This window comes from Cavia porcellus, unplaced genomic scaffold (genome assembly GCF_034190915.1).
Source record: "Cavia porcellus strain 051 isolate PalLab524CR breed Dunkin Hartley unplaced genomic scaffold, mCavPor4.1 scaffold_1, whole genome shotgun sequence".
Classification (NCBI taxonomy): domain Eukaryota; kingdom Metazoa; phylum Chordata; class Mammalia; order Rodentia; family Caviidae; genus Cavia; species Cavia porcellus.
The window spans coordinates 171,716,904-172,293,619 of NW_026947484.1; the positions used below are offsets into that span (position 1 = coordinate 171,716,904).

Consider the following 576,716-nt stretch of genomic DNA (forward strand, 5'->3'; position numbering starts at 1 on the left):
TGGATGAGAACAATATTTAATACTGGGAAAAGATTTCAATAAGGGATCTTGAAACTGACAGAATAATTGAAGTCTTAGACAAGAAGTTAGATGTTATCTTTAAGTAACCAGGAACTACTACACAAGTTTGATGAAGGAGTAAAATTATCAACTTGTTCACTAAGAAAAATCATTCCAATTGTAGAGTTAAAGATGGATCAAAGAAAGTCCTAAAGAGAAAATGGCCATTATCATTTTCTAGGCAAGAAGTATGGGTCTATGGCTGAGTGGAATCACTCCAACATTGGAATCTCCTTTTATTTATTTTTGGTCACATTATGGAAGCATGTTTGAAGTTTTCTTTTAAATGATAGTTGTACCATCCTCAAAGTGTTCCCTGGGAGGGTAAAGAATACCTGGAAGCATTACATAATTTCTAGGAGTAGCTCAGACAAGCTGTGTCATCAGAGGGAATGAGAAGTTGTTTTTAGTTATTTAGTTATTTAGTTTATATTTCTGTGAGTGTATAGATGGTGTTAGATGATAGGTTAGTTATATAAGGTTTAGTTATTTAGTTATTTAGTTTATATTTCTATGAGTGTATAGGTGGTTTTAGATGAACAAATAGCCTCCATAGTGTTAATCTGTCTTTTCCTACCAGGCATAAGTATGTGTATATATATATATATATATATATACACACACACACACACATACTGGGGATGGAACTCACAACTTCATGTTTGTAAGGCAGGTGCCTATGCTGCTAAGCTAAATACCCAGCAAAGACCATACAACTGATTTTTTTTTTTTTTTTTTTGGTATCAGGGATCGCACTTACAACTTCGTGCTTGCCAGGAAGGTGCTTGTGCCTCTGAGGTAAATCCCTGGCCCTTATTCTAAATAATTCTTATGAATACCTTTTCTTGAACCTTTAGTCCCAGGCTTTTTGTGAGAAACTCATTGCTATAGTTTTCCATTTTCTTGTTTAACATGAGGAAAAAATGTATCTCCATAGTTGAAGAACATTAGATGCCTGCTTTGGTGTGGCAGTAATCTGAGTCTGATAATTCTGAATTTGTTTCTACTACTATTGTTTTTAGGTGAGTGGTGTGACCTCCAGTTCCTCAACAAAATGGGGTCATTGATAGTGCCATCTTACTGAACTGTTACATAACTCAAGTGAAACAGCAGCTAGAACATATCATTTATAGCATGTATTTCCCCCTCTTCCTCCTTATAAATTCAACGTACATAACATTATGAATTGTAGGGTGATGACTATGAAAATTTGATTGGGAAAAATCTAGACAATTCTGATAAAAAGAAAGAAATAATGATTAATGCTCTGTGAGATATATCACATAGCAAAAATAGTATCAAAACTAACTCAAAGAAAAATGGTCATAATATTGAAACAATGTATTTGCAATATTCTCAAGAACTATGTGGTTTTCTCTGAGGTTCTCACAGACAGTGGCAATTCCTAAAAATATCTGCCATCAGCCTGTCCCTGAATCATTCTCCCATCCCCACCTTTCCCTCTCTGATTTCAGCTTCTTTTTTCTGGCACTGTGGAGTCTGTTGCCCTTCTCAGCAATCATAAGGCTTTCAAGAATAGGAAATCAGAAGCCTGATAAGGGAGGTGTGTGTGTGTGTGTGTGTGTGTGTGTGTGTGTGTGTGTGTGTGTCTTGCCATGGTAGAAAAGGAAGTTAGACCAATATTTGATAAGATGTTTCAATGGAAAAGAAAAAAGAAAATTCTTGAAGTGCAAATGAGGCTGGTAGGTCTAGTATCCTGGCCTCTACATGGCCAGACTGATTCATATGCTACCACAGAAGAAGCCAAGGGAGTTTTGTTCCAGTACTCTGGGAAGGGTGACACTTTTATGTGATCACCACTGAAAAACAAGTTTTGAACATGCAGAAGTGTTAGGCATGTATAGAAAATCACCCTTAAATGATCCCTTCTTTCTGTGTGGCGAAGAACTGACTTCCCTATGCTGACTGCATCATAGAGTGCTTTGCACAGACAAATACTAATAACAATGATACAACGAATCCCCATCATACAGTGACTTTCCATGTTTATCTCATTTGACCATGTGTAAAATGCCCATGTGTTATTCTGATTTAAATTTTTAACAAATGTTATTTAGGAAAACTAAATACCCTGTTCCAAATTCTATAGCATCTAAGTGATAATGCTGAGATGCTGAGATCTAAACTTGGTCAAAGCAATTCCAACTGGTGAGCACTGGTGCTTCCTACTTTATAGGGTGAATGAATGCAATGACTTCTTCCTTCTTCTTAAGTTAAAAGCAAATTCTAGCTTCCAATCAATGCCTGAGTACTGTACTGATTTTATGGTTTGGGTACTAAAATAAAGAGAACCCAATCCTTGTCCTTGAATTTAGGTAATGAAAGAAAATTTGACAAAATCAGACACTCTGCAGTCAAGCCAATCTGAATTTAAATATTGGTTGTGCAGTTTACAGTGGTAAGAGACTTGACTTGGAGAGAAATTTGAAAGGCAAATTCTATAAATCTTTCTAACTAAGAGGATCAAATTAGTAGACATCAACCTAATCATAAGCCTACTTTTCTCTTCTCTGGAACCATAAATACACTCCTTCCAAAGAATGCTGGGAAGACCGAACTGGATAATGTACAAGTATATAAAAACATTTGGTGCTTACCAACGAAAACTTTTCAGTAGATTTCAAATGAAGTTATGACAGTGAATTCTTTACTCAAGAAAAAGTAGATGGAATGCGTTCTACCACTGGAATAAAAGCTGTCATCAGAAAAACTTTGAGAGTAGAAGAGTGTATGAGAATTTAGTAAGTAGAGAAATAGAGAAAGGACTTCATTGTTAGAGGGACCAGCATATGACTGTGTGTACTGTGTTTGAGATGGGTAGCAAGATAGAGTTTGTGTTTAGAAAGGTTGTCAGAGCCAAACCACGTAGCCATTGGAATGTGCTGAATTGAAAATGGAGATGTCACATGGTGACAGGTGAGTATTTTTAAAATATCATTCTTAGCTGTATAGTAGAGAAACAGACAAGACAGAGCTTTGGCCATGGAAACTAGATAAGAGACTGTAGGTATGATTTAGAAGAGAGAATGGGAAAGACTGAGCTAAAGCTGTTGGAAAATGAAGCCAGACCTGAGAGATCTTAAGGAAGCTGAGTCAATAAGACTTGCTACCTAACAGGCCTGGTGACATAGGGCTTCTCTTTTTCATTGTTGTTTGAGTGTTAGACTAGGAAGTAACATGGGGGGCTTAAATTGGATGATGAGTCACCTAGGACCAATGACAATGTATGGATAAGGCTTAATTTTCAACACACAGGTATAGTAACTGGGGCATCAGAGCATCAAGAATATTGTTTAGCTTTGTGTAGAAGCCATGCATGCACATGTGTGTAACTATGCATAAATGTTTCATGGCTTTGTACATAGCATGTTTTGTTGAAAAGTGAGGCCCTGGACTTATTAAAAATCTCCCCCTGATTCTTTACTCTTGTCTTCCTTTTTATACCACCACCATTACCATCACCTATTTCATGTTCATCATCTTTATTCACTTTTGTCAATACACTTATTTGATTGGCTGTTTACCAGTTTTCAAAGTCTCTGCATATGCATGTATGGTATTTCATGTACTTCTCGAAACTCTTATATGTAAGTTACCATCTTCATCTTATACATGGAAGAAATGAACTTTAGAGAACTTAAGACATTTCTTAGTGTCAAGAAGCTAGTATATTATACGACAAAATTCCACTGTAGATCTCATCTGACCTTAGCAATTTTACTACCACACTCTGTATACTGTGCTCTGAAAACTCTGAGTTCTAATCTTGCCTCCATATTACAGTAGATGTAAGTTGGAGCAAACCACACAACCTCTATGGGCTTTGAGTTCTATATATTGTCCCACCACACTGAGGAAGATGTATGTGTCATGAATATGGAGAAATTACATTATATCTTGTGTACAAATTAGATTTTTAACTTCTTTTCCTCTTTTGTGTTCTCTAAATCCCTTTGAGATTGAAAACAGCAAAATCATTATCTCTGGCCAGTGTAGAGAAGATTAAGATCTCAGTGAGGGTGCAGAAAAACTGGGGTTCCGTGATTTAGCTTCTTCCATAATACTACATACACCACCAGCTCTGCTACCCTAGAGACAATCCCGGTTTTTGTGATGGTCATATGAACCACTGATTGCTCACTATCCAATAGCCTTGGGAAAAATGACAATTTCTCTCTGCCTCAGATTTCTCCTTTGCCAATTGGTAGAAATATTATGCTCATAAGTTTTGAGAGGATTAAGTGGATCAATGTGTTAGATATTCAGAAAAGTACAAAGTGTGTGACAAACAGTGAAGTGTTGAGAATCATGGTCACGAGTTTCAAAAAATGCCCCGTCACTCATCCCCTGTCAGCTTCTGCATATGCTGCACTTGTGCTGAGAACATTCCTCTCATGTGCTCAGATCTAGCTTGAATGAGATTCACTGGCACCCTAATACCTTTTGCCTTTTTCATGAGGAGTTGTTAAGTCTTTCCTCTAAATTCTCACAGTCATAACTCGCTCTCTTTGCTTTACTATATTTCTTACTCATTGTCATTTTCCCCTAGAAATGAGCACAAAGGCATGATCTGGATAGTGTTTTCTCTTCAACCTACAGTCTTTCACTGTATTTCTCTATAGCTAGATCTAGTAAAATTGAACTTGATGCCTAGAATGGGAGTCCCCTCTGGGAAGATTGGCTGGAAGCATCATGAATGCCCAGGATTCTTTGAGGATGGTGTGCCTTCCAATTTGCACTATCATTGCAGCCTACAAGGGACCTGGAGAGAAGGACACAGCCAAACAAAACCCACAGGCGTTGTGTGGGGTGTGCTTTTTAATTGGCCTCTGCCCATAAAACTGCCAGACCCTGAAAGGCATTCACTGTCTGTCTCCTTTTGGAAACTTTGCTCCATGTGTTTGTACATGTTATAGCTAAAGCCAAGCTGTTCTGTTTTCCTGTTTTATAAGAGTTGGCAGCGGGGGGATGTAAGGGGCCACAGGTGTGCCCTGCAGGACAAGCAGACATGTGTGCTTCAATGTGTGTGTGTGTGTGTGTGTGTGTGTGTGTGTGTGTGTGTTTAAGACTGACAAGGAGGCTGCAGAAGTTGTCAGCTCAGGTAACAATATGAGCAGTTAAAATTCAGATTATGACTGCAGCTCTGACACTAGCAGGCTAACTTCTCCCCAGAATCAATTTGTTCCTAGAAGTGACTGCCTCCAGTGTCTCTTCATAAACAGGTTTGTGGAATTCTTTGGGTAGTATTTCACACTTCCAGAATCTTCAAACTCACGTGGCTTGGAATCAGAAAAGGAGGGAATAAACAATCCTATATATTTGTACAGGACATTAATATTTACAAAGCAAATTCTTGTAGAAGAGTTACTTATTCCAGGAAAGCAGCTCTGAGCATTGGTTCTCCCAATCTCCCTATTTCTGTTATGTTTCTACTTAGCCCTTTGGTTCTAATGTTCCCCTAAGATATCCATTTTCCCCAATTATTTGAACTTCTGGGTAGGACTATGTTTTATATCACTGAGGCTTAATTAATCAGTACCACTCTCCTCAATACAACATACGTAACACAAAAGCATAGTGTGGTTATGATTATTTCTACCTAGAAGCCTGACATTTAACTTATAGCACTTGTATGGTAGGTGCTCAGAAAAATGTGTGCGGATACTGCAACGTGCAGTCTCTAACCCATTCTTATTTGCATCTAATAAGTCAAACCCAGAATCTGCATTTTGTAAGTGAGAATATGGAGCCTTAGATATGGATTTGTGTTCATACAATGTCTCTGATAAAGAACAGTCATGTGAGATTTTGCCTGAATCCCAGACTCTGAAGGGATTCAGAGTCTGCACATCTGTGAAGTTGCTCAGGGGCCACTTGAAGAACCAGGCAGTGTACAGGAACTGGGAAGTATATTCAACCATAAGGCCTGGCAGTCTCCTCTTCCGTCAGAGAAGCTGGCCTCCGATTCATATTAGAATATGAAACTTCAAGAGCAACGACTGCTACTTGTTGAGCACTTTCCATGACCAGAGTCTGTGCCAAGCATGTTAGCTGCAGCATATCATTTAGTTTTCATATACACTCCATATGGCAGCTGTCAACACCCCTTATTTTACAGAAACGGTTTTCAAGCTCATAGAAGTGATTTGTCTGGAGTCAGGCTGTTAATAAGGGGCCAGGATGCAGTTCTAACTTAAGACCTAGTAACTCTACAGGTCTAGTCCCGTAACCCTTTTAAAGGCCCGTGCTCCCATTCTATAAACGTGGGAACTGAGAGTCAGAAAGGAAAATGTCCCTAACCAAGGTCATGTAAGTGGTAGAACCAAGGGTGAGTGGACTATCCTCTGATTTTTATCTCCAGTGCATTCCTGACCCCACAGTAACCCTGGACCCGTCTTTGTTTTTAAACGCTGGGCAGGTAGGAAAGGGCAGAGAGAAAGCCTTACCTCTTCTTAGGAATCAAAGCAAGTGCCAAGTGTGGCCAGCCTCCCAGGTGGTTTTGTAACACAAATACCAGCTTGCTTGCGGTTCACTAGGTTTTACGATCTGAGATGACGTAGATTCTTCACTCACTTGCAAGCTATTCAACTCCACAGTCAACAAACAGTCTTCCTGGCATAGAACAAGAAGCTAATATTGAGAGGGGCTGTCTGCGGGGATCAACAGGACAAGCTTTGCTTTATCAGAAAAAATAAATAAAAATAGATAATTTGCTGTGTAACTTTGGGAAAATTTCATCACCTTATTGGATCTTCTGTGTAATGTATTCTAGAGAACTGGGTTGAAATGTTCAAGTGACCTGAGAGGTTTGGGGAAAACAAAAAAGATTCCTGGGCCCAAGTCACTGAGATTTCAGTTAGGTTACATCATGGGCATAGACCTGGGAATCTGTATTTTTACAGGTATCTCAGGGTTGTTTTGACACATTCTATGGTTGAGAACCACACATATAGATGTTTTCTGTGAGACTGATCAGAGCACACTACCTATCGGTTTACCTGGCAAGTACATGAAAGTTCAGTCCCATCAGGAGATATTGCTGTAGTAGGAATGCAGCTGGGGTTGAAGACAGTAGAGTTAGGATAAATAAGGTTTGCTTGTTGGAGTGGGAGGTAAAGAAGATTATGATGATTTTTCCATCACTAGAAAGGTAGAGGTAGAGATAAAGTACATATCACAATGAACAAAATACCTACATAAAGAAATGTTGAGAGATAGAGTAATACTGAGGGATCATTATTAATTAATCTTAGAGTTAGACAAACTTGGGCTCAAATCCCAGCTTTCTGAAACATGGGGAATTTAGAGCGCTAGCTCAATTTACTCCCTAGAAGTGTGAGAACCACCAGATTCATCTACTTTGCTGTGATACTAGGAAGACATTACAAATAAATAATAAAGACTATGACACATAACCTGGTACCCAGTAAATGTTCAGTCAATTCTCAAGGTTTGCCTTTTCTTTAGGATTCTCTTGTCTATTCCCTTGACATTAAAATTAATTCCCACAAAATTTAACTTCAGAGATAAAAAGCTTCTTGCCAAATCATGTTCTATTATGTAAGATACCAGAGCTTATACCAAAATAAAATCAACAAGCATAAACAGAATAAAAGATAATTTGGGATAGAAAGGGTTTACTTGGTTGGCTGAGGGTACGGAGCATGGGCAACATATTGGGTTTTGTGCCCTTGTTCTTTTTTAAAACTTCACATGAAACTTCCAGTTGGGCACAGACCAAGCACAAAACTCACTCAGCCCATTTGTAATTGGGTCAATGGTATTTAGACTTGTTTAATCTATTTATCCCAATGTTCGTGGAATGTAATAGTCACAGAATGCACTGCAGCCCTTTACGCTGAGCAAAAAGAGCCCAATATTCCTAGATGATGATGAGAATGCATTCCATCACCTTCATCATCACAATTACACCAGGGTGCAGAATCGTGTTCAGGCATTACAGTGCTCTCTCCCATCCATAATCTGTTTTTAAGATCTTTTGCCCAGATAATGCCAAAGCTGCTTAAAATTCTCTGCTTACTCTTTATTTTTTTCAGTCCTCTACACTATCACACATCCTGTTTCCACAAGGATGCATACTATGCTTCCTTTTTCCTTACCAGCTCTTTTCACAGTGGACAGTATAAATTTCTCATGTTGGCTATACAGCAATAACTACTCCCCCACAGCACTCTGATTTTTTGGAGGGTGAAAGTGGAGAGCCATTTTTGCCCCACTCTGAATATAGTCTTGGTGGAATGTAACATTTAATCTCCCACTCCAGATGAGTCTTCTTATTACCCAGCCAGCTGATTTGGATATGGCCCATTGAAATCTTACTCTCAATACTCTGAATTTTGAGCAGAGTGACACAGAAAAGAGACAAATAAGGGGCTATAGAATTTGAATGAGATTTTTACTCTTTAGACTATGGAGATCCTAGATGAGTCTGATTTTTTAATTCATTCAAGACTTATTCTTCAATTTCCTCCCTGCAGGTTGCACTCTGTGATCCCCATCCTCAAGTGCTTGCATTAAATTTCTGTTGGTGTCTCTTGTCATCTATAGACCCTGAAACGTAATATCAGGCATGATCCCGGGTTGATCTTGAAAAAGCTTTCAGTTGCTCCCAGAGATAGGGCTTACTACTCATTTATGATATTCATATGGAGACCTACTACGTGCCTGATTATTTTCTAGGGTCAGGCTACACGCTTCACCACTCACAATTCTCATTATCAGAAATCACTTCCATATAGATTCTACCACAGTATATTGGAAAGCTTTTTGTCCTTCAGAGTCTGTACAACCTCCAGTGACAGTGCAATGCTCCATTTACCCCCTCTAGTACCAACATGGCCATGACACAAATAGAATGCTAAATAAATCTGTGTTGAACTGAATTGACTTACTTCTGGGGACTCCCTACGATGCAGTATAAGCTTTAAATCCAAAACTGCTTTGAGAACTAACCCAGACACTGTTGATTTTGGGAAAGCAAATAGGATAAAATAGTCTGAAAAAAATTGCAATGGATGTGTACTTTGCTTCAATGAGGCATTCTTTCACTGTTGTTCTATTTTTAAAAAATCACTTTCCAGCAGTAGCCATGACCCAGTAAGCCCTTTGGTGACTGGGTGGAAAGATTTCATCTAAAAGTGCTAGTAAAAATCCCAGTAAAAGGGATTCCCATTTCTTCTCTCCTTCCACACCCTCCTTCCTTTCCATAAGAAACCTTAATGGACCCTCAGTACAACTCAGAGATGATGGAAACTGCCAAGAGATAGAATTTCCACACTGGACAGAAAACAGAAGAATGTTATTCTTCTCACTGCAAACTTAGAGCTGGCCAGCTGCCCCTGGGTGGGAAAAGGGGCTGTGAGGAAAAAGGGCAACAGAGGCTTAGATGATGGCATGCCAGGCTCCCAGATGTTTTCTCTTCACAGATGGTCAGGAGTGGTTTGCCCCATACATCTGGGAGATATCACTACCATGAGCCACATCTGGAGAACAGTGTACTGGTAGTGCAGTTGTCTCACTGACATTCCTAATCAGATTCCCAAACCACAACAGGTATAATTGTCAATGAGTTTCCTAGAATTGCTACAAGGTCTGGGTTAGTCACTGATAACAATATGAATGGAAATAAAAATACTGACAGCTAACACTGATACAGCCCTCACTGTAGGCCAGACACTGGTCTAAGAACTTTATAGAATAAGGTCATTTGACCTATATGACATTTCTTGAAAATGGAAATATTTGTGTTCACTTTACAAATGAACAGAATGTGTTTCACAAGGATATAGTAATTTGTTCACCATCACAGAGCTATTGGTAAATCTGGACTTTAAACTCAGAAAACTTGTTTCCAAAATCTGTATTTCGTTTGTTTGTGTTTTGTTTTGTTTTGATGTTGGAAATTGAATCAAGAGACTTTCACATACTAAGACCCCCAGAATACATGTCTTAACCTTTATTTCCTGCCTGTATTCTAGCCTGTTATAGATGGGAATAGAACCAAGGTGATTCATATGTTCACTTACTGTTTAGAATTATGCAAAGACCAAAGTGGCTCTGATAGAAGACATTTAGTAACTAATTCAAATGTGTACTGGGTACCTACAACATCCTGGGCACTGGATTGGTCAGCAGGACACAGAATTGTAGAATGGTCCTATGACTCTCCTTCACTTTGCAATTTGTACCATAAGCCTGGTGACCATTTTATCTTTAATTTCTGTAACTTCATTACATGTTTTGAACAATTAATAAATACCTATTGAATGCATGTGTTGTCCTTCCTCTTGCATAATTCATGGCATAGAAGATAAAGACTTATAAGTGGGTATACATGTATTTTGTTCTATTTTATATGTAATAACCATGAATGTATGACATGTTGAAAACTACAGTCTGGAGATTAGATGGATAAACACAAGAGTGCAGAAGATTTTCTGGCATTGGCAATGTCTCAGGACACCCATAATGGAGATGTGTCTTAGAAAGAGCACTACTCAGGTATTCTGGAAGGTAATCAGAGACATATCCTAAAAAGTTGTGCATTATTTTGTACTGCAAATGTTTAACAGGCTGTACAGTAAACCTTTGGGCTTCATGAGAGCATGGTTTCTTTCACAACTACTTTCTTCTGAATCACAAGAGCAACCAAAAGTAGTAGGTAAAAAATTATTTACAAAAATAAAAAAGAGCCAGATCTGACCTGCAGGCTACAGTTTCCCAATGACTGTTGTAGGGTTCCAGCTGCCACAGATGTACTATGATTAGATTATTTCCTTCCTTCATTCTTTAGGTATTTATTCAATACTTATTATGTACCATGTACAGTAGGAATAAGTTTATTTTTGTTTATTTTTTACGATCACCAAAACAAGTATAGCAGCCTGGCAAGTGCTGTGATGGATACAAATATCGGTAGTTGTGAGGTCACAGGAAGGGACTTGGAAGCCTAAATGCACACTCTGCTACTCTAAGCAAGTAACATCTAAGTTTTTCCCTGAAGGATGTGAAAGATAAGATTAAATGGAAAAACATCCAGATATATAAAAGCTGGATAGTGATAAAGGAATTTCAAGACTCGAGCTAAACTAACTTACTAAAATAAATGTAGTAAGATCACAGCTTAGATTTGAAACAAAGAGTGGCAGGAGTGGAAGACGAACATTAAATATCATTTAGATCATCGCTGCCCTCTAGAAATAAAATGTGTGCTACATGTGTAAGTTTAAATCAGCTAGAGGCTAAATTAAAAAGAAGCAGTTGAAAAAGTAATATATCTCCTTTAACTTATATTATCCAAAATACTCAATATATGAGAGATAGACACAATTTTAAGAAGATTATATGTGTTTGTATGAATTCCTCAAAATGCATTTTGCATTTGCCACTGGTAGCATAGGTAAATTTAGATTAACCACTTTTTAAGTGTTCACTAGTCACATGTGGTCAGTGATTATGGGCTGGACAGTGGCCAGTTGTATCATTCAGGGACACGTAGGCTGCTGCAGTCTGGGTTTTAGCAGTAGTTATGGGGATTTTACATATCAGTTTGTTAGCAGATTAATGTATTATCTTTAAGTTTATAGTTTTCCTTTGTGTAAGTGCATCAAGATAGGAAACTCAAGCAAAACAAAGAGCATAGAAACTAAAAGAGACAATGACCACTTTTGGATGGAAAAAGAGAAGGGAACCATGTTGTTTTGTCAAAAAATCTATAAAACTGAAAATAACAAAACCAAAATGCTCACTGATCTAGACAGGTGACATTCAAGAGGTCAGATAACTTGGTGACCTTGGCTACACAATGCAGTACAAGCAGAGAGCTGTACTAATCATCAGCTCTGTCAGCTGTGTGGAAACTAGCATCCATCCCATTCCAACCCTCAAGGTGTCAAACAATGCAAATCAGCACATGAAGCCATTTTATTTTCCCTGTTTCTAGGTACAAGTTCTGATCTACAAGATCAGTGTTAGGAGGTGTTAGGAGGTGGAGAATTGGTACCTTAGTTTTATAGATTTTTTTGACAAAACAACATGGTTCCCTTCTCAGTGTTAGGAGGTGGAGAATTGGTACCTTAGTCAGTGAGGATGGAAACCCTTTTCCTAAGCAAACACCAGACTTCCTGGTTGGGAGTGGTAGTCTTGCTTGTACCTACCCCTCCTCAAGTGTTGAAGTGTCCCTCTTTTGGTTATAATTCCCTACATGCCACTATATTTAAAGTAATTTAAATATATATTTAAAAGTAATTTAAATATTACCCTCTGATCCATCAACCAAACCTACTCCATACTGGACTCTTATCCAAACTCATCTCAGGAAGCCTTTACAATTATTAGTCTTCAGGGTACCACTTCTTAAATTAACAAGTGAGAAGAAATTGGTGGTTAGTATATAGATTTTGTGTTGACAGCGATTTCTAGAATGCTTAAACTTTTATTTTCTCCTAATGGTTTAGTTACAGCCTAGCATTAAGGTTTGTGTTTAGGCTCATAGATGGCATACTAAATGTCTGGAAGCTCAAATTCTGTCTTTGGCTTCTTGGAAAGAGGTTTCGAATTTGTCCCCAGCTCCCCCAGTTCTCAGTGTGATAACTGAGCTGTGTGTTCTGTACTGGCTTACATGGCTTACTAGGAGGATTAAAGTGCAGTGTTCACTGCAGAAAATATGGTCAATGAAGTACCATCCTCTTTGATTATGTTCAAGAACGTGTCCATCCCTGTTTCCTGTGACATCTCATTTACTGGCAGGTAGTGGGATCACATCCAGATAATCTAGTCCTTCTTGAACCATTGCCTCAGAAGATGCCCAAACTAAGATAGGCACTTGGTAATTTGGTCTCTGCACAACCATCTGATGTCACTTGGCACCTTTCTTCCCCAGTGTAGTTCTTCAGTTCCCTTTCTTCTGGATCCAGATCCCAGGGGGCAGAGCCCAGTGGCACATCCCTCAAGGCTAAGCCCTATTTCACTCTTTTAGGTTTAGCCATTGTTCTCACTGCCTACAGCATTTACTATTTGCCCTCTGCAATGGTTTCCCCCATTTACCACACTCACATACTCCGTGTCCATGTGCTACATGTGTTTCTCTAAATTTGGATGGTAAACTCTGTGAAAGCAGTGACTGTTTGTCTCATAGCCATCACTCTTACCATGTTATTCAACACACTACACAAGTAATTGGTGAGTAATGCTCAGCAAATAATCATTCAATATGTTGTTGAGTAGATGAGTACCTTTAGAAGTTAATATATGTATTTTGTTAAATACATAGCAGTATGTGTACAGAAGGAGCTGTTTTAGTAATATTTCAATAACTAGATACTCAGCTGTTGACCTAGGGACTTGGGCATCATATCAAAAGTCTCTGGAAAGAATTATGTTTCTAGTACCATGAATTAAAGAAGGAAATCAAACAATTCAGCTAAAAATGTGGCTATGCCTGTGAGCAGCATAGCCTCCAAGAAGGGTAACAAACTCCTCACCTTCAGGGATGGGCTATGGCTGGATTACTTTTCAAGGAGAAAGAAAATAAAGGGCCTCAAATAATGTGGTCTCTGGCTGCCTTCAACCCCAGGCATCTAAGACCTTATGATCTCTGCATCATATGAAGACCCACAATCTCTGCTTTCCATGGAGACCCAAGTGATAAAAACCCAGGGACAGATAGCCACAGGAAAGGTAAGTCAATGATGTCCTGTTCTCTATCCAGGAGCCATAAGAAAGTCACAAGTTCAATTTCTGAATAAATTTCTACCAATTTCCTTCTGACAATCTGTACGACATAGTAGATTAGATTTGTTGCTTTTCCATCATTTTACTTGGAATCCTGAAACTTTTGGAAGTCATTTCTGGGGAAGTCCTGGGCTAGTTAGATAAATTAAAAGTAGATTAAAACAGACTCTAACCCATGTTTGGTTAGAGGGTCTTTTTTTGTATCTGATCACATTTTATATAAAAATTATACTTGAAGAATGCATTACATAGCAAATAAGTCTAAGAATCTTACTAATTTGCTTGCTTCTGAGCCACTCTCTCAGAGGTAGGAAGCCCAGGAAAGAAAGGACAGAAATCCAATGGGAATAAAAGTATCATGGGTATTACAATCCCCTGTGGAATCCTTCAATAAACCAAGTCAAAATGATTCTATCTCAGTGTACGGTAGGGTGTGGCTCCCTGTGATAAGAGCCTCATGCTTTGAGGAGCTTGTTTACCTTATTGTCCATGGAAATTCTTAGGATACCATCCGAGTACCTAGTTTGATAGCAATAGATCAGTCCAGACCAGTCCATTCCATTTTCATCCTGGTAGTCATTTTAACTCCACTGCTCACTTGGGGACTCTTGAGGTTTAAAGATTATGTGATTTATCCATAATCATTCCAGTATAAAGCAGAACAGAACTGAAAACTAAGACCGCTAGCTGTTAGAATTTCTACAACACCAGCACACATTTCTTTCCCTCCTTATCCTTTGTATTGTCAGGCTTTGCCATATTTTAAACTACCATTGTGAACTTGGAAAATGGAAGGGAGTAATTTTTGTGACTAAACATAAATTTTGTCTTAGTCCTCTTGATTGAAAAAAAATCTTCCTATAGGGAATTTTTGCCAATTAACTTTCAGTAACCCTTCATGTTTACATGTCTACATATATAGAAACATATGTAAACTGACATGTGCTCCATGAATTTTCATTGGCTAAATGGACTTGTGTTAGTAGAACCTAAATAAGGAAACAGGATATTATCAGTCCTCCAGAAGTTTTCTTTCTCCTTATACTGGTTTCTCCTTATCAATCCTCTGAAGCATAACTTGTATACTGACTTCTGATGACATACAAGTTTTTCTTATTGTTATTATTAATTTTTCTTATGCTATATGATGTGGTTTGAATGGTTTGTCTTCTCCAAGATTTTTGTTGAAATTTGACTTCTATTGTGGCATTGTTGGGAAATAATCCTTTAAGTGGTGATCAGGTCATTAGGAGATATTAAGGGTCTGGATTCGCTTTTGTGAGACCAGGGCACTATAAAGTAAGGCTGCTTCTCATGTTTTGCCTCTTCCAAAGAGGCCCAGGAACCCTTGCCTTTTTCTGCTATGTTAATATGCAGCATCACCAGATGTACAATGTGGATGTACAATCTTAGACTTCTAGACTCCAGAACCATGAGCTAATTAAATTCTATTTCTTTATAAATCCCTAGTTTCAAGTATTCCATTGCAGAAGCAGAAAACAGAGTAAGATGACACCCATATTTGAGTTTTCCCAATTCTTTCAAAAATCAGCAAATTATTAAGATGAAATTCACATAATCTTTGAAGTGAACAATTCAATGACAATTAATATATTTTAATATATTAACAAGCTTGTCATTATCTAGTTGCAAAACATTTCTATTGCTCCAAAATAAAGACATTTCTATTGCTCCAAAATAAAGACTCGTTAAACAGGAATTCTTCTCATCGCCCCCAGTTAGCTCATGACAACAATCAATCTTTGTGCTGTTTCTATAATGTTCTGGAGATTCATCTACTTGTAGAACACAGGAATATGTCATATTTTATTGCTGAGTAGTGCAGGCACACTCGAGGTATGTTTCAAACATTACACAGTGATTATTTAAGCAAAATATTTCAATGAATGTTTTTAAATTTTTACACTGCCATTAGTCCAATGTCCTGATTTGATTCAGTGTTTACAGCAGTTTATGTCAAAAACATAGCAATGTGTCTTCAATCACCTTACCCACTGGATCAGGTACCATGTGACTTCTGGGTCTTCTTCAAAGGTCAAAATGCCAAAAGAAGTCAGGTGTTTTGAATTGAATCAGAATACCAAGGCAATCATGGCATGCAAATAAGGACACACGTGAAAATGGACTCCCAGAACTGCTTCAGAAAGTGGCAAGGATAATGGGATAAGTATTTTCAAATAGAAGGAAAGCATTTTGACAGGATCAGTTGCAATGTGTCTTTTACAGTAATAATTTTGTAAAAATTTAAACACTCACCATGTGTTTCTATCGCACTTCTCACATACCATAATTTGTTTATCCATCTTTCAGTTAATGGACATTCAGGCCATTTCAACTTTGAGCTATTATGAACAATGCTGCTATGAATTTATATATATGTATGTGTGTATTTTAATATCTTTTCTGGGTATATTTATTGCCGTGAAATTGTAACATATAGTAATTTTGTTTTGAAGTTTTTGAGGAATAACTGTTTCCTCCAGTAACTGAACCATTTTACATGGCCTCTAGCACTGTATGAAGGTTCTAATTTCTCCACTTTTTCACCAACACATGATACTTTCCATTTTTTATTTAGAGAAAGAAACAAAACAGATATATTATAGATATTGTAATAATGAAAGGGAAAGAAAATGCCCTAAAGGATACTTTCCATTTAAAAAAAAAATAATGAACATCCATCCCTTGACTTAAACTTTAGATAATGCCTAAATTCTTTGTCCATTTTTCAACTGTATTTTGTGTCTTTCTGTAATAGTTTTTAGTTATTTTGCATTCTAAAAACTTAGAAGATATATGACTTATAAATATTTCTCCATCTTTATAATGGTCTGTTAATTCAGATGAAGTCCAGGTTAATTTTTCTTTTCTGGCTCATTCTTTTCATGTCATGTCTAAGAATTCATTGACACCTCTGAATATGTTCTTCTCTTAGATCTTGGACAAGATCAGTGCCATTCCAAGAACCACGGTCCTGCTAGTCATGGAAGACAACTTAGGACAGTAATGCTTACTAAGGACCAGTGGTAATGTAAGTGAGTTATTTGATCAAAGGGAGCAGGACAGTGTTAACTAAGTAAAGACTGAGTCATTCTGGTCCATGAGAGTAAAGACTGGACAGGGAGGAAGAACCAAGGGTTTGTGGTTCATATAATATATCTCTGAGCACTCTCCTCCTAAACCAAACTTCAACTTCCCATTTAACAAATAAAGAAATGATAGTAAATACAGAAAACCAAACGTAACATTACAACAGTCTCCATTTTCAAAATATATGAAAAAATTTCTTTCAATTGCTGCACTCAACAAGTGTGTAACTCTCTGTATGGGAGTTCTCCCCCGACTGTCCAAAGCTCCATCACTAGCTGGATCACCCCCAATCAATTTAATTCTAACATTAACTGAAATTAACACAGACACCACAGATTTCAGGTCTAGTGCCACACCCTGTCCCCTACTTCAGGCCCCAGACTTACATACCATCCAATTTGTTTAAAAACTAGAGATTCTCATTATTGCCTCCTTGAGTTCCATAATTTTCTAGAGTGGTGAACAGAATCCAGAAAAACAACTTAAAACTATTTCCAGTTTAGGTGAAGACTGATTAATAGGACACAGTGATATAGTCAAATAAAGACATATAGAGACAATATCTGCAGGAGTAGCAAGTCCCGAAGTTCTCTCTCTGTAGAGTTGAAGCATACCACCCTCATGGCACACAGAAGTGTTTACTAAAACTGCCTTCAGGGGAATCTCATGGAGGCTTCATCTCAACCACTAAGTCAGTCTCATTTCTCTGTCTACCTCTGATGATGGAGTATGGAGGGTGAAATCTCCAAGCTCCAAGCTTCTAATCACAGCTTGGTCATTCAGAAGATCAGCCCTTTGCAGGAGACCAGCATGAAGAGCAGTATTAGAAAGAAAGATGCTCCAAGCCCCTAGACGTTTCTAAGGGATTTAGAAGCTCTGGGTCAGAAACTTGGGATAGAGACCAAATGCTTTTTTTAAAAATAGTTTGCAGAGGATTATGGCTGAGAACACTGAAATTTGGAGGTTACATTACTTTCTCCAAGGTCACATTACCTTTTCCTATGTATCCTGGATGCATCATAAAATTTCTTCTCAACCCAATACTACAATCACTGTCAGTCAATCTGTGCTGATATCAAGTTAAGCAGTTTTTATCCTTACAGTAATTAAATAATGGTGCTTTTGGCTTAAGCAGAGTCAAACCAGTCACAACAACAGAAAATCATTGTGATGTAGTATATAAATCACCAAGATACTGAGATTTGAGAGTGGGGCCATTCACTATGAAAAATGACAACTCTGAAACTTGGTTTCTCTCCTCTAATGATGGCACTCATGACCTCTGCACCAAGGTGTTTTGTGAAAGCTAAAACACACTCACGTCCATGTCTTAAATAAATGTATACTTCCTCCTGCCGGCTATAGATTTTACCTTCTTTGAAGCTCAAGTTTGAGATTAAAGTTGCAATCATTTTCATTCTTCTTAATTATTTTCACTCTGAATCCATTCAGTATATTGGGCATTTGACCAAGATTTATCCAGTTTTACAGAGACAGAAAGAACTTTAGTGGGCCGCAGAGCCCTTTTTTGGAGATATAAAACTGATGACATTATCTCCATGGGAATACAGGCAGCTGAGCTGGTGGGCTTTCCTCTCCCTACCACTTCATTCCTCCTGCCAATTCCAACCTCCTAGGAGAGTTAATGACCAGGGTGGAGAAGCAGGGAAGGGCAAAGATATAATGTATCTACGGGGTACCTACTATCCTGCAGCCTCCTGTTGGGTACCGTGTTTAAATTATGATATGCTTTCCCTAGAAAAGCCCCTTTCAGATTCAAATATTGAATCTTTTTCTGTAGACAAAACTATTGAAATTCAAAAGGGCCAAAAACTGATGCCCTGTGTAAATTACTGTGATCCCAGATCCCCCATGATATACTGACCTCTTCACCAAAGATTTCCTCCCACATCTAGACCTAAAGATTGCTTAATGATCATATTTTCATAGTGAATTTGTATCTACACATAACATACCTTAATTCTTCCTTTTTCCTCAATCACTTCCATCCCTTCTACCCTTGTTCCTCTCCCTGTTTACAAAAGTTTTGTTTCCATTTTCCCTTTGATTCTTTTTTAAAACTTCTTTTCCCCTTCCTTCCCTCCTCCCTCTGCTTTCCTTGTGCTCCTCCTATTTGAACATGTTCTTCCTTCTTGTCAATATCTAGTCTCCATTTTGCTCCTTATTTTTCCTTTGGGTTTCTCATACAAGACAAAAAATGTGCTATTTAAACTTGTGGGTCTGATTCAAGATCTTAATATTTTGAAACCACCAAGGATCGTCAAGATGATTTCTTATTTCCATATATATATATATGTCTGCTCTTACTGCCTCCCATATTCTCTTTTATAATGTGTCTGGAGGGGCGGGTCATGTAAATCTCTAAGCACCATTCTTTGGCTCTGCTTTGCTGTTAACATAAAACTCAAAATTCTTCTCAAGGTTTTGGTCAACCTTCCATCTTCTACTTTGACCATTGTTAACTTCTCGACTATCTAAGCCCGTTAGCCTTTTTTTCAGTTCTTTGAGAGTGCTGTTTTATTTTGTTATGTAGGATGATGCACCTTCTAATCCCATCACTTAAACGTATCACCTAGTTTTCCTCATTGTCCACTCTATCTTAACAAAAATAAGTGACCTGTTCAAGGTCACAGCGAAAATGATACTTGAACGTGTTTCCTTCCAAATGCTAATTTGTGCCTCTGAACAGCACTGTCATCTTTTCTTTCTTGTTTGTTCTTTTATAGTTTTAAACATTTACTCAAAAAAGCAAAACTCCATGGGTTGAAGGTTGAAGATGCTGTTCTTTTAGATTCGCCTTGTCGGCACTGGAAGCTAAGAACTGGAGAAACTCAGCAATGCTGGTATCCCATAATAGCGTGCTCCTCGCTCTAAGATCTTTAAGTTAATATGGTTTTCTTGGGTCAAAAAAACTCTAAGTCTTGGATGATAACTACAAATCTAAATGGCGATCATTTTTGCCTGCTTTGAAATGAGAAAGGAATCTTTTGATATCAGACAGACTAAGGATCTAAGCTTTGTTAACTGTCCATTAGTGTGTGTGTGTGTGTGTGTGTGTGTGTGTGTGTGTGTGTGTGTGTATTTTTGTAGCTTTTTCATCTTTTAATGGATCATAGTTTTGAAGATTGAAAAACTTGATGTGGAAAATTTTTTACTTCCCAAATCTTCCCTTTATAAATCACATTGATGCCCCTAAACTGCTGTTTTGCACAGAATTAAAAATTTCAAGCATCATCTCATAAAAACAAGATATTTTGGAATATTTTTAGGAGCAACTGTATGTCAGCAGCACTGTGCACAATGTCTGTAACTTACTGTATAAAAATGACTATGTAAGTACTTGAGCAATTTAGTGCCTCGTCATTCTATTCTATAAAAAATGTCCATAAAGTTAGTTTATTGTCAGTGACTACCTTAATCAGCTTTGGTCTCACAATATTCTCAATGAGAACTAGTTCAATCTGTGCCAAGCACTCTTCTTGTCACTCTGAGTGTGTATCTTTTTAATACTGGTAGAAGCCTTAAGAGGCAGATACAGTCATCTCCATTTCGCAGATAGTAAAACACAATATTAAAGTAATTTGGTAATTAACTTCCAAAGATCACAGAGCTACTAAGTGGTAATAATATAAGTTATGAGATACTAGACAGATAAATAGAGCAACGTTTCAATTTTAGACAGAAGCTGATTTGATGATAATAAATAAGTGAAAATAAACAATATTATGTACTGTTGAAGAAAGAGTACAAAGGTAAGACATAACTAGAAATAATATTCTTAGGACTCCAAAGCAGAATATTTTTTTCTTTTCTCTTTATTTCTTTCTACCCTCTTTCCTTCTATTTTTACACTTATTGCTAGTAGTTTATTGAGAACTTACTGTGCTAGGTAAGGCCGAATGATGGGAAACTGTCACTATACGTTGATAATATATTTTTTCACCTACAAACACAGCAGTTTCACATGGTTCAATCTAATAGTTTACGTAACTAACTTAAATCTCTCATGGATCAACAAAACCAGCTTGCTTAGACACATTGAAACAACCTTTTTCCTTTTCTTTTTAAATCTTGATTTAGATACACAATCATTATACACATTTGTAAGCTACAGTGTGCTGCTTCAGTACACGTGTACTTGTAAGAATGTTTATGTTTTTTCATATGCAAGATGTAGATAATTTTCATGAATCATGTGGAAGACTGAATACACATTGGATTTAATGTTGTACTACAACTGATTTTCCAATTTTAGACCCTGGGGTTTTCATCCATGTTTATAATCCCCCCAAAGACAAAAACCACACGACAACACATGGAAGCAGACAAGCTATTATATATTTTCATAATATAGAACTTTAAGGTATAGTAATCAACAGTGGCAAAATATTTCTGTCTTTGACATTATTTTTTTGTGTGAGATCCAACCTGTAATTGAGACCAGAGAAAACAGTATGGAAAAACAAATCTATAAGAACAGGATAAAAAATATCATGAACAGAAAAATATGTCTGAGTATTTAAAACCGTATAGAAAAAATAAATTAGATGAACAATTGTGTAAATATAAATTAAAAAAGATGACATTCTTAATAAATAAAGTTTACTATTTACATTTTATATATTGCTGAAAGATTTAACTTAGATCCATAAAAACACATAAACAGGAAAAATAAAACCCAAAATAGGAGCAGCAAATTTATGCGCGTGAGGTACAGAAAAAAGATTGGAATTGTGTTTAGTTTTTGGTGCTTAGATTGTTTTCTTTCTGTCTTTTATTTTCCTTTTTTTTTCTTTTTTTTTTTTTCTTTTTTACAGTAGGCCAGTAGAATTCTCATGAGAATAGATTTTAAGCACTTCAATAGAGAGGCTTTTTTTTTTTTTTTTTTGGTAAGTTCCAGAAGGTGCCAAACAGATTTCAATATCATAATAATTAGAAATACCCATAATAATTATAACAATAATAAAAAGGTATAATATGATACATAAATATGGAAGAGCAGTTTGTAATATGAATACATTTTCTCTAGATGAGATCACAGTTTTATTTTGTAAATATTACATTTAAGTATATATATACACACATATATGTACAACTATATATACATGTGCATATATATGTAAATTTATATTTATATATAATATCTTTATATAGATAGATATCTGCAGACAGGTTATTGATTATAGAGACCCAAGAAAGCAACTCAGTAATTGTTCAAAATTCTCCTCACTGACTGCTGGTGTGTAGTTTAAGAAGCCCCGAGATATTTCTATACAGAATGCCGTATCTTCCTTGAATGGAACACTCAGTGTGGATGCATGAGTCTGAAGAGGGAGGGGTCCAATGAAGAAGAGACATTAGAGATCCCTTCCCTCTGAAAATTGGAAATGGCCTGGAAGTCTTGAATAAACAACAGGAAACTGATTTTTATACTGTCGGAAGTAATTGGCTTTTAATCAAATCATTGAAATGGTAAAGGTCAGGATAAGAGAAGAAATTAAAATTTACCCAAAAAGTTCAGTATCACCCAACACACACTCTTAAGGTGGGCTGTGATCCAGGAGTTCCAGCTTGATGCCTTGGAACAGCAGACAGGCACTATGTTCCGCCCAAGGCCTGTGTGTCCCTGGAAAGCAGCCTGCGGGCTTCTGGTAAGCCTTGACTCTCACAGATTGCCATAGCCATTTAAATCCTCAGACCTCACAATCCTCTGCCCTCCCACTGTGAGGTAGGTAAGTAGTTGGATCCCCACTTTGCAACTAGAGAAACTGAGGCAAATGTAGAGGCAATTTGATGACCTGTTCAAAATCACTGACTAAACTGCAGCCCGGAGTCAAGAATTTCTAGGTTCTTTGTGCTAAGACTAATTCTTCTCTTATTGAGTATACATGTCTCTTAAAAAGGAAAAACATTGGGTATGAATTTGGCAAAACCTGAAAACAGGCATTTTACTCATTTGCTGTCTAGGTTTTATATATATATATATATATATATATATATATATATATATATATATAGTTGTTGATTAGCTTTGTTTCTCAGAACACACCGGAATTACCTGTCTGGTGATGTAGCAGCTTTTTAGGAAAATTGGACTGTGCAGTGTGGTCTGAGTGCATTCTTTATAAAGCCAAGTACTATACTGGCAAATATAAACATCTGGTAACTTAAAAAGCACAACGACACAATATGTCCCCTTAACACTTGGTAAAACCAATTATTGAGCCCTCCCTACTCCCTAATGCCACCAAACAAATAAACAAAATGCACTCCCTGCAGCAACAACATATGGGAAGAGGGGAGATGTCGTATTTCCTGGACCTACCACAATGTACAGAAAATAACAGACCGCATTATTATCCCACTCTATGTCTTCTAGGGAAATATTTATGCTGTATCTACCTACTCAGTCTGTGGAATAAACAATTTCCTTTAGGAAACATAAAAATGGGTTTATAGTCTTAGTTTTTGCCATGCATTTTAATTTCCTTTTATCTTATTGTCTCCTATTATTTTCTATCTGTACAGCGTTGTCACCATTAATGTCTTCTATTTATTTTCTCATTTGAAGTAGCTGCAGAAAAACAGAGGAAAAAAAAAAAGCCACACAAAACTTCTAAATGATTCACTTGATCTTATGATTTCCTTTTCTTTCCTTTCCTTTTCTTTTTTTCTCTTTCTTTCTTTCTTTCTTTCTTTCTTTCTTTCTTTCTTTCTTTCTTTCTTTTTCTTTTTCTTTTCTCTTTTATTTTTTTTTAAACACAGGTAAGACCTATAACAAATTGACAGTTACAACCAAGTTAAATCAAACCTGGAAGGGAGGTAGCTGAAAACTGTCTCAAATAATTATTTTCAACAAATAGCACTTAAGCATCAGCCAAGGTGGGAATAAGACCAAGAGAACTGTCTAGGCAATGACCCAATGTGCTGAAGCCAAGAGTAGCAGCTGATACCCTCTGTCTCCAAAGGCCTGCTGTTGATGACCATTACTCTCTCCCTTCCTTTACACCCCAATTCACCTACTCAAACTGATTTCTAAAGTACAGTATTCCCTTAAAAGTTTTTGGCACAGAATCTGGGTGCAATGCAAGTACTCTAAGCAGGCAGTAAAAGTCGAGCCTTGGAAAGGCTTCCTGGGATGGAGCTTAGAGATATGTCCATTTCATCTTTTCTTTCATGGAGCTGATGGGGTAGCGTTTCTTCTGACATAGAACTCCCGAATGTTTTAGGCCACCTGAGCTGCCATCACAGAGTACTTCACAGCCGCCTCCCTGTGAGTACTCCATTGTCCTAAACAGATGACTCAAGGGATATGAAACTGGGAATCAGTGCTTTGCATGAATAGAGCTGACCTTTTTCCATGAAGGCTGGCCCCCAATTAAGTGGCCTGTTTTACTTAAGTAATATTCTTGGCAAATATTAATTTGTCAGTGACAAGTTTGGATGATACAAAGGAGAAGACTGGAGGATCTTTACTTAGAAGGGCTCAATTCAAACTGGGCATATAAAAATGGAAGTCAGCCTCTGGGAATTTTTGTGCATCTGAAAAGCATAGGGATAGTTAACAGTGGTAGTGAGAGTAGAAACTAGCTAAAGATTGGTTTAAAGGGAGCTGGTGAGGGTATTCTGTGGTTTCTGCAATCCTGACATCAGTAATGTCATCTTTCCGCCTCCTGAGCTCTTTATATTTCATACGGATGTAACTGAGTCATTTGGAGGGCTGATCCTGTTTCCTTTCTCTGCTTGTTACCTTCTGAACTGACACTACAAGGCCAAAAGCTCTGCTATGGCAAGAGCTGGACCTTAAGAGTTGACAAGAGCTCTAAGACACTAGAGATGGGCACAAAATACGTTCAGTCCTTCTCATAATAGTCCTATTTTTTTTTTTTTTGGCTAAGGATTGACTCAGGTGATTACAGAAATAAATGCTCTGCATATAAATGTGATTTCATTTTATAAGAGGAATCATACAGGGTATGAACCTAGCCTTCACAATGGGCAGCCTCTCCATTCTGGAATCTCCATCTCCGTTCTCAGAGGCTGTGATGGGGAAAGCCATGTAAACTAAGCACTAAGCACTGTGTTCTTATAGGTGGGCACCTGTGCAAAAAGCACCTTGATGTATTTTTAATACAACAGACCACAAATGGCCAGTAGATGCCTTTTCAAATGCTCTTGATCAGCAGGTAATTACTGTTGGGAGTGATGAAATCAGAGAGCTTCTGAAGTTATTTTTGGTCCCAGTAGGAAAAAGCCATGATGGATTAACAATGCCTGCTTTAGATAAGGAATTAAGAGGAGCTACACACATGCCTGGCACTTTCCATTTCTATTCTAGACTTTGCTTTTGTTGGTTGTCTTCACTGGACTTGAGAACACTTGACTTACAGTAATCTTTAAATGACATAGTTTAGAGTCTCCCATGTCCTTAACTTCTAAATCTAGGTTTCAGAAACTATGTCAAATTTAACCACTGTCTCCACCACACCCTGCATTAATCTCTTTCCATATGAACCCAAAGGCAGTGGGGAGGTTTCTGACTGGAAATAGGCAAATGAGGCCCTAAAAGAGATGAGAGCTTCCATGGGCAATTGATTAAATTCCTCTTAACTGTTGAAAGCTCAACATGGCCAGTAGGGAGGAGCTGTCCGCCACAGGTGTACAAGGAGTACTTGTGGTAGAAAAATGATTTGGAAAATGTGATGCTCATGTTGGATACCAGGTCTGTGAAATCTTAGGCATCCCTCCAATGGCCCTTGAGAATGCAATCCACATTAATAACATTCAACATGATTCTCCAGATGACTCCAGAACTGTATCTATGCACAGCAACAGTGAGGTTCTTAGAACCAAAGCCTCCCCTGGCCTGGAGGACTAAGAAGACTAAAATAAGGATAATAACCCAAGAGTCCAGACAGTTCCAACAGTCTCTGGATGACTCCAACATCCCAGAAGTTTAACACTGTTCCACCTGATTATGAAATAACACTGGCTTAGACACTCTAGACTCTCAGAAAGGGTTCCAGCACTTGAGGTCCCTTCCTTCCCTTCCAGGATGAGAAGTCCACTCATGGGAGACTTTATTTCCCATCATGTGGGCTCATGAGGGTTTTTTTCTTGCAGAAGGTTTCAGAAGTGAGGAACTGTGGGAAAATGTGGGTCACTTTTAAGGCAGACTGTTTGGTTGTGTGGGGTTTCTCCTAACCTAGTTCTGACATCTTGTGGTACTTAATGTGTAAGACAGAGCAGCAGGAAAAGTAGCAGCAAATGTGGTCCCAAGGCAAGATCTGGGGAATGGGTGGGATCTAGAGGAATATTATGACCTCAGGCCTCAAGCAGGGGGCTGGTATAATACCTTAACTTTGCAGTCCTAAGTCATTTTCAGCTTGACCTCGAACCCTGGGGTTGGGGTAAATTCTCTGTGGCAGCAGAACTGGGAAACTTTGCATACCTTGGAATCTTTACCTCTTCCTGGGTCTTGGTCCCCTTAAAGGTTGGTGACCACAGACCATTTCACTTCCAGCTCCAAAGGACTACACAATTGTGCACGGTCTACATGTTCTGAGCCTCAGGGTATGAACAATCTTGGTATCTCAATATTTGGCGTTAGCAGTTTCTATAACTCTATTCCTCCCTAGAATAGTGTTAGCTATGTATGCACTTGGGAAAGGACTGAGTTTGTTCCAGTCGCTCTCTACTATTTCTCCAGAACTGCCCTCACACAGATGTTTCTGTATGGAAGTGTATGCATGCATGTGTACTAACGACAAATGTGCATACTCTGAAGAACATGTTTTTGCTGTGGTTGTGTAACAAATTTTAGAATTTTAGGAGGCTCCAGGACTACATGCTGTCTATGCAATCCATCTTAGACTTTGGGATGGGATTCCATTCCATCATCCAGCATGATGAGATTTGGTTCATTCTCCCTACGGTGAGTCCTTCCTGGGTGAAATTAAAGGCAGACCGGTTGGGTGCTAAGGATCCCTGGTGTGGAGAGGCCATTCCATTGAGCAGCAGACTGTGAAATCAATACCAAAGGGATGCAGGTCCTGGTGTTGGGAATTCTTTGACAACTCCTTGTCCTTCCTTATCCATGGCTGTATCCCCGGAGGTCTTTCTGGCTGTGTTCTTGGGCCTCAGGGTCCCGACAAGCACAGTCACCTTGTAGGTCACAAGACATAGGGAAAGGGGTGACCTGAAGAAGGAAAAATAAAAGGAGTGAACCTTTGTTTTAGTTGAAAGCAATGATTGTTAGAGAGGCAATGCAGGAACAATCACACAATTTTGAGGTGCAGAAGATCCAAGTTCAACTCATGGTTCTTTCTAGTACTGTGATAACTTTTGTCAATAGAACTGCAGTGCAATTGTGAAATTGCTATATGTCAGGCAGTATGCTGAACACTTTTAGGCAAGAAAAGTCTTTTTTTACAACTCAGTAAGAAGAGTTCTACAGGAATGTCTTTTGTTGATGGCTGAGAAAGGGACAGAGGGCATTTGTCCAAAGTAGTAAGTATCATATCTGATACTTAAAGTAAGACAAGCTACTTCTTCCTGAGCCTCAGGTTCCCATGTGTAGAACTAGTATAGTAAGGCCCACCTTACACTATAAACCATAAAGCCTATGTAGAGTCATAGTGAGTAATTATAACTTCAAAAATTATAAACTCAAACTGGCTAACTGTGCATGGAATATTTAACATTTAGGACTACTGTGATGATCAAGTAAAATAAAAGATGTGAAAGTGTATTTTAAGAAGTCATAACAGCATTTATTGGTGGCATGGGTTTGAGGAGGAAATGGTAAAAAAAAGTATGACTCAAGGAATCTTAGACCACCTTCTGTGAAATTAGAAATCCTGAGTAAAGACTATCTCACATGCAAGTTTTCAACCAAAATTTGTTTGAAGAACCTCAGAAGCAGACTAACATGAGAAAAAGTGAGAGATCTTATGTCTTGATACTGTTTTGAGTCCCCAGTGCATACCTTCCTGTGCTCTGTGACCTTGGGCTGGTCTACAAACTGATAGAAGAGCCCAGCAGAATGAGTGTCTTCCCTATTCAGCGCATGATCCATCTTTCCAAAGAGCGCAGAACAGTCCCTGCTGGAGTCCCAGCCTGAACCAACGCAAGTCGATTTCACCTCATTGCATCATGACATTTGCTTATAACTTTCCCCAGAGGGTCCCCATCTGCGCAGATGGATCTAATGACCTCATTTGCCTCCTGCCTGGGCAGGGTCTCCAAGTGCTCTCACAGCTCCAAGAGCATCTTGGTTCCCTTGCTCTCATGGACTTGCGGACTCCTTTGCTGTATCTAGTTATTTTTCCTCTATTTCTTTGTCCCTCTGCCTTTCTCCTCTGCTGCTTCTCTGCTACACTTTTCTGCAGTCCAGCTTCCAACCTCTTTCTCCACCCTAAAATTTTATAACATTTTAAAATGCGGGACCAAACATCAGGGAGATTTATGTATAAACCCTAATTCTCTCACCTCCTTGAGGTATAACTGGTGCCACGAGCCAATTCTCTGAGCTTCAGGGAACTCATTTATTAAACAGGAATAATGAAAGAATATCCCAGTACCCCCTAATGCCAAGATGAGGGCTGAGTAAAAACGCTCATGAAAAACACGTAGTGCTGTGCTTGACTTAAACTAAGTGCTATACACACAACCCTCTTCCCTCTCAATCTCATCTATCCTTCTACCAGTTCTGTGGCTAAGAGGACAGGGCTAGGTCAGTGTTATTCAGTCTTGTTTTTGAAAGCCTAAGCTATAGAATGAGTGTAAATTTGAAGCTCTCCCCCTCCCCATTTCTTGCTACTTAGCTAACAAAGACATCTTTTTGTTTCTTTTTGCAGTTTAAATTAAGAGGTGCTTGATACTGTGCTAATCCAATTCTGCATCTTTTTCCATGAAATACTCCTCTTTTTGCTTACAGGTCCTTGGCCTTTCTCTTTGTTTCCCACTCAGAACACTTACTTCCCATACTCTGCAGTTTTGTGAAATAAATCTAGACTATTTCATCTGGAATCTAAAGTGGTGATGGAAAACCTTTTAGAGCTTATGATGATAACAGCAAGCTGAGACAGATATGCCATTGATTCATCACTGATCTACAGTATTCATTTTACAACAGCTAGAAATACTTTTTCACAACCTTTTCATTTTCAAGAGAAGTAGAATATTAGAGTTGAAAAAGACAAACAGAGATAACCCTCTAGGTTCAAGTAAGGAAACTGAGGGCAGAGCCAAATTTAACAATGGTGCTAGCCTGTGCATAGTACCATCTTGGCAGCTGAAAAGCAACCACTGGGATTCACTTGAAAAATTTTGGAAAAATTCCTTCACTATGATGGCCCTTAGTTTTTTATACCCATAACAGGAAGATTTTTTAAAAAAATATCATGCTTCATGGTTGTGAAGATCTAACAAGAAGAAACTTGCCTACATATAGGAGATGCCCAATACTGAATATGTATGTGCTGAATCAAATTCCTTGCTGACTCACATTTCACCACCTTCCTTGCCTATTGTCCTCTCTCTCCTGCCTCCCACACATGGATCCCTCTTTACCCTCAAGCCACCCATTCCATTGTCCACATTCTTCTTCTGCCCTTGCTCACATTCTCTTATTAGAATGGTACAGTTACCTCTCAATGCTTTTTCTATAACTGTCTGATACTTTCCCATTGAGTCCAAGACTCATTAGGGACAATTTGACATTGGCATATCACACAGGTAGATACTGAATGAATTCTTTCACTTAGAAAAAGAGTCAAAGTCTCTACTACAGATTCAAGGCATTGCACCATCCTCAGACCTCACCTGTTTCTATTTTTCCTTCAGTGGCTTATTTATTTGTAGGTTTTGAAAGTACTCCAAATGTTTTCTTACCTTTAAATATTTAGCCATGCATGTTTCTTTGGCCTTGACTGCTCTCTCTCAATTCTTCAGATATCTCAAAAATCTCATTCCTCAGATCTTATCTCAAAAATCACCTCCTCCTTAATTGACCTGGCTAAAGATGGCACCATCAACTTCATGCTACATCACCACCTATTTTTATACTTCTTGTACTGTATTACTTCTTCACTTGTAGGCCAGCTCAGACTAGGCTGAGGCATTGAAGTCCTATATTTACTATGTAATAGCAGTCAGTGAATCCACCAATGGATGGACAAATCAATGCATAAACATGCAGAAAGAGTGCTGTCCAAGTCAGAGAGCCTCTGTTGCAATAACTTGCTGGGTACAAGCTATTTCCCTATCTAGGCTTCTATTCCCCTGTAAGTATAATAAGAATTCATCTTCATAGTTCCTAATTTTCTGTCTGGCTGAAAATCTTTTCTCACTCTGAGAAAGCAAAAGTCTGGCCAGGAAGCAACTAGAAATACAGTCATTCCCCCACAGCTCTGTTTTCTGTGTTTCTCTTTCTGTCCTCCTGGTTGTATTAGCCTCTCCCAAAATCACTGGCCAGCAGGATCTTAGACATTATTAGTTTGTCAGGCTCATTTGAGCATTCTATTGTAGCCATTCACATCCTTTTCAAAGTCAACTCAGGAAGTTTTAAAATTTAACAGAAAGACAGTATGGAAACTAAAAGAAGAAAACCAAAGTATACATGATGAAGTCTAGAAGGTTTGGTCTAAAGAGGTTTAGCCAGACTCTCCTTTTCTCTACTATAAACTTGTAAATGCAGCTTGCTATGAGTTTGGAATTCAGCTGTAGGCTTGGCTCAAGAACTATATGATCAGCAAGTTCCTGGCAACCTACAGACCTAAGTGTCTCTACCTACAAGTCAGAGGTCTCTCAAAGACCCTCACAGTCCTCTGGTGTGCAGTCAATGAAATTATCTAACCTCCAAACCAGTTCTCAGAGTATCCAATGTAAAGGAGATGCACAGGGCTTTGTTCCCTTCTCTGTTTATGACCTGGCTTTTGGAGCTTGCCTACTTGTGTCACAAGATTCCTTGTGGATCAAGTGTTTAAAGATAGGAGAAGCCAGTGGAGAGTCCCAGCCATCCTGAACTTTGACCTGGGAGAACCTGGGGGAAGCCTGTTTATGTAGCCTCAAGCAGTGAATCCTATCATATACACTAGCAATTCTCAAAGACCTGCCAGGTGCCCGATGATTTGCACATGCTAGCTCATTGAGTCTGTTCAACTCTGGGAAGCTATTATTAACTGCTACCCACCTTACAGATAAGAAAAATGAGGCTTCAGGAAGTTTAAAACAAAACTGATTTGCCACAAACATCAGTGCCAGTAGTAAGTTGATGGCACAGAATACTAAACTCCATTCCCAACACTGAGAACTTTCAGCAAGTAAGACAGCATAAAAAAGAAGGCATTTTCTTCAAATCTGGAAGGGCTGCCTGCTGTTTCTTTCTTCTTAATAGCCAGCAGTCTTATGAAGTGCCTGGCATTGAGGTAAACTCATTGATTTATCTCATTCAGTCTTCCACAGAAACCCTAGTAAGGCAGCTATTTTTATTATCCCTACTTACATCTTAGAGGAAACTAAGTTGCAAAGAGGTAAATCGCTGGCTGGCAGGTGGCCTGACATCTACATCCATGTTTGTGACTATGCCTTAGTACCCTTACCCAGCAATCAGGAAGAGCAACAGTCAGGGTCCTCTCTTCACAGAGGAAGAAACTGAAGTATAGGGAGAAGAATTATATGCTGATAAAATCAGAGCCCTGACACTATAAGCAGCTTCCCATTTTTCCTACAGGTGACTGCCCGTGAAAATCTGCCTCCCTCAGCTTGAACTTCTCAACTACCATGTTTTATTTGGAAATTTCCAGCACGAAGTGGCAGAGTTGTCACATAAATGGCTTGGACACCCAATGCATCCTTTATTAACCAGCCTAACTCAATGACTCAAGACCAGCATTCTGTCTTGCTTTGTTCTCTGGGCTAGAGATGGTCCTAAGGCACAGGGGTTTCTTCCTCTGCATGAATTTCCCAGGCCAACATCTGTATGTGAATGGCTCAGGAATGCAGCTTAGCCAAATGCAAAACAAGGCTCTGGCTGTAGGTCTCATACAGGGGTAGGAGACAGGCAGAGCCTGGATTCTGACTCAAACTCACCTGCAAGGTAACAGGCAGAGAACAGATTGTACATGGTGGAAAAATAGAGCATCCTATGCTGATAGTCAGAAAGCTTTGGTTCTGCCACCTTCTAGCTATGGTACCTTGGGTGAATTTCTTTATCTGCTTGAGTCTCAACAGTTCCATAGTGTACATGGAGAGGAGCAATGAGGTCAGGTAGATAAAGGCCTGGTGTGAAGTATTAAGAATCCTTTGTAAGCTTTATGGAGTTAGGAATATAGTGCCTCCATAGAACACAGCACAATTAATAAATACAGTGGCATGTTTAAAGGTGAGCAAAGTAATAGTGTGGATAAATGGAGGATACACATGGGAACACGTGGGAAAAGTGGAGAGAAGCTCTGTATTACATGAAGAGATTTGGGTTGGAGTTTCTTCCCTGTTGTTGACTTAGTATATATTCTCACACCAGTGTGCTTCAGTTTATCTGTAAAGCGGAGATAATAGCAATCCTGTCATGTAGAATTATTTTGATAAAGTATAGAATTTAAGAATAGCACTTATCACAATATGTGCTATAAAATAGCTGATCAGTAAGTGATGATGATGATGGTGGTGGTGGTTGCAGAGGCCCTGAAGTTATGGTGATGGAATTGTTGGTGATGAGCACTTAATGGAAATAATGATACTGACAATATGATGACAATGTGAAAACTTTGGGGGGCAGATGGGCTGAGTTCCTTCATATGACCAAGCTAAAAATTAATGTTACCTTTATTTAAATGAAAAATGCTACAGCAACACTCTAAATAGAAAAGAGTCATAACAATTCTGATGATAGTGGTCATGGAAGAGTTAGAGCAGTCTGCTTAGCCATCTGCCTGTTGTCTCTTACTAAATCTCCAAGTTAAACATATTTACTCCCTCTGCTGGGAAGACTTCAAGAATTCCCTACATTGGTCACTGCTGAGAAGCATATCTGAATATACACACTGACTTTCGGCAAAGGTTCAAACTGCCTGGCATAACCTATAATTGCTTTGCTTGCCCATCTTGGCTTGTCTCTTACTTATTTCTGTGTACTCTACTCTTGCCTTTCTCAGGAAATTATAATTTCCTTAATACTCTCCCGGATAGTTGGCCCCTGGCAGAAACAAACCTTTCTCCCAGAGATGCTCTTCTTCTCACGTCTTTCTTTACTCCTCCCCTGCTGTTAACCCAGGTTAAGACCTTAATAACATGTTGTATCTCTGCTGTGATGTAGCCCTCACTAGGAAGCTCATGTGCTGTATCTCCATTAATTCTGCACTCAACATGTCTAGCCACTCTTCCACAAGTCATGAATTCAGCATGGCTGGGGCCAGTCCACCTTGCTCACAGCCTTTCATAGGATGGATCATTTATCAGGAACTATCTTCACTTCTTATCAACAAAGATTTGAGTAGGTATTGAACACTGGCTATGGGAAGAGAAAATAGTGAAGTATATTGGAACTTGGAAGACATCAATGAACAAAGAGGTATATTTTCTTCCTTCATGAAATTTTCATCCTGACATAAAGAAAGGGTGGAAGTTGTCTAATAATAACAAGTAAATAGACTTTATGTCTGTCCTATGAAAGAAGCAAACTTTTCTATCTTAAAAGTTATGATCATCAACATTATCTCTAAATCAACACTATCACTATATCATTCACTGTGATATGTGTTATGGAAGGAAGACAAAAAGTGTAAGCCATGATGATTGAGTGTGAGTGAGCAGTGATATGACACACATGGACTGGGCTGTGCTCATCAAGAGCATGACCCTTGGGTGAATACTTGGAAGAGATGAGGGAGGAATCATGAAGATGAATGGGGAAGACTATTCTCAGCCCAAGGGTTAGCCAATGATGGTAACATGGAAGGATGCCTCCCAGATCAAATAGAAGAAGGAGTCCAGGGTTGGAGTTGGGCAAAGGATACCACAGGTGATGGGGATGAAGACAGAAAGGTCATGGGTAGTAGAGTAAGGAATGGCAGGCCATTGTTTTTTCTCTCTGGGTAGAGTGGAGAAACACTACGTGGTTCTGTACCTAACATGACCTCAGTTTAGAAGGATTTAGAAAAATTATTCTGGCTCCTAGTTCAACAATACTCAGCAATGTAGGGCTCCAACTCTAGTCCTTTATCAGTGTGACCTGTGTCCTACTTGGCTGTGAAAGCTTTTCTCCACCCAATGGTTTTGGTTATCTTTCCATATCTGATAGAATCACCAGTCTCCTTAGAACAATGAACTACATACTGGGTATGATACCCTCCTTCATAAGTTATGTTCTCATGTAGGAAACATTTCCAAGTAAATGTGACAGCTCTACACTTAGTGTCATGAACTGGATCAGCTATTCTGTTCTGGTCTTCTTTGTTGAATTATCTCCTGTCTCCAAAATTTCAGTCCTAATTGGCTTTCAAGTTCCTTCTCATTGACCACTTTACTCAAGAAGCCATGTCCTTAAAACATGAATTTAATCCATATGTCAAGAGATAGAAGTTTGGTCTGTCCACAGTCACAGACCCAGGACTATACCCCAACCCTTGGGCATCTTCTAGAATCAGTCTTACAGAAGCCACCTGAAATATGACCATAAACACTGTGCCAAATCACCACACCTTAGAAGCCTATGGTATGTTGAACATGGAGACATTTGCTCTTCCTCCCTCACAACTCTGACACATAATTACTTAGAATGAGTCCTATAACACATTGATTTTTTTTGTTGTTGTTGCTATGCAAAAAAATCACTGGAATAACCATCCTGTAAATCTGCTCTGAATTTGAGACTGCTTAAGGCTCCAACAAGGAAATAATAAATTGACATCCTACAAACCTTGAGTCGTGCCCCTTCCTGTCTGTTTCACGCTATAGGCAGGTGTCTGAGTAGAAAGTTAGACAACCTTGGCAGACAGAATTTCCTGACTGTCTTCCTCCTGTCTGCCAGCTAGGTCCAGGTCACTCTGCAAGTAGATGTGGGGAACAGCTGGTGTCTGTAAAGATGAACAGTGAAGGAAGAATAGAGGCAGCAGACAGACATTGTGCTGGGCCAAGGAACTGGGAGGTCCCCGCCCTGGGGACCAGGAATAGGCTTAGGCGGAGAGCTGGCAAGAAGCAAGTCTGGGAAAAGGTGCTGAGAGCTTAACCTTGGCCTGCAGTTCATACCAATAACTCAATTCCAGGAGGTCTACGAAGCAAGAAGCTCATCTCCTAGAAGGGCAAGATTTTTGGGCAAGACATAACCCTATTACAACAAGACTTTCAAAGAGGTTGGAGGCTAATGCTTTGTGGCTTAATTCTCTAGATTTGCATCTCAGCTCCACTGTGTACTAGCTGAGTGGACTTAACCCTTAGCGAGTTTTATCATCTGTAAAATACAGATAAAAAGCCATTCCCTACAACAGAGCTATTGTGCTGATGAGATAAAATGATATGTAAAAGCAGTTAACACTATGCTTGGCAAAGTGTAAGTTCTCAATAAACACAGCTATTATGATTGCTTGGTGTTAGGAAATCCTAACCCATACCCACAGCTATCACTTTATACAAATGATTTCACCTCTCTGAACCTCAATTTTCTAGCTCATTAGATTTTACTGAAGTCTAAATGAGACAGTACACACAGAGATTCCATAGCCTCATGGTAAGTAGTCAATTAATGGACTTCTTAGAGTGCAGTAGTGTGATTGAAGCTTATCTCCCTTTTGGATGTGTTTCTGAGTGCCAGGCTCAGAGGTAGAGAATTTCCAATGAGATGGAACTGAGGCAAAGGAAAAAATGGGAATTAATAGGTCCAACAGTTATGGTCAGGGGACTGAGAAAAAGAAAACTTCTCTCAGGGGAAAATTCTCCTAACAGGCTTCTTACTGTGGAAACTGGACACTGAAACTAGAACTTTCTTTTGTACTGTGACCAATGTGGGTATCTCTTGTGTGGGCTTCTTAGGAAATCAGGGGCGACTGGCAAGGTTGGAGTCTCCTTTATCATTACTAAATCTTTGCTACCCGAAAAGCTGGTCTTCTCTTTGCCATGAGAATCAAGAGGCAGAGAATTCCACATCCAACTTTCCAGGTTGGGCTCACAATGAAATTTCTCCAGGTAACTCTGGAGGGCTATACCAAGGACAAAGCCCTATTCATAGGTATTTTTCCTCTTCTGAGACTCAGCCCTGCATAGGGCAAGACTTAGCAGGACTTATAGGTCTGACATATCTAGATTCAAATTGGTTTTACTATTCAGTACCCACATGACCTTGAGCAAGTCTTGAAAGTGCTCTTAGCCCACAATCGTTCATTGGCAACATGAGAGAATATTAACCTGTCAGAGTTGACATGGGGATTCAAGGAGATAGAAGAGGCCTGGTGTCTGAAAGAGAGCCTGCACAGGTGTTAGTTCACTTTTCCCTGCCTGTCTTTTGCTATAAACCAGTCTGCTGCAATGAGTACCTAGAGCAAAGATTTTACGGTTTGCAGTTTACTTAGAAGTTGCGCTGGGAAATTTAAATTGTATGGAGTGTGGTTTTCATTTGAGACATCTCTTTTCTCCAACAGTTAGACTTCCAGGAATTCAAATTTGAAAATATACAAACACCTGTGGGTAACAGAAGCAACTATGCCAAAATCATCCCTGGCACGGAGAGTCTGTAAGTCTGTCCAATCCTGACTTCACATGCTGCCTACTTCTGCCCCAACCATGTGTATCTTTAACAGGGAATTGCCTGCTCCTTCAGGTCTCAGTGTTCATGTCACTCCCTCTGGATAGGGGCACTTCCTCTGATCAGTACACTGTTCCCCAAAGTCCTGGATCTCTTCACCACCTTTCCTGCAAAGGTGACTGAATGGATAGTTGCAAAGCTCACCACGAACATCAGGATCCCTAACAGATGACAAATCTCACACAGCAGGAGCTGTAGCTGTCTGAGCTCACCACACATGTACAGCTTGGCCCAGCACTGGGAAAACAGAGATGCCCAGGGGACATTCATCTCACCAAAGGAAGGACATCTAGTCATCTGCATTCTGGTACCATAGCTAACACGAAGAACAATGACAGGAAGTGGAAGATAATAACCTTCTATATAACAAACTCAAACTTCATTGATAATATGAGTGGACAAGAAAAAAAGAGAGAAAAGAAACACAATCAGAAAGCAAAGAAGCAGTCATGGGGGTCGGGTAGGACTTAACTCTGGCATTGGAGTCTGTAAGTAATACAACTGAGCCCCATTCAGGACCAGGGTCAAAATGATGATTGGTGTTCTATATGCAATGGAACCAGTTTCTATAATAATCTAAGATCTGCACCTGAGCCTTGGCCTTATGACTTCATTTCCCTGCCATGCACTCTGTAAAAAGAGTGACACATTTAAGGACAACACCGTCCTCCTCAAGTGCTTACAGCTTTTATTACATAAGTTACTGTAGGCAGGAAAATTATGTTAATCAGAGCTGTACTTTGTCCAACTGGTGGTATAAGACAAGCTCATAATTCTACAGAAACTTCTATTTAAAACACAAACTTTACTTTCCATTTATTTTCAAAACAGCCTACTCCAATGAAGTGAAATTGACATTATTATATGATATATTCATTGGAAACAGGCATTAAGAACCCTAAAATGTTTATGCCACTTAGGTCATTTCAGTTTTAAGAATCAATTATACAGGAATAATTATGGCTGTAAAAGATTTATGTGCCAAAATTTCATGAGCACCATTAGGTATAATTTAAGAAACTGAAATAACTCAAAAGTTAAAACAAAAAAGCAAATGGATACCAACATTATTACATATTGCAATCATTTAATAAATAGAAATACAGCAAAAATACAGCTGAGAATTTTGCCATAATATTATATAGTTCTTACATATAATATTTCTTGTGCTAAGTAAACAAAACCAAAGAGATAAAGATCCCAGACAAGATCTATGTCTTCACACTAAGCAAAATATGCAGAAAAAAATATCCCCCCCCCCCGCAAAAAAGCAGAATTTATCTTTGGACTCTAATAGAACAGTGAACTATTTTGGTCTCCTCTCTTTGGAATTTTCTAAGAATATAATATACGTTGTTTCATAATTAGAAAAAAAGAACAATTTATTAATACAATATGAATTTTATTATCTTATGCTTCAGCAGGAAAATGTATGCCTTAAACATTTTACAAAAAAATAATCCTTGAAAACCAAAACTGAAAAAGAGGAGGGGGTGCTTGAAAGTATCATCTACAGAGGACTGACTGACTGCAGAGAGCCTGGGCGTCTGCACTTGAGTGTGGACCAGTAACAGTTGTCCAGCTTGAGTGTGTCACTATTTGTCCCTGCACTCCAGGGGCAGAACATCTTTCTTGAACCAACTCTGTTTAGGCTATCCAAGATCAAGGGACTTGAACTAGACCAAAAACCATGCTCTGCATTCGCCACTGTGCCACTAGCACAAGTGACTCCCCGCTAGGAGATTCCACGTCCCATGAATAAAATGAGCAGAATGGTCAGATCATCACAGAGAGTTCCTTGGCCATGACTATGTCTTTTCTTTTCTTATCTCACAAATGCAGTTCCTCATTCTTGAATATGAGATATTAGAACAAATCATCTTAGTTATAGCAGGTAAATATAAACATAGAAAAAGCTTCTGATTAACTCTATCACAAAACTCTTCTCAACTTGGATTTTCCACCACTTTCTCAGCACTTGACGTGTGCCCCAGATTTAGTTCCTAGCCCCACTGAGGAGGAAAATGGAGGTGGCCTTTTTCCCCTATGAATGATTGACAAGCACCCCACTCCAGTGTTCTGGATTTACTACAAACAGCTAAGTCACTCTTTTGTGCATCCTAAGGCCAAAGCAAGAAAATCACAACTAACCCCTTCTCCCTGTGCTTCCAATCCTACAGATGGAAAAATAAAATAGAAGAAAAAATGCCCAAAGGCCATAGGTGGTGTTTTGGCTGGAAATGCCCTACTTTCTCTCTCCTCCTATACCTCAGCCATATTCCCTAAATGCATGTTCTATGACTTTACATGCTAGTATTCTGCCCCAAACACTTTTTTTCCTGGCTGCTTCATTGCCTCTTCCCCCAATCCCTTAATTTTTCATTGCCAGTGGCTCTTAAGTCCTTCTCTGATGCCTTACCCGGACCCTCACAGCACTAGGTTCTCCCTTTTAAAAGTGCTTTCTCCCCATGCACCTCTTTTTAATCTGCTTCCATATTTGGAAGCTTTAGTGACCACATCAACAAGGACATCCCAGGACCCAGCCCATGATATTAGCTCAACTAGCAAATAAAGGATTGAAACATAATACGAAACAAAGCTTGTAGGCAGCACTAACACAACCAGGACAATAGGTTGTCCAGCATGCGGGAGTGACCATGGCTCCAGCACACCTAAGAGGCGGGCAGAGGCACCTACAAGCGGCTCACACTGGCCTACCTTTTTGGTTTTCACCGTGGAAGTGCAGCAATCCCCACCATCATAGTTGCAGAAGGCTCGATTGTTGATGGCATCACAGTAATTGTCTCCCATAAAGGGCTGTAAAGGAGAAAGGAAATAAGATTGCATCACATTCTAGAGTGAATGGAACCTGTCCTCCATGCTTCATCAAGGCTTTCATGGTTCTGTAGCAGCCTCATCAGCTTCCAGACCTCTACAGTCAACCATCTGGCTTCAAATCCCAGACACTTTTGGGTCAGTTATGATTTTACTATTTTACTATTAAACACTTTTATCAGCCACATTGTTCCCAATTGGGGTATTGCTGTGCTCAGAAAAATACTCTTGGATGCTGAAGGGTGCAAAGCCGTAGGAGAGACCACTTGCATCTTCCTGAAATGGAAGGTTTGCTTTACTTGTAGAAATGATTAGGAAATTTGAGCCCACTTCCTTCACTTTGTCTGGCAATGAGTAATTAAAACACATAATTAATAACAAAATATAGACAAATAAATATGGAAGTGAAATGTAAACTGCCTAACATAAAATATGAGAATTTTTTTAGAATTAGGCTCAATAATCTGTGAATAATAACAGTGGCTTCTCTAACAGAAGAATGCAGATGGATTCATGGTCACATGAATTACATGTTTGTTTACTTTTTCTCCAAACAATACTGGAGATAGGCATTAATATTCTCACTTTACAGATGAAAACTCTGAGACTCAGAGTAAGAGGCAGGCTTGGTCAAAATCACATTGGCAAACAAAGAATACTGATGTAGAATAATTTGGGCTTATGGGATTTTTTTCCACTCGCACATCACTGTTGTAGGATATTCCAGTTTATAATGATTTTTTTCTTCTGTGTTCCTGCAACTTTGTAATGCTCAGAGATGAAGAAAAAATAATAGAGGGAATTATTACAGATCTGAGCAAAGACATGTCTCAGAGGAAATTTCAAGTTTCTTTGACTCCCCTACCACATATGTGTCTCATCCCAGCATTGGGCACAACATATTCTGTGATGTTTATGTCTTCAAAGCAGATGCAAGACTGGGGTCCTAAGAATATGAGCAGTACTGTGTTCACTCTTGTCTCCAAGTTACCTACTTTGTCTTCCAATCACCTATCAATGTTTCTGATTAGAGTGTAGTTGAGATTTCTAATGTCCTGGATGTAACTCTTGGGAAAGGAGATACCATCATTTGTCTGGGACTATTGCATCCCAGCAGATTCCCTGCGGTTCAATTACTTATCTTTCCCTGGCTCACAAGAAGTTCAGCTCCATGTAGCATCCCTGGCTATTGCATCTCTGCTCTAATTTCTCCTTCCTGGTCTTTGTGCCCCAACTCAACAAGCCAGGGTCCATTTTATCACTGTATTTTTAGCATCTAAAACTGATCTTTGCAGGATAGGTAAGTCCTGGGTTCAGCCGTGTGTGCGTGCATGCACAGGTCTGTGAGTTGATGAGTGACTCTTCCCTGTGACTACCACGATGAACATACTACTGTACTCAAACTGAAACAGTGGGCACAAGCCATACACAAAGGATAAGCCTGTCCCTTTACTCTTTTCCTGAGGAGGTTGACTGGGGGCTAACTTCTTTGTACTCTTCCTCATATGGTAGTATGTGAACAAACTGATGAAGTAGACCAATTGTCTCTTCCTTGGACCAAATGCAACTAGCATGGCAAAGGAGCAGCTGAAGAAGAAAGGGAAGAAGAGAAAAAATGAGTTCTTTTCATTTTCTTCTTTTTTTTTTTTTTTGTTTTTTGCTTGTGAAAAAAATCTCTAGTCTCACTTACTAGCCACTCTGACTAATGCCTTTTTCTGTAGCCATAATGGTCCATCCATCTACATATCCATCTCTATCCTATTCATTGATGGCCTACTATGTGTTTCACTATGTTAAGAAAATAAAAAGTCCTTAAGCAAACAGTCACACATCTAATTGGCCAGTTTCTGCTCTGATAAGAGCAAGGACAGAGAATACATGATGCTGTTAGAGGACAGCATTTGATCCAGTCAGGGAGCTCTGACGAAGGGTCCCTGAGGACATGACATTTCAGATGAGATCATAAAGATGAATAGCAGTTCATTAGTAGGGGGTACTTCCGGAGATGGGAAGCAGCACAAATACAGCTCTGCTGTTTAGAAATTTCTCTCCTGTCTGGTATTTCTCTGTTGCTAGTTATATTGAAAAGATGAGCAATTCACCCTTTGAGATTTAGCTCAAAGATTGCCTCTTTAAAATACCTTCTATAAGAGTCCAAAGATGCTCAGTGCTTCTACAGCTTTTTGTACAATGCTTTGGTTATAGTGCCGGTACACTAATTTATACTTCTTTTTTAAATTACTTCTTTATGATACTTTACATTTCTTAGACAGGGAACATGTGCCATCCATGTGCCAATCTATCCTAGATTTTCTAGGAAAACCTCTGGCAATTTGAGCAAAGCTTTACATATGCAGTCAATATTTACTCAGTGAAAAGATGGGCAGAAAAGAATGAATGGGTGAAGGAAGGACTGAAGAACAACAATAAAAAAAAATCACAGATGACTCAATGACTCCAAAAGAGCACAGTTATTATTTCACCTTAATAAAACAAATGAATTCTCAGAACTTAGAATAGTGACTGGCGTTTAATAGCAACTCAGTGAAGCTTTGATGAATAAGTTAGCAAACAGTCACTTTGGACAAAATTTATAACAGAGGGAGCTCCCCACACATCTAGGTTCTTGAGCAATGACTGGATCCTCTCTGGTCTTAGAATTTGTTCTTATTCTAAGCACACTTTCAGCTCTAAATAAGATGCAAACTTTCAGCTCTAAGCTAAAGGAGGAAGGAGAAGATGAGGGATCCCTCCAAGGGCAGAGATGATAAGTATCACTGTCAGGGCTTGCAGCATGACAGGTGAGGGTCTTTTGGCCTCACTGCTGAGTCAAAGGAAAGATCAAATTCTGCTGTCACCCAGGTTGCCCAGACTGCCAATTCAGCAGAATGAGGGCCCAGGTAACTCAAGCTGCCTTTCCCCAAAATGCTAGATTGATCAAAGGCAGTGGAAGAAAGCAACAACCACAAGGCCTTAGCCTTGTCACTATTGGTTGAAGCTTAGAAGAATGCAAGTTCCTAGACTGAAATATTCCCTGAGAAGATGCCACACGGGATCCCTAACCAATGCACATAAAAAAAAAAAAAAAAAAAATTGGCTCAGAGACTGTGTGGTACAAGTCAGGGGATAGCACCTAGGCAGGAGATAAACTAGCACAGGAGCAAAAAGCAGCAGACTAGAAGTCAGGAGACCTGGGCCTATGGTTCCATCCTGTAGGCATCCTGCTTCACAAATTTAGACCAGCTCTTCTCTGGCCCTCATTTTCCAATCTCCACAGCAATCAAATAGAACTACAGCATATTAAAATCTTTCCCAGCTTTGGCATTCTATCCAGTTCTAGAACTGGATTGTCTGGATGGCTGTCTCCCATCTTCAAAATAAAAGATTAGGCTTAGATGATCTAAAGGAGCCCTTGTGGCTCTAATATCCTAAAGTTTCATCCAGTATACATCATTTTTTAGGGTCTGATTTGGTCCCTTTTACCTTCATTTTCCTCAATAGGCTTTGTTGAGAGTGGGAGAGAAATTACAAAGAGTTGACATCCATCTGAAAAGAATTTTTGAGCTTCCTTTTCACTACCTAAAAGCCACTGAGCCATAGTGGTACACAGAAAGGCCTGAGTTCTAAGTAACAGCCTCCCCTGAGAACTCAGCTGTGTCTTGAGAACCTGCACCACCCTTAACACCTTATTAATGATACACAGAACCAGATCACCAGGATTCTGAGTCCAAAGAATGTCTCAACTGTAAAATTGGAGATCTGGGGCCAGAAAGGAGCTTCCCCTTTGGCTCAGTGGTTGAGTTTAAGACATCCATATTACTTCCAGGGTTGAAGAATAAATGAGTAACTTAGATATGGGTCAGAAAAAGCCGATGTGCAAACCACGATCATGGGTAAAATGGAAATTTTAAAAAAAGTCTCAGATGGCTCTGTTGTTTAAGATAATGATGGTTAAATTCTTGCCATATCATGCTTGCTAAATCAATGTGGCCTCTTTCTTTTCCTTTCTTACAGATCCAATATTATACAGGCCACCAGTTTTAGAGACAGGAAAGATTAGTTTGGAATCCCAATTCTGTTACCTAATGAGTACATTTAAAATTTTTTTCTTTTCTTCTTTGCTTCACTTCCATCACTGAAAAATAACAGCATTAGAATGACTTAAAGCTGAGGAGTGTTTCCTGTAACTCACCTCACAGCCTTTGACACAGTGAATCAGAGCAGGAAGAGGGTACCACTTGAGACCAGCAGTGCAGACAACTCTCTGCAAAGAGATGGAGAAAAGGTCAGATGGGTTCGCAGTAGGGAATGAGCCACTTCTTTGTTGGCACCACATCCAACTATCCCACCTCTTCTTAGAAATTTCAAGTACCAACTTCACCCTGGTATTTACATGGACAGCTTGCCCAAGTACTTGCACTAACAAGAACCATACAATCAAAATAATATTTGTATTCAAACTAGGTGTCATGATTCTATATTTCTCTGGCCGGATCAAGGGTTGAGGAGGAGCAGAATTGGGAGATGGAAACAGAATGAGAAAAAAATATCAGAAAATTCTTGGCTGGTCTTGGACCCATTGGTACTGGGGATAAGCTTGGGGGGAAGAAAGATTGTGTGTATGTGTGGCAGGGGGTACATCCATGAGCATACTTAATTGTATGGCTGCAGCTGGAACATGAGGGTGTGGTGTAGGATTTTTCCAAGCAGAAGCTAAAGCTTCATCAAAATTCCTGAACAAACATAAAGGAGCAGATTTTTCAGATGTAATGGATTTGACTCACTGAGGTCAGGGCCTAGCACTCTGTATTTTAAAAGCTAGACCAAGGGCAAGCGAGGAAATAGAGGGGAAGTGGAAATAAGGAGAAGAAGGATATACTATATAAAGGTACCTGATAATCTCATTGAATGTAAGATTAGTAATGTCAGTAAGAATGAAAATGGGGAAGAGCAATTAGAGAAAAAAAGGGAGGGAGAGGGAAGAGGAAGTGCTAAACAACAACTACAAAAAACCAAGATGTGTTGTGTACGTGTACCCTCTCACCAAGTATAAATTTCATGTACTGCAAATATACACCAATAAAAATTTTAAAATCAATGAAACAATAAATTAAAAGGAAGCTAGACTTTTAGTTGATTCTGATGCACACATAGCTTGAGAGCAGGTAGGCTGGAAGATGGATGGACTAACCTTTGGTTTGGAACACCAAAAAGGCAGGAAACCCTTCCTGCTATCACCTTCTGTCACTGCCACAGGGAGCTCCTGACAATTCCCTGAGGTGGCTTAGGGATCCGGGGCATTCTTGTGGAAATTACACAATTCCTTGAGGTTGCTCACATTTTCATAACAAATTTCAGAGAATTTGTTCTTACTCTTTCTTTTTACTGAAATACTTCTTATATCTTGAAGAATTCCTGTTTACCTCTTAAATTCTTGTTCAAGACTTATTTTTTCTGTGTTGTTGTTCTTAACTTGCTCAGACAGAGCTCACAAGTAATATATATATATATATATATATATATATATATACTTACATATATATACTCATTTATAGCTTTCTTAATAATAACTATTAATATGATGGTGAAGTAAAATATAGTGAATGTGTTCATGGTACTAATTACTTTATGCATTATCTTATTTATTTCTTGCCACATACTGTGAGGTGGACATTAATATTGTGTCAGAAAGGAATAGATTCCTCAAGCTCCATGGCCATTAAGTAGAGGAGCCAGGGTTTGAAACAAGTGATTGTTCTAGAAAAGATCTAAGATAGCTCATAATGTAAAATTCTACATGACAGCACATTTTTAAGTTGGAGAAAGAAGGAAGGTCAACAAAACTTGAAAGATAAACCATCAGGAATGAAGCTACCATAAAAATCATGGGAGTCCCCTTTCCTATTCACCATAGATGCCTTATCTTTCATAATGGACTGCAATTTTTTTCTTAGAAAGTGAAATAAAATATCACAAACTTGAATGTTCAGTGAAAGATAACAGTGTGGAGACAAGCCGTGGAAATCTATATGGTCAGGGACTGCTCTCCCGGATGAGTGCCTGCCAATTAATTTTAATTAAGAAATGAACTGTCATATGGGCAAGAATGTGGGAACTCTCTGACCAGCTCATTTTCTCCCTGAGGGCAGAGTTATAATGTGGAATTCAAAGTGTAATTAAGTTTCTTGGGAAGACTTGTCAAAGAAAATCACATGACACCAGGCCAGGATGGAGCTGGGTGCATTTCCTTCTGCTCCACATCAACTCTGCTTCATATGTTGGGTCTTCCATGCTGGAATGGTGCCTGATACACAGAGGGGCATAATACATATTGTTTTACAAAGGAATGGGCCCATATCAGCATAGAGATCATTCTACCAAAGTAGAGTGATTCTTACCAACAAGTAAAGATGTTTCTTTGCTTGTCTTCTCCCTAATAGAGTGGCAGAAGTGCTTACAATGCCAGGAATAGTGTCTAGTTTAGAGGGTCACCATGGTGCAGACTGAACTCAATTAAAGATCTTGGGCCAACAGCTTACCTTGCAGATCTATCAATCTACCTCACAATGTGACACTTACTGTCTAGTCCCCCACTGTCTATATTGAAACTGTCTACCCTCTCCCAATATACGCACAGGTGATCTATGTGAAAGGCCATAGGATTTGAGGCAGGACAGATGTGGTTACAATGCTAATTTGAAATTCCTTTCTAAATATCAACTATGATGCTTATGAAGTGGCACTGAAAATGTCACATCCTTATTAAGAGGATGCATTGAGATAAATGGATCTGGAAACATTTTTGGAGCTATTTCTTAAGTTTCTTGAGGATAGATACTGGGTTTAAGCCTTCTTTGTGTTTCTCCAGGGTTGCACATGAAACACAGTGAATAAATGCATAGGAAGGAAGGTGAGTTCCTCAATATTCCTGCTTTTCCACTGTCCAGCCATGGGGCCAGCAAGGACACGATCACCTGCTTTAATCCTCTGAAAAACTTAAACCAGATCTCTTTTCTGTCTGTTCTCAAACCACATTCAGAAATGTTGGAGAGCATTTGGTAAAGTTTCAAGAAGTAGAAACAGCAGGGGTAGGATTCACCAGAGACTCAATGCCCATCCCTCCCCATGTTTATTTGAGAGTTAATTTAATCCATCTGCTGGAGGGTCTTGGTGTAGTTGCATGAGTTTCTGTCAGTTGAGGTTTACCTGACGTGAATTCAGAAAAAGGACTTTTATACTATCTGCATAAGCCTATTTATCTTTCCAGGGCTTTTGGATTTTCCACTATTTCTCAGGTCTACATGCCCCACCTGTCTTACTACAGGGCCCCTCTGTGTGCTAGAGAAATTCAGAAAGGGGACAGGCTGTGGGAACTGAAGGAAAGGCTAGGCTGTTTGGACCACAAGTTGAGAGATCTCTGATGGGGCACCTCAAATGCCAGCCTTGTTCTTCCTAATGCCAGTGAGACCCATAGCTCAAGCAAAGCCCTCCAGAGTAGGTTTTGTAAGACTTTTTCATTTCCTGCCCCAGTCCTTATGAAGAATGAACTGTCTTTTCTTCCTGGCTGCAAATGCCATTTTTGCAACATCATCAGCACCACTATCGTTGGTACCACTTATATCGATACCGCCTATACCACCAGAGATACTAACATCACCACTACTACCTCTTCCTCCTGTATCTTCATCCTCATAATATCGTCACATCATCACCATCACCACCACCACCAGGATCATCACAATCATCGTCACCAAAGCATAAGACTGTCATTACTTCCATCAACACCAACACCAACACCGTCATCATGATCTTCAAAGTCACCACCAGGAATCCTGCACTAGATGACTATTATGCTCAGAAGTTTCCCCACATTAATGACTTACTGTAACTATAGGACAGATATTATTTTAGACTCCGGATTGCACGAGAGGAAACTGAGGACTGAGATGTTAACCTTCACACACAGGCCGTGAAGTTGGCAATTAATCCTATAGCTCTGTGGTTTCAAAGTCTATGCTTTGAACACCACATTCTCCTTCAAAGTCCCATAGCCTCTAAAGCTGTAATTACAAAGTAACTTCCTCTTCTGATCAGAGAGAAGGCCAAAGTTCAGAAAGACGCTGAGACAAATGTAGGAGAGGCAGAGTATCTAAAAGATGAGATCCAGAGAAAACATGCTTCTCTCAGTGCCAAGGATGTGTGGCAAGCCATCTTAAGATGACCTCCTCAACCTGAGGACTACATCTGACCTCCTCCTGAATATCTCCTCAGAGAAGCTCTACTTTTCCCCTGATTTATAGGACCCACCAGGAGTGAATTGTATTACTTAGTATCATTATTTATGCTTTTTGTTATCAGTTTCTAACTTTCTTTTGAATTTCTTAAAAGCCTCAACACTTTCGTCCTGTCTTTTTAGTGTTTAAAGAATGACTTCTATTTGGAAATCATAATCAATGTTTATTTAATGTATAAAAGAAAAGCCAAGCCTATGATCAGATGAGTGAATGAATGAGGGGATGAGAAATCAGTACACTGTGACCACCTCTCTTCTGTGGATATCCTCTGCAGGACACAAGGTATCTCCATTTACTATATCAGAGACACTGACTTATTAGTCACCAGAGTCACTAGAGCCATTCCACCTCTCTTCTCCAGTCTGTGAGCAGTTTCCTACTATGCTGCTTTCTATTCAATGCATAAAGTCTGGACCTTGTCTTCACATATTACATAGGTTTATTTCCCAAAGTGTGCAAGATATTTTCCTTACAGGATGGAGTTAGAGAATTAAAAAATTTAACCAAATTACTTGCGTTGGACAGTTACAATCTCGCTAAGCCTTAGTTCCATCTGTAAAAGGATGATAGTGCTCACTTCAGTGAGTGTGACAGAGGCAAAATGAGGTGACATATGTGGAAGTGGCCCAGCAAACATGGCCTTTATCTTAACAGTAAATAGAAATCTCTCTTTCCCTTCTTAACCTCGTCCTTCTCCTCTGTTTTGTTTCTCTCTCCGTCTCTTTGCTCCTCCCATTCTTTTTCCAGAGGCATTATAAAAGCTAAGGATTCAGCTACCTAAAGAAATCATATGCTTCTGAGCATGACACCTGTATCTTATCTTGTTAAACTCTCCTGACATCCCTGAATAAAGGGCCACGCAGGAATAGATTGGAATCACTCCCTAGGAGCTGATGAGGGAGGACTCCCTAACACCCCAGAAAATGCCAAACAGCCAAGCTGGTAGAGCCTATCTCATCCAAAGGTTGCAATCCAGGAGTTCTCAGATATACAATCCACAGAAGTATTTGCTTTGGCATATAAGTGCTTGAAAAGGTCAAAAATTGTTACCAAATTAAAAGAGAATCCAATTTTTAAAGCTCCAGATTTATTGTACTTAAGAAACAAATGGAAAACATGGTTATACTAGACCCACATTTTCACAGAGTTTCCCATGGCTGTATCTTCCCACTGTGGAAAAAGCCAGTAAAACAAAGATGTTTTCATGGTTCCCCAGTCTCCACTATTCCCTCTCGTCTCTCCAGCACTAAGGTAAAAAGGCATTTGTGTTTATCATGGAATACACAGCTTTTTGTTTATTCAGTTGGAGGAAGAGTTTTCTGTCTTTGCATCTCTTTCAAAGTACAAGGCTGGGGAGGAGGTTTAAGAAGGTGATGATTTTAGAAAAAGAACTAAGAGTTAATTTTTTTCTTTATAGAAGTTAAAAACATGCTTTTGAAACAGGTTCATGAAACATATACTTTGTGATTCTCATTTTATGAAGTTCAAAAGTAAACCAGACCTATTTATAGAGGTAGAGAGCAAAATCCCTGTTCCCTTGGTGGTGGAGGTATTGCTTGAGAGCAAAAGGGGACGATTCTATGGTCAGGTGGAAAGTGTCAAATCCTGACACAGGTAGTAGTTTCATGGATGTACCCAACCATAAGAATTCATCAAGTCTTATGCTTTACAGGGGCATGTGATTTGGATCTCAAGGAAAAGAGCAGAACTTCTATATCTACAAAGTTTTCGTTCTAAAACTAGGTAGTATGTATGTGAGTGTTCATTATATTTTTGACAGTTTTTTGTGACTTTCAGAAATGCTGATAGTGAACAACATGATTGTTAACATTAATAATATGCCTAAATATTCAGAAGTGTAGAGTACTATACTGGATGAGTTAACCTCAGCCAGCCCACCCTCCTGGTTCTGCAGGTGTCTCACACAGTGACCTCTGACCTAGATCCAGCTCTCATGGAAAAAATGGCCTAGAGAAGTGGTGGGAATTTGCTCCAGGACACCCAGCATGAAGGACCAAAACTTTAGTCTCCTGACCCAGCAGGTATAAATATTTATTCAGCAACTATTGTATACTGGGCACTGAGGGAGTCTCCTCAGGATATTAAATTATGACCACGGTCCTGCCCGCAAACCTTGCTGTCCTTGTACAATAATAAGGAGCGTCATTCATCTATGTATTGAGAGTTATTCATCTGTGTGACACTGTATATGGTAGTACATTCAAGGGCTCAAAAAAGTCTGCCACGTATAAATGGAAGTGATGATCTGCAGCCAGCTTCCACAGGCTCAAGATGCCATTAGAACCTGTATCTCCCCAACTTTCTGTTCAGCAATGGGCACTAGGCAGTGCCTTGACTTTTGATATGGTGGGAATATTTACACTGCAGCAATTGGCAAATGCTACAAATTAGAGAAGTGTGTGTGTGTGTGTGTGTGTGTGTGTGTGAAGAGATAATTTTAAAACACTTGCCAGTACAAAGTTGGTAAACAATCTGTAAATACCTTGCTGTTGTGATTATTATTCTAAACCCACAGGATTTGCAAGACTGAAGTAAATTGAGTCATTGGGCAGATCCAAGTCCTTCTTCAGCTCCTCTTCAGCCATGGGACTCCCATCTCTGAAAGTTTTATTTCCTCTACTAGAAACACAAGAAGCCTAATGCCCATCTAGTTCATAGCAGTGTGTGTGTGGGGGGGTGAATGTGCGATTATGTGTGCATGTGCAGGTGCCTTTGTGTGTGTGTGGTGGGGTGCATGGGGTAAATCTACTCCCTGGCCCTGGGGCTAATCCCAGCAGGTGTGTCCTTGGTCAGTTCTGGCCTGTCACTCTCTTACCCTGGGGCCAAGAGGTTGGGAGTTGGAGCAGAGCCTCTTGCATACCATCCCTCTCTCACTGTTGTGTGGGGCTGTCCCTCAAGAGGCCCAGCAGTTAGTCTTGGCCTCCCTGGGGCCGGAAATGCCAGTACTGCAGCTCTATTTGTGCAGCTCAGTGCCGAGGGCAAGGGTGCAGCCCGGACCAGTTTCTCTGCCTTCTTCCTGGAAATCATCAATCTATGCCCTTCGCCCTCCTCCCTTTTTCTACATTTTTTTCCTCCTGGATAATGAGGCCTCCAGAGACTGGTGGAGGTCTGAACCTCGTTATGGCTCTCTAGGTAGGCCGGCATCAATAAAGGCCGGCAGACCAGGGAGCTGGGTGGGGGCTGGGGTAGGCAGGCAGCGGGTAGGCGACTGTGGGGGGGAGGGCTTGCAGGCTTTCATATCCTTGGATTTACTTCACAGTGAATAACTGAATGCTTTAGTGCCAGGATTCACTGAGGGGAGGGCTGAAATTTACTCAGGAGGTAGGAAAGGCCTCAAATGGGAGCTCAGCCAGGCCAGGAAGACCTTGACTCTGAGGTGAAAGGAGGGTCTCATGCTTTGGGATAAAAGGAGGTAGAATGGATGCAGAGGGGTGGCCGGGGCCATTGATCCTGAGTCCTGGCTAGTAGGTGGTCAGCAGGTCTAGCTGTCCTTCCCCTGTGATTCTGTTTCTCAATCTGTGCAGCTAGGGGCCTGGACTTTGTGATCTCCAGGAGCCTTGTGAGTCTGACACACGTAATCTGGGCACGCTCCTGGGTGTTTAAGCACGCCTGTGCATATCAGGATGCTCTCGGGTATCCATGTGGGGATTCTGGCTTAGAAATGGGGAAAGACACTCTGAGGTGGAGGAAACAGATAAAAGGGCCTGAGGCTAAGGAAAAGGGCTGTCCTGTGTTTGTGCAGAGAGAGAAAGAGATGTCGACAGAGAGAAAAAGAGACACGGAATGGAGATGGAGGGAGAAGAGCTTGCAGGGGAAGAAGCAGAACCAGGTGAATAAGATACGATAGGCAAGAGAGAGAAACTGACAAAGTAGAGGCAAAATAAAAGTAAATGAGGCTGGAGAGACAAAGACAGAGACTGGAAGGAGAGAGCAGCAGAAGAAGAGGAAAAGGAGAAAGAATGGAGGGGACTCAAAAGCTGGGGTATGCTGGAAGGGGTGGGGTCTGGTCAGGTCCACATGCTAAGAATGCTGAGTAAGCCCTCAAACCCATGCCCTCAGCTCATCTGAGGAAACTGTATACCCCCTATCAGGTTCTGTCCAGCTATCCGGAACTCAATCTACAGCAGGCTGGCAGATAGCAGCTCCCAGCAGCCAGGCAGAAAGGTTGGTGGAGACCCAGCTGGACAGTGCCTGTCCCCTGTGCTGCCACCACCTTCCCTGCATCTCCAGAGTGAGGTGCCAATACCCAGCTCACTGGGAGACTTGAGAATGTGCTGCCCTGGAGGACAACTCAGGGAGCCATATCCAATCAGGGTTGTCCAGCTGATTAGGCCACACAAGGGTAAGTGGGAATGATCAACCTCAGAGTCAAACTGAATATGTGAAAAATTTGGTGGAAGGTCCATTGTCATGAGGCCACACCTCAGTGTAGCTCTGAGCCCTTTCTCTAGGCCCATCACACTTCTGCAAATGCAGGGTCTATGTGGGCCAACCATGACTCCTCTTTCCCACCCCTGCTTGAGTTTTAAATATCATTTGTATGCAAAGTGCCAGCCATATGAACACATGACGTACTCTGTAAACAACAGGTGTGATTGTGTCCTGAACATCACATCCTCATTGCTTTCCACCAAGACAGGTAAAGTACAAGAATGAAACCAGAGATGGAGATGACTGTAGTGTACATACACATCTAGACTGAAGCACCAGAGAAACTAAAGAGCACTGTCCTTATGACTATGGTTTTGACAGGCAGCTACTAGGATGCAATCTCATTCTTCGCTCTCTACCTAAGTGCTCTTGGTGCCTCATTTCCCTTCCTGTAAACCAAAGACCTGGGGACCCTTTTTACCAGGCCAACATCAGCACTCCAGAGTACAATAAATGGGATGCGCTTAGTGTGGGGCCTGAGGAGAAGCATTAAAGAAGGTATTCATCATATTCACTATGAAATGCAACAATGTGGGCACAGGGATGAACTCGGGCTCAGCAATGGCATTTCCCTCTCCCTAAGCCACAGGGCATAGCCCTGGCCACTCACCTGCACTCGTGTCGGGTTCAGCCAGTGAGGGATGTCACGCACGGTCATGTTTGTTGGCAGGATGATGGACTCACTGTTGTGGTCCAGGCACGAGGTGGCGCACTCTGCCCCTGAGGGAAGCAAAGAGCAAGTTGGTGGCTTGGGCCCTCTCTGATGCCCACAAGCTGATCTGCTGCTGTCCCCTGGTCCCCAGTGAACTTGTTTATCCTATCCTCAGGAAGTAGAAAAGGGTGAGCTCACTTGGAAAAGCCATCCCTGGTCTCCCTGACTCCACTCCCCTGTCTCCAGTAGAGCTGGCAGCTGCCACCACCATCACTGGCCCTGATTCTGGTTTGTTCATGTTTCTGTTCATTTAAAAATGTCCTCAACACTCCACATATCCATGATCAATCCACTTTCTTTGACTTTCCTTAGGTGGTCAACCTCCTCTCCACTCACCATCTCCACAGCCAAGGGTAAGATGTGGATAAACTCCACCTGGATGTCTATGAGTCCTACGCTCCCCCACCTCTGTGCTTCTGCATCTGTTCACTTGGTCTCTGGAAACATCCACCTGCCTTCCCAAGACTAAATCTGATCACTCCTTCAAGACCTGCTGCAACTGCGCAGAGACCTTGGCCCAGATGTCAGCATCTGGCTGGGAGCTCTCCCTCCCATGAAAGCCTGTTGCACTGGATGTGCCTCCCCTTATCTGCTGGGCACCGAGGAGTTTCAGTGGTGCCTTCCCACCTCCTGCCTCCTCTACACAGTTAGTGTTGTGCTAGAAGAGTGTGAATGTTCATAACCATGTGAGCCTAGCCCAGAGCCTGACGCCCAGGGAAAGCTCAGCCCAGTGATTGATGTCAGCATAAACATAACACCAGCTTCTTTCTTCTACATCTCCATGCTTCTCTTTCCTTTGAGCTTTTATCCCTGTCCTCTCCTGTGCCTTCCAGACCTTCCTTTAACTAGCATATTGCTAAGCACCCTCCATGCCTCAGTCCATCTGTCACTTGCTCAGAAAAGACCAGCCCCTCACAGGTACCCATCAAAGCCACCGTCACTTTGTCAATTCCCATTTGTTGAATGAGTACTAGACCCATGGAAGTCTTCCTTGCTGGACTGCAATGTGTGAGGTGAGCACTGTCTTGCTCCTCCTTCCAAGCCCTAATGCTCTGCACAGGAGGCATTCCAAAGGTGAAACTGGTGAAAAGAGACAATGCACAAATGAGTGCCTCAATGTCTGAGGAAGTGAGAGAATGAATGGATGGGTGGATGACAAACAGGCATTTAGACCTCTTATGAAGGAGTGAGTGTGCAAATGGCTGCTCAAATAAGCAGAGGAGGATGGATGCAATGGAGAAAGGAGTGAAAATGCATCAGGTGATGAGTGAAGGAAGGGTGGGTGATTAATAGGGGTGAGTTTGCACACTGAAGGCTCAGGAACCTGGGAGAAGGCAGCCGACTCTCAGGCTGTATGCTTTGGGGTTCAGCAACCTGGCTCATTCATTCTCCATCCTGACTCCACCCATTCTGGGCTGTCCTAGAAACAAAACCCATTCTATGGGATGTCCCCTCAACTCCAAAGAGGGACTCATTCATGTGGATAGGAAACCTCCCTGTGAGATTCTGGCTAGGCCCTGAGGAGGTCATTCCTCTGCACAGAGCAAACTACCTCTGAACAGTGCCTCCCCTTATCTGCTGGGCACCTCTTTTTAAAGCAATTCTTTTTAAAAATAGCTTATATCTTAGCCATTCTAAATACCCCCTCCAGATACATCTCTAACGTGTGAACATATGCACACACACACGTGTGCATCACATAGCATATGTAAGGAGGGATCTAAATAGTCACTTAATATTCAGATTTTCACAAGTTAAATACAGTAAAAAATGCATTGCCATTGATCCTCTACAACATGCTTCCTCACCCTTTGAACACATATCCCATTGTTCTTGCTACTCTTCTAGAAGTCTTTCTTCACACACAGGCATATGAGCCTACATGTGTGTGCAGTCTATTCAGACATTTTGGTTGTCATGCTGACCTCTTCCTCAGTCTAAGAGATGCATAAGTTCTAAGGCGGGGGGGGGGGGCACTGAAAGTGGGGTGACCAGTCCAGCACAATGTTTAGAACACCTGCACTTGACATCCAGGAACAGAGGGGCCAAAATAGAGACTACCTCTGGCCTTGCTGGGTGATTTCCCTAGGTCACTTCAGGTCCCTGCAAATCTAGCCCTGTGAGGCAGGTATCACTGCATCCATTTCACAGGCCATGCAGCCAAAGGACCCAGAGGTCAAGGTGATAAAAACAGGGAACAAAGAGGTATGACTTAACACCCACAGCTCATCTCCTGACATCAGGCCCAGCAAGGGACAAGGTTGGTCACACAGACAGAGGAGACAGGAGGCAGCAGTGAAAAAGAAATGGAGGGGCTGAGGATTTAGCTCAGCGGCATAAGTGCCTGCCTTGTAAGCAGGCAGTTGTGAGTTTGATCCCTGGTACCGATAAAAAGGAAAAAGACAAAAAAAAAAAAAAAAAAAAAAGGTAAAACATAGAAACAATGTTATCTCTGGTTTTGTCAACTGACAAGATCAGTTCTAAAGGAGATTTTAGGCTGCAAAGGTAAGACAAGTGAAGATAATTTTTTTTTTTTTTTGAAAATATATGATGTAGTTTCTGAGTAATAGACAAGGATTCTCTATGCTGAGTGCAAGGGTTAAAAAGGAAAACTGGTCCAGGCAGGAGGCACTGGCTGTCTGTCCTCTGCAGCAGTTGGTTCTCTCCCTCTCTCTCCCCTCTCTCTCTGGACTCCCCTCCCCCACACCTGAGCTCTTGGGCCTCAGGACTAGGCTGCTGTGTTGTGATATATGAGCCATAATTGGCATCATTACAGAGTGGTGATCTCACCAGGCCCCTGCCTCTCCTTCCCCAGAGGCACCGGGAGGGTGTCAGCCAGTGGCAACAACTGCGACCGACCTTTTGCGGGCTCACAACTGCCACACAAGCTTTCCCAGACTGCTTGTGGAGGCACCAGAGAGAGGAGCCCTCCAGCTTCCAGCCCCAGCATCCCCCTCCCCTGCACACACCTTCCCCAGTTACAAAGCCTCAGGTCACACACCTCTCCAAGGCGAAGCAGTCTCCGCAGGGAAAAGCTCAGCCTTGCAGCCCACCAGGGTCTTTGGAGTGAGCCAAAAAGTGTGTGTATATGTGTGCGTGCGTGCGTGCGTGCGTGCGTGTGTGTGTGTGTGTGTGTGTGTGAAATCTGCATTCCCTCTTTATTTCTCTATCACCCTCAGTCCCTCTGTGTTCCTTTTTTCTCACTCTGCTGTTCCCACATAAATCTCCATCACCCACCACGGATTACCACATGGGCTATCCAGGTTACCCTGGGAGCATGAGATTGTGGGGAACAGAGGGAGACTCAGATTCCAATATGATGCAGATTTCCTTACTTTTCTGCTTTGACCTTGGAAAAACTCAGCAAGTAAAGGAATTCGACCCTTATGCACACCCGTTCCACTATCTCTAGGCTATTCTGAAGTAAAGAGCTGGGCATTGGTGTTCCTGTGTATGTGCTGTGACAGGTGAATGCAACAGATGCAGGAAATGGCCATGAGATGCATCTGTAGAAATGTGTGCAGATGCTTGGTCTACCTCTGAGTATCCTCTGTGTGTCTGATGTATTTTGGGGCAGGTGTTTGTGTTCCTGAGCTATGTGTACTTATGGTGTGTGTATCCTTGTGTCACATGTAGGTTTCTATGCTACCTATGTGAGTATGTGTATGTAGGGGGTGATGCAGTTGTGTGGCAAGAATTTGACATGTAGGGTTTAAGCATAAGCTTACTGTGTGATATATGTGTTTGATGTTTTCTGGGATAATGAAGCATTTCTGCATGAGATATATATTTGCTTACACATATGTGAATGTATTTGTGTCAGTATGAACAGACAGTAAATTTGTTTCTATAGTGTGTGTGTGTATATATATATATATATATATATATATATATATATATATAACTTAATCAGAATTTTTCTCACAGGGCTGTTCAATGCCACTTGTAAGTGTGCCTGAATCTTGTGTCTTCTGATTGAGTTGGAAATAGGAACCCCATCACAGACATATGTGATCAGAGCCAGCCATGAATGATGTTGATAAGAAAATCGTGGCTTTGGGATGGAGCCACCATTGTTACCATGGCGATACCTGTTGCCCCAAACTTCTGGAATATCTCTATTCATTTCTCTTTTGCCTCTCTATAGCCCTCCTCATTGGGTTTACTTGAGTTGGTGGCTCTGTTAGATCTCAAAGCTCATTTTGATCACAAGAGAGACAACTTGTGTGCTTTGGTGTTCTCAGAATTTTGCAAGAGCACAAACCTCAGACTTAATGCAGGAGTCTTGATTTCTACTCCAAGTCTGGGTGAAGGTCTCATGCTACTAAAGTTTATATAGAGCTCCATCTTCCAACAGAGGTGGTCATTCCCCTCCACTCTCCCACCTCAGGCTTTTCTGCTGGACCTGTAGTGGCAGCACTTGGTATGTAAAGTAAGAACATGTTGGCCCTGTGTGCACACATAACCTGCACCAGACAGCCCTAGCAATTACCCATAAATCACACTGGGCATGAGAAAGGATGTTCGATTCCTTGGGCTTTTCATCATGGTCAATTAGAGAATCAGCTCAAGAGGTCAGCATCACTACCCTTAAATGAGGTCAGGCCCCATGCACTCCAAGTTCCCCAGAAAGCCGTGCAGCTGATGACTAATACATCCCTTTCCAGATGCCTCATTTAAACCAGACAAGTACCTGGCATCAGATCCCAGGTTGTCACTCCTCACTGTCTGCATTTCTTACACAGGCCTATCGCTGCACCAACAGGATTTGGAAAATGCAATTTGTTCTCCTCTGGAGGGAGCTGAGAGGTCATGAAGAGGAGTGGAATGGGACAGGTCTTATGATGGGGCTGCTGCATATTCCATGACTCCTTTGAGTTTGAACTGCCTCATGTGTTAAAGATTATTGAGAAGGGAGGAAGTAATATCCTTCAAGTGTTTGTTGCAGATCTGACTCATAGGAGGTCCTCATGAATGCTGAGTTTGATGCAAATTTTACAATTAATAATAAGACCAGCTAGACTGGATCTTTAGTTTCCCTAAACAGAAGGTTCCCTTTCACATCTCCTCTTCCTTAGCCACGTGGCTTCTTTTTCTGACATGGAATTTCTAGCTGACAAGCTTTTCAAAGTCACTGGGTAAATGTCCCTTCCTCTGAGAGCCCCCCATGTCCCCTCAGCCTCTGGCAGCTTTTCCTCACAGTTTTGCCAGTGCCTCACGTCCGACTCCCTCTCTGGGAAGACAGGATATAGCCTCCTTTCTCTGTTTCCCTCCTACCTATGCAGCACCTCACATGACAGGCACTCAATGCCCCCCTGAGCAGCAGCCTTGAATTCCAGGGATGACAAGAGCTTCCCATTGCTCCCCACAAGGCCCCTCCTACCTATGGCGTAGCCGTCTGGGCACTGTAGTTTAAGGTTGCTGTTGAGCTGGTTTGGGACTGAGCACTGGCCTTGCATCTCCTGGCAGACGTGGAAGGAGCCACTCCAGGTGCCATCTTTCCGGCAGAGGATAATGTTGCTTCCGTGACCCTGAACACCACAGAAACACAGTGAGGACCAAGGCTACCCACAGGACAAGCCTCTCAGAATGAAGAAGGATCAATTCTTCATGTCTCCACAGGTCAGAAAGGGGTTCCAAGATGATTTCTTACCAAAGGCTAACAGTCATCCTGAGACAGAGGTTGTTAGTATCTCCATTTTATAGATGGAAAAACTAAGGACTCAGAATAGGAAAAAAAAGTGTTACAGGCTTTTATACAGGCTATCTCTCAGGTTTCCTAAATCCTAGCTCAGTGATCTCTCAGAAAATGTGTTTATTATTGTTGTTACCCATCAGCAATACAGTTGACCACCTACACACCTAGTAAAACTGTGTGTCCTGGGGGCAATTAATAAAGACACAGGCATACACCATAGCTTGTCTCCTCTTAACTAATAAGAAAGCATCTTGTGTCAGGGCTGTGCCTTGCATTAACTAGGTAACCTGAGCTGAGCTGAGAAGCTTTCTCTTCCAAGGGCTTCCCTTCTTCCTCCCCTCCCCTCCGCTACCCTTCCCTTCCCTTCCTTTTTCTTCCTCCAGTAATTGCAACAAGAGGGTGGTATGGGGGTTTTCTTTCTGTGTGCCCCCAACTCTTTAACATACATTATGTATTATTTATCAGTCTTCTGCAAAGTATTACACAAATGCATCTTGAAGATCTATCCCTTTTACCAGGCCTTTCTAATCTCCAAGATCCCAAAGGGAGGTCTCCCTCTGTAACTGTTTGAAAAGTACCACTGAATTGAAGAACTCTTTCTTAGTGCCCCATCTGTGTCCAGCTCCATGGGGGCACAAGGAGCAAGTATTTGGCCCAGTCAGGTGGCAGGGCAGGCATGGCCCCAGCCACCCCCCACCATCACATGCCTGTGCTCAGTAACACCAGGCCAGTGCTGTGAGTCCTTGGGAAGGATTAATGGTTGTGAAGGTTCAAACTCGAAGGCCTCTTAGAGGAATTGATATTTGCAAAAATAGTTTTCAAGAGTTTGGAGACTCACAGGCATGAAAGGAATAGAAGAACATTCCTGGAAGATGGAAGGGTGTGTGCAAATAGAAGAGTGAGGAGCAGACAGTCTGAGGTGGTTCTGCTTCTAGAGCTTAAGGGAAAAAGGAAAGCAGATGACAAATCAGATGAGGTGTGGGGTCTTATGTGCCACGCTAAGGAGTCTAGAATGTACACCAAAGGAAGCTGAGAGCTTGGATGGTCTCTGAGCAGGGGTCCATCTTTAAAGCAAGTTGAACCTGCAATCCCTCTTTGAGGCTTAGAGTAAGGAAACTCAACATTCACCCAGAGGCGCTGACTGTGCTCCTACAGCAAGAAACTCTTTGTAGTGGCTCCCTCTGACTGTAGCCACCCCACCCCAGCTTTCCTCTGCCTTGCTTTTCTGCTCATTACTTTCCACAATGCCGCCAACCCTGAGCCTTGATTTCTACTACTTGTAGTTTTGAAAGCATGACCCTTCCTGTCCTGATTCTTCACATTGCAGCCATCTTTGGCACTGCGTCTTTTTTACCATCATTCCCTAGTAGTCATGAACTCTGCTGAGCCCACATCAGCCCTCTATTCACCTCTGGGTCCTCAGGACCTTCAATAATGCCAGCCAATTCACTCTGTTCAGTCATCATTCCAGTCTGTTCATTCAAGTACTAGTTGTTTAAGCAAAGGCAAGATGAGTAGGTGGAGAGTGATGGAATTAATTTTTAATGAATAAGAAAAACAATGAATGCATACTCAAGGAAGCCCATGCATAAGTAAATGAAGAAATGAACAAAAAAGAAATAAGTGATGAATGTGCTCATGAAGAAATGAATAAACTCTTTCAAAGGGCTGATGCAGGCTAGAGCTGCCCTGTCTGGGAAAACAGCTGCAAGAAGACAAGATTCAGAAGAAAAAGGGGCCCCTCTTGGGGTCTCTCCCAGGCCAGCGGCAGGAGGTGTGACTGCAAGGAGAAGCCTCCCTGGCCACAGGAGAAGGTGGCCCACACGGAGCATGCAGCTGTGGGTGACTTACAGAGTCACACTCAGCAGTTCTGTGTGGGCTTCTGGCAAATTTATGGAGCTTCATGTAGCTTTAGAGAACCCAGACTCTCCCTGTTGGAGCCCCAGGCTCTAGGCCCCATGATTCTGCTGGGCCCTCGGGGGAGTAGGAAATTGACCCCAATTTCCTGGAGCTTTGGCCTGGGCTGATGATGCATTTGGCCTCCAGCCCCTGAAGGGCTGCAGACCTCAGCACTACGTGGGCCAGAGCTGGCTGGAGAGCTGGGTTTGCAGCAGAGAATGTATTTGAGCTCACTGGAATCTGCTCAGGGAGTTTCAAATGGGGGAGGCCTCGTCACAGAAGGTGGGAGCATAAGGTACTGGTCTTGCTGCCTCCTTCTCTCCCACCCAGCTCATCTGGCCTTCTTCTGCTTCTAAACCTACCTTTACAAAAATAGGGTACCCACTGCCTAGAATCCTCAGCCTGCAGTGGGTCAGGACTTGTGGTTTCCCATGATGGAACCCAGAATTTCTAGCCCCAGCTCCGGATCTCATTGGCTCTTCCTCCAGGGGAACCACCTGTCGCCACAGCGTGCCTCTCTTTCTTGCACACTTTTTCACCTTTGTCTGTGGCGTGTGTTCCACACACCAGACTTTGGAGCCTCTAGAAGTTCAGAACCTCCTTCCGAGCTCTACCTTGCTGCTCTCAGCATTTGCTCCAATCTGGTGCAGAGGGCAATCAGCCTTGCTAACGGCAACTGAGTCTAGTTTGGCCACAGAAGATCCCATGGTTGTGAGGCTCTGATCTGGGAAGAATAGAGACCAGCTCTGTGGGTGTTCTTGGGAAACTGAAACAGGTTGCTGCATTTGGTTTGAAACACAATATTACAGGGTAAGGTAAAATTTCTCACAAAAAGGACTGAACATCCTTTGGCAAAAGTTTGCCTCTCTGTGCCCTTAAATCTGTCAAAAACCATGTACTCTCTAATTTCTCTACCTCTCTAGTCACAGAGATTCTTAGAGATCCACATTGTCAAATACTTATTAAATACTCAGTGTCCTGAAAATCATTTTAACAATCTGTCCTAACAGAAATAATGTTTGTTTTATGAATTTGAAAAATCTTCTGGGTTAGTGTCTTTATTTGCTTCCTTGAAACAATGTAGCCTCAGCACTAAGAATGGGCACAAATCGTGGCTTGTGCTGAGACTTGGTTTATGACCTGACTCTGCCCATATACAACTCATGGGACCCAGAGTAAGTTCCTGTCCTTTCGGAGCTTCAGCAGCCTTGACTGAATTGCAGCAGGGGTCTCTGAGGTCACTTGCTCTATGATTTTTCTGCCTTCTGCTAGGAAGTTCTAGGTGCACAGTACACATTTATTGAGCCTGAAATGAGGTGCTGTGCCTTCTTGTGCAGGCACCGTAGCCATGATAGCTATGCCACATCCACAGCAAAGGCCTTCCAGGCAGGGGCCAGCTCCACACCACTGGTGACAGGAAGGCTTTTCACAGCCACCCGCTATGACTCACACTGTGAGTCTTTGCTGCTTCTTCACCCACTCTCCCTTTCAGCCACTCTAAGTTGCTGAAGCCTAGTATTGGGTGCTCTTCTTGGCTCATGAAGCACGGGCAGCCTTGGTCCTTTCCTGCTGCAGACAGCTCTGCAGGCCCTGTCCCCACCCCTGAACTCTCTGCTCCCCTAATCATCTGCAAACCCCCCATGGTGCTTCTCACTGGGGGCTGGGCCTGAGTTATCACCTCAAATGGCTCAGGAGTGTCTGAGCTGGATTAAACCCTGAGACAATTAGCACCTCTGGGCTGCCTGCCCGTGGAGTCCCTGCCCTGAAAATGTTTAGAAGCAGTCGGAAAGGGAGCACTGTAAAGCCAGAGCACTGCCTACCAACTTGAAACCCACTTGTGGGCCAGTTCTTAGCCTTCTCTGGGCTCAGAGATATTGTTTCACTTTCAAACATTTATTATGAGTTGTGAAAATGAAAGAAAGTGAGCAATACCAGCTTGCTGCCCACAAAAGCACTCAAAAGGGGAGGAGGGGTGGTTATTACAAGTCTCCATCTTGATTTAAAAGGATAAGGACACTATAATGCTAGAATGAACTGCCAAGTATGCTAAGTATAAATTTGCTCTCTACACTGAAGTTGGAACTCAATGAATTACATACTATTTACTATTTAGTCACTGGGTCACCATAACCATGTTTCTAGTATTCACTGGCCACCTGCCGCAGTGGCATGAAATGCTTGCCGCAGAGCACTGGGCGCCAGGGAGTATTGGTCTAGAGAAACTAGAGAGAACAAGAGACCAGGTATCACCATTCACTGCCCTTGTGTCCGGCAAATGTGCCTTCTCTGACTTTTTGCAGCTTGCCAGCAGAGGGCTAGCTTTTACTTTGTGGCCTTTGTCTCTCTGCTCTTTGAGAGCCCACCGGGGGCATCAGGAACTCTGCACTGGAGTGGCTATAAAAGCAGTACCTCATTTATGATTTTCCCAGGCTGCCACATTTGGTGGCGTAGGTTGCATCTACCCAATCTCGGGAGTACCCTTGGCCATACCTTATTTTCATTGCCTCGTTTAAGGCTCACAAATAAACTAGGAGGAAAGTAGTATTACCCCCCTCCATTTTATACACAAGGAAACTAAAGCTTAGAGTGTTAAATAACTTGTCCTCCAGCTACTAAGTGGTGAAGCCAGAATTTGAATCCAGGCTCCAGATCTAACATTATACTGCCTCCCATGAAATGGGGGAAGTGCAGGTTTAATCTATTCATTAGCTTTTAGCGGCAGTCGAGGGAAATGTATGACACTTCCCGACTCTCTTTCCTGCCAGGATCTGAAACTTGTTTGGAAAACAAAGAATTCCTGCTCCTTACAAGCTGTTTGACTCTAGATGCTCTGGGCCCTACGGTTCTGCCGTGTTTACAGGCAGGAGAGGGGATCTGAGGTGAATACTAGCTTTGGCTCTCGGGCCCCTGGTCTGAGGGTAGAGGAAATTCATTTTTGGTACAAACTAGAAATGTCAATTGTGTTAGGAGCCTGCTTGGCACGCTCCCCCTCATTCTTTCAGTCGACAAGCTTCTTCGGGTCCAGCCTCGCCACCCCTTGCCAAACAGAGCTGCTTGAGTCGTCTGATAAATTTACATTTTCCTATCCTTTAAATACAAACTGGCCATGAAAGTTCCCTGGCAGGCCCCAGGCAGACTGGGTTTCAGTTTGATAGCACAGCCACAGCCAGAAGATTATTTGGCTCAGCAGTTTGTATAACTGTTAGCAACAGTTTTATGTAAGGGAGGGAGAGAGAAGCTGATCAACCTGGAAAAGATCATGGTCCTCTCTGGCCTATGATTGTTCCAACACAGGCTCCTGTACCCTGAAAGTTACCAGGAGTATGCACAAGCACCCATGGGTGTCCCCAGGAGCCTGGAGGTTCATGGCCAAGGATTTTCAGACCCAGCCTACTGGGTTCAGTCTGTGCTCTGTGGGGGCATCTGGGTGCTGACTGGGATGGAGAGACTTCTGTGAGTCTTGGTTTTCTTACCCAAGAAGTGAGAAAATTTGCTTTGATGTCCACTGAGGCCCTTCCTTTTGCCCTTAATCCAACTGCCACTTCCTGAAGACCTACTAAGTGCCAGGCACTGTCCTGAGTCCTGATAGCACCCAACTGATTAAAAGTTAAGTGAAGTGCTATGAGGCCACAAAACACTCAGACCATGGGCAGGTCATGTGGCCAATGCGAGAAGTGGGGATCCTGAGGAGGAGTGCAGAAGGAAGGCTGATAAAAGATCAGAGGAAGGGGACCCTGAGGGCTGAGGTGTGCAGCAGATGGAAAGCCAGGCAACTGCAAGAAGGGAGAGGACTAGGTAAGACAGAAGATGCAGAAGGGAGGGCTCAGCCTTCCTGGGGACGGCCAGGGGTCTGGAATGCTGCCCAAGGAGGAAGAGGGACTCTGCAGCCTAAAGGGCTAAGCAAGGACATTGTCACGATCAGAAGAGAAACAACCAGGAAGCTTTATGATCTCTCAGAAAAAAGATGATGGTGATCAGGGTTAGGGTAGTGGCACTGGGACAGAAAGGGAAAGCTTTAAATGTTTTGAAGGGAAAAAGGCTAAGAATTCCAAATGGCTTAGATGTGAGAAAAGGGAGAAGAACGAGTTGAAGATGGTGAGTTAAGGCACCTGGCTTTTGGAGGCACACACTAAATAATAAAGACAGTGCAGGTTGGAGGAAGACGGGATCTGTGGTGGAGCTTAGCCTCATCGAGATGATGATCTTTGCACATCTGTGAGTGTGGGGGTTGGGTTATGAACTTTAAATGATGGCTCCTCCTGTCTTTCATTTTCCTTTCCAATTCTTGATTCTTTAACCATCCTACTGGGTGGTGAATGCTAGATGTGGGGATTTAGAAAAATTCACTGACAGAACTCCTCAGTAGAAGCAGGCAGAGCTTTCTCTAAGTGACACATAGTTAGAGATAAAATTCAAACCCTCCAAGCACCTCCTGACCTCCCTTTCTTCCACTGTGTACCCAAAATTGTACTTCTCAGCTAAATTTGGGCCCTTTCTGTCAGGAGCCCACTGATGTCTAAAGATAGTGGTAGTTTTGTGACCTTAAATATTTCAAGGACCAATGTGGGTGGTGATAGTGATAGAAAACTGAGAAAGCTGGAAAATATTCCCTGATAAGAGTAACTTCAATGATTAATTTCACATACTGGGAATCCACGTATATTTCCTGTGTAAGGTTCCAACGCTAAAACATGCTCAAAGTCAAAGAGCTTTGAACGACTAAGGCATGATGTTGAAGGGAGAGAAATGAAGCTCAGAGACATTGCAAAGGAAGCTAATTAGTAATGTTGCCACTGTACAATCCAGGCCGAGGTAGACAACAGGCTGGAGAAAGTGGCTGTTGTGGTATAATCTGGTCTTTGGTGAGCAGAGAGAAAAGGCACCAGGATATGCATCTCAGGCTCGAGAAGGTTTACCTGGGAGGTGTCGCTGTCCTCACACTTGATCCTACACTCGCTGTTGAACTGGAAGCCATTAGTGCACTGATAAAGCCCATGGAATTTGGGTGGTGGTGGGTCACAGGTCACGGGAACACAAGCAACCTCCTGCCAGCTGCCATCCTGGGTGCACTGAGTCTTGAAGGCCCGTCTTCAAAAAAGATAGGAGAGAAGAGACAGCTCAGGACCAAAACGTCGGAGCCTCACCATCGCAACATACTATCGAGTGGCCTCACTGTTGTCTTCCTATTCTTGATTCCCTTTCCTGTCTCATCAGGTTGGGGAGGGATGTGTAGTGATTAAGGGAAAAGAATTCACAGATCTCTTTCTCCAGCAGCAGATAGGAAGTCTGACTCTCTCAGTTGTATGTGGGTTAGGATGAACCCACATATTAACCTACTAACTTTTCAACCTCCCCCTTCCATCTGGAGTGTTCTGAGGGGTGCTGGCACAATGATGCTATGAATACCCACAACTATGGGTATGAGTACTCCACAACTACTAAGCTCAAGGCTCTTTTTTTTTTTTTCCAGTGCTGGGGGTTGAACCCAGGGTCTTCACACTGAACACATTCACCATCCTCTTTAACTTTTACTTTGAGACAAGGCCTTGCCAAATTGCCCAGTTGCCCAAGCTAGGCTGGAATCTGTGGTCCTTCACAGATTCAGCCTCCCAGAATGTGCCAAAAGGCTGGCTTGTAAATGGCATGTTTATAACCACTTTGCACACATATCTTCATTGATTCTTCATAAAAACCTGATGGGTTCGTATCATCTTCATTTGGCTGCTGAGAAATGCCAGAGAACTGAAATCCCTTGCCTGAGATCACACAGCCAGTTTTCAGCCAAGATAGAACTTAAAAATGTTTTTTTTTTTTTTTTTTTTTTTGTATATATATATTTGAACTCACAACCTTGTACTTGCTAGGTAGGTGCTGTGCTGTTCAGCTATATCCCCAGCCCTTAAAGTTAGTTCTGTTGGCCCCAAATCTGGAGCTATGTGTGCTTCTACAAAACAGAATGGGATGGCTGAATGGTCATCAGAGCAATGTGTATTTCCTTCCAAAGGGGCAGTCAAATCTGACTCTGTTCCTTCCCATAGCTTGTGGACTTGTTTCAGGCCTCACTTACTTCTTTGACTTCCGAGAGGAGCCAGGCACGTGGTATCCAGGCTTGCACTTGTACTTGCAGAAGGATCCCACCTTGTGCTTATTCTCCCGGCACCGGGCTGTCTGGAGGTCAGCGTTTGGCACTGGGGCTGGGGCGAGACACATGAGCTCACACAGGGCCTCTGGGAAGGACCACAGCCCATCTTCCATACAAGTCAGGAAGCTGTTGTTGCCTGGGAGACACAAATGGCAGGGTTGTCAGACAAGGGAGCCCTGGATAACTGACCTAACACATAAGTTGTCCAGGTTTTAGCTGACTTGACCACAAAGAGAATCTCTCAGGTGGACCTCCAGTTTCTTCCACTTCTATACCTGAGGATCCTAAGGAGCTCCAGAAAGCTGCCACAAAGAAGAGGAGACACACAAAAAATGGAGTGAACTGTACCGATTCTTACAGTGATATAAAACCCAATGCTTATATAATGGTTAAAATCCAAAATGGCCAGTCTCCTCATTATGAAGATTCAGTGGCTGATGGGCTTGGGGTAAATGTTTGGATCATGAATGCTCTGGCTTCTCTGTGGATTACCTCTTGATAACATTACTCTTGAAGACATTATTTGAGAGTGATGGAGACAAGAGACAGGAGACAGGAGACAGGAGGTGGGGGCCTTCTTGAAGGGAGTGGGTCCCAGTCCCTTCCTTTCTGATTCTTTCCCTTTCTCTCTGCTTTCTGGCTGCCAGATGAGCAACTTTTCTCACTCTGACTCTCATCAGACACATTTCTGCTTTACTAAGGTACCAAAATCTATGGGGCCAGCCCACCAGAGACTTAAACCTCTGAAATTATGAACTCAAATAAGTCGTTCCTGCTTTAAATTGTTTATGTCAGGTATTTTGTTGCAAAAATAGGAATCTGCTTAACACAGCTTCTAAACTTCTCATGCTGCCAAGAAAAGAGACCTTTGCTACCCTTCCTTCCATCCTGTTTGCCCAGAGATGAAGGAACTTGCCTTCTGACAGCTAGCATAAGTCGCTCTTATCAGAAACCATTCCAATTCTGAAATCCATGTGCTCTGCGAGCTTAACCAACCTAACTGGATCCGTGCATCTATCCTGGTCCTACCCATACCTGGAAGTGACACATCATGTTATCAGGAGTTGAGGTTTTCTGCTGAGGTCCCAGTGCTCAGAAAAGCACTGCTAAATAAGCCAAGAGAGTGGCGCTACCTCGCAGCTCACGCCAGCTCGGACAGATCACTGATGGCTACCGGGGTACTGGCCTAATGGGGAATGTTGAAAATAAAAATAAAACACAGCAGTAAGGTTTTCCTCTGCCAGTTCATATATTATCAAGGCACAGCCTGCTCAAAGCTCCCCAAGACAGAGCAGGACCTACAATGAGTAAATACTGAAATAGTTTCTTCCCTGGTTAGAAGTGAGTGATGCTGACAGCCAGAGCTCTAGGACTTGAAACTTGGAGGAATGTGGGGTTAGGGAGGAAACCAACATTTACTGAGCAGGTACTATGCTCTGAGTGCCTCCTGTCTACAGTCTCATTTGTTCTACATTAAACAGTGTGATTCACATGACAATACTCATTTAGAAACAGGGACTTGGAATGAGAAGACTTTATCAAGCTCTTATAGCTTGTCTTATAGCAAGAAAAAAACCTCACTTTGAAACCAATTTTGTCTAACCACAGAGATGGTTGTTTTTAATGGAAAGTTGGCTATATATGCCCAGAAGATCTCTTATTTTCTGGAAGAGCCAACCTCAACTTTCCTATTCTCGGAAAGAAAACAATTGCTCTTGACTTTCATATGTTGAGAAGATTAAATGCAATAACATTTACACAAAGGGCCCATAAAAGGACTGTCAGTGTCATTGTTTGCTTAATTTGTTCCCTTATTCCCTCTCTCTTCTCCTATTAACATAGCTTTTATATGTTGGGGGAAAAGCATCAAACAAAACAAAATGAAACAAGAATAACCCTGCCCTCTTGATGCTTACAATCTATCTGTATAAATAAAAACACAATGAATTATCCTTAAAGTAAATTATTGTGTTTACCCTGCTAGTAGGTGGCAAGTATTATATGCAAAAATAAAGCAAGCCAAAAAGAAAAAAAAAAAAGAAGTGATTGCTTTGCAATTTCATATAGGCTGTGCTGCTTTTCTACCCCAGTCATTTTCTCTATTTCCTCCCCTGGCGGAGTGATTCATCTGGGTAGCACAAGGCATTTTAGTGTCTGTAAACCTCAAAGAAAATATTACATTGATAAAGTGTAATACTGCCAGCTACAGACATTTTAACATCATGTTAAACAAGTAAAGAGTGTGGAGCGACAACTCATTTGGCTCTCACAGAAGCAGAGAGGCATCCAGAACCCAGGGATTACAAACTTCTGGTCTAATTTGCTTTGGGAATTGGGATGGTCATTGTTTTGAGATCTCAATCACAATTTAAACTTAATAGGAAAGGCAGCTATAAAAGATACAGAGACTGAACCTTCTTTAAATTACTCATGATGGATAAAATGTAAACAAGTGTTGGGGATCATTAAAAGTACACTGTATCATTTATTAAAATTATGACTTGTGGAGTGCAAATGATAGTTCTCAAATGACAAGATAACATAAAAAATTGTCTAATGCTAATCAAGAGATGATGCAAACCACAAACATATTCTGGAGGAAACCACTATAATTAGGACTTGACAGTGTCAAAAGAAAAAGCATCTCTTGACAGTGTCAAGAAAAAGAGCAAAAGAAAAGGAGGAATTGGTGGTTCAGGACCATGGATATGTCCCCTACCTCCACAACAATTCAAAAAATGCAGACAATGAACTGTACAGAATCAAAATTTCCATACCCCAGCTATAGCTGCTACTTAAATTCACTAAAGGCTTTGAAGAAAGCAAGTATGGTAGACGCAGAACTGTGCCTTTTCCTCACGCCCTTGGCATTGACCTCAGTGTGTTGAAGAATGCTTACCACACACACTGAGACTTTTGGTTCTGGTCATGAACACACACTTGTCCATAAAACAGGCAAGCTCAAAGTACCAAGAAGTTGGTAAGCAGAACTAAACCAGCGATGAGCCAAGTAGGTTTACATGCCAGCTGTAGAGCATGCTTTACACTGTACCTCAGAGTCTCCAGAGGTCTGAGTTCTTGTAATGCACAATGGTAACTAATTTTAGAAGAGATCCTTGTCGATCTTTGTTAATTCTCATACCCTGTCCTCATCCCTTACTTGCATTTCCTGGAAAAGGTGACTCGGATAACAAAACAAAAGCATGTATAATCCTGGAGCTCCTAGCAGAAGCTAAGATTGGTGATAATGGAAATTAGGATCCTATGAGCTTTTGGGTCCCTGTCTCTTCACTTGCTCATCTTTTGAAGCTGGGATAATAAATCTTGCTCTGCCTGGTTTTATAAATGTGGCTGATTTGAGTTCTGAAAGCACATTTCTAGGGCCCAGGGATCACAAGGAGTTAAACCGCTCATATGAATTGTATTGACATCCTCAGAAAGTATATCGTTTGCTCCATAATCAATCCAATTGCACTTTGCTTAACTCCCACACCCTGGCACATGTCTGCACAGAATTCTATCAAGGTCTGCCTATAATTTGAGTCCCTGGAATTGACCAAGAGGAAGAATCACTTATATCATCTTCTTGATTCTTTTATTAAATTAACATAACTGCAATTTGTGATTAATCCCATTTTTTAAGATAGAAAACTAAGATTCTAGAGGGCTAAACTAATGGTTCATCAAACTAGAGTTGAAGTTCAGTTCAGGTCTATCTGATTCATTAATTGAGCTTTTCAGTCTGTTCTCTGGCTTCTAGCACTGAGGATGGTGAAGCCAGAACCATAATTTATAGAAAGTGTTATGGAACCAGGAATTTAGACCATCAGAGGATCATCAAATCAGGGGCTATGCACACAATAGTATTTCACCTTCCTCATCTTCTGCCCTCTGTCCAGAATGATGTCCCTCATTTCCAAATTTCTTTGCCAGGGGTCCCTCGTTTATTTTTCCAAAAGCCAGACACAAAGCAAAGAGAATGTTCTAAGAAGCAGTCATTTTTAGGGATCATGATGAGGAAACCTTCCTAAGAAAAGTGAAAAGAGTGTGGTACCTTGGAGACTTCTATGCAGGCAGGGATGGACAAATGCAAGTGTAAAACACAAGTTACACTATTTCAGCAGGGTTAAATACTAAGCACTTTAGAATGTGAACATTCTCCACATCCATCCAGCTCTCCACTCTTCTTCAATAAAATTTAGTAAAACAGAAAAGACTCAGGATTAAATGGATGTAGTATGAAAAGTCACAAACAGAAGAAGTTTTAAATCCAAGGACAAAGCTGAGGTAGCAACAGCAACAACCTCTTAGAAAGATCTCTGTAGAATCCAGGTGTGTTTACTTTAGAAGATGCACTCCCTGTAAATACTAAATGTACACAACATGGTTAAACTGAGTTGGGGTTAATTAGATGATGTAAGTAATGTTGTATTTTTAGACAGTTGATTAAACATTTATGATTCTGATTTTCAAGTTTTCTTTTTTGAGTTTGAGATGACTGTGCACCTCATGTAGTTTTGTCAGTTCTCTTTGTGTTCATTTGATAAGGAATCCTGGCAGAACTAACTTCAAAATGGTGAATTCTCAGGATACTTTGCCTAAATCTTGAACACAGGTTGGAATTAAAATTGTATTACAGTACAGTTGAAAAAAGTTTATCTGGAATGTAAGAGTGAGATTTTTTTTTGTTGCTTGTGTAAAACTATCTTCCTAGGGACTACACTCATTAGTTCATCCCGCATGGTAGTTGTTCTTTCGAACTCATCAACCTTGTATCCTGGGGAAAACATGGAAGATAGACCGTGTCTTCGTAATTTCAGAGTCAAGGACTCCTCAGGACAAACAGATCAGTGGCTGGGAGATCAGATACTGTCAGGTCTTTCAATGAGGTGCTTGTTGAAGAAATGAGTTTGTACTAAGCACTTTCTCTCACTTTCACTTAGATCCAACATATACCATCTTTTTAAAACCTCAACTGAACCTTCAGCATAAGCACCCATAATCACATTTTAAAAGTGAGGATATGAAGCCTCATAGGTCTCTGTAATTACTTATATAAATCTGAAACTCTGAAAAGGGATAGAGCCAAGATTAGAAACTTGGGCTAATTTGAAAGCTATTGCTCCCTCTGCTTAATTCATGCTGCAAAGACAGGAAGAAAAAAGAGGTGGGAGGAAGAAAAAGAAGCATCCCAAGTAATGGGAAAGAAGCTACTTTGATCACCTATATACTCCCAGCCTTGACAAAGGAGGCCAGTCAGGTGAAAGTAACAAGCTCAAGGTAGCAGTGGCAGGATCCATGCCTAGTCCATGCTGCACAAAAGACCCAGTCAAAAGCTTCAGAATAGGAGTTTGTATACTGAGAATGCAGATCAGCAAGCTTCATAAATGGTAGTTGGCCTAGAGGGTCAGTGTGTCAATGAAAGAAATGCTTCTCAGTATTCTCAATTCATGAAGAACTCTCAAAATGATGGTCCTCCTGAGGCTTCATTTCCAGAGTACAGTCCCCTTCCCCCCATCATAGTCAGCAAAGAAGCAATGGCAACAAGGTCCTGCATCGCTTTAGGAATTATTATGGGCCACAATAAAAGCTATAATAATCAATGCTAATTTACACACTTCTTTTCCCCACGGGCCCCTGATTGAGAGAAGTGTGATTGCCTAGTCTGAAGTTATTAATACATACTGTATCCTATTGGAAAACGGGGCCAAGCAGTTAGCTTGGATGGCTTGAAAGTTGGAGGTTTTCCAATTTTCATGGCTTTCCTCACCTCTCTCTGACCTAAATCTTCATAATAGCTCAAATGAAATATCTATATAACATTTTTATTCAAATCTTGTTGGGTTGAAAAGGAGAGGAGTTATGGAGTATGTCCCAGATGTACTTCCTTCCTTTCTTTTGGGGCAATTTAGTAAGACTGATGGGTCTTTGCTTAATTTCTTAACAGAAACATGCCTGTGGTATTTATTTCATCAATATATGCAGCCATCAGCCAATACATTTCATTGATCTTACAGTATGCCAGGTCCTGGGCTCATCCATAGCAATATAGAAAGTCATTAGAAGTGCCACTGTACTCAGGAGCCTCATATCGTTGGAGCTTCCTAATATTTTGGACTCAAATGTTTTCTTGAAAATATGATTAAACCATTAGTGCCCTCTAAGCATCACAATGCCTGAACATTCCACACACATAACAGTACATCTCAGTATAGACAAATTCATAGACTTTTCTTAATTCCCCACATCCCACTGTGCCCCACTCATGCACATTCCAAATCTTGATAGACCCAGAAGTATGACCCTATACTCTGATGAGTATCATCATAGGTGTCTGGTATGGAAGTGATGTTTCTTTTGGTGAATCACATGAAAGGGGGAGTTCTAATACCTCCAGAATCAGGTATAATGTGAAAATCCTTTATGAGGTCATGCCGTAGCCAAAAGTACTCATCCTGATAGTGCTCCTAACTTGTTGTGTGGTTTTTGTACAAGCTCCTTCCACTTCTCCAACTAGATTCTGGATTCTCAATATTTCCAGCATTCTTGATGAGCTCCAAGAGCTCTCCTAGTTCTGGCATTCTAGAACCTATAGGTCAGTCTCCCTGTAGTTTCCAAAATGTGGTCCTTTAGTCAGTACTGTCAAACTTTCTCACTCTCCTCTGCATCCTGAGTGCCCAATCCAAACAGGATGCCATTCAGCCCTTGTTCATACCTGTAACTCTTCCCCTTCTTTTAGAGTAACACTTGGCATTGTACATGATGACTCTGCTAAAACATGTCCTTCTCCCACAAATACAGCAACCTTGGGCAGATTCTTTAAGTTTTGAGGCTCAGTTTTCTCCTTTATTAAATGAAAGTATGAATGTTCCTTTACCTCCTATAGCATACTGGGCCTTAATGATGCAGACTGATCTTGTTGCATCCATATCAATTATAGGTTTCTCTATCCTCTTCATCCTCCGCATCACACACCCAACAAGATTTTCAGTCTGGAAATGTATTTCACTGACATTTTTATCCACATAGTTATCCCTAGCTGCACAATGGGGCAGTTTATCAAAATACAATAGGTAGAAAGAAATGAAGAACACAGATGTAACCTGGTCCAGCCCTCAGTGTTTGAGACCCAGAAGGAGGGCCTGGAAGTAGTCTCTAGGTTTCCCACAGACAAAGGAAGGCCGAGATGAAGCAAAGACTGATGATACCTTTCAACTGTGCAGGGTGACGGCACTGAAAGGAACACTTGCTGCCAAAGGTGGTGCCCTCCAGACAGGAGAAGGAGGCGGCATAGACGTGATGGTGGTCGGGGACACCGCAGTCCACTGGCTCACAAGCCACCTGCTTGTTCCACTTGCCCTCTGTGCAGGTCACTGTGACACTGGGTCCAGTCTAAAAAGCAGAGATAGGCACAGTAAGGGAGGGCAGACTAGGCCCAAGATGTGGAAAAATACACTTCTTCCACTTGTGACATCTCAGTCTTGCCTAGACACCAGGTAACCAATGCTTTGTGCTTGACATGAGCTCATCTTAAATAATTTCAACAGCTGTGTGAATCATAAATTTCAGTCCCCATTTAAAGGTGTGAAATCTGAAGCTTACGGAGATTGTACAATAAATGCCTGGTTAAGTGTATGTGGGACACAAACCCAAGATTAGCTCTTATTTATTCTTTATAGAGTCTCCAAGATCACTATTTCTACTTTTTGGACGAGAGTTTGAAAATCCAGGGACCTTCCTAAGTATGGCGACTTCTTTACCAAAAAACACATGAGGCCTGGTTAAAGGGGAGGAACCTTGGGGGTTGCTCTTGGCTACCTTTTATTGGAGCATAATGGAGTCACTGGTACACAGTAGGTACTGATGTGGGATACAGTAGACCAGAGTATTTGTCTTTTATGTTATCAAACCACATGCAAATCCATTTCTTGATTTCTCATATTGATAAAATGAACTGACTGAATGTGAGAATTGCTCTATCAACCATTCACTATTCTGAGCTTTGTGGCTCAATAGTCAAGACAAAAAGATATGAAGAAGAAACAAGTCTAGGGAAAATGAAAGCATTGGCAGAGACATGAACTAAACTAGAAGATGGTGGGGCTGTGTAGGTAGAAGGGTGAGGCCATGCTGCAGAGCCAAGGGAAAGACTTACTGGCAGCCCATAGGCTTCCATTCAAAGAGAAAGCTGCCAAATCCCAGAGTACTGAGGATGCCAAATGTTGATCTAGGATTTTAAAAGTAAAGGACATTTTCCTCTATTAAACACACATCAAAGGGAATAAAGGTCTTTCACTGCCAAAGCAGCTTAATTGTTTCCATAGGAGTTCAGACCTGCCATGTCTGACACACAGAAGGAAGTAAGTGTCTTAGACCAGCAAGCCCAGAAGCTCTGTACCAACAGGCAAAGCCAGTAATAAGGATGTGCCTGTGTACTTGGAGTGCAGAAGCAAAATCAACGGGCAGAGCCCTGGAAAAGCTGCTTCCAGCAATAGGGCTCTGAAATCCTCAAATCCCAGGGCGAGAAGGACCTTTTACTGCCAACTTGCCCATTCCCCCATTCCGCACTTGAGACACCAAAGCAGCATCTGGCTAAAGCAACATCCTGCTACATCACCCAAACCCATTTTTTAGTAGTCATTGCACACTAGACTCGTCCCATCTTCCACACACCCCTGTGATGATTTTCTGGAGGGTTTCTGCTGTCCCCCTTCCTGCTGGACCCCAAGCCACATGGGCAGCCAGAAGTATCTTTGTTGAAATGATCTGACTACAGTGTGCCCTTCAATAATTCCTTGTTGCCCTAAGGATGAGCCCCAAACTTTCTGACCAAGCTGGCAACCCCTGCATAGGTTGACCTGGTTTGAGGCTCTAGCCTCAGGACTTGGGTGACTTTACAGAACTTAAAACTTGCACCAGTGGCATGCTCCTTCTCGGCAAGGGAGTTCCATATACTTTCCCTGCCAATGCTAGAATATCATCCCTGCTTTCTACTCTTCGCCTGCCTATGTCCTTCTCAGCTTTCATGTTCCTTCTAGGACACTTCCCTTGAATCCCACTGTGCTTCCACAACACCCTATACTCCTCTATATATTATGTGTCACTCTGTAAGGTCACTGCTTATGAAGTGTCCATCTCTTCTCCCCACAAGAAACTAACACATTGGGGTTGGGGATTTAGCTCAGCAGCATAAGTGCCTGCCTTGCAAGTGCGTGGTCGTGAGTTCGATCCCTGGTACTGGTAAAAAAACAACAAACAAACAAAAAAACCTAACACATTGCGAACAGGGACTAGGACTACTTAATCATGTCTTTTGCTCTAGGACCTAATAGCATCTGATTGGTAATGAAAATGCTTTGCAATGAATGGTTACCTTATAGACAGAAGACTTACCTCAACCTAAAACACCCCATTCAATTATGGCAGAGGCCTAACTGTAAATGCTTTGTTTTACATGCTCAGCTCATCCTCTTGCAGATCTGCAACTTACACAAAAACACTGATGTGCACAGCATGTGGAATATGCTGCACAGGAATGCTTCTCTGAAGAGTCTAGACTGGTTTTTTGGTTACTTGATTCGTGTGTGTGTGTGTGTGTGTGTGTAGGTGAGTGAGGGGTTGGGAAATAGAGAGACAGAGACAGAGAAAGAGACAGAGACAGAGACAGAGAGAGTAAGAGGAATCTACTATGTGTGTTATGTGGCAGCACTATTTTCATAGCATTATTTTCAGTGCTGGAGGTTGTGCAGAGAACATGTTTTGCACCCACCATCCTTCCCCAAGGCTGGAAGAGGGCTCTGTGCTCAGCACCTGCACACACCTTGCTTTTGATCAGCTCATCATCCCGCTGTATCTGGAGCACGTAGCCTTTCTGGCAGCTGACTGTGCACTGGGCACCATGGTAGCTGTCGCTGCTGGAACAATTGAGAAATGCATTTTCCACGGCCAGCGCTGGGCAGTCGGAGGCCTCGCAGGCAAAGTGCACACAGCTGAGAAGGAAAAAAATGAGAGGTAAGGGGGTGTTTGCTCACAGGACAATTTCACTGCAAAGGTAGGACAAAGACTGAACTCTCCAAAATTTCAGAAAGCTAGGCCTGAGGAAAGGAAGGGATGTTGCTTAGGTTAAAGAAGACTGGAAGCCATAGTTAAGGTTTTACTGCTAAAAGTACAGATTACTAGGATAGATGATAAGGATTCATATCCTGCCACTTGAAAGGTTTTTATGTTACCCAGTTTTCAACCTGCTAGAACCTCAGTTTTCCAATTTATGAAATGAAAATCATTAGGATTACAGCAAATATGTAGTGCCAGGCACTGGGTTGAAACCTCTGTATATTTTATAAGAATATTCTGAGCCAATGATAGAGCTCAGTGGCACAGTTCCAGGTGCAAAGTCCCAAGTTCAATTCCTGGTACCAAAAAAAAAAATTCATTTCTAAGGGTCATGGCAGAATTAATTCAGTTAATTCAGGAAATACACGTGGATAATTCCTTGTGCTTACTAAACACTCAGGGATTGGTAACTAATGTTATATATATACATGTCCCCCGTCCCCCATTACCTAGAAGCTGTGTAACTTTGGGCCTTTCTGAGCTCAGCACACCCTTAAATGTAGCTAACTTCATAGAGCTATTAGACTCAGCTGAAGTGAGGGAGGTAGAAGTCTTACATAAACTACAAAAGTGACATTGCACAGAGATCAAGCCTTGTCTCTTGCAGCTGCCATTGTCTGCTTTTCTTTTAGGCTGAATTTTCCCCCTTCTTCACCCCTAAGCTCTATGTAAACGTCTATACAGTGTTTTCCCTTGTGTCCTCAGGTGAACGCCCTCACAAGCACTCTGACTTCCTCTCTCTCACACAGTTGCCTTATGCTGGTTGCAAAGAAAACACAGTTCCTAAGTGCCCACCAGGTTCTGGAATGGGTGCTAATCCTTAACAGTGCAAACAGAAACCATATGCATTTCCCTTGTCTGGTCCTTTCCTCTTGCATTGCAATTATACAGACATTCAATAATCTTAGTTACTACTCACTTATTGCTTATATACATGAGCTCACTCCAGCCTCACAATAACCCTCTGAGCTAAGTGTTAGTCATTTTACAGTTGGAAAAATGGAGGACCCAGTAAGATTAAGTTACTTGTATAATTTCTCACCCACATGTGTAACCTGAAAGTCCTTGCTGTTAACATTGACCCGCAGTCCCAGACAACGGCATTCTTCAGGGCAGAGATGTCTCTTTCACCTCATGAACATTACATTGTGAATAAAAAATGCCTTACATGACAGACATTGCCAAATGACAAGAAATAAATCAAGGCTCCTAAGTACTGCACTGAGGTTGAGGTGTTGATTTCTAAGACAGAAAGCTTCTCACAGATACGTTTCTCTGACTCTCGCCTCTCTGATGGTGTCTGTGTCCACACCTATACCTAGTGTGCATAGATGGCTACATTTGCATCCATCTATTATTTTTCTGTTTTAACCTAGGATAGATTAAATCCTTCTTTGGGAGAACTGTCTGATGTATTCTAGGCGCCTGTTTCACAATTTCACACTAAAGTCTTCCCTGGGACATGCTTGCTCACCCTGCACACTCTGCCTACTGCTCAAAGTACAGTGAGAAACAAAGTGGGACAGACAGAGGCTCTCAAAGCCTCCAAAGCATATCACAGGCAAATTCACTTTCTTAAGTACTCAAAGAAGCATGAGCATTTTATTTTGATTTCAGACTCTTACCAATGGGGCTTTGCAGCCTTCCCATACACCCTCCCCATACACAGGACGAATGGCATCAAGTGACACTCTTGGGCTCTTCTCATACTCCTCCTTCTCACCCTGCTCCCTGCTCCTAAGCCTTCAGTGCTGTGGCACATAGCTATCTTGAGGAGACTGTGACTGCGGTGTCCACACAAGGCCTTTGACACCAAACAATGCATTTTTATGAATGCTGGGGAAGAAGCCACATGGTTCCAATTTAAATGGACTTATACCATAAGCTACTACTAGCTCTCAGACTCTTTCTGATCTGACACTCCAGTTCAGACACTCTTTCTTGCTTCATATTGCCAGAAGGCTCCAGAGCTCCTGTCCTGTGACAGGAGGAAAGGGGACTTTCTTTTCTGGGCCCTGGAACCATTAAGGTGAAAATGGTACCTTTTCCCCTTGTTCCATGCATGTTAAAGTTCTACTTCATAGAAAAATGAACAGCTGCAACACGACATTTCCCTGAATGAAAAACATACAGTTCTCATTTAATCAAGGATATCTAAGTTCAGGTTCCAAGTCTGCCATTTATCAGTCATGCAAACTTTGAAATGAATATAATATGCTAAGGCTCAGTTTCCTCATCTGTGAAGTGGAAGAAGTGGAAGTAATAAAGTGATTTTTCTCTTGGAGCTGTCAGCAGGATGAGCTGCCACCCCCTTTTTCATTGAGAGGCTCTCACTAAATTCTGCTGGAAGATATGTGGCATCCTGGGTATCTAAGAAGGAAGGATGTGTGGCAAGGAAAAGTCAGCCATCTCAGACAGTGATGTATGCAGTAATGACATTACAATGAAGTAAAACTGTAGACAGTGATTGTTTTGAGGAGGGGGCAGGGCACGTTATATAGAAGGATCTGCAATCAGTGGACGATTAAGATCTGGATGAAATGCAGGAATCGGTTTTACAAAACTCGGAGGTGGAGACAGTTTCTGGTAGACTAAAGTGCAGGTAGAAAGATCCAGAACAGAATGGAGTGTGTGTGTGTTAATGGAATAGAAAGGGTAGTGTGGGACAAATGCTTTTGAAACTGTGAAGTCCCATGAAAAGTTTATCTCTCTAGTCTGACTCTTTTTGCAAGAGAAGGGAAAAACTACCCTGATCACATGAATTACCTGACCAAAAGGTCCCTCAGTTGGCTGAGCACAGGCAACACTGGATTAATGAGGCCAATCAACTTCTACACTGCAAGTCTTTCTGAAAGTTCAAAATGCTAACTCACATTAAGATGTCCAGAAGGAGCAAAGGTGAAATTTATTCCCCAAGTCCTTTTTCAAGGAGTATTTCTTAGAACTAGCATCTTCCAGAACATACTTTGCAGAATGAGGCATTACTGTTTTTTTAAGTATATCTGTCTGCACGTGGCTTGAAGGCTTGCAAACAGGAAGGAGGAAGGAGGTAATGTGCGTCACGCATTGGCCACTGCATTTTATCTCCATCACCTTGTTTGCAAACACACAGTAACTCCTTGAGGCAATGATATTATTCTCATTTGCACTATGAGTTTTAAATGGCTTGCCCAAGGGCACTCAGCCTGGACAGAATCTGGGTGGAGATCTGCCAGCGTATTCCCTAACTCCCTGCTCCTTCCCTTGCTATTCTGTTGGTTGACAAAGGTTGTGTGAACACAATGTCTAAAAATGATAAACATTACCCTGACTGGTCCTCCCACATAACTTCCTGCAACAACCCTGTCATTTCTGAAACACAAAAACAAAAACAAGAACAACAAGACGAAAGAAAAGGCTCTGACTTTTTTTTTTCTTAATCGGGGAAGGAATGATGAACATTTAATAAGAATAACAAGGAAAAATAAAATGCTCTAGAAGGAAAGTGGCTGATTGGATGCATAGTGGAAGAGATACAAATAACTGTATCCATCGAATTCCTACACCTGGGTCAGGGTGGAAACCCGATGCAGAGCTAGGAAAAAGACTTCAGTCATCTTCTTCCACATATTTCTTTACAGATGCAGGTTTCATAGAGAACTGTAAGCTGCCAACCAACCCCTCAAATGTTATCCCTGCTGTTAAATGAAATGGAAGCAGAAGACACGTTGTGCAGAACCAAGATAAAGTCACAGTTAAGGGGCTGATGAAGGCTCTTCTTCTAGTATTGTCCTTTGGCTCATGGTTTAACCTGCTGTGGCCTCCTGCAATTACACTATGGGGAAATGAAGCTAATGACAGGTGGGGGGTTTCTAAGTCATCCTGGGTTGCTCAGATGGAGGCAAAAAAAACCACAAGCATGTCCAACACTGGAAAATAAAAGGAACGCTGCTCTGAAGATCATGTTTGCAGTATCATTTGGGAAGTGAGACTGAGGAAGAGCTAGCATCATAGGACCTCATGTTTTCAGAAAAAAAAAAAAAAAAAAAAAAAAAAAGACGCTGCTGGAGCAGGTGACTGTAGCTGACACTTCCTCAGTGGATTTCTAAGAGCCAGTAACCTGCAGTGGTAGGTAGCCAAAGTTTTGAAGAGCAGGAGATGCAAACTCAGTGAGCTGGGGGGTTCAGACAGACAAGGTGGCCTGGAAAGCTTGAAAGGTAAGGGAAGCTGGGATGAGTGGGGTGTCCCTGGCAGCTGCAGTACTGCTCAGACCAACGAGGCCTAGTAGCTTCAAACCTTTCAAAGCTCTGATTTCTTTAAAGAATTCCCTGAAGAATTCTGGTTTTTAATACTAATTCCCTTAATAGGTAAATGTTAGCAATCAATTAGAGAACATAACTAGTGAGAAACAAACTAATATACATTTTTGTTTGTTTGTTTGTTTTTGGACTGCAGTCTTGAAACCCTTGGTGAAGAGAAAGGCTAAATGATTCCTAAGAACTGGATTCAGGGCTGGGGATTTAGTTCAATGGCACAAGCGCCTGCCTGGCAAGTGTGAGGTCGTGAGTTCAATCCCTAAAGACACACATGATCAGAGATAGCACTTTCTTTTGAAGAATATCCTGGGACAATGATTTTCAACCTAGGGTGTAAGAGACACTGATTCCTTTGTGAGTTGGGGAAGCTGGATGAGGTGGGCAGGATAGTGAAGTGTGTGGTCTTTGGCCATAATTGTCAATTATTCTGTGTTTGGAATTCCCTATGTGAATTCCTATATAGCCACCCAACAAAGTATTCCACACCTGGGTCCTAGCAGCAGTACACAGACTCAGGAAAACTTGGGTAATTTTGTGGGTCCCCCACAAACCACAGTCAATGCCATGCTGGTTTCCAAAGGTGACCTTCCCTTTTTTAAATTTTACTTAATTTTATTTGTTTTGTTTTGAGGTAAGGTCTCAGGCAGTTCAGGCTGGCCTTGAACTCACTCTCAGCCAGGCTGGATTCAAACTCTTCATGATCCTCTTCCCTCAGCCTCACAAATGCTGGGATTATAGGTGTGTACCACTACATTTAGCCAAAAGGTTCTTCCTAAAATTAGCTTTCTATTAGTCAGCATTCCTTCTGTCTGAAAGTGTTAGTATATAGAAAGGGTGAAAGAGTTTCAGGCAGAAGAAGAAAGAGAATGCAAAAAATAAAAAGAAATACAAGGAAAGAAAGAAACTAAGGATAGAAGGAGAATGGGAGAGAAGGAGTGAAAGAAGGAAGTTAATTATCTAAATATAGGGCCCACGGAATTTAACAATACACTTCAATTTATGTTTAGAATCTCAAGGTTGGATGCAAGGATGTGGGGTGTGTGTGTGTGTGTGTGTGTGTGTGTGTGTGTGTGTGTGTGTATGTGTGTGATAAATATACTGGCGGTGTGCTCACCATTATGACTAACATTTTTTTGATGGAAAAATCCTCTTACTTTTCTGACCTCCATCTCTCTGTTTCCCCCAATTCCTCCTTCCCCAGTAGGTGTGGAGTCGGATTTGACTAGAATTCCAGAACTGGCTCTCTCATTTGAAATCTGATCCTGCTTTTTTGGACCTCAAAATTTACACTAAGTACTGCACAGGGACTGGAGACCCTTGAATCTAGGTCAGAACGCACAGCCTGCATTGATTTTGCAATAGCAATGCTTCTCCCGTGGCAGCCCAGAGAATGCCACACTGCTCTCAGAAGAGAAGGAAAATGAGGAGAAGAGGGTGGGCAAGGAAGGGAAGGAGACAGAAGGAGACAGAACGGAGAGAGGAGAGGAAGGACAAGAGAAGGCAAGAAAGAGAATGGACAGAGTGAAGCAGGAGGGAAGAGGTGCAGGAGGGAGACAAGGAAAAGGTATAGGTGAGAGGTGGCAAGAGACAAGAGGACGCAGCGTCTTTCAGGACCCGGGCAATGGTGAAGAGACAGGCGAGACATTCTCACTGCAACCAGCTGAAAGCTGTGCTATCAAAGTGATGCTATTTCCTTTGGTGATTTTAACTATAAAGCAAAACATCCCAAAGCTTTGTGCCATGGCTGTTTACTTTCTTTCTTTCTTTCTTTCTTTCTTTCTTTCTTTCTTTCTTTCTTTCTTTCTTTCTTTCTTTCTTTCTTCTCTCTTTGTTTCTGTTAAAGCATATGCACATTTGCAGAGCCTTGCCTGTTTTGGTAAATGCCTCTGCAGCTTCCCATGAACAGCTACTGTCCCTTCCTTACTGGGACATTCAGGAAGAAGTGCCCCAGCCCTGCAGGCTCAGCTATCTCTCCCCAGCTCCCAGACAAACCAGTCAAGACTCTCAGGACGCATCCCCAACCCTTGACTCACGGTTGCACTGAGCACACGCTCACATGTGACCAGCCCTGTAAATTCCTCTTTCTCCCTCTGTATACCTGACGTAAAGGACAGGATATAACTCTAAGAGCAGGTAAAGAATGATTTTACATCTTCCTGTTTGGATGTCCCTCTCTCATGTTTCTCAGAGATATCCCAGAGGTGTGAAAATGAAATAAGATAATAATCTGATCAAGACTTGACAAATATTTGTTTCCTCTTTTCTTCTCTCACCCCTCCTTACTATTAAGAATCAAAGATAGTTACAACTGGAAAGAACCACAGAGAACATACAAAATATCACCATCCATTTATACACTCAGAAATGAGCCCCAGAGAGAGGAAACTTTGGCCACAGCCATCCAGATACAGGGCAACCCTTTGACCCAGTTCACTGTTCCCACTCCTACACCAAAGAACTCCACAAACATACTGATCAATTGGCTTCAGAGGTGAGATACTTCATAGTGCTAACTTAGGGCACAGTTGGCTAAGAATTCAAAGAACTTGATGCTGTCTTCAGTCAACTTGTGGATGACCTGGATGACCAGCTAAGAATGAGAACACACTGTAGAAAAAGTCTGATGGACTTGCATTTTCCATCAACATTGCTTCCCTGCATTCTGAGAATTAACTTATTTTTATAGAGTCTGGAGAACTGGGGAGAAAAAAAGCCCTCTTAGATTCAAATATGACAATGAGTGATATTTTAAGGAACTCTTGCCTTGGAATGATTGCGACAGACTTTGCACAACAGAACTGGGGACAGTGGATGCAAAACAATGTGGATTTTGCAACCACCTTTGATGTCCTCTGTGGGAGCAGGGGCATGGGAAAGGCTGGGGTTTCCCTTCCCTCTCCATTTTCTCCTCCATGGCCCCAGGTATGCAGGGAAGGACTAAATCACCTTGTGGAGGGTCTCACTCTGCAAATCCCACCCCCGCAACAACTTATTTTTTTCCCTTTTCTGGATACCATTAAGCAGACTTGAGAGATGCTGGAAAACTCTGGGCTCATTGTTCTCCTGACTGTATCTGGAGTCCTGGATGGCAATGCCAAGGTTTGGACACATTAGAGCTAGGACTAGCTCACCTCTTAGACTTCTTAGAGCTCTGATTTTAAGAGAAGCACTACCACCATCACTGCAAAGTAGCTGTAAATACTCTTTATTGATGTCATAGATGACAATGCTCTTGCAAACTGTTAGGCACTGTGCACTGTCATCTATGGTGAAGTAATTAATTCTCACAACTACCCTGTGAGAATTCCTCCAAAGCAGAAAATTAATGGTTTAAAATGAAAGTAAGATGATGTGTCCAAGGGCACACATGGGAGAAGTGATACTTTGGAAAGTTGAATACCAAATTTCATATTCTCTCCAGAAAGTATCATTTCCTACTTCAAAATGGGGTACATTCATAAATGCCAAGTGCTTTCTGGAGTGATGGTATGCAGTTAAAAGATAAGTTCCCCAGCCACAGGAGCCTTCTGGGGCTAGGTCTGTAGAAGCCAGGGAGCATCCATCTATCTCATAAATGCACGGTGAACTGTGATGAACCAAGTACCACTATCACCATCCTCCTCGATTTAAGAGAAGTATGCCTCCTGCATGTACCACCTATAAGGCTGAATATTCCAGCACTTCAGTGCTGAAAGAGCAAATCTTCCTGTCAACTTTTTGTTCAGATAGCAATCCTGAGCCCAGAAAAAAACACTGCCTTTTCCAGGTCATCCTGTATCCTATTACCAACTCTGTGGTGAGGCTAGGGAAAGAGGGTGTCTTTCCACCATGCATCCCTCACTCCCCCCAGGAATTCAGAGACTCATGGATTTCTGCAGCCCAAAGGCTGAGCTGGCCAAATGTCAGAAGATGGAGAAGAGAGAAATATGCAGACATTTTACAGCACACAAGTTGCTACTCAAACTCCGAACCTCAGTGTTTCCATGATTATAAATGGACCGGGTGAGCAAGCCTAGGATGCCTTACCTCTGTTCTGCAGGGCTGTAGGTCTCTCCTCTCTGGCAGCTGCTCAGGGTGACAGGGTCAAAGTTGTCGAAGGAGCGGAGGGCCACCCCCGAGATGGCAACCAGCGGCGAACTGAAGCTCACACGTACCGCCTGGCTGTGGTAGAAGGGCTGGCTGAGGTCATGGACCACAGGGATAATCAGGGGATTGTTCCTGCAGCTCAGGACATGGAGGCCTGTCAGGGGAGACAGAGGGCCGAGGGGCCAGGCTCATTACTCAAGGCCAGTCACGCCCTCCCCAATGGGCCCTTCCTGAAGCCCCCAGACCCTTTCATGTCACTGCACAAAAGCACCATTGGGCGACCAGTGGGGATTTTGAGTTTGATTGAAAGTTTCTTTGTCTCCTGTTTTTCCTTGGTTCCAAATCTTTGCAATCCTGCTGCCTCCCTGCCCCCTAAGATTTCCCCTCACCTAGTGCCCACAGCCCATTTCCCTCTCTCCAGGCCACCCCTCAGGCAAGCATCCTTAGCCCTTAGCTCCCTCCCACATCGCCAGAGGGCAAGATGGTCTGAGCTACTAGTTTTCAGGCTGCCTGCCTGGATGGTCACAAAGGTGATGGAATCAATTCAAAGCAACAGGCCCCATTCAGGGTATGAACAAAACAAAACAAAAAAAACCTTGCTATTGGTAATCTGAAAACTTGGAGCAGGACTGAGGGGTAAGAACCTGTACAACCCATACACAGAGCAGAGGACAGACACAGGAGCTCCAGAGGATCACAGCACAAAATAGGCACCCAGACCAAACCTGCCTCACTTAAGAGTCCACAAATCAGACTGGGGATATAGTTCAGCAGCAGCCCAGTGCCTGCATGGCAAGCACAAGGTCATGAGTTCAATCACCAGTACCAAAAAAAAAAAAAAAAAAAAAAAAAGAAGAAGAAGAAGAAGAAAGAAAGAGAGTTCTCAAGTCTTGCTTAGCAAGGAGAATGACAGCCGGTCAGGGAAAAAATAATACAGAAAGGGGAAGAGAAAAGGGAATGAGAAGATTGGATGGGGTTGGCCAAACAGAAGTTGCCTTTGGTGGATTTGGTGCAAATGCTGGGTTAGCATCTTCCTATTGACCAAAGCTCTAGAAAACTGGCTAAAATTCCAACTCCACATCTAAAAAATGGTATGATCTCAGTAAGAAGTCTGACAGCCTTGCTATGGTATGAGAATTCTCCTTTGTAGATGTGGGAAGCCACAGGCCCAGCACGGGCCTTTCTCTATTCCTGGGAATGCTGGGACGCTGAGGCAGGAAAGCGTGGTGGGGAGGAACAAGGAGGGGCAGAAGCCTCAGATGTTAGGAGTAGGATCCAGGGAGCTCCTGTGCACTTAGACTTCTCCTCATTCCTTGAGAAGCCTTTCCTCAGAGCCCTCTGCAATGCTGGGATAACTAAGAAAATATTTATTTCTCACTTAGGGAAATTTCCCAGGAATCCAGAAAACTCTAGAGAGGCTTTCTTTCGCTTCCTTATTAATATGTTCCCCCTTGCCTTTAAAACTGACTAAATAAATAAACATAAAGACAAAACAAAACAAAAATCCTTCTTGCTCCCCTGGCTTCAATCTGACCCCACCATGACCCCTCGTCTGCTTGCTTCTTACGGGTTTTTGAAATGAGCTCTCTGGGGAATGGTGTGGGCACAGCTTTGAAGTCCAGGCTCTAAGGCTGGCCCGGAATTCCAAGCACTCAGAAGGGCTACCCAGAGCTCTCCAGGGCAGACTGGAGAAGGAAGAGTGTAACAGGGATTTTGTAGTTCATGCCAGGACTCACACTGGATGTGGTCACAAGTGTGAGTCACAGTGTCAAGGGACCTCTAGCTCTGATGGTAAGTTGGGCATCACTGTTCTTGTTGTGCATAGGAAGACAGCAAGACACTGAGAAGTTGAGAAAACTCCTCAAAAGGTGGAGGAGTGATAGATATGAAATTCAAACTTTGGCAGTCAACTCTGGGGCTGGGTTATTCCTAATACCATGCCATAAGTGGGTATGCAAGGGGTGGTACCAGTGACAATTCTGTCCCTTGCTCTCTCATTCAGCTCTGTGATGAGGCTGTGTCTCAGCAGGGAGAACATGATTCTTCACCTGCTTCCCCACTCCTGAGCCCAGTACAAAACTTTCTTTTTCTTCTTCCACAAAGATTCTCTGGAAGCTGTGCTGGGTATACGGTCACCACACTGGCCAGACACCTCTGGCTAGAGGGTTATGATTCTGAAACCTGGCTACTCAGGTTCCGTCTGGATATATAACCATATGTTTAATGAGAAAAAACAGAATTTCAAAGGGTAAAGAAACAAGAGAGACAGAAGGGAAAGGAAGAAGACATTCTAAACTGATGCTCACAACCACCCACTGCAGAAGCGTGGAAGCAGGTACCACGAATAAGCCAAGACAAAAGAACATGCTTGCCTAGGTCGTGGCTCTGTTCTTTGGTGTCCAGCAGCTGCACACTGATAGTCTCTTGCTTTTGGTCCCCATAATACGTCCCATCAGTCACTAGGTGGACAATGACAGCTGTAGCAACCACTGGCTGAGAGAAAAATGCCTGAAATGGAGAAGACATGGAGAGTCATTCGGTTACTCAGTCATGTGACAGGGAAGCAGCTATGCTGTGGAAGATGTGAGGAGAATCTTCTCTATTTCTGAAACTTGGACAGAAAAGGGCTGAAATCTAACAGTGAGGGATGCAGCCCTAGAAGTTAAAAATGTTGCTCCAGGCTTAGCTGTGCTCCTACCTGACTGCATGACACTGGGAGCATGGCCAGGCTACTCTGGACCTAACTTTCCTCATTTCTAATATTGGATTAAAGGAAAAAAAAAATTTTTGGCAGGGTTATTATGAGGTTCCAGCAAGACAATGGGAATAAAATGTCAAGAAGAGGAACTGGTATACATTCAACCTGCATGGTATTTATTATAAATTACTTTTCCACACCAACATCTGCACTAGTAACTGAAAAGGTGAAGCTGAATAAGACATGGCCCTGTCACTTCCGTAAACTATGGGCTTCAAAGTAGGTCAGTGACATATAAATCAAAATCAATACAAGCTATGAAGATTTCACACCAGCTTTGGAATATCATGTGACAGGTGTCGTACAACAAGTGGCCCGACATGTATAGGGCTGGAAAGAAGTACACAGTCAATTTACTGATCTCATGGAGATCAGTGAAGACTTCATGGAGGAAAAGAATTTTTAAGGGACTAAATAACAATAAAAGCTTCAGGCAGAAAAAAGCTAGCCAAATTCTTTGCCAGTAAAAGTATTGAGCAGTTAAGGAATTCTATTTCAAGAAGCACTTCACATACTGTTTTGTTCCTTATCCTTACAGCTAACAGGCTTAGGACATGGACAAACCATCTTGAGATGAGATCATCATGGCAGTCAGTGATTCCTGGAGCCCAGTACTGAAGTCCCACTTGGGCTTACCTGGAGCCAGAAAGTGGTCTGAGCCAGCTGGGAGTATGGGTAGCTGATGGTGCAAGGGTACCAGGCATGCTGGGAAATGCCTTCACTGAGATCAATCACCTTGGTTCGACACACCTAGAAAAAGATACAGAAAAAATAGAATAATGTTATGAGGGTGTTGAAAACTCAATTCATTTTAGCAAACCTTTACTATCCATTTGCTTTGTTCTTCATACCACAAGAGAAAGCAAGGATAAGTAGACAAGACTCTGCTTTGGTAGCTCACATTCTAATGTGGAAGTGATACTCAATGCTGTTAAGGAAGGAATCGATCACATTCTGGCAGTAGACACGACAAAGACATGCCTAGAGCAACAAATCCTGGAGGGGATGGTTTTGAACTGGGCATTTAAGGCATTGTAGACTAACAAAGAGAAGCAAAGGCTGAGGGGAAGTCAAATCCCCAAAGCGTTTAGTTCTGATGAATTGTATGGTACTGATAGAGCTTAGATAATGTTGGGGGGTGGGAAAGTTGAGGGATTTGATCTCATGTCTTGAACACCAAGAAGACCATTTTGGAACAAATATTTAAATTCTACTCAGAGCTATACTAATGATGAGAACTGAAGAGTATGATCATTTGCCTCCCCATCACCAAAGAAAATTAATTCTTTTACTAAACACACACACACACACACACACACACACACACACACACACACACAGAGATTACTTCTGATATGTCTATCTATCTAGACACAGATGTAGACTTGAGAATGAACATTCTTGATCTTTAGAAATAAATTTTTTCTCTTTAACTTTCTTTTCTTGCTTTTGTTTGCTTTGGATATTTGAGTATTTGGTTAGTTTGTTTGGAAATAGATTGTCTCAGTGAGTTTTTCATAGATTATGAGATCCTAGGATTCTCTAGGTCCACTTGACCTTTTAGGCAAATAGATTGTGACCTAGAGAATTAAATAGGGCAAACCAATACTAGAGGACCTAAGTAGATTCACATACAGAAATGATACCAAAGTATTGGAGAAGCAATGTGTAAGTGAGATATTCAACTGATAGAATTACAAGGGCAATTATGGTTTGACTATTATCTTTTTTTGAAGTCCTGTAAGGTCTCCAGTGTAGGTTTTATTGGTCTTGTTCTGTACTGTTTTGATCAATTCTATTATACCTGATGATATAGGCAACTTTTAAAAAAAATAGCAAGAGGCACAATGGTAACCACTTTAGATCACCTGATATCCTATTTTTACATCATGTACTATGCCCATCCTTTTGTTCTAACCAACTCTGTTTTGTTTAGCCATGTTAGGTTTTATTCTCTCCAAAAAATAATAAGAATTGTGGGAGTAAAAAAACCCAATAAGTGTAATTGTTATTAAAAAGAGAGGAAAGGAAGATGGTCTAAGGGATATAACTGCATGTATGTTTGAATATGTAGGATGGAAATCCATATTACTGAACTTTTATTGGATCATTGATCAGCATTGTGTGCAATCTCATTGTATGAATGTTCACTTTACATGCTTTAATTTTATAATTTGAACAACTAACTCAAAGATGACAATATGTACCCTATTAACTAGTGATATCTTACTGTATTTTTTTTCTTGAAATTCTGTATTATTTGTACCCTTTTACTGCTTTGTTTTTTTAAATTTCTTTTCTTTTTTTTCTCTTTAAATAATAAAAAAATAAAAATAAAATAAAAAGAATTACAAGGACAAAAGAATGTTAAGATCACTTAACTGATTTATATATAAAAATGATACTACAGCATGGAACCCTGGGATAGCATGAGCTTCAGCTAGTCAAGTTGGGAGACCTACTGTTTATTCAAAGACATCAATGTAGAGATATGGCAAAGATTTGGAATTGAGTGAAAAAAGAAATAAAGAATAAGTGGAAAAGTTCATAGTAATGTAATTTGCAAAAACTGCACAAAGGAAAACTATATATTGCCCAGGGATTCATGTGGAATACCTTAGAAGGATGCATATCACATTCATGGTGGCAGTTGCCACTGCATATCAAGGAAGGGGAATGGTACTAGACACTGGGAACAATTGAGATTTCAGTTTATCTGCTGCATTTGTGTTTTACAAAAAAAGTCTAGATATAATTTAATAAAATTTGCCTTGTTTGCCAAGTGATGATAATGAGTGGATTTGTTATATAATACATATACTTTATAAACATATATGCTTTAGTTAACATTACTTTATGTAATTTTATGAATGTAAAAAATTTTTTTTCTCCAACTCAGGCCTGATGTTGCATATGTATTAGTCACAGGCACTGGAAGAATAAGGCAGGAGGACCACATGAACCTAAGTGTTTGAAGCCAACTTGGGTAATACAGTAAGACTAATCTCTTCAAAGAAACAAATCCCAAGTGTAAATTATTGGCTTATACATTCATTAAGTATATATGTAAAATCATCGGTTCCCCTAAAAATGCTTTTTCCTGTACAGTAGGCTGCAAGGAATTGGACTAGGTCTGAACCTTCTGTAACAGCCGTACGATTTTGCTTTTGGGATCACCAACATGCTGAGTATACATTCTTTACATTCACTCCTCTCTGTATCCCTTCCTGGCAGGATTCTGGCTCCTCAGTACTCTCAGATGACACCAAGTGACAATTTTCTTTACAACTGTGTGGTACTATTTAACGTCCATCTAAAACATTGCTTCCTCATGTACTACAATTGCAAGCACCAGTGCTTCCATTTTTCAATAAACTATTTTTGGAGTAATTTTATATTTATTGCAAAGCTGAGGGAAAATACAGAAAGCCCCATTTACCCTTCACCCAATTTCCCTTCATTTTAAACATGTTCATCAACTCATTTTTGATACCTCCAAGAGAGGAAGATAAACTGCTTAGCCAATTGTGGAACATGACCAAATGTTCCTAGAGAGAGTTCTGTAGTAGTGAGAAGCCTTGGATTAAGCAGAAATGGTTCTGGCTTCTGTGACTTTGAAGCGTAATTATGAATAAGTTGGATCTCAATTCATCATGCATGTTTGAATGTTCTATTTGTCGGAGATTGTCAAGGTATCTTCCACAGGTCATAGGGTCCATGGAGATGTTGGTTGAGGATGTGAAACAGTATCTGTAGTTTCCACTCCACTGTTTCAATCAGAACATCTCTACTCCTCCATTTATTTATTGAGCTTCCTTATAGTACTTCATTTTAGATTAGAGCTCCTTTGCTAAGTCAAAAGTAAAACTCATTAATTTCAAAGTTGTCCTCATGCTGATTGTGGGAAATGGTAGATCCTGGGGATGCAATATTATAGCAGAGGCTATTTATTAAAGAGCATTAAAGATGCCAAGAATCAGCTATCCCATTGTCCAGGAATTGGGCGCAGATTCAGTCGTTCAACTCACTAGAAGCCTAATACTGAGGAGGCTGAGGATAAAAACACAGCCGCTTTAATGGATTGGAAGACGTTTTCAAGTTTATTTATTTTTCTAAAAAACAACTGGGACTGGGCTTTGGCAGAGCTGCCAGTGGATTCTGTTACACTTTACAACAGTGCTAGACTTTGCATAAACTATCTATGGCATTTGAAATCCAGGCCAGCAATTCGACATGTATCATTTTGGAATGCTTTCCTCTTGTGTTCTTAGCTGCTGGTCTCCCAGCAGACCATGGCGGAGTACATCTCTGAGCGCAGGCTGGGGGTCTTATCTCTGCATCGAAAGCATTCATGGTCAGAGAATTCGCCAACATGAACAAAGCCTTCTTATTGCTTAAATACGATTGCCTCTTATCTAGTCGACTCTATCAGCACTAGACAGAGCTTTAAAGGAACATGCTGCTGTTGTTTTATTCTTCTGTTTTTCAATTTGGTTGTGTGTTTATTTCAGGCTGCCTGCAATTCTGACCCGGGACAGTCAAAGCAGATCAGAGAAGAATGAACAAATGCATCTGAACCTTTGCCCAAAGCCCTAGCAGATCTTAATGTCACCTGTGTTCCTGGGGAGGTGAAGGAAGACAGGGTGGTGGGGAGAAATGCTCACCAGCCTCCTGCTACTACAGGCAGTGCATAAATCTACTCATTCAAAAGCCATTTATTGTGGGGCTGTGACATGCCAGGCTCCAAAGTCCTGGGAAAACAAGAGCCTCTGAAGCCACAAGGTTGATTATTGAGGTACAGGTGTGACCCCATGGTGACTGATTCTATAGGGATGCTTTCTTTTTATATACTCACTTTTTTGTACCTTCCAAAAAAGGGAAAAATCCAACTCTGCAAAGCATTATTGAGCCATAAATACTGTACTATATATGTTGTGGGGAAGGGCACAGGAGAGTCACATGGCACCTTAATGTGCTCTCATGCTCTCCTTGCTATCACCCTGAACTCCTCTTTTTCTCCTTTTTTCCTCTCTACTCCTCTGATGTCTCTAATGTAACTCATTCCAGAGACTGCTGTCTCTCCCAACCTCCTTTCCGTCCTAATCTGCACATCTCTCAAATCTCCTTCCTCTTCTCACCCTTACCCCAGCATCTGTAAGAACTAAGGGACAAGTGAATGCCTTCCTCCTTGACTTTGAAGAATCCTTTTAGGCTTCCATCATTCTAAGTGACATTTGTACTTATTTCAAGTAAAACCATGGGAATTGAAGACCTGGATTAATTCTGCTTGTCTCACTTATTAAATAATTTCTCTGACCTCAGATTCCAACATGTGAAATGTGGTCCTTTACTGAATGATTACCAAGGACCTCAGGAGTTTAGACACACCCACAATAATAATGTCCGTCCCAGGGCTCACAGTCACAGGATCACCAAATCCTCACAATTACACTGTACGTTTTAAGTTCCCTATTTCTGCTGAGGAGATGAGGCACTTTCTTGGTCCCTTTCTCTGCTTCCACATGTGTCTCAATCACAAAGCATCACTATTGTGCCCCAGGTTTGGCTGAATCTGTGGCTTCCTTGGATCGAGAAGAGGGTATTGGTTCCCACCCTCTTTGCCTCCAATCTCTTCACATTTACTCCCATCTGCCAAGTGAAAAAGAATCATTTCATTGCCCTGTTACTCCTCACCCACAACTACCTGTGTCCACAGCAGAGCAAGTTTCCTAGACGTAACTCACAAAGACGTTTGAGAGCTCTCTTTCACCAGTTTCACCACGGCTGCTCGCCCTTCCCTTCTACCAGACAGGCTTTGCATGTCCTTCTCCCTGGACATCCATGATCCTGGGCCCAGAGACACACTGTCTTGTGCCTGCACTGTGAAATACTACACACACTTCAAAGCAAGGCTCAAATATCACCTCTTCTCTGAAAGCATTTACTCAACCCCAGCCACAATTAATTGTTCCTTCTTATGTGTCCATATAGCTCTGTGTATATACCATGGTTACGGCACTTGTCAAGTTAGGTTACACTTGTTTAGAGCCCACTCCTAACCCTCAAAATCTAAAGACTTCCCAGGTAAGTTTTATTATCCTCAAATAAATCTCAGCAAAATTCCCAGCACATAGGAAATAATAAGGTGCTCAGTGGAAAACTCAGCACCATCACATATTCAGTTGTTATTCTATGCTGAATACTATTTTGAAACAACCCTGTGAAGTAAGTACTGTTATGCCCATTTTATAGATAAGGAAGTTGAAGCCCAGCAACTTGCCTAAAATCATGTCCCTGGCTTGTGGTAGAATAGAGATTCAAGTCCAAGCACAAACTCACACTCTTAACTACCAGTGTGGAAGGAGCCTTCCTCACATCACTTTCAGGGAGGCTCCAATAAGACAATGCATGCATTGTGCTGGATGAGTGTTAAATGCTGCGCACACAGAAGAGGGACCCAGAATTTCTTTTTCTTTCTTTTTTTTTTTTTTTTTTTTTTTTTTTTTTTTTTTTTTGGTCTTTTTCGTTTTTATCGGTACCAGGGATTGAACTCATGACTGTCTGCTTCGCAAGACAGGCGCTTATGCCACTGAGCTAAATCCCCAGCCCCCAGAATTTCTTTTTGCTGGGCCTCCTGAAAACAGAAGCTGTTTCAGCAGAGCAGAGCAGGCCTTAATAAGTCTTCACAGGATTGTGGAAAGAGTTTTGGGCAGCCAGGTGAGCCTGATGTGACTGCTCATTTCTCTGACCCTTACCCTCCTCATTCGCAGAAAGAATGAACTGAGTTTATTTCCAGAGGGCTCCACATTTTTGACATTCTGCCAGGTTTTGATTTAGCAGCCTCTTTCAAGTGAATGCCACAGAAGAGGATGCTGACTATGAAATGAGGGTAGCACAGCAAGCAATAATAAATAAATAAATAAGCCACTTCTGTCTGGGAGGTGAATATCCTGTGGAACTCTGAGTCCCATGGGCCCCATGACTCTGATATTTGGAAACTGAAGGGCAATTTCTCAATTGTCTGGCAAAGACATCCAGAAAAGTTACATCAAATTTTATTATAGTCATTCCAGAAATGCATTTTTTTACTTTCTTTTTTATTTTGTATACCTGCAATTGTGTGTTACCAAAGAGGCAAGGAAGTTCCTCACCCATAGTTTTGAGATCATTGGTTGTTGAAGTTGGGAAGGTGCTTGGAAATCCTGATTCCAGCCTTCATGTTTGATGGGTAGGGAAATAGAGCTCACTGGAGAGGTGAGAGGCTGTCTGGAGATTCGGTCATCTACGGGGTTCCGCAATGGCCCCAAATGGCTGTGGGTGCCTGGGTGTCCAGTCTGTAGAAGCAGAGAGCTCTGCGGGGACTCCTGGCCACTCCATGCACTGCCACTCACTACATCTAGCACTGACTCAAAATCCCTCTCCTTTGCAGAAGACTGCTTTCAATTAGAGTAGTTAACAATGTCTTGCTTTCAAAGGGTTTTTAAAATCCAGTTTATCTTCCACCCACACACGATGTACACAAAAGGGGAAGATGGAGGGAGAGCAGGGGGTGTGGGGGTTCTGGTATTTTCCCACATACAGGCATGCCATGAGGTTTCTATTGAATTTCAGTTTTACAGATACATATGCTCTTTTGTCAATCAGGGAAGGGAAGAAGTGTTCCTCAAGCCTCTAACCCATCTGCTCCAATTTCCTCTTTCCTCACTGAGGGTCTTGCAGTGAGCCTCACAGAATAAGAGGAAATGTTACAGAGGCATGAGAGTAGGGTTGCACACCGACAATATCACCCATCTGAGCAGTGGGAACATACATGTACACAAGGCCAGGGAATGTTTCCCAATATTTCTCTTTTTGCCACATCTTAACCTCAGCCTTGCAGTTCAGGGCCAAAGTCCTTCCTTGAGTATTGCAAGACTGCCAGCTGAGCAGAAGAACTTGGTTACTTGGTATAAACCACCAAACTCTCAGAATACAAAAGACTGAAGGAGAAAAAGCTCAGAGGTGGGAGGAAAAGCTCGGAGGTGGTCGATCGAACTATTACTGTAAGGCACTGGGACATAGAGTTGCCTCTGTGAAATAAACCTAGCTTTGCTCCCTCCTCAGTGCGCTCCTGGAACAGGTGACAAGCATCCACATTGAAAGCCAGTCTCACAGTACCAGTGTTGCCTGCTTCAATTTCACTTCACCTACATGATAAATCTGATGAACAAGAAAACAAGGACTTTGAGTTTGGTGAGGCACTGGTCAGTCCACCAAGGCTTAGGAGTTAAATTTAAGCTGACCTGACTCAAAGCCTGCTGTCTTCTCACCCCATTGCTTGCCCTTTGAAACACGCTTGGTCCAACTCATTGCATAAGACATTCACATTGTGGTTTCAGGTCTGTCCCTGCAAGGGCAGTGGCTGTGGCTGATTTCTCTCTCTCTCTCTCTCTCTCTCTCTCTCTCTCTCTCTCTCTCTCTCTCTCAGTCTAATGCAATATGTAACTGATGTGGTTTTTCCAAGGCTGTATGTGCTAATGCAAGGAACCCTAGAAGCCCAGGTCTCCATGGTCCTACAACAATGTGCAGAGATGATGACAATAATCACATGGATCAGGAAAGGCCCAGTATTCATCCTTGGCCTCTGGAAAGCCCTGCCCCAGGACAGTCCACCATCTCAGGTGCACATGCCATTGGTGTGCAATAAATTTAACAATAAAAATTGGTATCCATAATGATTCTATAGTGAGTACAATGGGCCGCAGAGCCAGTTTTATTATATCCTTAAAACTAGCCTGTGAGAAAGATATTAGTATTATTCTTATTCCCAGTAAAACAAACAAACAAACAAACAAAAAACCCCAAAACAAAACACTAGCTGGCAGGAATTGCAATGGCCTGTGAAGCCCACTGGCTCAGGTGAGGCAAAGCTGGGGCACTAGCACTACCATGTCCCTTTGCCAGGACAGACATCAATAACTAAACACTACATGCTTCCCCACTTCACCTTAGACTCTGACTCCATCTTAGCAAAGCACTGCAGGAGCTGTGGTCCATGGACCAAACTGGCCTGGGAGATAAATGCTATTTGCAGTGCTTGAACTTGGCTGTTAGGGCACTGCAGCCCAGCCTCAGGTGTTTGCTGTTCCACCTTTAGTATCAACAGCAAGGAAGCACCGAACAAATACTAGTTGGATAAAACAACAATCTGGTAATAATACTTTACATACCTTATATCTTTGAATGCATATAATGACTCTCAGCTCCAGGCACTGGGCTTCTGTCCCTGTCTGCAGAGTACTCTAAACCTCTTTTACCTGGCTTTTTTGCTCATTGTTATGCCTCTTCCTGCTTATCTCTTCTACTTGTTACTCCAAACTGACCCACCAAACTTTAAAAGTAACCAAGGGTTAACAGAAACACAACACAGTCCTTGAGCATGCGTGTGCACACACACACACACACACACCTGCAATCCCCTCCTCCGATCTCCTTTTTACACACTTAATAACAATGGGGAAAAAGAGGAAGGAGGGGGAGCTAGGCTTTCTTTTACCAACCATTAGAAACAATTATCACTTTCCCCAGGCTTCCAGAGCAGCCTTCCCCTTTGATGCCTGCCTTAAAGAGATAGAGTGGAGGGGGAGGGAGGAATTGTCTTTCTTTCAATTTCAGGATTTATTATTTGGCATGAACAGACAATCAAGCAAGGAAGCATTTCCTGTGTGCCGGGTGGGTGTGAGGAACAGTGCGATGCCTCCTCCCTCCTTTCCTCCCTCCTGAGTTTTGGAAATAGCAGCAGATCTCAAGGCTTTCACCCAGGAGACATTTTCAGATAAGAGAACTTGGCATTGGATGCCCTCCAGCCTTGGAGCTGAGTTCTGAGCTGATTAGCACCTCACTTCCCCCCAGGACCTACCCCTAACACATTGCCCACTCCTTAGACATTGGATGTACTTCCCTGAAAATCTGAAATGCTGGAATTTGGGGTGTAAGCCCCATGTTGTGGCCTGGCTAAATGAACATAGAGGAAAAATTAGATTTCCAATGGGAAAGGAACACAGAAATCATGTAAGATATCACTGCTCTTTGAATACTATCATTTTTACAGGTTTATTGAATTTCCTATAGAAAAAACGGTTCTGAACTGATTCTTGGGCAGTATATTTGTTTAATTCTGCAGATAGAGGCTCAGGATATTTGATCTTGGGACAAGCTGGGAATCTCAACATCTGCTAAAGAAGCACTTCATAGTAGAAGCCACAAAAGTGGCAAAACCAAAGTGTTTTCTTTTGCCCTCATTTGTGGGTCAGCATCTGTGCTCCAAGTACAAAATCCTTATATCCCAGAAAATCTGCATTCCTCTCTTCCTCTTCACCTCCCTTGGGATGCAGAGCCAGGGGTCAGAAGAAGACACAGTGTGCCCAGCCACACTGTGTGTCACACCTGTCAGGAGAAGGTGTGTGGTGAAGTGGGCCTGTGTCCCATGTGTGGGACTCCAAAGCCACCTCCTATTCCCAGTTCTATCTACAGATGGGCACACTGAAGGCCACCCAGCCTAGATGATGAGCATAAAGACGAGGATGTTGGTAACGATAAACAACTAGATGCTTCCATCTCCATTAACTCCACTCTTCCATCCTGAAGGGAAGACGTGGTCCAGTTTCAGATGCAGAAAGCAAATAGTCACAAAAGCCGGGACAGTAATAATTAAAATGCTACTTGTCTTCAATTTATATTACAGGAAATGTTAGTCCTGGTATCTCCAGCCCCGGGGTTGGCACTATCTCCCCATTTTACAGACAGGACAGCTGGGCATAGCAGGGCATTGGTCTGAGCCCATCCCCAGACACTGGTTTTGGGAGGTGACGGGAGGGGCTCAGGCTCCTCCAGCTAGTAAATCCTCTAACAAGAGAGAGTGATTAGTGTCGGATGTGGCGGTGGGCTTTTGTGCTGCTGACAACTGCTGCCATGAAAGGCCTGTCCAGGCTCATTTCACAGGGCCCCCCCCCAGGCCTGCTCCCCAGTCCCCTAATTATGCCATTCACCAGTCACCCAGGCCCGCCTCTGAACTCCTGACCCAGCAGTGAAAGACTTGGGATCTCATTACTAATCTCTTAAGCCACCTAGTCCTCCAAAATACATCCATTTAAGGTGGAGGCCACAGCTTTGGGGGTGGGAGGTGAGGAGAGGGAAAGCCCAGCTCTGGGACTTCTTGTGGCATGACTGTCTCTCTCTGGAGCTCAGAGGCCAGGCCACAGGGCGGCTAGTGCTGTGGTATGGCTCAGCACAGGGCAGGCCTTGCAGAGGGCTGGTGGCTGGCCCAGGATGAGGCCCTCAGAGGGAAGGGCAAGGGCATCTGGGGCCACCTGTTTGCAATTTCAGGGGTGTGGGTGGAGGATGCGGCATGTGTTTGTTTTAATTATTATTATTGTTGTTGAAAAGGGAGGAAAAAATGAGCAGAAACTGCTAACATCTGGAGGCTGCTGTCCAGCTTACGTAATCTCCTGCAGCAGAGGAGGAACACGGGATCTCTGGCCAGATGGTCGGGCTGGTGACTTCACAGCACATGTGCCGCCTCCAAAGAGTAAGATGCTGACGGGGTTGCGCGAGTAGGATGTAGGGCCTTCCCTAGGGTCCCGGGCAGAGAGGCAAGGGGTGGGGGGCTTCCAGAGGGCCTATGTTTCTTTTGGAAGAATCCAGGTCTCATTTGTATTTCTCAGGTGAATCCCAAACCTTTTTCTTATACTCATCCCTCATCCATTTCCTCATTTGTTCAGTCAGCAAACATTTATTTAGCACTTTTTATGTGCTAGGTTCTCTGTGTATGTGTCTTTGTGTATAAGTGTGTATTTATTACTGAGGGTTGAACCCAGAGACTTTGAATGAGCTATATCCCCAGCAGCTCCTTTTTTGTTTTACTTTGTTTTGTTTTGGGAAATAAAGTCTTATTAAGTTACTAAACTGCCTAACTTAGGCTGCAACATGCATACTTCTGCCTCAGCCTCCCAGACTGCTGAGATTACAAGTGTGTAACACCACCCTCAATGATGTTGCAGGTTTTTTACTATAGCAAAAAGGTGAATCTCTTGAGGAAAAAAAGAAGTACGCTTTTCTTAAATAGCTCCAAGATCCACTGGGGCAGGAGGGCGGAGAAGTAAGCAAGCAAACACTCGTAGAAAAATGTAGGATCTATGTTTGAGGTTCCTGTAGAGAGCGGAGGGTGCTGGGCGAGCTAGTTGGTGAAGCAATCAATGCCTGAAGGCCAGGCCTAAAACTCACAATTTTCATGTCAAATGGGCTCTGGAGAGGAAAAAATGAAAATGAAGGCCAAAGAAGAAGAAAAACTGGGCCACAGCTGAACTCGGACAATTGATGTCCCTTTTAGAAAAGAAGAAGGTTGAGGTGCCAAATCCTTCTGTAAACACAGATCTTAGCACAGTAGTTAAAAAAAATATATTTGCTAACCTCCTATGTTTTCAGATCTCTCTTTCTATACTGAAAACAATTATTGAAGCCAGTAGTTCTAGATCAGGATACAGAAACACTGTAGGTAGGATCAGATCAGCAGTACACAATTAGCTTTACCCAGAATATACCTTCAACTCTCATTAGAAACACAGCACTCCTGTCTACAGTAGATGGAATTTCTGAGGCACTCCCAGCTCTAGATAAGAATCTGGAAATGCAGTAAATTGTATTTCACACCCTAGAGAAACTGCCCATTCTAGACCAGCATGTTGAAAACTGAAATGATTCCAGTTCTAGACCAGAATACCAAGACGCCATCATTGTACTACAGGATCAGGTTATGTTATCTCCTCTGTGTCTGCACTCACCAAAACTGCTGGTCTGAGATTTAGACACTGATAGCTGAGAAGAAAAACCAAGTTAGCTCTAATGTGGTTCTAGAATGGGGCTGGGGAAGCACAATCAACTCAAGAGGTAAGCCCTCAAACAGGACCTCTCCACTGCTCATCTCAAAGCCTTTCAGATTACAGGAGGTTCTTAGGAAGCCTTCTGCCTCTTCTTGGTCTTTTTCTGGGATTCCCTAAAAGTTCAGGGGTTAATCAGGAAAAACATAATCACATCCTGGTCATTAAATGAGCAGTGCTAATGGCAGTCTGGACCACACTGACGTATTCAAGAAAGGTCAGAGGGGTGATTCTTCACTTGAGAACATTTGTGTCATGAAAGAACACGGCTTTCTCAAGTTCATAAAAGAAGGAGTTTCCAGGTTATTTGTTTCTTCCCCACTCCCTGTTTCTCCACTTCTCCAGTTTTCCAAATTAAGATCTGTGTGTTGCAACCTGGGCTGAAGATGAAGTACAAGCCACATTACTTATGGGGAATCCCATTAGGTGCCAAGATGGTGACGCACAGTGCATTTGCTCCTGGGTCTTCCTCTTCACTGCAGACCTCAGGACTTTCTAATTCTCTGTATGCCTGGTAAGTAAGGCTGCAAGCACTGCAATACTGGTTCTCTTCTGTGAGAAGAAGGCTTTGCTGGGTTGTGCTAGCGTGGTTTCTCTTAAGCAAGAAACAAGAGGCAGAGTTGCTTATATGGTTCACAGACTCCTACAGTTCTTCTGGTTTGAACAAGGACTTTCATGCTTTAGGAAAAGTTGACATTTTTCTTTGGCCTGATGGTCCAAATTTCCGAGGTAGAGATGGTGACTGTAACACACAATTTGGAGGCTTGTGCATAACAAGTGTCCACCAAAGCAGCACAATCCTCAGAGAAGTAGGTCTCTTTCCAGTGGCAACTTCGGTCAGGGAGCACACAAATGTGCAAGGCAGGGGGTTCAAGCAGCTGTGTGAGGTCCCTGAGAACTACAACAGGATATTGTGGGACTCACGGTGTGACCTCCACAACCACCCCACACCCACCCATCACTTTCCGTACCCTTCCACTGAGCAGTGGAAATCACACACTTTTCCAGTTCAAAAAACATGAGTGGGGACCTCAGCTTATGGTGTCCACAGACTACATGACCTTGAACCTGTTGCCACATCTGTTTCTCCACTTCCTACTCTGGAAGGCTGAGTCAAGAGCTCCCAAGGTCCTTGCACACAGGAGCATGGAGATGCAGCTATCCACTAGAATCACAGCTTTCACAGCTGCTTCTTTCATTCTTCTGTCTTTCTTCTTTATAAGGTGACAGTCTAGAGTTCAAATTCAAAACTGCCCTGCCACATGCCTGGGTCAACTGTAGAATTAACCTTGTCGGTCTCAGCTTTTTCTTTTGAGAAGCAGTGAAAATTTCAGTAGCTACTTGTCCAGTGGTGGTCAGTTCTACATGTGTAAAAGCAATGTGGATCTTCACATAGATCCATCACCTGAAAGCCACTCACAGTGCTCCCATGGCCATCAATAGTTCTTATTACTACTGTTACTCTTGTTGTCAATTTTACCATTGTGTGGTTATGCTTCCCCCTTCCATTTTACATCTATATCTGTTCTTCCTTTTCTCCTCTACTTGTCCTTTCTCCTCTTTTCTCGTATCCCTTGTGCTCTGTTGTGCTAGGGTCCTAGCTGCCAGACTTTCTGAGGGCTAAAAAAGGCAGCTCAAATATTTCCATTCATTCCTGTAGGAAGTTAATTACAGGCACACTGTTTTTTTCCCACAATAATAAGTAGTAAAAGGGTCATTATTGGAGGACACAGCCTCCTAAAACCTAGTTCCTTCTTTCTTTGCAAAGGGAAGATTTATGTTTGTGTATTTATCACAGGCCTACTATGTACCCAATGTTGGAAGACACTGCAAGAAGGACATTACAATAGTGACAAAGGAAACCTGTAGCATGGGCAGTTAATATTCTGAAGGTGAAGGCAGAATCTCAAAGCCACGATAGCAGCAAAAAGAGCATGAAGCCATAATTCATGATGGCTTTTGAGGGTTTCTTCTTCTTCTGATTCAGGCAGGGTCAATTACCCCATTTTCATACAATGGATTAGTCCTGCAAATAAGAAAGACCCTACTACTCTGGTCACCCATGATATTAACAGGAAATTGTTATCAGAAAATATGACAACATTTATCAATATTATTTGTATATGTAATCTAATTATAAAGGAGATATCACTCAGCAGATATTATTCCTGAAAGCATCATTCAACAAATCAGAACTGAGTACTCTTCAGGTAATAAATCCTGTGCGAGGCACTGAAAATCCCTAAAGGTAGAATATGGAGTCCCAAAGTTCAGTTGTTCACTTTTCATTTTGCATAGAAATCTAAAGACAACAGGAATGCAAACTAGAGGGCTAGCCAGCAGCTTTTGCCCTGCATGGTCAGATAGCAGCAGAAATGTTAGGAGACATCTGAAGAGTGAAATCTGTGCAGGCTGGGAAGTATGGAAGAGAAGCCCTTTGATCTGGATCCTGGAGGCGGGAAAAGGATAAAAAGGTGGGAGAGTGATTACGCTGTTTCCAGGCGGGAGGTAGGAAAAACCTCAAGGCATGTATGGGGATCCCAAGTCAGCAATTTTGCCTGGAACCTACTCCCTAGGCAATGGGCTGCAAACAAAAGCTCCTCCTGGGCACTGATCTGCGCAGCTAAGGCTATGAGATTTTATAGGTAATGGAGCACTATACTTAAAGCTTCAGGGGTGAGCAAATAGCGAGACCATTATTTCTTGTGGATGACAGAGAATGTATTCCAAGGGCAAAAACCTTCCAATGAGCATTCATACAGATTTTAAAGATGTAAGACACTGCATCACAAAAAAATGAGTGTACCACACCTCATTCTTGGAAAGAGGAGTGCCATTTTGGGAAAGATGAGGCAGAATAGTAAAAAATAGGGACTGAGGATTTAGCTCAGTGGCATAAGCACCTGCCTTGTAAGTGCATGGTCGTGAGTTCAATCCCTGGTACTGACAAAAAAAAAAAAAAAAGAATAGTAAAAAATACATGAGTTTAGGTCCCAGAGGGAACTGGAGGTACTCCTACTCTACCACCTATCGTAGGATGCTTTGTGGTCTTTGCCTCCTTATCTATGATACAGGCACACAGTTGCCATAGGTTGCTAATAAACATTTAGTATTATACTGCCCAAGAAATTTCAACAGATAACGACAGATGGGTTCTAAAATACATGACATGAATATTATAAATGTGCAAATATATTGAGCATATTTTTGGAGGGGGACAGCAATAAGGAAGAACATGTCCTTTGATAGATCAAAAGTAATACAAAGCCATTATAATTAACAAAGTAAAATATTAGCAAACTATATTTCAAGAAATTAATAGGATTTATAAGGATTCAATTTGATGGGTTAATTCAAGGAGCATTCCCTTTGTGCTAGTAATGTCCTAAGTACTTTATATGGGTAATATTATGGGATCCTCCCAATCTCAGTTAATCATCTTTAGAACACAACCCCTGATCATAGCTCCCTGGCGCATGTCATTTTGCGGTGTCATTTTGTCACCTTGCACTGCTGTTTCCTTCCTGGACCTCATGCTGCCATATGGCTGTACTGCAGACATGGGCTTTACCCAGATGGTATCCATATTCCCAAAAGCAGTACTGGCTGGCAAATCAGATTTCTTCCAATTGTATACCTTTTCCAGAGGCCTCTTTCTCAGAAGAGAGGGAAGGGCAGACATCAGTCAAGTGTCTCCTTCCACCTACTGCATATCAAGGTCCAGTTTGGGGAAAGGTCCCAGGGCAAGCAGGAGGCCCAGTGAAGTCTTTATTGAATTGCTAAATGCAGATGTGTGCTGATGAGCAGAGGTACCTCTCATAGGCCTCTTTGAGTCCATTTTTTCTTGGAAAATGAGCGGGAACAAATGTATACAGGGTTTGTTGGTCCTTAGGCCCGACTGAAGAAGTAGACAATTTTAAGAAATTCATGCATGGGATGGAAGGAGAGGCAGAAGCCCCTGTATAATCTGGTTCTACATCCAGGCTAATTTTAAAAGACAGGGCAAGGATAGAAGGCAGGAAGTAGAAGGACTAAAAAAAACAAACACAAACAAGTGAACACAAACAAAAACAAAATCCTCTGTGTACAGCCAAACCCAAATTCTGCTCACCCCCCACCCTTTGGGCCTGGCTTGAGAAAGTTTACTTTCAGACTAGTGAAATGAACATGTGGCTTGGGGGACCAAATTCAATACAGTCAAAGCAGCGGGCTCAGCAAGCTTGACTGGCTCTTGCTTCCTAAGTGCATTACAACCCCAGAGAGTGATCACTGTTTACATTTTTTACATGTTTCTTGGGTACAGGACATGAAACTAAATTACACAGCAAAGGGTACACTGGCTACAAGCCGGTGACCCCACTTAAAACAATGCAATAGAGCGAACGTAGCCAGAGAGACGAGAGAGAGAGAGAGAGAGAGAGAGAGAGAGAGAGAGAGAGAGAGAGGGAAAGGAAGAAAGAGAGGGAGAATAAAAAGAAAGAAAAATGTGCAAAAGAGTCTTAAGGATGCATGAACCAATAACAGGGTGAAAGGAAATATCTGGTCCTGAAGCTAAGATTAAGAGAGGTGCACATAGAGAACAAAGCCACTGAGGTGGGCATAAGCCAGGCTCAAGAGAATAGGAAAACAAAGGCAGCTTCCAAGATGGTCCAGGAAATGTTTGGTAGGGCATGCCAGCTTTCTGCAGAGAACTAGTGGATGTGGCCAGTGGACATGGCCCCAAGCCACAAAATCCTGCTTATTCTTGGGCTTCAAGTCAAAAGTCCACTGGCAAGTGAGAAATGAGCTCATTCTCTAAGTCATGCCTTCCGTGCCCACATGGCACCTTCTCTGACCAATCAGTATGCATTTTAGCGAATGTATACAAAGGCAAGAACCACCTCTCCATTGCTGTCTTCTCTTACAAAGCCTTACTCTTCCTCCAGCTTCAGTGAATTCACAGATAACTTACTTCTGCTGGCATATGAACTGGCATGAATCAGCCCCCTTGTACTCTATACTTGACATATGTTAGGTCATGAGATTCTCATGACCATTCCACACAGTGATAGCAGACCTATTGCACTGATGCACAAAACTCAGTCATTTGCCAAGTGTCACACAGTTGGTTGATAAGGAATAGTACTCAAATCAGGTGGATAGTTTATGTTTCTTCTACACAACAGTATGGTCACACCACAGTTTTTTTTTTGTTTTCCCAAATATCCACTGAAAATCAAAGCAATTCCATAGATCACCTCCTTATCAGGCTCACCCTTTCTGTCAAAGTACATCCCTTTAAAGTTTTCTGCAGTTATCACAGGGCTTTGCCAATAGCCTTGCCAATATCAGTCGTGGCTTGTAAGAACTAGGTTCAGTGTCCCCTCGTTCCAAGAGTTAGTGCATTCTGCCTGAAGGACAGTAGTGATGTTGTTTACCCCAATGTCTAATGATGTTTTGGACAAAATGGTTTCACAATAAGACTTTACTGATTTTGGTCTCAATGTCAGAATCATTTTGTAACAGTTGGGGAACTGAGAGGTTCAGAGAATTTGTTTAATCAAAGTGAAATTTTAAGTAAAGTAAGATTAAGAAACTAACTTAAATCTCTCTGCCCACATCATTTTGTTTCTGTGTCCAAAAGACTACTCTTTAAAAAAAATCCACATGTCTCTAATTGGATTTGTTCCTCACTTGCCAAAACTCCACAGGGAGGTAGAATTATGTCTGTAAAACTATCTTTCAGTTTTAGCCAGAAGGAAAACCTCAAATCTGAATCAGCTATCTCATCCTTGACAAGTACCTGCCATGTAGATGTTACTACCTTTCCCTCTCAGGGCAGATCTTACCCACATCACACAGAAAGAAATGATGGGCCCTCCAGTTGAAAATCAAGCTGATCTGTTACCAAGTCATCATTATTTTTCTTAAAAACTCATTCTATTAAAAATTATTCAGCTAGAATTCCGGTGTCTAGATAGTTACAGACTTGTGTAGATGTTACAAGAAAAAATGAGTGAAACAATGAGAGAAGGATCAGGGCAGTCTGTTGGACCCTGTAAGGTTCAGTAGATGTAAATTCCTTCAAGGCTCAAAGTTTCCAAGACAAGCTTTAGGGGTATTTAAAGTGACCAGCTCAGTGGGCTCTGTTTTCAACTCTCCTGGAAGGATATTTTTCGGGGGGGGGGTATCCTGAACAAATGGGACAGGCTGTAACAGACCGTGGTACTTTCTGTTCTGTTTCCTTAGATGACTTGCACATGTGCTATTGAAAAATTATTCAGAAACCACCAGGAGAAAGCAGATCCCTTGAGTATTTGAGAAAACAACTTGGAATCTGCTCCTACATTTCAGTGTGTTCCTTTTGCCTCCCTTCTTTCCCTACCATTGGTGAGGTTGTCCCATTTTGCTAATCAGAAGAGTTAACTGCTTTAGTAAAGGCAAGACAGGCAGGTGGGAAGGAACAGATAGCCCTTAGGATAGTGACCTCAGTACTGGCTGTTGTGTCTAAGATTTTTCCCTGCACTTTGAAATTGATGGTTTTTTAATTAACATTGGGGAATTGTCTGTCAATGCAAAATTTTCAAGTTACATTATTTTAATGCAGTGCCAATAGGCAGGTACTGCATAAGAAAGGTAAGAGAAAGTGTCATAGGAAAGGCAATTCATATCTTTAAGTATTTCTTCAAGTTGAGAGAGAAGTAAGACTTTTCAGGTGTATTGTTGTGAAGTATATGGAAAATAATGTGCTTCAAATTCCTTATCACATGGTCTGGCATGTAAGTAGGTACTCAGCAGGTGTCACTTGTCTTTTTTTCCAAGAATATCTGACCACATTAACTCCTACTTAAAACCTCAGAAGACCTCCCACTGTCCCTCATAATAGTGTCTAAATTCCATAACTTGGCAGGGTGTCCCTGATCACCTTTTCTGGCTCATCTTTTTTGACTTTATTTCTTAGTAGATTCTCTCTCTCTCTCTCTCTCTCTCTCTCTCTCTCTCTCTCTCTCTCTTCTCTATCTCTAGTGTGTTCTTACTATCTATCCCATCCTATAGCTCATAATATCCTTCTATTCCCAGCTTAGCAGTCACTTCTGTAGGACATCTTCTCATGCCCTTTTCTGTGTTCCTCCACTAAGACACTTCTTACAATGTATAATAAGTACACACAGAAAAGCTTCCTAACCTCGTGTCCAGAAAGCATGGTGGTATCTAGCTCCTTGCTCTGGGGCAAGGGTTAAGGCGACACAGATGACCACAGCTCTTCTGGCTCAGACTCAGTGACCATCAAGGAATGCATACATCTTGTGATTCTCTCTAACTAGCACTTCAAGGTTTTCTGTGTATAGTTCATGGCTTGTGACAAAACCATAAATTGAACACAGTTTATTCTTCAATCTACAATTATCCTATTTGTGCTTTTCTTTTTTTTTTTCCTTTCATGTTTCTACAGTAATTAGGCATACATTCCAAAATCTAAGGAATCTGTTTTACATGTAGAGTTACAGCTTAAGATTGAAAGTACTTTTTGTGTTCCTTCTATATTTCCATATACTGTACTCATTTGAGAAGAGTGTCTGGAGGGAAATGCTCAGCCTGAAAAAATGAGGAAAAAAGGTCGGCTATCTCAGCAGCCAGGTGGAAACCATAGAATACTATCTGGATAATCAAGACAGGGAACTTCCACTTTCTCCATGGTATTCCTGCAATGTGTGCACCATACAAAATATCCCCACAAAAATCTCCAGCTCTTCGGCTGTCATCATGTGTCAGTTGCTGAAGCAGGTATGAGTTACCTAGTCCTCCTGTATGTACACTCCTATTAGAAACACAGTGGCCTGCATCTGCTTCTGCCCCTCCAGGGCTGAAACTCATAGTAAGTCCCTCCACTCTTTCTGAGTCCTAGTGGCCTAATCTGTAAAACGAGAACATTGGTTCCTATTTCTGTAGTAGCTTTAGTAAGATTCAAGGAATTTGGTGCATAGCCCAGAGGAACTTGGTAAATGTTATTTTTATAATTTGTCCGGGATCTTCTGAAAGTGGGCAAAATATTTTTTTTCCATCCAATACCCTGGCTCTCATCCCTGTTGGCTGAGTAAGCTGGGTTGATATCTGTGTGTTTTCTTCTTTAGGGAAACTCCCTCTGGATCTCACACTCCTAGGTCTTTGGCTACTGTTTTTAGTTGGATGCACCCTTCTAATGAAATAGAAAGCTATTTGACGGCAGCAAAAGGAAAATTCTGTTTTCCAAAGTACCAGTCTGAATACGTGGCAAATATTTGTTGATGCAACTATGTTTAACTCAATAGAATGTTGAGAGATTATTGTGTTGGTCACTGCGGTTACCCCTGGATCAAAGGTAACAAAGGAGGCTAAAATGAATGAGGCAGGGAAATGCTATTTATAACATCCAATAAATGCAAATACCCAGCATGAATTGTTTTCTCTACATCCTTAATCTCCACTGGGGAGATGTTATCATTCCCACTTTCCAAAGGTGGGTGTGAAGATCTCCAAAGGGATTAATAACTCAATGCTCCCCCCAAAAGAATAGGAATTAAGAAAGCAAGGCCAGGTCTTCCTGATGTAGCCCATGCTCTCTCACAAATATCCCTCAGTACACAACTGAAATATAATTACATTTAATCAAATGAGTGGATTAATTAATCCATAGACTATTGTAACAGAAGACAATTTATGGCATGTATTTTAATAGACACAAGGAATTATGGACACTTCAAGGAATAAATAATAGTGACTCAAAGAAGAGTGGCAAAGGACTGATAAACCCAACAGTGGGTTAAGAGAATATAAAGTCAGAGAATGAATTTCAAAGAGAGGCAGTTTCTGAATCTCACCTGCCTTCTAACATAGGAACCTTCCATAGGGTCAGCAGCACAGCCTGAATAGTGATGGGGAGCCCACTGCTCCATTCCATTCCGATATGTCATATCCTTAGAAAGGCTTTCTTTATTTTGACCTTCAAACGACTGCCCTGGAAATGGTTAGTCTAAATTTTACCTTCAAAAGATTAACTGAGTAAACTGGCTAGTTGACTGAAGGTCTGTAATCCCTAAAAGGGTACTGTAAATTTCAGATAGTTTTAGTATCTCTATCTCTTCTTCAGGTCATTGCATAAAAGGGAAGGTGCCAGTCTGAGAAGGAGAAAATGTGCTTTGTTGGAAATGTTAGTGGTGAGAGAAGGAGGAGAGATAGCTGCATCCCTCTTTGGCAGCCTTTGGTGTAAAGTATTAGAGAAATGCAAAATATGGAAACAAAATAAGAACAAGACAAGATCTTTGCAAGCCCTTAAACTATTTTTGAGGTTCCCAGAAGATAGATAACTTGATTGTTTCAATTTATTTCCATTTTTGTTCTATCTCAGGAACTCCTCATTCCAGCTGGACCAGGAAGGTAAATGGCCAAAATATCCAAAGAATGTCTCTTGTTATAGGATGTTCAGTCCAACTTACAAAACTAGAAAGTTTTGATATTCCTGATACTGTTTGCATATGAGACCCAATGTTTAGGATTAGCTTTACTCTAACCAATCTTGGGAATCCTGTTTGATAAGAATGGGTAAGAAGGACTGAAACCACAGGAGGTAGTAGACTTTCGCAAAATAAAAATAAATTTGAATCAGCATTCTGGGCTTCTATGGCACAAAGTGCTACCTGTTAGGCACTGAGGATGAAAATTTACTGTAAAAAGGCTGCACATCTAGATAGAATTGTCATGCCTCCATCTTGCATAGTGACTGAGGTAAGGTCTAGGTTTTATACTTCATTGGTTTATTTTCTAAGCTCTAGCACAAATTTAGCCACAAATCTGCAATAAATACTTGCATTTATCATTTTTCAAGTAAGAAAAATAGAGCGGGGTCAAATGGAAAACAGAAAAAATGGGAGCCACTGTTGTCACTTTACCATTCTGAAAATTAAAGAAGTGTCCCAGTTAAACAAAGGGACCATTGGGTAGAATCAGTGTGACAGGGCAGCCCAGAATGAAAAATGCCAGTAGTGATTATGAATCTTTTCCAGGAAGATGGCAGCACCTTAGGTTTGCCTCATCATGACCTCCAGAACTCTCTGTCCATGTGGGACTCTCATTTGCTTTGCATTTGAAAAGTAAAGTTTCAAGTAAAGTTTCAGACATGAAGCTACTTCCCGCTTTTTCATAACTCTTAGCCTAGGCCAGAAGCATGGTGGTCCTCATATTCTCCAAGGAAGATAACACCTTGGCTCTCACCTTGGCTGTAAGGTGTGTGAAAGTGGCTGGTGGGCTTTATCTGCTTCAGTCACTCTTTGGAATTGACATCCTCTGTGGCCCACTCATGTATGAATATGTGTGTGTGTGTGTGTGTGTGTGTGTGTGTGTGTGTGTGTGTTAGAAAGAGAGAGAAGAGATACAGAAGACACAGACAGACACAAAGAGATAGTAAGAAAGAGAATTTTACTGGAGAAAATCATGGGCACATTGTGTTCATTGTCATGTTACTCTTAAACCAGATTTCTGAGGACCTCCCAGTTCCTTCAGTTGCTTCTTTCATGCTGCTAACACTCTCACCCTGAAGGGTGAAAATTAACTACCAGTCTCTTCTAATCACTTTGCAGGCAATGATGGCCAGAATCATGCTTTATTCTTCCTCTCTGCTGTCAGAATGGAGCTAAATTTCTACTTCAGATATTGCCTTTACCTGGATCTGCACAGGCTGCACGACGTGTGTGTGTGTGTGTGTGTGTGTGTGTGTGTGTGTGTGTGTGAAAATGTCTGACAGCATCTGCATGCATGTGACTGTGTGTGTGAGAGTGTATGCATGTGAGTGGGTGTTTGTACATATGTATGAGTTAATGCACATGTGTGTGTTCATGCATGTGCATGATGGTAAGGAAATAAATTCAAGACATTTGCTTCCCTGCAAGGAATCCAGGAGACTTTGGTTGTGCCCTCCAGGCTGCCCTCTGTGGTCCCTCCCTTGCTCCCTGGACCTAGGCTCCGCACATATCCCACCCTTGACCCTGTATTCTCCAGTGAGCTGATCTCATTATGGTAAATTTAGTTACAGCTGAAGTCTCCTTGTAACAAAGATTATGTCCAAGCCCAGAGTAATGGAACCTAGTCGATTTCATTAAAATAAAATTGGTTACAATGAATAATTCAATAGGATGATTTTGTTTCCTCATCTCCTCTTTGTAGATTGAACAGCTAGTATTTATAATGATTTTTTAAAATTGGATTTTTGTTTAGGAAGAGATAATCACCCATAATTCCTGACAGCCCTCTCCTTACAGGATTGGAAAAACTGCTCTATGAAGCCTTTTTTCAAATGCAAAAACTAGAAAATTCTCCTTTTTATTCACAACAGTAGCAATAAACTTTGGATGATGTTTAAGCACAGTTACTCCCTTCACTTTCAGTCATGTGAGGTGCTGTGTATATTCTTAATACTCTAATTTGAGCAATGTTTTTTAAACATTACTGAATGTTGGTGTTGAATTTGAAACTGTTGTACATTCTGTGTAACAGAGAAGCCATGTCTGTGCATGTAGAAATATGTGTGTGTGTATGCACGCGTGTGTGTGCACGCTCATGTGTATCTTCAGTTCAGGATCCTGACATATCCTAAGTATCTGATCTTATTTAGATCCTGTCCTTAAAGATGAAGGGACAAAGAGGAATGAAACTTGAATATATTCTCAAAAAACTAATGGCCTAGTGGGGGAGCCAGGTGGACAAACAAATGTTTAGAGTTTAATGTGACAGGTAAGCATGAGGATGAGTTCACAAAGTCTGGAGATGGTAGGGGAAGAAGATGAATTCTGTTCTCTTATTCTTGCAAGTATCATTCATTCATTCATTCATTCATTCATTCAGGTGGTGGTAAACAAGAGAGGCACCAGGAAACATGATGTTTCCATTTCTTTACACATTCTGCAGGGAGTTCGGAAATGAAGCTCTGATGAAATTTATGAGCGTTCTAATAAATGAAGTCATCCTTCCCTATACTGTACCCAGTGATTATTCACTGAGTCCGAGCAGACAATTAGATTTTTCTTCATCTAGAAACCAGGCCTACTCTACTGCACCTGAATTGAGGGAGCAATATTAAGAGAGGACTGTCCAGCAAACACAGTTCCTCTGCAAGGCAAGAAGGCAGGTTGGCCTTAGAAATGACCACTAGGTTGGGCAGTCAGAAGCACTGAGTCACAACTCTGGGAAATAGAAGTCTCGGAAGAAGACAGGTGCTTACTCTGCAGGATAATTGGAACGGCGGCTCTGGGGACAGCAAAGCCATGCCTAGAATCATACAAGCTCTAGTGGCCCCGAAACTCTCACTGCCTCAACTAGGTTGTGAGTCTCCTGGGAGAGAAACATGGCACATAAATAGAGCATAAGGGGACTGAGGAATGACTCATAGCTTCTTAAAACTGAGAAAGTCCTTGGAGATCACCACCCTCAACTAGTTATTATTTTAAAGATGGGAAGATGGGGCCCAAATAGGTGGGAGGACTACTCCAAAACCATGCAGTGGATTCACAATAGAATTGTCATGAATGCATGAAGCATACAACTGGGCATCCTCAATATAAAAAAAAAAAAGGAAGACTTCCTAGATTAATTTGTTCTCACCTCTATTGAATTCTAGTGATACAGCCGAAATGGAATCCTTTCCTACATATGAATTACCAGGTAGGGAAATGGGAAGACAGATATCACCCCTGTGATGCTAATGGCTCCTCCACTAGGCCGTTGCCTGTGTAACCCTTTATAAACACTGACACTGCATTTGGTTAAAGATGTGTTCAAGTGGCCACATCCTATGGCATTGCAAGTGAACTGAGGAACTTAAGGGGCACAGCAAAGATCAGAACATCAGCAAGAAGTGTTGCACAAAGCCAGAACCTTACCTGGGATGCTGCCGGCTGCCCGATGATGACCCAGCCTGGGCATTGCTGGTCTTGATGGGACACTGAAGCATTGGATGCCCACTGATCCAGGAATCCTTGGGGTGTGTAGACACCACAGTCTTTAATACTAGTCTGTTGTTCAAATTCTTCGCATACTCCATCTCCATCATGAAAATAGCAACGGCTGGGTTCATCTACAAGAGAGGAACAGAGAAAGAGAGAGACAGAGAGAGACAGAGAGAGAGACAGAGAGTTGATGAATACTTGTTTCTTGGCCTTCAGCATCATTAGCAGCTATGAGATTTGATCACCAAATCCACCAGCCTTGTCAAACTCATCCTCATTAGTCACAACGGAATATTCATTAGCCTTTTTTTAAAAAAGGGAAACCATGTCATATGGAATGACATGGGTAGACATCATACAAATAAAAATAAGCCAGTTACAGAAGAACAAATCCTGCATGGTTCCACTTAGGCAATGTATCTAAAGTTATGAAACTCACAGATCATGAAAGTAAAGTGAAGTTTCCCAGACTCTGAAGGGAGGGAAAATGAGCATTAACTGTTCAATAGTTGTAATTATACACAAAGAAAAAGCTCTAAATAACTGCTATACAACATTATGCTTATAATTAACTACATTATACTATAAACTTAAAATATGTTAAGAATTTTTTTGCCACATACATACACAAAAGTTCACAAACATATCCATCTTCATTACCCCCAAGTGAGCCTCAAAACCTTCTCAAGAGGAAGGTATCATCATTACTTTAATTACTATTTTAATCTCCACTTGAGACGCCACACAGTTGTAATAACTTGAGAAGGTCGCACAGTATATTTATGTCAGACCTGGGATCAGAGTTCAGACCTTCACTTTCCAACAATGAGTACATTACGAACATCACAGAACTTTGTAGCTGTAAACCTGGGCTCATACAACTCCAAAGATAATGCCAGTTTTGCATAAAAAAAAAATGAACTGGATTCAGTACCAATTCTGAAATTCCCTTTTTTTAAAACCAGGAATTGAACTCATGACCTCATGTTTGCCAAGCAGGCCCTTACGCAACTGAGCTAAATCCTTGGCCCTAGTTCTGAAATTTCATTGATCATGGTAGACAAGTCTTTTTCTGTCTCTGGACCCAGTCTTCAGATCAGAGAAAGGGATTAGAATACTGACATAGAGCAACACATGCAGAAACCTACATATGGTCACCTGAAAAAGATTACTCTGTATTCTTTCTGTAACTTTAATAGCAGCTCTTCTAAACTATTTTATCAACTCTTCTATGCAAAGCTAACTACTCCCCACTGTATGTGAGTGCCTATTTCACTACGATCACCACCTTAACACTTACCATACGATACTGTTATTAGAGCTGCAGCTGTCTGGAAGGATTCAGGATTCCTTGAAAGGTAGTACCTATTCAAGGATTATCCTAGGATTATCATATAATTTGTCATCCAAATCGGAGAGTACTTTGAAAATGATGGCAGTGCTATAAAAATTATATCCAGGTAATAGTTGTATAACCGGGGAAAATCTCAGTGTCTCCGGTAAATCACTGCACAGATATCGCTTGATTTAGGTCACCCTTCTCAAACTTGCTATAGAATAGTAGAGTGGCACTCTGGAGAAGATATTGATTGTAAGACCAAAGACTTGGTTTGATTTCTGTTCTTTGTACTCTCTGTAACACTAAAAACTAACCTTGTTTCTCAGCCACTAGATCTTCACCTGTAACATGGACAAGACAGTTCCAGCCTGGACAGTTTCTCAGGGTAACCACAGAACTCTCATCGGAAATGAACATAAACATGCTTTGTACATTCTAAAATAATTGTCAATTTTTTAAAAAAAAAATATTCTTCTTCTAAGGAGTTGATTTATTCCCAAGTAATTGAGTTAAATCAAGTTGTGAAATCAGTACTCACTTGAAACACTATCAAGCAACATTTTCCCAACTAGAAATAGCCCAGGTCAAGGAGAAATAAGACTTGAATTTCTTTGATGCTGACTATTTGAAAAAGGAGTTATTGAATTCAGGGACAGCAAAATGTTGAGCCCCTTCCAAGCTCTAAAATCCCTTGTTTATTTCTGCAAACAGTTTACATAGTGAAATACTACCAAAAGAGCCAGAATAAATCAATCCATTATAATTCAATTATTTAAAGATGGGTTTGAGCCAGCTGAGGACTCCAGTGACCAGTAGCGTGCAGGGCAGTTCAGGCAGGGAAAAAAATACAGGTTCAGAGCTTCTCAGAAGCTCCCACCCCTCGATGATTGTGGCCAAACTAGATATAATAAAACACAATCCAATAGTGATCAGCTGTTAATCTAAACTTGCTCTCTAAAATTCAGTAAAGGGGACTGCAGAGTAAGGATTCTGACATATAGCAAAGGTAAGGCCAATCCCCATCTCTACCACACATAAACACTGTAGGGCTGAAATAAGCTAATCACTCTGAACTGCCCTAACCCACAAAAAATGGAAGCAGTCATATTTACTCAGTGTCGTCACGGTGATTTTGTGACATGCCCCGGACAATGCCAGCCCCTTCACTCATTCCATCTACTAGAAAACTGAGAGCTAGAGGAGGTAGAGTATCTGCCTCCAGGTCATACAGAGAAAGTTGGAACCAAAGCTAGAAGTCTGAGCCTGACTTTTCGCAACTAGCAGAACAGATCCTTTTTATACTTGTGTGAGTCCCTCCCTGCATTATCATTAAGGATAAGATAATCAAGTTGCCACATTTTCCTCCTCCAATACAAAGACAAATAGGGTGGGATTATAGTAAGATTATATAAAATCTATCCCCTATTCTCTAATGTGTCTTAATTAATTTCTTCAGCAAAGATACCTCCCACAGTAGGAAAAAAAAGAGAAGAAAGAAAAGAAAAGAAAAAACAGAACTAGAAATGAATTCTCAAGAAGGCTAATTTCCTCTTGATTGTGTTTAAGATTGCAACAAATCTAACTGCTTGGAATCAGCAGAACCTAAGAATGGAGAGAGTCAGACATAGGTAGAAAAACAGATGCATAAGTGACTACATAGATAGGAAAAGACAGTGAAGAGCAGAGCAGGGTGGGAACAGAAAGAGAGGGGGAGAGTGAGAGAGAGAAAGAGAGAGAGAGAGAGAGAGAGAGAGAGAGAGAGAGAGAGAGAGAGAGAGAGAATAACAATATGTATGTCTGGTTTTTTCTAGATTCTGCTGACAAAGCTATTGTGCATCTCTTTTAAAAATAACATCCTTCGACTCTGCTATTCAGCTTCTCTTGCTACTAGTGTCCCAGGAGCCCTTCGGCTCCATCTGCCAGTCTTTGTCTAGGGAATTCGCTATCCCTTCTCTACTCCCTCTGCCCCAAGCACTGAACAGAACAGAGTAAGGAATGGAATACAAATGTGCAGCCAGGAAAAACAAAGACAGCAACAATAAAACAAAACTGGCCTTGTTTCCATTACATTAATTTACTTGATGCTCCTTGAATGCTTTATGTCAGGTGCTGAGCAGGTTGTAATAAAGAATCTGAAGTCAACCCCAAGGTCAAATGATCAGCCTGGCACCCTGGCTTCCTTATAGTGTTAGTTGGCTTTGATGATAATATACACTGAGAGCAACATTGTGCAGACTATAGGCACACACACACACACACACACACACACACACACACACACACATCTGAAAATCCTAACAAAGTTTCAAAACCTAGCTGGTGAGTGAGGGATAAACTTCAGAATCCCTGGTTTACACACTTCTATACAAACATGGTTTCCATTCTGCATCCCTTGAAAACTTCCTTTAAATTATGGTTTGGTGGAATAAAAGGAGATGAGATACCAATAGGGACTGCCTCACAATGGACTTGCTCTGGGCACTCCAATCTCTAAATCTCACCTCATCTTCTCTTAGCAAAAGGCAATTCCACATTTAAGATTAACATTTTGCATGTGGCGACACATTCAGAAAGCTGTCCTATCCAGCTAGCACACTTGATGAAGGTAGACCAGGCATGACTAACAAAGTCCATCTCCATTTGTTGTGTTTTCTCATGTGAGAAAGTTTCTTTTCTTAAGGAAGAAAAGAGCTCATCCAAGGAGTCCAGAATAGAGAGGTTTGCTGTAAGTGGACAGACATAGCTAATGCAGCCCTCATTGACTTAATTTTCAATTTTTATCTGTCAGGAGCATGCATATGCAATGCCATGTCCCTGCACTTTAAAGGTACATAAAAAGGACACTATTTGTGGTAGTTAGACACAGTTGTCTACCTTAGAAAGCTTGGATGGCCAGATCCAAGGACATGGGGACAAGTTTCCTTAAAGAATAGCAAAGGTTGGAGTTTGCACTAAGGTTAAAAAGACTTCTTAACCTTAAACAAACAAACAGACAAATAATTCAAGCATTGATCTTGTTTTCCTCAATGGCTAATCTTAAATATCATAGTTTATCTTGCTGTACCTCAGTTTGACCATATATGAAATGTGAATAAAGTTATCTTTTAGACTTTCTCGGTGAAGTACTGGGTATCATCAAATAGTATAATAATCCAAGAGACACAAAAATAAAACTGGTCTGAAAGACACAAGATCTATCCTTAACAATGAGGAGGTTGAGATGAAACAGGGGCTGCAGGAGTCTTCTTACTCAGAGACTCAGAGGATACAAAAGATCAAAGAAGGTACATGGGCTATTTTCAATATAAATGGCAAGCAAATGAACAGAGAAGTGGAGGGAAAGCAATAACCAAAAAAGAAGATTATATTTATACTAAAACAATTCCATTGCAATATGCAGATACTAATTAACTTAGCTTGATGCAAAACTTTGGTAATTAAAAAAAAAAAAAAAAAACAAACTTTGGTAATTCTTGATGTCCCTAGGATACTTTAGATGGGAGAAACAGCTGAACAGTTCATAGCTAGAAAAGAGAGGTGGAACTTAAGTTAATTTTAAATTAAGCTCTTTTTATCTACTTATGGGTCAGTCTCACATAACAGATAAAAATTTTTGAGTCTTTCAAATCTGTACTTTTAACTAATAATATAGTGCCTAGAGTGAAGGTATCATTAAATAGCCAAGGAATACATGAATTGGTGAGTGACATAAAATATTAAAATATTTGCATTTATGGTTTACACAAATAAACTTGCCTTCATATTGACTCCTATCAATTTAAGGTCCCATCAGTTTAAAGGACCTGAACTATATAGTGACAAGTTATTGGTCACTGAAAAACTAACATAAGCCAATGCATTCTTCAAATGAGACCTGAGATAATGTGACTACTTCATGATAGTTGGCTAATTTAGGATATTTTGGCTGAAATTTTCTAACCCTAAAATATTATCATCCCCTTTCATTATATGTAACCTCTTGATAGATCCTGACCACTTAATTGGAAAAGATGATTTTTGTTAGTTTGACATACAAGGCTTTTCACAAATTTCCTTCTTCATTCGCTTTCCCAAAACACCCAGTTCCATTTTATTTATCTATACTGTCTCTCAAGCGTTGTCTCCCTCTGTTAGAAATGTATTTTCCATTTTTTCACTTTCCTAATTCCCATTAGTTCTTCAAGCTTCAGTTAGCATCTCCCTTGGCAAGTCTCTATTTAAACCCCTTTCCTGGATTCCCACCTTACTTGGGTTAAATGCATCTTCTCTGTATTCCAACACTCTCCATATTGCTTCCATCTACTTTATCCATCTTTCTATCTACTTACGGGTCAGTCTCACATAACAGATACAAAATTTTTGAGTCTTTCAATTCTGTACTTTCAACTAATAGTGTCTAGAATGAAGGGACCAATTAAATAGCCAAGGAATACATGAATTGGTGAGTGACATAAAAGATTAAAATATTTACATTTAATTTCACTTATCTGATTACACATGGTTTAAATAAACCAACTGCTCATACACCTTCTGGTAATGCAATTACTGGCCATACTTTAATAGTACTTCAAATTAGATTTTATCAAAAAGTAGACATTAAGCAGAGGAAATACTTTGCTTAAAGGAAACAAAATACTCTGCCTAAAGATAAACTACCTTCACTTTAGAATTTCTTTGAACATTAGGACTGCAGTTGTTCTAAAACAAGTCCCAGGAGATGGCCTCTTAAACATTTCCATGACGCTCAGCTGGGATTAAGAACCTAGTAATTTATTTGCAATCATCTCAGCAATGAATGAGAAACAGATAAGAGTTACCAAAGCATTCTGAAGATGTTAGGAGTGAGCACTGTTATTTTCCCCAGCTAAAATAGCTTCTACCCCTTAGAAAAGAACTGAAGAAGATGAGAAGTACATTTGAAGAATGTATATGAACACCTATGTGTTATCTGTAATACTGTTGGGAATGCATTCATGAAAGCACTTTTGGCCCCTTCCTCTACAGGGAGAATCAACACTGCTTGGTAAAACTGGGAACCGTTCAGTGAGAAATGCCTTAATTAAAACGTATTCAAGGACAACAATAATTATAACATGTTGAAGGAAGAGTCTGAATGAAAGATGAGCCTTTACCAATATTTGAGTGAGGGAGTATGAATCTTGGAACTGATAAATTGAAAAGCTGACTTGAAGCCAGATTAAAGAAGGATTTCAATATTATTTTTAAAAATTTGAATGCTATTCCTTAGAAGTGGCAAGATTTGAAGCATGAAAGCCAAGTTGTAACCATGATTTTTCTTACTTTCAGAGGCAGTAAGGTAAAATACTTGATATTCCTTTGCAGTTGCACCATTTCCTGTTTATTTGAGTTTGGGGAAATTCTGTAGAATTTCTAAGACTTGGCCTCCTCATCTCAATAATGTTGAAGAATATTTAATAATCCTGCAATTTCTGAATAATAGAAGCAATTATATAACAATCAAAAATATTTTCTTAGTTATTTTTGTTTGTCAGATACTGTGATAAATCATGGGCATCAAGTAGTAAATAAAACATGAATGATTTTTTTTCCCTCCATGGAGCTTACTGGTTGTAAATGAATGTAAATACTTGATATGTAATTGGTGGCCAATAAATGCTCTATGATGATGACCTTAGAACTGAAGTAATTATTTCATTTTACCTACAGGAAAGCTGATGATTATAATGTTGAAGTCATTTGCTGTAGTCTTTAGAAAAATGTTTGTATTACAATTAAGAGTAGAAAGTTGATTTTTGAATTTGAATACAATGCCTTTTTAATGATACCCTGCCCCTGTTTTAGCATTTATTTCTAGAAAAAAATAATTTATTACTTAATCAAGTCTCAATATTATATTTGGGATTTTCTGATTTCATTTTTCATACTGTCTATGGATATGAGCTAAAGAGTCGGAAAAGCTATTGGAGTTACCAAGCTTCGTGGTCATCAAGCAAAACAAACAAATAATCCACAGGGATGTGAGAACTTTCATTCATAGAAGATGAACTTGATTTAGGGCTCAAGGAAAAGACAAATGATTTCAATGTGAATTCTTGAAATGGGCTGTCTTCCAGTGGATAAAAGATTATTTGTGTTCCTAAACTTTTTGTTCATAAAGATGGGGTCAGCTTTTGAGAAATCTGTATCTATTTCTAACTGAGGACATTTTCTTTCAGTCCAATGAGTACTATTTTCTTTTTCCTTTTTTTTCTTTGTTAAAGGTCATAAAAAATTTAGTATTTTTGAGTTCAGCTGTTTGTTTAGGTATGGGTCCAACCACAACAAGCTTCGTGCCACATAATAAGTCATCCAAACAACAACAAAAAAGACCCAAAAATGCACAATCTTTGTATCCAAATAATAGTCTGTTGGAACAGAGGAATGGTAGTGCCTTAATCCAGGATGATTTACAAAAGGGAAGTTGAGTAGAAGCTATGCTGGCATCCATTTCCTCTGGAGCAGAAATATCTTGACTTCATATTGTCTTTCTTTCAAAGGCTTCATGTCAAACCCACATTGCTAACCTCATTTAATTCTATTCAAACCAGAGTTTGTTCTTTAAACTCTTCAATGAGATCAGCCTACCCAGAGTACCAAAGGCAGGGTGGTGCAGGGCTCCTGAAGAACCATGAATCTGCTAACAAGCTTCAGATGCCGATTAGGTCTGCTGAATCTGAGAAGCTTAAATTGATTTCTGGTTCCTTTAAGGTTTGGCCACATATCAACATGAACCAGAAATTCCTCCCTGTTTCACAGTGGTGACCTGGAAACAACTAACACACAAAAAGCAGTAGAAAAGAGGAGTTTCTAGATGGTGTCTGGCCTTACCAGTCTAACCCTCTTAGACCATAGCACAGATACATCCTCTCTCTACTGGGGCTTTATAACACTCTCACAGCTGGCCCTTGCTTCTTTTTTATTTCCGTCCTTTCTTCAACATCTGTCTACCCACGATTAAAATATAAATTTTATGCCTGAAATACTTGACTTCTACAGAATTGAGCATTATTGACTAGCTTTCATGTCTTTTCATATTTTTAGTTTTGTTGTTTCTGCTTATCCACAGTTCCAAGTGCATTTTAAACCTTAAATAAATGTACTTCTTTTCCAGAACTCGCACCTCAGAGCATCTGTCCTTACTTCTCTAGTCTAAAAGGCTGATCCCATTTGTGAGCCTGTCATCATCCAGCTATAATTCAGCATTATCTTCAGTTTGGTAGTACTGCTGTCTTGTATTCCTACATGTTCAGCAGAATCAAGTCTCTTCTATTCCCAGGATCATTATTTTCTCCTTCCAGGTCAGCGAAACACTTTAAAAACTAACGTTTTTAAAAATACAAATTTTAAATTTAAAAAGTAAAATGTCCTTTCATCTTCTGAATACTATTTCCTCTACTTTGTGTTTTCCTTTTTGAGGTACAATAAAATGTCTTGGGTTGTCCAGCTCAGACACTTACCACTCCACCAAAATCACCACAATGTCATGAAATTCTCTCTTTCTGTCTTTATCTCTCTTTCTTACATACAGCATACCTCCCTAGGCTATTTGGCATCTCAGGTCCTCTTTTTTTTTTTTTTTTCTCTGTATCTACTTACCTTCTCTCATCTATATCCATCTTTAAATAACCCTTTTAAACCCATCTGGGTGCCAACCAATATAAGTGACACACATGGTTTTATCGCAGATCTTTTTCCAGAGCACCAAATGCCTACAGAGATATCACTACTAAGCATCTGTTTAAAGAAATCTCATAGAATCAAGCAAAGTATCAATTACTTTCTACGATCACTGTTTTTCACCTTAGTGAATGACAACACCATCCATTAACAAATGCCAGACCAAAACCTTCCCAGTCACCTCTCCTATTTTTTTCCTCCCCATCCCTCAACACCAAATAAAGGCCATCAGCACATCCTACAGGATCTTTTGCCAAGATATTACAAAAAGACTTACTGGGTTCCATCACTGCTATATAAATCTAAGCCTTCATGTCTACTGCAACCTCATTTAACAAGTCTCTCTGCTTCTCCTGTGTCTGTTTCCCAACCATCCCTTCTCTGGAACACAGCTATACTATGTTTTTTGAAAGTTAAACTACACAATGCTTCCCATACCCCAGATTGGAAAATGGGTTCCCATTTCATGTGTAACAACATATTGAGTCTGTATAACGACCTACATGTCCCTGCTTCATCTGGTTATCTCATACTAACAACATTCCCCTTGCACACTATCTTCCATTCAGTTACCTGTCCATTCAACCAGGCTGATATCTATTCGGAATTATCTATCCCAAGTTGGTTTGCCCCAGGAATCTGAACTGGATGTTCAGGTTCCCTGTAATACTTCTTCAAAATTTAATTTTCTCATGACTTCCTCATATTCAGGGGTCAATTCAAACATTACTTCCTCAAATAACAATCCTGTCTACCCACAATAAGCTTACACTCTATTCATTCTCCCATGTTGTTTTATATTCATCATAGTTTTATTCACCCTAAAAAATAAACTTTTAGGGCTGGGGGTAGAGCTCTATGATAGATTACTAGATTGGATCCTAACCCTTGAAAAAAAACCACTAAACTAAACTAAAAATAAATTTTTAGGCCTTATTGTTTCCTGTTGCTATATGGTATAAATTTCCGAATATCATGTTTCAAAGTTCTTCTGCTCTGTTAGGACCAATAAAACTGCCTGGCCATATTATATGATTTATACTTTAAAATAAATGGAGAGCTAATTATCTACAGCTCTTGGATTCTAAGATATTTCTGGGCTGGATCCATGCTTACTTATATTTACACCCCTTACACTTAGGATAGTAGGAATTCAGGAAAAGACTAATAAAATTCTTTTGGAGATTTATGTATTTACCCAGGATCTTTGCACTGAGCTACATCCCAAGTTGATTTTAAATATTTTTTTGGAGACAGTGTCTTGCAAAGTTACCCACTGTGTGCTTGAACTTGCAGTCCTCTTGTCTCAAGCTCCCGGACTGCTCGCATTATAGGCATTTGCTACTACATCAGTTTTCCTTCAGTTGTTAAAATCTTTAATTGCATTAAAGATGTCTCAAAACTTATGTAAATGTGTTTTAGCAGATTATACTATCTAAAGGCTTGTATGAACATAATAATAAACATGAGGTTATAGGACAAATCCTAGAACACGTTAAGAAAAATTTAATTCTATATAAGCAACTTCATATTTTTGCCTGTGAGATATTGTGCCTCACCATCTGTCCTAAACATTGTTTCATTTTCTGTCTTAACTGAATTTGGAAAGAAGTGAAATATCTGCATAGAAAATGGGGTACACACTAGACTGAAATTTAATAAAGACTTTTGACAGTCATATATTAAAAGATGAAGATTCATTTATATCACCTTGAATTTTTGTTTAAGTATTTGAATGGCCAGAAAAGATTAAAAGCAAAGATAGCAACTTTAATAAATAATAGTACTTTAAATTGACCGGAATATTCAAAATCCGAAAGGATTTTCAGCTGGGTCTAAATGACATCTCATGATATGGAAAAGAAAGCTGTATTCACCATCAGTACATAGTGGCCTGGAACAGATGGAATTTCTAAGCACAAAGTGATATGAAGGACTCAAAGACATTTAAAACATTAAACAAGCTACAAGAAAATGAAATTTGGATGATATAAAGTCATAAGTGGGAAAAAATCCAAAATGTTGAGTGTGTACAAATGTAACAATGGCCAGAAAACAGGTAGTAAAAGATATCCCACTATAAATGTGTTATCAGTGTTTTTAGAAGTGATCTCATACATAGAAAAAAGGAAAAAAGAGAAAGTAGAAAGGAGAAGAGACAAAGAAAGAAACAAACATGAAAAGGAAAGATGGATCATTTTCTCAAAATTCATAACCAAGTACAGAACAAGGAGTGGAGGGCACTTGAGACAGACAGCTGCTCACTATTCTACCAAGCTCTTTGCACAATTCCCTTTCTCATATTGGAGAATAAAGGAAGTCTGTCAAGCAGCCTTATGGACCCCATCAATTTTGTCACTCTAAAATATATTTATTTAGCCCTTGATTTTCTTCCTTTTAACAGTTTATCCAGTTGATCAAAGGCTCCATCAACAGACTGGGGCCCAAGAAGGGTAAAGATATGGAGCCCCTTCTAAAAGACACATGAGATTACAATGACAAACTGATGGAATTGGAATCACTTTTTATGCCTTAAAAAAAGCAAAAATATTTTTAATCTCTTTTGGAAAAGTGGCCACAAGGATCTGGTATACACATCTCAGAATGATTTGATATGTTTGATTTGAGAATAAGCTCAAACATATAAAAAAAAACCCATAAGGAGTATTGTTTTCTCATTTTCTCACTGCAGATATAAACTAGAACTCATTTCCCAAGGCATCAAATATATTTTCCAATTCATTAGGTTGCAATTCAACCATTGCCTTCCCAAGGAGGACTTTTCTAACCATGCAATCAAAATATAGTTCCCACTTCCACTCATTTCACTGGATACCATTAATGTATTGTATTCCCTTCACAGCTTTATCTTGTTTTTTCAAATGTTTACTTGAATAGTAAATTTTCTCTAAAACAGAATGGCAGCTCCATGGCAGCAGAAATATAGACTGTTTTGTTCACTGATGCATTCAGACTCTAGTACACAAAAACAATATTGGCAAGTATTTGCTCCATGAATGAATGAAGGAATAGTGCCACAAAAGTCCTTAGAAATTATCTATCTTATCCACATGCCTTCTTTTGCAAATGTAGCAACTGAGCTTCAGAAAGGTTAATTAACTCACTTGGTACAACCAAATTAATTACGGGAGGCCAGTAAATCTAACTGGCTAATGAAAGTTCATTATACAAATATTGAAAGTATGCAATGTCGAGAGGAGAAGAAATAGGTCTATGAGAAATGCATTCTTGTAAGCATAAAGAAAATTAATAATGTGTGCAAATGTAACTAAGTGTAGATGCATATTTGCATTTATTTTCCAATCCAGTAAAACAAGTAGCCCATCATTCTGTTAAGGCATCCTGAAGATTCAGGCTAAGAAAGCTTAGACAAATGGATGCTATGCCTACCAGTGGCCCAAGAACTGAAGGATGAATCAGGGTAACAACACATGAAAACTGAACCAGTTACCCCAGTGTGGCAGTGCTGCTTGTGATTAAGGAGAGCACAGGGTTCTGGGTTCTTGGTGAGATGTTCATGTAGAAACAAGTGTCAAAATGGATCCCTTCCCCTGGGACCCTACCTGGAAGACCATCCTCCTGCTCTGTGGTCCAGATAAGTACAAAAAGACAAAGCACTGAGGTCACAGTGTGCTCTATCTCCAACTTGGTGAGATATATTACAGTTCTATGAAGACCAGGAGGCCGGTCGGGCAGCAGGACACTTGAGAAGGTAAGTTTCCTTTCTCTTATGCAATAGGGTACTGTTTAGCATTTGGAATCAGACTTTGTGTTAATTTGAATTTGATTTACATTACCAATGTTTCATTGTTGTAAGTGGATGTCTTTATGCCTTCCAATTAAAAAAAGTGGAAGAGAAAGGAGAAGGGAGGAGAATAATAAGTTTTAAATATTAAGAGTTAACCTGGAACATTTGGAAATACAAATCGAAAAGCATTATTCTATTTGAATAAGATCACAAGCATCATCATGACTCTTCATATTAAAAAGTGTCCCAGGGAGCCGTGAGTTCAGTTTCCACCATTTAAAAGAGGTGTTTGGCCTCCCAAAACCATAAGAGCACACAGATTGTATTACTGGCTGTTGATTCCAGAACAGAAACCAGAGAAGTCCTCTCTGGTCTTAGACAAACTATGGCTTGAACAGACCATTCTGGACCATTGAGAGAATATGTTCAGAGAATGGGACTCTGAGTAAGTATTCTCTCACTAAGCAGTGCTCCTACAGGTATAAAGATGCTTAACCCAAAATAGAGAAGGCTCCAAGGAGACACAATCCAAAGCTCTTCTAGTAAAAAGAGCTGGTCTAAAAATGCAATCAGCAACCTCAGCATATCCAGAATTATTCATTCAAGGTTTTGGACTGAAGCTTAATAACAAATCACAAGGAATGATCTCTTTTCCTCCTTCTATTGGCGTGTGTCTTCTCTAAAGCACCCCAGTCTAAGATCTAGGCAGACTGACACTGTGGCTGTCTTCTTAAAGTTTGGGGTTCTGCCTCATATCCACGTCTTTGCAGAGAGTTCTTCAAAATTTCCAGCTGCTTTTTTTCTAAAACTAGTCTCCATGTGTACTGTATTTTTAGTTTTTAACTAGTCCCTCTTGCACTTCAGCCTAAGAAAGGCTAGTTACCTCTCCACGTCTTCATATAGAGTCATCTACTTCTCAAATTACAAGTGTGTTTAGTATATTTATTTTGTAAATGAATAACTGAAAAGAAAAAGAATAAAAATGATGATATAGAATTTCAAAACAAAATAATAGGGGGGGATGACTTACTACAGGCTAAGCACCCCACTAAGTGTTTCAAATGCATTCTAGCATTTAATTGTATCTGGTGCTATCATTGTCTCCATTTTATAGAAAAAAGTTGAAATTTAAAAAGGTTGAATCATTGTTTAAATTGTAGAATTAAGAATGAAACCCATACTATTTGATTCCAAAAATCCACATTTGTCAGTTCACTCATTCTGCCCAATTTCTGTCTTCCGTGGATGCAGATATTGAGGCAGATGTCTCATAAGAAGAGCTGACCTATTGCTGTCTGAGATGCCCTGTGATTTTGCTCTACCTGTGGGCTCAGGGATTTTACCAAGCTAGGGTCACATCCCAACTCCCCATTGCTTAACTCAGGGACCAGTACACTTCAAGCCTAAGTCCCAGCCATCTTTTCAGGAAATTGGTGAAATAATGACTATCTACCCAGATATTAGGAAGATAAAATGAAAGGCTTTACAGAAAATACACAGCTTTCCATCTGGCATTAAAAGCAAAATAGTGTAAAAGATAAGAAATTGCTCCTTCTCTGAAGCAAATAATCTACCTGTTACCTTTGTGCCACCGTTACACTTGCGTGGGATCAATAACTTATGTTTCAGTTAAACATTTTTAATTTTTTTGAAGAGGGATCTGAGTTTTTGTTGGCAAGTGACTTAACATGCTGAGCCCAGCCTCCAGGCCTACAGTCCATTAGGGAATTTACGAGGCGAGATGGGGACCTTCAGCTCATGTACTCCCTTCAGAGGCCCTCCTTACAAAGCCATCAATTTCCTTAACAAAGAACATTGGCTTAAATGCCCCTTAAAGCAGTGTTATTTACACAGTTATCCACTTCCTTTTGAATTCTCTGCCTGGGGGGTGGCATGCCTGCAGTTCTTTCTAGCTACTAGTTAATTAGGCGTCCTCCCCAAAAGGAAGCTAGTCTCTGACTGTACATGGAATTCAAAAGCAGCCCGATTTGGGGTTATCAGAGAGTTCTACAAAGGGATCTAAATACTGTAGCAACCAAAATGCATGATTCTACCCAGTCCTTTTTCTAAAGCCCTAATATGTTTGGGCCTGCGTTAGGGCAGAGCCAGAGAAAAAGAAGTATCTTTTAAACTGATTTCTACTACACACAGAAGTCAAAAAAGAGTCAAACAATTGCAAACATTTCTATAATACTTCCTAGCTCAGTGATGTATCAAGATAGCAACACTGCTTTCACATAGATAAGGAAATTAAAAGCTCCCACCTTTTACTGGAAGCACTAGGAACTGAGCTCTAAGATCCCGAGCTGGTAGTCACACCATCCTAAATTATCTGAAACAGAGTACCCTGCGGAGATGACAGCCAGAAGGCTAAAGTCTCCATTTGAACAAAGGTTCATTTCACTTTAAAAAACAGTAAAAGTGTACTATACTTTTTACCTGAAAAATAAAACTGTCTTATGAGAAGTATGTTCTTCCTTCACTCGTTTGTTCTCTACTTACTGAGCCACAAATTATGTGTCAAGTCTTGGACTAAGTCTGAGAAATCAGATGATTATTGTGGGTCTCAGCATCCCAAGACTCAGATTCTAGTGAGAGGAAAATATGTAAAATATCACTGCACAGTATTTTGCTGAGGAGCCAGATAGTGTACTAATGCAGGAAAAGGATTCCTAGACCCAGTCTTAGCCCAGCTAGAGGTTTCCCTTTGGAAATTCTACTAGATTGTATCTGTTAGAGAAGCAATCATTGGTGAGGAACACACTCCAGGCAGGGAACCCTGTGAGCAAATAAAAAGACACTAGAAAACAAAGTATACAGACTTGAAGGCCAAGGAGAGAATTTAAATTATCTCAAATGCAAGAGGAAGCTACTTGACACTTTCTAATGGAGATTGACAAGTGGTGTTTGCATTTTAGGAAACTTACTTTAATTATACAATTAAAGATTAATAGAAGATTAGAGCAATGGAAGATGGAGAACCAGGTACCTGTTTGAACTCCCTTGCAATTGCCCAGGCAGGTGTTCAAAGGGGCCTTGGGGTAATGGCAGTGAAGATGGAACAGAGAGGTTGATTTGGGGAAAAAGTTAAGTTTTTTTAAAAAATTAGAAAAATTGTTTGGATGACAGAGAAGAAACCTTACAGATATTTCCTGTGCCTTCAATTCACATGCTGGTTGATTCATGACTCCACAAGAAGAGAATAAGACAAATAGTTACAGCAGATGTGGGTAGAAAGAGGGTTAGCAGCCAGGATGTCTGTGGGACATCCAGCTAGAAACACTAGACACACTGAAAGTTAAGAGAAAGGCCAGGTAGACAACAGAGATGTTGACTCTGGTATTGAGCGATGGGCTCTGGAGAATGCACAGGATGACGGGGCACTCATTGTGGAACTTTGATGCACACTGGCACAGGAAGTTTGGGCAGAAGAAGAGGTAGTATGCAGGAATGATCAAGAAGTTAGGAAAGCTGTAAGGAGGCTCATTTCAGAGGTACTGGGAGTTCCGAAAGAGCCAGAAAAATCCACGTAGAAAAATATGTTAGTATGTATATCATGCTATTTTAAAAAAATCTCCTTCAGTATCCTCTTGAATAGTGATTCTCATGCTTTGCTTGATCTGTTCCAGTGACAGGGTACTCCTTACTTGTAAATAAGAATTAGAGGTTTCATTTTAACAGCTCTGCTTACTATTGATTAATCAGTCTCTGAAGGACAGAGGCTGTCCTACACGCTGCACACATGGTATGCTCCAGTGATGAATAAACATACTGAATAAACTCAAAAGGAAAAGAATATATCACAGGAACCCTAAGAGATAAGAAATACTGCTGTCATTTCTCGGATGGAAGAAGCTATTTAGGGGCACAAGCTTGCAGCAAACAAAGGCCCCTGTGATTCAGGGTTAGAGCAGTTGGCTTTTCCTTCCACCTTGTTCAAGAGTTCTCTTGGCAAAAAGCACAAAAACAAATGGAAATGTGGAGAGATTTAAGACACTCGAGCAGCACTTTCCTTGGTAATGAGGCTGAACTCAAGTTATGCACGTGGTTTTGGACTGCTGAAACAGAGAAACAGGTTCCAGCCAGGACCTTCATAGCCCTGCCAATGGTGGTTGATAGTTTAATTTAAACTTATGGATAATTTGGGCCTAGTTTATGACTGGTGATGAAAGCTAAAATCACTCTGATTTCTCTTCAGGTCAGTTTGCCAAGAGTACTTTGCTGGCCCTTGAAGAGCATCCCACTCAGGGGAGGCTGATCTTCTTAAAATACTGCTTCCAGCATCTGAGGCTTCTTCCCAGAAACCAGGAGCCACTAGAAAATCAGACAACTCTCTCTGTAGGGCTAAGCTATACACTCCTGCAACAACACCCCATCTTCAGCAACCAATATCTTCTAAAAACCTCCAAGGAAGGTCCTTATTTGGTTCCTACAAAGGGCAGACCTTTGTATGCAGCAAGCACACAATACAGACAGATCCTTATGTCCTGTCTCCGCAAGAGGATCCCTGTGGCTGCTGCCTGGAAGATTGAGATGGCAGCCATGGGTGGAACATGAGTTCAGAGTTGCAGACCCTGGAGTAGGGTACTTTATCTTCTGTCTAGCAAATTAAAATGGAGAAGGCAGTCCCTCTGAATTATTATAATTTCAAATTTGCAATGTTAATTTTCTTTGGTCCTTAGTAGCAGATAAGAGAAAGCAGGCTTTCAGTTTCTCCCTCTGTTAAGTATTTAATGGTCTGTAAACAAACACTTCAGACAGTGTTTCTTAAAGAGACCCAGGGATTCTTTTGTTATGTGAAGATTCTCTTTGCTATGGGTATTGTTTCCCTTCTTATCCATTTGCAGCTAGGCTGTTTAGCTCTGGAGAGTACACATTTTATTAGATAACTCTAATCATGGAGACTAGCATAAATTAGTAGATAAGCCTGAGGGCTTTAGGAGCCAGACTCCTAGGGCTACAATTCCTAGAAAATAGGGACCTTGGGAAAATTACTTAACATCTTGGGTGCCTTCATTTTCTTATGTGAAAAGCCTGTATAATGTTAAAACTGCCCCCCTATGATAGATACATATGATTAATCAAATGCATTAATAAAGAAAAACCATTGAATTATTTCAAGCTAATTAATAATGAGTTATTTGCATTGTTATGACTGCTCTGGGATGATCTCAGAGAAGGCTGGCGATAAACATGCATGTCACAACTTCTACTTGCTGTGAAGATCTGGTGTTTTTGGAAAAGGATATCTGGTGACTCCCATTTTGGGGTGGGACAGATTTGGGTTCAGATATCAACCCCTTCACTTAATCCTTTCTTCAAACATGCCATTGCATCTCTTGAACCTGTGTTTCCCCTTGCATACAATGGGAAGAAGGCTTAGGTGGTAAGTGTGGCAGTTAGCCTAGCAGGTTGGGGCACCAGAGAAGGCTCTTCTCCTGTGGTGCTGGTCTCTTAGCTCAGTAAATACTTACTGAGTGTAGGCCATTTTTCCAAAAGTCTCTTACACATTTGGAGACTGGGCTGTGTCGTGTGGGAAGTGGTGGTAATAACGCCTGCTGCCAGGTGTGCTATGGGTCTGAAATGAGTCACCTTGTGCATTCTCATATACACAAATGCACACCCCTCTGGGGTCAAGGAAGGTTCCGGTTGCTGCTGAGCCCTTTGAAAGATAAGCTGTGTGGACACCTCTGGTCACTGTTTGTAGCCTCAAAATGTCATGTGCCTTGGTGCTCAGCCAATGAAAGGCTTGAGTGGAATTCTGGGGGCATAGCACAGGACAGAGTGACCTCTTCCCTAAAAATGAGAAAGACACAGATACACAAAGGAAAACCTGGGGAGTCAATAACACAGCCATGCTGGTGTCAGCCTCAGGATGAGGTGGTTATAGAGTGATATATCCTTCCCCCCACCCAGCACTCCTCTTTTATGTTTCCTCTCTTCATCTCAAATCTGCCTAAGCTTCTATGCTTTTACCCGCCTATACAGTTAGCTAACCTTCTATCTGCTACAGTGAGCCAAATAGTAACTATTTTGGCTCTGTCACTGCTACTCAGCCCCTCCTATATAGTGGCAAAATGCTAAAGAAAGAATACAGCTGCACTGCAGTAAAACTTGACCAGCCAAAATAGGCAGCAGGTTGGATTTGAAAAGAAGAGATAGATTGCTGATCCCTGGTCTATGCAAGAATGCATAAACCTACCATGTCCAGCGCAGGTTCAGAAACTAGAAGGCACATACACAAGTCACCTTCCTCTATCATGCCCTAAGTGACAGCCTCACCGTAAGTCTCGAACGCTAAAGGGTCAGTTTGTTAGTCTGCGTCTTCATCTCTCCCCATTCATCACAGTCCAGTGGTGCTGACTCTCTTTGTCCTGCCTGGAGGATTGAAAAGTCTGAGCTCCTTGTAATCCTCACCCTGTTGTGCTCCTACACATCTCTCACCTGTGCTCACGTCCTATCCAACCTCAAAGCCTCAGCTTCACTTTACATCTTCAAGAAAGTTTTGCTGTTCCTTAGTGCATAGAAGGCCCTTTATTTCTACACCTCTGAGAATTTCCACTGTTTGCCATTTTCAAGGAGGACAGTTAAGGAATGAATGATCAATGTCACTTTGCAGACCTCTCTGACCTTCCTTGCTCACTGCTACTTCCTTAACACTAGCATACAGCTTGGTACCCAGCAGGCACAATAAGTGTGCATCGATGGCACAAATGACAATCTTGCAGCCAGTTTGCCTCACCTCCAGCCTGAGTCTGACTGCACATGTTGGAGCGAGCAGTGAACTTTTTCTGCAGGCTCACACATTGAGGTTTTCTCACAAATCCTGACTGCCCATCCATCATTTTATTTAAGCACATTATTTCTCTGTCCAAAAAGAAAAGGAGGATACAATTAGGTCTATATCCCTCACTTGCTTAATATTTCAATTTCCCCCAGGGCACTCCCTTCAAGTGGAGATCACAGCTCATGAATATTCAATGTCTCTTCCAGCCCAACATGGACTCCAAGCAACAGCACAGAGCCAGGAGCTGGGAAAAGGCCTCTTCCCTCTCCCACCAGACCTCAGTTACAACTGCAATCAAGGCACATGTGTGTATGGATACATTTCTGGTCACTTTAGATGCCATAAAGAAGTTCTTGTTCTTGGGTACCCAGATTCACCTGCTTTGGCCCATGGCCAGCTTTCAAAGGCACACATCAAAGTTTGGTCTTGATTCCTTACATTCAAGCAAGCTCCAAGCAGGTTCCCTGAGCCTGACCCTTTCCTGAGCTTCAGGAAGCTGACCTGTGCTGAGGGCTAGAATTCCTCCCTGCTGGCGTCAGAGGCCTTCCAGTTTCTTTTCATTCCAGCCCTGCCTCTCTGTGGGATAGGCCTCCCGGGTTTGCAAAGGAGGTGGTAAGCCTTGGTCTGAGGCAGGATGGCAAGTTTGATCCTAAGCGGTGCTGACTCTGGGATGTTTGAATGCATCCCTCAGACCTCCTTGTCAAGGACTTCAGATCTTTGGTCCTGCCTGCACGTCAGCCTTCCGCCCCATCGCCTCCTTTTCCTGCTCTTTTGTCCTCTCAGTGACCCCCTTTGACCCTCTGGGTGAAAGGAATTCCTTTCTCCTTTCCAAGCCTTCATTTCTTTTAAAATGCACAGTTTTAAAACAATAACAATCTTGGATTTAAAATCTACCAGTTAGAGCCTCCCCCGACACACACACATTGGAACCCATGCTCATTGCTTTATACTGGGAAACCAAGAACAAGAAGGCTCTTCCACTTTGCATAAGGCACCACAGTAACTCAGTCATAGGGTCCGGTTCAGGACCACTTTTGCCACAGAGGGATCAGCTTCCTTTGCATCATCCACTACTGAGATGGAAAGTGCAGAAACAGAAGAAGAGCCCAAGTTAGCTCACATTCTGAACCATCCACTACCTGCTCCGCACTGTGCTGAATACGCCTGGGAAGAACAAGCAGAGCTGTAGGTGTCATAATTACATCTGTTTTCCCGAAAAGGAAAGTCAGACTCAGAGAGGAGATGGAAGACAGTGCCCAAGATGACCCAGGTAATAGCAACAAACCATAGGCTGTTGAACCCAGTCTCTTGCAACCAACACATTGCAGGAAATTGGGAACCAGCTGGGCATCCTATACTAAAAACAAGGTAGCCACTGCCAGTGAGGGCAATCAGCTCAAAATCAATAAACAGTCAAAACATGGAATGACCCTACACCAAGGGCATGAACTTTTTTGCAGTGGAATATTTATAGGGTGATAATAACTGAAAATTGTTGTTTTCATGACTCATGAAAAAGACACAAGAAGACATATGTGTTCATTTTGCTTCCTGCTGTGACTCAGTAGCACCAAACAGAAAGAGTGACAAAAATAAACCTTTTCTTATGTTTCTGAGTTTGTCTGGATCTTACACAAGGTATTTAGGCAAGGAAATAAAGTTTGAAGTCTTCTTTTCAGATGTACCTGGGGATAGGTGGCAATTCTTTTAAAGTCTTACTGCCTAATTTCCTGATCAGTAAAATGGGTTCACTTATTCTGGCCCTACAAAGTAGCTGGGAGGGTGGTATTTTTGAAAACACTGCTTAGCACAGAACCTGGAACAATTGATAAGTGGAATTGCTTTACAATGAAGTGGACACAGACTCTGCCCTGGTTTCACAAATGTCACCTCTATCTCAGTGGCCTCAGGTGGGTTATTTGATCTCTTTGAACCACTTGTACTAAATTGAGATGATGTCATCATTCTCAAAATGTTGCTGGGAAGAGTGACACAACTTCAGGGTGAATAATATCCATAATGACAATAATAGCAGCAGTAATTAACACAGGCATAATGTTCAGCACGTGTCACTGTCTTAATGCCAATATAAATAAGCTCTTTGTGTGTACATTCAGTGGCGTTTTTGTTTGTGGTGCTAGGATTACAACTTAGGGCCTTGTGTGTGCTAGACAAGTGCTCACTGAGCTACACTTCCAACCCAACAAGCTAATTGCTTCCTTAAAACTCTAATAATGAGCAAATATTACTAACCCATTTGATTGATCAGAAGACTGAGGTAAAGTTTAAAATGTGTTAACAAAGGTGTTAAACCAGAATGGACATTCTTAGGCAATATGGCCTATATCACTACAACACTATTGATAAGCATGCTCACTTACAGGCCTCCATCTAACCTTCTTTGTCTTTACCCCTAAGACTACCCCATGTGTTGCTCTCTGCCTTTTGAGGTCTCATTTTCAACTGAGGAAGCTTTATTTCAGAAAAGAGTTTCTTTGGGGCAAATCACTACACTTACTTCAAAGGGAGATCTGAATGAATGTATAGAGTTAGAAGTTCTATTTTATTTCTTTAAATTTTAATTTTTCATAAGGTGAGAGGTGGATTGTCTATTATGATTTGGCATTGTTAGAAAGAAAAATAACAATACATGCAGCTCCCAGCAGAGCCCCTTCTTCCCTCACCTTCCCCTCCAGCCCACGTTGTTTTCCTTTTCAGTCCTTGTTGTTCTAAAGTCTCATGGAACCTCCACTGAGAAGACACTGCGATTCATCTTCTTGTTTTCCTTTCTCGCCTTGGCTCAGCTCAGGCCAGGGCAGCCTGACAGAGGGGCCACAGGCTCAGTGACCCCCTACCCCTCCCAGCAACTGGTGGGGAGGCAGATTGATCCCTGCAGAGGGGACAGCGCTGGGCTGCAGGGAGTGCTAATTGAGTTACTGGCCCTGACTGTAAGACAGGGCTGGGGATGTAGTGTCAGGGATCAGAGACTAAGTGATGCTGAGCACAGCTGTGGGGAGAGGAGAGGAGCCAGGAGGGAGTGAGAAAAGGTTGGGCATGCCTTTGAGCCTGTGGCTGAGAGATGCAATGTGGGGGTTCCTCTGGCTCTGTTTTCATAACTATATATCAGCATCAACAGGATTTGAAACCCCCAAGCCTTTAAATAGCTGTTTGACCAACCTGGGATTCCTCAGCATCCCATGCAGAAAGAAGACTTGCAGCATTCAGTCTGACCATTTATTTTACAAAGATAGAAACTGAGGCCCCGAGAAGCTGTCCCGCACAGAAGGCTTCTGTGTCTAATTGAGACCTGGCCCCAACTACCCTGATGCATGCAGGGCGGTAAATCAGAACACTACAGGATTTTTCCAAAATTGCATCTCTCATAATGGCTTAAATGTCACCTTCAGAGATAGTGTGTTTTCAGTTCCAGCTCAAGATATATGACTAAATCCAACTCCTTTTGGGGATCCTTCACATTTTGTCTGACTAATTTGACCATTACCTTCCCTCCTTCAGCTTTTATCAGCAGCCTGTCTGTAGTTTATGACTCAATGCTTTAGAGCAGAATTCCCAGTGCTGCTGAACAATGCCTGTGGCCAGTGCCTGCAGGAGGGTGAGGGGGGAATTATCACTGCACTGATAGCACGTTTTAACTGAAACCCCAGGCCTGGTGTATGTTATGTTTTTAAAAGAGGGAAAAGGGACAAGATAATTTTCACAAGCCAGGGGATGTAGCCTGGATTGCCCAAGAGGTCTTGTGGGTGGTGTTTGTTTTAATAAGCAACTTATTATGTGCTGGGGAATGGGGGCGCTAGGTATGGGAAAGTGGGAAAGGGCATCCCCTGGGTGTTACATAACAACACACTGGCACCTTGGGAATACTTCCGGATGTGTGGGTTTCTGAAAAGTGAATGAGAATGTCCCCATAAATCTGTCACCCATCTGCACACTGGTGTTACTGACCCAGGGAAAACAGCTCTTCTAACTGGTCAGCGGTGAGAACACGGTCAGGGAAGAAGGAGAAAGAGTGAGACAGAGTAGGAGAAGAAGGAAGAGGAAGAGGAAGGGAAGGAAAAGGAGAAAAGAAACACAAGTAGAGGAAAGAGGAAGGAAAGGAGAAAAGGAAGGAAGAAAAAGGAGGAGGAAGAAGGTGAAAAAAGGAGGAAGAAAAGAAGGAAGGAATAAAGGAGCAAAGAAGGAAAGAAGGATAGACTTGGGGAGATGTTTGGATCATGAGGTCTCTAACCAAATCAATGGATTAATTCATTCTTAGAGTCACAATTTAATGAGATGTTTGGAAGGCAGTAAAATCTTAGGAAGAGGATCTGAAAAGAGGAAGTAGGCCTTGGAGGGTATGTCTTTAAATGCTATGTCATCACAGGTTCCCTGTCGTGATGTTCTGTCCTTCCACAATCCTAGAACAAATGGGGCCAAGAGCCCATGGACTGAGGTCTGTGAAACCATGAGCCAATGTAAGTCTTTCTTCCTTTTAAATTGTTTTTCTCAGGTATTTTGTCATAGCAATGGAAAGCTAACACATCATGTTATGAATCAATGCTACTCTCATCAAGCTTGTTGTTTTCCCCACTGTCTAGAGCAACTTCCTTAGCATATATAATGATAAAAGCAATGTCCTCTTGGCAAAGCCTCCCACACTCGATTCCCACTTCTCAGATTCATTAAAGCTAAGTCTTAGGTAGGAATGCTGTATGCATCTGCAATCCCAGTACTCTATAAGGTTGAGGTAGGAGGACCACAAGTTCAAGTCCTGGCTATGCAACTCAATAATTTAACGAGATCCTGTGTCAAAATTTTTTGAAAAAGGGCTAGAGCTGTAGCTGAGGATAAAGGTCCTGAGTTTGGTCCCCAATATTAAGAGAAAAACTAAGTCTTTCGAGAGCTAAATATTCATTATCTATTGTTCAACTGTTTGTTTCTGAAGGACAGAGATTTTTGAACTCACACAAGTTTATCTTGGGAATGGACCCTGGTTGTTTCATTCTGTCTGGAACGCCTGTGTCACTCTGAGGATCTACAATGGGACTCTAAATGGCCAGTGAAGGGCACATTTGAGGTCATCCCTCTAATAAAAATACTACTCAGTGCAGGAATAAGAAAGATCCTTCTTGGAAACAATCCATACATCTAATAGCTTTGTATTCTCTTTCGTTAAATTGCTATATAAATTACTTTGTAATGAGATGTTCCTCACACACTCTTAAAGCTCTGCAAGACCAGCGGCTTTTTTATAAGTAGCTTATCACAGCAAACTCTGGAGTCTGGGTTTCAATTGGCTCTACCACATAACTCTACATCTTTGGATCATCATGCCACTTCCTGTTTGATAAACACAGTGCATAAGAGAGCTGCCACGAGAACGTGGCGGATGTTCAGTGAATACTACCATCAGCAACAGAACACTTAGAGCCTTGTAGAGAAAAAGTCTGTAATATGGACAAATGGGTTCCAAGTCTCTTTATCTTGGTAACTCCCTGGTCTTCACCTTTTCCTTATAAACTTAACAGACTTTGAGAACTTTTAATCTCATCAAAACAATCATTTTAGCCAAACTGTGGAGAGGGAAGCATGTTTAGTGAGGCAATGTGGGACTAGGTCCATCGTCTGGTGTCATGTCCAGCAAATTCTCCTCCTGCCCACTACTGTACACTTCAAATTCAGGTGTACCTTATTTTTTTTTGTATCCGGGATTGAACTCATGACCTCACACTTACCACAAAGGAGCTTACACCATTGAGCTAAATCCCTGACCCTAGTTCTTTTTCTAAGAAATGGTGAACAATGTCATAGTTTTCCTATATTCTATACTCGACTCAAAACACCAAGAGCATCAAATGCACCAAATCCATAGACCAGAAGCTGACACAATTAGTAGATAAAAGACCAGAAATGGAGTATTTTAGGTTCTTTGGGCCATCAAGTCTCTACTGAAGCCATTTGACTGTGTTATAGCATGACAGCAGCTGTAGGCTGTTTATAATGAACAAGTATATCTGTGTTTCAATAAAACTTTAGTTATAAATATAGGCTGTAGATTAGTTCTGGTCTGTGGACCATGATATACAACTTCTTCCATGCACTATAAGCTTCTTCTTGTAACAACATTATTTCTGTGTGTTGTTGTGCAGTCCTAAAACAATAGTATGCAAATGTCAGGGCTCAAGTATCTCTTTTAAGATGCCATGTTCTAGCTTTAGCACATGCTACTTTCTTCCCGAAAATACTAGAGTTACAAGTAATGCTAGTGTAAGTGGAACAGACAGATATTTTTCAGTAGACTGTACTGTTAGTAGCAATGTTAGTTGCCATGAGGATATTGGTAAAATTTAGGGATTAAGTAGAGTTCACAATTATGATGAACTCTGTCACACACATTGGAAATCACACACAACAGAAGTATAAATAAGTAGAGACATCAGAACTCAATCATTGCCCTTTACAGCAGGTAAATTGAGGCCCAGACTAGCAGAATGATTTGGTTGGCTGTATCCAGGTTGTCAGCACAACTCTGGCCAGACCCAGATTGTCTGAAATTAACTCAAGGTTCTTTCTGCTGAACCACTATGCTAGCATCATTTTTTTTTTTTTTTTACTATGAGCCACATTCAAGTCAAGAGAGGACAGAAAAACAATTTTCTGCAGTTTAAAAATCCAAAGCCTTGCATAGAAACTTCTGGGCCCTTCCTCCTTTAACATCTTCCTTTTTTTGTTTGTTTTCTTTTTCCAACCACAAACATTTGTAGACTACCTCTAATGTGAGGCTCAGTGCCCACTTGATGTCACGAGATAGTAAGTGCTCAATAAATGAGTGTCAGGAGTGGAATATAAGGTAGGTGATGCTTAGGCTTTGCCCTCCTGGAGCCCAGCGTACTGGCAGAAAGAATATCTGTACACATCACCGTAATGCACTGCAGATGCAAGGATGCGTTGACATCTCCTCCCCCTTAGTCCTCCTAGAAAACTGCCTTTCAGTGAGAAATCTTCCCACCGAGGTTTTCATCCCCTCTGTAGCTGCCCCTTCCCTTTTCAGATAGAGCACCTCTGTCTTTTGTACTTGCAAATGAATTGTGATTAGTTTTCACCTCCAGCCCAGGGGATTAGCTGGGGGACCTTTGATCTTCAGGTATCGATTTGCATCTTAAAGGAAGTATGATCTCATCTGGGCCAGCTCAAAATTCCATCCCTGCCCCCAACCCCTGTCTGTTTACCAGCCCGGGGCTGGCCAAGGCCTCCCAAGTGGGACTGAAATAACAAGATCGGCCAGACTGTGCAGAGAAGGCAGAGGAAAACACATTTCCCATTTGACTCGGTAAAGGTGGGAAAAGGACGTTTGCTTTCTAAACACAGCCTGCTCTGTTATTTTTCTTTTCTCAGATCAGAGAGACTGCCTCTAGTTTTGAGTCTGCACAGAGGATCATGGCAGTCGCTGGATCCAGAGTAGAGATTGTGCAGCACAATGGACTGAGCACAAACTTGAGAACCAGACAAAACCAGGTTCAAGTCCCATTTCTGTCTTCAATCACTTCTGACCTGTAAGCTCTGGACAAGTCTCATGATCTTCCTGGCTTCTGATTTGTCTTATCTCTTAAGAATAAAAACCTTGTATAGTTAAAGCAACAGTCATTTTGAACAGTTAGTCTGGAGAAAAGCAAGGATATCTCTATGTACTACTCGATTTAAAGAAAAAAAAAAAAAAAAAAAAAAGCTCTCTGGGTTGGGAGTTTAGCTCAGTGCCACAAATGCCTGCCTACCTGGCAAGTACAAGGTTGTGAGTTTGATCCCCGGGACCTAGATGGGGAAAAAAAGAAAAAAGGAAAAAGGAAAAACAAAAAAAAAGCTTCCTGTCACTGTCATCATGTATGAGAATAACACTTTCCTTTTGCATTGTTTTTTAAACGGTGTATTTCTTGTTGACTATAACAGTGTCTTACAGGTAAAAAGCACTGGACATGAAATGGACAGGAATGAAGGCTCATTTATTCATAACCATCGTTGTTACCATCCATCAGTCAGCCGAGCCGCATGGCAGAGACTTACCAATGCAGTTGAAGGAAACTTCTTGTTGGCAGAAAAGGGAGCAGCCATCACCATTGATCTTATTCATGTCATCACATTCCTCCCCTTGGCCTCTGCACAGTGGATATGGAAGAGAAATTTTCCAGATCAGTTTCATGATTGAGGCTGGGCAGGCGAAAGTCTCATGGACCTTGCCTGAGACCTCACACAAATCCTTCCTCTTAAGCCGAGTCTGTTTCTTCATCTTCAAAATGAGATTCATAAATGCTATAGATTTATAAACTAACTATTGCAATTGCTTCATTTTGTGTTTCTGATGAAAAAGTAGAATCTGGTTTCAAAGTCATCCTTTGAAATCTCAAGTCAATCAAGTTAACAAGTCAGTTGGGAGTAAGGTATGGATGAATAAATGAAAAAAAAAAAATAAATGAACACATCTTGCTCCCACTGCTGGGTTTGTTTTTGATTCCAAAATAGTGGATGTGAAGAAAAATCTGAAGGTCCTACAACAAAATAGATTTCCTTCACTAACTGCCTTGACATCTTCCCTTCTCCCTCAGTACGCCTAAAGGTAAAGATTTTTTCATTCATACACTCAGAGTTAGTCATCCATTCATTGGAAAGCTTTACTTTCTCCTTGGGGTGTATTATTTCATGGTGTCAAGAACTGTTCAGCCTGTGGGGTTATGCCTTAAAAAAATGTTCTGCCTTATTTTTCTTGGAATTATTTCTATCACTTATGGGTAATTTTGTGGAGACTGAGCTGGATAGAGAATGAGCAATACTCATTTTCCCAACTGGGCTTGCATGAGCAAAAGAAGAAGCAAAGCCTGAAAGCATGAATGGACTGCTGCTTTCTGGAGCGCTCCTTTCAGAAACGCAAAACTTGCATTCAGAACCTCATGCTCCAAACTAACTGGTCAGTAATCTTGTGTAAGTCAGTTCGCCTGTGACATTTAAATTTAAATGAATCAAAAGTAAGGTACAAGTCCAGGGATTTAGCTCAGTGGCATAAACACTTGCCTAGGAAGTGAGAGGGTGTGAGTTCAATTCTCAGTTTAAAAAAATTTTTTTAAAAACTTAAAAAACATAGAAAAAAAGTAATGTACAGGAACCTAATAACCTAAATGAATGTAACCATTGTATGTCATAGATAGGAGATAAGATTAATAATATCAACAAAGATGAAAAGGGAAAAAGGGGTTTAGAGGAGTACTGAAGGAAAGGGAAGGAGATTTAAAAAAGAATCAAGCTATAATATGTAACAGTACCTATTCTTTAAGATAACTGCAAACTGGATGCACTGCAGATTTATACTAATAAGAATACTGCGAATACAGTTAAAATTCCACTTCTCAAACATGATAGCCATATATCAAGTACTCAGTAACGACCTGTCACTAGAGGCTACTTCATTGGTCAGCACAGACCACATTTCTATCATTACAGAAAAATCCACTGGACGACTGTAGAAGCTGAGTCTCAGTTTTCTCCTGTATTAAAATGCAGATAGTTAGGCCTAGCACTTAGAGTTAAATGCAAACTTGGAATATAGCTGAAAGTGACTGGCATAGTGTGTGGCACGTAGTAGGTACTTAGGGAATGCCAGTTCTCATTCCCACTTTGCCTTGGGAGGTCTCTGCAGAATGTGTGGCAACTGTGGCTCCCTCCCCAGAGACCAGCTGGGACCTGTCATAGCATGGAAGAGGTATCAGCCTTTTCTTTTTACCCAGGCGATTAACACCAGGCAATGTTTGTTGTTTTTAGGAGGTGTCAGAGTAGCAGGACAGTGCCCCGTGATCAATCCTTCAGATGGCCTAGGTTGCACTGATCTTCATGGAGCCACCCAAGCTCCTTCCTGTCTGTGAACCAAGAGCAAACACATTCATATCCCTGGACTGTTCCAGCACCTTCTGTCAGTGAATCTTGCAAGCTGGAAACTTTTGTTAATGTTCTGCTTCTTAGCTATTTTATGGGTTATCTGGGGAGATTTTTTTTTTAAACCTAGGGTAGTACTATACCTCAACCTGCTTTCTATCATTACCCAAACAGTATCCTCTATTAGTTTAAGCAAAACATTAAGAGATCACAAATATCCTCTAAGCATGACAGATTTATCATTAGATGGAGAGGTCAGGGGAAGTCTTCTATGATGGCTGGGGATTGGGTAAGTGACTGTCATTTTCTGTGCTCCCAGATATCTAGCTCCTTCTATCGCAGTGACTGCCAAACTCACCAACTTGAGTGTTACTGGGGGGACTCAAATACTATTTTGTGAGACATCAAAGGGAATGACAGGCTTCATACTCCTGGCATTCCAGTGGCTGACACAGTGGCTGGGATACAGCAGACTGCAGGCAGCCACTCCTTTACGTATTGACTCTGTGGGGTTGTCATGTTGCACAGCAATGCAATGATGAATCCAATGAAAACATGGAACGTCCCTTCATAGACTGGCATTTTTTTTTTTTTTAATCTTTTTCCTTTTTATCCGTACCGGGGATCGAACTCACGACTGCCTGCTTGCAAGGCAGGTGCTTATGCCGCTGAGCTAAATCCCCAGCCCTCAGAGACTGGCTTTACTGAGCATGTAAGTTTGAAAAAGCCTATGTAACTTCTTGTGTATTAGCTGTATTTTCTGTAAGATATGATAATGAATCCTACCTCATATGGCTAATAGAAGACTCAATGAGAAAATAATGTACCACAGTGGTTTGTGCCACAGTACAGGCTCAATAAATATTTGCAAATATTTTAGGCTGTGAAATTAGCTTAGCATGATAGTGCCTGCTTGGCAAGTGCAAGGTCATGAGTTTGATCCCGGTACAAAAAAATTATTATTGTCATGATATTCATTTAGTGTTTTTATCTTTACACTATGGTTTTTTTTTTTTTTTTTTTTTGGTCTTTTTCGTTTTTACCAGTACCAGGGATCGAACTCATGACCGCACACTTGCAAGGAAGGTGCTTATGCTGCTGAGCTAAATTTCCAGCCCTGTATCTTTACACTATGTATGAAATCAAGAGAATCAGCTGCTGTGAGTCACTTACAATAGAGCGCTTATCTATTAGGGGTCCATTGAGTGCTGAGTTTGTTCATTGTTTTTTGTAAATTACATTATCTATAGCTCAGATGATGTCCTTTTCCCCCAACACGCCATGTCCCCTCCCCCAACCTTCCCTTTCTCCCCCTCTCCCCCTAGGAAGCATCCCTTAGGGAACACCAATAAACTGCCTTCAGTTTTCTATGAAATATGTCAACAAATAAAAATATAGAACTCATTTAAAAATGAGAATTAGTACCTTTCTATTTATAGCTGACACACTTCTTGTACGCATTATTACCTCTCTGTACAGTGACTTGAAAAGGAGAAAATGTAGTGGTTCTCGTACGATCGTATATGGAACATCCACTATTTCTCTCAATGTCTAATTACATTCAGACACGTACTGATGACTACAACGATGTGGGCAGGCATTCATGTGTAAACCTTCTATGTGCAGAAATGGAACAATTTTCCTCTACTCCTACTTGTCACTTTCATCCAATAACAGAGGTTCCAAGTTAACATCATATACCACAAATCATCAGTAACAAATCGAATTGCTCTTTCTCTCCAGCATTAGTGCTAGAATAAACAGAATGAGCAGTTATCTTGTACTTCTCCTTCAGATATGGGCAACACCTATGAGCTGATTCACCCTCTGCAGATGAATGATTCCATCCAACTGTGAAGCAAATGCTCTTCACACTGCCCCTCCCCTCACTGAAACAGTAATTGCAATTCGATAGTGCACAGATATTATGTGACACCCAACAGTGCCATTTAATGAGGGAATTTTGCCAATAGCTTGTTTTGTCATCCCCACACATAATGTTTACCATTAAATCTGTCAATAGCTTTAAAAATCTCTTAGTGACAGTGTGACGTGCAAAAAATTACGCTAACAACAAGGAACATAATTTTAGCAATAAGAAAGTTAATTTTGAATGACTGTTGGTCTGCTCTCCACCTCTACGGACAAAACTCTTAATTTTGTGCCAGAAAAAAAATTTTGTGCTTATTCTGAAAGAACTCAAAGGTTTCTATGTTGACTTTTATAAACAATGCAAAGGGGTTGATGACTACTTGCATAATATTTTGCCCAAAAGAAGAACGAAAGAGATGAAAGGGCTAACAATCCTTAAAACGCGTTTCATAGGCAAGTACCTTTATATTTATATTTGCCAGTCAAAATAGAAGTTGGAAGCTTTACACTCACTGATTCATTTCCCTCAGTGTAAACATCCTCAGACTCAATAAGCGCTGCAGAGCACTGCTTACCAGTCACTTTTTCGACATTATTGTATTTTAGAATACTCTGTTACTGTCAGATGTGGGAATGCATTCCTGAAATGTCAGCCACTTGGGAGGCTGAGGTAATAGGGCCAGAGATTTGAGGTGAAACTCAGGTGGTAGAGAAATTGGTGAGACTCAGTCTCACAACAAACTTTGAAGCAAGTCTGGGGATGCAGCACAGTGGTGAAGCACTTGCTTAACATGAGGGGAGGCCCTGGCATTGGAATAAAACACTTTGCTATTTTCATGGGCCTTTAACCTATTTTTGAAATTGCAGTTTAACAAATGTAAATGGTGACCAGCTAAGTTACCCATTTCTCCAAGTGAATGAGGGCTATGTCAGAAACAAAACAAAATAAAGCAAAACAAAAACTATACACTATTTGTTGTGCATATAAAATAAATAAGAACAAGGGCAAATGATAAGTGTACAGTGGAAGTTCTGCCCACATTAATTACTACATGCCATACTGAAAAAATGTATGTGTTCAAAAGAAGGGCTATTTATTTTCTTCCAAGGCCAGCAAATTGTTTGAAGACCAATTGATAGGCTGTTGGGGATCACTGATACTTCAGATTTCACACCAAATACTTCATAAACTCTTCTATTTAAGCACCCTAACCATTTCTTGGCCCAATTAGCAATGTGTCTCCCTTCCCCTTAGTTTGTTCTACTTACCTCTGGATAATACCATCACCACAGTATCCACTGCCATGGATGTATATGGTAGCAGGTGATGGTTCACTTTCTTCAGTTCCCGAAATGGTAATAACCTGATACTGGTACACACTGCCAAGTTTTAGATCCCTGCAAAATGTGAAGAAAATTATTAGCCATAAAACACAATGCTGAGGGTAGACATGATAGAATGAGATCTTGATTCCTCTAAATACATTCTATCAGTCTTGCTTATTTTTTAAAATCAAAGGGAGAGTTATCCAGCAATTGTTATGGTCCACACAGTGGTTTATGTAATCTGCTAAGTATAATGGACTACACTAAGGTGTAAACCAATAACAACTAGCATCAACTGACTGACAACCATGTATAATACTAGATGCTTTTAATTTTTAACTTGGATCACTCTGGTGGGAAAGTATCAGACAGCATGAGATTCATAATGAAAGTAAGTATATGAGAGAAAGCCACTGAGGAACAACAAACAGAATAAGCATAAGCACAGAGGTGAGAAAATCCAAGTCAGATTTTCTAGGTGTTATTTATTTTTGCTAATTTTAAGACCTATGCAGAAAGCCCGAGATGTAAGAGCAAGATTGAATGATGTATGCACAGTACAGCAATTCACCTGTTCCCCTTATGTTTCTTATTCTTAATTGAAATAAAAATATCATCTTGTAATTGACTAATAGCCCTAGGCACAATACCGATTATACTTTTTCTCAATTAACAATCAAAAATCCATACATGAGTGCTAGTATTTTCATTTTTATTTTATAATTGATAAATCTGAGGCATACAGAGGTTTAGCAACTTGCTCAAAATCACATGCTATTGGGTAGCAATCTATATTCTACCATTTTAATAATTTTAACCCTTGTCAAAAAAGTCTTGACTTGTAATTGCAGTTCCATGGGTTGGTACCTGCCGAATTTACAGCATGCCTACACTACATCTCTCCTGATCTCAAGACTGCCTGGTACTTGTCTCTATTTCTAACTACAACCCTAACCTTAACCCTAACCCTAACCCTAGCCCTAACCCTAACCCTAACCCTAACCCTAACCCTAACCCTAACCCTAACCTTAACTTCTTTAAGAAAAAACTAAGTAAACGTGGACATTATCAATTATCATCTAAGGCAAATAATATATATTGATATCAATTTTAAATTACCAAATTCACATCCCTATTTCCCTTTGGATCATTTCAAGAGGACATATTCTTCAATTCCATCTCCTTTTCCAAGAATTATATACTTTTTAATAATAAAAAAGTTCCTTGAGAAAAGATACAAAATGATAATGAAAAAACTTCCTATCAGATTGCAGAGTTGAGGAAGTAGAGTTTATAAACAAGAGACCATGTCAGTGAAAGAATGTCAAGTGTTCCTGATCATTTCTTGTCTCAGCTGCCATTAGGGCTGAGGCTGTTTGGACATGGCAAGCAAGTTAAGAGGTGTAGGAGCAGTGAACAGAGATGCTCTCTCGTTTTCCAGTGCAACAAGGAGTTCGAGTTTATGAGTAATGAAGAATTCTAGTGAAGAACATACCCTTGCTGAGAATGTTAGACATATTACTCCCCCAAAGAAGTTGTTTTAGCAACATGGGAGCAGCTACTAATTGAGGGTAGACCAGAAGTCTCAGGTGGTTCTGTTTGTGTTCTTTTGACAAGACCAAGTAGGTGGATAATGAATAAATCTTCAGATACTATTTTTGTAAACTACAGTTGTGTTGTGAAACTCTGGAATGCCAATTTATTGATAAGATTACAGTTTTACATTTTTTGTTTATTTTATTCACCTTTAGAATAATTATATAATTTTGTTTATGATTCTTCTAAAACTAGAGCAGGATGGCACAAAAACTTATATCCCTAGGGGATATATGTAGATGCAAGATAAGTATGACATATATTGTATCATACATTCACTTTGTTTCAAAATTGGAGGCATGCTTTTTAATAAAAGAATATAGCCATGCTACAAAACAAAGTAAGAAATTTGCTCCAGGCTGCATCTCAGGCCACTCCTGGCTCGCAGTCCCTGTCTATGGGCACTTCTGTAGAAAAGCATGCCAGTGTGAAAATTATATCTCTACACTGTTTTACACTTATGGCATGTGTCACAAATGGTTTTTGGCTGAGCATATTTACAGCATTAGACTAATTTTTGTGAGTGTTTTGCTTCTCCTCCCTACATTTTCTTTCCCTCCCCACTCCTCTTTCTCCTCCTTTTCCTTCCCTTTTGCTCAATTTTGCCAAATTACATGTAAGCAGATGTGCTAGTGTACTGAGTACCTGACTTTTCAGCTAGATGACATCCTCTCATGCATATGGGGCTGCTATTGTCATGTGTCCATAGCTCGATGGAAAATCTTCTTCTATCACATACATTTGGCTGGAAATCCATCAGTGTCAGACAGTTTGTGCTTCTTCTACATGTCCCACCCTCAATTTCTAAAAATTCTCGATCTTAATTTTGTCTTCATTCCGGGGTACAGTATGTCTCTCAGTAATTTCCATCCACTGTGCTCCTTACTCTTTGCAGACAGAGAACATCACAATGATAGGGAAACCTTAGAGATCCTTCTTTCAACTGTGTGCATATAGCTCATGGCTCATGACCTCACTGAAGCCTGGCAGCAGCTATAAGAGGAAAGGGTTGTTGTTATCCTAACTTTTTAGATAGGAAAAAAAGGAGCCCATTTCACTCAGTAAAAATGTGAGAGAGAGGAACAGGTGCAACCATTACTAGAAAGATTATAGTTTTCCACTGAAAAAACACATCTTCTCGAAGGTAAAGCTAAGGTTAATGGCTACAAAGCATTTCATCAAGGATCTAGTTACAACAGAATTTTCTCAGAAGGACAACTGGTGGCCTTTGAAGACCTCACTGAAGGTTAGAGTCCATGTCATGGTTGATACAAAAGTAGGATGTTCGTGTCAATTTGTTTCTTCCAATTGTTTCTAAAAGCATCTGGAAAGTCCTACAGTGTTATCAAAGTCCTTCCCTTTCCACATCTTCCACATCTAAAATGACCTAAATTCTCCTCATCCAAAGTTTTCTGATCACAATCACTCCTTTGTTTCTGCTACCAGCAGCATCTCCAAGTTGATCACTAAAGTAGTCTATCATTACTTCCTGCCTGTAACACCTCCATCTCTCAGTCCTGCTTCTTCCATTCAAAGTTGATTTTAGCTCAGAATGTGTTCATCCTTCAGTGACTGGAGTGCACTTCTTCTCCTTCTGCCCCTGGAGCTCACTTCTAAGGAGAAATTTCCAATTCGTTCTGTGTGGAATTACAACTTTAGCACTTCTTCTAAGAGGTGATCATTTTGGTCACATATCTGTCTTAGGTTTGTATTTCTGAACCTGTCTGACCTTCCATCTCTTCGTTTACTGGAGTAAGAATTCCAGAAAGGTGTGCTCAGTTATGACACCATAGTCCTAATTCAGTGAGGAATGAGGTCTTGTATCTTTCTATTTTGGACTTATCTACAGGCTAGAAACTGCCAGAGTAGCGAAAATTCTGCACTCAGAATGAGGGTGAGTCAGAACTTACCACCCACATTGTCTAAGCTTGAAGACAAAATGGTGAGACCACCTAGGATGCCTTTGGCTCAGGAAGAGCCAAAGTGTTCCAGTCCACCCTTGGGCTAAGAATCGGAGGGTAATACCTGGGCACTCACTCTGTAGAGCAGCTGGCAGCCAGCAACAAAGAAGGAAGGAAACAATCACTTTCTGAGCCTGACGGTGTGCCAGCGACTCTATACAAACTAACATAACTGAATTAATTAGAGAACACTTCAATGATATAGAAAAGGACAGAGAAATTCATAACAAATATTCGTAGACTGACCCTTCAACTTTGTCAAATTAACATTAGGCCACATTTTCTTTGTACTCTTTTATTTTTGGTTAAATAGGAATTAAAAAATAAAACACTGATAGAGTCTGAAGCCACCTGTGTGTCCAGCCATGGCTCTATTTTCTTCATTTTTGTATATGTGTATATATGTTTTGCATGTTTTTAAATTTCCTAAGTCTTTTAACACCATGCTTATCATTATAAAGCTGGCTTATTTCCCTCAACATTGTTTTGAGATTACGCATATTGATACAAATGGATCCAGATTACTTACTGGCACTTACACAAGCATTTTACCATGTGAATGTGTTGCATTTTAGTTGGTCATTCTTTTTCTTTTTTTGACAACTACCTAGGTTGATTGTTTATTACCACTGCTAAACCTCATGTTTGCTTTTTTCACCAGTGTTTGTGCTTCATGGAAATAAACCAAGACTTTGGAAAGAAAGATAGCAAAGTGATACTGTCAGGTTGATAATAACTGCATCCTCAACTATAATACATATACCAAATTATTCTCCCAAGTGGCTGCAACAATTAACACACCTACCAACAGACAGCCCTTTGCCGCAGGTCCTTGCTAGTACTAGGCTTTGCCAAATGTTTACTTGTTTATTTATTTTGCTGATCTGAAAGTAATTCAGTTATATTTAATTATTGTATTACTTTGACCTTTCTTGATTACTAACAGTTCTGGATATCTTTACATATATTTGTTGACCCCATACTTTTCTAGCCATGTGGATTGCCAATTCATCATTTTATTTTAAATTGGGTTAGTTATGCTTTTCTATATCAATATGTAGTATGTTTACACATGCTGGATACTAATTGTCTATAACCAATGATGTTGCAAATACAATTTCCAAGACTGCTACTCCCATTATTCTGTTTATGCTGCTTTGTGGAAAAAAGATTTTTAATTGATTACTTCAAGACTTGGTTTTGATGTATTGTGGAATAAATGTTTCTTTAGTCCAAGGTTGTAGGTATTTTCTCATATTTTTAACAGGAAGCTTTAAGACTTAGGATTTTTTATGTAGTATTTCAATAATTTACAATATAGTTTTGGAATTCAAGCAAAGTTAGGATTGTTGCCTATGGCCAAAATAATGGATGAAGGATTATAACAGTTAATCTTTTATCTACTGAGTTGTGATATCATCTTTGCCATATACAGTTTCAGTACATGCATGGATTGGCTGCGGGTTACATTTTAATGGTCAACTTTTGGTCATCTTATCAGTAGATATCTGTATTATTTATCATATCTCTATGACAGTATTTTAAGTTAGTTAACCAAATTTTCACATATTGTTACTAAAATAAACCTGAAAGAAATGATTTCCACTTTCAGTTGAGTGTTGTCACTGGTGTGTCCAATGTCAGAGAGATTATAATTTTAGGGCAAGAATTAAACAGTACTGTTGGTTTCTAGAATTCTTGATTATCCAAGGACATGAATAAGCACTCATTTATGAGCCATGCATTAATATCCTATCAAATATGGAATGCTAAACTTATGTACAGCTAAATGAAGCTCTTCTACATAGTGCTAAAGTCTTTGAGAGCTGCAACTCAGACTAAAGTATACACACACACACACACACTTTTTTTTTTTAGTAGAAATGTAGAAGAAAAATAGGGGCAGCTCTAAGACATCTTTCTTGTTTTTGATGCTGGGATTGAACCAAAGGTTTCACATATGCGAAACACGTTCTCTCTCCTAAGCTTCAACTTTTGCCTTCAGACATATCTTTAGAGCAGAAACTAATATTTTCCTTATATTGGGAAGTGATAGTATATTATCACAATTGCTTTATTTTCCTAACCATAAAGATTAACATGTTTACCATAATAAATTAGTTTTATACTAAATAATTTACATTTCAAATATCGACACTCTAAGACACTGCCAGGAATACTCTGATCAGGACCATTTCATATATTTTTGTATATATAAAAACACACACTTCTTGTACATATATAAGATCATAAGTTTTTAATATCACTTCACCTTTAGTGTTTATGAAAAAAAGTACAGGAGAAGTCAATACAGCTAGCTTTATGCTAGCTGATCGTATTTATTATTTGAACATTTTTTTCAAATTCTAATAAATGTATTTTCAATCTTTGCATTTTTTTTTGTCTTCCTATCCATCCAAATACCATTGACTAAATTATTTAAGTTTATCCTAAGTTTCTGGGATGCAAAGTTGAAAAAAATATGATCTTGCCCGTATGATGCTCATAGGTTGCAACAGAAGATATTAAAATTACTGATTTTATTCAATATAAAAAGTGTAGAAGGCAATGGAATCACAGAAGATTGGTATAGTACCTTGGCTGATGAGAAAAGAATCTGAAAAAGTTTTCCAAAGAAGCAAATTGGCTTGACTGGAGAAAGGTAAATAGCAGTCAATAGAAGGACAGAATCATCTTTAGAGGTAAATGCTATAATGATACTTGATTTGGGGAAGCAATATAAATAACTGAATTGGGGAAAAATGTAGAAAGGCAGTACCTGATGGCAGAGAGGTCAAACATTTCCTATGGTATGGACGATCTAGGAATAAATCTACCCAGCTAGTTTTGCTACTGTACCAAATGGTTTTATATGCTATTTTGTCTAAAAAGAACTAGAACTTACAATATCATATACTTCTTTCTTGAATGATCTCAGATATTGTTATTAGTTTGCTTGAAAGAACATTCTTCTTAATATGCATACAGTAAAATTTCATACACTCAGGTTTCTCCTGTAGATTGTTACATGCTTTAATTTCAATGTCATATGAGCATTACTCAGGATTCTTTTGTTTACATCCTGTATCCTTTAAAAATTCTTTTTGCATCCTATATTCTTTTTTTTTAAGTTAGAGAAAAAAAGAAAAAAAGAAAAAAAAAAGGATAGAAATAATACAAACCTTCAAAAAAAGGTAAGAAATCACTACTTGATAAATTACATATTGTTATCTTAGAAGTAGTTGCTCAGGTCACAAAATGGAGGAAACTTGAGACGCAAAGTGAATCAGACTCACATCAGACTCATACTCATCAGACATCAGACTTATAAATATCACATCAGACATCAGACTCATAAATATCATATTGTCTCTCTAGTACATCCTATAGTCTTAAGGGAAGCCTTTACTTTTGTTTTGGGATGGGCAATATTTTAGCTGTACTTTTTATTATGATGGTAGCCAGTGATAGTGGTGATGTGTCGGATACTAAGGGTTTGGGTGAGAACACATTTCATGCCTTTGGAAAGGGATGTCTTGTAAGGCAATGTGATACACTAACCCTAGATCATGTGTCAAGAAAAATAGCTACGGTTCCTCAAATAATTTTGCTGAGATTTTAGAGAATCAATCCTTCTATCTCACCTTCCTCACTCAATGCAGCACAATATGAAGTTTCAGAAAAGTTAAGAACCCAAGCACAAAGATACTATCAGTAATCCCGGGTAGCCCAAAAGACGAAAAAGAGGATAAGCTGCCAAGTACAACATGATTGAAATACTAGGTAGAAACTGAAAATCACTAACACAAAGGTGTACCAAAAGTTTGGAAGGCTTAAAGGGATTTCTTTTGGTTCCTGAAGTAGACTTATTTCCTTTTACAAGTTTCTTCAGCATTCCACCCTTTATATTACAGCTATGTGGATTTTTCTGGCTATCTGACATATTGAATGACTGTCTACCCTAGCATAAATTAAAGCCACAGAACACGGCAATCTTTCATTACCATAACTGTGTTCCTAGCACAGTGCCTGGCACTTAATGGATTCCCAGCAGAATCTGTTTCAGGAATTAATATTTCGGAAGAGTACAGATGGGGAAAATGTCAAAAGACATTAGTGATGTATATGGCATTCTGAGCAGCATGACTTAGTGCATAGGTAAATCTTTATAGATAAAGATGGCTCATTTAGACTAAATTTTAGGGTAAACCACAGGAAGTAATAACGTTTTTACTACAATGATCAAGTAAGAGAGTAAAATAGATGGTAGAAGCTGAGACACTGAAGCATAAGTTACCAAGTGATGGGGGAACACTCAGAAAACCAGGGGCTTGATACTATGTCCTCCCAAACTGTAGCTATACAAGTCAGAATTTATGCAAACTAGCAATAGTTGAGATGCTGAAAAAATATCTGGTCTTTGTGCTGCCCAGGGCCCACCATTTCTCATTTTCTGTCTTTTTGGTCCAAGACCGCAGTTGACTGCAAGTCTTTCCACTGAAGGTGCCCCCTTCATAGAGCAAAACTGATGTTGAAGTACCAAGAAAGAACCGTTGGGAAAACAGCATTTTGTCTTGCAATATACACAACCTTCTTCTCCCTGGTGAGCAATCTGAGAATCCATTGGGCATTTTAATCTCTTTCCAGTGAACACTAGGATCTGCTGCTTTCACCCAGGTAATGCACAAAACCTATTCTTTCCATGTTGACAATGCTGCCTTCACTTATAAGGTTCAGAAAGGAACAAATGTATGCATGCCACTGATTAACTCCAGCAGCCTTTGATATAATTGTCCAAAGATTTACCCTGGTACCAATTTAAAACACAGTAGCAAATTCAATAAAACTAACAGTTTGCAGCCAAGCCCTTTGTTATTTTGTTTTAATCATCTTTTACCACCAATTGAAATGATTTTTCTACTTTCTTGGTGCAATGAAGCAAAATACAAGGGAAAAAATGAAAGGACAATGTGGAAATTATAAAAGATCCAGGGCTTCAAATCTCAGGATAAGGTAACAGCCGCCCTGAGATTTTACTGCTTATTTGTGTCAGGCTGAGATTTGAAGGGAAGACATATTTACCAGTTTGGGGGAAACTCCACACCTGGATAGCATTAAAGAAGGGGGAGAGGAAAACATCTACAAGGAACTCTTGTTTTCCCTGAATACAACCAAGGGAGATGTGTGACAGCTTCCCCAAACATTCTTCTGGTGATGGACAGGTCACTTGATTACAGAGCAGGGGCTTGTGACAAGCTGACCAGTTGCCAAGGTCTCTGGGAGCCAAAACACCAAATATGGCTGGAGGTAAACAAGACACGCTGCACAGTGTGAAAATCGAGGCCAAGTTGGGGCCAGTGAGTTGAATGCAGGGACCAGTGACAGCCTGTGATTGAGCAGCACTAACTGAACACAGTTGTTGAGGACCAGGGGCCAGTGGGGGAAAGCAATCTCCTTTCTCCTCCCTGTGGCCTCTCTGGGTGGCCAGCGATTTTATTACTGGCAAAGGGGGAGACCAACAGCATTTTCGGATTTGGCACCACATCTAAAACCCTTTGGGGCTGGGCTTCTCTTTCTTCTTTGCCCCCACACTCCCTACAAATTCTTTGGGTTTGGTGAAAGCCGGTGTGTAGTTAGCAGACTGCATTTCCTCTCAAGTTGGAAACCCATGTGCACCTGGGGGAAATGTAATCCTTATGTTTCTGATTCATTCACACTTAACTCATCAAAACACTGTTTTGTAAGAGCCATTTGATGTCCATGAAGTCTTCTGAGCCCTTTTGCAAGCCTTGCTTCTTAGAAGCAGGAAGTTACATTTCTGACGAGAGGGAGAACCTGTAAGGTTGAATTTGTTTTGGAATGAGTGCTCTGGATGGGTCACATGGACTCTGAGCTTGGCCAAATGTGTTTTCTCACCTCCTATACCACCGTCCTCACCCACTCCAGCTCTCATGATGTTACTATGTCAGCTCTCTGGGATTTTATTCCGAAAAATGGGGGGAACCTCCCCCGTTGAATTATCAGAGAGGGCCAACCTCCCAATTTGAGTCCCAAAGCCTAGTCAGATTCCAACACTCTGGTACATAGGGAAAGTCACACCTGAGTTGGTAATTAGGATCCCCATATTCCTTCTGTTATCTGTTATGCTATCAAATGGCTGTTGACACTGAAGAAATGACCTTCCCAAGTTGTGCTCAGTTCTTTCATGGATAAAGTGGCAGTGCTGACCAAAAGGTTTTCAAAGCTAATTCTAGGTCTGAGAGTTTTTTAGGCTAATTTATAGACAACAGGAGATCTGAGCATCTCAGAATTGCCTGTGCTTAGAGTCAGGAGACTGAGTTTGTGTGCGAGTAACTTAGCATGTAGCATGTAGAAATCAGAGTTAGATGCACTTGGGAATTACTTATTTCAAATTTTTCATTTGAAAAATTTGTGGGATAGATACTAGAGCTCAGAGAATATGAATAAGTTGCCTTAAGTCATACAGCAAGTTAATTGTACAGTCAGCCTTCCTGGCACTTCTGACTAGCAAGCTTGGATTTAATATACCAAACTTTTCATAGGGTATTGAAGCTTGGGGGGAAATCTACTTCCCACTCTGACAAGAATGTGAACACAGACATCAGAGTGGAAGGGAAGTTGGCATGGCCTTGCATGAGGCACAGTGAGGTGGTGTCTGGCTTGTATTAAAGCCCATGAGTGAATGATTAATCCAGGATGGAAAACAAAGCCTGTGCCTTGTAACATTATAGGTATTAGTGCCACGGAAGATTAACCCTGTGCCCCCATGGGACCCTTTTAGAGCATTGGACTGCACTTTGAGAATCAGTGAATGATGAAAACTGGTGGTCTCAAAGGTTCTGTATGCCCACTGTCAACACACACACATGCATGCACGCACACACACACATAATGTATACACACACATACATGTACAGAAAATGACCATGTGCAAATGCTTCTATATTTCTACAAAGGAAATAAATGTTCAAAGTGGACTGTAGCTGTTTACCTGCCTCCAATCCGTGGACTAGAAACTGAAAGCATGTTTGAACACCTTTTTATTTTTTTTTCTTATTCAACACTATTATATCTCTATTTCTGACTCTTTCTCTGTTTAAGCAATGCCAGTGACATGGACATCTTCTGTGACTCAGTCACTGCCTTGATTGGTCATCAAGGACTTTATCCGATTAAGAGTGCTCACACCAGTTCTTAATACTGCATCCTGACGCCGGGCTAGGGTCATCATCACCTACTTCAGTGTCGCTCCATTGTCTCACCTCCTTTACCATTCAGGCTCTATTCCTTCACCCTCGCCTCTATTTGGATAAATAGCCAAGGAGGTGTCCTAAAACCAGGCAGAATCAAGATTTTCTTTTACCTAAGGACGTTGAATGGCTCCTCTCAGGACACAGGTCAGGCAGGCTCTTTAAGGTGGCACTCTATGACCAGCATGTCTGCCTCCCTCTCAACTTTTCTGTTCTTTTCTTAAAACTCTCCCATCCAAATTTCACCACTATGAACCCTTGCCTCCCTTCTCTGGCTGAATTTACTCAGATACCACCTGCGCCAGAGGGTTCTCATTGACTTTTAAACCACCTGAAGAGTTCCTACTGGTGTTCTTCCCTTAAATAACACCTCTTGTTCTTTTATTGCCACGTGTTTATCTGTATAAGTTTCTCATTAACTAGACTAGCCTCCTAGAAGGCTGATGATTTCTTACCACTGCCGCAAACAGGGCCTGTTACAAAAGATCTTTAAATAAATGGTTGTTGAATGAATGAAATACTGAATTTCAATGACTAGTCCAACCCATTTAATTTAAGGATAAGAGGACTGAGGTTCTAAGGGAAGTAACCATGTTGTAAAATTTTCATTTGTCTTTTATCCTCTAGTAAGTAATTCATTAGAAGTTTAAAGAAAGGTCTCTAACATACCAGACAACACCTGCATTATTGATGTGTTTTTTCTCCCTCCCTCCCTTTTTTTCTTTTATTTGGTTCTAGAAATTGAACCCAGAGCTTCTGCACCGAGCTACAACTCCAGATCTTTTGATTTTTTTTTTTTTAATTTTCATTTGAGGTCTCAGGAATTCACTAAATTTCGCAGGTTAAACTTAAATTTGTGATCTTCCGACCTTAGCCTCCCAGAGCGTCAGGAACACAGGTGTGTGCCACCAGTACGAATTCTGATGACTTGTCCAAGTGCCACTTACTATAAGGTTTACTCATTTTTCCTGCCTGCATGTATTTATTTACCCATTTTTATTGACCATCTGCTGGATGGCTTTGTACATGAAGCTGAGGAGACGGACTAAAGGCAAATATCAGCTACCCTTGCCTGTAGTATCGCACTCTCAAAATGTCCCTTTAAAAAGTGCACTGAAATATTCTGAAAGTATCTCAAAGGGAGAACTCAAAGGGAGAAAGTATGTCAAAGGGAGACAGAAAGGTGATAGGCCTAGGTGGCACTTCCACTGCATCTGGAAGTCTTTCTTTAGACTTGGTCGTGTCCTAGTCAGAATCCAGACTTCCTGAAGAAATGACCTCTTGCTTTCATCCTTATCAAACTAACTGCACTCAGTGCAGGAGTAAGCTAAATGATGGTCTGAAGATGATGTCAGAGCTAGATACTCTGCTTAAGGGCCATCTACCTACTTCTCCATACATAGAGGGGGGACTTGGGCCCCAGATGGAGAATCAGTGCTCAAGGGACAAGTGGATATGGTGGTGCATGCCTGTAACCCTAGCACTAGGTGGGGATGAGGTAGAATGATCGCTGTGAGTTTAAGGCGAGTCTAGGCTACATAGCAAATTCTTGTCTCAAAATTAAAAAAAAAAATTAAAAATCATCAAAAAACAGCAAAGTTATAGGAAACTAGTCTTAGACTCCCAGCCACCTGACCCAAGGCTAGTACATGGTAGTGTCTCTCTGTCACTGGGTTACAGATATCAAAGGGCAACATAATTTATCATTCTTACCCAATCCTAAGCTAAGGATCCAATCCTGAGGTAAGTCTGGCTAGTGTATGGGAAATTGATTTGCATGTCTGTGCATGTTAGTCTGTGCCTCTCACATGCAATCTCCAAAACCAAACACTTACATCTAAATGATTCTTTATTTTGCATCATATTCCTACAAGTCTGTTATCTCATGAGTTCTCCTATGGATAGATATTATACCCACTCTGTCCAGGGAAGGATACTTAGAGTCAAACAGCAGAAGAGGACTAGATAGAGTCACACTGCCAGGCAGTCTCATTCTGATGTGTGAGTCTTGTCTCTTGATTACAAATGCAGCATCTTGAAAGTGATGTCTGAGTTCGTGTTTCAACAGACACAATACAAATCCACCAAGCCTCGCCCTGATGACCTTCAGTGTCCCCAAGCACAGACTGAAGAGCAAGCCTCCACTCCTGTACCAGTGCCCAGTGTGTGATAAATTCTTCCATTCTTTATACATCTGCAATTGCTCTAATGGCTGTTATTTTCCTTCTCTTTCCTCTTCATTTATTTGTTTTCTTAAAAAAAAATATCACGAAAGGAAGCAGCACAACCAAATCCAGTCTGTCCTGCCAACCTCCAGGGTAAACAGACACTAACAAAGGAGTATGCAATACCAAAATACTCTTTTACCACCTTATTTCTCTCAACTTCCAGAGCTTCCTCAGGAAAGCCAATCCTACGAAATGCTACAAGAAGAGAGGGTTCCACTTTCACGTTCATGACAGGAAAGACTGTGTAAAGTTTTTCATAACCTCTAGGAAACTTACAGCAAATGACTGCACGTTCTGTGACGTTTTACAGAAGAAGACCTAATAACAGCCTTAAAAATAGCATTCCACACAAAACCACAAACCTCTTTGTCCTTCTCAGAGCCACTAACAAAATGCCATGAAGCTGTTGACTCATGTAGAGATCCATAGAAATATTAGGACATGGCACAATTACTTTTATTTTTTTTTCCCTGCTAACAAGTATAGATACTTCTGCTCCAGCAACATGATTCAGCCGCTAGGTGAGACTCGTACTTTTTTTGTGAGACTCAGTACTTTTTTCCCCCAAGATTCATTATCTTTCCAATCTACAACTCACAGTTCTGAAAAACTAAAACCTTTGTGAGACTATATGGGCTATGTATCGTATGTGTACTACAGTATATAGTCTTTGTGAGTGTATGTACTACTGTATATAGTTTCCTCACCTTGTTATTATCTTTTTATGTGTGACATTATTCAGACTGGCTCTTTTACTAGATTATAAAATTTAGAATTACAATGCCATTTTAAAGACTGACATGCATTAATCACTCCTTATTACAGGAGCGAGTGGATAGATTAATGAATAAATAATGAACACATATACCAACATCACCTCACTTTTGTAGGCCTCTGTTTCCGTAGCTGTAAAAGAGAAGCTGTCCTGATGCAATCTCTTTAAAGTCTAGTTGTGCATCAACCTGATCCACAGAAATTGAATTAAATGATTTTGCTGTTAGCATCAAGCAAGGGCCCTTCACATTTTCCAAATCACGAAGGCACCTGGAGACAGTCAGCACTTTTATGGTTGCTGCTGATCCTGGAGATTTGTCTATTTTGTTAAACTCTTGCTTATCCTAATATTCCAGAACGCGTATTTCATTCTGAGAGATACTTGGCCTGAGGTTGATGTGAGGGAGTCAGAGGTGAATGATGCCCAGCTTCTAGAAATAGAGTGGGATCCTGCCTTCCCTGTGGCGCAGAGCTAAAAGCAGTGGTATTCATTCTGAGCTTGAAGAAGCAGCTCTCACCAAGGACACTGCTCTTTGCCTTGGTGGACAGGACCTCAGAACACAGACGAATAATTTAGGACAGGGGTGGAGAACGCTTTGCTCAGGAGGAGAATTCAGCCTGAATGCTGCATTTCTGCAACAGGTTATTGAAAACTATGCTGGTCTGACAATGTCCACACTTCCTGAAGTCTCCTCCTCCTCCTCCTTCTCCTTCTCTCCTCCTCCTCCTCCTCCTTCTCCTCCTCCTCCTTTTCTTCCTCTTCCTCTGCTTAAATGTACAAAACAACTGAAAAAATTTGCTCTCTCTTCTTTTGTGTGTGTGTTTATCTTGGTGCTTTGGACAACAAGAAGAACTAGTTTTAACATCCACTTTCTCCAGCCATCAAGATACCACCATGTGTCCTTTGCCACGCATCATAGCAACACCTATGCTCTGTAGTTTGCCGAGCAAACCTTTTGCTCTGAGATTAGTGGAGATGGAAGGTGGGGATAGCTTAGGGATTGGCAAACAGATGTAAAAATTTGGCTCGCATGTCTATTAAACTTTGCACCTGAATAATTTACTTGTTTGAGTCTCAGTTTCCATTTGAAACTTAGACATGTTGATACCTATGTTTCCTTGGTAGTCACATAAAAAATATTGGCCATATATAATGTGCCCACTACATGATAATTATTAGTTTCATTGATATTCACACCACAAATAGCATATCTATAGTGAATAATAATGTATGTGAGAGTGATAAACACAATGACTAAATTTAGGTTCTGTCTACAGGGGGCAGAAAGTATGTTGTATTTTATTACCTGTTTAATCTTCAAAACATGGCCTGGTTCCCAGGACAGGGAGTGCACTGGAGTAGTATGTGATAAATACATCAATACACAAATGCTGACTCAGAACAACTTTACACAAATATTCATTCTCTCTTGACTCCTTTCTCACCCTAAACCCCAATAACATTGCTGGGCATGTGGGGAAGGACAGACTGCCATTGAAATCTCAATTTACCAGATGAGAAAATTGAGGTGTGAAGAGATTAAAGACCAGAATGATGCCAAGGTTATGAAGAGATGAGTCACAAAACAAGAAATATAAATATTTAGAAAATATTTAAAAAGACGCTCACTCAAGGTCACATTACAAGAATGTCAATGAGAAATCATGCTTTCCCCACCTAATATGCAAAAACAAAGCACTCCCAATGTGTCAAATAGTAAGCTATGACAATGTGGGATGGTTGGTCTTGCTACAAACAGGTGGTGGGGTGGATGTAGTTTACTCTCTCAGAATGTTATAGTCTGTGCCCACTAAGCTACAAAAGGGTCACAGCTCCATTACCCAGGAATTTCATGTCTCCGGACTGTCCCTAAAGAGATGCATGCTTGGATAACCTCCTTTGGACATTTGTATAAGAATGTTCATTGTAGTGTGTCTGCTAGAAACAGAATAAAAACTAGAAACCTTATAGGAAATATTTATTCGTATTTATTGTAAAAATAAGTGAAATAAAGTAAATGTCCATCATTGGGGATATGATGAAATAACTTTAAACTTATTCAGCCTATGGAATAGTATGCAGTAATTAAGAAGTAGATGTAAGTCTGGAGGTACAGAGAGAACACAGATTCTTGCATTTCCATCTGTGATTGTGTGTGTCTGCCTGGATTAAAGTATCTTTGTTCACTCATTCATTTATTCATTTCTCAGTGTTTGCTGAACATCCACTTGATTTCAACCACTGACATTGCGACAAATTTCTTTAGTGATCAACTATTAACTGTGATTCATGTCTGTTGGGCATCACTTTCTCCAGGAAGGTTTCCTTACTCATCAAGTTGGATTAAACTCCTCTCCAATGCCACCTGTAGTTGGCCATTCATCTCAAACCACAGTATTTTTCATGTATCAGTATAATCATCTGATTCTTTATCTATTTCACCCATTTCAACCGTGCTCATAAAGCTAAAGAACATTTCTACCTTAATCAGAGGTCAATGCCTAGCATAGAAAAGATGCTTCATACAAAACAGTGTTTGTTAAATAAAACACTGTACTGAATACAATACATGAGAATTCCAAGACTAGGTTGATAGATGAATGAGTGAACAAACATTCAGGAACCTACAAGAACAATGAAGGAATGACTGCATGGTAAACAGAAAGCGCTATGAAAAGAAAAGGGGTTTAGAAAAAATGATGTTATGATTCAGTTTGAAAATCACAGAAACAGCAGATAGGAGCCAACTATGTCTCAGATGATCCTGACTTACACTAACAAATACTATAAGGCTTAGTATGGAGTTCACCGATCAATTCTGGGCAACCAGAATATTGAGCATTTGCATGTTTCTTTTTTTGTTTACCTTAACTGTACTATATGAATCAACTAAAGCTAGGACATTTTCCTATTCTATCATTATTGCTTCCCCTGTGGCTCTCAAGTAGTGGGGTTCAGTAGGAATCAACTAATGTTTTCTGAGCAAATAAACTAAAGTTTTTGATTGATGGGTGTTTGAACATTTGGAACCTGAAGAAGAGATACGGATCTGCTTTGTAAATTTGGCCTCAGTCAGAATACCCACTTAAATCACATGAATGGATCCTTTGCTTATACTTACTCATTTTCCCCCAAATTACATACAGAAAGCCAAGAAGATGAAGTAAACTAGAGATCTTACTTTGCATCTTCACAGGTCAGAATGTCAGACAACTAACAGACACACTAACTAACTAACACATTGGGACACACAAATTAGTTGAAGGGAATGACTTTTAATAATCTTTTAAGCTTTAAATAGAGGAGACCAAGAAGACGGCGACAGGAGCAAAGTATATAATTCAAGCAAATTTGTTTAACCACAGAATTCACAATTGAGAGCACTAGCTTTGGAGTGCATAGATGTATGCACAGACCCTTGCTTTGTTGCTTAATAGATGTATAAAGTTTGCCATCCACATTCCTTCTGAGTTCTAGGTCCCCTTCTATAATCTGGGGGAAAAAATCCACCTATCTTATAAGGTGTTACAATGATTAAATTAAATGAGATTATCTATGTAAAGTCCTAAATAAGCGCTTGACACTAGCTTGATGAATTTTAGTTTCTCTATTTCACTTCAAGGCGAAACTACTTCTCATCCTCTATTCCATTTCCACTAAAAATATTTGCTTAGTACCTATTATGTGTCTAAAATTGTTCCAGGGAGCTTGGAATGCATCAGCACACAGGCTGGAAATCTAGTCATCAAGGAGTTTATATGTAGTTGTAACCTTAGACTAGAATTCTCCCAAGTCTGAGTCAGAAGATATATTTTCCCTCAAAGCTTAAACTACCACAGTGACACTATTGGACTATCAATTTCTTCCTACAGACAGTGAGCAGCACAATATATTGGTACCACTGGATCACCATTTCTTCACACAGTGCATGATATCCAATAAATGGATTGCATGAACTGATACATGGATGAGAGAGACAAGAATAATGGGTGTAAGTTGCTGTTCACTGTCCCTGGTTTGATTAATACTTCATCTTCCTCTTGCTGCCTGTTTTTTCTATCTATACCTTAGTTTTGTCCAGCATCTTCAGTTGAAAAAATGAAAATTCCATGCAGGCCAAGGAACACTGTATTGAAAGCTCTTTGACAGCAAAGTTGGGAAACAGAAACTTCCCTGATTATTTTTCCCAGCCAGGGGCAAAAAAAGCTGGTATGTAACTTGTGTTACTGAAACCCAAGGGTGCTTCTCAGTTGCTGTCTTGGGGTTAGTGGTTTCTGACTTGACCTGTTTTCCACTTGCTTTATCTAGAACTTTGGTCAGATTGGGTGCATTTCTCAGCTCTAAAATTCTTCCTTCATGTTTTGGCAGTAGGGAGTAGTACTGTGTAGTGGTCAGGGAGGTGAAATGTGGAATTATAAATCTGGCTATGCAATTACTAGTTATGTGAGTTTACTGAATTAATCATTTTGAGCTTCAACTTTCTCATCTGCCACATAAGGCATTTACAGCAGTACAGGCACTCAGGAAATTGTTGTCATTTTTATTGCTATTGTCCAGTCAGTAGACCACATATTTCAGTAGGCTCCAAGAGCCTGTAAGAGTTTCCTGGGTACTAGATCTCTTAGAAAATTCCAGGTGGATCCTTTTTACTACAAAAAGTTGTACAATCACCTATCACAGAGGACATCACTTCTGTGTCTATCCACAGAGAAGAGCTTAATGTGTTGATCTCTCAATGTGTAGATATGGAGACAGAGACCCAAACAGGTTATATGGTAGATCCTGACATCACAGGGTGGGTTAACAGCAGAGCTGGCACTAGCCCACTTCTGTAGTGATAGCCTTAGTTCTGGTTCAGTGAAAGGATTTCGACTTAAGGGGGATGGAGAAATTCCACATTTCTTCCTTGTCTTAGACAAAAATAATCAGTTTACTAGAAGCTTCCATGGAGTAAGCACAGAAAGTTCTCCCTTCATCACTGTCATACCTTGGAAAACTATCTTTGGTGTAGATAACAGAAAGAATAAATATTTTTGTTGAGAGAAAAAAATGAAGGCAAAGGTCAAAGGGAATCGTGTAATGGGTTGAGTCAGAGAAGAAAAAGAAAGTTTCTCCAAAACAGTCTTTATATAGAACTTGTACAGAAGCCAATTTCTTTGATATGGAAAAAATGTGGAAGCAGCAAACACACACACACACACACACACACACACACACACACACACACGCAGGAGGTATTTGTGGTAGGATTCATAACTCAAATTACAATGAGATAAAGAAACTAAGATGATAGGTTGACTTGGAGTGATATGTTCTCCTTTTTTTTTTTTTAAGATGGTCAGAGGGAACATTCATATTAAGAAGCTTAGTCCTGCTTAGTTATGATCTCAAATAAAATTTTTGGGACTCAAGAAAGGGGAAGAAGGGCAAGCAATGCTTCAGTCGATCTCTTGGGACTGTCCCACTCTAGGGATTATATTTTAAAAAGTACTTGGTAAGTGAACAAAAGACCAAATGATGCACAGTAGTATGGACCTGAAAAGTGTGATTTTGTAAGCATATTGACTTAAGAATTAGTGTTTTTTTTTTTTTCAAGGAGACAATGTCCTCAGCATAACTATGCAATGCATTCAGGACAGGGGCCACGCTGAGGTACAATTTACCTTATAAATTCTGTTTCCCAGTATAGACTCCAGCATTTAAAATGTTCTCAATACATGCTTTTAAATTGAAGGCGTAGAGAAAGAGACCTTGGAGATTCTTGAGGCTTAGAGATCATGTAGAGCAGGAGTTATTAAACTTTAATGGGCATTGGGATTACCTGGAGAGGCCCTGCACATAGAATTTCTGATTCAGTAGGCTCATCTGGGTCCTGAGAACCTGACCTTTCTAAGTTCTCAAGTGATGCTCCCGGTCTGGAGCCACACTTCGAGAACTAAAAAAGCAGTGGCTCTGAAACTTGGTTGCACACTATAATCATCTTAGTGAGATTTCGTAAGGCCTGATGATCGGGCCTTATTCTTAATTAAATTAACACCTTCTAAGAGGAGGGCGGATGGGACAAAATGTGGAGATTGGGATGCAGGTGAAACTGAAGCAATTTTAAAATTGGAAACTAAATCTGAGAACCCTTACTCTAGTACAAACCTCCTTCTTGTCAAATTGAGTTATTTAAAGACCAGAAAGAGTAAGTGACTCACCTAAGATTGTACAGCAAGTTAATGACTTAGCTGAGACTAGGACTCTGGGTTCTTTTACATCTGTTTAATTTCTACCATTCCACACTTATCAACCCAGGTCAGCTCTCACTGGCTCATAAATCAAGGCAAAAAATGAAAGCCGGGTTTAAAGTGAGGTTTTAAGACATCTATTATTTTTTTCCTCCATTGTTTTACAAAGAAATTTTAAGTGGATGCATATTTATAGAACTTTACCAATCTGAACAAGTGAGGAGATGGAAGAGACAGGGTTATGGAATATTTTCAAGGCAAGAGGATCCTTTAAATTTTAAGTACATTCTCAAACACAAACCAAGTGCTCTTTCTGAGTTCTTAAACAGATGTTCTTCATCTCTGAGTCAAAGCATGGGCAAGGTTTGCTTGAGATGTGCACATTAATTTTTGGCATGTAAGAGGAAGTGATGGTAAAGTGTTTGAAAGTGGTTCTGTCTCTTCAAAAGATTAAAAGTTTCCTTCCAGAACTTGGTTTCCATTAATGATTGGCTTAATAAATATTTTCAAGTAGACAGAGCAGAGATTGTGTCTTATATCATCTTAGAACCAAATAAAGAGCTACAAAAGGCTCATAGAAACCCCAGACTTCACTATTATCATTATACAGAAGAAAAATTAAGACTCAGAGAAATTGATTTACCAAACATTAGTAAGTGGCCTGACTGACACTAGACATAAACCATCTGATTCCTAATCTATTATTATTCTTTCCAATACTCAACAAGTTCCCATCTATGCTCCTTGCATGCAATGGGCATTCACAAACGTTTAGTGATTGACTACTTAGACTTTTGGTACTCAAATTAGGCAACTAAGTCTTTATCACTATTCTTTTTAACTAAAGCAGAAACTGGAGTGACATCTTTGAACACAAGTTAAATTTTCTGGCTTATGAATTAAATTAAATTCTAATCTTAACCTCACCACTTCTTAACTATGTGACCTTAAACAAGTGACTTCACATCTCTAAGCAATAGCTTCCTTCTCTGTAAATGATAATAAAGTTTGGCTTCAAAGAGGATGAAATTAGTAAGAAACACAAAGATGGTAGCTTAGTGCATTATCTGGTAAGCAGAAAAATCACTAATGACTTTGTCATAAGGTGACCACCCTTATAAAATATAACCCCTGAACATGTGTTGGAAGAAGTGATGGAGAAACAGGCAAGTGACTATTCAAATCCAGCACTGCTTCACATAAAAGCAGTGAGCATTCCCCGCCCCCCCCCAAAAAAATCATGGAGCCCCGCAGTTGCAGAGTCTTAAGGACCCATAGAATTTGGACTTATTTTCCACCTGAATAAATGAGACAAAACAAAAACCATGCCTGGTGATGTTCAGCATCCAGGAAAATTTTCATGCGAATATCAAAGGATGTGCCCAATACCTAGCCAATCTGCTATCACTTCACCCCTTTCCAAACCATTAGAAAGGCAGTCAGAAAGCACAAATCTGCTTCAATTTAACATAAAACAGAAATCACTGGCAAACTTCAGTTCTTCCACTTTCATTAGTAATAAGTGACTTTCTCATTGTTATTCACATGCAATCTCTTTCATCTACTACTGGGAAGATTAAATTACAGAGGCTTAGGGTCACATATCAGAGACGTCACCAAGTCTAAGCCTGGCTTTTCCTGTTTCACCCTTCCTATTATATCAATTCTTCCTTATTATTACAGTTCTACACCAATACTGAGCCCAAGAAATGAGTCTGACTCTGATGAACCTTCTCCTTCCATCTACCTTTATGAATATCTACACATTTGTCCAGAGGTCATTCATTTGTCAGCTCCCAATCCAAAAAATGTACTCACTTGTCCATGAATCTTCTATTGCGGTGCAGGAGGGAAGCTACATCTTCTTGGAGAGGAGGGTCTCGGACCACTTTATACTTCAGAGGTTTACACTCTAGGCAAAGTGGGGTGTCTGCGAGGGAGGTCAACATGGCAGCATCAATTTCCAGGTGTTCGTCCAGGGTGTAGATCTGGATGCCGTAAACCTCCTCATTCACATCCCGAAGTCTGATGGTCAGTGGTATGTCGCAGAAGATATTTTGAGGTCCCAGTGAAATGTTCATTCCGCTGAGAGTCAAGAGTTTGATATCATTGACAGCTCCACTGGAGTCCCAGTCACTGGAGACAAAGGTCACCCAGATGGTCAGAGACTCAGGAACCAAAGGGTAGTGGAATTCCAGCTCAAGATAGCAGCCTTGTGGCTCAGGGCAGGCTGGGGGGACCGTGTGTGGATTGACTGCTGAATTCGGGCTCCAGGTGCGAACACTGGACTTACAGGGTTGTTCAACATCTGGGTGACCTATGGAGAAGAGACATGAATTTTTGAGGGAAAACATTCATTTTTGGTTCTCAGAGTATCCTAAAGACCCCAGAAGAGAATGATCTGATAAGCAGAGAGAAAGAGAGTCAGTATTTTAGTACACATAGCATTGCATACATAGCACCCAAACTATCCCCAAAACAGATCTCATATGATTCATGAGATACTTGTAGAAAACTACATTCATTCAAGTAAGCATCTTACTATCAACTGGCTGCCCAAATATGTCTTCCATTTGAAGGCCTTGCTGTCAAGGATAGAAAGGAAGAAGTTATAAATATTTTCCAAATACCCTTTAAGTCCTATGAACTTATTTTTCATAAGCATTAATTTTAGACAAGAGGAAAGTAAAGCTCAGAAACACAATGTGAATGGGTCCAGTCACATATCTTAAAGTGCAAAGGTCATAATGAGAACCCAGTTTTGTCTCATTCTGAAATCTCTGCTCTTTGTTCCTCTTTTATTGCAGGCAGGGGCCAGTACAATAAATTACAATTCTTTGGATACTATTCTTTTTGGTATAACCTGATTGGATTGACAGTCCACCAGAAAATAGCCAGCAAAGAGGAGGGAAACAAGGATAGCATTCATCCCTTGGATGGAGGAGCTGGCAGGAAACTGCCCTCTGAGTGACGGAGCTGGAAGGCAGCTCTGGAGCCATCTTATCTCTCCTCCTCCCTTTCTCTCCATGAGGTCATTCCATACCACCGAGCTTCTCTGAGCTATGTCCAGTCTGACTCAGGAAGGGGAGGACTGGCTAAGGAGGGGAGGAGGAGGAAGGAGAGATTCTTCTCCTCATTCCCTAGGGAGACCATGTCTCATCCCAACTGATCTCAGACTGCAGTGACTTCTGAATTTTTCTCTGCTGAAGTCACATCTAGACCCTCAGAGAGCCCTCCCTTGTGCTGCTGAGAAAAGCAATCATGACTCAATGTAGCAGTTGGCTCTAACATGTATTTGGGAATCTAGTGAAAGATACAGATCAGCTGGAGAGGCCAAGGTGTGGGGGGGATTGCAAGCTGTTCTGTTATCTCTGTTCTTCTACTCCTTCAGTATCAGTGGTTGGTCATGGACGTGGGTTAGGATGATGAACATTTCTAAAGGAAAAATAATTTTTGCTTGAAAACACTTTGTGGTAATGTGACAGAGTAGCAGGAATCACTATAATATGAATACTGCCATTTGGTGTGGAAAAGTTACTCCAATGAAGGTTGTACTACCTCCAACCTACTTGTCTCTGTCCAGAAGACAAGAGACAAAAGTTACTAAGTGGAGATAGAGAAGAGAAAAAAGAAGGAGAAGAAAAAGGGGCAAAGAAATGCCCGAAGTTCTTTTAGATATAGTGCATCAGAACGAGAAGCGATGGGCCTAGCAAGTTCCTCTATACCTCCTTGATTAGAGTCCATTAGCACTCATAGTAATGCTCGTTGAAGCAAACTCTGTTTGTGAAAAGTGTAAACAAGAATCTCCAACTACCTGAAGCCTTTCCCTGTCTAATTTCCAAGCCATGACATTTTTGATTTTCAACTTTGTGGTTGGTGAGTACAAGTTTCACTTATTCATTCAGTGCATACTATTGAGGGCAATATTTTACAGCATATACAGCATATTCTGTAGGCATTAGTTAAATCATGTTGCCCTTAAAGTCCTATGGACTGGGCAACATTTCCTTGTTTGATAGACCTATTTCACTAAAAGTCCCATAGCCTTTGTTTAATACAGAAATGTGGTCTACAGAGGCTGCTCTTGAATGCTCAATCGATATTTGTTCAAAGAACCTTTTTTCTTATTTACATAGAATTAGAGAAAAAGTTACCCCATGGGGTGTTAGAGTCTGCTACCTGATGGTGCTTGTCCCATGAACATATCACCTGACTCCATGGTCTTTCTCCTGGAATTGGAAGAAGATGAAAAGATTTTTCTCCCTTCCTTGAAGAAAATGACTGTCAACGGTAAGAAGTCACAGGAGAGCAAAGATGACAAATGTGCTTGGCTCATCTTTCCTCTCTGGGTTCTTGTTAATCAACAGAGGAGCCAAATGTTTTCAAAAGGACAGGAAGGTAAGTCTGCCCACTATGATCCAGTAGGTAAACAGGAGTAGAAACCTCAGCAAAGCTTGTGCTTGTTGAGGCATTAATAGACAGATTTAGATGTGAAAAGGAGCTGGATCGGTCATGAGATCCAAACCACTACCAAGGTGGCAATCGCTTCAATCATACCAGACTTGAACTGACCACCCTCTATGTGCAGGCCCTGTGCCAAGTACATTACATGCCTCAGCTCTTCTTATCCTGGCAGTAAGTGTATGACGCAGATCTTATGAAACTCTTTACAGAAGAGGAAACTGAGACTCAGATGGTTAAGCATTTCCCCAGTAGAAATGATTCTGTTGGTCCAGGTAATATGCCAGGCTTTGAAGCAATGAAAATTGGGTTAAAATGTTAAGTACAAAGCTTTTCATTGTGTTACCTACTGCAATGTTATCTACCCCACAAAGTTGCTATAAAAAAATTGAATGAGATCTTCACTAGATGCTTACAGATATATGATCAATTTCCTGAAAAGAAATAAGGGGTGAATAAAGAAAATATTGATTGGGTGAGCATTCCAAGCAAAGAGAACAGTTGAGAGATAGCTTGAGCTAAAATGACTATGGTTTTGAAAAAAACAGGAGAGTAGCAAGTCCAGAGGCTGACAATCCAAGTGGAACTCACAGTAACAAATGTTTGTATGTCATATTAAGGAAAGTAAACTTTATATCTAGGTAGAAGAAAAATTATTAAAAAATTTAAGCAGATGAATGACATATATTTATACTTTAGTAAAATGACTGCGTATTAATAAAGATATGATTCATATACCTATCCATCTGTCTGTCCATCCATCCATGGATACAAAGTGCAATTATTGAATGGCAAACCTGTGTCCTATGTTAGGTTTGTCCCTAGGGGAAAAAGGTTTCTACACCTGCTTTCTGCCCTCATGGACCTTCTAGTCTAGTGAGGACAGTTAAGGGACTACTGCACTAACAAAGATGGCATACAACTGCTAGCTGGGACCAGGAAAATTTCCTAAGAAAGAAAAATGAAGAAATTAAGAAATTGGCCTGATGTGTGGGTATGAAAAAAATAAGGCTTGAAAAAAAGAAACACAGTAGAAGGAAGGAGGAAGGGATCAAGGGATGGAGGGAAGCATGCAGGTATGGAAAGTAGAGAGGGGGAGAAAAGAAAATAAGACAAAGAAAGAAGTGTAAAGCTCCTATTATTTCATTATTAATACATCCTGTTGTATATATGGTGACTAAGTGGAAAAATTCTACATTTATATAAGCTGTCCACTAGAATTCAAGCTGTTGATGTGTGTGTATAGAGATATATTTGTACATTTGTGTGGATCTAAAATTACATCTATGAAGATCTACACAGAAGTCCATTATATGTCTATAAGTACATATACTGCAGTTGCTGCTTCTATATGGCAGTAAAAACCTGATGTCAAGCTTTTGTCCAGATGAATAGTGAGTGTGCCTGAAACTTTCTAGGAAGAACAATGAAGAAAACAGTTATACAAAAAAAGAAATAAATACACGTGCCCTATGTTAATCTCTCATGCAAATCTCATGGAAATCCAACATGCATAAGTGATCTTATAAGGGATTTATGTAGGTTTGATCAAGCTATCTAATTCTTGGGCTGCAAGTGTAATATGGTAGATGTATGAGGAAAAACTCATGTGTGAAATACAGCTTTTGCTCAGTACTTAGGATATATCCACTTTCTGTGAACCAAAGCAGGAAGGAAGACGGTCAGTGACTTATTTACCTTCTTTGAAATGAAGTTAGTGCACCAGAGGGCCAGTCCAATAAACACATGTTAAATTAAAAATATTCTAGCTTGTTAATCTAGAGTTTAAAAAAAGGCTATAACTCCATGGATTGTGATTTCCTGAACAGGGCACCAAAATTCAACTGTCCCTTTTGTGGGTAAGACATTGTATTCCAAGAAGCTCAGGGACTCTCTAGTGCATACAGCATGTTGATGACAGGACTGAGACTAATGTCCCACTCTCCCTACCCTACACTCCTCACCCTGTACTCTTTGCCTAAGCTTCATAGACATGTCTGGTACTGCTCATGAATTTGGGAGTTTTCTGTTAGTTTGGGAAGTCCACAAACTTAAACACACCAAGATAAATAGGATGAAAATGAGTTGAGAAATAAATTGCAGAGTTTGGCTCATGGAAAAGTTTATTTCTTCAAGGATATTAAAAGGGTCTGAGCCAAATGGATCACAAAGCCTGTAATAGGATGCTCTAAAAAAAGAACAGTCTTTTCCTGGCCTGTGTGTACTAAATTTACATAGGAGGAAAACCCAGGATGCTTGGGTTTCCTTGGAGGCCTGAGTCAGCTGAGGGAGCCAGGGGTCTCAGCACTTGCAGTTGAACTCTGTACTCCATGTCACACTTTAAAAGGTCCAGGACAAACCAGAAACAGACTTTACCAACTGCCAGCTGGTTTGGATGGAGGTGTGTGGAAATGTCTGGAAATTATGTCACTCCAACAAGTGGTAGAACAAACCACAATGATTATAGCCAGAAAAGTCTGAGGGAAGACCCTTGCTGATTCCATATCCCAAATATCTCTGCGCTCCATCAATATATCCCACGAACCTCAACTAGGTCAACACCACTCCTCAGCTGGATTCTGACCACAGCCACTATCTGCTTCCTTTCCTCCAGGATCTTTATTTTCCTTATCTCATCTACAGAGCAGCAGGGAAATCTTGGTATCTTCACACCTTGTCATGTATGCTACGCTAACCAAGGTACAAGGTGTCTCCCTGCTGCACGTGGTGTTAATCCAAAACTACCCTCACGTTCACTTTCTAACTCAGTTGCCTAATTTCTACCACCCCACCTTTTCCTTGATGCTATAAATCCATTTAAATGTAAGTTATATCTACTAGTAGTTACTAAGTTCTAGGTTACAATTAAGAAATTTTAAATCCTGAGAATACATAAGTGTGTGTTCTATTACCAGAGCACTAATGACATCATGTTATGTTGTCCCTTGGAAAACTGTACTCACAGAAAAGAAGGAAAAGAAGGAAAAGTGCAAAGGGCAAATACTAGGACCATAAACATACTTCTGACTTCGAAAACACCCTGAAAACCCTTGCGGTCATCCTGTAAGTCTCTTGACCACTCTTAAAAGCACTGCCACTCTAAATTCGCCAAATTTCTTCCACATTCTTGAAAGCACTTCTTGACATTTCATGGAAAATCTGAGTCTCCAGCTCTAAGTGAGTCTCAGCCATTACTTCCATTGGCACAGGCCTCTTCACACAGAATGGAAGTTACCCATGACAGATGGTCAGCTCAGGCCCAGGACACAGTCAAAGTGGTGTTCACAGGTAAGAAAAGATAAAGAGCGCTGTCAGGTGTCAGAGACACAGTTTCTTCTGTGAGGTCTCAAAGCATATTAATTTTTGGATGAAAAAATTATGGTTACAGATTTCAGAAAGTACTTTGTAAAGATGTAGAGCTAGAACACAGTGTGAGGCAGCCTCAGTGAGGAAGCGCAGAAAGGGGATTCCTGCTCTGGGTGGGGCCTGGAGCCGGATGACCCAGGGTCCTTTCCAAGTATGACAGCCTGTGATTTTCTGAGGCTGAGCTGAGGGTTTCTCCCAGACGTCCCTCTTGCTTTACATTCCAGATGGATTTGTTTAGAGTTCCCAAGTTCAACTCTCATTTTTATTTTGAGCTACTTTAGAAAATAAAGTACAGCCCCGTCATTTCTCAACTTCACTTTCCAATCTGGTCCCACTCCCTTGATTTAATCTATCTCTCGCTCTTTCCTTTCAACTTTCTTGCTACAACTACAGAGTTTATTGGAGGAGTTCTCCCTGACGCTCCATGAGGAGACAGGATCTGTTTCCTCAGATGAACTGGTATGACAGTGTTCCCACCCAGTTCTATTGGCATGCGCTGACCTGCATGAGAGCAGGAGGGACTGGGCAGGGCCAGGGTCTGGGTGTGAGTCTCTGAGCACCAGGAAGGAGAGATGGTGAGAAAGGCAGAAAGTCTCTGCCAGTCTGACTTCAGGGCCAAGTTACAGAGGACAACAACCAGCATTTGTGAGCTTCGTTTCTGTAGAACACAGGACAGCTGTTTTTTTTTTTTTTTTTTTTTTTTTTTTTTTTTAATAATAATGATGGTATAAGGAAGCAAAGTCACTGGCCTATTAGAAATCCAGAGAGATATTCCCTGAGCAAGGAAGGGCCTGATGAGTGACACGCAGAACAGAGACAATCAGGAATTTCTCCTCTTAAGTATCATGCAGGTAAATGGACCCCAAAAGGAAAGTACATGGAAGAAACTAAAAGGAACAGTAGAGACACATGTGAGAATGCCCTCTGCTGTCTCAGAAATCACTGAAAAATTGAAGATTATGGATGCACTGAAGCCCCCAAAGAGGTGTACTGACATAGTGTGATCTTTATTGCACCCACAGGTAGTCAGGGACTGGGGCACATATAAGCACCTTGCACACCAGGCATTTGTCAGATGTGTGGTTTGGGGCATTTATTTAATATCTTGGTGCCTTTCATTCTTCATATGTAACATGAGAATTCATACTTAAGACAGTTTAAAAATATTTTTTGAATCAATGATTGCATGAGTGCTAGCCTTGCAAACACGATCTAATGGTAAGATGAGATGGTGTACAGAAGAGAAAGACTATTAAAAGTGATAAAACTGCATGGGCATAGAATGCATTGCTTTATGCAAGGTGACTCTTTCAATTTTTATCCAGAAGGCTGCCTTACCTTCTGCTTCCCGAGGGCTCCAGTGTCCGGATGGGCCACAAGGCATTGGGGAGGAGGCTTTGAAAGCATACTGCACCAGGATTCTCCCTTCCAGACAAAGGTCACATGCTGATCCCAATTCTCTAGGAGGCCAAGGAAAGAGGGAAAATGCACCGACTTAGAAACATTTGAATGAACAACTAATGGGATGAGGTTAAAGACAACAGAGCAAAGGACACAAGTCTATCTACCCACTTTTTCCCTACACCTGTGAAGACTTTCAGAAAATATCTTTAAGAAACTTTTCTCATTGTCCAGGATCTCGTTTTGATCAAAGCACCGTCTGTTCTGATGACACACTACAGTGCTACTGATTCCAGGCAGCACTGAACCAGAGGAGATGCTTGCCTCCTTCAATCATTATGATTCATCTGCCATGAAGAGCTTCGGTGGAATTTGCCGTGGCATTGTGAGAAATACCTTTTATCTCACGTCTCATGTACTGTACCTACTATGTGCCAGATACCACTGTGTGTCACAGACTGGAATATGAAGAAAGCAGAATTCCCTTATTTGAAAATGAGTGGGCTGGATTTGATGATGCCTACAGAATCTTCCAGCCTTGATGTTCTGGGGATGGATGAATCACTCCTTAATTTAATAGGCTAAAGCAGTTTCTTTACTATGTCATCTAATTCATGTTAGCAGCTTTCCAGGGGGCTAGTCAATCCCTCAGTAGAACCAGCCCCAGAGGGGAATATGAAGGTGGCTTCCTCTTCTGTCTTATGTATCTGGATTCAATCTCCCTTTGGCCACAATAACCACTGGGATCCTACTTGTTCTCTAAATTTGTCATCTGTTTAAGAGGCAGACATGGGGAAGGCAGTAGGATAGGTTCATTCCTCCTGTATTATTATAGAGTCCAAGTTCTGCCAATCAGAGTGACCTTTTCAGAGAAACTGGAAACAATCTTGATTGTTAAGATGTCAAGAAGCATCCCAGCCCAATCCAGTTTTTCTCAAATCCAAGAACCCCTGCTGATTCTTCTTTCATCATTCCTAGAAAACTTCCACAGAAGGAGCCAAATTTCAAGTCTTTTAGCTTTCCTCTCACCTGAAAAAGGCTATGCCTCTGGGCTCACATGATAGGAAAGGACACATTTGTGGGCATCACAATCTTCTAGTGTTCCACACATTGCTGCTGGCAATCATCACCAAATCTCAGTTTGAAGATGCCAAGCCTCCACTTATCATCTTTGGTAACTCCAACCCCAGTCCCTCTGGGCCATCCACTTATCATCTTTGGTAACTCCAACCCCAGTCCCTCTGGGCTGTGGCAGCTTTCAATGCCCTAGTGATCCATTCTCATCTTTCCAGCGTTGTTTCTACCAATTAGCTCTGGTGAACTTCTGTGTGGTTCTATGTTATACCATACCTCCATCCTTGATTTTCAAACCTGGCTGATGTTTCTCATTTTCAAGCTTTACCTTGGATATTATTCTCTCTATGAAGAAGTTCTTTTTGTTTTTTTTTTTCCACATAAGTGAATTCTATTTCTCCACGAGGTCTTTAAGAATAAGGTCAACATTTTATGGTTCTCTTTTTCTCCCAGGGTATGTAATACATAGCTTATTTCTTAAGGATGGTTAGTATACATAGTTGAGTAGATGGATTGATCTTTGGGTAAATGGATGAATGAATGGATGAGTGAACATCAGTCACTCAGAAATATTATTAACACTCATGGCTAACCTAGTGCAGACTTTCAAATTACAAATATTTTGCATTCTTAGCTCTATCATTGTAAATATGAAACCCATACACAGGTTAAAATTTTGCAAGCATACAAATCCTCAGTAACAGAATAAATTAAAAATCCCAAGGGTAATATGGTTAGTGGAATAACAAGCAGTTATAAAATTATTTATAGATATTATTTCATGCAAAATGTGTAAGACATAATACTAAGTGAAAAATCATATTTAAGGTGGAATTTATAACACATTGCAATGCTATTAAAATACTGTTGACAGTGATTTCTGAATGGTGGATCATAGGTTGATTCCCTTACCACCAGTTTTACTCTTCTTGATTTTCTAAAATTTTTGTATGCTATAGGCACCTCTGAGTTATTCCTGAATGAGCAGCAACAATATTTGTACATATATATGAGTAATCAGGGACTTAACAGATAAAGAGATACTTCTTCAGCACTGCTAGTGAGGAAAGAGTTCTCTTACCATAAGCCCATACATAGCAGCCGAGTCACATGACTGGCTTTACGATGACAGTGACATTACAAATGTCCTGGGATGGATTAAGGAATCATAATGACCTTGATGGCAACTGAGTTTTTCATTTTTATTTATTTTAGGGATTTTGTTTTAGGTGACACACAAGTCACTTGAACTTCACTGAGCTCTTAACATATTTCAGTTTCTTAAAATATAATGTGTGGTTCTAGACATATCTAGGGAATATATGTACTCCCGAACTTTGGCATTTATTTTATTATAATGGATACCTGCATATAACCAGACACACACACACACACACACACACACACACACACACACTTTGAAATAATTTATCTATAGGATGTGACTGCTGAGAGAGGTCATTTTTCTTACCTGGTTTTGTAATAGTCAAAGCTTAAAACTCTAAAGCTGTGCTTACCAATTTTGTAGCTACCAGTCACATGAGGCTAGGCAAGTTTAAACTAATCATGACTAAAAATTCTCTTCCTCAGTCACACTAGTATTTTGAATGCTTTCTAGCCACAGCTGGATGGTGGGCACTAACTTAGCAAGGCAAATACTGAACATTACTGTATATAAAGTCGCACTGGACAGTGCTTCTCTAGGGGGCCTCACTATAAAATATATATACATAAATTCTGGCCTTCGAAAGTGGAATGATACTAGTTGTACAGCACCTTTGAGAACACTGAGAAAATAGTTATTTAAATTGTTTTTTAGAGCTAGGTTCCTTTGGTTTACAGATAAGAGATGGAAGATTGAAAAGACAGGGAAAATGGATGAATCAGCAAAGCTTTCAGACCCAGGTCTCTTGATTTGTAGCCCAGTGCTCTTTCCAATACAGCATGGCCAATTGTTCAGATAACTGAAACCATCCAGTCAACACATGTTTGCAAGACAGATAAAAATAAAAGAGAAAAACCAGGGGTGGCCTTGAATTATTTATTCAGTTGCCCATGTGTGGGGACACAGGCTGTGGGAGGATCTGAATATGTTTTTTTAAGGGAAACCCTTGTTTTCGTTTAGACCACAGATGTGAGAACAGCAGGAGGACATGAGCATGGCCGGGGGCAAGATGTTGGCATTGATGAATGACGTGGAAAACACCAGAGGTTTTGCAGGGAAAGGGAATTTTTCAAGTAGCTAAACAGCTCTGGAAAACATTGCATGAGATAGAAGCTAATATTTCCTGAGTGTAGAGCATGTGTGCTTGCCATGTCATAGAGATCACCTTGTTGAATTCTTCACAAAAGGCGGGTGATGGGGGCACCATTACCACCTTTTATGGATGAAGACTCAAAGATTCACAGGAGTGACATGGCTGGCTCAAGGTTCCATCGACTAGGACTAAGGAAGCTGTGAAGGGGAAACAAATGACTGGACATCAAAGCTTGTACACATTGTAAAAACTAAACCAAGTGTAAATCCCACGTGTAGGGGTGAGGGATACGCATAAAATGTCCTTCCAGTACTTTACAGAATTTATTGAACTTGTGGACCGACTTCCTTTCACTGTACTCAATGGCCTACATAGCTGTTAACTCTAATTAGACATGTTTCAAAAATGTCAGTTTTAATTTAACATATGATAACTGTGTTATGAAATTTTAGACAGAACAAAATAGCTATTGTATGGGCCTCAAGTACCCACTGACTATAGGTTATTAAAAACATATTGATTGAAACTGAGGGCACTATGTAATAGAGACATATCTCATTACTCAACAATTAACCTTCCAATAGGTTTCCAACAATCAGATGGTATTTATTTAATAGACAATAACTGCTTTATGAAATACAAATTGAATACATACACAGGAAGTTTCATTTACAAAACTTCCATTTTTAAGTGGAATGGAGGCCAAGGCTTGACCAAAAAGTCTGATACTTCTCATCGCCACAGAAAAAATAAATAAATCTACGGCTGCTGGAAAGCTTGCTCTGAAGTGTCACATGAGGCTTCCCAAACCCAGCTCTGAGCTCCCAGTGAGCTCAGAGGCTGGGGTAGGGGAAGGAGAGTTTCTACAGAAAGCCTAGGAATTACATTTCCTTCCCCACTCGTCCCGCTGCCACAGGAAGTCTCTAGATTTAGGGACTGATGGTGAGGTGGAAAATTAGAGTACATATTTCCTGTGGTGCTGTGATTGAGTAAGTTTTAATTAAACTTAAATTTAAAATTTAAAATTTAACTTAAATTTAAAATTAAACTTAAATTTAAAATTTAAAATATAAACTTATATGATAACTTTATATATTTGTGATATATAATGTGAATTTTTGCTATATGTTCACAATGTTGAATGATTGAATCAGGTAAATTAACAAATTTGTCACTCCTCATATTTATCATTTTTTTGGTGATAAAACCACTTGAAATTTCTCCTTTTAGCAATCCTGAAATAAACAATGCAGTAGTGCTGACCTGGATCACCATCTTGTGCATCACATTAACTTCTTTCTCTTGTCTACCTGAAAATTTGTATCCTTTGATCAACATCTTTCCTTTCACCATCCACCCTCCTCCTCAGCCTCTGGTAGCCATAATTCTTTTCCTTATTCATAGTTTGACTTTTAAAAATTCCACATATAAGTGAAATCAGGTGGGATTTGTCTTTCTGCAATTGCTTTATTTCAAATAACATAACATTCTCCAGATTCATCCATGTTTCTGTAATTGAAAGGATGTCCCCATTTTTAAGGCTGAATAATATTTCAACTATCTATCTATCTATCTATCTATCTATCTATCTATCTATCTATCTATCCATCACATTTTTCATGTGGTCATCTGATGAAAGACTCTTTGTTGCTCCCATAGTTCGGCTATTGTGAAAATCGTATGTGTTTGTGTATCTTCTACATAACAATTACAGGTCCTTTAGGGATATCTACACAAGTGAGAAAGCAGGATTTTAAGGTAGTTCTATAATTAATTTCTCCAGAAATCCACATGTTGTTTTCCATAAAAAGTGTTTTAAATTATGTTACCATCAACAGTGCACAAGGATTCTCTTTTCCCCACACCTTCCCAACAGTTGTCAATATTTTCTCCTTTTTATAATAGCCATTCTAACAGTGCAAGGTAAAATCTCATTGTAGTTTTGATTTGCACTTCCCTGATAATTAGTGGTATTAAGCTCTTTTCTTTCACATAACGGTTGGCTATTTGTGTGTCATTTTTTGAGAGGTGTCTATGGAGGTTTTTGCCTAACATATTTTTACCTACATACAAGCACATACATTTATAAATATGAGCTCTTTGACACCTTTTTTGCAGCTGTTTTGGAAGGTGGTGTAACACCTCCTGCATAACTTTAGTTTTGGAACAATTTAATAAAAACACATGGGAGTCATAGACAAGACATTGCAAAATGTGAGTTGGAACCCAGTCCCTACCATTTTCTATGGGATCTTGGTCAAATCTCTCAGCCTCACTCAGCAACAAATCTCTCCTTATCTGGTACAAAAGAAAGATAATTCCTTTTTTTTTTTCTTTATTGGATTACTGGGAATATTAAATGAGCCTCTGTATATAAAGCATTCAGTAAAAGCCCATCACAAAGAAAGTATTTAACATACCACAAAACCCCAATGGAGAAATACTAATTAATTATTATCATAGCTATTATTTTTATTATTATCAATTATATATATCCCAAGAAGAGTTGGGATCTGGTACTATACCTATTTTTTTTTTTTCTTGGTTAAAGCAAAGTTTTAAAATAGAAGTAAATACTGTGGTCCATTTCCATAAACTTTTTTTTTTTCCATTTCTAAGGATTGCACACAGGACTTCACAAGCCAGGCAAGTTCCCTACCACTGACCCAAGCCCATCAAACTTTTTAACTGGCTCACTCAAAGTTTGATTTTGCCATGGAGCTTCCATGCTGATAGGTGCTACAAGAAAATATTTATTCAGGTCTCTATCTTCTGGCAACTGTGGCATTTTCAGATTCATTTCTCAGGACAGAAATATAAGAGTCAGACAAGGAAAATGACATATCTGATGTCACACAGCTGACTTGTGATAGACAAGGGAACAGAATTGAAGTGTCATGAACTTCAATTTATTATTCTTTGATCCTCTAAAATAATCTCTCCACGTTCACACAAATAAACACTGAGTACAAAGATTATGATTATATCATATTCATGCATATTCACATATATGAATGAGCACATACATACATGTGGACACATATATACTTTCATTTGTTATGTAGCTTTCTAGAATATAATATGAAAGGTTTTACCCATTAAGCAGAGGAAATTTGGACCCCTGAGCTAAGAGACTAAAACAATGCCTCCATCCTAGAGACTTCTACTAAGAAAAGTTTCCAAGTTTCTAATAATAAAGCAAGTCTAAAGTAAATAAATATAAATAAAAAATAAAGCAAATCTCAACAATTAGTTGAGACTTAGAGTATGTATTACTGCTTATTCATTTCCAGTAGCAATCATTCTTTGATTTCCTGCCCCAAACTTACAACATGCCATAGATACAAGTCACTATACTGAGTGGTACGGCTCCTGTTTAGTGAGAGCAAGAAACACAAACTCCTCTCCAAGGCAGTATGCCTTTCAAATTTTCCTCTTTTTGGCAAGAGGGAGGGAGAAGAATTAGCACTCCACGGAACACACTCACCTTTCAAAGATGTGACCGTCGATGGGTGGGAACCACTCCAGCATCACAGAGTCCGTTGTGTGGCCCACAACCTGGGGGGCAAGTGCTACAGGCCCCGGCTTCCTGGAGGGCTGCCAGCTTTGGTACACCAGATCCAAGTAACAGTGCATTCTGGCGACTTGATTGGGCGTGAAGGAGTCCGTACAGTCGTCATCTGCAAGCAGGCAGAGGGAGAGATAAGCACTAAGCTGCACAAGCAGGCATGCGAGAGAAGGATGACGTCTCCTGGCGGCTAGAGAGCCAGCACCCCCATTTTCCCTTGCCAGCTCAGGGTGGCCTCCTCCAGTGCTCAAGAGTTAATGGTCTGTGAACAAATTAGTGCAGTCATCACTCCTGGAGACAGGTGAGAGGAAACAACAGGAAGGGGAGGGTGGACAGAACTGGAAAAGTATGCCTGGGACTGGGGAGAGAGCAGCCAAGAGGTCATGGTTAAGGACAAGGGCAAGACAAGCTACTTTCCAGGGGCTCCAAATCCAAGAATCCCTTCCTCCCTCTTTCACTATCATTCGTGCATTCATTCATTCACTTTTTATCTACTCACTCATTCATTCCTTTATGTCCTCACTAGTTCCCTGACTTCTTCCTTCCCCTTCATTTGCCTATGCATTCATTGATTGGCATTCATTCATTCTAATCTTTACTAACCCCATGATGTTGCCTTTCAAACAAGCTTTCTGAATGTCTAACACATATTCTCTACTCTATGCTATGGGTTGGGAAGAATGGAACTTAACAAGTTCCTGCTCTCGTATAGCAACCTGTCCAGTTATCGTATCAAAGCCAGGACAATGAATGCGTCAGAGTTGCTACAAGGCCACCAAAGCCTGTGATGTTGACCATCAGTGAATGAAGGGAGACAGCACTTGGGGGAAAGAAGGTGGTCCAGAAAGTCTTCTTAAGAAGGAGCTATTTGAGGTCAATCAGATTACATGGCTGTGAATGGAGAAGAAAGTTGTAGGACAGCAGAAGAGGGAGCTGTACACTCACATAGCCATAGCATCATAAATGAGAGCCCAAGACAGGACAGGGTCACACAGATTCAGGCACAGCTGCAATTCAATTCACAGGATGCAAAACAAGCAATACCTCTCACAGTACTGACACTAAGTATGCAGCAAGTATGGCATATATATCTAGGCCCGCCTCCCCAACACACATTATTTTGTTGTGCATATTATTATTTTCCCCAATGTGCACAAGATGATGTCACCCTCAGAGAGGCTAAGCAACTTTTCTAAGATCACAGAGCTAGGCGTAAATCTGGAATTTTAATATAGGCACCCCCAACTCAAACACTTTATCAAGTCAATGTAAGAACTTTCTGGGCATGAACAATACCTTGCATGGATAGTCTCCTGCAGGTGGCTGATAAGTGGGAACTGAGGCTGCTTCTGAGTCTGAGGGAGACTGAAATGCAATCTCTCAGGTGTCTTTAGATCTAATGACCTCAATTCTGCTCCTTCTTTCAGTATGAACTGAAAGCAGTGACTCAAGGCCTGGCCCCCAGTAAGAAGCTTGCCTCCCTTCTCTCCTTCCAACAGTGTTATTCAGCAGCCCTGGGAGCAGAGCAAGGCATTGTTTTGGCTTGATTTCCAAAAACACCACTCCCTAGAGGTGTCTGCCTGGTCAGGGTCTCCACAGCTGGGCTCCAGACAGAGGAGTTCACTGCTCACCACATTTTAAAATAAACCCACTATGGGGTACCCTACAGCATAAACTCAGCTTTTCTTATCAAACAAATGGAAAATAAGTCTGAGCAGGTGCTGGTCAGTTGGAAATGACCTTGGAGAGCAGGGCCAAGCATGTGAGGGAGTTTATACACAGAAGCTGCCTCAGATCCTCTTAGTAATTTTTGACAGTCTCCTTTCCAGTATCCTGGGGAGGGCGTCAACACATTTGGAAAAAGAAAAAGCGTCCAAAGTCCCTCAGTAAGCACTGTATGAATGTGACTAATTAGGTTGATCATCTCAAACCAAGGCGCACCAAGGAACTCGCTGAATACCACACAGTCTATGGTTCTCCGCTGCCTGAATTACAAATACTTCAGTCTGATAATAGCCAGATCATCAGATAGTTATTTCTCTGCTTCTACAGACTGTGCATTGCATCAGGAAAACCTTGGAAAAGTAGATGAATAGGTTCAAAGAAGGACAAGAGGCATGATGGCTAAAGAAAAAAGTGCACACAGGAGCTGATGTCAAATGGTCAAGTGATTTTATGTCAAAAGTGACTCAATTTGCTCACGTGCAGAAGGAGACAATGACAGTGGATAAAGTGCCGAGTGCAAAGACAATGTCTGTGGTACATGTTCAGCAAATACTTAATGTCTCAAGTTTGGTGTGTGTGTGTGTGTGTGTGTGTGTGTGTGTGTGTGTGTGTGTGATTTGTATGTTTATGTAGGTGAAAGTTAGAAAACTAGAAACAGAGAAACTCAGCGTGTAAAATATGCACATGTGCATTTCCTTTGAGCTAGCAGTACCACATTCACAAATTCAGTAGATAAATGCCCGTGGATAAACGCAGGGAAAAATGTGTGTATGTTGGGATGTTTCTTGAAGCATCAGTTATCATTACACTATCAGAGCTGATATAGCTGTCTAATAATAGGGATTAACTATGTAACTTAAGGCACAGTCATGGCTTAAAATACTAATCAGTACTACCGAAAAGTGAAGTAACTGCATGATTCAGTTTCCTCAAATCTGTATTGGGGACATTTAAATAAGAACTGTGAGAGTAATAAAACCCCAAAAATGTAACTGTTATTGTAAAAAAGAGAGGAAAATGAAGTGGCCCAAAGGATATAACTGCATGTATATTTAAGTGTGTAGGGCAGAAAACCATATTACTGAGTTTTTGTTGGATCATTGAACAGAACTGTCTGCAATCTCACTGTATGAATGTCCACTTTGTATACTTTAATTTTGTACTTTGGACAACTGTTTTTAAGATGACAATATGTAATCTATTAACTAGTGATTTCTTACTGTATATTTTTTTTCTTGAAATTCTGTATTACTTGTACCCTTTTACTGCATTTTTTTCTCTTTAAATAAAAAAAAAATCACCTGAGTGTTTGTGAGGGTTTGATGAGCTGGTGCAGGAAGACATTTATCATCTAAAATTTTTGCAGTTTGAAAATAGGTAATAGGATTTTGTAAGGGAGTAAGAACCTTAAAGCTTGGGTCAGAAGTTGTCTGTTTTTGGCCTGATGTGGTGGCATACATCTTTAATCCTAGCACTCAGAAGGCTGAGATAGGAGGATTGCTGTGAGTTTGAGGACAGCCTGGGCAACATAGCAAATTGAAGGCCAGCCTGTGCTACACGGTGAGACTTTCCTGCTATTTGAATCTTGGGTTAGGTCCCAAAGGGTTTCCATTTACTATAAATGCTTTGTCTCAATTAGATAATTTCTTGAATCAGCCCCCCCAAATTTCTCCCTTCTGGTATCTGTGGCCACTGCATACCAGCTTGTAGGGTTAGGGTTAGGTAGTTCACCTGACCCTTCTGTGCTTACCTTGTCCCTAGGCAGAAAGGACTCTGGAGACTTCAGCTCCAGGAACAAGGTAGGATGGTGCACAAGTTTCTATACTGTTGCTACAGCCTTGGGCTTGTCAACCGAGCCTTTCTCTTAAGAACAAATTCCTACCTGTAGCTAGAAAGATGCCTTATGTGGGAGGTTAGAGCACAGATTGGGGTCTCCATTCCCTCAGACAGAATGCTGCTATAGCTCCTTTTCACCCATTGAAAAGGAAGGATCAGCCGTGTCATCTGGCTCATAGTGCTGAAGAGGGCATCTAAAGCATATCTACCTCACGGATGACTGCATGCGTATTACAAAACTTACTTAAAAGCAGCGATAATATTAGCAGGCCTAATAGTAAATAAATGTTACTATATATATTTTATTGTAGAATATTTGGAGTATGTCAAAATGTTACCAAGAAATGAATATCACCCTAAATCCCTTACCTGGAAATAATATAGTTAATGTCATATATATATATATATATATATATATATATATATATATATATGTGTGTGTGTGTGTGTGTGTGTGTGTGTGTGTGTGTGTGTATACATAGGAATGTCTACAGTGATTCTTTATGATATATATATATATACACACATGTGTGTGTGTATCTTACATTATACATATGGCTATGACATTTTTCACATTTGATAGTCAAATAATCCTAATAGTTATCATTTATCAAGCACTAATTGATATCAAAGACAGCCCTAAATTTCTTATTTGCATGATTATAGCTCCTAATATACAAGGTAAATGTAATTATCCTTTATGATACTGAGGAAGTAATATAGACTAAAAAAAAGTGATTTGCCCAGTGTCAAATTCTGGAACATATAGGATTCAAGTTCTGTCTCTTCACTCCAACCATCACACTCTTAATTACTATGCTACTATACTTTTCTGTTCATCTCCCTCAACCATCTTTACTGGCTACATGATGTTCTAGCATATAGATATCTTCTGGTTTGTTTCAATAATCTATTATCTTTGGGCTTGTAAGATATTTCTAAAATCTTTTGCATATAAAACATTATTCTTCTTTGTCTGGCATGTAGTAAATGCCTAATAAATATTTGGGAAATGCACATTGCTAAGAGCATGCTTATAGCTAAATCTTTAAGCAATTAGTTGATTTATTTTTTTCGGATATATTCCTCAGAGATGGGATTCTGGTTTAAAGCACGTGTGCATGTTAAAAGGCTCTGGCACGTAGAAAAATAGCAACACAGCCTATAGGCTGGAGGAAACCTTATTGCTTTTGTTTTAGCCTTTGAGTTTGATTTTGCATTTTTGAGGAGGTCTTGACTTTGAGCACCATCTAAGTATGCCCTATTTTCTTCAGGAAGTGGAATCAGGATTGCGGACCATTTGTCTGCCAAGGTCTTATCTAACAACTCACCCTAAGCTCCCCTGGTGCTTTCTGCTGATCTGGGCTTGCCCTAATACCTGTTGTTGCTCACTTTATCTAAGCACAAAGACAGTGCAGTGACAAAGACTTGAAAAGTGAAGCTGAACTTTTGCTTTAGTTTTTAAGTGTGACTCTGGATAAGCTACCAAAGCTACTTAAACCATTTTTTTACATCTAGAAAATAGGCATGATAATAATAGCACGTAACAATCCTCTGTGGTTTATTCTGAGAATTTAACATGCAATGTCTAGTATATCATGGATTATCATAGGCTTACAAAACCAATATGGTAGACACCTGTTCTTGTGTTTTTTTTTTTTTTTCAGTTTAAATTAATTAAAATAACAGGTCTTCAGTAGCACTAGTTTTATTTCAAGTGCTCACTTGCAATATATGGTTAATGGCCACCATATTAGAAAGCCAGGCATATATTATGGTCACCTTTGTAGCAAGTTCTGTTGGACAGGGCTGCTAGTGACCAGGTATGAGGAAATAACACCCAGGAAGGAAAAGCAACTGGAAGAAGGAGACTCCACAATGTCTCTGTCCTTTCTTCTTGAAGGAGGGAGCCCTGTGCTTTCTTCAGCCCTGAGAAACCAATTCCATCCTGAATTTTGAATTTCCTCCAGCTGCTTTTGTCACCTCATCTATCAGAGATCCTAAGGAAAACAAACATTTCAAAGCTCGTAGTCGCCTCCAATATGCTTTTGCGGGTGTAAGTTTGTTATCGTAGTTCAGTGAATTAGTTCTGCTGGTAATGGGCCACTGAGCTGAGGGGTTCCTTTAGAAAAACATCAGTAAATCAATCACCGTTTGGATCTGTACAAAAGGGAGAACAACAACAACAACCAAGAAAGAGATTTAGTTTATGGGGGTCTGGTAGCAGGGGCAGCTCATAGGCCCCTAAGAGGTAGGCAAACTTCCAAACTCATGTTATTATTTACTTTTCATGTGTGTTGATCTGGCCAAGGAAAGGTGCTACAGAAATGGAACGTAAGCATTGCTGTGTGAGGGGACAGGGCACCGGATGTGAAGTGTCTGTGAGGTCGGGAAGGGAAGCCCAGTGGGAATTTGCTTTTGAGGAAATACTCAGAAACCTGGCCTTTTTAAGAGACTATGGTAGCAGGAGTGAGTTACTGACTTTTCAAGAGATGTTAGATTTAGACTGTATGACTCTTAGACTGGAGAGGTCCCCAGATGTCATCCGCTTAAATGGTAAAGCAGGATAAAACAGAGGAGCCATCATATCTTTTGGGGTTCAGCAGACAAATATCTTCAAATGCAATTAGTAAATTCCCACAAAAATGCAAAATGGTTCGAAGTTATCTCCAGGCCCACCATCTTCCCATGGGACCCCTGTCCTAGCTTTGTGGAAGACAATATGTGAAAACCATCCAGATTGCTTAATTTCCCCACTTGTGATCTGGGGGAATGACTCCTGTAATCGTCAATACTGTTGTCTATAAAATGAGGATGGTTCCTACCCTATAGATTTGTTGTAAGAATAAAATAATTTGGAGAATATGAAAATATTTCCTGGACAGTTAATTTTTATATGGTGGAAATATTATTATTGATAAGAATCAATTTATATATACCTATTATAAGAATTTTCATATTTTCCTCCTTCATTTCCTCCTTCCCTCTTTCATTCTTTCTCCTTTCTTCCTTACTATCTACCAAATATTTTCTAAGTACCAGACACTCCATTAGGTCTGAGAATACAGTTATTATACTAAATACAATCTCTCTTTTCACAGAATTTTCTTGTTCCAGTGGAGAAAGAGATGGGTTCAGTATTGGCCTCCACATTCACTGTGTGGTTTTTACAAGCACACTTGACTGAAGGAGCCAGTGGTGAAAGCTGGGACTGCCCTTAGAAAGGACTGTCTTGTTCTTACTTGCCAAAGGTACAAAGAGGGCTCAAAGTGGCCTTGATGCACCATGTGCTAAAAGGAGAACAAGGCATCCTAGAACTTAGAGGATGAGTCCTTAATACTGCCACTGATGGTCTATAAATGGGTTGTGATAAGATACAGTTGGAAAACAATTCTAATCTCATGTAATAATCTTGTATTTGTAAAACCAAAAGCTTTTTTTCTTTTTTCTTTGCAAAAATCAGTAAAAAAGGGTGTGAGCATTTTATGTTTATATAAGGGAAACCTGGATTAAATAGAAAAGGTTCAATAATCCAACAGTTGAGAAAAATACAGATGCAAAACTAGCAAGGACCTTGGAGATCAAATTCAAAGGTTTTCTTTTCTTGAGAAAAGTGAGGCCCAGAGAAAGGATGATCCACTGGTATTTGGTGTCACTAGCCTTTCTACCCCTGTTTCCAGGCTTTGGGTCTGGGAAGCTTTGAAATGCAACATCTACCTTGTCGCCCTCAGATGCTCTTGAAAGGAACCTTATGTTTCTTGAGGGTAAGAAATCTTTTAGTCTTAGTCAAGGTAAGCAGCTTGTTCAAGGTTACCCTGAGTAGGGGCTTAAGCCCTTATCTGACATCCTGTCCTATGCAGGACGGGACCATGCCACCCACCCATAGCGCAGGGCCCTACCTGCATAGCTCATGAAGTTGTTGTAAGGAGTGTCGAAGAAGCTATTAAAACCACAGGTGTCATTTCCTGGTTCTGGGTCGCTGCAAAACTTGTATTTAGGGGCTGGGTTGGTATCATTGCAGAGATCTCCAGTCTCAAAAGAAGGCTCTGTCTCCATGCAGGGGTCACTGCAGGACTGGATTTCTGAGATGCCTCGGAAGATGTGGTAGAGGCCCAGGCTGTGTCCAATCTCATGGATCATGGTGTGGGTGTGCCCAGGAATGCCATAGAAAGACGGGTTCAAGACAATGCCACCTGCAAAGGGAAAACCAGAGTGTTAGCCAAGGTGGGCACTCTGCTTCCTGGTGCAAGAATCAAGGATAAAGACATGAAGCCCAAAATAACAACAGGTTTCTCTACTGAGTATTGTTACCACCTGTGACATGAATCACTGGTTATCAGAGTAGGAAGACAGGAGTCTCAAAAGTCATTTTGTACAACCACTTTTTATTTTTCAAATGAAAACTTGAAGCAATTTACCTATGTAACTGCGAAGTATTTAAAAGGAGAGGCATGATTAGAATTCAAGGATTCTGATTTCCAGGTTGATAAATCTTTTGGCTGAAAATGTTTTCTTAGAATGCAAGGCATCTCTTGCATCATAAACATTCTACATGTGCTTTCCCTAATGAAACCCTCGCTGGGGCTCAGAAACTTTAGTTTCGTTGTTGTTTGGACTTCACTAACTCTGTGATATCCTGCAAGTTAATCAACACTTGAGAATCGCACCTCCCCATCTCTGAATTTTAAAGGTGAGAACACTCATGAAGGACAGCACAAGCTACACTCAGCATTCTAACAGTGCTCACCTAAGCCAATGCTCACGTGCTACACTGAACATTTCATGAATATAATCACATTTAGTCATCTCACAACTCAACAAAGGAAGTATGGGTTCACAGAGAGGTGAAGTAACTGACCCATAACCAAAAGTAAGAGTGGAACTGAAATCTGAACTCAGGATCCTTGAGTACCAAATCCAGAACTCTTAATCAGTGCTGTGCTACTAATGTCTATCACGGGGCCTGGAATATAGTATCTCATTAAATGTGTGTTGAATATTTGTTTTAAAGAGTGTTGGGAGGTATAACTAATCATTTGTTAGCAGCTAAAATAGCACCTGACCTACATCATGTGTGCAACTTCTCATCTACCCAATGTAAAAGCAAGCAGTATAAAGGTGACCTGGGGACTTGATAGAAATGCAGACTTCCAATTCCTGTTTCAGATCCACAGCATCACAATCTACACTTAATCAGTCATTTATGACTGGTCCATACACTCTACTTGAAAAGCAGTGCTTTACATAGAATATCCCAGAAGATACAACACTCCTTAAATCCAGAAGTAGGCAGAGCAGAACTCAGCAGAATCAATGAATAGTTTTGATCTTATATTTATTTTAGGCATGGGAAAAATGAATACAGGTATATAGGAAGATATTTAGACTCTAAAAACCAAACATGTTTCAGGATTAAAGGATTAAAATTCAGTCTTAGACTATCACAAGCGGGAACTTTAGCCACAGAGCAGCATTTTAAGAAAGAAGGGAAAGGAGGCAGGCCTTCTTGATTTGAACTGGAAAGCTCAGGATAAGCATGAAGGACTTTTGTCTTGGACTAAACTGCTGGGGTAGCAAGTTTGCTCAGGAATGGAGCTAATGGAGTCTATTAATTCCACACTGCTGGGAAACTTCTAACAGACAGAATTGTATGAAAGAGCATGTGGGTAAGTGTGCGCATGTGCTTGGGGGGTGTAAGGGGCAGGCAGAGTCAGGGAGGAAGAGAAATGGAGACAGGAAATCTGTCTCAATTATTTTCTGTCAATCACAATATGAAACATAATCCCCTTCCCACCCAAAACTTTTTCCAAGGATCATGGCATAACAGCAGGAAAAGGGTAAAAAAATATGGTTCTCATATATTGAGTTTGATTGGGGCTACTGCATAGCAACAGCTTATGATCAACATCTTTCAGGATGGGGAGGTGGCTGGAGCCAGCCTGACACATGCTGAATCCTTGTTCTGCTTCATAAAGTCCTTAAGATCTTGAGAAACTGACTTTGACTTTGCATCTTTAGTGAGTTCTAAACTACACATCCACAATAGTGTTAATGGTTCTCTGTCTCTTCATGAAACTTGTGAATTGAGGGAACAGTAGGACAGGACAGTCCTGGGAATGATGAAAAGACAGGAGACTTAATGTCTAGGCTGGCTCTGTTTGTTCTACCTCAACATCCTTTCCCACAGAGTGACAGCATTGCACCCAAGTCCTGTTTCACTGCTTCGCTTAAAAGGTGAAATAGCTTCAGCCTGACATCATCCTGAAATACTATAACATGCTATGGATTTATAGCCTCCCATATTCCTGGCTCTCAGCCAGTCTTCAACATTCATGGAATTATCAGGGCTATTTTTCTCTAACTTTAGAAGTCTGCTGTTCAATCTTTCTCAGACTGTGACCATAGACTTTCTGGTTTCTTTTCCAATAGCACAGAATTTCAGAGCTGAGAAGGGTCTTTAGATGCTATCTGTTTTAACCTCTCTATTTAAAATCTTAAGAAACTGTGACTGGAGGAAAGAAAGTGACTTAACAAAGCCCACACTGCTAAGTCGTAGCTAAGAATAATTGTATGTTTTTGCTTTGGTCTTGTATAATCCTTAAACATCATAGCAGGCATGTTGTATGAGGTGATCACTTTTAACTGCCTAAATTGCCCAGTCCCTCTCTGTCTGTGGATGTCAATATCCCACCTATCATCTATCTCAAGGCTTCTCGATCTTAGTATTATTGACATTTTTTAAATGTAATTTTCTTTGGACATTATAGGATATGTAGCACGATTTCCAGCTTCTACCTAGTGGCGTGACCTCATTTACAACTTCCAAAAATGCCACTAGACATTGCCAAATGTCTCGTAGGAGAAAAAAATCACTCCAGTTGGTATCAAATAGATATTTGCCTTTGCATTTTCCTGTATTTATAACACACACACACACACACACACACACGCACACACACACACAGACACACACACACACACACACATGAACAAGCACACAGGTGCGTGCACACACATACACGTTTCATTTCCTTACAAAGTTTGAGATATAAGAGCAGACTGGAAGGAGCTAAGTCTATGGTTTGAAACAGTACAACATTTTCATTTGAAGTTGCAGAATCTCTTGTCTCCAAGATAACAGATTTAGAACAGCTCCTGGACTATGGGTATGTGGCAGGAGGCATCAGAAGGGCCTGAGTATACATCATTACACTCCCTCTGCTGAGTCCTATCTTTCTCAGATAAAGATGTATGCAGAATTCATTGTTGTGAACATGAGTATTCTACCAAAGGGAAAGTGGTTAATTGACTCAATTATAGCGTCCTTCCTCTGTAGAATATTATGTGATTATTCATACCTTTAGTGAGGTGTAAATAACCTAAAGGATATTTTTCTTTTGTGACATTCAGGGGGGAAAAGTCAGGCAGGGAGTAGTTTTAAGAGATCTGCAACACAGAAAAGTGCAGATAGAAAAATAGCAAGAGAAAAGAACATACAATTGCATATATTCTATGTCTTCAAATATGCACAAGTAAAAAAGGCATCTATATATGAGAGCATATATATTCCAAGAGCATGGAAAACAAAATATTATAGAACTAGTGTGTTTACTTACAATTCCTGAATCAGAAACGATAGTCATTTTGGACTAGTGGTGACTGGCTTGCATAAGCGTATGTCTTATGTATAGGTATGCATAATTTAAATACAAGAAGAGCTCCCGGTGGTGTTGGTGGGCAAAGCATGGAGGAACAATGAGTTCTCACAGATTCCTTTCTCTTGCCTTTGTGGTGTCTTTCAAGCCAGCACAAGATTTCCTGTGCCAGTGGAATGTGGTCCCTGGGCTGAGATATTTGTGGAAACTAAGAAGCAGGAGGTATAAAGAGAAAGCAATCCATATTCAGAGTCAGGAACTTGCATTTTAGTTGTGGCTCTGTCCCTGTCGAGGGTATAATCATGGAAAACTCCATTACCTCTTTGGGTCTGAGTTTTCCTATTAGCAGAACATGAAGAATGGTGTTGTGCTATTTTGCTCACAGCATTTCTTGGTGTTTAAATGAGATAAGGAATGCTACTGAGTTTTGTAAATTAATAAATAAGTAGGTTTTTCATCATGACCATTACAATCTGCACCTCTGGGCCCTGGAGATTTTCATCCTCAGTATTAAATTGGTTACTGTCTTACTGGACATCCTGCCTGTGGAAGTTTCTAGGACTCACCTAAGTGCATCAGGGCTTCCTTGTCCCATGGCCAAGTTGCTACTCCTGCCAACTCTTCTTCTGAGGAGTTTGCAAAGAATATATTGAGGTGTGTCGATCCATCCAGTCTAAGAATGTTCTTCAGTTCATTAACATCCAAGTAGGCTCTGTAACAAAAAGAAAATAACCTTGGCTGCCATCACCTTTCATAAAAGGTACTCTTCAAATTACAGGTACTCCCAAATCATTAAGAGCTATTATATGCCAGACACTCCACTAAACTCTTTGTAAACAACAGTTCACTGAACATCTCCAATAACATTATAAGATGACCCTATTTTACAGTTAAGAAAAAGTAAATCCTTGATTCTAAGAGACTTGCCAATGTGGCTTAGTTTAAAAACAGCAGGATTTGTTTTTGAACCTAGACTTATCTATAGTTAACACTTCCATAGTTAAAGATTGCTATACTGACTGAAAACAGGGCCGCATAATAGTATTGCTTAAGATCACAGTTTATGGATGTGATATCATGTATTCTAATCATGGCATGGAGATGCACTGGGAGCTGTTTTGAAGATCTACATTCACCTTGAAGGTGGCAATAGTATTCTGTTTCCAAGATGAGTAACACTGACCCTAATGCTTTCAGTAGATTACCCAAAGGTGCAGAAATGGGGTTCAAGGTTAATACTGGCCTTAAAACCTCTTCTCTTTTCATGGAGGCATCACTCTACCACTCACAGACACTTTTGCATTCAGTAAAACTCTATTTCTTCATCTGTAAAATGGACTGGAGAGTGAGATTGCATTTGGGGGTTGTCATTATAGAGTGATATCTTACACATGAATTATCCCATGTGCCATAAATATGTTTGGAGAGGTACTTTGCAAAGCCATTGGCATATTTCAGGCGCCTAAAGTGGAAGGGAAATAGAGCCCTTTTGTCAGGATAGAAACGCTTTGCATGGGTGGTGCCTGATTCTCTGGCTCAGCCACAGTCATATTTCTCCATAGCTCATTTTCTAAATAGTGAGATGCTCCTAGCTCGCTCATGTTCCTCGCAGTTCCCATTTTGTCTGTTATCACACATCAGGGGTCATGCTAATGTCATACAATTATTTATGGGTAAAGTTGGAAACGGATCCATGAATTAAAGAATAAAATCATATATACATAAGAAAACAAGCAGCCTAAGGAATCGACCTATCAATGAATTATGATATCTCATGGATTCTTTGGGCCTTTCCATGTGTTCCAACTTTACATGGATTATTTGTTTTAGTCTTTTAAATAGCCAGGACATAAGTAGTGTTGCTCTTCATTTTTCAGAGGACATAGAGACTCAGAAGACCTTCATAATTTGCTAAGGAAATGCAGCCAGTTGCTGGCAATCTCCTTTTTCATAACTCCATATTTCCCTGGAGCTCTCATAGAGTTTGCCTAGTAGCATACATTAGTAATGGTTCTTTTCTCTTTCTTTCTTGGAGTAACAGAAAAGCCTATGGAAGAATAAAGTTCATGTTAACCAGCATGGCCTGCAAGACCCTGCTTCCTTAGCCTCAGATCTTTCTGTTACTTCTCCTGAACTGTCTCAGTCTCCCATAGTCCTGGGATTGCTTTCTTCTATGGATACCTGGAAGCAAGGAAGCCACTTTATTTCTCTCTGGATACTCACTTTTCTGTTTAGTGCTTGACACTTGGCAAGCATCCAGTAAACATTAATGAAATGAAATTTACACGAGGAAAAGAAAGCTAAAACGTTCCTGTCTTCTGCCATTTCTGATTGCAAGGTTTCTGGTTTTTGTTTTGTTTTTTATCAGCACATTAGGACTAGCAACTACTGTCTGAAGCTGTACACGGCATTTCTGTGGGTTTCAAACCTACACCTCTATGCTAATATAAACAGGGTATGTAGCCAGAAATAGTGGTGCATAACTGTAATTCCAGCACTCAGGATGCTGAGGCAGGGGAATTGTCATAATTGTGAGGCCAGCCTATGCTACATAAGTGAGTTCAAGACTAGCCTGCACTACACAGTCTCAAAAGAAGCAAAGAAACAACAAAACACGATCTGTATAGTACCTGGGGTATTTTTGTAGCTACTCATGTCATAGAGAGCCCCATGCTCACGAAACCAAACATCCATATGGCCACATTTTCTATGATTTATCAATAAAAAAGTTAATGTGGTTTGGAAATAAAGATGGGGCTTGAACTAGCTAACCCCAGTGACAACCACACAAGCTTAATATTGATCACAAGTCTTTCTGCTGAGTTCTCTTCACAAAGTACCCACGTTTAGCTACTTAGATTGGAGGCCTCAGGAGAGGTTCTAACCAGTGGGCTCTGTCTTCAGAGAAGGAAATGGTGCAGAATAACACCATTTGTGAAGCACTTGCTATATGCCAATCCCTGTAGTAGATACACCTGATCAAAAAATATAGTGTATGTTTACATTAAAGAAATTGTTGGTGAAAGACATATTGCCATTAATCCACTTTAAATACTCCCCCTTGCTTCAAACACACATCTCCTCCTTCTTGTCCCACTTTCTGAAGCAGATCTCAAAGTTCTCTCTCATAAGCATCTTTACAAAATATGATTAAAAACCAACCAACCAAACAAACAAACAAATGAACACTGTTGCGATGAACGCTGTTGTTGAGTGGCATCCAATGGAAAGACAGGCTTGTAGAAACATGACAATGTGTTCTCATCCGTCTTATTCATTGGATCTGGCACCGTGTAACTTCTGGCTCTTTCCCAAAATCAAAACGAATCAATTCAGTACACTGAGGGGGCTGGGATTTAGCCCAGCCATATAAGTGCCTGCCCAGCAAGTGTAAGGTTGTGAGTTTTATTCCCAGAAGACACTCCTGAAAGAGGACTTCCAGAACTGCTTCAGAAAATGGAAAGAATGATGAAATAGATAAGTTCAAAGTGAGGGGGAAGTATTATGAGGGGAATGAATGGCAATGTGTCTTTTACTGTAATAAATTAAAAGGAAAAAAAACCCACCCTTCACAACTGACCTTATTTTCTGATCACGCTGTGTACATGCATTATCTCATGTCTGCTATTTGTGATGCCTCATCTCTGGTGCAGAAGTGACTTGTTTTAAAGCCATAAGACTATGACTGACTCCAGTCTTTGCACTGGATGTGTGGGCCACCCTATGTAAATGACTTCAGCTCCTGTGTTCTAGTTTCTTTCTAGATATAAGAAGGGTGATAACAGTATTCAATCCAGAGTTGTTCAGTATATCAAGGAAGCTAATAAGTGAAATGTAAGGAGTGTAGAGTAAAGCCTGATATGCAAACCATCAGTATGCATTTAGCTATTCCTATCATCTACCCCCTCTTGAAGATTAAGAAACAGGGGTTCCGAGAACACAGAGTGTTAAGGTCAAGTGTCAACCTAGATGTCCTCGACTCTGGCCTCCACCTCACTTCAAGCTCACCCAGGCCCTTGGTGCAAAGGGAAACATGTGGGAGGAGAATGAAAACAAAAAGGAACCAAGATTTTCTTGGATCAGCCCTTCACACATTTTTCCCCCCTAATTGATTTGTCCACTTCCATCCAGTGTTCTCAGCAGAGAACACAAATGTTTTTAGAGAAAGCCACCTCTGCCCCATTGCTTTGTGATGTGTAGGCTTCATGAGTGCAGTGCACGGGGTGGGGCAGGGGCAGGGGAGACAGCTTAACTGGTTGTTTATTCAGTGATAATTGCAATGCCAATCTTTTCAAGGGATGATAATCATCCCAGCCCAAAGCAGAAAAGTGAGAGTTAGAGACTATTCCTGGCTTGTGTATGGGGTTTTCTCATTTCCCAAAGGGGAAAGAATCCATAGCAGCTAGCCAGGACCCTCGTCCCACTGGCCTTTCTCTCTCTTGGGAGCCCACTCAAAAGAAAAACACCTCTGTGGCTAAAAGTCTTCCTTCTGCCGATCAAGGGCTTCCTACTGATTTGAGTGTCTCTCAAATGCATTGGTAGCAGGAGAGACCAAGGGGCAGGAATTCAAATGAGTATTTATTTTTCTTTCTTTATACCTTGAAGATGGTTTTTCCCCTTTTGCCAACAGGAAGAGAAAGCACAAGATGTGAAATGTAGAAGAAACAATAGAATTAATAATATTGATAATGAGGAAAAGAAATGATTTGCACAGGGCTCCTTCATTTTCCATTCTGCAACTGTAGCAAGGCTGGTCCTGTGTACTTATTGAACATTGGTCACACTTATTGTAGAAAATTCTTACTCACACCCCATGAAAATCAACCTACATTCAAAATACTATTGAAAGTATTTCATGTTCCAGTACTAGTCAGCAATTGACAGATAGCCCCATAACCATAGGCAAGCTGTTTTCAGTCCCTGAGTCTGTTAGCTCACGGGGACATCAGCAGAATTAAATGAGACAGCCCAGCCCAGTGACGCACACATCCAGGAAATGTCAGGTCCTCTCTGTGTCCTAACTTCCTATTTCCTCTTCTTGGGATAGAACTGAGCTGGAAGGCCCCCACACATTGTTCTCCCAGTCTGTACTTTCAACGTTTCTTTCCCCTCTTCCCTAGTATCCAACCTTCTTCCTCTTCCCAAAACCTTAGTCACTCAGGTTTTCATTTTCCCGAGAACTTTTCTCTATTACCGTCATTCCATAACCATTAGTTTTCCTCTTTTCTTGAATTTTAACCACTTTAAATCTTTTCCACTTATGCCAAGAATACTGATGAGTGTCTCTAATCCCACCATTCAGGAGGCAGAGGTCAGAGGATAACAAGTTTGAGGTCAGCCTGGGCTCCATAATAAGATCCTGTCTCAAACAAATAAACAAAAAACAAACTAATAAACAACAACAACAACAAAAAATGAAACAGCCTCCCTGCTTACAAAGCCTAGCTTATAGATGAAGTAATCCATGTTTCTTTTCCTGATCGCCTTCACATTTAAAAATTAAAAGAGGGCAACCACATCTCAGGGATGTTAAGAGGGCTACTGCAAGGCACACAATGTGCCTGGCTTCAAGACTTCTGGAAGAAAGATACTCGCTTATCAAAGTCAGTTACTTTCATTATAGTGCTGTCTGCGCAGGAAAGTGATGTGACTCAAGGTCACAGATCAAATATGGGGAACAGGAGGGCCTGGCAATAGACTTCTATGCTCTACTCTGCCGCCTATATATTTTCAGCACTTTTATACCAGTTAGTAAAACCTAACGGTTCCCTGATGCCGAGGCAGCCAACCATGGTAAGGGTGCAGCCCCTACTGTCTTCCTCGGCTGGACTCCTCTGTTCAGACCTTCACCTGGCCTTTTCTCACTGACCACTGCAGCCTGCTTTGTGGCTCAGGATCCACATCTGTTCAGTGCGTTGGTGAACCAGATCAGGACTGTCCAGTTCACAGCTGACAAGAGGGCTAAATACACAAAAACAGATACATATTTAAAGAAAAGAGTTTTCAAAGCAATGGATTCAGGTTATATTCTGTTTAGTAAAGTTAAATACATATATTTTTATTGTAAAAATGCTCAGAGCCTTAAATATACAAGATTCATAACAGGTATAAAAGGTATCTAAAGTGTTCTCAAACATATTTGACCATAACCTCCCATCCCAGGCCCGCATTCCCGACTTTGCCAGAAAAACAAACAAAAGCACAACCAACATATCTGGGCAATGCTGAGATGTATTGGAATGTTCCTCCTAATTCACATCTTCTTTTCAAAGTTGCCTCCTAAGACTGCTGTCGCAGTGTCTGTTTTTCTGTATAGAACTCATGCACCTGGATTCCACAGTGGAGGTTGTGGGTCCCCTGGAATGTCTGTTTCAGGGGGCCCAGCCCTGATTGCCAAGGCGCCTAGACTTTACCCCTTTGCCAGAACTGCATTTCAAAGCCATGAGTGCAGTTCTGGAGGGAGATCAAAGCTCTCTCAACTCAACTGTCATTAGAATATTTCCTTTATGCATCTCACTCGCTGGTGAGTGCCAACAACATATTTCCTAAATGCACTGGACTGAGATGGTACAACTCTGTAATAATCTGAATGGGAGGGCTGTCAGGGCCTGTTTTATTGAAAGGGAAGCAAAAGGGAACCACATTCAAAATGCAAAACAACAACAAATCCCTTAAATGAAATCATGGGAAAAAGTGCGGGAAGGCCTGAGCTTTTTCAAGCCTAGAAACATAGCACACTCATTGTAAAGAAGATTGGTCAGAGGCAGAGCTCACAGTGAGCCAAGATCAAGACTCGTTAGTCTCAATTTCTATTCCTGTTCAAAGCAGGTCACTGTTCAGTTAACTTTTCCACTGCACAGGTGAAACTGCCATGCTAAAGTCCTGCTCTCTGGCCTTTTGATGAGTGCAGGCTGGACACAGAGATGGTGCTTGTCACCTACAGCGGCTCTGACACTGTGAGGGCTTCTCTGAACTAAGCAATGGCTGACAGTGGACCTATTCTAGGTTAAGGTCAGTTTTTTAGGGTAAACAGAATGTCAGTACAGTGCTACTTTTAGGGAGATATAGGCTTGGGTTTGAATCATCCCTCTTCTTCCAAGTGACCTTAAACAAGTGACTCAGTCTCTTTGGATCTGAATTTCCTCATCTGTAAAATGGGGATTATAAAATTTGACCTAGAAAGGAGGATATAAAATTCAATGTGGCAATAAACAGAAAGGGCTAGAAGCATAACCAACTCACAGACAATATGCCCCCTTTGAATGCTGCTTGTAGATGGAAATGGCCTCAGCTCTCAGTGCCTGCTGGGTTTCCATCTCATTACCAAACCCTGGTTCTCATACTTGATCAATGTGTTTGTCTTCCTCTCAGGAGTTGCCCTGCTTCTCCCACTCACAGAGTAAGCTCTGCAACATTGCCCATTTCCAAATTCTGTTTGCAACTTGTCATTTTCAAGGAGCCTCACAAATCCAGAAACCTCCATTCCATTTTCAAAACACACTAGACCATTTGAAAATGATTATCAAATATAAAGATCAAAGCCACTCAAGGCAAGTCATTAAAGAAAGATAAACCTCAGAATGTTTATTGCATCCATATCCTTGTTCCAAATAACAAGCTTTCTCCAAGCTGTAACCAGTTCTAAGGCCTGAATTTTGTACTTTATCCCTAATGATTTGGATGTTATTGTCTTGCTTAGTTTCATCATCAAAAATGCCTAAATCTAACTTTTCTTCTCTATAAAAGGATATACAGGAAAAAAATGTTTGGGCCTTTATTGAATTCTTGGAATCTTGAATGTTTGGTTTTTAGAGTAATAGCTTTTGTATGGTAGTTTGACATACAAGTAAGAAAAAGCTAACGGCATGAATTACAAGAATAAAAGACAACCAATGTTTGAGTTGATCATTCTTTCATTCTTTTATTGTCATTCTTTCATTATTCCCCTTTTGCTTTCCTTGCCCTCCTTGCCTGCCTCAATTCTTTCCCTCCTTCCTTCCTAACTTCCTTCCTGTCTGTATATCATTCATTAGTTCCCAGTTTTATTCATCAACCCTTATTGAGATTCTATCACATATTTTGCTTTAAGCTCAAAACCAGGCACACCAATATAACAGAGAAGTATATTTCATTATCAAAGAATCTGAAATTTCCTGAATGATGTGAAAGAAACAGATACTAGTAAGTCTTACAACTTTGAGTAACCTACTGTATAGTAGCATGTTGAAGTACTTTTAAAAAATGTTATCTCTTTGAAACTTTACAAAAATCTAAGATTTAATTATGTTTATCCGTAATTGATAGGTAAAAATCTATGGCTAGGTGAAGTGACCCCATTTTCCCAAGGTCCCCTCACTCATAAGTGCTACATGTAACATATGATGTCTAGTCTTTTGTATTCCAAAATCATATCCTTAATCATTAGTCTCTCTTTTTTTTTAAGATTTGTGTTATGATAGAGGGTACATTTAATGTGATAGGAGCATTCATTTACCCAGCTGCATATGGGTAAGATACTAGTGAGTTTTTCATATAAACAGTAAACATTGCTTGGATGTTGGTAAGTTGTGGGAAGTGGGGAATGTAGCACAAGCTCTAGAAAACTCAGAATACAGAAAGAGAACAAGAAGGTGTAAAGTGTAGTCCTTACTTGCAAGTGTTGCAGAGTTGGGAACATGTAGGGCCTTCCCAAGGTGAGGCAGGGTCAGCAGTGGCTACATCAGGAAGGGTCATGAATACCAGGTTATGCAGAATGGGAAGTGTCCTGAAAGATCTGAACATAGATTTATGGAAGAGAACAGAGCTATCTGGCTTATGTTTCCCACAGTGCTTTTGGAGGACTACAGGAGGGATGTAAGTGGAGAAGGAAGCATTGACAATGTCTTGCAGAAAAGGGAGAAAAACATAAGAACATTTAGTAATAGTGGCATTCATTCATGGGAAAAAATTTGATGCTGAGTATAGCAGGAGAGAGAGAAACTGGAATACGGAGTCTGGTTTCTCAAGTATTCCATTATAGAAGTTTTCTTTTGTCAGTTTTAGGTACTACATATCGGCCCCTCTTATTGGTGCTACAATCCTAAGCCCAGCAAGAAATGAGTCTTTTGAGGTCATGCCTTCCCCTGAGTTTCCTAGGAGGTCAACCTTGAGGAAAATCTCAGGTCTTCAGCTCTGGGGATAGAAACATGATGACATCAGGTGGTGTGTAGGGTGGAGGATCCTTAAGAGTTGGAATTGGGAGGGAGGTTGATTCAGAGATGTGGCTATAGTAGAGTCTCAGACCTTTGGATTATTAAAAGAAATTGAGTTGGAAGTGAGAGACTTTTAATCTTGATGAAAAAAATAAAGCATTTAAAAGAGAAAACACTGCACTATGATGCTTCTCATTTCACAAAACGAAAAGTACCTGAGTAGTACCCCAAACCAAAGACTAAAATAATTTTAGAATAAGGAACTCTACCTCTAAAGAGATACATTTTACCAAGAACTATGCAGTTGCTATTTTTCCCATTTACCTTTTTGAAGTTGGAGTTTAGAGACTTTTAGGGGCAGAAGGTAAATATCAGCACACCTGTTTTCTCAAAAACTGGGCTAGACTCATTTGGTTAATATGATTCATCCTTTAGGTGTCAGCCTAAAAAAAACTCCCATGTCTTTTGTCTGATCCCACAGCCACCCGCTGTGTTCCCTCAGCATTGGACTTTTCTATAGTGACACCTACCTAACTAGCTAATTCCTTATGTTGTGGAAATTCCAAGGCAGCAGACTCATCTCTAGTGCAATATTCAAAGGAGTACACCCAGTACTTTGCATAGTACTGGGTACTGAGCTGGCACATTCTCTCTCTCTCTCTCTCTCTCTCTCTCTCTCTCTCTCTCTCTCTCACACACACACACACACACACACACACACACACACACACAAAGAGTCAAACAAACCTTTCCCTAAGATCTGGGAGTTCTACACATTTGCTTTGACAGTCTCAGGAACTCAAGTGTTTACTAATTATCACTGAGGCATGAAGACTCTTCTGCTAGGTAAGAAAGTACAGTAACTTGGAAGTGTAACGTGACATTCAAAATTGCCTCAACAGTGATGTGATCAAATCATGCCCTACTACTGCTTTCGCAATATACCAATGGTGTTCTGGGACCCGCAGCTTTCTCTGACCTGCAGCTTTCTCTTTTTTTTTCTTGAAAGTCACAAATGATAAATAGTACAACTGACCACAATGAGCAGAACACACAGCTCCCAGCAGCATTGGGGTTTGTCTTATGCTTGAAACACAATTAACTAAAGACAAATCACATGCATTTCACAAGTTATAACAGCCATGTTTCAGACACAGGAGGTATTTTAGAAGACTGGACTTTGATGCCGGATTTTATGTTGGTCACATAATTGATGTAAATGCTAACTAAACAATACTAAAGTTGGCGAGGATAATCAAGTATTACATCATCACCAATATGTGTCAATATAGCAACGTCTGGAATTTAGTCTGGAACATGGCCTCATACAAACCACCTAAGCTTAGGCAAATAACAAATTTATTTACAGTAAGTACAATGGTGACAGTGGAGGTAGATCTCTCTGGATGACCTTTAACAAGCCTAATAACTTCTCCAAGCTTTGTGTATCCTGAGGCTAACACAATGATACCTCTCCCAGAGTCATGTGACAATCAAAGAGTTCAAGTATGGAGAAATGCTGCTGGAAGGAGTGACATTGTATGTCAGCCTGTTAAAAGTAGAATTAAATTCAAATTGATTTTTGGAAAGAGGATGCCACATTCAAGACCTGAGGGAAAATAAAATAGCAGACATGCAGACTACCCATTTGTGGGGGACCATCACTAGTCCACCCTTGGGACCTGAGTGATACGAGCAGGATTCTTTTTCAACTGAACATAGGGCATAATTATCGATACACTGAAAACATTGTACCCTCTTAGACATAGGAGCTGACCAATCCTCTAAAAGTAAGACTGTCTCTTATTTCCCTAGGTAAGCTCAGCATCAATGCATTTGTACCTCTACCCATGTATACTGTAGTCTTCATTAACCAAGAACATGATTACATTGTCTGATTTGAGAATTTCTAAGCAAAGGCAGCCCTTAGAATGTGCCATTTCATAGATGAAGAATTCAAAATAAGAGAAGGGAAGTGTATTACTTCATGCTGGGCACTAATTACTGGAAGAACCCAGTCATCTCTTTCTTCATATGTAGCCAAACCACAGGCAAACTGTGTTTTTCTGCATGGATCCTGAGGAAAGGGGCTTTCCCTCATGTCTCTCTTCCACTCTGTGTACAATTCTGAGACATTTCATGCTTCTGTGGAATTACAGTCACCATTGTCCTCTGCAGCCATAAAAATCATTCAGTAGTCACAAGTCAAGCTCAAGACTAAGAGCCGTAGTTTGCTGTCTGAACTCAGAAAAGGTGAGAATCACAAACATGAAAAGTTTGATAGAATAACTGTGTTCTCCCAGCCCTTTTTGCCACCAGACCACTACAGCAACCTAAAATAGAGAAAAAAGAATGAAGGAGATGCAAAAGAGGAAGAAGAAAGACTTAAAATATTCCTTCAAAAAAGGAGAAATGCAAGCCTGCTTTACCTAGGCCAACCAATCTGTGGGTAAAAGATACTGCTGTTCATGCCCTTACTGGTTTTATGTCTTCTGGAAGTGACAGTGGAGGTGTGGGGTTCCCTCTCAAATGCAGGAAAACTTCCCTGTGATCCCTGTGAAGGAACAAGCTGAGATGCAATCCGTTTAGTGAAGCATCATTCATTAAAACAAGATGAATGGTTGCTTGTCAGTCAGACCTTCACTCACACCCTAACCAGCTTTGTTTCCTGACTCATAGGGGCATTTGATCAAGTGCTGAGGCTCCTAGAGTGATCAACATCATCCAAGGACAGAAAAAGGGAATGATGGGGCTGGACATGTCAAACTAGGGTGCAATAAATCCAATATTCTCCTGATGAGGCCTTACAAGTATCCAAGGCTCCCATCTGTCCATGAAATGGGAAATAGGAATACAAATTTAGAAAAGGAGTGACAGAGGGAGCCCTCAGACATGGGCACGTTGGAGAACTACCCCCTTAGGAATGTTGTCCCAAAAGGGTATCAACTCTCACCTGTAAAGCCTGAGGATATGGGATATGCTGAGGCAAGAGTCCCAGACCAGGAGACAGCATGCTTGGTGTGGTCTGAGCACATTATGGGCTCCTCCATTGGCCTCCAGTTCCTTCCTTCCTCAGTATTCAATGAGCCCTGACATGAGATCCCAGGCACAACTTTGCTTTTTGTTGTAAATGCATAAACACAGTGTGGCATGCTGCTTATCTCTTGGGAAAAGAAATACATTAGCATTTAGTATGTGCAGACCTTTTGGAATTAAAACAAAACTTTTAAAACCTGGAACTTGAGAGAGCTTGGTCACTGAGAGTTATGAATTAGGTCACTTCTGCCTCCTACACCAGCCCTGTGATTCTAGTGCAAAATCTCCATATTGAGAGAGGGCTGGGGATTTGGGATATGCACGTAAGAGGTGAGAAGATTTCCCAAGGAAGTGAAACACCCAAAGCACAGCAACACAAACATATGCTGTTTTCAGTGCTTACTATGTGCCAAGTGCTCTTTCAAAGGGGGGAAATATACTACTTCATTGAGTCTTCTAAACTGCTCAGTACCTTTCATCCTTATTTTATAGAGAGGCAGCTAAGTCTCGTGCAAGATTACAGAACTTTTTGTTAAATGGCTTGGCTGAAATATTCTGTATTTTTGTTTATTTGCTAGACTGTAGTGGTCCTGTTCCTCATAAGTCACCCTATGAGTTCTTCATTAACTTTCCTAACAGGGACCATGAATAGTTTTTCCTATGAATTCCAGTCACCCCTAATTCTGTTCTTAAAAACAAAAGTGACAGGTGCACAAGGTTCAAAGTTAGAACTCGGGACTAAGTTGGACTTGGCTCAGAAGAGAAAAATGAAGAAGGAAACCCAGATTAATTCAGAAAAAATCAGACCATGCTAACAATAAGCCTGGACATGCATATTTGTGTATCTACAAGAAGCAAGCACGGGAGCTGGAAATGGTTGAAATATCTAGTAACTTCAACAAGACTGATTCATGACTCATCCCGACTAGTCCCAATACTGCGGGGGAGGGTCTGTGAGTAAACATGTCCTGTAACACAGTTAGACATCTGGGTCATTTTCAAAATAAAGTAGCATACAGCTCATTCAGTCTGATATAAGTGGTGTGGTCTTTATTTAAAAATACCAACTCTGTTAACCATCCTCTCCAAAAGTTAGTAGTTTAAGAATGAAAGTAACTTGGGAAAATGTCCTCAATTTGTATTTTACAGTTACATCCAGATCTTTTTTTAATGAGCACTGGAGTCTCTATAAACAAGCTGACACACAGGATATGGTGTCTCTGTGTACACACAAGAAGGGAGGAAACCTCCAACACCTACTATGTGCTGACGTTTCACCTAACCGACTCCCACATTTATATTTCATGACATGCTACAGAACAGTTGTTACCATGCAACTTTAAGAGACAAGAGACTCACTTCTCTTATTGAGCAATGTGCCAAGGTCAGACAGCTAGTGCAGAGTGGAGCCAACATCCAAACCCTGCTCAGTCTCCAACAAGCATAATTTTCCACTACACCAGCCCTGACTGCTGTTATTACTGTAATGAATATTAGTCACGTTAAATAAATCCTGATATTCTGATTATAAAATTCCAAGCAATTTCTCTTACATGATTACTGGAAAAGAATGACCAAAGTTACTGAAAAAAAAAAAAAAGCCAAAAACACAATGTCCCCTTTTATCTGCATTCTCGTCAACTCTTCCCAGAACTCATTCTGGTATAATATTTTATGTGACCCTCATGGCCACATGAAATAATATTTGATCCAGGCCATCAGATATTATTATTATTTTTCTATAGATGTGGAAGTGAAAGCTGAGAGAAGGACAGACTTGCCCAAGATTGCATAACTAAGAAACTGTTCTACCAAAGATACAAGCTGTCTCCCTTGAACTCCTAATTTTGCTTTAAATCAGCTGCTCTTTGGGGTCTATAACTCGAAGATCAAATCATGGCATCTACCTTCATGGTGTTCCAACTAGACGCATCTCTTTCTTGTATCCCGCAACACTTTCCCACCTCCACCTCTCTCTCACCAGCTCACTACTTGTCTGGTTTCACCATCTGACTCTGTTGCATTATTACAAAGCCATCTGTTCATGCTTTGAACCTGTTTGTATCCCTTTTCCACTAAGAACCCTTTCTCACTTCCCCAATCACCATGATCCTTTACTTTCTCAGAACCTTATAGTTCTATATTAATTGCAATTGAAAATTAAACATCTGCTTTCTTCCACCTTTTGAATGACTGTAACAAAAGGTCAGGAAACCGTATCATACAAGCTCTTTTAGGATGAAAATTTACCTTGGATCCTTACTGCATTTATTATTCTGTCCTAAATATTAAAGATTTTTTAATAAAATATGGATGATGGGTGAAATCATGACTATGCTAAATACAATGTTTCCAAAGTTCAAAGTGCTGGTTTCTAGGATATCAAGGGAATTAGGAACAGGTTGTCATGGCACAAAAGTAGGATATTAGTACTAGATTTTGGTTTCAGCTCACAGTGAGAGTTGGGACCAGTGCTTTCCTTCCTGGCAAGCGAGGTCTCAGCAGCAGCAAGAGGAGACTGGACACTTTCTTTCTTCCTCTAGTTCTGAGAGTTCCTGAATCTTTGCAACTTTTTCAGATTTAAAAACAGCTGGGATAAGGAAAGGATAAGGGAAGGAAGAAGAATGGGGGAAAAAAGAAGTAAGATATGTCATGTTTGGGTACAAATTTCCTATGATGAATGTGATCATTATGTATATCTAAGATGCACCAATAAAATTTAAAAAAATAACAGTAGGGCATGTAATCCCAACACTTGGGAGGCTGAAGCAAGAGGATCAGTGTGAGTTTGAGGCCAGCATGGGTTACATAAAAGAGCTCAAAGCCAGTCTGTACTACATAGTGAGACCTTGCTTCAAAAAAAATTTTTTTTTTAATTTAAAAGTTAAAAATTAAAAAAATAAAATAAAATAAAAACACCTGGAGAGGAGATACATGTGTGGTCCATAAGAATATCTCTGAAAACAAGTAGCATAGCCCATAATATAAGAAAAGTCAAATAACAGGTTCTGATAAGGAACAGGGGAAGAAACTGAGACTGGCAACAGCTGCCAGCAGAGGGGTCAAGGTGGTGCTTGCAAGACCTATCATATTATTTTTGTAAGACTTTCAGCAATGTTCACTAGGTAAAATAAATATAGACTCAGGGAAATGTCCTTGTTATATGTGATAATAGTCATCACATCATCATCATCATAAAGAGAAGACAAAAAACAAAATCCATTTCCTGCTGGCTGGTGGTGGTGCATGCCTCTAATCCCATCCCTCACGAGGCTGAAGCAGGAAGATTACTATATATTCAACGCTAGCCTAGGTTATGTAGGGAGACTTTGTCACACACAAAAAGAACAAAATAAAACAAAAAACACAAAACAAGACAGCTTCTCAATTAAGACAAGTACGTAGAGGAATTTCCCATGTGAACGAATATTCATGGGAAGAGAGGCATAGTCCATCCATCCCATGGTGTCAGGGCTTGTGATCTAGAAGGGTCTACATAGAAAATTAGCAGTTTCACTGCAATATCTTCTCCTGCTGCGGTGGTCATAGCCCAGCATGTTCACTGACTTTGGATTTCCTGACACTGAGACTTTCTAGTAAATTCAGATTTTTCATTTCATTGACAGAAGGGCACTGAAGAGCATTCTACTTGTTTGCAAACACCTCTCTCAGCTACAGGTGAAATTCTGTCACCACTGAAAAGAAAGGCCCAGGTTTACCCATAGCATTTCCTTTTACTAGCTGGTAGCACTGAGAGCCTTCCACTGCTCACAATCTGCTCCTCCTGACTAGAACTCAGGACCCTTCCCTCTTTCCAGCTGATGGTATAGGGCTCAGATTTTCCATGGCTGGGCACAATACTTGAAACTCACAGCTTAAAGGAAGAAGGTGTAATTCGGCTCATATGTGATTATATTTAGTCCATGCTCCTCTGAGTCCAAGCCAGAAACATTGAGGCAGGTGGGCCTGGTGGACCAAAGCTGCTGCCATCAGAAGGTGAGCAGGGAATCAGAGCCAGAGGAAAAGGGACGGGGGACCAGTCATATATCACAGGGCCATGCATCCAGGACTCACCCGGAGACACCCAAAGTGTGCTCCTCCAATCTCCTGGGCAGAGCACCAAGCCAATCAGGTGACACACAACCCTGACTGCCCACAGGAGGAGTTCACTTGTCTGCCTCGCCCACTAGATGGTGAATTAAACAGCAGGGACTGGGCTGGCACTAGGGGGTATGCACTAAATACTTATTAAGAGAAGAACAGAAGGAAGGAAGAGGATGAAGAGGAGGTGAGAAAAAAGGAAGGAGGAATGGAAAAAAGAGGCCTAACATGTAAGATTCTGGAGGTTTAAACTGGCTCCCAGCTCCATGAATGGCATCCTTACTCGCAGGTCCTTCTTTGCCCTGCTCACTCTCCTCACTGCCCTTGTGTTGCCCTGTCCTCCACAGGGGCTCCCCTTCCCTGAACTGCACTCTCTTTGCTCATGCAGAGCCCTGCCCCACTGCTCTGTGCCCTGGGAACGCGGGCCTCCACAGACTTCCTTAAGAAGCCCTTTTCCCTCATGACTTCCAGTTCGGTTTACCCAATGGAAAATCCTAGCAGGAGGGAATGCAATATGGAATGTACTCCCCTAGCTCCCTTCTGATCAGTGGTGACAATCTGACTGTTTTCCTCTACTGAAATCTGCAGTTGCTACCAGGAAACCCACTTTATACAATCATTCTTTGGGGCCTGTAATCACTCCCTCTTTTTGCTTCTATGGACCAAGGGTAGAAATGGCCCCCTGGGTTTGTTAGCCCAGAGTAAAGTTTTAAGTCTCAATGGTTTCCTTAAACCCTGCTTCTATTGCTATGAATAGCTCTTTCCTCAAAATGCCTCTTCCTCCTACCTTTCTTAATTATTCCACTTGAATGTCCCATCCAGGCCCCTTATATAGACAGTGCATCAACTCTACCTTTCAACAGGCTTCTTGTTCCTGGATGCCTATTCAGATCATCTCTCTTCCGTCTGATCTGCCTAGTTTCCCCAATGAGGATACACCTCTGCATTGTAGATCTCCTGTCCTAAATCCACAGATTAGATGTTATGTTTGCATATGACCTTTCAATGGAAACGGAATGCTCCCAAAGGGGAGGAATGTGTCTGACTCAACAAGTACCCTCAGGAGTATCAGAGAGGCTAGCAGAGGTTGACATGCCCCATAAATGCCTCTTAGAGGAAAGAGAAACAGTTACTACGTGGGCTTGTAACATGACATGGAATAAGATATCAGCAAAAGTTGGACTGAACTTCACTCCACAAAAGACTGGCTGATTCTTTAGTAGCTTCCCATGTGTGTTTATCAGGCCTGACTTGCATGCCTCTGGGGATGAGGAGTTCACTCACCCGCAGAAAGTACTGACTGAAGATGACATAGTTTGTTACTCAGCTCAAAGCTGTCTCTTGTAACTGCAGCACTCTTCTTTCAGTCATGGCTTGGAAATTATATAAAATAACACTAGCCCCTTGCCCACAGCACAAATGTTCAGACTCACAGTGTGTATGTCATGACCTTGAAGTCCTGATCTTGGGAGAAGGTTTTCCTCCAGATCAACAGCTGTGACAGGTTAGATCTCATGCTCCCAGCCCTTCATTTCCCCAGTTGTCTGTCTCAGCACCTCAGCGGGCTGTCCTTATCACTACCTATTATTGAGGGCACCTGCTGCCAGTGTAGCCCTAAGAGTTCTAAAGTGGATCACGGAAATGCAAGGCTGTCATCCAGCTCTCTTTCAGTCAGTATTTTATAGCCCCGATTGGGAGAACTGAAGAAGATGATGAGGGTGGAAAGTCTGTGGCTAACAGGAGCATCACAACAGTGCTGAGCTGAGCAGACCACTAAAGATTGGGAATCCGGAGCCCTTCTGTCCAGTCTTTACCACAAATAGACTATGTGAGCTCTGGACTTGGTTTCCTTTTACAGAGTAAAAAGGGCTGAATCCAACAACCTGTGAAGATGTTTTCAAGTCAAACAACTGGCATCACTGCAATGCTTTCTCTAGCCTCTCTGCTGGGACACTGTGCTTTCCTGCATAGAGGCATTCCTGAAAACAGGCACAATGGACTGAAAACAAAAGTTAAACATTTCAATGCATTGCAAAGTAGTACTTGTCTGATGGAATCTGCTAGTCTGCCCAACTGCATTATTGATAGATCTTATTTTCTCAAAAGAACTGCTACAGAAAATGTCAGGATGGATTTTAATCAGTATTGCCCTAAGTGAGGAGTTCACACACTGTTTTCTACCAGTTCATGGTTGCTAAGCATGGTATTAATAAGTTGACGTTTGGAAAGTTTTAGAGAATTCTGCCATGGCCACACTGCTCCTGAGTTATTTCTTTCACATCAATTCATTTGTGTTGTCCTATACAAAGGTGTTACTTTGTGACATACAGAGGAAGAAACTGGGCCCCTTGTTATAAATTGAGAAGCAGTGGTTTAAATATTGTCTTTCCGTAGAAAGAGATGGAGAAAGAGGTAGAGATAGGCATAAAATTTATATACTATATAAACATGTACTATATATATATATATATATGTGTGTGTGTGTGTACAGAGAGAGAGAAAGAGAGAGAGATCTTCTTTCTCTTCCTCCTTCTCCTGTCTTGTTTATAATCACAAGCTGAATATTTCTCTACAACATTCTGCAGGTTTCTCTCTGTACACGGAGAGCTGATGTGACCAAAACTCAGTAACCCCAGCCTGGTCAGGAGATGACACAGGCCTGGTGGGGCTCACTCAGGGGACATAGCTTTCCCAGCCAGAAAACAAATGGGCCCTGGTGTGAGTGGTTACATAGCTGACACATGGTTGCTCACACACATTCTAAATACACAGTCCTGTGACTGAGAAAAGAAGGGGTCTTTGCAATCTGCCAGTGCTGCCTGCTGATTGTGATTTATTTGGAATCTGGAGTCCCTTGGTCACTCACATCAGCATGGTTCTCTACAAAGGCCAATGCCATTGATTCTGACCCAATCACAACTCATTAGTTTTCTCCCAAGGTATCAGTAAAGCCACTCTTTACTGTTACCCTGTCTATTAATTCTACTTCTAATTGTTCCTAGGATTTAAAACTAAACCCCATCAGTCAGTCACTAAGCCTGGGTCTGACTCTAAGCTATCCATACATTACTAAATGTCTTTAGTACAAGCCCCTCATCTTTCAGAATCCTGAATTTCCTTCAGTAAAATATGACTAAGTATATCTACATTCCCAGAACTTGACAAGAGATGAATAAACATTGTTGCACGAGTGAGGGAATGAGAAAACAATGGAAGTACAGATACGTAAATGGTTTTCAGCTATGCCCATCCTCCCTCACGTGCACTCTGCTTGGCACACAGGTACATCCTGGAAGTCTAGCCCAGTCGAACACACTACACTGAACACAGAAGACTCACATTTGCCACTTTGAAAATGACCTTCTTGACCTGTGAACTTACTAACTCGTTTTGCTCTCTAAGGTTCCTCTGTTTCTCATCAGTCAAATGAAAGTGTTAACTCCTGTCTCGTTGCCCTTGTCAAGTTCTGGCAAAGCCCCGATGAGAGCAGAGATGACAGTGCATCATAACCTGGAAGGGACTGGCCATACACCAAGGCTTCTTTACAGCATGGGCTGTGTGTGTCTCGGCGCCAAGGTGAGAGTCCAGGGGCCCTCCTGGTGCCAGGAGGCTGAGCTGACGTACTTGCTGACTTGCTGCCAGGCACGACACTCTCCTGCCAGCATTGTCATTCCTTTTCACATAGGTACTCTGCCTGTGCATGGGAGGCCCTTGCTCTCTTTAAAGACATAAAGAGAAGCGTCAGCAGAAAACCTGCAGAGGTCTGCAAATGTTCTCTAGCCATCAGCAAGTCCAGGGTCCTGTGTGTTGGACAGAATGGAAAAGTTCAGCACGAATCTGTGAAAAACAGGAAAGTGGATGTTGACTGTTCCTCTGGCTTGAAACTAGTTCCTTCAGGTCCCACATCAAATACAGGTCACTTTAGGGCTGCAAGCTGGGATTTCTTAGTATACTGGACAGCCACAGAAAAGGCTAAGTGAGACACTGGACAGAAGGCTCTTCCTTTTCCCTCTTCTCAGCTTTATAAGAGAAGACCTTTCCCCTACCTGCAATGTCCTTCCCTTTCCCCAACCCAACACCTGCTATCCAAGTTACATTTAATTCTTTTTAGAAAAAAATTGTATTGTGTAGATTTAAAGCTTATAAGATGAAATTATGAAATACACATAAATCATGAAAAATTTACCATGGTAAAACTAATAAACACATCTGTCATTTCACATAGTAGCCTTCTTCATTGCAATATCAGCTATAATCTGCATATTTAGCATGAATCCCAGATACAGCACTATTTTATTACCTCAGCCTTTGTGCTGTAATTTTAGATCTATGACTTGTCTCAAATTATACCTGTTCTTGAAGACCTTGGTGAGATACCACGTCTCTCCAAGAAATCCCCATGTGATATGCTCAAGCTGCATTCAACTTTTCCACCTTGATTTCCTAGAACACTTCCTGAACACCACACACTCTCTTTCATTAGGCAGCAAATGACAATCCTTTTTACTGACAGCGACTTATATACTAGCCAGTCATGGGGAGCGATTGTGGTTTATACTCCTCTCTGCCCTCCACACAGCTTGACAATGCATACATCATAATTATTCCCATTGTACAGAAAAATGGATTTCTAATGTCTGGAAAGTGAGAAATTAGAAAAGCTCATATCTGAACCCAGGTTGCTGATCCCAGGTACCTGCAACCCTACAGCACTGTCTAACAGACAACATGGAAATATTCCAAACTGCTCTGTCCAGCATGGCAGCACTAGCCCCAGGTGGCACATGAGTATTTGAAATGTGACCAGTGCAACTCAGGAATTAGATTCTAAATTTTACTTATTTTCTATTGATTTAAATTTAAATATTCACATGTGGTAAGGGACTACTGAATTGAACAGTATGGTCTAACTCACTCTGCTATGCACGTTATGACTATTGTCTATTTGTACGCAGTGCATATTACTCAATTTAAACATTGCAATCTTTGAAAGACAGGGTTCTGAGTCTTTCTTCATAGCCAATAGTAAATATTCCATCAGTAGATTTATCATCCACTATGCTAGTATATGGTCCCCTTCATCAGCTGAGTGATAGACTCACCTTGGTCATAGAGGTGCTGCATGAACCAGAAAATTGTCCTAATGTCTATGGGTCTCAGGTATCTTTCCTCTAAAGCAGGGTATCACATTTAGCTTTCAGCTGGGCATCTTTAGCCCAGCGGGTCTTACCTGTGTGGAGAGTCAGGATCAAAGCATGTCTTAGTGACGTCAGTGATTTCAGGGTCACAGCACTCTCCACCATCAAAGTTGAATCGTTCGTAATTGCAATCCATGTCACACACACCATTTTGCTGCTTCTTCATGAAGGCGGGGTATCGCAGATGGCGGCAGTCACCACCGTCATGGCCTGTGAGTGTGTGGTTGCACTCAGGATCACAGTTCTCATCCCCAATCTTACTGATGTCACAGTTGGCCAGAATGAGACGGTGGCGCAGGGAGGAGTTGTCCACCTCCAGCACCTCCAGTTCCCAGGAGATGTTGTAGTCCCTGAAGGCCTCGGCCAGTTGTCTGTGCTGGAAGTCCACCTGCTGCTGGCTCACAGTCGGGTTCTCATGGTCATCGTTGTAGAGGTTGACCACGCGGTAGCGCACAACCTTCGGTTGGCGGAAACTGGGGAGCTCATTGTAATTGGCAATGACTTCTGTGTTATCGCACAATGTCTGGCCACACAGAGGGGGCTCCAGATTTGTGTCTAGCAGGAAGCCATGGGCATTGCTCATTTCCACTTGGGGGCTGTTGCCATCCTTCATGGGGGACCACATGCGCTTTACATTGTCCCAGTTCTCCTGCAGGAGGAGCTGAGGTAGGGGGGTGTGCAGGCCGTGGGTTTCCATGTCCAACAGAATCTCTCGCTGAGTCCTGGCCACCTTCCACAGATGGAAGTGCTCGATGTAGCCCCGGTAGTTGTGATTCAGAGCACTGCCCCCCAACATAAGAACTTTACACTTCTGGGTCAGCGGGCTGAATATGCCACCTACTTGCTCCCCAGAAGTGGCCACCTGGGCACCATTCACATACAGCTTCATCAGACGCCCATCGTAAGTGGCAGCTAGGTACACCCACTGGCCTGGGAGGTAGCTGCGGTGGGCATTGATGGTGGTCACTTGCCGGGCCCGGTCTGTCTTCAAGGAGAAAAAGTAGCGTGGGTCTCTGTTGCCTTGATCACTGACGGTGTGAATGCCCACGACCCATCCTCGGTCACGCGAGGTATAAGAACATTTGTCATACAGCCCTATGTGACCCCAAAAGAGAAAGATGAATAAATAAAGGTGGAAGGAGAAGGCAGTAAGTTTCTTTTCTCTGGTAAGGTTTCTATTAGGATATCCTACACAAGAGGTATTTAAAATGCCTTGGGGGGCCCTGGAACTTACTAATGGTGCCTCTGGGACCACCCCAAGAGCAAGGCGAGAGCTAGAGGATCTGAGAGGGCAAGCACGTTGGTTTGGAGCTGTCTGATTACAATCTGAACCCATACAGTTTCACCTTTGTTAGCTTTGCATATGGAGCACGTAAGAAGGTTTTGTTTGGAGAGCACTTTGTCTCAAGAAAATGTGAGAGCAACAACAGAAGCAATAAAAGTCTGAAAAATCATAGGAGTTGTGGAGGATTATGTGGGGAAGAGGACTTTCTAGTTAGGATGGCATTTTAATTGTACAGTTGTATATAAGGTAGGTGTAGAAACAATGGGAGATGATTTTGGAAGGTGGTGCTCGTTTAGAAGAGGAGTTTGCTTGAGAGTCACCAGAGCTTTGAGAGGCACCTGCTCTCTGCAGGCAATAAATCACCCATAATGCTGAGGTATGGGGAAAGTTGGCCTAGAAAAGTGAAGCCCAGGGTTAAAGAACCAAGGGTCCTGCCTCTAACAGGAGTCTTTGCAAGCTGAGACATTCACCTCCAAAGAAAAGTAAACACAAAATGGCTGAGCTGGAAAGATGTTTTAAAGATTATCATCTCCAATTCTTTTACCTGACAAATGAAGGACCTGATCCATGGGATGGAAGCATTTTTTGGGGGTTCGAAAGAATTATTGACAAATCTTTTGAGACAAATTCAGCTTTTTTTCCTTTATACAAAAGCATACTGGAGATGGAGATGCTTGGATAATGGTAAAGATAATCAAACCTTGCCACGCCAGCCATCAAACTAAAATTTATACATGTACAACTCACTTAACACACATAACATCCTCCACAGCAATGATACTATATTTCTCATTTAAAGGAAGATGGGTGTGTCAATTAAAGATAAATAGATAGGTTCAAGATCAACTGGCTGGCAAGCAGATACCAGCTCTATATGACACTAGAACACATTGTCCTGTGTGCTAATCCCAGAACACATCCTACCCCAGGTCAGCAGTATTACCAGGGATTGGGTACCACCTTGTCAAAATAGATACATAGATGACTCAAAAGTTATATTATATATTTGGGGAAGTTCCAGCCAGCTATCCCTAGACTGCCATTGGGAATGGCAGTGGATTTTCTCTGGATCTAACTATCTTGATACTCACCAACCCCTTGTTCCTCAGTCTTTCTAGAATATACGAAGTGTCACTGGCATCAACAAAACTGTTGCACGGGGAAGAAGTTTTTCTAATTATGAGTGCATTTTAAGTGTCACATGACATATGAGGCCAGGCAAGAGGAGATGGAAGGATAGTTGACAGTGAATAAACGACCCTCCTTTAGGACAGTCTCTTCTCTCAGCTGGAGTATTGTCTCCATTACTATGACTTTGTGCATTTGCCATTAAAGCTCATCAAATGGTCAGGGAGAGAGTTCAGCAAAATCAATAGAGATGGCTCCTATAATCTTTTACTCCTCTGTGGGTACCATGACTTTAGAGCTTATGTATTTTGCTGTTGGCTGCTGATATGATCAGCAGTCTGGCTGGTGCAGGGTAACCCCAATTATACCAGTTTTCCCACTCCCCATGTAACAGCATTTTGGGTAGTGGCCAGAGTCTCCTTACAGTCTTCCTGCTCCTGCAGCTTGGTGACCCTGGCAGAGCACCAAGTGGGTCCTCAGGGTCTTGGCACTCTGTGATAGTTCCTCCCTGTCATATAGCGAGTCCTATTCATATCTTTCTTCCAGGTTCCCAGTGACTAATATACAAGTGCTTCTTAAAAGAAGCAGGCTGTGAAAGCCCCGTGGGTGAGGATCATTCTCTCCTCTGAACTTGTTTTCTCTTTAGGAAATTCGACACTGGCTTTCTGGTTTTGGAGTTGTCTGTGTCCTCACTGTTACCTCCTCTCTGCTAGACTGACTGATTCTCAAGAGTGATGACCATGTCTAGGTCATCCCAGTACCCTGCCCTAGGCCTAGCTAGAGCAGGGACTCAGTAAGCATCTTACTGAGACACTAGTGACTCTGCAAAGAGTAGGAAGAGACAGGCAGGGACTTTAAGGACAAACAGAATGGAAGGCACTAATTTATGTCTTTGTGGCTAAAGGACAGAGAGAACCAGAGGACAGAATGTGTTCCTGGTAGGGGAGAAAGAGCAGATTCTTTGGACTTGGGATAATCTGCTTTGAATCTTGATGACAGCAATTACTAGCCATATGTCTGGGACAAAAATTACTTCATCTCTGAGGGCCTTAATTCATCTGTTTCTCTCATCTGTATTTCTCTTTAAATATGTTGTCATACTGAAAGATATAGTAGATATAGTGTCCTTGGCATACAATAACTTTCCAAATGGGAGTTCATTTTTTAAGATGTTAGAGGGTCTGAGAGTGATATCGAGGACAAAAAAAGTAGGAAATAACTGGGAACAAAATACAGAAAGACTAGAGACAAAAAGTACCCTGAAGGCATCTTTCCCAAGGTGTTAAGAGCTAGGATGAAGGCTTGAAAAAGCAGAAGCTATACTCAAATACTCACTGGCGAGCTCTACTTAGAAACTTTAATTCCTTCTCAGCTTAGGAGATATTAAGACACTGCATATTAAAAGCTACCTCCCACTGACTCGCTCCAAAGACAAAGATCTGACTCCAGATTTGGAATAAGTTTCCCCATATCATTCTTGTTGCTGCCCCCGGGGGAATCCATGTGAGCAGAAGTAGCCAAAGCTGCCACATTCTTGTCTACCCCACCTCTTAGCTCAACTTCTCCCCCTCCTCTGCCCAACCTCTCTCCTCCTGAAAAGAAAATGAAGGGTCTTCTAATGAGAAAATTAAAAATGAAATAGTATCCTCTCCCTTTTCCTCCTTGTAGGCCTTTATTTTGCCAGGGGCTCCTGGTCCCCGGTTTTCCTGTTGCCTTTGGAAGGAGGCTAGCCTGGCTAGCAAGGTAAAATGTTTACACATCTGTAGGGTGCTCCCAGTTCAGAAGCTTCCCTCAAGCTGGGACCCCAGCTTAGGCTACCTCTGTTTGTGGGTGAGAGAAAAATAGGGAAGGAATGAGAGGGACCATCTGCTATAACACAGAGCTAAGAAGTGAGGGGTGGTTTAGCCCTGGGAGGCAGAGAGGAAGGGCAACAAGAGGGTTTTCAGTGGAACCAAGAGGAAACACATTAAGGGAAATGAGAACCTTGAAGTAGTGGTTTCAGAAGTTCAGAGGGAGATATTTACCTGCAGTCAAAGCGGCAAAAGGATATCATTGAACTTTAGTAGAGATGGAGAAGTATAGTGATGGGGTTTTTTTCTGTAAAAATAACTTAGTAGTAGTCACATTTCAGGGGACTAGATGGGAAGCACCCCATGCTACTCACCCCCAAAGCGGGGATTTGGCATCAGAGGCTTGGCATGCCAGGTAACTGCCTGGGACAAGTCACACCCTCCTTTACACTGCTGGGCTTTATTTCCCTTCTCTGTAAAAGGAGGGTCTGGGTGAAATGATAGCCTGCTAGAATTTAAGAGCTCTTTTGTTCACTCTTAGAATGGTTCCTTGTATGCAGACGCTGTTCAAAAATATGTGTTGATTTGAATTGGATGCCTTATGTCATCCCCAATACTTGCATGCTCAGATTCCCTCTCCTCTGTGTCTCTCCACACAGGACACAGAGCAGTATTCTTTGCAGGGCACAAGACTATCCACACCACTCCATGCTGCTCTTCCCCACAGTTGTTCAGCAAGACAGAGATGTAATTTTTTTTTTTTTTAAATGGTGCAACTCATTCTGAAGTCAGCACCATCTGTGTGCGACTACAGAGTGATCCCAGGGGACATATCCTCACAGGAAAAGGTGGAAGGCCACATGCAATTTTGCATGCAATCTACATATAATTAGCATACACCTGCCTCAGTGCTATACCTATGAGGAACCAGACGATGAGAATATCAAGAGCCCTTTCACAGACCAATGAGGTATAAGCTTCACATGGCAAGTGTTGAGAGGGGTCAAGATCCAAATCATGAGAAGAGCTTGCAGTAGGTTTTCTGTTAAGGCACCTGGTCAGCTGTTTTTTTGTTTTGTTTTTTTTTTTTTTTACAGAGGATTCTACCTTCCTACATCTAATCTTGAGGTACAAAGGGCTTCAGTGTTCACAGAAGCTTGATGTTTGCTTGTTTTTACTGCCTCTGTTTCTTCTCATTTTTTCCCCTTTGGACTTCACCGCAGGGAGGAATTACATGCATGAGAAAGGAAAGACCAAAGGCAAAAGGCATGCTAGGAGTTCCCCAAAATGTTGGCTTGAGCTGTCCTGGGGGAGTACGACGGCATTTAGGAACACCTTCTAAGCATCATATCAAAGATACTACCACAGGGAAGCATGGTCTGAGCATCTCATGACTCCCCAAGTCCTCCTTTCAAATATTCATTGTACTCTGAACTAAGCCTACCACTTATTATATGTCCCTTCTACCCAAATATGTGACTCCTTATTCACTGATAAATGCTTTACATCCAATAGAGCCTGGCACGTTGTGGTTGCTCCATAGAGTTTGTCACTGAATGTAAAATAAAGGCAAAAAAAGGGACTGGGTACCTTCTTATTTTTTCCTTCTTTAGATATGGTATTTAAATGTAAAAATCCCTAACTACTGTGTGTTTTGCACTAGCTCTCTTGTTGAATCTTCTCAACAAAGCTATCAGCATTGTCTAGTCTTCAGCTGAGGCTCAGGAAGAACAGATGTCCTCCAAAGCAACACAGCCCAAGGCTCAGGCTTACAGGATTCCCAGACTTGGACTTGCAATCGCGTCACCACAGTAAGTGCCAAGTGCCAAGCATTTTATTGTAAGATGTTTAAAGGCATAGCCCCCTCTAGAAATATTTTTGCAAGTCCTGCAGCGCCAACACAAGCAAGCTACACGGAACTACAAGCCAGGAGGCTGCTTTCAATGGCACTTGCTTGCCTGGACCTAAAATATGGACTCAAAATCTTTGATTGTTTACTACCAGTGATTAGTTTGCTCTATTAGGCTTGCCCCATTTTACTGGGACCAAAGATTTACTTTACTGCTGGATCTTTCTGTAATGGCATACTTTCTTGAGCTTCTCTGTCAGTGTCTGGATTCTCATCACTAGCATCCTTGTCTGTCGGATCCTGACCTTGTTTTGTTTCAACTTCCCATGTTTATACTGACTTTTTTTCCTCCTGAGATTGCTGTCTCAGTGTTGGCAGCCTCCTATATTCCCTTCCATTTTTTACGGACTAAACAGTGGTGTTTTCCTAAAAACACATACAATGGAGTTATAACCTCCTATTGCTCAGAATATAACTCTACTTGGAAATAGGGTCCCTCCAGTCTTTATTACAGTGATAGTATGAGGTATTTCCTCATCCAATAAGACTGGTGTCCTTATAAGAAAATAATAATTTGAGCACTGATGTGTAGAGAAGGAAGGCCACGTGAAGACCAGGGAAAAGAAGGCCATCTGCTAATCAAGGAGAGAGGTTTAGGAAAAATAAACAAGTAAATAAATAAATAAAGCCTCTTCTGGTCTCCAGAATTGTAAGAAAATGAAATTTCTGTTGTTTAAACCCCCCAGGCTATGGTCTTTTGTTAGAGTATTTCTAGTAAATGATTACACCATTATTTAACAAGCTTGCTGAGGTCTAATTCCAGTGGGCTTTCTCTGAAAACCATCCTCTATTCCACTGCATTGTTCTTAGTTCAAAATCATTCTCTTGCTATGATACTGAGAACCAGTTTTCCAGCCTCCTATTTTGAGCAGAGAAAGCTCAATCAGGAGGATTCAAAAACTGCTGTCAACACACACACACACACACACACACACACACACACACACACACGGACATTCCTTTCAAGAAAGGGGTGCTTCTCTGTTCCCGTGCAAATGAGCATTTATGAAATATCTGTTGGGTGCTGAGCATATAGGAAGCTGCTTTCAAGATAAGACACAGTCCTCAGAGCCACCTTGTCCCACTGCTGCTATGTATCAACAAGAAAACTTGAGACTCAGAGAAATGAGTCCCCAAGTCACACAGTGCTCAGTGATAGGAAGGACTGAAATTCACATATCCCAATACCAAGTTCAGGTCCTCCACAGCCAAGTGGTATCCCTGTGGTGGGTGTCTCCATCCTGTGGCTTTTCCAAAAATCTTTTTCTATAATAATTTAACTCAACAGATTTTATAATATTTAACTTCCTTTTATCACTATGAAGGGAGGAGAATTAGCAAAAGATGAGAATTTACATTTGGTTTGTATTGCTGTTTGTTTTTTCTCACTAGGAAGAGAAGATACTGTACACCAAAGCCTTGCCCAGGGCATTCCTCCCTATGAAAAAGTAGCACTTTCAAATAAATAATAGTAGTAACAAGCAGTTTGTGGAAACTTTCATGTAGCATGTTCTCTGATCAGCATAGGTATCACATGGAAAGTTCCTTGAAATGAGCTTTATTAATATAAAGAACAGGTCCTTGAAGAATAAGAAGCTAATGATTTTCCCCTCCAAGGATCCCAGGTAGGAATTGGGAGAATCATGATTACAATAGTCTGAGTCTAGAGCCAAAATTTGAACCCAGGCTGCTTCAGAGTGGAATAACCTTCATGAATAGCCAATGCTCCTATACTCAACCCTGCTACCATGGTGCTGTGGTCACTAGACAAGGAGTTCCCACCCTGAGTTTCACTTCTCTTCCTGAGACAGTGGGGCCCGGTGGAGGGTCAGAGAGGTCCTTTCCATGTCAGACCCTGGCTCCTTCAGACCACCCAGCTTGGGGTCCCATCATGGGAGAAGTAAAGGCACAGTGGGGAAGACAGCTTCAGGCCCTCCCATTTAAGGATGTCCACTAGCTTTGGGACATCTTCCTGGAGAATACCAGCAGAGGTGAGAGGATGTGGGGACGAAAGGGGGAATTTAGGTCAACAATCTGGTTTCTTTCAGGAGGCTAAAAATATTAAAAGCTAAAGGTTGAAGCCAGTCCTTTTGTTGTTTTGTTTTGTTTTCCCTTCCATGATTTAATCGCTGATATCAAAGCCACAAAGGAATGCTTGAGAGAGCAATCCTATGGAAAGCTTTTATCTGCCCAGACGAGAGTGATTAAAAGAGACAGATTTAGGTTAAGTGTACCCATGGTCCTCACACTAACTTCAGTAAGAGAGAGACCCACCAAAATGACCCGAAGGACTCGGTACCACCGGGCTCTCAGAGGAAGGCCGGGATGTTACCAAGCAGCATACCTGAGGGAATGCCTCTCGGCATGCTCAACCTTGTGAGAACACCCATGCTCAAAAGACTCTCCTTAGACTAAGTGGAAGGAAGGGGCTAATGGTGAGTCAGTGCTGGAGGATTCTGCCAAGTTGCAATGAGTTCTGGGCATCTTGTCTCCTGGTATCAGAGAGATGAGAATATTAATGGTAACCAGATAGGGCAACTCACAAAGTCACCATTGGCTTAGATGTCTCCTACAAGATGGCTGTGTAAGAGCATGAGTAGGAGCACTTTTCTTTCTTAGGACTGAAGGGACAGTAGAACCAGGATCCACAATGTAACCCTTATCTTCTCTCCTACTGGATTATTTTTCCTTCTTAGGAACAATTACTGGAGATCTCCCTGAATACATGGGTGTGTTTACCTGTTTCACTAGCTATATAACCTCGGTTGTGTTAACTCACCTCTGCAGCTTCAGTTCTTCCACACAGTCTCTCGGGATGAAAAGTTTTACCCTCTATGAATCCCAGATCTCTTTTGAGAAAGAGACCAGATAAATGGACACAGAATTGCTTACAAACTATTTAAAGCTGTACAAAAATGAGACAAGTTTTTGAATAATATGCCTAAAGGTTCCTGAAATCCATAACTACTGACGCACAGACTCTTCAGTACACTTCTGATGGCAAGCTACTCCTGAGGGTTCAGAATGCCTCTGTGTTTGCCTCTATGCCTTAAATTTTCAGCCCACTTTGCTCATACATAAGTATTCTGCAAGCTCTTAGATATTAACAATTCTTAGCTCAAGTAGTGGCCCTGCCACCCCTTGGTCTGTGATTTGGAAAGTCAAGATAGTTGTTTTAGTATTAATTTTCTCATCTGTAAGATGGAGCGAGTGTACCTTTTCTTGATGGTTGTAAAGGGAGCAAGTGAGCAGGTACATGCTCCAGGATTTGGCACACAGCCACTGGCAGTGGAACACGTGTGGAAACACATGTAGTTTGGAGTCAGACAGATGTTTGTCCCAACTCTGTACCTTATTAGCTGTGTAGCCTTGGGCAAAATCTTGGCACCTTCTTGATCATTTCTTCAAACGTAAACTAAAAAGCAAGTACTCAGTACACAGCTCCATTTTACATGTTCTGTAAGAGATGGCAAATGCTCCTTTACATAGCCTATAATAACTACAATCATGCTTTGCACTGATAGTCATGATTCATTTCAGTTCCTTTTCCTCAGATTGAGACACCCTCACTGCATTTTCTGTACTTTTTTTTTTCCTTTCTTTATTTTCAAGACAGTAATGCTATGTATTTCCGGCTGGCCCTAAAGTGTTCATCCTCCTGCCTCTGCCTCCCCAGTAGCTGGGATCATGGTGTGTGCCATCATGTGCTGTTAAAATCTTCCATTTCTTTCACTCTTGTCTGAAAGATAGATACGCTCATTGCTGTTTTTTTTTTTGTTTGTTTGTTTGTTTTTTTCCACATTGCCAACAAAATTGGTGCTTACCAACTTTTAAAAGGGTGTGGTAGAAGAGAGGAAGGAAAAGACAAAAAAGAGGGGCGGGAATGGAGAGAAGTACATTTTGGTTTTGTTTGCCCTTAGTGAACAGCTACAGTAGCTCAAACAGATCCTGGTAGACCAGAGGTGCTGATGACGGAGAGGCTCTGTAGAAGAGACTGCATCTTTGGTCATTCTGATGACTTCTTCTCCCCACTCATTTATCCACACTGCAGAGACAGTGATTCCACTTATGAACAAACTGTCAAGGACCAGCCCACCCTTCCACATCCTAAACCTTTACTCTTCACCATTCATAGAATCAGGCAGAATCAAGGTTGGACGTTCTCTTACTGGTCTTTGTATTAATCTCCTTTAAAATTTATGAGGTGTGATCAAACTACATAGTAAATGCTTAAACTAAACAAAATATTACAGTGGAAGACATGCTGCCATCAATCCCCCTTGCTTTGAACTTATGTAGGCCATCCTTCTTGCCAATTTCTGAAGCAGTTGTCAAATTCTCTTTTCTGAGTATCTTTAAGAGATGTGATAAGAAAAATATGGTAAATGCTACTGCCAAGTGCCATCCAAAAGAAAGGCAAACTCATTAAAACATTACACTTTGTCCTTAGCCACTTTTTCACCAGCTCTCGCACTGTAAGACTTCTGGCTCTTTCCCAAATATAAAAGGACCATGAGAGGTAAATGTTTTGAACTAATTCAGGACATCAAGGCATCTACAAAACACCTCACAAGAGAGGGAGCCCAGAGCTGCTTCAGAAAGTGAAGAGAACAATGGGTAAGTGTTGGTTACCCTAGCACAGAGAATCTCAAATTTCTTTGAAATTTTAAAATGAAAAGCATCATAATTATTTCATCTGCTTTTTTCAACACTTTCTACAGTAAATAAAATAGAAATGATTATTTTGTTTACTCAAATAGGAAAAGTGAGGTTCTAAGTGAGGCAGTGAAATAACCAGTATCACACAACTTGTAAGAAGTAGACCCAGGACCTCAGCCATAAAACCCAACCCAGCATCCACTCACATCCTTTGCCAGCACCTCTTGCTCTATGCATGTTTCATGCCAGAGTGATAGTCTCACCATCTATACCACATTGTTAGTCACGTTTACACAGTGGCTTTCATATTCATCTAAAGGAAGAGAGTTTGAAGTTGAAGAGTGGTGCGTATGCAATCCATTGCAAACAATCAACAGACTCCATCTGTCCCTTTAGGAACCCACTTGAGAAAGACAAGGGAGTTCCTACTTTCACAGTCCAAGTACAGTATTATCCATATTGCAAATGATCATGGGAAAAGGGAGTTCCAGGCATCAAGGAACATTCTTGAAATTTCTAGAGCCAGTACGTAGACTAGCAAGTAGGAAACATTGATCAGTATTGATAAAGTGCTTACATATGCACATACATAACAAAGGAATCAAATGAATACATGCAAGCATGTTTTCTTGAAGGAAAGCACAATGGACAATCTAGTGATTAAAAACACAATATGGAAAGAAATACAGGTCAGTTAAGTGCTAGTTTCAACATGACATCAATGCAGCTTTTGTTGGAGGATATAAGATACCATTTTCAAGACACTTAGCAAAGTATAAAATAAGTACTCAAGGAATGTGCATTATTATGAATGATTGTGAAAGCAAGTAAGAACAACTCCATGTTGGAAAACCACAAAAAAGAATTGGAGAGAAGAGATAGATGTCAGTAATAAGCTCAGAAGCATACTTCACATGTCCCTGTAAAACCACAAAGACTTGTCAATTTAATCTCAGCACCAACTATATCAGTATTTCCAGATTCCAGAGATCATGGCAGAGATGGTCATTCACATTCCAGAAGAAAAGGAAGGTTTCCTCATACGATGAATTCTGCTGCATAAATGTATGTGTGTGTGCTCCTTTAAAGTTTGAAAGGATACACCATATATTCTTTAGCCCAACACACTCTTATTTAATGAATGATCTTTATGTAGTCATGTGGATATCACAGCATTCTAGCCATGAGTTCCCAAGCCCCCAGGAGATACAGACACTTATTTCTCCAAGATGGGGGAAGGTGTGAGCTCTGGTTTCAAATTTCAGCTTTGCAACCACACAACATGAGATTTAAGCAAGCCATAACACCTGTCTGAGTTTTCTTTTCCTATTTGCTAAAATGAGCCTACTACTGCCTACCATAAATGTTTAGTGCTATCAGGTATGGGGGAGTAAACACTTGGTGTGTGGTATATTCTCATCACTGTTACTGGAACTCTCCTAATTGGCCCATGTTCCAGTAGTTTTATCCCTTTCAGACACAATTTGCAAAGCACCACTGATTCATCTTCCTCACTTTTTGCTTTTTATTATTCTCTCAAATGGACAAACAAGAGCCTCTCAGGGTAAAGACCAACCACACCCTTGTATCTTAGATATTGGTTTCACCTGTCATGGAGAATGAAGACAGGCTCCAGGTAAGTCTCTCTCTTTGTTCCGTCTTGTTTCCTCCAGATGGGCTTGCCTCCCTAGAATCCCTCTTTTCTGATTTTGAAGACCAATGCCAATGCTATCTCTTACTTTTGAAGTCATGAGTCTGCACCACCAGTGCAACAGTAGTGGTGAGTACCAGACAGCGGCCATCCTCTGACACAGGTGTGGTCAGTCTTTGACTCGTCCATCCTTCTGCACCTGCTCCAGGACAGAAGGTTTGTCTCCTAACTCCCACAAGTGGTTATGCAAGAGTGTAGGTGCTAGCTCTCTTTCTTGTGTCTTAATGCTAGTTTCTGATATGTGATTGTTGCTCTAATTTCTCCTTCATGACAATTACCATGGATGACACTATGCTTTCTTCTGAAGTTCATCCTTTCAATGGCTATCTCCTTTCCTAGACTGTAAGTTCATGAGGCTAAAGAACAGATGTCTGTTACTACTCTGCACCCAGAGCCTTCTATTTGGTGACTTGAACACATACATATAATAAAAATTTGTGTCTACTTTCTCATCTGCAATGGAAAAAAGTTTGGTCAAATAGCTTGTAAAGTTTATTGAAAATGCATGCAGAATATTTCTGAATTGGGTGTAACAAGAGATGTAGTTGTTTCCTAATTTGCCACTAATGTACTAAAGATCTTGGTCAAATCCATTTTCATCATGGGCAAGCCAAGTGATGTCCACTTCATGCCTGATGCAGGGCCAAAGCAGGGTATGTAAAAACTACCTCAGACTGTGTGGGCTGAACACCAGAGACAAAAGCTCCTCTCTTGGGTGAAGCTGCCATCACCTCATCTAGGTCTACAGAGAGGTGTGAGCCTTACCAGGAGAGATGGTAAAGGAAGATAAGGAAGGGACAAGGCTGGACAGGCAAGTTCCATTTCACAGTGCATCTAAAATTACTCCCTGGGCAGACAGAGTAATGATAGCTGAAGCTCAGTGAATATTTGTTGTGTGTGAGGCACCTTCTAAGCACTTTACAAGAATTAACAAAGCAAAATCTCACAATCCAAGAGATATTATGGTTGTCTCTTCCCTTTCCTTTTTTTTTTTTTTTTGTAGTACTGGGGTTTGAACTCACAGTTACATTCCCAATTATTTTGAATTTTTCATTTTTTAGACAAAGTTCTGCTTAGTTTCTGCTATGGATTAAATCAGGGGCTTAACTTAACACCAGCTGAATTAAGTCATCATGGTACTGAGCATAGATGTTCCACCTGAGGGAAGTTGCCAGCAAAACAGAGACCTGGAGAAGAAGAGCTTCCCCAGTGTGTTTGACCACTGTAATCAGAGGAGTTTGGGATCCTGTTGGTGAGAGTGGCTGTGGTTCCCTTTAGGGGAGCTTTGGTCCTTACATTGAGCATCACTTCTTGGCTCTGAGGCAGAAGACATGTACAGTTTAATCTCTAGGAGAAACTTGTCATGTTGGTTTTCTGGCATATACTTGACTGTTCTTATCAGTGGAGGAGCTCGGGACCTCTGTGTCACTGAGGATGGCTGTGGTACTTTTCAGGGCAGCCCTGGTTCTTATTTAGAGTATGACTTCTGGGCTCCAGTGTAGAACCCTCAACCTACCAGCACAGTTCTTTCATCCTGCTAGCTTCCACCGCTGAACTTTGGGCCTTCCCAGCATGGATCCATAAAACAGACTGGTGTGAGTCCTTCTAGTGGGCTCTAGACCTCCAGTTGGACTCGTGGGAAGCATTATCATGGGCTCTAGGTTTTCATCTGGGCTCTTGCAGGACATTGCTGTGGGATCCAGGCCCCTGGCTGAATATTCTGAGTCTTTAGTGTTGTGGATAGATTTCCTGCACTTCCTGGGTGACCATCATAAAATAATACTATAAATTCTATATCCTGATTCTAATTGTTCTCCTCACAACCTGTGACTACAACAGTTTCTAAGTAGTTCTGACTGGCTTGAACACATGATCCTCCTGTCTAAGCCTTCAAAAGTGCTGGTATTACAAACACACAGCACCATATTCAGCTGATCATTCCATTTTACAGATGAAAAAACCAAGACTCAGAAGGCTCACATAAGTGTTGCAAGGTTGAGTAGCTGTTTGGCAATTGACAGAGGTGGGTTTCACAGTTCTTAACATTATATCATGTTGCTTAGCTTGGGAAAACCCAACTTCACGAAGAAAAAGGGTCTTTTAAAAATATAAATAAATAACATATAATTTAAAAGTTCTATAATAAAAGTTAAAAAAAACTAACAGAGCTCCGTGTAGGAAATACTTGATTCTGACAAAAAAAAAAAAAAAAACCTAAAGGAACATACCTAGAAAAGTCTCAAGAGAAGCTGAGCCATGATAGGTACAGGATTAGGTAGGGAGAAGTTCGGAAATGCCTGTCTAGCAGAAGGTAAAATATAAGCAAAGGTGAGAGCTATGAAGTCACGTGCAGGTAACCCTGGAAAAGAGGCAGACATTGACTGCATTTGGTGGAGTTCAGGGTGTACAGTGGAAGAGAAGGAAAGGAAGGAGAGGGACCACCTGAGGTTGAATGCTGAAGTTTTTCCATAGACAACAGGGGATCTTGCTGGGGTTTGAAGCTGGGCATCCAGAGGGGGATGAGGATCTTTTGCTAAAGATGACAGGTATCCTTTTCAGAGTGACTGAGCAGGTGGAGTCAGGACTAATGACTCAGGACACCCTGTGTACTCATTGGGTACTCTGAAGTCATTTCAATTATTAACGAAGAGAGTGAAATATAAGCAAACTTTTGGAGAGGGCTGATCAACTTTTTTTTTTTTTTTTTTTTTAGCTAGATGTTTATTTTCTGTTGTTTTGATGTCTGCTAGAAAATCCTGAACTGTAACTCAACCCTAAAGAACCCATTTAAGGCTCTCTTCTAGGAGGATAAATGGGGTTTGAATGCTTACTGGGACTTCAGCATTTTACTGTATTCTACTAAGTAGAGAACAATCCTGGTCTCTAGTTGATCTTGATTAAATTTCACCTACCGTTTGGCCCCTGGTTTCCCCCTATACTCAACTGGCAAATACTAATTTAATCTCTAAGCCCCCTTTTAACTCTACAAGTCTATCACACAAAATCCTTGAAGGAAAGGGACTTTATATCCTTTGACTTTCTACTCTTAGTGCTTAGCTTGACGACTTTCACATGGTAAACCTAGTTAAACACTGTTGAACGAGTGGAAAAGACTGAGTTCCAGAATACGTGGAACAGTGGACTCTTTAGAGGATTTTAAATAGAAAGTTTGGAAGTAGCAACTATTTTTTAAAAAAAGAGCATAAAAACAGGCAGATCAGTAGCCCAGACAAGGCAGTATTTCCCCTCTGGCTGTGAAACAGGTTGCAGAGCTGAGACACTATAGAGTGGAGGAGACCAGTGGGGAAGAGGCCAGGGACACTTCAAGCTCAAGTAGAACCCAGAGTAAAAGAGCTTGAAGGTGGGAATATACATTCTAGGAATATTACATAATTTCATTTGATCTGAAGAATCCAGGTAAACCAGCAATCGTCAACCAGTAGAGATTTTTTTCCCCTCAGAGGAAATCTGGAAACATCTGCACGTATGTTGGGTCATCACAGCTAAGGACAGGGTGAGGCGTTGTTACTACCTGCAGTGGGTGGAGGCCAGGATTCCTCTGAACATACTGCAATGCACAGGGCAATCTCCACAAGAAGGGATCATTCACCCCAAATGCCCATGCTGCTGAGGTTAGAAAACGGTCATGTGAGGATCTAAGAAAAGTTAAAGCAGGAAAGAAAGTTTGGGTAACAAGTTGAATGTGGGGCTAATTTATCTGGACCGAGGAGTTTTTTTTGCGGAGTGGTAAGACTTTGGCTTCTGGACACTGATTCTACCCCTTAGTTGTTAAGGACCTTAGTAAACTCATAATATTTTTCATCTCTCATCTGGGAAACTGATACATTAATAGTACTAACTTTAGAGGATTACTGTGAGGATTTAAAAGACAATGCATGCAAAATACTTAGAATAGTGCCCGAACCATATTACATACCAAATATATTGGCTACTATCATTACTATGTACACATAATAGGGAGCTATCACAGACTCAACATTAAGAGTGCCTAGAAAATGCTCTAGAGCTGGACAGCCCTCATGTAACTATGGTACCCACCAGATTAGTAATTCTTTTGCAGCCAGCTTCTGCTTCAAATGGCACTGCAGGCTGTATGTGTTTGGGTTTTTCTTAGTTTGTACTCTGTCTGGGCTTTGTCTCCTAGATATGCTCAACATCCAGGTGAGCATCCGAATGGCTTTCGAGTTCAGGCTCCTCATGGTTTTAATGAATAAGTGGAAGGAGACAGAGGAAACCGGACATGTGGACAGATGGAAAGATGGAAGCGCTCCGTGAAAGCTGCTGCCAGTGATACCCTCTCTGCACAGGGATTCCAAGGACGAACCTAGGGCACACTTTAGAAGATTGTTTAAGCTACTGATGCTGGTCTTTTGGAGTCCTTGCTTGTAAAGAGATATTTTTGCTGACATTGGGCTTAGCACTGGTGGACAGAGTGGGGAGCAGGGGTGAGAAGTTGGAGAAACAGGCAAGTTGTGTCCAAAAGCCTTAGACCATGTGTTTGTTGTTGAGAATACAAAGACCTCACTGTATTCAGGGAAAATGCTTGTTTTACGAGGAGAGTGGGAATATGATAGGTACATGTCGAAAATGCTTCAGAAACTGAAACAACCCCACGCCATGAGGGCTTCCTGCTCTTTTCTGCACCCAGAGGCCCACAAGCATCATGAAGCCTCAGCATCACTAAGCAAGGGTTTTGAGAATGGAGACAAAAAGAGTCCAGGAACAAAGTAACGGCGAGCTCTCCACTCTGTCTCCACCGGTGAAGGCTGTCCTCTTCCTAAGGCATGGTTCTGTCTCATACCTGTATTTGATTTTCCCTCATTTGCTGACCTGAGCAATGGAAATAGTTATTGATCTAAAATATCAGCATTGATAAAGGAGTCTTTGATGGTCCAGTTCCAGACTCCAAGCACTATGAGAAATATGTATAGTAATGTAACTATGCAGACAGAGCACTTTAATTTCTTCAAAGTAGTTTTCAGCTTCTGAAGAGAGTGGTTTTCAAACTGTACTCTTTGGAAATGCAGGATTTGGTGGAATTTTTAAAAAAGGGACTCCTGGTAGCATAAGACCTAGAATTGGAATCACCAAAATTTTATTCCAGTCCTATCACAAGAACTAGTGAGTAGATTACATATGGAAAGAAGAAAAGAAGTAAGGAAGGAAAAAAAAGACTGATGAAGAGATAGATGGATAGAGGGATAGATGGCTGAAATAGTGGATAAAGTCCACAGGGAATAATTACCAGAAGGACCATTTCAGGCCATGGTAGAAGTAAAGGCTGATTTAAAATCTCAGAGAAACTCAGAGACCAGAGTTTGAATAAACAAAGTTGTAGATTATGTTTCTGAGGAATAAACTAATTTCTCCTCAGTGGGGGGAAAAAGCTCCAAATGGTATTTACTCCAAGGAGAGCATAGATGAAGGAAGGTGTAATTCCTCGGTCCAGTATGACAACTCAACCTCAACATTCTCATTTTCACAAATTCCCTTAAGGGTTCAGATTTTAGAGCTGGGAACAGGCTTCAGGAAATGACCTGATATGCACCCCTGCTTTTCAGCATGTAAGTCATTCTTTGGGGGCCACAGTTTCCTTTAAGAAACTGATAACATATTCCAGAAAAAATGTGTACAGCCTCAAACTTTTACAGAAAGTGTCTTGAGGTTTATAAATCTCTTCAAGTTCTTCTAAGGCCAAGTGTATAAACCCCATTCTCTTCTATTTGATCTAAAATATGAGTGCTATTTATGTGTTTTAGTTTGTGCTAGTATTAGGAAACAAATGTTAATGATGTTAGTCAAAATGGTAAGCCGTGACAAAAAAATATCAACAACCAATTCACAGCAGGACAAGGCTTGTCACTGAAACTTCTCTCCTTGTTTCATGCAATCCATCCTCTCTATAGTGGTCAGCTTGATCTCGAAACTCTGTTGTATCATGCTGGGAACTTCCTTGTGTACTCGGATTAAAATTCAGGTCCCGTGGATTGGGCTGTTTTCAGGTAGACACACAACTCTTTCAGGGCTTGCATACTGACTTCTCTATTGTACTGAGTGTGTCCTCCCTATGGTCTGTTCACCAGCAGCCATCTCTAGCATCCTAATATGGATAACTTGTTGTTTTTAATATGGCCTGAAGATAAAAATGCATGTTCCTCTGTTCCTGTCATTCCCAGTACCATTTTCGTTTACTTTCTTATAGCAAGTCTCACAATCAGAATATAAATCTTATAATTGTTTACTGGGTTATTGTTTTTTATCTTCATAAAAATACAAATACACAACAGAAGGGAACTTGCTCTGTCTTGTTCACTACTACATCTCACAGTTCTGGGCATATACTACATATTAGTTGATCTACACAGATACATAGAGGCTTTTTTTTTTAATATCAATGTTGTCACTTTTTTATTATGGAACTCTGAATAAGTTTCTTCCACTTTTTGAACTTAAAGTTTCCCGGTATAAAAAGAGAGATAGTGTTATCTAACTATAGGATTCAGTAATCTAAGGTGTTTAGGTCTAAGCTTGTGGGTCCAAATTCTATGATATTTTACCAGAACAGAAGGAGAGGTCATAAAAATTGGGCCTTGAACCTTCTCTGTGCCCAACTTTCAGACAAATTTGTGCTGACTTTTTTGTCTTTTCTGGGTATCAGAGTCTCCATTTGTGAGCTTAGGAGACCGTGCTACAGTTGTTGTAAGTCTGCATTTTCATCAATCTAGCTGTGATTGCACAAATATTTGTTGAATTCTGCAATGTACAAGTACCGGGAAGGTGCCCTGGGCACTTAGAACTCCTTCTCCATTGAATCTTCCTCACAGATGAGGGGTCACTGAAGAACAGGTGGGGGTTCTGGCAAGAACGGGGTCATCTCCCATGTAGCCAGACTTCATCTTTCAGCAGCTTTATCCTGAAGTATAATAATGGGAGGGTCCAAACTATGCTAGATAAAGCTAATAAGGGTAGTACCATGGGCTCAAAAAGAAAGGGAAGCACAGGGACAGCAAAAGGAAAAGAAAAAAAAAATATGTATGTGAGATCAGCTCAGAGAAACTAGGGCCGAACCTAACAGCCAATGCCATTCACAATATGTTTGCCTTCACTGCTTGATCTTTCCTAAGGTTTATGCTGTGAATTCTTAAATCTCTTGTCCATGGCATCAGCATCTTATAATCACCAGTTTTCTCCTTTATTTCAAACCCTTGTCAATCAATTTATCCAGTTAAGAGTTTACTTGGCACATATGAATGTGGCTTGTAATGTGCTAAATGGTTAGAGTTACATAGATGAAGACAGAAATAGATCTCAGAGATAAATGGGAGAAAAAGACAGACACCAATATACACAAAGTAGAGTGTGGTCAATTCTGTGAGGGGGGAACACAATGGCATGATTAGACTTTATTTGAATGATGATGAATGAAATTGACAATAATTTCCTAACACTAAACTCTGAAAAGCAATTCGGGGTCAATGTCCACAGATGAAGCACAAATATTATTTGATTTATGAATGTATGTTTGAAATGACATGCATGGTTCTATATATTCTGCATACACACACATGCCATCGACTTCATGAACAAATCCTTTGATCTTTTCAGATGGAAGGATTTTATGCTCAGAGTATTTTTCAGTCCCCATGATAAACATAGGTGTTCCACAACACGGTGTTTCTCCCTCTGTGCTTTCCTAGTACTTTATTAATTGCTTAGTTATAGTAGTTACCATGACGTCATGTATCTGTTTACCAGTCTGCTTCCGCCACTAGGAGCTCTCAAGGGATGCGAACTGTGCCTTATTCTTCCTTTAAATCTCCATTTCCTAGCTCAGGGTGTGATTTATGAACACTGTTCAAAAATGGGCCATTATGTGAATGGATGGATGGACAGATGGGTAGAAATAGAAGTAGGGAGAGAGGAATGGAGGGATAGAAGGAAGAAAAAAAGAGAGAGACAGAAGAAGGGTAGGAGGGAAGCAAGGGAAAGAAAGATGTTTTACTTCTAATAAGCTTTCATCTCCTAGTGAATCTTACAGAATGTCTAAGACAGAGGTTTGGCATCTAAGAAGTAAAATCATTGAACAGCAGTACGAGGTTTTCTAATATCACTCACTAATACCTGCCCACAGTTAAAACAATCATCTCAAACCATAAAGGAAAACAAAGTGATTCAGTGGAAGGAGCACTAATTTGGGAGTCAATTTTGTTGCCAGTTTACTTTAGCCTTATTTGACTAAACTTAACTTACTTCAACAAGTCAACTTTTGCCTAGACCTCAGTTCTTCCATGGCTCACCTGGGTAGATTTGATGAAGCAGATTCTTTGTCATTTCAGTTCCAGAATCTGGGAAAGGGGTGGACAACACATTGAATGTGTTTGTAATAAACCATACCTAATCGGATGAGTGGAGCTACTCAGTACAGTCATCCCTGATAGCTTCATAGGGGCTCTGTTAGGGTTGAACTGGCTCCAATGATAGCTATACCACAAATCAGCTTGGCCACTTCAATGTCAATGTGTTACACAGAACCCTGCAGTACGTACAGCATGTCCCCCACATACTTCCCGGATTTGGCTCAGAACATGTCAGGGCTCTTCCTCAGAGGATGACAATGTGTCTCCACTGTGCATATTTGAGGGAACATGTCCCAGACTATGATTCCCAAAAGAGGAATCAAGAAACATTTTTGGCAAAAGCAATGTCTTTGAAATAACTGTGTTTCTCCCAGTAGACCACTTAAAGGTAAAAAAATAAAATGCTCTGGTGGATGTAAATGGGCTTTCTGTTCAAAAGTCACTTCCAAATAAAATATACTTTTGCATATCAAAGAGATTTCTCAGCCAAGCTCTTTGAAATCTTACAATGTTCATTCAGATTTTTTCCTCCCTTTCTCTCCCCCTCTCTCTTCTTTTTAATCTACATTTGTTAAGTGTCTCCTTTAGCCACTAGGGGCACTACCACTCCCATGGATCCATTCATTCATATATCCTCGAGTATGTGCATCTCTTGTGGAACAGTTAGTGGATCGCTAGGGTGTTCCAAGCAATGCGGCAGGCTCACACACTAAAACAGAGACAAAGTTAAAACAGTCTGGGTTGGAATTCCAGTCTCACCACCCATTAGCTATAGATCTTTGGTGAGTCACACACATTTCTAACCCAGTTTTGGAGGGCATAACATGTAGCACTCAGCACAGTGCCAGCACATAGTAAGTGCTCTTATAAACTAGCTGCTTTATGACTGTCATTATTGCTGAGAATGTGTATTCTCCCCCAAGGGCACATAAACAACACACAGAGAATTCCAGATTCTGAGGTCACTGCAAGGTCTCACAAGATCAAGGGAAGCAGATGGAAAAGCCCCTATTGGGAAGATGGGAAACGAGTGAAAATCCAAGCAACAGATATAACTGCCAGGATGCTTGAAGCCCAGTAAGACCTTGATAAGGGAGAGAGGAAAATAGGAGAAGGGACCACGGTTGAGAATTCTGTGCCACAGTGCAGACACAAAACAAATGCTTTGCAAACAGGCCAGGGGCTGAGAAGGAAAGACCAAGGCCAAAATGTGGCTTGGATTACAGAGGCCACAATGTGAGTTGAGGAGGCCCTTAAATACACTGTTCCCTCCTCCTTGTTTTGGAAGGCCAAATTTCTTTTCCCTTCTAACTTCTTTGCTCAAGGGTAAATGGAATTAACCACTGTGTAATGTTTCTGACTGTGACGCACAGGACAGGTCATGTGCTTTGGTTACGTAATGCAATGTGCCTGAGGTTCCTAGGCTCTTTCTCCCAGACTTATTTGACATTGGGCTCCCTTATTTATTCATCCATTCCATGAAGAATAATACATACTGCTTCTTTATACGCCAGGCTCTATGCTCGGCATCAGAGAAGTTAAAATAGACTCCAATATGGCCACGATTAAATGTGATCAAGAAATGCAGGTGAGAGTTTTAATATAAGGGTGTAGAAGGTATGCTGGAGATGGATAGGGAAGGGGAACAAGTTACACACTGGGATGAGTCAGAGAGGACTTCGAAAAAGAACCTTGAGCAGGACCCTGTGGGCAGCAAGCCTTCTGGAAAAAGTGTACAGAAATACAGGAGACAAGTTATGCAAAGGAAATGATGTTTAAAAAAACTGATGTATTTGGGGAAAACTTCAAATAATTGAGATGTTGATGAAGAGCTGCTAGTTTGGACTAATAAAATCAGATATGCACTTAAGAGAGATGTTCCTTGTTGCAGGATAGGTTGAAGGAGCACAGCGAATGAGGCTCAGAGAAGTGAGCATTTTATTACCAGGGAGAGTCACGTAGGAAAAGAAGAGAGACTAAGCAAAGAAAGGAAAAGGCTGGTTATGAAAATGCTAAGAAAGCAGTGTAGACAGAGGTTGATTGACTGACTGTATACAGTGGTTGATGTATCTAGAGTTGGTAACATGAACCAAGATAAGAACACAAAAGGTTTTGGAGCAAAGATGATTCCTCTTTGGATAAGTTTGTAGCACACGTCCACATTCTAGTGGACAGCTAGACTTACGAATTTGGATTTCAGTAGGGTTTGGAGATGAACAATGGTCATCAGCAAAGAGATGGTAACCAATAGAAATGATACAAAGAGGGGTTAAAGTGGACCTGAGAACTTAGAAAAATGCTTTCTGTAGTGTGATCACTGACATGGACAAGCCACTTTCCTCACGGACTCTCATTTATGTATCCAAGAAATAAATGGCTTACAGAGGTCCTTGTAGCTTTTGCATGCCTTGGTTCCTTCACCTTCATGGATTTGACTTCACAAGACTGAACATGTCTCATGTTTTCTAGCTGTGAGTTCCACATCTCCTAGAGCAGAGCTGCTTGGTTCCTGATTGCCTATTACTATGTCCTTCTCTGATTTCTCATCAGCCTCTGTAGATGATGAATCTATAACCTTACTGCAGCAATACATCTGGTCACATTCTCCTCACTTTCCCATTCATGCAGCAGGAAGAATTAAGGAAAGATGACTATGGTGCAGACAGAGCAGTGACTTCTTTGACTATGTAGGTGACAAGCACAGCTGAGATCACCAGTTTCTTGAAGAAAAAGACAGGAACATGGCCCTAGTTTTGGTCATGCCATCCCTCTATATGCATGCATAAATATCCCAATGAGAGGCTTACTTCCTCCTGGATTTGGTTGCTTGTGTTCTCTAAATGGGCTGGAATTTCACTAGGTTTTTTCACATTGAAAAAGGGTGACTCCTAGAACCCTTGATGCTGGGTTTGTGGCTAATAATGCTAGAAAATAAACATTTACTTTCTCTTGTTCCAAGAAAAATCTAAGTGGCCAAAGTAAAAGTGAGGGGTGTTCAGAATAGAAGGACAGGGAGAGGAGAAGGTGAGAGGGCAGCAGACACACTTCAGGCACGACAGTGGGACAGTCCCTGCAGAAAAAGAGGTCGGCAGGTGACTATGGGTATTAGAACTTAAGCATTTTAACTCATAAAATGTTCTGATTAGAATAAGCTAGAGTAGCCAGGGATTTAACTCAGGACAGGATAAGCATTTGTCCGACAGGTGCGAGGTCCTGTGTTCGATCCCCAGTACCACACACACACACACACACAGACACAAAGTATAAGCTAGAGTAAATGGTCAGGGGCTTCCTCTGATGTCCAGGACTTTGCCTAAAATGGCTTTTATATTATAAAAATTGATGATACTTAAGGACTTCAATGGTTATCCTCATAAATGATCACTGGAAGTCTCTCACTGAGTGCATTGTATATTTGGGACAGCTATATTATTCATGGTATTAATGCGGTGGTTTCCAGGTATTAGGAAGTACCAATGTTCTCCAAACAATGTCTTCAGTCAGTCTGTGAAATTTCATCCTTTGTATTTTGTTTTGTATCAAAACTTTTTGAGTAGTCCTTAAAATATAGCTATTGTTTGAAGAGTAACATTGCAAACTCTGTCAGTCAATGACACCTTAGCAGAAAGAGGATCAGATTTTTTTTTTTTTTTCCTGATATGTGTGTTGCTGGGGGCAGGAGGCAGCAAGTGTGTAGGTACTCTGCCCCTGAGGGTGACAGGCACAGGCCCCACCTAGTGGAGGAAAACGCAAGGAAATGAAAAAAAGCAGAACTGTTGCCAGTTTCATAACTTAGTTTAAGGACAGCCCTGCTTAGAGTTACACAATCTGAAAGGTCTCTGCTTGAAGGGTATGTAGAGCCAAGGTTGATAAATCCACAACAGTCACAGGGCTCAGATAAGGAAATTTGGTCCAGAGAGGGAAAATGACTTTCTCAGAGTCCCACTGCCAGGTAGCGATGGACCTGGTCCAGAGCTGATATGTCCGGTCTTCCAGGACACTGCTGTTTCTTTGCTAGACAGCTACAGGGCTGCTTTTCGTCTTTTCTCCAGTGACTCCATTCAGAACAGTCATACCTGAGCTCCCTGTTCAAATCTCACTTATCCCTGCCCTTCCCTCTCCAGCCACAGTCCCCAGGCTGCATTGACATTTTCTTCATACACACTTAGCAGGCAGCACATGACACGCAAGCTTACTTGTTTATAATATGTCCCCATACCCCAAACACATCTTAGGATCAGAATGCAAACGCCCCAAGGGCACAGATAATTTTCATAGTTAAAACAATGGTGTCTGGACATAGTAACTCAGAAAACAAGCAAGCGAACAAACAAAAAAGCAACCCTACAGAGAATGTAGGCAAAGAATGGATAAATTTGGTGTTGTCTCTTTTTTTTAATTGGAATTTCTCAGATTTTGTACAATGGGAGCACATTGGCTTTTTAAATGAAATAATAAGCTGCTCACTGTGTTTGGCTCTCACTTTTGTACAGTTGCTTGTTTGTCTGTTTGAATGTTGCGATGTTAAGAATAAACCTATCCCGAGTGGTAAAAGAGGAAAAAGTGATTCCTGGCTTTGCCAGGATAGGCTTGTCTAACTTCCAGAGTTATTTAGAGAATTAGGAATAGTGAGTGGCAAGGATCCGACACACAATTCCAATGTAAGTTAACGTTTGTTGGTTACCTCATGATCTAGATTCCATTACTAAGCATTTTCCACCCAGAGGCTCAGTTAATCTTCAAAACAATTCCATGAAGCAAGAACCAGTATTACCCACACTTTTCAGATGAGAAAAACAAAGCTTGAACATTTTAGGAACTTGCCCAAGATCACGCAACTAGCAGGTGCAAGAGTCAGAAATCAAACTCTTAAGTCCTATGATCAACTACTGCAAAACATTTTCGCAGTAAACACATACTTTTTCAGGTCATTCCCCCAGGGCCCATGAAGATTCTAGAAGACTAGGAAGCTCATTGGGCGATTTGAGATGGAGAGAAATAGGAGTAAAAAAAAATGATAACTAGGGATGCGTATAAATGTGAGGATGTGATGTACTGTTATATTTCAGATTTTGACAATCATTAGCAGATCTTATGAGATAATTATGATAAACATTTTACAATAAATACAGAACTCCTCTTTAGCAAAGAATTTTGTCGCTCCCAATAATCATACCCAGCAAGTCTTCACTGACCCCTTCCACAAGGTGTTTACCTTTAGTTTTATTCCCTTGACTGGCCCCCAGACGGTCATTTTAACCTGGGGTTCCAGGTGTTCAGAGATGGGGAGAGAGGGCTCCTAGCTTCTGAAGCCTGGACTACACCACGACTCTGAGGTAACCTTTGTGTGACAGTGGGAGAGTCCCTGATGCTCTGGGTCCCATGGCCTTTGTACCTGCAAACTCCTCGGCTCACACCATAACTAGGATCAGAGCTGTCACCTCTTCCCGCCCCCCTCAGGACCGTTTAATTTTTAAAAATGTTTTATTATGCAAATCTTCAGTCACATTCAAAACCTCAGAAGAAAAAAACGAATCATAGCCTCAGGTTTCTATAACTGATTTCAACACTTATTAGTTTGCTAATCAGCTTTTACTTTCTTCAATTCCTTCTCCCCACATTTCACCAAATTTTTTTAGATAAATAAACTAAAATAGACATAACATAATTTAATCCGTAGTATTTCAGTATGCATTTTAATGCATTAGGATATGTTAGAAAAAATGATAACATTACTATTATCATACCTGAAAAAAATTAATGATTAGTTCCAGTCAAACCCTGTCCATTCAAACCCTATAATGTGGGAATGTACTCCTTCGAAGGTAAGTTTGTAGGCTCCCATGATTAAACACAGTCAGGTGAGGAGCATGTTGGGGAGGCAGAGGTCTGTCTTCCAGCACCTGCCCAGAGACTCCCTAAGATTGCTGGGCACTGTGCAAAAAGCTCTTATTCCATCCTGACCTTTCCTTTCCATCCTGAAACAGTAAGGACCTAGCAGGCAGAAAGTTGTCAGGGTCTTATGGGAGGAAGTGGCAGAGTTCAGCAGATTCGTGAAGTCCCAACATTAAAGAACTCTACTGAGATCACAAGCATGAAAAGGCTGCTGACTCAGTCTCTATTTATCATCCACAGTCTAAAGGATGATAATAAAGGCACTGTGCCTGGAATGACCTTGACTGCACAAATCCCTCGCACATCTCACCTTCTGGCTCCTCCTGACCATGCTGACATATACATTGGGTTCTGATCTCAGGCAAGAGCTTCCCCTGCCAGCATCTCACCTAGTCCCCATGACATCAGTGGGATGGAGATGTTGAATGTATTCACATCTGAAAACCTCTCCCTGGAGGCTCCACGTGTCACTGCTCAGAGGACATCAAGTTCAGGTTTAACCCTGACCTCCTAGTTCTCAGTTTCAGGTCTTCGCACAACTAAGGGGTTGAAACTTACAAGTTAAGTCTTGGTTACTGGCGTCAGAATCCCAGGTGAACATTTTCAGTCACTGGAGCAGGAAGAAGCAGGGTTCTTGGTGCAGCACAAGGAAGACAGGGGCATGTTAAAGGAAAGAGAACTAAATTCTAAAGAAGCTGGAAAGGGAAAAATAGATGCCAGCTGCATGTATGAGCCTTTAGCCTTAGGTAGACGAACTTTAAACAGGCCTTTAAACTCCCAAACAGGGAGTCCTGCTTGGGGTACTTGCCTCCTTGTCTTCTTCCTGGGAGATACTTGAAGCCAGTGCTGGTTTCAGAGTCATCAAAAAGTGAGCAGCTTTTGAAAAAGTAGGAACACATACCTGCCCACACGATTAGTCCAACTGTTAAAATCTCTGAGTTGAGCTTCCCTTTTTATACCCTTTATTCCTATTCAGGTAGGCTTCCTCCCAACACCCCGGGGAAGCCACTTGAAAACAACTGCGTGGTGCTCCTTGTAGGACCACCTAAGAGGAGCAGTTTCACAGCTTAAAAGAAGCACCAGAAGGAGGGCTTGGCATCACACACTGGGAAAGATGGATTATCAGCAGCCCTGATGCCCAGAAGTTTGGATTAAGTAGGACCCAGGATGGAGCAGAGATCCTTTCCAGTGCTTGGAAACTCTGAGCTGGGACAACTGAATTTCTCTGAAGACTTAGCCACTAACCAGGTCAGTGAGCAGGGGACTATACTTCTCCTTTGGGCCTCACCTTTCCCACTTGTAGAACAAGAGGACTGGCTTGGTGACTCTCCTATTAGACTGTGAATATTGTCTAAGAAGTCTTTGAGAAACCGCCATGCCCAGGCCAATGCCAGGCCCACGTTAGGGTCCAGCCTGAGCTGAAGGATGTTATAAAAGCTAGTGATTACCAGTTCATCCTAGAATAGCAACTACTAGACCAAAAGATTTCCCAGGCTCCTTTAAGAGGAAAAGGCCTATGAATATAACGTTATCCGACCCCAACCCTCAGTTTCCCCACTGTACATTGAGCTATTTGAGCCAAATGACTGCTGATCTAGGCATGGACTAGTTATAGCCATCCTACCACTCTGGGCTTCAAGACCTCCTTCCTTGTGTAGAGTGGACCAAGAGGTTTGGAGGGTACCTGGGGAAGGAACAGGAAACACAACAACAGATCTAGAGTCACTGTCTGACTTCCACTTCTAGGGATGCACGCTACCCTGACACACTAATAGGTTTTCTTATTTGCAGGTCTCAGTGGTTCTAGACTGTTTGTCTCTTACTGGCAAAGGGCCACTCAGTATGTCCAAGAAGAGATCACAGTGAAAAAAAAATTATCTGAAGTCCAGTTGTTCTCCAGCAGAAACTACCCACACTAGATAAACTCCCCAGCAACTTGGGAGAGAACACCTTTTAAAAAAGGCTCAAACAGATCCTTTCAGAAGACAAAGCTCACAAATAGGAATTGGAAGTGTGGCTGTTCCGAGTCACAGCTACCCATGACTGAGTCCCCTTGACAAGCTGGCACTGTGCAAGGTACTTTCTTCATGCTTATGTCCCTGAAGGGCCCTGAAATCGCTGTGCCCACTTAACAAAGGAGGAAACTGAGAATAGAAGGGCAGGACAAATCAGATGACACAGTAATCAACTGGCAAGTGACATTTTGAGTCTAGAAGAAAACCAAATCTGCTGGATCAAATGCAAATCTCTAGAGATAAGACTCTGTCCCTACTTCTCACCGTTCTTTAAACTTGTACCTACACAATAGCTCATAGAAATGATGAAAGAAACAGAAACATTCTGCAGGTCCTGCAGCAAGATTGAGGAAAGGAACACAAGTCACTCCTCTCTCTCTAAGGACTGATGGCAGAGGAAATGGGCACTTAGGACCCGAGGACCCTATGGGCTGTGCCAACCCAAAAACCTGTAAGACTTTGGTCCAAGTCCAAACTTGAACTCTCTGAGATGCAGACTGGTTCAGTGAAGTAGGTATATGATGCCCATTCCTAAGCTGGTCATAAGCATAAAAGCCATAAGGCAAGCTCTGGGTTCAGTATTTGGCATCTTACAAGTGCCCAGGAAGATCACATTTATTTCCTGTTTTTAACCTTCTTCAGCCCAGAAAGCCTAGACCGAGATCTTTGGAAAATCATGTCCAACAATCAGAGTGAATTTTGCTTAGCACTTACTCTGTAACAAGTCCTATTGTAAGCACTTCCATATACATAAGCTCACTTAAGTTTCTAACACCCTAGGAAATAGGAGTCCATGCCAATCTGGTGGATGCTGCAGCCTAGAAGAATCTGCTAGCTTATTTCAGGTCACACAGCTAGTTAAGAGCAAAGGTGGATTGATACTTAGGTAATCTGGCCACTAGAACTGAGCTCTTAACAACTGCAATATTTTAGGTGCCATATGGGACTGTAAATGAAGAGAGCCATGTTAATACACAGATTCTTTAAAACCTATCCCCACTCTTTTTGAGGGGTTGAGTGAGAAGTAGGAAGTAGGGGCTAGAGAAGGGAGGGGGGGAAAAAGACTCTAGAGAGTAACCAGCAAACTTAATCCATTCCAACATTTAGAACAAAAGAAACAATGCTGGCAAGGGAGGTGCTGGATAGGATTCAGGTAAATCCCTTTCTCCTTCTGAGCAGGCATTCCAATCCCTGAAGGAAGGGGAGTAGGGATGGGGTGGGAGGAGGGCAACACTTGTGGGGTCCGCACTTCACTTATCTAACAGGTCAGGAGAAACTTTAACAAGATTAACTGCTGCTCAGGGCCTCTGCTCCATGGAGAAAATTGAGTCTATTGTTTTCTTTCTCTTTCTTCCAGATGGAGGGGTGTAGGGGGCACAGTTGGGGATGAGGGGCAGGGGGTTTGGATGTGGCCTAGTGTGGTACAAAAGCAACTGGATGTGTCTGAAGTAGCTCCCCCAGCCCAACTTGAAAGGGAGCTCATGTTGCCACAGGGGAGGGCTGTGGCCCAGGGGTGGTCTTTGGGGTGAGAGGTGATGGCGTTTATGAGCGGTCCTCCCATGGATTAGGGGGCAAGGCCTGGAAGTGGAGATGCCAGGGACTAAGTCCTACTTCCTTCTACCTAGGAGCACTGTCATCTCTCTGTGTTTCTTTTCCCCCCTTGGTCAAAAGGATAACTGACATGCATAACCTGGTAGATCTTTCTTACGGTAGCCTTAAAGGATCCCTCAAGGCTAGAGAAGTATTCATTGCTGCCCAGGGCTCTCAAAAGAATCCCGCATGCACTTTTAGCTTCAGCTTTGTTTTGGTCTGTATGAACCTTGCCTTCTTTATTTATTAATATACAGATATTTTCTCTTTCCCTTTCAGAAAAGTAACAGCCTTGTTTTCTGAGCTCCAGAAGCAAAGTGCTCCTTTCCCCCGCGCCCCCTACCTCTCCGGATGCCTGTGTGAACCTCTGTCAGTGTAGTTTGAACCAGGGCAGAAGTAGCACCCCGGGCAGGCAGATCTGGGAGAGCATCCACCTACCAGGAGCATCAAGGCCTGCCTCTGCCAGACGACAGACCCGGTTAACAGCACCGTAAAATTAGACGTTTATGAAACCCAATTGAATCCTGCAGCAAAGAGTGATGTAAGGAAGCCTGGCCTGACAAGAGGCAGCAGCCCTCTGCCTGAAATAGCAGTGCGGTCCCTGCTGAGCTCTCAAGATAGGTGACCAGGGATTCCTGAGAAGGCTGCGTGCCTGTGTGCCCAGCTAGTAAGAGTCAGCAGGGCAGGCAGCCACCTGGGCTCCCCAGGTCACAGCTAGAGGATGCTCCTCTGCGCCCACTTCAGACCTGTCTCTTCCAGCCCTAACTTCCGTACAGGAGGGAGCTGAAAAAGTACTTCTGCAAAGAACCCCTGTTTGCTTTTTAATTCAAGGAGAAGCAGGTTCTTTTCAGTCCAACAGTCTGCACCGTGTGGAGGATACTGCAGAATGAGTCTTTTCTGGCACGCGGCCAGGTGTTTACACACCGCCAAATCTGGCTCGGACTCAACTAGGGGAGGGGAAAAAATCCACCAGAATCCTCGGGAGAAAAGCTCCTGGCTTTCTGGTGCTACACGACAGCCGTGCTTTTCTTTTTTTTTTTTCCTTTTGAGAGGAATGTTATTTCCACACATAAAATGGACCAGGCATTTTACACAAGCAATAATAACCTAATGTTCCCCCATCCAATTAAAGTATTTTACTGCAACAATCTTTGTGTGCGAGTGAATAAGTGCTCAGGAGAACGATGTGTAGAGAGACCCTTGTCTGAGTTACAGATACTTCTAAAGCAGTCTCCCGTGGAACCGAGGACATAAATACACCACAACCTTTTCATTGATGATACCTGTACCCCGTTCGCGAAGGGCACGCCTTCCAAATCGCTGACAGGCCAGGTGAGGACTAGGAAAAGCCAGATGGACTCATTTTTGTTTTTAGCCTCCACACAGCAGACTGTGCTTTTCATATGCTTAGAAAGAGCAGGACACGTACCACGTATCCTGAATTACCAGCATCATCACCATTACTCTGAATACGGGCTTTACTGCTCCCTGTCATACCCTCTGCTGAGCAGGGTTTGGAAGCCAAATGTGAACGAGCTCGGTTTCCCTCTCCTCCCCGTGGAAAGAGAGGAAAATAGCACGCGATGACGTCAGGGGCGTGTGTGTATGTGTGTGTGTGTGTGTGCGTGTGTGCGCGCGCGCGTGTAAGTCATTCTTGCTCTCCTTTGGTACTTAGAAAGTGGGGGCTCTGAGACGGTATCTTCTTGGTATAACAATAGATTGCGAACCCTCGAAATGGACTTTATATAAATAAGATAGTCCATGCAATGTTAGAGAAAGTCTACGCCAAAGAAAGACAGAGCCCTGACTGCCAGTGGAGCTCGGAGCTTTCCCTCCTAAGAAAGTGTGTGTAAGGGGGTGGGATCGCGCAGCGCTGGGGTAAATCTCCTGGCTGCGGCGAAGGGGGAAGCCCTATTCTCACTTTGAAACGTCCCAGGACAAGGCAAGACTGTTTGTGCAGGAGGGAATCTCCAAGACACAAGGCAAAACTTTCCCCTTCTCCACGCCGCCGCCCCCCGTTTTATTAAAGACGTTTCCACAGATTCGTTTGGGGGCGGGGGAGATGCTGGAACATTTCTAAGGTTTGCAACCCTCGCTGTGTCCGGTTTCACTACGGGTTTTGCTGTGGAAGGGCCTAGAGCACGGGGAGAGCGAGGCTGAGGAGGGAGAACTCAAATTCATTACGGCTCATAAAGGTCCCAAAAGAGAAAAGCGCCCCATTTCTCAGCGGACTCTGAGAAAGGCTGGCGGGCTGTGCGCTAGGAAGGTCTCGCCCCAGCCCGAGTGACAGGCGACAGGTTTGAAAAGAAGGACATGAGATGACAGTGTCTGTGTGTGGATGAGGGGCGTGCGCGTGTGTATATGCCTGTGTGCGTGTGCGTGTGCCAGTGTGTTTGTGTGTGTGTGCGCGCGCGCGATGGAGAGGGGGGTCCCAGAGGCATGACTAGAGCACAGAGCAACTTTGGGACACTTTGAGGACTTCTAAGTCTGGTTACCCCAACATCCTTGTCCCTGCTGGTTTTCTGGCTAATGGGGACAAACGCAGAGGGTTACCTCCGTCAGAAAGTCAGGAGACCAGCGGGCCTCTAGCCTGCCTTCACTTGCAGCCCAACTGGGTCATTGCCCTCCCTCCTGAACCCAGACAGCGCATCTGCAAGTCCTGAGCGCGGGCTGCGCTCAGTGGGTTCCCCGCGGACCAGCTCTCTCAGATGAGGGGCTGGATCTGCCAAGAGCGCGCCCCAAGTCGCGTCAGGGAGCCAGGCAGCGCCACTGTCCGCGCCCGCCCATTCCGCGGATGGGGCAAAGTGAGGCTCGCAGCGTGTCCCGAGCGTCCCCGCACGGACACACTCGCGAGCCCCGGGCCCGCCCGCCATCCCGCCCTGGCACTCACGCGCCCCTAGGGTGCGGGGACAGTGCAGCGCCCGACTGGGGTGCCTCGCCTACCTGTGATCACGGCTGGAGACTTCTGGCCCCCTTCGGCTCGCAGCCACACTTGCAGCGTGAACGCGTCCCGGGGCAGCTCCAGGTCGGCCCGGAGGCGCAGCTGCTCTCTGCGCCCGCTGAAATAGAGCGCCCGGCTCGGCGGGCTCGGCTCCTCCGCGGCGCCCCTCGCCTCCCGCTGCTGCCGCCGCCGGGGGACGCGCACGGCTTCCCAGGCACCGCCCGGCGGCGGCGGCGGCGGCGGCGGCGGCGAGGCGCGGCGGCCGCGGGCCGCCCGGGTGGCGCAGGTGGCCGGGCCGGCGGCGGGGCGCGGGGGGCGGCCGGCCCGCGGGTCTCTCCGGGCCCGGCGGGGGCGCTCGGCCAGCCCGCAGCCCAGCGCGGCGCTCAGCAGCCCCAGGCGCAGCACCCAACTCCAGAGCCGCATGTCCGACGGTCCCCCCCGCCCCCCCTTCGCCCCTGCACCGCCGCCCGGAGCTGCCAGCTTTGGGAGCCTCCGCGCGAGTTTCTCGCTTCTTCACCTTCTGGGGCGAGCCCCCCCTTCCACTTGCTTTTTTCTTTTCTTTCTCGCTTTCTTCCTCAAGGTGTGTGCTCCACTCCCCCCACCTTTGAAAAATACAGTCCAACTCCTCCTGGTTGGCAATTAATTTCTCTCCCGCTTCTTTATCTGCCTTATTCCCCCCCCCCCAACAGCTGGTTGCCTTCCTCCTTGTTTTATTTCATTTTATTTTATATGATTTCTCGCTCTTTAAAAAAAGCTCCTCTAAGACACCGATCCGCTCAATTCCCTCCCCCCAAAAGATGCTCTAATTTATTTATTTTTTGCGTCCTTTATAACACAAGCCACAGCCCCCTCCCCCCCACTCCCCCCTCCCCTCCCTCCTTCTTCACAAAATGAAAGGAAAGAGGGGGAAAAAATCCCTCAGAAGATGAGTAAACAAGCGTATGCTAATCTGCTCCCGAGCGCTCCACCTTCCCGATTGAGTGAGTCCCTGTTAAAAACTGCGGGGATCATGACTAATCAATCAGTTTGGAGAGGCCGAGTTACCCAGCCGCTCCTCACTCCTGCTTCTCCACCCCCTCTGTTTTTTTTTTTTTTTTAAGAAGACAATCTTAAAGTAACAATTTAATGAAATTCTGCACACACCCCCTTATGGTCCTCCCAGCCCTCCTCACGTCTGCTCAAAACACACATTCCTGTTTTTGTTTTGTTTTGCTTGCTTTCCCCCCCTTCTGCACCCCTTCCTTTATTTTATTATTATTTTTTTCTCTCCTGGCGGGAGAAAAATCTCTCTCCTCTCAGGATCCCCTTTGCACTTCACTTAGTAAACCTCATCTCTTTCCATGGCACATAAAGTCTTGAAACTTGAGTCTCAGATTTTGAAAAATATTCTCTCCTTGCCTCCCCCTCTCGCTCTTTTCCCCTCTCTCCCCTCTCCTTTCTTCCTTTCTCTCCCTCCCCTCTCTTTTCTCTTCTTTTTCCTTCTTTCTGTCAGTCTGCCTCCCTTTTCCTCCCTTCTCTGCATCGCTCTCCCTCTTTTTTTCCTCGTTTCTCTCCTGCTTTCCCGTTCTTTCTCCTTTCCCCTTAAAGTTATGCAATGATGCACGGTCCCCTCTTTCTTGACCCCCGTGAGGCCGGCTCCCGGCATCAGGCTTCAGCTAACCTAAATACTGTTTCCAGAATCCTCCTGGAATTAGCAGTAGACAGCAGAGGAAAAGCATTTGCTAGGACATCTGCCTTTCAGGAGCTGTGGACCCAGCAAAACTAGGTCTCCCAATTTTCCCCCTCTATTCTTATAAATATTCTGTTGATTGTTAGAAATTATTTTAATATAAGAAAAGAGAAAAAAATACTAATTTCCCTAAGTTCACCTATGCAATTCTGACACTGTGCAAGTCATAGCTAAGGGTCTGACCATTTGGTGCTTGGAAGATCTGTTTTTGAGCTGGGGTATATATGTTTTTTTTTTTTTTTTCTTTTCCCCCTCTTTATGGAACTCAAAAGCTCCCCCTTATGGCAAAATAGTTCTTCTTCTTTTTTTTCCCCTCCAACTGTTTAATAAGTCAAAATGAGCCAGCAAGGGTGGTTTGCAAATTATTAGTTACCAGGCTATTCAAAAAATGGAGTGATAAAACCGTGCTGAGCGAGGTTTGCATGTAGATACAGTCCTGGAAGCCGGAAGTGAGGTTAACTCCACTAACTTGGGACTTTCTTCCCCCAGGATGCTCTTGTCCTCAGGGCTGCTGCAATTCCTTAGCTGGGATCCTGGTTTTATGCTCCAGAGGGAAAGAAAACTAGGGGAAAGTGTGTGCTGGTAAAAATCTAAAGAAGTGTCAGATGGGCACATGACTCAGACATCCCCTCCATAAAAGCGGGAATGTAGTATGTGGGGATTATGACTTCATTATGACAACAGGAGAGCCCAGGTCCAGATCTGTCTCACGTGGGAAAAACTTGCCTTAGAGTCTTAGGCCGAGGATGTCTGAACTGAGTTTCTTCAGTTATAAATGAAAATCACATTATATCCTAACTGTGTTTTCAGAAAGTGGCTGGAAGACAAGGATTTTGTGTGCACAATGCCACGGACAAGGAATTTGTCTAAGCAAAAAATCTCTCAGTTTCAAAACCTGCAGGTTACCTATGTAAATTATAAAGTGGCCATTCAGTAAACAAAGCTGGGCTGAGCAGCATCAGTTAGGTCATTCAGATCTCCCCCCCTTGCTTGCAGAAGATGAAACTTGACTTATGGCACACTTCACTGTGGCAGTCACGTATTTGGGAACTGTGGCCTCCCATGGGTTGTTTAAATCGTTGTAGGCAGTAGCTTTGAACACATCTAGATATTTGGGATTTTATCAGCTCTCCCATTAACAGTGAAAATGTGTGGTTTTAACTTTCATTGCTCATTCCTTCCCATGCCTGTCTGCACCCTGCCTTTCTTTTTCCTTCTCTTCCCCCTTCCTATCTGTAAAATGGGAATACCTATTTCACAATTTTATTTCTCAGGAGATTTCCAGGGGTTCTTCGGCTGAAGAATTGCTATATAAATATTATTTATTCCACAGTTGCTATTAAGGACAAAATTGAGGAGACCGAGTTTGTTTGTTTGCTTTCTTCTTTCTTTCTTTCCTTCCTTCCTTCCTTCCTTCCTTCCTTCCTTCCTTCCTTTATTTCTTTCTCTCTTTCTTTCTTTCTTTTTCTTCTGAGTTTCTTTTCTCTGTGGCAGTCAGGGAAAGGAAGGAACCAAGAAGTCCATCTACTAGAGGTCCTTTAACTGCTGACTTCAGTCTCCAAATACATGGGGAATGGTTGGCAAAGCCTTCAATGCATCACTTCACTGAACCTCCAGTTACCTTGCAAGCCACTCTCACTCTTTATGAATGCATGTATGCATAGGCATATGTATTTATTTGTTCTTAATGGAGTGCACAAAATTAGATGAATGGTAACCGTTGTCTTGTAAATCATCAATGAACTAACTTTCCACTTATTTGTATGTAACAATTTATCTTCAGAGCTCTGGGAGATAGAGGCAAAAGGATTGCAAGTTTGAGGTCAACTGGGACAATTTAGCCACTTGCTGAGACCCTTTCTCAAAACTAAAAAAAATATAAAGGGGAAGGGCTAGAAGATATGGCTCAGAACAAAAGTACTGCATTCATTCCTTAGTACTGATAAACAATGACCATGTGCTGCTATACATTTTTACTCCATCGCTCCATCTCTTCATTTGAAACTCAGGTGACTGGGGCTCTAACCTTAGCTATATGAGATTTGTGAATCTTACTTTGCTTTTATGAAAAATGAAAGAACTCAAGACTCTCAACATCGTGTACAGATCTGAACTATAATGAAGCCCCTGATTATCAGACTATAGTCACAGTTCTCTGCCAGTCTCCCTGTATTTGGTCACTTCTCATCCACAGCCGCATTCTTCAGGACTCCTTTAAGTTTCAGGAATATTAACTAATTAGTTAATTAATTTTTGGTCCTAAGACTTCTTTTACTGTTTCTTCACTGTTGGGATATGCTTTTTCAATGTCCATTTTATTTGATAATTACTCAAAAAGCAGGGAGAACATAAGTTTCTGCGAGATGTCAGAAGAATAACAGCAAAGCAGAGCCCTACAGATTGGAAATGATTTGAATGGGTGAAGATGGTTCAAAGTACATGTTTCAGAGTCATCATGACCTGGGTTCCTATGACTTTCAGCTAGTTGCTTAATTTTTTCTGAGTCTCAGTGACCTTATCGTGGAGTCGTCATGAGGATTAAATTACCATGCTGCATGACTTGGGGGTGATCAATAAATAGGCACCCCTTACCTTATATTGATCTAAATTTTATGACCTTTGTAATTTTTTTTTTGGTCATCTTTCCCCTAGAGCCAGAGCCCTGCTTAGTTCTGACTCAAAGCCAGGCATTCTCATGACAGAACTCATGACAGAACTCCTAGGGCAGGCATTATCTGTCTTGCAGAAGCTGGAACTAAATGAGATAGGAACTTGCATTTTCTTGGTGTCCTGTTTATGTCTTTCTTCCCAGATTAGAACATTTCAAGGGCAAAGATCTTCAAGGGCCCAGTCAGTCACCTGCGTGGAGAACCTTATACTCATGGCAAAATTTCCCATCGGCCTGAAGGGCTCCCTCCTCTGGGATCTCATAAAACTTTCTCTAAATTGCCATCACCACATTCCCAGGGCAAATTGTCACAGTTACATATCTTCCTCAATCCCCTTTCTATTTAGGACAGAGATGGTTGCATTTATAATTGGGTTTCCATAAGTGCTTACACCAACACTTTGTACCTAGAAGTGTGTACCACTGTTGAGTTTAAATACATCCACATTGCCATCATGGTACTATAACCATATTAGCCTTTTTAAATTATTAATTCAATTTTTTTATTTTCTCAGTCTCAACTATCTCAGACAATACAACTAAGGACATCCCAACAGACATAGTAAAATTCTCAGACTGCTCAAAATGTGGACTTCAAAGTGCAACAAATTAGTCAAATACTATTTCTGCTGAATAATAATTCTAATAACTGTTTACATTTATTGAAAATATACTGTTTCAAACAATGTGCAAGTGCTTTCTATTGGCAAAGAATCATCTAATCCTTATAATAAGGCTACAGAGGAAGTCTAATAATCATCCCATTTTGTAGCAGAGAAAACCTGAATCAAAGATATTAAATAAATATTGGAGAACTCAGTCAATTCAGATCTAGCACTCTTGTGTACTAGCTCTGGTAGCTAGGAGTAAATCACTTAACTCTCTGAGTTTCAGTTTTCATTTTCACAGAGTTCATAATGTTATCTGGGAGATTAGATGATTAATATTATGTTGAAACTTGACAAGTACACGTCAGTGTTGCGTACACACTGGCTTCTTTGCTCCCGCCTCAATGGGAGTTTGTGTTAATGTGACATATATGCTGTAGTTCATGACTGTGATAATCATGTCAGCAATGAAAGGGGCTCCCCAGTGTCAGGGGCCTCCTGCATGTTAGACTCTACTATGTGTTTGGTATTTCTGTTCTTAAGATTAGGTGGTAGGTTTAAATTCAATTTATCTGAATTTCTCAGTAGTTTTCTATCTTTCTTTTATTCTAAAGTCATATTTAACAATAAATTTATTCTTCATTCAGAGTACTTTTGAGCATTTCTATGAGTCTGCTAGAAAAAATGCGTAATTGTTGTGAATCAAAAGTCACAAAGAAAGAGAGAGGACTGAGCACCTGAGATGAGGGGAGGGAAACTGAGGTGAGGGTCCCTTTTGCTGGAAGCAGAACTGGTAGGCTTATGGTGTTTTCTTCCATAATGTTTTAATCTTTTGTGGTCAGGAAGATAGTTCTAGAATGAACTGGTATCCTCTCTTAATCTTCCAGCAGGCTGATGACTAGGAAACTGAGACAGAAACTTCCAGATTCCAGCTCCAGTACCTTGACTCATGTCAAAGAACCCCATGTTGTTTATCTCACGTACTCACACCAACATTTCTTAAGCTTAGCATTTTATTAAAATATGAAGACTACTGATTCTCAATGAATGTTTGTTCTTCCAGTTTCTAGAAAACCACTCATTTTATGGACTCCATTATTCTATAATTGTACTGTATTTGTAATAATTAACTACAGTTTATCATAACACATTAACTTGTTGATTATGTATGTTTTTATTTAATACTCAGAACAATATTCTAGTTTTTCTAATTCTTTCCATTTTGCAAACAAATGAAAAAAATTAAGTTCAAAATAATAAATTTTTTTTTCAAACTTGGTTCAATTCTATGACACATTTGAACCTACTTCTGTCTCACTCCAAAATCCACATTGTTGACCACTGGGCTGCCCTTCCTATAATCCACCTTTAATCTTTCTAATGTTTTAAATTGGATACAAGAACGCATTTCCAAAATCTTCCCGAGGAAGAACTTTTGTGGGAAATCAGATGGGTAATGGTGGGCAGGCATTCTCTTCATTTAGTATGCATTGCCTTGTTTTGTTGACTGGAAAACCAAATGTTTGATAACACCTTCAGCTTAATTCCAGGATGAATGTGTCTTGTGGTTTTTTTGAAAGGAGGCTTTGAGTCACATAATGGACAATGCTTTCCACTCTGCTTTTTTCCAGAAATTGCAGAATCACTGCCCAACTGGCCACTTTTTATAATAAATGAGATCGGAGGCATGCAGTTAATTATTGTGCGTTGGAGACCTGGCCACAGGAAACTGACCCAGCGTTGCTCCCTGATGAACTCAAGCTATGCCAGTCCAGCACATCATGACTTCTTGGAACCTTCTGTGTGCCGTGCATGGAGCAAGCCCATATTCTTATAGCTCAATGAAGTTAGTTTTCTTTGTTTGAAAAGAAGATGAAACTAAGTTTAAAAAGTTTGCTCCAAATCACCTATCTACATGTTATACATCAAAAATAGGTCTATTCTTAGGGGGTTTTATTCAGTCTATTATAAATGTCACTGACTCCATGGCATTGGCACTGTTACAGTGAATCATTGCTAGAGACTATTTAGCTTGTTCATTCCTCTTTTTGTGTCTGTCTTTCTTTCTGTGCTAGACTTTGTGCTTCTTGAAGATGAGACCCGAGTCTTGTGCCTTTTACCATCCCCCAGAGAGTTTATCATATGTTTTATGCCAAATGTCCAGTGAACATTTGATGACATCTGTGATTTTTGGAAGCCTTACCTATGGGATTTCTAGAAAAATGCCACGCTTCCCCCAGATCTCTTAATTTAAGTCCTTCAAATTCTTAAAGTCCAGCTGAAGAAAGCCTTGGCTGGGTATTTCCAGAATCGTCTCTCATGCTCTTTATCAATAGGAAAGTGTCTCCCTTGTTCTGAAACTTCTCCATATCTAATCCACAATCTGCTCAGCAAGCATATCCCATAGCCTTATGCTCCTCTTAATCTTGTTTCACCATTTACAAAATGGAAATGACAATGTCTCCTTCCCTTCCTACAGAACAGTTATAAAAATGATACAATCCAATGTAGTGGAAGTGCCTGCATAAAGGAAAATCACTACAGAAATGGCTCCCTAGTTTCCAAGCCTTATGTACATGTCCTCTCTGGCCAAATAGGATGTGACAACACAGAGAGGAAGTTTTTTTTTGTCTTAGAAACAGGCTTGGGGGCATAACAAGTGTGGGTTTAAATCCTGGCACTGTCACTTTCAAGATACACAGCCCTGGGCAAATTACCTCAGGTCTCTCTTGGTCTCCATTTCCTCATCTGCAAATAGGCTTAAAATTACCTACTTTGCAGTATTGTTGTGAGGCATGAATGAGATAGTAAAGCCCCTGGCGCCGTGCCTGGCACAGAGAACATGTTAGAGATGTAGCTGTCTGCGTTGGTGTCTCTGTCTCTCCCTGCACCCAGGCCACCGCCAGCACTCCAAACCCAGGAGTGGTTTGGGGTAATTTATAGGGCTGATTTCAAGCTCAAAGACCTGTTCCAGGGGATTCCATGACCTACAGCAGGACTCGTTCATCCTCCGTCCATACTTCACGAGGAAAAAAGACAAATGACTTTCTCTATTTTAACTGAAACCCTGTCCCTTCCTTTCCTTCTCCTCTCTTCTCTTTCCTTCCTTTATCTTCCTCTCATTTCCTTCTCTTCCCTTCCTTTCTTTCCCCTCCCCTCAGTTCTCCTCTCCCTCTTTCCTCTCTTTTTCCTTTCTTCTTTAATTTTAAAATGCGGACTCTCTAGGGCCAAAGGAAGGTAATCTAAGGAAAGTCACATGTGAATAAATGAGTCAGTTTTTCATTTCTAAATGTCATTCTCTGTGCTGTATCATGCCTTGCAAGCAGCAGTGCAACTGAAACATCTTAGAGTGGAGACTCGACATATGTACTTGATTTGTCCATTGACATGACTGGCAAATGCCCTGTCTAGGCATTAACATGGGGATTGGCTTCATATATTCCTATAAAAAGATTGGCCACCTCCACCCCATTAACCCCAGGACTAAGTAGTAGTTTGTTAGTGGCAATAGAATCTTTGCAATAGTTGCTCACATTCAGGGCCAAAGAATGGAACCTCAGACAATAAGATCGGCCATGGGTGAGCTACTGTGTTATAAGATTCTTCTTCTCCATCCCCTTCTCTCCTGCTCCTCTTTCTTAAGTCTTATACAGCATACTAACACAGATACAAATTATTAGCTCAGGAAAAAAGAGATCCAAGCTTTAAAACAGATCTGGTAAAATGAGCCTCTCAGGACACAGATCTAACTATATCTACACCTGCCTGTCCCCACCCTGTCTCATAAAAATTACAACTCCATTTGCTGCAAACTTCCTTGTCACTTGCCTCAACATCACATACAACTAATTTCTGTGAGATGAGCACCCAGCTCTGATAGGTTCCTCTTTACTCACTGAGGAAAAACGAAAGCAAAAACATACATAAAAATAAGCATTTCTTGCACATAATATAAAGTTAGTTAGGAATTATTAGTATTTATTGTGAATACCAAAAATCTGAAGATTGATATAGCCTCAAAGGTAACTGTTCCACTTAGGGACCATTAGCAGATTGGATTTATGCTTTGCACTCAGAGAAGCTGTGTGATGATTATCTTATTTAAATTTCTTGACATGGGTGTCATTATGTTTTACCAAAAATACCAATACTGTGGTGAATCTCAGATCTCACTGAATTTGATTAGAGGGATTTTCTTCTTCTTTTCTTTTTTCTTTTTCTTTCTTTCTTTTATTTATTTATTTATTTATTTTTGGACAGGATCTTGCTATGCAGTTCAGGCTGGGCTTGAACTCACTACGTACACTATGTAGTCCATGTTGACCTTGAACTCACAACGATCCTCCTGGCTTAGCCTCCTGAGTGCTGAGATTATAGGCATGTATTATAGGCATGTGCCACCATGCCCCCTCAAGAAGGACTTGTTAGAAGCCTCACATCACACAGAGTAGTATATCCTTGATGGCAACCATTATGAAAATTTTGATATTTTAGTGAAATTTCTCCACACACTAGACCATTATAATGTTACTCTTAGTAAAGATGCTGCTGAGCTAACAATACCTGTATACATATATGCACCAAGGAATACAGAAATAGAGACTTATCAAATAGGTGCCATCTGCATTTTTAAAGATGAGAAAATAGAAGAACAGAGGAAGATATTATCTGACAAGTGGCTTTGCCGGGACAATATTTCAGACCTACTGAGTCCTATACATAGGCCCAATGTACTCTAACACAATTCCTGCGAGTAACATTAGTTAAACTAAATATTTTTTGGTAGACATGGTAACAACAACATGTTAAAGATCTACAAATTTCATTAAAATATTGAATGGTCTCCATTACCTGTGAATATGAACAATAGCATAGCTAGGAAAATGATTGTCATAACTCTTACAAATGATATTGTCTTTTCTGGGTGGTTCTAACCCAAAGATTTTCACTTCTCCATGATGCAGTAGAAAGATTGCTGCAGAGATTAAAAAGTCTTCATAAAAATCGTCATCATCATTGACACTGTTTGTCCTTGATGAGTGATTGTCCACATCTTTCACATTTCCCAGGGAATCGTCACATTCTTCAGGAAATTATCTATGTATATTGCACTCCTACATGACACAGGTAAGTTTTTATAATTATATACATCTGTTGTTGTTGTTGTTTTCCAGATTAATAAACTCCAAACAACACCTTTATTGCCTGGGGGAAAGAAATAGGAGCTCCAGATGGTGACCCATCAAAGGCTGAGTGTACGCCTTGGATCTTCTCCTTCATGGAGACGAGGTCCCCAGTGGGACAAACCACCGCTGGCTGGAAGCTTCTGCAGAGGAGAATGAAAGTGCTGGCTCCTGCTCCACAGCTACCCCTGAATCCTGATGGAGGTAGCTGAGATTTTGTTAAGAACCAGCTGCTCACCCCTAGCCTGGACCCACAGAAACATGAACAGGGCACCCTCTTGCTGTGATACACATTTTGTTCATGGTGTGATGTCTTATAGCAGTATTTTCCACGTCCCCAGATGGTGGAGGAAAATGAAACATCTCACCTCACTTGATTATTCCACAGATCTCCGTCATGACACTAATTATACAGACTAATTAGCAGGCCCCTGGGTCCAGAGACTGTAAGCCATCTGAAGAAAGGGGGGCAAGTATTGGAAATTGTTTGATTTTTATCATTGGCTCAATGCTCAGTGTTTGGAACTTCTGGGGAAGAGTCTAAAAATGGAGGTATGAATTTGCAGGTTTTTTTTTTTTTTAAATACTAGAGGGTGCTTGGGCAGTTTCAGTTTCTTAATTTAAGAAACACTATATGTCACACCACTCGGATGCAGTCTTCACCCTCAAACACTAAAGCTGAGAGGGAATGAAAATGTTTCAGGGCAGTGAGTATAGAAAAGGGTGAAGTGTGCTATAACAGAGGCGCTTATGTAGACCTGTTGGATACCAAGGGACAGATTAATGCAGATGGGATGTGGGGAGGCAAAGGTTAGGTAGGGTTTCAAAGAGGAAAAGCAGCAGGACTGCAGTCCAACAGGACCAATGGCATCTTCAGCCAGAAGGAACAGCATGTACAGAGGGTCTGTGGAAGTAGCCAGAAAGACAATGTGAAACGTTTATCTGTTTAACTAGACAGGCTATGCTATGCCAGTTGCTCGAAAAGCTTGGACTTAATCCTGAGATCAAAGAAAGATGACACATGGATTTATCTAGGAGACTATTATTATGAGAGTTTCATTTTTAAAGACCTCTCTGATTATTGTTTGAAAAAGAAACTTCTGAACTCTGAAGGTAAGGACACTTGGACTTGAGGTCACATATGAGATGGTCAGGTTTATAGAAAGAAGATACTTAGAGATGCATAAAAATATTAGGCAGTAGAATCAACATCACTTGGTGACAGCAGAGAGAGGAGATGAAAGGGTGGCAGTGTTGAAAATTAAGAAATTCTGGAACTGTATAATAAAGTGTAGACTTGCCTCTCATGTTTCCTTGTGTTCCACACTGAAATATGTGTTCCTTCACTGGGGACCCATGACCAGGACAATGTCATGGGTGGCCCTTTCAATTCCATCAGTAGGATGAATTATACTTCAGAGCCAGATGGCTTGTTAGCATCCTGACTCACTCTCTATTCTAGAAGAGTCAGATTCACTAGTCTTAGTTCAGAAAGCCAAATATTGCATGTTTTCTCTCATTTGTAAACTCTAAAATCATTTCAAACCAAAAAAAAAAACAAAAACAAAAAAAAAAAAACCAAAAAAAAAAAAAAACCAAAGAGAGAGATGGTGCGAATATAAAAAGGATCTACTAGAAAAGAGAATGGAGATCAGGGAGGTGGGAGGGAAGGAGAAAAGGGGTCATGGAGTGTGAACATGATATAAGAATGTAACATACATATACTAATGTGCTAAAACAACCTTCACTGTTCTATATATGTAATAAGTACTAAAAATGGGAAAAAATGGAAGCAAGGTACTGTATCTCAGTATTTGTAAGTCTCTCCCCAGTGTAAAAATTTCCCTTCAAATGTCCCCAAACTTCCACAAACCACAAGCTCCTTAACTTACAAAATGCATAATACTGTGTGAATTTGACAAAGTTTAATGGTGGTCATGAACACTGATACAAAATGTGACTGCTTGTATTAAATCCATTTAGGTTCACTGCCAATCCACTAAGTACACTAAGAGGCTTGCTCCAGACCACATCCCAGGTAGCTTATAGCACTAGTTGTCAAACTCACTTTTTGGTTCCTGTAGCGGTCTGTCTGTCTATCTGTGAGTGCCAATATAATCTTTCTGGAGGCATTTTGTAGCTGGGCGTCCCCTGCTTTGTTCATGTAGTGGTAAAGGATATACCAATATTGTTGAAAAACAGTAACGAAAAATATCTTGTAATTTGATTCTTTTCAATTAAAGCATAAAATCTAAAATAATCTTTCCTGAGATTTTTAATTATGGCATTATCTTCTTAAGTTGTAACAAAGAAATCTTGAATTGTGATATGTTAATTCAACATTCATCACCCACAGCTTTTACATATGGCTTCCAATCCTCCCTCCCAGTCATAAACTTTCCTCTTCTTGCTCTGCTTTCTAAAATGTTACTAATTAACAGTGGGTGCAACAAATAGATCTCTTACCACAACCAGCTGTTCTCTGATTAAAAAAGTCTTACCCATGTATACAAGCTCTTGATGATCTCAAGAGGCCAGAGGAAAATTATCACGGCATCGGGGCCTCAGTGCCCGACCTTCTGGCAGTGCCTAAATTGTGCCAAGTCATGTAGATGAAAAGCAAACCAAGATGAGTCAGTTTCCCAGATGTTTGTTGTAAGGTCACCAAGGACCTTGGTGTTTGGCAGCTGAAATGCCAGGTCTGTGTGGCCATGGGTAGCTATGGCTTCAAAGTGAATTTGAGCTTAACAAAGAAAGACTAATTCCTGAACTAAAGCACTGGGGAGAAAAGGAGGACTGGGACAGAGAAGGAAGGGTTAGGACGAAGGAATGAGTTATAATGGAGGGTAATCGGGAAGCTCTGAAGATGCCACCAAATTAGTAAGGACCTGGACACTGAGAGGCTCAAGTGGTTTTGAGATGTCATTTCTAGAACAACAGACACCATTTCAAACATCTAGAGTGCAAACTCTCTGCTAGAGAGCTGTGGCATCCTGGGAGTAAGTGGTGTAAAGTAGTCAAAACACGAGTCCTTGAGTAGGTCAGATTTTAGTGGAGGCAAAGGATGCTAAAATTTCTAAGGATAATTATTCCAGTAAGAAAGCACAGGGCACCAGGGCACGGAGGGATCTCAGTGGCAGCTTGTTTAATCCTCTCTCTGTCTCTGTCTCTGTCTCTGTCTCTCCCCGCCCCCCTTTTTAGAGAACAGATTAATATTCCAGTGGGCTTCTGGGAAGAAGTAGATAATAAGTAGAGGCTTGAAGAATGACTAAAGTTTGGCCAGAATGTATCAGAGAAGCCTGTTTCCAGCAAGGAAGAGGGTTGTGAAAGTCTGGAGGTGAGATAATGTGACGTTCAAGAAATGGAAGGAAGTTTGGAGAAGAGGGAGGAGTAGGCAGAAGTGAGTCAGGAGTGCACTGTGGCTAGACGTTGAAAGATTCGTGGCCACGTTAATACACTTCAGTGGGGTTGTGTCAATTAAGTACAGGCTTCTGTTTGGCAACGAGAGGATTGGGTTAGGAGGGGTGAGATGGAAGCCTTGGGGATAAGGCTGTTGCAGAAATGCAAATGAAAGGTGACAGAGGCTGGGACACATCCAAGGTGGAATTCACTGACTGTTCTCCATGTCATATTGGTCTTTCCCAATTCTCCATGTACTGCCATGTTCACTGCATTGCAATCCTTCATATGTTTCAGCATCCAGAACAATGCCAGGAGACAAAGAGAAGCTCAGGAAAGGGCTGCTGAATACATGAAAAAGTTAGTGCTGATATTTCAAATGATAGGTTCCCTATTTATATCTCTTTTTTTCCTGATAATACGAACAATTCTAAATTTTTTGAAAGGACTGTATAGTCTCTAGACATAGAAATGGCAGCACTTTCACTTCTCACATATCCAACAAGTGATATGGATTTGCTTTGGACTTTGAATTGTAGCTTTCCATCTTCTAGCCTACTTGTAAATATATGTACCCTATGAGTTCCTGGTTTAACTATCTCCCTGTAGAACTTTGTCATCTCATTATTTAAAAGAGGTCTTAAATATCAATGAATTCAACCTCCCTAATAGTTGTAATAGCAAGTACTAGATCTGAAGTACCAGGGCCTATCCCAAGTGATTTTTCCAGTTTAATCCTTATGATAATTGTATAATGAAGTTTCTTCATGATTTTCATCTTAGACAGGAAACTGAATCACAGAAATGAGATCTAGCTTCCTCAACAACATACAGTTAGTAAGTGGTAGATTTTGGGATTGCCTCACTGAGCTAATGTGAACTACGACCTTGTTATGAATACCATTTGGAGAATGCCATTTGGAGTTTGAGTTCCTTTATGGAGAATGCCATTTGGAGTTTGAGTTCCTTTAAAAGCATTCACAATAAATGGGCTTCCCATTTTTTTTTTTTTGACATGTTTGACTTTTGGAAGACTAGAATTAAACAAGAGGTGGGTGCCTCTTACTATGACATGAAGCTGGAATCTACTACATAAATATGACTGTGAACCAACAGCCATGGGATCCAAAACTGGTCATGGCAGAAGGGTCTGTGTGGTTTTCATTGTCATCTCAGATTATTCATCTTTGAAATGAGAAAATCAAGATTGTTGTAACTTTTTCTTCTACTGTATTATGTGTTGATGGTTTGAAGCTACAAGAGCCCAGCTATGAACTCAAATCAATACATCTTTATTAAAATGCATCCTTTTGGGATGGCTGGAAGGCACCTTTTTCTTCCCACTGACCCTATGGTTTAAAGTGCACACTCCATGGAGTATGGAGTTCTTTATCATCCAGAAGCCCATAAATTTTATTTAAAACTTTCCTCTTAGGAGTTGGAAGCCTTTTTCTGTGCCCTCCAGGGCGAACTAATGCTTCATTGCTGTCACAAATCCTTTGGCTTCCAGGCCCAGGTCACATTGTCGTACACCTTCTGAACACGTACCTTTCTTCCATTTTGGTGCCCACCAAGACAAAGACTTGTTCTGGTTTGCTCCTCATGAAATTCCTAGTGTTAGCAGATTATAATTTTTCACAAAAACATTTCAAGTAGATGAAATCTTAAGACACACATTACACTTTCTGTCATATGGATCCCTTTTTTTGGGCTCTCTCATTCTCTGTGCATTCTTACCCATCTCTTTTATCTCTTTTTCAAGTGGGATGAAGGTAACTTCAAGGCCATGCGATTGGTTACAAAGTAGAAGGACTCTGGATTAGCCTCAGCTTTGAATAGTCATTCCGGTTCTGCCAGAACTGCTCGATGTGACTTTCAACAGAGCATTTCTTTTTCTTGGATTCCTATAAAATGAGGGATTTAGAGAAAGTCAAAATCATTAACTTGCAGCCCATTGGTTGTGATGTTATATTAGGCTTAAGTAATAGCCTTAAAACACTTGGGTTAGTGACAAGATTGATGTATTTAAAAAAAAAAAAAAAAAAGAAACGAATCACCAGCGCATCAAAATCTGAATGCGTTCCTGTAATCATGGAAGGCATTGTTGATCTTGAGGCTCCAGCAGAAACTTTGCCTTTAGATGCAGCCCACAATTTCCAGGCCCCTCTCCTGAGTGGTATCACTTACTCACCCTTACTTCTTAGTCTTAGTGGACACTGAAGTATACCAGCTCTGAATCAACTGGTCTTGGAGATTCTCTCCATATTTTGAATATTTGGAGGCAAGTTCCTGGTTATGTAACATATTAAAAAGCAAATGTTACCTATTGACTTTTCCCCAATAGAATAAATGTTTTTTTTAATGTACATTTAAGAATTGCTATGTGAAATCACCACTTTAAAAATTCTTTATGGTGGAGTTGGAATCATATAAAGAAATTATTATTTTGTCTCAGTGATAAGGCCCTCACTGTTTCTGACTTCATGTGGCTTCTCCTCAGATAATTAAAAGTAGTGGATAGCATGAAAACTAAATTTCAAGTACAGTATGATCAGGTATGAGTGATAAAATGTGGAGCTTTAGGAGACCTGAAAACATCACTTCATGTCACCTATGCTGAGTCAGGCCTCCAACAACAATCTAGGCCCCAGATTTGGTTTCAACCTGCAAAACAAGATAGATCTGAAAGAATAAGTCATAGGAAAGTCCCCAAAGCAATTTAAGCATTACAAAATAGGGGTTAGCATGTGATGTAAGATATACAGTGCATGACTTCTAGCACACAGTAGACATGTAAAAACTGGTGACATTCTCAGAGTAAACTGGGTGGTGGCATCTTTTGAAAGAGAGATACATAGATTCATGTTGAGGAAAGACTAACATGTAATTATGAAATGGATTTTTCTTGATATTAAGACAGAAGAGGAATTAGTATCTGTGGTCACCTATAGCAAATAATGCGCTTGATATTTTATCATCCTGTTGATTATACATCTGTGACTCTGAAAGTTTCCCAGATTCATGGAGCATGTCTTGAACTCAGAACCCCTGGGATCTAACTTAGCAGTCTTTCTGTTGGACTGGGATGTTTTATCTTTCTCTAATCCTTCATCACAGTCATTTCTGACAGCACTTCTTGTTTTCATGTGGATTATTTTTGGTGCCACCTCAGCCATTGCCAAGTTCCTGGAGTTATGTTCTACAGCAAGCATTTTCTCTGAATTATGACAGAGAGTGGTCAACTCAGGTCTCTGGGTTAGCTCAGTTCACATGACCTCCCTTTCCCTGTCCTTGAAACTATCTGGACTCCTGGTCTCATGCCAAATAAGCGGGAGAATCAAGAGACAGAGAGACGTCAGGAAGTTTGTCCCTTACCTGAGGACTTATCCGTGTGACCACACACTGCAAGAGAGATGGAATTTCCCTGAGTCAGCAGGACAAAATGGACAAGAAAGACTTGAGCGGATTTGTCTCTTGATTCAAATAAAGATGCGGAATATGTGGAGTGGCCTTACAAGTTGCCTTGTGATTTTGATTTTGATGAGCAATGGGACTGGCCTATGTTTAGTATGGGCTACACAGGGTGAGTTCATCACATTTTAAGGGGTAAAGCACGGCTGGGAAAGGAATCTGGAGGAAGAAAGAAAGATGCAGAAGCTGTATAATCACTGACATGTGGCTAGTGTGGAGAGCTAGTCCAGTACTCAGAACTGGATTTTAAAATTGTTTCTTATCCGAAAAATGCATATATTATATTACATATAGTCATTATAAATTATATATCATCATTATTCTATATACAACCGAGAACTTGCAATTTTAACAATTTCAAATGACAGTTCTGTGCCATGAAGTATTCTCTACCGTTGAGTAACCATCTCCGCCATCCATCCTCAAAACTTTTTCATTTCACAAAGCTGAAACTCTCTGTCCTTTAAACACTGTCTGTCCTTTCCCTCTCCTCAGTCCTTGCCAACTATCATTCTGCTTCCTACCTCTGTGACTTTGGTCACTCTCACTGCCTCATGTAAGTGGAGTTGTGCAGTATTTGTGAATGGTCTTTCTTGTGAATGATCTAATTCTCTTCATGTGAAGACCTTGCATTTCATCTGTGTTATAACTACTTTCTTGAGTCTTGATAATTTTCTGTTGAAGACATGCATTACATTTTATTCATCTAATTTTCTGTTAGTGAACACATGAATTGCTTTCTACTTTTGCTATTGTGAATATTTATGCTTTGAATATGTGTGTACAATTTCTAAAATTGTTTTTAATTACACATATACATGATTAGAGAGGATTAGTACCTAATATTATGAAGCAAAATTATAAGCCCAGTGGATGCACTTTAAAAAAGAAGTTGATTTCAAAACAAAAGAAAAAAAAATGAATGTTGCTAAGGGAATTGTGAAAAATTTATCTTTCCCATTGTGCCAGAATATTTTTTCCTGAATATAAAGTATCACTATGTCCTTCCCTTCTACTAAGCAGTATATCCTCCAATGTACTTTAATTTTAGTATAAGACATAAATTCTCTAAATGGCTTGAAGAGCCTCAGTCAACCTTCCCAGACTCATGTGATTCCATAACAGTTCACCCCTCTGACCCCAAGATCCCTGTGAAACAGCGAGCCTGAGCACGAAGCAGATCTTACCTGCATTGCCTCAGCTCCTGCACTTCATTCCTTCTCCTCAACCTTAGATAACCCTTCTTTGCAGCACTGATGCTCAGTATACTAGAGCTGACCCTTCCTGTATCATTTTTCTGTGAGCTACTAGAGGGTGGGAATTTTGTCTTACTTGTTTTTATATTACGTTATTTAATCTTGGTAAGGGTGGATAAGTTCTGTAATTGAATAAATAAGCAACAATTGCAACAAACACCTTTTCAAGATTCAGTGCCAGGGAAAGATAATCTCCGACATTGCTGAAGTTTGAAGGACTTCTGTTGGAGAGTCAGATGAAAAGAGGGATCCCTATGTGTTATTTCAGCATGTGGACAGCAGGCTTTGAACACAGGGAAGCCAGAGTCTGACTTAGAAATGGGAGAAAGTATTAGAGTTCCAGAAAAGCTGTAATATATTCTTTTAAGACAGTCTTTCCCATGGACCTCTCATAATTCCATACAACAAGAATAATTTATTTTTTCTTTTCCTTCACTCATTTAATTATATATATATGACAAATTATATATATTTATTGTATACAACATATTATTTTGAAATAAGTGTATACTGTAAAGAGGCTAAACCAAGGTAATTAATGAACATGTTACTTCATATGCAGTTTTTGGTTGTAAAAACATTTAAAAATCTCTTAGAGATTTTCAACAATACAATACACTAACAATAGTCACTATATTTTTATATAGGTCTCTAGGTCTTATTCTAAATCATGAAACAAATTAAAATTAAATCATGAGACAAATTTAAATCTTCCTCCTATAAGGTATGTATCATGTCCCAAAGATGGAAATGCTGGTCAGGACAAGATATGTAAGTCTTTAGTCCATTGTGAACTAATTTTTTATGCAGTGTTCACATGTATGTGTCCAGTTGTTCTAATAGCATGTGTTAAAGAGACTGTTCTTTCCCCATTGTGTGTCCTTAACACTTTTGGTGGAAACCAATTGATGCTAAATCCATGGATTTATTTCTGGAACCATCTTTCTGTTCCATTGATTTACTGTTTTTATGCCATACTACTGTGTTTTGATTACTATAAATTTGTAATATATTTTGAAGTCCAGTATTTTGATGCTTTGTTCTTTTTGTTCAATGTTGCTCTTGCTATTGTTTTTATACATGCAAATATACTTTAATTTTGTTAAAAGTGTTATTTGCATTTTGATAGGGTTATAGTAAATCTACTATAATAAATGGTACTTTAAGTAGCATTAATATTTTAACAAGATCAGTCTTCTAGTCTATGAACATTTACTTGTGCCTTCTTCAACTTTCATTCAAAGTTTTATAGTTTTCATTGTACAGGTAGTTTACTTGCTAGGTTATCTTTATTCCTAAGTATTTCATTTTGGAAGGCAGGGTTATTATGAATGATACATTTTTCTAAATTTCATATAGAAACACTACTAAATTACAGATTCTATATGCTAATTTTATATCTTTCAAATTTACTGAATTCACTTATTATTTACAATATTTATTTTTGTGTAGATTTTTAGGAATTATATATATATATATATATAATTGTATCATCTGCAAAGAAGAACAATTTAAATAATTTCTTTCTAATTTGGAAGCTTTTATTTCTTTCTGTTGACTAATTTCTCTGAATAGGATCTTTACTTCCATGTTAATCAGAAGTGGTAAGAATGAGCATTCTTATTTTGAGACTGCAGAGAAAAAGTTTCTAAATTTTCACTATCAAATGGGACATTAACGTTGGGTTTGTTATAGAAGACTATTAGTGTGCTGAGATACATGTCTTCCATATGTAATCTGTCAAAAAATTTTAACATGAAAGGACACCAACTTGTGTTTTGAAAATTTTAATTTCTTGGGTGACCAGTGATTCAAAATATTTTTTTGTTTATTTGCTGTTTGTAATTTTCATCTGAGAAGTATCTATGCATTTCAGGTGCTCATTTCTGGATTGGGTCTTTAAATATGGGAAATGGAAGAGTAGCTGGCCTGTCTCTTCACTCTGGTAGTGGTTTCTTTGGCTTTAGAAAAGCTTTTTAATTTCTTGCTATCCCATCCGTTGTCTTTATAATATTTCTAGGCAATCATGGTTTTGTTTACAAAGTGTTTGGCTACCCCTGTGTCTTCAAATGTCTTGCTTATTCTATCTTCCAGAAGATTGTCTCTGCTTTAATGTTTAGATATTTGATACATCTTAGTTGCTCAACTTAAAGTTTTTGAATCTACAGCCCTAAAGAACACTAAATATTGCTGTGCATTTATTTAAATGAAATTAAGACAAAAATGCATGTTAGAGCAATTGGTACAAGTTCTAAGGCAAGTTGGAGACAGCTAAGACAAGAGGTGGTGCCTCATGACATTTGCTCTTCTTGTTGCACCCACAAGTACAGGGTTGGTTCTAGTCAAATATTTTACAGTAGAGTACTGCTCACAAAGCAGTATTTTTTTGCTAATAGAAAGAAGGTGAGCAACTGTTGATGTGTAAAGTTGCTAAAGGTAAGATAAGAGCTTGAATCAAGGGGAAATGATCTATCTGTAATTTACCAATGAGATGAGAATAAAGAGAAAAAACTCACTAGAAACATACCAGTGGAGGCAAACTCATTTAGTTGGAAACTTTGAGAATAGCCTACCAAGACTGGGACTGATTCTCAAACATGTAAAATAATAGACCCTCAGAAGGTCATATCTTGTCATGTATCATTGGCAAAATTATAAGGATAATAAAGGAATGAAAAAAAACTCTGAATTTTGAGAGGAAGTGATAATAATAAACATGTATGCACCAAATATAGGAGCACTCAACTATATAACACAAATACTTTTCTTTATTTTAAAGAGGGTAAAATTAAACATAACAAAATAGAGCAAAACAGATCATAAGAAAACAATTTAAGAAACACAGATTTTAAAGCAAGTCACTGGAGATCTTCACTATCTATCATATTGTCTCTTGTTTTCTTCCAAATAGTTGTCCATATCTTCACAGAGAGTGAATTCATACTGAACAAAATAGTACAAAACTGATCAGAAAAGGATGATGAAGTCATTTTAGGTCTTCAAGGCTAGACAATAGGGAAGTCAACAATGGCTGCATAGTGTCTCTCATTCTCTTCAAAATAGCTGTCCATATCTTTACATATGTTGAAATTAAACAAATGAAACCAGACTAATATCACTCTGGACAGAGAATAATAGTATTGCTAGATTTTATATCATGACACTATGGAATCAGCACTAGGGATCTTAGTGTCTCTTTTTCTTCAGAGTATCTATTCATTACGTCATGCATTATATAATCTATTCTCGTAAACTATTTAGAAGTTCTACACATGTGTGAATCTCCACATGTGTACCTATCCTTTCTGTATTAGAGGGAAAAACAAATCAAAACAAGACAATAAAAGAAATTCCTAGAAAATCATGAAACAAAACAGACATAAAACCACAGTACTAGGTGATCTATAGTAGTTACTATGATGTTTCTTGTTATTTTCAATAAAAATGTCAATGTCATGAGGCATAAAATAATTGAACATAGCACTATATAGCACTATTAAGAAAAAAACAAAACATTGGAGACATTATAGGACCTCAAAAGCAGTTAATAATCAAACAAGAATGGGTATCCTATTGCATCTTGACATCTTCAGAGTAGTTGAAGATCTACTCTTAGACTTGATACTACCAAGCATAGCAAATTCGAATAAAACCAGTCAAGACAAAACAGCAGTCTAACAAACAAGATTCGAATAAGATCAGTCATAGTAAGACAGTGTAAGTAATATAGGGCTTCAGGTTAAGTTAATAGGAAATTAAGGATAATTACTACAGTATATCCTGTTATTTTTGGGATAGCTGTCTGTGCCCTCAAATCTAGTACTAGTAGACAGTGGAACAGAATAAAATCAAACTAAACAGAGTGATAAGACTAATGTGGCTTCTAAATCCTGATATACCATTAACAATGTACCCTGCCTTCCTTTTTTAGATAATACTTTCCCTTTCCCTTTCTCAGGGTGCTTTGTACATTTTGGGTTCCATTAACTCCTCTAGTTTTTAGATTGGGTGGGCAATCTTTATCTACCTAAGTGGTTCTGAACCTTCTTACCTCTGAGCTTGATCTTGAGCTGTATTCCTTTACCTACTAAAGCCTCAAGGTTTCCCTTTCTTATAGCTGAGTAGTTCTCCACTGCACAAAAGTGTCATGACTTTCCAACCTATCTGCAGCTACTGGATGAGTTGTCCCTATTTCTCTCTGGTTCTCTGTCACATAGAGCATTGTTTTCTCATCTTTGACTTTTGGTTCATAAACCCTCTTTCAGGTTGATTATATTTCCTATTCAGAGCATCTTCGTGGACCCTATCTCCTGATCTACTCTGCCTGTGTTTCTTTTTGTTAGTGTATCAAGGCCACCCGTGTTAGAGATTACAGCCAGTCTTCTCTGCCTCATCTCTGCTATGCTACTTTTCTGCTCTTGGTTATCTACTTTTCTCCTTCATTCTCCTGCCTGCCCTCTTCATTGAGGCCTCTCTGCCACTGTTGTTGGAATCCTAATTTTTTCTGTCTCTTTAGAATTCCCTCCAGTATTTTTTTGTAGGATTGGATGAATTCCCACAGTTCCTCTTTGTCATGGAAACATCTTGTTTCTCCTTTAATTTTGAGAGGTAGTTTTTCAGGGTACATCACTCTGGGTTGGAGGTTATTTTCTTTCAGAGCTTGAAATATTTCGCTCCAAGCTCTTCTTGATTTGTTAGTTTGTGTTGAGAAGTCTGTCATGATTTTGGTGGGTTTTCCTTTATAGCTGATCTGTTTCTTTTCTCTGACCACTTTTAATATTCTGTTCTTGTGATGAATTTCTTGATTTCTGTTCTTGTGATGAATTTCTGGGTGTAGATCTGTTTTGGTTGTAGCTGGCTGGAGTTCTGTATGCCTCATATATCTGAATATCATTTCCTTTTCTTATGCTTCGGAAGTTTTCCTTAATTATTTCTGTGAATAGCCTTTGTTTTTCATTTGTGTTTATCCCTGATTCTTTGCTCATATTTTTTATTCTTAAGTTATAGATCCTCTTGTCATCTTCTAGCCTTTGAATTGTTACTTAAGATATCTTTCCTTTCATGATCACACATTGCAAATCTATCTTCAAGTTTTGAAAGTCTGACTTTAGGTTCTGTCAATAAATTTTGCCAGCTTTCAATGGAGTTTTTAATTTCCTGATAATCTGTTTGGATCTGTTTCATGTATTCTAGATTTTGTTTATATTCTTCCACAAAGGTTTCTCTCCATTTTCTAGGTTCCTCCATTCTTATATCTGTGTCTTCTTGAGAGGTGCTTAGCATTTCTTTTATTGATCCTTTTATATCTTGCTTCATTTGAATTAGAATTTCAGTTTTAAGTTCATCTCTGAGATCCCAAAGCTATTTATTTATGTCCGCTGATGCTGTGTTTGATATTGCATGTCTCCTGGACTCTTTTCCCTGTTCAGTGGCTGGAGGTTTTTTCTTGTTTCTTTCTCTTGTCATATTTCTGGTTTCTTTCAGACAAGTGTATGGTGGAGGTCTCAGGCCCTTCCCATATTGCTTACGGTTTTTCTGAAGTATGCTGGCTAGGGGATTGCTGCCCTCTCCGTCTTCTGTTATTCTGTAAGGTGCATGCAGGTCTGATGTGGGCTGGCCCCTCTCCTCTGAGCCAGTCAACCAGTGAGTGCCTTCATCCTGTTAGTCTGTGCTGTGCAGACATCACAGGTTTAGGACAGTTTTGTTCCTGGCTATTGAGTCCCAAACAGGGGCATGACCCAACCCAAGTAGATCCCACCAGCCTGCTTTGGGCCACGGGTGGCCAACTGATGCCACTGTGATTCCAGGTCAGGCTTGTCCTGCCCAACTCCCATATGTCATCCTGCCGGTCATCCCCTCCATGTGACCAAATTCTTAGCATTCACCATGGATTGGTGCAGCTCTCCACATTGGTTCCGTTCTCCATGTTGTGCTGCATCTTCCTGCCAAGGACCTTGGGCTCACCAACCCCCAATTTCTGTGCTACCACTACTTCAGCACGACCATGAGTCACCTGACTCCAAGGCACATCCAGCATAGTGCAGGATCAGCTCCAGTGAGAGTGCATCTGGCTCTAGCCTTTCATCCATGTTTTCCTTTCTTTTTTCTTTTTCTTTTTCCTTAGTTTCTTCCTAGGTCATGAGAATCCCTCTCCTACTGCCTGGTTTTCTCCATGTATTAAATTGTAGTATCTGAGTTGTTTTTCTCAGAGAAGTTGCTCTCTAGAAGTACCCTGCTACCTATCAATCTGCCATCTTCCCAGGATTCCCAAGACAAGTGTTAATAGACATGAAAAATTAAATGAGCAATAACATAATTGCAATGGGTGACATTCAGATGCAGTCACAAATAGAACAACTACATAAAAAATCAACAAAGATATATCAGAACTGAGCCAAAGCTTTGAACAAATGGACTCTAGATGTTTATGGAGTGTTCCACTCAACAACATCAGAATATACATCCTTCTCAGCTGCGCATGGGATGTTCTCTAAAATTGAACATATAGTAGCCCACAGAACATGGATAAATAAATTCAAATGAAATGAAATTATTCCATGTGTCTTATTTGTCCACAGTTCAATGAAATTGGAAATTAATGATAAAAGGAACTGGAAAAACTCCAAAAACACATGAAAATTGAAAAACCAATTGGTCCACATGAAATCAAAAAAGAAATTAAACAATATCTACACTTCAACAGAAATACAGATACAACATAGCAGAACTTGTGAGCCACAATGAAAGCAACCCTAACAGGAAAATAGTGCTGCTAAAAATATTGGTGTACATATGTTGCTATGGCATAATGTTTTTACTTTTTCTGGGAAGATACCCAGAAGGGATACACTTAGTTTCAATGGAATCTATAATCCTAGCTTTTGGGGGAATCTCCACACAGTACTCCACAGTAGTTGTATCAGTCTACACTCCCATATAAAGATCAGAATTGTTCCTTTTTTCCCATAGCCATCCAGCATTTGTTACTGGTTGATTTCTTGATGGTAGCCATTTTTTAGGGTGAAATAGAATCTCAGTGTCGTTTCTCAAATACCAGTGACACTGAACATTTTTTTCATGGTCTTCTTTGCCATTTGTATTTCTGCATCTGATGTATGTGCATTCATCACAAATGTCCATTTTTGAATTAGGTCTTTTAGGGAAGGTTTGATTTTTTTCAATTCTTTATATGTTCTAAATAAAAGTTCCTTGTCTGAGGGAAAATTGGCCATTTTCCTACTCTATGCATTCTTTTTTTGCTTTATTGGTGATTTTTGATGTGGAAAAGCATTCTAATAAGATGTGATACCAGTTATTGATTCTTAGAAGTATCTCCTATAGTTTGGACTTTGTTCATGAACTCCTTACCTATACCTGTGTTTTCAAGATTTCCATCTACTTTCTCTTCCAGTATTTTTAGTGTTTCTGATTTTAATATTTAAATCATTGATACATTTTTACTTTAGTTTAGTTCATGATGATAGATATTGGTAGAGTTTTTGTATTTGGCCTTTAGAGGGCTAGATTTTCCAGCACCATTTATTAAAGAGGCTATCTTTCTTCAAGTGAACGTTTGGCCCCTTTGTCAAAGATAAGGTAGGTAAGTGTTTTTTGTAGTTATGTCTGCATCTTATAATCTGTTACACTGGTCCTCAAGTCTGTCTTTTTGCCAGTATAATGCTAATATTGTCATACTAGCTTTATAGTAGAATTTTAAGTTCAAAATTTTGATGCCTCTTGTGTTGACTTTGATGCCAAGGATTGTTTTTGCTATTCTAGGTCTCTTCTGGTTCCAAATGAATTTTAGGATATTATTCTCTGGTATGATAGTGGTGTATTCATTGGGATTGCATTAAAACTGTGTAACAATTTTGGGAGAATGGCCATTTTCACAATGTTATTTCTCTCCATCAATGAGAGAGAGATGTCTTTTTTGTGATATCCTCTTCAATCTCCTTTTTCAGAATTACAGAATACTGTAATTTTCAGTATATAGATTCTTTATTTACTTTGTTAGAGTGATTCTTAAATATTTCAATTTTTGGATGCTGTTGTGAAGGGTGTTATTTTCTTAAGTTGTCTTTCAGTGAGCTTGTTTTTTGTGTACAAGAATGTGATTGGAGTTTTGAGTGTTGATTTTGTACACAGCTATGCTGCTGAATTTACTTATTAACTCTAGTAGTCCTTTGGTGGAGTTTTTGGTATCTTTTATGTAGAGTTTCATGTAATATAAAAATAATGATAATTTAACTTTTTCTGCTTCCTATCTGTATTCCTTTTATTTCTCTCTTTTTTTCTGATTGCTCTGGTTAACATTTCTAGAACAATATTGAATAGGAGTGGTGACAGTGGACATCCTTGTCCTTTCCCTGAGTTTAGGGTGAAAGATTTCAGTTTTTGTCCATTTACTATGATGTTGGCTACTGGTTTCTTATAGATGGCTTTTATCAGATTGAGATAAAGACCATCTATTAAGATTTTCTATAGGGTTCTTATTATGAACATGTGTTGACACCTATCAGTCATACTGTTTTTATTTGCATCGTCTTGGAACAGTGGAATTATTATTTCATGGTCCCTTGTTATTTTTAAGAATTCTTTCCTTTTGTGATTGCTAACTATGAGCCTGTCTTAACAGTCTAAAAGTCTATGTTCAGTCTTGTTCAAACAGTTTCCCCGGCTTTGTATGTGAATTTTAATTTCCTGGGTATTTCTTTGAATGTGTTTCATGCATTGTTTTTTTCCTATTTGCTCATTCAAGGTTTACATCATTTTCCTATGCTTCTGTACTTTGTTATCAATATCGTCTTTAGCTTTGCTGGGAAACTTCTTTATTAAGGTTGTCATGTTTTTCTTTACTGGAGAGATTACTTGTGATATGAATTCCTCTATCAGCTCATGGATATATTTCTTTACTTAACTTGCTATCTTTTCAGAAATTTCAGGTGCATAACTTCTGGAGTCTTCTATTTTGATGTCTGTTGTTCTTGTTCCAGATGGGCTGAGCGTTTGAGATTGCATTTTACATTTTTTGGGTCATTTTCATGTCTTAGTTAATATTGAGGTCTTTTCCATTAGTCTCAGCTGTCTGTGGTATGTGTCTTAGGGTTCTACTGTGGCTTGTGTTCACCCAGTTGCTTGGTCCTGCAGTGTTGGGGAGGGCTCAGTCATCTAAATTTCTACTATAGGGTCAGTTGGGTGAGTCTTATATCCTTCCTAGGCTGACTAGCCTGGGAGTATTGAAGTGAACCAATCCTTAGCCTGGGCTGTTGCTGCAGGTTTCCAGATTCACCTGTCCAAGGTGTGTTCCCCAGTTGAGACCCTACTGTGTCATTGGATGTCTCATAGTCCCTCCCAGCTGGGTTCCTTTGGCTGAGAGGAGTCCTGGCTGGTACTCTCACCAGTTTACCCAGCATTCTCTTTATGAAAGAAGAGCTCACCTGCACTTTTGCCAGCCTGCCAAGGTCCTCCAGTTGAAGGGAGGCTCCCATCTATCCACAGAAGTCCTCTGCTCATGGGAGGAACTCACTATATTCTTGCTGGTCTGCTGAGCTCCTCTGAGTGTGTGTGTGTGGGGGGGGGGATTTGCTGAGGCTGCCACCAGCTCACCAAGGTACTTCAGGTGGCAGAAGGGATCACTAAGGTTGTCTAGTTGTGTGTGGGGGGCGAGTCTTTCCTTGGCAGTTGAGGTCCAAGAAACTACTTTAAAGATACACGTAACATATTAACTTTTGCTATTCTCTTATTATTTTGTTATGAAATTTTGGTTTTGTCTTTTTTCCATAAAATAAAAAATAATAGTCTGAACTTGTGCCTTGCTTTTTTAGAACCTACTGTGATTCAGAATAGCTATATATGATGCTTATATCTGGTAGAGACAAAAATAAGTAGTTATGTAACAATAAGTGTTATGGATCAATACATTGTTACCACCACCACATGACATGACTTCTCAGAATCACTTTTATTTATTAGTGGACAATCACATGTCTTTGCAGTTCCTACAAACCACAAAATATTGTGCTTGTGTGTATTCTTTTGCATGATATACTAGTATCTATGAGTTATATTTGCATACATTTCTTTTTTCTGTAGTGGTATCCTTAATCTAAAAGCGTTTAGCCTTTTCTAGTGCTGAATGAAGCAGTAGATTTGGCAGACACAAAGGAAAGAATAATGCATGAATTAACTCACACAAGAATCACGTTTATTGTTTTTCTTTTATCGCAAGAGTAGTGAAGAGGTTGCTATATTGGTGGATGTAGAAAGTGAGAGATGAAGAAAGCTAGGGTAGTTCAGAGCAGAAACGTTGAATGGGGAACAAACGTGATCAAGTAGGTCATGATCATTTGGTTCATGATTGCAGCACAATTTCATTTTTTGAGCAGATGATGGAAAGGGTAATATAAGGAGAAAGAAAGGGAAAGATGACATTTCCTAATGAAATATTGAGGGCAAAAACTAGACAGTTTCTTTATATGAGATACTTTGAAAGAGAACTGAAAATATAACAGTTAGATACAACTGTATACCAAACTGCCATCCAAAAATAATGTTTTAAAACAAGTATAGGTTATTTATTTATTTATTTTTTACCAGGTTATGATTTGAGTAGACTATTCTTCTGAATTGCGCTGGTCTTATTATCAGTTCTGGTCTTCCTAGGGCTTAGGTAATCAGCTGAGTAACAGATCAATCTAAAATGCCTTGCATAAGATAATGACCTACACTTCATACATTTCTTTCTTTAACAGTCTGATCTAAGCATGTTGTTGCAAGTGCTTTTATAAGCCTCTGTCTACATCATTTGTTATTATCTAACTGGACAAATTAGCTACATGGCCTAGACTGAGTCAATGGCTTTTCTATAAATAAATATGACTTCAGAAATGTGTATTATTTTGATATTATATCAATCTGTTCCATATAAGCAAATTTTCTTTCATCCAAGCTCATAAGGGTAACACATATTTGAAGATTTCAACACTGTCCCCTTTTCTGCCTGGAACAGAGTTTGTCTCAGGTGCTATGTGTACCATAGAGGTAGTAGCAGCCTTTGGGCATTCAGATTTTGACTCACTAATGAGGTGATGGAGGGGCTTAGGGTGAGTAAGTTACTCTCTGAGCAGGTTCTCTTTTGTCCTTGGACAAATAGTAGAAGTGATAAATAAGCTTTTGAATAAATAAGAGTATTTCAGTGACGCTAGATGAATCATTGTCAGGAGCATGGAATTTTCTTTAGGATCCTGAGCACCATGTTAATGGTGATCACTACCTGCAAGTAACTTTGTACAGCAGGGATACAAGCACAAAACAGATCAGCATAGAAAAACAAGTTACATTCTATTAAATATATGCTGATACTAAAAATAATTGAAAAAATAATTTTAACTGGATAGGACTGAGGTCCTATAATCATGGAGGCATGAGTGGTGGGAATAGCTAACTTTGTGAGTTCTTGCTCTGGTGACTTTCCACGGATGTGACATGGGGACATGCCAGCTACATTTGTGTATTTATTTGTAAAGGTCCATGTCTTGAAAAATACGCTTCAAGCTAAATTTAATGAATAATAGTTGATTTTCATTCACATATTTTTCAAAAATATCTTGGAGTAATTGAAAAATGTTAAATAACTGAATGAGGTGCTGAGACTATCAATGTAATAAGTGAACTCTGGTTTAATCTTTACTTGCTTACATCATCAAATCTTTATTGCATGTCCACTAGAAGCCAGAAATTTGCCTGTGAAGACTAAATAAATGGCCAATAGCCTCAGCACCTCATCCAATTATTTAATTAATAAACAAATAAGAAGTGACGTGTTTTTCTACTCCTACATAGGCACAAGTTTCTTGCAAAACCAGTGCTGTGGATTTCGTTGTAGGTCTAGTATCTCCACTATCTCCACTATCAGCTGGGTGAGTCAACATCTTTTGAAATAAATTGTATTATATTTTCGATGTCTGGTTTTTCTTGTGATAAGTAACATGGAGTCTCACATATAATAGTTGATAGTTGTTTAGTGCACTTTAGAAAATTGAGAGAAAATGTAAAAAGGACAAGAAGGAGTGGGGAAGGGATGAAGGAAGACTGGGAGATGGATAGGAAACAAAAGCCCCTCCCTTTCAGCCTTTTACACCAGAATTCTTGAGTATTTTCCCCTAAGAAACACTGCTGCACACTTCAAATTGGGATACTTCTGTGGGTGTTAATGGACAGGCAACAAAACACAGTTATAACCCTAAGCAACCTAGGGGCAAGGTAGCGGAAAGAGAAGAGGGAGCTCCCTAATTCCCCACTTCCCTTCTTCTTGGAAGAAGGTTGCCTTTTTCTTTTCCTGTTTTTCAACCCACTGCATGAGGGCCAGCCCCCTCCCCCGATGTTCATGTGTGCTCATCTCGGATACCATGATTTTCCTCAGTCCTTTCTGTCAACACCAAACCCAGGGGTAATTTATCATCCCCTGGCTCAGCCCCACCAGGGACCTCTATTCTCCCACTCTCCTCACCCCCTGCTGTACCCTAACCTCTCACCACCCAAGCATTGTTCCCCCTCAGCCCTTACCCCAACCCCTAAGTTGTCAGAATGTGTGGAAATTAATTGATTCAGCAGGGGGATTGCAGTAAATCAAAACATTCCAGTCTACTGCCCTAGCTTTCAAGGAGAACTGGGAGTATTTAAAAGAATGAGGAGGCACTAAGATTGGGTGTGGGGAATATTGGTGAAGGAAAAACAGTAAAGGAGGAGATTTGAAAATTTGTATTTAGGATTCAAGTACTAAAATTGACCCATATGCCTCTTGGGTCAAAGTCACTGCATGAAATGAGTATTTTAAATTTTGAATGAAACTATTACCATATATTTTAGGACAGGAAAAATGCCTTCGCCTTACCTGTACTCCTAAATCTCCTTTTCCCCCCTAATTCCATAGATTCACTCATGGTTCTCATTAGGTTTTCTGAACCCTACCTTTGTTGCTGTTTTTCTGTGTGTCACAGATTGGTTGGAGGGGCAAGGCTTGCAGAAGCAGGGAATCCTCTCCGTGGTGGGCTCTGAAATCACCTGAGTTCCAGTGCTCACAATGCTTCTTCCCTGAGTGTGTAACAACACTGGGAACTCCCCAGAGGTTCTGAGGATCCCTTGAAAGAGCAAAAAGGAAAGTGGGAATTGCAGGGATGTAGATTACAGTTCAATAGGAGGGAAAAGTAGAAACATTCTCTGGCATAAGAAATATCTTAAGATAAAACAGACTTCCTAAGGACATAGGGACATTCTTTAATTCCTACTGAGATGCTGAAGGACCTTACACATTGAATAAGTGTTTGACCTAAATTTATGGCTTATAATTTTATGGATACAGCAAATGTGTCACTTGTTTAATCAAACAGTACTGGATATATTTGGAGGAAATAATTTAAGTTTTTCATTGCCTCAATTAATATAAAAACTAGGAATGTAATGATATAGCATTGATAAAATCCTGGTTGACATAAGTTACAATATTTAAGAAAAATTCTTACCCTAGAGATGCTGGATGATTTTGAATTAACATAGATTATCAGGGAATTGTGAACCAAGGTCTGTCCACAAAGCAATGAACTTGGCAATCCAAGTTAGCCCACCTGAAATACTTTAATGGTTGTTACACAGTCAATTTATTTTTCATGTTGTGAAAATGAAAAATGCAAAGTTTCTAAAACATTAGGGATCCATGGAAAATAGTCTTAGAAAACCTGGTGTAGATATGTGTGAGCTATTACTAACCTCTCAAATTGTAAAGTTAAGAAATTGGAATATGCTAAAATTTGCAGGATTTATTTGTGGAATTGACTGAATGAATCCTGTGTTTCTTTATGAATTTAATGTATGTTTATTAGTAAACTACTATCCCTATACTGCTAACACTATTCTTAACCTGAGGCTAAAATGTAATTCTGACTAATGAAATTAATGAATATAGTTGTTGCCAATAAATGCCACCAGGGATAAAGAAGAATATTAAATAGGAATCTTCAGCCAAGTTCTCCAGAAGTATACCTTGAAATAACAGTTCTACTGTAAGTAATTTATCTAAGAAATAATAAGAAAAAAGAGCAATGCCGGTGGAGAAGTAAGATGAAGAGAAAATCAAAGAAAGATTTTATGAAGCAAGCCACAACTGTTAAGTTAGGGGAGATTTATTTAACTGAGAAATTCTGGGAGCCAGTATTGGACAACTATGAAACATTACCCTATGAGCTTCAGGTTCTATCTCATACTTATTAGGGTGGCTACTATGAAAACAAATGCAAAAGCCAGAAATAGCAGGTTTTGGAAAACATGCAGAAAAATTGAAACCATTGTGCACTGTTGGTAATATAAAAATGGTGCAGTTATTCTGGGATATTGCATGCTAGTTCTTCAAGCAATGAAAAAAAGAATCATCAGATTGTCAAACAAGTCTGCCTCCTGGTATATGCACCAAAAAATTTAAAGAAAGGTATGAAAAAGACCATTGTATATTTATGCTCATAGCCTCATTATTCAAGAGGGACAAAAGATTTCTTTAAAAAAAGGGGGGGGATGTAATATATGCATATAATGGAATATTATTAAACCTTTACAAAGAAGGAAAATTTGACACATTCTACAACATGTATGAATCTTAAGGACGTTATGCTAAGGAAGAGAAATCAGTTGCAAAAAGACAATCACGGTATAATGCCACTTCCACAATACAACCGAATAGTTAAATGCAGATATCGAAAGTAGAATGGTGTTTGCCAAGGAAGGAAATGGACAGCCAATGTTTAATGGATATGGAGTTTCAATTCTCTAAGATGGAACTGTCCGGGGGAATGATTCGAGTCTCAGAGGGCAGTAGGAAGTCAATGTAGGAAAGTGCATTCCTTTATATGTCCTAAACTGAAAGAATACATGCTCTAACCTTGGGACCTTGTATGTTGAGTGGTTTAGGCATGAAAGAACAGGAAGGCGGGGCCCTTGTTTGGGATGGAGTGATGTACGTTACTGTATCCATTGGGTTGGAGGATTCTAGAGGCCTTTGCACCCACTGTCCAACAGCATTCTGCTTTTTAAGTGAACTCTGTTGTTGCACATATACGTCTCACTTTCTAGTACTCCTCTGAGGATTAAGTGAAATTGGATATGTAAAGCATTTTGCACAGGAACTGGTCTGGAATGGTATGTTTCCTTTCCCTATCCTTGATCGAGCATAAACTTTTAACGTGACTACAGACCCTTATTTCTGAATGCAGACTCTTCACTCTTCTCTCTCTTGTATCCCTTCATCATGCCATGTACCACACGCATGTCTACTTCATATATTTTTCCAGGAAAAACAAAATAGTGAGCTTTCATCGATGTTTGCTCCATAGTTCAATGCTATCCCAAAGAAGTTTCAGAATGATGAATGCTGTCAGTTTGGTTTCAGTTCATTAACATCATCTATCATAGGAGTTTTTGGCCTTTATCTCCCCAATTTCTTACTCTTCTGCCAGGGAAATTCTAGATAGAACCTCAATATAAGAATTAAAAACAAAACCATTACTTTTTTGTGTCTTAATATATTTTTCATTGCCAAGAATGTCTTTCTGTTTGGAACACAGAAGTCTTCTTATCCACAGGCTATGCATTCAACTGTAAATAGTACAAAGATGTATGTATGCTATGTTTTCCTTGTAATACTGCTTACAATTCTTTGCAATTTATGAATTAGACACAGTAAAATGTCATCAATAATAGCTAACAATAAAATGTAATAATTATAATCAGGTATTATAATACATTTATTTAAATGGGGTCACTCTCTATTTCTGTCAACAGAGTGTTACCTGATCACAAGCACTGTGATGTTACAGCAGTTGTTTTGATATTTGAGATATCTATTAAGTAACTAACAACGACAGAGAATACACAGCTTGGACATACTGGACAAAAGATGAAAGAATGGGACAGAACAGGATGTTGTAATATTTCATCATGCTACTCAGAATGAGATGCATTTCAAACCATCTCTATGATATAGTTCTGAAATTTTCCACTTAATGGTTTTAGGTCCTAACTGAACATGAGTAACTGAACCACTGATTTCATTTGATTACCATACAAAATATGCATAGTAGATTATGGCACATTAATTTGCACTCTTATCCCGTTCCTTGGTTCTTCATCTGAGTATTCCTACATCCACTCTCATCTTTACATTATGAAAATGTCATGAATATAAGAGACATTCACCTAACATTTATCAAAGCAAAATATCCACTGCTGGCAATGTTCTTACCACTAGGTACTACTGTAGAATTTTAATTAACAGTAACACTTTGTTCTTGTTAATACTATCTTCAAAATAGCAAAGGCAGTGGGGAATTGCTGAGACCATGAGGACACTGGAATGTTTTTTAATGGGAGCACAGAAACAAGTGAGTTAAATGACAATGAGTAGTTTCTTTTTTTCTTGTATTTTAAGAGTTGTAAAATAGTACACAATTATATTATTCATTGTTTCTTTCATTAATGTCTTACTTCACCACAGTACATTTTTAAAAATTAGGAAATAGCACAATATTCTTCAATTCACTCTATTTATTTCTCACTTATATGCGTATTTTAAAGTGTACATAGGTCTATGAAATTTTAATATATTTTCCATCATATAACCACTGTTACAGTTAGCACGCTGAGCTGTCTTACCCCTTAACAACAGTTAAGGGGGTAAAGTGACCCTGCCCACACTGACCTGTCGTCTGTTGCTATACTCTTTTTCACTCTGAACAAGTTACATATATAGAACTGTATATTATATAACTTTTAAGAATAAAAATTAAACTCTGCCTAATGCTTTTGAGAATCATCTAAGTTTTAGTTAATCCATATTGTAGTATATGAATACACTATAGTTAATCCAGTCTGTGGAGCATTTAGTTTGTTTCTAATTTTTGCTCAGGTACTGGGAATTGAACTCAGTGCATTGAGCTAGACTCTAGACATTGTTGACTTATTATTTTCAGAGAAGGTCTTGCTAAATTGCTAAATTATTCAGGCTGGGCTTGAGCTTGCAATCTTCCTGATTCAGGCTCCTATAAATCTGGGATTACAGGCATGTGCAACCATGCCAGCTCACTTTTAAATGTTTTGAAATTGTAAATAAAAGTCTACCTCAGTAAGTTCAGGTTGGTATAAGAAAGTGTCACAGGAAGGGTGGCTGAAAAAACAGAAATCTATTTTGTACAGTTTTGGATCTGGAAGTTCCTGATCAAGGTGCCTGCATGTTTGAGTGTCGATTAGGGCTCTGTTTCAGGTTACAGGCTTCAGGCTTCTCAGTGTTCGTTCATGTAACAAAAGGACAGTGTACAGGCCTCCAGTTCCATATAAACACACTAATTCTATCCATGGGAACTCCATCCTCACAACTCAATCATCTCTCCAAAATACCCACCTCCTATTACCATCACATATAGGGTTAAGATTTCAACATGAGTTTTGGGAGGACACATTCAAGTAAGTAACAAGGGGAAATAAAGATTCAATTATGGGTTTTGTGTCATATTGTGAAATTTTTATGGGGCAAATACCCAGAAGTATCATTCTTGAGTCACATGGTAAATATAGGTTTAACTTTATGGGAAATTAACTTGTTTCCCGGACTGACTATAACATTTTACATTCCCTACAGCAATGTTTCTTTCTACTTGTTTTGAATCAGCACATGGTGATGCCAACATTTTAATTTTAGGCATTGTATTAAGTGTGCACTGGCACCTCATTGTGGCTTTATTAGCACTTCCCTGATGATGGGTGATGTTGAATATTTTTAATATATCCTTATTATATATCCTGTAGGGTAAAGTGACCATACACATTTTTCTACTTTTTCGAAGAGTTCAGTTTAGAAAGTTGTTTGTATACTTGCGGAAAAATACTTCGTCAGACATCAGATTTGAAAGTGTTTTATCTAGATTTCTCGCTTGTCTTTTTATTGTCTTAACAGAGAAAATATACTTAATTCTTGTTTGATTTTTTATTATTATGTTTTTGGTGTGACACTATGAATTCTTTACTGAATCTTAGATACCAGTCTTGGATAATCTTAGATGATCTCTTATGCAGTCTTTTAAAAATTTCGTAGTTGCAGTTTTTCATTTATAGTTCTCATTGATGTTAATTTTGTGTAAAGTGTAAAAATCTCAAAGTGTCTATTTTTGTATATCTCAAAGGGCATATTTTTCTATATTTCTTTTCACTTATTTATTTATTTTTGGTGCTGAAAATTGAACTCAAGTCCGCGTGTTTGCCAGGCTTTGTATTTCTAATTGTGCTAAAACAATTTGCTGAAGAGGCTAGTTTCTTTATTGTAATGCTTTGCACTTTTCTCCAAAATAGGTTGGACATATTTTTGTGTACCCGGTGCTGAATTTTGTGTTCTATTTCACTGGTCGATCTGAATATCCCCAAACCAGCACTGTGTTATCTAAGGTATTGTAAATATCGAGTAAATTTTAAAATTAGGTATAGTAATTTATTCAAATGTATCACATTTCTATTTTTAAGCTATTATAGCTCCTTGGATTATCACATACATGTTAGAATCAGCTTTCTATGTAAACATTTCCTTGGGTGTTGATAGAAATTCCAACAAACTAATTATAAAAACAATTCACATTTTTGCTTCATTGAATTTTCCAATTTATGGATGTAGCACATTTCTCCCTTAAAGTACTTAAAAATTGTTTCATATATGTTTTATGTTTTTGTCAGTTCTTAATTGACACCATGTGCTTATCTTGTTAGGTTTATTATATTAAGTTTTATACGTAAGACTTATATATAAACCTTTATTTTTAAACATTGTAAGAAGTATTTTGTTTTTCTCTTGGACTTCTAAATAGTTGTTGCTTGGATATGGAATTATCATTGATTTTTCTTTTGTGCTAAATTTGAGTACAGCTTGCTAAACCCATTTTATACTTCTGTGATTTCTTTAGCAAATCATTGGGCTTTACACAGAAAATTATTTTTTCTTTGTTTAAAGTTCTTGGTTAATAAATTACTTGGGGGAAAAGAAGATTAAATAGGACCCAAGGCCACTCCAAATGGTTGCATATACCCTTTAAGCAATGAGGTAAAAGTGTTCAGATTTTGAGTTCCAGTGGCAGAAAAAGAGCTGCTCACTGAAATTGGAAAAAACCTCTCTATAATATTTTTATTCGGAGTAAATGACAAAAAGACTAATAACATTAGAGACAACTGATTTTAAATTAATTAATACAATAAAATATAGTAAAGGGGGAATTTTGCTATCTAGTGTAAATGACCCATTGCCCGCGCTGTGTTGATTTTCAAATTGGATCATATGAGAGTAGATGTTACCACATTGTAATTAAATACCACAAACTCCAATTACCAAAGCTTATTATTCCCAAACAACACATTATATGGCACTGTTGTTGCAAACTCCTGACTGCAATCTCACATTTAAGAACATGTCTAAGTGTATTACAAAAGTGTAGTACACTGGGGACATTTTTAAGAGAACCAATTTCTGCCCTTAGTGAGTAACTTAGAGTTTTTTGATATCTGACGTTTAATTTTCTCAACTGGGTAATAGAAATGGACCCAACTGTTACACTTTTACATTTATATTTCATAGGTCATTATTATGTAATCTGATCAGAGTTACTGGGGCAATTTTACAAGTGGTGACCATGCAACAACTGAGAGCCCAAAGCAGAGACTTTGATCAAAGGATTCCTGGACTCAACTACTTGTAGTTTTATTGTGTTTCCATATTGCGTATATAAGGAGAATGAAAGGAACCACTGAGTGAATAATGTGTCTTACAAATAATGCTTTGAAGAAGATTCTTATTTCTTTTCGAAGATAAGGGTCAAAGAGGTGACTGGGTTTATTTACAGTTGCAGTCAATAAATTATAGACATAATCGGGTTCTCCTGATTCTAAGACATGCTCTATACAGTTTTCATTCTGTCTCTCAAAGAAGAAGCAATATGCATCCTGATTTTGAGTTTGAGGAGTGTCTTAATATTTTATAATATTTCAAAATATTATTTCAAAATAACTTACATGGTGGATACACCCTGTAGCATTATTACTGCTTACAAATCCAATGAATCATTACCGTCTCTAACCCAGTGGTGTAACTTTTCCTGCCATAGTTGTCTTGTCCGCTTTCCATCTGAGTTTTGGATTAAATATTCATTAACATTAAAATATTAATGCAACCCCACTGTTTCTATAACAAATATTAATTTCTTATGGCACTTCCAGGCAATGCATAAGTTACACATTTCACATCCCACAGGAAACTGCTCATCCTCTGACCACTTTCGTTCACAGATCTATTTATTATTATTATTTTTTTTTTGGAGGCAGAAATTTGGAAACAAGTGGGTGGAGAGGTGTTGCTGATTTGTTTGTATGCCAAGGTCTGTCTAGTATAGCTTCCCTAATTTTCTAGATTTTTTTTTTTGTTTTGGACTCAGGGATCTTGTGGGTTAAAGCAAGGGAAGCTACTTGATTAGAACCCATTGTGCAAGTTAAATTTTTAGAAATCACTAAATGTCAAGATTTTAGGATGAATCATTTCATCCTCCTTCAAAATCTAAACCTTTTTCTTTCCAGACATCTTTCTTTTTCTTTTTCCTTGCTTCCTCCCTCCCTCTCTTCCTTCTTTCCATCTTTTCTTCATTCTTTCTTTCCCTCCTTCACTCTTTCCCTCTCTTTTTCTTTCTCTCTTCCCTCCCTCTTGTTCAGATTTGAAGCTTCCCAGCTATTTTCTGATTATGAGGATACATATATTTACATTCTGAGAAAAAGAAAGTTCAACCTGAGAAAAATATCTTACACTTTTACAAAATATCCTTTGAATCCTGTGAATATGATTCTCAGAATTATTTGGTGGTACTTGTAAAAATGTAAATTAAAATTGTAGGCTCACCCAACACAGAACAATGGAATCAGAATCTGTATCAAATATGTGTGTAAAACATTGGGAGATTACAATGCATCTGAAGTTTGATAAATTTTGGGTATAAATTGGATTAACTTGGAAGCTGGTTTCAGATAGACTTGGATGCAAATATTGGTTGCATTTCTTATACACTGGGGAATCTGAATTTACAATTTCTCAATAGAGTGGAAATAATAATAATTCAAAACATGATTGTAATGACTAGATGAAGTGTCTTGCACACACAAAAAATAACCCAGTTCTGGGTACATAATACATGGGCACATAATAAATCAATAATAGCACCTAGTAATAGTGTTGACAATATCAGTTCCATAGGCAAATCACTTAACAAATTTCAACCTATATACAGGAAAATAATACTATTTGCCATGGTGACATCACCATCAGTTCAAGAGCATCTTGGGGAGTAGGAGTATTTAGTCACAAACAAGAAGTGAATTTTCAAAAGAGATGAGATGAGAGGTCTAAAGACTAGAGTTTCAGGCTGCCTACTGTGAAGACCCCAGCATGTTGTCTATAAGGCTTCTGGTTTTCAGAATCAATGTGTATGGAAGTGACATGAGTGTTTCTTCTTTACAGAGCTTGAGGCGGATTGATTTGCAGGGCAATTACTATGACTGTTCGGGCTCTGAGAGTTGCTGCTCCCCCAGTTCTCTCCCTTGCCACATCTCAAAATTGGAGTTTATTCTACTTTGCTAATTCATCCTAATACCATTAGAGTCATCTTGAGGTTTTAAAGTAAAAGTCTAGAATTCTAGGAATTCTGGACCACATACAACTAGGCAGAAATCTTGACTTCATAACTTAGCAGATGTGGACAAATCATTAAACTTTTTAAATAGTCAGTCTCTACACTTGAAACTGAGGAATAAAATCCTCCCTTATTATTAGGAGCATTAAGAGAGGACACATATGTAATCATGATTCCCCATTATGTGGCCTTGAAGCCTTATAACGTTTTCACTTATTAATTGGAAAGGCTTTATTTTGGGCTTCTTGATATGGAAATATTTGAAGCTGTAGTATATGAAGTTATATTCAAATATTTCAAGGAAAAAGACAGGCATAATGGTAACTACTATTAAATCGGGTTATTTGGTGGTGAAGCACTAGGTTGCTGAAACAGTCATGCTTTGACCTGTATTGTTATCTTATGTCCTCTTTTATCGCAATCTCTCCCTTATTCATTAAAAAAATTATTTAGTTATTTTTTATGTTTTTTTTAATTAAAGGGAAAAGTTAAAAAATTAGCAGGATATATTATAGTAACTTTTTTTGATTTCCTATTAACTTGTTTTGAAGTCCTGTAATACTCCCACTATCTTGTTTTGACTGATTAGACTCTGCTTCATTCTGCATGATAGTATCAAGTTTGGGGGTACAGGCAACTACTTTGAAGGCAATAAGGTTCACTAAGATGCCCATTCTGGTTTGACTATTGTCTCCTTTGGAAGTCCTGTAATGTTTACAATGTTTAAGTTTTATTGGTCTTGTTCTCTACTGTTTTGTTCAACTTTATGTTACCTAATGAGATAGATAATTCTTTTTAAGGAAACAAGTGACATTAAGGTAACCATTGTTGATAACCTTGTACTCTGTTCTTACATCATGTACTATGTCTATCCTTGGTTTTGACTGACAGCTTTGTTTTGCCATATTTGACTTTTTATTCTCTTCCAAAAAAAAGTAATAAGAACTAAGGAGTAATAAAACCCAAAATGTGTAAATTTTGTTGTAAAAAGGAGAGGAAAAGAAAGTTCTCTAAGGGATACAACTTCAAGTGTGTTTGGGGGTGTTAAATAGCTGACCATATTAATGTTTTTGTTGGATCATTGAACACAACTTTTGCAGTCTCTCTGTTTGAATGTTCACTTTGTATGCTTTGATACTGTGACTTGAGCAACTATCTCTAAGATGATAATGTGTAATCTATTAACTGGTGATTTCTTACTGTTTTCTTTCTTTTTTTTTTTTTTTTTTTTTTGTAGTTCTGTATTATTGTACCCTTACACCACTTTGTGTTTTTTTGTTTTTTCTCTTTTTCCTTTTAAATAAAATTTTAAAAAAAGGAGAGGACACATACAAGACAGTATTAGGTCATAATAGTTTTACTCTTATTTTTAATTCTTTTCCACTAGTCAATACTTTTAAGGTTTACGTTTCAAATTTTTGAACAATAATTATAATAATTCATCATTGATTTTACTATTTTTCCCCTGCTTTCATTTATCAGACAATTAATGGAAGTTATGAGCTTTTCCTCAGTTTGATACTTTAGAAATATCTATTTAAGCCATGATAGCACATAAGTTAGGGTCAGAGCTGTACTCAGAAAAATTTATAAGGATTCAAAGCATTCAATTGTTATGAAGTTGGAGCTTAGGGCTGCATACGTAACTGTTCCAAAGCAGAGTTTGTGGAACAGAAATAGAATGTGTAGAGCAAGGAAAAGTTTAATGTTCATCTGTGCTGGGAAAGTCACATCTGGAATAGAATGTCCAGTTTTGGGCTTCACTCTGATAGCTATAGATACCAGGAGTAGCATACCAAAGAAATGTCTTGGCAGTGAAGTGATGGAAAAAATAAACGAAGATCACTGGTTAAACTTGAATGCCAACTCTATTGGATTAAAAGTGCTTAGAGAGCTGATTAAATTTATAGCATGCTTACCTCATGAGTGAATTAACCTGTTAATCAATTCATAGCCAAATGAACTAGTGAAAGATACATCTTGATTGGAAGAAGTGGGTTATTAGGGCGTACAGCTTTGAAGGGCGTACATTCTCTCTAGTTCTTTCCCTCGAACTCCATTTTCTGGATAACAAGAGTTGAGCAGCTTTCTCTGCCATGTCCTTTTACCATGATATTTCTGCTTTGGAATCAGCTGACCATGGGATATAAACATCTGACCACGAGGTAAAATAAACCTTTCTTTCATCCATGAAACTGTGAATGTAAGATGTTTTGTTTCAGGAACTGAAAGGTGACCATTAAAAGTAGATAAAAAATCTTAGGCCATGAAATATAGGTTATGATAATTAGGATGGACTAAATTTTAACTACTAACTTCAAAAGTCCTCAGAAAAAAGTCAGATACAAGATATTCTACCAAACTTAAAATAAGCAGCATTAGAGCTAATGACTAAATTTCACAGAGAGATGGATTTGATGGTATGAGATGCAGTTCTCACAGTAAGGGAATCCTAAAATGCAATTAGTTAGTCTATGGAGTCTTAAGCTTCCATTTCTACAAACATTCCCACAAAGGCTGGAAAGAAGCCTCCTATCCATGTCAATCACTACTGAGATTCTATGACTGAGTCTTACAGGCATGGCAACATCAGGACAGCATTTCTCAAAGTGTGATACTCAGAATAAGCATATTTTACTGTAAGCGTTCATAATTAAATCAATTTGAGAAAAGTTTATTTCTCTTGGTTAAAACCATTTTATAACATTTATTTAGTTAAGAGTAATTCAAATATCCAAACTGCTAAAGACTATAAAAAAACAAAACAAACAAACAAACAAACAACAACAACAACAACAACAAAACGGTTTCCTGGACTCATTTGCTCTCTAATCCTTTCATTTACTGTGTCAGTATTCCTAGTGGAACATACTGTACTAGTGTATGGCAAGCATTTGTGTACTGTTGAAGCAGTAGAATAGGCTTCAGAGTTTGATACAAGAGGGCCCAAATCATGTTCTGCAGTCTGCAGGCCATGAGTTTTTGAGCTACTTTTATTTCCTGTGTTTCCTTTTTCTCATTCATAATACCCACAAGACTTGAAACATATGAAGCATAATACAATAGATGTTATAACGCTATGAAAACAGTAACTATCATCATCATCATCATCATCATCATCATCATCATCATCATCATCATGACCGTCATCGTTATCATCATCATCCTGTATAAAACCTGAGAGGAGTTCTGCTTCTTAAATAGTCTTTAGAATTATTTGACATTGAATTGAATACAATTTTCAAGGCACGTTTTTGGTGGCAAATTTGGCAGTATCAACACAATCCAAAAATATGCATAGGTTCTGACTCCTTCAATCCTTTTAAAGAAAGCCACCCCCAAAATATTTGAACTTATTTTATAAATACACAAATACATTAAACCATTGTATATGGTATCAAAATATTTAAAATCTCTAAACGTCTCTCACTAGGACTTCTTAGCAAAACAAAACTGAAAAACAACAAAGAATTTTCTACTGTAGAATTTAATATGATCATTAAGAACAATGATATGGACATGTGATATTAACATGAAAATATTATCCATATTTGTAATCCAGTGTTATAGCATAGCATCTGGCTCATGTAAGATAATAACTTTTTGAAGTAATTGCATCAGCAGTACAATATATTGAGGGAAGAAATGAAGTTGGAAAACGAAGGCATATATATTGCAAGTATGTGTGTATATCATATGTATGTGCTCATTTATATTAGTATAGTAAAAAATACTATATACATACTGTATATATATTTACTATATATATATATATATATATATATATATATATATAGCCAGCATATTGGGGGCCCTGTTTTCCAAAGGTACATTCCAAGACTTACTATTTAAAATCCCTCCCCATGACTTCTGCAAGCTTCCAGAATTGTTTTTGCATATAATTTGTGAATTTTGGATGCAATATTCAATCCTTTTACTTCTATTTCCAGCATGAGTCTTTTAGATCATTTGATACCTATACCCACATGAAAGTACTTTATGCAATAAATTCTACTCAACATCCTTTTGCATCTAATTACAATTACAAATTTATAGATACAAGCATGGAGAAGCACACATTCACCACTAAGAGTCATGATCAATGGAAAAGCTGAGAATCTATAGTGAGTGTGGTACATGGTGCTTGAGTGAGAGAATTTTATAATTTTAAATACATACTTCTCCATTTCATGAGCTTCTAGAGGAGTTTTTAAGCCAATTGAATAAAAGAAAGTCACAATCCCAGTTCACTATCTCCACTTCCAAATACAAAGATATGCGTCTAATGAAAGATTCAGCCTGTTTTGGATAAAAGGTGCAAAATGAGAGGAAAGGCCAATTGCAAGAGGACTTAGTTCCAGCTGATAGAACATTATACTTCAATGTTTTTTTGGAGGGGGGATGTTTAAATTCTTTTGGGTAATTTCTTAGCAGAAACTTAAGGGTAGCCAAAACCCAGAATTTCTATATTAAGCAGCTGTTGTGCCCTGAAAGTAAAAGCCCTTCAATTTAGTCATGAGAAGAGCATGTTGTTCAAATAAAGTCTCGGCTGACACTGTGGTTATACACCTGCAAGCGAGAGCTCTGCTGAGAGCTTGTCAGCAACCATCCATTATGCTAAATAGCTGTGGAGGCACTGGATACCTGGCTGCTGAGATAATAATACTGATGGTGTTTGAACATTTTAGGGCTGTGACTAATCTTGCTTCCTTCTTTTTTCTTATGCTTGAAATTAAATACTTCTTTATCTTCTGAGTAGTTGATTTCCTTAGAAATTGTTGCTAATTGTTAGCCTGGAGGATGTAAAGTGCCCAAGGACTTCATAAGGATGTTATTTCGTTTTACATTTTGTATTGACCTGGGATGGTCATTGGGCAGCAGAAAAGGGATAAAACTCAGAATAACAATGTTCATAATTATACTAGCAGAAGCTTAAATTTGAGGTCTGTATTCTAAAAGCATCTCAACAGAAAATTTGATTTGGAAGAGCTGATATGTCCTTCTCAACAATCGATGAAATAAGGGTCCCCTTTTTCCTGCTCATTTTACAGAAGAATAAACTGAGGCTTCATTTGGTTAATCTGAACAAAGAGGATAATAGAGCAAGATTGTCTCACTCCAGTGAATTCTCACAAGAACTGTTTACTTTGCTGTGTGACTAAGAACCATAAATATTTGGTACTGAAAGGATGCTCAAAGACAGAAATGCAGCTCCTTTGGTAGGAAGCTGACATCCAGAATGGCAATTAGCATCATGTGTGGCAGATGTGGGCTCTCTGTAGAGAGGCCAGGAAACCCATTTAGTACATCTTTGCTGCACTGGTGCAAACAGTGGGTTTAAAAGCAAAGACATCTTTGAGATTCTTACTTCCTCACTTAGCTCCACCATCATCTATGTAGTCAGCTCCAGGCATTGGCATTTAGTTTCTCTGAAGGTGAACTGTCTCTGATGAGAGAAAACTCTACTTTGTAAGAAAAATTTTCATTGGTCCACGGGCTACCCAAATGGATCACAAGGAAGAAAGCTGATCCCCAGGCTGTCCAAACAGATCAGCCCTAAAGAGTACTTACTTGGCCATTTAGTTTGGAAATGAGAACAGTTTGCTGATATATATTGAAAAGCCCATCAAAGTTCACTGAGCTACTCAAGTTCGTTTCTTATTCTGTCACAGACCGAGCTGCCTTCTATGGTTCCATACTGTTCATTCCAACACTTTCATCTTCTTTCTTTCAAGAAGAAATCTGTATCTTGTAAGTTCTCCTTCAGAGCTGACTATAGATGAAAATCCCATGATAAGAGCAGACTGGTTTTTGCTTTGTTTTATTACAACAAAGCCATTGGGGCAGAGAGGTGTTTGGATTGCTGGTAAAGCCCGTATGTCGGGGAATGTGTATTTGAATTCCTGCTGCTTTTCGTAATTGTATAAACTTCCACCATGACATTTTAACTCCCTGAGCCCACTCTTTCTCTTTCGATTCTACAATTGGACTATAATATCACTTTAACTCACACAAATTTTAAGAGTAGAGAAATAAATTCCTTTTTTAAACAAAGTAAATCACACACACACACACACACACACACACACACACACACACACACACACATTAAATGCCTGTAAATTACTGTTGCAATGTGGAGACACTGGAGAGAAAGACTTTTCATTTTTCATTTGTCTACAAGTTTTGTGAGCTTGGGTATAGCTGAAAATTTTTTAGAAATGTAAAATTCACTGCAAACAACTTTAGCTAATAATCTTTTAAGCAGGTAATTTTCCTTAGCCTCTTAACCCAGGATGCTAGTTTTGCTACTAAGAAACTTTATGCTGTAGAAAGTCAGAGACCAAGGAGTCAATATCATGTCTTCGTAGTATTTTTTTTTTTTTTTTTTTGGATATCAATGTTTTCCTAGGTTGTCATTTCCTGTACCTCATATTAACCTTGGCATAAGAGGGAAAATGACACTTAATGGAACATGTATGTCTCTTATGGTTCAAAACACCCCTCTGGGCTAAAAGAGTTATTGTGGAATTTGGCACATAAGGAAAAAAGTTTATATCTTTGGCAGATGAACATGGAGTGAATAACAAGGACATAAACATGATGAAGGCTGGACAGAAAGGGTTGAGCAATTGCCTAGCATGATTCATTCTTACCCCACTTGTATTTATTAACAACAACAATAATAACGCCCTGCAGTACGGGGCCAATGTGTCAAGGCTTTATTTGCAACATCTCATTTAATCTCCCTAATAAATGATGGTGTGAAGGTTAATTCCCAGTGTTAAGGAATGAAGAAACTGAGGATCAAACATGTTGTGCAATTTACCCAAGATCTGAAAATGAGCAAGGGAGAGAGAATTAATTAGAAGCCAAGGTTGCCTATGTGAAGTATTTTCTTATACAATGTATTAATCCTTCTTCTTAGGTAGATAGACTTCGTAGGCCTTCCATTTTGAGATTTTGCATATAGCATACAGTCTCATTAGGTATTCCTTATTTGTGTTGGGTCAAGTTAACATTGGTTAATAACAACAAAAGACAAGAGAAATGTAAGAAAATTGAGAACAGATCACACTGGATAATAGGCAAAACCATTGCTAGTGTATACATTTTAAATCTCTTGTTTTCTTCTCACCTTGAATACCAATATATTGTATGACTTTGGGCAAGCCACAAAACCGCTCTGTGCCTTTATTTTGCTTCCTATGAATGGAGACTATTTTACCAGCCTTATGCATCTAGCAGGGTGGTTCCCAAAATCAGATGAGGTGTTAAGACAAGTACTTGGCAATAGAAAGTTATTGGTATTTTCATTGCTATTTATGACTGAGATAAGAGTTTAGGGTATCTCTCTGAAAAACAACAGAGATTAAATCAAATAAACAAAGTTCTGGGAGGATCATGGGGAAAGGGTTGAATGGAGAGGAGTAGGAGGTGTGTGGGCGAGCAAAATGAGTAATATGAGCACTGGGGGCCATGAGAACTCTTACAAAAGTTTGTGGGAGACTGAATTCAATCCAGCATGACAAGTTTGTAGGGTGAATTGGAGGTGAGACAGGTGAGACATAGAAGTGGGTTTGGGGAGACGTCAAAGATGGGAATGATTGACTCATCATTTCACTTCTGGTCCACCTCCTGGAACCACAAAGCAGTGCTAGAGGCCACAAAAAGGATTCATTTGAAATAGTTTTACTGAGCATCTACTAAGTGGAAAGGAATGGACTGCAGTCACAAGTAGTGATTACAAAGAAAAGTCACAAGAACAAAGCTGTTAAAAGTTTGATAAGGCCTTCAAGCAGAGTATCAAATATTGCCAGCATTTTATGAGTGTTAGTGATGATTGTGATAGTGTTCACTGGATGCTCAGGAATTGTGACATATAAAATGTGTAAAACATTGTCTTTGGTTTTAAGGGGCTTACAAGCAGTCTAGATTAAGGACTAGAGTAGGGCAAGTAAGAATCAAAAGGGAAGAAAAAACAAATGAATTTGTGGCAAACTACTTGCACAAATGTGTATAATATCCTCGGCATTACTATATTTATATGCTTTCCAAAGCTGCTTGACAACTTGCCTATCAAGGGGTGGAGATTATGCCTCCAACTCTTAAGTCCAATCTGGTCTTCAGAGTCTTTTCACCAATATATATGTGGGAAATGATCCTTGGCCAGTTTTGAATCTGGACTCCAAAGATTTTGCATACTTTTGCATTCTTTCTTAGATATTTTCCTGCTTCCACAAGGGCAAATCCAGGCTATCTAGATTATGAAAGACACCCTTATTGCCCAATCCGACATCCCATTGTTGAACAATGACAGGGCCCTGATGGAATAGCCACTTCCCTCTGAATAACTGGTTGTCCACAAATATAGGCATGAGCTCAGCTAAGATCACCCAACCTAGACAGATCAGAACTTCCTTTCAGATTTGAAGACTTGAAGGAAATGAGAAATTGTTATTGTTTCAAAATACTAAGTGTTTGGGTGATTTGGTATGCAGTCATGGACAACAGATACAGGAACTCACAGACATTTGGTTCCTGTGTACAGTTTTCTACCAAGATCATCACAGCTGCCCAGTAGAGTTTCATGGCTCAATCCCATTTTATAGATGGAGAAGACTGGGTGAGGTGAGAAGTTATTCATCTACGGTCAAAGAACTAGAAATGGTAGAGACAATGTTTTACTAATCTCTGTGGCCCCAAGCCCTATGTATTTCACACTATAATTATATGTTGACTAGGGTGGTTCCTTTGGGAGAAGGGTTGAAAGAAGTGGAGAGAACAGAGCAAGTCATCAGGGTCTGTATTCCAGGAAGGCATGCACCAATGTCTGAACAAGAGAACACCAAGAGTGAAACCCACAAAGGTCAAGTAGGATGACCTCCTAAAAAAATGAGAAGAAGAAAAAATTAATCATCAGGCAAAAACAGGCCAGGAAAAAAGGAGGGACTACAGAAATTAGAGCAACATAGGTAAGGATGAAGACCTGGTGAATCAACCTTCCATCCCTGCCCAAAAGTGACCTTAAGTGGGAAAGAGGAAAAAAATAGTTTAAAATTGGAATGCTATGGTAAAACTTCAGCCAGCACAGAATTTCCAATAGCTAGTTGCCCAGTCTTTCAAAGAAAAAGCTATTTGAAAGACAGTTTTGGAAAGAGTGTTTCAGTTATCAGAGCCCAGAAAAAAACTGTGTCTTGTACTATAAAGATCCTTTGTTCTGCTCCATTAAGTAGAGACATTCCTCAAGGTTTTCTCCTTAAGATCAGTGTTACTCTTACTCATCAAATAATTCTGACCACATGGCAGAAAAATTCTGCTGTGAAGATAGCAGGACCATCTTTCTTGTGGTTAGGTGGGACATGTGTCTAATCCCCATCAGAAAGCTATGAAGATAAGTAATATGTGTGTTTTCCATGCCAGAGAATTAACCTGGTTCCCTGAAAAAAACTAGCAATGAAAGCATATTACAAACTTTGTTACTTTAAACCACTCACAGTTTTGGATTGTTTGTTACTGGAGCAAAACCCACTTTTTCTTTTGCTTTATTTTCTGATTAAGGAGTTCTCTGTTTTGGTCTAAATAAGAATTTCTTAACATTAGTTCTCTGGATCAACAGTTCACAAGTTATCTTTTAAAGGTTTTTTTTTCCTCATGTTAGGAAATCCCAATAAGCTCTCTGGAGCAAATTGGAATATACTGCCTTAGAATCTACCTCTGGCAAATCCAGCTATATATTAACTTTCAAAAACCACGTATATGTGGCATATTTATAAGTACTGCATATAACTATTGTCTTCTGCATATTCCCAGCTATAAAGATATTTTGAAATTTGAAATTCAATATAGAGCATTTTAAATTCATGATCTTCCTGTAACTCAATCTATTTTCCTTTTATATTTTACCATACTTCTTATAAGACTTTAAACCACCATCAATTTTCTATATTTATACATAATTAAAGATTCTCTGAAGTTATGTATTTAATCTAGTTCATCACTATATATTCCTACATCAAACACCAATACTGGTGATTTGTGATAGACTCCAATAATGTTTTTTGTTTGTTTGTTTGTTTGTTTTTTTTAGGTGACTGACCCCTGGAATCACCTGAGAATCATGAAGATCTTTATTCTGACCTGGAAAGTACAGTATTCAGAGAAAATACATAGACTTTAGAATGAAGAGAAAGTTAGTGGATTTTCACCTTCCATTTCATATTCTGTAAACTTGTTCATCGATTCACCTTTCTGAGTTTTTGTAAAAATGGGGCTAAAAATATTATCATATTATGTTGCCTTCAATATTAAATAAACTATACTTTCTAACGTCAATAAACATGTGAAAGTGCTCTTGACCTAGTAACCACAATGAATAACATTTAAGTAATGTTGCTCAAATTTGAGTTAATCTTATGGGTAGAAAGTACAAACTCTGTGAAGAAACTGTCATTCTATTATAGCTGATCAAGTTCCACAATGATTGAGACTTAACCATGATACTATTTTCTTACTTCATCCTGACCTCATCCAGGTCTTTCTTTGTTGCCTTGTTTTGGGTTTTTGTCATCCATCAGTTACCTGTACCATTGAAAGTGTCCCTTAACAACATTTATTCTTTGCAATAATCCATTCTACCCACAGATCCTGGAAATACCTAAAATGAGAACAATATCTTCCTTGAAATTTTTTGAATGACACTCTGTTCCTTTTAGAACAAATTATTTCTTGTCCTGACTTAGCAGCAGGCACATCAGAAGGTGTTTCCTTTAACCACTCTAGTCTTATCTACTGTCAACAGTCCCACACTCTTCTCCCTTTCAAATCCAACATTTCACAAAATTGCTTTATTTATGCAAACAACCTGTGCTCACCCATCTAACCATCCCTCTACCAGTGCTAGTCTTCTGCCGAGGACATTATATTCTAGGCCTTTCTCTAGGTACCTTCAATTCATCCTTCAAAGTCTGTTTAATTATGACTCTGAGCAGAATAACATCCTCAGTTTCATTCCTATGGCCTTCTGCTACACTCTCTGGTTCTCTATTTGTGATATGTATGGGTCACCAGTCTTCTTGTTCCATTAGGAATTCCACCAGGACAGGCACAATGCTTGACCTATAATAGGAACTCAGTAGAGAGCTTTCTTTTAATGAATAAGTGAGTACTTCTGGGAGAATGGGCAGTATTAGTTTCATTTTCTGAATATTGATCCTCCTGTGCCTCTTGATAACAGCACAGAATGCACTGTGGTATCTTTTGTGGTAGGTGGCCCAATTAATTGTTTCTGGCCAATAAAGTGTGAGCATCCTTTGTGAACTGAATATTTAATTACCACTGTAAGACAATTCAGTTCTCTTCATCCTTTGACACAAAACAATAGCATTAAATGGATGGGTTCTCTCTCAACTTTTGTCCCATTGGAGCACATGAGTAAAAAATACAATGTTAACATTTTAAATAACTGAGCTCTTAAGGTTGTTTATTACTGCAGCATAACCTGACTGATACAGGATGGATGTGAAAAAACGTGAACTCTTACAGTGAAAGTATAGAAATAAAGGAAATTTATGATAGTAGTGGGATTTATCTTGTTTGTTGAGACTAACAATGACCCTGAGATGTTATGAAATAGTTGCTTCAAGCTGAAGGTGAGTGGTAACTTAATTGGGCCAAGGAAAACCTAAAGGCAGGTATCCAGAGGCAGTGTTAAAAGGTGACTACCAGTTGTGTTTAACATACAGTTATGGCTGGGGAAAAGAAAGAGTTTTAAAGTCTTGATGTTACTGCAGCAAAACTCATTGCATTCTGTAAATCATCTCTGTGCTTCCTCCTTTGAAGGGCAAGTTTGGGGGCAGATTTCTTTTTAGTGTTGGGGACTGAACCCAGATATGTTGTACATCAAGTAAAATTTTCATGTGCCAAAAAAGTTAAGTTTCCCTGATTGTTAGGAGTGTGTATACCTAACATAGGTACTGGACACATTCTCTCTGGCGAAGACTGAATTGGAAGGTGACATGGTCTGTTTGGATGTTCTCTTGAATTCATTCTTATGGATGGCATGGAAATATTCCATGTATCAATGATTTCTTAGAGGATATTTCACTTGCAGTTCTTTTATACAGATAAAACTTGGTATTCAGAACTTCCCTGAACAATTCTGAAAACAGGAAGGATTAAAATCAACATAATATTATAGGTAATATTTGAAGAGCATTGTCTCTAGCATAGGCACAATGTTAAAAGTTTCTAATAGGATTTGTCATTTTCAGTTCCTTACTACCTTTTACATTAAGTGCCACTTTCATTCAATTTATAGAGAAAAAAGCTAAGGTTCAGAGAGCTTTAGTGACTTTCCAAAGTCACACAGTGAAGCAGAAGTAGAATCAGAAAAAAAAAATTGAACAATCATGATTTCAGAGTTATGCTCTAGACTATGCCGTTCATTACATTAGCTTCTCAAGGAATAAAAATCTGTGAAAATCTTTGTGCTATGCATGCATATTCATGGAAATTTATTTTCAGAAAGAATTAACTTGTTAAAGATTGCCAGGTGGTAAAGACTTTTTTCACTCAGATGCTTCCTTTTGAGTCCCCCAATCTTCATCTCCCTCTATTGATCTGGCAGGAAGTTTCCTCAGTCCTTCTCTTATGACCAGCTCCAGACAATCTTTCCAAACTAAAATAATTATGCTTCTTTGGAAGTCCCCCATTATTCATTCACTCAATGAGTTTAGTTAGAATCTACTTACATAAGAGGCCTTTCTCAGAGTTTCTGAATAGGTGGAGATGGAGCCCATTAACTTCGAGAGGAACAAAGAGAAACTATAAACTGTTCAGTGAGGACCCCTGATGCTTTCTCTCTCATTCTTCACAAATATTATCTCAATCTTTTCAGCAGCCTAATAAAATGCATATTATTTTCCCTATTTTATAGACTAGATAAAGTAGGCTAACAGAAGGTGAACTTGAGGATTTGAAATTTAAGTCATCCATCCTGCTATTCTTGAAAGTGGATCCTTCCTTTCTGAGGTATCAGGGATTGAACATTACCAAATAGTGAGTCACTGGGCCCTTAATTCTGTGTGAGAGCCATCTGGAATATAGCTGAACCTCAATACTTGATCCTCACGACAGAACAGTCAATCTAGAGTATTTGGGTTTGCATTTCAGAGACCTGTATTTGAATGGGCTTTTTAGATATTCATACTTTCTTATGACTTTGTAAAAGAAACAGTTCGGGGAGATCTGCAGAGCTGCGCTATGTACCAGAATGATGACTAGAGCCAGGAAGAAGTCAGGATGAGTATGTGTATGCAGGTAGATGGGTATATGTGTGCACACATGTATTTTTATGTGTGTGAATGCCTCTGTGTGATAAGACACTGAAGAAGAGCAAAAAGATATTCCATCCCTTACTTGTGGTGATTAATCTTGATTATAAATTAACTGTCTTGAGAAACATCTGGGAGATCAGTAAAATATAATTCTATGACTGGGTAACTCACGTTAGTGATTTGCAGACTCTACCTGGTTCCCAGCCTCTTCCTCTGCTGCATTTTTTGCCTGCTTCCTGTTCTTTGGATCCCACACATTGAGCAGCATTCCTTCTCCAGCCCTTCTGACTTGGAACTAGTCAGTCATGGACTGAAACCTCCGAAACCGTGAGCCAAAACACAGCATTCTTTCAGTTGCAGGTATCAGATATTTTGTCCCAGCTATGGGAAAGCTGACCAATACATTACTTGACTCAAGTGTTCCTGACAATATTAGTTCCTCCATGCGGTGACTTGGAACAATCTATTCAATAATTCATCAAGCATTGTCTTCTGTTCTTAATACTGCTTTATTTTTCTCTAGCCCTCATTTTATCTTACATTACTTGTTTCTTGGTAAATTTATTTATTGCCTCCTTCATGTACAATCTGAACCCTATCAGCAGTCATGATTCTCAGATTTCTTAAGGAAAATGAGGTCCAGATAATGTTTTATTTATAGGAGTTATGACTATATATATATATATATATATATATATATATATACCTGTATATAACTATATATAGTATGGCATAACTATGTATAATATCTACAACTATATATAACTAAATATTATCTATATGGATATTATATAGATAACTATATATTAATACATAACCATACATAGTGTACATATAACACATATAGAATATATTTATTAAGTTATATTGATATGTACATTATATATATGTAGTCTTTTCCATCAGATTGCTTGTATTAAAACTATCTACATGTAGTTTTCATCTAACTATATAACTATGTAATTTATACTTTCTGGATTGATTTGAGCCTATACAAAGAGAAATGGCTAGAGATCATCATGTTAAATATCTAATTTCAAATACAACAGCAAGGTGTTTAATATTTTATGATCTTTGACAATTATTCTAAACTTTTTTATCCTTAGATTTTCTTTATTCATTTTTAAACTGGGGATCATAACATCAGGATCTACATTATTATGTGTGTATGTTAAAATAGATGATGCATGTTTAACAGATAGGGCAATACCTGGCATAGAGTAGATATTAAATAATACTTGTCATCTCTATATCACTTATTTCTACTAGAGTTTGAAAGAACCTTAGACCATCTGGAATGACTCTTTGCCAGTGCAAGAATTCTCTGAATAATAGTTTTGATAAGATATTAACTGATTATTTTATGAATTCTGAAAGTGGCAAATTCAAATTCAAATCCTTGCTAGAAAGCTCCTTTTAATACCAAGTGTTTTTCCAGGTTGAAATGAAAACCACTGGGATAGAAAAAAAAATTTAAATTCTCTGTACAGGACCTGTACCATTTTTACTCAGTAGCTGTTTCTCATGTAACACCTATTTTATATTTGATGATAACAATTTGAGGATTCAGTTGACTGTGAAGCTGCACTTGGGCTCTGTAGTTTCAGTTACTCCATGTTCTGGTGTTTAATTTTGCTGTTGAACCCTAATAACAATCATACATTCTTGTTCTTTTTGAAATTGTTTCATAGTCAAAAGGGAAATTATTTTAAATGTGTCTCTAATAAGCATGGACACCATTTGAGGGTTTCCTGACAGGGACTATGTTTCAAGCTTATTTATTTTTATTTTAGGCTTTTCCTTTCTTTCTTTTTTTTAGCACAAAGTCTTGGGTTATAGCCCCAAATTGAACTCACATTCCTCTGGACTCAGTTTCCCAAGCTCTGGGAAGAGAGAAATGCACCACTATTCCTGGCTCAACCATTTTAAACTTAATTAAATTTTTTACAATATTGTCTTATTTAGTCCTCATGACAAAGATTTGAAGATTTTATCCTTAGTTTAAACATGAGGCAATTAATGTTTTGGATAAGGAAACTGGTTAAAATCACACGGCTAAAAATCCTTTGGCTCCAACAATGTAATAGTTCAAAATTCATAGTAAAATATGTTTTACTGTCTTACTTTTTCTTCCCCATAATGTTCCATAGATTTTTTTTTATTTAAAGAAAAGGAAACAAAAAAAATACATGGAGATAAAAAAGGTTAGAAATAATACAAAATTACAGAAAAACAAACGGTAAGAAATTGCTGGTTGATAAGTTACATATTGTCATCTTAGAAATAGCTGCTCAGGTTACAGAATTAAAGTATTTGGAATGACATTCAAAAAGTGACACTACAAACAGTTCTGCTCAATGATCTAACAAAGGCTCAGTAATATGGTTATCAGTCCTACACATTTGTTTTACATCTCAAAGAGGTTAAGATTAAACATATCAAAACAGAACAAAATAGTTAAAAAACAATTTAAAGAAATACAGATTTCAAAGCAAGTCCACTGGAGATCTTCACTGTCTATCTAACTGTCTCCAGTTTCTTACAAATAGTTGTCCCCATCTTCACCCACTTTATATACTTATTGCATATTATAGAACTAATCAAATCATTACAGGATGATGAAGGCTTTTTAGGTCTTCAAGATCTAACATTAGGGAAGACAATAATAACCACCATCGCATCTCTCATTCTCTTTGTGATAGCTGTCCCCATCTCTACATATGCTGAAATTGAACTCAAGAAACCAGTCCAATGTCATTCTAATCAGCGAACAATAGTATTGCTAGAATTTATATCATAATGCTACAATATTAGCCTCGGGTTTCTTAGCGTCTCTTCCTCAGAGTATCTGTTCATTACATCTTGTATTATATAATCTGTTCCCGTAAATAATTAAAAAAAAAACTCATGTATGAATTTCTACATATATATGTATCCTCTCTGTATTATAGGGAAAACCAAGTCGTAGCAAGGCAGCAAAACAATTTCCTAGAAAAACATGCCATGGATAAGACATATAAGACCACAATATAGATGATCTTCCATAGTTACTATGTTTTCTCTTGTTATTTTCAATAGATTTGTCCACAACACCTGCTTATTATAGTTAAACATAGTATTACCTATTTTTATAAAAACTTAACTTTGAAAGCATTGTAGGATTTGAGAGCTGTTAATAGTTAATACCAGTATGGATATCCTTTACATCTTGTCATCTAAGAGTAGTTGCCTCTACTTTTAGGGTTGATACTAACAAGCATACCAAATTCAAATAAAATCAGCCAAGGCCAACCCATAGTCTTATGATTCAGATTCAGTTAAAATCAGTCATAGTAAGACAATGTAAGTAATACAGGATTTCAGTTTAAGTTAATAGGAAAGTAAGGATAGTTACCATGGTATAACCTGCTATTTTTGGGTCAAGGTGTCTGTGCCCTCAAATCTGACATGAATGGACAGACCAGAACAAATTAAATTCAAACTAAATATGGCGATAAGACTACTGTGTCTTTTAAATCCTTATACACCATTAACAATGACCTCTGCCTTTTTTTATAGTGTTTCAGAGCTGTCTATACTAAAGACTATAGCTTACCGTCTCTGTCTCATGTCTGCTACTCCACTTTTCTGCTATAATTTGTCCACCTTATTCCCTCATTCCACTGTCTGCCCCATTCATTGAGGCCTCTCTGCCACTGTTGCTGGAATCCTGGTATCCCTTCCTCTCTTTCTCTGTAATGTCCTTCAGCACTCTCTGTAGGGTTGGATTGATGGCCATGAACTCCCACAGTTCCTCCTTGTCTTGGAAGCATCTTATTTCTCCATTAATTTTGAGAGAGAGTTTTGACAGGTATATGAATTTTGGGTGCATATTATTTTCTTTCAGGACTTTGGACTATTTCTCCCCACTCCCTTCTTGACTTAAGAGTTTGTGTTGATAAATCTGCTGTTATTTTGATAATTTCCCCATTGTAGGTAATCTGCATCTTTTCTCTGGCTGCTTTTAATATTCTGTTCTTTTGGTGGATTTCTGGAATCTTGATTATTATATGTCTAGGTGTAGATCTGTTTTGGTTGTAGGTAGCTGGTGTTCTGTATGCCTCTTTTATCTGGATATCATTTCTTTTTGCTATACATGGGAAATTTTGCTTTAATATATCTGTGAATATTCTTTGTATTTCATTTTTGGTTGTTCTTGCTTCCTCACTTACATTCTTTATTCTTAAGTTATGTATCTTTTTGTCATCTTCTAGTTTTTGAATTGTTTCTTTCTGGTTCCTTGTTTTTAAGAGGCTTTTTCTTTCACAATCATATGCCATAAATCTCTCTTCAAGTTTCAGAAGGCTGTCTTTAGTTTCTGTCAAGGCATTTTGCCAGTGTTCAATGGAGTTTTTAGTTTCCTGGTAATCTCTTTGGATCTGTTTCATGTATTCTAAGTTATGTTTAAATTCTTCTTCAGAAGTTTCTCTTTCTTTTCTGATTTCCTCAGTTCTTCCATCTGTGTTCTCTTGGGCGGGCTTGTCATTTCTTTAATTAATCTCTTTATATCTTGCCTCACTTGGATCAGGAGTACAGCTTTAAATTCATCTATGAGGTCATGAAAGTATTTTTTAATTTCGGCTGATGCTGTGTCCAGTATTGGATGGTTATTGTGCTTGTTCTCTTCAGTGTTTACTTCTTCTGGGCTTATTTTCTCATGTTGGGCAGCTGGAGATGTTTTTTTTTATTTTTATCTCTTGTCATGTTTCTGGTTTCTTTCAGACTGGAGTGTTCTGGGGGTCCCTGGCCCTCTCCATATTGCTTAGGGCCTTTCAGAAGTGTGCTGACTTGAGTTTTTGCCCTCCTCCCCAATTTGCTGTTATCTGGGGTAGGCTGGGATGCAGGGGCAGTACAGGCTAGTCTCCAGCCTCTGTGCCAGTCAATCCTTAAATTAGGCTGTACTTTCTGGATGTTACTGAGTTGTGACTATTTTGTATCTGCTTATTGGGCCCCAAGCAGAGGCTTGGTTTAGCCCCAGTAGCTCCTGCCAGTTCTCTCTGTACCAGAAGCAGCTGACTAATGTCAGTATGGCACAGGTTTCTGCCCAAATCTCAGCTGTTCTCTTCCAGACCTGTCTGTAACAGGAGCACCAGGACAGCAGGTCTGCCCAAATCCAAGATGTCTTCCACTAGTTCTCTGTATGACGCTGAAGCCAGCACAGCATCAGGCTCTGCCCAATTTCAAGATGTCTTCCACCAGACCTCCCTACAGGGGGACTCGGTGATGTCACCAAGCTGTAGGTTCTGCCCAACTCTAAGATGTCTGCCGCCAGACTCTCAGTGTTATTGATGTCCCCATAGTGGCGGGCACTGCCCAGTTCCAAGATGTTCTCTGGCCAACCCCAGCAGCTGCGGTGTCCCCAGTACTCACCAGGGTTTGGTGCAGGTCCTCCTCTTGGGTCTACTGCACACCACGCCACTAGCCCTCCCTGCGCTCTTGGCACAGCATGGAATGGTCAGAAAACTGCACAGCATTCAGCTTCGGAGCTCCAGAGCCATTCACAATCTCCTCTGGTGCAGCGGGGCAGTCCTGGCTGCTTCTCGGGGTCCCAGGTCTCAGTTTCCAGCAGTCACCAAAAGCCAACACAGCTTTTCTTGTTGGGTCCACGGGTCAGTTTGCTGATTTAAAGGCGCAGGATTTGCAGCCTCCGTTATCAGCCTTCACAGTCTCAGCACGACTTTAAATCCTCCAGCTGCGCTGTCTTGGTTAATAAGAATCATTATCCATTCGTCTGGCCCTCTTCATGTTGTCATATTCTAGCTTCTAATATGATTTCACCAGAGAGACTCTCTGCCCGATCCCCTAGCAAGCCGCCATTTTTTCCTCTCAATGTTCCATAGATTTGAGGAAGTCTTCTCATTGCTGAATTCAGTGTAAGTAAAGTTAAAATTTCAATGTTATAATTAGTCTCATGCTTAAATGGTTAGTTTATTCCTTCAATTGTAAAATATAGCTTACATACAGAGCAAGCATGTGGATTGATGAGTTATTCAAAGCCAAACATCTTTGTGATTACTATTCAGGTGAAGAAATATAAACTTCTCATTCTTCTAGAAGTCACATTTTGTGTCTTGTCCCCAAACATCCCTGACTTTGTAGCTATCAGCTACAAAGCTGACAACTAATTTGATTTCCTTTCAATAACTTTCTTCTATTTTTGTGGATTTGTAATGTAAGAATTCAGCCTATATTTTGTCTTGTGTACCTTGTTTTAGTCTTATCTACCATTTAAAAATATTATGAGCTTTTTAATCTAGAGAAATTTTCTCTTCTTGATTTTCCTGGTTCCTCATCTACAGGCAAACCTAGAGAATTTGAGGAGTCTACCCATGAGCGGGATCTTGTTTGTTGATGCTTCATGGCACAGAGCAACAGGTCTCTCTATTCCCCGCAGCTGGATTCTGAGGCTTGATCAGACTCAGTGAAGTCCCTTTGGTAACACTTCAAGTAGTTTTTTCCATCAGTAAATATGTCATGACTGCTGGTGTTTCTTGTGACATATAGAGCTGTGGATGATCAATGCATAGATCCATCAATGGACTGAGAAGGAGAAGAGGGTGACACTCTAATTCTCTTTACTTTACATTTATCAACTATAGTAATATTATAGACATTTTCAACTGTCAGGTATTTGGTTACCTAGTGGTATTATTGCTATAGAAAGGGAAGACTAAAAGATTGATTATTTCTATTTACCAGTTATCAGAGTGATTAATTGGTTTCCATTTTTCTCTTTCATCTTGAATATAGAGTGTTGAAAATTTGCTTGGAGTTTAACCCAGTATGTACTCCAAAAAAAATAGACAGAAGGAATAGATACTCAAGGTCTCCTATGGGGCATCTCGTTAAGCAGGCTCTTCAGTTTCATGATTCAAATCTATGAAACTGATGAATTAGCTGACTTGTGAAGCAGGCTCTGATGTGCCACGCATGTATTATGGAATGCAAGTTTCTATTAAACCAAGGATAGATAGTGAGGCTCATAGAAACTTAGAGTTAAATGTGGATGTTTGTCTTTTCTGTTACAATTGTACCAGTTTTCTTGCTTTTTATGTACTTAGTTAAAGAAGTTGACTTTGATGGTATCTTGAGAATAATAAGGAATTTAAAGTAAAAAAGACGGTGCTCCAAATTCCAGACTGCATCACTTATTTCATGGCTCAGTAAGTTTTGGAGAATTCTCTAAACCCTCTGAACCCAGTGTTTCCAAATTATTAAATAGAAAGGAGGCATACCAGTCTGCTGCTGAGGGTTTCTGTGATTGGGTAATAAGGGGAAGTCTGCACAGACTTAGTAAAGCACCGAACTCAGGGAAAGTGCTTCAGTGATGCTGGTTTCTTACATTTTGGTCTCCTGACATCCAAAAATTCTTAGAAATGACTTTTTTCCCTAGTGTCAAAAACTAACAAAATTGACAACATTCATATAAGTAAGTATCCACACCAATATTCTACGTACAAGTTTCTTAAACATTCAGACAAACATAGTTTTTTTTTTTTTTTTTCTGAAGAAAAACCAGAAAAAGAAAATGAGAGAATTTTCTTAGGAGGCAATGAAGGCAAGCCAAAGGGTCACAAGCACTGATACAAAGACGTGGTGCACAAGCCATGTATAGGGGTCGGGTGGCAGGGGCATTGCTACATTTGAAGGTGAACACAGAGAGTCAGGGTAACTGAGGCTGAAAAGTTGGGCTGGGGCATGGGTGGAGGCACAGGTGTGACCCTGAGAAATGATGAGTAAGATCTTGGTTGGTAATGACAAGTCTGTATCTAAACATAAAACACTGAAAAATTCAAAATAGGTATTTGGTGACTCAAACCTGGGGAGAGATCCGTAAACACTGGTGAGAACAGATACACCAAGGAAGGAAGAATATTTTGAGGAAGGTTAGTTATGTTTGAGTAAAGTTGTTTATTTTTATTCTTATAAAACAGTCTCACGATTTTGCTTTCTTCTTTCAAATTACATCCGTACCAGGAAATACCTTGTACCTCAAGCTGAGTTCCATCTGTTGCTATGTTACTCCAAGGCAAATGGCACCCAGAGTTTCCTTTTGTGGAGATGTATTTATTTTTTGGTAGGTCCAGAACCACAAGTGTTGGTTTATTTGATTTCATAAAGGAGCAATATTGTAGAGTCTAAATACTTGAAACCTTATTGATTCACTAAAATACTTCTACAGTGTTGTGATTGATACATGCAAAGGGAAAAGATGGTCATATTGGGATGGCTGTGAGACTGCTTATAACAACACGGATCATTTGTCTTTAGAGAGAAGTAGTGAAGGGTAGTGGGTGAGGACTTGAGTTTAAAGTCAGTGTGTTTGTAGTCTTCTGTGAGCACACAGGCAGCACTGTTTTTATGACATTGGTGTTGCTCGGTGGCCTGTATGTTCAAAGGAGTGTAGGTTTGGAGACACCTTGGCTCAAGTGGAATTGCTGCCATTATCACTTTCCAGTTATGCAAACTTTAGTCCTTCTGGGAGTGTTCTGTTAGGGATGTTTAATGGTGCAACTACCTATAGACAACAATTAGGCCCATAGACAATGCTCACACAACAGGAATAGTTTCTTCCTAATTTTTCTGAGTCTCTTTAATTTTAAATGAAGACATAAGATTTGCCAGTTTAAGGAATTTAAATATTTGAATAAGGTATTTATTTTAAAAAAATTATTTACACAGGATTGCAAGGGTAGTCCTGTTTGAAAATGTCCTCATTTTGGCATCTGGCATTATAAAGTAAATGAGAAGGAAAAAAAATTAAGCAGTTATGAAATGCTCACGATGTGGCAGATGCCACGGTAGGTATACTTGTTAACTGTATAATTAAGGGCAGGGGATTGATTCCAGTTGTTGGAGGAGTACATTAGCATTGAAGTACCATTCTTATTACAAGCCAGTGTGGCTGGAGACTTTCTCTCTGGAGGTAGCATCTTTCATCACAGAACCTGAATCTCCATATGATTTCTACATCCAGCTGGCAACAAAAGAAGAGTTAGGCCATAGATGATTCTGGAGTCCAGGAGAGAAGTGGCTTTTATGGCAAGCACCCCATTCTTTCATTTGGATGTAGATACTAAGACTGTCACTTATGTAAAGGAGATTGGAAAATAAAGACTACATATGTATCTCGGTGGAAAAAACAGTATTTTGTTGGACAGTTTCTTATGTTACCTCATTTAATCTTCACCAAAATTGTGGGACAAGGCTTATCATAAATAGTTTACAAATGGGAAAACTGAACCTTTAAATTTGCTAAGTAACTTGCACACATCTCTAAGTTAACAACAGACAAGCTCTTTCTCTTTAACTTACCTTTAAATATCTGTGTTTTAAATTTAGAAGGAGGTTGATTTATACATACAATTTGAGAGCTACCCAAAAAATATTAAACTGCTTATGATTGTGGACAATATTCTTTCAGTGCCTAATGTCTAGCAGGTACAAATACATAGTGTAAGAGAGCATCTTTTCTGGAAGTAAATTTATTGATAAATTACAACATGTGAGAAATTTGGAGAATCTCAATGTTTTTAAGGACAGAGTTAGAAATACAATACATAAACAAAACATGCACACTGTGCCTCTCCCATACAGATTTCTACCTAAGGGGGGAAAAAACAACGTGTTTGCATAATATTTGCAACAATGGCAATATCAGTATAAAAGAACATTTTACTGGCTTTCCCCAGATTGGGCGAGTATAACAGCATCTGAGTGCATAACTTTCCACACCATTTTATTGGTGTGTGACTTTGTGTGAAGTATTTCTGTTCACTGAGTCCTAGTGTCCTCACTCTAAAAGGGATAGTTAAATGCATAGTGATGGTAGAGAGACACAGAAATGAAAGAAACTTTCTGTATATATAGACATAGTTTCTCACACGCAGATTTAATTTCTTTGTATAAATGCATATGGGTTTTCCTCTCTTTCCCAGTCCTTCTCTCATTTGCCTTAAGGGTCAAGGAAACATTAATCATCTTCTTATTTTATGTAATAATATTCACAAAAGTAATTAAAAATACCATTATTAGAAGTTTGCAGTGTTCCCATTTAATATGTTAGTTATTCTATGAATTATTTTATTAAATTCTCACAAGCATCTTCTTGGAGAGATAAAGTCCTGCACCCAATATCAAATCCAAGGGGTGCAGATGCAAATGAACACTGGTCCTCCAGCGCCAGTTCAACTAATTCCACTTAGAAGACGACCTGTGGCAGTATAGGGAATCTGGTCCTATGTTTAGCTGTGCACTCAGCATGCGTATTTAGGTACTGCTGCACTTTTTTACTTATGATGTTCAAGTACTCCCATCTTTTCCAGTGATGAAGCTTTCTGATTAGACTTTTCTTTCTATTGTGCAGATATTCCCTTTCATATAAGATTCATTCATTGCTCATAGTTTTTGCTTTGCAGAGTACACATATAAAAAGCATGCTTCTTCTGCTTGAGGCTAGACCTAGAGGATTAAAAGACATTTTTGATGAGAATTTAAGGCTTTTATTCTCTTACAAAAATTCCCAGTTTCTTTAACCTCCCCATGATATCTAGGCCCACCAGAATAGTGACCTCTGCATAGCTTGCACTGTGTCACTAACTTTCTAGAAGTGCTGTGTCCAGAAACAGAGGTGGTTTCCAGTCAGACACCACAACACTGGGAAGCAGACAGTGCTGGACTCAGCCTTCTCATTCATAAGATCTTGAATTCTCATTAGCCTTCTTGGCTGCCTAATCGTATCACTGACTCTTCCTCTCCTTGTAGTCACCTTATATGCCAAGGCTGGTAAATTTCAGATGCTCAAGGCTGAATAGAAAATGCAAAGCACGTAGACAAAGTGTGAAGTGAAGCACAGACGAGTCCAGTGGACACAAATACCATTCATACATCCTTCTCCCATCCACCCAACATGTGCTAAGTGTCCCAAGTGTGGCAATTTCTCTGCTGAATGCTGAACACGCAGTGTCAGGTAAAAGAGCATTGTTCCTTGCCCTTGTGGAACTATCAGTCCAGAACAGGAAACAGACATTAGTTATAGTTAGGTATAGTTAGTTCTAGTTAGATGTAATAAGAGTCATTACTTAAGTTTCTTATGTGGCAATATATTACTATACCAGAACATTGCATTTGCCCTGTGTTTTTTCATTTGGAAAGTTTTGTTATTTCAGCATCCAGGAGTCTACATAAATTTATTCACTAAAAATGGATTTTACATTTATGTTAGAGGCACAGAGGATATAGGTATAGACAAACACATAGTTTACCATTCAGGATATACATTTTAGATCTTGATTTGGAATCTAGCCCTGCCACTTATAACAGGAATCTTTGTTTTTTTTCCAGTACTGGAGATTGCACTCAGGCTCTCCACACTGAGGTACATCTACAGGCAATTTCTCTTTTTAGTTTTGAAATAGTGTCTTGCTAAGTCTCTCAGTTGTCCAGGTTGGGCTTGAACTTACAGTTCCCCTGTCTTTGTCTTCCAGAGTTCTGTTACTACAGGCATTAGCCATCTTCAACCTTCCTAGCAATGCTGGAAACTTTCTTGAACTCTTCAGTCGCCTTTCATCATCTTTAATGTGGATAAAGAAATGCCTAAAATTATACGTTTGCTGTGGGTCAAAAAGATAAAATCCATGGAAAAGCTTATTGGTGCTCTCTGCAGTGAATGCTCAGTACTGTGGACTGTTTTAAATCATTATTTACAACATTGTAAATTTTTCTAAAAAATTTGCTGAATGTGAGAGAAAGCATCAGTGAGTTTTCTGAACACTACATAGTGAAGCAAACAATAGGATACCACGGCACAGAAGAAAGACATCCATTCCAGTCTTGTGGATGGTACAGAAAGAAGGATGTTCAGTTGAAACAGCACTGAGATCTAGACCTGAAGGTCTAGTAGCAATTAAATTAGAGTGAGGAACTGGGTGGGGAGGTTAAGTACACATGAAATACCAATTGGAGAGAGGCAGTTCGCAAGGTCAGTAAACTTACAGCCTTTCACCTCACAAGCAAAGGGTCTTGTTTTTCCATATCTTGTTGAGCTTGACCCGCTCGATCTTCTGAGATTCAGACTCTTGTCCAGTTTGTTAATTATACTTAATTATACTTCCTATCCAGTTTCCATGTCACAGCCAGGTACACACTATGAATTATTTCCCTCTGAATTTTTTTCTGGGGATTTTGAGCAGGACTGGCTGGATCCCTGTGTTCTGAGCTCCACTGTTATAATTCTTCTTTTCCCTAGACACAAAACAAAATTTCCTTGCATGATAAAGTCAATCAGAATATTAAAATGATATGTGAAAATAATCCACTATACAGGACACTGAACAAAAGGGGAAGCAACTCTTTTTTTCTGTAAGACAATAAAATAGTTGGATATATATATATATATATATATATATATATACACACATATACATATACATATATATGTAATATTTCTGACTTATAGCAGAAACTATACTATGTAATATGCAATTGATTATGAAAATAATACAACTATTTTATATATACATGCATGTATAACACATATAAATATATATGTTGACAGAGATGCAGTGATGGAGATAATTATTAAAATTGCATAATAGTTTTCAGAAGAAAACCTAGCTGAAAATTAAATTTATGATTTGACACTTTCAGTAGTTATCTTTTATAAAAATGGTTTATTAGCTTATCTTTATGATACATTATAATCATAACTTTGGATTATTAATACAGGGGCATCATGATCATACCTTTTTGGTTTTATTTATTTATTCTTTGGTACCAGTAATTGAACTCAGGACCTCATGCTTGTCAGGAAGGCGCCATCCTGCTGACCTACATCCCCAACCCCTTGGTCGTATCTTGGTCATTTTTGCTCCCATAAACTCTCCTTATTTGTTTCTCTCTCTCTTTTTTCACAGATTACCTACTTATCTATCAAGTTTATCTCCCTGTTTCCTAATGTGTTGTCTTTATTTTATTCTTTAAATTATTTATGTATTGGGTCTCTCAAAAGAAACCATGGGGTTTTTAACCTTCAGTGGGCGATTTATTTCACTTGGTTTTATGGTTTCAAGCTGCATCTATTTTCCTCCAAATGACTCAGACTTAACCTTTGTATGCCTAAGAAGTACCTCACTGTGTATACACACCACACTTTATTAAACTGTTCATTTCTTGATGGCATGTAAGGCCAGGCCCATCATTTAACTATTATGAATTTTGCTGCTGTAAACATGGTCATATAGGCATGATAGGTGACTTTAGCTCTGATGGAAAGATACTCAGAAGACAAGAACTGAGTTAAATCAAATTTCTAAATTAATTTTTTTGAGAAATATCCATGCTGTTTTCCATAATGGTTGTACTATTTTACTTTCTGACCAACAATGTAGATTTCCCCCCACAACCTCACCAGTATTTGTTGTTTTCTGTGTCCTTGTTGACAGACAGTTTTAAGTGATAGTTTAGACACAAGTGAACAAAGAATTACTGAAACAGAAAGTAACTTTAGAAAACTGTTCAGAAATGGAGCACAGCGGTTTCAAGATTTAGAAAATACAGAAACATATTTGCAGAATAAAGAGACTTTATGGTTTGGGCCTTCTAAGAACAAAAGTTTATGAGGGTCTTATCACAATGCTTAGCTCTGCTAACAGGTTATTTGTGAAGCCCTGGAAAGCTTCATTATTCTGTAACCTTCTCTACCCAGCTCTGTCTCTTGCTCTCCAACATTCTTTCCCCCTTCAACTATCTTGACCATCATCCCAGTCCAATGTGATCTTCCTGCCAGAAAGTAGCAGGCCCATAGCAGGTGAGGCAAGAATCCCAATGCTTCGAAAAACTGAAGAGGTTCCAAGAATTTTTGGACACCTTCAGGATGAATGCATGTCTTGAGTAAGCACGCTTATATGTTTCTGAAGTATTTTGAACTACACAAAACTATAAATCTCTGACTTCAAAATGCTTCCAGCTCTGTTCTTACACTACAAAATATCTTTTAAAAGCATAGTTAGAAGTCATCCAAGTTAAAGATGATCTAAATATATAGTTTTATTCTCTCTCTCTTTCAACCTGCCAGAATCCACAGACAAACTCCACCAGTGAATTAAATGTTTGGTCATCCTTCAGTTGTTATAATTTAAATCATTTTCATAGGAATTTATGGGCACTTAAACTGAGGTACTGCCTGTTAGTGTCTTTTATGGGCAACATAAGTGATTCTGGGCCTTTCTACTTCTTTCCCTGTCTGTTTGCATCACAAATAACCATATTTCATAACCAAGGATGTCTAGAACATATTAAATTTCCTTTGCCTGATGCTGTCCATTGGAGATGATGTAGGAGAAGGTGCTGGCGTGGTGCAGAGATGCATGGCAGGAAGAAGGATTTTGTTATCTCTGGTGGGAGCAAGCACTGTTAAGTCGAATAAAACTCCATTTTAACTGGTGTTTTATGGACACTGTCAATGGTTTTATTACAATTGCCAATGTCTTAAAGGCAGAAATCATTTCAAAGACAGCTAAACAAGTTGTCAGCTGTGGTGCTTGAGGGGTCTTTAAGGGCTGAATTTTGACCTCTCCCTTTCAAATTCCTATGCTGAAATCTTATCCTCTCCCTTACCCCTAGTCCTTCAGAATGTGTCTGCATTTGGAGACGTGGTCTTTAAAGAGGTAATGAAAATTAAATGAAGTCAGACAGATGCGTTCTGATCCTATATGTCTGGTTGGGTATTCTAAGGAGTGACTTAGAGCCAGAGAACCTAAAACCACACGAGGAGACACACAAATGGTAATGGAGAGACCAAGTCTACTCACGATGTGAATCTTGGATCTAGATTTGTATGACAATATACTTTCTGTTGCTTAAGCACCATATTTGTGGTATCATGTTATGGCAACCCCAGCAGGATGAGAAAGACCAGCAGCAGTGCTGGGCTTGGGAGTAGCAAGGACAGAAAAGCTGACATACTTTGGACCACCTGGCATTCTCTTTGCAGGATGACTCTGGAGATGAAGCCCTTCCTAAGTGGCTCACTGTAGTCCTCAGACAACTATCTGGATATCACCTGGCACAAAATTCCCACTCATCTCACAATAGGGGTATTTGGAAGGGGGTTGTAAGTAGTCTGGAAATTCCCTGGAATTTCTCAAATACAGGGATCTGTATTCAGTCTGACAGATTCTTCAGCCATTCATTCATTAGAATAATTCTAGTGAGTGCCTACCATATTCGGGAATTATAATAAAGATGTCTTTATTAAGCATGTACTCCATATTGGTTTTATGCCTAGGATTAAGAAGATGGTGTTTTAGTGGATATTTTTACAATACTTTTTTCAGAAAAGTTGCTCAGCTCTTCTCACTAGGAAGGATGCAAGAGTGTAAGCACTGGACTCTGCTCACTACCTTCTCCTAATCTCTCTGTAGAAATACATAAATCTAAGGGCATTGTGTCATTAAGTCTGGGATTATGTTACAGAGACTGAATTACTTTGTTGGAGCAGAGGAAAGCAAACACACAATTTTATCTTAGAAAATTTTCGAAGAACACATAGAAGACATGAATTTTAATTTAAATTTTCACAGTTTAAGCTTGCATACTAAAAAGGCATGGGGCCATTGTGGAGCACTGCACACGTTTAAGCCCACCACTCAGGGTAGTTGAAGCAGGTAGACTGCAAATTTACACTCTGCTTAGACAACTCAGCAACTGGGTAAGGCTCTATCTCAAAACAACATTTAAATAAGGGCTGGGGATATAGCTCACTGGAATGGCCTTGGATTTCAACTTGAGTACTAGAAAGAGAAAAGGAGAGGGGGAGAGAGGGAGGAAAACAGAGGGGAAGAGAGTGGGAAGGAGGGAGGGTAAGGGGAGAGGGAGGGAGAGAATGAGGGAGAGAGTGACAGAGAGAGAGAGAGAGAGAGAGAGAGAGAGAGAGAGAGAGAGACAAAGAGACAAACAGAGAGAAAGAGAGAAAGAGCCTAGGCTGTAAGTACTGAAAAGGCACCTTTATCTCCACACTGTGATGACATGTAGCTGAGAGTAGCAGAGTCCTGCCCTTAAGGAATGATAGGCTAGAGGTAAATAGTCTTGTACAGCAGAACCTTCTGAATAGGATGATGCTGTAGTCAGGAGGCAAGCATATTTGAATTTGAGGTTTGAGACCATCTAGTTCACATCCTTGGATCTTTGTTTTTTCTTTCATAAAATGAAAGGGTTGTACTAAACTATTGATTTTCAGACTTCTGTATTTCATGAACCAGTGGCATTTAAGAAAATCAAGGATTAAAGTACAATATATTTTTCACTTTCTAAGTCCGAACACTAGAATGTCCACTATACTCTATTCCATTTTACTTTCAATAGATTGCATCTAAAAGTCACCTACATGGCCTAGAAGGGGTACTTGACTCTTGAGATTCTTGGAGACTCTGGGAAGGACAATACAAATTATTTCTGAAGATTCTAAAATTTAAACCATAGCTTATAAGTTGGTGGTCCATGGCTGAATTTGACCCATAGCTATGTTTTGTTTGGACCAAAATATCCTTTAAAAGAATGTCTTTCAAATGCCAACATTGGAAAGTGGTGACATTCATATAAAAATCCAGATTTCTCATTGTTTTCTTAAAAATTGAGTATCTGGCAATATTGCCTGCCAGCAATTGATGGGAACCACTCGTCTTAAATGGAGTGGTCCAATCTCCTTGCAGAACAATTAAGTTACATGTCTGGTCCTCAAGAACATTTAGGTTTATGACCCTGGTTTAAATCATATGCAATGAGACTTAATATGGGTATTCCATTTTCATCTGTGGATCTCAGTTCCTTTATCAATATATCTGAGTGCTCTCAGGTTATAAAAGAACCCACAAGTGTGCAAGTAAAGTAGTTTATAGTTGATGGTGAGTTTGAGTAATTCAAACTACCTCTCACAATTTATGAGTCAGGTATTTGGAGTATTGTGAAAAATATGACAGTTTCTGCCATAAAGGAATTTGGGATCTACTAAAAATGGAGTGAGGGTAACCAATGACCAGAGATGGGATAACATAATAAAAATGGTGTGTGTTCAGGTAGTTTTTGGTGACTAAGGTGAGTTTTTCAATTCAAGAGAAAAGAGAGCCATCATCAGTAACTTAAGAACTGGTTAGTCTTTATTATCAGGGGAAATTTCATTATACAAACTTATTCTGCACTACTGGCATCAAGCAGTGTACAAAAAGAAGTTCTGTTTAATAAAAGAATCCTTGTTCCAACCAGGCATGAAGTTTGGGGTTTTACTCAGTGTTTCTATCCCCAAATTTATTGAAGCATGACCTTGTGCATGAAACCAAAGATACAGAGATAAATAAATGAGTTTCTGGCTTTCATAAAGTTGGATGAAGAAGATAAACACATTAAATATAAAAATAATGTTTTGTAAATGAAGGAAAAATAATGTATTATAAAAGCAGGAAGTACCAGAAAGGGCAAGTTCATGATACTATCAGAGTAATATAACATGAGGATCAAGCCTAGACAAAAAGGTCAAAGAAAAATTTCCCCCAAAAGAGGCATTTTGAATAAAATTACAGGTGCATAAGTGTTAATGAGGCAGCAGATACGTGGACAATTGTGTAGACAAAAAGACTAGATTTACATGCGTTATTTATGTTGGACCTCAAGCACGCTATTCCCTTTTGAGAGATCAGAAAGACTGCATCAAACTGTAAGCAGCAACATTGGGATTGGACTCCAAGTTAGATGGCAAACTCTCTTGTTTTTTCTAATTCAAATTACCCCTTTTGGTGGATCAGTCTTTGATTATCTAAGATGCCAGTTTCCAACCTTTTGGGGAACCAGGGACCTCAAGAATATAATTGTTCCATGGATGAGGGTGTTGAGGGGGATGCTAGTAGATGATGACTGGGATACAGAAAGGAGATGGTTTCAAATGAGTGAGCAAACTAGATGCCTGGCATGTGCAGTTCACAGTAGAGTTTTGCTCTGCAGGGTGAATCTAATGTCCCAGATGATGTGATAGGAGATGGAGCTCATGAGGTAGCTTCAGTATGAGGAATCACCATAAATACAGATGAATTTTCCCTTCTCTGCCCTTGCTCACATTCTTCAGTGTTCAGTTCTAAATGGACACTGGTAGGGGTTAAGGACCCCTGCTGTACAATATACAGCACTTACTATTAGAACACAGGTTAGATGATTTTTGAGGGACCAAGACATTGTCTTTTCCATCTTCATGCATCTGAATCCCACTTTCCTTCTCATCCCAGCTTTTGTCTCACCCCTACATGACTATTTGATTCCTGTCCATCTTTTCTCCCTCCAGTCTGGACTCCATAGCAGAAAAGCTCAGGCATGTTTCTACTCAGTGTGATATTCCTCGCGACTAGATCCAGACTTGGCACATAATAGGTGTTCAGTAAGTATCTGTGGGGAGAAAAACTGACCGATATAAAGTGGGAAGCATTTGCCAGAATTTGCAAGCAAGGATTTGGAATATCCCCTACCACAGTCAAGAGTAAACTGTGTATAATTTCCCACAAACAGAAAATCAATTTTTGCTGTGACAGCACAAGTCCATCTTGGTGAGGGAAAATAGAGTCACGTGTTTGCCCCTGGTATAAGGCTGTAAATTTTGGCAGATGTAATTCACCATTTTGGCTGTCAAGCATTTGTGTATGTGTACATATGTGTGTTTGTGTGTGCGAATGTGTATGATTTTTTCTCTGACAGTCTCCTTCTGCTTCCATGGAAAATTGCCAAAGGGATGTGGGAGAGAAGAGAATCAAAGAGTTAGACATTCAATTTTTATTAGGAGCAATCAACAGAATTTCTGTAACACAAGCAAAAGACTGTAGAAGCAGTCATAACAGTAGCAGTGGAAATAGTCATAATAGTAATAGAAATGATATTATCATCATTTAATCTAGTCAACAACAGTAAACGTTGCTGGGGATTTATTAAATACCTGCTGTATGCCAAGTCCAAGTTTTTTTCTAACTTTTTAAATAAAATTATTGCATTGAATTTTAATGATTAATTTGTGAAATAGGAAGTATTATCTCCATTTTATGGATGGAATAACAGAGCTGAAGTTGTACACAACATAATCAAGAGTAACTTGCTTGGAAATGGAAGAGATGCATCTTAAGATCAAGACAATATGACATTTTTCTCTGCATCATATTTTCTCTTTCAAAAAATGAGTCTGGATCACTTTTAATTGTCATGGGGTGAAGAGTTTCTGGAAAGGATGATTTGATTTCTGTGTTTACTTCATTTCCCAATGATATTTCTATTTTATTTGGTTGATCTTCAGAGAAAGGACTAAAATCCTGGTTCCCCAACTGGAATACTGTTAAGATATTAAATCAGATTTATTGAATTGTAGGAGTTACATTTGATTAGCCAAATACAAAAGCACAGCTTATCTGCTAATGTGGTAAGCATATGAGAGTTTTAGAGTGTAAAAGACCTGAATTCAGAACCCATCTGTACCACTTAATAGTTACAGCCTTTGGAGTTTAACCCTTCAGAGTGTGTTCCTTCCACATAAAGAAGGTTAATAATAAATAACTCACAATATCTTTGTGAGGAACCAGAAAACAAGTGCATGTAGAATCCCACATCTGCAATCAGGCAGCTCCTGATAGCATCTCTCCTTTTTCTTTGAATTTTGTCTCCAGCCTTCCCCAACATTTCCCAAGGGCTGTTCTTAAAATCTTCAAATTTTCATTTATTTTTAAAATTTTTTGTCCAACTAGGCATTACATCACTCCTTTGAATCATTCTTCCTATAAATCAATCATGCCGTCCCCTTTTCATCCACAGAGTGAGTTTATGTATTTCTTCTCCTATTGGAAGCAAAGCAGAATGTAAGACTTGTACACACTCAGAATTGTGAGAGAAGAAAGCTAGGGTTCTGGAAAGAACCAAGAATGTGAGCTGTTCCTAAGAGTGGGAGGGGTGTTGAAAAGTGGCTTCTGTAACTCACAATGATCACTCCCTGTGTTCCCAGTACCAGGAAAAGTTCCAGCAGGCCAGTTTCTGGATCAGGCTTGGATATCATAATGCCAAGGAAGACACCTCATTGTTCATGTCCCCCCTGACACCCTGCCTTCAATACCGGGATGTTTTCCTCCTTACACTTTATCAAATGTGATTTTCATCATCTGGGACCACAGAAAACCAAATTAAAAACCTTTTTTTTTTTCCTGCTATCTATTCCTGAATAGCTTTGCAACAACTTCCTGGCGATTGGTTTGAAACTCCAAGATATGCTGCAGCGAATGGAAAACAGGTGCACTTTAGGCCATGAGCTGATCAGGTGCATCCGTTTTCCAACATGCAGTACCCGCTGAGGCCGCATGAGATGGACTGCACCTGCCTGGTGGTCCCCCATGAAAGCCCCTGCCTTTAGCTCACTGCGCCCACCTAGGCGCCAAGGTGCTGCCTGAATGAGCAGCTGAGTATGCAGTTAACTTATCTCCTTGCATCAACTCCTTTGGCCTTTCTCTATTTCTTTGTATAATTCAAGCTTTACTGCGCTATTCAGAAGTCTTTTGAATACACCAAATTTGTGATTCCTTATGCTGTAGTCACACATTTCTCGTTTCGTCCAAATAGTGAAGGTGTACACATACTTCAAGCCCCCACTTAGCATTGTCTCTGTCTGGAATCACTTTCTGTTCCCCATGATTCAATTAGTTCCTTTTGATCAGGATATTAAAGGCCTCTCAAATTTGTTTGTGACATAGTTCACAAACTACTGCATTGTAATCATGTATGCGTTTATCTGTTTTATTAGACTGTGAAACACTTGCAAGTGGAAATATGATTTTATTTCATAATGAGAGGCTTGACTCCTGTATAAGAACTCCACTTTACACAGCAATAAAAGCAGCTGCACAAAATGGATGGAATCTATTGACTGCTATTTATTTGGTAATGGTGGGAAATCTGCCTAACATACTAAGGCTCAGTTTACTCATCCATAAAATAGGAATAATGGTAGGAGCTATAGGAGACATGCCAGCAGAATCCTCGACAAAGTCCTTGGCACATGATGAGCTCTAGTATACTTATTACAAATATTAATTTTGGTATTCTGAAAGTTTCACAAATGAGTGGCTGGCATGAACCATGATGGAAAAAGGTTCTAGCAAAATGAATAATCCCAGAATTTCGCCTGAAGCACCATTGACCCAGGAATAACTCTGAGGCTTTCAGTTGTTCATTAAGACTTTATTAAAATTATTTTAACCTTTGGTGGTTGCCGGAGCCAGACATGCTGGGTACCTGAGGTTTGCCACAATGAGCTATGTCTTCCCACGCAACCCCACCTCTGGCAGAGCCATGGAGGGCTGTGGGCTAGTGGCCAAGGGAACATACTCCTCATTCAGACATGTATACTGACGTGTCTTCTGGAAACTGGGAGAAAGCCTCTGCTGTTTGGCTCTTTTGATGACACTGAGTCTCACAGCTTAAAAATATCTTCACACATTCACCTGACACCAAAAACCTGGGCTGAACTTAAGGAGCCTGAACTGGTGTTGCCCTCCAGGGAAGATGGCTTTGGCATCTGTTTTTTCTCATGTATACTGGGGTATCTCGATTCTATATGCCAATAAAAGAGCTTTCCCAAGTGTTCCTTCTCAAACCAGAGGCTTGTTACAACTGATGTTCTGTTCTGCATGGAGAACAGAGGTTACCTGGACCCATGTGAGGCTTTCCCTTTAATGGTCAAGATTTATTTGCTAAGGGGCTCAAATACTGTTTTTATGGTAGATTCATTTTCTTTCTCAGTGTCCATGCCTACCACCAAGCATTATCTTTTCTGCATCTCCACCCGCAGTTCTAGTTATCTATTTGTCTTTCATTGTGGTATCAGCTATCCATGCCCATTAGGATGAGATTTCATTAAGGTGTCTGGATCCTTAGAAATTGAGGTCTCAAGGCACTAAAATGTGCATGGGCTTCTGATGTTCACTGTGTATACGCCAAATGCTCCCCCGCCCCCAGATTTCCATAACAGTACTTGTACTTGGAATTACTCTCCAAGTGAATATTCATGACTATTCACATTTCTCTTGGTGTGAAGGAACAGATTCCACTATAAGATCTAAGATCACCGTGGAAGTAATAGAAAGAGACAATGTGGTGATCCAAGTCAGGATGGATTCCTAGCTCATGACAGTTGTGCCAGTGTCTAGGTTTGTTGTTCTTCTCTATTTTCAAGCATCCATCAAACTGTTCCAACTACTTGTTCCAACTACCGCCTCTCTTCCGACAGCAGAGGAAATGCCATTCACATGTACCTGAAAACACCGAGAGAGGAGAAAATTCTCATACCTCTTTTCTTCATTACAAAACTGGGAAGATTTGTGCTGCAAGTTGCTAGAGGTTTGATAGAGAAAACGTTTTTCCAGTTTTCCCAATTTACCTTCTGTCCTCAATTACATCAGGTGAAAACAAAAACCCTCTTTTTGAAGAAGGTAATTCAAGTTAGTTTTCAGTCCCTGGCAAAAGAATGTCCCTGTTAATCCTATAAGGGGATAGGACTAAGAAATTGTGAGAGTCTGTTGTGACACAGTGAGTTTTATAGGAACAAAGATAGGATGGTAAGTGGAACTAACAAGGGAAACACATTTTAAAAGCCTTACAGAAATCTAAGAATTTATTAGACAATTGAAAATGTCAAATTCTCTGAACCAGCTAAGCAGGCGGAGCCCACCCCTCTCTGTTTAACTACTGCTCTACATAAACAACATTCTCCCATCCTCAATAACTCAATTCTGCTGAAGCTCACCGTGCTGCGTCAAGCTTCTGTTTGTTTGTCTATGTGATCTCAATTCTTAGAGTTACCTCTATTTGGAAGGTTTATTGTATTACAGCTTCCTTTTCTCTATTCCTAAACAGGACCATGTTTATGTCCTGTTGTTGCATTTATCTCTTCCCTGCTCATCTTTTCTCCTAGACCCCAAGCTCCTTCTGGCCAGAGATAGACATTTATTTGTCTCACTATGCTGCTGATTCAGCAGAGGACTAGGGATAGCAAGAGAACTTGACACGGCTCTCAGGAGCCTTTGCAAGATGAAAGTCTGATCGTGGTGTTGGTTCCAGTAGCGCTTGATCCCATACAGCTTTCTGCCCTCATTCTTGCTACAATGCAGCCATCATACTAATGAAGACCAGGGCAAAAGTGGAGGGAGACAAAATATAGTGCTAGATGCCTCAAAAGTGTTTCTTTATTTTGGACTTTTCCTACATAGTCTTTCTACTTGTTTTGCTTATCTGATGTTGTAGAAATACTTTTATATTGAGCTAGAGTTCTTATATTGAATCCAATGATTTCCCTTGTTAAAAAAGAAATCTAGTGATTCATTTCAAGAGAATTTCTCTTCAAAATCTATCCTCCAATTATGTCAGTGGCATTGCTTCTTATCACCATGGTCCTCACTGTGCCCTGTTAACTGGGTTACTTGTCGTTTACCAAGATTCTTGCCACTAAAACTTCGTAATGCTATTCCTCATCTTGAATAATGACTATTTTAGGATTTATGGTACCTTAAAACAGTTATTCTGTCCCTCATCAAAAGTCCACAAATCTGAAGTCACGATGTGAGCCTGTCCGGTTCTTTCTTGTAACATCGTGGAGAAACTGTACCCTACTTCTGGTGGTTGTCCCAATCCTCAGCGGTCTGGCCTTCTGGATCCAGGGTTCTAGTCTCTGTCTTTGGGCATCCATGTATCTGCATAATTTTGATTCTCCCTTGCTGTACCTTTTAATGACACTTGTCCTAAGTATAAGGAACACCCTTAATCCAGATCTGTTCATTCCAGATCCTTTCCCTTATTGTGCATATAATTAAATAATTTAAAATAAGTAGATTTAGAATAAATCTAACCAATCATGAAAAGTAATTCTAAATAAGACCAAATTCTGAGGCAGTAGGAAATACTTCTTTCAGGGGCCATGTCCCAGTCCAATATACTAACTTCTTTTTATTACCTTTTCCTACTTACTTCCTACTTGGATTTCAAGTCTCTTTGGGCATGAATCCCCCTTGGAATGTTCAGATCACCATAAATCTTTGTTAGCAGCTTTTCTTTCTTCTGGTCTCCAACAGGTTGAACTGCTTTCTTTTTTGCTAAGCTACAAAACCACCACATTATCCATCTCTGTTGACAGTTGTTTCTTAGGCTAGTTTGGATATTCCTTGAGTATAGTGTCTCCATCTTTGTATATATCATCCAGACCCTTAATTAGATTAGTAACTGGCATAAAATGGGAGTTAAATTAGCATTTTTAAACCTGGAAGAATTTTTTGTTTTGTTTTGTTTTGTTTTCAGTGGGAATAGTCCCAGGACAAGACAAATTGCAGGTATGACAACCGTGGGCAATAACGCTTTCAGAAAATCTGGAAAGATGATTAGATATTAGCATGTGTATCAACAGTACTAGGAAATGATTAAGGTACCTCAAATCATTGCCACTGGCTGTGAGCTGAAGTGTGTCCCCTCTCCCAAATCCACATATTGAATTCCTAAACCTTTTGGTGGCTATATTTGGAAATAGGGTTCTCAAAGTGGCTATTAAGTCAAATCATTAGGATTGCTCTAAATCCTAAGGGAAAGTTGGGCACAGCTAACTGATTACAGAAGAAAGGTCATAGGAAGACACAGACAAATTGACCATCTACAAATGAAAGTGAGCAGTCTCAGAGGAACTCAATCCCATTGACACTTTATGCCTAGATTTCTAACTTTCAAAAGTATGAGAAAACACATTTCTATCATTTAAGTGACCTTGAGTGTGGTCCTTTTTCAAGGCAGCCCTAGGGAACTAATACACCAACTAAGAGGAGACCCATTGACTAACAGAAAGTACTAAAAAGGATGGCATGGGATTCAGAGTTACAGTAGTTCTTTTATGAACTGGGTAAGAAACTTAAACTCTTTGAGTATTCTTGAGAAAATGGAAACAGAGCTTCTTCCGCAGACCTTCTTAGGGTCCTGAACATTCAAGCCTGCTTATGCATGTTTCTATTAATTCCATAGTCACACACAAGGCACTAAGTGTGGCCATGACTGTCTGGAGAACTGGGGACACAGCAATAAATATGACAGACAGGGTCATATTTCCGTGGCCAGCAGAGTGTAATGCAGGGAAATAAACACAGTGAGAAGATAAACAAGAAACATCTAGTGGAAATTGTGACAATGAAAATCAAAGCAGTGATAAGATAGGGCATGACCACAGGCTTCTTGAGGTTGGTGACTGACTTAATTCACTGTTGAAAACATCATCTCCTCATTAACAGCAATTAACTCTACCCACAAGCCAAACAGACTGCTTTTCTTTGAACAAAGCAGACAGCTCAGTTCTGTACTAATCATACTATCTCTGTGTTCAAATTTCACAGCTTGCTGTGTTCAAATTTCACAGCTTGCTGAGTAGTTTTAAAGATACCTCCTTCTTAGAAAGTGTTATTGACAGACCTGAGAAGGCTTGGTCAGACCACAACTCCTATTTTTCAGATAATTCTGTAGGAGCATGGAGTTCAACTGCCACACCCCAAACTAATGACTCACCAAGATCAAATCTAAGAAGGTTCTTTTATTTTTCTGTTTTTATTGTTTTTATTTTTATTGTAATATAGCATGAGTTCCCCTCACCACTGTTAAGTAAAGGCTATCAGTATTCTGAGTATTGTCCACACGTTATTTGCTCGGCATGGATGCATCTGTTTGGAGGCACTGGCAGGATGACAATTCCACTCAAGGAACAGCAGGTTCTCTAAAAGCTGATACCAGAACCAGGTGCTTAGTAGTAAGGGACAGAGAAAGGACCGAAACATTATTGGTTTAATCCTATGCTTGTGGCCGTGATTAGGTTACACGCAATCCATCTGTAATGCAGTACTTGAGAACAGGTTTAAATTCTTTCTATAAGACCTAGATCTTTGTAATACAGCTTTTCCTCATCATAGTAATAGCAATGCTCTTGGAGAGGCTTTAAGGTCACACTTATAAAATTTTGTATTTATATTTTTCACAGCCCTTGCATATATATATATATATATATATATATATATATATATATATATCAGGACCTGTTGGCTATGATCTCGTTAAAGGAAGAATCACCCCACCTTAATATCAATATTTTCATTTTAGCATATAGTAGACAACATCTTAAAACTGTTAGCTTGCAGGATTTGGTGAAATCCAAACACACACTGAGTTGCGTTGCCAAAGGAATCCTTAGAAATTTGTCAGTTTCTTCTGCAAAGTGAAACATGTAAAATATGTAAATCTTTTTTGATAATGATTTAATTTACATTCTTGCCAAAATGTAGAATTAGAAGACATCATATCTGAAAGTGATAGAAACAAGAATAGGGGAGAATCACAAAATCGATGATATTTTTCTTATTAAGACTTTGGGTAATATGCTAAAATTCAAGGCACTTTAAACATTTTAAGACAAAAAATTAGTGAAAATAATTTTATCACACAAATATAACTTTATAACAGCCAAAGGTAAGAGTAGTAAACATCCTCTTTTTAAAATAATCATACCTTAATAAAACTAAAGGAAGTCTAATGTGGGTTGCTAATTTAGGAAGGGGATAATTACATCTAAAGGGATGGCTAATGCCTTATGGATTAAACATAAGTGATCTTAATAAAGTTTACAGGAACTAGAAGAATGGAAGGTAAAGGAAAAAAAATACAAGTTAGTTATACTACTAGCTTCTCTTAGCTTAATTGAAAAGATTGTGCTAATTTCATTTGGAGAAGTTTTTATACCTATATCTCATACTCTGAATAACTACTTTGAATATAACAATACTCAGAGTATTTACTATTGGTGTTCTACGTTTTTATTATGAAATTTTATTTTGTATTTCCATTGAAAGGCAATAATAGTGAAGTTTTCAATATATTATTTAAACTCTCCCTAAAAGCATGTTTTTTAAAGTTACTCAATAAAATCTGTGACATAGCATGGTGTTAAAATTTTTCCTTTAAGTATGGTAGACAAATACTTAAAATTAGCAAAACAGTAGCAGAAAAATTGCATCTCAAAACCTGCTATTCTTATCCACTGGATTTTAAAATTACTTATTTTGTGCAAACAGATTTATTGCTGAATTTGATTGACAGACTTTCCCTTTTGTCCACTTTAGGCCTGTTTGCACTTTCTTACTGTGCCGAAGTCTCCCAGGAATCACCTGATTCGCTTGCCAGGATTTTAGAGGGCAGAGAATATGGGGTTAAGAGTGTTGACTGTTTTTGCTCAATGGAAATGCTAGACTCATCTTTCCTGATGGGCAATTGATTCCCATACCAAACAAAACCTTTCACTTTATCTTGTCCCCTGGTTCAGTTCTCTTTCTGAGGTGTACTTTTCCTAAAAGGCTGATATCGCTGAGGGGAAATCTGAAAATTCATTCTATATCCAAAACTTTGAGACAAATGTTGGTCACTAGTCTTAACTGAGTTGATGGACTTACAGAGGATAAATTATTTCCTGGAAGAAAAATAACAAAACTTCCCAGTTAGTTTTTATCTCCGTATCACAGAGTAGTTAGTGTCCCTTCACAAGAATTTCTTCTTTCTGCCCTTCTTCCTTTCTTTCCCGCTTATTATCCCTTAGCAAGTCCTTTCTACATCTTCCTTCTCTATCCTGTGGTTTGACTTATGCTATTTCCTGTATAAAGTTTCCAGGAGCTACCATCTCCTCTTTGCTCTAAATGCTTTTCTTGCAAAGATCATACTTGCTCCACTTTCTTGCCCTACTACATCTGAAATTCTAGCTTAATAACATTACCTGCCTCATTACCTATAAATCTCTTCTTCAATATACCCTATAAATAGGGTGACAATATAACTTATCATCCAAACTGGGACACTCTCGACAGTGGAAGAACTATTATTAATTAAACCAGCGCAACAGAGAAACTGGAACTGTCTGAACAGCTTGGATGGATGGTTGCCTTCGTTATCTATGAGAACTTGCACCCTTGGTGTGGACAAACTGACAATGGCACTTTCAGTTCACACCTGAAAATTATTGTGTGCAGAGGAAATGTCCGATGTACAAGTGGATACATATACAAAGGAGTTGACAAGCAGAGGGGGAAAGAATAAAAAAAGGCAAGGTAAGGAAAGGACCACGGCAATTCAGCTGTCAATCAGGAATTGACCTCAAGTTTATACTGCAGAGCTCACATCTTTGCCTCTGCTTCTCATATTCCTTGACTTGCAGCCCTTCCTTGACAAAGAATGATTTTTCATAACAATTGTGAATACTGCGCTAGTAGTAAATTCAACATATGTTTTCATCCTCAGAAAAATCTCTCACCCCATGTATGAGAATTTTTTGGTAAACAGCTAATCCACCTCAGCTCACTTGAAAAACTGGGTGTTTCATTTAAATATATAGGACATGTATGGAAGGGAGATGGGACTTGCTCAGTTTTTTACAACTTTCTGGATTACACAGATGGTCTTACATGTGCCACAGATCTGTTGCTCTCAGTTAAAATGTAAGTGAATAAATTAAATGCGAAAACAGCCTTTTGCTCATACCAGGGTGGTTTTCACTTCAATCATCCTTTCAGGCACCTCTCAGATTGATCTAGAGTCATTTTCTATTTTATTGTTTAGGTAAAAACATTTGATGATTTTCTTTTTTGACTTTTCCTCTTTTGGTGCTACAGTTTTCCCCTGGCAGATTTATAATACGGTATGCAAAAATAAGAAATGTAGATATATTTTCAATAGCTATTAAAGGGTAAGTTGATATTTTAATTTTAGTATTGCTTTATATTTGAATCAAATTTATCTTTGAGCTATATAAAGGGCATAATTGTTTATGTTTGGTTGTACGTTTAATTGTCAATATACTAAAAAGGGAAGAAAAAAAGAAAAAACGGTTCAATTATGAATGAATGGACCATATTCTAGTCTGGGCTTTAGCACTAATATATCCTGATATCATTTCTTATTGGGAAGTTTGCATCTTTGTTAGGAAAAAGCAAAGAACGGTATTATATTCATGCATTTCAAACTGTGTTCGGAAGAGCTCGAGGGGTTTTGTGGACATGACTACAGGAGAGAGATGGGTGCTGAAGGAAGCTTAGTCTCTCATTCACTAGGAGCAGGTTCCTCACTTGTGATCAGAATATCCCTCCTGACCTCGTATGCCAAAAGAAGAAGGAAACAGAGCACAGCATGTCTAGTTTCTCCATAACTTTAATACTTCTCTCTTAGTCTGCACTTACTAGTGGCAGGCTGCCTCTATTACACACACACACACACACACACACACACACACACACACACACATATATGTATGAGGATTCTATGTGAAATTTACTGTGTGTATGTGTGTGTGTGTGTGTGTGTGTGTATGAGAGAGAGACAGAGACAGAGAGAGAGAGAGACAGAGAGAGAGAGAGAGAGAGAGAGAGAGAGAGAGAGAGAGAGAGAGAGAGAGTCAGGAGCATTCCATAGGGAGCATAGAGAAATGTCACCACTAATGAAAAATAAAAAGGAAACTCCCTGTCCTATGTAATTTCTAAAATTACGTCACTTTGTTTAACTTCATAAATATTCTGGATAAACTATCAGCACCTTTATAAATTGATACACAGATATATCATCTGATATATCTAAAAGCATAAAGAATGTCAAGATGAAGTTTTAAAATTATAACTATATTTTAAGATATTTGGTAAATAAAATGATCTGGCAAAATAATAGTGGCTGTAGGATATGAATGCCTCATGTGGATTTAGAGTATGAGTGTTGGGTATTTTATCTCATCAACAGGAAAAGTAAGGCAAAGGCAAAGACCTCATCTTAGCCATGCTTAGATTTCCAAGACCTTCACAGTAACTAACTATATAAAGTCACTTAATTAACATGTATGGACTAAAAGAATGATTATGAAGATTAATCTGAGAGAAACCTTTAATTTTCTGTGGGTGATCAAAAATCCTCTGAGAATGACAATGCTTTCGGAACACTGTTCCAATCACGTACTAAGCCTTCAAACTTCACGTCCAACATGAATTCTGTTGCAGGTGGGCTCCTCAGCAAACAGATTCTAACATGAAGACCAGCACAATGGAATATAGTAAACAGGCTTTTGGTATCAGTACCAGCTGGGGAAAGAAAGGAATCAAGTTTGAGCTGAGCAAGAATTTAAGCAATGATGCATTCAAGACGAAGCCTAGCTGACTCCACAAGGAGTTGTCCTAGGCTGCCGTGGGAGCTGGCCTTTTGTAATCTTGCATGCTATATGCAGGTTCATTTTCAGCAGACCCTGAAAATGACAACAAGTCATTTAGTTCTGAAAGTGGATCTGGGCAACATAGTCAACCCCATTCCCCTTTACAGGCTTTATCCAGAGTCCACTGACTGTTCCTCAGAATCCTTGTGCAGTAAGAGAGAAACTTAAGACTTGAATCTAACTTGTGCTGTATGAACAGTCAGTTGGAGTTTTGATTCCAAGTATTAAAAGGTACTGGAGAACCTACACACAAGCAGTTCTCTGTTTCCTTCTTTTTTGTCATATGAGGAGAGGAGGGATATTCTGAGCCCAAGTAAGGAAGAGTAAAACAAAAAGGGTAGAGTATAAAGCTAAATAAAATCCATAGTATGGCACATTATTATTATTATTATTATTATTATTATTGATACCAGGGGTTGAACTCATGACGTCGTGTTTGCCAAGCAGGCACTTACACTGCTGGGCTAAATCCCCAACTCTTGGTAGATTAATTTAGCAGGACTACCATACTGTATAATAGGTAGCTTACACATCAGAAATGCACTCTTTCATAATCTCTGAATCTAGAAGTTCAAAATCAAGGTATCAGCAGAGTTGATTCTGTCTAAAGTTGCTGAGGGAGAATTCATTCCATATTTCTCTCTATAGTTTCTGGTGGCTGCCTGCAATTCTTGGCATTCCTTGGCTTCCACATATATTGCATGTGGGAGCTCCAATCTTTGCTTCTGTCTTTATATGATCTTCCATTGTGGCTTGTATCTAGATGTCCTCCAAAACTTCACAAAGACATAGGTGGGGCTTTTCAGAGGTAGTTGAATGTAGGGTTGTGATACTGGGATTCAGGGTGCAATGCTGGGATTAAGGGTCTGAGGCTGAAATTTAGGGTGCTCCACCCCAGGAGTGGATGGCAGCTCCTAAAAGACAGGTATCTTGGAAGGGACAGAAGAGGCAGGATGCTTCTGCTCACTGCTATTGTTCATTGCTTTTTCTGTTGCTGCCTCCTGCGTTCTGTGATAGCCCTCTGTCATGCCACTATGTCTTGGAGCCAGCCAGTTATGGAAAGAAATCTCTACAAAATTTGAGCTGAAATAAACCTTTCTCTTTTAATTTTGGGTGTTGAGTATTTGTCTCAGCAACGAGAAAAGTAATTAAGACACCTTCTCCTCCCTGTCTGTCTTGTTTCTTCTGCTTGTCTCTCTCTTTTAAGTGCATTGGTCATTAGATGAAGGGCCTACTCTGATAACCTCATTGTAGCCTGATTTTATCTATAACCATTTTTATTTTAAGGTCATAACCTAATGTACTGCAGGTACTCACTTCATTTTTGTGGAGGGACACTACCCAACACATTGATCACAGGTTTTGCGCTATTGATTCCTTTGAGACTTCCCTGAGATTTCTGCACAATTTGAATCTCTTGTCATTTCCGTCCAACTGCATTGAGGTGCATCAGGCTGGGCTTTAATTAGCCCTGCAAGCACTGTAATAATAACATCCTATAAGGCTTTGAGACACTTATCTTTCCTTCTTCCTATATCTCTGCTAGGTACTCCTTCCAAAATGCGTTACTCTCCACACAATTAAGCCCAGACTTACCCTAGAACACAAGGCTTCCACAATCTAATCTAAACCTATTCTTTCAGCTGATTTCATATTGTTTCCCTTTCTTCTCTTCCTCACATGCTCTATTTTCTCAAGGTATTGCTTTTAAAGCAGCTTTATTAATGTAGAATGAGTGTAGAAAGAGCTTCCTGTGTATAATAGACAGATTAATGCATTTTAGATAAATGCAAATGCCAGTGATAAAATCAACACAAAATAATACACAACACCTCTAAATGTTTCCTTATGCCTTTTTTTGCTGGGGGGGGGTGGTTCTTTTTATCTTTGATGAGGTAAGAACTGTTAGCATGAAATTTACTGGCTACAAAGTTTGAAGTGTACAGTATTGTGTTGTTAACTAATAGATACATTGTTGTGTGGAAGATCTCTAGAAGTCACTCATCTGCTACCAGTGAAATTTTGTGTATTAGTGTACTGAAATGCCTTTCCATTTGTCTGCTCTCACACTTTCACTCATATTATTTTATAAGTCACATATTTACAAATTTGCATTCCTCATTGGCTTTGCATTTTTAAATCAGGTTCCTCCTTTTGGGCTCATTCCCAGGGCCATTTTGCTTTAAGTCATCTTGGTTGTTCATAGCTGATAGCATACCACCTTCCTCTGACTATCTCTTTGCATATTTATGCTGTTGGACTTTTCACTTTATATTGCATGACATTACTTGTGAATAGATTGTTTTCATCAGAGTACTCTGAAAGTATGTCAAAAACAGGTGATAAGCCAGATGTGGTAGTGCATGCCTATATCCCCAGGGACTCAGGAAGTGGAGGAGGGAGGTTGGTAGTGAGTTGGGGCCAGCCTGGGCTGCACAGTGATTTGAACATCAGCATGAACTATGTAGTGAAACCTATCTCAAAGCAAAACAATTAAGAGACAAAAAACAAACAAAAACCTCCAAACAGACAGGCAAAAAAACAAGTGATCATCTGTTTGTCCCTATAAGCCCCAGCTATTCAAGTCTTCAATGTTTGTTTGCTTGTTTATTTATCAATGTCATCAACAACAAATGTCAATGAAAGAAAACGTTTTGCTGAAAGTAATTTTATTGTGTCTTCAGATTATGAGAAACACGGGTATAAGATAATCTTTATGGTACATTGTTTTATTCTGTCAGAGGAGAGCTAGTTCCTTCTCCTGACTTTATTTTCCTTAGGAATATTATGGGATTTTAGCTTCCTGCTTCTCTAATGAATGGGATTCATTAGAGAGGGAAAGAAAAACAATTGTAATTTTATTCCCCAAGCAGTCCATGGCCATTCCCAAACATGCAATCACCCTGAGTTTTTCATAGAGAACTGTATTATACACACTTATGAAAACTTTTACCAGGAAAATATTGAGAAGTTAAGAAATTACACCTGCAGTATACATCAGTGAAATGATTTTGAAGGTTGCATTGGTGCAGGACAGTGCCAACTGAAAAAATAGGTATGAGAAGTTGAAAAGACAAGGCATTCTTTTCCGAAATAAAGAAGTTTTTAATCATTATCCCATACAAAGGTTTTTAAAAATGTCAATATACATAAAATAACCAAAAGAAAAAAATATATAATATGCAAACTCCAGGGTCTCAGATAAACATGTGAGCTCATAACAGAAATACTTTTCCTCAATCAAAAACTTTTAATAATCTTTCATGACAATGGATCAGTGAATCTGTGTCATGATTTGTCATAATTTTGTGACTGCTATCAAACTCTCCTATTTTGGACATTTCTCAGTTTACTTATTTATTTATTTCAATATGATACAATGTGAACCTGTGTGCTCCCCTTTTTCTCTCCATTGTATTTTTCACCTCACATAAAATATTCTTTGAATAAAGAATGTTTTTGGTGAAGTATTTACCATGTGTAAGAATATCACCCAATTTCATAAGTGGTATTTTATTAAGTAATTTTTAAGCAAACACTTTGGGCAAGTAATTGTTCATATTGCTGGTCAAAGAACGTTGAAAATACATTCACAGGTCCTATCTTTAAAAAATAACATTCTAGAAGTGTGAAAGCCTTATAAAAGGAAATAAAATTATTTCAGTGCTTTGCTTTCTCTTTCTCTATGGATAAATTCAGGAAAAATACATATACATATACATATACATATACATATATATGTATATATATACATAGTTATAGTTATCTATAGTTACATATAGTTATATATTGCTACATATCTAAACAAAAAGACTTGCAGAGCTTCTGAATATAAAATTTGTCATGATAGTGTAATATTCAGTTTTCAAGAGGTATGACAATAATTGTTTTCTTCTTTTACCTTAAAGAATAAGGTTAAATGAACCATTACAAGATTGAAATTTTTACTTTATTCATCCCAGAGCTTCCTATATAACCTATCATGTTAGCGCTGCTGTAAAATCTTTTCACAGTTGAATAATCATAGCAATAACATTTACTGTATTTTATTTCACATACCAAAATCATTAGATTATATAGAGGGTGTTAGATTTAACAAGAAAGATGACAAATTATAGCTATGCGTCACACATGAAAATGGATATATCATGAAAATGTCACGTCAGTTATTTTATAAAGGGAAGAATATTATGGAGTTCCAGGAATTACTGTTTAATATGAACCTAACATGTGTAAATCACTTATGTGACTCTAACTGATTGATTTTCACATAATTTGTTTGTATATAATTTAGCTCTGTATTCTAATATTCATTTCTAATATGTAAATGAAAAGTGAAAGAAGTGAAAATCCAAGTGGCTACATTTTGATACTTGATACACGACCGATGCAGGGTTTGAACACACACTGTTTGCTTCCAAGTCCCACATTCTGTTTCTTCACACTTGGAGAGTAGTCCTCATCATGTAAGATGTTACAGCACAGACTGGAAGGGATAAAATGAGGGCTTCATCCCTTATGAAAGGGGCTTTGTGTCCATCACTGGGGAATAAAATAGACAAACTTCAAGTTCTCATCTAATCCCAAACTATGATTTGTATGTTGTTTGAATTCGGCCTCCAAAAGTTCAGATGTTAGCAGCATGCTCCTCAGTGGCAGTGGCAGGTGATGTGCATCTTTCAGAGCTGTGGTCTATTGTGACATCCTTGTTCATTGTGAATCTGTAGGGGTCTCAGAGAGTCAGTTTTCGGGGCACCCAGTGCTTTAACACCTGACCCTGACCTTGGCACTGCTCTATCTGACTTCCTATTTTGAGAGGTAGTGCCCAGCTCATCCACTGCAAAGATGTGATGCCATCTACATTTAAGATTTTACCAGAAGACACTTCAGTGAGCATCTGAATCTTGGATGTTAAAACTCTAAAATTTGACCTGAGTAAAACAGCTTTCTTTGCAAGTACTTTGCCTCAAGTATCAGGTTATAGAAACACAAAACTGACTACATTACAAAAATTAATCTGCTTCTATTATTCTGAGGTAAAAGGAAAGACACTCATTATCAATAGATGATATTGCAGTTGTTTAGATTGTGACTGTGGATCTAAATGCTACTGTAACATTCTGGAGTCTAAAAGCAACGTTTACTCAGAATTGTAAAGCATTTGGCTTCTAGTTGCTGTCTCTGGGTATTTTGGTTTTACCTAGTTAAATTTCATTATCTATCATATTTTTTTATTTATATATTTCTCCTTTTTTCTCCACTTGAGCATCAGTTCAAGTAGTTTATGCCCCTCTTCTTGTACACTGCAATCTTAGAGTGAAAAGTTGCTATGTGATCCTTTTACCTGAAGTGCCTAGTACAGTGCTTGAATGGAGGAGGAACCCAATAATTATTTAATTGTGCACTGAACAAGGAGGGAACAGCCACATTGTTGCAACTAGAGAAGTTCCCAGGGCAAGAGCAAAGTAGTTTATACCCCAGGAAGAGACAATATTTCGGCTGTAAATAATTAAAAGTAGTTTAGTTGGTTTCTAGCAAAGGGTGATTTTGGCAAGCATTGAGGTCAAAGAGGCAGAAGAGCCTGAATCTAATAAAAAAGAATAATGTGAAATCCAGGTAAGGACAATTAGTGATTTCCTAGTGAGGGGTTTTAAACTTTACCATGGCAGAGAAAATTAGTGTTTAAGAAATATGTGTGGAAACAGAAGGGGATAAAGACATGGGTGTCAGGGGACAGAGGGAAGGGAAAAGGATCAAAAAGGGAATTGAGATGTGCTATGTGCATACACCAACTTCCCACAAGGCATGAAAGCTACATGCATGTATTAATAAACTAAAATAAAAACAAAATGTCACTCTGACTTCCTATGTGGAGCTGAAGGGACATAATAACAAATATAATGACAAGTTAAGGGATCCTTACAAGTGATTTGAGCAGTCCTGACCCAGGCAGTTAAGTCCTGACCCAGGGTGAAGGTACAGTTGTGAGGAGAGCTGAAGAGGTAAATTCACTAAAATCCTTAGAAAGGGCACAAGCTGAAGGCATGTGGGATAACAAGAATAACTTTCTGGCTTATGATTCAAAGGTTTGTGGTGGTCATGCCATCTACTAGAATAGGGAATAGAGGTCAAGTCTGATAAACATGCTGAATTAGAGACACTTGTGGAAATCCTTGCTAGGCCTGCCTAACACACAGTTCAATATGTAATTATGGAACTTGAAAAATACATGACAAAACATTGAACTTAATTTGTGTTAAGAAGGCTACAATTTCCTTGCTGCATACCAGGCTATGTGAGCATTACAAGAAGTTGTGTCTGGATGTACAGGACACCAGTGTTCATAGATTATATGGGAATTACCAACTACTTCCACTGTTGTGAAAAGCTTAATAAGGTAAGGCAGTCATGCATATTGAGATCATCAAGGCTAAATAAAATGAGAATATTCTAGACTAGCATCATATTAACTCATTGCACCGGTGCAACTTATCTTCAGGGGAAATTATTTTTATTAAATATGGTAAGTTTGAGAAGCAAAATTGTTCAAGGCAGAATGACTATTTGGAGGAAAAATATAAATTTATAGTCAGGCTACCAAGCATCAATGAATCAACAAATAAATAAAAATTATATATTAATTTTTCTATAATAAAAATAAATACATATGTTTAGGATTAGGGTATATATATATATTATATATATGATATAAAATCAATTTTCTGAAAGAGAACTAAAGAGAGAAAAGGTAGAGGGAGAAGATCTTTTGATTAGGAGAGTGGGGTTGTTGTTTTCTTCCAGAGAGTTCAGCCATACCTCCCAACCCACCTCAATTGTTCTTAAAATATAAATAAAACACAGCATAGACTCTCATTGGAGAAAAAAACGGGGCCGAAAACATTGAACCTGAAAGCCAACGCTCTTATAAATCCAATACATTATATAAGGTAAATATACATGGTAAATAGGGATAGGATGTTCCTCAAAAAAGGGAGAGAAAAACAAGTAAGTCTAAATATGCCTCCACTGTTAGCAAAAGAAAGTTGAATTAGAGGGGACTGAGAGGAGCTTGTGTACAACTTCAGTGTTGCACAGCATATCAAAATTTGACTATCGTGGACAAAATCTAAAATAATTTAGGAATCTACCTCTGCAGTGTTACTTTTTCCCATCCAGCACTAACAAAAAACACCATTTGGAAAATGTGATCTAAATGTATTACCAAAGCAACTTCCACGTGATTAGAAGTGGTTGTAGGAAGTTGCTTCAACAAGTGGTGTTGATCAGGACCTCAAAGGAGTGAGGTGGAGTTGGCAGTTCTGTTGAAAATCTTGAGTTGTAAGCCCTTTCTGCCTTGAGTGCTAAGGGAGGTGGAGAAGTTTCCTAGTACAACGACGTAAAAATTCATGTACCTTGGCAAACTTTAAGTTTTACACTCCCCTGGAGACTAAAAACATGTTTCTACGTGCACACACACACACACACGTTTGCCTATCATTTTAAACTATATTTGTCACTCTTCTGCCTTCCTCTTCTGTTGTCAAATCCATAAAAGAACCTTGTATGTGACATTTTGTAATTTGTACTGTGTGGCCAATGGAAACCACTGTTTTAAATTCCCTGGAAACCCAGGTCATAGATGCTATATTTAGTATACTTTGGAGTCATCAGGTGGCTGGATTTTTCCACCAATATTTTCACCTTGGGTTGAGTAATTCACACACACACCCCTTGTTCCTTCCAACTTTCTGTAAGCAAATGTAACACAACCCACATCACTCTGATGCACACACTGTTTATAATGATGTCAGAAGCCCATGGCGTCAAGTTTTTATTCAGTTTTCCATTTGGGATGAAAAAAAAAAAAAGGAAAAGAAAAGGGATCTTAGTCAGATGTGGTCACCTAGGGACAGTAGGAACAGCATAGGTTGAGATGGTTCACTAGAATATTCATGAAGACTGGAGTATGAGGCAGATGATTTGGCTGTATCTTCTGAAAACTAGAGGTAACATTTAAGATGTAAACATCCTTGAGATTCCTCATGCTGAATTACTTCGGGAGCTGAAGATGTGGCTTCTTTCCACCTAAAAGCATAAACAGAATATGCTGTGTGCCTAAGAGGAGAGAGAACTACATGAAAACTGAGATGTTTTTCCTGACCCACCAAGATTTACCTAACCAAAGACCGTGGCTGCCTGTGCTCCTCATGCAGTCCTGAGGGACAAAGAAGGGGTTTAGGAACCAGACCTCACTTGTTTATCACCACAGAACAAAGTGGGTACATTAGTCTCTGGTTTGAAAGGTTTTAGATTCTGTTTGCTTTTCAAACACTGAATCGTAAGCACTTTGGGTCCTATTAGCTCATGTCCTTGTTATCAAGTAGATGATTCTTGGTAAAAAGAGCTGCATGGGATCTAGCATTTATCACTCAGCCAATGGCAGTAAGCCAGACTGCTTTGCAAATGCTATGAATATGGACTTCTACCTGCAAAACTAAGCATGGAATTACTTTTAGGTCTGTCATGGTTTATGTCTGTGGCCCACAGGCCTCACGAGTTTGAATTGTGCATTTGTTATTCATTCACTGTCTACTGCTTGGATTGATGATGTCAGTGCTCCACCCACAAAGGGGCGGAGCTAGGATGTGATGTAATGGCAGGAAGAAGGTGTGTCTTGCTCTTTGCTGGTTCCAGCTTGTTGTTTGCAGCCACCATGAACTGCAGCCCAGCCATGCCCACCTGCCTTGGAGCCAACTGAGTGTGGACTGAAACCTCCAAAAACTGTAACAAATAATCCTTTCCTTTCCCAACTTGCGCTTCAGTATTTTGTTTCAGGTATTTTGTTTCAGCAACGAGTAAAAAGTAAGGTCCATGTTTCTTTTTTGTAAGGAAATATTTTGGTGAAAGTGTTCTCAATTTTATACATATTTTCCATATATATAAAAACTTCCTCAAAAGTCATATAAAGTTAGATTTCTTTTCCTTAAATTTCAAATATGGATGACAAAGTAATTATTTTTCTCAATACTTTACTTGATTTCAAACTTCTACATTTGTGAAATGAGTTTATTGGAAAGATATATTTCCATTGATTCCCTTTGCTGTTACTCAATAACTGTATGACACGAAAGTGATTACTTATAACCTTAAGTACAAGTGTGAGTCATACATAAAATGGGCTATGCCTATCTTAGTATTCTTGATTATTTAAGACATAAATATTATATCATGTTTCTTTCCTAAGTGTTTTATTGAAGTATAGTTGATAAACAAAATGTGGATATTTGATATATGCAAATCCATACTTCATAGGTAAGTAAACAACCTAGAAGTCATAGTCACTATCAATACTAAAAACTTATTCACCATCTCCAAAGGAAAGTGGGGCTGGTGGCTCAAATGTTAAAACAATTTTAACGTTTTTTGTAGGATGTCTACATTATTTTTTGCAATGTTATACCAATTTCAGTCCTACAGTTTAGAATGGCTCTCTTTCTCCATATCTTTTCCAAGACTTGTTGTTTTTAAAATTTTTTTGATTAAAGCACTCACAAAGCTGAGTTGTTATCTTGTGGTTTCAGATTTTACTTCCTAAAGATTAGTGATACTGTGAATCAATTATCAATTTGATTTTGATGGGAAAAGCACTGCACCTATAGATTACTTTTAAAAGTATGGAAATTTTATTTATTTATTTATTTATTTGTCTTTTTCATTTTTATCGGTTCCAGGGATTGAACTCACGACTGCCTGCTTGCAAAGGCAGGTACTTATGCCGCTGAGCTAAATCCCCAGCCCCTATTTTTTTTATTTTAAAGAGAGTAAAACTAAACAAAAACAGAACAAAACATCAGAAAAAAACAATGTAAGTGACACAGATATCAAAGCAAGACAACATGAGATCATCATTGGCTATCATAGAGTCTCTTGTTTTCTTCTAAATAGTTGTCCATATCTTTACACACAATGAATTTATACACAATAAAATAGTATTAAACTGATTAGAACAGAGTGATGAAGGCATTATAGGACTTCAACCAGACAATAGGGAAATCAACACTGGCTGCCATAATGTCTCTCGTTCTCTTCAAATAGCTGTCCATACCTTCATGTATGTTGAAATTAAACAATACAAAACAGACTAAAAAACTCTGAACAAAGAATAATAGTATTGCTGGATTTTATAGCATGACGCTATAGAATCAGCACTAGATACCTTAGTGTCTCTTTTTATTCAACTTAGCTGTTTATTTCATCATGCATTATATAATCGATTCTCATAAACTATTTAGGAGAAGTTCTATGCATGTAGTCTCTACATGTATACCTATCCTTTCTGTATTAGAGGGAAAAAAATAAAACAGACAAAACAAATTCCTAGAAAAACATTAAACAAAAATATAAATAAATAACAATAGCAAAGAGCCCAAAAAACTGACAATATAGATCTTCAAAAAAAGGTGGTAGGAGCATAACAGGAGTTGTTATGTTCATAATGATCTTCAGGAGTTCCTCAGATCACCATACAATAATGCACACAATTGTTCCAATCCTGAATGTTAACTGTTTTGTTCCAAGAACTTACAGAATTTGTAGCACAATCATCTTAACTATCCTAAGTGTGTTTATATAATTTTAGATATGTTTTCTTTTCCCTTCTTTTTACTTTTTCCTTATTTCCCCTTAGATATTGTTTTTCCCCTTTGGACAGATTATTGTCCTTTCACTGTTTATTGAGTTTTTTGTATCTTATGTACTCTTGCCATTTCTTACACTAGGGAGACTACGGTATTTACACATGTGAGTTTGATTTATTTCACTTATGAGTATGATCTCGAGTGGCATGCATTTACTTATAAATATCTCAATGTGATCATTATTTATAGCTAGGTAGTGCTCCATTGTACAAAAACATCATATGTTTTTTATCTATTCCTCAGTTGAAGTTTATTTAGGTGGTTTCCGAGATCTGGCTATTACAAATTGTGCTACTATAAACATGGATGCACATATGTCACTGTGGTATGATGTTTTCAGTTCTTCTGAGATTATGCCCAGAAGTGGAATAGCTGGATCAAATGGAACTTCCAATCCCAGCTTTTTGAAAAACCTCCAGGCTGACTTCCACAGTAGTTTCACCAGTCTGCACTCCCACCAAAACTGCAGAAGACTTCCTTTTTCCTCACAGCCTCTCCAGCATTTGTTGTTGTTAGTTTTCTTGATCCTGGCCATCTTTCTGGAGTGAGATGGAATCTCAGTGTGGTTTTAATGTGCATTTCTCTAATGACCAATGATTCTGAACATTTTTTCATGTATTTATTTATCATTTGTATTTCTTCATCTGAGAGCTGTGTGTTCATCTCAGATGCCCATTTTGGAATGAGTCTTTGAATTTTGGGTATCTGACATTTTTAAACTCTATCTTCTAGACAGAAGTCCTTTGTCTGAGGGACAGTTCACTAAGATTTTTTCCCCCAATTTTGGTGTTTTCTTTTTACTATGTTTGAGATTTCTTTCAACATGCAAAAACTCTTTAATAGAATGTGATCCCAGTTATTGATTCTGTGAAGTACTTCGCTTGCAGTTTGGTTCTTATTCATTAATTCTCTACCTACCCATATGTCTTTAAGATTTTTACCTAATTTGTTTTCCAGCAGATTTAGTGTTTCTGTTTTAATATTTAGATCTTTGATTCATTTAGATTTTCGTTTAGTACTGGGTGGAAGGCATGGGTCTACTTTTAGTTTTCTGCATATGGAGAGTCAGTTTTTCCAGCACTATTTATTAAAGAGACTATCTTTCTTCCAGTGGATGTATTTGGCCCCTTTATGAAAGATAAAGTGGCTGAGTGTGTTTGTTGTAATAGTTGTATCTTCTAATCAATTCCATTGATCTTCAGGTCTGTTTTTATTCCAGTACCATATTGATTTTATTACAGTAGCTTTGTAGTATAACTTCGAGTCAGGGATTATGATGGGGCTGTCTTGCCTTTGCAAAAGCAATTCTAAGCTCAAAGGTCTCGTCTGGTTCCAGATGAATTTTAGGAATGATGTCTCTAGGTCTGTGAGGTATGCTAGTGGTATTTTGATTGGGATTGCACTAAATCTGTGTAGAAAATTTGGGAGAATGGCCATTTTCACAATCTTTGTTCTTCCTATCTATGAACAAGGGATGTCTTTTCATTTTCTGAGGCTCTCTTTGATTTCATTTTCAGGGTATTATAATTTTCCCTGAATAGATTTTTACTTCTTTTGTTAGATTGATTCTTATTTCATTGTTTTAGATGCTATTGTGAAGGATGTGGCACCTCTTATGTCTATATCAGTGATTTTGTTGTTGGTTTATAGAAATGCTATTGATTTTTGAGTGTTGGCTTTGTATACAACTACATTACTGAATTTATTTATTATACCTAGGAGTCTTTCAATGAAGTTTTGGGGGTCTTCTACATAGAGTATCATGTCATCTGCAAATAATGATAATTTAATTTCTTCTTTTCCTATTCTTACTATTTTTATTTCTCTCGTCTAATTGCTCTGGCACTATATTGAATAGAAGTGGTGATAATGGACATCTTTGTCTTGTTTATTATTTTAGGGTAAAGGATTTCAGTTTTTGGCCTTTTAATATGATACTGGCTGTTGGTTTGTCATAGATGGCTTTTATCATATTGAGGTAAAGACCATCTATTGCAAATTTATGTAAGATCCTTATCATGAATAAGTGTTGGACTTTATCAAAAGCTTTTTCTACATCTGTAGAATTTATCATGTGATTCTTATTTTGGCTCTATTGATACAGTGGATTACATTTATTGATTTACTTATGTTAAACCATCCCTGCATTCCTGGAATGAATCCCACTTGGTTGTGATGTGTAATCTTTTTGAATACTTGCTACATTCTGCTTGCCAATATTTGATTGAGAATTTTTGCATCTGTGTTCACTAGGTAAATTGTCCTGTAGTTCACTTTTTTGGTTGAGTCTTTCTCAGGTTTTGGTATTAAAGTAATATTTGCTTTCAGGAGTGAGTTTGGGAGAATTGCTCACCTTTCAATTTCATTGAAAAGTTTGAGGAGTATTGGCATTAAATCCTCTTTGAAATTCTTGAAGAATTCCGCAGTGAATCCATCTGAACCTGGGCTTTTCTTTGTTGGTAAGGATTTAATTACATTTTAAATTTCATTAATTCAGTTCTGTTATTTCTTTGCTGATTTTATGTGTAGATGATTTGTCTCTTTGTGTCAATAGTGTCTTAAGGTCTCCTGTTAAAACTGTGTTATTGCTTATATGATTTTTCATTTCTGTTATTTATTTATTTATTTATTTATTTATTTATTTTTTGTATAGCTGGGTGCTCCCAAATTTGGTGCATATATATTTAAGATTGTTATCTCTTCCTCTTGAATTTTTCCCTTTACTAGTACGTAGTGACCTTCTTTATCTCTTTGGATCATTCTTGTTTTGAAGTTCACATTGTCTACAAACAGAATAACTAGGCCTGATTTTGGAGGGATCATATTGCATGGAGTATTGTTTACCATTCTTTGACTTTCAGTCTATTAGTTTCCTTTTGGGTTAGATAGGTTTCTTGTATACAGCATACAGTTGGATATTGTTGCTTGATCCATTCTGCCAGTCTGTTTCTTTTAATTGGTGAATTGAGGCCACTTACATTGATGGTTATAACTGATATATATTTGTTTACTTTTGACATGTTATCTTTCTGCTGTCGATTCTTTACCTTTCCACTCTGGTTAATTGTTTGCCTTGCTTAATGCTTTTTTTCCTACGTCTATTTAGAATGTTTTTTGGTAGTCTTTGTAGGGTTGATTTGGTTGTCATGAAGTTCTTCGGCTATTCTTTGTATCTTATTTCTCCATCCATTTCGAAGGACAGTCTGCATTGGAAGTTGTTTTCCTTTAGGAAATACTTCTGAATTTTCTGAAATATTTTACTCATGCTCTCTTGACTTCATTGTTTGTGTTGAGAAGTCTGCTGTGATTCTGATAGATTTTTCTTTATAGTGAATATGTCTTTTCTCTCTAAAAGCTTTTAATATTCTCTTCTTGTGTTGGATTTCTGGGAATATATGTGTGGGTATAGTTTTATTTTGCTTATGGTTTCTTTGGAGTTCTATATGCTTCACTGACCTGTATGTCAGTTTCCATGCTCGTGTTTGGGAAAGTTTCAGCTATTACTTCTGTAAATAGCCTCTTGATATCATGTGTATTATCACCTTTTTCATTTACTCCTACCAATCTTTTTTTTTTATTTAAAGAGAAAAAAGAAAGGACATAAAAAAAACAAAGCAGTAAGAGGGTACAAGCAATACAGAATATCAAGAAAAAATATACAGTAAGAAATCACAAGTTAATAGGTTACATATTGTCTTCTTAGAAACAGTTGTCCAAATTATAAAATTAAAGCATATAAAGTGTACTTTCATACAGTGATATTGGAGACAGTTGCATTCAATGATCCAGCAAAAGCTCAGTAATATGGTTTTCCATCCTACACATTCAAACATACCTGTGGTTATATCTCTTAGTCCACCTTCCTTTCCCCTCTTTTTTACAATAACAATTACACTTTTTGGGTTTTATTACTCTCACAGTTCTTATTACTTTTTTTGAAGAGAATAAAACCAAATGTGACTAAGCCAAACAGAGTCAGTTAGAATAGAAGGACAGGCATAGTACATGATGCAAAAATAGAATACCAGGTGATCAAAAGTGGTTACCATTGTGCCTGTTGCTATTTTTAAATTGAGTTGCCTATATCATCAGGTATAATAGAATTGATCAAATCAGTACAGAACAAGACCAATAAAACCTACACTGGAGACCTTTCAGGACTTCAAAAAATGATAATAGTCAACCATAATGAGCATCATAGTATATCTTATTGTTGCTTTTTATTGCATCATCCTGAAGCTGTTGAATTTTTATTTCCTGATTCCTTACTATTTTTAAAAGATTGTTCCTTTCTTGTTCACTAGCTGCAATCTTGTCTTTGAGCTCTGAAATTCTATCTTCACTTTTGTTGAGGCAATTTTGCCAGCATTTGATGGAATTTTTGATTTCAGGTATGCCTCTTTGAATCTGCTTCTTGCATCCTGTTTGTTTCTTATATCGTTTATTCAGGGTTTCCATCTTTTGGCATTGTTCATTTAATTTTTTAACTATGTCTTCTTTAGATTTGTTCAGCATTGCTTTCATTACTTTTATCATTTCTTTTTTTTTTAACCTGGGAGATTATTTCTGATCTGAGTACTTTTATAGCTTCCCATAGTTATTTCTTTATTTCAGTTGTTATTATTTCAGGAATTTCAGGTGTATGGCTTCTGTGTCCATGTCTCCTAGACTTGCTTGGGTTGGGCTGGAAGTTTCAAATTGCATTTTGCTAGTTCTTTTTGTCATTTTCCTATATTTCCAGGTTTTGAGCAATGTTCCAGAGCTTCCCCTTGCCCTGGGGTTCAACTTTCGCATGTTTGGCTCCACGGACTGAATTCAGACCCCTGCCAGCCACTTGGAGGTGGCTGAACATGGCCCAGTTAGGCCCATGGAGACCTCTTGTGTGTCCTATGGTGATTTCAATGATGGCTCGGTTCTTACTGAGTGAGAGTGATGTTCCAAATCTTCCCCATGTGCTGGGATTCAACTCCAATAATATTATTTCTATCAATCCATTAACAAAACAGGTGGACTTAACAATTATTATTTTGAAATTTATTTATTTAGAATAGATAATATTCTAAAATTTTAGTGTATGTTTTTATCTCTTTGGTTAAATTTATTTTTAAGTATTATATACTTTATGTTTCTTCTAGAGTTGAAGTTATTTTCTTAGTTTCCTTTTGAGATAGGAAATTTTTCTTGTAGATAAGTGCCACTGATCTTTGTGGGTTGAATTTATTTTGTACAGATTTACTGTAGTCACTCATTAGTTCAAAAAGTTTTTCTTGTGTAGTCTGTAGGGTTTTATTTACAAGTAAGATTGTGTTACTGCAAACAGGTGGTTTTGACTTTTTTGGTCTATAATAAGTGTGTTTCTTCACTGAATAGTATCTGGTTAGATATATTGTACAATTATGGAAGACTCGTGTGTTTCCTTCATTCTGATTCATTGTTTTTCTTGCTATTCATCCAACTGGATGAATAGAATGATCTGTATTCAAGTTTTATGATCTGCTGTTGAAGTTCTGTCACACTTTTAAGTTCAGTCACTGTACTTCTCAGCAACATTATTTGATTTGGCTCTGTGTGTGTGTGTGTGTGTGTGTGTGTGTGTGTGTGTGGTTTCCATTTTGTTACAGAATTTATAATTTATGTTGCATTGTTTTCTTGATTTTATTTAAGTGTATTTCCCCATAGGTCAATGTTCTCCATTAAGATAATCATATTGAAATATTTGTCACATGAATTATGGAATTGCACTGCTTTGAGGTTGCTTAATAGAGCTCTACTAGTTTTCTTTGAGAGTTTACCTGGTTCTCTTTTATTCTTGTGGCCTTGAAATTGTGACTGTGCATTTGAAGGGGCAGCTACGCAGTCATATTTTCCATATTTTACAGTACCTTCAGAAGGCAAGTAGTTCTTCCTGGTTGTTTGAGTAGACAAGATTGTTTCCAGCACTATCATCAAGTGAGATGTGCACAATATTATGGGTCTACTGTCAGGTTGCATTTGACAGTCTTTCAGGAGTCTGTCTTCTAAAGTGGCTTTCCTCAGACTTGTGTTTCATCAGAATGTCACAATGTCCTCTCTGATTTCCGAATTTCCTACAGACATTTTTGTGTGTGAACAATTGCTATATAAGTCTTCCAACTGCGATGGAAGAAGACAGACTTGTGACTTCCTATTCTGTCTCATTGCTGATGCACACACACACACACACACACACACACACACACACACAGATAAATAAAGTAACATCAGCAATCTATAGCTACTTCCTAATGCCCAATAATCACATGCTTATATAGTCATAGAGTTGAAAAGAGCCTGTCTTTTACATTCTATCATTAGTTCTGAAGTTTGGCTTGATGATATGAACTTCTACCTCCTTTAACAGAGTCAGTTTGTCTACACATTCTTTGAGTTATTTATTAATTATTTATTGTTGATATACCATATCACATGGAGTTATTCTTATTGTAGAGGATGTATCAGTGAAGAATAGACAAATACTGTTAACTTGGCTTTTTAATTCTATGGGAAAACCAGATAGTGAATAACTTAAGTAAATTATGTAATATTTGAGATGTTAAAAAAGATTAAGCAGAAAAAAATATAGCGGAAAGAGTGGAGAGAAATTTCTGGAGGCTGTCGGCTGTTAGTGGTCATAGAGGGTAAAGCTGAGATGGTATTAATGTTGTATTACCTGAAATTAGGCCACATCATTATTTGGAAGCAGAGTTTTCAAAAGAAGCAGAAGAATATATACAAAGACACAAGAGGTCTTTCATGTGTGATACTGGCTGACTAGGTTGAGGAAGAGAGAATAAGAGAAGACAACTAAGATAAAAAGGTAAAAGAGTTAATTCCAAGAGGAAATCATGTAGGCTTTTCAGGCCTTGGAAAGTGGAGCTTAATATATGAGATAGGTAACCTTTACAGGATTCTGAATAAGGAGTTTCATGGTTTGACCCATATTTACAAAGACTTGGTCTCATATTCACTTCATCTTTATTTATAACAGCCAAACTATGAAATTAATTACATCAGGTGTCATCAGTGGGTAAATGATGGGAAGAAATGTTGTATAAATACACAAAGGAACACTATTCAGCCTTAAAAAACCCCAGAAATTTCCCTCCTTTGCTAAACCATGGATGAACATTGATTGCACTTTTTATAAGAATCAAATAAGCTGGGCCAGGGATTTAGCTCAGTGGCATAAGCATCTGCCTGGAAAGCATAAGGTTATGAGTTCTATCCCCAGTACAAAAAAAAAAAAAAACAAAAAAACAAAACACCTCAAATAAGCTATGTACAAAAGACAAATACCACACAATGTTGTTTATTTATTGAATCTAAAAAACTTGAACTCATTTAAATAGAGAAGACTGATGATTACCCAGGGCTGGATGAGTGAGGAATTGGTAATCTATTTGTCAGAACACACAGATGTTCAATTAGATAGGAAAAATAAATCAAGAGAGCTACTAGACAACATGGTGACTATAAAAACATATTGTACTCTTGAAAATTGCTGACGTGAAATGTTGTGTTCTAACCAAACACATATAACATATGTATATTAAATCATAAACATATCAATTAATAGTTCCCTTTGACCATTTTACTCTATATATGTATGTATGTATCATCTATCTATCTCAGAATATGTAGTATATGATAAAAGTATACAACTGTTATTTTTTAACAAAAATTTAAACAGATAACTTACTTGAGCTGCTATATTGAGAGCATGCTGAAGAGAACGAAGGCACAGGCAGTTTGAACAAATGATTAACCCTTGAGTGAGAGGATCTGGTGACATTTACCAAGGAATTAAGTGCGGACCTGGTAGGAAGTGATATCATTTTAGATGTTTTTTAAAAGTAGAAGCAAGAGGATGGATGAATTGGCAAAATAGGGAAAGGCAGAGGGAGAAAATGGAGAGAAAGAGAGGTACAGAGACAGAAAGAAAATGTTCACAATGATACAAATTTACAAATTTTTTTGGTCTTTAAAAATGAAGAGGATGAGGTTTGCATAAGAGACAATGTGGAATAATTATGTATAGGACCAATGGACCAATTTAGTGCAAATGTTTTGGTGTGTTCAGTTCTGCAAGATAAATTTTATTTTTTCACTAGACAAAAATTATTTTAATTGCACAAAATTATGCATGAAAAGTACATAAAAGTATTTAAAAGAGAAATAAAATCAATAGCAAAATCAGGTTTTGTTGTTGTTTTTGAGACAGTCTCACTATGTAGTTCAGAATGGCTTTGAACTTCTTGGTAATCCAGGCCGTTCTCAAACTGATGATGACCTTACTGCCTCAAACTTCTGAGTGCTGGGATTACAGGTGTGTGCCATAATGCCTGGTTTAAATTCAGACAAATTATGGAACACTTATTCTCAAATTCTTGGGGATCTTGGATATTTGAGGAAATAATAAATCTTGGAAGTTAAAGGACAATTCTCCCCACCCCCAGAGGAAGAAGTGGAGGAGAAACTGAAACGTTTATGATTTCTGGATTATAGATATCAATTAAGAAAAACAAATAGACTCGTCTATCATTTAATGTAGGGTCCTCTACTCCAACCCTATATGTGTTCCATAGAAAGCAAGGATGGGGTTTAGAGAATCAAGGGAGTCCCCTTTTCGCACCATTACAAGTGTGGATAGATTACTGATTTCTGATCAATATGTACTAGTCATTAGATGATTTCAAAAGCAAAAATAATTCCCTTTCATCTTGATTCTATCTTATGGCAAACAGCAAATTACAGACTGTTTCTTATTCTACTTCTAAAAACAATGTAATTGTTAAATGGAAATTCAATTTCAGGAGCATTAAAATTTCCAGCTTCAGTTTAGAAAGTGCACTGAAAAATAATATAGTATAAAGGAGATTACAGAAACCAGGGAAAACATACCTTACTACATGTAATTCTCCAAAAAGTTCTCCAAAGGAGAATTTTGTACCGTTACTATAGATAATTCCTCTCTGACTTCACCCAAGAGAAAGGTGGGGCGGTAGAGCCGTATCAGAAACACAGATAGCACCTCATTAGTTCTTTCTGGAAGGTTAATTTTAAATACAAAAAGAAGCATCTATGGATGGAATATCTAAGGATGGAGGTGCTGTCTTGGCAGTTGTTATAAAAGTGTGGATTTCAGGTACAGTGTTGTCAAGCTGAAGGTAAAATATAGAAATCATCCAGAGATATTTTAAAAACATGAAAAGACATCAGCTTAGTCACTATGTACTGGTAATAAGAAACTACCCCAAATTTGAGTCCTAAGCATTCAATATTTCAAAATGGAAGAGATTAAGAAGAAACCTCTAAGGAACCTAAAGATCAGAGAGGAAAGAAGAAAAGTGCATGAGTGGCATGTCCCAAAGGACAGCGAAGGAAGTATTGCAAAGAAGAAACACAAATTAGCACTATATGCTGCTAATAAGAAATGTCAGATGACTAAGGATACTAATCCATTCAAGTTAGCAATATGGTAATCATTGGTAACATTGATAAAAATGTTTTTGGTAAGATGGCATAGGTAACAGTTTGACAAAAATGGGTTTGAAAGAGAATGGGAGGAGAATTAGTAACTTTCTAGTTTTCCATTAAGAGAAAGAAATAAGTAGTCAGTGGAACAAAAAATAAGGTTGTGTGTTTGTTGTTGACAGGAGAAATAATAATATTTCGTGCTCGAAAGAAAGACCATGGAGGTGGGGTGAAGATTGAATTTATTGATAAATACCTTTGATGAGATGAGAAAAGAGACAGAGACCACTGGCTTGGTGGAAATCACGGTCTTAACCAAGCCCAAAAGAGAGCTTAGTCTATAAAAGTTCAGGATCTAACGTTCTATGACTATTATTGGTTCATATATAGGGAGGCGATAGAGGTGAATGTGGAAGGTGGTGAAAATTATCTCCTGTTTGGTTCTATTTTCTCAGTAATTAGTAAGTAATTCACCGGGTAAGTAAATGTGAGAATGGAAGAAGCTTTGGAAATTTCAGAAGACAGAAAAATATCAGCTACAGAGAAATTTTTGTATGTATTCCAAGCCTTTTGCTCAAAGTGTCAGTGGTTTTCATAGTTGTCTACGTATATACTTTCCTAGTATTTGGAGAGGGATACCATGTACCTCATAGATTATTTGTTCTCCAAGGTTAAAATCTCCAGCAATTGTTCTATGTAACTTGACTTATGGAACTTTACACTCTTAGTGTCTTTAGTGCTTATAGGTTGTTATTATTGTACCATAAAATAAGCTGTTAAAATTGAAAACCAAATGCCCTGAATGTGCTTTGACTACATAGATGATTGGGCACTATATTAGGATAGTAAGGTGGCACTGACTTTAGAAATGTGCCTCCGATTTAAGCTTCTCATTCTACAAATCCATATTCAAATCCACAAAACCATTCCAATCTCATGCCATTGATTTGTTTGAGATTAAATTCAGGATCTCACTAACTCTTTTAAAATCCTTCTTTGTTGGTTTCAGATTAGCAGTCCAGTCTGTAAAGGTCACTTTGAATGTCTTTTCATTCCCAGAGAAAAATAGCAGGTGTTATTTATTCACGAAGTACTAAACACTGGGTTAAGCTCTTTAAATATGTTTGCTAAGTGAATTTTCTGTACTTCACTGAGAAAAGTGTGGGACTCATTTTGGGGATGAGGAAATGGAAGTACTGAGATATGAAATTGCTTGTCATGTAATACATTAAATCATAAAGTTAACACAGTGCAAAACTGGATTTAAACCCTGAAATATAAGTGCCAAGATCTAAGCTGTTTAATGCTCTAAAGAAATAATCTGTCTAGAAGTCTAAAGAAAGACCTCAAAGAGTAACTGACAATTCCTGGTGATGAAAATCAGTCCTTTCTTATATTTGTGTATTCACAGATGATAAGATGCATAACTTTCACATATCTTTTCTTATTCTTAAATTTTTACCTATCAAACATTAATCTTTTATTAGTGTATGTTTTTCATACATTATACTTACATTCATTTTGGAAAAATATATACCAAATTTTAGATGGTTTTCAACCACGTTACTTTGTGTCCCTTTTCTCTCTCCTTCCCCTCCCTCCCTTATCCCTTTCTGTTTCCTGCCATCTTTCTATTATTTTATTCATTTATGGTTTGAGTTTCTCATACAAGAGAAATCATGCAATATTTAACTTGAGTCTGCCTTATTTCCCTTTACATTGTGGTCAGAGTTCACACTATACCACTCATTTCATTTAGTGCTTCCAGGTTCTGTGCTATTTTCAGACTTGAACAATATTTTTATGGAGCAGGCAAGCACCAGAGACAGTTGGAATACCTGTTGAAAGTTTAGAAACATGCAAGGTGCTATATTAATCATTTTTTCCAAAATAAAATTTTTAAAAATCTTTTTACATTTTGATGGTGTCTTTTTATCTATAATAACCATTTTACTTACAATAGAAAGCTTCCCTTCTTTATTCTCACCCTACCATACATTTTAATGTAATTTCTAGAATAAACAACATGTCTCAAAGACAATTCCTGGTTCAAAGACTATGACACCCTTAGAAGCTTCCCCCAACTTTAAGTCTTCCCATCTTCCCTGTTATTGAAATCGTCAGATTGCTGGAATCAAGTCTCTCACACTTGTTACCCTTTGCCCTCCAACTGGCAGCTAGAGCCTTCTTCCTCACAAAGAACAACACTTCCCTTGCTTAAGAAATCCAGACTGTCTGCTCACTGTGCACAGCTGTGGCAGCTGAAAGCATCTGGTGTGCAACATATGGAATTTAATTTCCTGATATTTACATAGATTGAATCTGTTTTGTTCCAGATTCAGACAATCTTTTGCACCAGACCTCAAGGTAAAAGTTTTTAGACAATTTCGTGCTCACCTTCTCCTGTATTCCTTGTCTGAAATTTATTCAAGATAAGAATAAGAAAGATGGCTAGTGCTTTATCATATTGAAAGATTAAAATAAGCGTTTCTGTGTTGATGTTTTTCATGAGTTCTATTTTCATTTGGGAAATTCAGTTTTTTTAAAAGAATACTTCCTTGCAATATTTCAAAAACAAACTATTAATTTTAGAACAGCTTTAAATTTACAAAAATATTTTTAAAGTACCACAGTCTTCCCATGTCCCATACACCCAGCTTCTCCTGTTGATAACATCTTACATAAGGTACCAGTAAACCAACACTGATATTCTGTTAGTAACTAATGTTTCTATTTGATTCCTATTTTATTAGTTATTGTCTGGTGTCTTTTTTTCTGTCAGAAACCAGTTCTGAATACTGCAATGTATTTGTATTTCATGTCTCTTTAATTTCTTCTTGTCTGTGACAGTTTGTCAGACTTTCTTTGAGTTTGATGACCTTGACAATTTTGATAAGTGGTGGATAGGCATTTTGTAGAATATATCTTAATTGGATCGTCTGGAGTCCTTCATAATTATATTGGGGATATGTAACTTTGGGGAGGATAATCACATTAAAAAGACCATTTTTATTACCTTAAATCAAGATTATATACTATCAACATGGTCACACTCCTGGGGTTGATCTTGATCAGCTGGCTGGGGTGTAATTTGACAAGCTTCAGTGTTATTCAGTTCTTCTTTTCTTCCCACTTTCTTATTCTACTCTTTAGAAAGGAGTCGCTAGTTACTATCCACTACTAAGAAAGGAGAACTGTGTTCAATCTCTTTTGGGCAGAATAGCTCCATAAATGACTTGAAATTCTTCTTCAGATTTATGAGGTATGATAAAAATATATGATGACTGTTTACATTTAAATAAAATTTTATAGCCGAAGACACATTGCCATTAATCTCCCTCACAATACTCCCCTTGCTTTGAGCACACTTGTCCAATAGTTCTTGCAATTTTTTAAGCAGCCCTGGAAATCCTTCTCCTGAGTATCCTTGGGAAATGTAATAAACAACACGGTGACTGCACTGCCCAGTGTCACAGCAGGAAAGGAAGGCTCCTAAAAACACTGCAGTGTGTCCTCATCCTCCTTTCTCACTGGATCTAATACTGCAATTTCTGGATCTCCCTAAAGTCAAAATGACTATAAAAGATAAATATTTTTAATTTTTTCAAGACATTGAAGAAGCCAGGACAGAGCAGCTAAAGACATTCAGAAATCAGAACTTCCAGAAGGACTTCAGGAAGTTACCAAAACAACCAACCAAACTTTAAAAAGAGGTAATCATATTCAAAGTGAGGGGGTGTCCTTGGAAAGGAATTAATGGCCATGTATTTCTTACACCAGTAACTTTGTTTTAAAAATTAAAATTCATCTTATTTTTATTGTATCCCATGTCTCCTACTATTTATTTAATCATTCATATGCATCAGTATTTGTGCATGGACATTTATTTCCTGCTTTGACTATATTATTATGCAACTGGGTTATTTCATTGTTTATGCTGTGTTAGCTTTGAGCACCGAACGCCCTTCACTTGACTTCTCCATCCCTTTGCCATTTTCCCATCACCGTGGGATTTGTTTGGTGTTTGAAAGCTTTGTTATGTTCTGCATTCCGGGGTGTACAGCTGCTTCTCACGTTTCCTCACCTTGGTCTAGAATCAGCAATTATTTTCCTTCTAATTTTGATGTGACTTAGACAATACTCGTGGTAAAACATCCACTGTGTTGTAAAATTTGGACCAAAGAGTTACTTAAAATTGTTTAACAAGATATAATCTAGGCTGTTATTATTACTTCAGTTATTATTATCATTATTAATGTTCCTATTCCAGTTGCTTAATGTTGAAAATTTCATGCTTTTGGTCATCAAATACTTATTGAACACTACTATGTTTGAAACAATGAAGCAATAGATGTTGAGGATGCACTATAAGACTGAGGTTCTACCTCTACCTAGAGAACTTATAGCCTAACAAAGAAAGTAAATACTGTAAACAACCAGGAATAGTAGATACTGTGATGGGGATAAATACTTACAAAACTGGAAAGGAATGTAGATGACAGTTATCCAAATCAGGTGTAGATTATTTTCTTGGAGCTCAACTTAATAAATGTATTGAGGAATTAGCATCTACGTTAACTGCTTTGGAACATTTGATCATATAAAATTTTTAGTTTTCTTAATGAGTATTTGCAGAATCTATATTTTCATATATTCTTGTCTTTGATAATGTTTCCCAAAGGGCTTTATTAATGACTGAACATGGAATTTGTACCTAAAATTCTCTGAAGCTAAAAGATACAGAATATCTCAAAACTTCAAGATGCTACAGCTCCCTGAGTTAAAGTTAAACTAAAATTCACCTAAATTTTAAATTTTCAGATTCTAAAAACTAAGTGCATTTTTCTGTTTTTGAATATTTAAAATTAACTATTTTACCATAGTTAGACAGAGTGTATATTTTAAAGTTGATTGTAACAGCCTCTTACATTGCACAAATTGCTCTCATAATGCAGTGTTCATTTCCTTTTGACTGAGTGACATCTCTGTGTTACCTCTCCTTAAACAGGTGTGTACACATCAATGCTACAAAATCACATAGGTAACATCTAAAGCAAATCCAAAGAATAGTCTTTAGTTTCTACTTATTTCTTGCTTGAGATATTTACACTTGACATCCATTCACAAGTCTGTGAGAAAGCCTAAACTAGCCCGTGGGAAGATGAGAGAGGCCTTGTGCAGGGGCTGTGGCTGAGAGCTCATTCTTTGCCCCAAGTAACGATCAGTATAAAATGAAAGATATGCAAGCGATGATGTCTCCATGTTTTTAGCCCCCAGCTGTCAAGTCATCTTGTCTTATAAATGTGGCCAGCAAATGCCTCAAATAAGATAGAGAAGAGATATTTTCTTTATGCTCTCTTCCACAAAATTGATAAGAATAAAATTGTTCTTTGATGTCATGCTTTTTTTTCTGGGAGAGAGGAGCTTTTCATTAGCCATGTTAGTATGTGAAATATAAGTAGGCACTTGCTTAGGCCACCGAGCATGTGGCCCCTGATAGAAGAGAACTCCTGTTCCCTATTTTAGCTTACTTGTAGTTACTAATTATTTTTAGTAATATAAGCATATGATAACAGGAGAATATGGTTTCTTATTTATTTTTGTAAACATAATATTTAACACAGTACCTGAAAGTAAATAAACACTCACTAAATCACATTAGATGGATAGATGCAAAGAGGTAGATTCAGTTAATGTGATTGCCTTTTGTTGGCTATTCCTTGAGGGACATAGAAAAACAAAAATATAGCTATCCTAGTGTAAAGTAAAAATAGCATGCCTCTCTTTAGGTGAATCAAATAATACTCTATTATGGTTGGTAGGTCAGATTTTGGGGTTCAGCTCATCTGGATTATTCTGCCTCACTTGGTATCTGCTGGGATTGTTTTAGGTGTATACTTTCCCATATGATGTGCAGTTGGTGCTGGCCTGCAGCTCTCAGTCAAGGGTAAGAGTTTTCCCCAACCTGGGTGACGGCCTGTGGCCTCCTGCACTTCTTCATCACAGTTATATTTTAATATACAAAAGTAGAAGCTTAAAATTTACACTTGAGGGTTATAATTCTGACAATTGTATTAATCAAGCTTATTAGAATCAGCTTAGCTTTGAATAAAGAGGAAAAATATCCTTTTATTGATGAGAGAATAACAAGGGAACATTACAAGATGGTGTTCAGGATGGGTGACATTATTGTGGCCAGAATGATTTGACTGACTGATTGAATGATACATATAATTCTATTTGTTTTCCACCTGCCTTTCTGGGCCACTGTTTTAATTTCTAAATGTTTCAGTTATTCAGCCATGCAAAGCATTGTACACTACTCCAAATCCTTTGAGGACAGTCTTAAACTGCAAGGCAGAGGGTAGGAATTTGAATTCTGTACTTATCATGTGATTTCTACCCCTTTTGGTTTATTGCTCACCTCTTGAAAGAAGTGAAATTGTGTATAAAAGCTTTGTAATGGACTTGGGAATGTAGCTTAACAGAGCAGTGCTGCCTGGCAAGTGCTAGGCCCTGAGTTCCACTCCCTATTAAGACAAACAAACAAAGAAACAAACAAACAAACCACAAAGCTTAATGTCAATCAATGCCTCATTGCACATTCTGCTTGTCATGAAAACAAAATGGGTCAGTTATCACAAAAATGCCTTGCTCTTTTTGGTAGTACTTTACAATATTTACAGTTCCTGATTGCTGTAAGTGGCCTAGGTGTTCTCACTGGGAGTTATGTAATGAATAGAATCAGTTCTGTTAATCCTTGTAAACTGAGGCTACACAATTGGTAGTCCCACTTTACAGAAGAAAAGCTAAATAATCACTTCAAATCCAAACAAGTAGCAGTTGACATGATAGATATTCAAATCCTAAGCTAAATCTAGACTGCATGATGCAAAAGATTATAAATAAATTTTAGCTGTCAACAATTCATTATTGTAGATAATATGAATATCCTTCCACACAGATCAAATTTCAATATATAAATTGGGATACCAAACATAAAATTATCAGGTATTATCAGACAAATTATCAGAAATTTTATAGTCTTGGAATCTCAGAGATTAGAATTTCTAAAATGGAAATAATATCAGATACTTATTCTCTCAATTCTATAAATGCTCAAATATCAAACACATTGTCTAGAATAAAATAAATACCCAATAGTTGCTACTTATTTGATTGATCATATAAAATTTCTATTTTTTAAAGACCAAAATCAATTTAGTCTAATATTGGCATCTTACATTCATACTCTAAGATCAGTACTCTAATACTGGTACATACAAAAATGGAATAACCAATTTCATGTAACTGCAAGTAAGGAAGAATAATCATACATTTTAATAGCAAAAAGAGTGATCAAAGAAATAAATTAAGAAAACAAAAAAGAAAAATTATAATACCATAAAAATAATACTATACTAAGAAATGCACTTCAAAAAATACATAGAAAATTGATCAACTTCCGGGAGAACATGGCGGACAGATAACAGCAACTACCGGAGGCTCTCTGAAAAACTAGGCTCAGAAGCCAGGTATGGTGCGGACTAAAGAGACATAAGCAGGTGGAGTTATGCTCTGCTGACTCAGGAACGAAATCGGCTGAGAGAAACCAACTTGGAATGCAGTCCTGGTGCTAAAACAGGAACAGAAAAGTCTCGCTGCTGAGGCTGGACCCTGCGCCATTGGAAGCCGCAATTTGGGTTTCCCGCCGCGCGGTGGCTGGCTGCCTCTACATCGGCTCGGCAAGGAGAGAGACGCGCGGAAACTCTGAGAACGGGAGTCTGCGAACGGAGTCGAAAACAGGACGGGCAGGGAGGCATGTTCTGACTTGTGGCAAGGTGAGTGAGAGAAACTGACACTCCACCACAGTTTGACTCCAGCGGACTTTCTGGGCCTGAGCAGTCCTGTGGGAGCAGGGCGCGGTGGCGACTTCAGCCACACATTCCCCTCTCAGACAGGATTGGTGAAAAGTGCCTGGCCTGCATGACGCTGCCAGCGGACCCCGTAGGCTGGCCCAACCCAGATCCCAGAGCCTGACGGAGGCCGGGAGGGGCGGGCCCCTGCGTAGGCTGCCTGGTGTGCAGCGGTGAGTGGGAACACCTAACCGGCACAATTTGATCAGGCTGTGGCTGACAGGGAGAGAAGCTGGGCCTCTCATATAAGCTTGCATATATAAGGAACAGAGAATATGGGAAGAGGCAGCAACAAGAAAGGCTCCTCGGCCCCCAATTCTGAGAAACAGGCAATAACGGACACCGCACCAATACACATAAAGCACCATATAGAGAGCCTCATAGACCAATTCAGGAATGAAGTTATCAATGACCTGAAGCTAGAAGTATGCAAAATAGTTAGAGAAATGCTAAGCCCCACCCAAGAAAAAAACAGATGGTGGAATGGAAGAACAGAAAAAGAGGGGAGAATTGTTTGATGGAGAAAACAGGGAAAGCATAGAATACGTGAAGCAGGTTCAAAGGGACTACCAAGAAACTAAGAAGTCTATCGAAGACTGGCATAACAGCTTGAAAGAAACTAAGGACAGACTATCTGAACTGGAGGGCAGAATTGTAATATGGGAGAATGAAATGAAAAACTTCTTAAAAATAACAAAGAAACAAACAGCAATAATACAAAGACAAGAAGATGATAAGAGGATCCATAACTTAAGGATTAAGAACATAAAAGAAGAAGTAGGGACACAAACAAATGAACTACAAAAGCTACTCACAGAAATAATCCAGGAGAATTTTCCTAATTTAGCAAAAGGTAAAGATACTCAGATGTATGAGGCATACAGGACCCCAGCTACCTACAACCCAAACAGAGCAACACCCAGGCATATAATAATAAAAATTCCAGAAATTCAATACAAGAACAGAATATTAAAAGCTGTCAGAGACAAGAAACAGACCACTTACAAGGGAGCACCCATCAGAATTACAGCAGATTTCTCTGCACAAACCATCAAATCACGAAGAGCATGGGGGGAAATAATTCAAGCTTTGAAAGATAATAATCTCCAGCCAAGATTGAGATATCCTGCACAACTGTCCCTGGAAATTGATGGAAAAACAAGGTGCTTCCAGGATAAAGAGGAACTGGGGGAATTTGCAACCACCAATTCAACTCTACAGAGAGTATTGCAGGATATTCTAAAAAAAGAAAAATACAAAGAATCCAGAAATAGTGGAGGCCACAATGAATGGAGCAGAGAACAAAGTGAAGAAGACAAACTGACAGCTACTGACAGAATAAGAGCTCAACAGAAATGAGGCAGAGAAGATTGGATGATAGGAACAGCTATTTTGGAGAAAATGACATCTTAATAGGTAATACTGATTTAGTATCATCTTGTTTTGAAGTCTCATCTAGCTTTTGTCCTTCTGTCTCCAATGGTCTAAATAGGTTGTATCTTACTGGATTTTATTATGTACGATAGTATAAGCAAAAACCTTTTAAAGACAAGGAGATTATACAGAAACCATTATTCATTTTCTGTTAGTCGATTCTAAATAGTCTGTAATGCTGTCATTCTCTTAAATGGTTTTACATTGTTTTGATATACTTAATGCTACAGTATACGAAGTTGTACTCAAGGATTTCAAGGAAAGAGACAATATGGTAACTACTTTTAGGTCAGGATTATCTGGTGGTGAAACACTATTCTGCTTAAATGGTTATGTTTTGATCTGTGCTGTTTCGCTGTTATGCCCTCTTTTATCTCAATCTCCACTCCATTATTTACTTTTTTAATACTTTTTTAAAATTTTTATCCTTTTAATTAAAGGAAAAAAATAGCAGGATATATTATAGTAACCCACTTTGACTTTCCATTACCTCGATTTAAAGCCCTGTATTACTCTCACCATCTGGTTTTTAACTGATGTTCCCCTATTCTGTTTTGCTGGATAGTATCAGGTTCGAAAATTTAGGCATCAGCTGTGAAGATAATGAGATTCATTATAACGCCCATTCTCGTTGACTTTTATCTACTTTTGAAGACCTACAATGTCTCCAATGTTTTGGTTTTGTCGGTTTTGTTCTTTACTGTTTTGTTCAATTGTATTATAACTAATGGTATAGGCAATTCTATTAGAGATAGCGGGAGGCATTATGGTAACCATTGTTGATCACCTTGTATTATGTTTTCACATTATCTATTATGTCCACCCTTTTGACTTGACCGATTCTGTTCTGTTATGTCACATTTGGTTTTACTCTCTTCCAAAAAAGTAATAAGAACCGTGAGAGCAATGAAACCCAAAATGTGTAATAGTCATTGTACAAAAGAGAGGAAAAGAAAGTGCTCTAAACTATATAACTGCATGTATATTTAAGTGTATAAGATAGAATATGATATCACAGAGTTTTATTGGATCATTGAACAGAACTGTTTGCAGTATCATTGATGGAATGTCCACTTTACAAGCTTTAATTTTTTGACTTGAACAATTATTTCTAAGATGACAATATGTAATCCATTAACTAGTGATTTCCTACTGTTCATTTATTTTTCTGCAAATCTGTATAACTTGTACCCTTTCTCTGCTTTTTTTTTCTTTTCTCCTTAAATAAAATTTAAAAAAAAATAAAAAAAATACATAGAAAATTTACAAACTTAGAAACAATAATACTGGGCCAGGTGTGATGGTGCATGTTTGTAATACCAGCACTCACGAGGCTGAGACAGATGGATGGCCGCAATTTTGAAGCCAGCCTAGGCTACATAGGGAGATCTTGTTAAAATAAAATGGAAATGGAGGGAGCCAAGATGGTGGATAGATAACAGCTGGCTACAGAGGCTCCCTGAGATAATCAACTTAGAATTCAATGTAATACAGAGTGGGGAGCCCCAAACAGAGGAAGATGAATTCTCGCCTCTCAAGAAGACACTACCGTGAGAAGAACCAGTTAAACATACAGTACTGGTGCTATTATTAGGACAGCTAAAGAATCAATGCTCCCACTGCAGCAGGCAACTTCCAAGCCATCCGATGTCCCACCACTTTGACTCACTGGAGTTGTTACACTGAGGTTGGGGGTTGGCCAGCCCAATGGAGAGCTAAGCTGGTGGGAAGCCTGCACTGACCTGTGGTAAGTGATAGGAGTGGAGCCATTCCACAGAAAGGGGAGCTCTGGCAGATGACATTCTGGGACCGGGCAGGAATGGCAAGTACAAGGGGCAGCAGTGACTTCAGTCAGGTGTTCCCTTCCTGAATGGAATTGGTGGAGTGAGCTAGGCCTGGGTCACGCAACCTGGCTTAGACCCAATAAGTTATCTGAAATCAATTCCATACAGCAGTGGTGCACACTAACACAGTGAAGTCTCAGAAGTTTGGCTGACCTGGAGGGGAGGCAGCACACACTAATACAGTGCAGGCCACAGCAGCTTGACTGATCCAGAGGGGAGGGGCCAGTATATGCCGCCCCTGTTTGCAACTCACTAGCACACAGTGGTGGGAAGGGTCACTTGGTCAGCATGCTTCAGAAGAATTGTAACCAACAAATAAAGAAACTGGGGCTTCCTGGAAGAAACAAAAAGAAAGAGGAAGCAACAACAAAAAGTCCCCGGTCCCAACCCTGAGAACATTGACCCAGGACAGGTAAATACAAAGGAGAATGAGAATAGCAAACATGCAATATCATACATGGCACAAGTGGACAAAAAGAGATATCTTTGGGACCTCACAGATGAGTTCAAAGGGAAATATTTAACAAAGTAAAGCAAAATATAGGAAGATTAATAAAAGAGATGCTAAACACACCTCAAGCAGACACAGACAGAGGAAGGGAGGAACTCAAACAAAGGAGAGAACCATTTGATGAAGAATATAAAGAAAATATAGAATGCATGAAGCAGAATCAAAGAGATTACCAGAAAATTAAAAACTTTATGGAAAGATGGCAAATCTGCTTGGAAGAAACTATGGATAGATTATCTAAACTGGAGGACAGTTTTGCAATGTGGGATTATGAAAGGGAAACTTTTTAAAAATAAAAAGGGAACCAGCAGTGACAATACAAAGGCAAGAAGATGACAAGAGGATCTATACCTTGAGAATAAAGAATGTGAATGAAGAAGCAGGGGTATAAACAAAGGAACTACAAAGGATATTCACAGAAATAATTAAGGAAAATTTCCTAAACATAGGAAAAGGAAAGGACATCCTGATATTTGAGGCATACAGAACTCCAGCCAGCTACAACCAAAACAGATCTACACCCAGACATATAATAATCAAGAAATTCATCTCAAGAACAGAATATTAAAACTGGTCAGAGAAAAGAAACAGATCAGCTATAAAGGAAAACACACCAAAATCATGACAGACTTCTCTACACAACCATCAAGTTAAGAAGAGCCTGGAGCAAAATATTCCAAGCCCTGAAAGAAAATAACCTCCAAGCCAGATTGATATACTCTGCTAAACTGTCTCTGGAACTTAATGGAGAACACACTCCGCGATCTTCTCGGGAACCGGGAAACTCAGCTGGTGGCTGGGGTGAGTCCATGCGTCATCCTGAGCTCCCGATGCTGTATTAAGATCATTGCTCCCAGAGCTCAAGGACCTGCCCAGACCCCAGCCATACTAGACTAGCCTTGGGAGGTTTTGCAGCCTGAGTAGATTATCCCCAGCGACCTTCTTCAATTATGGGAGTTGAGAGCAGGTGAAGTGAGTTCCAGGGCATTGGTCTTTGCCCGGGGGAGAGCTTTAGCCCATCATCCACCGTGGGTAGGTGCCTGCCCAGCTACCTGGAACACTGAAGGTGGAACAGCAGGGCCTGAGGGCTTCACTGGACCATGCTCAGCAACCTCCATTCAGTCCCAGGAGCCTAGGGCATAGGAGACAATTTCCAACACATCCAGGGGAAGTCTTAGAAAAACGCTTAAACACAGAATTATAGGAAAATGACAAAACAAAAGACCAAAATGCAATATCAAACCTCCAGCCCATCCCAAGAAAGCCTAGGTGTCATGTACATAGAAGAAAATATATGCCATACACCTGAAATACCTGTAATAATAGCAACTAAAATGAAGAAGCAACTCCAGGAAGCTTTAAATGAATTCAAACTAGAACTAATCTCCCAGCTAAAAGAAGAAATGATAAAAGTAATGAAAGAGATGCTGAACACATCTAAAGAAGACACAGTTTAAAAATTAGAGGAACAAAACAAAAAGATACAATCTCTGGATGAACAATTTAAGAAATAGAATACATGAAGCAGATTCAAAGAGATACACAGGAAATCAAAAATTCCATCAAAAGTTGTCAAAACCGATTCAACAAAAGTGAAGATAGGATTTCAGACCTTGAAGACAAGATTGTAGCTAGTGAACAGGAAAGGAAAGATCTTTAAAAAAAAACAAGGAATCAGGAAATAACAATTCAACAGCTACAAGATGATGCAAAGAAAAACAACATAATATTAATAGGGATAAACGAAAAAGAAGGGAACAACACAAGTGATACCAAAATTAATAGAGAAACAAGATGCTTCCAAGACAAAGAGGAACTTGGGAAATTTACAACCACCAACCCAGCTCTACAGAGAATACTGCAAGGCATTCCAGAGAGAGAGAAAAGTGTTAGGATTTCAGGAACAGTGGCAGAGAATGGAGCAGAAGACAGAATGAAGAAGATAAGCAAACAACTGATGGCAAAAAAGAATATAACAGAAATGAGGCAGAGAATCTATCTTTAATATAGATGGCCTTGATACACTAAATTAAAAAAAAAAAAAAAGAACCACACGTGGAATAGATCAGGAGGCAGGGTCCACTGAGATGCTATTCATAGGAAATACAATTAACATGAAAAAGAGTACATGGACTGAAAATCAAATATGAGAAAACAATGCTCTGTGTGACAGAGAACCAGAGAGTAATAGGGGCAACTAGACCAGTATTTGTGGATAGGTTGGAAAGACAGGCTTTAATAGGCAAAGGAATACAATTAGAGATCAAGTCCAGGAAAGAGAAGGTTCGGAACCACTTAGGTAAATAGCAGCCCCCCCACCCCAATTTAAAACCAAGGGTCTTGGTCAGACCCAAAAATTCACAGTGTACCCTGGGGAAGTGACAGGGGAGGGAGAGTCTTAAGAAAGATGGCAGAAGATATTGTTAATAGTGTATCAGGATTTAAAACCCACATTACTCGCACCACTCTTCTTAGATAGATTTTATTCTTTTTTTGATAGATTTTATTCTGTTGCAGTTTGTCTACTTGTATTAGATTTGAGGGCACAGACAGCTATCCCAAAAACATCAGGATATAGCACAGTAATCATCTTTAATTTCATATTATCTTAATCTGGAGCCCTGTATGACTTATATTGTTTTATCATGACTGATCTTAGTTAAACCTGATTTGTTTGATTGCTGTTTGGTATGGACAGATTTTATTCAAAACTGATATGATTGATAGTATCAAGTCTGAGAGTATAGGCACCTACACTGAAGGTGACAAGACTCTACGATACACGTTCTGGTTTGATAAGTGCCTATTTTTGAAGTTTTATACTATATACAAGTTGTGTTTTTATTAATACTGTTATATACTGATATATTCAATTATACTATGTCTGATGGTATAGCAATTCTATTGAAGATAACAAGAGGCAACACAGGAACTATGGTGAAACTCCTTCTACAACTGTCTTATAGGTCTTTTTCATTTCATGTGTTTATAGGAATACATGACTTCAGTATCCACCACTAGACTGGGAAAAGCAGCAAAGAGCAGAAATACCTAGCCAACATGCTTGAGGGTAATTATAACCAATACAGGAAGTGCTAGGGACCCCACTACCAACTTGTCTGGAAGAAACCAGGAACATGACAAGGGGAAGAAGCAAAAAGCAGTCTCTGGCCTCCAAGCCGAGCAGTACTGGTCCAGAAGATGTAAACACAGAAGAGATCAGGAGTTGCACACCTGCAGTTTCTGAAGCAACAGCAACTGAAATAAAGATACAACCTCATGAAGTTATAAAAGTACTTAGGATAAAGATACTATAACAGGTAAAAGAAGACATAAGAAACTTATTAAAATAATTGCTAAGCATCTCTAAAGAAGACACAAATGGAAGAATAGAGGAACATTGAAAAAGAAGACAAACCTTCAATGAAGAATATGAAAAAAAATTAGAATACATGAAAAAATTCAAAGAGATTACCAGGAAATTAAAACTCCATTGAACTGCTTGAAAGAAACTAAAGACTATCAAACCTTGAAGACAAGTTTGCAGCTTGCAATAATGTAAGGAAACATCTCTTAAAAATAACAAGGAACCAGGAAGTAACAATACAAAGACCAAAAGATGAAAAGAGGATCGATAACTTAAGAATAAAAAGTATGAGTGAAGAAACAGGGGTAAACACAAATGAAATACAAAGGTTATAACACTTCTCAAGCATAGGAAAAGGAAACGATATTCAGATAAATGTGGCATGCAGAACTCCAGCCAGCTATAACCAAAATAGATTTACATCCAGACATATAATAACCAAGATGCCAGAAATTCAACACAAGAACAGAATATTAAAAGCTGTCAGAGAAAAGAAACAAATCATCTATAAAGGAAAACCATTCAGAATCACAACAGATTTCTCTACATAAACCATCAAATCAAGAAGAGCTTGGCATGAAGTATTCCAAGCCCTGAAAGAAAATGACCTCCAACTCAGATTGATGTACCATGAAAATTAATAGAGAAACAAGATGTTTTGTCAAAATTAATAGAGAAACAAGATGCTTTCATAACAAAGAAGAACAAGGGGAGTTTATAACCACCAAACCAACCCTATAAAAATTCTGAAAGACATTCTAGAGAGAGTGAAACAAGACCACAGTTTCAGGAACAGGGACAGAGGGGCTCACTGAATGGGGCAGACATTGGAATGAAGGGAAAATAGACACACAACGACAGAAAAACAGCATGGCAGAGATGAGGGTGAGGAGATTGGACATAATCACTAATATGGGTGGCCTTCAATCACCAATAAAAAGAAACAGAGACAAAGTAGATCAGGACATAGGGTCCATCAATATGTTCTATGTAAGAAATACAGTTAATGTGAAAGAGGGTTAATAGACTGAAAGTCAAAGATGAGAAGTCAATGCTCTATGTGACAGGGAACCAGAAAGAAGTGGGGGTACCTTGCCCTTCAGCTGCAGATTAGTTAGAGAGCCACGACACGTTTATACAATGGAGAACTATTCAACTATAAAGAAAGAAAATCTCGAAACTTTTGTAGGTAAATGGATCCAACTTGAGATCAAGCTCAGGGGTAAAAAGGTTCAGAATCACTTAGGTGAATAGCAGGTTGCCTCCCTAATTTAAAAATTAAAGGAGATCCTAGGATACAAAATGTACAGTGCACCTTGTGAAAGTGAAAGGGGAGGAACTGTCTAAAAAGGGAAGGCAGTGGCCATTGTTAATCTTTTACCATGATTTGAAACACATATTGTTTTCCTCATTCTGTTTAGTTCTGTTATATTCTGTTCCAGTTTATCTTATACTGGAGTTGAGGGCATGGACAGCTATTCCAAAGATGGCAAGATATAATATGGTAATCATTTTAAATGTCCTATTAACTTAATCTGAAACCCTGTATTGCATTCACTGTCTTTTTTTGACTGATTTTATTTGATTCTGTTTTGTTTGATAGTATCAACTCTGAAGGTATAGGCAACTACTTTGAAGACAATAAGATCCACTATGATCCCCATTCTGGTTTGGATGTTATGTTCATTTGAAGTCCTAAAATGTCTTGAATGTTTTGCTTTTATTGCTTTTGTTCTGTACTGTTTTGTTCAATTTTATCATACCTGATGATATGGACAATTCTTTGAAGATAACAAAAGGCATTATGGTAACCACTGTTGATCACCTTGTATTTTGTTTTTAAATCATGTACTATGTCCATTCTTCTATTTTGACTGACTCTATTTTGTTTTGTCACATTTGGTTTTATTCTCTTCAAAATAAAAAAATAAAGTACAAGAAAAACCCATTTCGAGTCACTTGACTTTTGACATAGATATTAGCCTTTTCAAAAAATTATTCTAAACTAATTATATATTTATTGGAAAAGTATGTTGGACCCCTCCTTCCTTGAATCATATAAAGTCAACTAAAATATATTGTAGATGAATAAAATATTAAAAGAAAGCATAAAAATAAATATTCATGCTTTTTGGTTAGGTATATTTCTTAGTTATGACACATGTATATATGACAAGAGAAAAATCAATTAAGTTTAATCTCACAAAATAACAAAAACAAAATAAAAAATGTGAATTGGTGAAAAACTAAAAAAAATTGAGTATTTCAAAGGGTACCACAGAGCAAGTTAAAATTCATCTCAAAGAATGATATTAATTACTTGCAAATCATTTATGTGATGAGGGACTTAAGTCTATAATATATAAAAATGTCTTGAAACTCTACAGTAACTAAATAGCACAAGTAACAAATGGACAAAGGTTTTGATACATATTTAATCAAAAAGATTTGCAAGTATTAAAATGAAAAGATTTTTGTAATTAGCCATTACAAAAATATACATTAAAACAAAAAATATTTCTTATTTCTCTTTCACCAATTGAAAATAAAATAGTTAATAAAAAGTTGGCAAGAATATATACAAATTTTATCCCACTTATACAAGAATTAAAAGGATTTGTTTACTTTAGAAAAATCCAGCAGCCTTCTAGGTATTAAATATAGAATACACTGTGACCCAGGAATTCTTTTCATTGGTAGATATGCAAGTAAAATGATATTTGACCACACAGAATGTGTGCATAGGTGTGCATGGCAACATTATCTGCACTACCAAAAAATAGAGGTAAGTTAAATGAGAATCAAGTGATGAATAGATCCATAAAATATGTATTTTCTATGTAGCAAAGTATTGTTCTATCATGAAGAGGAATGAGGTAATGATATATGCTACCTCATGGGTGAATCTGGAAAGCATCATGCTAGTGGACAAAGCCAGTCACAAGAGACTACATAGCATGTGAAATACTCAGATGTAGGGCACTAAAGGCTTACAGCAAAGGAATGTGAGACAATGAAGTAACTGAGAGTGGATGTCTTTTTCAGGGTGACGATAATGTTCTAAAATTCAGTATTAAGCAACTTTGTACTAAAAACCGTTGATCATTACATTTTAAATGGGTGAGTTGTATGTTATATGAATTATATATCAATAAAGCTATCAAAATACTAACCATGCAATGTATATAATCAACAATGTATCAGATGCTCTTTTGGTTTTTTTATAGACATTTATTTGCTCATTAGTACAACCCCATTATTCAGAAATGCTTATTTTTTTAAAATAAAAGGAAAAGATGAGAGATTGTCCAAATTTATGAAGAGTACAGTTGTGCCTAGAATCCACTCCTGAGAGACTCAGAAACCACACATTTAATTACTATGGTGCATCAGCACTTAGTAACTATGAAATGTGTGTAACCACCCCGTGTTTTCTCTTTGCTCTCATCAGTTCAGTTCTGCTGTATTCTGTCTCCTGCTACATGGTTTCCATCCTAAGTTTTTGTGTATGTGTCAATGACATTCTGAAAACTTGTCAAAAGTACTCACACTTAATACCTAAACTCATGTCTCCTTGTGTGGCACAATGGATTCTTTTCTTTGTCTTCTCCTCAAGGATTCCAGATTCTCATCTAGGACAGAGGGTGGAGGTGAAATCGTCAAGTGCCTTTAAAAGAGAGGTGTTCGTGTCACATATAGCCTAGCATTTGAACCTTGGCTTCATCTCTGCTAGCAGCACAGCTACCTTATTTCTCTGTTCCTCAGTCCCTTGATCTTTATATCCAGATGAGAACAGTATCTACCCACAGCCATGACATCAGTGTTGTGAAACTTAACGTGTGTAAAGCTGTGAGAGTGTGTGCATCCCACATTCAGAAAACAAGAGTCACTCTTTTTATTTGCCCTCAGAGTCCCCCAGGATTCCAGCTTTCCCTGGATGGTTCGCAGAGCAGATCAGCAGAAAAATTTACCGAAGGTCAGAAAGCTCTCTTCACTTTAAGCCTGAGCAACCCTTCCCTCTCCAAATGACCAATTTAAATTGCAAACCTGGGACAAAAACACACTGTGACAGTGAAAGGAGTGCATGACAGGAGTTGGCTTGGTCTCCCTGCTTCTCTAGAGAAATTAGAGCAGCTAAGCTGTTTAAATGCCCAGCCAGGACCCATGATTTAATTTGATTTTATAGTGCCAAGGACTCCCTTGTTGTGGTTTTGCTGTATCACATACAGAGCTGGCCTCTCCCCGCTGCGCCTCTGTGGAGAGGGAGCCAAGCGGCACAAACGCGTGCTGGCACAACAGTCAGGCCCAAAGACGTCACATATGGCATCCGTAGGCGGTCACATCTGCACAGAAGCCCAGGAGAAGGACCAGAGACAGCACCTGGGCTGAATATGGGAGGTTTGGTGCTGCTTGCTCAGAAGGAGTCTGGAGTCTGCTTTCTGTTCTAGCTCTAGGACTTTACTGTGCACCCTCTGTCGAGTCGCCTGCTTGAGCTTCCACTTATCCACATGTAACATGACTAAAAAGCAATCCCCATGTCTCAGGTCACATAAAGACAGTGAGAGCTGATAACTGACTCTGAGCAGGCTCACAATCAGAATTACTGTATGTCTGCTAAAAATAGAACTGAATAAATAGTAACTGCCAGTGTGGCTGGCTTCATCTTCATCCCTCTAAGAAAATAGTATTGAAGAAACAGAAGTCCCATAACATTTCTTGACATGATGTATTCATTTTACACTCAGCTCTGGAATACTACAATGTAAAAAATGGAAAGAAAAGTAAAGTCAGTGTACTCTATTTAGCAAGCAAGAAAGTTGAGGCTCAGAGAGGATAATCGACCTGTTGAAGATCACACAGCAAAGTTGTACCTGGATTTGATATTTCTGGATTTTTCCCCACTGTATTGCATTATTTCTGGGAAATCATCTGAAACAGTTCTCAGAGAGGCATGGTTGCAGTAACTATAAAAGATAAGAATGTTCTGGGAAGAGAACTCTTCGTTTACTCAGAGGAAGCAAAGTATGAAAGTAGGTCACAGATAACTTGCCATGGCTTCCTTGACCTCAGAGTTCAGGCCATAGCCTCAAGGCACAGGAAAGCCATACTGACTGGCATATAAATAGCTTGAGGCCAAAATCTGAGTTCACATAACTTCAAGAACCAGTTTCTGGATGTGACAACTAGCTTGTTGTAAGATTTGAGAAGTGATTGTTTGTTGACCCTGGACTTCCAAATCTGAAAACCTGCGTGTATAAAATAACTTGTAAATGCTTTTGGAGTTTCCTGAAATTGGAAGAAATTCTGAAATCTATCAGCACCTACTCACTTGCGCAAGAATTCTTGTACATGGGAGAGTAAGCACAGGAAAAGACTGCAGAGATGGCTGTCTTTGGAAATGACATGCTTCAGTTCATTCACAAACTTGGTAATCAGCAGTTTTCCAGTAGCTAGCTAATGTATAGTGAATGATCCTGCAAGGTTCTGGTTCCAGTGAGTGAAATGAAGCCAGAGTGTATAAACCGAACTTACAATCCAAGAAGATTCATCACCTGCCTTTTTCCTTGCCTGAATTTCTGTCCTGAACAAGAATGTATTCATTACTCTCGGTCATCAATACACAGGATACCAAGGGGCTGGCTGGCCACTGATTATCTTCACTGTATTTCTAGCTTTCAAATTAATTCTCTAAAAATGGAATTTTGATAATCACGACTTGGGTCTGGGATGAATAAATAACCCTTAGAACTCTCAGAAATTAATGACAATACCAAAGTATGGATGTATCATTTTCCCACGGAGGGATCCATTACTGAAATTTTAAGTTGGACAGAACTAAGATAGTACCAGCTATAAATAGAAAATACGTTGAGTTGATTTTATGAAAGATGATTTTATAATGAAAGAGGGAAATACTCAACCTCTCTGGGACATTTTATAGATGTCTCACTCTTGTCATTTGTCTACTTTATCATCATTACAACTTGTGAATTATCATCACCATAATTTTGGGTCAGTCAAGGCTCCGTAGAAGAAGCTGTTTCTGTCTTCTTCACCATTATATTGATAGCACGTGTGAGCCTGGCCTGTTGCAAGTTTGTTAAGTGATTTGTCCATGGTCATAAACCTTGAAAAATGACAAAATGGTGAGTTGAATAGTGGTTATAAGAATGTATGCAATTCCATGGGTAGAAGAACCCAGCCTTCACCCTATCACTCATTCTTTGATATATTTTCAAAGCACATAAAAGACTGCAAGTCCTTATTTGTCTTAGTTAATTTTCTCTCACTGAGACAAAATGCCTAACATTCAATTTAAAGGAATGAACGTTTCTTTAGCTCACAGTCTGTAGAATTTCAGTCTGAGGGTGGCTTCAAAGCAGGGTGGCACACAGCAGAGGTGTAACCATTTGTGGTAGAATAAGACAGCAAAAACAAGAAAAGGGTTAGGGGAGACAGGCCTTCCTCCCCCTATATTGTATGCAGGCTACTCAGTCTAAGGGTGGAATAGCACTCATACCATAACCCTAGCCAGAACTATGCCTAATCTATCAGTGGACTGACTTAATGATCACACACCCCTAATCCTAGCATCACACTTTCTAGGTTCAGAAGAAAAAGAAGTCTTATGCCTGTGAGGCTCTGGGGGGAAGTGAGACACAGTCATGCATTATTCTGTGTTTCTTCTTCATCTCCACAGCTTTGCTCCAGCCTCCTCCCCTTTTCATTTCTAACTCCTGGAGTCACAGTTTTCTCTCTGTTCTTCCAACATTGTTAGCCTCATGTTATCATTTTCTGCTATTTACCAGGCCAGAAACAATCTTCTTACATCATAGTAAAGCCAGGATTTCTCACTTATCTGTTCCCTGCTCAAATGACATTTCTTCAGATAAACTTCCTATCACAAGGCAATCTATAATTGCTATCCAACAACTTGCTGTCACATTACTTTTATTATTTTCTGTGTCCTGTTTACTCCTATCTGAAATGAAATCCTCTACTTATATAGTTGGCTGTTTTTGGTCAGAAAACTATAAAAAAATTTGTTCTATCATGAACTTTACCACTTTATTCTTTCTTACTGCTCACTGTTGTATTACTAGAAAATAGAAAAATTAGTGACATGTAGTAGGTGTTCAATAAATGCCTACTTGGTGTACAAAAGAAAGAATAAATAGTTGATTGTCAGTTTATAAACAAATTCTCAAATTACCAGGTCCCAAGCCTTTTTACTTTCTGCAAGTCATCCTACTATAGTCTTCCATCTTTGTTTTTCCTTCTAATTTTATCCTTTCCCATAAGGGTCGAAAATTTGCTTATCCAATATTTTCCTTCTCTTTTTCTTCTGCCCTTGACTAGGTCTTGATGTTACAGTATTTAACTTTGCCATGCCTTACCAGTGCTCAACCACTTATAGTTTCCTAATATACCACACCTTTCATTCGAAGTTTTTGGTCTTGTTATTTCCTCTCTTCAGAACACTTTGTTTTCTCAAAATCCACTCTGTCTTTTCCACTGTCTAAATCCAATAGAATCTAAAGGACTCAGCACATATCTGTCTTACTCTGGAAGACCACCCCTGATATTCCATATCTTCTTAATGCCTATTCCATATCTACAATGCACTGTTTATCCCACAATGGATTTATGCTTTCTTGAAATAGTCTTCTTGGAAACTGTTAACCTAGGGAAGAAAAGACATAAATTTTGACTTTTATCTAAATACCAGCTGAAGTACAAAGTTGGGCATGAAGGAGCTGTTCAGTAGATCACACATGAATGAAGGAGTAAAGGAAAAAAAAAACTAAAACAAGAAATTAATCTATTCATAAGAAAACATACCTGTAAATGCCTGGATAAACTTTTATAGTCAAGTTACACACCAGGGTTGAGCAGTTGTCCTGGATTCCACAGAATAAATAGGTCACTGAATGAAGCACTTTCAGTGCCCTAACTGAGAAATTCCTGGCTAAATGAGGACTGATTGGTCACCCTATGCATACTCAGTCCCTTGAGATTGACAGTGGCAAGATGAAGAGCTTCATGCAGTGAATTTTTCAGGTTGGATCAAATTCCAAGCAATAAATAATAGGAACACAGATGTGCAAAGCAGACATAGAGTGAAGTATAGAGGCAGGAGAGGGATCCAAGACTGTATGGCATTTCCTGCAGTAAGTGAAAATTTAAAAGTACTTCAGTGATGAACAGAAGGAGAAAACGGAAAAATAGGCAGGCTTGGGTCTCAATGTGTGTCTCGTGAGCTCTATAACACTGGCTAAGTCATGTGACCTCTCAGCTTCCTGTCTATGAAGTATACTTTCTAATACCAAATGGAGGCTATTACAGAATCTAATTCAGTGCCTGATAAATACTACTTGCTCCGTAAAGAACTATTCCATTCACCAAACTGTGAAACAAAATGTCTCTAGACTCTGCAATAGGGCTATTCTAATGCAGAGGGTTAAGTAGTCATTACATTTTCCAATCATGAATTAGCAAAAAGTCTGGTCTGATGAACCACTGCTTTCTATATAGTAAACACTGGGTTGCATGTAATGTGTGTTTCCTAACTCTAGTGTTGTGACTTGTAATAGTTCCCTGGCACAATAGTATGCCTGATGTGGTAAGGTTACAGAAAGACTCACAGATTCTCAAAAATCAGACCCCAAACACCAATATCCACATAAAACACATCATATTCTTTTGACTGAACAATTCTGTTTCTAGGAATTGATCCAAAGGAAATAACAGAGAATGCATGTAAATGATGATCATCTCAGCATTGTTTATTGTGGTGAAATATTAGAAACATCTGTAATGCTTAACAATAGAGATTTGGCTAAGTTAATTTACATTTTTGACATTCAATTGAATGCCATGTAGACATCAAAAAAATATGTTTCCTAAAATCGTTTAAGTATTTGGCAACATGTTCAAGGCATATTGTTAAATGAAGAAAGCTGATAACAAAACAATATGTTTCCAATTTTGTAAAATAAAAATAATGAAGGAAAAGTAACAGTATTAAATACTACCAGAATAATTAATGGTTGATAACTTGGGCTATGTAGTGAAAATGTCTGAGTTCTAGTTTCAGCTCTATTATTTCTTTGCTATGTGACTTTTGAAAGTATTACCTGTTTTTGTCTTGACTTTTTTATTGGTGAAGTGAGAGAAATATAGGTACCTACTTCATGTTTTCGTGTGTGTGTGTTTGATGAATAAGTGAGTTCACATAGATGAAATTTTATATGATCACCTTACACAGTATAATAGAAATCTTGGCTATTATTTTTATATTTTTTCAAGTGAAATATTTCATATGTCAACATTTTTAACAAAGTGAAACAAACAAAAACTTATGCAAATCCACACAACTATTAAATACTGAGCTGCGATTTCAATCTAAGCCTGACTGACTCTGGAATTGGAGTACATAAACATTATATAACTCAGGAAATGTTATCTCTTATGTTTTCATAACTACCGAATGAGGGGTAATTATTGCTTCTTTGTGACCTTTTGTGTTTTCTAAAATTTTAACACTGAATACATATAAAAATAATATTCATACTGTATTTTAAATTGAAACAAAACAGTGAACAGTGAATACATAGAGAAATAATATTCACACTATTTTAAATTGAAACAAAACAGTGAAACCATGAATAGTATTAAGTGTTAGATTCATAGCCATAGAAAACAAGTCACAGTACACTGTAGTGGTTGGCACAGAATTCTGCAACCAGTGTGAATTCCAGGCCCAGACACAACTGAATTGAAATCCCTCGTATATGAGCTGAAGAACCTTGTGCAAATTGCTTACCTAATCATAGTTTCATTTTCCTCGTCTGTGAAAGTGGATGACATCACATAATGTCCCAAGGAGTTGGAGCTTAAATGAGGAGGCTGTTACTACTCCAGATAGACAGAAGGTGCTCAGCTATTGGTTCTTTTTTTAAAAAAAATTATTTAAAGAAAACAAAACAAAACAAAACAAACACTGAAAGGATACAAGTAATACAGAATTTCAAAATAAATAAGCAGCAAGAAATCACTAGCTAATAGATTACATATTGTCATCTTAGAAATAGTTGTTCAAGTTACAAAATTAAAGCATACAAAGTGGACATTCAAAAAGTGTGACTGCAAACAGTTGTGTTCAATGATCCAACAAAAACTTAGTAATATGGTCATCTATCTTATGCACCTAAACACACTTGCTGTTGTATCCTTTAGAGCACTTTCTTTTTCTCTCTTTTTTACAATAACAATTACACATTTTGGGTTTTATTACTCCCACAGTTCTTTTTTTTTTTTTTTTTTTTTTTTTTTTTGGGAAAAGAATAAAACCAAATGTGACAAAACAAATCAGAGTCAGTCAAAACAAAAGAATGGACATAGTATATGATATAAAAACAGAATACAAGGTAATCAACAGTGGCTACCATAATGCCTCTTGCTACCTTAAAAAGAATTGCCTATATCATCAGGTATAATAAAATTGAACAAAACAGTAAATAATAAAACCAATAAAACCTAAACATTGGAGACATTACTGGACTTCAAAAGAAGATAATAGTCAGATCAGAAGGGGCATCATAGTGAATCTTATTGCCTTCAAAGTAGTTGCCTATACCCTCAAACTTGATACTATCAAACTAAACAGAATTAAAAAAAACAGGATATATTATAGTAACTTTTTTGATTTCCTATTAACTTGATTTGAAGCCCTGCATTGCTCTCACCATCTTGTTTCGTCAGCTCTTGGTTCTTAAGATTGAATGCTGTAGCATCTTTTAAAGCCACTGTAGCGCCTGTCACTTACATATGGCTGGAGAGTCCTACTTCCTAATCTCTTTCCTTAAGTGGCAACAATAGAATACAGAAACCACTACTAGTTGGCTGGATCATCGTTAGAAAGTTCTCTGTAACTTATTTACATATTGGATAAGAATTTTGCCATTCATCTTTAGTGTGTACCCTCCCCCACTTTAAAGACCAACTGAAACATCAAATGCAAGAGCTTTTTATAAGATGTTAAAAATATATCAAGGATTGAATCTGGCCTGCCTGTTGCTGATTTGGAAACCATTTTGAATGCATTCTTTATATCCAGATTGGATTATTCTTACTTTTACTTTGCAATATTGCCAGTTTTTTTTTTTTTTTTTTTTACTAGAACTTGCTCTTGTTCCACTAGAACATGGCACTAGGAATTAACTCTAGGAATTCTGCAACTCAGGCTGCTCTCCAGCTCTTAATTCTCAATAAGCACTCAGAATTGCAGCAGGAATTGATTGGAAAATGGGCCTTATAATTTACAAGGGTTGAGATTTGAGATTAGTTAGACTGCTAGAAACATTGGCTGCCCCCTAGGGCCAATGGGTGAGGTTATTCTCCTTGAAAGCAGAGCTGAAAGTCATTCTTTTCCCCTTGTTCTTAGTTACTTCAAATTTAACATCTCGTGCAGAGCCTGCTCTAAAATAATAGTATTAGTTCCAGCTCAATATAGAAGGGCGAACTTGTTCATATCCATAATACAGATAACAGATTAACGGATAGTAACAGTTGACTTTCCTTTCCAAGACAGGAAGCAGATTTGATGAGTGCTGTAGTCTGAACTGTGTTCTTCCAAGACTCATGTCTTGAAGCTCAATCCCTGATGCAACAGTGTTTGGAAGTAGGACCTTTGTAAAGCATTAGGTTTGAATGAGGTCATAAAGTTTTCATGAGGGAAGAGTGTACTTACAAGAAGAGATTAGAAGTCTGGGTCATTCTGTTATATGAGGATATAGCAAGAAGGCAAATATCTGAAGACTAGGAATTAGCTCTCCCTAGACAGAGTTAATTGGCATCTTGATCCCCAATTTTTATGCCCAGAATGGTAAGATATAAATGCCTATTTTTTAAACCATTTAACTAACTGCATTTTATAGTACCAACCTGAGCTGAATAAGACACTAAGATTACAAAAAGAATAGTGGTATCTACCTGCTAAGTCTCAGTCTAAATATGTTTTTTTTTCTTTTTAATCTGTACTTCATCATATCTCATTTATGAGAGTCTTTATGTCATCCTGGCTAGTGTATCACTGACGGATTGATGAATCAAGTATCTATAACACCATCTGCTACGTATGGCCCAGATATCTCTAACATATAACATATCAATCAATCAGGAAATGAGTGGACGGTGTGCATTTCTATTTTCAAATTAAGACTTCCTCTGCTTGGTCACTCACTGAGCGGTATTTCCATGGAGAGTGAGTATCAGAGCCTCTTAGAAGTTACAAGCCTGCTTTGGAATGTGTGTTCCTCATTCCACTTGGACTGCCTTCCAAACGTGGAACTATTTAAAACTCAGAATAACACTCTTCTGGAAATGGAGGAAATATATGTGAAGCTATATACCACCAATGTTTCCTGTGATGTGGACTCTGACCGTGTTGACAGCAGCCCCACCAACCCTATGCCCATTGTAAACACGATAGTTGCAGTGACTGAGAAAGGAATTATCTCTCTGGAACTGTGGATTGAAACTACGTGAATGAAGCATAAGAAGCTTCATCCAAATTGGGCTTGTGACATCTACTGGGAGATCCTTTAATGGAATGATCAAAATGATTTTAAAGAATCTTAGAAGGTCACCAATATTACTAGTAAAATGCAAAAAATGATGGCAGAAAAGTCTGTGGAGGCAGTGTCGAAAGTCTGATCAATAGCCACTTGCTTTTATCTGTGTCGAATTCAAGAACATTTCACATCTGTGCCAGAACAGTGCAAAGACGGTTATGTGAGCCATCCAGCTGCTTCCCAGAACCCAGAAATTCTCTGACAATCATCTGTAAAGAATATACAGAAGACAGCCAGTGAAGGAACTCAACAACATAACTCATAAAAGCTTGCAAAGAAACAGATTTCCATGTTGGCAAGCCAAGTCTCAAATGTTGCTTACAGCTGGGCACATTTGACCTTCCAAGTGTTTGTTCTTTTTTGTCACCCATTTTAAAAATGAGACCCAACCCATGTTACATGGAAGAAAGCTTAGCATGCTACATTGGTTAAGTGATTGGGCTGTGGTGTTAGACTCCCTCAGTGGGAATCCCAATTCTGCTACTTATTAACTGCATGAGCTTGAGCAAGCTGCTTACCTTCTATAATCTTTAATTTCCTTTTCTGTGAAATGGCAAATAATACTAGCTATGAATATCTCACAGGGTGTAGTGAGGATTAAATGTGTTAATCTACCTGGTGCACTTGGCATAGTACTCAAGAAATATAAGGTTATTATGAAAATAGTTTCTTTCTTCTCACTAATAAAATACTCTGCAAGTACCAGCACCATGTATCATGTAGACCCTGGTATTTAGCAACAAGGAAAGTGAGAGTAGAATAGAGATGATAAAAACTGCTTCACCATGTATAATTTGGATAATCACTCTTTTATTGAGAGCTTACTACATCTCTGGCATTATATTGAGTATTTTACAAATATTGCTTCATTTAATTGTTATAGACTATTATAAAGTAGTATTTTTTCTCAATAAAAATAGTGAAATTCAGAAACTTGCCCCTAATAAGTGCAATTTTCTGTGGAGAACTTGCATCTTGTTTCTCTTGCTTTTAACAGTTATAATTTATGGACACTTCAGTTGACTTGAAGACAAATTCCAAGCTAGTAACAGAGTGAGAGAGGGCAAGAGGAGAATGTAGTATCCCTTTTCAATAAAGGCCTGCAACTGAATGTTTAGCTTTGTGGAATGGAGTAAGGTCAGATACTGGCTCATCTTTCACTAGAGCTACAGTACCACTGAGCAGTCTCTAACATTGGTTGAAGTCATGTACATCAGCAAATGCATATTCTTTAGGACCTGGTTGAAGGAGTGTAAGCTAAAACTTGATAGAATTAACTTGATACATCCAATATAATTCATTGGAACACATGAGAGCTCTTCAGAGCTCAGCTCTTAATATAGTGGGATTTGTATCAGCCATTAAAGAAGGATTAGTAGAAAGAGGAAGCTCAGGACTTTCATTCCTCTTTGACTACATATATAATGGATGTCTTAATACATGTTGGTACTACATTTATGAGATAGTTGGAATTTTGAGTTAATTTCTTTTTTTCCCTACATTTCTCACATTCTTTCCTTCCTTTCTTTTTTCTGATCTGTCTCTTCTTTTCATGTTTTCTTCCTTCCTTCTTTTTTCATTTTATCTTATCTTTGTTTTCTCTCTCTTTTCTTTCCTCTCTCTCTCTCTCTCTCTGTCTCTCTCTTTCCTTCCTTTCTTCCTTCCTTCCCTTTTTCCTTCCTCTATTTCTTTTCTACTACTAGGGATTGAATTTATCTGGGAATTTAGCTCAGTGATTCAAGTGCTTGCCCGGTAAGCATGAGGTTGGAAGTTTGATCCCCAGTACCTCCCCAATTTACTTATATCTAGATGTCTCCAAAGCCTCATGTGCTCATAGGTACAATTTTGATGAAGTGAATTGATCATGGGAGGGTGATAATCATCAGTGGATTAGTTCACAGATGACATTACAGCTAGGTATGATATTGGGAGTTGAAGTCTGGCCAGAGAACATGGGTCAATGGGGGTGTGGTATGGAACAGTCTATGTGCTTACCCCCACCCTTGATCTCTGCTTCTCTCTCTCTGTCTCTCTGTCTGTCTCTCTCTCAAACTGTGAGCCAAAATAAACCTGTGCTCCTTACAGTTGTGGGTGTTGGATATTGAGTCCCAGGGACAAGAAAGTTTCGTAAGACAATTGTTATGTTGCCCAGCTGTTCTTAAACTTGCAGCCTTATTGCTTTAGTCTCCCAAAGTACTGGAATTACAGGCTTACGCCACCACATCTGAACACATTGCTTGTTTCTTTTTCCTTTTCTTCTAGCCTCCGTGCTCTCTCCCATCATTTGTTGTTTCTGAAGAGAATGGAAATGCACAAAAGACCTGATATCATACGCTCACTAAGTGCATTAGCCTTTTTGATATCGGTATGTGGACGCAGGTCATCTCCACTTTCTTGTCAATCCTAAAAGGCACAGTAATTGCTTTACATTAAAATATGCCTAGACCACTACTGAGACTGCTGGCAGGAGTCAAGAGACAAGTCAACAAAAAGAATTTAATATTTACTGCTGTTCACCAAGATACTGATGCTCTTATATTTATAGTTAAAACACTCTTTGCAGGAAGAAATACCTAGTTATTTGAAGGTGATTCAAAACAGAAGTAGATCATTTTTTGCTCGATGAAAGAAAAGGTTATTTTTTTCCCTATCATTACTGTGCATCGTGTATTACCAAATTAGGGAGATCTGCTGTCCCAGAAACAGGAAAGAGTAGCTGAGAGGATATTTTCAGATGAGAAAGTTTCCTTTCATTTCACTCTCAGTGATCAACTTTTAACAAATAACCTTATATGATTTTTAAGTCACCAGATTAGGAATAAATGTTGTTTACTTCTCCAGGGTATGTACACGTATGGCCAGTATAAACATCAAATGTTCCCTGTCACAGGAAAGGATACTTGAAGGAAATTTTCACAAAAGAAAGTGTACCATTTCTACTTACATTAAAGGGTGACATAACAGAGTTGTTATGACTTTTAGAGATTATGCAAAGTGTCTAGTATGATGTCTGGCAGATAGAAATCATGTAAAAAAGAGATGAAGCCAAGATAGGAAATGTGCCTGAAGTCTATTTTGACCAAGATGGTACATGATATGTCTTACATTAATTCATGCTTTTAAATTAATTCCTTTTGTAAACTCAGAATTCTTTGATGATAGCAATTATTTTCTCTTCCTCTCTCCACTCCTCTTAGAGTTGATTTTGTGGAAACTCAGGGCCAGAGCAAAAGAAAGGCCTAGGTTTATAGTTTAGTTCTAATAGATCTTGGTCAGATCACTTCAGCTGAATGTGAACTGGGAATAATGATACTTATGAGATATAAACCTTACAAGGTGGTTGTAAAGATTCTGAGAACGTTTTGACAACTGGCATGGAAAGGTGGTCCTTATATTTTCAGTAACTCCACATACTTTTTTGTTCTTCAGCAAAATGTCCAGTGCAGGATGTAACCAGCAAGAGTGAGCTTTGCACTGAGCAGAAGTCTGTGACTCCGATGTAGGTGATCTTGCAGCTGCATGGCTGTTTGCATGCACGCTGTGTATCATTCCATAACTGTTTATGATGCAAATGGGTTCTGAGAGCTCCAAGGGGCAGTAGGGTGGCAGCACATCTGTTCTCTGCTATGATCACATAAAGCTTTTTCCATGCCATTATCAACGAATCCATGTTGAATCCAAACAGGTCAAGGAAGAAAGAAAAGAGAGAATTCAGGAGAGAAAACAGGGGGAGGGTTGCAATAATATGTTTTTGAAATGCTCTTACAATTCTTTGGGAACAGAAGACAGCAGTGGTGAGCTAATGCCCCTAAAATAGATCTGAGCAAACACTTGCCAGAGATCTGGAAAAGAAAAATCTCTTCTAACACCTCTCTTTAAGTAGTAGAGAAACCTGGGACTCTGGCAAGGGAGGGTGGTGCTTAGGCCAGGCAAGGTCTTGCCCACCCTTCAGGAGACTTTAAGTACCACTGCCCTACTTCCAACCTGCTATATGATAAGAAAATCTTCAAATGCTGTGCTTTAGAGTTTAGCTTGTGGTTTAATTTTCATATGTGAGTTATAAGAAATTAGACCTTGCCTAATCAAAATCAGACCGCAACTTCACACCTGTGTGTAAGCCTGTACATCTTACTTTTCTCTGCAATAGAAGAGAGAGAAAGGTACAAATAGAGCTAAAAGCAATCAGTCGTTCTCTCTTACTTAAATCTAGATCAACATTTTACCACAGCAGTATCTTGGGGAATGTAGTTGACATTACCTAGAAAAAAAAAAAAAGCTGTTAGGATAACTAAATTGGGCAAATAGCTGTGATGTAGTCAAATAAGTCCTTTATCCTGCGAAGCAGAGAGAAGCCAGATGTGTGTTCTGCTGGCTCATATTTGTCCTGTTAGTTGTTCTAGTGCCATGATTTGTTGCTGTTGTCCACTCCTTGAAATATTTTCTCCAGCTAGCACCCAAGTTGCCACTCGCTCTTGGTCTCCTCCCACTTTGTTAGCTTCTCTATTCCAGCATCATGCCCTGAATTCATCTTCCTTGTCCTCTCTTGGAGGTGTTTAGCTGCTTTCTCTGTCCCTCTCCTGCACTTGGAACACGGTTCATTAGGTGATACTCTTAGAAATACTATAGCTATGCTGATGATGGCATTATTTTTCCCCTCTTATTGAAATATTACTAGTTATCTACATACTGATACTTTCAAGTATATAACTATGCAAACACATTACATACACAAATATCTAATAGAAATTTCACATATAACAGCTCTAACTTTAATCTTCTGATTTCTCACATTACTCAGGCCAAAAATACAGAAGTCATCCATGATTTCTTTCATTTCCTAACCTTTTACAACCAAGTCCAGCCCTTGTTTCAATGACTTTACCTTCAAGTTATGCTCTGAACCTGGCCATTTTTACACCTACCATACTATCCCATGCTATCACCCTCCAATAGAGAGATGCATTTGATTGTGTTATAACCAGTCCCCCCCTCAGGTGTACTCATTGTCCAGACAATTAATAACTCTGTCTGATTTTTTTTAAAAAATGTAAGTTAGATTGTGCAACTTCCTTTTTCAAATATTTCCCAAGATTTCTCATCATGCTAAAAATAATCTATAAAACTTCTCCCATACCCTTAAATGTCTCATATAATCTGACCCTTGCTTACTCTTTGATCACATATCCAATACTGTGACCGTCCCTCCTACTCACATTCCTGGAAACACATCAGTGTTTGGGTTACTGTGAATAGATCAAGTTCAGCCTCAGGGACTTTGTGCCAGATGTACCAGTGACCAGTATTACTCTGACTGAGACATCCAGTGAGTCATGAGTTCACTAAAACAATGCCTGCTTTTCCCTCTCTGGTGCTCTCTGCAGTGGATATTCAAAGGATCCACGAAAGTTTAAGGTAGGTGCTCACTGCAGGGTTCCATGTGAATCTGTTCCAGGAAGCTGGAGAATCCATACTGGAAGTCTGGAGATGGATGTTCAAAGATGACGGTGAAAACTGAGGCTCCTCCAAAGAAGCAAAAGCAAGATTTCCTTTTTCTTTTTGTTTTTTTGCTCCATTCAGGCTACAGATCTATTAGTTGGTGTCACTCCAGTGCAGGCCGGGTCTTCCATCTTCTGTAGGTCCATCAACCAGACACACCAGAACCAATCTTCTAGGCATTTCTTATTCAAACTGACACTACAGTTAACCATCATAGGGAGCTACTACACAGAGAAATGTTCAGAGGCGGAGGATTTGTAGACCACAAAATTGTGAGTACCTGGAACAGCACTTTTATTACCTACAAAACAATTGATTCATATTATCTTTAACTGAATCAAACTTAAAAGACATAATGGACATTTATCACTATAATTCATCATGGCTTTTATCATTTTAATATAGAATATCTTAATCATTTCCAAGTGAAGACATAACTTACCATAAATTTTGCCCTATTCCTATGTGCACTGTGAAAATGTTCCATATTTAGTTGGAAACTTGAACTAAAGTTAAATCATTTATTTGAGCAAGACAGTATTTTAGGGCCTTTTAAAGGCAATTTATGAAGAAAGAAATTTTCTCCTCATGACAGTCTTCTGATGTGAGCATGATTGCCCTAATTTTATTTATGAAGATACTAAGTCTTGGTAATTGAAACTGACATTCCCAAGGATACAGAGCTAGCAAATGGCATAGGTAAAGCTGTTAAAAACTCAGCTTTTGTTTTTATTAATTCACATTCTTGCTCATGAAACATTTTCAGTTCAGTTATAAAATTTAATTAAATTAGCAAAAATGATTTCACCAGTAATGAGAGTATTTGAATTTGTGGTGTGGTTAAGTTCCTGGGATATAAATATAAAGAATGAAAATTTTAAATTTAATTGTGTCTAGGTCTAAATCTCAGCATATATTTATTCTTTTTGTTTATTTTTTTTTTACTTTTTATTTTTTTGGAACAGGGGATCTAACTCACACCCTCATGCTTGCCAGGCAGGTGCTTATGCTGCTGAGCTATATTCCCAGCCCTCAGAATACTTTTATTAAAAAGATTATCTAATGTTATTGATGTGTTTAAAAGATTATGGGCAATATAAGCATGTCTCATGAGAAAACTGATATTAATAGCTGTCCAACACTCAATATGTTGCCTCATGAGACAGTATTTTCCATGTCCTTTGAGGTACAGAAGACTGGACAGTCCCTGGGGAGAGATATTACAGATTAAAGTCTTCCTGAATCACAGGCCAGATCAGGCTTCCCTACACAAGTTGAACCACATGTCCTATAAGGGGCTTTCAATTTTAGGACAAGGCTGTTTGGTTAATAGTAGTTGTTTTGAGTTTAGCTTAGAGCCCTTCATTGGCTGAGTATGACATAAGGACTGAGCAACAGCCAGTTTAGTTGGAAAGTAAATATAGGAATAAAGAATGAAAAAGGAGAGAGAGGGAATGAGGAAAAGATAACCATGAGCTATTGAACAGATGAGTATTTTTATCCTGAGACCTTCCTTTGGCAACCATGTAAACTGATATTCTATCCAACCCCTCCTATAAAGTTACGATATTTACTCTTTAAGTTCCAGGAACCTTGTCAAGGCTCTGCCTGAATAGAAGCTGAGAAGTTTTCTGCAATACCAGAGAATATTTTGAGGGAAAAATGTACAGAAACACTGTAGTATGCTCTTGAAAGTTTATTTTAAACTATTCATCACAGCTAAGTTAAAGTAAGACATAAGTCCAGGTTAACAAAACATAGGTTATACCTGGTCTTTGGTTTGGGTTGATCTATAGGCTAGAGTCTGGAGGCTCACACCAAATTCTTCTTCTGCCCTGGTCTTTCTATTAATGCAGAAGTAATAGGTCAAAGGATAGCATCCCCAGACATGTCCACTGCCTGATTCCTGAAACTCATTAATATGCTAGGTCATATGGAAAGAAGAATAACAAAGAAGATGTGATTACAATTGCAGATTAGCTGGCTTTAAGAGGCAAAGTTTATCCTACACTGTCTGAGTGGTCTCAACATAACAAGTGTCCTTGTAAATGGAAGATAGAAGAAAAGAATGAGAGAGATGATAGTTGATCTTTGAAGACTGAATAATGGAGCCAATAACCAAGGAGTGCAGGAAGCATCTAGAAGCTGGAAAAGGCAAGGAAATGGGTTCTCTTTTGGAGTCTTCAGAAAGAGTGCATTCCTGCCTATACCTTGATTTTAAATCAGAAAAATTTCTAATTTCTGTTCTCCAGAAACACCAGCTTACAGGTTTGTTATAATAGCGATGAAAAATGAATACAATGCCCTATTCTGCATCAGTATAGCTTCTGTAGTATAGCTAAGGAGTCTGGTTCAAGGAAGACTACAACAATCATCATCTTTTGGCTAAAATAATACTGTCACAGAACCAATAACTCTCATGTCCTTGTTGCTTATGAAAAAAACATATTTCAAGTTGCTCTGTTGCTACATATTTGACTGAAGCATGTACATTAGTCCTCATATCATCACATGGCTGGGTTCTCATAGACTTGGCTGAGTTAGGCTGGCTTGGAGATTTCAGGATAGGCTCAGGTGGACTCCATGTGTCTTATGTAGGCTCCCTAGGACACGGTATTCTCCTCACAGACAAAACAAGCCTTACAAGGCTAACAGGAACTTGCCATTTCTTTTTATGTCCTAGGTTGGAACCAATACTGTTACTTCTTCCATATTTCATTGGCCTAAGTAAATGGCAAGTGTTGGACAAAGTTGTTGAAAGCAAGAAAGACAAGCTGAAAAGGTTAGGGAGGGAAGGAAGAATTCCAGATAAGGAACACAAGCAACACTAGTCACTGAGACATAGTAATACCTTGCTATGAGATTACCTGCTGCATGCGCAAGAAGTTTGAATTATAGTCTGACTAAAATATTTAGGTCTCTTGGTGACTAGTACAAATATAGAGATTAATTGGGCTGTAATGTACAGGGCGTCTAAATAAACTTAGTATCCTAACTTTAAGAATCATGCAGGGAATTAAAATCCAGATATCATTGTTAATTGGGTGAAATGAAACCCAGAGAAGGTTTTCCCCCATAACAAATGATGGCAGGGCTAATAATCAAACAAGTACCTCCAAAATCCAGACTAGTTTACAGCTTTGTCCTGGTATCCTGCTGCCAGGCACTGCTACAGCTATATTAACTGCTCTGATTTCTTTGGGATCTATAAGCTCGTAGTAGTGCTGAGTTGAAAATTATGAGGTTGTGTGTTTAACACAAGCATCACACACATAAAGTCTTCATTTTTGTCTCCTCTGAAACTTCATTTTGAATCAGCCTTTATTTTGAGTAGGGAAACCCCAGTTTTCCTCAGCCCGAGGTTCCTCTTAGTTGTTGTGGAGCAGTGACTCAGAGAAAAAGTACCTTTCCAACTTACATGAGTTCCTTCTTTTTTCCTTACTGCACTGATGTTCAGACTGGAGTGAGAGGCTCAGAGGAAGAGTGCTGGGAGACACAGAATTCTGTGGGGTCTTGGTGGAGAGGGTATCTTCAGGGGCTTTCTCAGGGGCTTTCTCAGAATTTCTTTGCCTAAGAGAATTTCATTTGTCCAGATAAAGGACCAAGAAAGGTAGGCCTGTTTGCTCTGTCTTAAACTGTCCCTTTGTTATCCTTGTGCTCCTGACCATGAGACTGTGATGAGCAGTCCTATGTGCTCTAGGAAGTCCTCTGGGATTTTCTGGAGCAGAGATGGTTGCTCATTGTCTCTGTCTCTGTTCACACAGCACTCTGTGCAGCCTGTATGTGACTAGTTCCTATATTATATTATACATTTTTCTCTTTGCACAGCTCTCCGTCTCTTTCTCTTTTTCTTTCTCTGTCTCTCTCTCTCTCTCTGTCTCTCTGTCTCTCTGTCTCTCTGTCTCTCTCTCTCTCTCTCTCTCTCTCTCTCTCTCTCTCTCTCTCTCTGTCTCTCTCTCTCTCTCTGCATTTCTACCACTAAAATCTTTTCAGTAGGTCCTGAGCATTTAGTACAATTGGAAAGGCGTTCAGTATATACTTGTTTGCTTAATAATGAAAATTAACATATTGTGACTCTTTGTTTTAGCCTAAAGCTCATGATAACCACATTAATGATGAACATAGAGTAGTTATTTATTAAATACCTCTCAATGAATGGAAGAGTTTTTAGCATTATTAAATATCTTCTATAATCCACTGTCTACTCTGCATGTGTCTTCTCAACATGCAGAAGCAGACACAGACCACACATCAAAAAGTATTTGATGATGAATGCTTATTTTAGGGATAAATAGAAAACACAGATAAGAAAATTCCATGGTATGAAATTTGTGCTCCCGTCCCAAAATTAAAATTTCAAAACAATCCCTCACATGACAGTATTAAGAAATGGGCTTCTTAGGAAGTTATTAGGTCATGAAAGCTTCTCTGTAATGAATAATCTTAGTAGACTTACAAAAATAGCCAGAGAGAGCTTGTTTATCCATTTGACATGATGGAACACATAGAAAGTACTGTCACTGAGGAACAAGCCTTTGTTAGACAATCAGCCTGTTGCTGTCTTGATTTCATACTTCTCAGCATATAGAAATGTGAGCAACATTATATTGCTTATAAACTACCCAGACTAAAGTATTTTTTATAGGTGTCCAAATATACTGACAGAAAATTTGAATACTTTTTAAATTACTCATTCTATTACAGTTCAAAGATCACAGACATTCACAGCTTTGGAAATAATTCCAGAATTTTAAAATACATGTGCATTTTGTACTTTTAATAAGGTGATTGATTATATTAGTGCTTTTTAAAAATTAGTTCAGACTAGCTTCAAATGTATTGGTATTTTCCATAGCAATTTAAAAAGTTAAAGTTAATATCAAACCTACCATTCTTCTTTTATAATTTCCTATATTAGTGGTTTATAGAAAATAGCTTGGAACACCAAGACTGTGAACAATATTGACCTCTATGTTCTTGTGGTTGTTTTAATGTTTTTGTCTTTTCTTCCTATCTTCTTTCATTTCTACATTCTTTCCTTCCTTCCTCTTTTTCTTTGCTACATTTTTCAGTTCAATGTTAAATCTAAAGGCCATTTCACTTTATAAAATAATGCAAAGATGTATTTTTCTTTTATTTTTAATAGTTCATTGAGGTTTTTTCTAATGGAACAATACACTAATAACTTGTGATAACTTAAATATTTTGATAAGTTCAATTTTCTAAGCTGGAGATGAAAATGGACATCTCAATGCCCATTTAAACTTTAAGACAAACTACTTTATTAACACTGCAGTGATGACTCTGATGGTGGCTGCTAATATAGTGTAAGTAAATTTAATGATGTTTAATAAATATCCGTATTTTCTTCCTCTAGTGCTTTTATTTTAAATAAGACAAATAAACATGAAAAAATATAAATCCATGAGAATATAAAGCAAAAACAATGACAAGACATGAATCTTTAAATGAGTATTTTCAAACTATCAATCTAAAGGCTTGGGTGTAGCTCAGCGTGTACCATGTTTATCTAGCATGTGGGAGGAGGGCTGAGTTTGGTATCAGCACCTCCAAAATAGAATAACAACAACAAAAAGTCAATATATTATCAAATTGAGTTTTAAAAAGAGAGAAGCTTATTATTATGCAGTGGTACCTCAGTTCACTAACTTAATTCTTTCCATGATTATGGTGGCAAACCGAATTGAAAAAGAACCAAATTAAATTCAATGATTAGGTTCAATGTTGACCTTATGGGCAAAGCTGATTTGATTTTTGTACAATTCAATTTGAGACCAGAATCGTGGAAATAATTAAATTCATGAACCAAGGTACCACTGTATTGTTCATGGTGTTATAATTAAGTAAAAAAAGGCTTGAGACTAAATATGCTTTTGTCAAAACCATTTGTTTAGAACTACAAAAGCAAATAAGCTAATAAACAAGAATCAAGACAAATAAACAATCTAATGCCTCTTTATTATCAAATCACACACACACACACACACAGACACACACACACACACACAGACACACACACACATACACACACACACACACACACACACACACACACACACACACACACATACACAGTGATTCTTTAATGCCCAGACCTGGCATTTTAGACTTAGCAGGTAGGTAACTACATAGGTAACTACGCGCTGCTTCCTAAACACAGTGTGGTGTTTATTTTCCTGTTTCTGCTCAGACTGCCCTTTCCGTTACTCTGCTTCTCATCTGTTGTATTCAGGGTTTGCAAGGGAATCAATTTTACTACAGGACCTATAATTTATAAGGTGATCTATATATATTCATCTCAAAAAGTCAAATGTAGAAGAGTGCAAGAGATCTGTCCACTCACTAGGGACCCAAAAAATCCAGATGAGGGCTTGGATCACTTGGCTATGTCCTGCAGGAGTCTAGGTGATGACCTGGAGCCCATGGCAATGTATCATGCAAATCTGTATCAAGGATCTGCACCAGGAAAGCCCAAAGCTCAGTAGTGGAAACTAGGAATTCTGTACCGGTAGGGTTAAGGATTGGTGCCGCCAGGCTGAGGAATCTGCACTGGAGACAGAAAGCAACACTCCAGGTAAGGACCAGAGCTCCACTGAAGGGTAATGAAGCCATCCTCAGTGCCAGCAAGGAACCAAGCTTCTCTGATGATGAAAACAGCTGAGCTCATATCAGGAAAACCAACATGACAAGCTTCTCCAGGAGACTCTACAGCACACCATCTTCCTCTCCAGCTTAGCTTTTACGCTATTTGGAACAATTTTCAGGTGGGCCTTCCGTACCAGAACCTGCTGATTCAGTTCACCCGGACGTTACAAGTTGACCAACTAGTTGATCCACAACAAATGTCTTGGTGATACCTGAATTTATGTCCTTCCTCTAGGGGGCTCCTTGGTCCCTCTTCCCTTGGTGCCTTTCCTCTACAAATTTTCCTCTTTCTCCTGCTGAAGTGGTTCTGAAACAGCTCAGAAAGTGTCACTTGTACCCACAATACTGCTTAGTGTCATTTCTTCACACGACTTCAGTCGCAGCTCCCCACTGCTCTTCTGGCGTTGCATTCACCATCCATCCATTCTTCTCCTACAGTCCAGTGACCCTTCAAGTGAAGAGTACAAGGGAATATCATGTTTGCTTTCAGTCACTCTTTGCTTCTGTCTGGCCTAGGAGTAGATAATTCCTAAGAGTGGCCTCCATAACTTCTTAATATTCCGTTTCTGCTTATTCTTTCAACTCATCTTACTATTTTAGGCTCAAGAAATTTCAGTTATCCAGTTGTGCCAGGTATTCTTTCATATGCAAGTTTTTAAAATGTCTTTCATCCTCTCTGTTCAACTAAAACTTCCTTCAGTTTTCATGCTAAATGTCACTTCTTTGATAAACTCTTTCTGCCGCAACTGAAAAGGGTTAGGTGGCCCTCTTGTATCCTCCCATGGAACTGTGTGGTCCCCTTTATAAGAGCAGGATATTGTTAGTTTTGCTTTCAAAGATCTATCTATACAAACAATAGAAGTTAATAAATATGACTTTAACATAAATTTCCTAGCATCTAACAGTTATTATCATATTGAAGGCAATTTAATAAATATATTTTTAACAATATAATAAAGCAAAGCTTGGTAGACTTTATAATCAACCTTTTTTCTTAAAAATATGGACCAGGACAAGTTAAAGATCTTATAATTGGAAAACATCTTTTCTGAGCTATAGCTTCCACATGACTTGGTTATGCCCAGCAGTCATTCAGTGAGATCTAGTTTGTTGTTCTAAAAATAACAGAGTATTACACCATCAGAAATGATCTCAGCTCACCTCTGGGAAGTGAAGTCTCCATTGGAAGCATTTTTGTTGTTCAGCTACAGAATGGAGGTCCCCTCCAGCAATTTCCAATTAACTAAAGGGGTTTGAATATGATTTTGGCAATTTGACCCAGGTATGGGCATGTGTTTGTTTCATTTCTTACTGTGCACATCTTGCCATTACTGAAGTTGTGAGTCAGGTGGATGGCAGCCAAGCAAGTCGCTGAACAAGCATGTCCAAGGAGATTTGAGGTGTCCTTGGCTTGGGTCTCAAGATGCTACCTACTAGGGCAGATGTCCTAGAAGTGATGTCACTTTCCTTACTAATGTCAAAGCTATAGAAGATGCTTTGTGCAAAGAAGGTTTCTCTGGCATAATTCTCTGTGATACTTTGGGCAAGATATACCTACTCTCTGGACCTCTGATTTTTCTTCAGTCTCTTCCACAGCTGTGTTGGAAAGATAATCTACTGGTCCTCTTTCAGTGACTCTGTATCTGAGAATGACAACATTTGTTTCATGGTGTTTAAGGGACTGATGAACTCATTTAAAAATCTGGCTAGCAACTCATTAGTTCTTTATCTGACTTTAGTTCTTTATCTGACTGAATGCTTTCTGTAAATCAGGCCTGGAGTACTGTACTTCCAACACTTCGTCATCACAGTAGTACTGTGATAGAGGAATTTTATTGATGAGTAAAACTGCAATTCAAATTATATTTTGGAGGCCATGCTGAATGGTCTTATCATTGGAAAATGATTATTCAAAGGCTTTTAATGAAAATAGCATTTTGTGAGGTATGATCCATGCCATGGTCAACTTCCTTAGAATTGAATTCATGCATTTGATTTCCCAGGGTTAGAAAAAAAGGAGGTTAATTTATATATATACTGACCACGTACTGTTTCCTACTCTTGGAGAATAAGAAGAGTCTTATTCTTCTCACCTACATATTATAGAGTCCTATTTATATATATACTGACCACGTACTGTTTCCTACTCTTGGAGAATAAGAAGAGTCTTATTCTTCTCACCTACATATTATAATCAATTAAGCAATTAGTGATAGAAAATAACATATGGTTATGAATGGAAAATTATCTACTGTGCGGGAGAAGAATGTCAGGTTGTTATGAGAAAGAACATTGCATATTTAGGTGAACAGGCTGAGAGAGTGGATTAAGAGATGTTTTCATTGAAGTAGTACGTTTGAGATCTAAAGCATGAATGAGAATTAACCATATTTGTATGAGGTGATGAGCACCCATGTGGAAAGAATGGCATATGTAAAAGCTAAGCAGTGGCATAGTGAAGAAAATAAAAATATATTGTGTCTGAAGCAAGGGAGCAGTGAAGCCACATGTATAAATGGAAGTATGGGAGAGGTATGCAATTACCAGAACATATGAGACCCTTTTATGGAAGGATTTTGACATTTATTCAAGAAGCAATGGAAAACTAAACCATTAGGCAGGAAAGTAACAAAAGCAATTAACATTTTATACCAAACTAGCAATGGAAAATGCATTTGTAAAAGAGCAAGTATGATGGTAGATACTGTAGGAAATAAAAATAGAAACAAATGACAATGACTTGGATAAAGACAGAAACAAAGGGAAATGGCATTTTTTGGATACTTCTAATGCACCCTTTTTTACTGATCAGGTAAGGTGACTGGATCACAAATGTAAGTACTTACTATTTGGCATTCTGACTTTGGGGCCTGGAAAGTCTATAGATATTGCAATGCACATGAAACACATGGTTAGTGGTGCTCCAAAATTAATTTAAGTCATCCCACTCATTCTACTCCATTCAGTTTTTTCAAACCTACACGTTCTTTTCTTTCTTTTGTGCTGGAGATTGAAACTTGGCTTTTTGCAGTGAGTCACAGTCCCAGCATTTAATTTTGTTTTTAAACACAGCCTAACTAATTTACCCAGGCTGGTCTTGAACTTGCAATCCTCCTCCTTCAACCTTTCAAAGATTGGGATTACAGGCACGGTCCACCACACCCAGGTCATTTGTTCTTTTACTTGTCACACACTTGTAATTTTGAGTTTGTAAGAAAACGTAATAGTGATACACAATGAGAGAGTAGTTGACTTCTTGAGAAAACAAATCAAGTATTCCATTGCTCCACTTTGAAATAAAAGGCCACACACACAGACAAGCAGCGGAGAAAGGTCCATTTACCACTCTGCTTATTCTCATGGGCTGCAAATATCTTGGCTCCTAGAGCCAGAGAAAACTGTGGTTTCTATGCTGTTTGCTGGATAATCTAATTACACAGAGAATATAAAAACATAGGTCAGCCAGGTTTGTAAAACATCTTATTTTCAGATTCTGTTGCCACCAACTTCTTTGACTTCTACTGAAATCCTGTTCCATCTCTGTCAGGCACGTTGCTAGAGATATATTATCTAGGCTGCTGATGACATCATCTGGAGAGGGCCCAGGGCTGTGGTCATCTAGCTCCTCTTTCTGCATTACATAGGCAGCTTCTTCTCTCTCCTTTCAGGTCATTAATTTTTAAAAAGAGGGCTTGCTTTAAATATCCAGAGTGGTGCTTTCAACTGTGACACAAAGAAGGTTTCCCCTTTCAGAGCCCACAACACACGTCTGCTTCTGATGGAAGGTTGCTTGCTCAAGTGGGCATTTGAGATCCCTCAAAGCATCTCCTGAAAAGTCCTTGGTCAAAGTCATGCTAAAGGCTCTTGTTAACTTTGTTTCCAAACTGGAGATAGAGCAAGGGTATGGCCTGGAGGGTGTTTTTAGTTCCTTTATGGCTCATTGTCCTGCTGTGTGACACAGGATGGTTTTGTCCCTCATCTCCAATTTCTAGCATTGTAACAAGATTTAGAAGAGGTTCAAAGATTTGCAAAGCCATTTGAAACTCATATTATCCAAGTATATGTCAAATATTGTGCTAATGTATACTGTGGCCAATAAAATAGGCATATGTGACATGTTACTGTTAATTGGAGAGACAGATAACCTACAAGGAGGCAAACAAATAAGGTTATAGTTACTCTCAAAAAACAGTGGATGTAAGTTATTGAAGTATCATAGCACTTTATAGTAACTGGGGAACTGAATGTCTGCACAGACTGTTTCAAGAAGCTGTCTCCGAGCTCTTTTGACTTTAAAGAAAGTCTTGAGACTGATAGCTAAGTGTACAGAAAGGACATTGTGTATGTGCATGCATGTGTGCATGTTTCTTGTGTGTGTTTTATATTTATCTATGTTACACACATGTGCATATGTGTGCATAAGAGTATGCACATACTGGAATGGAGGGAAAAGACTGGTTTTATAGATAGTCTATGTGAACAGTTCTAAGTACAGGGAGTTTGATGTCATTGAGGAGATAGAGACTGTGTGGCTGAAGGGCAATGAAGAAGGTGCTGGGAAGCATAGCCACATATAAGAAATAGCAGTTCTCTGTTTGTAAGCAATTGAGGGAATATTGTTACGCTAAAATACATCCAAATAATGGAATTAAAATTTCCAACCAAATCACCAGACATCAAAGATATATTGGCAACTGCTGCAATAATGGCCACATTCTGGTGTTGTGTCCTCAAATAGCTCACGATATGCTATAAGACATGAAGACATGAGCAGGAGCCATGAATTGATATGAATACCAGCCAAAAATAAGTGCTGGAAGAGTGAAGTGTTACAGAATATAAAAAGGTCCTTACATTTGAGAATGTATTTTCATACGAAGGGAAACTTCCTGCAACATGTTGTGAAGATGGGTCAGATTTCCACCAGTGGTTCTGCCACTAGCAATCATGTCATGTCTGCTTTTAGGTTTTCTACTTGAGTATCTTATTATCTCACTGAGGAAATCAGCTGGAATGCAGGAATAATTAGATGGTGTGAGATCAAAATTTCTTCCTTATTATTGTATATCTTTGTCCTTTGTAGTCAATCAAAACTCAAAACATCAAAGAGAAAGGAGGCAGAGAGTAAGAAACTCTTGAGTCTGCATCTATGCTGTTTGCTCATGTGATCTCTTTTACCTATGATGCTATGTCTTGCCCAATTGTAGTTCCTTTAAACTCTTGAAATAAAAAAATGCTATATTCATTCATTTATGCTCATTAGAAACACACAAACCCACTTCTTTTAAGTGCTTGACTAGACACTGGAGATACAGAGGCAAATTAAGATGCCTCACAAGGGCCTAAGTATCGTAGATCCTCAATAAATATTTGTTAAATGAATAAAAGTCATGGACTAATGGATGATGCAGACAGAGAAAACAGCATATGCAAAGTCATATAAGCATGGGACACATTACAAAAATATACATTTAAGTGTGCTTTAATCATATTTGGCTGGGAGAAAAAACAAATGAGAAGCCTGAGGTAGATGATATGCCTCTTGTAAACGCATGGAGACTGGATGAAATCATAGGGCTTTCAGTAACAAGATAAAGATCTGAAACACTGACCTTAAGACTGTGTAGTATTCATTGAGAGATCTGAAATATCATTTAAAACAACAACCATAACAACAAAAAAATAAAAGAGCAAACACTGGAAGGAGCCAAGTGCTCTGTATCTGCAGGTCACTGGTACATCAAAAAGATGGAATTCACTCTTCCAAACTCTTTTTCCACATATGGAAAATGTACACAAAAGATGATGATTTTGCATTTAAAGCAAGAATGTTATAGATCTGATGTTTTTACTAATTCAAGGCTAATGAAATAAAAACATTTTTCTGGGATTTTTAAGTAATATGCCACTTATGTATTTGAATATGAGCATTATAAGAAGGTTATATCTTAAAGTTAGGTGCCAATTCACCTGGAAGAAACTGCCCTGCCATCTTATCCAGTTAACTAACCATGTGTCCAAAGTCTCTGAATAGTTGTATTTGCATTAGCTGGGATTGTATGGAAGTTTTCCATGTGTTTTCATCTATGAAAGGTGAGACCCAGTGTCAACTGGCCACTCCTCCTTACCTCTCATGTAAGTTTGAATGACAATCGTATGCAGAGCATTTTTTCTTCACACCTTTTGACTCTTAAAATAATCAACTCTTTCCCTTCAGAGTCAGCCCACGGTCAGGACTGAAGAGAAAAAGCCTAACCTTTCTTATTTCAGGTGTTGCTGAAAAAAATATTCAATAGTGCTGCTGCTATGGCCACATGGTGCACCACGGAGCCACACTGTGGACCTTGCCACAGCCTCAGGGGCAGAGGAAATGGCAAAGCAGTTCAATGACAGATGAAGTGATGAGGTGTACACAAAACATGAGTGGAAACTAAAGGATCAGTGGTCTTTCTACAAACAGTGGTGTGAAATGACCTAGCTATTGGGATTTTCATCACTCATTCTTTGATGTAAATCTAAACTATATAGTGTTCTCATCTTTTAACAATATTTTTAGTTGTGTGCCAGGTCTTCCAGTATCAATAAAATAAGAACTAAGAAAGTGTACCTATAAAAAAACCAAAAAAGCCGCTGGATTTGTGAATCTACTTCCAATGATATTTAAAGGTAATTTTGAATAAACAGATAAATAGTGATTTAACATAAACAGAAGCAAAAGATGTACTTCGCTGTCATTCTGGGCATCTACACATGAAGCAACCAAAATTTGACTGAGTTCTTATTGTCAACTGTGTATGTTTATTCTCTGTACTGGATTGGAGTGAAATTGAGATAAAGTACAATTTTATAGCATCTAAATTTAGCATCATAAATAGAGACATTGATTTGATGTGCTTTTGTCTTGTAAAACATTTGACAAAGCCATCTGGTTAAATTGAAGGAAAGGAAAACTTTCAGAATACATTTCGGCTCATATAGTTACATCTTTTAATGTGAATAAATACAGTTGAAGACTAGGTTGGTGGTGCATGCCGGCAATTGTAGCATTCTGGCTGTTTGAAGCAGGGGTTCACAAGTTACAACCCACCTGGAAAACTTAGCAATTTAGTGAAACTCTGGTTTAAATTTAAAAAAAAAAAATAATTAAAAAGCCTGGGGCTGTAGCTCAGTGTAAAGTCTCTCGGTTCAATTCTTTAGTACCCCTCCACCCAAAATACAGTTTATACTTATTTCTATTTAGCATAAATTGCTCCAAATTTCCCAGGTACTGTAGTATCTGTAAAGATCTATCTGCTCAAAAGTACAGTGCACTAAGAGGAGTCTGGTGAGCATTCAACAGTTTTAAATTTCTTGGCCACAAAGCGGAACTTTGAGAAAGATTGCAACCAAGTGAATTAGAATACAAAAACCAAAAACATCATGCTGCAATCCAAAAACATTCTTAAAAATATACCAGTATTGCTAAATTAGATATAGATATGGATGAGTCATTTAATGAGTCAGAGCTATTACAATAGCTAAATGCAAATTTCCTGATAAAAATTGTTTCATTTTTCAGACTGATTTAAAAATATTTTGTAAGTATATGTAAAATTATTTGTTTTTTAAAAACAGATTTAAATTTGAAAACAGCTTAAGTAGAGCATGACTTTTTGGATCTACCCAATATATCAACTTGTTAGCTAACAAATATTCTAAAAATTGCATTTCAAAAACATTTTCACATTTTTTTAAAATAAATATTCCACTGAATACTGAATAATGTGACTATTTCCTTGAAAGCTTCTTGTACATTTCTTCTATATCTTTGAGTCAATTTACATGATATTGTAAAGCCAGACTTACTTCTGGTCTGGCTATAAGAAATGCAGATAAAATGAAAGATGTTTTTCTCCAAATACATTCTAAATGCTGTCTCCCATGGCTCTCAAGAGAGATTCACAGATTAGTTGGGTCTCTGGAAGGAGGGTGCCAGTGGGCATTGGTCACTGTGATCTTTCATGATTGTCATGTTGTAAGAAGCTCTTAGCAGCAAAGACAGGTTATTTCTCGGGATTCACCCTGAATGTCTTACTCTGACCATGAAGAAAGAGGAGTCAACAGTTGCAGATTGTTTAGTTTTGTCATAGTACTGTGCTTAGTAAGTTCTGTTCTCCTACTAACATTCATAACATAAGGACTCCAATTGGCCTATTTCTTCATTGTTTAATATTTTACTAATATCCTCTGCATTTGTTTCCTATAACTACTTAAAATCCACTGTAAAACCTTGAAGCTAAGGACATTATTTCATTTGTTCACAATTCTATGGGTTAAAAAATTTTATTGGCTGTTTATTCTGCTAGTCTCCCTTGGGCTCACTTACTGCACTGCAGTTAACTATTTGATTAGAGCATCATTGTCTCAGATGGTCTTACTTTCAGGCTTGACAATTGTCAAGCCACTGAGGTGCTTCTCCAGCAGGCCGCTGTGAGCTAATGATCATTGCAATGTCAGGATTCCGAGAAGGAAGAATGTGGTCCGTAGGGCATGAATACATTTCAAACCTGAGCTGAAGTTACACTTGCCAAAAAACTCAAACCATATGATGTTAGGATTATTGTGACTATCTTTACAAGAAGTTTACCTCATTGTCTGATTTTGGCTCATATTTAAAACATCTTATAAATCAGTAATTGCAATATGTTAAAAGAGAACACAAATATGAGTCTAGTAATGTACACTGACTGGTGGGTGACTTTTCAAGTGTCAGTGACTCTGTTATGGGGAAGGTGAACAATAAATAATCGCAATCAACTTCAGGTTGTTTTTAACTAGACTTATTCTTATGAATATAGAAGTGCTATTTATTTATTTGTGTATTTGTCTGTCTTTCTGAGACAGGGATTTACTATGTAGTTCAGACTGGTTTTGAGCTCACTTTGTAGCCCAGGCTGGCCTCAAATGCACAGTGGTCCTTCTGCTTCAGCCTCCTAAATGCTGGGATTACAGACATGTGTTATTATACCTGGCAGAAATGTCTTCTAAATCATCAAGGAGATGAGAAGGGCTGTCATTAATCAGAATCTTGTTCAAACTCTAGTTCTCTCAACATACCTCTTTTGGTATTCTACCTCATACTAATTTCTGGGATTTGCATTTTATTGACAGAGTCTAAGCTACATATCTTTGGAGTCTAATATTCTGCTGTTTTGAAAAATTCTTTCATTGTCACATTAAACTATTCATGATGAATGTCCTATGGATCATCAAAGTGTTGAGCCTGGGTAGTTAATGGAAAGACAGAAATAAAGCAGGCCTAATACTTGATTTTGAGAAATTGATACTCTCGTTTCAGACTTTGGCTAGCCTTATAATCCCAAACATGCTTTTAGAGCATTTATAATCATATGTCCAGACTGGGCATCTGAAAAATGTGGTATAACATTTGGACATTTCTCTTTCCCTAAATCATGGCTGTTTTTCTCCTCATAATCCTGTACTCTCTGTAGATATTATGAATGTCTAATATGCCAGTAAGTTCAGAACCACATTTCCTAACCATTTTGCTGACAGTTGTGGAGGTTATGTCTTCCTCTACTCTGCACTTGAGACAGGTCACTAGGAATTGTATAACACAAGTTGAATAGATGAAAAGGAAAATTGGTAAGTATATGATACTGACCCTAACTCTTGTTTTGAACTGATGGTTTCATTCTGGAATTTTTTTTCTTTTGTTCTGGCCTCTTGCTGGAAGATGCTTTCAATCAACTGTTAAGATACAACTCATTCACATCAGCATAAAACCTGGAGGCTGCAAGTGGCTGCGAATTCTGTCTTTAGATGCATATAAATAATGACTAATATGCATCAGGTAGGTAACTTGCCCATGTCATTTGTGAAAATGAGACTCTGAGCCCTCTTTGCAGTGACCTGAATTCTATTTTGTGTGAGACTTCAGATAATATTATTAAGCACTAGGTATATGGAAGTGTAGGAAGACTTGGGAGGGTGTGCACATGTGTGTCTGTGTGTCTTTCTGGTACGTTTGCTAAGATCCTCAACTATCCTTACCATGTTTTGGGGAAATTTATCCCAAGCACCATGTAAGTGGAGACCATGATAGATAAGGCATGCTTTGTGCTACATGCAACCCATATATGAAATATTAAAAATGTGGCTTTTGACTTGGGCACAAAATTATTTTTAAAGAGCTTGCAATTGGAGACAGTTTTGTAAATCCAAATTTGGAATCTGGGAAAGTAGAATTGTATTTTAGCCCTGGGTCTGCTTTGAAGAAGCTGTGTGACTCCCCTCTATGGGCCCCAGTTTTCTCACCTATTCCTTTGAAGGCCTGTAGTCTTAAGAAGGCAATGTCTCTTCAGATGCAGCCTGCCATGAACTTTCCAGGAGGCAGAAGAGGGCAACAAGATTTCCATGGCTTAGAATGATGTCATGCCTTCCAAATCACCATTGATAAAATTGACAAGAATAAGGCTATGTCAAGTCTCCTAATACCACTTCTTGAAACAAATTTGGAGTCATCTCCAGTAATGGGTGTGAGCTCAGCTTACCGGATCTGTATTTTGTTTTGTTTTGTTTTTTCAGAATAGCTTTGTAACAAATTCCTCCCTATAGACAGATTCCTGCTTTTATCCAGCCATATAACAGTGTGAATGACCGTGAAATCTCTCCTTAGTGTCTTAGTCAAATGGATAAACAGGGAAACACAGTCATCTCAGCCAAATCACCAGTGGCATTTCAAATTTGCATGCTCACATGTTGCTTCAGAGCCTATTCATTCATCCTTCAAGGCTTTGCTCACAGGCTTCCTCCTCCAAGTGCTAACTGTGGAGGGAGGCATTCAGTATGTACCAAGCCCTCAGAAAGCTTGCAGGTAGGTTTAAAGGATATTATATTAGCCAAGGGAATTTCATTTTGTCTTTTAACAATGTTATTTTCAATTCACATCATTTGCTATTTATTTGTACCTCTAATAAGCTATGCTACTTTTAAAGCAAGGATGATGGATTTTATTTTCTTTGGCTGTCCTAGTCTGAATTGGCTGCCTCTATTTATATACAATAATACTTCTATTGGAATCTTCCGCATTCTCTTGGTTTTCCATGAGAAATACCAGGGTTGAGACTAAGCAACTCTGTGTCCCTTTATTTATCAACAAATTATCACTACAGTATGATACCTATTATGTGTAAGATATGTCTCTAGGTCTAAGGATCCAGCCACTCAAAGAATAGCCCTAATATTCCAGTGATAGTAATCAGAAAACAGGTAAATTTCAGAGGAGATCCAAGAACAATGGGCAACAGAGAAGAAAGTAAATGAATTAGGACTGAAAGTGTCATGGTGGGAAGTAAATGCAACTGTACCCTGGATTCTCATAGGAGGTCTCACAAGAGAAAGAAGAATCAGCAGTTTCTTAGAGTGGAAGCAGCAGGTTGGAACTAGAGAAAGATAAACCTGGTGAAAGGCAAACACAAAACACTGAGTGGGAGAATTCCATGCATGTTCTATGAACAGTGAGGAAGCTACTGCAACTGGATAGGTCAGAGCAGGATGAGGTCTCAGATTTCAGGTGCTTATAGACCTTGGGATTTTGATCTGAGTGAGATACTTCAGTCCTGTCACTGAGCTTAGTGCTTTGTGTTGAGAAATATTGAATAGATATTACTTATGTGAAGATAAGAACATCTAGATGTATAGTTCCTGTATCCAGTATGATGGGCCTTGGCCTGGGCAGGTGAGGGGGCTTCAGTTGGATGAAGTTGTAAATCAGTCAGTGGCCTAAGCTTTCCATGCCCACAGCCATTAACAGATAAAGCAGCCAAACTGATTGAAGTTCCGAGGTCTGAGAAATGAACTCTGAGAGAGTCACTCCAAGGGTTCATCTAAAAGTTGAAACTCAGAGCAACATCCCAGGGGAAAGCACTCATATTCACTAAGGCATAGAGAATACTAAACATAGTCAATTAATATAGGATGGGAAAGATTTGCTAGAACTAAGGCGAAAATGAAGGGACAGATTGTTTTTGAACAGTTAAGTTGGGACTAGATCTCAAAGACTAATTGCCAAGTCACGTATCACTAGGAAAGTGAAACCATGGATAGTTCTGGAGCAAATAAGTCAAAGCTATGGAATTAACAGCAAACTACTATGGTCTAATAAGAGGGAAAAAACAAATCGCCTGACTGTTGTGATGTTCTAGCTCTTTGGCTGAAGCAATAGGGACACCAAGGAAAAGGTCCACAGGAGGAAGACAAGTCTACATGACTTAGAAACACATTGCATGGGGAGGCGGAATTCTCCCAGCCTACCTTCTCTGCAGGTTTTCCGAACAATTGTGTACATTCAAATAATAACCAGCATGACTTGTTCATTTCCTCTATCTTCTTTCCTTAGAAAAGTGATTCATAATATTTTGAAAGCTCCCACATTTTCTAAAATGCACATTAAATGTATATTGTGACTCAAGTGAATGTTTCTTATGCTAAAGTGGTTCAAAAGTTTTGAAAGATTATTTTTCAGGAAGGATCATACTAACACAAAAGCCAAGATGGTTGAGAGGTGTTTGTTCATGTTAAACAATCTCTGATTTATAATACATAAGAACAAAGGAGGTGGGTAGCTCCTGAGACATCTTGCTTAAGAGAGACAGTGTAGCATGGTGGTTAGGAGCAAGGAATCTGAAAATCTTAACTGCTGCACTGTGCTCTGCCTGTGTGATTTTGGGAAATCCTTTAACATTTTGCTGCCTCAGTTAGCCGATGAGTAAACATGACCTCCAATGAGATATATGTTTCTGAGAGATACACACACTAGTACTAGCAAAGTGACTAGCTATAATTTGGACGATCTATACAAACATAATTATTATTGATGTGCAGCAGGCAAAATTGTGGGTAGGACACAGTCACAGTCACAGTCATATGAAGGACATTGTTGTGGGTACCTTCATCAGCCTCAGCTAGACCCCAGACTTATATTCTGCAGCCCACTGACACTAAGAGCACATGCTGCTAATAAATGACACACACCTGGCACAGTAAGCTAACCAGTGGCCTAAGTTACATCTTGAAAATTACTGAACTCAACCTCCTCACTTCAGGAGGAAACAGCTGTTCAAGGAGATTAAATAATTTGATCACAATCCAGAGTTACTTAATGCAGACCTGGAGCAAGTACTAGGTATGTCTGCCTTACAGGTGCTGACTTTGTTTATCCCCCTATTATGCCCCAAACAAAACCATGCCCAAACTTTTTCTCTACATTCCTCTTATCCATTTACTAAAAGTCATGAAATAATTTACTTCTCTCTTTGCGTAGTCATTTTTCCCATAGTAGCTCCAAGGTACTAAGCCTTGACTTCAGTGCAAACATTGTGCCCCATCAGTGACCTAGTCATGACCAGGGAAGTGCACAGCTGCCCCTTAAGCTACCACCGGATGTGATTCACCAGCAACAACATCCTTCCTCCCAGAGGAATGCCACCTCTCACTTCCCACCTGAGGTCTGATTTTCCTGGGTCGGGTTTCCTGGTTAGACAAACTAGTGAGCAATGTGTGGGATGCATGCAGGAGGGTAAGGCAAACCACAAAAGGTTACTTCCAATCTTAGTCTCCTGTAGTTCCGACCTCCTCATTCTTTCTTTTGTGTTGCAAAATCTGCCCTGTCCAGAAAATTCCCCAGAGAGTGGGCTGTCAGTTTGTGGGAGTAATTACCTTTCCAGAATTAACCCAAAGCCAGAAAACACCTTGATGGGGGCCTGGCATATGATATATTCACCCCAAATTAGAAGCTCAGTGTCCTGAACGGGGGAAGTGATAGCCATCTTCAACCTGGTCTGGTCACACCACATCTAAAGTTTTGCATTTCAAGCTCTACATCTATTTGCAAAGTGAAAATATATTTATTGGTTACTTTATAATATAAAAATTAATTTATACCCATTTTCTAACATTCCACTAGTAACAAAGTGTATTAAGCAGAAACCAAAGTAAGTCCATCCTCCATAATTCCAATCCAGAAATAGCCACCCTTAATGGATTGAATTAGACTTTGTTTGAGTATACATTTGATTGTGTTTTTATCTGTAGAAAAAGAGACTTATACGGATATATATATATATATATATATATAGTCTCATAACCTATATTTGGCTTTAAGTAGGATGTCCTTTTTCTTTTATCTGAATGTTTATAACTTTGTTGGTAAATAAATTCATTGATTTATCATTTTTATTTACATTTTATCCATTTCTCTAATGGTGTTTTTTGAGAAGCTACTATATGTCAAGAATTATAGTACAGTTGCTCATTGAGTGAAATTTTTGCTAGTAAAATAAACACGCTATAAAATTTACTCATAACAATTTTAAGTGTATGACTCAGTAATATTAAGTAAATTTTTACTGTTGTACAAATATCTGCCACCATCCATCTCAAGAAAGTTTTCATTTTTCCCAACTAAAACTATATTATTTAAATAATAACTCCTCACTCTCCCTTTCCTCAGTCTCTGGCAACAACCATTTCACCTTCTATCTCTATGAATTATATTAGATCTCTCATACAATTGAAACTGTAGAAGACTTTGAGCCTGAGTTATTTCATTTAGAATGCTATGTTCAAGTTTTATTCATTTTGTCATATGAATCAGACTTTCTTCTCTATTCAGGGATGAATAGTGTACCACTGCAGTTTGGAATATCGATATCCTTCATTTTATATATCCATTTATCAACTGAAGACATTTACGTTGCTTCCACCTTTTGACTATTTTAAATAATTCTGTCATTTACATAAATGTATCTACATCTACTCCAACTTCTGTCGTCAATATTTTTAGGTGTATATCCAGAAGTTAAATTGAATATCATAAGGTAATCAGATGTTGATTTCTTGAGAAATCACATTTTGTTTCTCACAGAATATATACTATTTTAGATGCTCACCAGTGATGCACAAAAGTTCCAATATGTCCACATTTTCATCAATATTTACTGCTTTCTATTTTTTTAAAAGTAAATACTTTTTATCCTGGCGGATAGAAAGAGGTGTCTCATGACACAATTTACATTTCTCAAATAATTAGAATTTTGAATATTTTTCTACATGCTTATTGATGATTTTTATGTTTGTTTGAGAGATTTCTATTCAAATTCTTTGCCCATTTATAATCCTTCTTCAGTTATTTCTGAGCTTCTGTTATTGTTGAGCTGTATACTGATCCCAGTATATCTGACATTAATCAGCACTATTATTTGCAAATATTTTCTCACATTCTGTGGTTGTCTTGTAACAATTGATAGTCATGCACCAAAGTTTTTTTATTTTATGAAATCAAATTTATCTAGCCTTTTGATAGAATTTTAAATAAAATACAAATGCTGAGGCTGTGTGGGATTCACACCGTAGTAGAGGAAACATAAACAATTGATTACACAAATCTTTTTCTACTTGTTTGGTAGTTGTGGTGGATTGATAATATTTGGTCAACCTGTAATACCAGGTAAACTGAATCAGCGTGAGTATGATGACCCACCTGAGGATCACTGCCAACATAAGAAGGAGGCCTGGAGAAGAAGAAGCAGTGTTGTTGTTTCTCCATGATGTTACTGGTTCTTCCATTGTTGGAGCTTGCTGAGCTTCATTCCTGATATGAACTTGGCTGTTCTCATTGTCAGAGGAGATTGGGACCTTGCTGTTATTGAGAATGTCTAAAGTTTACTTTGAGGGAGATCTGGTCTTTACTTCACTGGTTTCTGGCTCTGGAGAGGAAGATGGTGTACTGTTCAATCTCCAGGAGAAGCTTGTCATAATGGCTTCTTGATATTAACTTGGCTGTTCTCATCGTTGGAGGAGCCCAGGACTTATTGTCACTTAGGATGACTGTGGTATTTTTTTAGGGGAGCATTTGTCCTTACTCTGAGTGTCACTTCCTTGCTCCAGTGCAGAACATTCAATCTACTGGCATAGATCCTTCACCCTGATGGCACAGACTTTCTATCTTCCACTGTGGACCTTTTGGCCTTTGAAGTGCAGATCAATGAAATAGACTTACATGAGTCATTGTTGTGGGCTCTAGCTTTCCAGTTGGACTCATGAAGGGACTGTAATGGCCTCTAGATCTTCAGCTGGACACATGTAGGACATTGCCATGGGATCCAGGCCCTCAGCTGGATTCACTGGTTCTTACGGTGTGGACAGATTTCCCACAATCTCTCTTTTGTATTTGATTTTTTGGGGTGACTATTATAAAGTAATTCCATAAATTATGTGTCCTGTATATAATTATTGTCCTTGCAATGCCAACATTAGTAGATGAAATTTTAAGGCCCTGACTTCACTGACTAAATGTTAGCTTGTTTCTTTGCTAGGAGAGACTTCTTGAGTTCCTGAAGTTTAGCTGAGAAGGCAATAGTATGTTGGATCCTTAATAAATGATAGATGGTAAAGGCCTGAGGGAAGTGAAAGGAATAGAAGAGGTTGACAAATTTGAATGGAGCAGCATTATATGGGCCCAGAACTGATTAGAGAGTTGTTAAAGACATTCATGTGTATTCCATCATAAAGCTTTTTGTATGTTGTTCCTTTCATATAACCAGGGTCAATCTATTGTAAGTAATTGAAAAAATATGTTAAATCTAATTCAAAGGATTAAGTGTGCAGTAGAAGGGATCAAGGTCAAAGGAACAGGTACTAGGGGATATATTTGCTTATGTGGAAAAAGAAAAATAGAAGTAACACTAGCTTTGGAAATAATGAGGTACAGAGACCCAAATTATGCCACCTAGGTTTTCCTTAGTGTTCTTGATTGTTTGCCTCTTTATTTTACCCACATTACCTCATTCTGTAGATAGAATATTTCCAAGTGTTAGGAGTTGAGAGGCACCATTTATAGCAAACATCTTCCAAGTAGTAGGCCAAATGAAAGAGACAACTGTTCTCCACTCTGTTAAGTATGTATAAAGCCACTATGTCCTGCATATGAAATATTGTTGACCTTCAGCATCAATACCAACAGAGCAGTATCACCTTGGAATCTACTATGAATACAAATTCTCTGGTTTCACTCTTGGTCTAGAGTCAGAATTTCTGAGGAAAGATCCACTGACCTGTGTTTAACCAACTTTCCAGGTGATTCCTATGCACTCTGAATTTTGAAAACCACTGTTTTACACCAATCATTGTCAAAAGAGAAGCGATAATAAGTGAATGGCTCCTTGTCACAGTCTCACCCCCATAGCATGCAGAGAAAATTTTTGTAATTGATGGAGGCATCATGATGTTCTGGAATGTCTGGTAGAGCTGTTCTCCAATGACAAAGACAGAAACTATGGATTTTTACCATCAGACCTGAAGAAAAGATTCAGGAAGACTGAAATCTAAGATGTCCACAGCAGCACAGCACATATGAGAATTACATGCTGAACACAAGAATAATCTGTTAGTGTTTGCAGCCAGAAAGACACAATCAAGCTTGCATGTGAGTTATAACTGTGGCTGTCATGTGTCATTCTGATCTGGAGAGAACGCAGAAAGAGCATTTAGGAAGCAATACTGTTATGCGGAATTGACCGTGAATAAGGAGAGAGAGTAATATTTAGAAAATGGGCTTGCTAACACCCAGTGACCAACTGGATTTGGGGAGTGAAAGGGGAGGGGAGGAGGTGGTGTGGTATGATTCTATCATAAGACCTTTGCATGTTTCTTTAGTCTACAAATCCTCTTGTCTCTTCTCTTTACCTGGAGAAATGTTATTCCATCATCAAGTCTCATCTTAAACTGTTTCTAGTCTATAGGATGTTGATGGTCTAGGTGAAGGATGCTGTACATGTTAGAGCTTTCAGTGATACAGACAACTTGCTGCAGTGGGCATGTCATAGGTTTGCCACCACTTCTCTAGATTCTTTCTAATGCTGAGACATTTTCTTCATGCTACTTCTCATAGTGTATAGCCTTATATTCATAGATATAAAGCCTCTTATTTAATATTGTAACTCTTCTACATGACTATATAATCCTTAAAAATAGATGCTATTTCCTTCCAAGATAATGAGAACTCAGCCATGGGGTACAGTGGCTCTGGAGTCAGGATGCTTGGGTTTAGCTCTTAGTTCTGCTACTGGCTCGTGTATGACTGTGTGAAAGTCATCTATATTTTCTGTGACTCAGCTTACCCAACTGTCAAACTGACATACTACTAGTTTTGCCTTATGGAGTGCTTGTGAGGAGTACATTAGACAGTATATACAAACAACATGCTTATAGCAATCACTAGTGTAGTGTTAACTACTTTAATTTCTTTTCTTTTTGCCCACAGTACTTGTCCTGGTCCCTGGCAGCTTATCATCACCCAGCACATATCTACAAAAGAATGAAGAGTAAATGATAGTTTTCCAAACGTAACTCTGATGGTGGATGCTATGTGCTTGGCACAGGGAGCTCTGGAAGAAGAGCGGGTGGGGTACACAGACAAGTCACAAAGTCAGCATTTGAAACTCGAAATCTGTTGACTTCAGATGTCATCAAAGAAGGCTGTGGAAAAGCAGCTGGGAATGTGAGTTTGTACCTCAACAATGAGCGTGAAGTGTTGAACTATGTTTCTAGAGCTGTTACAGTGAAGTCCCACAAACTTAGTGGCTTACAATACATACTAGCATTCTGCTGAGTTCAAAATGCAGGCATAGGCAGGGTAGCACTTCCTCACAAGGTTCTTAGGAGAGAATCTTCCCTTGCCATTTCCAGCTCCTGATAACCTCTCGCATACCAGAGATTAGCAGTATCACTCTAATCTCTGCTTCTATCTTCACATGGTTTCTCCTTTGTCTGCATCTAGACCTTCTTGTTCCTTAAGGGTACCCATCATTGAATTAAGAATCCAACCTATTTTAGTGTGTGATTTCATCTGGATTGCTTACATCTTAAAAAGTACTATTTCCAAATAAATTCATATCCTGCAGGATTATAGATATCCAGCATATCTTTAGGGACATAATTCAACTCATAATGAGAGAGCATGGTGATAAGAGAAGTATGGATTGGCAATTATGAATAGAGCTTTTAGAGTCAAACAGGTGGACATTTACTCTGCAACTTACTGTCAAAGAATTTGGAAAAAATGCCTAAGCTTTCTAGGATTTAGATTCTTCATCTGTTAAAAAAAAAAAAAAAAAAAAAAAAAAACAGTACAAGTACTTGCCCGTAAGTTTCTTGCAAATCTTAAATGAAAAAAACAATAGTATCATGTTTAGTGTAAGAGTTGAATAAACAGTATCTGTTCACTAATGTTTCCTATAGGAAGAATTCAGGGTGAGAAAGAAAGAATAGCAAGGGATAAATCTGTAAACAAAAGGAAGTACCCATTTTAGTTAAAATAATACAAAATTGCAACAAAAGGGATGAAAATACTAGACTATTTCTTGGTGCTTTAAATGTGTATATATATACACCAGAATTCAGGCCTGTGCCAGGTCTAGGGTAGATGGCTCAATAAGAGGTTGGCTGATAAAGTGAGTGAGTATGGAAGACACACATCCAGCAGAAAGTATTTCGTGTTGGAAGGTAGGGAAAGAAGAATGAAAGTTTTCTATCACCCTCTGACTTCTCTTGTGCATAAGAGCATCACACCTACCTGTGATTTGCAGACTTAGGACTAGATGACAGAAAGAATAGGGAGAACAATTTTTATTCAGTAGAAGAAGTCACCTTGCTGATAGATGCAAGGAGAGATGGACAGAACTAACCACAACGCACATTCACAGTGCCTTTGTTCTGGGGAATTTTTTCTACATGTCATTTCAAATTGATGTTGAAGAGGACATAATTATGAATAGGTGAAACACAGTAGAACCTATTTGAGAAGAGTCATTAAGCTGTATGAAAATTCTTTCCACAAACCAAAAGTAGCTAGCTATTGATTTCGCATCATGCTAACTTGTCTTATGTTACATTTCTATGGAGGAGCACAGTCTTTGAGGAGGATCTCTGCAGAGATTGTAATGATCCTTTCATTCTTTAAGTAAAATCTACTGGTCATGAAAATGTCCCTTGATAGAACGGGAGCAAAGGAAGACAAGTAAAACAGATGCTAGTTCTCATTCTTTTTTAAGAAAGCAAAAGAGAAAGGACAGTTGACATTCAGTCTCAAGATGAGGATCGTGATTTCCAATACTGTGAAAGAATGATCTAGCAGAGATATCAGAGAATGAGAAGAGAGAGAGAGAGAGAGAGAGAGAGAGAGAGCGAGTCCCGTATCTTAAAATTACTCTGAAGTGATCTTTTTAAAGAAAATTATTTTAAAGAGGTAAAACTAAACATAACAAAGCAGATCAGAAGAAAACAATGTAAATAATACAGATTTCAAAGCAAGACAACAAGAGATCATCACTAGTACCATAATATCTCTTGTTTTCTTCTGAATAGTTGTCCTTATCTTCACACATAATGAATTCATACAAAACAAAATAGTATTAAACTGATCAGAACAGAGTGAAGAAGGCATTATAGGCCTTCAAAACCAGACAATAAGGAAGTCAACAATAGCTGCCATAATGTCTCTCGTTCTCTTCAAAATAGCTGTCTATATCTTCATGTATGTTGAAATTAAACAATACAAAACAGACTAAAATCACTCTGAACAATGGCATTACTGGATTTCATGGCATGACGATATGGAATCAACAATGGATAAGGATAACATAATGTCTATTTTTCTTCAAAGTAGCTGTTCATTTCATCATGCATTATATAATTGATACTTATAAACTGTTTAGGAGAAGGTCTACTCATGTAAGAGTCTCTACATGTATACCTATCTTTTAGGTATTAGAGTGGAAAAACAAAACAAAAAAATACTATGAAAACGCAAAACAAAAAAAGACAAATAACAATAGTAAAGAGCCCAAAACACTGACAATATACAGGCCTTTAAAACAAGGTGGTAGGAGGACAACTAGTGTTGCTATTTTACATAATGATCTTCAATAGTTCCTCTGATCACCACACACTAACATGCACAATTGTTCCAACCCTATGAATGTTAACTGTTTTGTTCCAAGAGCTTATAGAGTTTGTAGCACAATCAGCTATCCTAAATGTGTTTGTATAACTTTAGATTTTTTTTCTTTTTCCTTCTGAAGTGATCTTAAAATATATGTATGCAGTTCATCTTTGAGAATGAAAGGTTTACCCTTTTGGCTGCTCCAAATGTTGCTGGGAGAGAGCTCAAAATTGCCAGGCCACTTCAGGAACTGGTGGACAGGGTTACCTCCCCTTGCTGGAGCAGCTGTCAGCCTATGACTGACCATTGAGAACACAGGCCTTGGCATTCTCCTTTCCATCAGGGATATCACTGAGGAACTGTGAGCTTCAAAATTCTCTAAGAAGCTTATTAAAATTGGTTGGATTTTGTGTCAGCCAACTTTTCCCATCTTTCCATTTTTTGGGAAATATCAATATATTATTCCAAACAAGTTATCATCTCTTAAATTTTATTTTATTATTTTAAATAGATTTATTGAAATGTAATTGATATTAAATAAATAGCAATTATTTTGTACAATGAATTTATATAATTATATGAATTTGGATATATGATTATCCCTGTATCACCATCACCAAATACTAATTAATATACATATCAGTCACCTCCAAAAGTCCTCTCTTTGGCAGTATATACACTAAAGTCACTTCCAAATATTCCTCTCCCTGAGATTTTAAAATATAAATGCACAAAATAAAAAACCAGTTCTTTATATGGTAATGTGAATAACAATTTCAACCTACACCAGTTAAAACTTTCTCAATCAATTTCATATGTATGTAATTTAGGAATATATTCAAGTAGCCACAGTAACATATATTTTCTTTAATTTTTATAAAAAAATTCCTTTTAATTTATATTATGTTTATTTCTAACAGGTAAGTAAAACATAAAAATTGTACATTTTTATAATATACCATATGTTTAAAATATACCATATATTGTTTTAATACATGTATATATAGTATATTTTGAGCAAGATGTCTACCTCAAACATCATTTATTTATGGTAACAGCATCAAAATATTTTTTCAAGGTTTTAAAAAATATATAATATACTAACACCAGAAATTCTCACTCCTGACTATAACTTAGTGCCCTTGATCAACCTCTCTGGGTCCCTCCTTCCTCCCTCTTTTGCTCTACTTTATCATTTTAGATTGTTCACTCTAAACCTTCTACATGGGCACCCATTTATTTAATAAAACTACATAGTGTTTTATTGTTCCCCAAATACGGTAGAGTCTTAATCTATGCTCCTCAGATTGTACATTATGCCCCTGACCTTGTTTATCCTGTATATCTGTTCTTTGTAACAGCTAGCCTGCGTCTTATTCCTTGCCCCACCTCAGATTCTGGCAGATACTGTTTTTCTTTACCTTTGTATATTTTACTCCATTAAAAAATTCCAAATATAATTGAGATCATGTGATATTCTTTGTTTTGTACATGGCTTATTTCACTTAGCGTACTGTCCTCTCCTTCCATCCAGGCTGTGGCAAATCTGTGGTCTTTTTGATTCTTAAGGTTGGACAATATTCCATGGTATATGTGCCACAGTTCTTTCTTGATTGATCAGTTGACAGACATTTAGGTTGTTTCTGAGTCTTAGCTAGTGTGAAGAATGTTGCGGTGAATATGGGAATGCAGAGATCTTTGCAAAATGATGATTTCATTTCCTTTGAGTAAATGCCCAGAAGAGGGATTGCTGGGTCATATGGTGTTTCTATTTTTACTTTTTTTGGGAACCTGCACACTGCTTCAGAATAGCTCCACCATTCTCCCCCACCAAGACACAAGAACTCCTTCCCCACACACCCTCAACAGTGTATTTCACTTTTTGATAGTAGCCATTCTAGTGGTGTAAGGTTATATCTAGTGTTCTCATTTTCATTTCCCTAATGGCTAAGGATATTGAGCACATTTCACACACCTGTTGGCCATTTTAATATGTTCTTTGAAGAAATGTCTATTTTGGTCCTTGTTTATTTTTTGTGAGGTTTTTTTTCTACTACTGAATACACATGAGCTCTGTATACATTCTGCATGTTAATCTCTTATCAGGTACAGTTTGAAAATATTTTTCCCAATTCTTAAGTTGCAGGGTTGTTTTTAATTTTTTTTGTTGCTGTTTTTGTTGCTATTCAGAAGTTGTCTTTATAATAGCTTTGATTTGTACTATGAGATTTTGTTGTGAACTCAGAATAATACAAACACTCTCTCTCTCTCTCTCTCTCTCTCTCTCTCTCTCTCTCTCTCACACACACACACACACACACACACACACACACACACGTATACCATGGATAGAACTCATGACCTTGAGCTTGCCAGGCCACTCAGATATATTCCCAGTCCTCAAAATAGTATCGTCAAGGCCAGCATCAAGGAGCTTCCTCCTACATTTTTGTTACAGATTTTTATGGTTTCAGATCTTACACTGAAGTTTTACATTAACTTTGAGTCAGACTTTTGTGAATGGTGTAAAATATGGGTGCAATTTTATCCTTTTGCACATAGAAATCTAGTTTGCCCAGTATAATTTATTGAAGATATTATTTTTTCAAATTGTGTCCCTTTGATGCCCTTGAAGAGAATCAGTTGACTGTAGTGTTGATTTGTACCTGGGCTTTTCTATCCTATTTCTCTGGTCAATGTGGTGAGCATAGATGAGGCACTGGATTAAGAGAATAGTACCACAGGAAAAAATGTCACTGATTATTTTATATTGTCTTTGTATCCCGAGATTTTATTGAATTTATTTAATAGATTTTTGTAGAAATCTTGAATTTTAAAAATTTAATTTTATTAGTATGTATTTGCAATACATGTTTTGATCTTGGGGAGTAGGTAAGTTTATAGGATATACATCTTGATTCTTTTGTATTCTCTTGCTCCTCCCTCCCGCTTTCCCCCCTCTGACTCTAAATTCCCTGTCTCCATTTTCATTATTATTTTAACTTTGTGTTTAAAGCATATAACATTTGTGTTTGTTGTATTTGGTATATGCTCTTTAGAAATTTTTATTGTATAGGATCATGTCATTTGAAGATACAGACATTTTTACTTCTTCCTTTCCAATTTAGATAACTTTATTTCTTTTTCTTATGATTTGTCTTGTAAGGACTTGCAGAACTATACTCTATAAAAGTAGTGAGTATGAGTATCATTGCCTTGTACAGAATTGAGTGAATATACTTTTGGTTTCCCTACAGATCCTGAGAGCTGTGGAGTTTTCCATATATGACCTTTATTGTGTTGAGGAACACTTTTTCTGTATCTAAACTATTGAGATTTTTTTAAAGGAAACTAAGGCATTGAACTTTGCTAAATGTTTTTTCTGCATCAATTGAGATAATTGTGTTCTTTTCATTTTTCATTCAGTTCATTTTTCATTCAGTTAATGCAACATACCTATCACATTGGGCCATTTGCCAATGCTACAGCAGAGCAGCACAGGAACAATAAATCCCTGTTGCTTGCTATGTATGATATTTTTCAGGTTTTGTTGAATTATTTTGCTAATATTTTATGGAGTATTTCTGCCTCGATAATCAGAAAAGTCAGTCTGTAGTTTTCCTTTCCTGTCATGTATTTGTCTGAATCAGTTGTCATAAAATGCACAGAAGACAGTAGTTTTAGTTCTCACTATTTGGAAGAATTTCGGTTGTGAGGTTTGTCCTACTTTGGATATTTGGTAGCAGTTAGCAGTGAAGTCATCTGGTACTGAACTTTTCTTTTTTGAAAGGTTTTTGATTACTTATTCAATGTCTTTGTTATTATTCTGTTCCGGCCTCCTACATCTTCCTCATTCATCTTTGCTATGTTCTGTTTTTCCAGGAATTTATCCACTTCCTTTAGGTGAGTCAATGATTTGGCATAAAACTGTTTATAATAGTCTCTGATGAATATTTTTATTTGTGAAACTCAGTTGTAATCATTGTACTTGTACTGTAGACTTTATTTTAGTCATCATCTCTTTCTTAAATTAGTCCAGCAGGGTATGTTAGTGTTTTTTTGTTTGTTTGTTTGTTTTTTAGTTTTATGGAGAAAAGGTAAAATGAAATTTTATAGCAAGATGATAGGAGAATAAAAATAGTTAATACATTGCAATCATTATCTTTAATGAAGTTACTCAGAGTATAAAACATGAGCTTACAAATTCTCCAATTGATATTAGCACAATCCTTCCTTTTCTGTGAACTAAGAGACAATAATACTGTAACTAGCATTTTTCCCCTCTTCCCTTCTTTTCTTTATCCTTTCCTCTATCCTAGTTCCTTTTTCCTTTTAAATAATTTCTTCCCATTTCACAATATTTATCTTTCATTTTAGATGTTATTTATAATTTCAATTTCTCACATCAGAGACAATACAATATTTACACATGTGAGTCTGATTTATTCACTAATGAGTATGATTTCAAGTTGTGTCTTTTATTTATAAAAGTCTCAAGTTTATTCTTCATGGCTGATTAGTACTCCATTATATAAAAATACCAAATCTTTATTTTTTAGGTTGGCAATTAGGTTGTTTCCAGGATTTATCTGTTATAAATTGTGCAGCTGTAAACATGGGTTAACATATATCTCTGTGGCATGAAGTTTTTAATTCTTTTGGGAAGATACCCAGAACATGAAATAGCAGGTTCAAATAATACATCTAATCCTAGTTTTCGAAAGAATCTCTATACTGATTTGCACAGTGATTGCACCAGTTTACATTTCTACCAAAAGTGGAAATTGGTTCCTCCCCTACCCAGTCACTCCAGAATCTGTTAATTGTTGATTTCTTTGATGATTAGGCTATTTAATTGTGTTCATCCTGCTTTCTAAATGTGAGAATTCACTCACAGGTTCTGGACTATTGTATCTGCATTTTCATTTGATTGTAGATATTGTTTATTTTTTTCTTTAATTTTACCTACTTCTCATTTGTTGTTTATGATGGTGTTATTTAATTTTCATGTGCTTATCAAGTTGTTGCAGCTTCTTTTTCCATGGATTTCCAATTTCATTGCTCTATGGTCGGATAACATGCATGAGATAATTTCAATTCTTTTGCATTTACGTAAGCACGTTCTGTGGGCTACAATATGTTCTATGTTAGGGAGTGGCTAAAATTTTAAAGATGTAGCACTGATGTAAGTCTTTCAGTTCACTTTATAGTTATAAGAAAGTCTTAGTGATCTGAGGTAGAATAAACAAAGTATTAACAGAACCCCCCTTCAAACTTTTATTAAGATTCTTAGTTAATTGTCAATGTTATTAGTTGAGTCATAAATATCTCTGGTCCTAGCCAGACATCCATTTTTATTTATTTATTTTTTTTTTACCTTAGAGATTACTTCTGATCTGATTTTCTCTATAGCCTCATCAATTTGTTTCTTTACGTTGGCTTTGTCATTTAAGAATTTCAGGTATGTGTCTTCCATTTTCCTGAAATCAGTCTCCTAGACTTGTTCTGGGTGTGCTGGACATCTAAGATTTAATTTTACATCTGCGTCTTGCCATTTTCTGTTTCAAAAATTTTTATTTTGTTTTCTGTGTTGATTCTTGTAAGTTTTTGTAGTAGTTAGCTATACCAATATGAAGTCTTGTCTAGGACAAGTCTGCTCTTCAGGGACGTCTTCTATGTGTAAGAGGTTCTTGGTTTGTGTCTGTCCCAAGGTCCTACCTTCTCAGTTAATTAATTAAGAATGTGCTGTTGGTATCTGTTTGGCTCCATTCCCAGTTCTTTGGGGCCGCATTGTTGTGAGGTTATTACCCCATATCTTCCCAGTAGTGTTACAGGAGAAAGAACAAATGGTTACAACAGATACAACATCCTAGCTAAAGTAGTAAAATTATATAACAGTTGTATAAAATTACATAAAGTAGTTCAATTATATAACAGAACCAATCATGAGTTGGGAGTTGGTATACAAAGTGTTTCTCCATGGTAGAGTGGTAAATAAAGTCTTTCCCTTATGGTGGGAAAATTTAAGAAGGATGGTGGATAACACGAAGATAACTGAAAAGAAAATAGAAGCAAGGATGAAGGACAAAGGAAGATAACACAAGCTTTGCGAAAGTAGAGAAGAGGGCAGAAGAGAAAAATAATGGGGTAAGCAAGGGGTTATCTGAACTTGGACTCTGGGTTTGGGGGATGGACTAGTCTTCTGTGCCTGGAGTTCTCCCCAACCATTTGGAAATCAGATAAAAAAAGATGAGAGAGAGAGAGAGAGAGAGAGAGAGAGAGAGAGGATATGGACAGCGCCTTCCACCTGCTTTTGTTCTGGCTTTCTTTGTCCCCAGTCCAATGCTGGTTCACCTAACTTGCCACCTGCTGGCTCACATTGCTATTGTTGTTTCAGACTTTTCCATCCACTAGTCCCACTTGTCCATCTGTGTGCCCTGTTGGAACCCTGCCATGTTGCTGACATTTGCTTTGGTCTCTGAGTCTTCCTGTCACTGGTGGCACAGTTTCATCTTAGCAAAATCTTGTCCCTCACCTTGCATATCCTAGTATTCTAGAAGGCACTAATGCACTAAATGATGTATCTTTACCCTCCTTTGTCCTTATAGTTATATCCAAATTGCTCCCTCTATTTCAATCACAGCGGTCTTTTTGCTGTTTTGAGGAACAAATTCAATCTTGCTACAAGATATTTCTGTAACTTGGTTCTTCTATTGCCCTACTTTTCTACATTTATTGACACTATTTGGATGTTTGTTTAAATATCATCTTCTTAGGAGAAGGCCGTCTGATTTCCTGTTTCAAGTCTTCAATAGACTGCCATTAGTTTTGCTGCTATTCATTACCTTACTTTATCTCTTTCAATAGCATTTATGATGATCTAGAACTATATTTAACAATTATTTGTTTGTTAATTATATTTTTCCTATAATAAAGATTCAAGAAACTGGGCATGGTGGTGCACACCTGTAATTCTAGCACTCAGGAGCATCAATGCAAGCTCAAGACCAGCCTGGGCTACAAAGTGAGCTCACCACCAGCCTGAAATGCTTAGAGAGATTGCATCTCAAAAAGACCAAAACATCTAAAAAGATTCAAGAAGACAAACAATATATGTCTGTTTCTCACCCTGTTTATGATGCATATAAAACTATATGGAATTTAATAGAAAAAAAGTTTTGCTTTTTTACAATTAAGTGTGGTATATTAAGAGTATACATATTTCCTTAGGCACTTTGAAAAGTCATTATCATGACTCTACAAGATAAATATTGTATAAATGCAGAAATACCGAGCAAATAAAAGTTTTAAGTAACAAGATGACACATGTCAACAAATTCTGATACCATAGGAAGCACATGGATGAAAGAAAGTCATTTTGTTAGTGGAGAGGATTCTAAAATTTAATGCCTAAAGCAGATGAAGCAAGAGAGAATTATGATAGCTAATCCCACAAAACTTCAGAAGAGCTCCAGAAAGTCACCTGGTATGTCACAAGGTAAGAATGAGAAGGCTGAAGAGGAAAGGTTTTGTTGAGTACATTAATAAAGAACTTTTATTATTCTACATATCTTCTTTTGGTTAGAATGCAGGTATTGCTGCTTTCTAAATTGTGCGGAAAAGTGTGGCAGAGTTTTACTCTGAAAAAATGGAGTCAAAATGCTCTGAATGCAGGAACCTAGGATAGACCTGATATGGGATAAAATGTTTACAGAAAAATTTTAAATTGAATGAAAATGTGCAACCCCAAAGGGATTTCCAAGAGCCATTTTCTACAATGTGTCTTTCTTCAAGAGGGAACCTGGGTACATATGTTCCAAGTTAGGAGAATGGAAGAGGTTTTCTAAGAGATTTGATTACATTGTGTACACACTGTGAGTGATAAGGTCTTGTCCTGATGTTAGTTTCACTTAGGCTTGCTCAGAAAGTCCCACCCACACAAAGTAAAATACTAATTAGTCTTTTATATTACCTTAAATCTTACAAGTGACTGAATAGAGATGTTTAAATATCCAGAATGGCTAGCTGTACATGAGTGTATTCTATAACACAAAATACAGAAATTGATACCCACTAAAGACAGGAACTCAAAGGAGAATAATGTAAAACCATAAGACAGCAAAGAAAAACAAAACAGAAATAAGTGAGACTAATATTTTCCTCTAAAGACGCTATTTTTACATGTCAACAAATGTACAGTAAAAATTAATAAAGCATAGGATTTTACCAAAGAAGAATATTCAGAAGATGAGAATGAACTACAGAAAATTAAATTGTGTAGAACAAACATGTGTTGGTTAATTTTATGTATCAATTAGAAAACAAAATGCCCGTATAGTTGGTCAAACATTATTCTGGATTTTTTTGAGAGAGTGCTTTTTGTATGAGATTAACATGCCTCTCCATAATTTGGGTGGATCTTATTCAGTCTATCAATAGTCTGAATATATTGAAAACACTGTCCCTTAGTACAAAAATTCTCCAGTATATAACATTTAGAATTCATTATACTGGGAGCTGCTCCTGAGTCTCTGTCTGCCAGCCTTTGAAATGAACCCTTCCTTTTAACCATTCTGAATCTGAAGTCCACTGTCACACACTGCAAATTCGGAATATAGATAGATAGATAGATAGATAGATGACTAGATAGAACAGAACAGGACAGGACAGGACAGGACAGAACAGAACAGAACAGAATAGAATAGAATGCATGCATCTACCTGGTTTCCATTCTCTTCAGAACCCTAATGAAATGCTTTAGAAGAAATAAGAAAAAAGATAAAAAAAAATTTTAAAAAAGAGAATAGTAACAAACTCAATTTAGGTACATAACCTGTTCATTTATATTTGAAGAAATAAAGGACAGAAAAATACGAAGAAAGAATGCATCAAAGAGATGGCAAATAATGCTACTCTGAATAATTTTAGGTTTTAAGGGTTCAGTGGCATACATGACAGATCAGAGGTGGAAAACTACAATACATATATCAAGTGCCAACCATAACCTCTTTCTGCAAATAAAGATGTATTAAAACACAGAAATATCCATTTATTTAACATCATCTCTGTCTACTTTTACTTTACAATAATAGAGTTAAGTGAGTTAGGAGACTCATGGCCTACAAGACATATTTTTTTGGGGGGGTGCTGAGGATCAAACTCATGACCTCACACTTGCCAGGCAGGCGCTTAAGCCACTGAGCTATATCCCCAGACCCAAGAAATATGATATTTACAATAAGGCTTCTCAGAGAACATGTTTACAGATTCCTACATTAAGTCAAAAGCAACCCATCCCAAAGAACATCACTGTTAACTTCCAGAATACTAGAATTAAAGACAAGATAGCTTCAAAATTGCAGAAATAAATTTAAAAGGAGAGGAGGGAAAGCACAGATACAAACAGGGAAACAGCATGTCATTAGAACATTTTTTTTTCAAAAACACTGAGAATTAAAATATTGTTGTATAATGTCTTAAAAATTCTGGTGTAAAATAATTTGCTGCCTAAAATTTTGTATGAAAATTGTCCATAAATATCATTTGTTAAGAAGATATATTTGTTTAGGTACACACCGTCTTGAAGAGGAAAAGATATTCCAAAACCTATATCAGAGGACATTCTTTAAAAAGAAGAAATAAATCATTAAATAGACAAACAAAAACTCAAGAAAACTTGAGTTCCAGTTAAGACAAAAGAGAAAAAGTGAGTCATGAGAATTATGGAGATGAAAACCTCAGCTTACCATATAAATTAAAATCTTAGGGAAAATGAATCCATAGAAGATCTAGAAGACATTTGATGCTAGTTGAGACAGACTCAAATTTTTAAAAATTAGAACTGGAGGAAAAACTACTGGTTGTAATCACAGTGAAAGAGGATTTCTTGAATGCGTTCTTCAACTGAAGGTATAATGCCTAATTTTGTGTACTAACTTAATTTGATTAAAGAATATCCAGAGGGGCAAGAAAATATTTCTGAGCACGTTTCTGAAGGTTTTCCAGAAGTGACTAGCACTGGAATTGGTATGCTGAGTACGTGGAAATGGACACCATCCATTCCTCTATAATGTGAGTGAACAAAAAGAGAAAAGAGAAATTTGCTTTCCGATTGAGCTAGAACAACTATTATCTTTTGCCTTTAGACATCGACACTCCTACTCAAGTTTTGCTGAAACTGATGTAGATAGAGTCTTCTGGTTTTTCTATCTTTAGATTGTGACCAGGACTATGTGCATGACCAGCTTTACTGAGTCTTCGGCTTGCAAAGTGTTAATGAGGTGCTTTTAAAACTCCATAATTGCATGAGGCAAATTGTCATAATAAACAGCTTTCTAAATATCTGTATGGACTTGAAAATAAAGCGAATCTTAAAAGGAACCAGTTATTAGCACTATAAAGAAAATACAAAAAAAAATCACAACAAAGCTACAGCTACATTACAAAAATTGCTGACCTAGTATCTCTGCCTCTTTGTAGTGATCTCTAAAAAATATTTGAGATTGGACGATTTATAAATAATGAAAGAAATTTATTTCTCAGTTGTTTTGGAGACGGAAAAGTCTAAGACAAAAGGTCTGGGAGCTTTGATTACCCAGTGAAGGCTGAATTCCCTGGAGAGAGGAACACTGTGTCCTCACCTGGTGGGAAGAAGGACAGGAGACTGAACGCTGCAGCAAGCCTGTTTCTGAACTGCCTCCATCCCATTCACGAGGTAGGACCTCTAGTGGCCTAATAACCCCCCAAAGCCCTGTATCGCAATATTATCCCATTGGAAACCCTTGAATTTCAGAGAGGACATGGGTCAAATAGTAGCCCTTAAACACAGAATTTACAGAATTGTAATTATTTAAGTAATGAACTCAACTTTACCCAAATAATCATGAATATTGGTGCAGTGCAAGATCTTTAATAGGAGAATGCGAAGGACCTCATTAAAGCGTTTTAAGTGTTTAAGCCAGAAAATGGGGCATAATTACGCTTACGATATCATGATTAGCAGGTGGGTGTGTGAAAATCTAATTTCTATTTTTTGTGTGTAAGTACTAAAAAGAATATATTATAGCCATAAAATAAAAGCAAGAGAGTCAAAAAGTGACTGCCATTCAAAGAATTTTCTAAATTGCTAAAAAGAATTACTTTTCTTTTTAATTGGCTTTGATCTTTTAAAATATCTACAACCTAATGCCTTGATAAAATAAAGAAAATTTGAATAAATCTATCAACTAAGTGAGATAATCCTGACTTTTCTTAGAATAGAGTGAATTCGCCCCAAGAATTTATTTTAAAGTAAAAATTAACTGATAATAACATGCAATGTGCTCAGTCCATAGTAAGCCTTTGCCAAAATACAACTGATTTGTTCATTATAATAGACAAAGGGTAGAAATTCCAAGCTGGAATTTTAGTTTAGCTAATCGGGTTAGTTTGGTTACAAGAAGAGTTCAGTTTACAAAAATGCTGGCTTTCCTAAAAGAATTTCTGGACTTCAGGAATGACAATGGTTCTTCTGCCAATAAAATAAAATGTTCAATAAAATGGTGACTACACTCACAGTAGACATTCCCTTTCCCTATCCTCAGTCATCACTTTTCTGGCCATCCATCACTTAGCTGCTGCTAAGAACTCTGCAGGAGTTCAGAACACAATTGCCAACTGGCTGTCTTGCTAGGATGAACTATAGTACCACTAGAGAGCAGGAAGTGAAATGGATTTGCAAGAGGCCAACGTTTACAAAGCACTATTCCACTGGGTTGGTTACAGCTATTCAATTTCCCAAATAAAAATAAAAGGCGTACTAGTAACAAAGTACACTTTAAAAGGAGCAAAAACAATCTAGCTATTGAATAAGGCAATTTTACTTTACTTTATACACTTACAGAGTTTGTATTTCTCTAAAATGCTGAATTGGGCTTCATAAATCTATTTCTTCTCTAATGGAATGTATTATTTCAAGAATTAAATCTATTTTCTCTTTTTCTTTTGAAATTGGTTGATGCTGAACACATTTATGACTCACCGAAAAGTGATTGCTTATGACTCTTGCTCATTCAAAACCATATATCAGAGAGACATATTCTTCCAATTATGGGCATAAATGGACTATTGATGCTGCTGCTGAACCTCTCTGTTCAACCCAAGGGTCTAAAGGCTGAGTATATGGTCTTGTTTAATCCTTGTCTAGCAAAGACAAGGTGTAGAGAGTGATATTTACCTGTCTTATGTAATGGGTAAAACTTGGAATTAGGAATTAATTACTTTAATCATCAGAATATACTGAACATCTAGTATATGTAGGCATTGATAGAGATAAGGATAAAATGTCATAGCCCCTAACTTAATGTGAATACAATCACATAAACTGAGAGATGTGCAGCACTATGACGAGGCAAAAACTATAATGGGAAGACCAAGAGGGGAGTTTAGCCAAGAACAGACTCTCTTTGCAAATAAGAAGAGGAAATAGAAAGTGAATGTTCCTTGGGGAGTGTCTAGACCAAACCATGTCTATGGGGTGTGCATTCAACACTTACTCACTACTCCCAAAGAGTTCCCATCAAGAATATTGTTAGTAGTACCACATTAAAATGTGGAAACAGATGTTTACAGGGAAGTGACTGATTCACTTCCATATCATTAAAGGGCTTATAGGAAAACAGCTATAGTATCTTAAGACAATGTTCAACCAAGCCGTATGACAGAAATCACTATGTCAGCATGCTATTTCTAAAAAATGGAAATTAATTAAGCCTGGACAATATTTCAATTAATTGAAATTAAATAAGCATTCCTGTCTGGTTTCAGTAGACATTCACTGTTTTTCACTTGGTGGCGTATCTATGTAGTTTGAAATGTACCAATGGAGAAATGTAAATATGGGTTTTAAAATATTACTTTATTCTTTTTTAAATAATATCATCTTACCGGTTTTCTCACCTCATCTCTTACCTTCCTTTAGCCTATTTAGTGTAGATAGATAAACTTTTCAAAACTGATTGTTTCATCTGTGACTTTTAAGAAGGAAAGCTCAATGTGTCTTTGGTCCTGTTCCTCTCCACAATACCAACAGAATTCAATGAAAATAAGAAAGAAGAACATAAACTTTGTGTTATTAGTGATCTTTGATATTGGTGAAGCAAAATATATGGCATGAACAGTTTAAGGAAAAAAATTTATTTTGGCTTGTGGTTTTAGAGGTGTCAGTCAATAGGATGTCATGGCAGAAGACAGTTCATTTCATGACAGTTGGGAAGTAGAGCACAGGAAAACAGTTTTAGAGGTGTAACCCTAAGGTCCTCCTTACAAGTGGTTGATAACTCCTAAAACCACAGTTTCACAGTTATGTGTAACCCTCATGATCTTGTCACTCTACTTCAGTCAAGATGAAAATTAAGATGAACTGACATGCTTATGATTCAGTTTCTCACTTTTCATTCCTTCTATACCCACAAATTATATATATATATATATATATATATATACTCATTATACTCAATCTATGTTATCACTCTCTCTCTCTCTCTCTCTATATATATATATATATATATATATATATATTCATATGTATAGTAGAGATAGAGACAGTGAGACACAGACACTGTGGATTAATGGGTTCACCTTCTCAGCCACTTTTCTCCCACAGTCACTAAGTTTTCACAAAAGCTGATACAGAAAAATTAATTTTATTTAATGAGGATTTTATGACAAGGGAATTTAGCATAGGACCCAAACTATTACTGATACTGATAGAGCAAAAGGAAACTTGAGAAGAAAGACAGTTAAAGAGTATCTTTCAAAATCTTACCAGATGATATGATATTTGCTAATAGACAAGTGATATAAATTATGATAACTTACTATAAATGTGAACATCACTTTTTATTATATAAGCACTGAAAAACTTTAAGAACTCAAGATTCAATAGAAAATCAAATAGCAGTCTCTCTGTTTGAATGTCCAGTTTGTATTCTTTGATACTGTGATTTGAGCAACTATTTCTAAGATGATAATATTTAATCTATTAACAGGTGATTTCTTACTATTTTTTTTTCTTTTTGTAGTTCTGTATTACATTTACCCTTATACCGCTTTGTTTTGTTTTGTGTTTTTCTCTTTTTCCTTTTAAATAAAATTAAAAAAAAAAGAAAATCAAATAGATAAGTAAATGAAAACAGTAAGGCAGCAGGGTCAGGAATTATGTTAATGTGACAATACAACCATCGTTGATATCTGCATTGAAAGAATAATTGACATTGGTAGAAATGTCAGAGTCAAGCAGACCTGAGGAAACTGACCTAAAGTAATGAAACACAGTATGAATTTTAGTAAATGAATTATTTCCAGATGATGGGCAAAGGGCATAAAACACATAAAATTAGTGTCATTGTGAATGTGATGAGGTCAAACAAATGTAAAGAAAATGAATATTGATTATGTCATTCTTGTTTGAAGCATGAAAATACTTTCTTTTATTGACAGATTAATCCAAATGTTCTGGAAGATTTCTTCATGGTGTGCTCTTGTGCATTTTTAAATGGAATCTTCCTTCTTTTTGCTTCTTACTACTGGCTTCTCTCTTGCCTTGGAACATTGTGTATAATGCTTTTATGTGTACTATTTCCATGAACATTGTATATAGGGAACTTTCTGGCATCTAGTGAAATCTCATTCATTTTTGGAGGACGACAAATTATCCAGTTAGTAACCAATGACACAGTTGGCCTTGTGTATCTGTGAGTTCCATGTTTGTGGATTTAACCAACTGCACATCAAAAATTTTTGCTAACTTTTGCATCTCTACTGAAAATGTGCATATTTTTCTTCTTAATACTCTATATCAAATATAATATTGCAGTTACTAGTAAGTTATTTAGATTGCATTAAATATTAGAAATAATCTAGAGATTATTTAAAACCTCTGGAAGTGCTGGGGACATAGTTCAGTGATAAAGTGTTTATGCAGAATCCTTATGAGAATGCTTAAGGCCATGGGCTTAATTCTCAAACTCCCACACCGAAGAGAAAAGTTCATGAAAGGATATGTGTAGGTTGTGTTCAAGGATAATGCCATTTTATGTAAAAGACCTGTTGTTTATAGAAAGTCCTGGAACTCTTCTCCCAGGAATATACTAAGGAGTAATTGTACTAGGCAGTAAGAGTTGTGTATAATATCTTTATGAAAAACTATTATTAATTTTTTCTAAATAGTATGAATAGTGTCTAAGAAAAGAAAGAGCAGAGAAATCTCTGCTGATTTTATTCTTTTGTCTGAATAAAAAAACTCATATATCATAAAAGAAGCATCTGAAAGACACATCAGGTATGATCATCCCTTGAACTTGGAAGATGTGATAGCTAGACTTGAGCATCAGCTCGATGGGATTGAAGGAGAGCTAGATAGCTAATGAAGCATTAATTTTTTTCAATGTTTGATAGAATATGACCCCTTCTCTTTCTGCTGAAAGAAGAAACTGAGTTTAAAATTTGAGGAAAATAATTGCACAGCCCAAGGTGTGTCTATGAGGTAGTTTCCGGAGGAAACTGGAGTTTGAATCAGATTGCATGAAGATCTATCCTTAGTGTGACAAGGCACAATTCAACTAGTTGGGGACCCAGATGGAACTGATGCTGAAGGACGGAAGATGTTTGTTCTCTTTGCCTGGGACGGTGAGACTGTTTCCTCCTACCCTTCAATATTAGGGCTTTAGAGTCTTTGTTCTATGAGTTCAGAACTTTCACCTTTGTCTTTGAGGTCTTGACCCTTGCAACTACATTACTGACTTGCTTGGTTCTAAACTAAATCATGTCACCAGCTTCTATGGCTTTTTAGTTTGCAGATGGCAAACCATTGAACTTCCATCCTCTATGACTGTGTGAGAAAGTTCCAATAATAAATCTATCTATCTGTTATGGTTTGTGTCTGGATGTTCCCCAAAGCCTTATGTGGTCAAGTGGGCCAGGCTTTTCAGAAAAGCTGAATCGGTAGTTTGTGACTGGTTCAGTCTATTGCTAGGATTAGTGGTATGAGTGCTATACCCACCCTAGATTAGGTTGTATGCCATATAAGGAGAAAAAATGGCTTGATCTGCCTTTTTGGTTCTTATTGCTTTTGTTTTTTTCTGCCACCATGAACTGTTGCCCCACTGTCACATCACCTTGCCTTGGAACTAGCTAATTATGGACTGAAACTTGTACCAACTATGAGCTAAATAAACCTTTCCTTTCCTTAACTTTGGGTGTCAGGTATTTTGTCTCAGCAATGAGAAAAATGTAAGGAAGATTATTTATCTGTCTGTCTATCTGTCTGATATTCTATTTTTCTAACAATCTCTGATTTAAACCAAAACCAAACATTAGCATGTTTTTTGGTAGTGAGAAATTCTTACATGAAGACTTTAATTCTGAACCATCAACATGTGAATATGGTTCATCCTGCCATCTTCAGTTAACACAGATACAGATCTGACCATCCAAATTTACACTCATCTAGGGCATTTAGGAGTCTGTCTCTGCTTCACAACTGGTAGGATGGTACACAGAGAGGAAAGATCCCATTTATGAAATTTGCTTCTGAGTAATTCCTGGGTCACAGTTATTCATATTGCTTTGTTCAACTACATACAATTTTTCTAGCTAGATCCTTTTGTCCTTTTGTTTTTAAACTTGATGAATAAATGGTTTAGGTTCAGGCCAAAATCTTTGTTTTAAAAAGCCCGGACAGGCAGCTATCTTTCTCTTGGCTAAGTTTCATGACCTACAGTGTATGAATAAGTTCTTCTCTACAAATATGCTTATATTCTAAATCCTTAGTTGTATATCATTAATATCAATAAATTGAATCAAATTAATGTGCCCATATGTACTCTTTGAACAGCTATGTTAATACGATTATATGCCTAAAACACTCCATACTTGCTTCTGCCATACTTAATGAAAGTATATGAAAATAAGACCATAATTCAAAGTTTACCAAAATTTTCACCAAAAACCTAATGTTTAATGTAGACAGTTCTATCTACTTGTAAATTATTAGCAAAATCTTCACCACTCCCCCTGATTCTGCATGTTTTCATGAGAAGTATTTTATCCCTGGGAAATGATATTGATCATTAAAAGTTTAACAGGAGGATCTCTGAGATCTCATTTAATTCAGCAAGTATTTCTTACATGCTTACACTAGACACTGAGTTTAAGATACAATAATCAGACATAAACCTGGTCTTTAGTTTCATGGATCTTGCAGTTAAATAGGAGAGGACACATTAAGCAATTGCAATTTAACCTAGATAGTAAACAAAGCTTCAAAGATTTTGATGTGGGAGGACACGTTGGGCCTTCCAGTTTTGCCAGTGAACAAAGGCATGAAAAGAAAGGCTTTTCAGAAAGGTTAATTTCTCACTGAAACATGAGCAATGAGCATTAATCAGTCAAGCAATAGAAAAACAAGGGTGGAGATAAAGAGGAAGAGCAGCCCAGTAGGACAGAGGAGCTTGAAAAGCCTCTACACTTAGAAGCAATGGCATGTAGCAAGAAGTAAAGGGCCTGATTTAGTTTGGGAGCCTCCGGAGGAGGGACTGGATGGAAAGGAAACAAAGCTGGAGACAGATATGCAAATAGACCATAAAGAAAACTTAACACAGTAGTAAGGTCTTTAATCTAGAAATAATGGGCACCCATCAGAATGCTTCAAAGCAGAAGAAACTTTATGTGATTAGATTTGAGATTTAGAAATTCCTTGACCTTATCTCAAAATGACTGGGGAACGTGCTACTTGCACAGGGAGATAATGAAGCAGGAAAGAGTTGTGGGTGGTGACCCCTTGAATTTACTTTCAAGTCTCAGGTTCTCTCAAAGTCACTTGGTCTCTGTCCTCAGGGAAGCTTTTGCTCAGCCCTGCCTGAGTGACTGAGCCCACCCACACACCCAGCTGCACAACACTGGTTTTCCCCAGCATGGAGGAGACATTGTCAGCAGCCAATAATATATCTCAGTATAGGTTCTCCAGTGTAAGAGCAAAAAGCCTTAAATCACAAGACACGCTGGAGGAGAGAAAGTTGGGACCACCTTATTATAGAAAGAACATGAAGTTTTCATTTGGGTGGTGGCAAAAACAGAGATTCCAAGGAAGGGCGAAGGTGAATACCTGTCTGAATTGAGTGACTGAGCCACACAGAGGTTTTGTGGCTGGAAAACAAATGCCCTGAATATTAGCTGGCTCTGGTCCAAAAGCTCCAAAGCTCTTTCCTATCCAAAGGAGGCAACATCCCTCTCCCTGGGTGTAGCAATTTCCAATTACTTTAAGAGAAGGAAGGACTAGGGGAAATTTCACAAAATGACAGCCAGGCCCCTCTGGGAGGCTTGTCCTGAATGCTCCTCACCTCTGAGCTCCCAGTGCACTGCCCACCCACAGACTCCTTTATGAACTACAGCCAGCAGAGCCCCCAGGCCCCAAGGGTAAATGGCCTAATTAAAATCACACTTCATACTGCCAAATTGGATACACTAGCCTCAGCTCCAAGAATGCCTTAGAAAAGTATCTGGAGTTTAGTGAGTTTCTCCCACAGGGAATTTTTCTTATAAAAATGGCAAACTCAGAAGATGGAGGGAGAGAAGAAAAAAGGTTTTACATTTTCTGTGGGTCCATGGCTCATTCTGCTCACTTTCTGTGTCTCTGTTTCTTGTCATATGTTATGACACTTCCACTGCCTCCTTCATACGACTCTTGCATCATGACATGAGGACATGTTCATTTTCAAGCACCACAGGTTACGTGACACAATGATAAATGTTAAGGGCTTCAGATATAGCAAGACCTGTTTCATTTCTGATTCAACCTTTTAACACCTGGGAAAGACCCTTGGACACTTGAAACCACTTTTTCTACATGTGGAGTTAAAATAGTAAATACTTTAAGCAAGTGTGAAATAGTTGGGAGTTTTTATGTACTGAAGAAATGATAGAATTTATTCATATAATTATTAGATTTCTTTGTATCATCAGAAGGTTATTAGTGAATTGGAAGAAGTCATTAAGAAATTCATTATGCATAAAGGTCATTAGCTCATTGTGGCACCTTAAAAGAGTTACTTTGTTTCAAGGAATCTCAGAGTCATCTTCTATGAAAGGAGGAATTTAGAATTCCCATCTCTAAGATTTCCTCCAACTCTAAAGTATTCTAAAATTATAATCTTACCAAAGATGGACTTTCAGTGTTCATTTATACATTCATTCAGTGAATATTTCAAATAAAACCTAGTTCTTGTGCATTATTTCTTTGGATCATATACTACACTTTTAAGTGCGTACACATTTTCTCATACAGTTCTGAAAAAGATCCAATTTATAACCCAGATATTTTTTGTTTTCTCTTTTGAGATTTGCTGAGAATATGAATTTGCTTTCTTCAATCTATTTTCTCTAGCATAAGGACCATCATCATAAAGAGAGTTCTTAACCGCATAAAAGGAAAACAATTGAGATCTAATATTTATTAAGTGCTTCATGTGTCAGGCACTGTGCTTAGTTCCTGAAAGCCATGTTGGATACATCTTTTCTTCCACCTGGGGTCATCTCAATGCCACACTTTCCTGGATGTCAGCTAGTGGTGCCATCTCAGCTACCCTAGCTCCTCAAAAGTTCGACAAACTTGCCTCAAAGACTGTAATCACTAATTTTATCTTTCAACTTAATTGAGCTAAAGGAGGCCCAAATAGCTGATAAAGTATTATTTTGGGGTATGCTGTGAGGACATTGGATTTGAATTAGTATACTGGGAAAGATCATCCTTATGTGCTTTTATTTTTGTTTTTTGTACCAGGGTCGAACTCATGACCCCGTGCTTGCTTGTGCTGCTGAGCTAAATCCCTGGGTCTGATCATTCTTATGTGAACAGGAATCACCAAATCAAGAAAGTTCTAATAAAATGAAAGGATTAGGGTAAACTTTCTTTTTCTTCTTCAACTACAACATCTATTTCTCCTATAATTGACTGTCACAGCTCTTGATTCATTGGCCACTGTGTTCCAGGATTTAAACCAGCATGAATCTCCACCCATCTCATTGGCTTTCCAGCTTTCAGACATAGACAGGGAGTAGTACCCTTGGCTCTCCTGGTTTTCAGGCCTTCGATCTTATGTTGAATTACGTTGGTTGCTTTCCTGGATCACCAGCTTGTAGATTGCAGGTGATGGGACATTTTGCTTCTATAATAATGTTAACCAAGTACATAATAATGACTTATATATTATGTGGTGGTATAGATACAGATACAGATGTAGATATAGATATAGACATAGACATAGACATAGATATAGACATAGATAGAATAAGACATAGATATTGATGTAGATATATGTCAGAGTGACTCATTGTACAACCTAAATTTCAGGTTTTCCTTGCTTTTCCCATACAACAGAAAATTAACAATTTGTGGAATGGAGTGCAGTGGGAAGTTGGATTTTCTAGTAACTGTAACAAAGAAGAGATGCAGCGGTCCATAAAATTAGGGCATCAACTGTGGGAAATCAGAAAGCAGGGAAATAAACCCACATTCTTTCCTCACACACAGACTTTTCTGAGGTGTGGCTTTTTTATACTCTCTGACCTGAAGTGGCTCGTGCAACCAAGTAGATCCACTTTTCACAATGCAGTAGTGACCCTGTTGTTCATTATAGAATAGTAGACAGCATGACAATGTGGTACTTTGCATTTCTGTTCACCCTCTCACAGTTCTGTTACCACTTACGTTTCTTTCCTCACTTTCTTGCTATCTGGGGGTTGCATCTACCAGATTAAGTATTAACACTTAGTCCTTGCATTAAACTCTACCTTCTAGTAAACCTGGACACAGAGTATCTCATATTATATATTCTTCTGACAATGATCCTATAATAAGAAATAATAAGTATTTTTTCCAATGAATGGAACAGAAAAAAATCTAAAGATACAAAATAAATGGAACAATATCACAAAAAAGAGTTAATATTCCAACCAAGGTCTATTTTCAAACCAACATTGTTAACCATGGTCTCATGTCTGAAAATGATTTGTAATGAGATCATGTAAATTAGCCAATATTTATTCAGACCTTCTGTGAGTTAGTTTATAAGCCTTTGACATTAAGAGTGAATAAGACTAACAAGATCATGATTCATAAGTTGCTTGTTATTTTTTAATACAAGTATTAGTTAAGGAATATTAATTGCTATAAGAAGCACAATAACTTCATTTTAGTAAAATAACATTTTTTATTTGTGTTATTGCATAATAACAGTGTCATCAAACTTATATGCATAATAATAAAATCAAATGTGAGTTCAGGATGGTTGAAAGCATACACCCAGAAGGGTTCAGACCTTCAGAGTGACAGGGAAATTTCATACATATGTGCTCTCCATATAAACTGAGATTCTGAAAAATAAATAGAAATTGACTAGGTAGTGGATAGGTTAAAGCTTTTTTAAAAAAGATTTTAAACACTAATTTTAGGGTTACAAAATGAAAGGTTCTATACATCCTTTTCTTTCTGACAGCTTTTTATTACATTAGTATTTTTTTATTATGTGGTAACATTTATTATAATCAAACAAATTATGATACATAATTATTAACTAGAGTTCATAGTTTATATCAGAATTCATGCTTTGGATTAAGCTTCTACTTTAACTATCCCATGATGTTCATCTGTGTGTGATGTATGTTTATGAACTTGTCCTCTTCAATGCCTAACTTCTTGTGTTGATACATGCAGCATGCTTTGCCAAATTACATCACCCACTGAAATGTGACTAGGAATTTTTGTTCTTCAGAATCGACTCTTGGCCTTTCCATTGTTTTGAGAATAAATACAAGATCTATATTTACCCAAGTTTAAAGAATTTCTACATGTTCATTCATAAGGCTTACCTGCTTACATGTTATTTCTGTATGATGCAATCATTAAGCAACACCACAAGAAAATTTAGGTAAAACAATTTGTCTTTTTGCCTGTAAATGACTTCTGTATTTGTCATGATAAAGAAATCATCACTCCTCATTGCTAGATAGCCACAGATATTTCCACTTGTTGTCCTGTCAAAGTAGATCTTAACAGTTTAGCATAGGATTGTTCACTTAAACCAAGCATAATATGCCTGTGTTGTCCTCTGCATCTTTCGCTTTGCTCCTCTACTGAATTCCTTACTGGATTCTTGTCATGATAGCAATAGTGTGCAGCATACGGAATTTATTCTTCTGATCTTTGTATCTTTGGTGCTAGGCAGTATTACTGGCATAGTGGACACTCAGCAAATACAGAACAGTAGACTCAGTTCTATCTCTGTTTGGACTTTCAGTACTCCATTTCTGCCTTGGCCTTTTATAGATTACAGCTGCGATGTGCCTGGGCAAAATTCCCTTCCATCCTCCAGCCTAGTTGGTAACATAGTACTCACAGCCAGAGAATCACAGAGTGTAGTTAACCTTTGTCAGAGATTTGTGAAGTAGCCCTCACCTTCGAATCCCATTGGCCAGAACTGAGTCATATAGTCATGATGATGACTTCCTAACTTTCGTTGGGTATACTATGGTGCCAGTGAAGCTTTCTTTGTCTTGCTGGAACAAGATAAAACTTTACCTTGCTTCTTCTTTTGTTTCACAAGCAGAAGTTTATTTATCTATGTTTTCACAAATGAGAGCCTCTGCTCTTGGAGGATTCTAGAGAATAAAGTAAATTTCCACGAGAATACACATATGTAATCACACATGCATGCATGCACACAAATACAACAACAAAACTTTAAAGCTTTGTTTATTATCAATTCATTAATCTAATAGTATTCTTCTATTATCTACTCTTACTCTCCTTGTTTCCCCGAAACAAATACAGTCTTTACTTTTTTGGCCATGATTTCTCAAGCCTCCTATCATGATAAATTTGTCCAGTTAATAAAATCCAAGGCCATAACATTATGTATTTTATATTTTTCTATGATATTAATATGCATGTTAGAGTGCCCAGATTTCTTTCCTTTTCATTCCTTTATGCATTTTTTTCTGAGCTCACAGCTGAATCTTCTACTGGCTCTCAGGGACCATGGAGCAATAATTCGAAGTGGCTTGGTAGAGAGTTCCATGGCAGAAGGCCAGTGTTTCCTTCCAACAGTTTGACCCAAAGAGAATGAAAGGAGAAAAATAGAGCACCCTGGAGGCAAGAATCCTTGAAAATCCCCTTCTCACTTAGTAAGGATGAAAAATTTCTATTCATGACTTTTACCACCAAGTTTAGGCCTCTGCTGAAAAACAACAAGGAATTTGGAATATCTGCTTAAAATAAGTGTAAATATTTACCCACATATGCTGAAATATTCTTGTGACATTTAGTCTGATGCATACTGCCAGGAGAGAAGGAAGCTCCTGAGCCAAACAGGAATTTTTTATTTTTAATCTTCCTTGGGAGTAGAACAAACATTTGCAATGATATAAAATGTATTAAATTCTCTGACCCTGGAATTCATAAGTAGTTATGCATAGAGTACTATCATCTTACTCAGAACTCCCATGTTTGCAAACTCTACATTCCTCATTCTTTTTCTTATTCCTTAAAAACACAACAGGGGCAATTCATATTATTGTCATAATTGTAATTAAACAGAAATACGCACACGTGTTTCTCACAGTGTAACAATCACATGATGATTATTAAATTTATGCTTGTACTTATAAAGTGTTTATTATTGGCAAAGTACTTTTATATTCATGATCCTGGACTTGGTAAACATCATATGCTTGTTGATTTGTTCTCTCACTCTTACTCACTAAACAGCAGTCTTGACTAACACTGTGCATACATTCTCCCACTTAATATGAAAATATGTGAATTTAGCAAAGGAAATACTATTTTTATTTCAACAGGTGGAAAAACTAAGGCCCTGACCGGGCAAATTCCTAGACAAATCTGATATCAAATGTTCTTTGCACGTGAAGCTTCAGCTAGGTGTTAAAGTGTCCTTTGTCCATGTCCTGATATTTATATAAACTACTGAGAGACAAAGGTAAGTGAAAATGTTATAATTAGCCAGGCTGAAATGAGCCAAGTGAACACAAGAAACAGGTACAGATACAGTGTGTAGAAGACAAAACAAAGGCAGAATATGACTTTGGATGAGCCTGAGACTAATTTGAAGGTTGAGTAGGAGCTAAAAAGTGCTGTGTATCTGGCAGAGGGTGAATACAGAGGCTTGAGCCTTTGGAGAACAACACAGAGAATGTGTGTCTTTATCATACATAAAAATGAATGAATGGAGGAAAGGCCAGGGCAAACACATGTTTGCTGCAGGCTGTAACAGAGGGCACATGCAGGGAGAATGGTAAGAAGAACTCAGCTGTAGTATTTCAGTAGCTTCCAGGTCATGAAGAGTTCTGAGTGCCATGGTAAGTTTTGGGTAACACAACCAGCTCACGCCACAGCCAAGTCCTAAATTCTGTTAGTTTACTTCCTTCCTTCTGTGAAATGCCTTTCTGTGTGTCTGCACACGTGGTTGTGTGTGTGTGTGTGCTCCAGAATTTACATGCACATGCTATCTCTGCATTTTGAAGGCTTTGGGGGACGGGTAAGGATTGGATATCCATCCAAGGATAGCACAAGTAACAGAAATATTTCTATTTTGAAAACATTCAGTGACTCGAGTCAGGCTGAGAAAGGTTATGTGCAGAAAAACTGGTTGAAAATTCCAAAGAAGAGAAAAAGCATGTTTATAATTGGATAAAAACATAACATTTGTAAGCTCCTTGGGACTGTTAAAGTGTTTGGACATTATGTGTTCCTCGTAAGTTGCAAATGTTCCTTGTAGATGTATTTACCAGGATGCTTCTATTTATTTATACTTTTAAGCTGATGATTCTTTGGAACATTCCATCTGCTCTGAAATCCAAGCTGAATGGTCCTTAGGTCTGAGTTAGTGAAAAGAGGAGGCCCAAATCCATTCCTTCTGCATAAAGTCTGGTTCCAACTTCTTGGCTAATTTTCATTCATTCTCAGAGAAATCTGTCTTGAAATCACAGCCTTGGTTTGTCCTTTATGTATGCACTTTTTATGATATAATTGTCTTTCATGTAACATCAGATTTATACTATATATAATCTTGTATAGAATTTCATATTTGTGTCCATTTTCTCCAAAACTGCACATATTATCTGGCTAAAGAGGGGTTATTTCATTCAACAGATAAGTTGATCAGTGAAATTTAGACTAAAATCAGAATATATCACCATGATTGCCAATATAGTGTCTAAATAAGTCATTAACATCTAGAGGATCCCTTCGATATTTTCAAAGAATGAATCTAAATTTGATGTTTTAAGAATTAGAGCTCCTTTAATAGTTACTGATTATGCTTTATGTACTGATCACTTGATAGATATTTTTCTCATTACAGCAACTTGTAAGATAGCAATTCTGAGACAGGCTTGTACTCTCCTCCCAGGGTGAACAGTTTGGGGAAGTAGTTACTTCATCAGAGGCTTTATCCAGTCCTTTAGGCACTGAGGTGGGACAGTGTGAGTTTATCTTTCCAGAGAAACATGTGCAAGTAATGTACATTGGTACTGGGTGGAGATAGCTGAGTCCCTGGCATTGCATCCCCAAGGTCTTTCTTTTCTCTCTATAGAAACTTAAAATAGTATGCTGAAGATAGATACATGAAGATAGATGGAGCTTGGCCCCTCAAAAACCGTATGCAGGAAAAGCTTCCCAACGTAACTACCTAGTATTTAATTAGTATGAAAAACAACCATTTTTTCACTTGGATAAGGGTACTTCTGGGATTTTCAGATTTATCTACAACAATGGAGTATTATTTATACTAATTTATAGAACTGAGCTTATTAAGGTCATTGTATAGGGAGGAAAGTAAGTCCTGGCCAAGTTTAGCACTCTTCAAAATGACAAAGTTTTGAGTGGATGCTTACCATCAGTAATGACTCTACAGTTTTAATTCTGGGGTTAGTGTGAGTACATTCATGTAATTATCTGTTTGAAAAATGGTACTTCAAAGTTCACATTGCATGAGATATTACATATTATCAAGATAACTTTCATTGTCCAATATCAAAGAGTGGGACTATAGATAAAAATGATAATAAGCATTTGTAATAGACATATCTCAAGACTGCTTGTTGTGTATTAGTATCCATAAGTGCCTAGTGCATTACATGAATATCTTTAATTCTCACGTTACCTAAGAGAAGTAAGCCATGTTTGTCCTTGCTATAGAAGACAAATTACAATTTTAGGGAAGCTAAGTGACTTATGTACACATTATGTAGGTAATAATCCACAGACCTGAAAATGAAGACCTGTGTTTCTGATTCTTTGTATCCAATCCTACTACCATACTCTGGAAGGTTTGACTTTGTTAGTTGCACATTGGGGGGACACATAAATGAATATGTGTCTCACATTACCTGAAGTTATGTATATTTTCAGTCTGTAACCACTACTATTGGATCTCTACCATGTCTTAGTGTTTTCATATATTATCTAATTCCTAGGAGAATTGTTTTTACTAGGCATTTTTCCTTTACAAGTGAAGAAAATGAAACTTAAAGAGAAAAAACCACAACCTACTTATAACCCACTATGCAGATGGTTGGCTTCAACATAGATTGGCTAAATCCAAAACCAGAGGTATTTTTATTATAATGTGGAGGACAGGGGCTGAGGAAGGTCCCATGGAATAGGTGAGAACTGATATTGTAACAGTGTTCCTTAAACATCATTGTAAATATGAATCAACTGGGAACTTGTCAATAGCACTAGTTATGGGACTTCACTTCAGACATTTTAAATCCATATATTTAAGATGACAACTAGAAATCTGTGTTTTTGCTAGCTCCCCATATTAATATGCTGCAGGTGGATTTAAGTTTTAGATTCTACTGTCCAGGCTTCCAGCCTAGATATTTAGCGAAGTTTAATTTTTGAAATGCTTTATTACAGTTCCCAGCATTGAGAAAGAAAATGACACATCGCCTTCTAGAAGGAGGCGGCGGCCTGAAGCTTCCAGTCCTGAGCATTCTGCACTTGGCTTCCGTTCTCTGTGTCGATTAGGCCTTTCAAACCAATTACCATTATATATCGCTGAGATTTATAGGCTTTGGTATTTGAGGTTACAAGACTTCCGTTCTCAGGAAGAAGCTCCATGGCATCACTTCTAATCAGCTCAGCACAATGTCTGATTTCCCCTCTGTAAGAGGGCACGCTGTTCCATTAGAGTATTAATAGCCAGGCAGAATGGCCTCAATTATAGAGCTTGGGGAAACATAAAAATTGGCTATAGGGGTTCAAATATGAAAGAAGTGCCCTTTTTCTTATCAAAATAAAGTCAATGATCCAGCAAAAATGACTGAAGAAAAAAATCCCTGACTACCCATAGTATAGCACATAACAAATTAGCTTCTCCACAGAATGAACAAGATGGTCTTTCTGAGGTTCACTAAGGTAAAGCAAGGAGATTTCCAAATCAAAGCACATACAGTACCTAGCACAGCTTCTCAAGTACCAATTTAGTATGCTATGAATGAACAAGCTAATGATTATAAGATAATTTGTAAATATAACTGATATTATTCATTTATCCACTTATCCATTGGCCCACCCACCATCCATTCATCCTTCCATCTCAGTTCTCTTTTACTCAATTATAGGATGCTGTTTCTTAGTCATTGTATTATGACGTGGAGTAATATAATCTTGAAATAGTCTGTCTTCAGGCAATTTACAGCTCTATCAGGAAATATGTATGAGTCTCCATAACCTAGTGAATTCATACTGCCTAGAGAACTTCTTCTCTGTGTTCTAAGCCTCCATTTTTGGCCTTGTTTTTTAGTCCTTTTGTCATACATAAATGAATCTACGTATCTTTGGAACTTTTGGTTTCCTTAGACTAGAATGTCCTTCTTTTAAAATCTATTTCTGTTTCTCAAACTCTGTGATTTTTTCAAGGGCTGTAAAATTCCCCATTCACCCTGACCTTCTCACTAGGCAAAATGATTTCCTCCTTTGAATGGCCAAAACATCAGTGTAATTATGTGCTCTCTCCAACTCAGATACTTTTGTTAATTTTTTCATTTTTAATCTCAAGAATTTCACATTCCTATGATTAAAAACCAAGAAAATCCTATTAATCATTATAACTGATGTAAAGTCTCATCAGAAATTTTGGTGAATCGAATGGATGCATCCTTTAGTAGGGTTTGATTAGTCTCTGAGCAAGAATTATCTCACTGTGAAGCTTCGGTCCTCATTCTATCTGAATCCTGCTAGCACTAAACACCGCAAGAGTAATAATATTGTTACTAACAATATATATTTCTTATTACTAATTAATGACCTAATCATTTTACATTTTCATTTTGCATATCACTTTATGTTACTTTGTTGAGGGAGTTATGGTGACCTTCATGTTAAACAACTGGCTTGCTGTTTAAGCAATCTATGGCTTGCCTGAGAGCACAATGGTATGAACAGAGGACCTTAGTTATTATGTTTCAAAACCTGTGCCTGGACAAATACGAGACTTCTCTTTCCCACACTATTTGGCCAAATTTCACAGGCCACGCCTAGGTATAGGTTATGCCTAGAAAAGAATGTGTTTTTGAGATGTAGTTTCTAGCTTCATCTTTATTCAGTGAGAGTAGACTGGAAAGAGAGGTCTTGCTATTACTTTCTTGGTGGAAAGATGAGCACTTTGCCAAACCCTGGAAGGAGAAAACAATTCATTGTTTATAAATGTCTCAATCCAGGCAAACACCATGCATGAATTTTAAAAGTCTGTGGAATTCATGAGTGGTAAAGCCTGTTTTGCTCCCTTTGGAAGGAAGTCTCCTTTCAGGTTTAGTATAATTTTTATTAGTTTTAAGATCTGGTCCTCCACTTACACATTTCTTTACTCACTCTCTGAGAAAAGAGACAACCTAGATAAGAGATGAAATCTTTGTCTTTGATCCTAAAAGAAGCATACAAATTCTTCACCAGTGCATTTAGGCTAACTAGCACTGCAGTCCTACTCATGAACTATACTAAGTTCCATACCTAAATGTCTCTATTGTTCAGAAGCTTCAGGATAGAAAAGAAGAGATAGTCACAATCAGTGAGACGGTTTGCCATGAACACAGCTGTCTACTACGGGGAGCTTTGATAAAGCAGTGCTTCTAGCCTTTGCACTATGGTGTCCCATAACAATGGCCATACAAGCCCCTTCTTTGGAATCTTCCTTGGGGCTGGTTCATATTTGCACTTACCCAAGTGCTTAGGTGCCCAGCTTAGTGTGCATGTTCATCAAAAACTATGTCATCACTCACTAGTGGAAGTCCCACAGCACAGCTACTTTCCTGGATCCCTACCTTCTACAGACCTTAGTCAGATACCCGTTCATGGTACCCATCCTTTTTCTCACTGTATCTACTTGTTATTACAAATCCCTTCTTTTATGATATATTATTTTTTATTCATTCTATGATACATCTCTTCCTTATAAAGTTTTCATCTGTCTTCTTTGTTCATCTCTTTTACAGTGTTATGAATTTAACCTGGATATGTATATATCTAAATTATAGATGTTATTTTTCCACTAGGTTCTTTATTCTCCAGTTTATTAGATTTTGCAAGTTGGACTTGAGTCCAACAGTCTGTTCTACCATCACATCCCAGACTTTGGCTCAGTCCTCAGCCCCTTACAATATTTATGAAGCACTTTCACTATTCTAATTTCATCAGCTCATCAAAGGGTAAGTTACAACATTTATTATGATTCTTATTTTGGAAATCATTCAGAAAATATTGCAGAGATGCAATATATTAATGTCAGTACTAGGAATTTAGATACAACAAACTAAATCTCAAAACCTGGTAGGATAACAGGAAGAGTGTATTTAATACTATTTTCTCTTTCTTTTCATTTCTTCCTTTGCTCATCTCCCTTCTTTCCTCCTTTCTCCCTCCTTTCTTTTCTCTCTTCCTTTTCCCATTCTCTTTCTCCCATATTCCTTCCTTTCCTCTTTTCTTCCCTTCTTTCACTCTTTTCCATTTGTGAAACACTATTTGTAAAGTTTTGCTAGATCTGAAGAAAATATGAGGAAAAATGGAATTACTGAATCTTAAACTTTATATATGCATATATTTTCATCCATGCTGTGATTTTTAAACTACAAAAAGGCCATAGCTAGTAAAGATTCTACTAGCTATACTTTCTTTCCTATATACAAAGTAAGTGTAGCTAAGTGACAAGCTCATGATCATACCCTTGGCGAATGATGTCAGCAATTCTATCCACCTCTCCTTCTCAAGATTGGAACTCTCCATTTACATGGCAGATCTGATCACTGCATAATCATCCCACTGAAGCAGGAACCATGGCACAGTGGAAGCAGGAATGTGATTCTGTTGGGGCAACCATTATTTGATAATCAGCAAGCCAAAGGGCAGGTGAAATGTCCAGGGGGGAAATTCAGGCCCAGTAAGGCAAAAACTCATTTAGGAATGTGTTTCCTTGTGTGTGTGTGTGTGTATCAGACTTAAGGTTAATATTCTGATCTGGGTCATGTCCAGTTTATGTGGCACATCATAGCCTGCTCATTCTTCCATCATGCTAATTTTATGATTAAACTCAGGATTTGTTTCTATGTAGCCTCAGTTCACACAATTATCTTCTCCTTAGAAAACACACTTGATTCATGGCAATTGAAGTTCAATTTTAGCTTCTATCTATCTTTTAGATTAAATATTTATGTTTGTTTATGCACAAGTGTAGAGAGATAGGTTTGCTTAAAAAGCCTAAAATATGGTTTCAATTGGTATAGGAAAAGCTTAGAGCCACTAGAGTGAGACCGTACCAAGTAAAAAGTTAAAAAGGGTGAGACAGTGAGAAGCAGAAGGGATGAGTAGTTTTATTTACCTGCATCTGAAGTGCTGAAGGACTTGTTTTGGCGGGATCAGCCAGGGGGATAAGGAAATAGAAGGAGAATCTTGTTTCTCCATTCTGTTGCCTCTGCTCATTTTCCAGTAGCCATTCATGCTTACTGTAGTCTCTGTGTGCTACAGGCATGTTTTCCCTGGCTAGTTTCTCCCTGAATTAAAGAAGAGCTCCACTTTCTGAAATTTCCCTTTATATTATCTGAAATCTGGCAGGCTCAATGAAGTATTAGCTACCCACTTCCCCCTCACCTCCCAGATGAGTGAAAATGCAGGCCTTGTGTCCTCTTTTTGCAAACAGGTAACAAGTAAGGAGGGATTGGTTTTGCTTTCTCACTTGAGAAAATCTGAGGACTCCACAGGTTCTTCCTATGGAGAAAGGCTAACAGTTGGGATATCAAGACAAGGACACACTGATGTCTAGTAACAAAATCTAGACAATTTCTTCTAGAATGGGATGCAACTTTATTCTACTGATAGCTTTATTTTTGTTTCAGAGAATAAAAACTTAGAAAAATTGATAAGTAGTAGTAAATCTCTTCTGTGTCTGACTGGACATTCCAAGTTTGAAGTTATACTAGAATGGTAAGACATGAAGGTTAAGCCAGGAAATCCAGATTTGCATCTTGATACAGAATCTGTCCAGTCACCATCATCACTCTTGGTAATTAGAAAAGAATTGCATCAGGTCAAACCAGAGATAGAATGTATTGTTTGCATGCTGCCACCCACACCTGTTAGGCAGACACCAATCTGCTGTAACTCTAGCTTATGTTTTATAAGAGTTTAGTTTTGAGATTTATCTCTAAATCATGCTCCATGAGAGACCTCCTCTCTACTAAAATCTATCATTCATCTCCAGACTACATAATCGTTTACATCCTTCTTGGATTAAAAAAAAATGTTTCCAAGGAAGAAACATTTATCATCACCCTATCTATACATTTTCCTCTGGAAAACATGTCTTAGCCTCACTCAAAAAATTGAAAATGTGTTTCAGTTGTGTCTTTTTCAAGAATGTATGATTTTATCCACAGTAAACTTTCAACAACTTTATAAAATTTGGAATTAGTGTAGAAAAAACCCAAATGTTTGGATACTGAACTGAAAACAATTTGAAATGTTGCGTGTGATCTCTCTGAATCCAAACACTTAGTTGGCAAACTCACAATAGATTCTGCAAACACCCTTTCTTCTGTTGTTCCAGACCCAGCTCCAAGTGAGCAAGGGACATGCTTAAGATGTGATGCAGGCCTTTGCAGCCTCATTGATTATCATACATTCTGGCACAAGGGGAAATCAAGATTGAAGAGGTGGTAGGTAAAACGATTAAAAGGATAAAAGAGTTAGAGTAGATATAGAAACCAAGTATAAACACACCAGGAACACAATATGTGGAGTCATGGAACATGGTGTGGTTTGGTCCTGATTTTATCCCTATCTTGTTGTAAGACTTCAGATCACTCTCTCCTCATCTTCACATGTACAGCCTCATTGGGGCTGAGCACCTGTGCAGCTCCTCCTCTGTCTGCATGTCGCTTTTAGAATAGTAAGTGGTAATCCTGTGCTTAAAGCTACGCTTCTTTATATTTATGTATCTTCAATTGTATGAGAAATGGAGGGAGAAAGAGATTCTACAAATATATCACCTTCCTTTTTATCCTTTAATAGTCTAAAAAATTAACTTTTTTATTTTGGTTTAGTGACCCATCAATTGCCTAAGCAGGATTTTACAGAATTTTAAATTTTATTATTTTCACACATATAGGGTGCTTTTGCTGATAAACTTACATTGAAGTCTTACCATCTTGAGATTTTCTACTCTACTCTTCCCTGTTACAATGTTACAATCCAGAATGTTTCTTTTCTGTTCTTTACATAACTAAGTCCTGTGAATTCCTTAAAACCCAGCATTTGGTCTCTATAAAACCATTCCGAGGCATCTTGCTTATCAGCTATTACTCAGTAGATCACTGTCACTCTTTCTGATGTTCCCATTATTTCAGCTTTTTAATCATTTGACTGCTCATGCATTCATTCTGCACTTTCTAATATGATTTGGAAAGGTGCAAAAACAGTAGAAACTAATACCTTGTTAAATTTTAAGCAGTGTAGTATATGATTATATACTCCTTTTTTACATGTAGTTTTTATAACCATACCCAGAGGAACTCTAATTTCTGTTTTTATGAGGTATGATAAATGGGAATACAGGCACTGGAGGTTATCTCTCTAGTAATAGATAGTGCTGATTTTGAAACAGTATCATGTGATTCCCAAATTCTGACTTTCTTTACTCTCATTTACTTGATCCTCTATGTCATGGATCTTTTAACCAGTAGGTGGAAAAAGCCACATATTAAGGGCTAGAAATGAAGCCAGGAGTTTAGTAATGGAAAGATAAAATAAAAACATATTTTAAAAATATCTTGGTTGAGTAAAGTTGTGTGCCAAAGTTAACATAGAGCTTTCTGGAAGGACACACAAAAGGAAGAGCATATGGGTATCTATCTCTTGGCATCTGAGATGGATACAAATATTGTCCTGGATCTTACTTCTGAGACATACTTGTCACAAAGGACACTAAGAAACACATTGGATGATGTTCTTGGTAGAACTTTGAACAAGAATCCAAAAGATATTCTGCAAACATCTGTTTTTTATAGTTACAGCCAGTCTAGATCAAAACTAGAAAAAGAGTGCTAAATCATTATTACATAAATATAATTCTTTAGGGACCCAGAGATTTTGGTCCAAGGATGTGACTCTTTTGTCATCTGACTTAATGTAGGGATAAAATGTGGAGAATGGTAAGATCTGAATACCTATTAGGAACTCAACCCTGTATTTGCTTGACCTATTAAAGGTTTTTTTGGATGAATAGTGAGATAATCTTTTCCTTAAATTTTCAAATGACAGAAATTATTAATTGTTACTTAGCTGTTTAATTATACGGTTATTGTACAAAATATGGTTCATATGATTCAATATAATACAATTGTAAAGAGCAAGAAGGTGTAAAAGAATAAAAGCAGTGCAGAAATTCATGATTTTTGGGTTATGGGAGAGTAGCCAACATAGTCTCCTCCAAAAGGTAGCATTTGAGCTGATAACTATTGAATAATTGAAAATATAAAGAATGTCTAGCTCTTTTACAGAGGTGGGGCAAGGGGTAGAGACAGCATACAAGATGGAGTGGCTAACTCTCTGAGAATGAGTCTCATTAGATGTGACAGTTGAAATATGGAAAGGTGAATTTTCCCAGAAGATGAGAGAAGGCCTTGGGGAGAAGGAAACTACATAGGATGGCACAGAAGCACGAACATGAAACAACAATGCAAATTAAATAAATAAATTTTAAACTTCTTTTGCAAGCAGAGCCTGCCTGTGTAGGAAAGAATCAGATAATGAGTTACCACCAGTAAAGGCCAAGTGGTTTGTGTTTTGTTCTGGGCAGGGTGAAGCTTATGTTTCAGCAAAACTTACTTGTGACTGATTGTGCTGGAGGAGAGAGAGGATGGAATCCCGAAACATGCAGCTGTGACCTTCCCATCAAGAAATAATGACATTAACCCTAAGTAGCTGGTGTGGATGAGAGGGAGCAAGAGGAGAAGGTGAGCTGAGAGCTCTTCAGAAAATAGAAATAATTGCATTTGGCAGTTTGAGGCTGCGAAGGGAAACAGAGTGGAGGACTTCTAAAAATCACTCTGCCGATCCTAAGAAACACCAGAGGAAGAAATACATTTATCTTTGGGTCACAGTATTCCAACAGTTTTCACTGTATCTGACTTGCAATAGAGGTCTACTGGAGGCGGATCCACCCTTACATCAATAAATATTTCTGGCTTGGGTGACTGGAGGAGTTACAGTGTTACAACCAGAGCTTTGCAATGTCACATCCAGAAGCAGAATTGAGAACATTAGCTGACGCACACACAGATTCTCTAGATTTGAGCATATTTATCTAGCCATTATAATAATGTGTCATATACTGATATCTTAGTGTTTGTTAGGGCCTTGGTTAAGCAATGTGCACATGGTTTTGCAAATGTTGGTCAAAAGTTAAGACCACAATAGTCACAGAGAAATTCCTCTATGGGAAATGAACCATTGTTATGACAATCATTTTAGGAATGAAGAAACTCGGGCTTTGAAGGTTATAAAAACCAACCAGTGTCACAAAGTTACTGAGTAGCACAGCCAGGATCTGGAGAGAGATCAATGTGATTCAAAGCTTACCCTCTTGACAATTATATTCATAGATTGAGAAAGAGCAACCTCCCAAGTTCACATAGTAAACAAGGATTTATTTGGAATGGAGATATATATTTAATATTTTGGATGAGAAAATTAGGTAAGTTCTGATGAGATCAAACTATAGAATTCAGAATACAGATGTGTGCAAGTTACCTCATAGCAAATGCAAAGCTATATAATTCAAGTGACAGACACTGGTAAGTCCTCTACTTCTGTTAAGTCGATAGCTAGGGAGTTGCCTTGAGCAGTGACTTCACTGCTAAAGACGGGAAGATACTAAAAGAAAAAAAAGCAAGAAGAATTCTTTTTTGTAGTGAATACAGGAACATAGGAAGTGATTTCATTCTTACAGTAACCTAAAAGCCAAGGAACTTAGGAGCTGAAGATTATCATTTCCAGAATATTCTGGGCTAATTACTGAAATATTAAGGAGGAATGTTGGTTTTCCAAACTCTCAAAATCTCACATGACCACCAAAGGCCAAGTACCTAAGTCAGTAAAGCAGGACGTTCTTGAGAAATATAGCTTGAGAGACAACAGGATTATTTGTCCTTTAAATATCCCTGCCATTGTCAAGCAATACAGAAGAATATTGACAGGAAATTTAGGGATCAATATTATTTCAGGGGTGCTATTATCCAGAGTGGAATTTATAGCTATGGCTGTCCTTCCTGTCTCTTCTTGAAAATAGCAGATGCATACTTCTGCATCGACAATAAGATTATTTGTTGGATAGTTCTAGCTGGTAGAGCCAAATTCCCTCACTGACCAGGGTTTGTTAAATGTAGCTTTATTTATCTCCTAGGTGAACCTGTTTTCCACAAAAATTATACCTCACACAATGGAGGACAGTGCTGTATCCTATATCCTTTCTTGCAAAACTTAAGTGTAAGCTCTGTAGTCACCGAGATGACAAGAAAACAGATGAAAGTAGACCTATTTATTGAGCACAGCAGAACCGTTCTACATGGCTTTTATTTAATACTAACTGCATCACAGACAGGGAAGTAACTATTGTCTCCATATTATAGAAAAGGGTAGTGAGTCTCAATAAGGTATTTAAAATGTACCTCAGTTCTCAGTGTCTAAATGATGGCTGTAGAATCTGAATTCACACTGTGATTCTAGCAGTCAAGCTTTGTATGATATACTGAACTATCTCTTAAGTTTTATTTTCTTGGATTTCCTTTTTTGACATTTGAGATGGTGGGAATCTGACTCTAAAGAAAGTTTTGTATCACTCTTATTTATAATAAGAATGATTTCCTAGGAAAGTTAACAGCCTGATGAAATACCTAATCAGTATTACTTCTGAGTAGTGGAGGTGGCAATAGTTAGCAATATAGGGACTAAGAAAACATTTTTAAACTTAATATAGCATTATTTCTTGATTGTTACATGACTGGTTCTGAGGGTGGTTGGTACTGGTTTAACTTCCTACATTTTTTCCAAAAGTATTTATGAGCAACCTCGAAGTTATATTTATAAGAATATTTATGGTTTAAAATAGTAAAATGTTGGAAATAACCTGCTTGCTTGAAAATGAGAAAATAGCTAAATGCATCATTAAAAATTCTGGAATGACACAAGCCAAAAATTAACAGATACCTTGTCTAGATAACGGAATTTTTCAGTCCTTGTCCTCTCCCCTCCTCTACCTCCTCTTTTCTTTCCTGTTTTCCCTTGTTCTCTTCTTTTCAGTTTATCTGAATGTTTAAATCTGTTTAAAATGAGACTTCCGTTTAAAAAAAATGGAAGAAGTTGTGTTTGAAAGGTAAATATGTCCTTATTTGACTGTATTTATGCAGAGCAGAACCCGTTAAGTTTCTTTTGAATAAGATTTACTAGGAACAATATGAACCTGTGACTAACACTGGGATTCCTACACATTTGGAGGACTGGCTGGGTGCATGTTTATCTAATATGTGGTTTTTCACTAGTGGGAGGGAAGAGGAAAGGGAAGTAGTGAGAACTGGGTGCCCACCATGTGGCTGATATGGTCCACAGAGTGTGGTGGCAGGACTTATTTATACAGAAGTTTCTATGGGGCACAAAAGTACAAATAGAGCAATCATAGCATCTACGAGATGACTCGTGGAATGGATATAGATTAACCCGTCTTCATTCTGGCAGAGAACACAGTCACAAAACTTTAATAATACCTGAGATACCAGAATACCTACAAATCCAGTCCTGGGAAAACTCTAACAAAGCAGTATCCTTGGAGGTGCTTAAAGCTCCTCTCCAGGTGAGTTACTTATTACTTAACCCGAATGAGAGTGAAATGGGGAAGACAAGGATGACTGTACACATCAAAAAATACCTGGGTGAATGAGCTTTGTGTAAATTTGTGTTTGACCTCTGCCCTCTTTAGAGAGTTACTGTAGTGAGGTTTAAAGTTGGAATCCCTCGTTATTCAGAAGAAAATATGGGTTAAGTTCCTATTGTCCAAATTTATATGCACAGGACAATACAATGTGGGGCAATTGAAGTTTCAGTAGAACTCTTGCCTCACATTCTAGAAAATGGAGGAGACACTGGAAGTGATTTAATGCCTTCAGTCAATCCAAAAAGATGATCTCTTAATTTCTGAATGATTCCTTTGATGGGACCTAGTGTCTTCATTTTTAGACTGTTAAAGTGGTCTTATTTCTTTTGCTTGGAAACAATGACAGGGTGGTAAAGGCCAAGAGGAGCAGCAACTGAGACACATACCATGCTCCAGTCACCAGTCTGTGTGAAACGGTACTTTCATTTTTACATATTTATTTATTTTTACTATTTTATTTAATATGCTAGAAGGGCAAAACTAAAGATTAATTTGCAGCACAAGGTGTCTATTTTTTCTGTTTGGATCATTTACTCCAAGTCATCATGTGCATGCAGTAAAGAGGAGGGTTGTGTGTGGCTGGAGCTATCAATTCTGGCTACTGCAAAGGCTCAAGAGTTCCAGTGGGAAGTCTCACAGTTCTGTACTTTGTAGGCTGTCTGAGACCTGAGTACAAACAACAGATTAAAATTGTAAGCAAGTTCTCTGAATTGGGTAGTGTGCTAGGCAAGTTTTAGTTCATGTCTCAGTTAGCCATACAATATTCCTCCGTAGTAAAGTTATTATAGCCTTATAATTTAGAAAGTGGGAGCTCATAAAACTTGAGTTCTTTTTACCAAAAAAGTAGCAGAATCAAGGTGCCAACTCACATTCATTTGATAATGCTACTTGAATGAATCGCGGAGAGTCCTTTCTGTTTTACAGCAATTAGACTCATCCAACTGTGTCTCCATTTTATGACTTTAGTGGGGTCCTTTCTCTCCAGCATGCTGATCATTGGTTTTTTCACTTGTAGACGTTATCATCCCTAGTCTCTGCCAGATTAGGGCACATGAGATGTTGAAAAATATTTTAGCTCTAACAACTGTAGAAAAGATCTCTTCTCTCAAACTTGCTAGGCATCACACTATCTCTAACATCTTTCACATTCTATCAAATTCATTATTGGTGTAGGGTAGTCCTTCCAAATTCCAGAGTTCTCAGTTCCAACATTTCCCCACAGTCTAAGCCACTGAGGAATTGCCCATGAGAATTCCATCCTTCTTTTAAAAGCAGCCCCAATTTATGCCATCCCCTAGCACATTAGTTCTATTTAATACTTATTTACAGGCTCATTTATTTCCAGAAGTTTCCAGTGAATCCTACAAGCACCCTTGGTTTCCAAGCTCAGGCAAACATGCACACAAGTATTACATGTAACCACATGGGACCTTGTCTTGCTTTTTGCTCTACAGCTGGACTCCAATTGTTTCCTGTGCATCTGTTTTCTTCCTCAGACTTAAATATAAATTTCTTGATGGCAATGCAGTATACACAGAATTTATGCAATAAATGTGTGTGACTGATTTAATGCTTTTGTTATTCATTGCCCCAGTGCTTCTTTCTGCCCTTACTCTGGTCACCTGATCAGGCATTTGAAAAATACTTACTGAATGAAATAATGAGCCAAAATCAACTTAATATAAGGTGTTATTGTAATAGTTGGCTGAGTCGGACTGCTGTTTGGACACCATGTGAAATTCTGTGGCAGCATTGGAATGCCACTGGATACATGGAGGTCTGGTAAGTGCAAACTGTGGTTGGATTTGGGCACAAGGGGTTGAGGGTGGGGGTGGGAAAAACTGAGCTGGAGACATTAAGTCTGGGATGAAATAGATCTGAGCAGAGAGGAATGCAGCTGAGTAGCCCGCTGACTTGTAAGACCAAGAAATCAGGTACAAAATTCAACAACAGCATGAGCAATAACAGTTCAACAAATTTATGAGCAGTGGACAAGGGATTTAGCTCAGGGGCATAGCACCTGCCTGGCAAGTGTGAGGTCATGAATTCTATCAGTACCAAAAACAAACAAACAAACACACAAGTTCATAAGCAGACTAGCATATGGTTTAATGTTTTGATGTTAGCTTAATTATTATCTGAGGTTCCCAAATCTTCATTTAAGGTATGGAACCTAAAATGAAATCTGGAGAATAAAAATAAAATGATAAAATGCACCAAATATGAATTACTGACATGTATTCCTATTAGAGTATTTGAGTGAAATGCAGCAATGTCCACAGCTTAGACTGAAAGGCATCACAATGACGATGGATTGATAGATGCAGAAAGGGCCCCCAATGACCATGTATGTGATGAACACAGCAAAATGTTAAAGCACTTAAGTGATGGGTATATGAGTGTTTTCTCTAAAACAGTTAAACTTTTCCACTTGTTTGAAACAATTATAGAAAAATGCATTGTGAACTCACTGCTTCCATTCTTTTAACAAGAATCATATTGGGTTTTACACTGATGTAAAATACTACTCATTTGATAGAATTAGACAAAGCTTTCTAGATGGTATTACATTCCTATACTTACACAAGGTGTAAGCAATTCAAAGATACAATGTTTGAATTGCACAGCAATTCAAAGATACAATGTTTGAAAAAAGAGACTGGAGGTGGATCAGCTGAGCTTTGCTTATTTGCTATAGATATGTGACTTACTCTCTTCTACAACTATCATAATAATTCTTTAAGGTTATTAAGAGGAAATAAATCTGCAAATGTAAAATGCATAAAATAGTAGTAGGAAACTAATAAATTATATTTCTGCCACCTATTATAATATTAATAGTTATTAAATACTCTCATTTACTCTTTGCAATAAAAATAGTCACTCTGCTTTACAGCTGAAGAAACTGAGGCCAAGAGAGAAACCTCTTTCCCCAGACTACATGGATTAATCAGAGACAATACTGGATCTAAGCTCAAGCCTTTTATGCTTCTTTCAAAATGCATTTCTCCATTTCATCCAACTCGCACTGTAGTGTTTAACCAATCCAAAGGTGGAAAGAAATGCTAAATGCCAGGAGAGGACCTGCAACATAGAAGTCACTTAAAAGGCAGATGAATGATAAAAGTTCATTTAAAACACTTACTGAGTCTGCTATCTTGCTAAGCACCACGCTATCTCTAAGAATGCTTATAAAATTCCAAGACTTTGGTTTTACTGCCCTTAACTTTCCAAATGAAAACACAGGCTTTAAAGAGTATATTGCCCAAGAACCCACAGCTAGTACGGTTGAGCCACAGATATATCTTGTTCCAAATCCCAAGAATTTTTAACAACCTTACAACACTTTCATGAATGAAGGGAAGGCTGCTTCAAAGCTTAGCCGAATGGTAGAAATTACTAGACAGGAACCATTTGCCTTCTGAATACACAGAGCTCCCCCTGAGTCCTTCTCATCATAGATGCATTGTATTACTAGCAAATGTGAATGTTTTGATGAATTAGGCAAATACTCCAATTGCCTGTACATTGCAACATCTTCCCTTCAAAGGCCAGAGAATGTAGACCGTAAGTTCTTTGGTTCTTTGTCCAGCTTGTCTGAATGCGTCAACACTGTCTGGGAGGCACAGAGGTGGATGCTTTCCTAGCAGGGGTGAGGTCCCTTCTGGATGTCCAGCTCCTGTATTTGTAACATTGCCATATGCTGTGCCACTGGGCCAAGTAATGAAGGATCCCATGGTCTCGGCCACCTCAGATTACACAACCCAAGAAAAATGTGCAAATTGCATGAGAAAAGCAGGCATTCCCTAAACATGTTTTATTTGTTCATTTCTGTGCCCTGATGCTTTGATTGCAGTCTTGCACTTAGAAATTCAAGATAACTATCAGCAGCTGGACACTGGGTAAATCAGAGGCACAAACTCTGTAAATAGTAAAGTTTCCACAGCATGAACTTATGTCCCACAGCTTGGAGCACAGGTCCAGTGAGAAGGGAGGAGGAGGAATGCTTTGGCTTTGGCAGTCCACCTTCTGAGGAACCCATGAACATGTCTGTACATGCCTGAACTTGCCTGACAAAGCCAAAAGGAGATTTCATAATCTGCCAGATTTTGACACAAACTGCCTGCTTATGGAGCAGTCAGAGGAAGTAAAGGATTAGAAAGTAGAAACAAAAGATTGCAGTATGGAATTTGTTAACAGAGCAAAGGCTATGTGGTGAGAGACCACCACAATGATAACAATAAACTAAGCTCTCATCCACTAACTAATTGGCATTGATAAGAGACTGGGTGTAGCTTTTTATGTGTTCATACTAATTCTCACACTCAGAGTTTGGATGATATTTTTATATTTTATAAATTTAAAAAAAATGAGGATGAATGGCATATAAAACAAGTATCTCAAATTAGGAGCTAGGATGTAAGGAAAGAAAAAAAGTGTGTTAAAAAAGGCATGTCAAATTCAGAGGTCTTGAACTGCCAAAGTATGGACATAAATTCAAACCAAGAATAAGCACAGAATGCAAATCTCCCTCCCAGTTTTAGAATAAATAATAATTATTTTATACTGTTTTCAAGTGTAAATGGTATTATATAACCATGTACTAGATGTCTAAGAAAGCAGTGTTACCCTCCCCTGATCAAAAACAACAACAACAACAACAACAACAACAAAAGTCTTGCTCGTAGGACAGTAACAGTTCATATGCCAATTGTAAATTTAAACTGGTAAACATACTCATTCTTTCCCCTTGTGACAGAAGTGATTAGGAAGGGATCTTATTTAAGAGGAATAACAGGAAAAAAATGGAGACACTTTTGTCAGGATCTAAATTTATGGATAGTACATATCTCTTGTCATTGTATGATGATAAAAGAGGATTTTCTGATAAGATTTGGCTAGGACAGAACAGGAAGAAAATGGAGTAGAAAAGTATGGTTAACACCGGGTATCAGAGCAGTCCAGTCAGTTAAACTAGCAGTAATTATGCATTAGTGAGTAAAAATTAGAATAGTGTGAGAACAAAATAATTAATACTGTGACTCTGTTGTCAAGCTTATTATACTGTTTAAACAACTTTGATTCCAAATATCAGTACTTTAAATCAAGGCAGTATAAGTACAAATATATGAGGCCTAATGTAAGTACACAAGGGTTTTCTTGTAAAAGCACATGGAATTAAATATGGGAAGGAAAATTCAAAGTGTCTCAGAGGGAAAATAGGAAAGAGAATGCTAAGAAGGATGGCAGAATCTAGCTCCTCAAGTTTTACACTGATCCTGTAGCTTACGTCAGTTCCACTCTATGGGGTAGAAGTAGCCAGAAAGGAGAAAATAACATTGTCAAGAACCAGGAAGATGAGATTATCAGATGATATAATCACTTGATCTGCCACATAGTTTAAAGAAAGAAATGTGTCAAGGGTGATTTGGTTTTCTTGGCTATGCTTTTTGTAATATTGACTGTGGTGGAGGCAGAGACACAGCAGATATGAGGAAAAGTTTCATAAAACATTTAGTTTCAAAATGATTGGATCTTCGATGCCTGGAGGACTTTCAAGAGATTTTCATAGACAGATGAATGAGTTTGGTGTTCTGAAGGAACATCTGGGTTGAAGTTACAGTTAATAAATTCACAGCAAAAAGATGCTAAAGATGCCATTGGAGTGAATGGGAACATTAAAGAATGTGGAAAAAAAGATGAGAGAACAAATGAGAGAATCTACTTAATATAGGTTCTCAAAATACATCTATGAAAGCCCATCAATTAGAAGTCAAAATTTATTATGAACAAAAGCCTTCACAATTCAGAAGGAAATTAGGAGGAGGAGCATTTCTGAAACAGTGGAGACTGCTGAAAATCTACTCCTTCCTAAAAGCAAGGATACAGGAAAATTTGTCAACATAAATATTTTTTAGAACCCTAAAATATAGTTAAAAACTTTCAGTGGTCTAGAGTGTTTACTGAAAAGAGTGAGCTTGACTAGGGAGAAGTGAAGAGCTTTGCAGCATTTTAACATAACAGTATTCTTATTTCTTTGTTCTAAGTCAGTAGCTGGAAAAACCAATAGCTTTGTAATCATAGTGCCTGTGCACACTAGGAATCTCGCAGTATTGGATGGGATGGAACCTGCCTGGATATTTCCCAAGGCCTTACTCTCAAAGAATTGTCACTGTGTATTTCATCTGCCTGGCAACTCCATGAAAAATTCCATTCACAGAGCTTGTTGTTATTTGACCTGATGCAGAGCTCATTCAGTGGGAAAGTCTGTATCCCTAGAGTGTTTTTCAAAAGCAATCAGTGACCATTGCATAAGTCAAAACTTGAGCTAGTGATACAAGCTGTAACAATTGAGCAAATAAAAAATACTGATATAAATCTTTAAACCAACTAGTTGAATGAAATGTTCATAAAGAACTTCAGAAAATTCTAGTATATTCCTGGGCATAAAGAAAGCCAAGTGTATCTCTGAGTCCGTGAGCATGCTCAGAAAAGATTAAATAGCTTATTCTGTCCTACACTGAGACCTGCACTGGAAAGAGTTGAAGGCTAAGGCAGAATGAAAAACTGCAAGAATGTTGAAAATGTGACCCTCCCACTAGGCAGAATCTAAGAGACTGATTGGTTCAAGGTATTTACAGAAAACTTTATTTAACCATTGGCTGTGGCCAAGCAAACTGGGAAGAGACTTTGATGGCTAAAATGAATGCCATTTAGGTAAGATAAATGACTAGTAAACAAACTGCTGTGACCACATCAACAACAAATGAAAGCAACATAAATTCCAGGAGAAGGAAACCCCTTTATTTCCAGGTTGCTACATTATATTATTGAAAATACATAGTTTTCAATAATATTTGTAATAAATACTAAGAAATAGGGATATATCACCAAAAACATATTTTAAAAAGGAAATAGATCTTAGTATAGAGAGACTAAGAAAGGAGGAATCACAAGTTTGAGTCCTGGACAACTCTGTGAGATCTTATCTTTTTAAAAAATGCCTGAGGCCATAACTCACTAGTACAGTATTCCTGGTACTACAAACAGAATGAAGCAAAACAAAGTAAGTCAGTAGAAATTTTCCCAGAGAAAGGCAGATGATAGTCTTATAAATCAAATTTTGAATACATTCAAAAGCAGAGGACACCAGTAGTAGTGAAGAAAAAGTAAGAAATAATGTCTTAAAATCAAAGAATAACAAAAAAGACATAAACATTTTTTGAATAAAACAAGTAGAAAATTTGGAGCAGAAAACACACAAACTTAGATGAAACATTCATTAGACAAGCTCAATAATAAATTAAGTTAACACAAAAAATCACTATTATATTTGACATTCTTCTGGGTTTTGTTTGTTTGTTTGTTTGTTTGTTTGTTTTGGTACCAGGAATCGAACTTAGGACACTGTGCTTGCCAGGATTGCACTTACGCCACTGCACTATACCTCCAGTCTCACATGATTACATTTGCATATAGATCATCTAAGATTATCCCAGTTTGAGGATCAGATTAATAAAGCAACGAAAAAGTATCAGCTGAGTATCAGAGATCCAGGGAATACCACAAAGCATACCAAAATATGCATAACAGAACTTTAGAAGGAAAAGAGAAAAAATGAGTGTAAAAAGAATATTTAATGGCAAAAAGTTTTAAAAATCTCTAATTTGTTTAGTTACATCAAAAGTATAAATGAAAACAGAGTAAGTAAATTTAAACGAGTGAAAAGACAAACCACAGAACGCAGGAAAATGTCTCTGACAAGAGATTTCCATCCAGAAAAAAGCTATCATGTATATAAATTATACAGGTAAATAACATAAATAAAATTTCATAATATCTCAATAGTCATCTATCCTTGAAGAAAATACAGAAATGACCAATAAGCCTATGAAAATGTGCCCAATATTGTCAACTCTTTGAAAAATTCAAATCCAAATCACAGTGAGACCACTTCATACCTATTAAGGGGGCTTAAATTTAAAAAGACAGCAAATGGCGAGTTTGGAAAAGATAAAACAATGAGAAAATGCTAAATGGTGCATTTGGCCTGGAAATCAATTTTAGAGCTATTCAAAATGCTAAGTATAGAGTTAACCAGTATGCTAGTTAATCTTGTTTGTTAATCTTAAATGGATTTAGAGACTCCAAAAAATGATTGGATTGGAAAGGCACTATCTTCAGCAATGAGTTAATTATGAGTTCATGGATTACTGCATTAGGATGTTGGGCTTAACTGGAAGAACTTATCATAGGGCTGTTGTTATCTTGGCCACTGTATCTGTTCTCTTACTCCTTCCTTTTTGATTGTTTATCTGTCTTTGCTTCTTCAGATCTGCACCCTTCCACTTCGCAGTCAGCTGACTCTGGACTGTAACACCTGAAACCATAAGCCAAAATAAATATTTCCAAGATTTTTGTTTTTAGGTACTTGGTCATTGCGATAGGAAAAAAATCTTTGTAATGCATTTATCAGTTTCATTCTTTGATACACACCAAAGAGTATTGGAAACATACAAGTGGTGATCAAAATATATAATGACTGTTTAAATTAAAAATTGTTACCCTGATTACATTGCATATAATTTTCCTCAGAATACTTCTCCTCATTTCAAACACACTTATTCCATTATTCTAGCTACTTTCCAAAGCTGTTCTGGAATTCTTCTTTCATATGTGTCCTTATGATAAAAAGTACAACGAATGTGGCTGTTGAGCGGCATCTAAGAGAAAGGCAGGCTTATGAAAAACAGTATAAGAGTATATGCTAAATATATCTGATATGATGCATATGTTCTGGAATTAGACATTGGTTAGCAGCATTGCACAACTGTGTGAATAGATTCTAAACTACTGAATTGTACAATCTGAAAGGTAAATTTTATAGCATGTGAATTATATTCAACCTGAGCTGTTACAGGAAAAAGAAGGCAAACCAGAAGTCATGATAACAGGAGTGTCACATGTTGGGAATTCAGATGAGGAATGAGAAAAATTTATTGAATTTAGCAACAGATGTTTTTGATCAACTAGCTAAATGTAGTGAAGAGGTGTGGTATAAATTTAATTCATTCAGTAAATATTTTCAAATTGCAAATAACATATTGACATATGACACTGGGATGGGGAATAAATGAAGGGAAAATGCCAAATATAATGAGGTGATTTGAATAGGAGAAATAGAAATGTGAAACTATAAATACAAATAATCCTAGTAAAGATTGGACAAAAAGAACAAAATACAAATATTCTAGTAATCACAAAAAGGCATATATTTAGTTTTGTTTGCAGTTTGTCTGGGAGTAGCTTTCATATTTTAACGTGGACCAACTAATCTCTAGGTAGTATTTACAGGAACAATAAAAGGCTAAGGCAATGAAGTGGAGCTGGCAATATGTAATATGGAGGAGATACGAGAAATGATAAGTGCTGGAGAAGTTCACCAAAGCGCTGCAGGAGGCATTGTCATTACATAGGAAGAAACATAACAATTTATTATGATAGGAAAAGAGGAAAGATTAAGGGAAATTCAGTGTATCTTGAAGGCTTGTGAGAGATCTTTAAAGTAATTCTTCGGTGGTATATGTTTTTCTACAAAGGTGGCTTTCCTGTGTAGAGCCCAGAAAAGCACTGGTGGTGCTTCCAGATTTAAATTGAGTCAGTGAAATCAATAAAAGTGAAGAAGCTTTGAAGTAGTGTGCAGAGGAAGTGTGTGTATTATTCTAGACAGGATGGAGCGAAATGATGGAAGATTCCATCACCCTGCATATAATGATGTGCGGGTTAAAACTTAGGGTTTATTTCTAGAACTTTCCTTTAATATATGCTGAACTTAAGGGAGACTATGGTATTGATAAGAATTTTTTTACTTAATTAAATTAATTAATTAATTTCAGATAAGGTCGTGTTATGTTGCCAAGCTGGTCTCAGATTTGTGAGTACAAGAAACTATACCATGACTCCCCAAGGCGGTAAGGTCTGGATATGACTCATAGGGACAAATTAGAGGCATAAAAGAATTGAAGTTATTCCTGCCCCCCTTCCTCATTTTCTCCTTTCCATCATTTATTTCTATTTTTTCTTTGTGAGCTACTTATTTAAAGTTATTTCTCTTCTCAACAGAAGAATTAATCAGTTCCTGGAAAAGTTAACTGACTGGCACTTGAGTGGTACTTAAGGCTACTTCAAGATATTATGCAGTTACCTTGGGGTTTAGTTGGTGCGGGGGTGCTCTTGCTTCTTTATGACCATTTTTTCCTACAAATGAAAGAAGGACACAGAATGCTTTCCACTGTGCCAGGACATATGTGAGTGAAGTTCCAGAATGGTTAAGACTGTCCTCAAATATGAAGTACGAAGTTTAAATTCAGGTTTGTTTCATTTTTCTCTATTTCATGCTAAGTGATTATTTAATTTATGTACAGAAACACATATTTGATTCAAAGAACAGAGTTGTACTTACTTAGAGAGATGGTATCACTCACAGAAAAATCTTTGAAATCATAATCCACCAAAATTTTAAAGAAAAGTATTTGATCAGTGAATCATTTTTTGGTTTTGTTTTGAATATATTTATTCATTACTCTCTGTTCCTTCCCAAGCATATTCTTTAAATTAGAGATCAAATATGAGCCATGCATCATCCTAATCACTGTATGAAAGAGTCATTAATTTCAAGGGACTTAAAATTCAACTGGAATGTAACACATATTTTTCTATATGCATATTTTAGTATGTAACATATGCTATGTTGGAAGAAGTTAATTATTTATTTTAACTATTTAATTAACTTTCATAGAATGACATCGTTTCCTAGAAAATTTATGTGAACATCTCTTCATTGTGGTAATTTAGAAATCAACAATTTTTTTCCTTAACACCATCACATGTATCCAATACTTAGATGAAAATTTCTATCAATTTCTCAAAACTTCACAGTGGGAATTATTTTTTTTTCCAAATCTAGTGTCAATTCTTAACACATTCTTACTAATTCTAATAAAAATCTTAAATCAGTGTAAACTGAAATTTTGTAAAAATGCATGCAGCTATCAGCGTCTCAATGTTTATTAAATTTCAGTGTCCATACACAAAAATTATTTATTACTTAACATAAATATGATGTTAGCTAAGTCACAGAACCACTGAACATCACTTTTCTCTCTTCTTAAATGAAAGTAATAGTCTACTTATCTTACAAAATAGTCTTTTGTAACGAAGATGAGTTAAAGTTCTGTGAATCTTGGTAAAAGTCTAATAAGTGTGAAGATTCATGAACTTTGTCACTTATTCAAAGAGAAGTCCAGCATTAAATATTCCTCCACTGCCCCATTGGCTTGCTCTGCCCTTTGAAAATCTGCTGTTTGTAGATAAAAGTATTGAAAACTCGAAGGAGGTGTTGAACACACATGCACACACATACATGCATACATGTATATGCTTTTGAAAGGGTATCAGATCAAATAGTCATATTTTTAAACCCTGATGTGAGTGAACATAAAGAAATCAGAATCATACATGATTTAATTTGATGCAAAGTGTATTAAATTTCAGTTATACAGGATGAGTAATTTCTGGAAATCTAATGTACAGTGTGATAACTGCAATTAATTTCTCTTGAGATTTAGTAAACAGAAGATCTTATATGTTCACACCACACACACACAGACACACATATGCACATGTGCAATTAGGTGAGTTTATGGTAACCATAATTAGCTTGACAAGGTAATTATTTCACAACACATAACTATATGAAAACATCATGTTAAACATCTTAAATATATATAATTTTAACTGTCTATTATACTTCAATAGAGCCAGAAAAATTCAAAGATCTTTAAAACAGGGTTTCTCAGCTTTCCCACTACTAAAATAGGGATTCGATTATTTTTGTTGGAGGGTGAAAAGAGATGCTGTATGCATTGTGGATGTCAAACCTGGCTTTTAACAGGGACACTGAAGAAGCTCATCCATGCAGCACAAAAATGCATCCAGATATTGGCAAATGCTTCCAACCAGTATGTGCAAATGAAATTACCATCACATGTGAACTATTGTTTAAATAATAAGACTTAACACATTTATGGACTGTTTTCGGGAGCTTTTAAAAGTAGATCATAAAATATAGTCCCACAAAACCTAAGACTTTGAGAAAGTAAATGATTTGCTGAGATCACACAGTCACTAATCATGGAAACTAAGTCTTTATTTCAGGATTCCAATGTTTGAAATTCATACTAATTTCCATACTTAACTTGCCTTTATGGATATAATCACAGGCAGAGAGCTGGAAAAGAAGTGGTGTTCTGCTAAGTGATCTACTCCATGGTTTTTCCCAGATCTACTAAAGTGTTTCTGAGGAAAAACTACTATGTCTTTTCTTCTACGGTCTTAACTCATTCCATTTCTTACCCATTTTCTCTTGATTAGTGAGACTGTAGGAGTCAAACTGCAATGATCCTTGTTACCTCTTAGGACAGTAGTAGCAGTTCTTGCAATCTTGGACTTAACTATTAAGCTTATGATTTTCTTCATTTTCTCAGTTATTGCAGCCACATTGTAAGCTGTGAAGGAGTTTTTATTTCCTGTGTTGATCTATTAGTTAGTATTTTGTTACTATGACCAAAATATCCAATATTTACTATTAAAAGAATGATAGATTTATTTGGCTTATTGTTTCAAAGGACTCAGTCAATGACAAGCTAGCTCCAAGGCAGAATCATCAAAGCAGAGGGGCAAGATGAGACAAGTGCTCACTGCATAACAGCTGGCAAGAAAAATACAGGAGAAGAACACTACAGAGATGCATAACCCTAGTGAGCTACCTCCAACTAGCACCAACCTTCAAACGGTAAATTCAGTCATGAAAGTAAGTGTATTCATGTAATTTAATTTTCACAGTGAATTCAGAGTCTATTTCTTGATTGGGCTAGACTAGGAGACAGGATAACAACTTTATTTCTACTTTCTTGGACTTTATTGAACTTAACTCTGAAAGTGTCTGACCTACAGACTTTCTCAGTCCAAAGGCTGAATTATATCTCTATATATCTTCCATGTCACTGACTGGTACAATCAGAGACATAAATTATGGGAACGGTGACCATTTTTTGATAATGTGCACATGCATGCATGTGTGTGTGTGTGTACGTGCGTGTGTGTGTGTGTGTGTGTGTGTCTGTGTGTGCGTGTGCAAAAGAGAGAGAGAGAAAGAGACAGAGGAGAGGGAGCAGAAGAGAAGGAAGACAAAAAAGAGAAAGAGGAGTAGTGAACTTTTAACATGTCCTGCAATATAATTTTAGAGATGAAAAAGTCCAAATATATTGACATGGAAATCAGTTGACATGATTTCTATGAATAGATAAAAATTCTTTAATGCCAATTATAAGTTTAAGTTGAAAGCATCTCCATATTTTATTCTTATGATTAAACTGTAATACCCCAAAATCAGAATCAGTTCCTCCAGTTTAAATACAAGTAAATCAAGAATGATTTGAATAAGTTGCCTGAAGACAGACAATCACTTAATGACACAACTGGGATTTGGACTGAGATTGTTTTTGCGGTAGTTTCCTTCTTTTTCTCCTCTCACCTCTACCCACACACATCGCTATAGCTGACATCTAGAAATTTCCATTATCCTAAGGTAATGCACAGCTTTTAGAGATCTTTGAATTCTTCTGAAGAAAAAAAGTACTGTCATTCATTGATTTTCTATTTAATTCAATTCACATTCATCTCAATTAATATTTATTGAGGGTCTTCAGCGAACTTGTAACTGTATTCTCAATAAGGTAAAATTAAAAAGCGTCAATCTTCCTGGTATAATATACTTTGAAGATATTTTTCCTCTTGCTTTTGAGAGACTTTCTCTCCCTCAGTACACATCAAAGTGCATTCAAGGGCAAACAGGCTGCCTTTCTGTTAACCAAAATATGATATTTCACAGTAGGGCAATTAATAAAGTATTAATCTTCCCAGCTCTAATACTTCCAGAAAGATGGGAAATATGTTTAGAGTAGTTCTATTCTATTTTCAAGAAGCAATAGTGCACCATATTCTGTTTTCAAGGAGCAAGAGTCTAACAAATAAGTTTGCTAATAATATTAGTGACTTTAGTGCTAATTCTAATTCCCTTTTGTTGGCCATTTTTATTTGTCTAATTTCCAAGAAACAGGACCACAAGGAAACAATGGCAAGGGATTCTAATTCCCTTGATTTCCAACCCAAATTTCTCTTGTCTGTTTCTTTATTAATTCATTTATTCAACAAATAAATGTCTGTAATTACATGGGGCACCATGATGAATAAGGCAAGGACTTACTCTAAGGGGTAGACAGCCTGGCAGGGCAGGCAAAGAAATGAAATATGGACAAAGGAGACACAAAATGACAATGATCTGTATGACAGGAGTTGCAACCACATAGGAAATACATCCAATTGTGGAATAAGCATTCAAGCGAGAGAAACATGTAGAGTTCACATCTTGTGTACAGATGAAGAAAAAAGAGGAATTATTTAGGATAGGGAACTTTGATTGGTAATCATGGTATGTCAACTTGACTCCAGTAAAAACTTCCTCACAGATTAACAGAGCACAATTCCGGATGTGTCTTTGGATAATTGACAAATAGACAACCGAGTTACGAAGACTTACCTTAGATATGAGTAGCAACAACTGATAGGCATGTGGCCTTGATGGATTAAAAAGGGAAGAAAGAAGGGGAAGGGTTGCCTCCCCTTTTGGAAAAGCTCCAATCTTCATCATTGCTTTTGAGCACTGGTCTTCAGGTTCATCAGACTTCTAGTACAGACTCTTCAGGTTTCCAGAACACAGTGTCACTGGGAGCTCTTCAGAGAACTTCAAGGTCATTGACTTTAGCTGCTACCGAATCCTCAGACTCTTTAGTATGAAGATGACCATCTGGGTTCTTCCACCCCTGATCTTATAAGCCTGTGGAACAACTCTCTTTGTATAATTACACTTACAATTTATATTTAACTTCTCCTCTAGAGAAGCCTAACAAATATGGATAAAATTAGGACTAGACATAATGAGTTTGAGGGGCCAGAATATGCCAAGTTATTGAATAAAGTAAACTTATACCATTTAATAGAGGTAGTAGAATCCTAAAGTGAGTAGAGACAAAATAAGAAATGGAAAAAGAGTGTTTCAATGAGTGAAGCTGTAGAGATACACAGACTGGAATGAGGAACAGGTGTTTTACATCTTAACTGGGACATGCCTTAATGGAGCCACTCAAGAATTTAAGTAAAGGGTAGAACTGTTGCCAGGGTTAGTTTTGGAAATGATCCCACATTCTACATGGTTTAAGAATCACTGACAAGAGAAAACATCACAATGTTCTGCTAAGATGAGAGGATAAATGCCCTGGTCCTAGGTAACATGAGGAAGTGAATACATAGGGATAGATATAAAAGCTATGAAAGTGGTGATTCCCTGGAAACAGACAATGTTGGCAGATGAAGAAGATGTAAGATAATTTCTTTTCAAAGGAAAAGTCAATATTCAAAAAGGAAGCTAGGCGAAAAATTGCCTTGCCATACATGGATTTCATAAATTGTATGTCTTATAGAACTGTGATATATAGCAGAGGTTTGAGAGATAGATTAGAATTGAATTCAAGCTTGGCCACTAAACAAACTGGTAACCTAAAGTAAACTGCTATAATGTTCCTTGACTCAGTTTCCTCCTGTGTGGAGTTAAGCAAAAGATGTATCCATCACGATATTTTTCAATGAGGAACACTGAAATAAAATGATATGTAAATCACTTAGCCCAGCACATAGTACACAGAAACTACTCAAAAGATAATAACTGTTATTGTCAGTATGTGTTTCCATCTTTTGCTTTAACTTGGTTCCTGATATGAGGGCTGGGATTGAAGAAAGTGATGTTTATTTATTTCCATTGTGTAGTTAAGGAAAGTGCAGAGATTGGATTAATTCTGCAGTGTCTTGGAGTTAAGCTTGTGATACTGAGCTAGATATCTGGACTATTTTTGCATATTTTTTGAAGTCTTCAGTACTCATTGCTCCTTCTCCTCACAAGAAATGAGGAAGTGAAGCTCATTGGTGTTTTGGGAAGGGTTTGCTTATACACAGATGGATCCTAAACAAAGCACTGTCCCATTATGATTTGTCTGTGTAAACGAGACTATGAATATATTTTTATATCTTTGCAACTAGCTTTGGTTTTGGCTAAAGATAGAGTTAAGACAGAGGTCAGATGATGTGAATTGTGCATGTTTATCTGTAGGTATATGAATCTCTCTTTTTGGTGATGCTCTGGGACAAACTGAAAGCATGTACAGGTAAGGTGGGCACTGGCATAGCTACAGTTCTTTTTCACTATACTTTCTGGTCTATCAGGAAGGATTTATGAGGGCTAAGGATTCTTCATGAGTTTCTCTTTTCATTCCGAGATACACAACAAACTAGATAAGCTCATGTCAGTCCAGAGAAGACTTTAGTTCATATCTGCCAATAATCTGCCTCTGTTTTCAGATGCAAAGCAAGAGGTACAAAAGAGGGATGGAACTTACTCAATTTTATCAATTTCTTGATAGAAATGTAACAAATTGCTTCCTCATAGAATAAAATTGATTAATTGCATCTGCAGTTCCAACTTCCCATACCAGTATATCTCCGTTAGATTTATAAAGATGTGTGTGTGTGTGTGTGTGTGTGTGTGTGTGTGTGTGTGTGTGTTTATATTCCTCACCACCAGTGTGGCAAATTCCTTGGGATAAGTTGACTCTCCCTTAACTACCCCAAATGCAGACTTTGTACCTGGAAATATCTTCATACTTAATTATTGAATATCAATAATGAAGAACAGAAATGACTACATGAAAAGGAAAAAAAAATAAAAGTGTGCCTCTAAACAGCCAGGAGGACCAGATCTCGATCCATAGTATTTTATTTAAACCATTTTTGAATTTTAGGAACCCTCAGAAAATTTGATTAACTAATTTATACAAAGGAGATTGGCATACAGAAAGCCAAAATCCAAATGTTGATTTTTATGACTGAAGGAGCTATATAAAATCATACAGTGGATTTCCAGACTTTTATATCAATGCTCAACTTGTCATGGCAGCTCTGAGAATCTTATGAGAATCTTATTGCTTAGCTGATTGCAAAGCAGAAGGCATGGCAGAGCACAAGTTCTTAAAGACAGATTCCCAAACAGAAACAGATAGTGCTGAGCCTTGAACACTGACTGGGTTCTTTGTCCAAATTAGATAATTGAGTATTAGAAGGAAAATACTCTCTATTTTCAGATAGACATCTCTCTACATGAAAACACAGCACTCCCTGCACCAATATTCTCAATTACCATATGAAATGGAACTATTAATTTTCTCTTCTTTGGGAAGAGAATGCTGAGTTTCAGTGAATAAAGATCTGGTACTGGTTTTGAAACTCATACTGTGGGGATATATATTGCAGGTAAATGACATGCTATATTATATTACTTCCTTGAAAATGTCAGTAAAGATAAAATTCTTTAATGTTGCTTTATTAAATCATTACCATTATTAGTAGGGTAATTCTGTCAGGCATTTGTTGGATCACAGAGTATTTGACTTCGAAGACAGGATTTTCCTTGTGGCTTAGAAGGCAGGCAGAATTAAAATTGTGAAGTAATTATGAGGACAGAATTATTCAGGGCAGCAATAATTAAGTATACTCCTCTCTGAAAAGAAAATGTGTCTTCATTGTGCATGGTGAGCTAAACAACCTGGATGAAAACACCTCTTCTCAAATTCTTTCCCTGACTATTGTGTCACCTTAAAATTATAACAGGTGCTTGACACACAAAGAATGAATAAAGGAGTATCTTTTTGTTCACTGAGGAGTTTTAGCTAAAGTGATCTGTCTTATATACTCTATATTTTTCTAAAAGTATCCTTTCTATGCTGGTCAGAAGTTAGGAACCTCTATTATGTGCCCATTTCATAGACTATTATATTTGATAGGTTAGAATATAGTAAAATTTCAGTCAAAAGGGGACAGACATATGACACCTGGTATGAAAGGACTCCTGGAACTCTAAGAAACTCATTTCTCCTTTGAGAGCCTCTTTTCTTCATTTATAAAATCAGTTGCTTTTTATAAAATCAGTAGTCGGATTTTCCATCATTGGGATATAATATCTGACACTCACAATTTAAAGAGGAAAGCTTTAACTTAGCTCATGGCTTTAGGGGATTCAGTTCATGGTTTTCTGGATCCACCCTAAAAATATGTGGTAGGTGGGCACGATGAACAAAGATGCTCAGATCATAGAGGATAAGACATAAAGCAGGAAATAGCATGGGAGGGGAAAGAGTGAGGGATAAAATACAGTTTGCAAGGTCCTAGACCCATGATCTACCCAGCTACACACAGAGGTATGCTTTGTTAATGTGGTTTATAAGCCAGGCAAGTTGACACAATTAAAGCTAATCATCATATTCCACTCCTTGAAAATTTGATACTTAACCCACCACCTTAAATCATACCTACTCTTCAAAAAAATACAATAATATGTTAGTGATTGCTCATCACACAATACAACTATCTTACACACAAAAGGCAATGCAATATTCCCTTCCCCAAAGTCTCACAATTCCAGCATTTTTCAAAAGGATAAGTTCCAGTCTTTATAAGACACATGGCAATTCCTTATCTTAAAAATAAAACAGCAAGTTTTATTGCACAATCCTATGTTTACAATAGCACAGTATAAATATTCCCATTCTAAAAGGAAAGAACATGAGGATAGGAAACAATTGGAACAAAACAGGAATGAAACCTAGGAGAGCAGTTATGACATCCTGTAGCTCTTTATCTGGCAATTAGGAAACACAGAAATGATATGGGAGTTCCAGAGAATTTGAACAACTCCATTCCTATGGATCTGCTGGTTGCAGTCCACAAGGTCTCTTTCTCTTAGGCTGGCTTCACTCCCAGCCTTCAGCCTTCCTTGGAAGATATTCCACATTCCTGGCATCTCTGACATCATGGAGTCTCTTTTGGAAATGAACATTTGACTTCATTCTCATAGCTTTATACAATGCTTTCTCAGGGTCTTCCCATCTGGCATTATAGTTTATATCTAATGTCTCATGTATTTAGAAGGCAATTGCATTATCAGAATGTTATAACTATTAATGGGTTCATTTCTTGATGAATGTTAGGTGATAGAACCTGGTTGGAGGTAGGTCACTAAGGGTGTAGTCTGAAAGAGTGTCATATATTGAGTAGATTTATTTCAACATGACCATCTGCATTCTGTTTTTGCCTGTGAACTAGCCAACCATACACTAAAATCTTGAACCCATATAAATTCCTTCTCCATTGTACTGTGAATGTTGGCAATTTTGTCTCAGTAACAAGGATAGCTCCTAAGACACCTTTGAAATGTAGATGGAATCCTCCTTGATCCCATAGTACTTACATTTTACATGCTGATAAAACCAGCTTTACAAGGTTGACCCTGAGTTCTGTCAACTGTATGGGCAGTAGCCAGGCCCTTTTGTACCATAGTAGCATCAACTTTTGAGTGTTTCCATGGCTAAGCATTGTGAAAAAATTTCAGAGAAGCAATACCCCAGGAGGTGCTTCCCTATGATGGGACCCAGAGGTTATTTTCTAAGATGAAAGATTGACACTTTTCCCTCTCAGCCTGAGATGGGTGCAAGCTTTCTGACTCCTGAGGTGGCCTCAAACATCTTTCTTCTTGTTCCTGTTTTAAGTACTTGATTTCTTTTCAGTGGTACTAATGTCTTTAGCATACACATTTCCTTTGATCACACATTATATGTTTTCTGTTGAAATCAGCAATACAATTTATCAAATTTTTCTGCCCCGTGTTTTTCCTTCAATATTCACCATATATCTGAATAAAAATACTCGCCAGTATTCATGCAATGAGCTGCACTTTGGCTGCACATTTCATAGCAATCAGGAAGCAAGAGAGAGAAAAGAGTATTCTCAAAAGAAGACACCCTTTTATGCCACTCCTGGAGCAACTGATTTCCAATCAGATCCCACTTCCTAGCAGTGATTATCTGTAGCCTCTTTATAATCTCTTTCACTTTCATACACATTAGGGTTTTGGGGATATTTGAAACCTAAATCATAATGATAAACAAATATTTTCAACTTAAATATTAATTGGAAGTCCCAGTACAGAACACTACTTTCAAGCTTTGTAATTTGTATATCTCAAAATTATTAACCCAAAATTAAGTTTTATTATTTATATGCTATATTATTTACATTGTAGATGGATGTGAGATAGATGGCAGAAATCTCTGGGCTATAGTATAATTTTAAGTTCAGTGGTCCATTGTGTGAAGAACTGAAGAGAGCAAAGAAGTTAGCCATCTAGATGTCTGAGAGACAGAATTCCAGGTAGTGTAACAGAAAGGAGGCCAGTGTAGCCGTTGCAGAGTGGCAGCGGTAGTGTGAGGGACCCACGAAGAGTTGGAAAGGTAACATGTTAGTTGTTTTAAGGGCTTTGGATTTTGCTTTGTATGGAAACATTCAGATAGTTCTGAGTACAGGAATATGACATGATGTTCCTATCAGGATCATCAGTGAGTTCAGACTAGATTGTACAGTGAAAATTCATAAGTGGGGGGGGGACAAAACAGTAATCTGGATGAAAGAAAAGTGCAACAGTACAGGTGATGGGAAGCAACTGGATTCAGGATGTAATCTCCAAGTAACATAGACCATTTAGCATCAGATTGGGTGTAACATGTAAACAACAACAACAACAAAAAAAAACTTTTTTGTTCTAAGGAACAATAAAGATGATAATGCTATAAGTTAAGATTAAAAGTCTATCAGAAGAGCAGGTTTGTTGGAAACAGTTGGGGAGTTTAACTTTTAAAATGACAATTTTGAGATATCTAGAAGCAGACACCAATCACAAGATTATATATGCTAAGTTTAGTGAAATAATCCAGAATGGAAGTAAAGCAGGGCTTTGGTGTGCAGGGTGGTATATGAGTGAGGAGAGGGAATGGGATCCCCACAGGTGTAAGGAAAAAGGTAAAGGAAAGAGAGAACCTGTCAGATTAGCAACAAAGTAGTCCAATATCAAGACATCAAGTCAATTATCAAGCTCAGAATACTAAAGAAAAAGTGGTCATGAAAATCCAGGAAACCAGGAGAATGCGTCTAGTTTCTTCTATGTCAAGTGAAGAGAGTATTCTGAGGATAAAGATTATGAGCTGTATCTCAGTGAACCAAGTTTTTGAAGATTTATTGAAATTAATAACATGAGTTCCATTGATGATATTGGGAAGAACAACTTTGGTGAAGACATGCAAGTAAAAGTTTGACTGAAGGATGATGGGGATAAAATGGGAAGCCTACTCACCATCTGCAGAGCTTTGTACAGAATATAGCAATTCAAATTATTAGTCAATGTGTCTGGCTGCCTGCCTTTCTTCCTTTATTTTTCCTGTTTCTTCCTTCCTTCCTTTCTCCCTGCTTTGCCTTTTTCTTTCTTCCATTCTTCGTATCTTCCCTCAAACAGGAAAGTGAGATGGTAATACCTATTTCATCAGGATTTTGTGATGTTATTGTGTGAAGTATGACAGTATGTGACATCTTGAAAAAAAAAAAAAAAAAGAATAATCCCTCCTTTACCCTTTCAAGATTCTCTGCCATGTGGCCTCAGTGCCTAAGATGGGGAGTTAATTTCCATTAAGTGTTCTTAATGGAACACTTCTCCTGCTCCAAATTGCCTGTTTGTTTGTAGCAAACATAAAAAACACTCCTGTTAAAGGTAAGGGGAGAAGGCCGGAGGCCACCACCAGCTTTTCAGGAAAGAAGCCTTTTGGCTTAGAACTCCGTGGAGCTACTGACTGTAAATAAAAATTGCTGTGATTTCTGCTTGGAATGGGGATGGGAGGTCTCAGAGTAAGTGCACTCTGTTCAGGGTAGCCTTCTGCGGAAATGATTTCCAGAGCAGAGTGCCAAAGTGCTTTCGTAAATGACTCTGGCTCACCCCGTTCCCTATCTCTTGCCTTGTATATGCAACATTTATAAAAATAAACATTTGCAGGAGGCACTTGGGAGGAGACCAAGATGGAGCACCCAGCAAAGAAAACAGATAAACCAAAGAATTTACAACACTCAAGAAGGATACAGAATTGCAGAAAACCCAACAGAAGACCCAGCATACGTTAGGGAGGGTAGTGGTGGAACAGCATGAATGAGTTTCAAAACTTCAACTCTGCCCAACAGGGAATTCGTCTCTCATTCAGTAATATTGTGTCTCATCTCTCTTCCTCACTGAAATTCATGATCCTTTGGGGGAAAAAAAAGATCTTCTTGTAAGTTCTCATTTTTGGAATTAGATTATTTATCCATAAATAACACATTTCTTGTACACCCAGGAACCCAGCTATTCTACCCTTTCTTTTATGCAATAGATGTTCCACAATATGAATCCCTCCATCCTGAAAAGTTACTACTGCATTTATTATGTTTGGCTCAGCAGCAGTGTGACCTCCTCCAGACAAAACAAGATTCTTTCTCTTGCATCTTTTATGGATTCTCAGACTTTCATCACCAATGGCTCTATAACAGGAACTTAGTGAATGTGGAGATTTGCTTTGTTTAACTATACCTCACCCCTCACTGCCTGAACAGTGCCTGGCCTATTGTACAGTATGTCCTATGTGTCAAATGCTAGTTACAATTCAAATACTAGAACCTAGTATTCAATGTGATTTGCCTTCTTGGAAGCAGTGCTTCTCTAAAATGTTTGAATGGTATTATCTTGTCCATTTCATCTTGAGAGAACACAAATGCTGTCATCTATGAGCAATAGCCCCTCACTGAACACTGAATTTTCCTGTATCTTAGCCACAGACTTCATAGCTCCTGGAACTGTGAGGATATTTTGTTGATTACTAATTACCAAGCCCAAGTCATTTTGTTCTAGCTGCCTACATGTGCAGACAGTAGATATTTCCTTAATATGAATATATGATTAGCACTCATTTCCTGGTTGTTTTAGATAATTATTTTGTTTCTGTCTCTACTGCTAGACTATAAATATTCTGGTGAAATTAGTGATGCCATTTAACAAACAAATTATCCATTTTCTGGCCCTTAGATATTACCCAATATTAATAAGATAAACAACTACTCTTATTTTCTATTACTCTGTTTTAAATTATCATTTACTTTGGTAAATAGAATGTGATTTTGTTATATCAACTATATACTGCAGAAAATATAAGGTAAAGCCGAAGATACTTGAAAAAAAATTCATAAAAATATGGAAATTTTAAACATTCACATTCATTGTTTTCAATACCAAATGCTTGTTGCTGTATTGGTCAATTTAAAAGTATTCACTGAGCACCTACTTTGTGTGCACACAGTGCAAGTCATAGAAGAAATGAAGGTAGGATAGTAAAGACTTGTATCTACATAAGGGTTTGAAGGAAAAAAGGAAAGAACATAGAAGACCCCAGCCTGATGTCACTAGTGAAGAATTCTGAGAGGAAAGACTATTACAGTTAAATTACAAGTTGAGTTGGGCAAAATTATGTCATCCACAGATAAGCAGCAAGGGTTGAAGAAAGGGGTGAAGAGGTGCATGTTACCCAGACAAAAGGAACAGAATTCATTACAACATATAAATAATGAGGTCAGAAATCATTCACAAAAACAATAGACACATAAAATGTCTGAAAAGTAGGTTGCCAGGGGACAGAGATAGTAGTTAGACAAAAGACAGGTTTGAGGCAAGCAGGAGCTCTGTAAAGGAACGGCTTGCAATTCGTGAACTGTTCACATCTTGTCAGCTTTCTTTTTGTAAAGTCCTGATTGATGGTTTTTCTCCATGTGGTCTCCCTAAACACACAGAATTAGCAATAAAGGAGTCCAAGAAAGCCTGGCAAATTGATGTCCAAATCAACTAAGTCAGTGGAACATGCCTATCAGATTTGTAGAGGCAGGCATAAATTACAAATGTCCACATTTTTATATGAAAATCGAGGCCTTACAAGTGAAATCTCGGTTTCTTCATACCAATTCTGATTACCCAGTAGTGATTGTCTTGAGTCAGTGTTTTCAAATTTCTCTCCGAATATACCTTTGCTCTATAGGAAAGAGAACTGGAATTTATTCATGTTGCCTGCTTCATGAGGGGAAAGAGAAAGACCAGGCAGTCACCTTTCATTTACCTGAAAATTCCTTTAAACACATTGGGCAATTCTCCCTTACGCCACACAGACTTCTCTTTCCTGCTGCATTTATTCTAGATGACTATGATTCTTCAATTACTCCTTTCCCTTGTTGGAACATTTCATCTTCATGACACATACCAGAGATTTTCCTAGAAATCCAAAGATCGTTAGTGTGGGCCAGTCAGACGAGTGATTATGAAATTCTCCAAGTTTAAAATGATTCTACTAGGGCAATCCAGAAGGAACTCTTTCCACCAACTTTCACTCTCAGATTTATAAACCAATGTGAGTTAGCGTGGCCTAATTACAGTTATCTTAATGGTGATAACACTTCAAGTTGATTATTAATTGCCAGAAGAAGAATTTTTATTACCAAGACTTCTATATTGAAAAAAATATGTAAGCTAAGGTGTAAATCATCTTATTATAACATATTGATACTTCTCAATTTTTGCTATTGTGATAGCAAATATCACTTAGTAGGTGTGTTTACTGATTGCATGTGTGAATAGATTAATTGGTGTAATTAAAAGATAAAGGCAGACATTGGTGATTCTTATGTACGCCTAAGTAAACTTTCTTAGAAGAGGGACACTAGATACTACCACACACCTCTCATGATGTCTTCCATACAAATATTTTTCAATAAATGTATACAGATTAATTGGAATAGTATTAACATTGTTACATTATTAGTGTATGTAATGCATACCGTATCCTATGGGTTATAGTTTACAGTCATGGAAATTCTATATATGTTTTCTTTAAACATCTAATCATGTTGCATTCTCTGAATGTAGCCTCAAAAGTTGTTTGTAAGAAAATAATTTTGAAGGCAGTATGTTGAATAAGTTTTACAAATACAGTGGAAGTAATTGAAAGAAACAATATGAAAGAAACAGTCATGCCTTTACAGATATTTGAGTTCCAAATCATTCTGTGTGCTTGAGACTCACTGGTGAACAAATAGAAATCCTCTGAAACATAAAATAAACATCTTACTAGCTTAGAAAATAGTAAGTATGGGGGAAAAGCAACAAAAGATTAAAGAGTAATGCAAATTACACTTTGAAATAGAATAAATGGGTGGGTTTCACTGGAAAAATGACATTTGAGTGAGAGTTGAAAAAGGTGTGAGTCAGCACTGAAGAAAATCATTGCAAGTAGAGATAACAGCCAGAATAATGTTCTCAAGGAAGAAAGATGTCTGTCATAGTTAGGGCATCACACCGTCAAACACATAGAGAAAACAACAAAAACATGGCACCTTGACTGTCCTAGCCTTTCCACAACACACAGTTCACTGGCCTCTACAAATTCCTTCCAACCCTCTGCTTCAAGTAAACAGCCAATACTATTTCATATCCCTCTCTTCTTACCAACGCCCCACTAAGAACAGCAAATTACACACACCATGGCATTGTATTCCAGCTATCCTTTTTCTATAGAAACCACAATAGTCTGGAAAAAATCACTTGGATAGACTAAAAAATAAACACAGATACAAAATCTAAGTTACAAACAAGCTTGTAACTGACATCCAAAAATTCTAAGTTTCAAACACAAGCTTGGAGCTGACAGCCCAAATAAGCTCCAAGGAAAAGCTGAGGGTGAAGATCTCATTTTGTTTCAGCCTGTCCATGAGGGTCACTGAGAGAAACTGATATCCTACGTTTCCAAAAATTGAGTGTCTCATCCTGGAGTAGAATTTGGGAAATGGAAAGAAAAAATAATGATTTGTAGTGTAAATAACAGTGCTGTGTCTTAGGCTTAATTGTCCTCAGATATGGATTCCATTTGGATTAAAACTTTTGGTAGATGGATGTACACAAGATAATTACCATTGTCCTAATTCATACTAATAACATGGTGCTAACAGTCTAGAAGGATTCAGTAGTAGATTCAGAGTCTTGCGTAGAAAACCAGGCATGTGTTTAACTGAATTCTTTGACCTTATTTTTTTTCTGTGATTACATTTCTAAGGATCTTTCAGGAATATCTTTTCCTCATATCCAGGAACAGATATCTAATAAGATTCCTTGAAATCCAGAGTTCTATAATCTAGATATTTGCTGCTCATGATTTGGTGTATTTAATAGCTGAAGCTCTTCCTAGAAGGCTTGAATGAGATTATAGCATTTCTGCTGAATTACCCCAAATACAATTTTCATCTTTTTAATTTTCCCAGTATTTCTAAAATTATTTTAACTCTTGCATCAACTAACTTTAATTTTGGTTAAGACAAAATCAAACTCATTCCTCATGTATGATAGAGTCCTACACTTAGCTCATGATGTCAAAATTTGATACTTTTGTCTTTGTTTATCAGCAGTAACCAGAAGCCAGACATCTGAACATACTGTGCTACAGTGAACTCGTCTGACTAAATTACTGCACAAGTTATTTTGAAACTATGATTCTGCAATGTGCTTTACTGGAGAACTATCCAAGAGGCAGTTTTAACTGTAGGTAGTGACCACCAATGTCTGATCCCTGCCAGAAAATTCTATGGTGACTAGACAATTTGATCCACTACAAATTAAAGCTATTCTTTCTTATTCTACTTGTATAATAGACGTTCCTGTGGGGTGAAGCCCACTGAGACACAAACCTATGTACTACACCTGCTCTTCACTAGGATAATCAGATTAAATTAATAATTAAGAACTCAGCATCTAGGTCCAGAAAGATTCCATACTCTTTCATTCACTTGTTCTGGATTCTTGAGCAAACTCCATATCTTCTCAGAACCCAAATCTCTCAAATAATAGTACCGGCATCAATGTGTCCAGTAGATTTATAGAAATAATCTGTAGTTGTTTTAGCACAGTGCCTGGCACAAAGCAAGTGCTTAGAGATAATTGTTACTGTCACTATTGCTATCACTTCTTACTTAATCATGTTATATAACTATACTTTCAAAGTAGGCAGTGCAAATTCAGTCTGTCAGACATGGCTTTGTGAGTTGTTAAGGTTGTAATGATTAATATGAATACAATATTATTAATATAATTGCTTGCAGGCCACTTTTTAAAAAGAAAGTCATTCCAGTGCATTATTCTGAGGGTAAGGGAAGGGGATGGTAAGGAACCAAACCATCAGTTTTAACTGAGAATGCATTGTAATTAAGGTGCTGGGCTAAGAATAGAAATGAGACATTTGGACTCTAATCAATATTCGCTTAAAAGAGAAAAGTCTTTCAAATGAAATAGAAAAAGATGATCTTGTTAGCAACTTTTCCATCAGCATGGAATGTGCCCCACAATCCTATCAACAAAACACATACATAGACCTGAACAAAATTCTCTCATTCCAGGTTGCTTTTTATCAGTTACTTGCAGTTCATCATGTCTCATTACAATCTGTTACCTTTCCCCGTAAAAGTGGTTTTTTTAAAGTTTGAGGTTTGCAAAGGTATGTTGTGACAATACATAAACTCATGAAATGAATGATCTTACTGACTTCCATTTGAACCTTACTACTGACATTTATTGTATTGATATGAACATCAGAAAATCTCTAAAGTCTATTATCTTATTTTCCTCCATTTCAATATAATGATTAGATATGACAATAAAATCTACCATCTCTTAAATGCCTACCATAGCCTTGGCAAGGTAAAAAATATTTTAAAAAAGCCTCTATGCATGAAACCTACCCTTAGAAGAGGAAGTATTATTATGGATTTCTGTTATTGACGGGCACTGGATGAGAGAAGATGCCTGGGTTTGCTAGACATTGAGAGCTGGCTGAAAAAATGTGTTTGAGCTGGAAACCAAAATTACAATTGAGGAAATGAATGTATACATCAATGGACAGTACTTGATAAATGGAAGAATCAGAAAGTAAAAAGTCTCGACACTACTTCTGCCCTCCTTTCCCGTGGAGACCAGTAAGGGTAAACCAAAGGAACAGATCTTAATTTACTTCAAGACAATCCATTTCCTTCAATTCCATAGTTAAGACTGTATCCTAAATTACTCACTTGAGTAGATGACCAGGTAACCAGAAACAAAAAAGAGAGAGGTTTAGCTTTCAATTCTTTCGGAGACGAGAAAGCTTAAAGAGCATCTTTGAATGTCCCTGGAAAACTTTTTAGGTTTTATTATCCCAGGTTTGGGAGCTGATGTTCTACCAGGATAGTTTCACTGTATCCCATAAAACAAAGTCACTTTATTAAAAGGAGTCTATCAGTTTCTTCAGTTCCTTTTCTTCTTTGCCATTTAGGAAAAATGAGGATAAGGAAGAGAAAACTGTGTAAAATTATACAATGATAAGGTAATAAACTTTCCAGCAGATGATAGCCCAGGAAGCAAGGTTTCAACCTGGACATTGTTATGCTCATATCATTCTGTTGTTCACCTCCACTGAGCGTGCTACAGATGAAAAAAGCAAACAGCTGACTTAGTCATAGGGGCTTCTCAGTACATGGAAGGCAACACTGAGGCCCACTGTGAAAAACTGATTGCTCAGGACAGCAGCAAATGATTAGTTCCATTATAACTAGAGTTGAAGTCTACGAAGTGTGTTTTCTAGAGCCTGCATTCACACAGTTGTACGGACCCCACAGGCTGAAGAACCTTGAGAGAAGTGTCCAGTCTTCAAGATATTTTGCACATGGGCCAGGAATCAGCCTTGGAAAGCCTCACACTTGCTCCCTCTGTTTGGCAATGCCCTGGGTTGGCCCCATAAACCTCCCAAGTGGCAATTTCCATGAAATATCCGACAGAAACATAGTAGAAAGGAATGAGAGCTTTTATTAAATCTCTTTTAGGCTTATTGCCTGCTGTCCTATCTTGGCCGGTTCAACTTCTTCCTCAATTTCTTGGCTCTCAAATATAAAGTACAGGTGCTGAGCTTGGGAGTCCAAAGAACTGCAGAATGCTGACCACAAGGCAAACAATATCCCAGGTGTTCCGTTTACCTGGCGTGCATACCAGCTGAATATTGCTGGCCAGAGCTGCTGAGATTCAGCGCCTTGGCCAGGTAGTAGTGCAAGAACCACAACAAACAGGCAGCATCTGGAAATGTGTAATCAGGCTTGGCACACTTATGAGGGAAATGCAGTGCGGTATGTTAAATTATTTCTGCAACTGCCGCCCTGTCCTTAAAAGAGAAGAAAATAATTACACACAATGTTTCATATTTCAGTTCCAAAAGAGGGAAGCTTGGTTTATAATGTCAAACATACAGTTCAGGGCAAGGCATGTAGTTGTATTTATAATTTATTTTCATGTGTATATGCATTTATTTATGAATAACTGAGTTCCAAAAGAGATTTTAAGCAATGGATTAGCGTTTTTTTTTCTTCTTTTCCAAGTTTTCGCAGGCCAAAGGATTTCACTGAGTGGCTTAAAAGAGGCATAATCGTTGACCTCAAGGTCTCAGGGAATAACACTGCGATAGTGATAATGATAATGAGTTAGATCTTAAATGACCTGACAATTATGATATGACACAGTTAAGTATTTTTAGGGTACATTGTAAAAAATATAATTTTATGCACTTTATGCATGATGAGTTACTTACTGAGAGAGATTAGTGGTCTTTTCAGGTCCATCTGGTCTCTGATCAAAACTTGAGACCTTAACATATTTAACCCTAAACTCAAGTCTCTGACAAATACACTAAGAGAAAAGACAGAAGACAAGTCTAAAATAACTTCGGATGGTTCTGTGAACGGGGTGTTGGCAAAAGATACAGGAAAAGTGAGAGTCTGCTTAGTTCCACTAAGGATGATGTGGAATTACAATGGAAGGCATCTCGTCACTTCATTGATGCACATTTCATGTCTATGTGGCACTGGATGCCTCCTGGAAATCAGGCACTTACTTTGCTTTCTGCGCACTTTGCAATGGTTTAGACTGTCCTGTGATTACAAAACCATGAAAAAAAAAAAGTAAAATTCGGACTTTGGTCATGACTTCCATCTAATCCAATGCAGTTAGAGGCTTATAAGTTTCAGCCATGATAGAATCCTTGGAGATCCTGCCTTCAAAGATGAACTACACGGTACAATTCAGAACAAATGTCCACCAGAAAACCTTGTCAGTGAAAAAAAAAAAAAACCTATGAGAAAAAGTAACCAGTAGATATATCCTTTATACTATTTTTCATTTAGGTTTAATTTATATTAATACATGTCTGCAGTACATAATGACTATATTCACCATGAGGAGTTAGTCCATGTACACAACACATCTTGGTTTTTCTTCCCTTCCTCTCCTTACCATACTTTTCTCCCTCTCTTGATGCTGTTAGTTTTGGTAAAAAGAGCTATCTCCCTGTTTCACTTATATTTTGATTTCCTCATGTAAAGGGAATCAAGTGATATTTGAGCTTGTGTATCTAATTTATTTCACTTAACATTATAGTCTCAAGGTGCATCCCTTTTCTTACACATGACTCAGGTTTATCCTTCTTTAAGTGACTGTAGAGCTCTACTGTGCACAACAGCACATTTTCTTTACCCCTTCCTCTATTGATAGGCATATGGACTGCTTCCCAGATTTGGCTATGATGATTTATGTAGCTAAAAACATGGGCCTGTATATATCACTGCAATATCATTGTTTTTTTTATCTTTGATGGGCTATTCTGAAGTACAGAAGCTACATTTGGTTCTGAATGACCATGCGCCTGGTTGTGTTTTTTAGAAAAACTCTGGTTACCTTCTAATGGCTTTCTCTTGAAACACCTCTCCATTTATGTCTAGGACATCACATTCTTTTTGTTTTTCTTGTTCTCCCTGCTTACACTTTGTTTTCTTTGGAAACTTTTGCTATTCAAATGCCAGAGTCTCAGTATTTAGACCCTTTTAATCTAGGCTCACTTTCTTTCTTTCTTTCTTTCTTTCTTTCTTTCTTTCTTTCTTTCTTTCTTTCTTTCTTTTTATTTTGTTTTTTAAAAATCTTCAACATCTGGTCAATCTCAAATATATTTTTCTAGCTGAGACATGTTTCCTGGACTTCGAAATTGCTCATTAACTACTGACCAGTGTCTTTTCATAGGTATCTGGCAGCACCCTGGATTCAGCATGCCTCGAATCAAATTCTTCACTTTCCCTGTATACACTAAACAAACACACTTGTTCTCTAGCAATTTTCACCATCTGAGATTTGACCTCATTATTGCTAGAGCCATCTTTTATTTCTCTTCGTTACACTTTCCTCACTAATTCCAATCCACTAACAAATTTAAAATCAATGAATTTCTTCATATCTCAAAGCATTGGTTTTGGTCTAAAAAAAATCTGTCTCTTTTGCAGGATTATTTTAATAGAATTATCCTCTTGGTGCCTTTTCTGCAATTCTGTCCCCACTATTTTTAACTTACCAAACAAAATAAATGTTTTAGAAAGTAAATCAGATGGCATCTCTCCTTTGCTTGAAGTCTTCTTAAATTTTTTGTCTTGGAGGGGAAGGCATTCCTAAAAAGGGCCTCACAAATCCTGTATGTACCATGGCTTCAATAATCTTTCCTTTATGTCTCTTAGATTCTATGCCTATATACCAATGAGCTATGCATCTAGCTCACGAAGCATCTGTCACTTGTCATTCCTCTGTCTAGAGGGAAGGTACCTTAGGCATACATATGCCCAACCCAGCCCTGTGAGTCAGCTCCTCAGGTTATTGCTTAAACAATTATCTCAATAAGACATGTACTAACCCATCTCTATTTAACATTCTCACTGAATCTTTTTTTCCTATCTTTTGTCATCCTCACCCTTCTTTAATGTAACACTTTTCCCATTCAGCATGCAGGATATTTTATTAAACATTTGCTCTATTGCCCATATGTACCCTCTAATAGTGAGTACCTTTAGTGTGCTCCTCCATCCTTAAATTCCCAGCCCTTTTAAGAATCCGGCACATGTAAGGCACTCAGTAGGTTTGTTGAATGACCAAAGACTTGATCTATTTTTCTCATTATTTAAAAAACTATGGCTTTAGCCATTGGGCAACAAGCAGAAAATCTGGACCTTTAAGATGAAGATTTTGAATCCCGGCCTGCTAATTTTTATATATATGAACTTAGACACCTTTTCTAACTTCAATTTTCCTCCCTGTGACCATCCAGGAAATTACGAAGATCCAGTGATATAAAACCTAATCATGTAAAGTGCTTTTCAAGTTGTAAAATTCAGTTTGCATCTAGGAGATTTGCGTTCTAGTTATGTTTATTCCTTTTTTTCAATTCTTTCACAGCTTTTTTGTGTGTCCATTAAGAAATGCTGACAAAAAATTAGTTGCATTTCTCTGTACACTAGCAAAATCCTACCAAAAATATATTTTAAAATCTCACTTACATTTGTAGGAAAATGATTGCATCTTGAGAACATAATGTCAAATGAAATAAACCAGATACACAAGTGTAAATATAACATAATTTTATATATAAGAAAACCAAAATATTAATATATTAAAGAGTAAAGTAAAAGATAGTATGAATTAAGGAGATAGATTTTTCTTCAAAATGGGAAGGAATCATGAAATGGAGAGAGGACCGGAAAGGATGGAAATGAAAAAAGAGTTAAGATGTGCTATGCTCCAGTGCCACCTCCCCATGTTGAATTATGTACTGCCAACATGTACTAATAAAAGTAAAAAACAAAGCCAATAATAGCAAACACATTAATAAATTTAACCAAAGATGTAAAAGACCTAAAAATTATAAGATAAGCAATTAAATAATTGATACAAAATTATGAAAATATATTTAATTCTAAAGGACTGGAATAAAAAACACTGTTACAAAATCTATACTTCCCAAAGTAAACCAATGATTTAAATACAGTGCTAATTCAGTACAATTCCTTGGAAAATTCCAGTGGCATTTTTTACAGGATAGAAAAAATCCTAAAATTCACAGGGTACCACAAAATACTCCAAATAGCCAAAGCAACTTTGAGCAACAAGAAAAAAGCTGGAGACATCAGCCTATATTATAAAGCTATCACAATTTGATAATTCTAATAAGAGAATGCTCTGATAAAGCTAATATACAATTAATATTAAAAACATATAAGTATCTCATAAAATGCAATATCAAAACCAAAACAGGAACCAGTAAGTGAGTTAAAAAGTGGACAAAGAGGCATGGTGATGCACACCTATAATCTCAGCAGTTTAGGTGGTTGAGACAGGGAGATTACAAGTGGGAGCAAAGTGTGGGTAATTTAGGCACTTGAAGATATACTGCTTCAATAAATAAATACATAAATAGATAAGATGGGATGTAAATCAGTGTAAATGCTCTGAGCTTAATACCTAGTACCCCCTGCAAAATGACATAAACCAAATAGATATTTCTCAAAAGAAGACATACAAGCAAAAAAAGGAAGAAAACATACAGACGACCATCAAGCATATGAAAAGTAGTCAAAATCACTATTTAGCACATAAATGATAATCACAACCACAATAAGATATCATTTCTGATCTGTTAATATGATGTTCTTTAAAACACAAAAGGGAAAGCGTTGGCAAGGATGTGGAGAAGAGAAATTTATACACTATTTCTAGAAATTAATTGGTATGGCCATCATGGAAAATAATTTGGAAAATACTCAATAAGTTTAAAGTAAAATTACTTTAGAATACAATCCAGTGATTCTACCCTGGGTATATATCCAAAGGAAATGAAATCAGTATGTCAAAATTATATCTACACTCTTGTCTACTAAGTCTTATTCACAACATTCACAATACGGATACCATCAAAGCGTCTGTCAGTGGATAAGTGGAAGAAACACATTTAAATTATGGAATATTATTTAGCTATTAAACACAATAAACCTTGCCTTATGACAACAGAGTTAAATGTGAAGGACATTATGTTAAATGAAATAAACTAGAAACAAAAACAAACAACATGGGGCTGGGGATTTAGCTCAGCGGCATAAGCACCTGCCTTGCAAGCAGGCGGTCATGAGTTTGATTCCCTGTACCGATAAAAATGAAAAAAAAAATATGTCATTTATATGTAGAATATAAAACCAAACACAGAAATAGAGAACTGAACAGTGATTGACAGAGGGTTGGGGTGAAGGAAATCTGGGAGATGTTAATCAAACCATTTAAAGTACCCAAAATTGTCCAAAGGCTAACCAAGGTAAATGCAACAGCTATGGTTAGATATCACATGCTTTTTCTCAGGAGAAATTCAAACTGCAAGTAATATACAGAACAAAATAAGCGATAGATCACAAGAAACAGTAAAATAGACTCTGTGGAGATAGGAAGGGGATCTGGGAATGGGGGAAAGATAGCAGGGAAGACAGGTGAGGAGAAGTAAAAAATATCACAGTATATGTATATGCGCCTATCCCCTACTATGAATTCATTTATGCATCAAAATCATTTCATAATAAAGTTATGAAAGAATAAGAGCTGTGTAGCTAAAGTACACCACAGTGAGTTCAGATAGCAATGATAATGACTACAGTTAATAATGTTATATTCACTACTTGAATTTTGTTACGATAGCACATCTGAAGTGTCCTCATCACACCCATTATGAAGGTCCAAGTATGTAAATTGGTGTCTGTGGTAATGACCTAAATGGTGGTGACCATTTCACAATGTGTGGGTGTATAAAATCAACATGTTTTACCCCTTAAATATGTACAATTTTGTCAAATATCTGTAAAATAGTAATCGCCACATTTTTTAAAAGACCATTAAAAATGCTCAATACATGTAGGCTCCAGTTGGATGTTTCCTCTTCTGTTCTTCCTAGCATCTCAGTGCTGAACTGGTTACAAGAAATCTCCAGTCTTCCAAGGGAGAAGCAACAACTAAGGTGGATGCATGGAATCCATGACCCAGGTTCTTCCTTGAGTGAAGGCAGAGGATCTAAGATGGCTCCTCCTTTGGTCTTTATTGCAAGGTTATTACCTGAGTAGTGGACATGCCATTTATTGCCCTTTGTTATGATTTAGATTAAGAATCCTCTAAAGGCCTCACCTATTCACAGGTGAGCTTGTGATAGGAGATTGGATACTGTGAGAGCTCTCCTCACCAGTGGAATTGGTGGATTCCACAGCTGAATGTGCTGTGGGAAGGCAGAGCCTGGGAGAAGAATTGGGATATCTGGATCCTCTTCTATCTTTCCTTCCTTCTGCCAGGATAAAAGCAGCTTTCTCCAACCCATATCTGCCCCATGCCATTTCTGTGTTCAAGCCTGCTGCTCATGGACTGGAAATCCTGAATTGTGAGTCAAAATAAAACTGTCCTTAAAATTGCCAGGCTCTCCTAAGTCATTCCTGGAAGCAAATACTACTCTAGTACCAAAACCTGAGAAAGACCCAACTGAAAAAGAAAACTACCGATCAATCTCCCTAATGAACTTAGATGCAAAAATCCACTATAAAATATTGACAAACAGGATGCAGCAAATCGTCAAGAAAATTATACACCACAACCAAGTAGGATTCATCCCAGGCATGCAGGCTCAACATACGTAAGTCAATAATTGTAATCCACCATATCACTAGACCCAAAAGTAAGAATCACATGATCATTTCTATAGATGCTGAAAAATCTTTTGATAAGGTCCAACACTCATTCGTGATAAGAACATTACAGAAAATTGGAATAGTCTTTACCTCAATATGATAAAGGCGATCTATGCAAGCCAACAGCCAGCATCATATTAAATGGCCAAAAACGAAAAGCTTTTATCTTAAAATCAAGCACAAGACAAGGATATCTCTTATCAGCATTCCTATTCAACATAGTACTGGAAATATTAGCCAGAGGTATTAGACAAGAGAGAGAAATAAAAGGGGTAAAGATAGGAAAAGAGAAAGTTAAATTATCATTATTTGCAGATGACATAATACTCTACATAGAAGTCCTCCAAAACTCCATTGAAAGATTCCTAGATATGCCAAATAAATTCAGCAATGTAGCTGGATACAAAGTCAACACTCAAAAATCAATAGCATTCCTGTAAACTAACAACAGAATCACTGAGAGAGAAATAAGAGAAGCCACACCTTTCATACCAGCATCCAAAAAAATGAAATACTTAGGAATTAATATCATGAAAGAAGTAAAAGATCTATACAGGAAAAATTATAGTACCCTGAAAAGAGAAATTGAAGAGGATCCCAGAAAATGGAAAGACATCCCTTGTTCATGGATAGGAAGAATAAATATTGTGAAAATGGCCATTCTCTCAAAACTGTTATACAGATTCAAAGCAATCTCAATAAAAATACCATCAACATACCCGATAGATCTAGAGAAATCACTTATAAAATTCATCTGGAACCAGAAGAGGCCTAGACTAGCAGAGGCAATTCTAAGCAGCAAAGGCAAGGCAGGAGGCATCCCAATCCCTGACTTGAAGTTATATAGCTAATGTAATAAATCAACATGGTACTGAAATGAAAACAGATCTGAAGATCAATGCAGTAGATTAGAACATATAACTACAACTACCAACACACTTAACAACCTTATCTTTGATAAAGGTACCAAACATGTTCACTGGAAGAATGATAGTCTCTTTAATATATGGTGCTGGAAAAAACTAGCTCTCCATATGCCAAAAACTAAAACTAGACTCATGTCTATCAACATGTACTAAACTAAAATCTAAATGAATCACAGATCTGAATATTAAAACAGAAACACTAAATCTGTTGGAAGACAAATGAGGTGAAAATCTTGAAGACATAGGGGTAGGTAGAGAATTCATGAACAGGAATCAAACTGCACGGGAAATACTTCCCAGAATCAATAACTGGGATCACGTTTCATTAAAAAGTTTCTGCATGTCAAAAGAAATCTCCAGAATAGTGGAAAAAAACCTCTACTAACTGGAAAGATAAATCTTAGTGAGCTGTCCATCAGACAAAAGACTTCTGTCTGAAACATATAAAGAATTAAAAAATTCCAGAACCCCGAAATTCAAAGACCCAATCCAAAAATGGGCATCCGAGATGAATACACATTTCTCAGGTGAAGATATATAAATGGCAAATAAATACATGAAAAAAAGTTCATCATCATTAGTCATTACAGAAATGCAAATTAAAACAACACTGAGATTCCATCTCACTCCTGAAAGAATGGCCAGGATCAAGAAAACTACTGACAACAAATTCTGGAGAGGTTGTGGTGAAAAAGGAACTCTCCTTCACTGTTGGTGGAAGTGTAGACATGTGCAACCACTGTGGAAGTCAGTCTGGAGAGTCCTCGAAAAGCTGAATTGGAAGTCCCATTTGACACAGGTATTCCACTTCTAGGCTATTCCCAGAAGAACTGAAAACATCATACCACAGTGATATATGTGCACCCATGTTGATAGCAGCACAATTTATAATAGCCAGCTCTTGGAAACAACCTAAGTGTCCATCAATTGAGGAATGGCTAAAAAAGATGTGGTATTTTTATACAATGGAGTACTACTCAGCTATAAAGCATGATTACATTGTGATATTTATAAGTAAATGGATGCAACTTGAGACCAGACTCATAAGCGAAATAAATCAAACTCATATATATATATAAATACCATATAGTCCCTCTAGTGTAAGAAATGGTAAGAGTACATAAGATTTTATGGTAATCATGATTCCCCATTAAATTGCTTTGAAGCCTTATAATGTTTTCATTCATTAGTTGGAATGGTTTTATTCTGGGTTGTTTGATTTTGTTAAACAGCTGTTTTAAAGAAAGAAAGACAATATGATAGCCATTGGTGATTTAATATCATCTTGCTTTGAAGTCCTACCATTCTTTTGTTCTTCTGTTTCCTTGGTTCTATATGTTGTATCTTACTGGATTTTAATATGTGTGATAGCATAAACAAATTTTTTATGGAAAATGAGATAATATAGTAGCCGTTGCTCATTTGCAGTTATTTGGTTCTGAATGCCATGTAATACTTTAAGTCTCTTGAATGGTTTTATACTATTTTGTTATGTTTAATACCATTGTATGTAAAGATATGCTCAACTTTTTCAAAGAAAGAGACATTATGGTAGCTACTTTTAATTATGGATTGTCTTGTGGTGAAGCACGGTGTTGCTTGCATGTTCTGTTCCGATCTTCTTTGTTCTGTCCTCTTGTATTAATCTCTTTAAAAAAAAATAAAAAAAGAAGAAGCTGGTTGCTTTAAAAACAATTGCCAGGTGTAAGTAATTTTTATCCAGTGAAGATGAAAATGGCAAAGATACACGTCATTATTTTTAAAAAACAAAACAGAGGAAGATAAATACTTTCATGGACTTGCCATAGATAAATGTTACAAAATCTTTCATTATGAGGTATTTTATAAAGATTAAATATAAAATATAAAAAAGTAAAATCAACGTCAATTGCTATGGACAAAGATTATGAACAGTCAATTTACAGAAGAGAAAAACTTAATGACTTGTAAACTTATAGAAATATGTTCCATTTAACCATAATTCGGCAAAATTAAAAACAAAAATGAAATAAACAACTGTAACATCAAAACAGCGACCAACCACTTTACTCCATCTGGTTAAAAGAATCAAATTTTTTCCGATAATTCAATAGATGTCAATAATGTTGAGTATTGTATATTTTGGTCACTTTAACAAACTTCTGAATTTCTGGTGTTGAAAGACATCAGCGTACTATGATTTTGTTTACGTGAAGTTTTCCACTTACTTGTGAAGTCTTGCTCATTACTTTGTAAATTATTCACTCAACTGCTAGCTTAATGTAGTCAAATTAAAGACTGTGCTGTTTGAATCAATCTTTGTTTACCAAAAATCCCTTCTTCTTTTCCCATGCTCAGTCTTGTGAATCACTCTGTATAGTCAAAGACTAGAGAAATTTATCCATTGCGTTACTAACTTCTTGGTTCTGAACTCTCCTTATTCTATGTTTCAATAGAAAAAGATTTCATTAAATATTGATTTTGTTCACAGTACTTTTATCATCCAAATATCATATCACTTTAAAGTAATAGTGTTCTATTAAAGAGGAAAGAAGAAATTTGGATTACAAAACATTTAGACTGCTCTTACCTTTATAACCCTCTGACTATATAGCATTCCAAAGTATGTTTATTATTTTAAATGTTGTATTTTAAAGTAAAGTCAGAGGATTGCCCTAGAGAATTGGCAGAGGGGAGAAGTGTGGGCAGATGTGGCAGTGGCATGGTGGAGGTCAGTCAAGTGGTCCCAGTTGTTTGGCGAACACTTTAAGCTACCTCATATCCCATATGAAACATATGGAGGTTTTAAAGAGTAGCATATGCACCACATGATAGTCATGTAGCCTGTACTTTTCTAGAGCCAAAATTTCAGGCCTACAGCTCATAATTGGACATGGATCTTTTCTGCAAGAGGTCCCTGAGAATCTGCCTCACAGGCACCCACCGTTCTGTTCTAATATGTAGCATCCTCTCCAAGTCCTGTCTCCAAATACTAGAATGGTTACCACCTGAACAACTGTGCCATGAGACCATTCTGCCCTACTTAGGAGAGGCTTCTGCTGTCCACATTTAGTTTTCCACACATGTGAGGATTTTGTTGAAACCTTGGGAGAAAAGATCAAACTCTTTGAAAATTGGAGTATATTTACAGCTGTTTCTTCAGATCCTTAGAAAGCTAGACAGGATGGGAGTGGAAGACAAGGGAAGATATGCCCAGAGCCAAAAAGCCCAGAGTGGGAGTTAGCATAATTATTTAATCTTAATGAAAACATGAGAATTACAAAAGTAACCAATTATTGAGATGATCTACTTTATTTATAAATATTTATTGGAATCTTTCCGTGTGCCAGGGACAGGCTTTGAAAACATTAATGGAACAAGATATACACGTTGCTCATTTTTACAAGTTTAGTTACCAGTGGAAAATAGGGAAGTGAGAGTTAAGAGGATGATTTACATAAGCGCCTTGGCACTATTTCTCTTGTGTAGTAATAGCTTCCTAAATGTAGCTACTTTACAATGCCTGACGGTAGGTGGCTGTGTAAGGGCAGGACACCACTTGCAGTATACTTCTTACTGCTGTTAGCACTTATTTATAGAATAGATGAAAACATTTCTGTCACATAAGTAGAATGGGGCTTAGAGATAGTCACTTTCAGTTTCTGCATGTCATATATCCCTTCTGCATGATTAAAAAAATTAATGTAGGACACTACAGATCCAAGACATTCAAACAGTCTCCATGTAATGCCCCATCATACCCCCCAATCGAGGGAAATAAATACTGGTTCCTCAGTTTCTCTTTAGGGACTTACAGGGAAAAAACTCCACTCATCTTCTGATTCTTTTTTTGTCACTAGCCTCCAGCCCCACCTCTATGTTCATGACAAGAACTCTAATCACTAACCTCTGAAATACTCGTGTGTGTGTGTGTGTGTGTGTGTGTGTGTGTGTGTCCTCCCCAGCAAGCTCCAGGGGATTTTAGTTTTTCTTATTACTTATGTTTAAGCACCATGATCTCCAGAAATTCTTCCAATATCCTTTCACTGCCTACCCTGTGCAGCTCACGGCCCTCTGTGTTGTCCAAGCCCCTTGGGATTGCCTCTAACTCTCCACATGGCCATGTTTAATTATGATTCTTTGCTTTTGGGTATTTACTCTTTTTGAAACCAAAGACAGTTTTATGTTCCTTCATGTTCTCCAAGTCTTCCACATTCATTTCTCAGGACAAAAAAGAAGCTCAATAAATATTTCCTAAACTGAATTGATCTGCTATGCTCTATGCTCCAAAGGAAGAAACTGCCAGCCATTATGTCATACTCTGTTCACAGGAATGTTTACAAGAATTTTTTACAGTGTTTAAATTCTTAAAAGATCCTCTTTTGCTTTAATGTGCTTCATATACTGCCCAAATTAAGAAACATATTTGGAAAGTTTCAGGATCGAGATGTCCAAAATAGTCATTCACCCATGGTAAACAAAAATAAAATTATAAATAAATATCAATACATCAAATTAGAAAAGCAATTAAATTCAACATAAATGAGTCTTCAACCTAGATTTTGGTACTTAATTTTAGCTCATTTTCTTCTCTTAGAAGAAAATTAATAGAACAGTACCAGTTTTAGCAGTAGGAAAATCTGAATTTGATCACTATATACATCTTTATCTAACTTTGGTAATACATGAAATGTTTCTATATGTCTAATGCTAGTTTTGTCATCTGAATAATGACCTCATTAGTTATAATATATACAACATCATTAACAGTTTATTTATTATATAAATACATAATTCAACAGTGTCTTAGTTACTCTCTTGTTGCTAGGACAAAATACCTGATTTCCAAAAGTTGAAAAAGGGAAGGCTTATTTTTATCTATAGCATGTAGAGGTTTCAGTTCATGGTTGACTGGTCCCAAGCCAGAGTGGCATGGCAGAAAGGCATGGCAGAGAAGACAGAGCTCATGGCAGGCAGGCAGAAAGCAGTGAGATCTCATTTCCCTTTCCATTTTCAGTCTATCTAGGCTACAAGCCTACTGGCTGGTGTCTCCCCCATGCAGAGTGGGTTGTCCCCCTCAGTAAAGGTATCACCTACACCCAGCACTATGCTAAACCAATGAGCAGCCAAGTCTAGCATCACACACCAGTGATCCAGTCACTCCCAAAGCCCCACCTATGAGCACATGAGACTTTGTGGGGGATACGTAGATATGTAGATGTGAACCACAATACAAAGTGACTATGCCAAACACACAGACTGTTTCCCCACTTATAAGGATCCCAAGGAAGACTCCGCCTCAGGCCTACACAATTTATGAAATTGTTACTCCCAGTAGTTGACATTCAATATATGACTATTAAATTAATGAGATTAAGTGCACCATCCTTGCCTTCTACTGATCTTGAACATTACTTCTTTTCTTATTAGTACATTTCTGCAGAACATCATGGCTGCATTCCTCATGTGGCTGGGTGCATGCACATAACACATCTCCATTTTTATTATGCTCCTCCTCTCTACTCTTGCCCCGTCCCTTCATCTGTGTTCCTCTTCCTTTGTGCAAAACATTTAGCCTTCTGTTATTTGGCTTTATTTTGTTTTTTATTTAATTTATATTTTGGGTTGCTCATATACGAGAAAGTATGCAATATTCACATTTGTGTGTAGGGTTCATTTCTCTTATTATCATGGTTTAAGGCACATTCAATTCCCTACAGTGATCCAGTTCATCCTTCTTGATGGCAGAGTGGTATTCTATTGTGTGTCAACAACAACTTTATCAATTCATCTGCTGATAGACATGTAACCCCTTCAAGATTAAAATGCATTTGACCTATTTAAGACCTATTTTTCTGATGAAGAGAGAGAAAGAAGCTTTAAAAAAGCAAAAATAAAAATTAATTTTAAGTTGCTATGGAAAAAGAGAAAACTTTAAACAGTATTTAAAACAATATGAAATGTATATTCATGTTATTAAAACAAGATGAGCAATGCCAATTGGGAAATACCTTGTAGTTTTCATCGCAGAAGAGATCTAGTGGCTTCTTTCTCTATCAAAATTAACCTTTAGAAGGAATCAGGTACCGGTGCATTCACCCTAAAGAGCTCATCAACATTTCTTAATATCCTGTGCTTTTCACTTGTGAATTTCCTCATATTCAAGGGTACCCATGATGTGTGTTTCTTTGTGCAACTCTAGGCAACATAATGGCCAAGGTCTTAATGGAATTTCCTGCCATAAGTTCAAAAGTGTGATCTTTTAAATAGTTCATGGAATTTAAAAATGTCCAAGTCTTGACTTTAGGGAATTACCCTCAAAAAAATTACTATTTCTTAAGAAAGTACCACACATCTGGGTTTTTCCATCTCATCACTGGCATGACCGTTTTTGTAGGCACTCTTTAAACACGCTTTTTAAACACAAGTCTCAGCAACAGTCCCTTTTAGGAGAAAACTCAAAACTCCTCATTTAGCTCTTCGATTGAAGAGAGTGAGAGACAAAACTAAATGTGATATATGCCGCAGAAACAGCTAACAGAAGAGCCAAACAACCCTGCGGGGTGGTCAGCACTGCCTGGGCGCCGGGCTGACAGCGGGAGCGCGTGCATATGGACAGCAGAGGCCCTGGCTTCCTCGGTTACTGGATTCAATAATTTCATCAGCTGTTTTCTTTGTTCATTTGATCTCTTAATTCAGTTTGTGTTTCTGTCATATGTTGTGACTTTAAAAACTTTTAGGCACACTTTGTTTTTCTTCAGTTTTTTCCCCTGTGTCTGATGACAAGAGGGAAAAAACTGTAAAAATGTGAAAAGTAAAGAGAACACTAAAAACTGAATCTTATATCTATGTGTTCCTAAGCATACACACAAAATTATAAAATTACTGGTCTATTTCATTTTAGTCTTTATTCCGAGCTTGTTTTTGCCTTTGCATAGTACTTCCATAATTTTAGATTCAAAATTTTTGTTTGCTTGCATTACTTTTCTTTTAACCTCAGATCAGGCATATAATTGAGTCAATCTTTTTATTTCATGGTAATTACCATTGATTTGTTCAAGACCCTGTAGTTTTTTAAAAAATCACTTTTATTTTATTTTCCATTCACTTTCTAGCCTTGCTCCTCTTTCCTCCCTTGGTCAAAGCACGTAGAATCATGTATTTAGAGTGTTTCTTCAGATATGTGATGATTGTGAAGAAAATGTTCTGTTGCTTAATGTGTAATTACATTTTTAATTTATATAAATCAGATTCAAACTTCCCATTTGTTCATTTGTTTTATTAATTAGTTTATTCAATAAATAGTACGTTTTTAACATCTGACCCGATTTCTCTAGCACAATTGATATATCTCTTCTGACTACATTAATCAATAGCAAGTAGTATCACTGTTTTAAACTTACCCAATGTTCTTACAATAGATATTTAAATCAGGTCTGCTTCCCTGGTACCACAAAGATGTTATGAATACACATGTGCCTATTCCTTGATGGGTCTTTCTCTGGAGCCTGAGAGCAGGTTTCCTGGAAGCCTAGCTACAAACGTGCTATTTCGCTTAGCACTATGAGGTTAACTCTGCATAAAGTCCATATCCATTTAGGAGCCCACCTAGGGTGCGGAGTATGGGTTCACCTTTCAGGTTCACCTCTCATGCAACAATATACAATGCAAACTGACTTTAAAAGTTTCACTAAGCAGCTATGTATAAAACAGTATATGTGTGTATGTCCTCTCTGCTAGCATCATTCAGTTATCAGACGATTTGACCAACTCTTCTTCAAGTCTCTACTTAAATGCAACGCAACTTACAGGTGAAATTTTCATTGAGGCCTTATAAAAGTTATAAACTCCATTTTATCTGCTTTTAAACTTGCAACTTCTATTCATTTTATTATTTTCTGTACCTTAATATTTTGTGGTACTTAAGATGTTAACTTTTTGTGACTATTTCCTATGTACTTCATCAGTGTTCATTCTCTGTTGGATAGGATAGACACAGTACCTGTCTATTAGTTGCATGTACTTATCATGCTTTGTGACTGTTAAAATGCATTTTCTTCTTGTAAAAGTATATTAGATTTTTGAGGGAATATGTCAACATCTCAAACTACAAATTACTGCCATGTTTATTTCTCCTTAAAGTTCTTTTAGAGTTACCTTATTAATTTTGTGTTTTTTAAGGGCATGCATATATGTTTGTGAACATCATATCTTTTAAATCTATTCTCTTGAATATACTTTATCCTACATTTTTAATCCTCTTCATATTATATTTATATTATAATGAAACTACCACCTTAGCATATATATATATATATATATATATATATATATATATATGTATCTTTAATAATTTCTTCTTTTCTTTCTGTTCAATCTTTATTATTTTGAAAATCTCCAAAGGCTTGTCTTTGAATGCAGGCTACTTCTTGTCCTCCTGGAAAAGTACTTTTGAAGGCTTCCTAGCTTTGCAGATAACTGCTGTGTATTATACAAAGTGATTTCGAGAGTATGAATCACCTGTTCCAAGGAACCCATAATTTAAGTAGGACTTTTGGTGTTTTCTTCTGTATGCAGATTTTTATTGGCAGTTTTAGAGTTGTTTGCTATCTCATCATTGGGACTTTCCAACACTTCATCAAATGTGTTGGCCCTGAGAGCATTGTTCTTTGTGGACAACTACATTGCTAAATCTAAGAAGCTCTTTACTCTTGAAGAAGAGTTGATCTTGCCTGAAGTAAGGGCATTTGTCACAAATATTTAGGAAAGGCTGCAACTCAAATGTGGCACATGCTCCTCTTTAGGCTGGTACCAAGCTACATGAATTGATGAAATAGCAGAGTATATGGAAGCACACCTGTTAGAGAGGATTATTGAATTGCCATGGTAAACAATCCAGATTGATTGGCCAACCAGAGTGTATAAAAACAATAATAATGATTTTGTTTGTACAATATGTTTGCAAGAGGATGTGTATGAGCATATGTTATAAACATTTTTCTTGCATCTACATCATAGCTATAGAACTATTAAGTAAATGAACAATTATATATGAGGACAACAGAACTGGTCATTTTTTTGGTTTATACATGAAAAGAAAGGCTGGTATGATTAGAAAATCTTTGTGGTTTCACTATTGATGTCAAAGAGTTTGCTACTGAATGTTACAGAAGATACTACATACTATAGCATCTTTGCAAAAATGTTTACTGGCTGAAAAACGTCATGTGAACTTAATGCTTTGCACAGTGAGATTAAAATTATCAACCACATTAAAGTACATGGATCATACCCTGAACGCATGTATATTTGCATGTGCTGGGAGACGGACATAATGCACACATGTCTTCTCTTACACAGAAAAAGGAGATGGTTTTCTAAAAGTAGATCATAGGACACATTTTTTGAGTTATGAGAGCTTCTCCATAGACTTTTTTTATAGTAAAATAATCATCCAGGAAGCACATTTCAGTGGCAAAGAATGAGCCTCGAAACTTGGTTACTCTTGTGATATTTGACTTGCTCACTGAACTCAATCTGTCACTTCAAGGGAGAAGAAAGATCGTGTTCTAGATGGTAGATAAAGTGGCCGCAGTCAAAATTAAATTGGAATTGTGGGGGCAATCAGGAAAAACATAGACTTTTGATACCTTTCAATATTAGCAGGGATTTTGAAAGAGACTGATCCAGGATCCTTTTTCTTCCAGTTAATGATTGATCACATATCTTACCTTTGAAAAGAGTTGGAGCATTATTCCACAGCCACAACAGAACCTGAACTAGAAAGCAATGGATTCTCAACCCACTTGTGAATAATCCAGGTGAATCATCTTTATCTGTGAGGAAAAAAGATCTTTAGATTGCAAATGAAAGTTGCTTCAAAAGTATGTTTGAACAGCTTGAGAAGAAGTCAGGTCAGAATATCAAATACCCTGAAACTGCCACACAAAAGCACTGAAAAGGCTCTTTATCTATTTCCAATGTCACATTTTTGTAAAGCAAAGTTTTCTGTAATGACAGCAGTCACAATGAGATTATCGGGTAGATTGGAAGCACAGACAACACATTTCAGTTGTCACTGTCTTCTATCACTCCACAATGTTACCATTTTGTTGCAAGAAAAAATTATGCAGGACTCTTACTAATTATGCATTTTGCTAAGTTGCATAATTATTTCATTACATAATATAATAATAATAGAAATAAAGTTCACAATGAGTACAATGTACTTGAATCACCCAGAGACTACTCCTTTCCCTTTCTGTAGTAAAACTGACCTACAAAACCAGTCACTGTTGCCACAAAAGCTTAGTGCCTCATGGTATATGATACAGTCTACTGGGTCAAAAGACAATTGTGAGTGTAAATATGAATCCATGAAACAGCAGTTCTATGCAGTGGCCCTAATGTGTAATGGGCTATGTTGTGACCCTTATAAGATGTCCATACCACAGTCCCTAGAGCCTGGGGAAGAGTAACTATAGCTTTATATTTCAAAAGATGTTTAAGGTTACTGTTGGGGAAGTTGTTGACTTGGATTATCCAGGTGTGTCCCAAATCCAGCGACAGGAATCCTTAGAGGAGTAAGTGATGCAGAGGTCCAGCAAACCCACTTAAAAACAACAGAGAAAGAATTGGAACAAGGCAGCCACTTGTAAAAGAATGCCAACAGCTACTAAACTCTGGAAACTTTTTCTCTAGAGGTTCTATTAATTGTAGCTCTAATGATACAAAGATTTTTAAATTTCTAACCAGGATAACTGTGAGAGCATGAAGTTCTCTGTTTTCAGGCTATCAAGTTTGTGCTATCAAGCAGGCACAGAGGACCCTAATGACCAGGGTAAGAAGTGTGGAGAATCCTTTATACAACAGTCCTCCTTCCTAAAGTTGGTATATTATCATATACATTAATATATTAAAAATCATATAAACTGCCATGCATTTATTTAGGTCAATGTTTACAAAAGTTATTTAAAACTGGAATTATTTTCTTTCCTACTATTTTCATAGTATTTATAGCCTAGGTGACGATAGTTTTGCAGACTATATGATGAAAAGTCTTGAATTAATTGTTATTAATCCTAAAATTAGATCACAAATAGTTGCAAAATTATTATGTCCTTCATATCATTCTTGAAATCATTGTCATATATTTATAGATGTTTTAGCTGACATGAAATTCATGTTTTGGAATGCAAAATGAACTTTATTAGATACCGAATAGTTTGGGACAAAAGTTAGTTTTATAATAAAATTATTTAGTTTTTAACGTATCAGTTCTGTTATTGTTATGCCACATTTCACAAGTGATAATAACATACTGTAGGGAAGATAGATTAGCTTGTCTCTTACATAGTGCTTCAAAAATAAGTACCTCTGTTTCTGCCATGTGACTGCTAATCATTGTATGTCAACTTAATGGATTAAGCAACACTAACAGATTAGGAAAGCACACTCTTGGGTGGGTCATGAGGCAGGACCTTGGGTACTATGTGTTGTTCCTAACTCTCTCTTCCCCTGCTTGTTTCTCTGCTTTGCTTCCTGGCTACACTGAAGAAATCAAATTTGCTCTATGCTATGGATTATATGTAGATGCACTCCCCAAACTCTCATATGCTCGTGAGTGGGACTTTTGAAAAATGCTTGACTCCTGGGGATGTTATATGTTAGAAGAGACATGGCACTGAAATCTTAAGGTGGTATCATGTATCCTCCCTCCAGTCTCTGATTACTGACAGCTGTGACATGAGTAGGTTTCCTCTGCTACGCCTCTCTGCCATGCAGTGCTACAGTGGTTCCAGAGCCTACAAATAAAAAGAAACCTCTCTTCCTTTCGATTGTTGATAGTATGTCATTCCAGGACAAGAAAAGTGGCAGCAACACTGCATTACATCCTTTCACCATGCTGTCTCTGCCTGGGAGCCTGTGACTATGCACTGAATCCCCTGAAACCATTAGTTAATTAATCTTTCTTCCTTTAAGCCATGAGTGCTAGGAATTGTGCTTTAGCCCCAAGAAAGATAACTAAAACTTGCTACTTAGTAGGTACAGCAGGCAATTATACCCATAAACAGATTATTGGAAATGTTTGTAGCAAGAGATACAGTGTTTATTTGTGTCCTTTCTTTGTTTATCGGTAGTTTGAAATTCAGTCTGCTTAGTAGTGCTATCTTCTGATCAGTGGTGAGCTTACAGTTGTTGTTGTTTTACGTTTTTGTTCATTATCAGCCATTTATCCATTCTTTTAGGAAATATGAATGAATGACCTATTGTGAGTCATGTTTCAGATTAAAAATATGGTAGATCATAATGATTATTACTGGTTCAAAAATTAATTTTATGTTCTATATTGTTAAATATATTCATTATAACAGTATACTCTTCTACACTGTACATATAAACTTTTATGTGGTAAAATATAATCTTACCCATCTTGTGTGTACTTAATATAATGGGTAAAAAGATGATTAAGACACAGTCTCTATACTCAAGATATTTTCATTATAGTTAATAAGATATGACTTGGGGCTGGGGATTTAGCTCAGCGGCATAAGCGCCTTCCTTGACAGCAGGCAGTTGTGAGTTTGATCCCTGGTACCGATAAAAAGGAAAAAGACAAAAAAAAAAAAAAAAAAAAAGAAGATATGATTCTAAATGACTGGAACTTTGGACTAATGGTACATCACTTACAATTTGAATTTACTAAATTACTCAAGTTATGACATTGTATACAATATATTTTGTTATTTTTTCTTAAGATAATTGGGTGTTGAATTTGAAGAAACCATAGATATGAGATAAATTTTCTGGAAAGGAAGAAATACTTTCCATTCTGTATACTGGCAAATGACATTAGTCATAGATTCTTTAATATATCATTGCATTCCATCCACTCATCATTTTCAGTTTTCTGCTCGTATTATCTAGAATTTAATCTGCTGTAATTTTCTTGAGCAAACTCAATTATCTTCCTAAACAATGTGTTTATTTTTATAATTTCAAAGAAAATAATTTTAACATCATAGAGGGAAGCTGACACCTCTGTGTATATCAGAACTTTACAGTAGATAGAATTGAGCATTTATGAAAATATATTGCAACTTTTATTTTGCGTAGATATTCTTCTGTTAAAGTGTTGAAGGCACAAGGTGCAGTGGTACATGCCTATAAAATCAGATTTTAGGGAAAACAAGGCAGCAGGGTTATAAGTTTGAGTCTTTCATGGGCAACTAAGTAAAACTCTGTCTCAAGACAAAAAGGAACATTTAAGAAACAACTAGGAAAATAATTGTGTTATAGAATATACTTAATTTCAATTCCCAGTACCAAAATATAAAAAAGGAATATTAAGACAAAGGATTACTTCTTTTGTACTTGCACCACAATTTGTACTATTTCTTAGTATAAAGCATGGCATAAAAAATGTGAATAGAAAAGAGTAGATAGATAGTAAATAAAATATAAAAATAAGAGGATAACATAGGAGAAAATAAGATAAGATAGAATAAAAATTATAAGTTTGTTGGGATCTTGCATTTATTTTAACATTTAAAAATTGCTAAAATTATCATTATTCAAATTACAATTATGACTCACAATAAACCTTTCCTGCTTTTAAGAACATTAATTACTAAGGAGATCAAGCAGTCTGTGAGCAATGCAACGAAGATCAAGGTACTCTCAGCAAGTAATTAAAGAAACAATCTGTAATAGCTAAATGTTGGAAATAACCAAATGTTCATCAACCGCAGAATGGATAAAAAAGACGTGATATTATTATACAGTGGAATATTACTCAGCTATAAAAAAACCATACTCTTGAGGTTTTTATAGGTAAATGTAGACAACTTGAGACCATAATCATAAGTGAAATAAATCAAACTCACATTTATAAATATTGTATTGTGTCTCTAGTATAAAAAAATAAAAATCTGAAAGAGTAAAAAGACCCAAAATGTACAATAGATACTGTAGTAATGAAAGGAAAATAAAGTTCTCAAAAGTACAGAACTGCTAGGAGAAGGGAAAAGTAAAAAGGAAGAAAGGAAATGGTTATGTGTATGTTGGTAAACATATATAAGTATATGTATGCATATGTATGCTAGATAGGTAACTATACTACTAATCTGTTAGTTCGTCAAAAAGAACAGTTGGTGTCTAGAGTTTATAGCCTAAACAACTAATTCTGAGATAATGATATGTAATATATTAACTAGTGTCAATTTCCTACTGTTTTGTTTTCTCTATCCTTTTTTTCTGTTTTTGATTTTTAAAATAAAAATGTAGATCACTAGGCCCCATAAAGTACTAGTTAAAAAAAAAAAACAAAGAAAAGCAACTTTCCCAAGGTTCAAACCCTCTAGTCCGAGCTTTAAGCTCATACTAATTTTGGCCATAGATCATAGAGCTAAGCTCATACCAACATTGCCAAGTTACAATGGATAAGTCCATCTCTCTTAATGACTTCATACAAATCATGGAGTGATGATTTTCTTGCTTCTTGATGGACCTTCAGAAATGGATGGCACATTAACCTGTGGAAGAAAAGTAGAAATCTCAGCGTTGTTCCAGTATTGTCCAGTAGTGACATGCAATTAACGCTGTGAATCCCAACACTTCTGATTTGTTGGCTTTTATCTATATTGCATTTTATCACTTACTTACTTACAAAAATATTCTTATTTGCCAGATATTCTTGGTTGTTACAATTCTGTTTATACATAACCAATAACATTCGGTGGTCAAGAAGAAAAAGAGAAATATAATATTGGAGTCAAGCATAAGGAATACATCATGATGGTAATGGGTAACGACAGTCAACTGCAATGAAAAAGTGTACAGTGTTCACTGGCATCCTATTGGAGTAACTTGCATCTCTATATGGGTAGAGGATTCCTTCCCAGCAGAAGTAATGTCTACTTGCCGCTCAAAGGTTGAATGGGAGATAATGAGAGAAGCTGATATGAAAAAGAACAGACCTTCTTGGAGGAAAGAAAAGAAACACTGTGTGACTGAAATGTAGCTGAGAAGGAGAGAAATGAACAAAACTGTATTGGTGAATAGGGGCAAAGACAAGAGAGGCACTGTGACCTGAATTCAAAAACCCGAGAATTATGTTTTCTCTTTTGGCTTTAAGGTGGATGAAATGTACTAATGGCAGAATTGTAATCTAATACATATTGTGAGTTTGTACACATGTATTTATACTGACATATATCATGCGTATCACAACACATCGTAAGTGTTAAAAAGACTATGCTTGCACACACATGCATTAGGCCGAGGGTACTGCGCTTACCATTCGGTCCACTGTGACAGTTCCTGAATATACTCATTGGTACTTCCTTGGTTAATGAAACTCTTCTGCAGTGGGTTACCTGGCATATTTCTTGGCTCAGCAAACTAATTGACCAAGACATCAACTTAAAATAAAATTCTGATCATCCTATTTGCTTATTAGTCATGTTACTCACTGCCTTCCATATAAAATTGAAGCTCTAATGTGGACTTTGTGGAGATGGGAAGGGAATTTGAGGATCTGGGGAATTGAGAGAAAGAGAAGATGAAAGGGAAGAGAAAAGGATAGGATATAATATTTATATGTAATGATTTCCAGTGATCGATATATTTATTATGTATCACAAAAGCATACATTAAAAAGATTCTTTTTTATCTGTGACCCACAAACTTGCCAACCAATGTTTAGCTCTCATTATGATTCATCAGACCAAAATTCCAATAAAACTATTTTTTCCAGTTTCTTGACATGTCATTGGCTTTCCCCATGCTCTAGGCCTTCTTCCTCAAATTTTCATATTTGTCTCCTAATTAATTAAAAATATTTACCTAATTTTTTTCTTGAAAACTCAGTGAAGACATCATTGTTTCCTTCCGCCTAAGACAACAGGGGCATTGCTCCTCCTCTGATGACCCAAGCCTTCTGTCCTACTCACAATTCCAATTCTATTATTTTATTGATATGATCTTGGCTTAATGCTTAACCTCTGCAACTCTATTTCTTTTTAAAGCTTTAAAATAAAGACACACTCACCTCCTGGGTTTGCAACAAAGACTATATATTCCATTAAATGCAGTGGCTAGTGTTATCATTTTATATAATTGTAATTTATTTTTCAAGAATTTAAATTTTCTTGGTTGATCTCCTTTTCTATTCAACCAGGACAGCAGGCCTATGACTTAGTTTTGTTTCTTCAGTGTCACAATAAATGGGCTAGAACTGCTATGGAAGGCCATGTCTCTGAGTAAGATAAGATAAAGGATTTTCATTAGGAGTCATAAGTCCAACTTTGTAATTTACCAGCTCTACAGTTTAAGAAGATCATTTGCCTCTCTGGGCCTCTAATTTTATCTGCAATGCAAAATGATTTGTCAAGAAACTGATTAAGTTCCTTTATCATTAAATGATACTGTTCAACCTATCAAACAAACTGTTGGGTGAACTGAGTTGGTGATCTTCATGTTATTTTTTAAAGGATCCAGTTTTACTCTATGATCAGGTGCTAGCCAAATATGAAACCTACTGGAAAATCTGGGACCCCACATACTGATTGGAATGAATATGACAAACCTGATTGGTCTAGTGATATTAGGCCCCACTTTTACCAGGGCAGCACCTGGACCAACATTTTTTCTCCTATTTCAACAAACATATGAGAAGCATAACTAAGATTTAGTATGACAAAATCACAGATAGAGAAATTATTATCTTCAATTTTCACCTGTCCATGTGACTACAAGTTGAGTTATCTAAATGGAGAGGTCCGTTTATTTCAATTGTTATACCACACATCTTCACAAACCTGATTCTTTCATTTTAAGTGAAGAGTTTTTAGACTAAGGCTGATGAGATCTTGAACATTGCTGGCAAAAGGAGTATTTTCCAGTGGTTAAAAAACAATAGAAACAGCCGTCCTTCATGGAAAATTCTAAGAACTTGTGAGTAATATTTTAACTCATGCAGACCTGAGTTCTGCATGCATGAACTCTGCCATTCAGTGATTAGGAAATTCATGATCATCTCCACCCTTTGGTTTCTGCATCTGTAAAGTGGAGATGATAATATCTACCTTGTATGATTACTGGATGAATTAGCTATAAATTTACATTGGTCAATTTAAGATTACCAGTAAACATAATTTATTGTTAAATGAGAGAATCAAACCTGATTTACATATTTAGCATCTCCACAAACCACATAGTTCCTGTTTTTACTCATGAAATAGAATATTTTGATAACAACGTGAATTTTATTTAAACATTTTTAGATCTTAGAGTTTGGTACATGTTTGAGAATGGAAATTTCCACTGTTTTGAAAGGAAGCAAAGGAGAGGGAGTTTGACTGATTCTAAATTTTCCCTACTGTGTCTTCTTGGATTGGAATTAGGGAGAAAAGTTGTGCTGATTAAGCACACCAAAACCTGTACACACACAGTCTCAGACATGTAATTTTATTCTTTAAATTTATATCACCCATGGTCCTATTTCTCATGAATACAAATTATTCGTGATTAGACCAGAAAATGTACATGGTAAAATTAAGGAGTGGGCTTACTTGGGGACCACTTTGCATCTTGGTTGTAACATAGTGAAAATCACATCAAGCATATGTGTTTGAAGAAAAAACAATAAAATCATGGGACCAAAGACTTACAAATGGTCCCATTATGCATAAAGATAAATGTGTTTTAGGCAACTGTAAAATGCAAGGACTCCTTATGAGTTTTATTAAGTCAAAATCCTGAGTTCTAATTGAGACTGTCTGTCTGCTTAGTTTTTGCTGCATGACACAAATTTTATTATTTTTAATTTTAAAATCTCAGCTTCTTTGGAAAAAAACAGTTATACAAATGCTTTGCAAGGTGTGATCATGAAAAAGTAAGATGATGTATATGGCTTTGCTGTGTAACTGGCAGTATCTATAAATGGATAGCAAAGATCTGTCTTTTGGCTTACTTACAAGTGAAAGAGCCCTCCAATTATCTGGAGAATTATTTCTCCCTCCACTGATGGCTTAAAGAAGCAAAAACAAGGTCAGGTCACAATGGTTGATGTCATTACATTCTGTTAACAGTCATCTTCCAGCACCCAATGATCTCACTAAGGTAGTCAGAAACCAAGAACAAAAACCAGGTCTGCAAAGGTGAGGCCTCTGTAAGAGGAATCTATTGTGTCAACTCACGCTCGCTTGGAGGCAAAAACCATTTTTCTGTCAGTTGTGCCAATACCTACAATGAAGAAAAGGATTACTGAAACAAAAAATACTCTGAGTACTTGGCCACTTATGATTTAAAACAGGAAAAGGGAGAAAGAAAAAGCAGGACAAAATCAGCTTAGTTAGCTACTGGGAGTGAATTTTCTTTAATAGTCATGTGAGTAACATTCACTAGAAAGAAATGTAGACATCTATTTCAATAGTTTATTACAAATAGAGAACAAATACCCAAAAACCTGAAAATACAAATTATCTGTTAGACCTCTTCGCCTGTTATTTGTGCTAATTTCTATTCCATTCACAGAAAACCACTGTAAATCTCTGACCTTTTATTTCTATTTCTGTGTTTAACTGTCACTGATATTTTCTTCCATGGGATGAGCTCTTCTGAAATGCTGGCCATGCCTTCTGTTTCTTCTAATCATTTCTGCTCAGTACAGGAATGTACACGATGGAACTGCTGGGTGGACTTATAGAGGAGAACATGCAATTCTGGTCATCTCTTCAGAAAGGACATTGTAAACCTGGAGCAAACCAAGAAGCACTGGGATACCATAATAGGAAATAAACTAGTGACAAGTTATAAAGGGCTCTGAGTTAGGGGGACACATGGTTCAGAGCTGAAGGGTGTATAGGAAGGTAGATATGGAGAATTCAAGAACTGTCAGCATAACCTTGTGGCTTAGGAGACAAAGTCTGGAGAAAAGTTACGGAGAGAATGTTGCCGAGATTGAATCTAAATCACAATTTAGTCACACACATAGATAGATGGTTACATTTAGTGCCCTTATATAAGTTTGATGGCATTTCTTCCTAGGGATTTTGTTTTGTGAGGATTTTTAAATTTTGGATAAGAGTATCTTTCTATTATTCAACATCACTCACTCAAATTCAGAGTTTTAAATGAGACCATTTGTCTTATCTGAGCATTATTTGAAACAGAAACAAAGCTTCGCTTGGGAAAGTGATTTTCTTTTCATTTTTTTCTTTTGAGAACCGCTGACATTTTCTTGTATGGAAGGGGATTTTCTTCCCTGAATTCAGGATCTCAGAGCTGTCTAAGGAATGAACATTCCAGATTCAGCCAGAAGGGACTACTCATGGGAAAGCCATCTTTGGACATTAGAAGGCACTGTTCCACTGAGAAATCTGAATGGAAATGGAAGATTCAGCTGCTGATGGAATTCATGACAAGAGAGTATAGAAGATTTACAGCTACAGGGTGTCAGAGTCTGAGAAAATTTTAGAAATAGTTAGACTGAGGCCCAGAGAGAAGTGACTTTCCCTAGGTGACTCAGAGAGCCACAAGTCCAGAATGAGAGGTGATCTCTATACCGCAAAGCAGTAGAAAGATGACGGCAGGCTTGGCATTCCAAGGGACTGGATTCTGATGCTGGATTTCAAAATCCACTCTGTTTCCCCAAACATCAGAAACAAAGCTGAATTCTTAGTTATGTAGAGGCATAAGTGATAGAGAAGTGAATGAGTTTCTCCAAACAACCATGGCTCACCACTGTGCTCTTCAAAAGTCAATAGTCTCCAAAGTCAACACGTGAGTTTACAGCAGATCCATGAGACCAGGACAGAGTTCTCACATCTTCGTTTCCCTTCAAGTCCAAATAAGAGCCACGCCTTAAGAAAGTAGAAAGCGTGGTCACCGTAATTGTGAAGATTTCAGTTTCCACTTGTCAGTTGAATAAACAAAAAGTAAGAGGAAAATAAATTTTTGCCTTTGTTAACTTTTTGAATTTTATTCAGAAGTTGGATTTAGGAGGAAATCTATACTGTGAAACATTTTATACCAGTGCTTTATAACAAACCCCTCCAACATCTTCCCTGGGCAAGGGAATAGACATAATCGCTGTTGCATAGTGCTTATATTATAAGGTACTGTTGATACCTTGTCAGAAAAAAGTACTCTTTAAGAATCAAACTGGCATATTTCACACTTTGTTCAGCATAAGAATAATTTCTATCACCTGTGTACCTAATAATGGGGAATGAACTTTCCTTTGATTGGTGCCTGGAAGACTTGCATTCTACACAAATTAATCAGACAGTGTATGCTTTGACTTGAGACTCACTGTTACCATCTGTAAAATGATCTGATTGGCATAGATGTCCTCTTAACTCTCAGATGAAGAATGGATTCCAAAGACTCACCTGAGACAGGAAAGCAGGTTTGTGGTATTTCACTTTAATCTGCAATGCCACCTTGTGGTTATCAACAAGGACCGCACCAAGGGCAAGGAAGAAGCTCTGTAACTCATCAGCCCATGTCAGAAGACAACCAAGGGAGATGTGAGCTTATGCTTCTCCTCCTCTGTGGCCGAATCCATTGAAGAATAGTCAAGTGTTTCCTTTCAAGATTGTATCCTGTAGCCCTTGGAAACCTTGATCTGTGAGAAACCCTTACAATGAGCTCTTATGGCTTAGTTTAGGGTTCCTGGAGCCTTGGCAAATGGTTCTACCCCATCACACCACACTCTGATTCTCTGCTGGATGATGACAGAAGGGACAGATCTAGCACAAGACACTGGGTGTAGAAACATAAGGAGAAAAGCCAGTTTTCAGGCCAAATTGCTCTCACTTGGGCTAAGGGAAAAGTAAATTATCATTTCCAGGACGTAGAGGTCTGAAAATTTTCAAGTTTCCAATTTCTTTCTCTCTAGATATATTTTTTCTGATTAATATATTTTGAAGGGCATTGTCGTGTCTTGGAGAGAACCTGTAGCAAGTCCTTGCCTGTAAGCATATGCTGGACTTCCCTAAATTTGATGCCCTAGTTTCAAACCTCACATTGCAAGTAGGAGTTTACTTTACATTGGATTCTCCACATGGTAAACTCAGGTGTGTTTGCAAAATACACGTGATGGTAAAGGTAGTGGGTTTATGGGGGAGATAAAGTTTGAAGTCATTTGGTCCTTAAAAAATCAGGAACTTGGAAAATGTAGTACTTTGGTGTGGGAAGCAGTGTGGCATGAAAAGTAGCAATAGAAAAAGCACCAGCTAGGGAATCATCACTCTGTACTTGGTGCTGAGCCAGGCATTCAGCATGCATTATTTTATGCAATTTGCCCTAGCAGCATTCAAGGTGATTAGTTTACCATCCTAGTATGATAGTGGAAAAAGCCACCGAGTATTAAGAAGACTGTACCATGGGCCCTGTACCCCAGCTTGGAAGTAGTGTCACCAGTGTTTGTGTCTCTGTTTCTAACTCCAGGATTCATGATTTTATTACATTAAGGAAAACAAGTGATGGGACATGCAGACCTGCATTTTTATTTTCATTCTGTTACCGTGAAAAACAGCCCCTGGACTCATTATCCACAGCCTCTAGCTTCTTTAGATTTAAAAGGAGATGCCATGGGATAAGGCCAAAGGAAAAAAAAGTTACATTAGAGCACACTAGGAATCTTCTGCTAATTTCAAGACTGTGTTGTGAAATAAGGATTTGACTCATCAACTGTTTTGCTTACTCTGAAATTAATCAAAAACGTGTATTTGAAAGATATGGCATAGAAAAGACTCCTTATTTCATCTGGGTACCATCTCTATGTACTGTCTAGTGCAAGTCAGATGGTTTCTTAACCTTGTGGCTACGTGAGTCGGTGGCTCTTGGTTTAAGTGAAATGCATGGGAATGCATGTTGATAATCAGAGTGCAGGTCAGTAGTGATGCTAAATTGACCAATCTGTCTCTGGCTTATTTTGTTATGACATTGATGTCCAAAACTCCATTGTCTTGTCTGGAATCTTATGAGAAACTGTGACTCTGATTATAATATTATAGGAAATATCCAACCCTAGGCTTCAGGAATCCTGAATTATGTAATACAGAGCAAGCTCACCAGCTTCTGAATTTCAGGATCTTTATCCCCAGGAGGATGAGAGCATATCTTGGAAACTGCTGTGACCCTGGAAAACTGAATGTTCTGAATTAGGAAAGCACTAGTTTTCTATCCCTAACTCCGTACTAGAGCTGTATTTTTAAATGCCTAACTCCTGCATATAGATACTTCATTCAGTTGGTATCTATACTTTTGAAAGCTTCTCAGGACAAGCTAATTTGAAGACAAAATCAAGAACAAGAACACTAAAGGTTACATTCTAAAACAGATAACCTTGCTCAAAAAAGAGAAAAAGAAAAGGAACAAATCTGGCCAAAAGTTCTTCATTAAAAATATTATATTAAAAATTAAACCTAGGACTCTTTAACTTCAAATTCAAATTACACCACTTATGACAAAATAGTTAGAGATCACAGTCCCTTTTGCCTTAGAATACTTACAATACTTTGTAAACTCAATAGAATAAACAATACAAAATAATAATGCTATGGTTCATGCTAAATCCTCCAGTTTTCATCAAAGGTAAAGAGAATATTCCCCAATGAATTTTATTGACATATTTAGACTGATGACCTTATTTTTGTTGCGTGAAATAGTATTCAACATGAGAAAAGAGACTGGAATTAGATAGGAAGAATAAAAAAGTCTTTTTTAGTCCCATCAGTTAGCTGATTCTCGCATACAAGCTAAAAAAAAAAAAAAAAACAATCGAGCAGCACTTTATTTAGATTTTTTAATCAGGTAAAAAGCCCAAATATCACCATCCAAGAAAAGAGGAATGGCTCTGAAGTCAGTTTCTGCCAACACCTGCAGCTTTCAGCAACTTTGGTCTTCACTTCTGGTTCCAAATCCATCTGTCAAGTCACACTGCCCCATTTGCAAATGCTACCTGGCTTCACAAGGACTCTTTTATTCATCACATTTATTAAGTAATAGAAAGTGAGTTATAGTTGTTAGAGAATATAAAAAATACTTCCATTCAGGTATCCAAATGAGTCTCTTTGGCTGGAATATGAAAAAGGAGCCCTGGCTGACTTCTTTCTGTGCCCAAAAATTGTGCCAGAAAGTAGAGTGTATTTAGAGTCCTTTCTAGAAGATTGGTTCAGCACTTAAGCTAATTAAGATGCATTCCTTCAGGTTTGTTTGCTGAGTGCCTAATATGTGCCTGGCACTGGGCTAGGACAGTCTCACTTTGGGCTGGTGCTAAATTAGTCTGAGTTTCTTCTTCATCTTTGAGACTCATTTGGATTATAAAATCTATTTTATAATAATGTAAGTGAAATAAGACATTTAAATTTGTCGATTATAACATTTGAAAAGAAGTTTCTTTTCTTATTTCTCTTTCTCTTCTAGAATTACATTTCAGGTATAATTATTTTTGTCCAATAGATGATTGCGTATCTGATGCATCTTAATGACCTTGCTCCTAGGATACCTCAAATTGCCCCTATGCCATTTCAATGGATGATTTGTTGTGTGTGGTCCTGATGTAGGCAATTACACTTATGTTTTTGATCTACTCCCTCAGGATCTTGGTTTCCCTGTGAATCCCTTTATGTTGATTCTTAATGTAACATCAGTGAACCATATGGTTACTCATCTTTCTGAGAAAATAGTTTATACTTCCATGGAATTATAGATCTTAGATTTGCACTCACCTACCAGACTCAAAGGAGCTTGGTTTACCTACTTAGACTCAAAGGAAGGGAGATCCAGAGAATTCACTGAAAGTAGCTGCTTGTGTTTCAAGTTGTGACATCGGGGTAAAATCACACTTACTATCTGAGGCAAAATAACAAAAGTCACACTTAGGAGATTTTAGCAATGAGAATAATGCCTCTTTTGCATGGGTTTACCTGAGAATTCATTAAATCCTCTGACTTTGCAAATCCTCAAGTTAGGGTTGTGTTAGAGAACTTTGGGCATGCTGTGTGCTGAACTGAATTGCTTCCCTTGTTATTTCGATATTCAAACTACAGGTGTGCTGGATATCTTTGTCTGTCTAGATATACTTTCCACCTTTCTCTTTTCCCCAGGTGTTTAATCTCCTTGAGCTTTCTTGCCTTCTAGCTTCTACTTAGATTCCTATAGATTAGAGGAGCATAGGAACCTGAGGTCAGAGGTTTACTCCATTGGCTGCTTTCTTAATAGGTCTGAAATGGGTTCCCTGTGTACTTTTCATGATTGTTTCAGTTTCTTTCAGAAAGACCTTGGCCTCTGTTATCTGTGCCTCAAGGATCCCGTAAGAGCACCTTCTTGTCAATATTTCAGTCCTAAATGTGAATCAGTCACCTGCTGTAGGCACCTGCTCATATTCATCCTAGAAGATTGCACACAGACTTAAGAGTCCCCACACAACACTTCCTCATCTGTCAGTAGTTCTTCATATAGTCTGTTCATACTGTATTACCCATCTTCCTTTTACTGAGACTTTAAGAGCCTGAATAAAACACAAAGTGTGAAAACATAGAATGTAAGAAGTAAAGAACACCTTAAAATATTTTTTAAATATTTTCCTTTGATTCCTAGATTATATGTAAAAATGTAGATATATGAGATCACACAGGAAGTTAGTGACAACAACACAAAGATAAGACACTATGTTTCTCAACATGGAGTAAGACACTCAAGCATCTGCTTTGTTACTTCTCTGAATCCTAAAGAGCTGAAGGAAATGTTATCTATTATAAGCATTGCAAACACATGTGACCAGGTCATCAAGGTTAGCATTAGTACCAAACCATGGTGAGAAAAGATCCATTCAGATCATGTAAGGATGCCACGACATCTCTGTAAAGTTTTCTGTCCAAATTACAAACATGCAGCTTAATAAAAGAAAATGATTAGGAAAACAAAAACTGAAGGATATTACATAAAATTCTTCACTTGTTTTTTCTTAAAACTTTTAAGGTCAGAAAATAAGAAATGTATGAAAATTTGTCATAATACTGTCATCTAAGAGGACTTGCCAGGTAATGTAGTATGGTGTCCTGCATGATAATCTGAACAGCAAAAGAACATTAAGGATAATTGTTGAATCTAAATGAATGATACTCTTTAATTAATTGTAATGTACTCATGTTAGCTTCTTAGGTGCAGTAAATGTATCACCGAAATCAAAGATGTTAATAATAAGGGAAATAATAAGGGAAACTGAGATGCTTTCAACATTCTTGCTCTTAATGCATACAAATTTGAAAGTTTATATCAAAGTTTATATATATCCAAACATTTTGTGTATCTCTAAATACAGTGCAGTATCTTACAGCAATCAAGACTTACTTCATTGAGCCTGTTTCCCCATCTATAAATAGAAATGTAGATCACTACCTCTGAAAGGTTCCGAAGACAGTATATGAAAGCTTTTTTTTTTTTATCAGATTAGTAGCCACATAGTGAATGGAAACTCCAAGGCATTTGGTTAAGTTGTCATCAAAGCTCAAGCTGTCTTTTCCTCTTCACTCATTTATTTTTTCTTTCATTCATCACTCCATTCAATGAAAATTTATCAAACACCTATTATGTTCCATAGACTTAGCTAATACTGGTGATAAAATGGTGACTGCACTGACATGGTCTCCTTGTTGAAAATCACATTGTAGACTTCAGTACAGCAACCACTTGTTTGCTTATATCAAAGTTCTCTGCCTACAAAACCTCTTACACAAAGGGACTTCCCCACTCTCAGGAACATCTCTATATTCAAACCTTTATCTTTTTGATCAGTTACTTGGTTAGTAGAAAATTCATCCTTAAGGAAAAGAGGTTTCAGCCATTAAAGTAGAGGGATAGATGTGAAAAAATCAAATTTAAAATTTCAGAAAAGGAATTATACTAAGATGCTCTTAAATATCCCTTCCATTTTGACAGTAAAAATGCAAAAGCAAAAAACTTTCATGATAGTCTTAGCCTTTTAGGGTTGTGTTTCTGTTCCAACTAGGATCTAAACTGGACTCCAAAGCCTCATGGGTTTGGGAAGTGATTGGATTACATGGCAGTACAGTTGACGTGTTGTTAGGAGATGGGGCCTGGTTAGAAGAGGATGGTCACTGGGCCATGACTTGGAAGCGTGCATCTTTCTTCTTGCTACCTTCCTTCTGCCTCTTCTTCCTGGCCACTGTGATGTGACCAGTTTTCCTCCACCATGACCTTCTGCCTTGGAGCTAGCCAAGTATTGTCTAAAATCTCTAATATCCTTAAACCAAAATGAATCTCTCTTCTTTTAAGTTATTGGTGTCAAGTTTGTGTTCATGGCAAGAAAAGTGACCAAAATATTGGCAACAGTAAAGTATGGATGGATATAAAGTAGAGATCAGAGTTTAGGAAAATGAGTTGAAAGTGACTATGATAATGTGAAGATGTAGCAAAGAAACAGGTCTTGACTGGTCCTGCAGTTGAGAAATACAGAGAACGAAGATTTAAGCAACCCTTGAGTTTAACTGTTAGAACTATGACTCCAAGTTTATGGAACTTAACTCCTGAAATTACAGGAGTTTAGTATTACCGAAGCAATACTAAAGACAAGTGAGTTAAAAACAGAAGAGTTAAAAAATATAAAAGTTTCATACAAAACAGAAATCAGCTTTACTTGAGTCCTACATGCTGGTAGAAAAGTCATGTAGAAATGTCTCCTAGTTAGGTGGATACTTGGAAAACAATGAGGGTCTTTCTGTGCCTAAATAGGAATTCCATAAATTACCAATATATTCCTCACTGGCTTTCACAGGAGAAGAAATCCTTAAGCATGGAGAATGTACCCACTACTCATTGTCTAGTCAAATTCAAAAATTACTTTTCCTCATCATTGTAAAAGGAAGCTAACTATCATCTGTCTACTCTCTGTGTCTCTCTCTCTGTGTCTCTCTCTCTCTCTCTCTCTCTCTCTATCTATCTCTGCTTCATGTTGAGGGATAACACTATACAGAGTGACTAAAATATATCCCTAGCACATAGAATTAGCAAACTATAGTAACAGTGACAGTAGAATATTTTGGACAGAACTATACTGTAGTCAAATTATTTACATCAGATAGTACGATATCTAATTTTCACTATCCTAGCATCATTAGAACATTTTACACATGGAAACTATGAGACTTAAAATATGGAAATTTTGATGACTTTTGGAATGAAGCAACTGAGACCTGTTAACACCTCTTTCCCTGAAACTATTCTTCTTTCTCCTGACCATGAACAAGGGAGCTGAAAATCCTCAGCTCAAACACAATCCTCAAATACACCACCATATTCACTGTGCAATTCTTTTCTACTTCTGTGTAAAACTTAATGGATTTCAAACAACTTCTGTAAGTCAAAAAAATGTAAATTCATGTGTTATGGCTACTATTTGGATGCCCCCTTAAAGACTTATGCTGCCATAGGTGGGGCTTTGTATAGGTCGCTAAATCTAGAGTGTATCACAGTGGGATTAAGAATGTGATGCTGTAACTGATACTCAGTGAGATGCTATGATTAAGGATGTCCCTGAATAAAATATAAGAGACAGAAAGAAGGCTGCTGCTGTCATCACTTGACCCTGTTGCTTGACATGTTTTTGTTGTTTCTCTGCTTGCTGCCTTCTGCCTCACGTGCCTTGGACTGCTTCTCCTCTACGAGGCCTTGTGTCTTGCCTCCTTGACTTGAAGCCAGCCACCTCTGGACTGACCACTATAACTGTGACCAGAAGTAAACCTTTCCTCCTTTAACTCTGGATGTTGAGTATTTTGTCTCAGCAAGGAGAAAACGGTAACTAGTACATCAGCTTTAATAACTTTTATTTTCATGGTTGGTATGCATATGATCTATTTAACAGCTCTATGGAGGTACTCTAAAATTCATTTATTTTTAATTATAAAATTTAGATATTATTAGTACCTTTGGAGGACTGTGTTACAATTAGCAAAACCTAGATTTAGAATATTTTCATCATATTAAAATGATACAGTGTGCTGTTTTCATTTAGTCTTCCTTCCCTCCCCATGTGCCAGGCTATTCCACACACAATTCACATTCATTTTGGCTTAGTTTTCCTTAAAGTTTCATACAAAATGATTATGTCCTATTAGTCTTTAGTATGTTTTTCACTTTGTATTTTACAGAAATGTTTTGTTTTATTTTTTGAATGAGTGATATTCCATTTATATGCATATATGATACTTTATCATAAATTGGTAGACACTGGCAGAATTTCCATTTGTATTCAGTTATTAACAATGATTTTTGTAAATTCATGTGGAAGTTTATGTGATAAATGTTTTTATCTATTTTGAATATATAACTCAGAGAGGAATTTCTGAGTGATTCAATAATATGTAACTCAGGGAAGAATTTCTGTGTCATAATGTTTAAATTTTTAAGAAACTGCTAAACTGGGTTTTAACATTGCTGTACCACCTTACATTCCCATCAGTGTAGGGATTATTTAGTTTCTCCACAACCTCATCAACATTTGTTACTGTCTGTTTTAAAAAATTATAGACAATCTAGGTTTCATTTGTAATTTTCCAATAACTAATGATGTTGAGCATCTTTCTATATGTTTATTGTCCATATATTATCTTATTAGTGAAATCAGCACTCAAATACTTTTTTAAAATAAGTACCAGGAATCGAACTCACCACCGCCTGCTTGCAAGGCAGTTGCTTATGATGCTGAGCTAAATCCCCAGCCCAGTACTCAAATATTTTGCTAAGTGTAGTTGAATCATTTGTGTTATCATTGAGCTTCACGAGATTTTCAATATGTTCTAGATAAAAGTCATTTATCAAATGTAAGCTTTGCAAATATTTTCTTTAAATGTCTGACATGCTTCCTTAATTTTTCTTATTAATATGTACTTTAAACTTGATGAGTTCCTAATTAATAGTTTTTCTTTCATTGATCATTACTTTGGTATTGTATATCAGAAAAAAAAACTACTCAATTTAAAATCATTTTTCTAAGTTATGGTCATATAGTTTAAACATTTTATGTTAAGATCTATTATGGATTTATTATTCAGTTTTGTGTGTACTATGAGATGAAGATAAATACTCTTTTCCTAGAATTGGAGATGAAAAAAATTCTTTCCCTTTGTAATTTGCTTTGGTCAGGTGTCAAAATTTAATAGCCATAAAAATCTATTTTGTAACTCTCGATATTTTTCTTATTCATTACTCTCAAACCGCTACCATAATGTCTTAGGTACTGCATTATATAACTTAAATTCATGAAGAGTGATTTCTCCATCTTGTGTTTTACAAATTTATTTTTAATTTTTAAATTCCTCATTATTTTCACTTACACTTTAAGATTAAGTGATCAATTTGTAAACAAATGAAACATCCACTAGAATATTTGAGAGAAATTGTTTTGAATCCAGATAGCAAAATCTCGAAAGAACTGTTTTCTAAACAAAATTATATCTTTTGCTGTAGAAAACTAAAATATTTCTCTATTTATTTATACTTTTGTCACATAAACTTTAATAGTTTCATTGCATGTATTTAACACTTTACTGAATACTTTCTTAACTTCAAGTCATGAGAATAGTTCCTTACAATGTTAAATATTCTAAAGTTGTGTTATCCACATTTGTTGGTTTACTTGTTTGGAATAATATAAGAAATAATTTCATATATTTTTTCTATCAGAATAGTTAACTGAGAAGACTATTTAATGAATGATTTATCCTTTGCTTTTCACACTTAAAATCTACATTTATAACAAATTGATTTCTCTTACATAAGTACATAGACTTTTGGCCACACATATATGTCTCATATTCTTATAGTTTCTCTATCCCAGGGTTAAACATTTTAATTATCATGCTTTATATAAAGTATTAATTGTAAGCTAAGTCATTCTTTCCTTTATATTTGTATTAAAGATTTATTTGTTAGTATTTGCCTTGATTTTTGTGTCACAAACATTGCCGAATGATGCACAGAAAAGCATGGGATAGATAAATCCACACAAAAACACACCTTGAGATTCATTTATACACATATGTAAAAAAACTTATTGAAAGATGTTCTGAGTATTTAAATAAATTATCTTGTATAATAAATATTGCTATTAATTTCAGAATACTCCTCATGAATTTGAACATCCATACCGCATCATGCTAGCCACTTTCTGAAGCAATTACAGAAGTCACCTTTCTTGCTTATCTCTACAAATTATAATCGAGCATATGATGAATGTTATTACTGAACAACATCCAATTTAAAAGCTGGCTCGTGATAGCATTATTAGTGTCTCCTCATCTACCTTGTTCAGTGGATTTGGCACCACACAATTTTTGGCTCTTCTTTAAAGTTAAAATGACTACAAAAGGTAAACATATTGAATCAATGAAGGACATCAAAGCACCCATGGGAGAGGACTTTCATAACAACTTTAGAAAGTGATGGGACAAATGTGTTCAAAGGGAAGAGTACGATTTTGAGGTGAATTCATGGTAATATGTTGTTCAGTGTAGTGACAGTTAAATACACACCACATTTTTGATCACCTCCTGCAACGTATGACAGTTAAGCTAGATTGTCAACTTAATTGGTTTGCGAGTTGCCAGGATGTGTCTGAGATGGTCATGGAGGCTTTATCTTTGGGCATAGTATTTGGTCATTGGGACTTTCCTCTCTGGGATCTTCCTCACTCTCCAAAAACTGAACACCTTTGATCCATTATTTCTTTCTGCCATAATGTTCCTACCTTGGACCCAGCTGATTATGCACTGAAACCTCAAGTCGTTTCTCCTTTAAATTGTTATGTCAGGTATTAGATCCAAACAAAGAAAAGCTAACACAGACATTTGGTGTTGAGAATTAAGATTACTGCTCTGACTGTACCTGACCATATGGTTCAAAACCTATGGAATTTGTTTGCAAGGGAGTATGGAAATATTTGCTAAATTAGGCCAAAAATAGCCGAGAATTCTGGAAGCAGAGACTTGTAAATCATTGTGGTCAGATCTCAAAAGACTAGACTGCTTATAGAAATTAAATCAGTAAATTTCAGTCAGGAATGAGGACTGTATTGGAAATTGAAGTAGATGGCATAAATAATATATTCTGACAGAAAAAAATTGTGTACATTTTGTTCATGTCCTTAAACTTTATGTATGACTGAATTTAAAGGTGGCTGACTAATTGATTCAGCAGAAAATTTGTAGATTGTCCAATGTTTAGGCTGTGACACGGGTACTGCTGACTATTTTCAGCTAAATCTATAGTAAAATTTTTGAGCAAAATTTGAGAAACAAATTTTGACCAGAAATAAAAGCACATATAAAATAATAAAACTGGGGCCCAATAAAGTGTGGTTGATGAGGAGATTAACATCTTTGAAAACAAAACAAATACTTTAAACCAGAACAAAAAGATGACTAGAGGGCATCGCAAAAATCAGTAAGACTTCACCCATATCACATGTAATGATACATAAAAGTAAGCCTTTAAGTTTAAAAGAGCACCTCTAACTCCTGAAAAGAGTAGCTTAGGGTCATGTTTCCCTGAGACTGAGTGAGCCATTCTCAGCTCTGTATGCAATCAGAGACTGCTGAAACCACAGCCTCAGGGTGGACTGTCTGTTGCACAAGCTGCATAAGATCTTAGCACCACCTGTGACACTGGTTTTACTGGCAATACAGAATGCAGTAGATGTGAAGATAAGAAACTTTCCACCAAAATTTTAGATAAAAACCTGAGAGACCATGAAATGTGTGCTGAGAGAGAGTTGTGAGAATCTGTGGAATTAAACCATAAGTGCACTTTAGACCCAAGGAAATCATACATGCCAGAATGTGGAATATCTGCTGAGGAAAATGCAGGCTGTGTGCAGAGCCAGCATAAGAGGCGGCCACATGGGTTTCTATCAGCAAGGCCATAAGGGGTGAAACCACTCTCATCTCGTCACCGTGCACACTAGATTCTATACATGGAGCTACAGTACTTACCCTTTTGCCCTTGGTCCTTCTTTGATCCTATTGTTTTCTTTTCTTCAAATCTTGTGTTTTGGAATGGGAATGTTTATCTTGTATCATTTTATATTGAGATCATATTTCTTACTTTTAGAATTTGTAGTTTACTGGTAAAAGTTTCACGTGACCCTCAGAGGGTACTCTGTACTGGAACTTCTGGGATATGCCAGAAATGCTGAGTCTTTGAGAAGGTCACTGTGGTATTTTCAGTTGTAGGTAGGATAATTTTTTTTTTTTTTTTTTAATCAATACCGGGGATCGAACTCACATCCATGCACTTGCAAGGCAGGGACTTATGCCGCTGAGCTAAATCCCCAGCCCCTCGGTAGGATAATTTTATCCTGTTAGGTGCAATAGTGACCTTGTGTTTGTATGATAGTTAGGTACAGACTTTGAGTGTCAAATTGCAAGTTTTGAAGTACGAAAGTTAAATTTATTTGGCAATTTGAGTTGAGAGTCACCTAGAGAACAGTAAGACTTACTTGTGGATTGTCTAGGTGGGTCACACAGGGAAAACTGTAGACACTATATCAGGCCCTAGACTAAGACCTCTTTGGTGCTATTTCCTTGTTCTGCTTTTTATCTCAATGAAATAAGCAGCCTTCTCCTACTATACCCATCTTTCCATGATATTTCTGGCTTGGGGTCATTAGATCATTAACTGAAAGCCCTGAAACTCAGAGAAAGATAAACCTTTCCTTCTTTAAGGCATGCATTTCAGGTGTTTGGTTTTAGTGAGAAAGAGCTTACCCAAACACATGGTGTAATGGTTAATCTTCAGTGTTTAGTGGCTTGGAAGCAGGGATAACTGGAGAGGTGATTGGATGATGGTGCCACTATATTCATCAGTGGATTAATCCACTGGTATTCATAGCTGATTGTTGTTTAGAGGTGGAGCCTCGTTGAAGGTTGTCACTGGGGCCTGTCTTTGGACGGAGTCTCTTGCTGGTCTCTTCCCCTGTGCTCTGCTTTCTGTCTAAAATGCAGTGAGGAGAGCTTTCACTGTGATGCTCTTCTCTCAGGATCAAAATAACATGATCTGAAATATCTGAAACCATGAACTTTAAATTTCTCCTCCTTTAAATTGTGGGTGTTGGATGTTTTATATCACCCATGGGAGAGCTGACTGATCCTTAAAATTCCCATGTGTTATGTGGATTTTAATTAAAATTGCATTGATTTTTAAAGATTTGAGATTTTATATAGTAACAGGAAAAAATAAATTTACTTTTAACTCCAGTTTTCTTATCTCAGCTACTCAGTATCTAAGACTATAGGTAAACTCCCCCACAACTAACTTTAACACATTCTTTTTTTTAAATTTTATTTAAGAGGAAAAAGAGAAAAACACAAAACAAAACAAAGCAGTGTAAGGGTACACATAATACAGAACTACGAAAAAAAAAAAAACATAACAGTAAGAAATCACCTGTTAATAGATTACATATTATCATCTTGGAAATAGTTGCTCAAATCACAGTATCAAAGAATACAAAGTGGACATTCAAACAGAGAGACTGCAAACAGCTGTGTTCAATGATCCAAAAACATTAATATAGTCAGCTATTTAACACCCCTAAACACACTTGCTGTTATATCCGTTAGAGCTCTCCCCCCTCTTTTTTACAACAAAATTTACACATTTTGGATTTTATTACTCCTTAGTTCTTATTACTTTTTTTTGGGGGGGAGAGAATAAAGTCAAATATGGCAAAACAAAGCTGTCAGTCAAAACCAAGGATAGACATAGCACATGATGTAGAACAGAGTACAAGGTTATCAACAATGGTTATCAACGTTGTCTCTTGTTTCCTTAAAAAGAATTGTCTATCTCATTAGATATTATAAAGTTGGACAAAACAGTAGAGAACAAGACCAATAAAACTTAGGCATTGTAAACATTACAGGACTTCCAAAGGAGACAATAGTCAAACCAGAATGGGCATCTTAGTGAATCTTATTGCCTTCAAAGTAGTTGCCTAATAGTTAAAATAATTTATAATCTTTCGAAATTCTTACTGAGCAATCATTGTCCAAATTTAATGATGCCATCATTTATGTTCTACATTTATATTTATTTTTCCTTTTCTAAACTTATTGTGCTGGCTTTGGTAATTGTATCACATCTGAGAGAATCAGCAATAGTGTAGGCATCCTTGCTTCAGTCCTGACCTCTCCACATGTGTGCTGCTATCGGTGATTTTCTATAGATTTTATCACTGGATGAATTTAATGGTAAGATGAATGTTTTTACTTGTTCTAGAAAATTTATTTGTATTTTTTGCTCTCTTTCCTTTCATGAGAAGATAAAACAAAACAATAAGAGAATAACAACATAGCAGCCCTAAGCTAGAGAAGTAGTAATGCAGGAAAGGCCAGGATAGGCCGATCAGCACTGGCACTTTTGATCTCTAGTTGTGAAGGCTGATTATTTTCTTGCTAGGTCTTATTTTTGGGTAAAAGAGCAGCTAATCCACTGTGTATTATTATCTCTAGCGCAGAAACTTTTATGTCTGTGTGAAACTACTTTAAATTTATAGTTTTATTTCTTTATGTTGCTGGGATTTTAAAAGTTTTATGAATAGATGCTATCAGATCAAACGTCTTTTAGCATCTATAAAGTGACCATACTTTTACCATTTTTGTCCAGTAAGAAAAATTATAATAATTTTTTAAATTAAAATGCATTTGTCTTTGAGATAGCATCTATCTAATTATTAGGCATCCAGAAAATTCTAGACAACATCCTATTAAATTTGTGTATCAATCTAAGTGATGTTGACTTGAGTTCCTTATACTATGCTTGTCCAGTTTTGTATTTTATCTAATATGGATTATAAGTGATTGAGAACAATACTGTTTTAGTGCCATTCTTTGACATAGTAAATAGATCCCTTTGTACATGTTGATATTGCATCCAGTAGATGCCTGAAGCCATGGTCAGCTCTGAACCATATATAGAGCATTTTTTCCTATACACATATACTTATAGCAATGTTTATAATATAAACTAGACACAATAAAAGTTAACAAATATAACTAATATAAAAGTCAACAAAAATAATACAAAAATATACTGTAATAAAAATTTTACAAATAAATTTCTGTTCTCCAAAATATCTTTTAGTCTTCTTCTCATGCTTCTGTTTCTTCTCACATTTCTTTCTCTTCCTATTCTTCCCCTCCGTCTGCTCTTCTTCCTTATTCTTCCTCCTCTTCTTCTACCTCTCCTTTTCCGTGTCCTTCTCCTTCTTCTCTTCCTTTTCTTTCTCTTCCTCTTCCTCTTCCCCTCCACCTCCTTTTCCTCCTACTGCTTCTCCACCTTCTCCTTCTTCTCCTCCTCCTTCTTCTCCTTCTTGTGACCATGTGAGGTGACACAATGCTTGTGTAATAGGATGAGGTGACATGAATGGCCTGTATATTGAGACACATTATTAGACTGCTACAAGAGGGTGACTTGAACACGAACACTTTAATACTGCAAAAATTGATCTGATAATCAAGAAGGCTCCAAAGTGATAGTATGGGTATACTATTTCAAGGGATGATTTATTTTCACAATGATTAGCTGAATAGCATGAGATTTCATCATCTACTTAGAACTCCAGAATTTTTTTGAAATTAAGTAAATACATAAAAGTTAAAATAACTCTTATGAATTACTTATTTCTGATTTTTTTCTAAGTAGCACTTTGGACCATGATTGACTCCATGGCACAGAAATTGTGGAAAGCAAAACAATAGTGAAAGATGGGCTGCTGTGTAAGAGAAGCATCACACATGCATCGTGGTAGGGTTACACATGCCTTAGTGGTTTCATTATGGCTTGCTTGCAAATGTTTGGTGTTACATGGAGTAGAGTGTGTGCATGTTTGGGTATGGATGCTTTATTTTATTCAACTTCTCCAATGTTAGAGTTAAATATATCTTTTCTTATTCTTATTAAACTAGTTTAGTCTTATTGTGTGCTTCATTTTTATTTTCCTCATTGACTTCTTTTCACTTATATTTTTCTCATTTTTAATATTTATTTCATTTATGATTAATCTTCTTAATCAAAGTTATAATTTTTCCATAGTATCACATAAGATTTAATATTGTTACCACTAGTCAAACTTAACTTAGTTGTCATTATGCTTTTTTAAATCACTAATTAATTTTAGTCTCCAAGGTATAGGAAAGTCTTTGGATATATTCTTGCTACTAAGATTTGGGTTTTCTTGCACTGTGCTACAGAATATGATTTATGATAACATATCTTCAGAATTTGCTTAAGTTATTATATGATATAGTTATAAAACATTTTTAAAATATACTTATGTATTTTACATTTTTTGCCTATTAGTTTCAGAGTTTATCTAATTTAATTCAGATAAATTTAAATTTACTACTATAGTTATGAATCTGACTTTCTCTCTTTCTATTAGTAAATATATTTTGATGTTATGATGGTAACAACTTTCACTTTTGGGTATCTTGTTCAAAGATACTATCAGTTTTTTATTTAAAATTCATCATGTACATTTTCATACTATATTTAATGCACAACATGTTTTTCACTTTAAAAGTCTTTCTGTATAATACCACTTTCCCTATGCTAGTTTTTTCTTTGTTTAATTTTCCTTGAAGATTTTATTCTTACTTTTTATGATCAACATTCATATCCCTTTCAAAGTTATTTAAATCTCATATAAAGCATTTGTTGACACATTCAAATACAATGTGAAGATTTTTGTGTTTTATTAGGTAAAATAAATTTGGTCACATTACTGATGATTTCTGACTTTTAGAGTTTCTTTGATAAGATTTGTTACTTAACAAAATACTTCTAATTAAGATTTTCCTTCTTTTTTCTTGAAATGATTTGGGTTAACGAATGTGTTTTATTCTCTTTTACTTTTTCCTACTAGTTATGAATGTGTGTATATTTTATGTTTATTTGTGCAGTATTTTTTATGGTGTTTATTTTCAAAATGTTAGAACAAATACATTATGATAAAGTCTAAGTTTTATTGGTATCTCTAAATCCCTGGCAAACAATTCAAAGGGCCCAAAATACATGATCCTATTCACTTACTACTCTAATGCCCTTGCAGTCGCTTAGGAAAACTTTCTTATCACTATTTTTCTAATTATTTCACCTTATTTTAATTTGTGTGTGTGTGTGTGTGTGTGTGTGTGTGTGTGTGTGTGTGTGTGTGCGTGCGTGCGCACGCATGCATGCATGCCTTTAGACTCACTGGCACACATACTAACTACTTTCACCAGGATTATTGCTTGTACTTTTCTTATTCTTTCTTGGTACCTACTACTTTCCAAAATATATTCTGTAGCAATACTCTTATGATCATCGATAAGACATTAATCTTTGTTAAAATGTATTCGTTACACTATCAATCATGTATGTCTTTGGTGTATTATAGAATCAACACTTTAAAATTACTTTCCTCTGGCATTTTGAATATATTGTTTCATTCTGAGCTTTATCATTGCTGGTGAGAAACTCACCAAATATCTGCCTGTTTTTCTTTTTACTGTTGTCAAATAATGCTTTTAATTTTTTAGTATGTGTACAGTTGTGATTAAACAAATGTTTATTTTGATTTTTTATTGAGGACCGCTGTATTTTTTCATTGATGTCATATCATATCTTTCTTTAGTATTGAAAACATCCCATCCACTTTATCTTTAATTTTCACTTCTTTATTAGGAAACAGTCGTCTTTTTCTTCTGGGAATTAATCAACTAGTTAATTAAACCTTTAGTAAATGCTTTTAGAGTGATCATTATGTATGTTCATTGTTATATGCAGTTAACATACAATATTCCAAATATAAAATATTGAAAATTATGTTAACTTGATGCATGATGATTTATCTCTTTTTTAATTTCTTTTTTCTGTTTAGATGTTTGTGCTTTGATTTAGGCAATTTTATCTTTTAAGTCTTCCAATTCTTTACGTCTCTCTTCAGCTATGACTAATCTGCTACACAGTCCAGTCACTGTTTTAAAATATAAGATTCTATAATTAATTTCCTTGACATCTATTTTTTAAATTTCAATTATTCATTTTTTGTTAGTTTCTTATTCTTTCATTTTAATTTTGTTCCTTTATGTGTTCTCTTTAATCATTTAAAAAGGATTTATTTGATAGTCTTTTTATTATGTTCCTTAATTTCAATTTCTCAGGGTATTAATTTTATGCTTTGTTGATCCTGTTGATCCCCCACATGGTGGATCATTTCCTGAAGTAATTGTAATTTTGGACTTTGTGTTTATTTCCCATGGTGGTCTTTTCCCCACATAACGTCTCCTGCTGTCAATGGGAGGCATATATTCTCTGAATTTTGGAATTATCTCTACCCTGTGGTTTCTGTCACTAGTTTGTGCCAAAACCAAAGAGTTTACAAAGGTCTTAGGGTATTTTTTACATTATTTTCCTCACTTGTGATTTCTAATCCATATGAATAATAAATTGTGATCTGATTCCCACTGCTGATGTATTATTTTTCTTCATGATTCCATCAGCAAAAGACGGTTTCTTACTACCTTTCCATAACTTGTAGATTTTTTCATGTTGATCCTGCAATTTTTAATGGCCCTATATTTACGAATAGCACCTCAGTTGGTTCCCAGTGTCCTACTGTCGAGACTTCCACACTTCTCCCGGTGGAGAATTCAATGTCTATTCTACCTGTTACTTCTCAGGTCATTGTAGAATTAATTTGAAACTATATACATCTGGCTTAAATCTGCCTCCTAAGTCTCATCCTTCAGGATCTGCATTATTCTCTTTCTGATTTATGTATTGTTACTTTATTACTGTTTTCACAGAATTCGGATGTGTTCAGAATAACAGTGAGTCTCTGAAGTCACAGTCCATGCATGACATTGCTAGCGGTGTGAAGAGGACAGGTCCAGAATGCAAAGCATGAGCCCACCGCATTAGCATGCTCATCATAAACCAAGGCTCCTGCTCTGGGCTCAGACCTTAGAATTCCACGGTGGAGCAGAATATTGACATGCTTTATTCTGTACTTAATTTTGCTCTGGTTTTCTTTCAGTTTCAATTTATATTCTGCCTGTGTCACTTCAATCCTTCCAAAGTCTTTTTCAGATAATGTTTCTCCTTCATAAAGATGCAATGCATACTATTATAACTTTAAACTGTGGTAACATTTCTTCATATTGTTGTGTATTGCTACACAATACAATAATGAATCCTCTTGCTCAGTTCTGGGATGAGACTTGCAAAATAGGAAGAACAAACCTCAATCAGTTTTATGAAGACCAAAGCAAGGTGACATCATAGACTTGTTTCCGGGGGAAAGTCTGGAAGCAAACAATTATTTTCTTTCTTTTCCAAGCTCTAAAACTGTATTTTTTTGGTTCTCGGACTCTTTATTTTTAAAAACCAGCACCTTAGGATTCTCATATTTCTCTAGTTTCCCTTCATATCACCTTCTATTCTGTGTCTGTCGTCGAAGTTCTCCTTGCTGCCCTTGTATGAGTGAAGTGTAAATAAAAAGTAAACAGCAAGATTATGTCCAATTCCAGAATGGCTATTCTGAAGGACACAAGAAATAGCAAATGCTAGAAATGTTGCTACAAAAATGTAATCTTCTTATATTGTAGTTGTGGCTAGTAAAACCACTGTGGAAACAATATGAAAATTCCTCAAAAAACCTGAAAAAGATGAATTGCCATTTGACCCAGGTATACCACTCTGTATCTTCCCTTAAGAGTTACTAAACATATTATAGTGATACGTGCATGCCTATGCTTATAAAACACAATTCACAATAGCTAAATTATAGAAAGAGCCTGGATGCCCCTCAGCATTTACATGGAAAAAAGAAATCATGGTATCTATACACAGTGGAGTAATGCTCAGCTATAGGGAAAGATAAATTTCTTGAAACTGTAAAGAGTTTTTAAAGAACAATTTATTGAACTAAAATTTGCATATGATACAGTTTGCAGACTTAAAGTGTAAAATTCAGTAGATTTCATCACATCGGTAGAATTATGACCTTGACCACTATCATATTTACTTCATTTTTGATGTCTCAAAATAAAACTACCCATCACCTCCCAATCCCTCCCTCCTAAATCACGGTGAACACTAAGCCACTGTCAATCTTCATAGATTTTTCCTGTTCTGAAAATTATTTGATCAATTAAAATTCAAAGAAGACCTCGTTCATAGTAAAAATAAAGACCTTAACATCTCTAAAGAAATGGAAATCCTACAGAGTGAGCTCTCACACCATGTTGGAGTGAAACTAGAAATCACTGAGAAAAAGTGAGTTCTTACAAAACCACAGGACCACTCTCATCTTCAAAAATCCATCAAGCATAATCATATATATATATATATATATATATATATATATATATATAATTACTTTGGAAGAGTTTCTTGAGAGCAGGGAAAATTCAACTAGTCTTCATCATCACACTGTTTAGGTGAAATAAGACTGCTAGACATTAATTCTGATTTTTCAGGAAGAACAAAATGAAATTTCCATTTGCCAACAGTGTCCACACTGATTAATCTCCACACATGTTGTGGTTAAGTCTAGAGAAAATCATGTGGCCATATTTGCAAAATTGTTTGCAAAGTTATCCTCCTCTCAGTGGTTACATATTTATACCATAATCTGCACTAGACCCAGGTTAATACTTGCCAGAGTATCATTAGCACTGCAGTCATTCTCATAGAGACACTGGTTTCCTTGGGGGACATCTCAGGGACCTATCTCTTCCACTTCACTGCATTCCAAGCAGTGATCACAGTTGCAGTGATTATAGGTGTGACTAGAGGTGACACTTACTGAATGCTCAAGAATTTAATAAACTCACACTCTACAAAAACAATCAAGCAAATAAGTAAAGCAGGTGTTACACTATTGAAAGAAATGTGACTCACAGAGGCTAAATAATTGGGCTATGTCCAAAAGCTACTAGATCTTGAATGAAGAGATCAAATTCCAAAAAAGTTATGATACACATTAAAGCAAATCTGTTCTCTTATCTGTGTGTTCTAAATCCATGCCTGCCTTTGTAAAAGTGAATATGGTCTTGAGATTTCCATGTGCAGTTTTTGCTTAAAAGTATATTTTAAAAATAAATGTTCAATAGATACAGCATTAAAAACTCTTAAAAGAAGTTCAAATTTTAGCAATTTACATATTTATTAAGCATGTAATTATTTCTATACACTTTCTAAAATGAACAGCAGTATCTTCCCACAAACATCTTTTACATAAACAAAACAATCAAGCAAATACCAAAAAAAAAAAAAAGGTATTTTTATTCTATCCGAGTTACATCATCCTAGGGAAAAGATGATGAGCTAGAACTCATCTGTTGCTGTGCATGCTAGTATTCTAGAAACCTGGTGAGAATATTCAGCCTTTCAGAGCATTCATGGCAGAGATCATTTGAAAGCTGTTAAAGAGAAAGGGAGAAATTTGTGGTAAAGTTCCCACTCTCAAATCCAATAAATGGAAGGCAATGCATGGAATCAGAGAAAAGGACATATGAGGGCATATTTATTTTAAAATCATACCAGTTCTCATACTTAGATCATGGAGTCACTAAGTTTAACCATGAGTACTGGCAAAATAAACCCAGACTTTAAGAAAAAGCATTATGAAATAGCACCTATTCTGCATGACCAATACTACCAAATATTACCAAGAACCCCTCACTCCAAATTCCACCATAATAAGCATCTAAGAAATAAAGTCATGTAGATAAATGATGTTAATGAATATTACTTTCTTGTTTGGAGACACAGTATCTAACACATGCAGTCTAAAGGAGGAGAGGATTCTTTTGGCTCATACTTTCAATGTTCAGTCTAGTCTTGGTTGGCTCTAAGGCAGAAAAGGCCTGAAGGGAGATGGTAAAATAAAGCAGCTAACCTCATGACAACCAAGAACCAGAGAGAAGATAGAGGATCTGAGACTATGAACACGCTGTTCCAGGTCACATCCCAGTGAGCAGTTCCTTCCTCCTAACAGCAAGTTAGCTGTAAACTTAACATCAGACTAGTCTACTAATGAGTATAATTCCCCTGTGATCACCTTCAGTGCATGACATCTTAGATCTAAACTTTAAGTTTAGATCTAAACTAGGGTGGGAAAATTTTGCATTAGCTAGGCCGATCTTGGAAAAACCTTCTTTCCATATGTGATACTTCATGATGGGGAGTTATCTGGAAAATTGTAAAGGAGAATATTCTTACTGGTAGATGTAGAACTAGATGTGGTTATAAATGTAACATAATTGAGAAATAGAAATAAGTCATTTTCAGTGAAGTGAGATAATGGTGGTGGGTGATGCCGGAAAGAAAGGTCATGAGAAGCCTTATAGATGATGATGATGAGTTTTATTGTTGAAAAGATCTAAAGAAAGGGGCTACTGGACATAATTTATACCTTTTGAAAAAGATTACTTAATAAAAAAACATAGTAAAGTATAGCACTAGGGAAAATAGGAGTGAAAATATTTCATGACAAGTGGGGTAAAAGTGAAATACATACTTTAGACATTTGGACGTTCGTGATAGGAACAGATTTTGGTGAGGAAACTGTTGGGCTGGGGAGGGGAGGAGTTTCAGTACTTCTGCCCAAAGAGAGCATCTCACATGAACCTGAGATTCATTTGATTTAATTTTCTTCACATGCTATGAAACATTTGCACCATGACACGTTGTTGCCTTGAACCCAGAAATGAGCCAAAGTGGAATTATCAGGTGTCTGCAGAAATGTGGTTTGCAGTGTCAGTGACCATACAGCTGGGAAGCAGGAGAGCAAGAAGGGCCAAGAGAGTGAAAGAAAGAGAAAATGTTGGCAACTTCTTCTAGGATTGAAAGAACTTTGGGGCAAATTATGTCTGTGGAGGATCTTACAGGGCTGAGAGAATAATCTTTGGAATCTTATCAAATTAGAATAATATACTTCAAAGGAACACTAGGTGTCAGAATTCGGAATATTGATAAGAACAAGTCATTTTCAATGTACTTTTAGGTGAAAAACCTCTGCATTAAATACTTTAACTGCCAAGTGTAAAATTAGAGTTTAGAGTGGTAATCCAAAAAACATTCAAATCACTCAAATCACCACAGTCCTTTATATTAAAGATCAAGATTTCAAAGCAGAACTAATTCCAAGTCATTTCTCTTTATCATAGTTATGCCTATTGCTGAAGTGTAGGTAAATAACATATGTGGCGGGAAATTTTGTGCCTGTGGCATTTCTTCAATAACATAAGTTGTGAAAACCAGCTAAATTTTGAAATGGCCTTGTATATCCATCGACAGAGAAATGGATAAGAAAAACGTGTGATAGGTGCATAGTGGAGCACCATTATGTCATAAAGAAGGATGAACTTGATCCTAATGATAAGTGAAACAATTCAGACTCACAAGCATAAGCATAGCATGATTTCTCTCATATAAAAACTAAAAATATAAAAATCAAAGATCAAAATAAAAAACAATAAAAAATAGAAACAGGAATATAGATGTTTTCAAAGGGACAAGAGACCAAGAGATGGAAAGAAGGAGGAAGAAGAGGATTTAAAAGGAATTTTAAAAATTAAGATGTGTTGTGTACATGTACAATTCCCTGGATGAGTGTAATCGTGTACTGCAAATATGAACCAATAAAAATAAGAATTTTAAAAATGATTTAAAAATTCTATCATGGATGGAGACAAAAAAGGAAAGTAGCATAGTGCTAAACTCCTGAAATAAAATGACAAACACTAAGAAATTATAACACTCAATCTTCTGTGGTTTGCTCCTTTCATAGCCATCCATATCCTGGTCTCACTGTAACACAGTTAGAGTTGATAGACACTTGTGACATTTCCACCTTTTCACAACTATTTTCTTACACATCACGCTGCTAAAAGCTCTTCTACCTATGTCTTTGGGTAACCTGCATATTTCTCTTCATATGTACTCAGTAGCAAAATTGGCGGATTATAGGTTAAACATGATTTAACCATAGGAGATTCTGCCAAAGAATGTTCCAAAGTGGTTGTACCAAATCCCTTCACTTTTAGAGGTGGAAAAAGTGAGGTTTGAAGAGTAAGAATTTTCCAAAGGAAGGGAGCTGAGCTTGAATGGAACTCAGGTTGCCAAATTTCCAGTGCATGTACTCTTTCCAGCTTACTGGTCCACTCCCAGCGTTCTGTTCTAAACCCTTCACTTGAGAATTGCTTACAACTTTGTATCCTTGGCTCCCTACTTCAAATGTATTATGTGTGCTCCCTGTGTGGAAATCCAGTACAAAATTCTCTAAATAGGATTAATTTAGAAACAACAAGAAAACAGGGGAACTATTCATCAAAAAGACTGGTGGAAAAAGCAGACAGCTACCACCATAGATCTTCAGGGTACCTCTGAGTCATCTGGGAACCCTTAGCAAGTCTTGTTACAAAGCTGAGTCATTGGTTTTTGGCCCCATATAAGTACAAGTATCATTGTGTTTAACAAGGATAAGCAGCATTTTCCAAACATCTTGACTTTATCCCACTTTCTTTAAAAATTCTGAATATCATGATTTCTAAAACCATCTTGATTTAAGAGAAGCAGTTAATTACACCAACTATCATAACAAGCTAAATATATTTTTAAGTACATAAATACAATAAATGTACATGCCTCAAAATTTTACATTAAAGAAGAGAACATTTTAGTGTTTTATTCATTGTGAATAAAGCATAGATAACTTGTAAAGTTAGTGAGAGTATGTATATTTACTTCTGTCTTAGAAATTGCTTGAAATTATCTACAATTTTAAAAAACCCAAACAAAACACATTCATTTTATGAAAACAGTATTTTTTAGAACCATTTTTAAATTTTTCCTTCAAAGGCAAAAACCATTTATTATTTTTTCTTTTATTCTAATCAGTAAGTTATAATCAGTAAATTGTCAAGTTTCTTACCCCCTGCTTGAGTACCTGACATTCTGTAGGGCCATTTTGCATGTAGGGTTATCTAGAAACACAGGGAAAGTTTATCAGGTACCTGTCACATATTTTCAGTTGTGTCACTCATTCATTCAACAATTATTCATCGTTTACTTTGTGCCGAAGCCCTAGACTCAGCACTGTCACCATCAGAGTACATTTACAATTTTTTTGTGAGTTGACTTTGAAGGAGGACACTGTCTGGTAGAGGGCTGTCTTCCTCTGTGACTTCACTTTGGAAATGCTTCCTACATGGGCAAGCTGCTTGGAAGCAAGGTTAAGAAAAATAAGAACAAAGCTGATAACTGATCAGTCTGATCTTCCAAGGTTTCATAAGTGGATGGAAGGAGTGCATCTGCATAATTGCTTAGCTGAAGTTATGTAAAGAGGATTCAAGGGATCACAGAGGGAGTGATAAGAGTCCTGAATGGGCCGCTTGGCAACCAAGAGCAGACTGCACATGCTTGAGAATCCTGAGCATGTGGGTACTGGATGATATCTGCAAGATGTCAGGATATGGTCTCATCAGCCTCATTCCTACTGTGTAACTCTTAAGAAAGAGAAAACTTTGTGATCCATACCTCGCTGAATAGCACATGTTCCACTGAAAATGTGCAGATTAAAAAGAAAGATATTTGACAATTATCTGTGACACTCAGCCATTGCCTAGAATGAGTGTCCCTTTTCACTAAGGGGACAGAATATCAAAAATCTCCAAACATGCATGGGAAGAGCTGCCTGTTTCATCCACGCAGGCTATTGAATAATATACTGTGACAGTAAGCCGGATCCTCTTTCCTAAGGGACCTGCGGAGTCCTCGTGGGCCTCTTCTGAGGGAGGCAGCTGCTCTGTTCAGCAGATGGACCCAGATGGCAGGCAGTGGCTGTGAGTCATCCCCGGCACATGTTAGTCATCCAGGTGCATCTGCGTCGGACTCCAGGCCTGGGAATCAGCCACAGACTCAGAGCTTGTTTATTTCCACGGACGATGGATGTCTCAGAGCTTGTTGTGAAATAAGAAATTTATAAATTGTTATGTTCTACTGCTGACAGCTTTCTCCCTTCTCTTGATGGTCAGCAGCTTCTTGGGTCCTTGTTCCATTCCACCCAGAAGGAATTTGTTTGATTGAATAATGACCAGGTGGCCTGCCCTGAATTGGGAGTTTAAGATGAATTATCTCATTTTAAGGTTAATCTTACGACACAGATTTGGTGATACTCATTTAAGAGATAGGAGAACAGACTCCAGAAGCATGTAAGAGGATTGGCAGCATTCCTTAGTTAGAAAATGTGGAGCAAAGATTCAAACCCAGTACTGTCTTTTCAAAAGCCATGTTTCAGAATATGCAACTTTCAAAGATTGCCCAGTCATAAGTTAGTTTACTTTGGTCTATTTTTGTCCTTATAATAAATTTTTGAAATTGGAATTTAGCATTAAGTTGCATGTCAAGGCTGCAGAAAAATTCACTAACAGAAAATACATTTCCTTTCATTATATTCCTTTTTTTGTGAGAAGGAATTGCATGAATTTTTGTTTGTAATTTTGAACTTCTAAAACACTTGTAAACCTGAACTAAATCATTTTGCTTACAACAAGAAGACTATTTTAAAATGTGTTTTGATTATGGAGATGAATTTGAATTATGATAAAGTATTAACGTAAGAATATGCTTAAATGACAATTCATAGGAAAATGAATCATGAGAGCAACATGAAGTTATAACATCACCATTGTAACATAATTTACAAACATGGGAGCCCACATTTCCAAACATTTACAAGAAATATTTGAAGAGCTTTTTAGGTGAAGTTCAATGTCAGTTTTGAAGGACTCTAGAAGTCATGATTGTTAGTGCCCTACTCAGTTTTGAGAAATTACTATTTTCTCAAACCACTATGAGAGGGAGAGGGAGAGAGACAAGGAGAGTAAGAGCGAGGGAGAGGAGAGAACTAGAGGAGAGAGGAGAAAGAAAATGAGAGAGCAGAGAAAAAGGAGAGAGAAAGAGAGGAGGGTTAGAGAAATAAAAATGGGGAAAGGAAGGGAGGAAGGAAGGAAGGAAGGAAGGAAGGAAGGAAGGAAGGAAGAAAGGAGAAGAAGGATAGACTATTAGGGACTGGCAAAATCTCTAGTTGGTTTTATATTTAGAACCTAGAGACTAACTTCGTAGTAGAAAACTCCTCTCGAAAAGTCTCCTTAAGAGAAACAGGTATCTCCATGTCCGTGGATCACATGAGCTGCAAAGAAGCGAAGGAACTCTGAGGAAAAGCATCAGCAACATTTTCACTCTGAAAACATATTAAAAATGTCAGCTTATTGGGTATTTCAGAATAATTTCTTTTTCTTAGCTCAACTGACTTGGCACCATATTTCCATCTTCCCATTGCCATGCAGCTTTCTACATGCAATATTACATAAAGTGTCTGTTATAATACATTGCATAAAATTGTATGTATATGTCTTATAAGTTATATATGATACACACATATGTACTCTGGTGTTTAAAATATAGCTATTTGTAAGGAATATTTCTTTACCTAACACAATTAAAGAGAATGACGTAAATTAAAAATTACTAAATTACCATTTTGCCACACCATTGTAAAAATTACTACATGTATCAAATTACTACAATCAAATGTCAGATTGTTTTTCGCATTGCTTAGTGTTTTTATTTTCAAAGCTATTTTCATTTTTTTATGACAAGCATTTCCATATGAATTTTAGAAGTGTTGTGGTAATTTTTATGGAATTCCTCAGAGGGGCTTTAACTGCAATTACATAGAATCTATACATCAATCTTTAAAGAATAAGTGCACTAACAATCACAGGCTAACAAATTAAGAGTCATGTCTGCATATGTCAAAGCTGTCTGTGCAGCGTACTTCTCTCCTTTACTCCACACTGAAAATTCCAGCTCTCTTGAGCTTGTAAGACCCTTATCATTTCTCCCCGACTTTCTGAGCTTTTTACTAGTTTCTGCTGCTGGGCCTGAAATTTTTTTTTTTTTTTTTTTTTTTTTTTTTTTTTTTTTTTTTTGTCTTTTTCCTTTTTATCGGAACCAGGGATCGAACTCACAACTGCCTGCTTCCAAGGCAGACGCTTATGCCACTGAGCTAAATCCCCAGCCCCTGGGCATGAAAATTCTGTCAAGGGTATAAGCAGTGACAATCGTGGGGCTGCAGGGTGATGGTTTTCCATTGTTCAGGGATAAATGCTTTTCATCAATTGATGTGTTTAAAACTACGTGCTCAACTACAGTCACTGTTGGCTAGTGGTTCCAGAAGGACAGAGTAAAAATGATCTCTATTACTGATTTTTGGTGGAAAATCAAAGATTGTTAGTTGACTTTTAATAAGATCTACTAAAAAAGGACAGATGGATTTTACTGTTCTATACATGTCTAGTGTTTCCAAATGCTGTCCATTCCTTGTTATAGATATAAAATTCCTTCTGTTTTTACTTCTTGTCAATTTGAAAAATTTCAGAAACATTGTTTCTAGAGGTGGTTGGGGCAAAATTCAGCTTTATTTTTCTCTACAAGATTCTTTTTACTTTAAAATTTAAATGTTTAAGATTAAGATTACTATATCCTGTTTGTTTACATTTAGTACTGAAATAATGCTGCTTTATTGTCTTTTGATTCCCATTTTTACTAATGTGTGAGCAGTTATTCTTATCTTTGATACTCTGTGTATAATGTGCTTTTAAAAATCTAGTCTTTGTATTTTTATTACCAGTTTAAAACTTTGAGTTTTCTGTAACTTTCTTCATGTTTCTTTTGCTTGAGATGTATTTTGTTTCTTGGGTATCTGGGTTTAGGATTTTCATGAGTAGTGAATGATTTTTAATCACTGTTTCTTTGAATAGTTCACTTCCTTATTTCTCCTGTCTCTTTTCTCTTTTTGGCATTCCAATTGCATGAATATTTAGTAGTTTTTAATTGCCTGGTTTTACTAATTACTTTATTATGATATTTACTTTTTGCCTGAAAAATATGAGTACTTCATTAGTAATTATTAAGTATTACATAGTGTGATACTTTGAAACTGAGTATTCTCTTTCTCATCATCTCTAATCTTAGTATACACTGATACATGTAGTAATTTTTACAATGGTGTGGCAAAATGGTAATTTAGTAATTTTCAATTTACGTCATTCTCTTTACATTTAATTGTGTTAGGCAAAGAAATATTCCTTACAAATAGCTATATTTTAAACACCAGAGTACATATGCATGTATCATATATAACTTATAAGACATATACATACAATTTTATGCAATGTATTGTAATATAATAGATACTTTATGTAGTATTGCATGTAGAAAGCTGCATGGCAATGCGAAAATGAAAATATGGTGCCAAGTCATTTGAGCTAAGAAAAATAAATTATTCTGAAATATCCAAATGGTGCAATGAAGTCACAAAACTCCTTTCAGTGGAGAAGAGGGAAGCAGAAGAGTCAGATCAGAGTGATGTGGGATAGATTCCAAAATCTTCGCTGCTATTGATGATCACAGGGACCTCAAGCCTAGAAACAGGGATCCTACAGAAGCTGCAACAGGTGAGAAAATGGGTTTTCACTGGGGCCGCTGGCATTCATATCGGTGCTTTCATTTCAGCCCAGTGAAACGCAGCGCTGACCTGGCATTCAGAGCTGCAATATTTTAAATTTTAAAACAAACGGATGTAGTAAGATGAATTAAATGTCTGATAATTTTCTACACTAATTACAGTAAACTAATACATTATACCATAGTGAAGTGTAATCATTTCCTTCGACTTACTGACTCACTCACCCATCCGCCTATTCATTTGTCACACTGGAGCAAATTATAGGAATTTATTTTATTTTATAACTTATAATTCAAATTTATCTATATTGTGCCTCAATTCATTCCAGATTTGGCAAAGGGAAATTTCTATAAATTGACTCCTACATTCTTTTGACATGTCCCCATTATTTAATGAGCACATTTTACCTTTCATGAATCATATTTGATATATTTGTTGCTTCTCATAATTACTGGTGAACTTAGCACTGCCAAAACAATCTGATCCACAGTAACTAAAGTCACAGTAATTCTTACATATTTAAAGGTCTAGTTAAAGATTTTCATCATGCATTACTAATGTTGGAGTTTACATAAAAAGACACCCATATCTGTTCTTATAATGTTCTGTAATTAGAATTAACTCTTTATACTAAAATTTAGTTTTATAATGTCTGCATGTCAGCCATTATTTGTTCAAAAGGAAATCAGAATGCAAATGTCTAATACAAATTAAAAAAAAAGTTATAGCCAAACATAGAGCTTGTAAAACTCTAGTGAATCAGTGATGACTACCCATGTAATCGAAAGTTTCTTTGCTTTGTTAATTAATAACTACTCTCTTCCTGGGCATTTATCAATAGGTCTGATTAATGAGGAGGCAATAGTGTGGAAACACTTGTGATGGACCCAAAATGTGTTCAAAAGACTATATTTAGGAGCGCATGAGACCCCACAGGCACACAAGGTAGACTGGCCCTCCACCACCATGTCTTCAAATCATCTATATTAAGCTGTTAAAGTTTTACTTTTGGAATAGGTTCTTCTGTTGATCAGGGAACGTGAAGTTGGCCCTATATAGGGGCTTAATCACATGCTCATTCTCTTGCATCTTGGTGCAGATGACCAGGATGGTATGACATATATGACCCTGATTATGTGACCTGAAGTTTTCCAATGACACCCCACTTCCCTGTGTGGAGCCAAGACTAAAAAGAACATGATGCCAAAGACATGAGTATCCGTTTCAACTGGAATGTCTTAGGGAAGCCTTAGGGAAGCCCATATAAACCACAGGATTAACACATTGCCAATAATTCTGTTGCAATACTTACCCTTCAAAGATGAAGTTAAATATTTACTTGCATTTTACTCATGACTTTTCAAGGAGCTAATATCTTAGAGACTCCCAAAACTTGAAATAAAATTCATATTATTCTTCTCTATGATTGAAGTATAGGTAACAGAACATGAAATTTGATTTTCAAGTGATTTGTCAAAAATTGTGTTATGCCAAACAAGTCATACATGTGAGAGCAAATACATCTCTACTCCTCAGAACGACTATAATTAATGCTTCATAAGCTTTCTTTATTAGTATTTATGCCTTGTATAATAATTTCTAGACAATCAGATTATTATTCTTTAAATATTTATATAACTAAGTACAATTTGAGGCTCACCAAAATGCTCAAAAATCGAATTCACCAATATTACCTGTATTTAGAGAAGAGAAGACATCATTGACCCATGGAAAAACATTCCAGGATGAATCAATAATACTGCCTTGCTTAGAAGAAGGCAAAAAAGGCAAATATATTAGCAAGATGAAAAAGAAATCAAACAAGCAACTAGCATAACTCAGCCACTGGACTGAAGATGGATAGTTCTAGATGGAAATCCAGAAGGGTTGGCCGAAGCTCCTGCAGTGTTTCACCACATTGCAGCTAGAGATAGTGTCAAAAAATACCATACTATGTACAAAAAGGAAACATATGAAACAAGTCTTAAAGTCTTGGTTGGTTTCCTAAGCCTGAGAAGAGCAGGATTAAAGGAAGAGCAAAAGCAGTAGTTTAGCACTCCACAAAAAATAAAAAATAAAAAGTAAAAAGGCAATCTGGAGCAAAAGCACAGAAATGGAAACTTTGAACAGTTAATTCAATCTGACAAGAGTAATGTAAGAATGGGGATGATGGAAAATTGGAGTCTAGCTTGGAGCTAGATCGTGACAAGTCTTGGATGACATCCTTGGGGTGAGGGACATTGCCATTTGCCTTCCCAGAACTTACTGCTCGGACCCATGGTGTCTCATTTTGCTTGGCTGTAACTGCTTTGTATTTATTCTATGGCGGTCATTCCTGCTTAAAGTAATTCAACACATCTTCCTGCAGTGTTCAACTCACAGATGGGTGTTACACTCAGAACTAAGGCAATCAGCTCCTGGTTTCTGTGAGCTTCAGAGATACCTCTTTGCTTCAGACAGAGGCATTGGAAAAAGGTAAATGAAAACTAGGCATTTTCTGTCTCTGCTTCTCTATAATAACCCATCATGATAGGATACTTAGAACAGCTTTTTACATTTTACCACAAGGGAAGTAAGCTAGAGAATAACACTAATGTTTGGAGGAAAAGAAATAAAAATTACCTAACACTATAACTGAGCCTAACTTTCAAATCACCAGTAGAATTTTCATATTAGGCCTAGAGTTCAAATCACCAGCAGAGTTTTCAGGTACATAAAACAATAGAGTTTCCTTCTTGTGCCATTAAATTTTAAGTTCATCTAAGCTTGTTAGTTTAAATTTCTTCTTATTAAAAATATTTATTGTTCAAATATAGAGCACCATTAAATGTTTGTAAAGATGGATACAAAGTACTTAGCGTGGTACTCTAGGAAAATAATTTTGCTTCCTCAGTAGAAGATGTACAGGAATAGGCAAGTCCATATCCAGAGGGAGAGAAAATAGGGATAATATCACATCCATCTGCAGAGAGATGCATCTTAACTTCAGATGGGGTGGTGTGGGGTACTGAATTAAATGATAGACATATTAACAGTGCTGGGAAGAGTGCCATTAACAGTGTTAAACTGGAGATTATCTTCAATGTTAGTAGGTAGGTGAGAACTGTCAACTCACATTTTGAGTTAATTAACTGGTACTTTGCTTATTTTTCCCGTATGTACAGTAGAGCATAGTAGTATGTATTTCCAAGTGAGTGATGCATAAAAGAATCAGTCACTTTTACAAAACATGGTTGTGGCACAGAAATAATAACACCTATAGCTCCATTCTTTTAAACTGCGGATTGTCCAGTTCCAGGATCCAAACCATGGCAGAACATCAACTGCAGGAGAAGGGAGGGGAAAGAAAAGAGAGAGGTGACAAGAGTAAGTGGGCGGAAAGATTTTAGATCAAAGGTTGGATAGCCTCCAGAAAACTGTTGATAGCAAAAAACTGACTGAAGGAAATGAGATAAAAATACATTAACAGTAGTGGTGCTCATAAAAAAAATTAAGCTAGTAATTTTTACTGACTCTAATATTTATTAAGCAGTTTCCACAGATCAACTAACATTTAAATAATTTCAATGCACTGCTGCATTCAATCCTCAAAAATATTACCTTCTCAAGATGTAAAATCAAGAACAAATTAGAGCAGGTGTGAGTGCATGTATGTCTGAACACATTACTGTACAAGCAAGATTAAGAAAAATAAAAATATCATCTAGGCCCAGTGCTCCCAAGTTGAACGTCTTACCAGCTGATACTCCAACTCCAGCCTGTAACAGTTTTCCTCCCTAATGCTAATCTACTCCCACTCATTCTTCTTTTTATTGAGTTGAACAAAATTTCTCTTGGCACAATGTCCATGTCTTCCTGAATCCAAAAAGGCACCCTTCAAAGATGCTTCCTCGTGATAGCATTAATTGCTAAATTGTTCATTTTTGGTAACAGGCCACGGACTCTGACCTCACTTCTTGATACACAATCGGTATTCAGTAACTGTATTGAACGTATGAATGAAGTCAGAAGAGAAGCAAATTGAGGAAACAATGCAGTATGTAACTTAGGATGGGGAAGAGAGCTTGTTTTCAGAAATAAGATTGGAACAACAGTAAGTCTATGTTTGGCTTTTTTTTTCCCCAGTGGCCTGAGCCTGGCTGGTTGTGGAAGGAGTATTCTGTATTGGGTACAAAGCATGATTATTTATGTATATGATGCTCACATCTCCTTTCAGAAAGCTACATATAACACGGAAATTCCATCTTCAAATGATCTCTAAATGCACTGTTGGCGGCTATTGTAAGAATTTTGTTGGTAAAATAAAAGAATGAAAACAGGGCAAGGAATGGTCAAGGAGAGACTAAGCCAGACAGTCCAATCTCCTTCCACAGGCACTCAAGTAATTAAAATAAAAACAATTACTCATATACATAGAGCAGGTCAGCACATATTTTTCATAGAACAAGAGAAATGCACAATTCCTAAGAGGCAGTGATATAAATATTTCAGCTGATAGTGTATCCAGGACCAAGAAGGTAAAATAAACTAGATTTAAACAAACAATTTGACACAGAACTGCAAAAGGCATTGTGAAATCTGCAAAATTGCAGATCCATTTTCCCTGGAATATACTTCAGCTTAGCAAAAACCTTGACAATTATTCATTTTGGAGAACCAGGGAGAAATGCAGACAATGGGAAAACAAACATTCAATCATCAGGTTTCAGAATGCTGCAGTGTCCAGAAAATGCCTATATTTCTTTTTTTTCCCTGAAGCCTGGAATTGGACTCCTAATCCTTATCTCTCAATATATATGGTATACGGATGACAAATATGGAGAATGTTTACATTTTTAAAAATTACAGCACAAAATGCATCCTCATTAATCTCTCTCCAAATACTCTCCCTTGCTTTAAATACACATCATTCTTGCTACTTTCTGAAGAAGTTCTGGAAGTTCTCTTTCTTGAGTGTATTTAGTTGTGCTACTGTGGCTTTTTCGATGTCCTGAATTGATTCAAAATTTTTACTTTTCATGGTTATTTTGACTTTGTGGAAGAGTCAAAAATCATGATTCCAGATTTTGGGAATAAGGTAAATGAAGACATCACAATATTCTTAGGAGTCTTCCTTTACTATATCTGGCAGTTGGTTTTATGGTACTTTTTTGATCATACTGATTTTTTTTTTTGCTGAGAAATTACCATGTCTCATATGCAAAGATTATTGCTTTTTAAAAAATATCATCCCTCATTATGAACTCGTGTTTTTCTATGGCCACTGGGGAAAAATTGGAGTATCATTCTGACTGATCTTCGGCCATAGAATATCATCTTTCATGGTCTCCCATTGCCTTCCAGAAAGACTCCAAAATTCTGATCAGTTCATGCAAAATTTGCATGCTCTCTCCTTGCTTGGGTCTTCCATCTCATTTTCCACTGCTGCTCAATGTAAATCTCTCACTGAAGCAGTGGTTGCGCAGACTGATTTTCATCTGTCACACCAACTCTGATACCTCATCGTGCCCTTGACACTCTTTCTACCTACCCAATTTCCATCTAACCCTTTAATGTAAGCTCATGAATTACCTTCTTTAAAACTTTTCTCACTCATGTAGGAAAAACTTGGAACTCTTTTGAATATACCCAACTACAGATTGTTGAGCCATGCACTGATGAGTGGATCCTTCATCATTCCTGCCAACTTACAAATCATTTTTTTTCTCAAAGCTATGGATATGAAATCAGTAGTCAAGAAAATAGTTGCTGGCCTCAAAAGATGTAAATTCAATTCTCCCCATGATTGTAAATTTTTCTTTAACTTTCATAATTCATTTACCAAATGTTCACTGAGTTTCTATACAGTATCAAGGATACAGTGGTGAGTTAGATGAAGTCCTTGTTCTTAAGAAGTAGTGAGTGCAGGTAGCCAGAATCTACATATTGATCCCTATAAAGAGCATCTGGCTACAAAGTAAGCCATAATGGAGGAGATATTATTATGGTATTGGGATTGCTCCTTTAGCATACTCTGCACTGAGAAAGTAGTGATATTTCTGGGATATTATCATTGGTTAGATGCTAACAATTTAGAGATGGAAATAATGATATTAGTTCAGACAGAGATCAGTAGTGTTCAGAAGTACAATAAAGAGAAAGATCACGGTTCATTTGAATGAGCATGGTGCATGGAAAAGAAAGCCCCATAGGTCAGTGATTCTTATTCAGGGGCAGCTTTGCTCTCCTGTGTACCTTTGGCAATAAGGAGATATTTATATTTGTCATAATTATGTAGCGGGCACTGTCTTGTGAATAGAGATTGCTTAGATGTCTATTATATTTTGTTGTTGCATTGATCCGTCTGGCAGAATAATATAGTACCTTGGATTTGATAAACATGGGCTTTGTGCAATGCACAGTGATGGAGAGACTTGAAATTATGTGATGTAATTGTTCTGAGAGATTATGGAAGTCAAACAAAATGTTGTCTTTGGTGCCTAAAGTCCTCGATACTTTTATTACATCAACTTGCATCACACAAACTATACTCATCTCGTGTCCATTTTGTTTCCTATAGTGCTAGTAATATATCTGACATTACATCTGTAATAGGATAAAAATGAGTCAAAATTGTCACTTCATTTTTACAATAATCCCCCATTAAACTTCAGATGTTCTGAATTTTGGAACAGTTTTAAAGATAGAGAGGAATTACTGCATTTGTTTCTTCTATTGCAAGTAATATCTGAGCTGATTTAAGGAAGAAGGCTTAATATGGCTCATGGTTTCAGAGGTCTCAGTCTGTGGTCACTTGGTCCTATTATCTTTCGGCCTGTGGCAAATCAGCATATCATGGAACATGATAGAGCAAGTTACTCACCTAATTGTAGCTGGGAACCAAAAAGGAAGGGCTCACCCAAGGCAAAATGCTAGAGATCTAACTTCCTCTCATTAGGACATATCTCTTCAAAGCTCTACTACCTCCTATAGTACCACGGGTTGACAACCATCCCTGTAACACACATTTTTAAGGGACACATCCAAACCAAAGCAACGATAAGTTAATAAATTGTTACTTCTAGAATGAGGGTATATCCTGTAAAAAGACTTGCTGCAAGATATGGAGCGTATCCTCTTAGCTCTTCTGGAATTGAATCAAGTGATCATCCAATCAAATCACTTTCTAGCTACATAGTTGGAAACATTGTGAGTTAATTTTTCCCTGTGTATCAATCCATATAGGTTTAAGGTTTATCAATATTAAATTCTTTGTGCCATATTTATAACAGTGAAAATCAAAATAGATGAGTAATAGGAAGCAAACAATACATTTCAAGAAGGTAAGAAAAAACAGTGAACTTCAAATACCAGAATGCAAAATATCATTTGCTACTTTAGTTGAATCAAATATTTCCTATATTGATTCATCTACTTTAAAGTCTTCCTGTTGTTCATTTATTTTCTCAATCAAAATTGAGTAAGAAGTTTATATTCAAACATGTTAGGTTATGTTCATGTATTGATTTCTCATGATGAAGATAAATTGTTTACTGCAAACATACATGAATTAAAATGTTTTAAATGTAAAATAGTTTCTATCTCCAAATTGGAGTATCTTAGTGAATAAAATAGGTTCACACAACTAAATATCATCATAATATACTAAGTATAAGAGAGGTGTAACATTTGATCATTATGCATTATAAACATGCCCTGCATAAATATGTGAAAGTATTGTATATCAGTAAAAAATAAATAAAGAAGTACTTAAACCATTTTAGAATAACATTAAGCAGAAAATGGCTGTTTCTATATTGGTTGGAAAGGATTCTGATTTAGGTGTTCAGATCTGTATTGAAAATTCAACAGTCAAATAATTAAAAAAGGTGCTAGATGAGACATCTGAGGTGTCATCAGGAAGATATGGTTTCTCATTATAGAGTTCACATTTGCCCTTGTAGGAAATAGGAAATAGGAATAGGTGTTTGAAAGCATCAACTAATAAAACCATTTGTTTCTTTAGTGTATTTATTATTTTTCATTGTTATAATAAAATACCTGAGGAATTTTAACTTTATAGAAAAAAGAAATAACTCAAAGTTTTTAAGACTAGAATACCAAACGGCGCAGGGCAAGAATTGCTGAAGATCTTCATGACAGCAGAGTTCTGAGGCAGCCCAAGATATCATGGGGCAAGAGAGAAACAGCATACATTTGTGCCTACATCTGCTGCTCTCTGACTCTCTTTTGCAATATCATTAGTACTCAGTCATTAGGGATTTCTTTGATGAATGTGTGTATTCTGAGTCAGCTCCTAAATGTCCCACTATTAATCTGTAGTGTTTAATTACAATCTTATCTCTTAATACCTCACAATGGAGGTTAAATTTAACATATAAACCATAGTAGTTACATGTAAACTATGTCCAAATGATGACATCACTTCAATAAGGAAACAGGACACAGATTGATTAGAAAGATATAGAGGCCAGAAAACAACAAAGGGGTAGTTTAAATAGCTCAGGTTGGGAATTGTAGGAGTCTGAACCAGTGAAATGGCAGGAGAACAGAAAGAAAAATTGGTATGAGCAAAAATTGTAATATAGGATGTAACTGATGCAATATATATATATATATATATATATATCCTATATATTTATACCACACCATAGTATATTTACATATCTGTATATTGAGGTAATGAAAAGTAAGCGTGTAAATTCTAAATTTCTGATTGAAGGTCTGGAGCTCACTAGAAAGTCCCATGCAAACCTTGTCAGGAAGCTGAAGGGTTTGTACTGGAAGGCTGAAGGGTCTGTGCTGGAAGCCAGGAAATGGACATCCAAGGTAAATTCTGAAACTCCTCTGAAAGAAACAGAAGTGAGCTCCTCTTCTTGTTTCTCTATTTTATTTCATCCTAGTCATATGCCTGTTGGTTGATGCCACTCACGCCCAGCATAGATTTTTTTCTCTTCCATATGTCCATTTTGCACTCACACCTAGAACTATGCTAAGGCAATCACCTCAGCATTTCTTACTCAAGTGGACACAACAGTTAAATATCTCACTAAGTTATAAGCATTTTGGTCATAAGTGAATCTTCACCCTTCACCAAGAATGAAAAATTCTGTCCAGGCTACTCTCATGAATAAATCACTTATCTGGAACACTTAGGTCCCAGAATTAAGCCCAAGGTCCCTAAAATATTTGATACTGCTTTACATGGTCCTTGCCTCCTTTCCAGACTCTCTATCTATTGTCTCTCCCACTACCACTTTCATTTCAATGTGCACCATGATCTAACCACTTGAAATTCCATTTGATTATACCTCTGTATCTTTGCACATGCTCTTTCCTTACTAGGATGGACACACACACACACACACACACACACACACACACACACACACACGTAATTTTCTGGCAGCCCTAAATTATAGTCAAAGTGCATATCAAATATCAAGTCCTTCATGTATCCTTTAAAGTCCTCCACCCTTCAAGTGGTGAATTTGTCCTTTACCTTCTATCTCTAGGCCCTTTGCATCTACTCAGTAACAGAATGTGTCATGTTTTACCTGTTAACACACATTCATTAAGCCCAACAGTACAAGGGACTGGATACATTGATGAAGGTACCATCACATGTGCCACAGTGTTAGAATTTAATCTCTAGAATGAAAGGTAGATATTAAAGAATGACTTGTTGTTTTGTTATTAAGGAATTTACTTTGGAGTTTGAGAGTGTAGTGCTTTAGTTCAACCAAGTTATCTATCACTTCTACTGAGTTATATATATAGCATAACATAATTATAATAAAGGATGAGGGAATGAGATTCAAAGTGCTTTCTATGTTGCACACCAATTAAAGGGTAAAGTAATACCAGGACTTAGAGATTACACATATATAACGGCCATGATTAAGGCCATTTTGCTAGAGACAGGTGCAGGATCTCTAGGAGGCCTGAGAGTGGGTCAAAGTGTTTGGACTGATTGAGATCTGAAGAAAAAAAATGATAACAAAAAACAGATGAGCTAGATTAGTTATCTAGAAGTGTCTGCATAATTTTGCCCCTATGAATTGAAATAAGGATATGATTTCTGTCATTAGCAGCAGAATGGATTCAGCAGTGCAGTTGTTGGTGATCTGGAAAAGACAAAGAAAATAATTCAAAGACTCCGAGGATGCATGAGTTCATGCCAGTCTATGCCATAGGCTCAAGTTCAAGCAAGTTTGCATGTTGATTACAGAGGTGTGTGTGTGTGTGTGTGTGTGTGTGTGTGTGTACATGTCTGTGTTTAAAAATCAATATGTGAACAGTTACATGAATTAGGGAATCAAAGAGTAAGATGGCTTTGAAAGATAATAAGGGGATGTGGATGCATAAGAAAATGATCAAATCTTCTGAAAGTGTCACACATGAATTAATGACAAACTCAATAGGAGTAAATTGATGCCTGAAAGTGTGAATGCTTTCAAATAGTTGGGGATGGAGAAGTAAATCCAACAATAAATAAATAGGTGATTGGAGTAATGTATATTACAAGCAATTTTTGAAATCTATTTTTTGAGAAATAAAAATTAATAGATCCTGTATTTTTGAGAAATTAGTATTTAGTAAAAGTTAAAATTTTTAGCCTCTTTCAAGGTAATAAATTCTGAAGACTACTCCCAACACAAGAAGATTTTAGTTCTATGAATGTTTATAACACCTCTGACTGAGATTAGATGGGCTCAAATAACTCTCAAAGACATTTTCTACCTAGCTCTGATGAATGAAGAACTATGGCTAAAAATGTGAACTGTACACCACTAAGAGAGACTATAGAGGTTGCCTCCCATAGGGTACTAGACTCAGAAATTAACTAAAAAATGTACCAATGTCTGTCCACTGGTTCTGTAAGTCAAGAACCCTATTTCATCAATGTGAAGAGTAACCTTGTATAATTTAATGCACAATCCATTCATTCTCTCAGGTTTTCCTAGAGACTCACCTATAAGATGAGCACCCTGGTGTTAGTTATTTTGGGAAGCATAACTGTCAAGGGATTGTACTATTTTCATGCAGGACAGAGTATCTAAAAAATGTGATCTTCACATCATCCACTTCACTATCTCTTGGGATAGGTGACAAAAAATATCACTGCCTCAGACCTACAGCATAGAGTCCCAGATTTGGTATAGACAGATCTTTTTGGCTTGCAAAATTCAGACTCAAAGATTTACATTATTGGATCATCTTTAAGAAATAGTCTTTAACAAAGAGAACCTGAAAGCCGTCTGTAAGAATCTTTTCAATGGGAGGCTTGTTGGTCAGTATTCTATTTTTTCTGAGCATATGTGGAATGCATAAGTTTCTCTGTAGGATTGTACTGGAAATCACATCTCTTTTTGTCTTACACATCCTTGCTCTAGCCTGAGAATCTTGCTTCTCTGTTTTTGTGGGTTTTGTTGTTTGCTTGTTTGTTTTGTTTGGAGGCTTTGAACACATGTTCATTCATTTAATCTCCTCTTGCTAATGTTTTAGTGGTTATGCTAAAATGACATACACAATTAGCAAAATTCTCAGTTAATCAAAATCTCTATTCCCATGGCAAACAACACATGCACTCTGAAATGCTTTTCTATTTCTCACTCCTGCTGAATAATGTGCTATTGTTGTCTGTTATTTAAGTTGTATCTTGGGTTGCTTTTAATTTTTGATCTCAAATTAGGCACTATTACTTGTTCAGACAGTGTTTGTTTTCATACATCCAAATGTGCACTCTTTCTTTGCATCATAGGCTTTACTTCTGGGATGTTTCCCCAACATTATATCCTTTAGCAATATCTTTTATGAGAATCTATTCATGTTTAATTCAGTTTTTATGTGTATCTTAATGTCTTTATTTCATCTTCATTCTTTTGAAAATTCTTTTATTTAGTTACATAAACCTACCAACTTTTTCCAACACTTTGAAAACATTTTTCCCATCTTCTTCAATTACTTAAGTGGTGCATGTTTTCTATTTATTCTGTCATTGTAGTTTGTGTGCTATCATCTACACATTTCATTTTTAATTCAATATTTAAAAAGTTTTTAACTGAGGCAGTTGGCATCATTAAAATAAGTTTACAATTTAGAGAATAAGAAAACTAGAGTTTGACCTCTGTACTGCCATTTGTCACATAGGTTATTTTGACATAGGTTATTTTGATCCTGTTTACTGTCTTTGTAAACTCTTAATATCTCTTTGAAAGTATTGTGAGAATTGAATAAGGTGAACTAGCACAAGTAAAATTGGAGCCTTGATGATTCCTCAAATTGTATTTATTATTAATAGAGAAATTTGTTATTGCATTACATTTTTCTATATTGCCTCTTCAAGAATAAGGATTGAGGGAAACCACAGACAATTTACAAATATAAAGCGATTTCAGTGTTGAAGTTACTGGAGATGGTAGATTTAAGAAGCTAGGCAGAATGGTTCCATAGCAGCACTGTTTTTTTTTAAGAACTAACAATCTTTGATATTATAGTAATCTATCTTGCATACAAATACATACATACCTTTATATGTTTATCAGCATACATATACTCCTTTCCTTTCTTCCTTTTCTCCTTTTCCCTATCCCAGTTGTGCCTAGATCCTATAATCTGAACAACTACTTGTAAGATAACAATATGCAATATACTAACTAGTGTTAATTTCCTATTGTTTTTGAAACTGTATCATTTCTCTTCTTTTTTGTTTTGCTGTTAGAAATAAAAATTAGTTATTATATATTAAATATTTTACAAGAAAAAAAAAGAATGATTCTATGTATGTTCAGAGCTACTGAAATCCTGACTTTTTTGACTGAGGACATCTGTCAGCTTTTGGCTAATCTTTGGCATGGAAAATTACCCAGGAGTCTTCTCAAAAACACAAGATGAATACTTTAGTTAGTATTATAAATACTAGACAAAATAAACAAGCTCCTATTTTTTGAAGCCTTTTTTTAGTACTTGCATAAATCACAAATGTATTTATTGTTTTTAAATTTAGCAAATGTAACACCCCTTGGCTTTGGGTAGTGATGATGCAAGTGAAGTGATTAATGCTACAATTATAGCTTAAATTTCAATGAATTCTTCTCTTCTAAAATTTTAAAACTTTGGCTTGTTATCATTTACAGATGTTTTGCCTACTACTTACTTGGAAGAACTATAGATTTAGAAATCAGCTGCTTATAATAAGACTTTTATGCCAAGCAGAATCAAAGCAGTCAACTGGACCCAAACAGAACTAGCAGCCAGAATTTTGGAAATTTTATGTAAGTACCATTGGAATCCCAGCCTCACTGTCAAGATTCAGAAATGGTACTTCTCTGTGCATGTGTACCATTCACATTTAAGAACTGGAAAAGACAATTTGAGATAAATCACTCAAATCTCTCCTCTTTCAAGTGGGGAAACTGAGACCCAGTAAAGGAAATGGGGGCAAGGATATAGCTCAGTGGCACAGCGGCTGCCTAACAAGCACAAGGTGGAGAGTTTGATTCCTGGTATGAATGAATGAATGAATAAATAAAGGAACTGGGTTTTTTAAACTGCAGAATATTTCAGTACTGAAGATGGGAATTGGAGCATAGGTCTTCCTATTTGGCATTTTAGACAATCATGGTTTTCACAGACAGAAGCACTCTCTCTGATGTAGGCTGTTTGACAGTTGGTACAGAGAATTTAAGTCATTATTCAGCATACATTGCATATGCAATATGCATCAAAAACAATATGCACACAGAACTCAGGGAAAACAAAGATTCTGCTATGACTATAATAAAAATAGCTAAAATTCATTGAGCATTTACTATATTGCTCAGAACACTGTTTCACAGGTACACACATACACATGGAACAGATGTTTATGTAAATATATGTACACATGTCCATTTAGTATATTAATATAGTATAATTCAATAAAATGTGTCTACATTAATATATAATTATGTGTGATCATATACTATGTACATTGCAATATATGTATATATATACACATTCTTTTAAAATATATATATATATCCATTTAATGCATGCAACTACTTTGAAAATACGCATATTTTGAGTATTCAATGTATATTTTCTGAGTTAAATGAAAATATACTATTCTAATTAAACCTTTTTAAATTTTGTGATAATTATTGACAATTTTGTAGAGTTCTATGCCCTGATTACAAAGAATACACAAGGACCTCAGGGACCCTTTACCTAGTTTCCCTCAGTGGTAGAATCTTACAATAGCACAACTAGAATCAACACTACAATCCACTCGCTCTGTTAAGAATTCTAGTTTTCCATCTTTGTCCTTCACTGATAAGACGTGTGGATGTGTTTTTATAGAATCCTTTTGTTGTCTTTATCCAGGTGTCTGTAACAGTTAACAGAAGAGCCTGTAAGACTTCTGTAGCAGAAAAGAGGGAAATACCCTTAAACAACAATATGACGAGGTAAGTGACACTGTGAACATTTGATGAACAAACGGAAGGGCAGAGGATTAGCAACTCTCTCCACCTAGTTTTCAGATAAAAACCAAACTCAGTCAGCAGCACAACTCTGCTCTCTGTCCCCATCCAGCTTCTGCACTTTTCCTTTCTCTTCTTAAACTGCATCTTTTCTTCAAAGAAACAAAGTTAGGAACAATCTGAAAAGGTAAACTCTTTCATTTTTTGCTCTTTGATAACTTTATTGAAACATCAATATGTATAAACTAGTTTTCCCTCCCTAGCAAAGAAAAGCTCTGTGAACATCTTCTCTTTGTGTTCATTTCTCTCTATCAGTTGTTAACTGTGACGATCCATGAACATCTTCCTTGGTCAAGTACTTCCGCTCTGTGAAATAAATCAGTTAATAATATTCTCTACCTCATTAAGGTACAGTAGAGTTCAAGTGAAATATAAGATTACTATATTATTGTACATAGTTACAGGTTATCATTTTTTATATTTTATTTAATAAGCAAATTTGTATATATTTATGGTGTACTGCAGGATGCTTTGATAGGTGTACATTCATGCACATACACATTTTGAAATAGTTAAGTAAACTATGTAGCATTTCATTACCTCCCCTATCATTTATTTGTTGTGAGAACACTTAAATTACTATTTGATCAGTTTTCAAGTATAGTCATATTATTAATGATACAGTTTTAATAATTTCAGATTTACAGAAAAGTTGCAAGAACAATTTGGATAACTCCTAATATCTTTTAAAAGGTGTATGATTTCATAGGGCTGCTGTAACAAAAGTATTATAAATCAAATAGTTTGAGTAACAGACATAATTAATTCTTTCACAGTTCTTCAGAACCTGGATTCTAGTTTGAAGTCTGAAATCAAGACGTAGGCAGAGTTGATTCCTTCTGAGGACTGTCAGGATAGAATAATTTCCAGTCATCCATCTTTGGCTTGTAAATAGTCATTCTCTCCTGCCACATACTCTTCTGCTATTCTTATTTCTGTGTCCAAATTTCCTCTCCTTATGAGGGCACCAGTCATAATGGATTAAGGCCCATTCTAATGATCTCACTTTAATGGGATTACTTGTGAAGAGATTCTGTCTCCAAATAAGGTCACACTCCAGGTTACTGGGTGTTTGGATTTAACTTACGAAGCTTGGGGTGGAAGCATAATTTAACCTGGAACATACAGATTCTCCACATATGCTCTTTGTTCTTTCTTCCCATTTTAATCCATCTTTTTCTGAACTATTTGTGAGCAGCAGCAGCAGTTGATCTGATGTCTGCACAACGTTTTACTTTTCCATTGTGCATTTCTCACTCCCAAAGGCATTCTCTTGCATCATTTACATCTAGGGCTACAAAACAGAAAACCCACCTTTTTATAGCACTTGTGTCAGATTTGCATGTTCCATTCACACTTTCTCAGCTGTCCAAATGATGTTTTATTTGCTTTTCTTAAAGAGAATTTTCTTCAAGAATATATATTGCTTTCAGTTTGTAAGTCTCATTAATATCCTTCAATTGAAAATATTATGTGAGCTTTTCTATATTCTTGACTGTTTTTCAGAATATTACCTATTCTGTTTTGTAGAAATACCTACCACCAGACTATATGTGACAATTTTATTCCATTTGACACACAACAGGCCATCTTGATAATGATACTACAGAGATTACACCATGCTCTTCTCAGTGTGACATTTCAGGAGATTCATGTAGACTACTCCCACATTGATCTTGTCAATGTTGATGACAAGATGGTCATACTGTTAATGTCAGATCTTTCCAAAGTGCACTAATAATTTTTCCTTTGTAACTCATCAGTATATGGGGGAGAGAATTAGATACTCAGAATTTACCCTGAGGTCTTATTTTTGTCAAAATTCCTCCCAAGTCATGATTTCTGTCTAAACCAACCACTGCTATGATGATAGCAAATTGTTACCTTTTATATTTCTGACATTTTTTCTGTACTTATTAGTATAACAAGGAAGTTCACTGGTATGTCTATTTGTTCTTTTAAATCACTGTGGACATGGTGGATTCCCGTGAATTTAATGCATTACAATATATTATTATCACTAGTTTCATACTAAGATTGTTCCCTTTTGCTCATTGAAAGCAACTTCAAACTAGCTTACATTTATTTTTGACATTTATTCATTATGCTCTGAGCATTTGTTTTCTTTCTGGCAAAGCAACTATGCTATGGTCATGCCATACTTTTAATTTTTTCAAGTTTGGAATCAGCCATTTCTCAAAAAGCTTTTAATTCCTCTTATTAGAGGAAGATATTTAGAAGTCAAGACTAGGTCCTCAGGTATCCTGCCATTGGCATTGAGACTTCCAGCTTTCATAGGTAGGGAAAATATGTGCCCATTTGTCTCACATACATACATGTACATGTATGCTTTCATAACTGTACATAAATATGTCAAGGATGACAATCCCTCCATTTTTAAATCTCCACAAATCACTTGTGCCATTTATGGTCAAATTTATGTCCTTTTCTCTTGAATCTGGATAGACTATGGTTCAAGTGTAATATCTAGCAAAAGTAGCAATACTGCTATAAATTTATATAATCCAGGTGAAAAGAATTTACACAGTGTGCACCTTGTTCAGTACTTTGAATAATAGTCCAGAGTTATCAATCTGAGATCAACTGCCCTAAGGGTTCCAGATGGTTGCAGCTGCCTACTATCCAATCGTCCCTGTCATCAGGTCTTCCCAGCTGAGGGTCTGACCTCGTGGACCAGGGTTAGCAGGTGCCATTTGTCCTCACTGGTTCCCGATCTGCAGAAAGTCTAAACAGAAAAAGTGATTATTCTGTGTAATCACACTTTGGGATGATTTATCATAGAGCATTAAAACAACTATCTCCTGGTCCAAAGACTATCTCAGTGTTCCTTCTAGAGTTCTTCCTTTTTGTGTTTGTAAATCATCTTCACAACAGAAAAAAGGCTGGTTTTCATTAATTTCCAAATATTTGCTCATTTGCTCAATCGTATGTCTTATTTGCTTACTCTACTAACCTCCCTAACACAGCATCTTTATCTTCTGCCCTCTTTCTACCCCTTGATCACTGGGCTCCCCACTGACTCTGTCCACTTCTCATACATATAATCATCTCTGTTCCAGTTGGATGTAATAATATGCCCCCACTCTAAACTCCTCTAAGTCTCTTAGCTATTAGATATGCCATTACCTTTGTATTAGAGAGGAGAAGAGAGAAGGGAAAGCATGCTATCATTTTTATTTTAATAGCAGTGAAATATTTTGATATTCAGACATGGACAACAGGTGAAAAATCAAACATATACTGATATTGTTATGACATTGTTATCTTGTCCACTATGATCCAAAAAAAAAATCTTTTAACTGCAAATGTAACAATAAATGAGCTTTACTGTGCATTTGCCAAGAAAGAATGCTACTGTTTGGTCTTAGTTTCTTGCCTGTCTTAAGGTCTGCTTTTATTTTACTCACATTCTGTCCCATTAGACCTGCCTTTTACTCTCTGGGAGTTTTCAGTTTGCTCAGATGGTTTCAAACTGAGAACAGAAAAGGCAATAGGTGAGCATAGTTCCCCCTTCCTGTAAAATCTTCAGTGCTACCCGGACAAGATTGTGACGGACTAGATGTTGCACAACAGTGGCTAGGAGTGAGTGCCAGAGAAATTCGTTTTATTATGCACAAAATGATCCTGTTTTTACAACCTTAAGAGCAGCTCCTGTAATGCATACACACACTGAAAAGGAAAGTTTTGTTTGTCAAATATGTAGCCTTGATTTTTAATGCAATAGAACTGAATTGCAAACCTGGTTTCTATTTAAGAGTTCCGCAGTATTGGTTCAATCATTTCCTTACCCCCAGCCTCAGATTCCTGTTTGACAAAATAAGGATAGTATTTCCCTCTGTACAGAATTGGGGCCTATGAAAAAAAATGTAGAAATGTTTTTAGACTTTCCAGAGAGTTTCTTTCCAGAAAAGTATCACTCAAATAATTGCTTTAATTTGATCTCAGTTAGTTGCAAATACTTTGTTTGTCTTTATGTGCATTTTCTATCAGGTGACATTCTAATGCAGGCCCTCAGGCTTCTATACATGTATGAGCAAGAGAGTGGACTACCTTGGATTTTCAAACATAGATTCCAATTAGAACATCTTGGGACATTTTTATAAATACAATTGTGCAGGTTTCCCTTGTGTCATCTGTGCACAATTGGAGCCTGCTTATCTGTGTCTGCCAAGGGAAGCTGCAAGCAGCGAGGAGAAGCACACTGAGTCCATGTGGACTGCAACAGCAAGAGCACAGGAAAGGTGCTGCCGGATCTCTCTGTCGCACAAATCTTACCGCAGCTTGCCCAGGGTGTTGGAATTTAAGCTTCGTGATATAATGCTTGCCCTGTTGAATTTCACTTTTGCTTTGGTCAGATTTCTATTTTCTCATTCTTCTCTATTGAAATGGAAACGTTTACCCTCTGACATTTTATGTTGAAAATGTTTTGCTTTCTTTTTCAGTTTTACAGGGCATAATAGCAAACAGTTTGCCTTGAGTCTTACAGAAGACTCTAGCCTTGGACTTTGTAACAATGTTGGACTTCTTAAGAATTCGGCAACCCTGAGCAATTGACTTAGTGCATTTTGCACAATAACATGAATATCAGCCAGAGGCAGAATGTTTCAGATCTAGAATGTCCCCCAAAAGTCTTATGGGGATTATGCTCAGTGACTAGAAGGAAGAGGTGCCATGCTCATTAATGGATTCACCCATTGATAGTAAGTTCTTGTGCTATTAGAAGGTGGGAATAGTCCCTGGGGATATGGCTTGGCAGAGTGTACTTTTGTCTTCTATTTCTCCTTTCACTCTCTACTTCCTAGCTGTCATGGGTTGAACACTTTTCTTCCAACCTGCCTTTCTACCATGCCCTTCTTCCTTTAGAGCTGTCGAACATGGGCTGAGACGTATAAAACTGTACATCAAATTAAACCTCTTCTGTCTTAACTTGTGGGTTATCAGATAGTATCTTTGTCTCATTGATGACAAAATTGAGTAGTATGCTAGTATCCTCCATCAGATGATATAGAAAATAGTCATATAGAGTCCACATGTTAACAAAAGACTACTTCTTGAAACAGATGTAGGTTCCAATGTCACTGCCTCTACATATTTAGCTGGATGATCTTGGGTAAATAATCATTCTTAACACTTTCTATAAAATAAAGTTATGATTCATATATCTCAATAATGGGTTAGCTGGGAATCTTTACTCATTAAGCCCCTCACCCATAACTTACAGGAAATAAATCAAATTGCTTCAAACTCCCCAAAGTGACCTATTATGTCCAACAAATACATGATGCCTTAGTGGATAATTTTCCTTGTGATATGATATTGTGTTAACCACCTTTTCATTGCACTGCTTCAGAAACCACACAATAACAGCAGTATGGCTACTGCCCTTTCTGGATAAGTTAGACTTAACTGAAAGTGTGTTGGGGGTGGCTTCTTTGGGAGTGCACACATCTCAATGAATGTAAGGCTTAGTTTCTGCTGCTTCCAAAGTGCCATCTTCCAAAGTGCCAGGCATCCAAATATCTGAGAAAATCTTTTTCAGATTTTCAAGATAAACATTAATATCTAAAGTTATTGAAGTTTTCTTAAAAAAATGAAGGATATCCCATCAAACAGACCCCCCTCTTGTGAACAAAATTGTGGTTAAGCAGTAGATAAGCAGGCAGTCTTTGTTATCTGTTTTGTTTCTGTCTCTGGGACACATGTTCAGTACTTAGCGATGTTCTAGCATCTGGGGCTCTTGCATCATGTGCAACACAGCTACAGAACACGCTACCCAGATGTAGCCCAGCCTCTGTGTTCTCCTGGAGCTCTTACCCCCTCAAAGACAGCTTAATTTTTTTCAGGCCAAACCAGATGGAATCTACCACTTTATTCACATCCACTTGACCATGTAAACACAAACATAATCTGGGAATGACATCTGACTGCTAGGTGTTCAAATATGACTGTGGGACAATGATTGCTGTCATTAACCAAATACTGATAAACATTTTTCCATGTCCCGTGTCTTTAATCCCAGTAAGTGTTTCTACATTTTGTCCAGAGAAGGGAAGTAAATAATGCATAGTGAGATTAAGTAACTGTGTCAGGATTTGATTTCAGGATATGTCACCATAAAACATGAGCTCATTCTACTCAATAACATTTTATTAGAAATAATTAAGAAAAATTCAAACCTGTGTCACATTTGCAAAGACATTATCTAATCTAAAAGAGATTTCAATGATATACATATGGATGTGATAGAAAATGATTAATATGCAACAATGATTTTCTCTTAATGCTTAATTTAATTGAATTCTGTTACTTCATACAGCATCTACTTGCTTAAAATATAGGTGATTTAAAAATAAGAAAATAAATAAATAAAAATAAGAAAATGATGATTCAGTGTTTCCCAATATTTCAATGACTAATGTAATAGAACTCATTAATTTTTTTAAATTCATCAGAGAAAAATGACAGAACAAATAGTACCTTGGGGAAAATCTAGATGATTCACTTTTTAGAAGAGCTTTTTATACACAGAGACAGATATAAATATTTGTGACAATTTCTACTTTAATAATTCTTAGCATAAAGCCATATAATCTAGCAGTATGTTTAAATTTCTCACTAAATCTAATCTGGAAAAAGAAATAATGAAGAATAAAACCAGTGCAATGCATAGAAAATCCATATCAGAAAAGAAGAATTTCTGTGACAGGAACAACTGATATTTATATATTTATAATATATAAAATGTACAACTATTGGCTTATTCCTTCCTCATAACAATCATATAAGGACAGTCTTATTATCACCATTTAATAGATAAGAGAATTTAGGCTCAGAAAGCTACAGGAAATTGCTCAAAATGATAGTCAACAAAGGAAAGAGCCAGGAATTAAACTTGCATCTTCCGTCTCTAAATAAACTTTCAGTTTTATATAATTTTAGAGGAAGGGAAATAAACAATTGACCTAATGTATGTAATTTTTACTTCAGTTTGATCAATAACACAAAACTACCAATAGGACTACTAGTTCAATCATTCATTAAATTACTATTTACTTCCCATAAAGACAAGGAAAAGGCAGTGGTTATGCAGGTGTGAGCAAGAAAGAAGCTCCGATGCTTCAGGAGGCTGGAAAATCAGTAAGGAAAGTAGCATGGAGTTAAATATTGGCCTGGCTCATTTTTATATGTATTAGAAAGAATAGGCAGCTAATGTTTAGATCCAAGTTGACATGAGTTTTCTATTGTTTTAATCAGGAAATTCCAGAATGAAAATACTTGTAACCCAAAACTGCCCTTCAGGAAAATCTGAGAACAAGATAAATAATCTTGAGATGCAGCACAGAAAACTGTGCAGTGTTTTTACTCTTCCACTTGCTGGTCTTCATGGTCTTCTAATTTAAAACCACAATACAGGGTGATCTACAATGATTACCATGATGTCTCTTGTTATCTTCAAAACAATTTCCCATATCATCAAGTACAATAAAATTGAATATAGCAGTACAGAAAAAAATCAATAAAAACAAAACATTAGAGACATTATAGGACTTCAAAAGAGGGTAATAGTTAAACCAGAATTGGTATCATAGTGAATCTTAGTGTCTTCAGAGTAGTTGCCTATAATCTCAGATTTGATACTATCAAACATAACAGATTTGAATAAAATCAGGACAAGAAGGTGATTAGCAACAAGACAGAGTCAAATAAAATCAGTCAAGGCAGTGAAAGCAATGAGGGTTTCACATTAAGTTAACAGGAAATTTAAAATGGTTACCATAGTATATCCTGCTATCTTTCAAGCAGCTCTCTGTGTCCTCAAATCTAGTACAAGTAGACAAACTGGAACAGAATATAACCAAACTAAGAGCGATGAAAGCAATATGTGTTTCAAATCATGGTATAAGATTACCAATGTCTTCTGCCTTCCCTATATAGACAATTTCTCCCCTTTCACTTTCCCAGGGTACATTATACATTTTGTATCCTGCTAACTCATTTAGTTTTTAAGTTAAGGAGGCAACCGGCTATTTACCTAAGTGATTCTGAACCTTTTTACCTCTAAGGTTGGTCTCAAGTTGTATCTATTTACCTACACGGACCTCAAGGTTTTCCTTCCTTATAGCTGAGTAGTTCTCTATTGTATAAAAGTGATTATGTCTTTCCAACCAATCTGCAGCTGATGGGTGAGCTATCCCGACTTTTCTCTGGTTCCTTGTCACATGGAGCTTTATTTTCTCATCTTTGACTTTCAGTCCATAAACCTTCTTTCAGGTTAATTATATTTCTTATATAGAGCATCTTGATGGATGCTATCTCCTGACCAACTCTGCCTATATTTCTTTTTATTAGTATTGAGGTCATCCATGTTAGTGATTTTGGCCTATATTCTTAGCCCCATCTCTGCCATGCTCTTTTCCTGCTGTTGGTTGCCTAATTTTACCCTTTATTCCCCTGTGTGCCCCATTCAGTAAGCTTCCTCTGCCGCTGTTCTTGAAACCATGATCTCTCTCTCTCTCTCTCTCTCTCTCTCTCTCTCTCTCTCTCTCTCTCATTCTTCAGTATTTTGTGTAGGGTTGAATTGGTAGTCACAAACTCCCCCAGTTCCTCTTTGTCATGGAAGCATCTTGTTTCTCCATTAATTTTGAGAGATAATTTTTCAGGGTACATCAATCTGGTTTGGAGATTATTTTCTTTCAGGGCTTGGAATACTTGTCTCCAACCTCTTCTTGCTTTGATGGTTTGTTTTGAGAACTCTGTCGTGATTCTGATGGTTTTCCTTTATAGATGATCTGTTTCTTTTCTCTGACAGCTTTTAATATTTTGTTCTTATGTTGAATTTCTGTGATCTTGATTATTATATGTCTGAGTGTAGATCTATTTTGGTTATAGCTGACTGGAGTTTTGTATGCCTCATATATTTGGATATCATTTCCTTTTCCTATATTTGGGAAGTTTTCTTTAATTATTTCTGTAAATAGCCTTTGTATTTCATTTATGTTTACCCCTGCTTCTTCATTCACATTTTTTTATTATTATGTTACAGATCCTCTTGTCATCCTCTAGCCTTTGTTCTTAGTTATTTTTAAGAGATCTTTCCTTTCACAATCACACATTGCAAACCTGTCTTCAAGGTTTGATAGTCTATCTTTAGTTTCTTTCAGGCAGTTTTGCCAGCTTTCAATGGAGTTTTTGATTTCCCGGTAGTCTCTTTGAATCTGTTTCATGTATTCTAGGTTTTTAAAATGTTCTTCATAGAAACTTTCTCTTCTTTTTCTGTGCCCCTCCATTCTTCCATCTGTGTCTTTTTGAGAGGTACTTAGCATTTCTTTTATTATTTTTCTTAAATCTTCCTTTATTTGTATTACATTTCTGTTTTTAGTTCTTTTATAATGTCACAAAGATAATTATTTAAGTAAGATGCTGCTTTTTTCAACACTGCAGGTGTGCAACCTCTTATCTCTTCTGTGTTTGCCTCCCCCAGGCCAGTAGTGTTTGTGTTGGAGCTGGATATTTCCTTTTGTTTCTTCCTCTTGTCATGTTTCTGGTTTCTACCAGATGAGTGGACAATGGAGATCCCTGGCACTTCCTGTATTGGCCACAATTACTCTGAAGTATGCTGAGTAGGGATTGCTGCCCTCCCTAGACTTCTGATGATTGCTGAAGTACAAGCAGGGCTGGGGCATGCTGACCCCCCTTCAGAGCTGGTTAAGCTCAGGGCATCTTCACCACATTAGTGTGTGCTGCATAGATGGCACCAGGTAGGTATAGTTTCAGGGAGACCTCATTCTTTGCTATTGGATCATGCACAGAGGCAGGACTCTGTCCAAGCAATACTTACTAATCTACTCTGTGCTAGGAGTGGTTGAATGAAGCTGGCCACAATTCTGGTTCTGGGCTTATTCTGCCTGACTCCAAAATGTTGCCCAGCCAATCACCTACTGCCATGGGAGGACTGAGTTCCTCACACTCACTGGTAGCTGGTACAGATCTCAAAGCCAAGTGCTGTTTTGTGCTCTGCTGCACCCCTCCACAACTGCTTCCTTCCTGAGGCCCTCAGGGTTGCCAACCTCCAACTTCAGGGTGACCACACATCTTTGGATTCCAGCGGTGTTTCGTACACAAACACCTTCCTTGAGAGCGCATCTCGCTACAGCCTTCTGTCCACATTTTTCTTTTATTTCTTTCTTTCTTTTTTTTTTTCTTTCCATTTAGTCTCTTCTTCAGTCAAGAGGATCCATCTCCTTCCATCTGGACTTCTCTGGGATGTTTTATTCCAGCATCTGAGCTGTTTCTCTGAGAGGATCCCTATTTTGCTGCTTACTGATCCACCATCTTCCCCAGAACCTATTCATTTATTTATTTATTTAATTCAAGAAAATGAAACATGTTGGAGATTTCAGGCAAAAATCTACAAGTGCTTAGGGGAACCCATTTTCCATTTCCAAAAATGAATGGTGGGGATTTTTTAAAGAAAAATTTAAGATAAGATCTTACTAAGTTGCTTTGGATGATCTTGACCTCATGGGCTAAACAAATCATCATGCCTCAGCTTCATTAGTAGTTGGGACTATAGTTGTGAGTCTTGCTCCATTTCAAAAATTTTAAAATTTCTTTGATACAGATGTAGTTTCCTGCTTTCAAGTTTTTCTTTCAGTGTTTTCATCTTGCATGTACTACTAGGTATTGAAGTATTTCTTAGTATTTGATGCATAAGAAATAATATTTCTAAACTGAATGTATGTGGTAAAGCTTGATAAAACTATTAACATTAATGAGCTCAGCTGCCAATTTGAAAAAATAAACCAGAACCCTTGCTTCCTATCTGTATACCCTGCCTTTTTTCTTCCCACTTTAATAGCAAGAGTGTATTGAAGTAATATATAAAACTATTTTTAAAAAGTCATATAGTATGATACGACTTCGAAGAAAAAGTAACTGAGTTTTTGTTTTGTTCTGGTTTGGTCTCTTTTTTATCTCTTACAATGGATTATCAGTTCTCTGAAGCATACAATTTAAACACTGTGAAAATGTTTTTGGGTACTCACCTCCACTTGTTTGAATTGCATATACATATTAGATTTGATTTTGAAAATTATTCATTGACTTTACCCACAATTCTTCTTGGTAGCATCACATTCATATTTTGGCAAGATAATTATTTCCATGTCTCATAGAAATTTGGTGGCTGTCTTAAAATGTGCTCCAAGGTCCATTCTTTGATGAACAAACAAACAAAAAAAAAAAAACCACACACACAAACATTTTAGGAAATTTCTGTCAAACTTTTCAAATTTAAATCAAGTATTAGTCTTTCCATAATGAGACTATATAAGTATATTTCCAAATCTGTGCCATGAAATACAGCATCATTATTTCTTCTCTTTGTATTGAGTCTTAACTTGCCTGGCTAATGCATTTATTCAGTGATGTAATTCTTAAGCCTTCTAGCTTTTATTTACAGATTTTATTACTTTTGGTCAAAAACATTGTCTGTCTGCCTGTCTGTCAGTTACCTGTCCATTCATGTACCATTTTGCAATGCATCATATATTCTGAAACCTCTCTCCCAAAGACTACATTCTCACACCCCAGTTTAACTACTTCACAACTATTGCAAACAGTTCTTTCATGAAATTTTCCATCACCATCCTCTTCAGGAACCATTTTGTTTTTCTTTCCAGGAAGGAAATCACTATTTATTAAAAACTGTACTTCAATTGTTTATATTATGGTTTCTCAAATTATTAGAATACAGGATCATCCTTTGTAACCTTTTGAAGGTTACAAAGTTTGATATTTTGAAATATCAAACTATCCTTATTTTGCCTTTACCTTTAAATGAGAGCCCCAAATTAGATGTTACAAATCCTATCTTTTACAATAGTGAAGACCTTGTTCCATTTTTTTTTTCTAGTGTTAAGAGTTTTGTTAAAACTGGGCATGGTGGTACACGTCTGTAATTCCAACACTTCAGAGACTGAAGCAGGAGGATCCCTGCAAGTTGCAGGCCAGCCTCAGATACAAAGTGAGTCATAACAAGCCTGAAATGCATAATGAAACACTGTCTCAAAAATAAATAAATAAATAAATAAATAAATAAATAAATAAATAAGTAAAAGATTTATGTTAAAATCAGTGGTGACATTCTGACAAATACTTTGTTTATGACTTCCCTCTCCTTACTCTCTGAACATTCTTGTGGTCTTCTCAATACCTTCTGTGATTCCATGTTGAGAAATTTAATCATGATAGATACTGGATAGATAGATAGACAGATAGATAGATAGATAGATATTTAGACAGACAGATAGATAGAGCTGGGAATTGAAAAAAGGACATTCAACTACACTATGCCAGGGTTATATTCTCACCACTTTTCATTGTTTTGCTTTGCGATAGGGCCTTATCAGATTGCCCACGTGGGATGTGAACTTGCAGTCCTGCAGCTTTAGTCTCCTTATGCTAGGATCTGAAGTGTGTGCTACCATGCCTTGCTCTTTTATTCATATTTATATGACACACACACACACAATTTTCTCACTTTCTGTATCTTTATTTTCTCTCTTATTATTATTTATTAGCTTTCTAGTTTTTCTCTATTATTGTGACACCTTTCTCTTGCATTTTTATCTATTGTCTACCTTCTAATTTCCTCCACATTATTTTTAATCAAATTTGAAAATAGTTTTGAGTAGCAATCATGGGTTTAATTTTCAAAAGCGTTTTAGTTCTCAGGTTATTTTTCCTTATAGCATATATTTTTCACATTCTTGTTTTATAGTTATAATACTTCTTAGACAATTATTATAAATCCTGGATCGTAGATTTACATATTTGGTTTGAGGTTTGATCCTGGGCTTAGATGCCTTGGGACACATAACTCTCCATTTATGTGTAAGGGTAAGCAAGAAAATCTAATCCTTAACTATTGGATTTCTTAACTGTTGGATTACCCTTTGTATGGTGTTGCAATCATGACCCAGTTGTTTGACTGGGATGCTTAAACATCAGTGTGTGTGTTTATTCCGTTGGTCTAGTCTGTGTCCCCAGAAAGAAAGTCATCCTCAACCCTTCTACCTCCTGTTTGCGTTTCAATTTTCCAGAAAGTGAAGGCAGGCAAAGTGTAGCCATCATTCAGAACATTCTTTAATTATCCTCATTTTCAAAATGGCACATCTATTTAGCTACTTGAAAGATTTTCCTATTTTAAGCTATTCTGATTCAACATCTCCACAGAAAACATTCTTGCTTTCTGTCAGGGTCAGAATGTAGCACCTATTTAACTACATAAGCATTATGATCATCCAGGAGTCCTCCTGGTACAGGTTCATTAGCAGTGTGTATTGTAGCTCTAGATCCTCCAAAGTGCCTAGTATTTCCACTGATTTCACTTTCCAAGATTGTATGATGCAAATCAGCTGAGTTTTTTTTATTGGAATTCCTCTGAAAGGCACTTGGGTTTCAGGATTTTCCAGTCTGTTAGATCAGTTACTACTTATTCATCTGCTTTTCGTCTTCCAAAAATTTGTTGATGCCTTCTTTCCAGTTCATTTTGTTTCTGGTTTTCTTCATCTTTATGAATTTATACATTTTAATTCGATTATTATCATTTTCATGGTGATTTAGAAGGAAACCCAGAAAAACACGTATGTTAGTTCACCATTTTAACTAGAATTCTGTACTTTATTGACATCTCTGTATATAACACAAATTATATGAATACGGAGTATTTAAGTAATATGACCATCCATTAGGATAATATACATGTATCATTTATGGAAAGCAGTTAGAAATCCTGGAACTCATTACTTCACTATTATTTCTTATAGGAAATAGTCTACACAATCATTTTTAGGTCTCACACACTTTTCCAAAAAAATAAAACTCAAGCATTTTGAGGAAGGAGCATATGATTTCACAAAAATGTTTGGTGAGTGTTATGCTAGTTATTCTACATTCAGGGATATTTGAGAACATTTTGTATGCAGAACTTAGGAACTGAAGAAGGGAAGGTTTTCCTCAGATACGGATTTTAGGTGGGAACGGAGAATAATGAGAATTGGGACAACTGAAGGGTTCTCTGTCTCTGTCTCTGTCTCTGTCTCTGTCTGTCTCTGTCTCTGTCTGTCTCTGTCTGTCTCTGTCTCTCTCTCTGTCTCTCTCTCTCTCTCTCTCTCTCTCTCTCTCTCTCTCTCTCTTCTCTATCTCCCCTCTTGTGTGTGTGTGTGTGTGTTTACTGAAGGTGTGTATAGAATTATTAAAGAGTAAAGGGATTTGAATCATTGAAAATTTTGAAATAACTTCAAGATGTATATGTACATAGAGAGTAGAAATAAACTATTGAAAGATTTTTAGTAAGATTGAAAGAATGATATTTTAACTTAAGAAACACTCTAAAGCAGTAGATTGTAAAGAAACATAAATACAGTCTGAAAGCCTGCCTAGGAGGATTGTACTGACATATAAGCAGAAAAAGTCTGGACTATAGTATGTTGAAAAGAAATGGATACATTTCATAAATATTAGGCAGATGAGTCATAGGCTTTTTGATGGATTAAGTCTTATATAAGAGAGGGAAGTTGACAATTGCTGTTCATTCACTCATTCACTCATTTGAGATAGACGCTTGAGTGAAATTTACTTTCCAAAAAAATAAAAAGCTAGAGAAACATATCGAGGATAAGAATTATTAGTAATTTAAAGTTTGAAATATTTTAAGATCCTTCAACTTGAAATTCCATTTAAGAATTTGGATGTGACTTTGAAGACTTATGATCTAGACTGAATGTAAATCCAGGGTAACCACGGTAAAAAAAAAAATACTGTAATTGACTCTGTGATACTAGGTGAGATCACTCAAGTGGCTGGACTGCTGAGTTGAAGTTGGAATTTATATTTGAGGAGAACCAGAATTTGGAGAAAAGGTAAAGGAAATGAGGTCTCCTTTGGAGTTGAGATAACTAAAGAAGTAGAAGAAAAACAAAGTGTGTTGTCAACAAAAGCAATAGGCATAGCATACTTCAAGAAGAAATAAGTGGTTAATAATTAAATACAAAATGGAAAGTTGCCAAGGTTCCATATTAAAAGTACTGATGATCTGGTTGAGTTTAACTGGAATGGTGAGAGGTGCCTAAGTGGAGAGTTTCGAAAAGTAGCTGAGAAATGAGGATACATATACAGCTGTTGGAGATAAGGTAGGGAAAATGAAGAAGAAAAGAAGAAATAAATGGAAGAAATCAGGGATAAAGGAATAAGAAGAAAAAATCCTTCTAATGTGTTTATATGGAATAAGTTAGCCATGCTGATAGTCACTGTCAAAGCCACTAAAGAAGAAGAACAAGATGAAGACAGATGTGTGTAATTTAAAAAGTCAGCAGACCATGAATATACGAATAGAAGCTTCTTTTTCTATTTTCTTGATTTTTATTTCTTTTATACTGTTTTTGAATTTTGTATTAAAAGAAAGTTAGAGGATATAAAATCTAAAATTTAGATCATGTTAGGAAACTTCAGGAATGTACTGCTGATAATTTTTGTATTCTTCATTAAAACACTGAAATTATTTTGCAGAGTGAAAGGCTAAGCTGAAACGGATGATCCTAATTTTACAATAAAATATCAGATAAAGTACTGAAGAAAGAATGCTAGCTTTGAAGACAGGAAGTGCTGGATTTGACTTTTGGTCGACTGTAGGTTAATTACAAATTTTCAGTACATCTGTACATCTGTACAATGGGGATAATTTGTTCACTTTGCAGAACTGTGCACTGGCAGCTCTTGGCAGATAGTTCCTATATCTATTACTATACTTATTTTGTTTTCTTTTGGTGAATATCCAAGGTATATGTGTATGTTGTTCCAAGTTTTAAAAATATGGCTTCTCAAAATTACAGAAGACATTTACTTTTTCCCTATAATTAACAAGGTAGATCTGTCAATGCTTTCCAATATATGCCCTGCAGAGATACTAGTTTTTCATGATCGTACTAGTTATCAAGCCAAAATAAATTTAGTAGTCAACAGTTCTGATTTAGCCATACCTTACTTTAAGATTTAGCTGTATCTTTAACTTACCCATATAAATTATGAATTTTCACAAAAAACTATAACGTGTGACAGTACCCAAGATTTTTGGATCAAGGGTTTTTGGATCTTTTTTCTCATGAAAACACAAAGGACAAGAGTGTGGTAGAAATCTTCAGTAAATATTTCCTCTGGTCAGGGACAGACAGAAGAATTGCAAACCCAATAAACAGTAGTGTGCAACGATTCATTCACCATTACCCTTCCCTGATGTGAAATATTAATTTCTTCATTTATTTATTCAAATCTTTATTCTTTCATAAATTATCTTTGCACATGCTTTAAGCACTGTTCTGAAACAGGCTTATATTGCTTCATGGTAGACCATTGTTACATTTTTTAGGAACTTTGTAAGCCCGCTGATAGCCTGAGAATGACCATAATGGGAGCCTTTATAGCACAGAAATCAACAAACACTACACATCTGAGCTTTCTGTTTTGGAAAGCCGGTTGTTGACATAGACCATCACACTACTAAAACAGAATCTATACCATGTGTATAAAGTGAATTTAGTTTGCTTTCTTATAAGGAAAACATGAAATTGACCCAAATAAATTTAAAACATGGTATAAAGTGATTCTGGATAATTATAATAAATAATATAACTTGAACCCTTCTTACGTGTTGGGTATTGCTCTCAATGATTCTCATGTACTATCTAAAAATTTCAGAAGAAAAAATAAACTAAGAAAGTTAGGTGATATCATTACGAATATAGCAAAGAAGAAAACTGAGGCATAGAGGTGATTTTTTTTTTAAATTGCAGTTTTACATGGCAGAGCCAGAATTCAGGATACCTGACTCTAAAATTCATCCCACAAGCATTTTACTGAATCACTTTCTCAATGCACTAGGAAACAGTGAAATAAAGCTGTGTAGGTATTCTGATGTAGGAAAAATTGATTGCATAGAGCCAAGGAGAATGTTAAACTTTTTCAAATCCTATATTTGTGCTTGCAATAAATAAACACAGCTCCCCCTTTCCCACCTGCACCCTTTCTCCAAGCACGAAAGAGTGAGCTCAAGTGAACCATGTCATTGAGGCCTAAACTCCGTTGTCCTTCTCTCTGGCCGGGATCCAGATCCTTTGCTTCAGTCCGTGTCATTTTTCTCTGAGGTATGCACAAAGTAGAGGTTACCCATGTCACATCTGTTCCTGCTTTGTGGGTCCATTGGAAAAAAAATTCACTGACTTTATTTTCCAGTGAAGACTCTTTTAAGAAGGGCCGGATGCAGGGTGGCCAGGAGGGAAACCTACGTAGGTCTCTAAAAGCAAACCTTTCATCTTCAGCATTCATAAAGCATACCTTGGCTTGTGTGCTCAGACTCTAACGATTCTCCTCGACCTGTGTTCAGGTTTAGAATTTCAAAAACGTCACAACTCTGCATTCCTTCTCCAGAGAGGAAATAGAAACTCTGTGTTTATGTTACATACCCATATTGAAAATTATCAGATAGGACTGGTTTTTCTATGATTTTTTTTTTAGCAGTACAGCTTCCACCTTTCAAATAACCTTGCATTTAAAAAAAATCCTGGCTTTAAGGAAGGATGTTTTCCTATTAAACGCTTAGTTTGAAATGAATCGTATTTTTAAGGACCATTATTTCTATAATTCTTTGATATCATCTTACATATCCTTTTATAAAAAACACTCATAAAGTGCAGTTAAATACATTCATAGATGAATTTGTCATCTCTCAGAAATTTGGTGTTCATGTACATTAAAATTGTGAATAAATTTCTTATTTAAAATTCAAAAGATATAGAAAAGAAAAACAAAACAGCACTGACAACCAGAAACCAAATACAATAACAGTATAGATTTACAAAACAATATGATAAAAATTTGACAATGGTTGTAATATTGCATATTAATCTCTTCAAGAGAATTGTTTAGACTAACAGATATAAACATGTAAAATTGATCTAAACATATGAATATTGACTTTTCTTTTCCAGAAACAAATGCAATTAGTACTATAGTCATTTTAGCTGACATACAAACACACACACACACACACACACACACACACACACACACACACATGCACACATTTATATCTTTTTCTTTTTCTCTTCTTCTTTCCTCCTTTCCCTTATGCCAATTACTTTTGCTTGTTGAACAGTTTCTTAGCCTTACAAAGTATTTATTGTAGATTTTGGAACATATATAATTTTTTAGTTTCTTACACTAGGGAGACAATATGCTATTTACACATATTAGTTTGATTTACTTCACTTAGGAGTATGGTCTCAAGCCATGTCCATTTACTTATAGAAGTCTCAATGAAATCCTTCTTTATACTGAGTAGTATCCCACTGTATAAAAATACCACATCTTTTTATCTGTTCCTTGATTGATGGGCACTTGGGCTGTTTCCAAGATCTGGCTATTACAAATTGTGTTGCTATAAACATGGGTGCATTTGCATCAATGAGAGATGATGTTTTCAATTCTTCTGGGAAAATGTCCAGAAGTAGGATACCTGGGTTAAAGGGAACCTCTAATCCTGGCTTTTTGAGGAATCTCCATGCTGATTTCCACAATGGTTTCACCAGTCTATACTCCCACTAAGAGTGGAGAACAGTTCCTTTTTCCCCTCAGCTCCTCCCGCATTGGTTGTTGGTTGATTTCTTGATTTTTGACCCTCCTTTCTGGGGTGAGATGGACTCTCAATGTTGCTTTAATTTATATTTCTTGAATAACCATTGATGTCCATTTTCTAAAATCCTCTTCAATTTCCTTCTTCAGAGTAATTTAGTTTTCACTCTATAGATCTTTTACTTCCTTTGTCAGATTGATTCCTAAGTATTTTTTTTTCTTGGTGCTACAGTGAAAATTGTGGTTTCTCTTACTTCTCTCTCAGTGTGTTGTTTGTGTCCAAAAATGCTATTGATTTTTGAGTGTTGACCTTGTAAAGAGCTGCATTACTGAATGGATTTTTATGTCTAGGAGACTTTCAATGGAGTTTTGGAGGTTTTCTATGTAGAGCATCGTATCATCTTCAAATAATGATAACTTCTTTCTTTCCTATCCTTATTCCTTTTATTTCTCTTTCTTGTTTGGTTGCTATGGATAATATTTCTAGAATAAGAGTGATGATAATGGATATTCTTGTCTTGTTTCTGATTTTATGATGAAAGTTTTCAGTTTTTGTCCATTTAATAAGATGTTGGCTATGAATTTATCATACATGACTTTTATCAGATTGAGGTAGAAACCATCTATTTCAGTTTTCTGTATTTTTTTTTATTTAAAGAAAAGGAAACAAGAAAAATACATGGAGATAAAAAAGGGTAGAAATAATACAAAATTACAGACAAACAAACGGTAAGAAATTGCTGGTTGATAAGTTACACATTGTCATCTTAGAAATAGCTGTTCAGGTTATAGAATTAAAGTATTTAGAATGACATTCAAAAAGTGACACTACAAACCATTCTGCTCTATGATCGAACAAAAGCTCAGTAATATGATTATCAGTCCTACACATTTGTTTTACATCTCAAAGAGGGTAAGATTAAACATATCAAAACAGAACAAAACAGTTAAAAAACAATTTAAAGAAATACAGATTTCAAAGCAAGTCCAGTGGAGATCTTCATTATCTAACTGTCTCTAGTTTCTTACAAATAGTTGCCCCTATCTTCACCCACTTTATATACTTATTGCATATTATAGAACTAATCAAATCATTACAGGATGATGAAGTCTTTTTAGGTCCTCAAGTTCCAAATTAGGGAAGACAATAGTAACTACCATCGCATCTCTCATTTTCTTTGTGATAGCCGTCCCCATCTCTACATATGCTGAAGTTGAACTCAAGAAACCAGTCCAATGTCATTCTAATCAGTGAACAATAGATTGCTAGAATGATATTATAATGCTACAAAATAAGCCTCAGGTTTCTCAGCGTCTCTTCCTCAGAGTATCTGTTCCTTACATCTTGCATTATATAATCTGTTCCCGTAAATAATTTAAAAAATGTGTGAATTTCTACATATATATCTATCCTCTCTGTATTATAGGAAAAACCAAGTCATAGCAAGACAGCAAAACAATTTCCTAGAAAAACATGCAATGGATAAGACATATAAGACTACAATATAAATGATCTTCCATAGCTACTATGTTTTTTCTTGTTATTTTCAATACATTTGTCCACAACACTGGCTTATTATAGTTAAATATAGTATCACCTATTTTTATAAAAACTTAACTTTGACAGCATTGTAGGATTTGAGAGCTGTTAGTAATTAATACCAGTATGGATATCCTTTACAACTTGTCATGCTCAGAGTAGTTGCCTCTAGTTTTAGGGTTGATGCTAACAAGCATATCAATTTCAAATAAAATCAGCCAAGGCCAACCAATAGTCTTATGATTCAGATTCAATTAAGATAAGTCATAGTAAGACAATGTAAGTAATACAGGATTTCAGTTTAAGTTAATAGGAAAGTAAGGATAGTTACCATGGTATAACCTGCTATTTTTGGTTCTAGAGGTCTGTGCCCTCAAATCTGACGTGAGGGGACAGGCCAGAACAAATTTAATTCAAACTAAATATGGCACTAGGACTACTGTGTCTTTTAAATCATTATACACCATTAACAATGACCTCTGCTTTTTTTTAAAATATAGTTTCAGAGCTGTCTATACTAAAGACTACAGCTTACCGTCTCTGCCTCATGTCTGCTACTCCACTTTTCTGCTATAATTTGTCCACCTTATTCCCTCATTCCACTGTCTGCCCCGTTCACTGAGGCCTCTCTGCCACTGTTGCTGGAATCCTGGTATCTCTTCCTCTCTTTCTCTGTAATGTCCTTCAGCGCTCTCTGTAGGGTTGGATTGGTGGCCACGAACTCCCACAGTTCCTCCTTGTCTTGAAAGTATCTTATTTCTTCATTAATTTTTAGAGAGAGTTTTGATGGGTATATGAACTTTGGTTGCATATTTTTTTTTCTTTCAGGACTTGGAATATTTCTCCCCACTCCCTTCTTGACTTAAGAGTTTGTGTTGATAAGTCTGCTGTTATTTTGATGGTTTTCCCGTTATAGGTAATCTGCATCTTTTCTCTGGCTGCTTTTAATATTCTGTTCTTTTGGTGGATTTCTGGAATCTTGATTATTATATGTCTAGGCATAGATCTGTTTTGGTTGTAGGTAGCTGGTGTTCTGTATGCCTCTTTTATCTGGATATCATTTCTTTTTGCTGTACATGGGAAATTTTGCTTTAATATATCTGTGAATATTTTTTGTATTTCATTTTTGGTTGCTCCTGCTTCCTCACTCACATTCTTTATTCTTAGGTTATGTATCTTTTTGTCATCCTCCAGTTTTTGAGTTGCTTCTTTCTGGTTCCTTGTTATTTTTAAGAGGCTTTTTCTTTCATGATCATATGCCCTAAATCTCTCTTCAAGTTTCAGAAGGCTGTCTTTAGTTTCTGTCAAGGCATTTTGCCAGTGTTCAATGGAGTTTTTAGTTTCCTGATATTCTCTTTGTATCTGTTTCATGTATTCTAAGTTATGTTTGAATTCTTCTTCAAAAGTTTCTCTTTCTTTTCTGATTTCCTCAGTTCTTCCATCTGTGTTCTCTTGGGCAGGGCTTGTCATTTCTTTAATTGATCTCTTTATATCTTGCCTCACTTGGATCAGGAGTACAGCTTTAAATTCCTCTATGAGATCATGTAGGTACTTTTTAATTTTGGCTGATGCTGTGTCGAGTAATGGATGGTTACTGTGCTTGTTCTCTTCAGTGTTTACTTCTCCTGGGCTTATTTTCTCCTGTTGGGCAGCTGGAGATTTTTTTTTAAATTTTTATCTCTTGTCATGTTTCTGGTTTCTTTCAGACTTTCCTGGGGTTCTCTGGCCCTCTCTGATTTGCTTAGGCCCTTTCAGAAGCGTGCTGACTTGAGTTTTTGCTGTCCTCCCCAATTTACTGTTATCTGGGGTAGGCTGGGATGCAGGGGCGGTACAGGCTAGTCTCTAGCCTCTGTGCCAGTTAATCCATAAATTAGGCTGTACTTTCTGGATGTCACTGAGTTGTGACTATTTTGTATCTGCTTATTGGGCCCCAAGCAGAGGCTTGGTTTAGCCCCAGTAGCTCCTGCCAGTTCTCTTTGTACCAGAAGCAGCTGAGTAATGTCACTATGGCACAGGGTTCTGCCCCAATCCCAGCTGTTTTCTTCCAAACCTCTCTGTGACAGGAGCAACAGAACAGCAGATCTGCCCAAAACCAAGATGTCTCCCACTAAGTTCTCTGTATGGAGCTGAAGCCAGCACATAATCAGGCTCTGCCAGATTTCAAGATGTCTTCCTACAGCCCTCCCTACAGGGGGACCTGGTGATGTCACCGAGCTGTAGTTTCTGCCCAACACTAAAATGTCTGCCTCCAGACTCTGTGTTATTGATTTCCCCGTGGTGGCGTGCACTGTACAGTTCCAAGATGTTCTCTGGCCAACCCCAGCAGCCGTGGGGTTCCCAGTACTCACCACAGTCCAGCGCAGGTCCTCATTCCGGGTCCACTGCACACCAAGCTGCCCACCTTTCCCGCACTCCTGGCACAGCATGGAACGATGCACAGCATGCGCTCCCGGCACAGCACGGATGGTCAGATATCTGTGCACCTTTTAGATTTGAAACTCCAGAGCCTTGTGCCATCTCCTCTGGTGCAACGGTGCAGTCCTGGCTGCTACTCAGAGTTCCAGGTCTCAGTTTCCCACAGTCACCAATCATGAATGAGTCTTAGGTTTTGTTAAAAGCTTTTCCTGTATCTGTTGAGATATATGGTTCTTGTCCTTGGATCTGTTGATATTGTGTATTATGTTTATTGATTTATGTATGTTGAACCATCCCTGCATTCCTGGGATGAATCCCACTGGATCATGATGTGTAATCTTCCTGATGACTTGTTGCATTCTATTTGCCAGTATTTTATTGAAGATTTTTGCCTCTATATTCATTACAGAGATTGGCCTATAATTTTCTTTTTGGGTTGAGTTTTTTTCTGGTTTTGGTATTAGGATAATACTTGCTTCCAGGAATGAGTTAGGGAGACTTGCTTCTCTTTTAATTTCATTGAAGAGTTTAATAAATGTTGGAATGTTAATCTCTCTAAATGCCTTAAATAATTATGCGTGAATCCATTAGGACCTAGGCTTCTCTTTGTTGGTAGGGTTCTAATTTTATTTTCAGTTTCATTAACTGAAATTGAATTATTCAGCAGTTTTATATCTTCATGATTCAGCTTTGGTAATAATATGTTTCTAGGAATCTGTCTATTTCTTCTGTGTTATCATACCTATAAGAGTAAAGTTTTTTGAAGTAGGTATTGATCATCTTTTGTATTTCTGCAGGGTCTGTAATGATTTCACCTTTTTCATTTATTATTGCATGGATTTGAGATTTTTATTTCCTCTTTTTGATAAGGTTGGCTAGGAGTTTATCAATTTTATTTATTCTTTCAAGAAATCAACTCTTTAATTCATTAATTCTTTGTATTATTTTCTTACTTTCAATTGCATTAATTTCTGCTCTGATCTTTATAATTTCCTCCCTTCTTTGTGCTTTGGGCTTGGCTTGCTCTTATTTTTCTAGAAATTTGTGGTGCAGTATTTAGTTGTTTTCCTAGAATGGAAGTTTAGTGCTATAAATCTCCCTCTTAGGACTGCTTTCATTGTGTGCCATAGTTCTGCTAATTTGTATTTGCATTTTTGTTCCATTGCAGATATTGTTCAATTTCTTCTTTAATTTCTTCTGTGATCCACTGGTTGTTTAGGACTGTGTTATTTAGTTTCCAAGCGTTTATGGGATTCTTATGGGGTTTTTTGTCATTAATTCTAACATTATTGTGCGATGGTCAGATAATATGCACGGAATTATTTCAGTGCCTTTGCATTTAATTAAGCACATTCTCTGTGTTAGTGTATGATGCATTTTAGAGTATAACCCATGTGCAGGTGAGAAGAATGTGCATTCTGATGCTGGTAGGTGGAACACTGTACATATCCACTAGATTATTCACAAGTTGGACTTTGTTCTGTTGTGTGTTTGTTTACTTACTTTTTGTTTTGTTTCTGTTTCTCTTTGTGACAATGGGGTTTTAAGATCCTCTGTTATAATTGTATCATTGTTTATTTGGTTTCTCTTGTCTATTAGAATTTGTCTTATATAGTTGTGTGCTCCCATATTTGTTGCATATATATTTATGATTGTAATCTCTTCCTCTTGATTTTTTCTCCTAACAAGTAGGAGTGACCTTCTTTATCTCTTTTGATCATTCTTGGTTTGAATTTCTTCTTGTTTGGAAAATAAAACCTAGCTACACTTGCTTTTTTCTGAGTTCCTGTTGCATGGAATATTGTTTTCCATCCTCTGACTTTTAGTATATGAATTGCCTTTTGAGTTAAATGTGTTTCTTGTACAGAGCATATTGTTGGATTTTGCTTCTTAATCTACTCTTCCAATCTGTTTCTATTCATTTGTGAGTTAAGGCCATTTATATTGGTGGATACAACCAATAAGTGGTGATTTATCACTGTCATGGTATCTTCTGTTGTTGGTTTTCTGCTTTTTCTGTTTAGTTGTTTGAACTGCATAGTGGTTTCCTTTTTTTGTTGTTCTTGGAATT

General features: G+C 38.2%; 1 protein-coding gene across 1 annotated transcript; it reads right to left on the reverse strand.

The window, feature by feature from the left end:
* Positions 1-21,283: 21,283 nt before the first annotated feature.
* Positions 21,284-249,391, reverse strand: Pappa (pappalysin 1). Its single transcript, XM_003479141.4, has 22 exons — positions 248,852-249,391; positions 215,581-216,643; positions 194,589-194,734; positions 190,267-190,560; positions 182,726-182,918; positions 175,844-175,965; positions 168,497-168,995; positions 146,561-146,689; positions 141,563-141,654; positions 113,849-114,042; positions 88,684-88,797; positions 87,662-87,797; positions 85,230-85,443; positions 76,616-76,784; positions 74,004-74,187; positions 66,721-66,931; positions 65,570-65,741; positions 58,440-58,587; positions 52,955-53,064; positions 43,791-43,862; positions 39,482-39,580; positions 21,284-27,163 (listed from the first exon to the last, which is right to left on the reverse strand). Exons 1-22 carry the CDS (start codon positions 249,270-249,272, stop codon positions 27,056-27,058), a joined length of 4,890 nt encoding a protein of 1,629 aa, XP_003479189.2. The 5' UTR covers positions 249,273-249,391; the 3' UTR covers positions 21,284-27,055.
* Positions 249,392-576,716: the final 327,325 nt, after the last annotated feature.

Excerpts from the sequence above, each read along its gene's own strand:
- Pappa (XM_003479141.4), bottom strand. The coding sequence starts at position 249,272 with ATGCGGCTCTGGAGTTGGGTGCTGCGCCTGGGGCTGCTGAGCGCCGCG. Across the intron at positions 175,966-182,725 it reads GACGGTCACATCTTTGAAAG|AGAATTGGGATCAGCATGTG; the intron begins GTGAGTGTGTTC and ends TTGGCCTCCTAG. Across the intron at positions 27,164-39,481 it reads CCACGGTGAAAACCAAAAAG|GTCACCCCTTTCCCTATGTC; the intron begins GTAGGCCAGTGT and ends TTCCTTCTTCAG.